Source organism: Phyllobates terribilis, unplaced genomic scaffold, assembly GCF_046119375.1.
Source record: "Phyllobates terribilis strain yellow unplaced genomic scaffold, ASM4611937v1 Scaffold_4__5_contigs__length_816908805, whole genome shotgun sequence".
NCBI lineage: Eukaryota > Metazoa > Chordata > Amphibia > Anura > Dendrobatidae > Phyllobates > Phyllobates terribilis.
In genome coordinates, this window is record NW_027362764.1 from 64606687 (window position 1) to 65120127 (window position 513441).

Consider the following 513441-nt stretch of genomic DNA (forward strand, 5'->3'; position numbering starts at 1 on the left):
AAGTGATCTATCGGAAGTCCTGATCCTGAGACCCCTACCGATCGGTCCAAGGAAGGGGAAGAAGGGCTCAGATGTACGCCCCAACGGAGACACTGACGTTTGGGTAAAATGCAATATGATCATAGCCTTAATTTTAGTACGAGTTTTCAAAGATGGTCATTCACAGAAGAGTTGTTGACCAGTTTACCCACAAATATGGAAACCTAACATCTCTAAACATTGTGCCAAATGTAGGACTTGGCCCTCCTGCATTCAGAAACTCATCTCTGCTACACCTGTATGTGCCTCTATGTTTTCCCTATCTATAGTGCTTAATAGCTCGTGGATCTTGTCTCCTACATTGCCAAGGGTGTTTTTTTTCCGTTTGTGCATCTTATGTAATACTGAATATCAGGTTTGCAAACAAATCACATCCTTTTCTCGATCTGAAGAGTGCCATCTGTTTCCTTATGTTCCCTTGTGATTTCCTCATTGTTTTCTGAATGACGAAACCTCGGTGTATTTATTATGTTGAGTGCCGTATATTGTAACGTAGAAGTTGAAATGTCACATGCCACACACAGGAACGCTGGCATGTTGATCTATCAATCAGTTCATAGTATATAGCATTTGTGCTCATCCTACAGTTCTGCGTGACTTGGGTAACCCTCAGCCACTTTTAGGACTACATGACTATAAAAACTGTATGGCCTAATTGTTCTAGGTTTTTATACCCAATATGCCATAAATCACATCTAGTCATCTCCGATTCCAACACCACTTATGGTCCCAAAGTTGTCTCGCACTGATCCTTGTACTAGACCCAAAGTTGTCTCGCACTGATCCTTGTACTAGACCCAAAGTTGTCTCACTCCGATCCTTGAACTAGACCCAAAGTTGTCTCGCTCCGATCCTTGAACTAGACCCAAAGTTGTCTCACACTGATCCTTGTACTAGACCCAAAGTTGTCTCTCTCTGATCTTTGTACTAGACCCAAAGTTGTCTCGCTCCGATCCTTATACTAGACCCAAAGTTGTCTCGCTCCGATCCTTGTACTAGATTCAAAGTTGTCTCGCTCCGATCCTTGTACTAGATTCAAAGTTGTCTCGCTCCGATCCTTGTACTAGACCCAACATTGTCTCGCTCCGATTCTTGTACTAGACCCAAAGTTGTCTCTCTCCAATCCTTATACTGGACCCAGAGTTGTCTCACTTTAATCCTTCTCCTAGACCCACAGTGGTCGAGCTCCAACCCTTTTGCGGGCACCGAAATTGTTTCATTCCAATACTCCTCCTGGCCCCAAAGTTGTCTCACTCCAACTTTAACCCTTCAACTGACCCCAAAGTTGTCTCCCAGCAAGTAACAGTTGCTTATTACATAGACAGATAAAAAACCCACTAATAATAAATATGGCCTTGATAATAATGCAAATGAAGCAAAAGAGGGACCTCCCTCATCATGAGCCCGCGTTCCCCTTGTTAATGAATCATTGTGCGAGCATTTCCACTACTGCTGTGTTCAAAGTCTATGGGACCAAATTAACTAATTAATGCTGTTCTCCTCTATTTTCTTCAGTCCTACAACCAATGAATAGATCAGCAGCGCTCATATCCGACAATGGCTTTGTTCAAAAAGGGGATTCGAGACCCCCTTCTCATAAATCATCACATAAGATTTTCCTGTAGGACCCAGTGATTTGTCTGCTGCTGGACATTTAACTTAACAGTTAAGAGTAACATAAGGATTGACAAAGGATTCTCTGGTGGGCCAGTTGTATCCTTCTACACCTAAGTAAAAGATTGAAAAAGAGACTCACTGTAAGACACCGTTCCCCTTTTATTAAGAAGAGGGAAAAAAATGGAAAATAAAGCATTGACTGTCAGTGCACGGGGAAATACAGAAAGGAATTTTTTCTAATTTTTATTGAATTTCCCTGCAAGAACCGCAATTAAAATTGTACAATGCTTAGAGAACTCCTACACAGAATGTATGACAAAAGCTTCGCCCACGTAAGGAATTGCTGAAAGCAGATTGAGGTGAATTAACAGCCTCTATGGCATGTGCCAAAGGTGGAAAAAACAATGCGGCCATCCAATGGCTTCTACAGCTTATGCGGTACTATAATTCACCTTGTCCTATAGTTACCCCTAATGATTGAAGTTCTAGACATCTCATGGACCTATACATGCACCTTCAGCTCATTATTATTTGCTGGGGCCACTGCTGACATCATTGCATTTTATGGAAATATAATAAGGAACCCTTAAACTTCTATCTACATTACATTGCAATAGTTTCACCTTGGTGTTTGGGTTCTGGCAACCATTGAAACGCTAAAAACCAAGTATTGCCAAAAATTCCGTTTGCACTTTGGGACTGATGTACTAATCCTGTCTAAAGAGCCTAAACCAAGACTAGAGAGTCCTACAATGCACAAAAATTATTACAGAAGTCCATGATGGATGATAAATTTGGAGGATACAGGTCCTGCTCATCGTTATTGGCACCCATGAGGTTCAAGTACATAATTTGGAATATCTCCTGAAAAAGATGAATCACATGAAACAGTTATTTTGTATAGAGACTCGTGTTAAATACAAAAGAGCAAATGATAAACAATAATTTAAAACCAAAAACAATGGGAGGGAAAAACAGAAAAACCTAAAGCTTGCTGTGACACTGGTATTGGCACCTTTACATTCATTTAGTATGGAGACAAATTTTGACTCGCCTGTGGTAAATCACAAAAGAGATTCTCCTGTGATTAATTGTCAGTGCCCATGTGACATGAATTAGCCAGTGAATGATGACTTCACTGCTTTAAAAAGCCACATGGTAGGCCCTGTTCCTTTGTCACAATGTGAAGCCAAAGTAGCTATCTGAGGACATCAGAACTGCTATTAGCAAACACAAGACTTCCAAGGGGTATAAAGCAATCTCCAAAGACATCGATATCTCAGTTTCAGTAGTGCAAATGGTGGAAAAAAACACCACGTCAAACATTCAAAGACCTGAAGGCCAACCTGGAACGGTCTGGGGTCATGGTTTCAACAAGTACCATACACTGCACACTAAACCAAGCAGAGCTTTATGGGTGAAGGCCAAGAAAGAAACCATTGCTGAAGAAAAAACATAAAAAGGAACGACTGATTTTTGTCAAAGAGTACCTTGACAAACCTCAATTCTTCTGGGAAAATGTTCTGTGGACAGATAAAACAAAAATAGAGCTTTTTGGCAATGCAAAGCAACAGTTTGTTTACATACGGTGCAATGAAGCTTATAAGGAAAAGAACACCTTACCAACAGTTAAGTATGGTGGAGGATCCATAATGCTGTGGGGTTGCTTTGCTGCGTCTGGTACTGGAGTCCTTGACTATATCACAGGAATTATGAAATTTGAGAATTATCAAGAGATTTTAGAGTGAAATGTCCTACCTAGTGTAAGAAAACTTGGTTTGAGTCGAAGATCATGGGTCCTCCTTCAAGGTTGTTGGAAGACCATTTCCGGTGACTACCTCTTGAAGCTCATCAAGAGAATGCCAAGAGTGTGCCAAGCAGTCATCAAAGCAAAAGGTGGCTACTTTGAAGAACCTAGAATATAAGACATATTTTCAGTTGTTTCACACTTTTTTGTTAAGTATATAATTCCACATGTGTTAATTCATAGTTTTGATGCCTTCAGTGTGAATGTACAATTTTCATAGTCATGAAAATACAGAAATATCTTTAAATGAGAAGGTGTGTCCAAACTTTTGGTCTGTACTGTATATACCCCCCGTACAGTCACTGCTAACTGCACGATAACCCCAGAAAGGTTATTAGCTGCCTGCACCAGTCGTGTTTTAATCAGGCTGACTGGAGGACTGGTAGGTAGCGTGAGGCTTAGAGGCACACGGTTTACTGAACAAAAGGAACACAACTATTAGTTTTATATTTAATCCAAAAGGAGGCAGTGTTTTTAAAAAATATATAAAAGATTTTACAAAGGGGACAAAACAATACCGCATATACAGTTAAAGAAAATAAAAGGGATGAAACAAAAGAAACTTGCCTCAGTTACCTGTCTATTGTAAATCTCATTCTTTCTTACAAAAGACATCTTTCAGGTCTCTGGGCTTCAAAAGGACTTCCTGCATTTTAATTAGGAGTTGTCACTTCCATATGTTAACTGTGTGGTCTTATTATCAAAAGAGGTTGGTAGATTGTAAGCTCTTGTCTCCTTACTGGAAATGAGTGTGAAAGGAGGGAGGGGGAGAGGGACCGTGGCTGCAGAGATTTCAATATTTTCTATGACAGTAGTGGTTGGCTTACTTTTGAACCAAATTTTTTGCCAAAATTTTGCTACATGAAGTCCTATTTTAATGCTCACCCCCTTTTCCACAAAATCACTTTTTTTGTTGAGTGAGATGCAAAAGTGTCTAAAATATAAAATAACTGTGGTGTGAGGATTGTAAGCCACTTATTTTTTACTAATTGCACCAGAATTCTGACGCTTATAGCTTAGTAAATCTCCAACAATGAGTTTACACTCCAAATGTAAAAGTTTGCTGTGATTTCTTTGAAAAGCAACACTCATTATTTGAGTATGTTATAATCAGCAGCTATAATGCAAGGTAAAGCAACTTTGCAACCTGCCTTTAGTTAAAAAAAAAATATTCTGCTTGTTGTGTATGCAGCAACAATGCAGACCTATACGTCTCCAGGGTTACAGACTACAAACAAACCCTGTGTGTAGTCTGACTCAGCAGTCATCTGAAGTTTTTTTTATTCGGTGATTTTTTGCGGATTGAGTGATTCGCACCAATATGCAGGGACATGTTCGATATTAATCTGATTCGTAGATCAAAGTCGTTAATGCCAGTCTATGGGTCCGTGAAAAAAACAACTTAGAACGCCACCCGTGTACTATCCACTTGTTGCCCATTTTTTACTGACTGTTTGCTAAGAGAAGCTTGGGAAACTTTCATTTTCCTTTGTTTTTTTTTTGTGCACACAAGAAAAACTGATGAAACTCTACGAAATGCTGATCAAAATCTGATCCAAAACATTTATGAAACCCTGATCCAAAACATTGGTGAACGCGAAAACTCACTGATGACTGAATTTGGCCTTTGACTTGGACCAGATTCGCATGTCGGGTTTCTTTGACATACAACAAAAACAGGCTGAGTTTCATCAGTGATTTTCATGAACGTTTCAGACTTTGGTCCCATTTTTATCAGTTTATCCTTATGTGGAAAACAAAAAAAACACTCAGTTGGTATTAGAGCGCTGTCTGATTATTTATTTTTTTCTGACTGCACTCAGATGGTATTAGAGTGCTGTCCGATTTATTTATTTATTTATTTTTTACAGTCCCATAAACTTGCCCTGCCGATTTTGATCTGATACTCTCTTCAAGATTGCGTATGTCGCCACGATTTTGTGCTGAACAACCGTTCTGCAAAAAATCACGAACATGTGAACAGCCCCATAGACTATCATGTACTAAGGTATCAGGTACTAATGCTATCTGCGAAAAACTTTAGTTTTTCTCATACGAGTGCTAACTAGGGATGAGCGAACCTCTGGAAGTTCGGGTTCATCGGGTTGGACCGAACTGTAGTCCAAAGTTCCAAAACTGTACCAGAACTTGAATCTGAACACTACAGAAATCAATGGGGACCCGAACTTTGGAGCTGGAAAAAACTTCTCTCTCTCGCTCTCTTTCTGTCTGATTTTTGGGATAACACAGTTTCTATTTGGAATTTTGCACAAAAAATCGTTTTTCAGGTGGATTCTGCCAGGAACCCGTCTGAGCTAAATAAAAAAAAACACCAAGAAGAACATGAACATAATGCACAGCAATGTCAAAACTGCTTGCTGTGCACATGTTTTACTCTTTTTAAACTTATTTTACCTGCATCAGGCTTTGAAAAACCCCAAAAAGACGTCCAAGAGGATCTCCGAAAAGACACTTCTGCTTCAAAAATGATGCTGGTACCCCGGAGTCTAGACGTTTATGCCTTTTTTAAGTCGGTGAAGACAATAGGAGAATATGAAGTCTTACATCTTATTTGGGTTTTTAGCTTTTTAGGCCATTTTTGGAACTACCCTGACATCTAACCCTCCGCACAATCCACCAATTTTGAGGGCATTTTTCATCCATAAACTGCTTTTTTCGGTGTGACTGCTGGACTCTAGTCCGTCTCCCAGGGCAGATTACAGTCCACAATGTAACTTCCCCCAAAATAGTTTTTTCTTTCTTCTGTTTAGAACATCAGTCCTTTTTCTGGATTTTACCCCTCATTAGCTTCTCCTATAAAGATGACGTCCCCCCGCCTCACGACCACTCCTGAATCTTCCAAGCGCACGAGCAGAAACATCACAAAAAGTAAATGAAAATGTCACTAGAAAATATTGTGAAGCCTCGGCAATTACATGAAGGTGATTTATCAAATAATTGCAGCGATGACTAAGCAAAGCGCGGAGGCCTGCGGCAGCAGATATCGCCGAACGTGAAATGACATCCATTGTAGATTAATTGCATGGTTCCACAGCCTGTGCACCCTGGGCAGGCTCTGCCACCCCACCGAGATGCTCTGAGGGCTTCATCATGGAGGACATCACCCAGTATGTGACAATATTAATCCCACATAATTAACACATTGATATTCTTGCAGTGTCCTAATGACTATTGTGTCTTTTTTATGACTTTTGTTTGTTGTTTTTTTTCCCCAGTTTTGCTAATACATTATAAAGATCGCAGGGCATTATAGACTGGATACTTATTGTTGTCCTATTAGTGATCTCTAGTGTTATTGGATTACCATTGCCATTTACACAGATATTTGTAAGGATAAAATTACATTTTCCTCAACTTTTTTTGAGTTTTGTAAAAATAAATCCGTCCTATACAGTCTAATAGTTGTCTTTCAGGTGCTATTTACGTGTGCGGTACGTTTTATCCACAGCGATCTTGAGCATGGAGGTCTTAAAGGGAATCTGACAGCAGCATAATAAAGGGCACGAGAGCCTGATTCCAGGAATATGTCACTTACTAGGCTCTATTCTTGTTTCCATACAATCCAGTGTTTTATCAGCAGGAGATTATCACTGTCTGACTAGATCTCAAGTGCCAGGCAGTCCAGCTGCTCTGTATAACCCCGCCCCCACCACTGATTGGTAGCTTGCTTACAGTGTACACAGGAAGCTGCCAATCAGGGGTGTGGGAGGAGCTATACATATCTACAGCAGAGAAAACAGGGATTCTATCAAAACTGCACCAACCAGCCCAGTAAGTGACACATCGCTGGAATCAGGCTTTCTTGCCCAATATTATTCTGCTCTCATATTACATAACAAAAACCTCCTGACACATTCCCTTAAAATTCCGCTATGTGAAAGGAGTAGTAATGCGCATGCATATCCACTGATATGTTCACTTTTACAGGACTGCCCATACCGTTATGTCAGTTCCATAAAAAGTGGCGCAGTGGTCACCAGTATTAAAGGGAAGATATCCGAAAATTACCTATTAAATAGATCAGGTTGTTTTTGTTTTGTTTTTTTGCAATATTTGTGATTACATTTAAAATGCATATAATGCAAAAACTTGATTTAAACAATAGGTCATTTTTTGATAATAGCTTTTTTTTAAGGATACTTTAGGATAGTTCACCATAGCTGGTGCCCTCAGTCATCATAGATTTATCACTTATCCTGTGGGTAGGTGATGAATGTATGTAAACCCTACAATTTTCACACTGGTCATAAGGCAATGTTCTGTCCAGCAAACTTTTCATCAGTCTCATTATCATCACAGACAGGATTAAAGTGAGGGGTAGCAAACAAATAAAAAATAAACCATGTTAGATTTAGGAAAACAGCTGCATTTTGACCAGATAAAAAGTACATATTTATGGCAAATGACAGGTCCACTTTAATTCATAACATTTGACTTTCTTCAGTCACTACTATCGGGAGCTTAAGAAGTTACTGACTGCTATTGTTATACTTGGGTTTTACTAAAAATTTAGCACTATTTGACTTTTTTTTTTTCCAGCTTCTTTGTTTCGCTGCACATTTGACTTTGATGTGGTCTGTGCTCATAAATTATCTGAAAGCTTGAAAAAAAAAAACAAGTTATAAAGTTGCAAATTCTGACATTGGATCATTATAACTCGTTTACTGATAGATTCTCAGTTAACTCATTCTACAGCCAGCAATAGTGAAATAAAGAGGTTATAAAAGACAAACGGTGCAAGATTTTTAATGCAACCCAATTACAAAAATTATTTTTTTTAGGCAAAAATTACTTAGAAAAAGACAGATAAGAGTTACAAACTCAAATTAAATGAGCTCAATGACAGGTTCTCAGTTAATTCAGCCCGCAATAGACAGTGCAACTGTCACGGGTGTGTTGCCACGAAGATCGTCACGAGTACACAGCCTGACTTCTCGCAGCTGACTTGTTGGTGCTTTGTGTTTCTCGGCAGTGAGGGAGTTAATTCTCTCTCTCTCTCTGGGCTAGATGAGGTCCAGCCTCGCCCAGCTGCAATCAATACTTCTGTAGTGAGACTCCTTCATATACCTGCTGGTCTGTTTGGGAGGTGTCGGTGAAAGCTTTTCATTCAGACTGACAGAGCGGATCGTGGTGTTTGGAGTTGCTGAGATAAGTGTATTTGGAAGTGTTTTTTCCCTTTCCTCGCTTTATCATTTATCTCCTTTCCCGTTGGTTTTCCCTCTGTTGTAGTTGAGAAGTTGTTTGTATGCAAGGTGGTTTTGGTTTTTCCCTTGTACTGTCTCGTTCGTCTAAATACTGTGTTTGGGCATATTATTTCTTGTTCCCTTTGGTTGTGATCGGGGTCCTTCTCAGGACTAGATTACTGAGGTGCAGGGATCTTCAGGAGGTAGGGGTTACGCTGGCGGCCTGGACCTCTGTACCTTTAACAGTACCTCCAGGTTGAGGGATTAGTCAGGGCCCCAGCTTAGGGTCAGCTTAGGCCCCCTACCTCCAGTATACAGAGACAGCGTGACATTTTCACCGACCCACTTAGTTATTCTCCAGCTACTATGGATCCAGTAGCCGGTCTAGCTCGGCAATTGCAGAGTTTGTCCATGGAGCTGGCGGACGTTAGGTCCAAGGTTTGGCATCCTCAGGAGCAAGCTGGACCAGAACCTAAAGTAGCTCTCCCTGATAGGTTCACTGGGGGGCGGGACAAGTTTTTTGTTTTCCGGGAGGCATGTAAATTGTACTTTCGGCTGCGGCCTCGGTCATCGGGGAGTGAAGAACAAAGGGTGGGAATTGTCATCTCGCTCCTACAAGGGGACCCACAATCTTGGGCGTTCTCTCTTCCCCCGGGTTCCCCGGCTCTCCAGTCAGTGGATAGGTTTTTCGCTGCCCTGGGACTCGTATATGATGACCCAGATCGGATCTCCCTTGCTGAGTCTAAGTTACGTAGGATCCAGCAGGGAGATCGTCCGGCGGAGGAATTCTGTTCGGAGTTCCGTAGGTGGGCCACGGACACCCAGTGGAATGACCCGGCTCTTAGGAGCCAGTTTTGTCATGGTTTATCCGACAAATTACAGGATGTGTTGGCACAGTATGACTCTCCCGTGTCTCTGGAAGCCGCTATGGCCCTCGCTATTCGCGTGGACAGACGGCTTCGGGAGAGGTGCGGGATAACTCTACCCCCTGTGATGACTCCACCTCCTACAAGGTCCCCTCATATGGTGGTTCCCCTGGTCAGTCCAGAGGAGCCTATGCAATTAGGAGGGACATCATTTCGGGGGAGGGGACCGGTGGTGTGCCATAAGGCAGGAAGGTGTTTCTTCTGCGGGAGAAAGGGACATTTTATTGGGGGGTGTCCATCCCGTCCCTTGCAGAGTGAAGAGTCGTCGGAAAACTGTTGATCCCAGGTTGTGTGGTGGACGGCAATCTGGGAGTAGGTATTTCGTCCCTAGGTTCGTCTCAGTTTCTCGTACCGGCGGAGGTGGTGGTGGGTACGAGAACTGAGAGGATATCTGTTCTTCTGGATAGTGGGGCCGGGGCTAATCTGGTTGATGCTCGGTTTGCCCGGGTTCAAGGTATGCGGTTGAGTGAGTTGGCTAAACCCATCCCCATATTCTCGATCGATGCCAGGCCTCTCGGGCAGGGAAGTTTTTTGCAAGTTGTGCATGACGTAAAACTTCAAGTGGGGGCAATACATAAAGAACTGTTGTCTTGCTACGTGTTGGAGGGTCTTCCCACTCCTATTGTGTTGGGCCTTCCTTGGTTAGCTAAGCATAACCCGGTTATTAATTGGCAAACCAGGGAGATAAGCCAATGGAGTAAATTCTGTAATAAAAACTGCATGAACACGGTCATTGGTGCGGTTACTCCTTGGGTCTTACCTCCATTTCTGGCGGACTTTGAGGATGTATTCTCGGAGAAAGGGTGTCAGGAACTACCTCCTCATCGCGTGTATGACTGTTCTGTAAAACTGCTCCCTGAGGCCAAGTTACCTAAAGCTAGGTTGTATAACCTTTCTGGTCCTGAGAGGCAGGCCATGAAGGATTATATCTCAGAAAGTCTGGCTAAGGGGCATATTAGACCTTCATCTTCACCGGTGGCTGCGGGGTTCTTCTTTGTTAAGAAGAAAGATGGAGGCCTACGCCCTTGCCTGGATTTCCGTGAACTTAATCGGATTACGGTCCGAGATCCGTATCCGCTCCCACTTATTCCCGATCTCTTTAATCAGATCGTGGGCGCCAAATGGTTTTCTAAGTTGGATCTCAGGGGGGCGTACAATCTGATTAGGATGAAGGAGGGGGATGAGTGGAAGACGGCGTTTAACACTCCGGAGGGGCATTATGAGAACCTTGTCATGCCATTCGGTCTGACTAATGCCCCGGCGGTGTTCCAACACTTTGTTAATGACATTTTTCGCCGCTTGGTGGGACAGTTTGTTGTCATATATCTGGATGATATCCTAATTTACTCGCCGGATCTGGTGTCTCATCAGGAGCACGTTAGGCAGGTGTTACAGATCTTGCGGGATAATAAACTGTATGCCAAGTGGGAAAAGTGTGTGTTCGCCGTACAGGAACTCCAGTTTTTAGGCTTCCTGGTTTCAGCGTCCGGTTTTCGTATGGACCCTGGGAAAGTGCGGGCAGTTCTTGAGTGGGATCGGCCAGAGAATCTTAAGGCACTACAACGTTTCCTGGGGTTTGCTAATTATTACCGGAAGTTCATTCGTAATTTCTCGTCCATGGTTAAGCCTCTCACTGACATGACTAAAAAGGGGACGGATTTTTCTAGGTGGTCTGACAAGGCTTGTCAAGCATTCTCCTCTTTGAAAAAATGTTTTGCCTCGGCGCCCATACTCATTCAACCTGATGCGTCTCAGCCATTCATTGTAGAGGTAGACGCTTCCGAGGTAGGGGTGGGAGCAGTATTGTCACAGGGTTCGTCCCCTGGTAAGTGGCATCCGTGCGCCTTTTTCTCTAAAAAATTGTCGTCCGCTGAGAGGAATTACGATGTCGGCAATAGGGAACTCTTGGCCATTAAGTTAGCTTTTGAGGAGTGGCGCCATTTTCTGGAGGGGGCTGTTCATCCGGTCACCGTCATCACCGATCACAAGAACCTGCTATATCTGGAGTCCGCGAAACGTCTGAATCCCAGACAAGCTAGGTGGTCATTGTTTTTTACCAGGTTTAATTTTGTCGTTACATATCGTCCTCGGTCAAAAAATGTAAAGGCGGATGCCTTATCTCGTAGTTTCCCGGGGGCCGGGAATACGGACGACCCGATTCCTATCCTTCAGGAGGGGGTGGTGGTTTCAGCAGTATGCTCTGAGCTGGAGGAGGAGGTATTGGAGGCTCAGGGGGACGCCCCTGTTGGACCTCCAGGGAGATTGTTTGTTCCAGATCAGTTGCGACAAAAGGTGATCGAGGCACACCATAACTCAGTTTTTGCAGGACACCCGGGGAGTAAAGCTACTGTGGATCTCCTCTCGCGTCGGTTTTGGTGGCCTAATTTACATAAGGAGGTGGTAACTTTTGTCGCGTCCTGTGGGGTTTGTGCGCGCTCTAAGACCTCACATACCCGTCCGTCTGGGGCCCTCTTACCTTTGAAGATCCCGGAGCGTCCTTGGACTCATCTGTCTATGGACTTTATTACGGACCTCCCTCCGTCTTCGGGTAAAACGGTCATACTCGTTGTAGTGGACAGGTTCAGCAAGATGGCACATTTTATCGCTCTTCCGGCTCTCCCTAATGCTAAAACTCTTGCGCAGGTGTTCATTGGGGAGATTGTGAGGCTTCACGGGGTACCCTCCGAGGTGGTGTCTGATCGGGGGTCTCAGTTTGTGTCTAAGTTCTGGAAGGCGTTTTGTGCACGGCGGGGGATGCAGTTGTCATTCTCATCGGCTTTTCATCCTCAGACCAATGGTCAGACGGAACGTATGAACCAGAGCTTGGAGACATATCTCCGGTGTTTTGTGTCAGAGAACCAGGAGGACTGGGCTTCTTTCTTACCTCTGGCAGAGTTTGCTCTTAATAATAGGCGGAGCGAGTCCACTGGTAAGTCCCCGTTTTTTGGGGCATATGGTTTTCACCCCCAGTTTTGTACTTTCAGTGGGGGGGGCTCTTCGGGGGTTCCTGAGGAGGAACGATTTTCCTCATCACTCGCTTCAGTATGGAGAGGGGTGCTGAAGAATCTGAATACTATGGGGAACCGATACAAACGTATGGCTGATAGGAGGAGAGTGTCTGGTCCGGACCTAAGTGTGAACGATCGGGTATGGTTGTCTACCAGGAATATAAAACTTAAGGTTCCCTCCTGGAAACTGGGTCCCAGGTTCATCGGGCCGTACAGAATCAGTTCTATTATTAATCCGGTGGCATTCCGTCTTGACCTCCCCCCTACGTTTAAAATTCACAACGTGTTTCACAGATCATTGCTTAAGAGGTATGTGGCGCCGGTGGTACCGTCACTTTTACCTCCCCCTCCAGTGGTTGTCAATGGTAACTTGGAGTTCCAGGTATCGAGGGTCATTGATTCACGCTTTAATCGCCGGTCCCTTCAGTACCTGGTTCATTGGAAGGGGTATGGTCCTGAGGAGAGGATGTGGGTTCCTGCGTCGAATATTAACGCAGACCGATTAGTTCGGGCCTTCCACACGACTCACCCGGATAAACCTGGCCCTGAGGGTCCGGAGGCCCCTCGTAGAAGGGGGGGTACTGTCACGGGTGTGTTGCCACGAAGATCGTCACGAGTACACAGCCTGACTTCTCGCAGCTGACTTGTTGGTGCTTTGTGTTTCTCGGCAGTGAGGGAGTTAATTCTCTCTCTCTCTCTGGGCTAGATGAGGTCCAGCCTCGCCCAGCTGCAATCAATACTTCTGTAGTGAGACTCCTTCATATACCTGCTGGTCTGTTTGGGAGGTGTCGGTGAAAGCATTTCATTCAGACTGACAGAGCGGATCGTGGTGTTTGGAGTTGCTGAGATAAGTGTATTTGGAAGTGTTTTTTCCCTTTCCTCGCTTTATCATTTATCTCCTTTCCCGTTGGTTTTCCCTCTGTTGTAGTTGAGAAGTTGTTTGTATGCAAGGTGGTTTTGGTTTTTCCCTTGTACTGTCTCGTTCGTCTAAATACTGTGTTTGGGCATATTATTTCTTGTTCCCTTTGGTTGTGATCGGGGTCCTTCTCAGGACTAGATTACTGAGGTGCAGGGATCTTCAGGAGGTAGGGGTTACGCTGGCGGCCTGGACCTCTGTACCTTTAACAGTACCTCCAGGTTGAGGGATTAGTCAGGGCCCCAGCTTAGGGTCAGCTTAGGCCCCCTACCTCCAGTATACAGAGACAGCGTGACAGCAACACAGAGGTTATAGAAGGTAAATGGTGCAATTTTTTTTTTAATTGCAAAAATGATTTTTAGCAACAAATACATGCATTTTAGAGAAAAAAAAATTGTCCCCAAAGGATATGAATCCCTGTAGGGTACAGTTTATAAATCTCACCAATGTCAATAGGATGATGAAATGAGCATTTATTAAAACTGACTGTAATCATTATACCGGATCTGGTGTCTCACGTTGCAGAAATCTTATATTTTTTTTTTTTCTTAAAAAATTAGAAAGCGATTTCCAAGGGACCTAAACGGCCAAAAACACACACAGTGATCAAATGAACAATACCATGGAAACAACCAGATCTGGCAGATAATGGGCTGTAATATAGATTTATCATCAGGACATCCTGGTAGGAATCCTATAACTTAGACAGCTCCGTTCAATACATCTTATCAGGGTATTTGAGGTCAACATTGCCCTGTATTAGCAAGCACTTTCTACTCTGGAGTATCGCCAACCATTTTTCACCGGTGGGCAGGTTCCAAGGTTCACTAAGAAAGGGAGTTAAAGTGGTTTGCAGGGACATAAAGGGTTTGTTCATTTTTGGGGACAATATTTTTTTTGGGGGGAATGCAATTTTTTGGGGGTGCTAAACTATCATCTTGGCAATAGGTTTTCATAAAAAAAAATTGCCCCATTTGGCTTTTACTGGCTGTATATTACACTGCACGTTCAACTTTTTTTTTTTTTTTTTTTTTTTTTTTTTTTTTACAAACTGTCTTGACAGACCTCAAGGGAAAGAGCTCACTGATGGATTTTCGGTTAACTCATTCTGCTCCTAGCAATTGACAGTGCAACACACGGGATATAGAGGACAAACTGTAACAATTTTAATAAAATCCAATGGCGATAAGTGATTTTTATCTCCAAATACATTTAAGTAAAAAATGTCTGCAAAGTAGTATATTGTTAAGGGACTCCTCGAGCAAGTAGGAATTGTCCACTGGGAGACCCCCTTTAAATTATTAATTGGTATAAATTACCATTTTAGCAATATGTACAATAGCAAGAAATAAGAACAGGAAAAAAAGCGAGAATAACTCTAGTTCCTGACTACACTGGGTTTGTTTGTAGTCTGTAACCACGGCAACACAGGTTTGCAAAGATGATTTATAATAAAGGCTATTTGGAAAGTTGCTTAATTATTTTTTTTTTACTTTTTTTTTCTTTAAAAGCACTTGAATAATTCATTTAAAAAGTGATGCAAAAAGTGGATATAGCCTTTGAGATGAATTCCCAAAGGTGACTGCCATTAATATCAGCCATTACCAGACCGATAGGGGTTGTGGACTGAATAGCAAATACTGAACGTCTGCATTGTCATGTGTACAAATCTTATTAGGCATGAAGATATATATATGCCTTCTATTGGTGACGTGGTACCGGATTTAGGGGAGTGGAAGGTTCTCCTTTAAAAATACATCCAGGCTGCAAATTTAAGAAATATGACAATATCAACGAGATTGAGGATCTGTCCTTTTTTTGGGGAAATATGCACGGATACAGTTAATGCCGCACTATCCCGGCCATTCTTCATCTTCATCCCTTTGTGAGCCTCCATCGTGCCTCCATTCGTTGTTTGGCCTCTATTGTGATAGAAAATGAAGGAGTTCCCTGTCTGTATCTTCACAGGACTGTACTAAAGAATAATGACTTAAGATCGAGACAGGAGTTAACCACACACCTCACCAATCAGTGGCCTTCCCCAGGAGCTCTGGATGTTAAAGCTGTGGCCCTGGAGACATTGCTCTACCAAAAGCACAATGAACAGTGGGATGAGTAAGTGGAATATGTCATTGTTGTCGAAGCCATTCCAGCAGGAGACCCAAGGAAAATACCCCGGCGCTCCACTCCATGCTGAGCGATCGATGGCCACCTCCTGAGACCCCACATTATCTCCCACACTGTATTTATGGCCCCCACACTGTGCAAAGACCCCACATTATATCCCACACTTCATGATGCGCCAGAACTGGTGAAGACATAGGAACTTCTGAGGACCCTCAAATGCATAAAAGATATATTTGGGGTGAATTAATAATATTTTTGTCAATGGGATCATCTGATACTAATATTAGTTACATTGCTTTACAAAAAGTAGAATTAAAGGAGCCCTCCACGTACACGATACACTGGGGCAGAGTTACTAAAATGATTGTTTAAACTTAAACTAGACAGTCTAAAAATGTGCCAAATTTATTAAAAGGTTCCATGGATGATACATTTGGTGCATCTTGGGGACAGATTCATGCATTACTTTTTTTATGTCACTGTTCATTAATTTTTCACAAAATAAAAAAATGCTCTTTATTTTTGTCTTTTACCTTTTTTTTTGTGCCTTTTTAGAGCAAAAGAAAGGAAAATGTTCCAGTAAAATGTTTCAAGATTTCAAGGAATTACTGTAGATAAAATCGCTCCCAAAGGGAAACTGGAGTAGATTTGCTCAGATATTTTTTGAAAAAGTCGCAATTAATAAATTGGACTCGAACATCTGGAAAGCAAAAACCCCGGCCACAATTGGCAATGGGAATACATATAAAAAAAAAGAACTAAAAATAAGTGAAGATATTAATAAAATTAGACTTAAAAAGGCATAAATTAAAAGAATTTGGCGCAAATAATAAACGGGCTTAAAACACCAAAAAGTAGACCAACCGAATCAGGCTCTTTCAGAGGCGTAGCTAGGGGTTTGGTTCGGGGGAGGGTGAAAATTCTGAGTGGGTCCCTAACCAGGTAACCCTGATTACAACTATGGTGGCGCACCCTAATAGTGGATGTAAGAGAACCACAGCAGATGACAAAGCTGTTACTATAAAAAATCACTATACAAAGACCAACACTGATATTTCAGCCATATGGTGACCATATAGTGGTAGATACCAGTCCTGCAGACTTAAGTGATTACAGTACAGTTATAGATAGTGATTTACAGATGACTTTCATTGTGGTGGAGTCGCTCATTTCTCCTGTCTTTTCCATCTGGCCCAGACCGACATGACAACTTCTGCCATGCACAACTCGTCAGCCGAGATTACAACACAGACACATCTGACTTCTCACATTTCCAGCACCGTCCGCATCTATCCCCAACCTGCACAACCTCCTTATCCTGCTGATACCTTAATGCTGAGCCGCTGCTGCCATATGTGTCCCTATTACTGCACCTACTGTGTGCCCTCTAATTTTCCTCCTACTGGAGCCCTAGATTCCCCTTTCATTGCACTCATAAAATGTGATGTCAACAAAAGTGCCTCACAAACACAGTAAGATCCCCCCACAGTGAATTCCTCCACACAGAGGTAGGGTTTTGGTTCAGGGAGGGCGAAACTTCTGAGTGGGCCCCTAGCCAGGTAACCCTGATTACAACTATGGTGGCGCATCCAGATAGTAGATGTAGGAGAACCTCAGCAGATAACCGCGCTGTTACTAAAAATAATCTCTATACAAAGACCAGCACTGATATTACCGCCATATGATGACATATATTGATAGATGCCAATCCTGCATAACATATAAGAGATCACAGCACATTTACAGATGGTGACTTGCAGCTGACCTTCTTTCCGATTAAATTGTTCACTTTTCCCGTCTTTTCCATCTCGCCCAGACCGACACGACAATTTCTCCATCCAGGACTCAGAGTCTCAGGTCTGGAGAGATCACAACAAGGACACATTTGACACCTTACATTTTAGGCCCCATTTCCATCTATTTCCAACCTGCACAAACCCCTCATCCTGCTGATAATCCAATACTGAGCCGCTGCTGCTGTGTGTCTTTATTACTGCAACTGCTGTGTGCCTTCTATATTGTTAAACAAACCTCTGGAATATACTAATGCTGTGTGCAACTGCCCTAGAAAACAGTGCACACATTGTGCCGCCTAGAAAGTAATAGTGCCCTCTGTGTGCCCCTCTGACAGTCATAATAACCTGAGGTCCCCTATAACGATAAGCCCCCAAACTGATGGCTCCAACACTGTATGATGGCCCCCACACTTTGCAAAGACCCCACATTATCTCCCACACTGTATGATGGCCCCCCACACTGTGCAAAGACCCCACAGTATCTCCCACTCTGTATGATGGCCCCCCACACTGTGCAAAGACCCCACAGTTTCTCCCACACTGTATGATGACCCCCACACTGTGCAAAGACCCCACATTATCTCCCACACTGTAAGATGGCCCCCACACTGTGCAAAGACCCCACATTATCTCCCACACTGTATGATGACCCCCACACTGTGCAAAGACCCCATATTATCTCCCACACTGTATGATGGCCGCCACACTGTGGAAAGACCCCACATTATCTCCCACACTGTATAAATAGCCTACATATAGTATAATGCACCAGATAGTCCTCAATATAGTATAATGCACTCCCCATAGTCCTTCATATAGTAAAATGCACCCCCCATAGGCAGAGTCTGTAGTAAAATGCACCCCCCATAGGCAGAGTCTGTAGTATAATGCTCCCCCCTCATCGGCAGAGTCTGTAGTATAATGCTACCCCCCTTATAGGCAGAGTCTGTAGTATAATTCTCCTCCCTTATAGGCAGAGTCTGTAATATAATGCTCCCCCCCCCCCCCTTATAGGCAGAGTCTGTAATATAATGCTCCCCCCCCCTTATAGGCAGAGTCTGTAGTATAATGCCCCCCTTATAGGCAGAGTCTGTAGTATAATGCTCCCCCATAAGCAGAGTCTGTAGTAAAATGCACCCCCCCATAGGCAGTGTCTGTAGTAAAATGCACCCCCCATAGACAGAGTCTGTAGTATAATGCTCCCTCCATAGGCAGAGTCTGTAGTATAATGCTCCCCCCCATAGGCAGAGTCTGTAGTATAATGCTCCCCCCCCTCCCCATAGGCAGTGTCTTTAGTATAATGCTCCCCCCCCTCCCCATAGGCAGAGTCTTTAGTATAATGCTCCCCCCCTCCCCATAGGCAGAGTCTTTAGTATAATGCTCCCCCCCTCCCCATAGGCAGAGTCTTTAGTATAATGCTCCCCTCACTCCCCATAGGCAGAGTCTGTAATATAACGTCACCTGCCCCCCCCCCCCCCCAGCAAAAAATAAACAAACAGTACTCACCTCTCCTCCTGGTTCCCTCGATGCTCAGGGCGCCCAGCCCGCACACATCTTCAGCACAGCGGGCTGTGCGCCAAGTGATGACGTCAGAGACGTCAGTCACAGAGAGGCGACTGATGGGACATACTCCTCCTGCTCAAGGGCCCCATAGCGGCCGCCGGGCAGTGCAGGGACATACACTCCAGGCAGAGCAGGGAGACTAACTGTATCCGGGTGGGGCCGTCGTCCCCTTTACCCCCCAGTATCTATGCTACGGCCTCCACAGTACCCTCCACACTCAACTCCCCCGGAAAAGTATGGTGACTCCAACACAGTATCATCCCCCAACTCTGACCCCCACACAGCCCTCCATGCAGTTTAATGGGCCTACATACAGTATATAGGTCCCACACTGTATAATGGCCCCCACACAGCCCTCCACACAGTATGATGCACCCCACACAAACCTTCACACTGTATAATTGCTTGCATACAATATAATGCACCTCATAGTCCTCCGTATAGTATAATGCACCGCATAGTCCTCCGTGTAGTATAATGCACCCTATAGTCCTCCATATAGTATAATGCACCCTATAGTCCTCCGTATAGTATAATGCACCCTATAGTCCTCCGTATAGTATAATGCACCCTATAGTCCTCCTTATAGTATAATGCACCCTATAGTCATCCATACAGTATAATGCACCCCCAATAGTCCTCCATACAGTATAATGCACCCAATAGTCCTCCGTAGAGTATAATGCACCCTATAATAATCCATATAGTATAATGCACTCCCCATAGTCCATACAGTATAATGCACCCTATAATCCTCATATAGTATAATGCATCCTATAGCCATCCATACAGTATAATGCACTCCCCATAGTCAATACAGTATAATGCACCCAGTAGTCCATACAGTATAATGCACCCCACAGTCCATACAGTATAATGCACAGCCCATAGTCATCTGTATAGTATAATGCACTCCATAGTCCATACAGTATAATGCACCCCATAGTCCATACAGTATAATGCACTCCATAGTCCATACAGTATAATGCACCACTATAGTCCATACAGTACAATACACTCGCCATACGGTATTCTAGCCACCACAATGTTCTAAAAACAATATATATATAATACTCACCTATTCTCCTCGTTCCCTCGGTGCTCCGGTCTCTGCAGCGAGCGCTCTGAATCTCAGCGTAGCAAGCGCCATGTAATGACTTCATCGCTTCAGCTTTGCTGAGATGTCAGATGCCGAGGAAGAATGAAAGGGGAGGAAGCGTCTGCTGATGCTCCCTCCTTCATCATTGCTTTCAACTGTAGCGGCATCTAGGATGCCGTTACAGTTGAAGTTGTGATGACGAGCGGGGGGCTCGGTGCTGGCACCGTGCCCCCCTCCCCGGCTCACGGGCCCCTTGGTGGCAGTGCAGGGAGGTTGTGTCTTCCTGCTCTGCCAGAGAGTTTAACTGTATCGGCGCATTGGGACAGAATTGTGGCGCATTTATCTTAGTAAATCTTCCCCACTGTTATAAGTCGTGTCGGGCCTGACACGAGAAATCACAAAAAGGGAAAGACAGAATACCTGTGTCATGTTTCGCCCCTTCAAACACAATAGGGCAGATGTATGAATACTGGCTATGTTCCCACTATGAGTATTTGGTGCTTGCAGAATTTCTGCACTTATTAGGTCACTTGTATTTTTTTTTTAACAGTTTTTGTTTTTGCATTTTTAGCGCATTGTTCTTTTTTGTTGTTGTTGTTTCTTTTTGGTATATCATGTTTTAAATAAAGCCGCTTTGTTTTTGATGCTTCCTGGTATTTGGCATTGACTAAACTTTATTCATAAAGTCATATGCGGATTACATGCATTTTTTTACCTTTGGATTTTCCGCATCTAATGCAATTCTATGGAGAAAATCTGCACGTAAAACTTGGCGTACCCCCAAGAGAAATTGTCATGTTGCGGATTTCAAACACACCGCAGGTCAGTTTGTGCAACATAAAAAAAAAGCAGAGTGGGCAAGAGATTTCTATAAATCCCATCCACTTTGCTGGAACTGTAAGACGCTGCGTTTATTTGCCCCAAAAACTCAATGTGAAAGATAAACAGTCTTTGTTGCCTTAGCCAACAATCTGAGGTCAGCTTTTTTTTTTTTTAATAAAACATGGTTTTGCATTTAGAACAGACCTGGGCAAACCATGGGCGTCCTACCCACCTCTGGGTTATATCCATCGGGATTCAGATACCGGTGGATATAATAGTGAAGGAGGGAGACGTCCACTTTGTCTTACACCATTAAACCTGTGCGACTGAGTGTCAGCGCAGGAGGTGCGATGATGTCAATAGATCACGCCTGCTTTGGAGTCTCAGTGTGAAGAGCAAAGACCGCAGCGGTATTCTGGGAACAAGGGCGAGGTGAGTAGTCTGTTTGGTTTTTTTTGTCCTCTCCCCTACCCTTCATCATTGTCCTCTCCCCCACCCTTCATCATTGTCCTCTCCACCTTCATCATTGTCATCTCCCTCACCTCCATCATTGCTCTCCCCCATCTCTATCATTGTCCTCTCCCCCACCTCCATCAATGTCATCTCCACCACCTCCATCATTGCTCTCCCCCATCTCTATCATTGTCCTCTCCCCCATCCCCATCATTGTCATCTCCCCCACCCTTCATCATTGTTCTCCCCCACTTCCGTCATTGTCATCTCCCACACCTCCGTCATTGTCATCTTCCCCACCTCCGTCATTGTCTTCTCCCCCACCTCCGTCATTGTCTTCTCCCCCACCTCCGTCATTGTCTTCTCCCCCACCTCCGTCATTGTCTTCTCCCCCACTTCCGTCATTGTCTTCTCCCCCACTTCCGTCATTGTCTTCTCCCCCACCTCCGTCATTGTCTTCTCCCCCACCTCCGTCATTGTCTTCTCCCCCACCTCCGTCATTGTCTTCTCCCCCACCTCCGTCATTGTCTTCTCCCCACCTCCGTCATTGTCTTCTCCCCCACCTCCGTCATTGTCATCTGTCCCACCTCCATCATTGCTCTCCCCATCCCCATCATTGTCATCTCCCCCACCTCCATCATTGTCATCTCCCCCACCTCCATCAGTGCTCTCCGTCATTGTCCTCCATCATTGTCATCTCCCCCACCTCCATCATTGTCCTCTCCCTCACCTCCATCAATGATCTCCATCATTGTCCCCTCCCGCACTTCCATCATTGTCCACTCCCGCAACTCCATCATTGTTCCCTCCCGCGCCTCCATCATTGTTCCCTCCCGCGCCTCCATTATTGTTCCCTCCCCCATCCCCATCATTGTCCTCTCCCCCACCCACATCATTGTCCTCTCCCCCACCTCCATCATTGTCCTCTCCCCCACCTCCATCATTGTCCTCTCCCCCACCTCCATCTTTGTCCTCTCCGTCAATGTCATCTCCCCCACCTCCATCATTGTCATCTCCCCCATCATCGTCCTCTCCCCCATCTCCATCATCATTGTCCTCTCTCCCATCTCCATCATCATTGTCCTCTACCCCATCTCCATCATCATTGTCCTCTCCTCCATCATCATTGTCCTCTCCCCATCTCCATCATCATTGTCCTCTCCCCATCTCCATCATCATTGTCCTCTCCCCATCTCCATCATCATTGACCTCTCCCCCATCTCCATCATCATTGTCATCTCCCTCATCCCTCATTATTATCTCCCCCCATCCCCATCATTATTCGTTCCCACCACCCCTCATTGTCCTGGACCTCTCCCCAGTTTAGTATTAAAAAAACAACAACACTTACCTCTCTGCCTGTTCCCCCACAGCATCGTGTTTGCAGGCAACTTTCTCCCTGACACAGGAGCGTGCTGAATGCTGATGTCATCAAGCCACATGAGCCTGTGTCAGGGAGAAAGCGCTGGGCAGGAAGCGGAGAATGGATCCTTCAGCTCCGCTGCTATTTTCCTCCTTTCAGCAGAGGAGCTGAAGGGATCGCTCCCTGCCCGCCACGTATGATGAGGGCAATTTGGCTATGGGCCCCCCGGAGCCAAGGGCTCTGAGAAACAGCGCAGATTGCCCTCCGTATTAGCTGCCCTGCAAGGGCCCCCCTCCACCTATGGGCCCCGGTGCATTTGCACCGGCGGTATGTCTGCCCCTGTTATGGGGGTCATTCTGTGTTCAGAGGCTGTGTGGAGTCATACTGTATGGATGGATCATCGGGGCCATCATACTGAGTTGGGCAGTTGTCGGGGCCATGATATTGTATTAAGGTGATCATACTGTGTTGGAGGCTGTGAGTGATCATACACTGGGGGGTCATCATTTTGTGTTTGGGGACTGTGGGGGTCATCATTCTGTGTTTGAGGGCTGTGAAGGATCATATTGTGTTGGGGGTGCTGTGGGGGCCATCATATTGTGTTGGGGGACTGTGGAGGATCATAATGTGGGGGTCATCTTTCTATATATAGGGACTGTAGGGGATCATACTGCATGGGTGTAATGATCCAACACATAAATTATATTTTTTTGGGTGCTGTCGGGGCCTTCATACTGTGTGGGGAACTGTGGAATCCATCATACTGGGCTGAGGTGCGTCTGTAGTTGATTATGCTGTGGTGGTGAGAATTATACTGTGTGAGGGTTCATCATACCATATCTGGTATCATACTTTTGGGGGGTGCTTTGTCAGATCATACTGTGTGCGGGGCTGTGGGGGCTATCAGACACTGTTGGGGTGAAGTAGGGGCCTCATGCTGTGTATGTGGGGCATCGGGTACAGTGTACTGTGTAGAGAGCCGTGGGACCATCATACTGTGTGTGGAGAGCTGTGGGGACATCACACTGTTTTTGTAGGAGCTGATCCAAGTCCAATTTTTGAATAACAGGGGGAAGTATGATTTACAGCTTTTTATAAACCTTATAATCACTAAATTACATTCTTTTGAAATGCTCACTAATCAGCAATAAAATTAATATTAAAGGGGTTGTCCAGTCTAGTATGATAAGTCTGCAGTCACTTTATGTGACTGCAGACTTGTGAATTCTCCCAGCGCACGCATTGTGCGCTGCAAGGATTCGCTGGTATCTGCACTGCACCAGGAACGGCAGTCAAGTTTGTGATATGCATATTCCTGGGCAGAACCCATGTCGTGGACGTTGCCTCACTCAGTACACTTATATTAAGCGAGGCCATGCCCATTAGACAGGTTTTGGCAGGGAGTATGCATATCGCAAACTTAACCGTCGTACCCAGCGGAGACGCCAGCGAATCCTTGCAGCACGCTGGCAGGATTTACAAGTCTGCAGTCACACAGAGTGACTGCAGACTTATTATTCTAGACTGGACAACCCCTTTTAATATAGAAATAAAATGTTAATATTGAACAGAATTCACAGACTCACAGTCTCTCATGTGGCCCTTCCAGAAAATTACTGTACTTAACGACCCCTATTAGACAGTTTCAGAAATTTACCAAATTTATCAGTTTTGCCTAGAGTGTTCCTTTAAGCATTGGGGACAAATTGTTGAGCTATCTTTGTATATGACAACCACTGATCATTCTGCAATGACTTTACCAGCAAACAAGATCTACAGTAAACCCTGGAGTTATCTGAGTTACAGTGCACTCTACAAAAACTACGAGGAGTTAAAAAAACAACAAGTGGTGGAGAGTATATGCTCCAAAAATGGCGCATAAAAACTCAGTGTGAACACAAACACAGCCATAGGCATTTTGAAATCCCTGCAGATCTACATCTCAGTGTGGTTTTTGCCTGCAGCTTGTCTGAAATCTATTATCTCCTCCTAAGCGGTAGTAATAAGGAATCAAGAAGGTAGATATTGTTATGTGTAAATTGCACTACAGATGTGTAGCCTGCTACTGTTCCTCTTATATCTCAGAAATAAGGCTCCATTCACATGTCCGTTTTGTTGTCCCTGTGCTGTCCAGTTTTTGAAAAGTCTGAAAATGGACACATTGTAGTCTCTGGGTCCTTTCACTTTCCCATTTTCTGTGGATCAATGGTTGAAAAAAAACATTTGTTCCAATTTGTGGATCAAAATGCACCTTCTGATGGATGGGTCTTAAAAAAAAAAAAAAAAAAAAAAAATCATTGGCGTGTGAATAAGGGCTTACATTTTTGGCTGAACCCCTTTTTTATGTTGGGATGAGGACATAATAATATCACAATCCATAGTGCATATGTAACGAATATACAGTCATGGCCGAAAATGTTGTCACCCTTGAAATTGTTCCAGAAAATGAAGTATTTCTCCCAGACAATTATTGTGATTACACATGTTTGGTTATACACACGTTTATTTCCTTTGTGTGTATTGGAACAGCACAAACAAACTGAGAAAAAAGGCAAATTGGATATAATTTCATACAAAACCCCCAAAATGTGTATAACAAAACGTGTAATTGCAATAACTGGGAGAATTAGTTCATTTTCTGGAACAATTTCAAGGGTGCCAACACTCTCAACCATGAATGTATGCCCCACGCTCTTTATAAATATTTCGGAAGTTAACAAAACTACTTCAATATACGCTATATGGAAGAAAGTATTTCTGTGGGGGTGGGAAAAAAGTATAGTTAAAATTTAATAGAAAAAGAAAAAGTCTCCCTAAAAAATAAAAAATGGTATATTTTTTTAATGGAATTTATTGTTACAAAATTGTCGATCTACAAATACATACAGTGGGGAAAAAAAAGTATTTAGTCAGCCACCAATTGTGCAAGTTCTCCCCCTTAAAAAGATGAGGTCGGCCTGTAATTGACATCATAGGTCGACCTCAACTATGAGAGACACAGTGAGAAAACAAATCCTGAAAATCACATTGTCTGATTTGGAAAGAAATTTTTTTTCAAATTTTGGTGGAAAATAAGTATTTGGTCAATTACAAACCAGCAAGATTTCTGTCTCTCACAGACGTGTAACTTCTTCTTTAAGAGGCTCCTCTGTCCTCCTCTCATTACCTGTAATACTGGCACCTGTTTGAACTTGTCAGTATAAAAGACACGTGTCTGCAACCTCAAACAGTCACACTCCAAACTCCACTATGGTGAAGACCAAAGAGCTGTCGAAGGACACCAGAAGCAAAATTGTAGCCCTGCACCAGGCTGGGAAGACTGAATCTGCAATAGGCAAGCAGCTTGGTGTGAAGAAATCAAATGTGGGAGCAATAATTAGAAAATGGAAGACATACAAGACCACTGATAATCTCCCTCGATCTGGGACTCTACACAAGATCTCACCCCGTGGGGTCAAAATGATCTCAAGAACGGTGAGCAAAAATCCCAGAACCACACAGGGGGACCTAGTGAATGACCTGCAGAGAGCTGGGACCAACGTTACACAGGCTACCATCAGTAAGGCTATGTGCCCATGATGCAGAAATTCTCTGGATTTTTCCTGAGCGTTTCTGCATCTCCCTGGCAGAAAACATGCATACGGATTTTACATGCGTTCTTCTGCCAGGGACAAGCGTATGTCCTGCGTTTTTCACATGCGGTTTCGCATGCGGGTTGTCAAGCACTTTTCCAAGCGATTTTAGCATCACTTGGAAAAGTGCTTGACAACTTGGTCACACTATATAAATCCATGCAACCAGCATGAATTTATATAGTGTGACCAAGTTAATAGTTAAAAAGAATGGTAAAAAATAAACATTATACTAACTTTCTGATGGCCCCCGGTCTCCTTAGCGATGCATCCTGGCTCCCCGGCAGCTCGCGATGGTCTAAAAGGACCTTCCGTGACGTCATTTAGTCATGTGCGAGCTGCCGGGGAACCAGGACGCATCGCTATGGAGACCGGGGGCCATCAGAAGGTGAGTATAATGTTTATTTTTTATTTTAAAATCATTTTTTTTTTTACAGGTACTATGGTACCCGGATCTGGAGGAGAGTCTCCCCTTCTCAAGACCCGGGTACCATCCGCACATTGAATCGCTTAATATCCGCATGTGCACATGTAATCATGCGGATATTAAGCGATTCAATGCAAGTCAATGGCGGCAAAAACGCCGTGCTTACGCAAAATAATTGGTAGTGCTGCGGATTTTTCGGCAATGATAATCCACATGCGGATCATCATTGGGGAACATGGCAGACCTTCTACCAAGCGGCTTTTAAGCGTTTATGCGGCGGAATTGCTGCTGTGGAAACGCATAAAAAATGCATAGTGGGCACACAGCCTAACACACTACGCCGCCAGGGACTCAGATCCTGCAGTGCCAGACGTGTCCCCCTGCTTAAGCCATTACATGTCCGGGCCCGTCTGAAGTTTACTAGAGAGCATCTGAATGATCCTGAAGAGTATTGGGAGAATGTCATATGGTCAGATGAAACCAAAGTAGAACTGTTTGGAAGAAACACAACTCGTCGTGTTTGGAGGAGAAAGAATGCTGAGTTGCATCCAAAGAACACCATACCTACTGTGAAGCATGGGGGTGGCAACATCATGCTTTGGGGCTGTTTCTCTGCCAAGGTACCAGGACGACTGATCCGTGTACATGAAAGAATGAATGGGGGTCATGTATCGTGAGATTTTGAGTGCAAACCTCCTTCCATCAGCAAGGGCATTGAAGATAAAACGTGGCTGGGTCTTTCATCATGACAATGATCCCAAGCACACAGCCAGGACAACGAAGCGGTGGCTTCGTAAGAAGCATTTCAAGGTCCTGGAGTGGCCTTGCCAGTCTCCAGATCTAAACCCTATAGAAAACATTTGGAGAGAGTTGAAAGTCCGTGTTGCCCAACGACAGCCCCAAAACATCACTGCTCTAGAGGAGATCTGCACGGAGGAATGGGCCAACATACCAGCAACAGTGTGTGCCAACCTTGTGAAGACTTACAGAAAACGTTTGACCTCTGTCATTGCCAACTAAGGATATATAACAAAGTATTGAGATTAACTTTTGTAGTTGACCAAATACTTATTTTCCACCAAAATTTGAAAACCTTTTCTTTCCAGATCGGACAATGTGATTTTCAGGATTTGTTTTCTCATTTTGTCTCTCATAGTTGAGGTCGACCTATGATGTCAATTACAGGCCGACCTCATCTTTTTAAGTGGGAGAACTTGCACAATTGGTGGTTTTTCCCCACTGTATGTATATGTATGTATATATATATATATATATATATATATATATATATATATATATATATATATATATATATATATATATATATATATATATATAATGATAGTCCATACAGTAAAGATAACTGGCTGCAGTGGTCAGGTGACGTCCCCCACTGGAAGAAGTGGAAAAATTGGCAGGGAAAATAGGCAGGGGTGCGGAGGAGCTGGTCTGGTAAGTGTGTACTGTACTGTATGTTCTTTTTTGTTTTAGGACTCCTTCACCTCCAAGGGCCCATTTTAATTTAAAATTTAGGATGTTCTGTCCTGAAATCACGTGGATCGTTGTGCTGAATCAATGGAATTTTTCCAGATTCGTCAGGGAGGCGTTCTATTGCATATTTTCTTGACATAACAGGTGACAGTCTGTGAGCGACAACCCTGTCTCGTCCTGCCATGTTCAATATATTAACCATATAAAGGATACCTGTCATGTTATAAAACTTTTAACATGTCACCATGACTCGTGAAGAAGATTTGATCAGTGGGGGCCGGATACCCAAGGAAAACCAATCAAACTCTATGGCACTGTGGATTTGCACTTTTCCCAGTAAAGTCAAAGCGGCACGGCGCTCAGAATCACAGAGCATCTAAAGTTTCAGAACTTTTAGTTGGAGAACTCCAGATAAAATCAGTTTCTAATATGTCACAAATACGTGTGAGATAACACTGGAGATATCTATGGTCTCAGAGAACCCCTGACCTCCATAAACAAAAGGCTTTATAAGGAGAACATACTTGCCAACTCTCTAGGAGCTTCTGGGAGCGTGCCCCCAAAAAAGGGGAGACCTACGAAAAAGACGTCACATCGCCCGGGCAGCACTGATAACTCCATTAAATAACACTTCTAGAAGGTGATGCACTAGAGGGCATCAAGAGAGATCATTCCTACTTTATGCACTAGAGTACATCAAGTCAGAACGATCCATTCAAAAAAAATCTCCCGGCAACCACATGTTCCTTTAAGGGAAATGAAAGCGGCAAAAGGGTCATGGTTTTTAAAAAAAAATTAAATAAATTTAAGGGTATGTTAGTGTGGAAAAAAAGAACATAAACTAATTGAAATTTCAAAAATCTCATAATCTCATTCACAGGCTGCTCTTTTTTACTGCTTTTTTTTGAGCTGCAGCATATCCATTCTTTCTGCGTGCTTGCAGCATTTTTCACCCATTCAAATAAATGGAAAAAAAGGGATGAAAAAAACGCATGCAACATGTCAAAAACACACATACTGTACCCATCATTTACCTACAGAAAAATCTACAGCAAAAACGCTATGTCTGAACATAACCTAAAAGTTGGAAAGATTGGACGTTTGAATAGAATATTGTGCAAAATGTACGGTAAGAGAAATCTCTAATCAATGTCCTTTTCATGCTGGAAATCATTGGTGGTCTGAGATTGGTGAAGCCCAATCTTTTTACCTATATCAATGACAGATCGGAGGATCGTTTTGACTGGAGTTCCCCTTTAACTGATTTTCCCCATATGATTGCACGTCTGATTGACACAAGTGTTGTATTTGAGAAACCCTTTAAACGGTGTCTAAAAGATTAAACCTATTAACGTCTGGTACAGCACTATTACAGGTCAATGTACGATGGGCGCTGCCGTTTTGTGAAAACCTTAATAGACCATCAGCCTTCGCTGTTAGGATTGAGATGTTTGCGGGGATGAACACGAAAGATGTGATTTTCTAGAACATCATAATGGCTAAAATGACATGTGCTACTCCAGGGAGAGAGGCGGAAAATGCTTAAATTGGTAGTTATTAACCAGCTTTGCTGCCCACACATGCTGACAGCTGGTGCTCCCTCCGCTTGTCAGTACGACTGTGGGATTTTCAACATACAGCACTTTCATCTGTGAATTTAAAGAGTAACCGTTGTTGTTTTAAATTTTTATTTCATAAATCAATAGTACACATGAAAATAAGAAACTCTGTAATATATCTTATCCGAGAAATCTGCTTCTTTCAGATAATGAAATGATCATTCATTATCATAATTCTCAATTCTGAGATAAAATCTGTATTCAGAGAAGACAGACGATCTGAGATTGACTGATACGGTTTATAGGAAAATCGTGTACAGATACAGCGTCATATGTTTTATGCACGATGATCTACTATTCATATGTGGAAATACTCAGACATGTCTCTTTGATCATCTGTAATCTTCCTGCCTGTCCAATGACTGCACCCTCAGATTTCTGGCGTGGATTTGCCGTGGGTGTGCACGAGCATTAGTCCTATTGTCATTTAGTCAGGCTAATACTTTGGCGTTTCTGATGTTTTCTATTTTTTGTGTTGGTGTTTGTGTTATTTTTGTATCAGATTTTGTTTCTAGCGCAAAGCCAGAAATCCACACATTTAAAGGGAATAAGTCAACAGAAACTAACGAGTTGTGTAAGTCCAGGTTTTTATGCAACATATATCTTAAAAAAATTGGTATTTTTTTTTATTTTTCATATCACTTTCTTGAAAATATAAATATATATATATATATATATATATATATATATATATATATATATATATATATATATAATATATATATATATATATATATATATATATCAGTACAGACCAAAAGTTTGGACACACCTTCTCATTTAAAGATTTTTCTGTATTTTCATGACTTTGAAAATTGTACATTCACACTGAAGGCATCAAAACTATGAATTAACACATGTGGAATTATATACTTAACAAAAAAGTGTGAAACAACTGAAAATATGTCTTATATTCTAGGTTCTTCAAGGTAGCCACCTTTTGCTTTGATGACTGCTTTGCACACTCTTGGTATTCTCTTGATGAGCTTCAAGAGGTAGTCACCGGAAATGGTCTTCCAACAATCTTGAAGGAGTTCCCAGAGATGCTTAACACTTGTTGGCCCTTTTGCCTTCACTCTGCGGTCCAGCTCACCCCAAACCATCTCGATTGGGTTCAGGTCTGGTGACTGTGGAGGCCAGGTCATCTGGTGTAGCACCCCATCACTCTCCTTCTTGGTCAAATAGCCCTTACACAGCCTGGAGGTGTGTTTGGGGTCATTGTCCTGTTGAAAAATAAATGATGGTCCAACTAAACGCAAACTGGATGGAATAGCAGGACGCTGCAAGATGCTGTGGTAGCCATGCTGGTTCAGTATGCCTTCAATTTTGAATAAATCCCCAACAGTGTAACCAGCAAAGCACCCCCACACCATCACACCTCCTCCTCCATGCTTCACGGTGGGGACCAGGCATGTAGAGTCCATCCGTTCACCTTTTCTGCGTCGCACAAAGACACGGTGGTTGGAACCAAAGATCTCAAATTTGGACTCCTCAGACCAAAGCACAGATTTCCACTGGTCTAATGTCCATTCCTTGTGTTCTTTAGCCCAAACAAGTCTCTTCTGCTTGTTGCCTGTCCTTAGCAGTGGTTTCCTAGCAGCTATTTTACCATGAAGGCCTGCTACACAAAGTCTCCTCTTAACAGTTGTTGTAGAGATGTGTCTGCTGCTAGAACTCTGTGTGGCATTGACCTGGTCTCTAATCTGAGCTGCTGTTAACCTGCGATTTCTGAGGTTGGTGACTCGGATAAACTTATCCTCAGAAGCAGAGTTGACTCTTGGTCTTCCTTTCCTGGGGCGTTCCTCATGTGAGCCAGTTTCTTTGTAGCGCTTGATGGTTTTTGCAACTGCACTTGGGGAAACTTTCAAAGTTTGCCTAATTTTTCGGACTGACTGACCTTCATTTCTTAAAGTAATGATGGCCACTCGTTTTTCTTTACTTAGCTGCTTTTTTCTTGCCATAATACAAATTGTAACAGTCTATTCAGTAGGACTATCAGCTGTGTATCCACCAGACTTCTGCACAACACAACTAATGGTCCCAACCCCATTTATAAGGCAAGAAATCCCACTTATTAAACCTGACAGGGCACACCTGTGAAGTGAAAACCATTTTCGGTAACTACCTCTTGAAGCTCATCAAGAGAATGCCAAGAGTGTGCAAAGCAGTCATCAAAGCAAAAGGTGGTTTCTTTGAAAAACCTAGAATATAAGACATATTTTCAGTTGTTTTCACACTTTTTTGTTAAGTATATAATTCCACATGTGTTAATTCATAGTTTTGATGCCTTCAGTGTGAATGTACACTTTTCAAAGTTATGAAAATACAGAAAAATCTTTAAATGAAAAGGTGTGTCCAAACTTTTGGTCTGTACTGTATATGTGTGTATATATATATATATATATATATATATATATATATATATATATATATATATATATATATTTATTTACTTTTTTTTTCAAGTGTAATATATTCTAATTTTTACTCTGACACCCTAGACTCTGACCTCCTGTTCTTCACATGGACATTAGCAGCAATAGACTGCCTCAGACCATATTTGATTGTATAGAAGTTTTATCTGATCGTGCTATAATCCGGGCAAGCATTTCTATTCGGAGAGGAGAAGGTGAGCTGTGACATCACCTATTGTGAATGGTGGATCCTGTGTTATCTACTGTATATAGAGGTGTTATCTACTGTATATAGAGGTGTTATCAGTCATTGTACAGGAGGAGGAGGTGAGCTGTGACATCTATTGTGAATGGTGGATCCTGTGATATCTACTGTATATAGAGGAGTTATTATTTATTCTACAGGTGGATCCTGTATTATTTACTCTGTATAGAGGTGTTCTCTATGAGAAGAATGCTGTAAAGTCACCTGTAAAGTGACAAAGTGTGAGTCTAGTATCTCCCCTCTCCAATCTATCCTGAAAGCAGCAGCCGGGGTCATGTTTCTGTCCAACCACTACATTGATGCCTCTGCCCTGTTCCAGTCATTGCACTGGTTGTCCATCTGCTACAGAATACAAGCTAAACTTATTACTCTCACCCACAAATCTCTCCACAGTTCTGCGCCGCCCTATTTCTTATTTTTAACCTATATCTAATACACTACCCATGCTCTCTGTTCCACTCATTCTAAGACTAACATCCTCTGTAATCCAAACCTCACTCTCCCGTCTGCTTTATATTTCAGGCCTTTTTGAAATTCTATTGGAAAGAAATGCAGAGAAATAAACCCATTATTCTACCCAGAGCATGCTCCCACTAAAACACCACCAAGACTCTAGAAAACAACATGTTGTATGTTGCATTGTTCTTATAAAAAAACAAACAAAAAAAAAATGTAAAACCACCAAAAAACTGTTGTTGTTTTTGCAGAAAAAAAGTCCTAAAGTTATTCTCAGGCACAATCTCTAATTCATCCATAATCCTTTTAATTCCTCGTCTATAATTATTATAGTCCCTAATGATTTACAACATAACAACAATCATAATCCCTAATGCGTCGATAATCCTAATATGTCCATCATCCTGCCAATCGCTAGTGCATTCTTAATCCCTAATATGTTCATAATACATTCTTAATTCATGGTGGTAATCCCTATGGATATATGCCACATCTGAGACCATGATGTATGGAATCTAGCAATTGATTGCGCAGTTATTTTACCTACATCTGTTCCCGGAGATTCCCTTTAGATTGGTTCTAATGCGCATATATATATATACATACATACAGCGCACTACCATGTGCCTGCTGGTAATGCAGCCGTCTTTGCTTGCAGGACTACAGCTTCTCTATATATTTGCCAGACTTCAAGGTGTTAATATATTTTAATTTTAAGTTGAATGTCACACAATCTGCACAGAACAAACTGAACATTGCTATTTCCATATGAATAGGCATAAGCAGCGATGAAAGAGCCCAACGTGACGCCTCGGGTCAGACAGTTTTCTTTAGAATAGGATTCCTGCCAGTGGCACATTAAATTACTACCTAGTCTGTTGTGTGCCGTTTCACGCTCACATACAGGATTGTTAAGCAAGAAGAATCTGGGATGTATTATGGCTTCAAGATTAATGGAAGAGGTAGAGACTGGGGCATCGTGCCCGCTGCGATCCAGGCAGATGGATGTTGTTGCTGTTGTGCCAGGCTGTATAATGATCTCTCACATAAAAAAATATATATGGAGTGTAATAAAAAAAAGGCAGATGTAGATTTGTGTTAGATGTAGTGCAGCCAGAAATGTGAGGTGTAACCTGCATAAATTGGGTCTATTATTGAGCAGAATGAAGTATGCTGACATCCCACTATATACTATTTGAACCCAAATACAGCCTCATATATATATATATATATATCTCATATGAGCCCCCACACAGACCCTTATATATCATGAAAGCCCCCACATAGCTTCCCTATATACAGCATGAGCCCCACACAGCCTCTCCATATACAGCACGAGCCCCCCACAGCCTCTCCATATACAGCATGAGCCCCCCACAGCCTCTACATATACTGCATGAGCCCCACACAGCCTCCCCATATACTGCATGAGCCCCACACAGCCTCCCCATATACTGCATGAGCCCCACACAGCCTCCCCATATACTGCATGAGCCCCACACAGCCTCCCCATATACTGCATGAGCCCCACACAGCCTCCCCATATACTGCATGAGCCCCACACAGCCTCCCCATATACTGCATGAGCCCCACACAGCCTCCCCATATACTGCATGAGCCCCACACAGCCTCCCCATATACTGCATGAGCCCCACACAGCCTCCCTATATACTGCATGAGCCCCACACAGCCTCCCCATATACTGCATGAGCCCCACACAGCCTCCCCATATACTGCATGAGCCCCACACAGCCTCTCTATATACTGCATGAGCCCCACACAGCCTCCCCATATACTGCATGAGCCCCACACAGCCTCCCCATATACTGCATGAGCCCCACACAGCCTCCCCATATACTGCATGAGCCCCACACAGCCTCCCCATATACTGCATGAGCCCCACACAGCCTCCCCATATACTGCATGAGCCCCACACAGCCTCTCCATATACTGCATGAGCCCCACACAGCCTCTCCATATACTGCATGAGCCCCACACAGCCTCTCCATATACAGCACGAGCCCCACATAGCTTCCCCATATACTGCATGAGCCCCACACAGCCTCCCCATATACTGCATGAGCCCCACATAGCCTCCCCATATACTGCATGAGCCCCACACAGCCTCCCCATATACTACATGAGCCCCACACAGCCTCCCCATATACTGCATGAGCCTCACACAGCCTCCCCATATACTGCATGAGCCCCGCACAGCCTCCCCATATACTGCATGAGCCCCGCACAGCCTCCCTATATACTGCATGAGCCCCACACAGCCTCCCCATATACTGCATGAGCCCCACACAGCCTCCCTATATACTGCATGAGCCCCACACAGCCTCCCCATATACTGCATGAGCCCCACACAGCCTCCCCATATACTGCATGAGCCCCACAACCTCCAGTGGGTCTGTGTGAAATTTGCTATGCACATAGATTAAAAATACACATGTCTGACCTATATTCGGCTCTGTTCACGTGTCTGTTCAGACATTCTATTTTCGAGACAGACAAGTGGAATAAGTGATCCGTCGCATCAGTTATGCAAATGGATGCAGAGGGGACCCCTAAAATAATGTAAAAGCCATCCCGATTGGGGTACACCTTGTCGTGGTGGGATGGTTTTTATGTTTTTAGACAATCATAACTAAGTACCTACCTATGTTATTTACATATACTTTTACTATGTATTTCCTTGCTACAGGGTATTTGCTCATTTTGTTTTTATCTTCGGCTCTGCTTGTTAATAATTGTTATTCATTACAATTATACCAACGTAAGGTCTGGCTCATTTTTTTGGTTTTGGTTTACTTTTTAAAAAAAAAATGTAACCCAAGCAGACCCCATAATAACCAGTGGGGACTCACTGCTTCCGTTATGCATAACTGATGTAACAGATCTTTTATTCCTGGTGTCTTTTTCTTGAAATGGAACAGATTTAAAGAATGTCCATATAAGCTGATAATCCAAAGTGGACGAAAATGTGACGTTAGTTAGTCTTTTATTTTTTACAGGTGAGAATATTGGGATTTTTTTTTCCACTCTTCAAGAAAAGCAGAGAAAAGGTTAAGTGTGTAAGAGAGAGCAGAACACATACTGTCTTATGGCATTTCAACAGGCTTTAAATATCAGCTAATTCATTAGTGAAAATGTTACAGGATGCATACACATAGCTGGCATGTAGTAATAGCAGCACTTATAATAATGACTTTTGGCTAAACTTGTTTGAGTGTTTCCAGAGTAGCAAACTGGAAAGATTTTAATAGTTTTAAAGGGATTCTTCTAGAAACAGCTCCACTCTTATCTATAGGATGTGTCTGGTATTGCAATTTACAGTAGCTCTATTCTCTAAAATCTGCAGCCCATGAACAGCAGCCATAGTTTTACACATCATACCCTTTATGACTGCAGTAATCAGTTTGATAAACTAGCCAAATGTTTCAGCAGGCAAAAACCTATTGTTTAAAGCTAGTTTTTATGTCAACATATCATTTTTTATGAATTCAAGTGATTTTTCTTTTTTTTTTTTTTAATTTTTGTATTTTTAATTTTCTATGTCCTTACAATAGACTGACACTTCCTGATTGATAGATATTACTTCTCCAAAGTCTTCTCATAATCATCATCACAGGCAGGATCATTATGTATAGTAGTTATATAGAGAACACAGGATCCACCATTCGCAATAGATGATGGTCACAGTCAGAGCCAGACTGTCCATCTGGCAATTCTCACAAATGGCAGATGGGCCAGTGTCCACAATAGGCTGCTCTCCTCTTCCTGCGAGCTGTGAGGATTCTCCGGTGCCAGGGGCAGCGATTTGCATATTTCCGGACACTTTCCGATTAGACGTGTCTCGCCTCGCTCAGTACTCTTGCATTGAACGAGGCAGGTGACGTCTAGTTGGTATGTGACCGCGTGTATACAAATCACATACTTGCGGTCACAGGCCCGCTGCTCCCGTCCTAGTGAGCCCTTACAGCGCTGTGTGCACGCTATGTGCGGATTCACAAGTCTGCAGCCACATAGTGACACTGTCACGGGTGTGTCAAAGGTGACGGTCGCCCTGCAGTTGGTTGCAGGAGATCTCTGTTTGGCATTACAGACACCTTCTTAGAGGCTGGATGTCTCTAGGACCCAGCGGCTACCTCGCTCTAGCTAATTAGCTCCCAGGCCTGAGTGTGTTTGAGAGGGAGATGCCGGTGATATTCATTACTACTTGTGAGGCTTTAGCAAGAGCAGTATTTCGTCCTCTCTGGAGCTTGAGGCCATGTGCGCATTTGTCTGGAGTTGTCTAAAGTTAAGCAATCCCCCCCCCTCCCCCCTGTTTGTCTACCCTTGTTGTCTATAGAGTTTAGTGGAGATCGACTAGTGCTAATCTCCTCCCTTCCCTAGCCTTAGCCATACGCCAGAGAAAGTCAGGGCGAGGCACGCGTGCGGTGATTGGTGAAGAGCCAATATAGGGACGGTAGTTGAGACAGAGTGACACTAGACCAGACTATTAGGTCTCCACTCCCCTTTCCCTAGTGTCTGGGCTCCCTTTTCCTCTTCCCTCTGTTTTGCACGAAGTCTTTCCCACACCCTGCATGACAGACACAGATTGTAGCCTAAGGCCAGAGAACCCCTTTAAGCTTTCCAAATAAGCATAACCTATAATATTAAAGGGGAAATCTAACTTGGAAAACAAATATTTTCCAATGCCCGCCTAGAGCTTTTTAGTGGGAAGTTGCTCATCCATGTCCTCAAAGCTTAGTTGAGAGCATCTACAAAGAGTTCTTCTCTCTCCGGAAGACCTAACCTGTTCATACAAAACATTATTCGGTATTAAATTGAATTGATGCTGAATAATGCATAATCTCTCCTGTGGCGGCGCTGCAGGGAAACTGTACACTTACTGCTGTATTATTCCTACTATTTTCACCCTTCACCCTTGTGTGAAGACCCGAGGTTGTGGGTTGTAATAATCACCTAGGCAGGTTAACGATGCAACTATTTTTTATTCCTTACGCCCACGGTCTTACAGAAATTCCGGGTAGATGGTCACAATGCAGTGTCCCCAGTCCACAAGATCACCTCCCCGGGGCTGGTAGTCCCACTGCCCCCGTACCGGGCGATACTCACGGTCTTTCAACTTGTGGTTGGCCCACAGATTTCGTATTTCTCACCAGTATTGTCTGTATCACAGTCCATGCTCCTCCAGATGACCGATAACACGACTGAAGCCCATGTATCCAGCAGCAATAGTCCTTAAGAAAGTCCCTCAAATCCAGACAACAGATCCGTCAACCGTAGCACGTGTATCCAGTCCAGCCGGCAACCGATTTCCAAACTCCCTTGGCTATCCATACATGGACACCAGGAACTCAGCAATAGATCCTCGCCCCTCAATGCAACTCAGCCAATCCCTCACTAAATGAGTGCCCCCACCCCACAAAGCTAACTGTGCATTGGTGGCAGTATTTTCCTCAGGCCAAACCAATTACCTGGGGCTGCATGTGAGACCCCCTGTGGTGATGGCTCCGCTGGGTCTACTATCCCCATCCACACAATGGGACAAGTTCCTGGGAGAACAATGGCTTGAGGCCCCTGAGACACTAAGGAGATTAATGGAATGATTGCTTTACCTGATTACCAATCTTGGGTCTGGACTTATGTATGCATAAGATCTAGCCTGCATGTCTTCACCTGCTTACTGTCACTAAATGGAAACATTGATTCCTGAGGCTGAACTGACGAGCAAGCAAATCTCTAATAGAACACAACAATAAGATTGACAATATAACCGGTGCTCCGTGCTGGAAAAAGTCTGGAGAGCCGCGGATTCCACTCTACGTGCATTGGTCCAATAGTCTTTAGAACAAGGCCAGCTCCTCACACCTTTCATTAGGGAGGTGTCATGTCCTCTTTATATGTAGAGGACCTGTTGTGATCCTCATTGTTTATCATCTTTAAACTTAGCTACAAATGTATGTTCAAAGGGTCTGAAACTTGCACATGCTTTTTTTTTTCTATGCAATTAAATTACCAAACCCTCAATGCCAAAGAGAAGCAGTAAAAGGCGTCCTATGTCGGCGGCATCGAGTTGTGCAGACTTGGTCATGAGCCATTAGTACCTCCTGAGTATGTGTATATCTTGTCATACTTTACTAGCGCTAATATTTTGACATTACCTGATATCATTAGACAGAATGAGTAAAATAATGTAAGAAAGAATATATTAAATGTGATTTGAAATGGTTTTGAATCTTGAGTCCAGGAAAATTGTACTGTTATGCAAGAACATGAAATTTAAAAGGCAACAATAATATGTCACATTAAACATGATGTCTGACCTGCAGGCGGCAGGGTGTAGATCAGGAGGAGCTGGGCAGTTTGATTGACATTTTGAACTTGTATTTTATTCCTTTAAATATCTGTGTTTTCTATACTTAAGAGTCCAGTAGGCGGTCCTAATTAGTGATAGTTGTCAATCACTGATTAGGACCGCCTGCTGGACTCTTAAGAATAGAAAGTGCAGAGATGTAAATTAATAAAAACTGCAGAAGCAACTGCGTCTATTTGCTAAGTGTATCCAGACTGAGAAGAGCAGTTGCAAAGGTGTCTGCCTCTAACAGTGTCCTTATGTCCATTTACTTACAAGAAATGCTTTGTCTGTCACAATCAGGGTGGTGACCTATACCTACTCTCTCAGATAGTCTGGGTCGATCTTCCCGATTTCCAGCTGAGTAAGCGAATCTCCCATAAAGCCTGCGGAGTAACGCCGCTAGCGGGCACTGCATATAATAGGGGGAAATAATCTTGTAGATAACATTATATAGGCATAGACACGGCCTTGCAGTAAATATCTTGGCACGTTCTTATCTTTCAGTAAAACATATCATCGTTTTGGGCACTTATCCGCTGATGCCAGCCTATCTCAGATTTCATTTGACCCTGGGCATTCTCAGGATGGAAATGGAAAACATGACAGTTCCTGCCTAAGTGGAGGTGAATAATTTTTCAATTTTGTCATATTGTTTTTGTTTTGTTTTTTAAAGTCTTCATAAGAAGGAATACCACTCTTAGTTAAAAGAACTTAAAAAAATCCCTCTAAACCTCTGCATGACCCAGTATTTTACTCAAAGCTATAATGAACTCTCAACCTCTAAAAATTTGCCTTTTAGGAGCATTTTTTTAACTGCTATAATATGTACTTGATTGCAAATGTTCTATTATTCAGTGTGTGCAGCTCCTATGCCGGCCTATGTGTCTCCATAGTAACAGACTACTTTGTGTAGTCTGATCCTGAAGTCATTTTGATATTTTATTAGTCCCCCTCCTTTTTGCAGCCTGCTGAATTTATGTTTGTAAGGAGTAGGGGGACTAATAAATTGCACATAGCATAACATTTTGGAAAATTATGGTTTGAAAATGGGTGAAAGCCAAACCGAAAACCCAAGTGGCCAGGGTTTTATGTGATCCGGGCTTGGTCTAGACTTAAACACCATTATTTTTCTAATTAAGATGTTGGTAGGTATGCATTATGACTGCTGGATTGGACTATATTTATTTATTTTACTCACTTATATAGCGCCATTAATTCCGCAGCACTTTACAGACAGTATCGGCACTGTCCCCATTGGGGTTCACAATCTAGATTCCCTATCAATATGTCTTTGGAGTGTGGGAGGAAACCGGAGAACCAGGAAACCCACACAAACACAGGGAGAACATACAGTGCCAGCAAAAAAAACTTTACAAGTTCAACAAAATCTTAACATTCAAGTGTTTTATTGTAGATATTTCTTTTCAATTAGTATTTCGTCATGTCACCCTTTTATCACCATCTGCAGTCGTTCAGGCATGGATTCAGCGAGGCTGGTGAAGTACGTGGAGTCCATGGTTCCCCTCAGTGTCTTTAGATCATTGATGTTGCCAGGTCGTGTCTCTTGAACCTTGTTTTTCATTAAATTTCAGGCATTTTTTATGGGGTTAAGGTCAGGGGAATTACCTGGCCACTCTAAAATGTTAATGTTACGGTCATTGAGAAACTTTGTCACGGCCTTGGCTTTGTGGGCAGGGGCTCCATCAAGTAATCACCCAAAAATTAAGCAAATGTTCTTCCAAAACATTACGGTAATATAACCGCTTGCTTTCATATATTCTTGGAAAGGAAGTACAGACCTGCCCTGCCCATGCTTCCACTAAATGCCCCCATACCATCACACGGTCAGGATGTTTAACAGTCATAACCGTATATTTCGGGTCATACCGTGATGCGGTACTTGGACGACGCGCAATCTTTGAGCCTCTCCTGACCAACCTGAAAGTACTCTCATCACTAAACATCACTTTCTTCCACTTTTCAGCTGCCCAAGATTGATATTTCTTACAAAAGGCAAGCCTTCTCTTCTTCATTGATTCTTTGCAGCATGGCGACTTGGTAGACCCAGGTCCTTCTGCAGGCGGTGACGAATTGTCCTAGTTGCAATGTTCTGGAGGAGCATAGGGTACTTGTTTTTGAGTTCAATGGCGACTATAGAAGGATTTGACATCACTTCACGCTTCAAAAGCTTATCAGTCCTTGGTGAAGTCTCCTTAGGTTGGCCTGAGCCTGTCTTCCTCTGCGGTACCATCCTAGGAGGCAATGACGCCGCCGACCGCTTCAGCTGATAAATCTCGACACGTCCAGATCTCTAGCTACAGTAACCCCGAATCCATCTTCTCTAGCAGAGTCAAGGCATGGGATTTCTCTTCCATTTTAAGCTTCTTGCGACCCATTGGGGGAGATAATCAAAAACTGTCTAAGTAGTGAAATACATGTAAAGTTTTTTTTTTTTAGCCGCACAAGTGTAAAGATTTTTTTTTGCCGGCACTGTACAAACTCCTTGCAGATGTTGTCCTTGGTAGACCCCAACGCTGCACAGCAACAGTGCTAACCACTGAGCTGCCCTATACAGAATTTGTAGTGTGTTACTATGAAGAAACATAGATCTGGATAGGAGCTGTAGACACACAAACGTAGATTCTCTATGAAGATTGTTTTACAAAGATATATTAGAGAAGTGGAAAAAAAATGTTTGCATTATGTGGACATACCCTTTAAAATTCTTAGATGTGCAATACTACATTTCCAACATGAGCCTTTCTGGTTAGAGCATGTTTAACTTCTATCCGCTTTGTGTTTGGCCAGGTAAAGAAGAAACTCCTTCATTACTTGGTCTCTGTGGATCACTCACCTCTGTTGCAAGCTACAAGTCCCTCACAAGCCTCAAATCCAGCGAATGTCTTGCCAGTCCCACCACAGAGATGACAAGCCCAGGCCTAACCCCATCATGAACCGAGAATGTGTACAGGAAAGGACAAGCTTTTTCTCTTCTTTTTTTTCATATGCAGACTATATTCCATGTCTGGACGACTATAGAAGAAGGCACAACGTCTTATAAACCAATTTTCCGTCCAGAATACATTGCTCCCAAAAAATTTTTTTCACCAAAATTAAGCCAGGGTCTGACTGGCAACTGCACATTGAGATGGTATAACATGGTACAGCTAGTCATGGTGCCGCTGTCTGCTTTTATTAATGCCCAAGTATGTTGCCAGTATTTGCCATTCCATCTAAGTATGCAGCTTAGCACTGGACTGAAACGCGTGTACACTAAAAACCAATGATTGTTTCACATGGTGATGTGGCGCCATCTGCTTGTCCTTGCGTTTTTATTTCCGGTTGTAAGCTTTTCTTCCTTTTTTGTGCCATCTGCGGGTCTACACAGCTGAACACATGGGCCTTTTTTTCTATTTTTGTATGTGCAAGGTTAAAACTTCCATTAAAAAGTACAAAACACAGAAATAAAACATGGGTTGACAGCAAATATTTCAGTTATTTATTCAGACTTTCAACTTTTAAGGTTTGGTCCATATAGGAAATTGTCAAAATACATGTAATGAACTAATCACTTCAAGGAAGCTTCTAAAAACAGACTTGGGCTCCGCAGAGTACAATAGGACTTTTAGGTTTTCATCATTTAACACTATACTGGGAAAGTAGCCTTCAATATAGGGAGCTGGCCTCCGCTGCAGGGCCCCTTTAGCGGCATCCTGTGGAGTAGCTTCTGACCGGTGGAGCGAGCTAAGGGATTAAACAGTGTCCTGTGGCGTAGCTGCTGACCGGTGGAGCGAGCTAAGGGATTAAACAGTGTCCTGTGGAGTAGCTGCTGACCGGTGGAGCAAGCTAAGGGATTAAACTGTGTTCTGTGGAGTAACTGCTGACCTGTGGAGCAAGCTAAGGGATTAAACATAACAACAAGTCGTCAGGTCAGTATCCAAGATGGGGGCAAGGATAAAATCAGATCCAAATACGTAATCTGGTGGAGTTGGGTTAGATCTAAATGGGTCAATCGGAAGCAAAAATGGGGGAAAAAAAAGTCAGGCTGTCCAAAGATCCAACCAAGAATTAATCAGGAGACCAATGAGGAACACAATTGGCTACGAATATAGAAATTCAATTGAAATAAGAACCAGGGTTGTATCGAAAACAGAACAAGAATTGGCTGCCGAACCCCTTTTCTGATTCTTCCACTGACCGGCTATTGTGATTTGCTGCTCAGCCAGAACAACTGATTGACCCAAATTACTGGCAAGAACGGAACCAAAGCAACAATGTCTAACAGATACCTTCAGCAACAGAGCGAGGGAAAGGTGAGTTTATGGCAGCACTAGACTTCAGTAACTTTCAACAGAATCAAAGAAAATACAGGAAAGTAGCCATTAATACAAAACATGTAATTTAAATAAACTTAAATTTGGCTCCAAAAATGGAAAAATAATAAGTAAATGTATAAAAAACCTAAGTAAAAAGAAGATCCCTTCATATAGCTAAACAATCAAAAAGTCTTAGACTCTCCAACTAATGAGCATATGATCCATGATAAGTAGTAGGTATTATTAATGCCTGTCCATTGCGCATTCGTCATTACTAGTGATGAGCGAGCATTCTTGTTACTCGAGATTTACGAGCATGCTCGGGTGTTTTCCGAGTATCTTCAGCATGCTCTGGTGTTATGTTTTAGTCACTCCTGTGCTCATAATTTGCGACTGTTTGACAGCTTTAATACATGTGAGGAATGCCTGTTCTATTCAATCCAGACCCCATATAGAACACCACATCAGAATATTGCAATTTACATTATTTTTATTAAATCTTCGTTCAGACAAAGGGAAGAAATTCACCTTGATCACCTTCATGGCCTGAGTCTCTATATTTCATAATCTACAGATTAATTTACTACCATTGTGCACCAAACAAAAGCCAAGAGTATTTTGTCCTGTAAATTAATTCAGACCCCAGCCCCTCCCTTGCTGGCTGCAGCACTGATCACCTATCCACTAGTGATGAGCGAGCGTGTTCTGTTAACCTTTTCGGAGAGCATGCTTGGGTGCTCGCCGAGTGTTTGCGGCATACTCGAATGTTATGTTTGAGTCACTCCATGTGCATGATTTGCGACTGTTTGACAGTTTTAATACATGTGAGGAATGCCTAACAAACAGGGATTCTTCACGTGTATTAAAGCTGTCAAACAGTCGCAAATCATGCACACAGAGTGACTCAAACATAACATTCGAGCACACTGAAGATGCTCGGAAAACACCCGAGCATGCTCACTCATCACTACTAATTACCTTTATCCATAATAAAGCAACAGAGAACACAAACATTAAGTTAAAATTGTTTTAGCTCAGCAGCTGAGGGGCTGCTTGGAGGATGCACCCCCTTCTTGGAGTCATTATGGAGTGAGCCCTCCTCCGAGCAACTAGCAAAGAATTTAAAAGAGGTTACCTTGCTGCACCCAAAACATTTTGGTACCCAGAATAGGGGAAGAAACCCCAACATAATTGCTTAGTGTAGAATACACAAAATGTGATCCTAGCCTTGTACTGAAAGCTATCAAAAAGGTTGTGTATCCCAAAATGTTACCAATAAAAACCCTAACTTATCCCGCACAAAAACAACTTCCCACTGAGGTCCGTCATCTATCACTGGAAATATAGGGGGTTCCCACGTTACCGGTAGGACAAAGACTCTGGAAAAGCAACAAGGCTCCCACACCCTCAAATAAATTTCAGTGCAATCTGCGCTCTTAAATCAAAATGCCCCTCTCCCTTCTGAGTCCCTCTGTGCCTAAACCGCAGTAAAAGGCCACATGGTTGACATCACTGTAGTGGGCAGAGCCCTCTTAATTTATGAAGTGCGTCTCCAGAAGCACAAGTTGGGCACTATCTATGGGCACTAAGATGGCATTTCTACAATTCTCGGGAAAAAAGAACGGAGTTGATTTTACAAACTGAAAACACCTGTGGGCCCAAAATAGTTACTGCAGTCAGAGATTAATTCATTCACAGGGTCACTTATGGGTGTGGGGGGGGGGTTTCTGTTGTTCTGGTACTTCAGGGGCTCTGCAAATGTTACCCTCAAACTATTCCAGCAAAATCTATACTTCTAGATGAATCCTTTAAAGGGACTCTGTCAGCACAGGATGACTGTGCTGACAAAGTCCCACTTCTCGGTGCTTCATGGTGGAGCCAATCATTTAAATACACCTTCCCACCTGCTTGTTTACCCTCAATTTCCACCCCCCTCTTCTTTGATTGACAGCTCTGGCTTCATAGACCAGAGATACAGGGAAAACAAGCAGGCGGGAAGGTGTATTTAGATGATTGGCGCTGCCATGAAGCGCCGTGCACCTGTACTTGGTTTGAACAGTCATTCTCTGCTGACAGAGTCCCTTTAAGCAGTGAAGTTTCCAATATGGGGTCACTCGGGGGTTTCTGCTGATCTGGCACTTCAGGGGCTCGGCTAATGGCACCTACAAACTAATCAAAATCTGCGTTCTAAAAATCCAAGTAGCGCTCCTTCCCGTCTGATCCCTGTCTTATGCTCAAACAGTAGTGTACAGCCACAAATGGGATTTTAGCACAATGGTAAAAATGTAATAAATTGTCTTGTCTTTTTTCTCCTATTACTCCTCGTGTGAATTAAAACATTGAGGCTAAAGTAACATTTTAGCGGAAAAACCTAAACTTTTATTTTTCACGGCCCAATCTTATAAATTTCTGTGATGTAATTGGTGGGTTAAAAATGCTCACCACACCCCAAAATGAATTCCTTATGGAGTTCAGTTTGCCTATTGGGGTGGCTTATGGGTGTTTCTGCTTTTTTTGGCACCTCAGGGGCCCTGCAAATACATCATGATATCCATATATTTGCTTTCCAAAAATTAAATAGCGCTCTTTGCTTTCTAAGCTTTGCCATGTGCCTAAACATGAGTCTTTGACCACATATGACAAGATCTGTAAAGCGCTGTGGAATATGGTGGTGCTATAGAAGTAATCATAATAAATAAAATTGGGGCATCACTGCATTTGAAATTGCATAAAAAATTATGGAATCCATTTTATCCTATTATACCTTGTGAAAATTACTCGAGCACCCGCGCTACTCTGTGCAAACTCGAGTAACGAGCACTTGTGCTCATCACTAGCTCTTTACTTTCTGAGTTCTGTTTTATGCCCAAACAGTAGTTTTTGACTGCATATAGGTCATCACCGCATTCGGGAGAAATTTAGTAACAAATCATAGGGTCCAATTTATCCTATTACCCCTTGTGAACATTCCGAACAAAATTACAGTCACTAATCACAGGAATGAGTGTGGTGTGTTGTGTTTGAGCACGGTTTGGCACTGACTGACAGCACAGGATGCACTGCATAGCCGGATGTCAGTCACTGCCGGGGTATGGTTACAGCCGCAGCTCTGAGTCCAGTGAGCTGCAACTGTAATTTCTCAGGGCATGCTTGTGTGACAAAGACGGCAGCTCCCTGAATAAATAGTTAATTTTCTCTTGGTTACCACCTTAAAATATGGCGGTTGATTAACAATATGCAGATTAACGCAATAGGTGCAGGTTTGTAGCATTCAGACAAAAAAGGTTCCCTTTAAGTAATTATTTTGAGGCTCCTCCTTACGATGGGGGTGCAGCTCCCATGTGGTGGCAGGGATGACCCTGCCGTCACTTATCATGATAAAGAATATTCTGCATAGCCGCTGTTCCCACAGACAGTCTTCCACGCAGCCCTTTGCTTTGAAGTCAACGGGAGTTACAGGAAGAGCCAAGTAATCTGCTTCCAATGATGAGAGCACACGTCCTAAAGATGTGCCGTAATGCGTGTGTCCTCTTCGCCCTCATCATCAGAGCAGGGGCAACCCCTCAGGCAAAATGTACTTACTGGATAGGTGAGGGCCCTGTGCGGCTGGCAGATGTCCAGCAATATGACTTTGGGATAAATAATGGACCCAGACTCCCAAACAAAATAAATCCACAAAGCATTGTAATTGGGTATCAAATCTTTATTTAAATTTACATGACACCGATAACAGAACGACTCACGAAGAATCACCCTCCAGAACGCAGGAGAGGAAAACACCCTGTGAAGGAAACCTCTAGGGAACCATGGCTGGAGGATTGCCCTTCCTTTGAGCTTAGAGAGTTAGTGCCGATATATAACAGATGTAACTGCAGAGTTTTAGAATTTGTACATTTTACCAGATTTACAGAGATATACATAATATAGACCATAAATGGGATAAACCGGATGTCGGAGAGATCTGGCTGTGATATCTGTTACCACATTGGTTGATCTAATTGCCTAGGTGGATGAACCATTTCTCCCTTACAGATCCAGGTCCGCTTCTCAAAAAGTTGGGACACTCTGTTAAAGGTGGTTGTTCATTATAGATAACCCCTAAAACCTGCTAGAACCTCCAAATTATACAAATGTCGGCACAAAGTGGATGGGATTTATTGAAATCTTATGCCCACTTTCCTTTTTTTCTTACTCATCATAAACTGACCTGCAGTGCGTGTTTCATATCTGTAACACGTCAATTTCTCTTGCGAGTACTTTGAGTTTTCTGTGCAGGAGCCTTATTATTTCCCTAGCCTAAAACATAGAAGTTAGTGATTACATGTAAAGGTTTTTTAGATGTGATATGTAACACTGAAGTCCAAAGACCGTGCTCATACCTAGTGGTGCCAACCGTACAGAAATTCCAGGATACTCCGTTAAAAATAGGGCACTTTTTTTATTTTTTTTACCTGTCCGTAAAAAAAAAATATATATATCATCTATATGCATCTGTTGTTTTCTTTTTAAACTGAAGAAACTTGTACAGATTATATAGCTGTAACATTTTAGCGCAAAAAAATAAACTTTTTGTTTTCAAGCACAATCTCATAAATTTCTGTGATGTAGTTTGTAGGTTAAAAATGCTCACCACATCCCAAAATGAATTTGGCTATAATTCTCATCATATTGCAGTTTACAATTAATGCAGCTGACGTCTTCAAGTCAGAATTATGGGCTGTAGACATGTATTGCTTATCATAATTATTTATGATGGTTTTCCAATCTGTAGGTAAAAAATATTTTGTCCGTGATTTTTTGATAAGCTGTTCAGAAAAAATAAACTGTCAAGTTGGCAAGCCTGTTGTTTATAAGTCTCGCATATAACCAGATTTTCCATTTAGACTTTAATTTAAGCAGAATAGATCTAATTAATCTATGAAGGCAGCAGACCATAATGTGCAACTTTATTAAAAATGCAAATATGTAGTTCAATGATATTGTTTTAGGCTCAACATTATGTTCCAGTAATGGAAGGAAGGGGGTACTGATAGTACTAATTACTCTGCTCAAAAAATAAAGGGAACACTTATACATTGCAGTATAACCACAAGTAAATTAATCTTATGTGATATAAATCTGTCCAGTTAGGAAGTAGAAGAAAGTGTGAATCAATTTGGTGTAAAATTAAATTGACAACCGCAACGGAGAGAGGACACAGCAAAACACCCCTAAAAAAAGAGATGGTGCTACAAAATGACTTTGCCGTTACAGGAGGAAAGCCAGATAGAGATGTAGAAGGGCGAGCACCCAGCAGCATGACCGGAACAGGAGGCGCCCTCGAGTCCAGTAGCTCATCATAATGTACAATTCCACATGTGTTGGTGGTAGAAGTGGCCCCTTTATGGCAGCACAGGTTACACCAATGTTATCTTTAACCCTGCTCCAATGGCTAGTGGTGTGTATGTTTTAGAAAATGGTCAGACTCCATGAGGACCCAATATTCTTTAGTTGGACCATGCCAAGCATGGTGCACCTCAAATAGGATTTGTCCAAAAACTCACCAGAAGCAACAGGTCCTTCGTTGGTGCCCCATTCGCTTCACAAATGACAGCAGGTTCATATGAAGCACATGCGATAGACCTGAAAGAGTCTGGAGACGCTGTGGTGAACATCATGCTGCTTGCAACATCATCCAACATTGGTGTGGGAAAGTATATGCTTGTAGGATTGCAAATGGTGCCCTGACTGCTGTTTGGTTCTGAGGTTTCATCCGGTAGCTTTGTCAGACCTTCATCTGGTGCACGGCCCATGGGTTACTCCTGGTACAGGACCATTCCCGGCCTTATGGGGCCAGAGTGTGCAGACCGATCCTGGATGATGAAGGTGTTGATGCTTCATGACCGTCCCTCACATTCTCCAGACCTTAATGCAACCCCTGGCAAAAATTATGGAATCACCGGGCTCGGAGGATGTTCATTCAGTTGTTTAATGTTGTTGAAAAAAAGCAGATCACAGACATGGCACAAAACTAAAGTCATTTCAAATGGCAACTTTAGGGCTTTAAGAAACACTAAAAGAAATCAAGATTAAAAAGGCGGTACTCAGTAAGGGTAATTTTTTTCAGATCAAGCAGAGGGAAAATATTATGGAATCACTCAATTCTGAGGAAAAAATTATGGAATCATGAAAAACAAACACACAAAAGAACACTCCAATACATCACTAGTATTTTGTTGCACCACCTCTGGTTTTAATAACAGCTTGCAGTCTCTGAGGCATGGACTTAATGAGTGACAAACAGTACTCTTCATCAATCTGGCTCCAACTTTCTCTGATTGCTGTTGCCAGATCAGCTTTGCAGGTTGGAGCCTTGTCATGGACCATTTTCTTCAACTTCCACCAAAGATTTTCAATTGTATTGAGATCCGGACATAATAAAAATATGGGAGGAAGAGAAACCAATCACAAACTAAAATGTTTTTATACAAATGCACAAAGCATGGGCAACAAACAAGGAGAACTGGAACTACTAATGCAGGAAAAGGAATATGATGTCATTGGAATCACTGAAACTTGGTGGGACGATACACATGATTGGAATAAAAGGCTAAAAGGATACAACTTATTTGCAAGAAACAGACTTGATAAACGAGGAGGAGGTGTTGCATTGTATGTTAGAAAGGCGTATATCTGCACAGAGATTGAAGCTTCAGAGACTGGGAGTTCTGTGGAAACTGTTTGGGTAAGAATACAAGGAGAGAACAACGGAAAGGACACCATTGTAGGCATTTACTACAGGCCACCTGGGCAAGCTGAAGATATGGATGAACTCTTTATGTATCAAATGACCAAGTTCTCCAAAAAATATGACGTAGATTTCAACTATCCAGACATTTGTTGGGAATCTCTCTCAAGTAAAACTAACAGGTCAAGCAAATTCTTATCCTCTCTTGCTGACAACTTTATCTTCCAAAAGGTAGGGGAGAAAACAAGGGGATCTGCTACTTTGGATCTAATCCTTATAAACAGGGAGGAAATGGTTGAGGAGGTAAAGGTGGCTGGGACCCTAGGAGGCAGCGATCATGCTATTATAGAATTTTGGATAACTAGAGGAGGAAGACATGTGAAGACTCAGACTTCAAGGTTAGATTTTAGAAAGGTAGATTTTAAGAGACTCAGAAAGAGTATAGGAGGGATCCAATGGCTGGATGTCCTTAAGGACAAAAATGTCCAGGAAGGATGGGAAATTTTTAAAAATGAGATTCTCAAAGCACAATCGTTAACAATCCCGAAAAGTAGGAAGAATGGGAAGCATTTAAGGAAACCAGGATGGATGAACACAGAACTTAAACACATGCTAAAAAGAAAGAAAGAAATGTTTATTAAATGGAAAGAGGGAGGCATATCTAAAGAAGATTATAATGCAGTCTGCAGATCCTGCAGGGCATGTATCAGGTTAGCTAAAGCTGACAATGAATTAAGGCTTGCAAGAGATGTCAAAAGCAATAAAAAAAGGATTTTGGGGGTATGTCAAAAGTAAAAGAAAAGTCAAAGATGCTATAGGATTTTTACAGGATGAAAATGGAGAAATGGTAAGAGAGGATGTTGAGAAGGCCAAACTTTTTAATTCCTATTTTGCATCTGTTTTCTCTCAGAAAGAAAATGTAACATCAACTGATCTTCACTGTCCTTTTAAAGGAATAGAAGAATTCAAGTTATCTGTAAACAGAAAGATTGTGAGGGAATATTTAGCTAACATAAATGAGGTCAAGTCTCCAGGTCCAGATGAATTACACCCCAGAGTACTGAAGGAGATCGTAGAAGAAATTTTAGAACCACTCTCCATAATCTTTGAAAATTCTTGGAGAACAGGAGAAGTCCCAGAAGACTGGAGAAGAGCAAATGTTGTTCCTATCTTCAAAAAGGGGAAGAAGGTGGACCCAGCGAACTATAGGCCGGTGAGTCTGACTTCTATACCAGGAAAGATCTTTGAACAAATTATTAAACAACATGTATGTAAGTACATGGATAAGAATGAAGTGATTAACCAGAGTCAGCATGGGTTTGTAACTAACAAGTCATGTCAGACTAACTTAATTTCCTTCTATGACAGAATCACTGACTGGGTGGATCAGGGAAATGCTGTAGATATAGTATATCTTGACTTCAGCAAAGCATTTGACAAAGTATCTCACACCATCCTTATTGAAAAAATGACCAAGTATGCAATGGACCAGGCAACTGTTAGGTGCATTCATAACTGGCTTAATGATCGGACTCAAAGGGTGGTTGTAAATGGCTTCACATCCAGCTGGATGAATGTCTCAAGTGGGGTACCACAGGGCTCCGTCCTGGGACCTGTATTGTTCAACATCTTTATCAATGATTTAGATGAAGGAATTGAGGGTAAACTGATTAAATTTGCTGATGACACAAAGCTAGGAGGGATAGCTAATACTAGAGAAGAGAGAGAGAGGATTCAAAAAGACCTAAATAAACTGGAGCAGTGGGCAGCAACCAACAGAATGGTTTTTAACAGGGAAAAATGCAAAGTACTACATCTGGGCAATAAAAATGAAAAAAGCATATACAGAATGGGAGGAATAGAGCTAAGCAACAGTACATGTGAAAAAGACTTAGGTATACTAATAGATCATAGACTGAACATGAGTCAACAGTGTGATGCAGCAGCAAAAAAGGCAAATACAATTCTGGGATGTATTAACAGAAGCATACAGTCTAGATCACGTGAAGTCATTATCGGTCTTTACTCCTCTTTGGTCAGACCTCATCTGGAATACTGTGTACAGTTTTGGGCACCACATTTTAAAAAAGACAGACAAACTGGAGCAAGTTCAGAGAAGAGCGACCAGAATGGTGACTGGTCTGCAAACCATGTCCTATGAGGAACGGTTGCAGGATTTGGGAATGTTTAGCTTGCAAAAAAGAAGACTGAGAGGAGACTTAATAGCTGTCTACAAATATGTCAAGGGCTGTCACATTGTAGAAGGATCATCTTTATTCTCATTTGCACAAGGAAAGACTAGAAGCAATGGGATGAAACTAAATGGGAGGAGACACAGATTAGATATTAGAAAAAACTTTTTGACAGTTAGGGTGATTAATGAGTGGAACAGGCTGCCACGAGAGGTGGTGAGTTCCCCTTCAATGGACTTCTTCAAACAGAGGCTGGACAGACATCTGTCTGAGATGATCTAGTGAATCCTGCTTTGAGCAGGGGGTTGGACCAGATGACCCAGGAGGTCCCTTCCAACTCTACCATTCTATGATTTGCAGGCCATGACATTGACCTTATGTGTCTTCTTTCAAGGAATGTTTTCACAGTTTTTGCTCTATGGCAGGATGCATTATTATCTTGAAAAATGATGTCATCATCCCCAAACATCCTTTCAATTGATGGGATAAGAAAACTGTCCAAAATATCAATGTAAACTTGGGCATTTATTGAAGATGTAATGACAGCCATCTCCCCATTGCCTTTACCTGACATGCAGCCCCATATCATCAATGACTGGAAATTTGCATGTTCTCTTCATGCAGTCAACTTTATAAATCTCATTGGAACGGCACCAAACAAAAGTTCCAGCATCATCACCTTGCCCAATGCAGATTCGAGATTCATCACTGAATATGACTTTCATCCAGGCATCCACAGTCCACGATTGCTTTTCCTTAGCCCATTGTAACCTTGTTTTTTTCTGTTTAGGTGTTAATGATGGCTTATGTTTAGCTTTTCTGTATGTAAATCCTATTTCCTTTAGGCGGTTTCTTACAGTTCGGTCACAGACATTGACTCCAGTTTCCTTCCATTCGTTCCTCATTTGTTTTGTTGTGCATTTCCCGTTTTGGAGACATATTGCTTTAAGTTTCCGGTCTTGATGCTTTGTCTTCCTTGGTCTACCAGTATGTTTGCCTTTAACAACCTTCCCATGTTGTTTGTATTTGGTCCAGATTTTAGAGACAGCTGACTGAACAACCAACATCTTTTGCAACATTGCGTGATGATTTACCTTCTTTTAAGAGTTTGATAATCCTCTCCTTTGTTTCAATTGACATCTCTCGTGTTGGAGCCATGATTCATGTCAGTCCACTTGGTGCAACAGCTCTCCAAGGTGTAATCACTCCTTTTTAGATGCAGAATAACGAGCAGATCTAATTGGATGCAGATGTTAGTTTTGGAAATTAAAATTTACAAGGTGATTACATAATTTTTTCTTCAGAATTGAGTGATTCCATAATTTTTTCCCTCTGCTTGGTCTGAAAAAAATTACCCTTACTGAGTACCACATTTTTAATCTTGATTTCTTTTAGTGTTTCTTAAAGCCCTAAAGTTGCCATTTGAAATTACTTTAGTTTTGTGCCATGTCTGTGATCTGCTTTTTATCAACAACATTAAACAACTGAATGAACACCCTCCAAGCCCGGTGATTCCATAATTTTTGCCAGGGGTTGTACAATAAAGAACTTCTTGGACGTAATGCATCAGTGTATCCGACCCAGCCAAGTAGTGCCACTGATGCCCGATCCAGAGCAGTGACAAGATGTCCACAGTCACATCAAGAGATTGCCTAGACATGGTCAGGAATGCACACAGGCACATATCAAACTCCAAAGTCCTATTATGAGTTGCTGTAATGAAATTCACATTGGATTTGCCTGTGATTTTTTTTTTTTTTTTTTTTACTTTGCCTTGTTTTTTTGGGATCCCAATTAGTTGATTATTGACCATTTAGGCAACTATTTGTTTTCAATGACTTACATAATTTATATCAGGGATGATTTCCAGTTAGAATCTTTCCTTCATTAAGATCCGATGTGTAATTTACATGTTCCCTTTGGTCTTTTTTTTAAGAAGTGTAATGAGAAATATTAGTTTGAATGGATTAATGTAATAACCATTGCAGTGTCTTAGTTTCCAGATAGGCTAATTAATGTTTCATAGAAGGTTCTAAAACTTTTATGACAAAATAAAACATATTCCTTCAACACACCTGTGTATTGTGGGGTCTGATCTTACCCCATTAATGATAATTAAAGGGAACCTGTCACGTCCTAGTTGCTATGTACACTGCCCTGATAATGTTGTTAGTGATGCAATGTGCATCACTAACAAGCTGTTTTCATGAAAATCAGTGGTAGTATAATGATGTTATAACGTTTTATATACTTTGTCTTACCTGCTCGCGTTCAGTCACAGGGGTGTGATTCTCGCGTTCAGTCACAGGGGTGTGATTCTCGCGTTCAGTCACAGGGGTGGCGGCGCCGCGTTCAGTCACAGGGGTGGCGGCGCCGCGTTCAGTCACAGGGGTGGCGGCGCCGCGTTCAGTCACAGGGGTGGCGGCGCCGCGTTCAGTCACAGGGGTGGCGGCGCCGCGTTCAGTCACAGGGGTGGCGGCGCCGCGTTCAGTCACAGGGGTGGCGGCGCCGCGTTCAGTCACAGGGGTGGCGGCGCCCATGACATTTGAATACTGCTCCTGGCAAGCGCTAAGCTTGTGGGGCAGAAGCATCACTAACAACGCTATGGGGGCAGTTTACATAGCAACCAGAACGTGACAGGTTCCCTTTAAAGTGCTGATAATTGCAGCAATTAAGTCAGCAGCGCTAACATTGTTCAATACTATGGTCAGTACTGCCATCTAGTGGACACTGGATCCAAGCACAGAGCACAAACAAAACCCTTTCTCTACAGATTAGTGGGCACGTCGTGCGCAAAAGGAGTAGCTCTGAAAATACTCTGTGCTGCTGTGAATAGCCTGTCATGAGATCTGCCCCCTTTATAGCTTCTGCACACTTCCATTGTTTGTTTGTATGCAAAATCTGCCAAAATAAAAATTGCCAAGAAAGACTAAAGAGAATAAGAAAAAAAAAAAATAGCAAGCACTTTATTTTTAGAGCAAATCCAAAACAAATTTGAAGGCTGCTCAAACTCCATTGCTTTCACAATCCAAATGAGACATTTTAGAAGGCACACTGAGGTTTCCAAGCATCAATGGCACATAATGCGTCCCTGTCATCAGCGCACAATGGCGGCAGCTATTTTGGAGAAGCATAATCTTTTCCCAGCCAATTAAAGGTTTTTTTCCCCTGGTATTTCATGACAGATGAGCCTACAAGCCCAAGACACCAACCCATCACTGTCCCATGGTAGTAACACTAAAGGGGTGGGTTTGTGAGGACGACCCCGGTCTATACGCCTCATTAAGGCACATGGACTGCCATTAATGTATTCAATTATTGTTTGTACCAGCTCATTCATTTCAGTATATACTTCAGCGGAGCCAAGCTGCAATACCACACACGACTCCGGGCCTGCAGTCGCACTGTTTTTACAAACAAAAGCAGCCATCATTTTCTCATGCGCGTTGCTATAGGCAATACAGTCACTGGGACAGTTGGCATGTATGTGATTTTCCTTAACTATGGCGAGGGCACATTGAGGTCAGAATTCCTGTCAGACACATACGGGGCAGATTTATGAAAAAGTACAAAAAAAACATTGTGGCACCTACCAACCAATCACAGCATAACTTTCATTTCATATTCTTCTCTTGAAAAATGAAAGCTGCACTGTGATTGGTTGCTATTGGCAACAAAAACATTGTTTTTGATAAATCGGCCTTACAGGCCTCAATTTCCCAAAATGTGTGCAAGGAAATTCCCTTCCTCCATATAGTGACTGCGTGAGAACAGGGCCACTATAATAAAACTCACATCTCTAAAGCTAAAATTTAACAAATGAATATGCACAAAATAGGACATTTATTCTTCATTACCCATCTGAAATAGTTTTTTTTAGTATTTAGTCTAAAATGCAATATTTACAACAAAAATAAAACTAAAGTGTATGTTCATTTTCGTGAACTATTTATTTAAATGGAGTTTTCCACTTTAATTAGACCACCAATGCTTTTATATATACATAACTAAACCGAGCAGGTCACCCTCCCCAGGTCCAGGTCTTCAACACTGCTGTGGTCTCAGTGTTTTTTTTGGCTGGATGTATTACCTCACCGCTGCAACCGATCAGAGGTCATGGGACCTTATTATGTACACTACGCTAACATCAGTGCTTCAGCCATTTTCTGAGCGCTCGATGCAACATCACCGCTGCAGTCAAATATCCCGAGATCGGAGCACAGGTACTGTACCTGTGGAGAGTGGGCGAGCACCTGCTGATTGTTAGGTTAGGTATATAAAAGGCATTTGGGGGCCATTTTTCTTAAAGGGATTTTCCCACTTTTTCATATATTAAAAAAAAACCTACAGAGAAGTCAAACGAAGAAGGCAAAGTGTGACCAGAGGATCAGACACAGCTACCAAGATAACTACAGATAATTAACACCTATGGGTTCCCAAAATAGTAAGAAAATGTACCGCTTGCTGGGGGTCTGACTGCTGGTACTCCCATGGTCCCAAGAACAAGACTCTGCAGAGCCCCATCTTCAAGGAAGTGGAAGTGAGCATGCTCAACCTCCGCTCCATTCATGGTCTTTGGGACTGCTGGAGAAAACAGAACATTTCTCAGCTATATCCAGCAGTCCCATTGACAATAAATGAAGTTGAGCATGCTCACCATCGCTCCACTGAGGATGGGACTCGGCAGAGTCCCGTTCCCAGGTTGCATAGCCCCATTCTTAGGGACCAGCAGTCAGACCTCCAGCGATCAGCAAGGTATTCCCTAGCCTATGGATGGGGAGATAACTTACCATTTTGGGAATATCTCTTTAATAACTTATAAGGAACACTTTAGGCTTGCAATGTTAGACAGAATTAGTAAATCTGACAGTTTTACCTAGACTGTCTGAAAATATGCCACGTTTATCACAGCGGTGCACCCTCGCTGATAAGTGTCCAATATTTCTAGAAAAATGCATCAAACCTATGTATAACTTTTGTACAAACCACTCTTTGTCTTACTTTGCATGAATATATTTATACATTTTAAGCCATGCCTCTTTTACCTTAAGACACAGTAGTTATCGGGTGAGGCGCAAGATGTTCCTAAGACACATAATAAATGTACTGAAAGTTATGCATGCTAGTTGTTTTTTTTACGGTGTTAATCCTCATGTGGAGTCTGAAGGGGTGAGAAGACAATACCTGTGTCATGTCTCTTCACCACAGAAAACTCCGTTCCCACCTACAATCAGAGAATCCATTGAAGATTTTAAACACATTTGATGTGAAAATTCCCATCAAAATCATGTTCACCTTTACAGAATCTGATGGACCCCATTTTAAATTAATTGGGGCACCTGCGTTATCAGTTGTGTGACGGATCTGGCAATGTGTTGTGGTTTCTCTGGAAATGAACAGAGCCTAAGACAGCATAAACATTTTGGCAAAGTGATACCCTTTAAAGGCAGTGTGATTTTATAAAACTTAAAAAAAAAAGTTTTATAATACCAGAGTTACTTTTAAAAAATGTTCTTCATACTGACCTATAATTCCGCACTGATCTACTGAACAATCACAGACCAAGACAGTGTTTCACATCGTCATAAAAAATACTTCCCATCTTGTAGGAATCTTCCAATATTCAGCTGTTACCTTGTAACACTGCCACATAGTGACCACTCTAGACATCCACGTTCCAGTGATGACGACTATAGTCATCCACAATAGAGAGCACATTCCCTGTATGTCTTTTTATCATGTACAGTTTAGTACATAGTCTTGCGTTTTACAACACCCCCGCATACTCAATCACGCCCGGTGCCAATCAGAGGCATCGGTTCACCAGCAGCTACAAAACAGGACATCGCTGAGACAATTCGGTCTTGCGTCAGAAGAAAACCCAATCAAAAGTTTTCAACTCATTACTGCTCACTATTTAACTTGCGGAAAAAGGATTTTCCAAATTCGTAGGTGCTGATCATTATAGCACAGGCGGGTGCAATCTTTATTAAGCGAGGACTCAAACCTGCAAAAGGGAAAGAGAAATTCAATATCAAACATATGCAGCACAGCACAAATCATTCAAGGGATTGTCCAGTCATATCATATTGATGGTCTATCATTAGAATAGATCACTTAGGTTCAGCACCCAACGGCCCCACCGTTCAGCTGCTATTAGTTTCAGCAATGGCCAAATGTAAATGCACTACACAGCTCCGTTTAATGCGTAGCAGATGGTGCAGAGCGCTGCACATCAGCTACAGTGGGGAAAAAAAGTATTTAGTCAGCTACCAATTGTGAAAGTTCTCCCACTTAAAAAGATGAGAGGCCTGTAATTGACATCATAGGTAGACCTCAACTATGAGAGACAAAATGAGAAAACAAATCCTGAAAATCACACAAAATTGTAGCCCTGCACCAGGCTGGGAAGACTGAATCTGCAATAGGCAAGCAGCTTGGTGTGAAGAAATCAACTGTGGGAGCAATAATTAGAAAGTGGAAGACATACAAGACCACTGATAATCTCCCTCGATCTGGGGCTCCACACAAGATCTCACCCCGTGGGATCAAAATGATCTCAAGAACGGTGAGCAAAAATCCCAGAACCACACGGGGGAACCTAGTGAATGACCTGCAGAGAGCTGGGACCAATGTTACACAGGCTACCATCAGTAACACACTACGCCGCCAGGGACTCAGATCCTGCAGTGCCAGACGTGTCCCCCTGTTTAAGCCATTACATGTCCGGGCCCGTCTGAAGTTTGCTAGAGAGCATTTGGATGATCCAGAAGAGTATTGGGAGAATGTCATATGGTCAGATGAAACCAAAGTAGAACTGTTGGGTAGAAACACAACTCGGCGTGTTTGGAGGAGAAAGAATGCCGAGTTTCAGCCAAAGAACTCCATACCTACTGTGAAGCATGGGGGTGGCAACATCATGCTTTGGGGAGGTTTCTCTGCCAAGGGACCAAGACGACTGATCCGTGTTCATGAAAGAATGAATGGGGGCATGTATCGTGAGATTTTGAGTGCAAACCTCCTTCCATCAGCAAGGGCATTGAAGAGGAAACGTGGCTGGGTCTTTCAGCATGACAATGATGCAGCACACCGCCAGGGCAACGAAGGAGTGGCTTCGTAAGAAGAATTTCAAGGTCCTGGAGTGGTGTAGCCAGTCTCCATATTTAAACTCTATAGAAAACATTTGGAGAAAGTTGAAAGTCCATGTTGCCCAGCGACAGCCCCAAAACATCACTACTCTAGAGGAGATCTGCATGGAGGAATGGGCCAACATACCAGCAACCGTGTGTGCCAACCTTGTGAAGACTGACAGAAAACGTTTGACCTCTGTCATTACCAACAAAGGATATATTACAAAGTATTGAGATGAACTTTTGTAATTGACCAAATACTTATTTTCCACCAAAATTTGAAAAAATTCTTTCCAAATCAGACAAATGTGATTTTCAGGATTTGTTTTCTCATTTTGTCTCTCATAGTTGAGGTCGACCTATGATGTCAATTACAGGCCGACCTCATCTTTTTAAGTTGGAGAACTTACACAATTGGTGGCTGACTAAATACTTTTTTGCCCCACTGTATACAGTGGCATGTAAAAGTTTGGGCACCCCTGGTCAAAATTACTGTTATTGTGAACAGTTAAGCAAGTTGAACATGAAATGATCTCTAAAACGCCTAAAGTTAAAGATGACACATTTCCTTTGTAATTTTTAAAAAATACTGCAAAAAGTAAAATGGGACTATGCAGAAGTTTGGGCACCCTTAGAGATTTGTGTGCTCAGAAAACTTTGACCAAGACTTCAGACCTTAATAAGCCTGTTAGGGTTATGGCTTGTTCACCATCATAGTTAGGAAAGGCCAGGGGATGCAAATTTCCCAGCTTTATAAAAACCCAGTCTCCTCTAACTTTGTGCCAAAAACAGCAGCCATGGGTTTTTCTAATCAGCTGCTGAGCACATTAAAAATGAAAATCGTGGAGGCCAACAAAGCAGGAGAAGGCTATAAGAAGATAGCAAAACGTTTTCAAGTTACCCTTTGCAATTTCTTAATTACATTTCAAACTGAGTAGTTACCAGGAACAGTGGAGGTCAAGATAAGGTCTGGAAGACGTAAGCAAAATTTCAGTGAGAGCCGCTCGTAGGATTGCTAAAAAGGCAAATCAGAGCACCCGCTTGACTGCAAAAGACCTTCAGAAAGATTTAACAGACTCAAGTTGTGGCACATTGTTCTACTGTTCAGAGACACCTGCACAAATATGGCCTTCATGGAAGAGTCATCAGAAGAAAATTTCTCCTGCGTCCTCACCATAAAATCCAACGTCAGAAGTATGCAAAAGAACATCTAAACAAGCCTGATGCATTTTGGAAACAAGTCCTGTGGACTGATGAGGTTAAAATAGAAAAGTTTGGCCGCAATGATCAAAAGGTACAGTACAGACCAAAACTTTGGACACACCTTCTCATTTAAAGATTTTTCTGTATTTTCATGACTATGAAAATTGTACATTCACACTGAAGGCATCAAAACTATGAATTAACACATGTGGAATTATATACTTAACAAAAAAGTGTGAAACAACTGAAAATATGTTTGATATTCTAGGTTCTTCAAAGTAGCCACCTTTTGCTTTGATGACTGCTTTGCACACTCTTGGCATTCTCTTGATGAGCTTCACGAGGTAGTCACCGGAAATGGTTTTCACTTCACAGGTGTGCCCTGTCAGGTTTAATAAGTGGGATTTCTTGCCTTATAAATGGGGTTGGGACCATCAGTTGTGTTGTGCAGAAGTCAGGTGGATACACAGCTGATAGTCCTACTGAATAGACTGTTAGAATTTGTATTATGGCAAGAAAAAAGCAGCTAAGTAAAGAAAAACGAGTGGCCATCATTACTAAGAAATGAAGGTCAGTCAGTCCGAAAAATTGGGAAAACTTTGAAAGTGTCCCCAAGTGCAGTTGCAAAAACCATTAAGCGCTACAAGGAAACTGGCTCACATGAGGACCGCCCCAGGAAAAGAAGACCAAGAGTCACCTCTGCTTATGAGGATAAGTTTATCCGAGTCACCAGCCTCAGAAATCGCAGGTTAACAGCAGCTCAGATTAGAGACCAGGTCAATGCAACACAGAGTTCTAGCAGCAGACACATCTCTTCAACAACTGTTAAGAGGAGACTTTGTGCAGCAGGCCTTCATGGTAAAATAGCTGCTAGGAAACCACTGCTAAGGACAGGCAACAAGCAGAAGAGACTAGTTTGGGCTAAAGAACACAACGAATGGACATTAGACCAGTGGACATCTGTGCTTTGGTCTGATGAGTCCAAATTTGAGATCTTTAGTTCCAACCACCGTGTCTTGGTGCGACACAGAAAAGGTGAACGGATGGACTCTACATGCCTGGTTCCCACCGTGAAGCATGGAGGAGGAGGTGTGATGGTGTGGGGGTGCTTTACTGGTGACACTGTTGGGGATTTATTCAAAATTGAAGGCATACTGAACCAGCATGGCTACCACAGCATCTTGCAGCGGCATGCTATTCCATCCGGTTTGCGTTTAGTTGGACCATCATTTATTTTTCAACAGGAAAATGACCCCAAACACACCTCCAGGCTGTGTAAGGGCTATTTGACCAAGAAGGAGAGTGATGGGGTGCTACGCCAGATGACCTGGCCTCCACAGTCACCAGACCTGAACCCAATTGCGATGGTTTGGGGTGAGCTGGACCGCAGAGTGAAGGCAAAAGGGCCAACAAGTGCTAAGCATCTCTGGGAACTCCTTCAAGATTGTTGGAAGACCATTTCCGGTGACTACCTCTTGAAGCTCATCAAGAGAATGCCAAGAGTGTGCAAAGCAGTCATCAAAGCAAAAGGTGGCTACTTTGAAGAACCTAGAATATCAGACATATTTTCAGTTGTTTCACACTTTTTTGTTAAGTATATAATTCCACATGTGTTAATTCATAGCTTTGATGCCTTCAGTGTGAATGTACAATTTTCATAGTCATGAAAATACAGAAAAATCTTTAAATGAGAAGGTGTGTCCAAACTTTTGGTCTGTACTGAGATAGATATATTATATATATATATATATATATATATATATATATATATATATATATATATATATATATATATATATATATATATATATATATATATATATATATATATATATATATATATATATATATATATATATATTCCAGCTAAACTCACCTGCAAAAAGACCCCGAAAGCCGTTCTCAGATATTATCGTATGCATTATCTTCCAAGTCGAGGTAGATCTTTTCTGTGCATCTTTATTAAAAAAAATAAATAAATAAAAAAACCCATAATAAACAGATGTCCCTTCATACCACTGGAACGAAGAGACAAAACTCCAGCACTTACTTTCTAAGACTTCTAGTTCTCCAACTTCGATTTGTCTTCTAGTCTTCACAACATCAAATGGTAAAGTTACGAGAGCGGCAAACTAAGATACAAAGCAGAACCCATCATGCATCAACCACCTTCTGACAGTTCACAGAGACATCGGGGAAGGGGGTGAAATTAGCGAGGACTCCCACCAATTACAAGAATTAAAAGGGATTTTTGATAGTCTGAAAGCAGCCTAATATAGGGAAAGGGAGCCTGATTCCAGCGCTGTGTCACTTACTAGGCTGTGTGCTGTAGTTTCAATATAATCAGTGTTTTATCAGCAGGAGATTATCACTACAGGACTAGGTCTCCTGTGCAAGGCAGTCCAGCTAATCTGTAAAGCCCCGCCCTCACCGATTGGCTGCTTTCTGTAATTACTGCCAATCAGTGGTGCGGGCGGGGTTATACATAGCTCAGTATTTGAGCACTGCTGCATGTACAGCAGAAAAAATGGGATTTGGTGCTCTATATTAGAAATTAGCAATTAAAATGAGTTATTTTTTTTTCTATGGCGCAGGCTTCCTGATCCTTCCAGTGGGTAAGCACAGGTGTAATTTTTATTTTTACATATAAATGAATAAAAAAGGAAAACCTTTTAAAAGTGAATAAATCTATAGACACACGTTTGTTTCCTATACTGTAGAGCCGCAGAAATTCCACAGAGCATGTCCCCAACAGAGTTTACAATTTCGTTTGGACTGTGAAAAGATGATAATAATAATAATATATAACAATAATATAGAACTTACAGATCCAGATAAGGCACCTGATGCAAAACAAATTGTGAACGTTGGTTCCGTTTTGTTATATCTCTGGCAAAGCAATTTTCTTCCAAGCTCGTAGTTATACCAGTACATCGCTGCAAGGGAGAGAGCAGAATTCCCTTCTTACTAGGATAAGTAATGTAATGTGTAGCAGAATAGTGAGTGCAGCTCTGGAGTATAATACAGGATGTAACTCAGGATCAGTACAGGATAGGTAATGTATGTACATAGTGACTACACCAGCAGAATAGTGAGTGCAGCTCTGGAGTATAATACAGGATGTAACTCAGGATCAGTAATGTATGTACACAGTGACTCCACCAGCAGAATAGTGAGTGCAGCTCTGGAGTATAATACAGGATGTAACTCAGGATCAGTAATGTATGTACACAGTGACTCCACCAGCAGAATAGTGAGTGCAGCTCTGGAGTATAATTCAGGATGTAACTCAGGATCAGTACAGGATCAGTAATGTAATGTATGTACACAGTGACTCCACCAGCAGAGTAGTGAGTGCAGCTCTGGAGTATAATACAGGATGTAACTCAGGATCAGTAATGTAATGTATGCACACAGTGACTGCACCAGCAGAATAGTGAGTGCAGCTCTGGAGTATAATACAGGATGTAACTCAGGATCAGTAATGTAATGTATGTACACAGTGACTGCACCAGCAGAGTAGTGAGTGCAGCTCTAGAGTATAATACAGGATGTAACTCAGGATCAGTAATGTAATGTATGTACACAGTGACTGCACCAGCAGAATAGTGAGTGCAGCTCTGGAGTATAATACAGGATGTAACTCAGGATCAGTAATGTATGTACACAGTGACTCCACCAGCAGAATAGTGAGTGCAGCTCTGGAGTATAATACAGGATGTAACTCAGGATCAGTACAGGATCAGTAATGTAATGTATGTACACAGTGACTCCACCAGCAGAGTAGTGAGTGCAGCTCTGGAGTATAATACAGGATGTAACTCAGGATCAGTAATGTAATGTATGTACACAGTGACTGCACCAGCAGAATAGGGAGTGCAGCTCTAGAGTATAATACAGGAGGCAACTCAGGATCAGTAATGTAATGTATGTACACAGTGACTGCACCAGCAGAATAGTGAGTGCAGCTCTAGAGTATAATACAGGAGGCAACTCAGGATCAGTAATGTAATGTATGTACACAGTGACTGCACCAGCAGAATAGTGAGTGCAGCTCTAGAGTATAATACAGGAGGCAACTCAGGATCAGTAATGTAATGTATGTACACAGTGACTGCACCAGCAGAATAGTGAGTGCAGCTCTAGAGTATAATACAGGAGGCAACTCAGGATCAGTAATGTAATGTATGTACACAGTGACTGCACCAGCAGAATAGTGAGTGCAGCTCTAGAGTATAATACAGGATGCAACTCAGGATCAGTAGGTAAGCGTGTCTGGGACTTAACTAATGGTCAGGTGATCAAAAGAACAATACAAGCAATTTACCCACAAAGTAATATGTTCACATATTGTGTAAAAATAAATATATTTGGTTTCTCCATTCTACAAATGAAGCTACCTGAGAAGGGAACGTCTCGCAGGATGGTGGGGCCCCATCCCTTCCACAGGGACAGCCAGCCTTCATTGGCCACAGAACTCCGAATACACGACGTCAGCTCTTTGTAGGACAGCGGTCGAGATTGCATGTTTGTCCTGATCAGCTCTAATGGGCTGATGAGCGTGGCTGAGCCCACTGAAAAACAGGGATAAACCAGAAGTCTTTTTTTAATTTTGTCTTTGCAATGGTTATATATGCACGGTACGGCAGGACTTACATCTGGCTGTGGCCCCGGCGATGAGGGAGGCCGTCTCTATGCTGTTCACACGGTGGATCAGTATGTCTCGTAGCTGGTCATAGCAGGTGAAATAGATGGCAGTAGCTGGTATCGCCATTACTCTGTGGATAACAATTATAATGTTATAAAGTAATATTCATAGGAACAGCAGGACAAAGAGGTGACTGGGAAAATTAGGAGATTTACTGGAGAAAACGTGAAAGGGGTATTCCCATCTCCAAGATCCTATCCCAATATGTATGATGTGTAATAATTATATTAGAAAATAACTTCAATAAGAAATGTAGTATAGTTCCCCTGATTAGCTATGTCGCTTACCTCATGTGCAGGCATTGCAATGGGTTAGGTATCCATGGTTATGACCATTAACAACTGTCACTGTATGAGTGGTCGTAACCATGGATACCTAACCTGTCAGCTATGGAGGCCTGCTTAGTCCATGCCCGGACCATGGTCTAAGAGGCTTCCGTCAGTGTAAGGGTTTGCTTACTCGTATAAATAATCTGTCCCATTCTCATCCAGGGAAGCAGGACGATTTTTTTTCCTCTGTCATCATCCATATACAATCATTTTTTTTTACTCAGCAGCTATTAATCTTTTACAGAACCATTTGCAGTTTCCTATATTACAGAACTGTAATGTACCCATAAAAATCGGATGTTATACTGATGGTCCCTATTGCATGCAATTTTTTTTTTCCCGCTCGCACTGACAGATTTCAGAGTGAAATCGCAGAATGCCGAATACAGCATCTATGCATTATACCAGCAATCAGAGTAATAAAAGTTAAAGTCTCATACAGGGACTAAGTAAAAGAAAAAAAAATTATAAAAAAAGTTTGTAAAAATATGAAGCAAAAAAAAAATTCTGCCAATAAATATGTATATTGATGTAAAAACAGCAAAAAAAAAAAGTACACATCGCCGTGTCTCTGTCACACTAGTTGACCCCTTTAGTGAACGGCGTTTATAATATATATATATATATATATATATATATATATATATATATATATATATATATATATATATATATATATATATATATATATATATATATATATATATATATATATATATATATATATATATATATATATATATATATACATATATATATATACACACACACACACACTACAGGCCAAAAGTTTGGACACACCTTCTCATTTAAAGATTTTTCTGTATTTTCATGACTATGAAAATTGTACATTCACACTGAAGGCATCAAAACTATGAATTAACACATGTGGAATTATATACTTAACAAAAAAGTGTGAAACAACTGAAAATATGTCTTATATTCTAGGTTCTTCAAAGTAGCCACCTTTTGCTTTGATGACTGCTTTGCACACTCTTGGCATTCTCTTGATGAGCTTCAAGAGGTAGTCACCGGAAATGGTCTTCCAACAATCTTGAAGGAGTTCCCAGAGATGCTTAGCACTTGTTGGCCCTTTTGCCTTCACTCTGCAGTCCAGCTCACCCCAAACCATCTCGATTGGGTTCAGGTCTGGTGACTGTGAAGGCCAGGTCTTCTGGCGTAGCCCCCCCATCACTCTCCTTCTTGGTCAAATAGCCCTTACACAGCCTGGAGGTGTGTTTGGGGTCATTGTCCTGTTGAAAAATAAATGATGGTCCAACTAAACGCAAACCGGATGGAATAGCATGCCGCTGCAAGATGCTATGGTAGCCATGCTGGTTCAGTATGCCTTCAATTTTGAATAAATCCCCAACAGTGTCACCAGCAAAGCCCCCCCACACAATCACACCTCCTCCTCCATGCTTCACGGTGGGAACCAGGCATGTAGAGTCCATCCGTTCACCTTTTCTGCGTCGCACAAAGACATGGTGGTTGGAACCAAAGATCTCAAATTTGGACTCATCAGACCAAAGCACAGATTTCCACTGGTCTAATGTCCATTCCTTGTGTTCTTTAGCCCAAACAAGTCTCTTCTGCTTGTTGCCTGTCCTTAGCAGTGGTTTCCTAGCAGTTATTTTACCATGAAGGCCTGCTGCACAAAGTCTCCTCTTAACAGTTGTTGAAGAGATGTGTCTGCTGCTAGAACTCTGTGTGGCATTGACCTGGTCTCTAATCGGAGCTGCTGTTAACCTGCGATTTCTGAGGCTGGTGACTCGGATAAACTTATCCTCAGAAGCAGAGGTGACTCTTGGTCTTCCTTTCCTGGGGCGGTCCTCATGTGAGCCAGTTTCTTTGTATCGCTTTATGATTTTTACAACTGCACTTGGGGACACTTTCAAAGTTTTCCCAGTTTTTCGGACTGACTGACCTTCATTTCTTAAAGTAATGATGGCCACTCGTTTTTCTTTACTTAGAATTTGTATTATGGCAAGAAAAAAAGCAGCTAACAGTCTATTCAGTAGGACTATCAGCTGTGTATCCACCAGACATCTGCACAACACAACTGATGGTCCCAACCCCATTTATAAGGCAAGAAATCCCACTTATTAAACCTGACAGGGCACACCTGTGAAGTGAAGACCATTTCCAGTGACTACCTCTTGAAGCTCATCAAGAGAATGCCAAGAGTGTGCAAAGCACTCATCAAAGCAAAAGGTGGCTACTTTGAAGAACCTAGAATATCACACATATTTTCAGTTGTTTCACACTTTTTTGTTAAGTATATAATTCCACATGTGTTAATTCATAGTTTTGATGCCTTCAGTGTGAATGTACAATTTTCATAGTCTTGAAAATACAGAAAAATCTTTAAATGAGAAGGTGTGTCCAAACTTTTGGTCTGTACTGTATATATACACACACACTCTTTTTTTTCTGTCATCACAGCAACCCGAAGAATAAAGTCGCCTAATCACTCACCACATGAGGAATGGCGTAAAAAAAAAATATATATACAATTCTTGACCTGCTGTTGCTTTTTTCATTCCGCCTCCCAAAGATCCCAGTATGGCTCAGCTCACTTTTATCCTGCGCTCTACACTGAACGCTTACACCGGGGTTTCCCTGTAAATCTCTAAAATATGTGATTCAGACAGAACCCCAGGCGGAAGATTCCCTATAATTAGGCAGAAAGGGGCACAGTTTTGTGCACTTCTGAAAAGAAGGATACCAACGAACAGAGGCCAGATGGAGTCCAGAGTAACTCAGCTGCCTCATTATTGTGAATGGATCCCTCAGGGGTTTCATCGGAATCACGTCACTCAGAGATATAGATGGAAACTCTGATGTAAGTGCTCAGTGTAAAGCGCAGGATAAATGTGAACTGGCACAAAAATGTTCTCTACCCCAAAATGCCACCAATAAAAGCTTCTACTCAAACCACAAAAAACAAGTCCCCACTTGGCTCTGTCATCTGTTAAGAGAAATATAGGGGGATTCTACGTTCCTGGTAGCATAAAGGCTTTGAAAAAGTGACATGGCTTCCACCAAAAGAAATCCAGCGAAATCTGTGCTCCTAAATCCAAATGCCCCCGTCCCTTCTGAGCCCGACAGTGTGCCTAAACCGCAATTAGCATCTACATTTTTGGCATTACTGTAGCGAGGCGAGCCCACTTAATTTACGGGTGTGTGGCTTCAGAAGCACGAGCACTACAATGTATTGGGCACTACAACTGCATATTTGCAATTTTCACTCTGCAACTTCCACTGTGTGTTTGTTTCTGGAAAACGCCTATACAGTCAGAAGATGAATTCCAAGAGGGGTGTAAATTCCAATAAGGGGTCACTTGAAGGGGGTTTCCACTGTTTAGGCACATCAGGAGCTCTGGAAATGGAGTCCACAAACAATTCTAACAAAATTAGGGATGCAAACGTCAAATAGTGCTCCTTCCGTCCCAAGCCCTATCATGTTGCCAAACAGTACTGTACAGTCTTAATGGGCCATTGCCACATTCAGGAGAAATTATATAACAAAGTATGGGGCCCTTTTACCAATTTCCCCGTATGAAAATTAAAAATCTGGAGATAAAACAGTATTTTAGCGAGAAAAATATAATTATTAGTTCTTCACTACTAAATGGTATAAAATTCTGTGACACACCTGTGGTGTCAATATTCTCACTGCATAACTAGATGAATTCATTGAGAGGTGTAGTTAGTAAAATGGAGTCACCTATGGGGGTTCTGCCAATGTGACATAACACCCACAAACCATAACAACAAAAATCTGCATTTCAATAAGGCGCTTCTTCCCTTCTGAGCTTTGCACTGTGCCTGAAAAATAGTTTGACACCACATATGAGGGCACTGGCGTACTCAGGAGAAATTGTGTAACATTTTGTGGTCCATTTTCTCATTTTTTCCCATTTCAAAAATAAGAACTTGGGGCCAAAACAACATTTTACGGCTAAAAACGTAATTAGTTTTTTCTTCAGCGCTCAATAGTATAAAATGTTGTGACACACCTGTGGTGTCAACATGCTCAGTGCATACCCCTAGATGAATTAATTGAAGGGTGAAGTTTGTAAAATGGGGTCACTTATGGGGGAAAGGTGTGTGTGTGTGTGGGGGGGGGGGGGGGTTTGCTGTCCTGGCACCTTAGGGGCTCTGCCAATGTCACATGTCACTCACAAATCATTCCAGCAAAATCTGCACTATAATATGGCGCGCTTTCCTTCTGAGATTTCCACTGTGCCTGAAGAGTAGTTTCTGACCACATATTGGGGATCGGCGTACTCAGAAGAAATTGCACAACCAACAAATTGTTTGGTCCATTTTCTACTATTACCCTTGTGCAAATGAACAATTTGGGGCTAAAGCAACATTTTTGTAATTTTTTCATGACTCAACATCATAAACTTCTGTGAGATACCTGGGGGTTCAAGGTGCTCATCACACATCTAGATCAATTCCTTGAGGGGTGTAGTTTCCAAAATGGTGTTATTTGTGGGGGGTTTCCGCTGTTTAGCCACATCAGGGGCTCTCCAAACATGGCATGGTGTCCACTACATATTCCAGTCAATTTTTCTCTTTAAGTGTCTAATGGCGATGCTTCCCTTCCAAGTGCCCAAACAGTAGTTTTCCTCAGCATATGGGGTAGTTGTGTACTCAGAAGAAATTGCACAACAAATTGTACCATTCAATTTCTCTTGTTACCCTTGAAAAAATGCAAAATTTGGGGCTAAATGAACATTTTTGTGGGAAAAATTAAAATGTTTATTTTTTTTTGTCCACATAGCTTTAATTTCTGTGAAGTGCCTAAAGGGTTAATAAACTTCTTAAATGTTGTTTTGAGCAGCACCTTGAGGGGTGGTTTTTAACCCCTTAACCCCCGAGGGTGGTTTGCACGTTAATAACCAGGCCAATTTTTACAATTCTGACCACTGTCACTTTATGAGGTAATTACTCTGGAACGCTTCAATGGATTCCCCTGATTCTGAGATTGTTTTTTCGTGACATATTGTACTTCATGATTGTGGTAAAATTTCTTCGATATCACTTGCGTTTATTTGTGAAAAAAACGGAAATTTGGCGAAAATTTTGAAAATTTTGCAATTTTCAAAATTTGAATTTTTATGCCCTTAAATCAGAGAGATATGTCACACAAAAGAGTTAATAAATAACATTTCCCACATGTCTACTTTACATCAGCACAATTTTGGAGCCAAAATTTTTTTTGTTAGGGAGCTATAAGGGTTAAAAGTTGACCTGCGATTTCTAATTTTTCCAACAAAATTTACAAAACCATTTTTTAGGGACCACATCACATTTGGAGTCACTTTTAGAGGTCTTTATGACAGAAAATACCCAAAAGTGACACCATTCTAAAAACTGCACCCCTCAAGGTGCTCAAAACCACATTCAAGAAGTTTATTAACCCTTCAGGTGCTTCACAGGAATTTTTGGAATGTGGAAGAAAAAAATGAACATTTAACTTTTTTCACAAAAATGTTACTTTATACCCAATTTTTTTTATTTTCACAGGGGTAACAAGAAAAAATGGACCCCAAAATTTGTTGTGCAATTTCCCCTGGGCACGCAGATACCCCATATGTGGGGAAAAACCACCGTTCGGGCGCACGGCAGGGCTCGGAAGGGAAAGAGCGCCATTTGACTTTTTGATCGTAAAATTTGCTTGAATAATTAGCGGACGCCATGTTGCGTTTGGAGAGTCCCTGTGTGCCCAAACATTGGAGCTCCCCCACAAGTGACCCCATTTTGGAAACTAGACCCCCCAAGGCACCTATCTAGATGCATAGTGAGCACTTGGAACCCCCAGGTGCTTCACAAATTGATTCGTAAAAATGAAAAAGTGAAAAAAAAAAACACTTTTTCATTTTTATGAATCAATTTGTGAAGCCCCTGGGGGTTCCAACTGCTCACTATGCATCTAGATAGGTGCCTTGGGGGGTCTAGTTTCCAAAATGGGGTCACTTGTGGGGGAGCTCCAATGTTTGGGCACACAGGGGCTCTCCAAACGCAACATGGTGTCCGCTAACAATTTGAGCCGACAATTTGTTAGCGGACACCATGTTGCATTTGGAGAGTCCCTGTGTGCCCAAACATTGGAGTTCCCCCACAAGTGACCCCATTTTGGAAACTAGACCCCCCAAGGCACCTATCTAGATGCATAGTGAGCAGTTGGAACCCCCAGGTGCTTCACAAATTGATTCATAAAAATGAAAAAGTGAAAAAAAAAAACACTTTTTCATTTTTATGAATCAATTTGTGAAGCCCCTGGGGGTTCCAACTGCTCACTATGCATCTAGATAGGTGCCTTGGGGGGTCTAGTTTCCAAAATGGGGTCACTTGTGGGGGAGCTCCAATGTTTGGGCACACAGGGGCTCTCCAAACGCAACATGGCGTCCGCTAACAATTTGAGACGATTTTCCATTCAATTTGTTAGCGGACACCATGTCGCGTTTGGAGAGCCCCTGATGTGCCTAAACAGTAGAGCTCCCCCACAAGTGACCCCATTTTGGAAACTATACCCCTCAAGGATTTTATTAAGGTGTATAGTGAACATTTTGAACCCAGAGGTACGACACAGAATTTGATAACATTAGGTCATCATATTGAATAAGTTGTCATTAGTCTTGAGCGCAAGTGCTCGCTACTTGAGTTTGCATCGGGTACTCAGGTATGCACCATGTACTGCGTGTGCTCGAGTGCCATGCTCGAGTCCCCGCCCGGATGTTTCACGGTTATTAGACACCCAAAAAAAAACATGCGGGGATCGCTCGTGCATGGCAGGCAATCCCCGCAAAGTTTTTTGGGCCATGAAGCATATGGGGCGGAGACTCGAGCATGTCACTCGAATACCCACGATACTCAATGCATACCAGAACACCGGATGCAAACTCAAGTAGCGAGCACTTGCGCTCAACACTAGTCGCCATATCGTCATCTTTTTTTCTTACTTTTGAAAAAAATCCCAACCCCATCACAACCCCAACCCCAGCCCTAACCGTAGCACAACCCTAACCCTAGCACAACCCTAACCCTAGCACAACCCTAACCCTAGCACAACCCTAACCCTAGCACAACCCTAACCCTAGCACAACCCTAACCCTAGCACAACCCTAACCCTAGCACAACCCTAACCCTAGCACAACCCTAACCCTAGCACAACCCTAACCCTAGCACAACCCTAACCTGAGAGTTTATTTTTTACGCCGTTCCTCATGCGGTATAAGTGATTAGACGACCTTATTCTTCGGGTCGGTGAGACTACAGCGATACCAGAATCATATGGGGTTTTTATAACTGACAGCTGTCACACACTAAAAGACGCATTTTTTGTAAAATCTAGTTATTGCATCGCCATATTTTGAGAGCTATAATTTTTCCAGATTTTGGCAGACAGTCATTTGACGGCTTGATTTTTGCGGGATGAGTTGACGTGGTTATTGGTGCCATTTTCAGGCACGTGACATTTTTTGATCGCTCTCTATTCCGATTTTTGGGAGGCAGAATAAACAAAAACCAACAATTCAGGAATTTTTTTATTTTTTTTTTATTCTGTTCCGCGTGTGGTAAAATTGATAAGGCAGCTTTATTCTTCGGGTCAGTACGTTTACAGCGGTACCACATTTATATCGTATTTCTATGTTTTGCACTTTTACATAATAAAAGCAATTTTATAAAAAAAAAATATTTTTTAGCATAGCTTTATTCTGAGAGCTATAACTTTTTTATTTTTCGGCTGATGGAGCGTATAGCGGCTTGTTTTTTGCGGGACGAGATGACGTTTTCAGCGGTACCATTTTTATTTATATTTGTCTTTTTGATCGCGTGTTATTCCATTTTTTGTTTGGCGGTATGGTGATAAAGCATTGTTTTTTGCTTTGTTTTTGTTTTTTTTTACCGTGTTCACTGAAGGGGTTAACACTGGGACAGTTTTATAGGTCAGGTTGTTCCGGACGCGGCGATACCAAATATGTGTACTTTTATTGTTTTTTTTTGTTTGTTTTTTTATAATAATATTTATTGATGGGTACATTATATTTTTATTTTTAGTGGATTATTTTTTTTATATTTTTACAATTTTTTTTTTATTTTTTTCACTTTCTGAGTTTTTAAACTTTATTACTTTGTCCCGCTATGGGACTTACACTTTTTTTTCTCTGATCGCCTGCATGGCACAGGAATGCAGCACCATCCCTGTGCTGTGCAGGCTGTCAGCGCTGGACAGGGAGAAGATTGTTTGGAGATGCACTGCGCATGTCCAAAAAAATCTTCCTGCTGTCTGGTGACCCGGATGTTGTCATGACGACATCGGGTCGTCATGGCAACATCCTGGAAGCCACAGCAGTCAGCGCTGGAAGCCGGAAGAGGAGGTGAGTATCTGCGATCACCTCCCCTTGCCTCCGCAATGCTGCGATCGACTTCGAGCGCAGCATCGCGGGGGTTAGTGTGCTGGGAGCGGTGCAGGACCACTCCCTGCACATAGTACCAGGTGTCAGCTGTGACAATCAGCTGACACCCGGCGGCAATCGCGCCCGCACAGCCTGTGTGCGCGCGCGATCGCCATGACGTACTAATACGGGTCTGGCTCTTAAGTCCCAAGGCATAGACGCGTATTAGTACGTCAAATGTTGTTAAGGGGTTAAAATGTTGTCACTTTTGGGTATTTTGTGTCATACAGACCCCTCAAAGTCACTTAAAATATGATGTGGTCCCTAAAAAAAAAAATGGTTTTGTAAACTGTCGGAAAAATGAGAAATCGCTGGTCAACTTTTAACCCTTCTAACTTGCTACCAAAAAATATATATACAAGTTTCAAAAATTATGTAGATGTAAAGTAAACATGTGGGAAATGTTATTTATTAATTATTTTGTACAGCATGACTTTAAGGGTATAAAAATTGAAAGTTTGAAAAGTGCTAAATTTTCAAAAATTTTGCCAAAATTCTGATATTTTCACAAATAAACGCAAAAAATATTGTCCTAAATTTAGCACTAACAAATTACAATGTGTCACGAAAAAAACAATCTCAGAATCACCGGGATTTGTTGAAGCATTCCAGAGTTATTACCTCGTAAAGTGACACTGGTCAGAATTGTAAAATTTGGCCTGGACAAGAAGGTGAAAATAGGCTCAGAGTGAAGGGGTTAATAAGTATTACTTTGGTCATGGATTATTTTTTTTGAGGAGTGGTACTTACAATGTGGGTGGGAGCCCACTCCAAAGAGACCGGATGCCTTCATTTCTGATAATTTGTACAAAAGCATCCTAAAAAAAAAAAGACAAAAAATGAAGAAAACACACATCACATAAGAAATGGTAATATAGGATATTCATCCTATAGCTAAAAAAGGAAAAAAATAAAACCATGTGGAAAATGAGAACATACAGTCACTTGTACACGCTTATTAACCATCACAAAAATCGCTGAATCAAAGAAACTAAAATTTTTTTCCCCACCATGCCCCCTGAAGAAGCAGGGCGAAACGCGTGACAGGGTGGAGGTACATGATGCTTCACGAGTCTGTTGGCCTTTAGCTAACCTTTATTAACAAGTAATACCTCATATCCGCTATTTACCTCACTGCTGACCACAACTCAAATATTGGGATTGCATCTAATATGATTGTCAGCAGTACGATTAGGTTGCTACTGATTGATTCATTTATGCTCTGTTACAAATGGGATTACATTAATAGTGTATGTACACTATTTCTGGACACTGTCACGTCACTTGTCTTCTAAGCACCTTTTCTGAATTTAAATGTATTTATCTTTTACTATTAAAGAATAAAATATTGATTTTAATGTTTATAAGTGTTCACTTTTTTGTCCTGAGCAGTATCTTATCTCAGGCTATGGTTATTTACTGATATTTATGAAGTGTCTCCCTATTGTTTTTTTTTTTTTTTTTTCTTACCATTAGAACTTCCTTTGATTAATTAATAATTAGTACAAAAGTCTTCAGTCAGTCTATGACTGCAGAATTGTGGAATTGTGACAGTTTGCAGTGAGTACACAGTCACGAGACCATGTCACATGCAAACTAGCTGCACCCAGCTTCTGTCAATGCTCTTGTATTGAAAGAAGCAGAATGAGACTAGTTGGCATGTGACCGCTCTTTTGCAAGGGAATCGTGATTGTAACAGAACAGTGAAAACCATCATCTCACCGCAGTTCCTGAGAATCGCCCCGGTACTTTGTACCACGCTTTGCTGTTCCCGTTCAGACATACGCACAGGTGATCCATCAGTCCATTGCAATAGACGAAGCATTTACCTATGGAGGACAAGAGGAAAGAAAAAGGAAGGAAGGAAGGAAGGAAGGAAGGAAGGAAGGAAGGAAGGAAGGAGTGTTATTGGTGGCTATAGCTCAATGGCTCCATCTGAGATAGATAGAGATCATACATACACACACTCTTGGGGAAATAAAACAAAATAATAGTAAATAATTATAATAATAATATATATACACACACACACACAAAAGAGAAGGTCAGAATCTTACAATTGTGGCCTTGCACATATGTTGTTTCCTGAAACAATAGACACTCTACAAAAGCCCCAGGGTGCAGTGTGAAGAGATATATATATATATATATATATATATATATATATATATATATATATATATATATATAATTTTTTTTAAACAGATTGTAATAAGTTTAAAAATAAAAAAATATCGTTGACCAATCATAAGCAGATGACATCATGCAGGGGGCGAAAAAACAGCCCCAGGAACAGGTTTTTCTCCTGTGAGACATGTAATGACAGACAGTTTTCTTGCATCAATAAAAAAAAAAAAACGTCAACTTGAGCTGGGTTCTTTTTATTTTATAATTTTTAGAGTGGCGAGCTGACGTTTTTATTGATAAAATTTTTGATCGCTAAGCCAGCTAGTTGTTTATTTAAAAGAGCAAGAGGATATCAAGTTAGCTAATTGATTAAATGCTCAAACAATGAGACCTGAGCCCTGTATCTTTCCCCCCGACTTATGAATGAGGACCCGAGCCACAGAAAAATATAAAAATTGATTTCTATTGTGCTGCAAAGAGAATCATAAGATCAGAGAGACTCTTAAGGACAGTAGTTTGGTAGCACGGCCCTGGAATTCTCAAAGTCGCAGTTCTATCCCCAGCGGAAGGGTGAGACTATGTAATTTTTCACCATCTTGGGTATTTGCTGGGACTGTTCTATGTGTTTATTGGCCGTTTGGTGGTTGAATGAAGTATTGACACACTGTTTTACCCTCACCCTGAGTATTCTGAGTGGTATTATGTGCACAGAAGACTCTGGGTCTTCACAGGTGGTAATACAAAGAAAAAAAAACAACTAAAGGTTTGTATCTTTACAAAACATACTTTTTAACATCACTTGGGGACTTGAGTCCTCTTTGATCGCTTGTACTATATATTGTAACACTGAGCTATTTCAGTATATAGTAACATTCGGGATTTCCTATGCTGGGATTCATGAGAGTACATAGATGGCAGTGACAGGGGCTTTCAGTTGGCCTCTTGCTGCCATGGTGGCGACCCATCAGCAAACAATGGCGTTGCGGTAGGAACAATTGGCACCACTTACATAGGTCTCGTTCATTAACATTCAATGCAAAATGAGAAGAAGTGTATTGGAGGGTTTTCGGAGGTGACAATCTCTGCAGGGTCCTCGCGTGCAAGGATGTAATAATTACCTTTCGTGAATGGTTTGCTTTGAGCTTGAAGACGAATCTTTACAACATCTAAAGGCGTCACTAGGAAAGGAAATGATAAAATAAGGATATGTACATATTACGTGATGAGCGCTGTCAACCCTTGGTGATATCATTAGACGACTGATTTGCACCATATTTCTTCGACAACGGAGATATATGGAAATGACACAGGACACAGATAAAGAAAAAAAATGCTTGGTCTGAACGCTTACCAAAGAGTGATGTAAGCAAAGCGCCTGCAGAGGAAGCCATTATCTGCTGGAAAGGCGTGATGTTGGTAGACGCCAGCGATGCTTCATCTTCAGCCTTCATTTTTTTCTATGAAAGGATTAAAATATTTAAAAGACCAATCTATATATGTGTTAGGCAGGAGGGACACCAACAAGTAAAAGCTCCCGCTCTGGGGGTCTCAAGCAATCCATTTTCATTTAAAGGGAAGCAATATTCAGAAAATGGTTTACATCAGGTTTTGTGTTTAAAAAAAAAATGACATTCATTCATACCATAATCTTTAATTAAAAAACAGTAACCTTGCAATTTTCACACTTTTTTTTTTTTGACTCATACTTTGTCCTTTCAGGAAGAGTTTTCAGCAGGCCCATTATCATCAGAGGCAGCAATGCAATGACAGGTAACACCGTTATACACAGCTGATAAAGACACAATAGGTGATGTCACAGCTCACCTCCTCCTTCCTTCACAACGACCATTATCCACACTTCAATGTAAAAGATAAAGCCAGAATCTGACATTTGTGGCTATGTACATATGTTGTTTCCTGAAACAATAGGGAGTCTAAAAAAGCCCCAGGGAGCAGTGTGAAGATGTAGATTTTTTTTTATTATTTTTATTTTTAAATACAGAGTGTAATGTTTAAAAATACAAAAAAAAAAAAAAAAAAGTTGACCAATCATAAGCAGAAGGCATCATGCAGGGGAACGAAAGAACAATCCCAGGAAGATCAGAACAGGTTTTCTCCTGTGAGACATGTAATGAGAGACAGTTCTCTTAGATCTCACTGCTGGCATCTCTACTGTGTAGAGTATAGCTGATCTATGTGTCATTACAAACACCACCTGCAGCTCTTCTCCCTCCCCCCACACTGACATTGCTGAGAGCTGCAAGAGGTGTTTGTAATGACACATAGATCTGCTCTACAAAAATAGCTGCTAGCAGTCAGATCATGGAGGAAAGCAGGGCACACAAACCATTCTCATTAATTCTGCCATACGACAATGCCAAGCTTTTGACGTTAGCCAGGTCAGCAGCATCTCAGTACCCGATCGATTCAGAAGTGAGAAAGCCCCTTTAACTCATTTCTCATTTTTCCTTGTCAGAGCTGGGTGACAACCCATAGGGGGCACCATCACACATGCCAAAGTATCTCTGTTAATAGACGACTTGTATAACAGGGACGATTAATAACTGGTTACTGTGTAGAGTTACTCAATAACTTTTTTGGCAAGAAGCAGCCGGGAGGAAAGTTCACGTAAGGAATTTAATCTTTATAGCACGGGTCTGTCAAATACACCAAACCTCTTCATATCAAAGGCACGCACAGCAAGTTGCTTCCTCCGGCACTATTGTTCCTGGTGTTATCCGCCTGTCCAGCCATTTTTTAGATCCTACAATTATCCTGATCAATCTCCCCAAACTTAAGAAACTACCACTCTCAACAGAGCTGGTGCCAGCACCTGACTATCCCAGGCAAGTGCCGGTGACCTGCCTGTATGGAGCAGACTCAAAAGCTGCGTGGTTGTCATCTGTGTTACACAACCGGCATCTGAGTAACTGTTGAGATCGGAGCAAGCCCGATCATGCGATTTAAACCTCTTAAATGCCACTGTCAATCACAACAGCCGCAAAGAGGGGTTGGAAATGGGCGACGTATGGAAAGGTGCATATTACCTTATTATTGCAGCCGGAGTAATTGAAGGTCCCCTGTGTCGGCCATGTTTGTACACCTATGAAGCACAGCCAGTGGCTGGGTTTCTCAGGAGAGTTGAAAATAAACCAATGGACAGCAATATAACAATATTACTGTGCAAGTGATTGCAGGTTCAAGTACCTTGGGGTACCATAATAAAATATATTTCACATAAAAAAAAGTGTACATCAAAACTGAACAAAAAATAAAAATCATATTTAATGTCTGACCTAATAGATATCAAGAGCGGCGAAAGAGCGAAAAAGTGAGCGAACGAGAAAAATAGAGGGTGCATGTGAACGAGAGCAAAAAAGCGAGAGCGCGAAAAAGCGAGAGAGAGCGCGAAAAAGCGAGCGAACGAGAACGAAAGAGCGAATGAGCGCAAAAGAGCTAACGAGAGGGCACAGTGACCTTTCTCAAGCAACATTGCTCAGTACAACTGAATCGTCGCTGTGCCCGAGAGAGAGAACGAGAGGCGCATGAGAGAGCGAACGAGAGGCGCGCATGAGAGCGAAAAGCGAGCGAACGAGAGGGCACACGTGAACGAGAGCAAAAAAGCAAGAGAGCGAAAATGCAAGTGAACAAGAGCAGAGAGAGCGAAAAAGTGAGAGAGAGCGAAAAAGCAAATGAGAGCAGAGAGCGAAAAAGCGAGCGAAAGAGAGGGCGAACCAGAGCAAAAAAGCGAGAGCGAAAGAGTGAATGAGCGCAAAAGAGCTAACGAGAGGGCACAGTGACCTTTCTCAAGCAACGTTTCTCAGTACAACTGAATCGTCGCTGTGCCCTAATGGGTAATAAATCACCAATTTCTATTTTTCTAAATTGTGCGCTGCCTCCATTTTTTTGGGAATATACATATAGTGCTTTTGGAAGACGAGGAAGAAAATTTGAAAGCGAAGATGTCCCCACTAGGACTCTATCACATAGACCCTCCCTCCATAAATTGGGTTTGCCCGGCCCATATTACATAATGATACATATCACCAGATGCAATGGCAGTGTAGCACTACAACTCCCAGCATGCTGCGCCTCTCCTACCACATGTTGCATGCACTGTACCTGTCACCTCTTGCAGTCAGCTGCGGCACCTGTGCTCATTGGCTGCTGGGAATGTGGCTGTCAGCGCTCAGACACCGCTCCTTCTCCCTGTGAATGACCCCTTGCAGCATGTGGGGCAGACAGGACACGCCGCCTGCTGTAATGCACTGCAAGCCGCACGCCCACTTAGGAGCAGACACATGAGCCGCCGCCATGTTTGAAATGGGCTTATCTCCAGCTGTCAGTCACTACAAAGTCCGTAGAACCGCAGAGAACGCACACGTTATCACACTATATCTGCCCCCGATTGATCGAAAAGAAAGAAGTGACTGTTGGCAAGAAAAAGTCTCTGCTCTACTCCAAAGAAAGATCGCTCTGCCCGACACAAACATGGCCGCTGCTGTCATCAAGACCTGTCACATGACGCGAGGATGGTTCCTCATTGGCTGGGTCACTTGACATTTGCTCCGCTGCATGTCAGTCAGCATTCTATAAAGCAGATTCGCTGCGGAAGCTTCTGATAGACTTTCTTCATACCAAAGTGTTATACAAAGTTTTAGACGTTTCTGTTTCATGTTGTTGTTTTTTTTGCTTTCCATGAATTTCATGTATTTTTATTCCTTTCCTTTTATTTTATGCAACTTTTTTTCACGCATTTTTTTTTTATATCAAATTACGAAGCAGCTAAATAAAACCAAGTTGCTGCATTTTGAAAAGGCACAAAAAAAGCCACAATAATAACAACAAACGCAATATTAGTGTGATTTATATTTTGCTCTAAACAAGACATTTTCTACAGGAAACAAACAAAAAAAAACATTAAAAATTACTTTAAAAAAAATTGTGTTAAACCAACTTGAGGCTTCATTTATACAATGAGGTTTTATTGGAGTTTTTTTGGGGGCTGGTATTTTTATTTTTTTATTCTTGCAATTTTTAACGTGTTTTTTTTCTCCAAACATTTCTGAAGCCCTGTAGAAAAACATATGTAAAAAGAATGGCCATACCTAGAGCACGCTGCTTATTTTTTCCTTGCCAATTTGCAACAAATTTAAGGCTGTGTGCACACTATGAGCTTCTGGTGAGTTTTTAATGCTGCTTATTTTCACTGTGGCAAAAACGCAGCTTCTTACAGTTCCAGCAAAGTGGATGTGATATATAGAAATCTCCTGCCCACTTTGTTTTTTTTTCTACGCTGCATAAACTGACCTGCGGTGCGTTTCAAATCCGCAACATTTCAATTTCTCTTTGCGGGTACGCTAAAGTTTTATCTGGAGTTTTCCCCATTAGATGCGGAAATTCCGCACGTAAAAAACGCACTCAAAAACACAATGAAAAATAAAAAATGAAAAATAAACGCAAGTAATTTAATCTCCTTAAAACGTGCAGAAATTCTGCAACATCAAAAACTCACCATGGGAACGTAGGATGAAAAAAAAACCTACTAATATAAAAAAGCATAAGATTTCTATAATTCCCGTTCAATTCTCTGGAACAGTAAAACAGAGAAGCAAAAATACGAAAACTCATCGTGGGTGCATAGCCTTACCTGCAAATATTCCGCATCTAATGCAAGTCTATGGGGAAAATCCACACAAAAAACTCAGCGTATCCGCAAGAGAAATCAACATATTGCGGATTTGAAACACGCACCGCAGGTCAGTTGACACTGCGTAAAGAAAGCACAGAGGCCATGAGATTTCTATAAATCCCATCCGCTTTGCTGGAACAAAAAGACGCTTCATTTTTGATGCAGCGAAAATTCACAGAGACAAAAATTTAGCAAAAATTCATTGTGGGCAGACAGCCTCAAGGAAACCTGACAGCTGATATATGCTGCCCGATCCACGGGCAGCATGTATTGGGCACTGGCTATATGATTTCAACCAGGAATGTTTGGCCACGGCCCCACTATCAGTATTTGGTCAGTATTTTTTCTCAGGAGTGGGAGCCAAAACCAGGAGTGGGTGATAAATGCAGAATTGGTGACTTGTTTCTATTATACCTTTTCTCTGATTGTTTCTCACCTGGTTTTGGCTCCCACTCCTGAGAAAAAATACTGACCAAATACTGATAGTGTGGCCGTGGCCTTAGACTCTGAAACGCTGCGGTGTGTCAGAGAAAAACATACTTTAAAAGCCGCCAGAAACTGGAAACTTGATGGACAAGTGGGTCCCTAGTGACTTCTGTCCACCAACATTGGTGTTGGTGGAGAGCTAATAAGCCATTATACCTGAGTTGTAAGGTATCAGAACTACAAGATAATTATTTAGTTTCTCCTACTGAGAACAATCAGTCTTTTCCAACTGGCTAACATGATGCCAAAACCTTTTCTTCTTTTCACATATTTCCCCGATGACGGCAGACTATTGCTGGATTCTTATGCGGGATTGTCCTGGCAGATCCCACTCTCGGAAGGTCTTACAAACTTTGCAGTCAGTCAACACACAAGAATATGTGCCTTTAGTATGAAATAAGTTAATTTTCATGTAATACATTTTTCTTTACATTTTTTTTAATATGTTTTCTTCACGATAAAAATATATTAATTTAAATACTACATTAAAATATCCTGGTTTTTTTTAGGTTTTTTTTTTTATGGGCGAGTAGAGTGAAGAGTTGTATATGGCACATGTGCTGTATCTCAAAAACTAGTGATAATGGGGCAAATAGGTGCCAATTTTGGAATCATCAGGTTAAATATTAACAGAAACAGGTCTAACATTTGAGGCACCAAAATGTGGGTTGACCAGTGATCAATCTGGATCCCACTACCATGTCGATTTTGCCCTCCCCACTTTGGGTTAGGCCCCTTTCACACTGCGTTCTTCCCCACGTTCAGTGGTCCCAACGGGGCATTGGTGTAACTAGAGTCCAATGGGCCCTGGGGCAAAATTTGGACCTGGTCCCCCCATATGATGGTCAGATGTACGGGCCCTTGTAACGTTTTAAATCCTATAAAGACATACGTGTTTGCCTCCCCCCCCCCACCCTTCATTATGTAGTAGTGACCCCATCTTGAACTAATGTACAACATCCTGGGCCCCTTCCTGGTATATATTCCCCCATCCTGGGCCCCTTCCTGGTATATATGTCCCCCATCCTGGACTTATTCCTGGTATATATGTTCCCAGTCCTGGTCCCCTTCCTGGTATATATGTCCGCCTTCTTGGTCTATATGTCCCCCACCCTGTTATGTATGTCCCCCATCCTGGTATATATGTTCCCCAATCCTGGTCCCCTTCCTGGTATATATGTCCCCTGTTCTACCTCTGCATAAAAACCACCAAAACATTCTACTCACCTTCCTCCGGTTCCTTGACATGCGACGTCCTCTTCTGTAGCCGGCGCAGAGAGCAGCAGATGACATCGGTGTGCCTACTATGGCGACATATGATGTCACTGTCATGCGACGCAAATGCCAGGCGCTCCGATGTGAGCTGCTGGCTTCTGATTGGCCGGTGGCGTGTACTGCAGCGCAGGAAGCCAGAGGGTCTCTGTACTGCAATACACTTCAGCTGGACGTGCGTCTGAGGAAGCACATCTAGCTGAAGTTGGCTCTGGCAGGCCCCCCTCCACCTCCGGGCCAGGTCACAGTTGCACCATCTGCGACTGCAATTGTTACGCTCCTGCATTAGGGCTTATGTCTGAATCCCCTGCAAACCAAGTTTCGGGCACATGCGTCGGCGGGTCCATTGACTATAATGGTGCAGAAGGAGTCACCATGTGCTCTGTCTTGCATTAATTTCTGGAGTATACAACTACTGGAGGCGGACACCCAGATGTAGTAGACTGGGCCTGAGTGTCCCCCTCCAGTAGGCGTATACGCCAGAAGATGATGAACAACAGAGCACACAGTGACTCCATCGGCATCAATATAGTCAATCCCGGTTTGTGGGAGTTCAGACATTAGTCCAAACAGGATGACTGAACATGGCGAAGAACGCAGTGTGAAAACACCCTTAGCCCTGTCTCCATGCTTCTATGACACCCTGCCATGACCCACCGGGTGCTGTATAGGAGAGTGCTGGAAAGGAAGGTGACGCGCCATTGGAGTCTACTACAATTGTGGCAGCGCTTGGCCGTAGGGGTTAATTAAGAAGCCTTTGGCCTTTTCTTTGGCCTAGCCTCCCCAGACTCGTACCCGTACGGACAGTCCGGCCCACGGACCCGCTTTGCAAACTCCTCAAGGGCTAAGAATGGGGCAGGCGAGGGAGGAGCGTCTGTCGGTGACAGTCCTGATGGTGTCCAAATAATGGAAAAGCACCAAAAATGCTCATAGCCCCATAGACTTTAATGGATACAGGTTGTGTGAAAAATGGGCTTCTCGATGGGGACTAATGCAGGTGACCAGGGTGTCATTGTCAGCAGAAAGTCGGAACCAGCTGGACTGGATCACAATATGACGGCGTTGACCTAAATTTTGAGGTACACAGCCATTTTTGACCCCGTGACCTGTGTTGTGTGACCCCAGCCCAAATGCAGTAAATAATTACAACTGTAAATCATATAAACATGTCGGTGCCAGTAAATATCCACACTCTTCTGTGCACTGCATGGCACAATTTTCGAATTATTAGGATTTTTATTATTATTATTATTATTATTATTATTATTATTATTATTTTCTCCTCACATCTACACGTGTGGAATCTGCCGCATGACGTCACGGAGCTACATTTACTTAGCCTGAGGAGGGGGCGGAGCCTCGGGAGAGAGGCGGGAAATCTAATCCCAGAGTCACCGGGAAACATCAGAACTGGCGCAGCCGCGGCCGGAGCCCACCGGGAAACCGGAGAGCCGCCCGGGGGTGGTGCAGAGCGGGCGCCTGGTGAGTGCTGAGGACTGAGAATGGCTGGGGGGTGAGCAGGAGCTTTTAAAGGGGCCTCCTGTAGTTTACACTTCTAAGTGTCTGCTGGGAGTTGTAGTTGCTCCTCAGCCTGTGCGATAACTGCTAGTTTCCTGCGCCTCTCAGTGTCTGCAGCTGCTGGCTGTCAGTGAATGGGAACCTCCTGGTTGTGTGGTGGCAGCTCCTTCCGGGGTCTTGTATCGATCTGTGGGCAGAGACCCTGCAGTCACTAATTTATCTGTAGCCCACAATGTTATATATATGGAGGAAATCATCCAGCCCTTGTGTAAAGCTGTTACAGTGTCGGTCATTAATGGTGGTCGGCATTCCACAGTCTGACTGTAAAGAACCCTTTCCTGTTTAGGTGCAGGAATCACCTTTCTTCCACCCGTAATGAGTGCCCCCTGGTCCTTAGCATGGTCTTTGGAAGGAATAAGTCATGCACCGTCCTTTGTACTGACCACACATATATTTATACATGTAAATGAGATCTCCTATGAGACTTCTTTTTTTCTAAGCTAAACAATCTCAACTTTTCCAACCTCTCATCATAGGAGGGGCCTCCATCCCTTGTAATAATGTAGTGGAACTGACTCAACTTCTGAAGATCCTTTTTAAAACTGGATCCCATATTCTAGATGTGCCCTCATCAGTGATTTATAAAGGGGTAGCAATACGTTGGGATCCCAGGATTTTATTTCTCTTTTTATACCTCCTAAAATCTTATTTGCTTTCGCAGCTGCTGCCTGACATTGAGTACTGCTGCTCAGCTAACTTGTAACCAGAATACCCAAGTCCTTCTCCTGTTCTGTAGTCCCGAGTATACTCCCATTTAATGTGTATGTAGCAATAGGATTACTCCGTCCTATGTGCATTACTCTACATTTATCTACATTAAACCTCATTTGCCAAGTGTTAGCCCATTCAGTCTCTTATCCAGATCGTTCTGCTATATCGTAATGTCAAGACCAGATTTTAATGTCCTACCTAGTTTGTCGTCAGTAAAAACCGACACTTTACTCTCAATCCCATCCCCAAGATCATTAATAAAGAGGTTAAAAAGCATCGCTCCCGTGGCAGATCCCTGCGGCAGGCCCCCCATATCCCATTTAGAGAACGTACCATTTACCACAACTTTGTTTCCTGTCTTTTGCCAATTCCTTACCCATCTGTATGTAGTTTCCCCCGCCCCATCTTCAGTATAAGGCTGCTATATGGTACAGTATCAAATGTCTTTGCAAAGTCCAGATAAATCACATCAGCTGCACATCAGGCGTGCAGCTAAAAAAAAAAGTGGTTGCTCCAAATGGAACGGTGACATTTTTTACAAATTTCTTCCAATTTTATTTAAGAAAATTTAACAACTTTTGGTGCAAAAAGCAGAGCAAAGATGTGTTATCTAGCATTAAAGGGGTTCTCCGGTGCCTCTTACTTCTGATATGGGGACGCTGACTTTGTAGCATCGATCATCTGCAGACAAACAGTCCTCAGCGCCTCTCATCTTTTTATTGGGAGGCGCTGGAGAGCCCCTTTTAAAGCTTGGTCCCCATAAGTTACCTTGTCAGGAGACTTTCCATTGGGACACCAGAAAAAAAAACGGTATTCAGACGTGACCCTGATGTCACTATTAACTGCAATGAGGCAAACAATCCATAATCTGAACCTTTATACTTTGTGACCTCATTTTCGTCTTTTTAACCAGACACAATAGTGGAATTTCACATTTTTGCCTCATTGAGGACAGTGGCGCTAATTCATCACTTGTGTTTTTTTTTTTTTTTTTTTGGTTTGTGGACTTTGGGACGAATTTGCCAAATTGATGAATGTGGCACAAAGACTTTTAATTTTTTTTTTTTTTTATCATTTATGAGCAGAGGTTAGCATTGCTTGGCTTGTACTTTAATATTATGGTATAAAACTAACAAACCCACCTCCACCATTTCTGTTCTTCAGTTGCCACCACCTGCAATACCCAAAGCAAATGCCGTGAACCTGGGATCCAAGATGCAGAGAAGCAGTGAGTATGTGCGGAGTGGTCTCATGCGTGCGGTATCCCATCCGATAGGCACATTTCACACTTTGCAGTGTTAGGGCTCTTGCACACTACTGATTATATCGGACGAGTCATATACTTGGTTTTCATGGTTAGGACTCGTACCCATGATATTCTGTGAGGCTGTGCACAGCTGATTCTTTATTTATTTTCCTTGGACCATGTAAGTCTATGGGTCCGTGAAAAACATCGGACCGCACTTGGATGACATCCGATTTCCACAGACTGACAGAATGGAGAAGGTGGAGAATTTTTTTTTCTTTGAACCTCTAATAAAAATTGATGCCAAAATTAATCTGACTTTTTTCTCGACTGGATAGAAAACGGTCGGGTGAACCTGTCTGTATTATCGGAATAAGATCACCGCTGCAAAAAGCTTTATATCCATCACTAGCATGGAGCCCACAACTTCATCATAGGCTTCAATTAAAAAATATTTGATGGACGTTTTAGAGTTAAACAAAAAGATTCTCAGGACCCTGGTCCAACGACAACGTTAGTAGCCCATGGCTGCTGGATCGGAGCCCTGCAAACCTACCTACCAGCATCCCCGGTGCTTCGTGATCAGTACGGATGGTGTGACAGCTCACTAATCAGAAGAGGAGGCAGAGATGCCGGGAGTAGAATAGCCGTGGACTAGACACTTGGCTGCTGTCCAAGGTCCTGCAAATCTTTTTGTTAAACTTTTTTATTGGAAGGATTTTCAAGGTACCATTTACCTAAAAAGTAGGAGGAGGCAGGGAGGGATAAGAGTGCGGCAAACTTTTCCTGGCAGCTATATATTTTATGGTTTGAAATCCGCACTAAATCTCTATATGAAGTCATGAGAAGCGGTGCTTTCAAGGAATATTTTGTGATTTTTTTTTTTTTTATTTATTTTTTTTTAAAATTTTAGTCAAGAATTGGAAATAGATCGAATACAAAATAACAAACAGACAATACTTTTATGATTGGTGACGACTGGGGTTGTAGTGGTCATGTTGACCCTAAGCAGAGACCCTGGGGTAATTGATGTAGCACTGCTCTTGTGCTGTGTCTGATATTACAACTCAGTACTATTCACTTGAATGGAGCAAAACTGGGCAAGAGTTGTGCTGTTTCTGGTGGGGATGCTCCCCGGGGTGAGACCTTTTTATTTTCCCTTGAATTAAGGATGATTCTTTGATACCCTGCACAGAGGGTGGAACACAAGGGAGAGGAGTGAAGATGAAACCCGGCCAGCTGATGGCAAAAAAACTTCCAGACAAAGGACCGAAACAGAAGCCTTTTACCGGTAGAGTGTTTTACTTGGACATCGCCTCAAGACTGGTAGCCGAAAAACTGGAAAAAGACATCAAGGAGCTTGGAGGGGTAAGTGTGCTCACCGTCATATTATCTGTCTCCACATATGGAAATAATGGTCACGAGACCAAATAACCACATTGTGTGTTTGGTCATTTGGACATCGCAGAGGGGCGAAGGATGTTCCCTCCTCTGATCAGTCAAGTGTAGAGCGACCCAACGCCCAGTGTGCTCATGTGTTAAATGTTCGGTTATGTATATGGTCAGCTTTAGGTTGTGCTGACACCGAAGCTAAATGTGCCTTCTGTTTTTCTCCCATCTGGTTTAGACTGTCGAAGGATTTCTTAGTAAAGAAATAAGTTGTCTCATCACCAGTAAAAAGGAAGCAAAGTGTGCAAAGTCGCTGAAATACCAGTGTTCAATACCAAGTCCTGAACCGGCGTCAGGAAGCAGCTCTGCTAGACCCAGCGGCCATAGAGGGGACTGCCAGGATGGGGGCTCTAGTAAGAAGCCAGGAAAGGTAAGATGCTCTGCAGTTTGTGCCACAGGCTAAAAAAAGTCCGGCACAACTTAGTTCAGCATGGATACAAAGTCTTATCTGGAATAAGGCAATTTAGGGAAAGTGCCCATGGGTCCAGGACAAAGGGGAGCGAGAAATAAACGCTGCTTCTAATGGATGAGACTAAACAAATCTGTGTATATGTGGGCAGCACGGTGGCTCAGTGGTTAGCACTGCAGCTTTGCTGCACTGGGGTCTTGGGTTCAAATCCCACCAAGGACAACATCTGCAAGGAGTTTGTATGTTCTCCCTGTGTTTGTGTGGCTTTCCTCCGGGTTCTCCTGTTTTCTCCCACACTCCAAATACACACTGATAGGGAATCTAGATTGTGAGCCCCAATGGGGAAAGTGCCTATAAGGTCTGTAAACTGTCTGAATTGTAAAGCGCTGTGGAATATGTTGGTGCTATATAAATAAAAAGATTATTATTATATGTGCACATCTCTGACTGATCAGAAAAGCCCCGAGTCGTCATTTGCAATTTTAAATTTTTTAAAAAAAAATTTTTTTTAAATCCCTTTCTTTTTTCTGTCTTGTGGTTTTTGGTGCCAAGTTAATCACCATAATGCACACGATTCATGAATTTAGAGAAAAGTGTTAAAAAAGGGCTTCCTTCCCGTCTTGTACTGTTTTCGCAACTTTTTACTCCAAAAACGGCACACTGTCGGCTCTTGTTTTTCTGGTGAAGTGATTTCTATGGATGTGTTGATGTATGTGCACTGGGAGCTTTCATGGTGTATAAGCCAATCAGATATTGCAGCCTTTAAGGGCTCATTCAGACGTCCATTTTTTTTTATTTTTTTTTCACAAACGAGAAAAGAACAGTCCTAGTTTCATTGATGGGTTTGTTCAGATTTTTTTTCCTAGCTTAGTCCAAGTTTCATTATCTCGGATCAGAAAAAAGAAAGTTTTTTTGTTTTTTTGCTTTCAGTATAGCAGTCTGTGAAAAGCGGATGGCATCGGAGTGCTGTCTGATTACCCCCACCCACGCCCCCATAGACTTGCATTTCCGATTTTGATCAGACACTCTGATTACGATCAGACATGTCCTGATTTTTTGCAGACCTATCGGTCCACAAAAAAAAAAATGCACATATGACTGAGCCATTATACTACTATACTCAGACCATGAGGTAAGCCAGTGTCTGAGTAAGGGAGCACTTTTCTGCACTTTGTGAATTTTATGCAAACACTGCACAGGACTTTCATATGGGTGCAGTATTACGTAAGCACTGTATAGCACTAATATTTCAGTTTTGTTTCATGACCAACTTCTGTTGTAGATTTGGGGGCACCTTGAGATTATATTATTGAGGAAAAGTACGTATTTGGGTACCTGATGGCTAAAGATCGTGCTCTGTTTCGCATGCTTTTGTGCTGTGCAGTACTACAAGGGTATAATATATTCCAATGTGGCAGATTGTTGCAGACATTTCTGCACACAGTCCACTTCATGGGGCCTGCAGAAGGCTATGGGTCCGATTCATCAAAGCTTTTGCCCCAGAATTCTGGCGTCAAATCTTTGAAAAGTTGCAAATACTTGGCGCAGTGTCTAACAGCACAGGTGCAAAAAGCAGATGAAATAATGAACATGGACCATCCACCAGGGGGCGGTAGATTAGTATAACAAATACACATCTTGCAGTCAGACAGCATTACCAGTCTTCATTCTCTGCACCTCCTTCACCAAATGGCATAAAAATCCATCGAGACGCCATATTTACCCCGAAACGGCACGAACCTAAACATCAGCTTGCCATGCAAGAAAAAAAGAAAAAGCCCTCACACGGGTCAGTTTTTTAAAAAGTTATTCTTCTCAGAAAATGGCGACATAAACTCATATTTGTATTTAGTTTTTATTTTTTTTTAGTAAGAGTTCTGAGTTTTGTTTAGCCGTTAAAGTTGAAGATAAAATGTTTTTGTTGTTGCTGAAATCGTACTGACCTGGTCATCTGCACACTGGGTGCCATAAAAACAAATCACAATCGTGTTGGCATTTCTTTGTTTCATGTGTTGTTGACAAATGTACAATTGTGCAGATAATACCGGATTCTCCCGGAGGTGATACATTGCTCATTACTGGTCTTATTTCTAATGGCTTTCTCTTTGCAGGAAGATGTGAGCAGAGGGAAGTCATTACTGAAAAAAGTGATAAAAGAGCAGGTGAGTCAGTAACTACTATTTATTAATCCATGATAAAATGCAAAAGTTTATCACTTATAATTTACTCTCAAGAACGTCCAAACTATATCATTTAGCGCTTCAGAATTATAATATTAATACACCATACTCATTGGGTACTAAACCCCACTGAGTTTAAGAAGTGACACACATGTGTTTCCATAAAATCTACACTTTATTATTGAATTTAAAAACAATAATAAAATAGAAAGGAAACTAAAATATGCACTGGGGCCCAATCATTAATGCACTCTTTGTAATTAACACCCGACACAATGGTTAAATGCTCTAAAAGAGAGGATCCTCTCATTAATGGCCAAGTTCCACAGTGATGGGAAAATTACTATTATTGACATAAATGTACATATGTATATATTAAGTCATAAAGACAGATTTGCTCCTCCGTGCAGCCCCACGGGGAGCAAATCTATACAAGCATCTATATGATGGGTAAATAGCACTCTTGACCTTGGTTTGATGTCTAAAACAATTTGTATTTATATCGGTGCGCAGTTACCTTTATCATAATGTTATGAGGATCCAACAGATTTAACATACACAGAGAGGAATTTCCTCCGGAATAGACGTGGGATACAGATCTTTACTTTATGCACTTTGAAAAATGGTGGTAATAGTAATGTGATTCTTTTTTAAATAGGGAGAATCTTCCTCTTAAATAGATATAGTTTACACTGTATATAATCGGAGAAGTGATGATCGTAGTAATTATTTATCTCCTTGATTATGAATGTGCATAGTGATCTTTCAATGTAGAAGGATAATTTCTACCCTATATAATTTATTGTAAACCCACTTATTTACCTAAATTTTTGCACAGTTTTCGTTGATATGGAGATTTATGTATTTATAATTGTCATCTGGTGATTTGTATACTGTTTTATGACTTAATATATATATAATGTATACTGTTTTATGACTTAATATATACATATGTAAATTTATGTCAATAATCGTGATTTTCCCATCACTGTGGAACTTGGCCATTAATGAGAGGATCCTCTCTTTTAGAGCATTTAACCATTGTGTCGGGTGTTAATTACAAAGAGTGCATTAACGATTGGGCCCCAGTGCATATGTTAGTTTCCTTTCTATTTTATTATTGTTTTTAAATTCAATAATAAAGTGTATATTTTATGGAAACATGTGTGTCACTTCTTAAACTCAGTGGGGTTTAGTACCCAATGAGTGTGGTGTATTAAAAGTTTATCACTGTATTGTATCACTCCAATGGCTGAAGGTTTGTTTTCAAGAATTGCCAATATTCTAATAGGGTTTTATCTTATTAACAGGAAATCCTTTCAAAAAACAGCATATTGGCCAACGCACTGAACTGGGGCGTCCGAATATTACACCTGGATGGTAAGGAAGATGCAGAAACTTTCCTCCTGCTAAGGAGGCCGTACACAGCTCTCGCCCCACTCATACTTGGTCTCGGACGTGTGCTCTTAATGGGATGAGTGGAATAAGCTGCCGCCAGAAGCCTCTTCCCTGAGAGCAAAAAGGATTGGGTGTTTACACTTAAAACGCCAGATCTTTCTCTCCCTCCAACGTGATCTGTGGGGTTGAGAGTAGGAACTTCCCACAGGCATTGGATGATCACCCGGTGCCCACCCAAATTAGGAGGTTCTGCCGACTTTACCCCCAATTTCCATGAGGACCTTTAAGAGTGTGTGTTTTCTGTTTTGTTTTTTTTGGGCAAAATGTTTGGTCAGTTTGTGCTGCCTTTAAGGAAAATTAGGAGGGGCGTCACAAGGAATAGGACATACGGTATATGGAAAAGGAAAAGCACTTCTTCCTGCCAAATTCACTTCTGGCTTTGGCTAAAGGGGGAAAAAGAGCATGCTGTGTAATGGTAATGGAAATAAAAACTATTGGGACACACAAGTGACACCAAAGGTGCGAAAAAATTGCACTATTTTCTGCCTTGATGTACCGCTAGTCAAAAAGCGCAAGCAAAAAATAAGAAACATGGGCATGAAATTCTAGAAATCAAATTAATTTTGCTGTAAAACACTGCAATGTCTAAACACACAAATACATGTTCGGGTCGGGGGGAGAAAACAAACCTCAGATACACTACATGTACACAAGCCATTAGGGCGTCTAACACGGGTTGTTGGGGAAAAATGGTAAATATATTTTTCAGGGGCAGCTAGATATTCAGTTTTCTTTTCAAGGGAACTCATGAAATAGTCTATGGCAGGAAACCTGGTGTAAAAGCTCGTAATTGTGCAAGACTGAATTAACTTTTGGTGGTTTTAACGTCAGCTCCACCTTTATCAGAAACGTCTTGAAGAACATGACAGATTTACTAGAAGTTCAACAATTATTATGGCCAGTTTTCCCTTTTTTTTTTTTTTTTTTCTTCTTCTAACTTGGATATGGACCTTTTTACTCAGTGCTAATTTTTATGGTCTTTAGAGGTGTGGTTCACAGGATAATAAGAGCAGAGCAGCCTAATGACACGCCCCAGAGGATCCTATACACCATGCGCCCTTGTAAAGACTATAGTTAGTCAGGGAATCAGTGGAAATAAAATAAAAGCAAAATTTGGCCACTTTTCACCTGGTGACAGATCCTCCTTAAGGTCACTCCTATATCACTTTTTAAAATAGATTATATGGTCATTCGGACTTGGATTTTCAAAGTAAGTACACCAGCCTCATCAGTTATAAGAGATCTATATAACAATGTGTGCAGTTTGTTTTGTGAAATCTGGTGACAGCTTCAGTTTAATAAGCAACCATTTTAACATTTACACTGGCCAAATCTTCTGACCATAACAATTGGGACTATACTCCTCCAAGCCATACTATTTGTTTTCTGCGCTTTGTTGGCACAAGAGGTTTTCTGACTTGCTGTTTGCACAATGATGAGTATGACATACATGATTGCTCCCCTGAAATGATCACAACAAATTTTATAATTGGATTTTTATTTAATCATTTCTATGTGAATTTTTTTCAGACGCTAAAATCTACATAGATCAAAAGAAGAGATCAATGCAACCGATGCCGCAAACGGAAAAAACAGATACTCCCGTGAAGCCGGTAGTAAGTTCATAGTTTCGTCATTTTATTTTATTTTTTTTTTTTCATTGAAACGTGTCATTAATATGTGGTAAAAGGGTTGTTGTTATTTTTGGTCTTCAGGAGTGCACCACTCGCCTGCCTTCTTTAGGGAATGGTGTGCTCCTGAAGAATGGCTCGGATGAGTGGCATGCTTGTCGTCTGCCCGGACTATGCACCTTCAGTCAGAGGGCAGCTGTGTTCTACCAGGTTTTTCACAGCTTTTTTGTTTGTGTTTTTTTTTAACAAAGGATTTAGCCCTTTGGAAAGACGGTCCTAAAATCCTCACCGCTTCCACATTATAACAGGTGTGCCGCTAATTTGGAAACTTGTGTCCTGAGTGGTGCAGATTTCTTTGGCCTCACATGGATGGAGTTTAAAATAAATAAATAAAAATAAAATAAAATTGTTCATTTGGGTTAAAATTTACATTTCCCAAATTCTTTATTTTTTTTTTAAACAGGAAAAACGTCAACCACGTCGGCAAACAAAAGGTCAGTGATTTCTCTATTTCTTAATATTTTCTTTTGTAGAAGAAAATAACGAAGTCCTTTTGAGTGGATTTATTTTTTTATATTGTAGTACAGAAACTGAAAAGTCCATTTATCAAGGTGGAAGACAGCAGCGGGTGCGTTCTCTCCTTTTGTATTGTGCAGGTTTCTTGCAGTGTTTGCGTCCTTGGAGATCCCTTCTAAACCACTGTATTGTAGAGTTACTATTTTATTCACACTATTGCTCTAGAACAGAGATGTCAAACTCAAACACACAGAGGGCCAAAATGAAAAACTTGGACAAAGTTGTGGGCCAACCAGTATACAGTATAATGGGCCCCACAAGGTCCTCCATGCAGAATAATGGGCCCCACAAGGTCCTCCATGCAGAATAATGGGCCCCACAAGGTCCTCCATGCAGAATAATGGGCCCCACAAGGTCCTCCATGCAGAATAATGGGCCCCACAAGGTCCTCCATGCAGAATAATGGGCCCCACAAGGTCCTCCATGCAGAATAATGGGCCCCACAAGGTCCTCCATGCAGAATAATGGGCCCCACAAGGTCCTCCATGCAGAATAATGGGCCCCACAAGGTCCTCCATGCAGCATAATGGGCCCCACAAGGTCCTCCATGCAGCATAATGGGCCCCACAAGGTCCTCCATGCAGCATAATGGGCCCCACAAGGTCCTCCATGCAGCATAATGGGCCCCACAAGGTCCTCCATGCAGCATAATGGGCCCCACAAGGTCCTCCATGCAGCATAATGGGCCCCACAAGGTCCTCCATGCAGCATAATGGGCCCCACAAGGTCCTCCATGCAGCATAATGGGCCCCACAAGGTCCTCCATGCAGCATAATGGGCCCCACAAGGTCCTCCATGCAGCATAATGGGCCCCACAAGGTCCTCCATGCAGCATAATGGGCCCCACAAGGTCCTCCATGCAGCATAATGGGCCCCACAAGGTCCTCCATGCAGCATAATGGCCCTACATAGGGGTGGTGGTTCTGGTGTCACGGAATAAATAAAACCACCTTGAGGGCCAGATTTGGCCCACGGACCAGAGTTTGAAGTGTGCTGTAGAAAGATCAGACTGACCAAGAACCACAGTGTAATTTGCTGGTGCCTATTGTAAGTCCTTTGTTGGTATCGGTTGTGCAGTGGAAATGTCTATTCACCATGATTTGTGTCTTTATAATGGAAACCAAATCTCGAGTATTACCACAGCCTCAAAGGATATGAACCCATCCAAGGATATATATAATATATAATATATATATATATATATATATATATATATATATATATATATATATATATATATATATATATATATATATATATATATATATATATATATATATAATATATAATTTTTTTTTATTTGATGTGGTCTATGAAATCTGCACAGAGGAGAAAAAGATAACAACTGTTACAAATGGAAACTCGGAAAAAGGATTTGCATCGCCCTGGTCGGTTTTCCACAGGACAAGAGTCCAGCAAACCCAAATTTTGCATACTTGTGTAATCCGTGCTCTCTGTATTTCATTATGCACATTCACCACATGGTTTATGCAAGTTGTTTTATTTCAGAGCTTTAAAACTTTTATAAACTCCAGTCCTAATTATGAAAAACTTATCAATCTCTTGCAGCCAGTACAGACCCATCTTCCTGGTGTTGCCCCTTTTCCGATCATTCCAGTCCACCGCCAAGCACTGCCATCCTGTGGCTAAGAAACCTGTTGCTGTTCCGAAACGGACAGAAAAAAAGCAAAAGTACGTGTTTTGTATCCAGATACACTGTGCTTAATCAAACATTTTCCTGCCATAAATGCATAACAAAAACACATTAATCTTCCAATGCCCTAAAACATGTAAAAATATTAGTTATTTTATATTTCATAACATTTTTGCAAGTTGCAAAAAAGCTTCAGCATTGTCTAAAATTAGTTAATATTTTAGTCTATGCTCTCCTACCAATCCTCCGCCATTCCTCGTATGTGACTGCCTGGTCACCCTGAGCCAAAACTAGAATTGAAGTGAGATCAGACACGGCGAATTTGTAGTCCAGATTCCACAACACCAAATTACAGCAGCAAATTGTAGGTGATTTCTGTGAACCGAGCTTTAAAAACCTCATCGTCCAAGCAGGCTGCGCATTTTCATATCTGCAGGATTCTCGTCCTGATTTTTGAAACGTCGCAGAATTTTATGCAGCGACATAAAAACTGCAAAAGATGGCAATATCTTAATGCGCTCCATTGAATTAATAATGAGGCTGCAGTGCAATACCACAAACAAAACACCCATTTTTGTGTTTTTGTTTTACTGTTTTTTTTTGTTTGTTTTTTTTACTTTTTTTTTTTCTAAGTCTTAGACCACACCTTTTTTAAATCATTTTATGTTGATTTTTTTTTTACTTTCCAGCCTAAATAAGACTTGGCATGGTCAGGATGAAGGAAATAATTCTCCAAAACTGGATGAGCGAAAAAGGCAAGGATACTGTGAATGCTGCCTTCAGAAATATGAGGATCTGAGCTCTGTAAGTACTTTCAACTGATTCATAGCCAATATCAACATAACTTGTTTTTTTCTAAGAGTGATCCTTTTGAATGGACGAAAAAATAAAACATTTGAGTCAACCCCACCACTTTATTTTTAGACTGAAAAAAACAAAACAAACCTATTTTGTATGAGTCTGATTTATCAAAATATATCAAATTCATTTGTACACTTAAATACTGAAAAGAGAAAAAATTGAAACACCAGAACTGCAGTTTTTCTGCACCTATTAGGATACGGATATATATATATATTATGCATGAGGTTTCCTGATTCTGTTGTTCTTTACTGTTTTGTGCTGCGTTACTTCATTGCAGAGATATTGCGCTCCAAAAAAAGTATTGCGAATATGTGAAGTCTCTGCTTTGCAGTCCAATTTCTTGTTTCTTCAGAGTCTTCTCTGGGGGTGTGCACTTTTTCAACTTTTCCTCTCCCACAGATGCCGCTAATCGCAGATTGGCTGCTGATCTAGCAGCTTCACATGCTGCTGAGCTGGGATTGGCAGCGTCTCGGAGGGATGGGTGAAGGCACACGCCACCAGAAAAGACTCTGAAGAAGTGCAGCAGCTGGACTGCAAAGCAGAGATTTCACATATTGCGCTCCATAAGAAACGAATGTGAATATCTATGTAATAGAGCGAGACAGTGCAAAAAGGAAAAGAGCGGCAGAGTCAGGAGCACACCATTTTTACAGCACTTTCAACGCTGTTAAAACAAAACTTGGAAAACGAGGACAAAATTGCATTTTGTGTTTGACCATTTCACCCTATTTGGAATTCTCCCCCGGTTTTCAATACATTATATGATACAATTGTGTGATTCAAAACAACAACTTCTCTTGCAAAAAAAATACAAGTTGTCCATATGACTGTCAGTGGAGAAAATAGATGACGTTTTATGGTTCTTGGAGGAAGAAAAAAAAATGCAGGCAGAAATATTGACCTGGGCAGGAAAGGGTTAACCGGAGTAAAGCCTTCTATCCTAACTATTGTGTTTCTCCATATTGCAGCACCTTGCGAGTCAGCAGCATGTGAACTATGGTCGAGGACCCCACTATCAAGATGTGGACAATATCATTACCTCCTTCGAATTTGACTTTATTGATTGGTCCAATTTTAGACCAGAGTCACAAGGGTATCTTTTTCTTCTCTTGTATTTTGTGTTTTTTTCACACATTACACTATGTAACTCATCAGCACTAGGCATATTGGATTGATGTGAGATATAAAGGAGCCGGAGTTGTCTCGTGGTGATGATGCTCTCCTTGCTCCCTTTTAGGACCCACTAACACCTCTATATACAGTAGATAACTTATCAGTCATTGTACAGGAGGAGAAGGTGAGCTGTGACATCTATTGTGAATGGTGGATCCTATGTTATCAGTCATTCACAATAGGTGATGTCACAGCTCACCTCCTCCTGTACAATGATCTCTGTAAAGAGAAGAGTATTTGCAGCAGATTTTTTCACCGAATCCCCATTCACTTGGGTGAAAAATACTGCAAAATCGCTGAAAGAATTGACATGCTGCAGATTTGAAAAAGCACTTTGATTAAAATTTTTTTTTCCTTTCTAAAGGCCTGGATTATTTATTCCTGCTGGCAATGATTCCCCAAAACTCTTTTCTGTCAAATTCCTGAAGATTGGTGTCCCTGTAAAAGAAACGGAAACTGCAAAACCCCCGGATGCGGCCGGCCCTTCCGTCAATAATCTGGTTTGTCATTCTGAACCGATCTTTACCATTCCCTGCACGCCGCGGTCTGTATGCAGCGTCACCTGTGTGACAGACTCCCTCTCCAAACCACCTAGTTCTCAAGTCATTACACCCACTTATGAGACCGTGTCCCCAACCCAACCGGCTGAACCCACGAACATTTCACTGGATCGCAATGAGTGCACCCAAAACAACTCGCATGCAAAGGAGAATGAAAGGAAACTGTCTGAAACTGCTCCAAGTGACCTGAACTATTTGTCTGATCCTGTAAATTTCTGCCCTGGTAAAAGACTTAAACTGGACGAATTCACGGTGGAGACTGACAATGTGTCTGCGGCGCCACCAATGGCTACAACCGAACCATGCAAGGATTTGGTAAACGCTTTGCCGCAGCCAGACACATTATGCCACCGACCTCACAGCTCGCCTACCAGCAAACTGCACAGAAAAGTAAAACCGTTGGAGCGGAAGGCCAAGCAAGAGGAGCGTCCCTGTAATTCTTCCTGTAAAGTCTCAGTCCCGGTTGATGAATGTGCCGTCGGGGCATCCAAAGACAGACTGGAGTGTTTGTTCCAGAGCAGCGACGGATCATCTGAGTTTTACGGCTTCTCTAGTAACTCTGTGGACAGTCTGCAGTGTGCAGAAGATACGGCGGAGCAGCCGTCCTCTCACGGACACGTTCTCTGGTCATTGTTTTCAAATGCCGGTTCTTCTTCAGCCTCTACATTTTATGGTTTTTAATATGGTTTTTATGATTTTATAGTTTTTATTTTATTTTTATTTTTTTTTGTATATGTATTTTGCCTATGAAATACTTTATATAAGAAAAAAAATATTAAACCTGTGATTATAACTTTGCTAGTCAGAGAAAAATGATTACGTAGTGTATTGTTTTACACCCATTCCTACAAAATGATGCAAATATACATCCAGATTGCAAGCGCTGTTCTGCCATCTGCCGTATATTTACATCGCAGAAATGGCACGGTAGTTTTACCCTCGTCCCCGCCGGCAGAAGACGGCTGTTATACACAGCTAAGCTCCAGATCTGTGTGCGGGGACCAGATCTTGTTTCTATCCCAGCACCAGGCTGAGCGAGCCTTGCAGACCCAAGATGCCTCAAAAGTAGTGTTGAGCGAGTGTGCTCAGTTAACCCTTTCACTGAGCATGCTTGGATGCTGAACAAGTATTTTCGGCGTGCTCGACAACTAGACAGCTGCAACACATGCAGGGATTGCCTGCGGCGGCTTGACCATAGTTGTCGTGCACGACAAAAATACTGAGGCAGCACCCGAGCGTGCTCAGTGCAGGGCTGTGGAGTCGGTAAGCCAAACCTCCAACTCCTCAATTTCCATGACTCCGACTCCCTCATACATGGCTCATGCTTAAGTGATAAATTTACTGTAGCACAGATTCATCTCAGCTAAAAGTTCAGGAATAGGACAGACATTTATAGGACATTTCATAACTTTCCCAAATTCTTATGAAAAAACATTCCCCACAAACTACACTGAGCTAGTGTACCCAATTTAGTATATATTTTAGAAGTCTGAGTCGGTCCATTTTATTCCGACTCGACCAAAATGGGCAACTTCCCTGGCTCGGTGAAAATATTTATCGTGCACGCTCGCTCAATACTACTCAAAAGCAGAACGTAAGGTGGAACCTGCGGACAAAAAAGGCCACTTTTGAAATGGAGTCAATTTTCTTATTGAGTGGGTCACTGAAAAGCCATTGTACCAGGTAAGCAAGTTATCACCCACGCACTGCAGGGTCCCGCTCTCAGTACTGGTGGGGGTCCTAGCAATAAGCTACATTAGCGGAGTATGTCCGATACTGCTGTAAGGCTTTGCATGACAAAGTCTGAAGATCTGCCTATATGCTTTTCACAATCATTATACAGTAATGCATAATGTGTGGAGGTGTTAGCATCAAAACTTTATTGCAAAATAACCTATAAGTATAGCACAGAAAATATTGGGTAAACTTATTTTCTTTGACCAGTAGATGGTGCACTAGAACCGCTCATAGACAGCCAAAGTATCTGACATATTTGAGTATAGAAAGGAAGAGGTGAAAAAAAAGGATTATTTCCAACATATAACGTTGGATAGGTGATTAATTTGCAATATAAGATCACTCCGATCAATTCCATCTGAATTAATGCATTTTGCTACCGTATATTCCATTCGATCTCCAGAAGACAGCTAAAGGCAAACATATACAGGGCTCTGCTATCTATCTGTATATTTGTGTGTGTACAAGTGGCATGTAAAAGTTTGGGCACCCTTGGTCAAAATTACTGTTATTGTGAACAGTTAATTTCACCTTCAACCTGTTTATCTGTAAAAGGCCCAAAGTTAAAGATGACACATTTACTTTGTATTTTAGGCAAACGTATGTGTATAATATATAATTTTTTTACATTTTATAACTTACTATAAGGAAAGTGGGCCGATGCAAAAGTTTTGGCACCCTGCATGGTTAGTACCTAGTAGCACCCACTTTTGAAAGTATCACAACTTGTAAATGCTTTTTGTAGCCAGATGAGTCTTTCAGTTCTTGCTTGAGGGATTTTCATCCATTCTTCCTTGGAGAATTCTTCCAGTTCTGTGAGATTCCTGAGTTGTCTTGCATGCTCTGCTATTTTGAGGTCTAGCCACAGATTTTCAATGTTCAGATCAGGGGACTGTGAGGGCCATTGTAAAACCTTCAGCTTGCTCCTTTTGAGGTCGTCTATTGTGGATTTTGACATATGTTTAGGATAATTATCCATTTGTAGAAGCCATCCTCTTTTCAACTTCGGCTTTTTTACAGATGGTGTTATGTTTGCATCAAGAATTTGTTGAAATTTCATTGAATCCATTCTTCCCTCTACCCATGAAATGTTCCCCGTGCCATTGGCTGCAACACAACCCCAAAGCATGATTGATCCACCCCCATGCTTAATGTTTGGTGAGATGTTCTTTTCCTGAAATTCTGTGCCCTTTTTCTCTATAACTTCATTGGGGGACAGAGGAAACCATGGGTGTATGCTGCTGCCAATAGGAGGCTGACACTAAGCAATAAAAAAGTTAGTTCCGCCGTAGTATACACTCACCAACCGGAGGCAAACCGATCAGTTTAGCTTAGTAACAGTAAGAGGCGGACATGGGTCTTTCAGTAGACCCATCTCTACCTCGGCTTTCAACTTTTTTCACTAATTTTCCCTTTTTTGTTTTCAGAAGGTTTCCTCTTCCACCTCTTGGAGGGAAACAGTGTGAACAGTCTGTTATCCCACATAGAGGCAGGGTACGGCGTGGACTGACACCCCGTATCCTCTTTTGTCTATCTGGCAGGACCCTAGCCCCTAACACACAAGATGTGTTCAGGTGATCCGAAGGACGGTCCCCGCAATCTGGTGAGGTTTGGACGTCCTGTAGTATTTCGGAGACATCTTCAGGGACGAAGAGGTACTTTTTTTTCCACAGGTCCATTCTCTCCGTCCACTGTGCAAGCCAGATTCTACAGGGGCTCTTTATTAAGCTTCAGCCAGACAACATCCGTGTTATAAATGGGAGTCCAGTGGGTTTGTGTGTTTGTCTCTGGGTTCATGGCTCCCTCCCTCCTGGACGCGCCCCCTTTACTCCTTCAGTGGCGCAGGTGTACTGCGTGCCTCTTTGTCACATGAGGCCAGCCGCTTCTTCCCCTTGGCCGCCATTTTCCGGCATTTATACATCGGTATCACAGGAGCCTCTCCAGCTAGCCTTCCTGGGCCCTCCTCACCGCAGACTCTTGGGGTCAGACTGCAGCTCATTGGGGGCATTTTTCTGCTAGCCTTTAAGACCAGCCGCGACCCCCCTTGCCACTCTGGTTCTTCCCGGCGGCCTGGTTTCAAAATTTAGTCCTCAGCTTTGGGCCTCCTTCTGCAGCCGGGGGACACCTTTTTTTTCTGTCGGCGCGGGAACTCGGCACACTCTTTTCTGCCCTCGGTGCTATCTTTCCTCTCCAGATGCCGGCATTACACCGCATTATGAAGAGAGGAGAGCTGCATCCAGGCCTACATTACTGCAGTGTTTGGGCTGACCCCCGGCTGACTAAAAGCTCCGTGCTCACCATCAGTCTCCCTGTGATCTCCAAACACCGGCTATCCTCAGGAGATATGGTAGGACAGGACATGCTTCAGGACAGACTTTGTGGTGCGGTGCACAACATAGCCGGAAGTCAGAGATTGCTATTTTGTTTAATGCTGTCAGGTATCCATACCTTGACCGCAGCACAGGAGTGCTCTTCCCTATGCCCTTTTCTCGCGGGTGCTACCACGGTGAGTAAGTTGAAGGGTATTGAGAGCAGATTGCAGCACTAGTAGTCTGTCCACGTTCTATTGAGTCAGACACACCACATACCAAGTCCCTTATGGTAGATGGCAGCAGCCACCTACATTTTTCTGTCCACTATTCAATGAATCAGATGTGCCTTGTGGTCGACTGCAGCAGCGGTACTAGTGTTCTGTCCACTAATCAGGTGAGTCAGATGTACCTTCTACCACGTACCTCACGTTTGATTGCAGCAGCGGTTCCTGTTCAATATCCAGTAAGTCAGATGCACCATCCACCACATGCCTCATGGTCGAATGCACCAGTGTTTGCATTCTGCCCACCATACAGTGAGTCAGACGCACCATCTACCACGCACCACATGGCCGATCACAACAGCAATGTACTTTAAGTGCCTGGTCCGTTATCCAGTAGGTCAGACACGCATGTATCATGTACCAGATGACCGGTTGCAGTAGCGATTCAAGTGCTCTGTACGCAATCCAGGGTCAGACCCACTTCCTGCCATGCACCTCACCCTGATTGGTTGCGTCCAAGGTGCCTTGCTCACCATCCGGTTGTTTGGACCTACTGCCAACTATCCAGTATATCAGGACCTCCATCTATCATGATCCTAATTAATGTCTATAGTTCTGTCCATGTGCACTATCCAGTGAATTAGACCCATTGTATATGATCCACATGACTAATGACAGCAGCGATTTTATTGTTCTGTCCATTTCCTAGTGAGTCATCCTACATTACCATGATTCTCATGTCTGATCTCAGTGCGATCCAAGAGGCCTTGAGCGATCTCACCACCTGAGCTCCTTGCCTGTTTGTCGGTACTTACCTCTTCTTCTATACAGAGATATGATAAAGTCATAAGTACAAGAGTCTATTCAGCGCTGGATTTGATTCCCCAATGTTGCGTAAACAAGCTCCCTCCACCGACCAGAATTAGATCGAATAACACCTTGCTCTTCGCAAGCAACAACCATAGTACGAGAGCCGCTTCAGTCCTGGATCCGATTTTTGAACATCAAGAAAACGAGTTTCTTCGTCCAGCAACAATTGTATCGTCAGTATTTAGAGTCCTCATTTGATTTCCTCTCCCTGTTATTACGTTTTGATTCCCAGGTTCAGCACTGTCTCGCTCAGACAGCCCATTCCAGCTTGCAGAATTCCTGGCTTAGTCTGACCCTGTGGTGCACTCTTCTGTGTCTTTACAAGGATCACACATTTGGTCCAGGGCTCCTCTTTTTCTACATGCTGTGAGATTCTTTCACTTTTCTCGGCGCACACTTCCGCTCGGGCTCAAACTTCAACAGGTCGTATTTGCCCCTTATTTCAACCCAGTCTCTAGTTTTCAGAACATGCTGTCTCAATCCCCGCATGCACAGCCCTTGTTTCCAGAAGGATTCTCTACTCTCCTTCTCGGAACTCAATCACTCTGACTTTCCTTCCATGTTTTCTCTCTTCAGAGCATACTCTTCGTCTTGGCCTACTGGCGGGTTTCTACCCTCATTCTTCGCAAAAGATCCTTCAGACCGAAGAAAGTTCATGATGACTGGTGTCTCCTTTTTTCTCAGCTAGGAACTTTAGTCCAGTGTCACACAGCTCAGGATTGCCTGTAGGCTAATTAAGCCTCATCTCCTTGATCTGGAACCCGGAGGGTAGGTATTCTCTTTTCCTTCCATGGCAGAACCCAGCATTCTCTTTCCTTCCAAGGTGTAACGCTATCCTGGTCAACCTCGGCGGAGGCATTTGGTCATGGACGGATCAATGTCTGCTGATTTCATCCACGGTAAACTACATTCTACTGACTTCCTAACCTGCGAAAGGCCTTCGACAGGAGAAGGGTTGTCTCATCAGACGGTTCTCCGTCTTGTTTGATCAGACGGTTCTTGTCAATAATTGTTTATGGCGGTGCATACCCTACATCGTCCCGAAGAGATGCAGGGTGACCTACGAGGTTTTTCAGTCCACTTCCAGAGTCCGAGACTCAGCGATTGTTCTCCAACACTCAAATCCTCCCACCTTCTTCTAGTATGGAGGTAGTCTACTTTCTTACAGTCTCCTCTTGGAAACTTCTAAATCTGTTTTCCAAATCAATCATTTTCGATTGGACTATTCCAGTTCCACTGCCTGCTTGTGAAATGCAGCATCCAAGCTCTGGTTCCTGCCTATTGTTGGATCTTGATTCTAGCTTATTCCTCAGCTCCCTAGGGGAAGGTTTCTACCTTATTTCCAGGGAAACCAGTTTTACGTTTCATTGGTTTGATTTTCCCTGTGAGGTGCGCACGCTTACTAAATATCTTGCGGCCTCCTTTGTGCCTGGGAAGTGGGGGCCCGCATCTGGTTTGGAACACTCAACAGCGTTCTTTCTTTCTTTTTTAGTCCTCCTATCGGTCTCTTGGATGTATTGTAACTGGTCAGAGTGCGTTTCAGCGCTCCAGCTGTTGAGAACAGTTTCTTCAGAAGCTCAGATTCCCCGTTTGCGTCTGGAGAGTCGTCATAATGGTCTTTGAGTCAAAATCTGCTTGAAGATTCTGGATGCATATTGACATGGGACAGACCTCCATCACTTTCTTCCTGCTCTCCATGTGGGCCAAGGAGCTTCTGCACCATGCATCATCTGGCCTCTATTAGCAGCTCTCTAAGCTGTTTCTCAGTTAAGTTTTTACCTTCCAGGCTCTAGAGTTCTCACTTTTTTCCACCTCCTTGGCGTTTTCGGGCCTGGGCGGAAATGTTTTTCATATTACAGTGGGTGGTCTCCGACCTGAGATTCTCTCCTCTGCTTGTGCGGTTGACTAGTCTTCTTTGTCTTCCCACCCTTGGGGACTGCTTTGGGACGTCCCATGGTTTTCTGTGTCACCCAATGAAACGACAGAAAAAAGAAGATTTTGGTCTCTTACTGTAAAATCTTTCTCGGAGCCTTCATTAAGGGACACAGCACCCACCCTTTTTTAAATGCTTCTGTTGGGCCAGTCTCGGTTCTATTTCAGGTTGCTTCTCCTACTGCTTACACACTAGCTGGTCGGTTTGGCTCTGGTTGGTGGGTGTATACTACGGAGGAGGAGCTAACTACTATTTTTTTTTATTTATTTATTTTTTTATTTCCTAGTGTCAACCTCCTAGTGGCAGCAACATATACTCGTGGTTTCCGGTGTCCCCCATTGAAGGCCCAGAGAGATTTTATGGTGAAAAGCCAAAATCTTCTATTTCTCCACACATACCTTTTGATCATTGTGGCCAAAGAGTTCTATTTTAACCTCATTGGTCCACAGGATTTGTTTCCAAAATGCATGAGGCTTGATTAGATGCTCTTTTGCATAATTCTGACATTGAATTTTATGGTGAGGATGCAGGAGAGGTTTTCTTCTGATGACTTTTCGATGAAGGCTATACCTATGCAGGTGTCTCTGAACAGTATAACAATGTACCACAACTCCAGCGTCTGTTAAATCTTTCTGAATGTCTTTTGCAATAAAGCCGGCATTCTGATTTGCCTCTCTAGCAATCCTATGAGTAGCTCTCACTGACATTTTGCTTGGTCTTCCAGACCTTATCTTGACCTCCACTGTTCCTGGTAACTGCCATTTCTTAATTTACTTTTTGAACTGAGGAAAGGGCCACTTGAAAATGCTTTGCTATCTTCTTATAGCCTTCTCTTGCTTTGTGGGCCTCCATTTTCATTTTCAGAGTGCTAGGCCGCTGCTTAGAAGAACCCATTGCTGCTGTTTTTTGGCACAAGATTAGAGGAGGCTGGGTTTTTATAAAGCCGGGAAATTTGTATCACCTGGCCTTTCCTAACTATGATAGTGCCATAAAACCAACAGGCTAATTAGGGTCTGAAATCTTGGTCAAAGTTATCTGAGCACACAAATCTCCAAGGGTGTCCAAACTTAAAATACAAATGAAATGTATCTTCTTTAACTTTAGGCCTTTTTAGGGTACCCAAACTTTTACACAAAGTGTGTGTGTGTGTGTGTGTGTGTGTGTGTGTGTGTGTGTGTTATGCAAATATTTTAGGCAGGTGTGGGAAAAAAATTGCAAAGTAAAAAATACTTAAAAAAAATATATAGAATTGCTCATAATTCAATTTTACTTGATACAAGTAAACTAACAACGAAATCTAAATCAAATCAATATTTGATATGATCAAAGCATCAGTTTTTCTATGTAAACTTGACAGTTTTTGAAAGCATTTGACAGGGAGATTGTTCCAAACAGCTTGGAAAACTAACCATAGATCTTATGTGAAATATAGGTTTGCACCAATCCTTCTGTTTCTTCATGTCATCCTATACAGACTCCATGATGTTGAGATCAGGGCTACGTGGGGCCGGATCATCACTTGCCGACCTTTAATTATACATGCGTGTGTTCTTTAAAAATTTGTGCGGTTAGTTAAGTTAATCGACAGCATGGGCTCAGCATAAGTATGCCTCCTGCAACCTGTAGAGAACATTAACGCTCACGAGGTGAGACAGGAAGAGAAGTGTGCAGGACAGTAGAAAGGCCTATACGGAAGCTAGTTATCAAGTGGGAGTGAGTAGTGCTTGCCTTAATGGTGCACTAACCCTGGGCCACAGAAGAGCATGTAGGAATCTCCAGCCTTAGCTGCAGTCAGTATCATTTGTTCCAGGTGTGAGATATCAGCCTACCTGCAACAGCATACCAATATTAGAAGACAACAAGCATTGCCACTGAAGAGTGGGACATACAGGCCTATTCCTGACTGCCAAATAAGCAAGGGATTAGCTGCCCAAGATTGTGCCTGTATATGAGGGACTGTGAAGGGTAGAATGCAAGTGTATGCAAAGTTCCAGACAAGGTACTGCACAAGATTGCTGTTAAAGAGTGGTGATTACGATGGGTTTTGACAGGCCCTGTGAGTACTGCACTGCATAAGGAGCAAATCACTGTCAGAAGTGCTGCTGAAGAGATTGCCAGCAGGCTGTCACATCACAGTGGTCAGTGAAGTGTCAGAATAAAATGAGAAGTAGAGATAAGCAAACCGAATTGTAGAACCCTGATTCTTCAGCCAAGTCAGTATTCCATGACTGCTGGATGCAAATCTGGGAACTGCCTCCTACCTGCCGACTCCTCTTTTTTATTAGCCAGCCTGACAACATCATTCATAGACCACACCTGTCCGGTGGCTGGTGGAAAGGTGACCTGAATGCTTCTTTTATCTGTACAGACCACAGCATGGCCTCCCCTGGATCCAGGTGGGTCTTGGTTGGTGAGAGTGGCTGAGTTTATTTTTTTTTTTTTTTACATATCATGCCCCCTGGGCAAAGTTTTATTTCTGGACAACCACTTTAAGTTCATTACCTCTTGTGAGAGAGTTTCTGAACCACCATCTGCATTCCTCCTTCTATGCCCAAGTAGGGAACCACTCTACCACCAACGGCCACTACATCCTATATTTTATTTAAAGGGGCGCAACACAACCACCCCCAAACTATCTTATATGACACCCCTAGTATCGATTTTGGGGCATGTTTATCAAAGAAAAACATGTAGTAAAGTAGCATAATAGAGATAAGAATATGTGAATCTATTAAATCATGCAGCATCCTATACAGTAGATTTGAAAAAGATGCATTCAGGGAGCTCTCCTTCCAAAGTTTGTTTTATACGGTCCTGCATACGGCTTGTATTAAACAAACATTAAAATAACGCTGATTCGTTAAGTTTTGAGCAAAACTGCAAACTAAGCCAACTCTCCCCAGTGTTCATCACTCAGCACGAGAACCGGCCAAGAACACCTTGCTGAGGATCCAATAAAAATCACCGATAAATTAGCGAGGTGACAAGAGCCCTGATAATATACAGTATGCCCAGCACCGGATCTGCTAATATTTCAAGGCTTTATCAACACATCCGTATTATGAAACTACAACAAGATCCATGATATAAGCAAGACAATCATGAACACAAAAGTGATTCGAACACAGAACCCCGATGCTTGGCTGACCTTTCCAACAGTCAGTCCTCAGCTGGTTACTTACAGTTGCACCATTTTTTTTCCCGTTAAGTCACATTTCTGCATGAATCAGTTTTCCACAAGTTTTTGTGACTTTTTGTCCTTTTACTTCAATCTTGCAACTTTTGAATGTTGCATATTTTCTACTTTCAGTGATTTAAACAATTTCTATAACTTGTCTTGAGGAATAGAATAAGGTTCACATGAACCCTCAAAAAATAAAAAACTATACTTCATTAGATAATTTTAAAATACGGACTAAGGCTGCGTTCACACATTGCTTTTTTTCATGCGTATTTTTACGCGTGCGTATTTCCTGTGTTTTTTTACGCAGGTTAAAAAAGCACCTCCATTCACACACTGCATTTTTTCCTGCTTTTTTTTTACAGAGGTGCAGTGTGAAGTGTGAGGATGGACACCTGTATGTAATATAATGTATGTGTCTGTGTATCCTGTGTGTCCTGTCTGTGTGTGAGTGTCCCCCTAGCAGTGTATGTACAGACAGCTTCTGGCTGCAGTACATACACTGCTTTAAAAGAAAAAAGCTATGGATACTCACCTATCCGATGGATGGGAGAGGCGACCGGTCCCACCGCTGCCAGCATCTTCAGTGAAGCGATGAGAAGCCGGCGTTCGCACCGGTCCCTCCGCTTGCAGCTTCCTGCTGTAAAGACCGGTTTGTGATCGCTTTATGGCAGGAAGCTGCAAGCGGCGGGACCGGAGCCGACGCCGGCTTCTCATCGCTTCACTGAAGATGCTGGCAGCGGTGGGACCGGACGCCTCTCCCATCCATCGGATAGGTGACTATCCATAGTTTCTCCTGCGCCTCCATCAAAAAGCTATGGAATTACGCAGTGTGTGAACACCGCTGCGTAATTCCATTGCTTATAATGGGCACAATAGGAGAATGCGCAGGCCGCAACTGCGCAAAGAATTGACATGTCAATTCTTTACGCAGCTGCGCTTTCCCGCTGCGTAAAATCACGCAGTGTCTGAACGGCAAAGTGAATTTCCCATTCACTTTGCTGGCAGACACAAAGCACATTGCGTATTTTGAAAAAGCGCGCGCGAAAATACGCAATGTGTGAACGCAGCCTAACACACAAATATCCAACCTAAAGGACACAAAAAGCCATATCTGGTCACTCAATTCTTATGCATGCTTATATAGTGAGATCAGAACTCATGGAACAAATGCTGTGTCCAATCAATACAGATAACAATGCCACTACTGGCAATAATGGACGTTGAGTGTCCTCAGAACAAAGTGATATAGTGCAAAAACACATACTCAAAATATGTGCCATCTGATCTTTGATTTGCTTAACAAAGTCCCTCCACAGTATAAGCCTGCAGTTGCTGTATACTCCAACCAAAAAGCGTTCGTAGTTGGCTATGAAAATAGGATTAAGTCAGATTTATGATTTTGTTTTACTCCAAAAAAATAGAACATACTCGCTCAACACTAATCGTTAACACTTCAGTCTCTACCTGATTTTTCACTTTTTCTCCTCTCCCTACTAGAGCGAGTTTGTGACTTTTCACAATTAATCTGGCTAAAAACTTATTTGCACTTTTTAAAACTGTTTAAAAACAGCACAAAATATCATAAAGTTACAAACTATTGTGCCACAAAATTTTTTGCCTGGATCATTTTTATGTTTGGACTCAAGGATTTTTTTTGTTCTTAAAATAGTATTCCTATTCCACAGGTCTGAATTTCTGCACTAGGTGTTGCACATGTGATTGAAATTATGAAACCGTGCGACTTTTGGCATTCTCAAGACATTTTCGCCCAGCTCCGACAAAGTGGGCAGGATGGGGACATGGCGACCGCCGTTCATCAAATTCATGACAAGCTGCAGTGTTTGCTATACCACACGTCTTACTCCAGAAGGGAATGGAGTAGTATTTGTGGCGAAGTGTATTCCTGTACATGAATCGGCACGCGTGATCAAGACTGGCATGAACAAAGCTGGTCTTGATGAATCAGGCTCATTGTGTGCAAATACCCCTAGGCTATGATCAGAAGGATATTTCTGTATCAAGTCTTCTCAAAAATCTTGGGAAAACTCCTATCGATTCTTTTGTATTGTAACTTACCTCTGCTCGTTCCCCTCGCAACATCTTCGTCCCCGGTAACTTTCTCCCTGACACAGGCGCGTGGTGTGCTGACGTCCTCAAGCGGCGCATGCCCGGGTCCCCCCTGGAGCCTCGGGCTCTGAGAAGCAGGCCAGCTTGCCCTCAGTATTAGCCGCCCGCCAAGGGCCCCTACAGTGTGCACTGAGCCGCCGCGGAGCACGCGGTCAATATTTAGTGATGATCTGCGGCGGCACGGATTGGCAAGAAACCCCCAACGTCCTGGTCCGCGGACTGGTGGTTTGGAACCCCTGCTGTAGACAACAACTTTCCATACATGAGGTGTAACTGTAAAAAAAAAAGACCCTACATTTTTTTGTGCTTTGATTTCCAGCAGGAAATTATAACTTGCAAATGCTAGTGAAAAAAATAGTTGTAAAACAACGAGAAAAGATGTCCAACTAAATGAGGTGAAACCTTAAGAAGGAGAAGAAAATGCTGCCGGCTTCCTGCATATTCCAGCCCATTGATTAGATATAATGCAGCTCTGGATCAATGGCCGGGTAAGCTTAGCTGTGCACGTTTACCTCTGGACATCCTCTTACTCAGCAGCTCTCAGGTTATGTATTGGTTTCCGCATTTGTAAGTGGCCGCAGTCTGCGCTCAGCGCTCCCCCGAGGCCCGGTGCTAAAGGCATTGACTTCAAGGTCCCACCACGAGGCAGGAAATGTTTATGCAGATCCTATGTGATACATATTACAAGGCGCATACAAGCTAAACCTTTATTAATGCAAGCGTGCTGTCTAATCCCAGATTCAGGGTCACGCGGTCGCGTAGTGTCCGTCCACTAGAACGTGTGCTAGATTTATCAATCCCCTCCCACTACAGAATAAAAAGAAACGCTATTTTAGCGGTATCAAATCTTTGTCATTAAATACGTCGTTAACATCTTTTTTGACAGTGGTTGAACGGTTTTACATTTTAAGTGATTAATCAAAGTCTGAGCTTTCAGCAGTCTCATTATCATCAGAGGCAGGATTACAATGACAGGTAACACCTCTATACACAGCTGATAACAAAGGATCCAGCAATCACAATAGGTAAAGTTGAAGTTCACCTCCTCCCTTCACAATGACCTTTGCACACGCTCATTAGATGCCTCAGTACAAAAGAGAGGGTCAGAGTCTGTTCATTGCTGCTAATGTACATGTGGATTTCCTGAAACAGGAAGTTAGAGTCTAAAAAAGCCCCAGTGGCCGGTGTGTGAGTTGCATAATTTCTACTTTTTATTTTAAAAAAAATTGCCAAAATTGGAATAAATAAATTTAACACAAACACTTTATTTAATCATTGTAATTTTCTAATGACACATTTCCTTCAAGTCTCTGTTCACACTAGTGTCGATCCACAAAAAAAAAAAAAAAAAAAGTCAAAAGGGAAAAAAAAAATAGTATGGCTCTTGGAAAAAGAGGAAGAAAAATCAAACACGAATCGCCCGGGACGAGAATTTCTCAATAAGGGAATCAGTGAAAATTTATCTCATTTCCAATTTTTTTAATTACACCATTGGATTTGCTGCCTATTAGGACTCATTCAGACGTGCGATTTTTCAGTGCACGAGAAAAGCGGACCAATTATTGTGATCATACTTTGATCAGAGTGTGGTCCCGAGGGTCCTCCGGTTTTCTCATACGTGACAGTCCATGAAAATCGGACTGTGCTTGGATGTCATCTGAGTGCAGTCCGATGTTTTTCTCAGACCTATAGACTTGCATTGCCGATTTTGATCCGACACTCAGATCAAAGTACCACATGTCACTTATCTTTTCCGCAGACCACTCGGTCCAAGAGGTAACGGGCCAGGGTGGAACAGGGAATGTGAGACAAAGAGGGTGCTCTGAGCAGTAGTTCCAAGGTATCAGCAAGCAAAGAAGTTAAGTTGCTAGGGGCAGCATGGGCCGATCGTTCAAGGCAGTGGGAGGCCACATTGAGTTCCCTGATGGACACTCCTGTAACGGCTGAAGCCAAGTATCAAGCAGCGGGCCTGGTCTTCTGATATCTCAAGGTCGGTGGACGTGGAATTACGGGGGGGGCAGTTAGCCGATGCCAGGTGCACAGGAAATTCCTGACGCTGATGGAGTCAGGGGGCTTCAGGATGAATGAGTTGCAGGGCTGAAGAGGTACTGTACTAAGGAAGGAAGAGACATGAAGTGCTGTGCCCTATCCCACATGTCACCATCTGATGATCTTGAACTGACTAGTATACATTTGCCTGCTGTAAAGAACTTGGTGTCCCCTGAACTGTGTGCGGCGGCTCCTGAGGATGTAGGCGGCACCTGAGGATGTAGGCAGCAGCTCTCCGCGCTCTCCAGGTTTCCAAGTGAGTGTGATGCACCCTACGCCTGACAGCGCACTGGGACATGATTTGTTTGTGAAGTGCCAGGGCAAAACCAAACAGCAGTGTCACGCAAGGTGTGGGAAAGACTTAGTGCAACACAAAGGGAAGAGAGAAAGGGGGCAGTGGATACCTCCTGGCTGATAGAATATCACCCTGTCTCCCCTAACGTCCCTATATTGGCTCTTCGCCAATTGCCGCACGCGTTCCTCGCTGTGTCTTTCCCTGGCATATATGTATGGCTAAGGCTAGGGAAGGGAGGAGATGAGCACTAGTCGATCCCCACTGAACACTAAAGACAACAAGGTAGGACAAATGGGGAAATTGCTTAGCTTTAGATGACTCCTGACAAATGTGCACACATCCTCCTAGCACCAGAGAGGACGAAGTACTGCTCTTGCTAAAGCCATCACAGGTAGTGATGAATATCACCGTCACCTCCCTCTGGAACACAGCAGGTATTTATACACCCAGGCCAGCGTGTTAATTAGCCAGAGGAAGGTAGCTGCTGGGTCCTAGAGACAGCCTCTAAGAAGGTATCTGCAATACCAAACTTTGAGATCTCCTGCAACCCACTGCAGGGCGATTGTCTGTCACTTCTGACACACCCGTGACAGGCAGCTTGGTCATGACTACCCGCGCTGCAGCACTTTACATTGGGTTGTGGTGAAGGCAGAGGAACTTGGGGGTAATAACAAATAAGCTTGGAAGATGTAGAGAGACCGTGTGTGAAAATGCTCCATGTTGTAAAGGAAACATTTGTGAAGTTATGCACCCTCTCTCTATTGTACATAATCCTCACCAAGTTGATGTTCAGTAATAGACAGTTTGTTTGGTTGGTGGTCTCCCTCATTTAACTTTACACCATCTGGTCCTGGCCAGCCGAAGTCACAGGCATCATGCAGTCTGCAAGGGCGTAGCGCCACCGTAGACAAAGCCCACACACCCAGCCAGGACCCCCATCTTCATGTAGCATGCTGGGGCATGGAAAACGAGTACTTCGCCCACGGCTACCCCTGCGCCACGTTACCCTACCATGAGGGTTTCAGCAGGTGAACCGTGGTGACTGCATGATCATCCAAGGAGGGCTGCATTTGGAAATGGGGTCCTGCGGGAGCCTCCTGCAGAATACAGTTGGCACATCACAATGACAGAATACATGCTACCTTGAACAGCAGCTGTATTCTGCTGGGGAGCCTGGAATTTAGGTATAACATTAAAAGGGTTGTGCGGCCTTACCGTAAAGTGACTGTAGACTTGTAGCCTATGTGACTGCAGATTTGTGAATCCTCACATCATGCGCGCTGTGATGATTCGCCGGTGTTGGCACCAGGAGCAGCGGATACGTAACTGCAAGTATTTGATTTACATATATGCAGTCATATGCCGACTAGACGTGCATGACCTCGCTCATTGCAAGTGTACTGAGCGAGGCCGGACAAGGCTAGTCGGAATGTGGCCGGGACTATGCATATCACAGGCTCCCAGCATACAGTGCAATTGATGTTAGGATTCACAAATCTGCAGTCACATAGACTGACTGCAGACTTGTAGCCTAAGACCGGATAACTCCTTTAAGCTTCTGGGTTCCAATGCAGGTTTATTACTGATGTCTCTTTAGGTAGCAACACAGCCTTTGGGCTCCCTCAGGCATTAGGTCCCAGATGTGACCTCTACCTCTGCACCCGCTATAGCTAAGTTCCCAGCATGTTGGGCAATGATGATAAAATTTAATTTCCTATCATCCTTACACGCACTGACCCTCTACAGCAGGGGTGGGGAACCTCAGGCCCGCTGGCCATTTACAGTCCTCGATAACCTTTTATCCTGCCCAGGGGCAGATTCCCAGGGACGGCAGTGCTTGGGCCGGCAGCTGTATTTTGCCGGCCGCCGGCCCATTGCCAAAAACGGCCAATTGCCATTTTATGCCTTTCCTACCTCGCCATCTCTTTAAGCTATTCTTGCAGTCCTAGGGTCACCTTTCCCTCTTATGGCTCCTCTGGCCGAACACCCCCCACCTCCCCCACTAATTATCAGATTTCTTCCACTATACTCTTTCAGGATTATATTACAGTTAGATAATAACCAATACGTCATGAGTTCTAGTCTTACAAGAATCCTAAATCCTTGTCTTACAGCCATATGTATCTAGTCATAAATGCAAAGTCAATATTTTGTAAGTTTTCTTTTTGCATAAAAATTCTGCGGCTGAACAATCAATAGGGAAATATTAAATGCTCCGCATACACTGCAATTTGTTCACTGGCTGTTTCTTTGTTTGTTTTTACCTTGCTTCCTTTTTTGTGCTTGTACTTCTTTTCCAAAATGCAGATTTCATTACAAAGTTTTTTTTCTTTATAAGTCGCATACGTATGGTGTCGTTTTTTTTTTTTCAGACTTTTTGTGGCTATTTATTCTCACGGACTTCTTTAACTACTTGTGTTAATGTGTGTATTGTTGGGGCTGGAAGGGGGGTGTTTCGGTCTGTTTTATGTTGCGATTTTGACATTACAAATCATGTGATTCCAAGAGAATCGTGATGAAAACTAACCGATTATTTTGATCAGAGTGTGTGCCGAGTGGCATAAGTTTTTTTCTTGGACGTGGAGAAGAAAAAAGTTTCTCTGCCTTCTTTGTGACAGTCCGTGAAAATCAAACTGCACTCGGATGTCAATCGAGTGCAGTCCGATTTATTTTTTTTTTTTTTTCACTGACACTTAGACTTGCTCACATGAAAATTGGACATATCGTGGACCACTTGGCCAAAGGAAAAAACTGGACATGTCCACAGCCCCATAGAATATCACAGGTAGGAGTGCTATCCGTGCAAACCACAGAGAACACTCGCACAAGAAAATTGGACGTGTGAACGAGCCCTTAGTCCACCTTCTACTACCCTTCCCCTACTGGAGTCATTTCTCCACCTTTCGGCTGTGTGCCCACTATGCGTTTTTCAAGCATTTTTACAGCGGAATTTCCACAGCGACAACGCTTAAAAAACCCCTTGGTAATACGTGCCCCATGGGCCCCAATGATAATCCGCATGTGCTGTGCACATGCTGCGGAAATTTCCGCTGCGGATTATCTTTGCGGAAAAATCCACAGCATGTCCATTAATTTTGCGGACATGCAGCGTAATTGCCGCCATTGACTTGCATTGAATCGCATAATATCTGCATCACTACATCTGTACATGCGGACATTAAGCGATTCAATGTGTGGATGGTACCCGGGTGTAGAGAAGAGGAGACTCTCATCCAGACCCAGGTACCATAGTACCTGTAAAAAAAAAAAAAGAATTAAAATAAAAAATATACATCATACTCCCCTTCTGATTTAGTCATGTGACAGGTCACGCCACCGCTGACGTCGGCGGTCACCTGACCTGTCACATGACTAAATGACGTCATGGAAGGTCCTTTTACACCATTGCGAGCCGTACGAGAGACCGGACGCACTGGAGAGAAGACCGCGGGCCATCAGAAGGTGAGTATAATGTGTTTTGTTTTTTTTTACCACTTTTATTCTTTTTTTAACTATTAACTTGGTCACACTATATAAATCCATGCCAGTTGCATGGATTTATATAGTGTGACCAAGTTGTCAAGCACTTTCCAAGTGATGCTAAAATCGCTTGGAAAAGCGCTTGTCAACCCGCATGCGGAAATGCTGCAAAAACGCTTCTACCTGGCAGGAAAAACGCATGTAAAATCCGCATGCGTATTTCCTGCCAGGGAAATGCAGAAAAAATATACAGCATTTCTGCATCATGGGCACTTGGCCTAAGGCGGTGTGCCCACAATGCGTTTTTTAAGCGTTTCCGCAGCGGCAAAAACGCTGCAGAAACGCTTAAAAAGCGCATGGTAGAAGGCCTGCCATGTTCCCCAATGATAATCCGCATGTGCTGTGCACATGCTGCGGAAATTTCCGCTGCGGATTATCATTGCGGAAAAAAACGCAGCACTACCAATTATTTTACGGAAATGCTGCCTTTTCACCGCCATTGACTTGCATTAGAACGCATGGAATCCGCTTCACTAGATAAGGACATGCGGATAACATGCGTTTCAATGTGCGGATGGTACCCGAGTGTAGAGGACAGGAGACTCTCCTCCGGACCCGGGTACCATAGAAACTGTAAAAAAAAGAATAAAATAAAAAATAAAGATTATATTTACCTTCTGACGGCCCCCGCTCTCCTTGTCTTTGCTTGCCGGCAGCTAGCGATGGACTGAAGGACCTGCGCTGACGTCATAGCCATGTGACGGGTCACGCGACCGCTGACGTCTGCAGGTCCTTCAGTGTACCGCTGCCAGCAGCCTGAACGCAGGGAAGCAAGACACGGCGGGCCATCAGAAGGTAAGTATATATTTATTTTTTATTTTTTACCATTCTTTTACGGTCACACTATATAAATCCATGCCGGTTGCATGGATTTATATATTGTGACCAAGTTGTCAAGCACTTTCCAAGTGATGCTAAAATCGCTTGGAAAGCGCTTTGACAACCCGCATGTGGAAATGCATGTGAAGAACGCTTCACATCCGCATGTCCCTGGCAGGAAAAACAAATGTACAATCTGCATGTACAATCTGCATGTACAATCTGCATGTACAATCCGCATGCGTTTTTTTTCTGCCAGGAAGATGCAGAAACGCTCAGGAAAAAATCCTGAGCATTTCTGCATCGTGGGCACATAGCCTTATAGTGACTTTTTAAAAAGTAGCAATTGATAACTCTGTCTAAAAACATCTGGAAAGCTAAAACACACCCATGTTGTAATTGGAGTAAAATCCATAAGGACTGAACCCTTTTTTGTGTGATTTTGATATGTTTTAGCTTTTTGCGATCTTTTTATCAAAACACAGGTGCTCTCATTATAATATTTAGGTTTTTTTTCAGGCGTATTTCTATAGATTTCTCTATAGATGAAATACATGTCAAAAGTGTGTGATCAATTGCAGATAGATAGGTATGAGGTGATCCGATAGATAATAGATCATAGGCATACATAGGTGGGGCAGCTGGGGAGCAGTTGTGCTGCCTAATGCGGCGGTCTAAGGTTTCTCCCCCGGCGGCAGCATTCTGCCGCCCCCCGGACTGGGATTCAGCTATTCTCTGAGCTGGCTGTCAAGCTGACAGCCAGCTAAGAGAAGCTGCAGCGCACCGGCTCCCAGTGATCAATTGTACTCGCGTCTTTCAGCGTGATCAGGTCATGTGATCACGCTGCTGATGTCACTTGTCGGCGACCAGAAGCGCAAGCGGTTGTAAGTACTCTGCGCTCCAGAGCTGAAGACACCGAAGATATATTGTAATGGAGGCGAGATTTAGTGGAGGGGGATTTAATGTATGGCTGGGGGGAGATTTATTGTATGCGTGGGGGTGATTTATTATATAGCTAGGGGAATATTTAGTGTGAAGGGAGATTTATTTTGTTTGGGGGGAGATTTAGTGTTGGGATTTATTGTATGGCTGGGGAACATTTAGTGTGGGGCAGATATATTGTATGTGTGGTGGGAGATGTATTGTATGGCTGAGGGGAGATTTTGTTTTGGGGGAATGAGGGCGGATACAGCACGGTGAGTGGGGCACATGCACCGGACACAGTATGGGGAGGATGGATGCGTACGCAATATGGGAAGTGATGGAGGGGAATGTATGCAGACACAGTATGGTGAGTAGGGGAATGTGTGCAGACACAGTATGGGGAGCGAGTGTGATGTGTGCATACATACAAAGTACAGGGAATTGTGGGGGATGTGTGAGGGGGTAAATATATTAGGAGACAATCTGGTTAGCAGGGGAGATGTGAGAGAAGACGGTATGAGGAAGGAGTGAGAAATATGTGAGAACTATTGAGGGAAGTAGTGTGAGGAGACAGTATAGGTGAGAAAAGTGTTCATAGAGTGACTGCAGATTTTAATCTCAAACCTGGACATTAATTGGATGTGATATGCTAATGACACTCGGCTCCTGCTCTACTGCAAGCGGGAGCAGAGTGTCAGTGCTCTGTGCTCCGATCCTCTCGCATGAGAGGATCACAGCACAGCTGCGGAGGAAATGGAGAAATTAATTTCTCCATCTCCTCTGTTGCTGGCGTCTGCGGGAATCGCACTGCACTCGGGTGATATCCAAGTGCGGTGCGATGTTTCACACACCCATAGACTTATGGGTGCGTGCAGTCCGAATTCAGCATACAATGGCAGCATGCTGTGATTTTTTTTTTCAGTCCGATTGGAGCTGAAAAACATGCCATTGAGAACACACTCAGATTAACACTGGATTTTTTTATCGGATTGCATTTGTTCAATTTAATCGCGAGAGAGCGAGCACTTACGGTCACGTGACAACGAGCTTCTCTTCCTGCTTATCTCTGTTTTTCACTGAACATTGAGAGAATTAGGGAGAGCAGCTCGTCGGCACGTGACTAAGTGCACAAATTGCATATGTGCTGGAGGGTAGGGGGCGACGCCAAACTTAATACTTGCCCCAAGTGCCAGAAAATACTTAGATACACCTCTGAGATAGATCAATAGATAGATAGATAATTGAAAAACTGGTGCAGCACTAGGAACAGCAGACAGCAGCAGGGGCAAAGCCACCCAGCATCTCAATTGGATTAAGGTCAGGACTTTGACTAGGCCACTCCAAAGTCTTAATTTTGTTTTTCTTAAGCCATTCAGAGGTGGACTTACTGGCGTGTTTTGGATCATTCTCCTGCTGCATAACCCAAGTGCGCTTCAGCTTGATGTCACAAACAGATGGCCGGACATTCTCCTTCAGGAATTTTGGTAGACAGCAGAATTCATGGTTCCATTTACCACAGCAAGTATTCCAGGTCCTGAAGCAGTAAAGCAGCCCCAGACCATCACAATACCACCACCATATTTTACTGTTGGTATGATGTTCCTTTTCTGTAATGCTGTGTTACTTCTACGCCAGATGTAATGGCACATAAACCTTCCAAAAAGTTAAACTTTTGTCTCGGCAGTCCACATAGTATTCTCCCAAAAGTCTTGGCGATCATCAAGATGTTTTCGGGCAAAACTGAGACCATCATTTGTAATTTTTGCTCAGCAGTGGTTTTCGTCTTGGAACTGCCATGCATGCCATTTTTTACCCAGTCTCTTCCTTATGGTGGAGTCATGAACACTGACCTTAACTAAGGCAAGTGAGGCCTGCAGTTGTTTGGACGTTGTTGTGGGGTCTTTTGTGCCCTCTTGAATGAATCGTTGCTGCGCTCTTGGGGTAATTTTGGTCGGCCGGCCACTCCGGGGAAGGTTCACCACTGTTCCATGTTTTTGCCATTTGTGGATAATGGCTCTCAGTGTGATTTGCTGGAGTCCCCCAAAGCTTTAGAAATGGCTTTATAACCTTCTCCAGACTGATAGATCTCAATTACTTTGTTTCTCATTTCTTCCTGAATTTCTTTGGATTGCATGATGATATCTAGCTTTTGAGGATCTTTTGGTCTACTTCATTTTGCTAGGCAGGTCCTATTTCAGTGATTTATTGATTGAGAACAGGTGTGGCAGTAATCAGACCTGTATGTGGCTAGGGAAATTGAACTCAGCTTCCCAAAGATGTAATAAATCACAGGTAATGTATGTTTTAGGGGGGGGGGGGGGGCAATCACTTTTTCACACAGGGCCCTGTAGGTTTGGATTTCTTTTTCCCTTAATATTAAAGACCTTCATTTAAAAACTGCATTTTGTGGTTACTTGTGTTATCTTTGTCTAATATTTAAATTTGTTTTGTGATCCTGAAACATTTAAGTGTGACAAACATAAAAAGAATAAGAAATCAGGAAGGGGGCAAACACTTTTTCACACCACTGTAGATAGATACAATACAGGTGCATCTCACTAAATTGAAATATCATCAAAAAGTAAATTTATTTCAGTTCTTCAATACAAAAAGTGAAACTTATATATTATTTAGAGTCATTACAAACAGTGATCTATTTCAAGTGTATATTTCTGTTAATGTTGATGATTATGGCTTACAGCCAATGAAAACACAAAAGTCATTATCTCAGTAAATTAGAATACTTTATAACAAAAGCTTGAAAAATTATTTTAAAATCCGCAATGTTGACCTCATTGTTTTATGTTTTTGATAAGTTTGAGCTTTTTGCCATTTTTTTTTTTTATCAGTACACAGGCGACTCTCATTATAATATTTTGGGGGTTTTCTGAAGCGTATTTATATCGATTTCTCTATAGAAGAAATACATGTCAAAAGTGTGTGAGTAATTGCAGTTCAATAGGTATGAGACAATCAGACAGATAGAGGGATAGATATGGGATAGATAGCTAGATAGATGTAATAGAGGATAGCTAGATAGATGTAATAGAGGAGAGATAGATGGATAGATAGATGTAATAGAGGATAGCTAGATAGATGTAATGAACGATAGATAGATGGATAGATAGATATCCACACAGCCTGTTTTTCTTTTTCTTCGTGTAGAAATCTGAGTGAGATCTAGGGATAGTCAATACTTTGAATAGATTGTACTGATGATTTTCTTATACTTCTTGGAGCTTACAATATTCCCTCTAATGGATAATGAGCAGGTTTATGAGCCTAAACCTACAGGTGTAATGGTCCCTTTAAACTATACTGGTCTATGCAGGTGCAGCAGGATCATGTGTGACATTTCAGCTGCAATAACCAAGACTACATTTCCCAGTGTGCAGTGAGGTCCTTGGAAGGAGGCAGGCTCTGGCATTGATGAGTCTAAGGATGTGGCTGTGCATGTGGATGAGGAGACCTGGGAGGTGCTTGAGTCCTCTCATCCACATCTAACCACCCAATGCAGTAAAAGCACAAGAACACTAATGGAAACCAGGAGGACACAATGCAGCAGCAGCATCATCATCATCATCAGCAGCAGCAGTGGAGAGTGTGAGAGGCAGGGAGACCCCAGGAGCACAAGCCCCTCACAATGAGGACATCTCTCTGATCGTGGTGACCCTCACATGCTTCTTGGATTGTGCCAGCCATGCAGAGCTTAGAGTGCTGGCTATGCTGCCTGATTGGAGCCCTGTATCTGGTCCATGCCAGCTCCCAGGCAGGTAAGTCCAGGACGGAGGGGGCACAGGCGCCCAGGGCTTGATACAATGTAACACGCGTCTGTCTGTTTATTTATTTATTATTGGAACCTTCCTGTTATTGCTTCATTCATCTCCTGACCAGCATCACATCAGCGACCTACAAAGAGGGGGCACTAAGACTGCTACCCCCATGCATAGGTGCCCATGACTGGACATAGTGGTGGTCCAGGACCCCCTCGTTCCCTTTTCTTTTACTATGCCGCTAATTAAAACCTACTCTCCAGGGATGAGCCTGCCTAGTGTCTCCTCTGATCACCAGGCCTGACACCAGTGTTGGCATCTGGGCACATGAGGAGCCTTCACAAGGAGCCTATTTACTAGGTGCATTAACCTCTTTGATGCTGGGGAGGAAGCAAAAAAAAAACAACACAGCAATAGCTCCACATAGTATTATCAGTGCAGTCACCAGAGGCCATGTCAGTAGTGAGGCTGCATTGTGTATGTGAGTAGTGGGAGGTGGATCAGTCCATTTGCAGGTGCAGTATGTTATCATGAACCCATCCTTAGTGGTGCATTGGCCTAAATTTGACTCTGGCTGTGTATATTGGGGTCCAGCTCCCTGGAGGGATTCTTTTTGCATTCACAGTGTATCATTTTTGGTAAATTACATTTTTGCATTGAGATTGTTACCCAGAGATCGGCCCAAACTCGAATTTCTTTTATTTGGATTTACAAAAGTGACTTATCATTTTGAGATAGAAATCAATACCCACGTGTCTCTTAAAGGGGTATTTCGGTTTCAAAAAAAGAAAAAAGTTGTATAATGAAAAGTTTTGCAATTTTACTGTATACTTTCAGTGTGAATTTTTCATCGTTTTCAAGATCCCTGCTCGCTGTCTTTCTGTAGGAACTTGCATTGTTTACTCCCAGGGTATTGCAATCTGTAGACACAGATTCACGTTTCTTTCGACTGGTCTTTTTGAGGCTGGAGAGAAAACGGTTGTGTAAAACCGTAACGGTCTGAGAAAAACAATCAGATTATGGAAATCAGAGTGGGATCTGATTTTCTCGGAGGAGGAGAGAAAAATAAAAAGTTTCTCCATTGTAAAGGTTGAACTTGACGGACCTAGGTATTTTTTTTCAACCTATGTAACTATGTAATATGTCAGTCCATGAAAATTGGAGCGCACTTTGATATCATCCTATTGCCATCTGATTTTTATTCACAGACCCATAGACCTGAATGGGCGAGTGTGATCCGAATATCGTAAGCAAATCAGGCAAGCTGTGATTTTTTTTTTTTTCCCTTGGATCACTCTGAAGAAAGAAATCAGACTTGCGCACAGCCCCATAGAATAACATGCGTGCGAGTGCTATCGGTGAAAACCACAGATAGCACTCGTGCGACTTAAATGGCTGTGTGCACGAGCCCTAACTAATGGGCTGCAGAATTGCTGGGAATTACACTGAAAAAAACGGAAGCGATTTACAGTAGGTGTATGTGAATGGGGTGGAAAAAATTGCACAAAATTAAGGCTATGCTGTGAATTTTTTACTTTTGTTGTTGATTTCGCACTTATTTGCAATGCATTGGGTGAAATCAGCACCAAAATTAGCTTCAAAATCAGTATGTGCTACTTGGCTTTCACTGCAGATTTGTTTCAACTTGTAATGAAATTTGCAGCGCAAAAGTCCACGATGTGTGGACTCGGCCTCAGGGCTGTTTCAGATGACCACAATGTGGCTGCATTTTAGCGTCTGTATTATAGCGGCAATCCCCGGACTTCACAGCGATATACAGTGTATTTTCCCTTTGAGGCTGTAAAATCTGTCATTGGGTCATTTTATCATCGGACTGGGAATTGCGGCTGTGATACGAAGGCTAAAATACTGCTATATTACAATAGTTTCAGTCAGTCCTGTGAATTTCCAAACATCTGTGTGTCCATTACATGATCAGGACAGATTTATATCTCCTGGGCGTAAACAATGGTGGTTCCTATGAAACGTCATCAAGAGGAGTTCTTGAAAAACTACCGTATATTGGAAAATTGTATAACTTTTAGTTATACAAAGAATAACATTTATTCTCTAAAACTGGAAAACACCTTCAACATCGTCCTGATTGTAAGACACTATAGCATATGTTGGAGCTAAAATATACATACATTTATCTATATATTTTTTAAAACTAGTAGTGGATTGCAAAACTTTTTGTCCTCAGCCTGATATAAAATGATCCTCTAAGAAATAAGCAAATCTCAGGGTGTCATTCTATTGGGAACCTGTAGGTGAACTGGGCAATAAGTGTTCACTTTCCCACCCGTGCCCCTAAGAATATAGAGCATTACACAGTGTATTAATGGCTGTCTACAAACGCACGGAAGTGTCATGTCCAAAAGAAAAGAGACTCAGTATCGTCTTTCTGTTCTGACTTAGTCTCTGTGTACTTGTCTGTTTTTCTGTTCCGTTGCATGCAGTGATCCTTTGCATTAGTTATGCAAATGGCAGCATTGATTATAATGGAGTCCGTCTGAATTCCATATTCTTTTTAGAATGGAATGAAATTGTCTGTATTCAGGACTTTTTATCTGTTCTAACAAACAGACACCAAACAGACCCCATAATTATCAAAGAATCAATGCACCCCTCTGCTTCTGTTTGCATAATTAATGCAACGGATCACTTATCCCTTTTGATCCTTAAACGGAACAGACAAAAGGAATGTTCGTACGGACATGTGAACAGAGCCTAAAAGATCAGGGGACCCCAGTATTGGCTCAGAGTTATATAATAGGGTGGTCTATTAAAATAGTCACCAAGAGACCCAAAGTAAAAATTAATATAAATCCAATATAAATATTAATATAAATCCAAAATGCTTTAATACTGTACCCAATCATTATTTCCCACGACTCCGTGTCTGAAAGCATGCTGAAAACTACAGGAACCAGCATGCCCTACTCTCTACTATTCTCAACTATCCCCACCCACCCCAGTTCTGAAAATGCTTCTTTCTAGAGAGTGCCTGGGGAGGCCGTCCTCCATCACATGCTGTTGTGTAATCAACCAAAAGGTGCAGAAACTACATAGGGTCTTACCATTTTCTATAGCGGCAAATTAAGGCAGTTTTGAAAGAAGGCGTTCTTCAATGTTAGTCTAGTGTTAGGCCCCTGAACTGCACTGAACTCAGTGAGTGACAGGACACCACTCAGTGAGTGACAGGACACCACTCAGTGAGATCAGCACAGTTCAGAGGCCTTCTCGCTGCAGCGAGTCATTCTTCTCTGCTCCTCAGCATGTGCGGTTGCCTCAAGCCACCGCACACGCTGATGACAAAATGTCGGTCAGATGGATTACGGCATGGGACACTGGATTATTTGATCTTCGGACAGGTGAAGGATACTGTTCTTTTTTATTTTTGGTTTGTTTACAGGGGACATGGGCTTTGGGGAGTTAGGTGTAAAGGTGAGTATAATGAGTTTTTTATTTTATTCTTATTTTCACAATAGTTGAAGACAGCGGGGGCAGAATATACTTTCATCATTGTCCCCTGCTCATGCTGATCTCAGCCCCAGCAGGGGACAATGTTGAGAGATTCCTACAGCCTCCGGCACTTGGGAACAGCGCAAACTGTATCGCTGATTCCCAGGCGCCCGTGCGTGTGATTCTGATACGACAAACAGTGGCCACAGGTATGCCACACAGGTACACATGGACACGGATATCTCCGGTATTGGTTTTTGCAGTACCGGAAATATCAGGAAGTGTGAAAGAGACCTAAAACATGGCACAGTTTCTTGATAAAGAAGCATATGTTTGGTCATTTTTTTTAATAATTTGGTGATGAAAATAGTGGCTTTATTGACCAGAGCCGTACAGTCATTATCTGGAAAACAGCATAACGTTGCCTGTAAAAATCTTAGGCCACGTTCAGTATTTGGTCAGTATTTGTAAGCCGAAACCAGGAGTGGGTGATAAATACAGAAGTGGTGACGTGTTTCTATTATGCTTTTCCTCTGATTGTTCCACTCCTGGTTTTGGCTTATAAATACTGATGTGAAATACTGACCGAATACTGAACGTGTGAACGTGGCCTTACCCATATTGTCCTCTAGTGGAGACAAAAAATGATTATGAGGAGGGAGGTTGCCACTAGTGTGTGAGAAGACCTCGCTTGCAACTGGCAGAGAGCTATTGAGTCCATGAAGTATGAGAACAAAAAATTTGAGGCCTTTGTAAAAGAAGCAAGTAGTCAAATCGGGGGGATGTCCCACTTTGCCCACCCAGAAAGAGCCTTGAAGTGGGGCTGCCTTCTTTTGGAATAAATATAGGCAGTGTTAGAAGTGGGCAAAAAGTCTGGTGGAGGAGGGCTGTGATGGCATGAATGAGTGACCCTTGGTGGGATGTGATGTGTGGGTGTCATGGACGCAGACACACCCTGAGGAGAGTTGATGCTAATTTTGACTGCAACATTGAAGATAAAAGCCCCGATTCATCATCTGCGATTTATTGAAGTCACTGTATTTTTTGTCTTGCGGTATTCACCCTACACTTTTTTGCACCAAATTCATCAAAATGGTGAACGCCGTTCATAAATTACCAATTATTATTTCCCTTTAATCGAGAAAGAACTTAAAAAATGGTGCAAATCTAATAGAGAATTAGGTGCATATACTAAAGCCACTAAAGAGGTGCAAATTACTCCAGAACACCGGAGAAACAGCAATGATGAATCCTGTTTGACTTGTACACCTCTCTGTGACTTTAAGGTGGAAAGGTGCAGGCTGGGGTCCACCCAGGGGGAGCTGACGCTTTGCTGAATTCCAGGGCAGCAATGTGCAAGCCAGCGAAGAGACTGTTCAGCTGGGAGAAGGGGTCCTGTGCTGCCAAAAGTTCATCTGCAGCCAAGGAAAGCAGCATCAGCTGCATTTCTGTCTTTTGATTCACTAGCACAGTCGCAGCCCGGCATGGGCGTCCAGATCGCAGCGCTGGACATGCCAGCAAAGGGTTTACCAACTATTTTTTTTTATAACTGGAATTAGGGACATTAATTTATTTAGTCCTTTCTGGTTAATTCATAGGTTCAGTTATAAATCAGTGTGATACATGTCGCAGCCGCAGGGCATTTTTTTGTTCTATTTTGGAAAATTGTGGCTCAAAAGGTAGCGCAGCCCCATGGTGGTGTGGACATGGACCTATGTCTGCATTAAGCTGCATTCACATGTTGTGGCCAATAGCAATTGTGGCACAAACTGCTCAGTTTTACCATCATCACAGCAAAAAAAATGAAGCCTTACAGCAGTCAGATAAGAGGCTGCACTGGTGTAACATGGAGCAGGGTGGTAGCTGTGTGCGAAGGTATTCATTTCTTACACCCCAGCACGTAACATGAAGGAACACAGCCATGTCGCAGTTGTTTTTCGGGGTGAATATGATTAAGACAATGCCAAATTTTCACTTTTTGTTTTTTGTATTACTACTTTTTCACAAGGGATTAAAGGGGTAATTTTTCTCCTTGCGGCGAGTGACATGCCAAGCTTTGCATGCCAATGTGAAGAAGCTTTCAAGCCTTTCAATGCTCCCCTGTGGAATTAGAAATGCAAATTGCCTCTTCAGAGAGGAAGAGGACTAGAACTTTAGTGCTGCCTACTGCCTACTGGAGCTCTAGTCCTCTTCCTCTTTGAAGAAGCAATTTGTATATTTTTGCTCAACAAATGCACTTTTTGTTTTATTTTTTTATCAACATAGCGGCTTGTTTTTTTTGTTGTTGTTCGATAAGGTGTAATTTTCATTAGTATCACTTTGGGGTACCTATGAAATTTTGGTCTCCTTTTTAAATTACATTTTTTGGCAGGTGAGATTAACAAAAACAGCAATTCTGGCAATTCATTGCCAGAATTTTTTTTTGCAGCGTTACCATGTGTTATACCTGTAAATTACATGTCAAATTTATTCTGTCGGTCAGTACAACTACAGCAATGCAAAATTTCTCTAGTTTTTTTCAGATGTACTATGCAATAAATAATGTGATAACTTGATCGTTCAGGTTGTTATAGATGCATCTATACAAGTGATGTAACCTTTTTTGTTTTTCAAAAACTTTTTACATTACACAGGAGTTTATTTTTTTTAAACATTTGATTACATTTACTAAAAATCGCTTGGAGGTACAGTACACTTTATTGCAGTCTACTATGCCTGTTAGTTTATACTGACAGGCATCCTATTATGCCCTGCCAATAAGTACACTAAAATAGTGGACCTGGCCATGGTTAGCGGTTGCATCAGCAGCGCAGCTTACCGCAGTGGCAACTTTTTTGATAAGGGATTATCCAATTTATATAACCTTTTTAATACTCGTCTCCACAATATATGTAGGATGGATATGCCATGAATGAGTGGTGGGGTGGTGACCACTGGCACCTTGTGACTGCCGAAATAAAATTGCCTATGGTCGACCTATACACTGTATATACTATATACACATACTGGGCAAACGAAATGTTTATGAAAACTCTAATGTGACTGACGAGCCAAGGGGATAGTGATATGACATAAATACTGTATACATGGCGGTAAAGTTCTTCTCATAAATGCTAGCACCATCTTTTTGATTGCTAATTCAGACCAAACACTTCCAATAACTTAAAAGTATTAGGATTAAAAAAAAACATTCCTGCTTTCTGTTTAAAGCCAGGAGCTTTATGACCGAGCAGCTGCATGCAGCCGTACATCACCAAGCACAATGCCGAGCGCCGGATGGAGTGGTGTAAAGCCGCCACCACTGGTCTCTGGAGAAAACGTGTTCTGTGCAGTGACGGATCACACTTCTCTATCTGGCATCTGATGGACGAGTCTGGTATTGGTGATTCCAGGAGACCGTTACCCCCTGACTGCATTGTGCTCTCTGTACGGTTTGGTGGAGGAGGGATAAGGCTATGGGGATGTTTTTCAGGGATCGGCCTCTTTGCTCCAGTGAAGGGAAATCTTAATGCTTCAGCAAAAGACATTTTCGACAATTGTAGCTTCTAGCTTTGTGGGGACATTTTGGAGAAGGCCTTTTTTCTGTTCCCCATGCCTATGCCCAGTGCACAACGTCCATACTGACAAGGTTCGGGGAGTTCGGTTGGGAAGAACATGAGCGGCCGCACAGAGCCCAGACCTCAACCCCATCCAACACCTTCCAAATGGATTAGATCGGAAATTGTGATCCCGGCCTCTCCTCCAACATCAGGGTCTGACCTCACAAATGCTCTTCTGTATGAATAGGGACCTATTCCCACAGACACCACCAAATTCTTGAATGAGAGGTCACTCAAGCTTCTGTAGGTGTAATGTGGAGGGGGCACGGTATTTTTGTCCATATAGTGCCTATACCCACACACAGATTTGCGTCAAGTTCTGAAGTGTTCACACATCAGCTACATTTGACCTCCGCCTGATCACGGTAAATCTGTGCTGTAGGGAAGCTTGGAGGTGATCGTATACTAATGTGTTTTAGATTTGATGGGAAGGCTTTTTTCTGTTGTGTTCAAGCACTGTTCTTTTAAATTGCGTAACCTCTAGAGCTCACAGCCTTAACCTTGAATGCCTCTCCTATCTAGATGAGCAACGGTACCGACGTGGATTAAGTCCTATAGCCCGAGTACATGCATGTCCCACATTCAGTCATTTTGGTCTAATGGAATTTCATGCAGGCATTTAGATAATCGGTCCCAACATATAAACCCAAATGCTGTGATGTGATTTCCACTATGGCTCGGATTAGATATCTTGAGCTGTGCAGTCAGTGTCGGTTTTCTTTTACTTATTATAAAAGGTGCATAAATGGCTAATAACGGCAAGTTTTGGAGGGTGAAACTTTGCAAACATGTTCAGTACCATTTACAATGTACAACGCTCTGCCACCTCTGGTGCACTGTGGCACCCTCAGTTAGCTGATACCCCCCAAAAACACAGATCTAATATTGATGATCTGTTTTCTGGATAGGTGTCATGCCGGGTATGGGGAGAACCCAGCATATAATGACAGGAAAAGGGAAGGGTGCCCTACAAGTGGGGAAAGATGGAGTGGAGACCTCTAAACAGCTCAAACGACAAACCCTGACTCCCTTATGGACCCTATCTAGGTTCTGTGCCTATCGCCGAGCAGGAAACCTGGCCCTGGCTTACCCAAAACTATGCCCTAGGTAGAGAGGAGAAGAGGTGAGCACTAGTCAGCCCCACTGCAAACTAAAGTACACACAAGGGAAACAAAGAAGGGAATACACTTAGCTTTAAGATGACACCGGATAGAAAACGGCAACAATCCACAAAGGAACTCCAAGGAAATTCTAGCCGACTACTAGAACTCTAGGCCTGAATAGAAGAAGAACACTCTATCACCAGCAACTCACTGGAGAAACTGAGTGTATTTAAGGATATAGCATGGGTGTGGTAATTAGCAGCAGAAGGTGAAGATCACCGCTGGGTCCTAAAGGTATAATCCCCAAGCAAGGTGAGGATCACCACTGGGTCCTAGAGAGAAAGGGATCATGAAAGGATCAGAAAGATGTTTGCAAGGCCAAACGTAGCGACCTTCTACAGATGGATCCCGTATGACTGTCTGTCAAACCTGACACACCGGTGACAATACTGAAATACTGAAATCCCCTTTAAAGGCTATGGACACCTCTGACATTGAAAGAATAGTTAAACAATTGTTACCTTTAGTTAAATAAGATTGCACTAAGCTTCAGTCTGACATACCCATTCCTTTATTCGTTTTCTCACCCCCTGCTATGCAGTTTGCCACCTGATTTAAGTTTTTTTTCTCTCTTGTGAGAGTGTCTCCCACATTAATATAAGTTGTCTGTTTGTATCCAGGATCCTGCTCTCTTCTTCAGCTCAGAAATCGGCACAGCTTCTATCCTGCACTTATTTCCTGTTCATCTGCTCTCCTGCTTCTCTGTGGTGTGTAGCTGGACACCAGTACAATTTCTATATACTGTTGTACTCCAGTATATAAAACAAGTGATCAAACAATCAAAATATCTTTAAAAAAAATATAAATAACAAAATATATACATTCTTAAATTACCCCTCTCTTCATAGATGAAAAAAATAATATATAAATAATATATATTTTGCCTAGGAAGGGTTTCTCTATAGGGAGAAAAAGGAGACCAGCGGCGCCGATCTAACAGTAGCTGTTAAAGATAACAGAATCAATTCACCAAGTGTTTTGCTCACCTGGTATCCAATATATTGAGGCTTCAATTGAAATCTTATGTCATAGGAAAATTTGGGGGATCCAGTAATACATTTTTATATTTCACGGGTATTCAGCACACGGTGGATAATTAGGAGAGATATGGACGGCTCTCCTAAGGCAACATGAAGGATCACAGGTATCCAACTGAAAAATCAATGTGGCGCTTCCTAAAAAAATCTTTCAGATGTTTTCATCAAATATATGAAAATAATTTTTTATTATTCTAGGCAATCAATAAAGCACAACGCGTTTCGGCTAATTTTTCACAAGAGCCTTCTTCAGGTGATTAAAAAATAAAAGCAAGAGCACAAAAAAACAACACACAACAACAGTTCTTCCATTATAAAGGCAATCAAGTTTAGTGGGAGTGGTTGTTCACAGAAATAGAATTGCTACAACCACACCCATCCAAAAATTTTTCTTTTATTTATTTATTTTTCTTTATTTTATTTTATTTATTTTTTTAGTTTATTTAAAAACTAGCATATAAATAAGATTAAAATATCTAAAATTCACTGCGTTGTTTCACTATATTAATATCAGATAAAATCATAAGTACTAAAAACGTATATTTTCTCCACCACATCATTCAACCCATCTGGGTAAAGGCATTGCAGGCGGTAAATCCAATAGGATTCTTTTCTGTTTAATAGTGCATTGCGATTATTGCATTTTCAGGAATCTGCTCTATAGGGGTCACTTTCACATCAAAGCATTTTTTATGTTTTAGCATCAAATGTCTTGATAGGCTATGTTTCACACACCCATTTTTAGCATTATGCCTGTGGCCATTCATGCGGACCGCACAGTGTGAACAGTGCGGCCCACATATTGAAGACCACAGGTACAGCTGATAACGTATATAACATAATTGCTGTTGCATGACATTCTTTGTTTAATTTGGAATGTTTTACCGGTAGCATTGGATCTGATACTTTTTGCTCCATGATCAATTAATTATATTGCAACTGCAACATTTTTTCGAATTGCATTTATATACGCCTGCATCTGAAAAAGGTCAGGTTTCGAAAAAATACTTGGTATATTCTTATAAAAGATCCAGTACTAAATAAATTCCTCCCGACTGAACCAGGAATAACTTTCAAAAGGGGAAAAACAATAAAGAATTTACGAGCACCAAGCAGGATTAAAGCGATTAAAAATAAAGAAAAAAAATCACTACCTTTAAAACAATAGATGCAGGTGTATATAAATGCAATTCTATACTCCTGTGATCCTTGATATATTTTGCCTACATAGTATTGACTCACGGGGGCTGAATACAAATGCACGTTATAATTTTCAGATTTATATTTTTAAAATATTTAGAAAACCATGTATTATTTCCTTTACACTTCGCAAATATTTGCTACTTAGTTTTGGTATATCACATAAAATCGTGGTGAACACTGCACTGAGCTGCACTGTGCGGCTTCATTTACTGAGTAGCAGGTGCTGCAGGATACAGGAGAATCGCTCCTATTCAATAAAACAGAAGCTGTTCTGCTGTACTCAGTAATGGCTGTTTCAGAAATTTTCCATAGCAAGTCCAATATGTGTGGCCATGTATTGGACAATCCGATGAAAAGCTGATTAGGTAGAACCTGTTCAATTCTCCTGTAGCGTAACCGCAGGAGAAGTAAAGCTTTACATAGTGGCCATCGTAGTTGATAATCCATCCTTGTTATGCATGGATATACCGTGGGTACAGAAAGTATTCAGACCCCTTTAAATTTTTCACTCTTTGTTTCATTGCAGCCATTTGGTAAATTCTAAAAAGTTCATTTTTTTCTCATTAAAGTACACTCTGCGCCCCAACTTGACTGAGAAAAACAGAAATGTAGAATTTTTTGCAAATTTATTAAAAAAGAAAAACTGAAATATCACATGGTCATAAGTATTCAGACCCTTTGCTCAGACACTAATATTTAAGTCACATGCTGTCCATTTCCTTGTGATCCTCCTTGAGATTGTTCTACTCCTTCATTGGAGTCCAGCTGTGTTTAAACTGATAGGACTTGATTTGGAAAGGCACACACCTGTCTATATAAGACCTCACAGCTCACAGTGCATGTCAGACCAAATGAGAAGCATGAGCTCAAAGGAACTGCTCAAGGAGCTCAGAGACAGAATTGTGGCAAGGCACAGATCTGGCCAAGGTTACAAAAGAATTTCGGCATTACTCAAGGTTCCTAAGAGCACAGTGGCCTCCATAATCTTTAAATGGAAGAAGTTTGGGACCACCAGAAGTCTTCCATACCTGGCTGTCCAGCCAAACTGAGCTATCGTGAGAGAAGAGCCTTAGTGAGAGAGGTAAAGAAGAACCCCAAGATCACTGTGGCTGAGCTCCAGAGATGCAGTAGGGAGATGGGAGAAAGTTCCACAAAGTCAAGTATCACTGCAGCCCTCCACCAGTCGTCCCTTTATGGCAGAGTGGCCCGATGGAAGCCTCTCCTCAGTGCAAGACATATGAAAACCTGCATAGAATTTGCTCAAAAACACATGAAGGACTCCCAGACTATGAGAAATAAGATTCTCTGGTCTGATGAGAAAAAGATAGAAATTTTTGATGATAATTCTAAGCAGTATGTGTGGAGAAAACCAGGGACTGCTCATCACCTGCCCAATACAATCCCAACAGTGAAACATGGTGGTGGCAGCATCATGCTTTGGTGCTGTTTTTCAGCTGCAGGGACAGGACGACTGGTTGCAATTGAAGGAAACATGAATGCGGCCAAGTATAGAGATATCCTGGATGAAAGCCTCTTCCAGAATTCTCTGGACTTCAGACTTAGCCGAAGGTTCACCTTCCAACAAGACAATGACCCAAAGCACACAGCTAAAATAACAAAGGAGTGGCTTCAGAACAACTCTGTGATCATTCTTGACTGGCCCAGCCAGAGCCCTGACCTAAACCCAATTGAGCATATCTGAAAATGGCTGTCCACCAACGTTCACCATCCAATCTGACGGAACTAGAGAGGATCTGCAAGGAAGAATGGCAGAAGATCCCCAAATCCTGGTGTGAAAAACTTGTTGCATCATTCCCAAGAAGACTCATGGCTGTACTAGCTGAAAAGTGTGCTTCTACTCAGTACTGAGCAAAGGGTCTGAATACTTATGACCATGTGATATTTCAGTTTTACTTTTTAGAATTTACCAAATGGCTGCAATGAAACAAAGAGTGAAAAATGTAAAGGGGTCTGAATACTTTCTGTACCCACTGTATAAAGTCCAGGGACATGTTGAGTAGGTATGTGCTATTTTCTCTGGACGATTAATGAAGATCTCTAACTTGGGACCTCTTCATTAATTCAAAACACATATATTTTGTAGTTTTTCTGAACCAGACAAACCATTTACGACCAATGAAGGTGGTCAAACCATTTCTTGGGGAATTTTGCTGAAGTTTTCAATGTGTTGTGGTTGACTAAATATTTTGTGTCACTTAATAGACATCGATTAAGCCACTTTCCGTTGGTTCAGTGGAACAAATATGGCACTTAATTTAATATTGTTGGATGGTAGATGGAACTGATTGGGTGTCTAGACTACTGTTGAGCGAATTTGTTCGGTATTTCAAATTTATCTGCGTGACTGCGTGGCAAATCAGGGATGTTTGTGGGCGGAACCGATGTTTTGGCGCGAACAAGCTGGAACCCCGAACACGAACCCGAATTTGAAATGCCGAACAAATTCGCTCAAGACTAGTTTTGATATTGCCAAGTTGTGCAAACTCCTTCTTCAGAAGTAAATTTGTTTTATTTCCCATCTTTTACAGATACCTGGCTGACTGAGATGCATAGGAAAAAAGAAAATGGGTTCCTGGGCAGGGAAGATATTGTTCCCTTGCGTCTGATCTTCAGTAGTGAGCAGGACAACCAGACTGCACATGGATTACTCAACACTCGGATCAGAATGGACAATAGTCAGGACCAGGTAATGATCACAGCTCTGACTTCTGGCCGCTGGTGTGATATATGGAGTTATGATCAATTTAAGGTGGCTGTAATGTAAAAATAGAAACAAGAATGAGGGACAGTATGTAGGTTGCATTAATAAGATGTGTCCTTGTTTCCAAGCATTGGAAGTTTTAGAGTTGCCGAGGCGCTGTGGATTTGGTGACACTTGTCATAAGAAGAGTCGACTTGAGTACAATGATGTATGAAATTAACTACTTGGTGCACTAGGATGTTAAATCCCTAAAACCCAATAGAGGCACTTTTGCGCTCCCTGGACTACTTGAGATTTCAGCACACTTGCCTCCGCCTTCTGGCCAGACCAATATGAGGAATTCAGGTTCATGGTGCACATATTAAAGTAATTCATTTGTATATCAATGGTTGTATACTGTAAAAATTTGGCACATGGATTCCTCAGGACGTGGTGCACGTGGTCCCTCCTGGAGGTCTAAGGGAATGTTTGGCCATCAGATTCCTTATCCCCTGTAACCTTAAGGAGGACCAGATCTCAATTGCGGCTCCTGATGGACACTAGGTTGACACCTCAGGGGCAAGCCAGGAGCAAGACGCACTCTACCTAAGCTTTGGTGAAGGGATACCACCGTGCTGTGGTCTTCTGGCCTGCAAAAGGTTTGTTGGGTTTGTTCTCCTTTCAGAGTTCTTGAGATAGACCACATCACTGTTCACCTTTTTTGTGGATAGTCAATCAAAAACACATTAAAGGGGTTTTCCACTTTCCCAAACATGGATCACCACTGTAGCTAATCAATGAGCTCAGCGGCTCCGGCCATCTACCTTTTAGCTCAATGATGGGCTGCAGCAGTGATGCGCACTATGGACTTGACATCATCACTACAACCAAGACATTGAGAAGTGAGCAGTGGGAGGAAGCCGATGATGGTCCCGGAGAAGATGAGTTACTTGAGAGCATTAGGAGCCAACATTAGCTCTGTTATTTTAGAGCATTAGGGTATGTGCCCACGATGCAGAAAATATGCAGAAATTTTCCTGAGCATTTCTGCATCTCATTGGCAGATTTTACATGCGTTTTTCTGCCAGGGAGAAGCATTTTTTAAGCGTTTTTTTTTATGCATTTCCACATGCGGGTTATCAAGCACTTTTCCAAGCGATTTTGAGCATCACTTGGAAAAGTGCTTGACAAGTTGGTCACACAATATAAATCCATGCAACTGGCATGGATTTATATTGTGTGACCAACTTATGCTGCTTTAAATGCAGCATCAATAGTAAAAAAAAAATAAAACGTAAAAAATAAAAAAAAAACATTATACTTACCTCTCCGGCGGCCCCCCGTCTCCTTCTCCGGTGGCATCCTTTGTCCTCGGCGTCCCGCGATGTTCTGAAAGGACCTGCTCTGACATCATTTAGTCAGCTGACAGGTCACGCGACCGCTGACATCACATGACTAAATTACATCAGCGCAGGTCCTTTCAGAACATCGCGGGGCGCCGAGGACAGAGGACGCCACCGGAGAAGGAGACTGGGGGCCACCGGAGAGGTAAGGATAATGTTTTTTTTTATGTTTTACGTTTTATTCTTTTTTTACTAATGGTACCCGGGTCGGATGAGAGTCACCTCTTCTCCATACCCGGGTACCATCCACGCATTGAACCGCATAACATCTGCATGCATACATGTATGTGTGACGTGCCCCCTGGGCCGTGGGGTACTCGGTGCCGGGCCGGTCGTTGCTAGGGGAGATGTCACAGTGGCGGTGACCCAGTCCGTGACCCAGGGCGGTCAATGAAAAGAGGGTTTTTTATAGGGGATTTATGTACAAAGTTTGTGACGCCACCTGTGGTATGCGGCTAAAGGGAGCCGCCGCTGCGGAGCAGGTCCTCTGGAGCTGATGTTAGTGCAGCAAAGCTGGTGTGACTCTCCACAGGTAGAGCTTAGCTCCAGGGCAGTGTAGATGTTATAGGTGATATAGGGCATTGTAGTGCAGGGGTGATGGGGCAGATAATAATCACAGAGACGGTGGAGTGCAGTCCTCAGGGTCTTTACTCACGGTTATTGCAGTCCAAGTTACAAGTACCAATGTAACTTCTCTCGTCGTGCTGCGCTTACTCAGGGAGGAGTTCAGTCCACCCCCAGATATCTCCGGAGTACTTAGCGGGACCCCCTTCTGTGTGTTCTTTCTCTGGCCGTTTCCCTGCACCTCATACCAAGTGTCCCAATCCAGTACCTGCGGGCGTTGTCGGGCGACGTCTGTTCCGTCCCTGGGTCCTCTATAGTTACCTTCTTGGTGAGACTGATATGGACTGTTGGCTGCAGGACTTGAAATACTGCAGCCTCCGGTTTCTAGTTGAGACATAAAGTGCTCCGCTAGTTGAGGGACCGGTCCCCTTTGTGTGGCCTGACCCTTCCACCTCCTGGTAGATTCGGGCGTACGGGTGGCCTCCAGCACTGCCCGTACCCCTGGGGTCCCTTACTCTTTCCTGGAGCCCTTCCTGCTCCCTCTCCTCTTTCTTCAGTCCTGGGCCTCTCCTCAGGCCCTCCTCCTGAGCAGAGCTCCTACAGAGCTCCTGCTCCCAACTCCTCTCACTGTAGACTGTACTCTGACTGTCCTGTTCTGACTAAACAAGATGGCTTCTCTATTTATACCTTCCTTTCATGTGCTCCCCTAAGCTACTTCCTCCACCCACATCCACTACATAGCACCTCCCCTCAGCTAGGGACCCGGGACTGTGCTCTCCCTTAGGAGCAATCTCGCCCTACCCCCACTGCGGGTATGTGTTGGATGCAGGTGTTAGGGTCCCGAGCTGTACTCCTTCCTTACCTGAGAGTGAGATACCACACCTCTGGGTGAGATGCAGTACCTCTGTGGCGACCGAACCCTCAGGGGCGCCACATATGCATGCGGATATTATGTGGTTCAATGCAAGTCAATGGCGGCGATTTCGCCGCTTTTGCGCACAACAAATGGTTGTACTGCGGATTTTTCTGCAATGATAATCCACAGCGGAAATTTCCGCAGCATGTGTACAGCACATGCAGATTATCATTGGGGACCATGGCATACAACTTAACATGCGTTTTTAATGCGTTTTCGCGGCGGAAATGCAGCCGCGGAAACGCATTAAATCCGCATCGTGGGCACGCAGCCTTAGGAGTCCACTTTCCTAATAATGGAAAACCTCTATAAATTCCTACATCACAGGATTGATGGCTAATGTAACAGACTTTTCTACAGTAAATTAATTGTGAGGCCAATAACATAAATGAGTAGGTGTCTCGCCCAGAGGGATGGGGACGACTCGGTACCCGGGCCTTTGCCTGGCCTTGAGGATGTCGCGGTGGTCGGCTCCCGGGCCCGTACCCTGGGGTCAGCTTTTAAAAGGGGATTGTTTGTTAAATTTATGAAAGTTCGTGACGCCACCTGTGGTTTCTGGTGAGAATCACCAGCGCTGCGGCAGTCCACTGAGGCCGGTGATAAGGCAGCTCGATGGTATAGCTCCCCACAGGTGGAGCTAGGCCTCAGGGCAGCGTACGGAGAGGGGGATGCAGGACAGGCGAGACCCAGCCGGGTCAGAGAAAGAACGGGGACGGACACGGTAGTCACTTCAGTACCTTTTACTGATGGAAATTCAGGCACATCCCGGAGCACTGTAGGGTGAAGGGTGCATATCAGGATCCTCCCCAATGAGCGGGTGTAGGGCCTCCTGTTTCTTGCCTCTGCGTAGTAAGTTTCTGACCTGCCTGAAGCTAGGCCTAACTTTATCTCTGTCCTGCACCAGCTGACGTTGTGGTAGGGCCTTCTCTTGGAGTGCACGCTCCCAGTTTACGGAGCCTATGTGTCTCCTGGCTCTGTTACGTATCAGCTCTCTGGTGAACCTGGGACCTGTAGTTCTCCAGGGATTCCGGTTATGCCTTACTGGGTCGTAGAGATCCCGGTAAGCTCGGACCCGGTGTCCGGTATAAGTGTCGGGGTGAGCTGGGTAAGCTCCTCTGCCCCCACTGCTACTCACTTTCCACTCGCCTTCAGCCATGCTCGGGCCCTCACTAGGCTACTCACACTAACGGCAGCTTGCCGCTCTTCACCGATCTTATGGCGCCGGCACACCTTAAACTCACTATTCTGAGCTACAATTGAGTCTAGACTGGGCTTACCTCTGCAGACAGACCTCTGCAAGAACCGAACTGAGAACTCTGTCCCTCTCTGACTGTGAGCAGGAACTCTGTTCTGGCTAGACTGAACTGCCTAGCTCCACCTTCCTAATTTATATCCCTAACGGGCTCCCTCTGCTGGTCTGATGTGGAAGGTGGAGATGTGTGAATGTTTATGGGGGCCTCTTGTGGAGGATTCCATCAATGCACTCTTCCAGGATCTGTGGTACCAAGCGCAGCTGGGCGCCACATAGGAACTAGGGATGCTCCCTATACAGATATTTTTTTTATCTAAGGATATGTGGACACAACGTTTTTTTGGGGTTCGTACAAGCAAGAATCCGCCTGAAAAGAATGTTTAAGAAATGCTTAAAAGAATGAACATTTGTACTGCAATATAAAAACAATATTGCTGTGCACATGTTCACTTTTTTTAGCTTCTTTTAACTGCTTTAAGCTTTGAAAGCCACAACGTGGGTAAAAGAAGTGTCCAGTCCATTTCTCCCTGCCGATTCCTCTTGGAAGTCACTCGCTATTCTATACATAATGTTATTAAAAAAAAAAGAAAAAAAGTTGGCTGCAAAGCTATCACAAAAAATGGCTCCCTGAAACATCTTCTACATGAAAATCTCAATGGGTATGCTGGCGTCTAAAAGACATTGTGCCCGATTCATCAAATCTTTTACGCCAGTATTTTGTTTCCAAAAAGCTTTGAAAAGTCGCATCATTTTGGTACAACTAGCGGCTGTGCTAAAATTATGTGACTTTTGGCATTCTTTGCCGTTTTTCGCCCAGTTCTGACAAAGTGGACGGCACTGTGCAGGGGCTGGCTGGCAAATTTTAGCCTGGGCGGCAAGCAGACAGCGGTGGCCCATGAACCGGCTCATCCTTATTGTGTTTGCAGTATGAAATTCACCATTTAGCGGGACTACAGAATCTTGTCTACAGAACCCTGAAAACCTCTTTCCTAAAAAAAAAAAAAAATGCATATACCTGGAGTAAAGGTTTTCACACATAATTATGGGGGCCTATATAGTAACTGTACCTGTAAATACCTTTGTGCTGTTTTTTTTTGTTCAAACATACTCAACCAACTCACCAATGTACACGAACTCTACGATGCAGAAAGGTCATAGTATAGGATATATCGTGTATCTAACATGCATAGTACAGCACATACGTTATATAGGATAATATATGACCGGTATATGATATACTGACTACAGACACCTGATATCATATACAGGATAATATATTACTGTTGTATACTACACTATGTAGTCACAGTATATCATATAATGGTCATGTATTCTCCTGTATACTGTATATGCTATACTATGTGCACAGATATATTATATACAGGATAATATGACCGTTATATACCACACTATGAGTACACCAGTCACATAATATCCTGTATATAACATCTGATATCTGTGCACATATTATACCACATTCAGTATACAGGTAATATATCACAGGTGTATTATATATTGTGACTACAGACATCACTTGTTATGCCAGCCCTTATTATCCTGTATATAACATCTACAGGGGCGTAAAGATCAGGCTCGCAGAGGGTGTGACTGTGATCAGGCCGATGGAGTCAGGGGGCCGCCGACGCCGGCCCTGTCTGCAGCTAATGTGCGTCCGCAGATGCACATTCTGCTCAAATATGTTGGGGCAGAAATGCATCAGCTCCCCGCACTGCAATAGCCATAGTGGCCGCCGGCCTCTCATTGACTGGCAGCTGACGTCGGCGTGCCAGGTATGAGTGGCGCATGATGTCACTGCCATGTGACGTTATTGCAGGACGGGGGATGTTATTACAGGACATGGAACATTATTATAGGACGGGGGACGTTATTACAGGACGGGGGACGTTATTACAGGACATGGAACATTATTATAGGACGTGGAACATTATTATAGGACGTGGAACATTATTACAGGACGGGGGACGTTATTACAGGACATGGAACATTATTATAGGACGTGGAACATTATTACAGGACGGGGGACGTTATTGCTGGACGGGGGACGTTATTGCAGGACGGGGGACGTTATTGCAGGACGGGGGACGTTATTGACGCGCCCCCTGGGCCGTGGGATACTCGGTGCCGGGCCGGTCGTTGCTAGGGGATATGTCACAGTGGCGGTGACCCGGTCCGTGACCCAGGGCGGTCAATAAAAGGCGATATTTACAGGTCCTCTGGAGCTGGTGTGAATGCAGCAGAGTTGGTTCAGCTCTCCACAGGTAGAGCTTAGCTCCAGGGCAGTGTAGATGTTGCTGTTATGGAAGTAGCACTCGTGGTGCAGTGTAGTTCAGGGGGTGATGGCGCAGCAATAATTTTGCAGAGACAGTGGGGTGCAGTCTTCAGGCTTTACTCACAGTTGTTAAGTTCCTCAGGTTGCACTTTCCGGATTACGACCTCCCACGTCGCGCTGCGTTCACCAGGCAGGGGTTCAGCAAACTCCCAGTTGTTTCAAGAGTGCCTAACAGGACCCCGTTCTATATGCCCTTCTCAGCCGTCTTCCTGCGCTGGCCCTCACCCTTCTTGCCCTGCGCCTCGCCAAACAATGTCCCAAGCCGGTATCCTCGGATCTTTCTGGGCAACCTGGAGCTCCCTGGATCCTATGTGGTTACCTTTTTGGCGACTTGAGTGCGGATGTGGCAACTGCACCCTGAAAGTACAGAAGCCTCCGGTTTCCAGTTGAACTTTGTAATTCTCACTGATTAGGGGCCGGTCCCCTCTGCGGCTTGATCCCTCCACCGCCTGGCTGATTCGGGCGTACGGGTGGCCTCCAGCACTGCCCGTACCCCTGGGATCCCTTCTTCGTTCCTGAGCCCTTCTCCTGCTCCTCTCCTCCTCAGTCTGTCCTGGGCCTCTCTGGCTAGGTCCTCCTCCTCCTGAGCAGAGCTCCTGCAGAGCTCCTGCTCCCTCTACTTCTCCTCCCAGACTGATCTGACTGAACTCCCTCTAGAATGTTCCACCCTCTTTTTATATCACTTCTTCCAATGCTCCCCTGATTTACTTCCTCCACCCACACCCAGTACATGGTTCCCCCTCTCTTGGTTTCCCCCACTCCAGCCAGGGACAGGGCTCAGCAGGGAAGCGACCCATCTTGCCCCTCCTGCTGGTCTGGAGTAGTGTAGTGTTGGATGCAGGTGTTAGGGTCCCGGGCAGTACTCCATCCTTATCTGAGAGTGGGGTACCACACCTCTGGGTGAGATGCAGTACCTTTGTGGCAATTGAACCCGCAGGGGCACTACATCATTGCTAGACGGGGGACGTTATTGCAGGACGGGGGACGTTATTGCAAGACGGGGGACGTTATTGCAAGACGGGGGACGTTATTGCAGGACGGTGGACGTTATTACAGGGGCCCATAGATCTGACCAACATACTGGTGGGGGTCTCGGTCCAAATTTTGCAGCGGGGCCTGTAGGACTCTAGTTATGCCTCTGACCATCTGATGTCTGTGCACACAGTACAGCACAGCCAGTATACAGATTAGTATATACTATACTGTAGCTACAGACATCAGATGATATATAACAATATTAGGTGTGTTATACTGTGCACAGATATACAATATAATATGCACTGACTGATCCTCGGCCTACAGGACCTCTTATGCTATAATATATGGTCCTGTATATACTATATGATGTCTTGTAGGCCTAGGATCAGTCAGTGCAGGGTCCTGTATACACGACCTGCAGTCTCTATCTGCCTCTCACTGAGTAATTGCTGCAGACTGAACTTCCATACAGATCGGGTGACGCTGCAGCCGATGCCCCCATTGACCTGATCTGTGTGAGGATTCAGGCTGCTGCAATAAATCAGCCTTAGCCACAGGCAGAGCTACTGCAGGTGGTGCCATGAACATCATCCTGAAACCTCCTTATTATTCACCTCCTGCCTTTCCTTGCCCCCATGATGACCTCCGTCTTGTTCCCCAGCTCCTCTCCGTCTCCAGCCAGAAGAAATTGAATCAGCCCGGCACTGGTGAGGTGAGTTCAGCAGACACTGCACACAGTGGGACTTGTACACCTTCTGTATGTACAGTGCCGGCATCCGGCTCCTACAGACGGCCAGTGGCCTGAAACTGCTGCGGGGCCTAGCCCGCCTGTCACGGGTGTGACAGACAGTCGTCCTCCAGTTGGTTGGAGGAGATCTCTACGTTTGGCATTACAGACATCTTCATAGATGAGAGGCTGTCTCTAGAACTAAGCGGCTACCTCCCTCTGGTAATTAGCTCCCTGGCCTGGGTGTAGATATACCTGGTGTGTCTGAGAGAGAGGTGCCGGCGATTCATTTATACTTGTGAAGGCTTTAGCAAGAGCAGTACTTCGTCCTCTCTGGAGCTTGAGGCCGAGTTCGCATTTGTCTGAAGTCGTCTAAAGTTAAGCAATCCCCCCTGTTTGTCTACCCTTGTTGTCTATAGAGTTTAGTGGAGATCAACCAGGGCTCATGCTTCCCTTCCCTAGCCTTAGCCATACTCCAGGGAAAGACAGGGCGAGGCACGCGTGCGGTGATTGCTGAAGAGGCAATATAGGGACGATAGTTGAGACAGGGTGACACTAGACCAGTCTAGGAGGTCTCCACTTCCCCCTTTCCCTAGAGTCTGCGCTACCTTTCCCTCTTCCCTCTGTGTTGCACTAAGTCTTTCCCACACCTGGCGTGACACTGCCCCTGGCGCTGTGGTGGGAAGGGAGCGTGCCAACCACTGCTTATCAGATTTATGAAGAGTGATGATGTTCGCTACACCACAAATCTTACCGCAGCAGGGACTGGAGTAGGATTTGTGGCGAGGCACACACAGAGGTATATGGCGCTTGTCCACTGCTTCTGGTTCATGAAGAGGCGTACGTCTGTCCATGAGTCAGGAGCGTCTGACTCTAGCCTATCTCCTCATCAACACCATTGTGTGCACATAATCTTTTTTGCATTGATTGTCCATATTATTAATTACTGATTAGTGATTCACTGGGATCCCTAAGCTATCCTATGAACAGGCCCGGTCCTGGTGAAGTACATAATTAAAATGTAATGGACCTCACATGACATTGTCCACAATTTCATTCACTTCAGTGGGGGATGTCCTATACCTGATCGACCTGTTTCCAGGATTTTATTGAGATTTCCACTGATTGGGGCTAGCTTCTTTTGTTCAGATCGCAGAACTTTACCACCAATCAATTACAATAGATAGTGAGCGGACTGTAAACTATGTCCTACAAGGAACGGTTAAAGGATCTGGGAATGTTGAGCTTGCAAAAAAGAGGAGACGTAATAGCTGTCTACAAATATCTGAAGGGCTGTCACACTCTAGAGGGATTATCCTTATTCTCATTTGCACATGGAAACACGAGAAGCAATGGGATAAAACTGAAAGGGAGAAGATACAGATTAGATGTGGAACAGGCGGCCACGAGAGGTGGTGAGTTCTCCTTCAATGGAAGTCTTCAAACACAGGCTGGACAGATATCTGTCTGAGATGGTTTAGTGAATCCTGCATTGAGCAGGGGGTTGGACACGAGGACTCTGGAGGTCCCCTCCAACTACAACATTCTATGAATGTCTATACTGGGAGGCCGAGAAGTAGAATTCTCATAGAATTTAATGATATGTCCTATTAACATATGATAGTTTGTTAAACTACATTAAAACTCTCAAAAGTGTATTCTAAAAAAAAAAATTTCTGCGAGTCCCAGTGTTTCCTAATTTTTTACTCTGGAACCTCAAGAACAAAGCTCTGCAACTTTGTCTTCATTGGAGTGGAGGTGTCACATGCTCGGCATTCACTTCCATCCATTCATTGTCAATGCTGGAAATAGTCGAGCATTGTACTCTTTCTCTGGCAGTCCCATAGACAATGAATACAATGGGGGTTGAGCAATTGTATAGGCTGCAGAGCGCCATTACAAGGGTTCCAGAGCCCCGATCTCAGGATCACTGAAAGCTCTTATAATCATCAAGTTATTCAATTGGATTTTTTGGGAATAAATCTATTAAAGGTTTTTTTTTATATCACATGTTCAAATTGGTTTGCAAAAAAAAAAAACCTTTTTTCACCTCACTGATTTCCTGCCATTACTAGTTTAATTCTTACTTGTCCCTATCAGGACACCAATAAACGGGAATACCTCTTTAAATCCAATACTTTTTAGTGTAGTCTGACTTTTTTTCACCTCATTTTCAGGATTTGTGGGGCTTGAAGCCAGACTGATCACACCCTTTTAGATAACCTTCTACTAAGACGCCTGTGATTTTTCTCGTACGCAAAAAAACCATAGTAGTTTTCATCCGTGTTTTGGATCTGAGTTTCATCAGTATTTATTCATTGTTTGGCTGTGTGCCCACTATGCGTTTTTTAAGCGTTTCCGCAGCGGCAATTCCGCTGCAGAAACGCTTAAAACACACATGGTAGAAGGTCTGCCATGTTCCCCAATGATAATCCGCATGTGCTGTGCACATGCTGCGGATATTTCCGCTGCGGATTATCATTGCGGAAAAAAACGCAGCATTACCAATTATTTTGCGGAAGCGCTGCGTTTTCGCCGCCATTGACTTGCATTGGAACGCATGGATTACACATCACTGTATATGTAGATGCGCATTCCATGCGTTTCAATGTGCGGATGGTACCCGGGTGTGGAGGACAGGAGACTCTCCTCAGGACCCGGGTACCATAGAACCTGTAAAAAAAGAATAACGTAAAAAATAAATATTATGCTTACCTTTTGATGGCCCCCGGAGTCCTTGTCTTGGCTTGCCGGCAGATCGCAGTGGACTGAAAGACGTAATTTAGTCATGTGACGGGTCACGCGACCGCTTGTCCCTGGCAGGAAAAACGTATGTACAATCCGCATGCATTTTTTTTCTGCCAGGGAGATGCAGAAACGCTCAGGAAAATATCCCGAGCATTTCTGCATCGTGGGCACATAGCCTTTTTAGTTTTTACCATCAGTATTTCATCACTATTTTCTCATATGATCCAAAAAAATGTCAAAGCTTCTCCTATCCATTACAATGTTAATCCCTGAAAGCGCAAGGACTGCACAACTATGCCATCCAGATGACTTTAACCAAACCGTAGACTTGTATGGGTGATCGAATCAAAACAATCATGTCTCAATTCCTTTTTTTGGGTGGCTCACAAAAAAACACAGCTCTGTACATAGCTACATAGGCCATAATGGGTACTCGTTATATCCATGAGAAATAAGGGTAGAGCACGAACGCAGGCTCGGACTGGTCCACGGTGGAACCGGAGAATCCTCCGGTAGGCCGCCCCTGTGAAGGAATGCTAATGAGTAGTGCTATTGTACTTGATTCACAATTTTCAGAAAAAGGTATCATCTAATCATTCAGTAAATAAGTTAGTCGGATTAATGTTACATAGAAACAACAGTAAATTTGCATACTAGGGTCAGGTTATTTTTGCATCTAACTGAACAGTGGGCCTAAAGAATCAATGTTACTGGTGGGCCTTTGTCAATTCAGTGCGACACTGCATGGACATCTAAATAAGATCCGACGTGTAGTAAAAGTTTTCTGCTAAATATCCTTTGAAAAGCTTATGCTATACAGAAATTTTACTACTTAACGATTTCTAATGCTGCTAATGGGATTAGGATTCTCAGCATGCGGGCAGATTTAGGGTTTAGGATCGCGATTGAAGATAATTCTGTGTTTTGCTTGTTTGATAGAAGGAAAGCTCTAGAGCAGAAGTAGAAGAGAACCCAAATAAATAACACATCTGATATTTAATGGGGGCTTGTGGCTGACTGTAGACCGAAATTTCTTTAAAAAATGATGACATTGTCTTGGAATAAGTTTCTCTACTTTTTTTTATATATCGTATTTGCTAAAAGTTGGTATAACCGACATTATCAGATGGTAGGAAATAAATGTATGTGGCATCTTAAAGGGATTGTCCAGGACTTTGATATTGATGGTTTATCATCTGTTAGCAGTTCCTGTGGGACCCAAGAATGGCCACCACGCAGTGCTGTTCCGGCACTGTGTACTGTGTACATCCTGCCGCCTCTTGACCTGCTGACTGGTAGGGATGACGGGTATCGGACCTCCAACAATCTGACATTGATGAACCCATCTTACGGATAGACTATCAAAGCCATATGATCCTTCAATATCAGTTGGCCCCATTGATGGACCATAGTGCTGATTCTCATGCAGCACAACCGCAGTCTCAGATTTCTGTAGCGGAACGTACAGAAACGGGAACGTGTCACTAGAATACATCCTCTTAAAGGAGTTTTCTGGTATATAAAAGTAAGACCTTAAGAAAATTAAATTCTTTGTTGCCTGTGTGCAACTGCTACCTTCCCTACCTGTCTTGATACCTTGACCATCCCTGTCTGTGACTCCAGAAAAATGTATTTTTCAATTTCCGAAGCTCAGGTGTGATCATTAGTGTAGATATAGCTCCAATGACTAAAAGAGATCTGGAAATAGGGTCAACTTTATAACATATGAGGAAGCCAACCAAGATGTGGGACTGGGTGCGCCTCAGCTCCAGACAGTCGTGTTTTTAAGCAGAATATTTTTGGGGGCGAAAACACTTTTGACATTCTTATTTATTTTTTTGTTTACTTCTTTTCACCATGTACTTTTTATGGGTTAAATAATTTTATATTTTTATTGAATGTTTACGTGATACCAAATCTTACATTTCTTTATTTTTTAATTTGGAAATTAAAAAAAAAAAATACAGTATACAGTATATATACCTGTGTGTGTGTGTGTGTGTGTGTGTGTGTGTGTGTAATATATATATGTACTCGTATATATATATTTCTACTTTTTTTTTATTACTTTTACTTTTTTAATGTCTTTAGGGACCCTGAACTCGCTTGAGTTGCAGTATATTCTTGTATTGTGTGTGTATGTATATATATATATATATATATATATATATATATATATATATATATAGCAACATATAGTAAAATTACTGCTCTCCTATGAGACCCAGCCACAGGTTGGGCTTCATAGGAGCACCGTTATGGGGTTGATGGGGCCTCACAGCTCACCTCCTCCTTCTTCTATGCATAGACCTAAGCATGCCTACGTTATAAGTCAGGGCCTATCTACTGCTGCCTATAAGCCAGTGTGAAAAATGGCAAGATTTCTGATCTAATTTAAAATAAAAGTGAGATGGGAAAAAAACAACAAAATAAAATAGAAATATATATATATTTAATTTCAAAACTTGATTTAAAACAGTAGTTTTCTGATGACACGTTCCCTTTAAGTTAGGATTTTCTACCCTTTTCTTTATATAAAATAAATTTTAAAAAAATTACAAATATTGCAGTTGGCGTTATTAAAAATAAAACCTGCCTAGTGAGCACATTTGCTCGACATACATTTTACTTATCATCAAAAAACTATCAATTTAAGGACATCTAGAGGACGTAGTCATTTACCAAAGGTGCAGAACCCAGCACTATTCACTTATTGGTGAGGCGCATGACGGACGGTATTTTTGTAGCGTCAGCAATGTGCGGTAATTTTTCTTTGACTAGAACATTTCTTATTTTGATGACTGGACACTTTATTGACTGCCAGTAAGTTTATTAGTAGTTACCATTTTATTTATTAAAGCTTTTATTAATATTTTAAGCATCTATTGATTCATTCTATTATGATTACATGCTATCCTCCAAGTAAGGACCTTTTTGACCAAAGGTATTTTACCTATTTCTTGACTGACTGCTGGATATTATGAGGAATCCATATCAATACTTGTCAGGTTACTCTCCACATCATATCATTGCAATTAAAATTGTTCACCCACCATTGCAAATTCGGTTTATTAGCAAAATTTACAAACTTTGTGCTGAACACAACTAATATAACAAGTGGTTTCTCCAAATTCATCACTAAGGCTGGTTTCACGAAAAAGCCAGGTGCCTGCTGGAATTTGGCAGTGAAATGTAGAGTGGGAACCGTGATGGGGGCCTGAGAAATGCAAACATTTTCCCAGTATATTTAGACAAGTCTTGGTAAAGGAAGCGGTTTTGTTGCTTTATGGAGTAAGGCCATGCTGGCAAGGCTATGTAGCCAGGGCTGCACTAGTAAAAACGGTTGTTGGTTGTTTGCAATAACTAAAACTAGAATTGTGAATACAGCTCTGGCTTTTGAAAAAGCCAAGGCGAAATAGTGTCGTCTGGGTGGTGGCCGGGTAGCTGCAGGCGCGCAACAGCAGTAAGTGGAAACTATATCTGATTATTGAGAATTTGGTTAGAATCCTCCTTCATGTTTATAGCACCTTGGTTTGCTGCTATAGAGCTCTGGGATTAATTATTGCATGATTAAATACAGGCACTTGCATTTTAATTTCTGAGCATTTTATTAACATATACCAGTGACGCGCCTCCTGGGCCTTGTGTGGGGGAATACCCGGAGCCGGGTCTCTGTGTAATGCTGGTCTCCGTGGCGGCGACCCGGTCCCATGGCTCAGGGTCGTCAAACCAGTGGCTGATCTGTTTCCTTGGTTTTTAATGTTGAGATGTCCGGCTACGCCACCCGTGGATTGCGGTCACTGAGAACCGCCGCTGCGGGGCAGACCGCTGAGGCTGATGTTGTGTGCGCAGCAGAGGGTAGTATAACTCCCCACGGGAGGAGTATAGCCTCAGGGCAGCGTGTGTAGATGATGAGGGTTGTGGTGCATGGGCGCAGCAGAAATGACTCAGAGTCCGTGCAGTACAGTTCAGGGTCTTTACTGTTGGTAATGAAAAAGGCCCTGCCGGGAGTACTGGCTAACATTAGAGGCCTGGTCAGTCTGTGAGCGAACAAGAGTTCCCCTGGCCAGGTGGAGGTGTAGGCCTTCCCGTCTGACTCCACTCTTCCTGGCTACCTTGCTGTAGTCGTGTAGTAGCCCACGTCCCTGAGTTTACTGTGTGGTGCTCACCCGTATGGCTGGTGACTTGGGGCCTTTGGTACCTTCCGCTCCTCTATGGCGGTTCCAGTCCCTTGCGTGTGACTGAGCCTCCGGGCTTTCTATGGCCAGAGGACCTGAAATCCCCTGCCGTGTGGTTTCTGCTGCTGGATGTATAATCCCCACAGCCTCGGACTCCGGTGTCCGGTTCTCTGCGTCTTCTGCCAGGACGAGCTCTGCTTAGCTCCAGTCCCTGGCCTTCAGCTCCTCGCTCCTACCGAGCTCCTTGCTGCTGCTCTGTCCCTTCCTCTAGACTCTGACTCACTAACCCGCCCCAGACCCAGTTTATAAAGGGCAGGATCCTCCCCTCCCTGGACTGGGGCAGGAGGTGTTGCATGCTAAAGTGTTCCTGACCAGGAAAACCCATGCTCGCTCTCAGACATGGTATTTCTACCACTGTGGCAACCAGACCCCTGGGGTGCCACACCAGCACTCTGAACTTTTAGCGCATTTTCAGTCTGCTGCTCTTATTTATTACAAGTGAGTATGCTATTTTGAATATAGGCACTTGTACTTTGAATCCTTTAGCAATTTTCTCCAGTATATATTAGCATTTTGCACTTTAGACCTTCAAAACTGTATATAACTAGGGAGAAGAGCTATAACCTACCTGCTGCACTACTTGTTTGCTACACATGATACATTATGCTTAAATTTATTATTATTGTTTTATATGAAATGCTATAATGAAATCTATTGTTTTAAATTATGCATTTATGCCTCATTTAATAGAGACATTATGGTTGCTCTATTAGTGTTTTGTTCATGAATAAGATGCTGCCTTTGTCTGTACATAGTTATTCAAGTATATTGTGCCAAGTACTGCTCATATAACAGGGTGGTGGCTCTTGCACAGGGGCCCACCGGAGGATTATCCTGTTCTCCTGTGGGCCAGTCCAAGCTTGCTGACATCAGACTCATCAATGTCACTAAAGCTCCACTTAAACACCATTTAATTCATGTACATAAAATAACCTTTTATATACATGGCATTAGATACTTTGTACTGATGCTAAATTCCTGCCTGCATCCTACTCCAGAGCTGTATTCACAATTTTAGCATTTGTTATTGAAAACAGCCAACAACCTTTTTTACTAGTGCAGCCCTGGCTACATAGCCTTGCCAGCATGGCCTTACTCCATAAAGCAACAAAATCGCTTCCTTTACCAAGACTTGTCTATATACTGGGAAAGTATTTCTCAGGCCCCCATCAGCAGGCACCTGGCTTTAGACTTAAAACCACTCTCAATCCCAGTGGCCACGCCATTGTTGACCTCTAGCATACTGCAGCACCTCCCAGTTAGTGCAGGCCACAGGCGTTATCACCGAACAGGGCAATGGTCGCCCCATTAAGCACAACACATGGACCATCTCCATAAATATAACCAAAATGATGGGATTAAAGTGCATTAATTAGTGCCAACAATATTACTAATATACTAATAATATACTGTATATATATATATATATATATATATTAGCTTTAGGGGGCAATTACTTTTCCACACAGGGCCCTGTAGGTTTGGATTTCTTTTTCCCTCAATAGTAAAGACCTTCATTTAAAAACTGCATTTTGTGATTACTTGTGTTATCTTTGTATAATATTTACATTTGTTTTGTGATCTGAAACATTTAAGTGTGACAATCATGCAAAAAAATAAGAAATCAGGAGGGGGGCAAACACTTTTTCACAGCACTGCAGGGCCGGACTGGGTCAAAAAAGCAGTCCTGCCACACAAACCCCACCAACCCACATACTATAAGGGTATATGCACACGATCGGTATTGGCAGCGCTTTGAACTCAGTATACTTTATGCTGCGTCCAAAGCGCTGCATGCAGGTGAATCCGCATGTGTTCATTGAACCATGTGGATTCACTGCGTCCTATACATTGCACTGATCTAATTTCTCTTGCGGAGACTAGCGACTCCACAAGAGAAATTGACATGCTGCGGTCTGGAAAGACGCTCCACATATCCGTGTCCGCAGGTGCACGGAGACGCATAGTGGACATGGGATTTCTACAAATCCCATCCACTATGCTGTAACATCTGGCTGCTGCTGATTGCACGCAGCGCAAGTGCGCTGCGTGCTATCCGCAGCCATTACTGATCGTGTGCACGTACCCTTACACTCATTACCCCCGATCAGTGAATTTTGCTTTCTTTTGTCGTGCCCCTCACTCTCCTAAAAGGAGTTATTTGAAGAGCCACATGTGAATGGCGCCACAGTGCGTATGATCGGCCACAGCTCCATTTACATGGTGCTCTACAGAGCTGCGATTCTGCGGATCATGTGGGTCCCAACAGTCAGATCTCTAGCGATCGGACAGTTATCCCCTATCCAGAGGAGAGGGGATTACTTGGGTTAATCAATTTAAACAGGTTTTCCAATATTTATTTTTATTTGGCCATAGTAATATTGAAAATACTAAACCAATATTGACGCATCTCCGACAACAGGACTGGAAAAGTGGTACTGTGCAGTGTATATATACAGGACAGGAGGAGTGGTACTGTGCAGTGTATATATACAGGACAGGAGGAGTGGTACTGTGCAGTGTATATATACAGAACAGGAGGAGTGGTACTGTGCAGTGTATTTATAGAGGACAGGAGAAGTGGTACTGTGCCGTGTGTATATACACGACAGGAGGAGTGGTACTGTGCAGTGTGTATATACAGGACAGGAGACTTGGTACTGTGCAGTGTGTGTATATACAGGACAGGAGATGTGGTACTGTGCAGTGTATATATACAGGACAGGAGGAGTGGTACTGTGCAGTGTACAGTACAGACCAAAAGTTTGGACACACCTTCTCATTTAAAGATTTTTCTGTATTTTCATGACTTTGAAAATTGTACATTCACACTGAAGGCATCAAAACTATGAATTACCACATGTGGAATTATATACTTAACAAAAAAGTGTGAAACAACTGAAAATATGTCTTATATTCTAGGTTCTTCAAAGTAGCCACCTTTTGCTTTGATGACTGCTTTGCACACTCTTGGCATTCTCTTGATGAGCTTCAAGAGGTAGTCACCGGAAATGGTTTTCACTTCACAGGTGTGCCCTGTCAGGTTTAATAAGTGGGATTTCTTGCCTTATAAATGGGGTTGGGACCATCAGTTGTGTTGTGCAGATGTCAGGTGGATACACAGCTGATAGTCCTACTGAATAGACTGTTAGAATTTGTATTATGGCAAGAAAAAAGCAGCTAAGTAAAGAAAAATGAGTGGCCATAATTACTTTAAGAAATAAAGGTCAGTCAGTTCGAAAAATTGGGAAAACTTTGAAAGTGTCCCCAAGTGCAGTTGCAAAAACCATCAAGCGCTACAAAGAAACCGGCTCACATGAGGACCGCCCCAGGAAAGGAAGACCAAGAGTCACCTCTGCTTCAGGGGATAAGTTTATCCGAGTCACTATCCTCAGAAATCGCAGGTTAACAGCAGCTGAGATTAGAGACCAGGTCAATGCCTCACAGAGTTCTAGCAGCAGACACATCTCTACAACAACTGTTAAGAGGAGACTTTGTGCAGCAGGCCTTCATGGTAAAATAGCTGCTAGGAATCCACTGCTAAGGACAGGCAACAAGCAGAAGAGACTTGTTTGGGCTAAAGAACACAAGGAATGGACATTAGACCAGTGGAAATATGTGCTTTTGTCTGATGAGTCCAAATTTGAGATCTTTGGTTCCAACCACCGTGTCTTTGTGCGACGCAGAAAAGGTGAACGGATGGACTCTACATGCCTGGTTCCCACCGTGAAGCATAGAGGAGGAGGTGTGATGGTGTGATAGTGCTTTGCTGGTGACACTGTTGGGGATTTATTCAAAATTGAAGGCATACTGAACCAGCATGGCTACCACAGCATCTTGCAGCGGCATGCTATTCCATCCAGTTTGCGTTTAGTTGGACCATCATTTATTTTTCAACAGGACAATGACCCCAAACACACCTCCAGGCTGTGTAAGGGCTATTTGACTAAGAAGGAGAGTGATGGGCTGCTACGCCAGATGACCTGGCCTCCACAGTCACCAGACCTGAACCCAATCGAGATGGTTTGGGGTGAGCTGGACCACAGAGTGAAGGCGAAAGGGCCAACAAGTGCTAAGCATCTCTGGGAACTCCTTCAAGATTGTTGGAAGACCATTTCCGGTGACTACCTCTTGAAGCTCATCAAGAGAATGCCAAGAGTGTGCAAAGCTGTCATCAAAGCAAAAGGTGGCTACTTTGAAGAACCTAGAATATAAGACATATTTTCAGTTGTTTCACACTTTTTTGTTAAGTATATAATTCCACATGGGTTAATTCATAGTTTTGATGCCTTCAGTGTGAATGTACAATTTTCAAAGTCATGAAAATACAGAAAAATCTTTAAATGAGAAGGTGTGTCAAAACTTTTGGTCTGTACTGTATATATGTACAGTAGCGCATACAATCAATCAGGACAAATAATAAAGGTAAAACATTGATGCTCACCCACCAACAACTCGACGCACGTTTCACTGGTGCTTCATCAGGGGTCAACTCTGATATATATGTATTTGCTTTCTTTGGAACTTAGTAATAGTGTTTGCACTAATAAATGCACTTTAATACCATCATTTTGGTTATATTTATACATACCTGATTATATATTAAGGTGTTCCCAATACTCTTGCTTCCTCATTATCTCCAAATATCAGATTTGTCAGGATGATCATTACTACCAATCATTATTTTCTTGTTGGTGCTCATCTTCCAATTCTATGTATCTGTATTTGTTATGTTGGACTTTTACTCTCTTTTTTTATTAACTTCATTAATAAAGATGTCTACCATTTTGTATTGATTTTCATCCCAGCGCAATTTTTTGTTATTTTTTTGGGTTTCTGAATAGTGAAACAGCAGTGATAGGAGCTAGCTCTGCTTGCTGCTATTAGAGGCAAGTGCAGGCCACTACTTAGTCTGCTCCATATACCTGCACCCGACATGGATGTACTATTACATCCTACTTCGGGAAAGGAGTTAATAAACTTGGACCTCCAGTAATCCGCTGTAATCTGCGGAGAAGCCTTACCCTAAGCATTCAGTTTTTTCCGCCCCCACAGGAGAAATTAATCTATGGACTGTCTGTTTAATGCTGGATAGGACAAAACCTCCAAAGTGAGAGATGCTCCTTGTAGGCACTATCCCTTTTGGCCAAGAGATGAGGGTCCTGAACAAAGGACCCCCCTTCCTTCCATTAACTCCAAATTCCCTAAAACGGTATATGAAAATGTGTTTTCTAAACTGCACAATCTCGTTAATATTAAGTTACTCCCAGTCTGTGCCTACAATGAGAGTCTGGTTCTGACACCTCCTCCTCCTCCTCATAGGTGTCAGAATGTTGTCAGATTTTCATGTAAGACAATATTGAATATGTGTTCATAGAAGACAAGGAGAGAGCCGGCTGTGCTGCTGTAAGCTCCTTGGATTCATTTATAGACTTTATTGCATTATTCATATCTACAGGAAGGTGGATCAAGGACAGAGTGTGGAGTAGAAAGTCTTAGGCTGTGTGCCCACGTAGCATTTTTCAAGCGTATATGCTGCGGAATTTCCGCAGCGCAAAAGCTTGAAAAACGCATGTATATCCGCACCCCATGTTCCCCAATGGGATTCCGCAAGTTCTATGCACATGCTGCGGATTTTTCCGCAGTGTTTATGCCGCGTTCAAAAATCCGCAGCATGTCATTTAATTTTGCGTTTCCGCAAGCGGAATTGCCTTTGTCCAATGCATAAAAAACGCAAGGCAATTCCGCATGTGGAAAACGCGTGATAAACGCGCGAAAAATGCGCGATAAACGCGTGCGGAATTCCGCATGCGTTTTTCCGGGAGAGGACTTGCATTTATGCAGCAGAAATTTTCTGCTTCATAAATGCAACGTGGGCACATAGCCTAACACTCCATATAGCTGACAATAATACAATAATTCATAAAGCTGATATGATGGGAGGGCAGGCTGCTATTTACCTACAAGGGGCCATTACTGAGAGGGAGACAATATTATTTAGTAGTGGTGTTCTGATAGTTTGCAAAAAATGGTGATATTATGTTGGGCTTATTTGTATGTAAAATAATATTTGTGTACTACTGTACGGTGGTCTTTTGTGTGCTTTATATAGCCATATTATTTCACCATTATATATTATTATGTTATTAAAAACATGTCTAATTTATATTCACACACCCTGATATTCAGTTTGCAGACTTTTGCAAGTTTCAGGTGTTTCTCTTGTGGGAGTTTCTCTTCCAGTAATTTAGGCTGGATGTGAGGTCTGTGTGTATCCAGGGTGCTGCTGTCTTCATTAGTTTCTTATATCAGCCTAGCTTTTATCCTGGACTTAAAGGGTTTGTCCGGTAGTAAAATAAATAACATAGGGTACTTAGTAAACACAGTTTTTGATCAAAAAAGCGTTTAAGCCATCTCACGTCGACAAGGTGTACCCTATTTGGGACGGTCCTATCCTCTAATATTAAAACCTCACCTTGTGTCAGACGACCTCAAGGTAGATGGGGACAGAGCAGGAACGAGGCCTGCCCATGGGAAGCTATATGAATCAAATGTCTCGCTCAAACAAGGTGCAGCCACACCCCTGTTTGTACAAAGTACAAGAAACTACAGCAAAAACAAATAAATGAACTGGAGCATAAGTTGGTATACATGCATAGTGTAGGAGCATGTTCACACTGGTCATTAAACAGACAAATCCTAAAATAGAAAGAAAATGAGCATATACCCTGCGGTAAGTAAATAGTAATAATATATGTAAATAACATTGGGTACTTAGTTAACACTGTTTTGATCAAAAAGTGTAAAAGCTATCCCACCGTGTCAATGTGTACCCAATCGGGACTGTCCTATCCTGTCTCTAGTATTAAAACCTTACCTTGTTTCAAGCCCCTGTCATCTATAATGAGGTCATCTGGTGGGGTTTTAATATTAGAGCAGGGGTGGGGAGCCTCAAGCCCGCAGGCCATTTTTGGCCCTCGATGACCTATTATCCGGCCCCCAGGCAGATTCCCAGGGTCCACAGTGCTCAGGCCAGCAGCTGTATTTTACCAACCTTTTAGTTTCTTCTTGCTCTGTGAGCATGTGTACGCAGTGTTCACTACTGAACGCTGAGGCGCATGCAATGAATGATTACATCCTAACACTACTGGCAGCGTCAGGATGCACTTTGTCCATCCTGATTGGGTACACCTTGTCGTGGTGGGATGGCTTTTACATATTTTGATCAAAAACAGTGTTTACTAAGTATGCTATGTAATTTATATGTATTATTACTGTTTACTTACTGCAGGGTATATTCTCATTTTTTCTCTGTCTCTGCTCTACCCACTACCCAAGAGATGAGAATCCTGAATTAAAATCCGTAATATGGTATTTTTAAGTGAGTTTTCTACTTGACAATCCTTTTAAGGGTTACTGCACACATTTTCAGATGTGTTTCTTATTAATTCTTCATATCCTGTAATATTATTAGATAAAGCGTTCTAGGAGTCAATTATCCAAAACCTGATTTAATTAGCTGCTGCGGTTTACTCAGTGCCAAGAGTGGGAAAAGTTAAAAAAGCTGAACGGAGGCGTCAGTAAATAGGTCCTCTCTTGTGGGTGCTGCAGAATTTACTTGGTGGCATCTGCTGTATGTTGTTAGAACTAATGTTCTCCTCCTGAAACAGACTGAGATAATTAAAGGGGTTGTCCAGGATAGGTCATTAACATCAGATCGGTGGGGGTCTCACCTGTCACCCCTACCAATCGGTTGTTTGCTGCTCCTGCAGTGGTCGTGGTCGTTCTCAGGCTTTGCAGCTCATCTCCTACTGAATACTCCATACTCTGACTCTATTACTAATGGCCACAGCGGGGGCCACAAAGAGCTAAATGCTAAGTGTCAGACCCCACCGATCGGATACTATATATATCGAAGTCCTGGACAACTGCTGTAACCAGCGGAAAATTTTTATTGCTTGCCGTGACGCTACTACCTGCAGCTGCCACTATGGGGATCTCATTTTTGCAACCCCCATTGACTACAATACTGTATAGATTTAAAGGAGACATTTCAAAAGGTCAAAAATGGGCAGTAATTTTTTTTTTTTGTTTTGTTACAACCTGCGGTTCCAGGGATATGGGCCTTTTTATTTACTGCTAATTTTATGGTGTTTTCAATGGGGCAGTGCTCACAGGACAATTATGCAGAGCAGTCTAAGGACATACCTTGAAACACAGTCTGTGGCCGAGCTTCAAAGTAGACCGTGATTTTCACTATATGCAACAATACTGTGGTATTGCTATATACAGTACAAGCAATCAGACGATTGCAGCCCCTAAGGGGACTAACAAATACAGTGAAAAATACAAAAAAAGTTTAAAAAAAAACAAAACATGAAATTTCAAATCACCCCGCTTTTCCCCTATTATAGATAAAAAAATAGACATGTAATACTGGCACTTTCAGAAAAGTCCATCTGATCTATCAACATAGAAAATCAATTAACCCGATTGGTAAACACTATAAACGGAAAAAATTCAAGAAGCGAATATTACATATTTTTGATTGTTGAAGTACAATAAAAAACTGCTGTAACAAGCAATAAAAATGTCATATCTATCCCAAAATGTTATCAATAAAAATGTCGCACCGCAAAAAAATAAGCCATCACATAGCTCCATTGACCAAAAAAATGAAAACGTTACAAGTCTTGGAAAATGTTGACATAATCCCCCAAATTTTTTTTCTCAAACTTCTGATTTTTTTTCCACTACTAAAGTGATAAAAAAGTGAGATGTTTGGTATCGCTGTAACCGTACTGATGAGCAGAATCATACTGCGAGGTCATTTTTACCACAAACTGTACACAGCATAAACAATTCCCAAAAAATAAATGTTAGAATTGCGTTTTTTCACAATTCACGGCACATGGAATTTTTTTCCCCATTTTCCAGTGTATTATGTGGTAACGTGAATGGTGTCTTTCAAAAGTACAACTCATTCTGCAAGAAACAATCCCTCTCGTACATCCATGTGGACAGAAAAACAAAAAAGTTATAGCTCTGGGAAAAAGGGGAGGAAAAAACGAAAATGCAAAAACAGAAATTGGCCGCGTCGGAAAGGGGTTAAAAAACACTCGAAAAACGGCATACTTGGGATCAGCGGTAATAAAATTCCGGTGCATCTCACTAAATTAGAATATCATCAAAAAGTTAATACAAAAAGTGAAACTCATATATTATATAGAGTCATTACACACAGAGTGATCTATTTCAAGTGTATATTTCTGTTAATGTTGATGATTATGGCTTACAGCCAATGAAAACACAAAAGTCATTATCTCAGTAAATTACAAAAATTAACAAAAACATCTGCAAATGCTTCTTAAGCATTTAAAAAAGTCCCGTAGTCTGTTTCAGTAAGCTGCACAATCATGGGGAAGACCGCTGACTTGTCAGATGTCCAGAAGGCAGTCATTGACACACTCCACAAGGTCCCAGAGTTCCAATTTTTATTTGGAAATCAAGGTCCCAGAGTCTGGAGGAAGAGTGGAGAGGCCACAATCCAAGCTGCTTGAGGTCTAGTGTGAAGTTTCCATAATCTGTGATGGTTTGGGGAGACATGTCATCTGCTGGTGTAGGTCCACTGTGTTTTATCAAGACCAAAGTCAGCGCAGCCATCTACCAGGAAATTTTAGAGCACTTCATGCTTCTGACTTGCCCCCTGGGCCGTGGGGCACCCGGAACCGGGCTTCTATGCGATGCTGGGGGTAGTAGTGGAAACCCGATCCCGTGGCTCAGGGTGGTCAGACCAAATTGTGGCAGTCTATTTATCAGTGTTTTGAATGTCCGACTACGCCACCCGTGGATTGCGGTCAGGGATGACCGCCGCTGCGAGGCAGACCACTGAGGCTGATGTTGGTGTGCAGCACAGCTTGTGTTATAAAGTATTCTAATTTACTGAGATAATGACTTTTGTGTTTTCATTGGCTGTAAGCCATAATCATCAACATTAACAGAAATAAACACATGAAATAGATCACTCTGTGTGTAATGACTCTAGATAATATAGGAGTTTCACTTTTTGTATTGAAGAACTGAAATAAATGAACTTTTTGATGATATTCTAATTTAGTGAGAAGCACCTGTAAGTGCAAAACCTGGACGCTCTAGGTCTGCTGACAGGTGCTCTGTAAATAGTTAGCTCCCCCTAGTAGTGACCATTATATAATTTATCTTGTTGGTAAAAAAACAAAGCCTCTTTATTTAGATAATATTAATGAGACTAGAATTTTGGATCCTAAACATAATTAGTGGACATAGTATATGTGCTAGAGGTCTCGGTAAGGTAGTGAGACCTTCAGCTGCTATAAGGCAAATTCTGCGTCAGCGGTCTGGTGCTGCCGGTCTAAATGTACAGTTGGAAGCGTACCTCTGGAATTTTATATGACAGACTACTGTAGATAATTTAGAGAAAATGGCCAATAAAAATGTCATGGCGACATAAACTGATATACAGGGTCCGATTTTATGAAAACAGTTAAAAAAAAATGCCTATGTTGCCCATAGCAGCCAATCACAGTGAAGCTTTCATTTTGCCAGAGCTGGTATAGAAATGAAAGGTAAGCTGTGATTGGTTGCTATTGGCAACCAAAACAGATTTTCCTTCAGTTTGTATAAACTAGGCCCAATGTGCCATATTCGACAAATAATGTGTGTTGTCACCCCGTCTCTTAGGAATTCCTGTGCAATCCCTCATTCCTACAGTATATGTGACATATTTATCCTCAGGGGACTGGTGTACAGGCCGGGGACAACCTCGAAATGACATTACTGCTGAAAACCAGCTGCCGCTGGGGTCCCGGCAACACTCAGCAGTTTCCCAATAAATAATGAATATATTTATGCTTTCCAAGATTGCAGCGCATGTGTAAGCAAAATGAGTTATACCCCGCACATTGTTTTATAGAGGGAAGAAATTCACTATATTGTGAGCATTCACCCTTCTGCCATAATCCATAGCAGATTAGTGTGATTTAAATATAGGCCCGATTCCTGGTTGTCATAAAACTGCGCAATAATCTGGCATGCCCCAATTGTAATTCTTATGAATACGTTGTTTGAGAAAATGTATGTATTTAATATATATAGCTATGTCTCCTGACTCCACATACACGTGCATGCTCCGTTCGGCTGAGCGTGCATGTGTTCTGAATGAGGAGAGGTAAGTTGCTGTTCTATACTTCTGGTGGTGGCTTGCCTCACTAGGATAAGACAGGTGTACAATAGCTGCTGATCCTGCATGGATCCCGGCAGGTACCTGCAGACATCCCCAGCGGCGCTCCCCACCCAATGTTGAAGTGAGGGGCGCCGGAATAACCCTTTAGACGCAGACAGATGGACATATTTCTATTCCTGTGAGGATCACATCTCAATCCTCGGACTGACTGTCAGCTGTCCTGACCTGAGCGTGACAGCTGTACAGAAATACATCACTCTCAGGTCAGGAGATGTGGCGGGCCAGTCCGTGCACAGCGATGCGATCCTCGCATGAGAACTACACCCGTCTTTCTGAGACTTTTAGGCTACATTCCCACAATGAAGATTTGATGATGCTGATTTTCTGGAGCATTTTTGCACCCATTAAGTAAAATAGGTTACTTTTTTTCAAAAATATGCTGCGTCAAAAACTCATCATGGGAATGTGCAGCGTTTCTGCAAGGTTCTGCACCTCTTAGCAGCAAAAAAAACTGCAGAAATTTCCCAGCAGTTTTCATGCGTTTTCATGCGTTTTTGATGCATTTTTGCCATGCGTTTTTTCTAATGCATTGTATAGGAAAAACGCAGGTAAAAACGCACAAAGAATGGCCATGCTGCTTCTTTTAACGCACATTAAATTCTGTAAGGGTATGTGCACATGGTCCAGATTTGCTGCGGTTTTGAAGCTGCGTTTTTATCCAGATGTTACAGCATAGTGGATGGGATTTCTAGAAATCCCATGCCCACTATGTGTTTTTTGTGTACCTGAGAATCACCCACGAAACTGACATGATGCGCGTCTTTCCAGACTGCAGTATGTCAATTTCTCTTGCGGAAACGCATGCGGATTTTCCGCATAGACTTGCATGAGATGAGGAAAATCCGCATGCGTAAAAACCGCATGTGTGTTTCAATAGCGTTTCCGCAGCGGAAACGCACACAGAAACGCTACATGATGATCAATCAAGTTTGTTTAAAAAAAAACATATTCTCTGAAACTCTGCAAATTTCAATAGCCTTTATTAAGAACTGACATGAAGACATGAAAAACGCATGCCTAAAAAAAACGCATGCGGCAAAACCGCATGTAAAGAAACGCACCAAAAAACGCAATTAGCATAATTTGCATATTAGGTGCAGAAATTCTGCAGCGTTAAAAACGTAGTAAATCCGGACCGTGTGCACATACTCTAAGGAAAAATCCTGATCATATGCACAGATCTTGCAAAATCTCATAGAAAATGCTGGGATAAGGTTTGCAATACGTTTTGGGGCCAATTCCACGTGGATTTACCGCACCAAAAACGCATAAAAAACGCACCGTGTGCACATAGCCTTAGGCTACGTTCTGGCGATGAGCTTTTGGTGAGTTTTTGATGTTGCAAATTCTCTGCACCATTTCTGCACCTAGTAAGTACAATGGGTTGCTTGCATTTTTTTTGAAAATACGCACCACGTTCACGCGTTCAGTATTTGGTCAGTATTTTACATCAGTATTTGTAAGCCAAAACCAGGAGTGGGCGATAAATGCAGAAGTGGTGACGTGTTTCTATTATACTTTTCCTCTGATTGTTCCACTCCTGGTTTTGGCTTATAAATACTGATGTAAAATACTGACCAAATACTGAATGTGTGAACATGGCCTTATACATGACACCATAATACACAGCTCAGATGCTACGGATCTCCAATAATGGAGCGGAATCTCCCTCTTATTCTTCAAAAAGAAGTTTTGCAGCACTTGAGGTGTGTATAATGAGGAATAAAAAAGCGCTCCGAATAAAATATTTTAACGAATATTAGATGTAGTCAGTCTGACATTTCTGATAACTCCCTGGTAATGGAACTCCTTGCTGAATGTTAAAGGGGTTTTCCCAGTATTTATTAAAGGGATTGTCTACAATTAGAAAATTATGGATACTTTTTTTTCCAGAAACCTTGGGTTTATGGTTGTGTCTGTTATTGCAGCACAGCCATATTAGGCTACGTTCACACGTTCAGTATTTGGTCAGTATTTTACATCAGTATTTGTAAGCCAAAATCAGGAGTGGGTGAAAATTGCAGAACTGGTGACATGTTTCTGTTATACTTTTCCTCTGATTGTTCCACTTTTGATTTTGGCTTACCAATACTGATGTAAAATTCTGACCAAATACTGAACGTGTGAATATGGCCTTAAAGTGAATGGAGCTGAGCTGCAACCCATGGTCAGGTGTGGTGCTGTTTCTGAAAGAAAGCAAACATATTTTTCGAATCCTGGACAACCCTTTAAAATTTAGCAGTGGGATGAGATACTTGTAAAAGAAACTAAGAAGGTACTGTACGGTGGCTCAGTGGTTAGCACTGTTGCTTTGCAGCGCTGGGGTCCTGGTATCAAATCCCACCAAGGACAACATCTGCAAGGAGTTTGTATGTTCTCCCGTGTTTGAGTGGGTTTCCTCCGGGTTCTCCGGTTTCCTCTCATACTCCAAAGACATACTGATAGGGAATCTAGATTGTGAGCCCCAATGGGGACAGTGATGATAATGTCTGTAAAGCGCTGTGGAATTAATGGCGCTATATAAGTTAGTAAAATAAATAAATACTTTACTGCAGCTACAGCGCTGTTGCTCTGACCACCTTCGCCAGCCCAGAAGACATGATGTCCTGACCAACAGTTGCCTGATCCTACGGCCAATCAGTGCCCTAAACAGTCAGATGACTTTTGGTCGTGACATCACATGAATTTTCTGGGGTGGTGGAGACAAACTGAGGTATGGGGAGAAAATTCCAAGGGTAAGTACAGTACAGACCAAAAGTTTGGACACACCTTCTCATTTAAAGATTTTTCTGTGTTTTCTTGACTATGAAAATTGTACATCAAAACTATGAATTAACACATGTGGAATTATATACTTAACAAAAAAGTGTGAAACAACTGAAAATATGTCTTATATTCTAGGTTCTTCAAAGTAGCCACCTTTTGCTTTGATGACTGCTTTGCACACTCCTGGTATTCTCTTGATGAGCTTCAAGAGGTAGTCACCGGAAATGGTCTTCCAACAATCTTGAAGGAGTTCCCAGAGATGCTTAGCACTTGTTGGCCCTTTTGCCTTCACTCTGCGGTCCAGCTCACCCCAAACCATCTCGATTGGGTTCAGGTCTGGTGACTGTGGAGGCCAGGTCATCTGGCGTAGCACCCCATCACTCTCCTTCTTGGTCAAATAGCCCTTACACAGCCTGGAGGTGTCTTTGGGGTCATTGTCCTGTTGAAAAATAAATGATGGTCCAACTAAACGCAAACCGGATGGCATAGCATGCCGCTGCAAGATGCTGTGGTAGCCATGCTGGTTCAGTATGCCTTCAATTTTGAATAAATCCCTAACAGTGTCACCAGCAAAGCACCCCCACACCATCACACCTCCTCCTCCATGCTTCACGGTGGAAACCAGGCATGTAGAGTCCATCCGTTCACCTTTTCTGCGTCGCACAAAGACACGGTGGTTGGAACCGAAGATCTCAAATTTGGACTCATCAGACCAAAGCACAGATTTCCACTGGTCTAATGCCCATTCCTTGTGTTCTTTAGCCCAAACAAGTCTCTTCTGCTTGTTGCCTGTCCTTAGCAGTGGTTTCCTAGCAGCTATTTTACCATGAAGGCCTGCTGCACAAAGTCTCCTCTTAACAGTTGTTGGAAGAGATATGTCTGCTGCTAGAACTCTGTGTTGCATTGACCTGGTCTCTAATCTGAGCTGCTGTTAACCTGCGATTTCTGAGGCTGGTGACTCGGATAAACTTATCCTCAGAAGCAGAGGTGACTCTGGGTCTTCCTTTCCTGGGGCGGTCCTCATGTAAGCCAGTTTCTTTGTAGCGCTTGATGGTTTTTGCAACTGCACTTGGGGACACTTTCCAAGTTTTCCCAATTTTTCGGACTGACTGACCTTCATTTCTTAAAATAATGATGGCCACTCATTTTTCTTTACTTAGCTGCTTTTTTCTTGCCATAATACAAATTCTAACAGTCTATTCAGTAGGACTATCAGCTGTGTATCCACCTGACTTCTGCACAACACAACTGATGGTCCCAACCCCATTTATAAGGCAAGAAATCCCACTTATTAAACCTGACAGGGCACACCTGTGAAGTGAAAACCATTTCTGGTGACTACCTCTTGAAGCTCATCAAGAGAATGCCAAGAGGTGCAAAGCAGTCATCAAAGCAAAAGGTGGCTAGTTTGAAGAACCTAGAATATAAGACATATTTTCAGTTGTTTCACACTTTTTTGTTAAGTATATAATTCCACATGTGTTAATTCATAGTTTTGATGCCTTCAGTGTGAATGTACAATTTTCCTAGTCATGAAAATACAGAGAAATCTTTAAATGAGAAGGTGTGTCCAAACTTTTGGTCTGTACTGTATGTCTGTCAGAAGCTATCCAAAATCTGGAATTTTTAGGATGCAAGAAGCATGGAAAATGAACATTGAAGGACAAGGTCTGGTAAATGAATTGATCTAAGCTGTAACAACAATAACAGACACTGGGCATAAGTGGCTCTGTTTCTGTAAGCCCCTTAGTAAAACATGTAGTAAAATGTAAGAAGCTCGGTCAGAGCATTGACCTTTTTTGCTGTTTTATATTTGTACTAGCTGTACTACCCGGCTTCGCCCGGGTTAATAACTGCTGTTAGCAAAATAGAATGTGTTAACAAAAATTTATTCTCCACACAAAAACCACAAAACAAATAGATAGAAAATTCATTGGCTCTTGAGGAAGCATTTCTTGTTCTCTTGTCTGCAAGCCTCGCTTCCCTCTCCTCAGAAAGTTCATTGGCCTTTGAGGAAGCAGCTCTTGTTTTCATGTCTGCAAGCCTCGCTTCCCTGTCCTCAGAAAGTTCATTGGCTCTTGAGGAAGCAGCTCTTGTTTTCATGTTTGCAAGCCTCGCTTCCCTCTCCTTAGAAAGTTCATTGGCCCTTGAGGAAGCAGCTCTTGTTCTCTTGTCTGCAAGCCTCGCTTCCCTCTGCTTAGAAAGTTCATTGGCTCTTGAGGAAGCAGCTATTGATTTCATGTCTGCAAGCCTCGCTTCCCTCTCCTTAGAAAGTTCATTGGCCCTTGAGGAAGCAGCTCTTGTTCTCTTGTCTGCAAGCCTCGCTTCCCTCTGCTTAGAAAGTTCATTGGCTCTTGAGGAAGCAGCTGCTGTTCTTATGTGTGTCAGCCTTGTTTCTCGGTCTTCACATTTTTCATTGGCCCGTAATGCAGCTTTTCTTTTCGCATCAGCTGACATTTGTGCCATTTTCTTATGAGGCATTATTGTGGTAAAAATAGTCTGTAACTGGCAGTTTCTATATCCTCTCACATAGAAGTAATGTGACTGACATCAGCCTTTCCACCAGCACACCCTAACTGACATCTTATTACCTTACACAAGCTTTGTTATGACATCAGCCTTTCCACCAGCACACCCTAACTGACATCTTATTACCTTACACAAGCTTTGTTATACTGAGAATGTCCTTTGTTGCCTATATTAACCAATCACAGCTCAGATGAATTAACTGTAGCAAAATAGAAGCTGAGCTGTGATTGGTTGCTATTGGCAGCCTGATAAATCTTTGTGAGATGAGTTTTGTGTGTGCTGAGGGTGGTATATGTGTTCAAGCACGTGGTGGTGTGTGGCGCATTTTGGGTGTATGTTCATATCCCCGTGTGTGGTGAGTATGAGTATCCCATGTCGGGGTCCCACCTTAGCAACTGTACGGTATATACTCTTTGGCGCCATCGCTCTCATTCTTTAATTCTCCCTTGTTCACATCTGGCAGCTGTCAATTTGCCTCCAACACTTTTTCTTTCACTTGTTCCCCATTATGTAGATAGGGGCAAAATTGTTTGGTGAATTGGAACGCGCGGGGTTAAAATTTCGCCTCACAACGTAGCCTATGACGCTCTCGGGGTCCAGACATGAGACATACACACACACATACATACATACATACATACATCCATCCATACACACACACACACATTCAGCTTTATATATTAGATTGAGAGGTGCATTTTTGGCACCATGAATATACGGGTGTTGGCTGCATCTGACTACTTTGCTACTTGTATATTACTTGTAGTTTATGTTACATTAATTGCACTGTAATTTAAATTGGTTGTATGCCTGATGGAAATTGCAAGTTTTTATTTATTTATTTTTTAATTTTATTTGAAAGATCTGTTGCTCTTTGACAAAAAAAAACAAAACCGCTGCTCTTCAGCTTGAGTATAAAGTCAGTGAGCTGTCAGTCAAACAGAGGAAGGTGGTGCTAAGCGGGGAATAAAGCCTGGGAGGCAGAGGCTTGGGAAGTGCTCTGGCACAATCAAAGCACTTCAGCCTCATTTGCATATGAATTAAACAGCGTTTTCTTTTTCGGTATGGGAGCAACAGATTGCATAAATGTAAGGATAACATTATCTTTTAGAGAGCAATATGACCATATAAACCGTTTGGAGTGATGGATCGGGCTGACACATTCAGCCCTGAGGAAGTGGCAGTGTAGCCACGAAACGCGTAGGCAAGGTAATAAAGAAAGTTTTGGTTTATCATTAATCCTTGTGTGTGTCTGGACCAGCGCGGAGGATCAGCCCGGCTCCTTATCTCCTCTCATTGTTAACATTCCTTTAAAAGTATTATATATAAAAAACCCTTTGATATCACCCAATAGAAATAGGAATGCAACAAAACATAATTAAAGTTAACCATATTCAACTTGAAAAATATATTTAGTTATTTATTTTTATAAATAATGTGTATTAAATAAACATTTTAAACTGCAAAAAAAGATTTACATCAGGAATCAATGTATCAGTGTTGACTCCAGGCTGTTTAGCTCACAGAGCATTGCCTAATCTGGATACAATTGTATCTAGTTCTCAGTTTGGATTCCAGCAGCCATAGGGTATGTGCACACACGTTGTGTTTTTTTCTGCACATTTTCTGCACCAAAATCTGCACAAAATCTGCTGATAACTTTTCTCTGGCAGGAGATTAGCTGCGTCAAAAACACAGGTTTAGCTGCGTTTTTTGTTGCATTTTTGCTGCGTATTTGCAGCGTTTTTTTCACTGTCCTTCTGTCCCTATTTAGTAATGCACATAAAATTCTGTGAAAAAAAAGACTCCCATTCTATTTTTCCATCAAAAACGCTGCAAATACGCAGCAAAATACGCAGGTGCGTTTTTGCTGCGTATACGTAGCGTTTTTTCATCCCCTCATTACTTCCTATGGGTGAAAAAACGCTGAAAGAAGTGACATGTGACTTCTTTCAGTGTTTTTCTAATCACTGAAAATATGCAGCAAACAAAAACAACACGTGGGAACAGTGAATTCTGGTTTCTCATAGGCCTTGCTGGTACTGCCAGACGCAGCTGAAAATTTACATAAAAATCTGCAGAAAATACTCTGCAAAACACAACGTGTGTGCACATACCCATAAAGCGCATACCGGCAGACAATACATGAAATACGTGTGTGCTTCCAATATAATTGACTTGAGGGAAGGTTTAGGAGGGTTGTACATACTGACAGATGACATTGAACTGAGCAGAAATAATATAATGAAATAGACAAATACCAAGAACTGACAGCGATTTTATACTATTAATTCCAGTTATATTCTTCTCTCTTTCAGTCCACCCACGTTGCACAAGTCAGCTTCCAGATAGATGCATTTGGGTCTTCCTTCATCTTGGATGTTGAACTTAACCAGTGAGTATTATTGTAACCAAGATTACTTGTTGAGATTGCAACAAGTGACCATGTAATAATTGCCAGATCATTGACAAATCGTTGAGATCCACTGACAAGGGGCACATGGCGTTACTTAAAGTATTCCTTGTACTCTAGGGAGGTGAAAGTTTTAAATAGTGGCTTTAAAGAAGTTGTCCACTACTTTGATATTATAGATCTATTTTATTATTATGATAGGGGTCATCAATATCAGATCGGTGAGAGTGTTGGGTGTCAGCTTCGGCACCAGCCCGATGTACTGTAAATAGTGTACTGAGCAGAACAGGACAGCTCTGTACACGGTTTATTGGCCATTGCCAAGAAGTTCAACTCAGCTCCTAATCAATTCTCAGCAGCAAATGCAGAGTAAGCAGACGGGGAAGCAATGGTTTATTCCTGGAAGGACACAACTGCTTCCTACACGGAATGTAATACATAAGGGATACACACTCAGAAGCAAAGAGGGCTGGGGAGCACTAAATACTATATGATCCATGGTAGACTAGCACTACACTGCTTTCCCCTCTTACTGTCATAATGTCTACCTGTTGCCACCAGTAGGTGGAGCCCACTTTAAACAGATATACAGAGATACCACTCAGTACACTACTCACTGTATACATCCATAGTCAGTTAGCGCCCCCTAGAGGTGGTCGCAGGCTGCCAGAATTACATAACTTATTAAAATGTTATTCCTATCTCAGGCAATGATGATATGCTATGAAAGAATGACCATGAGAGGTCCGATCTCTGGTACTGATCTTTGAGGCCCCTTCATTCTCAGGATTTATGGGGTCCCAGAAGTCACCAAATCCCCCCCAGCCCCAACGATACTTTTGTTCAGTTCTTAGTAGGGAGCAAAGAAAGCCCATTCTAATTTTTTTTGCTGTAGGATCCAATGATTTGCTTGGAACCTAGATTGAGAGGGATAACAACAGTCATACATTGTGGCCTCTGCAATATTTGCACTGATATGTAGATAGAAGAATATTTCTATGGGATGAGCACTTGCCGACAGTATGGTCAGGGGTGATAGAGACTCTGGGAAAAATGCTCTTTCCAAAATGTCCAGGCTCTACCAACAAAGATATGTGTGTTATCTGTGTTCAGCTTTTCCCATTCTCCAAGCCTTGCCAGTGATCCTTTTTGCTTCAGATTGATGTAAATCTGCAGCTTCATGCTCCACTCAGTACCTTCTCAAATTTATGACTGCTGAACTCTCCATAAGCTCTGCATTAAGAGCTGATAACTTGTATGCTGAGTAAAGGCCATTACTGATAAGTGTTCATTTATTATTAATAGGAAAGAAATGCTGCTACCAGTGGATGCTCTCATGTCCTTGCTCAGGAGAACTAGATCACTGGTGTGTCCTGCAAGAAAAAAAGTAACCCCCTAAAATAAAATTAATAGATAAAAAGATATCAGTTGTCATTTACTTGAAGAGAACCTTTTGATCTCGAGCCATGGTGACTTGATAGATGAACGATCTGTAGGAAGATCGATTTTGTGTAAGCCTAGATAGGTCCACCAGGGTCTTCTCCACCGTTATCTTGATTGTATCAAGCCATCGGGTTACTTGTCTTCCGCTTTGCTTTGTTCCTTCTATTCTTCCGACCATGATGTTCTTCTCCAGTGATTTTACCTGGTCCAAATGCAGCTCTTCTCTTGAATCAGGTATTTTTTTTCTTTTGTTCCTACTCCTCTGTTGTCATGGCTTGTTTTGGGGATTCTATCTGGTGACCTGTTGCTTCGTGGTCGGTTCTTCTGTCTGCTGAACTATTGCTCTTTTCCTTCCCTGAACAAATGCTGATTGTTCCTATTGTCTTTTATTCTCCCTTCTTGGTTTGCTCCTTTTCAGGTGTTTTCCATTTTCCCATTTTGGTTTGCCTTATCACGTTCTGTGTGGGGCTTTATATATTATCCCTTCACTGCACTTCCTTGCTGGCTATACTTCAACTTGGATTTGTGTTACGGAGTTCCAGCATGTTAGCAAAGGGATTTACCCTGCTAGACTTACACAGCTTATATTCTTGCTTTGTGTCTGTTTGTCTACCTTCCCAGCACCTTTTTCTTTTACCCATTTTAGGTTTCTGTGAGGTTATTCTCATTTCATTTATTTTTTGGTTTTCCTTACTATTCCCTATGAATGTGCTTTAAGTTTCTAACCTTGGGTCTTCGTGTCCACCTACACACTTTCCTCTCCCCTTATTGGCAGTGTATTGTGGCCTCCCCTCTGGTTCCTCAGGAGGCAACAGAATCCCCTCGACAGCCCTCTAGGGATTCAGGTCCGAGTTGGTGTTTTTAGTTGTGCGGCTAGGGATTGACTAGTCTGTACAGAGACCAGTGGGGTGTAGGTGCGGCTTCTTTTCATAGTAAGTCTTCCTTATTCTCTTTACCCATGTGTGAGTGTAGTACGTGCATAATATCTGTGTTCCAAAGATATGGCCCCCTCTTCTCTATATGTAAATATAGTCTCGTTACCCAAAACAAAATAATCCTCATGATGATACCTACATAGAATAATTGATGACAAGCATTTCATATAATGAAGCGGGGGCCATATCGCCGAAACAGGGAGCACAGGAGCAAAAACAACACCAGACTCAGGGTAACAGTGGCATTTACACCAGGTAAGAAAAAAATATTTATTGCAACTGATAGGTCAACTTTAAAGGTGTTTTTCAGATGTAGGAAAAATATGACTGCTTTCTTCTAAAAACAGTGCCACACATGTCCATTGGTTGAGTCTTGATTTACATCGTGGCTCCGTCCAAGTGAATGAGACTGAGCTGCAATACCATCTATAACTTGTGGACATTTGTGGCGCTGTTTTTGGAACAAGCTGTCATGTTTTTTCTGTTTTTAGACAACACTCTTGAACTGTATGTTTTTGGTATTAAAATAATTGCTACCTTTACAGGGAGCGTCACTCAGCTGTTTTAGAAACTTAAATGAAAAGGCCAATACTCAAATATAAGAAACAAGAAACTTTGTAAATCTGCTTCTTTCCCCAACTATGAGCCACTTCTTCTTCTCCACCTGGCTCCTGAACTCATCAGTCACTTTAAATGATGAGTTCAAGAGGGACTGCCTGCTCACTGTTTTCTACTAGGTGATTAATTTCAACCCTGAGTTAGACTCAAAGCTACACTGATCAGTACTGCTGTATAATGTCCTTCATGTTATTGCTGCTTTGAACATGTGCTACATAGTTTTCCCCCTTTTATATCTGCTCTTCAGTTGTCTCTGAGCTGGTGGGTGTAGACTAGCTGCCAGGATGTCTCCCATACACAGTACACAGATACATGAAGGAGAGCAGGAATCCTTCATTTCTCTGGGTACTGTGTATGAGAGACATCCTGGCAGCTAGTCTACATCCACCAGCTCAGAGACAACTGAAGAGCAGATATAAAGGGAGGGGGGGGGGGAATGGTGTCAAATGGGGATATACTAGTGCATAACTCAGCAGATTTAACATATAGGGAAAGTCCACATGGAAAATGTTCACCGTAGGTCACAATGGTGCAATTTTACCACGCTAGATTGAAAGGGCTAAAATTAATTGTGTGGATAAAATTTCTAAAATACCATCCACTTGCCAAGTACTGAAATCTACTGTGGCTTTTACCAATGCAAGTCTGCTTTGTGTGATTTCAGTCTTACAGTGTTTCAGTGTGGTAAGCTGCTCCAATTTTGCCTTGCACTCGTATGAACGTCACCCCCTCAGCGTCTCCATTTATTTACTCATCTGATTTCGCTGTCTTACTGCTGGAGGCCATGAGCAAACAGGGGCGAGCTGCCAGCATCTGAGCAGATGGATGATGACATCATCATGTTACTGACATGTGAATTGGGGTTCAGCTGAAAATTTTACATTACACGCAAGGTTGATAAATTCAATCTGCAAATAAATAGCATGTGCCAATAATACTATAGAAAGATGCTGATACTACATTCTCCTATGCTATCAAGCTAGAAGAGGTTTCACGCTACAAAAAGCTTTAAGGGATTTCCCACCCTTTTATTTTTAACTTGACATGTAGCCTCAGTGCATTTTAAAAATAAAATAAAAAAATCATATACTCACCTTCCAATCTATTGTCCACATCCACCATCAGTCTCCTTTCCTTTTCTTCCGGCGTGGTCAGTATGTGACTGCTGCACACAATCAGTGATGCAATATTTAGCTGCAGTGGTCAAACACTGATCCCAATGGAAAAGCTTTGGCTTGACTTCCACTCACTTTTTTCATCGCTCCTCGTTGCAGAGGAGGAATCTTTCTGCTTTGTACACACTTGCATTAAATAAATAAACAATTCTCTTTTTGTGATTCTCCCCGAGAATCAAACCCACAACCTGCATCATTGCAGGCAGTAGCAAAAAGATATGAGCCACAGCCTGCACTGCCAATTCTGGGAGGATTTTGTATACATGAAGCTGCATGGCAGGCTCTGAACCCACAGGCAGATTATATGGACACATAGAAATACATCTGAATATAGCAATGTATTGCTATTTCCCTGTGTTCTGTAGGGAAAATAAAAAATGTATTTCTTCCTATAAAATTGCTAAAAAATAATGAAAAATAATTACACAAATGTCATTTTTACTGCTTTTTTTTTAAAAATAATAAACATGACAAATCAGCAACTAACATGGACATATTTGGTGTCCCTGTAATCGTAACAACCCACACAACACAGTCATCAGATTATATACGTTGATCAATAAATGAAGTAAAAAACAGATTGCAAGCTATCGAGACTACTCAGGCCTCTTAATCAGGCAAAATCTGAAGATTTGTGCCCTGTTATGTATAAATATGTGATTCTTCAGATTTTGGGTTATACTATGCCTGATGAAGAGACCTGAGTAGTCTCGAAAGCTTGCAATTTGTTACCATCTTTTCAGTCAGCCATTAAAAGGTATCAACCACTGAAGACTCTCAAATCTAAATATTTTACGTTTTGATATTCGTGAGACAAGCTGAAGTTACCATTTTGCCCAAAAAATGTATGTAAACCTTACATTTGTGTTAACTTTTTTTTATAGGTTTAATGGAGGAAAAAATAGAATTATACCATTTACCAATTTACAAATAAACAACTAAGTAAAAACAAGTTACTTAACTATTTTCTTCAGTTCTCCTTTAAGACGCGGCAGACATGACGGATGACTGGAGTTTCGCCTTCTTCAGAATTAATCGATCCTTCCATTTTTTCAGAAACATTTTTTGCATTTATCTGTTCGGGAAATCAATATCGCTCTGATAATCTAATTGTCCGCTGACAGCTGTCAGTATAAGGAAAGGAATATTATGCTACAGGCGCCTGTATCGTGCACTTCTGCTATAATGCATTTTCAACCAGGGATGTATTGACTACAGGTCTAATTACTGGAAGAGCTTCTCCAGTCAGTGTATTGTGAAATCAGATTTACTAAAGCTTTATAAAAAAAAAAATAATAATAATAATATGCCCCTCCCCCCCAACATATAATAGGATTTGTACATGATACATGGAAATATTGTCATAGCTTGTCGCACACATTAAATAGGACCTGTCACCTCTACTGATATGTCTGCTTTAGCAAATAATCGTATTTCATATAAAAATAGCAATTCTGAAGCACCTTTTCTATGAATTTCGCATTGTGCTATGTACCTCTGTTATTCCTCCTGGAAATGTAACTGGGGCTTACCCTTGTTTCCTTGTCAATACAATTTGTCCCTACACAACCTGACACTGTCAGCAGTAATTATTGATGTATAGGCATCTGCGGCACATCCCCCCTCATTAACTCCTTCTTGACATCTCATATACAGTATATATAAGAGCATTGCTGTTTTGGGATTCACACAATTTGCCATGTATGTACAGTGTGAGGACGGCACGCACTCATGATATATCGACACCAGCAGTATGCTGCTGCAAAAGCCGGGATTGGTGATAACTCTGATCCTGGCCTTTTAACTCCATAGATGCTGACGTTTCAATAGAGACATGGGGAAAGCACTCTCCCTCTCAACTCAGTATATTAAATAAGAGATCAAGCAATTTGCATCGTCAAGTCACTTAGTGAGCCAAAAAAACCTGTAAAAAAGAAATCTCAAGTCAAATGTTTAAAATTTATATTTAGAATATATATACCGTACATCTACATACGGCGGGCGAAATAAGCTTTTAACACGTCACCATTTTTCTTAACAAATATATTCTAAACGTGCCCTTGACATGAAATTCTCACCAGATGTTGGTAACGACCAATCCACACAGGCAAAGAAATGCCGCCATAGATGTCCATAAATTAAGTTATGTGTAATAATGAGAAATGACACATGGAAAAGTATCGAACGCGTTTACTGAAATTTATTTAATACTTTGTACAAAAGCCTTTGTTGGTGATGAAGCTTCAAGACGCCTACTGTATGGAGAAACTAGTCGCAGACATTGCTCGGGTGTGATTTTGACCCATTCTCCCAAACAAACATCCTGAAGCTTCCATCTGCTGCTTCTATGAACTCTGAGCTTTAGTTCCTTCCATACATTTTCTATTAGATTCAGGTCCGGTGATCGGCTCGGCCATTCTAGCAGCTTTATTTTCTTTCTCTGAAACAACTCGAGAGTTTCCTTGGCTGTGTGTTTGGGATCATTGTCTTGCTGAAATGTCCACCCTCGTTTCATCTTCATCGTCCTGGTAGATTTTTGTCAAGAATGTCTCGGTACATTTGTCCATTCATCCTTCCTTCAATTACATGCAGTTTGCCAATGCCGTATGCTGAAAAACAGCCCCACACCATGATGTTCTCACCTCCAAACTTCACTGTTGGTATGGTGTTTTTGGAGTGATATGCAGTGCCATTTGGTCTCCAAACATGGTGTGTATTATGGCATCTAAAGAGTTCAATTTTGGTCTCATCTGACCAGACTATATTTTCCCAGTATTTCACAGACTTGACTAAATGTTGTTGAGCAAACTTTAAAGGCGCTAGTACATGCTTTTTGTTCAGCAATGGAGTCTTGCGTGGTGAGCGTGCATACAGGCCATGGAGCTTGAGCGCATTAATTATTGCTTTCTTTGAAACAATACCTGCTGATTCCAAGTCTTTTTGTAGCTCTCCACAGGTGGCCCTTGTCTCTTGGACAACTCTTCTGATAATTATTTACACTCCTCTGTCTGAAATATTGCGGGGAGCACCTGACCATGGCCGGTTTATGGTAAAATCAAATTATGTTTTTGCCACTTCTAGATTATGGCCCCCAACAGTGCTCACTGGAACCTTCAGTACTTTGTTCTGTAACCAATTTTTTGTTTCGCAACAACAAGGTTGCGAAGGTACTGAGACAGCTCACTGGTTTTACCCATTATGAGATGTTTCTTTGTGGCACCTTGGTAATGAGACACCTTTTTATAGGCCATCAGTTGAACCAGCTGATATTATTTTTCACTAAGTGGCAGGATTGCTTTCTGATTACTGATAGATTTCAGCTGGTGTCATGGCTTTCCATGGCTTTTTGCACCTCTCTTGCTTCATTTTTTCAATACTTTTTCCCTGTGTCATTTCTCATTATTCACATTACTTAATTTATGGACATCTATGGTTTGATTTCTTTGCCTGTGTGGATTGGATGGGTTGTTTCCGACATCTGGTGAGAATTTCATAGCAATAGCACCTTTAGGACTATATTTACCGTACTTAGAAAATTGGTGACGTGTTCAAAACTTATTTCACCCGCTGTGTAAACAATACATTGGAAAACTTTTTTGTTCCAGTTAAAATGTTTTCTTATCTCATGTATATATAAAAAAAATTGTACACATAATTAATATTTATGCCTCCACAATAATCTGAACTATAAAACTATTTAAACCGCACGGTGAATGCCTTACAAATGGCAGAATTCCTGTTTTTTGGGGTTTCTTTTTGTTCATCAGGCCTTCTTAAAGAAGAAAAAGCAAACAAAAAACTCAGCCCTCTAGGCTATATTCACACGATCAGTATTTGGTCAGTATTTTACATCAGTATTTGTAAGCCAAATCCAGGAGTGGGTGAAATATACAGAAGTGTTGATGTGTTTCTGTTATACTTTTCCTCTGAGTGTTCCGCTTCTGATTTTGACTTACAAATACTGATGTACAATACTGACCAAATACTGAACGTACATAGTGGGCTACATTCCCACTATGAGGTTTTGGTGCGTTTTTTATGCTGCATATTTTTTTAAAAAATGGAAGTAACCTATATTACTTAACCCCTTTACCCCCCAAGGTGGTTTGCACGACTAGGCCAATTTTTACAATTCTGACCACTGTCACTTTATGAGGTAATTACTCTGGAACGATTCAATGGATCCCCCTGATTCTAAGACTGTTTTTTGTGACATATTGTACTTCATGATAGTGATAACATTAAATCGATATCACTTGAGTTTATTTATGAAAAAAACGGAAATTTGACGAAATTTTTGACAATTTTGCAATTTTCAAACTTTTAATTTTCATGCCCTTAAATAAAAGAGATATGTCACACAAAATAGTTAATAAATAACATTTCCCACATATCTACTTTACATCAGCACAATTTTGGAACCAAAATTTTTTTTGTTAGGAAGTTATAAGGGTTAAAAGTTGACCAGCGATTTCTCTTTTTTACAACAAAATTTACAAACCCATTTTTTTAGGGACCACATCACATTTGAAGTGACTTTGAGGGGCCTTTATGACAGAACATACCCAAAAGTGACACCATTCTAAAAACTGCACCCCTCAAGGTACTCAAAACCACATCAAGAACTTTATTAACCCTTCAGGTGCTTCACAGGAATTTTTGGACTGTAGTAGAAAAAAATGAACATTTATTTTTTTTCACAAAAATGTTACTTTAGACCCCAATTTTTTTATTTTCGCAAGGATATCATTAAAAAATGGACGGCAAAATATGTTGTGCAATTCCTCCTGAGCACGCCGATACCTGATATGTGGGGGAAAACCACTGTTTGGGCGCACGGCAGAGTTCGGAAGGGAAGAAGCGCCATTTGACTTTTTGAATGTAAAATTTGCTTAAATAATTAGCGGACGCCATGTCGCCTTTGGAGAGCCCCTGATGTGCCTAAACAGTGGAAACCCCCCACATGTGACACAATTTTGGAAACTAGACCCCTCAGGGAACTTATCTAGATGTGTGGTGAGGACGCTGAACCCCAGGTGCTTCACAGAAGTTTATAACATTGAAATGAAATTTTCACATTTTTCCCACAAAAATGTTTTTCAGCCTCCAATTCTGCACTTTCATAAGGGTAATAGGAGAAATTGCACCATGCAATTTGTTGTGCAATTTCTCCTGAGTAAGCCAATACCCTATATGTGGGGGAAAACCACTGTTTTGGTGCACGGCAGGGTTCGGAAGAGAAGGAGCGCCAGTTGACTTTTTGAATGTAAAATTTGCTTGAAAAATTAGCGGACGCCATGTCGCGTTTGGAGAGCCCCTGACAGCCTAAACAGTGGAAACCCCCCAGAAGTGACTCCATTTTGGAAACTAGACCCCTCAAGGATTTTATCAAGGGGTATAGTGAACATTTTGAACCCAGAGGTACGACACAGAATTTGATAACAATAGGTCATCATATTGAATAAGTTGTCATTAGTCTTGAGCACAAGTGCTCGCTACTTGAGTTTGCATCGGGTGCTCGGGTATGCACCATGTATCGCGGTGCTCAAGTGACATGCTCGAGTCCCCGCCCCGAATGTTTCACGGTTATTAGACACTCAAAAAAAACATGCGGGGATCGCTCGTGCTTTGCACAACCCTAACCCTAACCGTAGCACAACCCTAACCCTAGCACAACCCTAAACCTAGCGTTTATTTTTTACGCCGTTCCTAGTGCGGTATAAGTGATTAGACGACTTTATTCTTCGGGTCGGTGCGATTACAGCGATGCCAGATCCATATTGTTTTTTTATGATTGACAGCTGTCACACACTAAAAGACGCTTTTTTTGCAAAGACTAGTTTTTGCATTGCCATATTTTGAGAGCTATAATTTTTCCATATTTCGGCCGGCAGAGTCATGTGATGGCTTGTTTTTTGCGGGATGAGTTGACGTTTTTATTGGTACCCTTTTCAGCCACGTAACATTTTTTGATCGCTTTCTATTCTGATTTTTGGGAGGCAGAATAAACAAAAACCAACAATTCTGGAATTGTTTTTTTTTTTTTATGCTGTTCCACGTGTGGTAAAATTGATAAGGTAGCTTTATTCTTAGGTCAGTACGTTTACAGCGGTACTGCATTTATATTGTTTTTTATGTTCTGGCGCTTTTACGCAATAAAAATTATTTTATAGAAAAAAATAATTTTTTTGTATCGCTTCATTCTGAGAACTATAACTTTTTTATTTTTCGGCTGATGGAGCTGTATGGTGGCTTGTTTTTTGCGGGACAAGATGACGTTTTCAGCGGTACCATTTTTATTTGCATTTGTCTTTTTGATCGCGTTTTCTTCCATTTTTTGTTTGGCGGTATGATGGTAAAGCATCGTTTTTTGCTTCGTGTTTTTTTTTTTTTTTACTGTGTTCAGTAAAGGGGTTAACTAGTGGGACAGTTTTATAGGTCAGTTCGTTCTGGGCACGGCGATACCAAATATGTGTACTTTTATTGATTTTTTTTTTCCATAATAAATAAATATTATGGGTACAATATATTTTTATTTTTTGGGGATTATTTTGTTTTCATTTTTTTTTAAATATTTTTTTTTTTCACTTTCTGGCACTTTTTTTACTTTTACACTTTGTCCCACTATGGGACTTTCAATTTTTGCGGCCTGATCGGCTGTATAGCATAGAGAGCAGCAGCTCCCTATGCTATGCAGACTGTCAGCGCTGCACACAGGGAGAAGTTACTTTGGTCATGCGCTGTAAATGACCAAAGTAACTTCCTGCTGTCTGGTGACCCGGATGTTGTCATGACGACATCGGGTCACCATGACAACATCTGGGAACCGCCGCAGACAGTGCGGTACACCGGCAGAGGAGGTGAGTACTGGCGCTTACCTCCCCTTGCCCCCCAATGCTGCAATCGACTTAGATCGCAGCATTGCGTGGGTTAATGTGCTGGGAGCGGTGCGGGACTGCTCCAGGCATATAGCACCAGGTGTCAGCTAGCTGTGACAATCATGTGACACCCAGCGGCGATCGCCCCGCACCGCTTGTGTACGGGCGTGATCATATCACGCGTAATAGTACGTAGCTGGTCCGTAAGGCCCAGGGCGCAGCTACATACTATTGCTGACAAGGTCGGAAAGGGTTAATGGGTGTAGAAATGGTGCAAAAAATCTGCAACATCAAAAACTCACCAAAAGCTCATTGTGTGAACTTAGCCTTACAGCTCCATCATGGAAACATAGGTATGTATAGGTCTCAGAATATGGTGACACAAAAAGAAAATTATTTTTGAAAACTATTTTTTTTTCCTTGTGCAAAAGTAGTGTAACGTTATTTTATATGGCAAAGTAACTGTGATATTTACCAAATGGGGAAACCCCATATAATACCCCTCACTAAAGACTATAAAATTTAATATTAAATATTGAATTAGAATGCACACTGGGTAATAAAAAACATCCCTGATCTACCTTAACTTTCTATTATAATCACTCGTATGTTTGTTCTGATGACCTCATAGGAAGGCACCATTCGTGGCAGAATAGGAAGGTAGTTTATACTAGCAGATGTCCCCCCAACATGTTTCATCGCTTCAGCGTCGTCGTCAGGGGTATTATATGGTATTATTATTATATTATATATTGGTAAATATTGCATAAGCATCCCTCTGGGCTATTTATATTCCTCTTGTTGGTATTTGCAAAGTAACTGTGGTTTAATAAAAAAAAATAAGAATATATATATATATATCTATATATATACAGTGCCTTGTGAAAGTATTTGGCCCCCTTGAACTTTTCTACCTTTTGCCACATTTCTGGCTTCAAACATAAAGATATAAAATTCTATTTTTTTGGGGAAGAATCAACAACAAGTGGGACACAATCGTGAAGTGGAACGAAATTTATTGGATATTTTAAACTTTTTAAAAAAATTAAAAACTGAAAAGTGGGGTGTGCAATATTATTCGGCCCCCTTGAGTTAATACTTTGTAGCGCCACCTTTTTGTGCGATTACAGCTGCAAGTCGCTTGGAGTATGTCTCTATCAGTTTTGCACATCGAGAGGCTGAAATTCTTGCCCATTCTTCCTTGCAAAACAGCTCGAGCTCATTGAGGTTGGATGGAGGGCGTTTGTGAACAGCAGTTTTCAGCTCTTTCCACAGATTCTCGATTGGACTCAGGTCTCGACTTTGACTTGGCCATTCTAACACCTGGATACGTTTATTTTTGAACCATTCCATTGTAGGTTTTGCTTTATGTTTGGGATCATTGTCTTGTTGGAAGCTAAATCTCCGTCCCAGTCTCAGGTCTTTTGCAGACTCCAACAGGTTTTCTTCCAGAATGGTCCTGTATTTGGCTCCGTCCATCTTCCCATCAATTTTAACCATCTTCCCTGTCCCTGCTGAAGAAAAGCAGGCCCAAACCATGATGCTGCCACCGTGGGGATGGTGTTTTGAGGGTGATGAGCTGTGTTGCTTTTACACCAAACATATCGTTTTGCATTGTGGCCAAAAAGTTTATATTTTGGTTTCATCTGACCAGAAAACCTTATTCCACATGTTTGGTGTGTCTCCCAGGTGGCTTGAGGCAAACTTCAAACGAGACTTTTTATGGATATCTTTGAGAAATGGCTTTCTTCTTGCCACTCTTCCATAAAGGCCAGATTTGTGCAGTGTACGACTGATTGTTGTCCTATGGACAGAATCTCCCACCTCAGCTGTAGATCTCTGCAGTTCATCCAGAGTGATCATGGCTGCATCTCTGATCAGTCTTCTCCTTGTTCGAGATGAAAGTTTAGCGGGACGGCCTGGTCTTGGAAGATTTGCAGTGGTCTGATACTCTTTCCATTTCAATATGATCGCTTGCACAGATCGCTTGCACAGTGCTCCTTGAGATGTTTAAAACTTGGGAAATCTTTTTGCATCCAAATCCGGCTTTAAACTTAGCCACAACAGTATCTCGGACCTGCCTGGTGTGTTCCTTGGTCTTCATGATGCTCTCTGCACTTGAAACAGAGCCCTGAGACTATCACAGAGCAGGTGCATTTATATGGAGACTTGATTACACACAGGTGGATTCTATTTATCATTACCAGTCATTTAGGAAGACATTGGATCATTCAGAGATCCTCACTGAACTTCTGCACTGAAAGTAAAGGGGCCAAATAATATTGCACGCCCCACTTTTCAGTTTTTAATTTTTTAAACTAGTTTAAAATATCCAATAAATTTCGTTCCACTTCACAATTGTGTCCCATTTGTTGCTGATTCTTCCCAAAAAACGTAGAATTTTATATCTTTATGTTTGAAGCCAGAAATGTGGCAAAAGGTAGAAAAGTTCAAGGGGGCCAAATACTTTCACAAGGCACTGTAATATATATATTGTAAGGCAGCGCTACTTATTATCCTGGGGGATACTCGCTTCGCTGCGTCAATCAACTCACATATGATCAGCTTTCCTTTTTTCAACAATGCTCAGCAGTTTATTACACATCATAAACAGCTTATTTCCGGGTCCAACTCCGTGACCCGCCGACACACTGATAAAGTCCACGAGCCCAAGTTGCAGACCGGCCCACTTGGCTCTAATTACAGCCTTCCGCAAGGTAGTACTAAACAATGTCCATGTAAATGTCCATAACACAAGAGTATTACCTTTTGCCGGCTTCAGCTGTAATAGTCCATTTCATACTCCCCCACTGTGGCTCTACGGCTTCCCACACGTGGGCTCCAGCCGTCACTCCCTTTAAAGGCTTACTGGCGTATTACATATATCATACCCAGGCTTCACCCTCCAGGACGCTTGTGTGGTACTCCGAGGCTTACTGGCATCCCCCACACTTTCACACAGGGATCCAGGCTTCACTTCCACCGGAGTCCACCAGGCCTCTTGTGTGGCACTCCGAGGCTTACTGGCATCCCCCACACTCTCACACAGGGATCCAGGCTTCACCTCCACCGGAGTCCACCAGGCCTCACACGAGCGGTGTTCCCACCACACACAGGGAACAGCCTCGTGCCTCTCACACGGTGCCCACACAGGAGCTCCCAACACACAGGAACTCCTACACACCGGAACACACCTGTCACAAATCACACAGGGTTTATATATACTGCAGCACTCACCCACACCCACAGATAGGACCTTAACTGTGTGCATAAGGACCTGTGTGATGTCACGGTCATGTGACCAGTCAGTTAAAGGGGAAGGTACATGGTCATTCAAACTACACTGAACCATTAAAGGGATGTCTGCTACATCACAATATATAAATATATATATATATATATATGACGCGCCCCCTGGGCCTGTGTTGTGCAGGGATATACCCGGATTCGCTGGGGGTTGTAGTCTCCGTGGCGTGGACCCGGTCCGTGCCCAGGGTGGTCAATTCAGTGGCAGTCTTATTAGTGAGATAATAGTCCGACTACGCCACCCGTGGATTGCGGTCAGTGGGGGCCGCCGCTGCAAGGCAGACCGCTGAGGCCAGTGTTATGTGTGCAGCTAAGAATGGGATGACTCCCCACGGGAGAAGTATAGCCTCAGGGCAGTTAGTGTGGATGATGGGAGTGATGGTGCACGAGCGTCCCAGCACTGGTAGTGCTGGTGCGGCGAAGAAGCACAGAGACGTGTGGTTGCAGTTTCCAATGCTTTACTCACAGTTCTTTACTGGTCCTAGTCACCTCGGTACCGGCGGTGACTGCCCAAGCCGTGCTGCGTCCACCAGGCAAGGGGCTCGACCAACTCCCAGGCAATTCCAGAGCGTGGCACAGGGCTCCCTTCTCTGGCCGTGCCCCACCAGTGACTCTACGTTTGTCCGGCTGCCTCGGGCCTTCTCTTGGTACGCTGATCTCTGCGTCCCTGACCCTATGTGGTGTGCCTTCCTGGTAGGTGTAGTGAGGGGTCGCACCGAGATATAGTCACGACTGCCGGTCTTTGGCTGAGGATTATTCGCCTCCACCAATTTGGGATCTGGTACCCTGTTCTGCCAACCCGTGACCCGCAATCTCCTGGGCCTATGGGGTTCCTTCTTCTCTCGTGTCTCTGGGCCTCTCTTAATGTGCTGTTTCTTGTTTCCTTTCTCTTCTGTTCCTGTTCTCTCTGCTGTTTCTGGCCTCCACTCCAGGCCTGCCTGGTGGAGCTGGGCCCAGACTGAGCCACAGCTCCCTGTCAGCCCTCTCTGGCTGAACTCCTCTCTGAACAGACTCCCCGGACTGAACACTGTTCTAAGATGGTGCCCACCTTATATACCTCCCTCTATGTGTGAGCCCAGGTGACTAGCAACCAATGGGCTCCTACCTTTGCCCAGAGACCCACCCCTATCTGCTCCTACACCACTGGGTTTTCCTCCCCCTCCCCACTTCAGCCAGGGACAGATGCTGTCATGCCTGCACTTCTGTCTAGTGGGAGCACCATTGAGCTGTCCCTCGGAAATGGGGTGTGTGTGGTGCATGCAGCCTACCGAGTCCTGGTCCACAATCCATCCTTACCCGGGAGTGGAATATCACACCTCTGGTTTGAGGTGCAATACCCCTGTAGCAGCCGAGCCCTCGGGGTGCTACATTCCCCCCTGGTAAATCACAGCACGTCCTCGGGCTGGAAAGAATAAAAACAATTTAAACATACAAAAATTTTAGAATGCATTCACATATAAGACATTAACTATTTACTCATCCCTTTATGGGAGGTACTCTTCTCTGTTTAACGTTACTGGTATAAAACATTATAAAACATCTTACTAATGCCACCGGAACTCTTTTATGAAACACTATATAAACTTTGGCATTTCTATTTTAGCAGCATATCAAACTTTTTCAGTAGAAAACATTGTCAAGTAAAACATTCTTCCACAAACACATTCTTGAGTTCTGGCCGCTGTGCAACTTGCGACCAGGTGTTCACTTTCTCTTAAAGGTGCAACAGTCCATTTAATTCGTCCTTAGGTAGACGTTGCAGTCTTTTTTATAAAACCAGTAGGGGGCGCTTTAAGAAGCGCAACTATTTACAAGGGATTGGCCGTTCCCAGTCCCCGGCCGGTTGGAAAGGGGGAATGGCTGCTCACAGTCCTCAGCCTGGTAAAGAAGGGGGTAACTTGGCGTGTAACAGTCCTTTAACAGTTCCACATTAGTCCCAACGGGGACCACACTTCAATCCCGTAACAGTTCCAACATCAGTTCTTATACCCTGATGGGTAACTATATACAGTTCAATTTACCGTTCACTGGTAACAGTGTCCTCCTGACGCTCCTTGCTCTTCCGGGTAATGTTCAGGTCCGTCCGGACCCTCAGGGTACTCAGTGTCTGGGCGGTACTGCAGTTCCTCCTCCGTGAGCCAGTGAACGTGGAGGGCGTACGGTCCCTTGGCACCCTTGTGCCGGGTGAAGGTGACCACATCATCCGGGTAGAGATCGCGTCCGCGGTGTCTCCCCGGCAGGTGGCTCTCGACGTCCCTGCGGGTGACAAAGACGTTGCCGGGGGATCTATGGTCTCTGATAAAGCCCCAGCCATGCTCCAGCTGGAACTTTATTACGGTCCCGTTGACTCGGGGACCACGGGCGGCTCGGGGGTCTTGTCGGGCCCTGCGCTTCTGCTCCGCGCTGCGGGCCTGCAGCTGTTCCTCTCGGATCAAGGTGTTGGTATTGCTGGGCGCTTCCTCCATTTCCGGGTGCGGTCTGTCTAGACTGATCCAGACCGCGCCCTGCCCCACAGTTTTCTTCACTTCCCGCCCCCATTGGGGGTGGTCCTGGGGCAACTTGGTGACAGTCAGTTTCAGGGGCAGCCCTCCCACGCTGATGGACATTTCCACAGCCGCATTCATGGCTGGTGGGGGCGGGCTCCTTCTTTGGCGCCATTCTGGGACCTGGCCCACGATGGGAGGTGGCCTCCTGTTGTCTTTTGGCGCGCACATTATGGCGCCCGTTCTGCCGGGGCGGGCGCCTTTTTCCATACAGTCAATCTTCGATAATACAGTCTTTTTCTCCTCAGGCACGCAATACCTGTTTGTGGCGGGTTGGTAACGATCTTGCCGACTACGCCAAAGTTGACGCGCCCCCTGGGCCTGTGTTGTGCAGGGATATACCCGGAGCCGGATCGCTGGGGGTTGTAGTCTCCGTGGCGTGGACCCGGTCTGTGCCCAGGGTGGTCAATTCAGTGGCAGTCTTATTAGTGAGATAATAGTCCGACTACGCCACCCGTGGATTGCGGTCAGTGGGGGCCGCCGCTGCAAGGCAGACCGCTGAGGCCGGTGTTATGTGTGCAGCTAAGAATGGGATGACTCCCCACGGGAGAAGTATAGCCTCAGGGCAGTTAGTGTGGATGATGGGAGTGATGGTGCACGAGCGTCCCAGCACTGGTAGTGCTGGTGCGGCGAAGAAGCACAGAGACGTGTGGTTGCAGTTTCCAATGCTTTACTCACAGTTCTTTACTGGTCCTAGTCACCTCGGTACCGGCGGTGACTGCCCAAGCCGTGCTGCGTCAACCAGGCAAGGGGCTCGACCAACTCCCAGGCAATTCCAGAGCGTGGCACAGGGCTCCCTTCTCTTCCCTTCTCTGGCCGTGCCCCACCAGTGACTCTACGTTTGTCCGGCTGCCTCGAGCCTTCTCTTGGTACGCTGATCTCTGCGTCCCTGACCCTATGTGGTGTGCCTTCCTGGTAGGTGTAGTGAGGGGTCGCACCGAGATATAGTCACGACTGCCGGTCTTTGGCTGAGGATTAGTCGCCTCCACCAATTTGGGATCTGGTACCCTGTTCTGCCAACCCGTGACCCGCAATCTCCTGGGCCTATGGGGTTCCTTCTTCTCTCGTGTCTCTGGGCCTCTCTTAATGTGCTGTTTCTTGTTTCCTTTCTCTTCTGTTCCTGTTCTCTCTGCTGTTTCTGGCCTCCACTCCAGGCCTGCCTGGTGGAGCTGGGCCCAGACTGAGCCACAGCTCCCTGTCAGCCCTCTCTGGCTGAACTCCTCTCTGAACAGACTCCCCGGACTGAACACTGTTCTAAGATGGTGCCCACCTTATATACCTCCCTCTATGTGTGAACCCAGGTGACTGGCAACCAATGGGCTCCTACCTTTGCCCAGAGACCCACCCCTATCTGCTCCTACACCACTGGGTTTTCCTCCCCCTCCCCACTCCAGCCAGGGACAGATGCTGTCATGCCTGCACTTCTGTCTAGTGGGAGCACCGTTGAGCTGTCCCTCGGAAATGGGGTGTGTGTGGTGCATGCAGCCTACCGAGTCCTGGTCCACAATCCATCCTTACCCGGGAGTGGAATATCACACCTCTGGTTTGAGGTGCAATACCCTTGTAGCAGCCGAGCCCTCGGGGTGCTACATATACACACATACATACATATATATATATATATATATTTATGTGTGTGTGTGTATATATATATATATATATATATATGTATATATATATATATATGTACATATACACAGTACAGACCAAAAGTTCGGACACACCTTCTCATTTAAACATTTTTCTGTATTTTCTTGACTATGAAAATTGTACATTCACACTGAAGGCATCAAAACTATGAATTAACACATGTGGAATTATATACTTAACAAAAAATTGTGAAACAACTGAAAATATGTCTTATATTCTAGGTTCTTCAAAGTAGCCACCTTTTGCTTTGATGACTGCTTTGCACACTCTTGGCATTCTCTTGATTAGCGATGATAATGTATGTAAAGTGCTGCGGAATAATGTTGGCGCTATATAAAAATAAAAGATTATTATTATTATTATTATTATGGTGGAGTCATGAACAGTGACCTTAACTGAGGCAAGTGAGGCCTGCAGTTCTTTTGATGTTGTTGTGGGGTCTTTTGTGACCTCTTGGATGAGTTGACGCTGCGGTCGAGGTGATTTTGATTGGCCGGCCACTCCTGGGAAGTTTCACCACTGTTCCATGTTTTCGCCATTTGTTGATAATCGCTCTCACTGTGGTTCACTGGGGTCCCAAAGCTTTAGAATCATAGAATGTTAGAGTTCGAAGGGACCTCCAGGGTCCTCGTGTCCAACCCCCTGCTCAATGCAGGATTCATTAAACCATCTCAGACAGATGTCTGTCCAGCCTCTGTTTGAAGACTTCCATTGAAGGAGAACTCACCACCTCTCGTGGCCGCCTGTTCCACTTGTTAATCACCCTCACTGTCAAAAAGTTTTTTTCTAATATCTAATCAGTATCTTCTCCCTTTCAGTTTCATCCCATTGCTTCTAGTCTTTCTTTGTGCAAATGAGAATAAAGCTGATCCCGCTACACTGTGACAGTCCTTCAGATATTTGTAGACAGCTATTAAGTCTCCTCTCAGTCTTCTATTTTGCAAGCTAAACATTCCCAAATACTCTAAACGTTCCTCATAGCACATGGTTTGCAGACCGGTCACCATTTTGGTCGCTCTTCTGCGCACTTGCTCCATTTTCTTCATGTCTTTTTTAAGATGTGGTGCCCAGAACTGGACACAGTATTCCAGATGAGGTCAGAACAAAGAGAAGTAGAGAGGGATAATTACTTCATGTGATCTAGACTCTATGCTTCTGTTAATGCAACAGAAGCAAATGTTTGCCTTTTTTGCTGCTCCATCACACTATTGACTCATGTGCAGTCTGTAGAAATGGATTAATAACCTTTCCCAGACTGATAAATCTCAATTACTTACTTTGTTTCTCTTTTGTTCCTGAATTTCTTTGGATTGCAGCATGATGTCTAGCATTTGAGGATCTTTTGGTCTACTTCACTGTCAGGCAGGTCATATTTAAGTGATTTCTTGATTGAGAATAGGTGTGGCAGTAATCCGGCCTGTGTGTGGCTAGGGAAATTGAACTCATCGTCCCAAAGATGTGATAAACCACAGTTAATTTATGTTTTAAGGGGGGAGGGGGAATCACTTTTTCACACAGGGCCCTGTAGGTTTGGATTTCTTTTTTTCCTTAATAATAAAAACCTTAATTTAAAAACTGCATTTTGTGTTTACTTGTGTTATCTTTGTTTAATAATTAAGTTTGTTTTGTGATCTGAAACATTTAAGTGTGACAAACATGCAAAAGAATAAGAAATCAGGAAGGGGGCAAACACTTTTTCACACCACTGTATATACACGGCTCAAAAAAATAAAGGGAACACTCAAATAACACATCCTAGATCTGAATTAATGAGATATTCTCATTGAATACTTTGTTCTGTACAAAGTTGAATGTGCTGACAACAAAATCACACAAAAATCATCAGTGGAAATCAAATTTATTAACCAATGGAGGCCTGGATTTGCAGTCACCCCTAAAGTTAAAGTGGAAAAACACACTACAGGCTGATCCAACTTTGATGTAATGTCCTTAAAACAAGTCAAAATGAGGCTCAGTATTGTGTGTGGCCTCCACGTGCCTGTATGACCTCCCTACAATGCCTGGGCATGCTCCTGATGAGGTTGTGGATGGTCTCCTGTGGGATCTCCTCCCAGACCTGGACTAAAGCATCCGCCAACTCCTGGACAGTCTGTGGTACAATGTGACGTTGGTGGATGGAGCGAGACATGATGTCCCAGATGTGCTCAATCGGATTCAGGTCTGGGGAACGGGCGGGCCAGTTCATAGCTTCAATGCCTTCATCTTGCAGGAACTGCTCACACACTTCTGCCACATGAGGTCTGGCATTGTCCTGCATTAGGAGGAACCCAGGGCCAACCGCATCAGCATATGGTCTCACAAGGGGTCTGAGGATCTCATCTCGGTACCTAATGGCAGTCAGGCTACCTCTGGCGAGCACATGGAGGGCTGCGCGGCCCTCCAAAGAAATGCCACCCCACACCATTACTGACCCACTGCCAAACCGGTCATGTTGGAGGATGTTGCAGGCAGCAGATCGCTCTCCACGGAGTCTCCAGACTCTGTCACGTCTGTCACATGTGCTCAGTATGAACCTGCTTTCATCTGTGAAGAGCACAGGGCGCCTATGGCGACTTTGCCAATCCTGGTGTTCTGTGGCAAATGCCAAGCGTCCTGCACGGTGTTGGGCTGTGAGCACAACCCCCATCTGTGGACGTCGGGCCCTCATACCACCCTCATGAAGTCGGTTTCTAACCGTTTGTGCAGACACATGCACATTAGTGGCCCGCTGGAGGTCATTTTGCAGGGCTCTGGCAGTGCTCCTCCTGTTCCTCCTTGCACAAAGGTGGAGGTAGTGGTCCTGCTGCTGGGTTGTTGCCCTCCTACGGCCCCCTCCATGTCTCCTGGTGTACTGGCCTGTCTCCTGGTAGTGCCTCCAGCCTCTGGACACTACGCTGACAGACACTGCAAACCTTCTTGCCACAGCTCGCATTGATGTGCCATCCTGGATGAGCTGCACTACCTGAGCAACTTCTGTGGGTTGTAAAGCCCGTCTCATGCTACCACGAGTGTGAAAGCACAACCAACATGCAAAAATGACTAAAACATCAGCCTGAAAGCATTTGTACTGAGATGTGGTCTGTGCTCCCCACCTGCAGAACCACTCCTTTATTGAGGGTGTCTTGATAATTGCCAATAATTTCCATCTATTGTTTATTCCATTTGCACAACAGCATGTGAAATTGATTGTCAATCAGTGTTGCTTCCTAAGTGGACAGTTTGATTTCATAGAAGTTTGATGTACTTGGAGTTATATTCCGCTGTTCAAGTGTTCCCTTTATTTTTTTGAGCAGTGTATATATATATATATATATATATATATATATATATATATATAAACAAAATGGCTCTTTCCATTCCCTTAAAAATAAAAAAAATCGAAAAAATGATGTGGTATTGATTATACATTCCACAGAATAGTGACATTAAAAGGCAATAAAACCGAAAATTGCTGAATCCAGAAGGCCAAAATAGGCTGCATCCGTTGTCATTGCTCATTTTTAGTTTACAACTTGCCCAAAATTTGCCATATGCCAGCTGTCAGAAATCCCCGACAATGATAGCTTATTTAGGCAAGAAAGATGCAGAGGGACTAGAGATAAATTCGTAAGACTCTAGTCCAGCGGCCAGGTCAGTGTTCCGTGGCTGCTGGGTGGGAACCTTGCGAACCGCTTTCCTACCTGCCAGCTTCAATGGCTCCTTTTCTGATTAGCCAGCCTGGCTTAACATCATGTGTACGTAACGCCGCAACGATGACGCACCATGACGGCTATCCAAAATTGATTATGGCAAAAAGGAGAAGGTTTGTAGGGCTCCCATCCAGCGGCCACAGAATATTGACCTGGCAACTGGACCAGGGTCCTTCAAATCAATTCACTCATCTCTAGGAGGGACCAATCATACAAATAGGCAGGTCCACCAGGATGAGAATTGCTTCTTTCACCGCCTTCTTCAGGTAATACCGAGTCTTCCTAATTAGTTGACCCCTTTCCACCTCTATGACATACTTATACCCTAATAGACAGTTTTTATTCCTCCTGTAGGGAATTAATCTTTATATTTCTTCCAGGAAGCCTTGTATATAAGACTCCTCAGACCAACGGGATCTCCATAAGTAGACCAAGACCCTCTCAAGATTTGTTTTCTTCGTGCTGTATAGCACAATATGCACCATTGTGGACTACTAGATTATTCTCTCTCTGATCTGTGTACACTAGAGTATTTTTTTGAGTATAAGGAGTCGATGGCATACTATATGACCTGGTTGGGGGGGGGGATGGGGTGCTAATAAGTCGCTCTACCCTAGCCAGGGTATTTAGACACAAGGCTACATTTCTTTGCCCCAGGTAAAGAAAAGCCTATCCACAGCGCAGATTCTTGGTTTCTTTGGGCCGGCTTCACTTTGCGCTGCTCTGAAGCTCACATAATCTGTGTGGGCAGCTGTATTGTCTGACACATTCTTAGGCGATTGTGTATTAAGTTGATCACATTAATTCCGTTCAGGATACAAGTGATTTTCCTGCGCCTGCACTGGCTCGGACAAACTACATGTAGGAATTATTACTGAAAGCTGGTTATGTATGTACTGGGGGATTTAGGGTTTATACAGTAAAGCAGCGATGAACAAAATAATCAGAAATATAAGAATTCAGGGGATTGGTGCATTAGTGATTAAAGGGACACTTAAAGAAAAAAAAACACAAATAGGATTGAATACTCATGCCCCAACCAATAGATATTTCTACAAGGGCATAGCTTGAAGCTCCTGAACACTAATTTAAAAATTATAACAGGATCACAGCTGCCATGCATATTTTAATTCACTGGTGCCTTTGAACTATCCAAAGTAGTAGGATCCAAGCAGGCTTGGACTGGCCAACAGGAGAACAGGAGAATCCTCCGGTGGGCCACCACCCTCTTATATGAGCAGCACTTGACACAATATACATGAATCACTATGTACAGACAAAGGCGGCATCTTATTCATTTAACAATCTACCCAGTTCATTGTTGTATAAATTAGTGATTGAGGATAATGTCACATTTGCATGTAGCTGAAAAGTGAGGTCCTGGAGTTGGCTACTGGTGGGCCCTTAGCACCCCAGTCCGACACTGGATTCAAGTGCAACTGCTACCTCTGCACCCCCCATAGCTCTTTCAGAGTCCTCAAAGAGCCAATAGTTATTAATTTACCTGACATGCTACCTGTGTTTTTGGAGTTCATGCAGACATATATTAATTGTCTACTTCTTTGCCCCCCACCCCCACCCCCCACCCCAGACCTGGCTTATATATTAATAAGGGCAACATTTTTGAGGGAAACAATAACAACCTTGATCTTTGCTAATAAATAAACTGCAATATTTTGAATGCAGCTCTGGCAGCAACTAGAGTAGAAGACCTGATGTAACTCCAGGATAAATAGACAGAAGCACATTGTATATGTGATACTCTGGCTAGGTCATATTTATTGATTCCATTACTGGCAGGTTAGCTCTCTAAAGGTTGTGCCATCTCGGAAATTTCTAATTTATCCACAGGATATGCCATAAAAGGCAGACTGCTGTCTTGAGGTTATTTTTGAATTGGATCTATCCTTTGCTTTTTATATACAATCACATGCATGCTCCTGTCCCCTGCACTTTAAAAGAATCTCCAGAATTTATCTTTTCCAAAATCAGTCTTTTTCTTACCATGGAAGATGTAAAAATTCTTACTGTCTCTCTGATTCATTCTCGTCTGGACTATTACAAATTTCTACTAATTGGTCTTCCGCTCGCTAAACTCTCTCCTCTCCATTCTACCCTAAATGCAGCATCTAGGCTCATGTTTCTGTCTAGCTGCTACACTGATACATCCACCATGTGCCAGTCATTGCACTGGTTGCCCATTTGTTAGAGTACAATCATTGCACTGGTTGCCCATTTGTTAGAGTACAATGAAAACGTATCACTCTCGCCCACATAGCTCTCCATGGTGTTGCATTGCTCTACATATCCTCCCTTATCGCTGTCTACAACCCGGCCAATGCTCTCTCTTCTGCTAATGATCTAAGATTAACATCCTCCATAATCCAAACCTCCCACCCCTGTCTCCAAGACTTTTCTTGTACTGCACAAGTTTTCTGGAATGCACTAACCCAGAGAATTAAGATAATTTTGAGTGCCTACAGTTTTAAGTGTGTCCTATAAACACATTTTAGTCAGGGTATTCACACTTTGTTAATCTAACTTTTCTCAGCTCTCCCTTCCTACATTATTCCTCCTGGTCTTTTCTTTCATCTGTTTCCCACACTCACACTCAGTAACATTTTGCATTTGTACCCACCTAGATAATGGCTGGTGACTGTTTCATGCATCTTTACATTAATAACCTTATTTTTTATTAAAGATGACTGTGTGAACCATACAAAACAAACACTATTTTACCTTCTCTGTCACCCCTATTTTCTTATAGATTTCTAAGCTCTTGCAGCAGGACCCTCACTCCAGTAACCTCAGGGTCCTCAGTCCTCTACCAGTTTATAGTGCACAGCACAGCAGATATAACGGCAGCACTATCCTGAATTCTGCTTACACCCTGGGGAGGTCTGTAGAAGAAATCGATGATAACAAATGTATTGCATCAGCATTTATAGGAAAGAAATATGATTTACATCCTTTTAGTAACAGAGGAAAAGGACAATTATTTGAGATTTAACTGTGTTTTTGGTCTTCAAAAAACATTATTGGGGCATTTTTTCTCTACTTGGAGAAGGTGGGAGGTTGTGATTAAAGGGTTGCATTTTTGTAATTGCTGACTCAAAGTTAAGTTCTTCAAGCATAATAAATGTTTGGCATATTATAGTAAAAGACCAACAAATTGTAAACGGGTCCGTTTTAATAAGAGCAAATCTTAACAAAAATTTTACCATTGGAATAATCTGAGACTGAATCACTTAAAGCTTAACTGCCCTGAACTACCAAGGGCTTTACTATGAATTTCATTACTGCCATAGATGACTAGAAGGCTCAGACTGGCACACTGGAGGAGAGGTGAATTTCCCGGTGGGCCCCGTTAGAGGAGTGGATTTACTAGTAGTTGGCACAATACATTTAATTCACTATATATGAAGGTAGCATCTCATCATTCAACTATCCAATGTATTATTATATAGAAGCACAGTTCAATGTGTGAATGAGGGCAATATAATATTTGCATGTGTAGCACCCTGCTATCAGGTACCACAGGACCAAAAGGGTGCATGGACGGACTTCTCAACAAGAGGCCCTCATTACATAACAAACACCTCCACCCTTCCACCTCATACCACCAGAGGGAGCCCTGTTAGGGATATATATACTGGAGGGTGGAGTTAGGTAGGTAGAGAGTGTGCTGGCACTGAGACCAGTGAAGAAGCAGCACGTGAGCTGCTGTGTTGAGGGCCCCGAGTGTGGCCGAGGCAAGCAGAGAGGAGTTAGGGGGGCAGAGGAGCATCTGAAGCTCACCCCAGGACACAAGCCGGACACCGGGTCCGCGCCTACAGGGTCCTCCACACCCAGTAGGGATAACCGGCATACCAGGAGGATTCCAGACCCCTGGTCAACCTGAAGCTACCATCATTGTACAGAACTAGGAACCACGAAGGCCCCAGCGTCCAGGGATAGTGGTAGCCAGAGAAAAGTTCTATTACCAAGCAGACAGATGAGAGAGTGAAACAGCATAGAAGCTAGGCCTAGTTCCTGGCTGGCCAGAAGCTTTAAAGAGAGAAAGAAATGGACCAGGAGGCCTACTACCCGCTCACTGGGGATAGTCCAGAAGTGCACCCTTCCTACTAGGTACCCTGGACCATACCTGCCGTTACACCAGTAAAGGTACTGAAGCGAATCCCCTGTGTGCGTGTACGTCATTCCCCCTGACCCGACCGGGCCACCTCTCACCTGTATCCCTTCCATCAACTCTGCCCCGTGGGCCCGCTCCGCCTGTGGGGAGCAGAAACATCTCAGCTGCCATCCTATCACCCCTGGAGGTCTGCAGCAGTGCTGGTACCCATTACCAGGAACCACAGGTGGCGTCACGAGAAAAAACTGTTAACCCCTTTTAAAGAGTGACCCCAGGGTACGGGCCCGGGAGCCGACTGCCGTGACATCCCAAGAAGGTAAAGGCCAGGGTACCGAGTTACCCCATATCCCCCTGGGCGAGTCACATGTAGCTGACAAGTGGGCCTTCAGAGTCAATGTTACTGGTGGCCCTTGGCACCTCAGTCCAAGCATGAATGGCACTATTGTGTGGGAAATATATTGCAGTTATTTGGAATTATTATAGTTATTTACTTAGCATTAGTGTTGAGCGATACCTTCCGATATCAGGAAATATCGTATCGGATTGGATCGGACCGATACTCAAAAAGTATCGGATATCGCCGATTCCGATACCGGAAACCAATGCAAGTCAATGGGACACTAATATCGGAATGAAAATAAACCCTTTCTTTCCTTGTAGGTTAATTCTACATGAAGTAAAACAACTAAGAATAATGTAGAATGTATTATGCGAAAAGCCGGCAATTCATCAGCGCATACACCGGTACCCGACAATTTACAACAGAAAGAATAGAGCTTCACACATAGATTAGATAGATAGAAACATGTCAGTCACATATATATGAAGTACAGTGACAGTGTTGCTTACTGTACTTGTCATTTAGTGTAAAGGATTTATTTAAAAAAATAATAGTGTTTTCATGCACCGTCTCTTTAAAAAAGCCGGCCGGCATTTCAGCAGCGGTACCCGACAATTTAGAATAGAAGGAATAGAGAATCACACATAGATTAGATAGATAGAAACATGTCAGTCACACATATAAGAAGCACAGTGACAGTGTTGCTTACTGTACTTGTCATTTAGTGTAAAGGATTTATTTAAAAAAAATAATAGTGTTTTCATGCACCGTCTCTTTAAGAAAGCCGGCCGGCAATTCAGCAGTGGTACCCGACAATTTAGAATAGAAAGAATAGAGGATCACACATAGATTAGATAGATAGAAACATGTCAGTCACATATATAAGAAGTACAGTGACAGTGTTGATTACTGTACTTGTCATTTAGTGTTAAAATAAAGGATTTATTTAAAAAAAAATTGGCGTGGGGTTCCCCTTAATTTTAGTCTCTAGCGGAGGTTAAGCAGACAGCTGGGGCAGATGTTTGAAGCCTGGGAAGGGGGTAATACCCACGGAGCTTCCCAGGCTACTAATATCAGCCCCCAGCTGAATACCTAGCCCTTACTAGCTATTAAAATGGGGGACCCCCCCAAAAAAATGACGTGGGTTCCCCCCTATTTTAATAGCTAGCAAAGGCTAGGCAGACAGCTGGGGGCTGATATTAATAGCCCAGGAAGGGAGCCATGAATATTGGCCCCCTCCCAGGCTAGAAACACCAGCCGTCAGCCGCCCCAGAAATGGCGCATCCATAGGATGCGCCAATTCTGGCACTTAGCCTCGCTCTTCCCACTGCCCTGTAGCGGTGGCAGTGGGGTAATAGGGCTGGGGTTGATGTCAGCTTATAATGCCAGCTGACATCAAGCCCAGGTTAGTAATGGAGAGGCGTCTATAAGACACCCCCATTACTAACCCCATAGTGAAAGTTAAAAAAAAAAACACAAACACCCAGAATAAAGTCCTTTAATTGAAATAAACACACAATTCTTTATTGTTCTAAATTAAACCATACTTACCATCACGCCCATTCCAGCTGAAGCCAACGATCTCCTGCAATAAAAGAAAAATAATAAAGCAACCTCATCCTTACCTTTCCATGGTTCCCACGACGGCTCCAGCTCTGCTACATTGAGATGACAGGCTGGACCGCAGCAGAACGCTGCCATCCAGCCTGTCATCCCGCAGACACTGAGAAGCGCAGGCATGTTTGCGCTCTGCAGTGTCTGGCTGTGACGGCATAAAGATGAGACGAGTTCATGTCCAATGAACTCGGCACACCTCATGCACACACACTACACCCAGAAAAAAATAATTTATTTGAAATAAAACACACCATTTTATTTAATTCTTAGTTTACTAAAAAAAAATAGTTACCTGTCCACGTTCCTGCGCTGATCTCCCATGCACAGCTGTCACATCTGGAGATGGTGACAGCTGTGCATGGCTGCTGTAAGCTCACGCTGCCGGGAACACGTCCGCTCCCGGCAGCGGGAGCCACTGACTGAGGTCACCGGAGTGCATTCAGGCAGCGCAGCTCCGGAGACCTCCTTTACGGCAATGCTGTACCGTGGGAATTTCTCACGATACAGCAGGGCCGTAAAGGAGTTGACCGGAGCAGCGCTGCCTGAACTCCGGTGAACCCGCTTATGCAATGACGGGGCTGCTTTACGGCCTCGTCATTCTAGCGGCGGCAGCGGTTCAGAGCGGTCACATTCTATGTGGCTGCTCTGAACTGGAGATCTTCGTGGGACACTCGTGGACTGCTACGGAGGGGTAAGGATAAGGTTGTGGTTTATTATTTTATATTTTATTACAGGAGATCGATGGCTTCGGGGAATTAGGTGTCTAGGTGAGTATAGGTGTAGTTTTTTATTTTTTACTTTATTTTAGGTGGCGATCGGCGGGGACAGGTAATGTATGAACTAATTTATTGTAGGTAACCACTGGCCACCAATGACATGTATTTAAAATTTATTGGGGACACAGTAGGGCAATTTATATAGCAGGATCAGGCTGATGGGAACTACTGCTCCCATCGAGCTGATCCTGCTGGCACGAGTGGACGGGGGACAGACATAGGCCGATGGGAGTAGTAGTGTCACATCGGCCTATGTCTGCCTGCACGCACACACCCGCACACATCGCACAGACACCGCGCACACAGACACAGCGCACACCCGCACACATCGCACAGACACGGCGCACAGACACCTCGCACACACACCCACAGACACAGCGCACAGACACCTCGCACACACACCCGCAGACATCGCACAGACACCGCATACACCCGCACACATCGCACAGACATCGCGCACACCCGCACACATCGCACAGACACCCACACACACCAATCATGACGGGTCTGGGAGGTGAGGCTGACCTGTGCGACCGTGGGAAAGTTCATGTGAGTTCATGCAGTCAAGCATGAACTCACATGAACCCTCTGAGGGTACCGCTGCTACTTCAAATGAACAGCTGATCAGCATCACCTGATACCTCAGCTGTTCATTTGAAATAACCGGCGGGAAAGCGCAGCACAGAACGGGAAAGCCGGCGGTGAAGTCTTTTCACTGCCGGCTTCCCCGCCCGGGTCCTTCGCTCCCCTCTCCTTGGTGCTGCGCTCCCCGCCCAGTCCTAACTTACGATCGGGATGGGAGGTGGCGAGGGGAGCGGAGGATCGGGGTGGAAGGCTGCGGGGAAGCAGTATGGGGCTGTGTGATTGTTTAAAAGCCGGCGGCTTTTTACCGCCCGCCGACTTTTAAACAATCAGGAGAATTCTCCCACGCCTGGATGGCATTCTGATGACAGGCTGGATCTCAGCTGAGCGCTGCCATCCAGCTTGTCATCCTTCAGAGACCCTGCAGAGCGCAGGCATTATGGGAACTTCCGATTCCGGTATTGTTAGAACCTTGCTGTTAGGTTTTTTTTTCCTTTGCTGGTCACATGACCTTGTTGGCCTATTTAATCCTGCTCCGCCCTTCTGGCTTTGCTGGACTTCATTGTATATCTACTTTCTAGCTAGCCTGTGCTCTGTGTCTTGCTCTGTTAGTTTGCTTGGTTTACTGACCTCTATGTTCTTTATATTTTGTTTGTTCGTCTGTCTGCTACTATTTCTGTTAGGAGGTGTCCCATATTCCTCCCAGTCCTTAGTACTTGTAGGGATTCCTCCCCCACATCTATAGGTCTTCGTACAGACTAGCTTAGGACTTTAGCAGGTCTGATCGCAGGATCAGGTTCCCTGTTACATCGTAGGGATTCAGCTGAGTTCTATCGTAGGGACAGATCTCCTCTCTTTCCTTAGCTCTGGTAGCAGAACATAACAGTAAGTCCAGCCAGCAAATTCTCTAAGGAAAGATTTTTCTGTTCCATCATGGTGTCGGTTCAGGATTTGGCTCATCGCCTGCAGGGACTCTCTCTGGAGGTGGCCGAGCTCCGTCAGCACGTGAGTAACTGTTCTGGAGCACATTTCTTGGAGCCTAAGGTATGTTTGCCGGATTTATTTTTTGGTGAACATCGAGAATTTTTTTTCATTTAAAAATGCTTGCTTATTGTATTTTCGTTTGAGACCCAAGTCCTCTGGGGATGAATCCCAGCGCGTAGGGTTCATAATGTCACTTTTGCGCAAAGAGCCTCAGGAGTGGGCCTTTTCTTTGCAACCTAGTGATACATGCTTCAGATCAGTGGATAGTTTTTTTTTCTGCTTTAGGACTATTATATGATGATCCTGACCGTGTCGCATCAGCTGAGACTGAGTTGAGACGTTTAAAACAAGGATCAGGTAATGTCGAAAAATATTGTACACATTTTCGTCGTTGGTCCACTCAAACAGGGTGGAACGATTCTGCTCTGAAAAGTCTATTTCTTGCTGGGCTCAGTGAAAGGGTTAAAGACCTGCTAATTGCTTATCCTACACCTGAGGATTTGCAACAGGCTATGCAATTAGCTATACGGGTGGATAGAAGACTGCGTGCAAGGGTTAATGAGAGCAAATCCTCTGCTATGTCAGTTTCTGGTTATGATAATGTGTGTACTAACAGTGGTGAACCGATGGAGATTGGATCGGTGGCACCTCGCTCTCAAGAAAAAGACCGTCGTTTTTCGAAAGGCTTGTGTTTCTATTGCGGAAAATCTGGTCATTTGATTAAAGGCTGTGAGCTTCGTATGAAGAAAGAAAAAAAAATGGTCAGTCACGCCCGTATTGCCTGTTTAAATTCCAAGGGTATATTTTTAGCTGCTTCCACGATTGCTCAGGAAAAATTAATGGAATTTCGGGTGTTTGTTGATTGCGGGTCTACACTGAATGTAATTGATGGGGGATTCGTGGAAAAACTCAATTTAAAACCTGAACCTTTATCATCCCCCATTGCTGTGGTTTCTGTGGATGGCTCCCCTTTGAAGAATATTACTCTCAAGGTCTGTGAATTTCCTCTCACTATTAATGGTGTTCACCATGAGAAATTGGATTTGGTAGTGTTGAATAACTTGCCTTCTCCAGTAATATTGGGATTGCCTTGGTTAAAATTTCACAATCCTGTACTGGATTGGTCTACCAGTGAAATTAAATCCTGGAGCCATAAATGTTATGACAAGTGTTGTAACGGGCGTATTGCAGCTTTGGATAGGGGAGAATTGCCTGTTCCTATTCAGGATTTTTGGAGAGTTTTTTTCTGAGAAGGAATCGCAGGTTTTGCCTCCCCATAGAGACTATGATTGTTCTATTGAATTTGTCCCTGGAGCGACTCTTCCTAAAAGTCGTTTATTTAACCTTACTATTCCTGAGAGGAAGGCTTTGGAGGAATACATACAGACAAGTTTGGCCGCCGGTCACATTAGGCCCTCTAAGTCTCCTGTGGCGGTTGGATTTTTTTTTGTAAAAAAAAAGGACGGCGGTTTACGTCCTTGTCTGGATTTTCGTGAGATTAACAAAATTACTGTACGCAATCCTTACCCACTGCCATTGATTCCTGATCTGTTTAACCAGTTAATGGGGGCCAAGTGGTTCTCTAAAATTGACCTTCGGGGGGCATACAATCTGTTGCGCATGAAGGAGGGTGACGAATGGAAGACTGCTTTTAACACTCCTGTGGGTCATTTTGAGAATCTGGTTATGCCTTTTGGTCTTACTAATGCTCCTGCATTTTTTCAGAATCTGATTAATGACATCCTTAGACCTTTGATCTGTAAAAATGTGGTTGTGTATTTGGATGACATTTTGATTTATTCGCCAGATCTGGAGTCTCATTGGCGGAGCGTGCGTGAGGTATTACAGTTATTAATGGACAATTTGCTTTTTGCTAAGCTGGAGAAATGTGAGTTCGCTGTACAGAGAATTAGTTTTTTGGGCTACATTATCTCCAGCAAAGGTTTTGAGATGGATCCGGTTAAGGTTCAGGCTGTGCAGGAATGGCCTAGGCCTATTGGTTTGAAATCGATACAGAGATTTTTGGGTTTCGCCAATTACTATAGAAAATTCATAAAAAAATTTTCTAGTATTGTCAAACCTCTGACTGATCTCACCAGGAAAGGTGCTGATGCGGTTCAGTGGTCTTCTGAGGCCATTGAAGCTTTTGTGTATCTCAAGGAGAGGTTCACCTCTGCTCCCATCCTTATGCAGCCTGATGTTACTAGGCCGTTTTTGCTTGAGGTTGATGCTTCCTCTGTGGGGGTTGGCGCAGTATTGTCTCAGGATAACGGGGATGGATTACATCCCTGTGCCTTTTTTTCAAAAAAATTTTCGGAGACTGAACTGAATTACGATATTGGTAATCGGGAATTATTGGCTATTAAACTCGCATTTGAACACTGGCGCCACTTCTTGGAAGGTGCGGAATTTCCCGTTCAGGTTCTTACGGATCATAAAAATCTGATATATCTTGACGCTGCCAAGCGCCTGAATGCCCGTCAGGCTAGGTGGGCACTGTTTTTCTCGCGGTTTAATTTCTCCGTTACTTACATCCCTGGTACTAAGAATGTTAAGGCGGATGCCTTGTCTCGCAGTTTTTCTCCCATAGTCGGTGCTGAGAAAGAGGAAAACATTTTACAAGAAGGTGTTGTGATAGCTGCTTTAGACTCCGTTTTGGAAGATGAGATTTTTAAAGCTCAGGAGAATGCCCCATCTAACACTCCTCATGGGAGGTTGTTTGTGCCTGGGACCTTTAGGAGAGATTTGTTTGTTGAGTGTCACGAATCTCGGTTGGCAGGTCATCCCGGAATCTCTGAGACCAAGAGACTGGTGGGTCGCAGTTTTTGGTGGCCTGGATGGCAGAAGGAAGTCATTAAGTGGGTACGCCAATGTACTGTATGTGCTAGATCTAAGTCCTCACATACTCCTGCTGCGGGGTTGCTTTGTCCTTTGGAGGTCCCCAGTGCTCCTTGGACACATTTGGCTATGGACTTTATAACTGACCTTCCCCCCTCTGAGGGTTTTACTGTCATCTGGGTGGTCGTGGACCGTTTTAGTAAGATGTGTCACTTGGTTCCCTTCATCAAACTGCCCTGCGCTAAAACTCTCGCTAAGGCCTTTGTCAAGGAAATTGTCAGACTTCATGGCGTTCCTACTGACATTGTTTCTGATAGGGGTCCTCAGTTCGTGGCTCGTTTTTGGCGTGCCTTTTGTGACAGGTTGGGAATTCATTTGTCGTTTTCGTCCGGATATCATCCTGAATCTAATGGCCAGACAGAAAGGAAAAACCAGGATGTTGAGCAGTTCTTGCGTTGTTTTGTGGCAGACAATCAAGAGGGGTGGTCTGAGTTTCTGCCACTTGCCGAATTTGCTCTGAACAATCATACATCTTCTTCTGCTGGTTGTTCGCCTTTTTTTTGTTGTTCTGGGAGACATCCGTCGTTTGGGTCGTTCTCCAAGTTGGGATCTGCCGTGCCTGAGGAGGAGAATTTTTCCGGTGATTTGGAAAGAGTTTGGACGGATGTGCGTGGTAATCTTCAGGAGGCCAACAGAAAATCTAAAGACTACTTTGATAGGAAACGACAGGAGGTTTTGTTCGCTGTTGGTGACATGGTTTGGTTGTCCTCTAGGAATCTGCGGTTGAGGATTCCTTCTAAGAAATTGGGTCCCAAGTTTGTAGGGCCCTTTAAGGTGCTTCAGGTTGTCAACCAATCTGCTGTTAGGTTGGAGGTTCCTACCTCCTGGAGAATTAATCCGGTCTTTCATGTCTCTCTGTTAAAAAAAGCTGTTGTGTCGGATGGTGACGCCTCTGCCTCTGTTCCTCCAGTGGTGGAGGACGGGGAATATGAAATTTCTCGCATCCTTGACTCTAGACGGTATAGAGGTAGTTTGCAGTATCTTGTGGCCTGGAAAGGTTTCGGACCCGAGGATAACTCTTGGGTGAGGTCAGATGATGTTTCCGCGTCCAGACTTATCAGAGCGTTTCACAGGAGATTTCCTGATAAGCCTGGTCCTAGGGGATCCGGAGGATCCTCTTAGAAGGGGGGGTACTGTTAGAACCTTGCTGTTAGGTTTTTTTTTCCTTTGCTGGTCACATGACCTTGTTGGCCTATTTAATCCTGCTCCGCCCTTCTGGCTTTGCTGGACTTCATTGTATATCTACTTTCTAGCTAGCCTGTGCTCTGTGTCTTGCTCTGTTAGTTTGCTTGGTTTACTGACCTCTATGTTCTTTATATTTTGTTTGTTCGTCTGTCTGCTACTATTTCTGTTAGGAGGTGTCCCATATTCCTCCCAGTCCTTAGTACTTGTAGGGATTCCTCCCCCACATCTATAGGTCTTCGTACAGACTAGCTTAGGACTTTAGCAGGTCTGATCGCAGGATCAGGTTCCCTGTTACATCGTAGGGATTCAGCTGAGTTCTATCGTAGGGACAGATCTCCTCTCTTTCCTTAGCTCTGGTAGCGGAACATAACAGGTATTTGATATTGTAAAAGTATCGGAATTAAGTATCGGAATTCCGATACCGCGAATATCGGCCGATACCCAATATTTCAGTATCGGAATGCTCAACACTACTTAGCATACTATATGGTGGTAGAAGCACAGACAATAAAAGGGGCCTGAAATAGAAAGTAAAGCAGTGTGTGGCTGGAATTGCATGGAGTGACTGGGGCGTTTGTCTTGATGAGACCGATGAAAGTAGGCCCAAGAAACCAAATCCAATGCTGCAAATCTGAGATGCAGAAGAGGGATTCTAAAGAAGTAAGTAGTATACAGTGTGCACCAATGAATGACAGATGGGCGATCAACCTGAGGATCAGGCTGGCAAGAGAGGTAGACCTGAAGAGTAACAGTAAGAGCCTATGTAGACAAGATGGCGGAGCCACTGATATAAGGCAATAAAGTGCCTGGAGAAATGACCAGTGTTCACGTTGATTCAATAATTACCGTTCAGTCAAAATATGTACGACACCAAGTAATGTCCCCCAAGAGAGAGAGAGAGTCTTGTTATTATTCTAGTTTCCTACACATGAGTGTGTTCATGGTGTCGTCCTCTTACACTTCGTTTGCTCATATCCGCTCTGCATTACCTGGTCATAAAAAATGCAAGACCTTTATCATGAGCACTGGAGCCATTTGTGATGCACAACAAAGCTTTAACAAATCAGCATTTTCTTTACCGTCTTTAGTGGATGGATAGAACTGCTTACTAGAAGAAAAATGCGCTGCAACCTGCATTTACCAGGCCGGCTCCTACTGATCAGACATACTGGTATTTCCCCTAAAATAAAAAAACACCTCCTGTTTCACTAAATACAATAAATTAATTTTTTTCATAAATATATATATATATATATATATATATATATATATAGTTATAATTTTCTATTAACAACATGAACAAAATTACCACTGAAGTCCTGGGAGCGTGTCTGGTTCTGAGCATTGACTTCCTATGATGTTGATGTATTGGGAATAAATAACTACAGACGAGAGATCATAAGCGTGCATTACTGTTAATGGAGCAGGAGACAACCGACTACATGTTATAAATGATTAATATCCACTATTTTATAGATGGTAAAGTATGAAAAGTTGGGGCATATATTGATTTCTTTTATGTGCACTATTAGTGGGGCTTCAAGGGTTATGAATAACTTATACTTCACCTATGTCATTAACGCTGAAAGGGTATTTTATATGGCAAGTCAATGGTTTGTCAAAAAGAGGAATTCCATGATATGGATAAAGGCTGGACTTGGGATCTATGGTGCTCTGATGCTCCCTTCCTTATGGTCTCCATGTCATACATTGTACATACACCAGTCATCCATACCATTAAAACCACTGATAGGTGAAGTGATAAAAACATTCATTATCTTGTGGCAAAAACACTTTTCTATGGATATGTTAGATGCAGGAAAGTGTGAGAATCTGAGCAACTTTCTCAAAAATAGCAAGACTTGTGGGCAGTTCCCAGTGGGCACCCTGCTTCAGTTTTCTGAATCAGTTTTTCAATAGATCCATGGACGTACAAAAATTAAAGGGTTATTCACAAAATCGTAAGTTATCCTCTATCTCTAGAATAGAGAGTAACCTACTGATCAATAGAGGTTAAACTGCTGGGACCCCCCCAGTGATCCTGAGATGAGGGGTTCTGCAGAGCCCCATCATGAATGGAGGGGAGGTGCGCCTGCACAACCTCAGTTCCATTTTTATTTTCCTAAATGACTGTCAGAGATAGTCGAGTACAGAGCTCTGCCTCCTGTAGACAGTGAAAGGAGCGGATGTTGACCATGCACACCTCCATTATAGTCATGGTGGAGCTCTGCAGAGCCCCAGTCTCAGGATTGCTAGGAGCTCCAGTGGTGAGATGTGTAATGGACATGCTCTGTGTCCTGTGCAGAGGTCACTGCGCACAGAAGGGGAGAAGCAGAGCTGTCTTCATTACTTACTTGCATGATTCTGCCTTCATCTTTATAACAAAGGTATACACCGAGTACATGACGAGACAGCAACTAAAATTTTGGCTTCAATAAGCTTTATTTGAAAAAATGTACACAATCCTTGTATGCATTAAAACAATGATGCTGTCAAACACTTTTTAGATGTTTTAATTTTAAAGTTTTTATGTTAAACAATTTTAAGAGTTTTTGATGTTTTTTTCTTATGTCATTATCTACAGTTATATGAAAAAGTTTGGGCACCCCTATTAATCTTAAGCTTAATGTGTTATAAAAATTGGTGTTTTTGCAACAGCTATTTCAGTTTGATATATGTAATAACTGTTGGACACAGTAATGTTTCTGCCTTGAAATGAGGTTTATTGTACTAACAGAAAATGTGCAATCTGCATTCAAACAAAATTTGACAGGTGCATAAGTATGGGCACCTCACCAGAAAAGTGACATTAATATTTAGTAGATCCTCCTTTTGCAAAAATAACAGCCTCTAGTTGCTTCCTGTAGCTTTTAATGAGTTCCTGGATCCTGGATGAAGGTATTTTTGACCATTCCTCTTTACAAAACAATTCCAGTTCAGTTAAGTTTGATGGTTGCCGAGCATGGACAGCCCTCTTCAAATGATCCCACAGATGTTCAATGATATTCAGGTCTGGGGACTGGGATGGCCATTCCAGAACATTGTAATTGTTCCTCTGCATGAATGCCTGAGTAGATTTGGAGCAGTGTTTTGGATCATTGTCTTGCTGAAAGATCCATCCCCTGCGTAACTTCAACTTTGTCACTGATTCTTGAACATTATTATCAAGAATCTGCTGATACTGAGTGGAATCCATGCGTCCCTCAACTTTAAAAAGATTCCCGGTGCCGGCATTGGCCACACAGCCCCAAAGCATGATGGAACCTCCACCAAATTTTACTGTGGGTAGCAAGTGTTTTTCTTGGAATGCTGTGTTTTTTTGCCGCCATGCATAACGCCTTTTTGTATGACCAAACAACTCAATCTTGGTTTCATCAGTCCACAGGACCTTCTTCCAAAAAGAAATTGGCTTCTCCAAATGTGCTTTTGCATACCTCAGCCGACTCTGTTTGTGGCGTGCTTGCAGAAATGGCTTCTTTCGCATCACTCCCCCATACAGCTTCTCCTTGTGCAAAGTGCGTTGTATAGTTGACCGATGCACAGTGACACCATCTGCAGCAAGTTGATGCTGCAGCTCTCTGGAGGTGGTCTGAGGATTGTCCTTGACTGATCTCACCATTCTTCTTCTCTGCCTTTCTGATGTTTTTCTTGGCCTGCCACTTCTGGCCTTAACAAGAACTGTCCCTGTGTTCTTCCATTTCCTTACTATGTTCTTCACAGTGGAAACTGACAGGTTAAATCTCTGAGACCGCTTTTTGTATCCTTCCCCTGAACAACTATGTTGAATAATCTTTGTTTTTAGATCATTTGACAGTTGTTTTGAGGAGCCCATGATGCCACTCTTCAGAGGAGATTCAAACAGGAGAACAACTTGCAAGTGGCCACTTTAAGTAGCTTTTCTCATGATTGCATACACCTGGCTATGAAGTTCAAAGCTCAATGAGGTTACAAAACCAAAAAAAGTGCTTTAGTAAGTCAGTAAAAAGTAGGTAGGAGTATTTAAAACAAGAAAATGATAAGGGTGCCCATACTTATGCACCTGTCAAATTTTGTTTGAATGCAGATTGCACATTTTCTGTTAGTACAATAAACCTCATTTCAAGGCAGAAACATTACTGTGTCCAACAGTTATTACATATATCAAACTGAAATAGCTGTTGCAAAAACACCAATTTTTATAACACATTAAGCTTAAGATTAATAGGGGTGCCCAAACTTTTTCATATAACTGTATATTAAAAAAAGCTAACATCTTATAGTTTTCACACCAACCACTAAACCTTACAAATAACCTGTTACTTCCTGTTCTGTAGCTATCACTGCTCAGTAGTCATCTTACAGGCAATATTACAATGTATAGTATCTTATATGTAGATTGCACAGTATCCACCATTCACAATAGGTGATGTTACAGCTCACCTCCTCCTCCTCCTATACAATGACTGATAACGCCTCTATATACAGTAGATAACACAGGATCCACCATTCACAATAGGTGATATCACAGCTCACCTCCTCCTCCTGTACAATGACTGATAACACCTCTATATACAGTAGATAACACAGGATCCACCATTCACAAAAAGAGATGTCATAGCTCACCTCCTCTTCCTCCTGTACAATCACTGATAACACCTCTATATACAGTGGCTAACACAGGGTCCACCATTCACAATAGGTGATGTCACAGATCACCTCCTCCTCCTCCTGTACAATGACTGATAACACCTCTATAAACAGTAAATAGCACAGGATCCACCATTCGCAATAGGTGTTGTCACAACTCGCCTTCTCCCCCCTCCCTGCACAGTGACCTCTGCACAGGTCATAGAGTATATCTTATGGTTCATATCTTTGTTGTAAATCATTTCTCTGATTGCTGTTAACAGAGTCTAAGGCAATAATATACAGTATATCCTACAAAGATAGGAGTGCTACACCAGTTCAAAAAATATCAATTCTTTCTTAGTTATACTGTAATACATAAAACAATATAAAAAACTGATAAAAAACAAGAGAACGTCAGAGAGAAACAGGAACCACACACAGATTTTACTATGTCCGCCTAATATGACGTGATAAGCTCCTCAGAAATAAAGTGACAGTGCGAGAAACAATTGCTCCTACATATTCACATAAGAAATGTTATATAATTCAATGATAGTAGCTCAGTGTTGGTCAGATCTGTGCACAAAGCACTTGTTACCAGTATATATTTTCATATATATAAGTATATGCAGAAGGAGTCATGATTAAACATATATCATATATCTATTTAATATAAGGAGCCATGAATCTTATCTTAATCAATATTACCAGTGGACATAGTCCTACTAGATTGCTCAAAATGCGACGATTGAAAGAGAGTTCCAGGCTCCACATATACAAGATACCAATATTACAATTCAAAATTCAGTACTGCATTGAGAGCAAAGGTTTTATGAATTCTCAATATTAGGCTGTGTGCCCACTATGCAATTCCACTGTAGGAACACTTAAAAAACGCTTGGTAAAAGGTCTGCCATGTTCCCCAATGATAATCCGCATGTGCTGTGCACATGCTGTGGAAATTTCCGCTGCAGATTATCATTGCGGAAAAATCCACAGCACTACCATTAATTTTGCGTAAGCGCGACGTTTTTGCCGCCATTGACTTGCATTGGAACGCATGGAATCCGCATCATCATCTGTACATGCAGAATCCATGCGTTTCAATGTGCGGATGGTACCCGGGTCTGGAGAAGAGGAGACTCTCCTCCGGACCCGGGTACCATAGAACCTGTAAAAAAAGAATAAAATAAAAAATAAATATTATACTTACCTTCTGATGGCCCCCGGTATCCTTGTCTTGGCTTGCCAGTAACTCGCGGTAGACTAAAGGACCTGCGCTGACATCATTTAGTCATGTGGCGGGTCACACGACGCTGACGTCGGCAGGTCCGAGTTGCCAGCAAGCAGAGACAAGGAGTCCTGGGGCCATCAGAATGTAAGTATATATTTATTTTTTATTTTTTACCATTCTTCGGTCACACTATATAAATCCATGCCGGTTGCATGGATTTATATAGTGTGACCAAGTTGTCAAGCACTTTCCAAGTGATGCCAGAATCACTTGGAAAGCGCTTGTCAACCCGCATGCGGAAATGCATGTGAAGAACGCTTCACTTCCGCTTGTCCCTGGCAGGAAAAACGCATGTACAATCCGCATGCGTTTTTTCTGCCAGGGAGATGTAGAAACGCTCAGGAAGAATCCAGAGCATTTCTGCATCGTGGGCACATAGCCTAAGAGAATTCATAAAACCTGTGTGGGTCCTGCAGGAAGTACCCCTGACGCACGTTTCGCGTGGGCTTCTTCCTCGGAACTGGTGTAGCACCTATCTTTCTAGGATATATATGTTGGTAGTAGGAGAGCCAATTACTATATGGTCATTAATAAGTGCCCAGAGTCTAAGGCAAGATAGCCTCACCCTTGATCATGTACATGAAATAAAAAATGAAATATCAGAAACATCAAGAAAGTCCCATTTTGTGCGATTTTTTCATAAACAGACAACCCCTGTCAATCACGCACAGTGTGGGAAAGACTAAATGCAGCACAAAGGGATGAGGGGAAGGAAGACCAGACACTAGGGAAAGGGGCAGTGGAAACCCCTAGGTAGATCTAATAACACGCTGCCTACCCAGCTCACTTCTTCCTGTACAATGACTGATATCATCTCTATATACAGTAGATAACACAGGATCCACATGTCACGCAAGGTGTGGGAAAGACTCAGTGAAACAAGAAGGGAAGAGGGGAAAGAAGCCCAAACACAAGAGAAAGGGGAAGTGGAGACCCCTAGGTAGATCTAATAACACACTGCCTACCCTACCATCCCTATATTGATTCCACACCAATCACCGAGCAGGAAACCTAAGCCCTGTATATTCCTAGAGCTAGGCCCTGGATAGGAAGGGGGGATGAGCACTGGTCAGTCGCCACTATAAGCTAAAAACAACAGGGGAGACAAACAAGGGGGGAAAAGCTTAGCTTGAGCAGACACCAGAGAGATAACACCAAATGTCCTCCAAGGACACCAGAGAGGAAGTAAGCCGACAGCTATAGCTCCAAGCCTTCACAAGGGAAAAAATGAATATCACCGGCGACTACCTGAAGCAGACTGAGAGTTTATAAACACCTAGGTCAAGGTGTGTCAATCAGAGCGGAAGGGAGGTTGCCGCTGGGTCGAAAAGTCAGAAGGATTAAAGAGGCGTCTGCAATGCCAAACGCAGAGACCTTCTGCAGCCTGATACAGAGCGACTGTCTCTTGCATCTGACACACCCGTGACACTGTCCATATTGTTTGTTTGGCGCACCGACTGTGAGAACTCTATGATCATGAAATATTGCTTTAACATAAAGCATTTATTAGCTGATTGCCTCCCACCCAGACCACCGCCAATAACTCACCGAGTACAACGTGCCCCGATATGTTACAAACCATGGTGCCCTGTAGGCAGCCATTCGCTCCCACTTGACCAATGAGCGCAGCACTTCTCTAGATTAATAAGCGTTAAATCGGCCCTCGCCAGCTTGTTTTCCTTATGACTTATGTCTTCTATGCGACTATTCATCTTTCCTTTATTCATTGCAGCGACCTGCTGGCTTCAGACTATGTGGAAAGACACATTACAAAAGACGGAAGCACAGTAGAAATCAAAGTAAGTGATGGGTTTCCTTCAATCTTTTGTGTGTAGTACTGCTAATACATTTGGGTAGTGACAGCCACTATAGTGCCCATAGGTGTTGTCATTTATGTTTTACACTGCTCTGTGTGTCAGTCTTCACTGTACATGTGGTATTCAGTTCATGGATTAGAAAGATCGGGTTGAATAGCTTTTGGCGCTTCTTAGCTTGCAGCAGCTGAGGTGTATTATGAGGTTCTGCAGCTACTGAGGTGTATTATGAGGTTCTGCAGCAGCTGATTTGTGAATTCTGATGTTCTGCAGCAGCTGAGGTGTGAATTATGATGTTCTGCAGCAGTTGAAATGTGTGTTATGATGTTCTACAGCAGCTGAGGATTATATTATGAGGTTTTGCAGCAGCCGAGGTGTGTGTTATGTTCTGCGGCAGCTGAGGATTATATTATGATGTTCTGCAGCAGCTGAGGATTATATTATGATGTTCTGCAGCAGCTGAGGATTATATTATGATGTTCTGCAGCAGTGGAGGTGTGTGTTATGATGTTCTGCGGCAGCTGAGGATTATATTATGAGGTTTTGCAGCAGCCGAGGTGTGTGTTATGATGTTTGGCAGAAGCTTTGATGTATTATGACGTTCTGCAGCAGCTGAGATGGATTATGATGTTCTGCAGCAGCTGAGGTCTATTATGCAGGTTCTGCAGCAGCTGAGGTGTGTATTATGAGGTTTTGCAGCAGCTGAGGTGTATTATGATGTTCTGCAGCAGCTGGGGTCTATTATGAGGTTCTGCAGCAGCTGAGGTGTGTATTATGAGGTTCTGCAGCAGCTGAGGTGTGTATTATGAGGTTCTGCAGCAGCTGAGGTGTGTGTTATGATGTTCTGCAGCAGCTGAAGTATATTATGAGGTTCTGCAGCAGCTGAGGATTATATTATGAGGTTCTACAGCAGCTGAGGCGTGTATTATGATGTTCTGCAGCAGCTGAGGTGTATTATGAGGTTCTGCAGCAGCTGAGGTATATTATGAGGTTCTGCAGCAGCTGAGGTGTATTATGAGGTTCTGCAGCAGCTGAGATGTATTATGAGGTTCTGCAGCAGCTGAGGTGTGTTCTGAGGTTCTGCAGCAGCTGAGGTATATTATGAGGTTCTGCAGCAGCTGAGGTGTATTTTGAGGTTCTACAGCAGCTGAGGTGTATTCTGAGGTTCTACAGCAGCTGAGGTATATTATGAGGTTCTGCAGCAGCTGAGGTATTATGAGGTTCTGCAGCAGCTGAGGTATTATGAGGTTCTGCAGCAGCTGAGGTGTATTATGATGTTCTGCAGTAGCTGGGGTGTGTATTAAGATGTTCTGCAGCAGCTATCTAGAATCATAGAATCATAGAATCATAGAATGGTAGAGTTGGCAGGGACCTCCTGGGTCATCTGGTCCAACCCCCTGCTCAAAGCAGGATTCACTAGATCATCTCAGACAGATGTCTGTCCAGCCTCTGTTTGAAGACGCCCATTGAAGGGGATCTTACCACCTCTCGTGGCAGCCTGTTCCACTCATTAATCACCCTAACTGTCAAAAGTTTTTTCTAATATCTAATCTGTGTCTCCTCCCATTTAGTTTCATCCCATTGCTTCTAGTCTTTCCTTGTGCAAATGAGAATAAAGATGATCCTTCTACAATGTGACAGCCCTTGACATATTTGTAGACAGCTATTAAGTCTCCTCTCAGTCTTCTTTTTTGCAAGCTAAACATTCCCAAATCCTGCAACCGTTCCTCATAGGACATGGTTTGCAGACCGGTCACCATTCTGGTCGCTCTTCTCTGAACTTGCTCCAGTTTGTCTATGTCTTTTTTAAAATGTGGTGCCCAAAACTGTACACAGTATTCCAGATGAGGTCTGACCAAAGAGGAGTAAAGACCGATAATGACTTCACGTTATCTAGACTGTATGCTTCTGTTAATACATCCCAGAATTGTATTTGCCTTTTTTGCTGCTGCATCACACTGTTGACTCATGTTCAGTCTATGATCTCTTAGTATACCTAAGTCTTTTTCACATGTACTGTTGCTTAGCTCTATTCCTCCCATTCTGTATATGCTTTTTTCATTTTTATTGCCCAGATGTAGTACTTTGCATTTTTCCCTGTTAAAAACCATTCTGTTGGTTGCTGCCCACTGCTCCAGATTATTTAGGTCTTTTTGAATCCTCTCTCTCTCTTCTCTAGTATTAGCTATCCCTCCTAGCTTTGTGTCATCAGCAAATTTAATCAGTTTACCCTCAATTCCTTCATCTAAATCATTGATAAAGATGTTGAACAATACAGGACCCAGGACGGAGCCCTGTGGTACCCCACTTGAGACATTCATCCAGCTGGATGTGAAGCCACTTACAACCACCCTTTGAGTCCGATCACTAAGCCAGTTATGAATCCACCTAACAGTTGCCTGGTCCATTGCATACTTGGTAATTTTTTCAATAAGGATGGTGTGAGATACTTTGTCAAATGCTTTGCTGAAGTCAAGATATACTATATCTACAGCATTTCCCTGATCCACCCAGTCAGTGATTCTGTCATAGAAGGAAATTAAGTTAGTCTGACATGACTTGTTAGTTACAAACCCATGCTGACTCTGGTTAATCACTTCATTCTTATCCATGTACTTACATACATGTTGTTTAATAATTTGTTCAAAGATCTTTCCTGGTATAGAAGTCAGACTCACCGGCCTATAGTTCCCTGGGTCCACCTTCTTCCCCTTTTTGAAGATAGGAACAACATTTGCTCTTCTCCAGTCTTCTGGGACTTCTCCTGTTCTCCAAGAATTTTCAAAGATTATGGAGAGTGGTTCTAAAATTTCTTCTACGATCTCCTTCAGTACTCTGGGGTGTAATTCATCTGGACCTGGAGACTTGAACTCATTTATGTTAGCTAAATATTCCCTCACAATCTTTCTGTTTACAGATAACTTGGATTCCTCTATTCCTTTAAAAGGACAGTGAAGATCAGTTGATGTTACATTTTCTTTCTGAGAGAAAACAGATGCAAAATAGGAATTAAAAAGTTCGGCCTTCTCAACATCCTCTCTTACCATTTCTCCATTTTCATCCTGTAAAAATCCTATAGCATCTTTGACTTTTCTTTTACTTTTGACATACCCCCAAAATCCTTTTTTATTGCTTTTGACATCTCTTGCAAGCCTTAATTCATTGTCAGCTTTAGCTAACCTGATACGTGCCCTGCAGGATCTGCAGACTGCATTATAATCTTCTTTAGATATGCCTCCCTCTTTCCATTTAATAAACATTTCTTTCTTTCTTTTTAGCATGTGTTTAAGTTCTGTGTTCATCCATCCTGGTTTCCTTAAATGCTTCCCATTCTTCCTACTTTTCGGGATTGTTAATGATTGTGCTTTGAGAATCTCATTTTTAAAAATTTCCCATCCTTCCTGGACATTTTTGTCCTTAAGGACATCCAGCCATTGGATCCCTCCTATTCTCTTTCTGAGTCTCTTAAAATCTGCCTTTCTAAAATCTAACCTTGAAGTTTGAGTCTTCACATGTCTTCCTCCTCTAGTTATCCAAAATTCTATAATAGCATGATCGCTGCCTCCTAGGGTCCCAGCCACTTTTACCTCCTCAACCATTTCCTCCCTGTTTATAAGGATTAGATCCAAAGTAGCAGATCCCCTTGTTTTCTCCCCTACCTTTTGGAAGATAAAGTTGTCAGCAAGAGAGGATAAGAATTTGCTTGACCTGTTAGTTTTACTTGAGAGAGATTCCCAACAAATGTCTGGATAGTTGAAATCTCCCATGACCACTACGTCATATTTTTTGGAGAACTTGGTCATTTGATACATAAAGAGTTCATCCATATCTTCAGCTTGCCCAGGTGGCCTGTAGTAAATGCCTACAATGGTGTCCTTTCCGTTGTTCTCTCCTTGCATTCTTACCCAAACAGTTTCCACAGAACTCCCAGTCTCTGAAGCTTCAATCTCTGTGTAGATATTCGCTTTTCTAACATACAATGCAACACCTCCTCCTCGTTTATCAAGTCTGTTTCTTGCAAATAAGTTGTATCCTTTTAGCCTTTTATTCCAATCATGTGTATCGTCCCACCAAGTTTCAGTGATTCCAATGACATCATATTTCTTTTCCTGCATTAGTAGTTCCAATTCTCCTTGTTTGTTGCCCATGCTTTGTGCATTTGTATAAAAACATTTTAGTTTGTGATTGGTTTCTCTTCCTCCCATATTTTTATTATTTAAATTGTTTTGTCTTTGTTCTTCTTTTCCACTTCCAGTAGCAGAGATCTCAATAGTATTTGTCAGCTGTATGGCTTTTTCTGGCCTTTTGCTTCCCTTCCCACATTGTTCTAGTTTAAAGCTCTCCTGATGAGTGTAGCAAGGCGACTTCCAAATACATGTTTTCCAGTCTTCGTAAGGTGCACCCCATCTCTAGCAAGTAGTCCATCGTATAGGTAATTCATTCCGTGATCCAGAAATCCAAATCCTTGTTGATGGCACCATCGACGTAGCCAGTTGTTCACCTGTAGAATCTTATTCCACCTCATTGTTCCATGGCCATCCACTGGGAGGATGGATGAGAAGACCACCTGCGCTCCCAATTCTTTCACTTTCTTGCCTAAGTCTTCAAAGTCACTGCAGATGGTTTCCAGGTCCTTTCTTGCGGTGTCATTTGTCCCCACATGTATTAGCAGGAATGGGTAGTGATCTGTAGGTCTGAAGAGTCTTGATATCCTGTCAGACACATCTTTAATTTTTGCTCCTGGAAGACAGCACATTTCTCTTGAGGTTATGTCTGGTCTGCAGATAGCGGCCTCTGTTCCTCTTAACAGGGAATCCCCCATGACCACCACTCTCCGTTTTTTCTTCACAACATTCTTCTTTCTCCATCCAGGAGGATTCTGAGGGCTTACAAGGTTATTCATTGCTGGCAAAGTCTTATTTTGCTGTATTTCTTCATGGTTCTCCTGCGTGAGAGCCTGGTACTGGTTCCTGAGCAGTATGGGTGCTGACTGCCTCTCGATCCTCCTGCTTCTCTGGGTCACATGCTTCCATTCCTCTGTTTCGTCAGGTGCAGTTCGAATTTCTTCTCTTTCTGAATCATGAAGAGATAATTCTGCTCTGTCTAAGAACTCTTCACCTTCCTTAATGATTTTCAAGGTAGTTAACCTCTCTTCTAGATTTCGCAACTTTTCCTCCAACAGGGACACAAGCTTGCATTTCTGGCATGTGAAGTTTGGCTTTTCCACTGGCAAGTCTGTGAACATGTAGCAGGATATGCAGCTCACCAAATGGCTCCTGGACTCTTCCATGTTCTTACTGTTAATGTTCTGAAAACAGTGAAAAAAGCTTAAAAAAAAAGCTTCAAAATGCGCGCGCCGGTTTACCAATGTCCTCTTTTCAGCTCCAACAGCCAAAATCCAGTGTTCTTTGAGCTCGCGGAGACTCTTCACTTACCCCAAAATGCAGTGGGAATATGCAAATTATCTCCTCAGGATTCCTCCCCTGGTTTACCGATGTCCTCTTTTCAGCTCCAACAGCCAAAATCCAGTGTTCTTTGAGCTCGCGGAGACTCTTCACTTACCCCAAAATGCAGTGGGAATATGCAAATTATCTCCTCAGGATTCCTCCCCTGGTTTACCGATGTCCTCTTTTCAGCTCCAACAGCCAAAATCCAGTGTTCTTTGAGCTCGCGGAGACTCTTCACTTACCCCAAAATGCAGTGGGAATATGCAAATTATCTCCTCAGGACTCCTCCCCTCTATTATGAGGTTGTGCAGCAGCTGAGGTGTATTATGAGGTTTTGCAGCAGCTGGGGTGTATTATGATGTTCTGCAGCAGCTGAGGTGTGTATTATGAGGTTCTGCAGCAGCTGAGGTGTATTATGAGTAGTGTTGAGCCACCCCCGTAGTGTTCGGGTTCGGTTCGGTTCGTCGAACACCGGGATGTTCGAGGAACTGTTCGTCGAACTGTTCGTCGAACACCTTAGAACACCGTCGAACACCGTTAAACCAATGGCAGGCAAACAAAAACACATAGAAACACATAGAAAACACCTTCAAAGGTGTCCAAAAGCTGACAAACTGCTCAGAAGACGCTTTCTTTAAAAAAGCCGGCCGGCAATTCAGCAGCGGCATACACCGGTACCCGACAATTTAGACAAGAAGGAATAGAGCATCACACATAGATTAGATAGATAGAAACATGTCAGTCACATATATATGAAGTACAGTGACAGTGTTGCTTACTGTACTTGTCATTTAGTGTAAAGGATTTATTAAAAAATATAATAGTGTTTTCATGCACCGTCTCTTTAAAAAAGCCGGCCGGCAATTCAGCATCTGTACCCGACAATTTATAACAGACAGAATAGAGCTTCACACATAGATTAGATAGATAGAAACATGTCAGTCACATATATATGAAGTACAGTGACAATGTTGCTTACTGTACTTGTCATTTAGTGTAAAGGATTTATTTAAAAAAATAATAGTGTTTTCATGCACCGTCTCTTTAAAAAAGCCGGCCGGCAATTCAGCATCTGTACCCGACAATTTATAACAGACAGAATAGAGCTTCACACATAGATTAGATAGATAGAAACATGTCAGTCACATATATATGAAGTACAGTGATAGTGTTGGTTACTGTACTTGTCATTTAGTATTAAAATAAAGGATTTATTATTAAAAAAAATTGGCGTGGGGTTCCCCTTAATTTTAGGCTCTAGCGGAGGTTAAGCAGACAGCTGGGGCAGATGTTTGAAGCCTGGGAAGGGGGTAATACCCACGGAGCTTCCCAGGCTACTAATATGAGCCCCCAGCTGAATACATAGCCTTTACTAGCTATTAAAATGGGGGACCCCCCCAAAAAAATGACGTGGGGTCCCCCCTAATTTAATAGCTAGCAAAGGCTAGGCAGACAGCTGGGGGCTGATATTAATAGCCCAGGAAGGGAGCCATGAATATTGGCCCCCTCCCAGGCTAGAAACACCAGCCGTCAGCCGCCCCAGAAATGGCGCATTCATAGGATGCGCCAATTCTGGCACTTAGCCTCGCTCTTCCACGCTGCCCTGTAGCGGTGGCAGGGGGTAATAGGGCTGGGGTTGATGTCAGCTTATAATGCCAGCTGACATCAAGCCCAGGTTAGTAATGGAGAGGCGTCTATAAGACACCCCCATTACTAACCCCATAGTCAAAGTTAAAAGAAAACACAAACACCCAGAATAAAGTCCTTTAATTGAAATAAAGACACAATCCTTTATTGTTCTAAATTAAACCATACTTACCATCACGCCCATTCCAGCTGAAGCCAACGATCTCCTGCAATAAAAGAAAAATAATAAAGCAACATCATCCTTACCTTTCCATGGTTCCCACGACAGCTTCAGCTCTGCTACATCGAGATGACAGGCTGGACCGCAGCAGAACGCTGCCATCCAGCCTGTCATCCCGCAGACACTGAGAAGCGCAGGCATGCTTGCGCTCTGCAGTGTCTGGCTGTGACGGCATAAAGATGAGACGAGTTCATGTCCAATGAACTCGGCGCACCTCATGCACGTCACTGACAGCGTGGGAAAATTCTCACAGGAGAATTCTCCCACGCTGTCAGTGACGTGCATAAGGTGAGCTCATGTCCAATGAACTCAGCTCACCTCCTGCACGTCACTGACAGCGTGGGAGAATTCTACTGCACTCAGCGCTTCAGCGTGAGAATTCTCCCACGCTGAAGCGCTGAGTGCAGGAGAATTTTCCCACGCTGTCAGTGACGTGCATAAGGTGAGCTCATGTCCAATGAACTCAGCTCACCTCCTGCACGTCACTGACAGCGTGGGAGAATTCTCCTGCACTCAGCGCTTCAGTGTGAGAATTCTCCCACGCTGAAGCGCTGAGTGCAGGAGAATTTTCCCACGCTGTCAGTGACGTGCATGAGGTGAGCCGAGTTCATTGGACATTAACTCGGCTCATCTGGATGCCCTCACAGAGAGACACTGTGGAGCGCAAGCAAGCCTGCGCTTCTCAGTGTCTGCGGGATGACAGGCTGGATGGCAGCGTTCTGCTGCGGTCCAGCCTGTCATCTCGATGTAGCAGAGCTGAAGCTGTCATGGGAACCTTGGAAAGGTAAGGATGATGTTGCTTTATTATTTTTCTTTTATTTCAGGAGATCGTTGGCTTCAGCTGGAATGGGCGTGACGATAAGTATGGTTTAATTTAGAACAATAAAGAATTGTGTGTTTATTTCAATTAAAGGACTTTTTTCTGGGTGTTGTGTTTTTTTTAAATACTTTACTAGAAATTCATGGTGGTCATGTCTAATATTGGCGTGACCCCATGAATTTTGGGCTTAGGGCCAGCTGATAATGCCAAGCTGGCCCTAACCCCTTTATTACCCAGTGAGCCACCGCATCAGGGCCCTGGATGAGTTGGGTACAGCGCCAGAAGATGGCGCTTCTATGAACGCGCCATTTTCCGGGGTGGCTGCGGACTGCAATTTGCAGCGGGTGGGGCCCAGAAAGCTTGGGCCTCCCTGCGCTGCGGATTCCAGCCCCCAGCTGCCTAGTTGTACCTGGCTGGACACAAAAACAGGGCGAAGCCCCACGTAAATTTTCTTTAAATTATTTCATGAAATAAGAAAAAAAGGGCTTCCCTATATTGTTGTGTCCGGCCAGGTACAAATAGGCAGCTGGTGGTTGGGGGCAGCCCGTTCCTGCCTGCTGCACCTGACTGGACACAAATATAGTGCGAAGCCCCACGTCAATTTTTTTTTAATTATTTCATGAATTTCCTGAAATAATTAAAAAAAATTGAAGTGGGGCTTCGCACTATATTTGTGTCCAGCCAGGTACAGCAGGCAGGAACGGGCTGCCCCCAACCACCAGCTGCCTATTTGTACCTGGCCGGACACAACAATATAGGGAAGCCCTTTTTTTCTTAATTATTCCATGAATTTCATGAAATAATTAAAAAAAATTGAAGTGGGGCTTCGCACTATATTTGTGTCCAGCCAGGTACAGCAGGCAGGAACGGGCTGCCCCCAACCACCAGCTGACTATTTGTACCTGGCCGGACACAACAATATAGGGAAGGCCTTTTTTTCTTAATTATTTCATGAATTTCATGAAATAATTAAAAAAAAAATACGTGGGGCTTCGCCCTATTTTTGTGTCCAGCCAGGTACAACTAGGCAGCTGGGGGCTGGAATCTGCAGCGCAGGGAGGCCCAAGCTTTCTGGGCCCCCCCCGCTGCAAATTGCAGTCCGCAGCCACCCCGGAAAATGGCGCGTTCATAGAAGCGCCATCTTCTGGCGCTGTACCCAACTCATCCAGGGCCCTGGTGCGGTGGCTCACTGGGTAATAAAGGGGTTAGGGCCAGCTTGGTATTATCAGCTGGCCCCAAGCCCAAAATTCATGGGGTCACGCCAATATTAGACATGACCGCCATGAATTTCTAGTAAAGTATTTAAAAAAAACACAACACCCAGAATAAAGTCCTTTAATTGAAATAAACACACAATTCTTTATTGTTCTAAATTAAACCATACTTACCATCACGCCCATTCCAGCTGAAGCCAACGATCTCCTGCAATAAAAGAAAAATAATAAACCAACCTCATCCTTACCTTTCCATGGTTCCCACGACAGCTTCAGCTCTGCTACATCGAGATGACAGGCTGGACCGCAGCAGAACGCTGCCATCCAGCCTGTCATGCCGCAGACACTGAGAAGAGCAGGCATGCTTGCGCTCCTCAGTGTCTCGCTGTGACGGCATCCAGATGAGCCGAGGTCATGTCCAATGAACTCGGCTCACCTCATGCACGTCACTGACAGCGTGGGAAAATTCTCACGCTGAAGTGCTGAGTGCAGGAGAATTCTCCCACGCTGTCAGTGACGTGCATGAGGTGAGCTCATGTCCAATGAACTCAGCTCACCTCATGCACCTCACTGACAGCGTGGGAGAATTCTCCCACGCTGTAAGTGACGTGCATTAGGTGAGCCGAGTTCATTGGACATGACCTCGGCTCATCTTTATGCCGTCACTAAGAGACAATGTGGAGCGCAAGCAAGCCTGCTCTTCTCAGTGTCTGCGGGATGACAGGCTGGATGGCAGCGTTCTGCTGCGGTCCAGCCTGTCATCTCGATGTAGCAGAGCTGAAGCTGTCGTGGGAACCATGGAAAGGTAAGGATGAGGTTGCTTTATTATTTTATTTTTATTACAGGAGATCGTTGGCTTCAGCTGGAATGGGCGTGACGGTAAGTATGGTTTAATTTAGAACAATAAAGAATTGTGTCTTTATTTCAATTAAAGGACTTTATTCTGGGTGTTTGTGTTTTTTTTAACTTTGACTATGGGGTTAGTAATGGGGGTGTCTTATAGACGCCTCTCCATTACTAACCTGGGCTTGATGTCAGCTGGCATTATAAGCTGACATCAACCCCAGCCCTATTACCCCCTGCCACCGCACCAGGGCAGCGTGGAAGAGCGAGGCTAAGTGCCAGAATTGGCGCATCCTATGAATGCGCCATTTCTGGGGCGGCTGACGGCTGGTGTTTCTAGCCTGGGAGGGGGCCAATATTCATAGCTCCCTTCCTGGGCTATTAATATCAGCCCCCAGCTGTCTGCCTAGCCTTTGCTAGCTATTAAATTAGGGGGGACCCCACGTGATTTTTTGGGGGGGTCCCCCATTTTAATAGCTAGTAAAGGCTATGTATTCAGCTGGGGGCTGATATTAGTAGCCTGGGAAGCTCCGTGGGTATTACCCCCCTCCCAGGCTTCAAACATCTGCCCCAGCTGTCTGCTTAACCTCCGCTAGAGCCTAAAATTAAGGGGAACCCCACGCCAATTTTTTTAATAATAAATCCTTTATTTTAATACTAAATGACAAGTACAGTAACCAACACTATCACTGTACTTCATATATATGTGACTGACATGTTTCTATCTATCTAATCTATGTGTGAAGCTCTATTCTGTCTGTTATAAATTGTCGGGTACCGCTGCTGAATTGCCGGCCGGCTTTCTTAAAGAGACGGTGCATGAAAACACTATTATTTTTTTTGATAAATCCTTTACGCTAAATTATACGCTTATTATATATGTGACTGACATGTTTATATCTATCTAATCTATGTGTGAAGCTCTATTCTTTCGGTTCTAAATTGTCGGGTACCGGTGTATGCCGCTGCTGAATTGCCGGCTTTTCATGTTTCACTGTTGGCACTGTTCCCATCGATTTGGGCAATCACTGTAATGCCACAACCACCATGGCTGTGGCATTACAGTGAGTGGCAGACAATCCCTGCATGATTGGTGCTCTAAATAGCGCCAGACATGCAGGACACGCTTTTGGTGCACGAACAGTTATCGAACATAACCTCGAACAGCCGAATTTTTTGCAAATCGTTCGGGTTCGTCGAACAACTCGAACACCGCCCAAAACAGCTCGAATTTGAGATTGGCGAACAGTTCTAGTCGAACACCGCTCATCTCTAATTATGAGGTTCTGCAGCAGCTGAGGTGTATTATGATGTTCTGCAGCAGCTCAGGTGTGTTATGAGGTTCTGCAGCAGCTGAGGTGTATTATGAGGTTTTGCAGCAGCTGGGGTGTATTATGATGTTCTGCAGCAGCTGAGGTGTGTATTATGAGGTTCTGCAGCAGCTGAGGTGTATTATGAGGTTCTGCAGCAGCTGAGGTGTATTATGAGGTTCTGCAGCAGCTGAGCACATAAGCACCATCTATGCGGCCTCTCTAACCACTGTATATATTCCGGCTTTGATGGCAGAATGTGACATTTCTACAGATTTTATTCTCGGCCGTGTCAGTAGGATATTGGAATACCGTCTCCGCTGCAGTGCAGTCACCATTTCTTTTTCTCTCCTGGATAAAGTTTGAAGCGATCTGATTTATTTTTTATTTTCCCCACCCAGCTGATTACTAATTTATAGAAGTATTTTTAGAAATCTAGGAATAGAGTCCCAGTCGTCATACGTGTAATATTGCTGCGGTGCCTTCAAACAATGACCCAGTTTCCTTGTTCTCAGTCTGTTTTGCACAATATATCGGTTATTCTGGGCCACTTACCAGTCTTATGTTGTGAGCTAAAATACCCAGGAGAGATGTCACATCGCTGGAACGTGCGGCTGTACATAATTCATCCGAGAAATTAGCACTGAACCTGAATGCCTTCATAAAGCATTTAAAGGGATCTGTCAGCAGTTTTTCCCTTTTATGTACTGTTACTGATGTCAATGAAGGGCAGAGGGGCGGCGATTGTGGACCCCATCGAAGTACTCCGCACAGATTTCCCTTATATAAAGGGATTTTAGGGACTTGCATTACGATACTTATTAAGGAAGAACTGCTGACCGGTTCCCTTTAAGGTCACATGCACAGAGAGTTTTTTTGAGGAGGCTTCTAACTCTGAAAAACTCCTAAAAAAAATTGCTCAAAACTTTCTTGAAAGACTGTTCCTATTCATTTCTATTGTGAAACCACTTTGCTCTTGTGTTTGGTATTTTGAACATTTTTCTTCCACTTCAGATTTGGAATAAATGGTTGGCGGGAGAAAAGAATGCGCATGTCACTTCCGTGAAGAGTCTGCTGATGAAAAACTTGGCACCGTCCGATCAGTAGGCTGTAAAAAAAAAAAAAAAAAAAAAAACTTCCGATGAAAAAAAAAATTCTCCAAAAAACACTTCAAAAAACTCCTCCAAAAGCAGTTTCCACAAAAAAAACTCCTTTCTTTTTGACCCCTTAAAAAAAAAAACTCCTACTGCTCAAAACTTTTACGTTCCCACGATGAGCTTTTGTTGCCTTTTTGATGTTGCAGAATTTCTGCACCTATTATTTTAATTAGGTTTCTTGCGTTTATTCATTGCCTTTTTCTGCGTGTTTTTTTTAACAAGCGTTTTTATCGCGTTTTTTGTCTGTATTTTGGTGTGTCGTTCTTTAAATAAATCTGCCTTGTTTTTTTGAAAAACGCAGCGTCTTTCAGTTCCAGCAAAGTGGACGGGATTTATAGAAATCTCCTGCCTGCTCTACTTTTATTTTACTCGGATGTGTTTCAAATCTGCAACAGGTCAGTGGGTACGCTTAGTTTTCTTTGTAAATTTTCCCAATGGATTTCCATTAGGTGCAGAAAATCCGCACATGCGTTTTTTAGCAGCGGAAACCCATAAAAAATGCATGTAATCTGCATCTAAGTATGTCACTAAAGTTTTGTCAAAGCAAAAAAAAACAGGTAGTATCAACAACAAGCAACTTTATTTAAAGCATGATGCACTAACAAAGAGCACAGAGACAAAAACCACAAAAAGGCGATAAAAATACATGTAAAAAAAACACACAAAAATGCAATGAAAAAAAACACAAGAAACCTAATTTAAATAATAGGTGCAGAAATTCTACAGAGTCAAAAACTCTCCAAAAGCACATTGTGGGAGCGTAGCCTCAGGCTATGTGCACACGAGAGTTTTTCAATGAGTTTTTGGAGCTGAAACTCTCCAAATCTCAAAACTCCTCAAGATCGTTGAGTTTGCTTTAGTTTCTGCTCTGAATACTCAGCAAAAAGTCTCTATATACACTTAGTCTATGGGTGTGTTCACACTTTGGTTTTTGGTACAAAAAAAAAAAAAAAAGCTGCAAGAACACAGAGTTTTTGTTCCAGGAAAAACGCTTCGTACAATATGTGAGTTTTTGTTGTGTCTTTGCTGAATTTTTACTTGTGTTTTTCACCCATTCATTTGAACAGGTGAAAAGCGCTAAAAGAATTGACATGCTGCGTCTTTGAAAAAAAAACGCAGCAGGGCTCAAAATACTTGCCGAAAAAAACCCCAGGATGTGCATGAGATTTCAGAAATGTCATTGATTTTACCGGTACTATAAAACGCTGTGTATTTTCTGCACGAAAAAAAACGCAGCAAAAACGCCACATGTGAACACATCCTAAGGGTATACTCACACTGAGTTTTCAGAGAAGTTCAAAGACCTCAAGTTTTTAAAACTGGAACCACTTCAGGATATTTTCATTTTTTGGGGAGAAGTTTTTCTTTTCCTAAAAATTTCCCTGCAGCAGTTTATCAAGAGTTTTTTTCTTGGTGTTCTTTTTTGCAGTCTTTTGGTTGCACAGTGACTAGTTTACATCGGTTTCGGTCAGGTTCTGCTCCAAAGAAGCGGCATGCACTTTTTTTCCACTAGCCATTTTTCTTCAGAAAAAAAATCTCAAAAAATCCTCATACAGTGGGTGCGGAAAGTATTCAGACCCCTTTAAATTTTTCACTTTTTGTTTCATTGCAGCCATTTGGTAAATTCTAAAAAGTTATTTTTTTCTCATTAAAGTACACTCTGCACCCCATCTTGACTAAAAAAACAAAACAGAAATGTAGAAATTTTTGCAAATTTATTAAAAAAGAAAAACTGAAATATCACATGGTCATAAGTATTCAGACCCTTTGCTCAGTATTGAGTAGAAGCCCCCTTTTGAGCTAGTACACCCATGAGTCTTCTTGGGAATGATGCAACAAGTTTTTCACAGCTGGATTTGGGGATCCTCTGCCATTCTTCCTTGCAGATCCTCTCCAGTTCCGTCAGGTTGGATGGTGGGCGTTGGTGGACAGCCATTTTCAGGTCTCTCCACAGATGCTCAATTGGGTTTAGGTCAGGGCTCTGGCTAGGCCAGTCAAGAATGGTCACAGAGTTGTTCTGAAGCCACTCCTTTGTTATCTTAGCTGTGTGCTTAGGGTCATTGTCTTGTTGGAAGGTGAACCTTCAGCCAAGTCTGAGGTCCAGAGCACTCTGGAAGAGGTTTTCATCAAGGATATCCCTGTACTTGGCCGCATTCATGTTTTCTTCAATTGCAACCAGTCGTCCTGTCCCTGCAGCTGAAAAACACCCCCATAGCAAGATGTTGCCACCACCATGTTTCACTGTTGGGATTGTATTGGGCAGGTGATGAACAATACCTGGTTTTCTCCACACATACTACTTAGAATTATCACCAAAAAGTTCTATCTTTGTCTCATCAGACCAGAGAATCTTATTTTTCATAGTCTGGGAGTCCTTCATGTGTTTTTCAGGACGAACTCTATGCAGGCTTTCATATGTTTTGCACTGAGGAGAGGCTTCCGTCGGGCCACTCTGCCATAAAAGCCTGACTGGTGGAGGGCTGCAGTGACTTTGTGGAACTTTCTCCCATCTCCCTACTGCATCTCTGGAGCTCAGCCACAGTGATCTTGGGGTTCTTCTTTACCTCTCTCGCCAAGGCTTTTCTCCCACAATTACTCAGTTTGGCTGGACAGCCAGGTCTAGGAAGACTTCTGGTGGTCCCAAACTTCTTCTATTTAAGGATTATGGAGGCCACTGTGCTCTTAGGAACCTTGAGTAATGCAGAAATTCTTTTGTAACCTTGGCCAGATCTGTGCCTTGCCACAATTCTGTCTCTGAGCTCCTTGGGTAGTTCCTTTGGGCTCATGATTCTCATTTGGTCTGACATGCACTGTGAGCTATGAGGTCTTATATAGACAGGTGTGTGCCTTTCCAAATCAAGTCCTATCAGTTTAATTAAACACAGCTGGACTCCAATGAAGGAGTAGAACCATCTCAAGGAGGATCACAAGGAAATGGACAGCATGTGACTTAAATATGAGTGTCTGAGCAAAGGGTCTGAATACTTATGACCATGTGATATTTCAGTTTTTCTTTTTTAATAAATTTGCAAAAATGTCTCCATTTCTGTTTTTTTCAGTCAAGATGGGGTGCAGAGTGTACTTTAATGAGAAAAAAAATGAACTTTTTAGAATTTACCAAATGGCTGCAATGAAACAAAGAGTGAAAAATTTAAAGGGGTCTGAATACTTTCCATACCCACTGTACGAACAGCAAAGTAGATTTCTTATAGGAATTAATTCAAAGAGTTTTCCAAAAGTAATTGAAGCATTTTTTAGGAAAGGTTTTGAGTGGACCTACTCCTAAAAGCACACAAAAAAAATCATTGTGAACATGACCTAAAAGAACGTGTCACCTTATTCTTTCCATGAAATACATTTATGAGATTGTATTTTTCCTGCCCTTTTTGGTGTCCCTCTAGTAAGTCTACGGTTTTGGCCATTTGCTTCCTACGCCTTCCTTTCCCTCCCTTCTTTCCTTGGCAATTTGAGTCATGAAAGTGTTTGCCGAGGCATACATTGAAGCACAGTCAGATCTCCCTAATGCTGGATTCACATTTTGCTTCAGCCACCGGTTTGTGCCTCTATTAGGGGTTTCGTATATTATCCTCCCAAAAAGTGTTTTTAGGCTGAACCCCTGATGAAGCCATTCAGATTTTTCAGTGATTTAGACTGCCCCCCCCCCCAATGGAGTCATGAACAAGTGACTGAAACGCGATATGAATTCTGCCTCAGTTTCGACAAGTAGAGGCCACTTGTCCCGGACCCTTAGGGTTTGGTTCCAAATTAGGCAAATTTCAAGTTAAGATTTGATGAAATTGTGAACCTCAAATCTGCTACAGTTTCTGCACAAGTTCTGGCCACTCAAAAGCAAAAGGGATGGGACCATCAATGGCTGTGCATTTTTTCCAAAGCAATTTAGAAAATGAAAGCTGAGGTTTGATTGGTTGTCATGGGCAGTAAAGTCAATTTTGATAAATGACTATCGATAAATCAGCTTTACTCATAATGTTCATGTAACATTTAAAGGGGTTGTCTGGCCTTAGGGTACAAGTCTGCAGTCCTCACAGCGCGCACACTGCGGGCGTGTGACCACAAGTATGTAATTTGCATACATGCAGTGACATGCCAACTAGATGTGCACCTGTATTGAATGAGATCGGACATGTCTAGTCAGAATGTGACCGGAAGTATGCAAATCGCTTCCTTGTAGTCACATGATCGCCCACTCCGGAGGGTCCCACCTGGCAACCCCAAACAACATATCGATGGGGCCAGGTGACTTCATCGTCCCAACCTGGTCTCCCCAAATGTATCCAAGGGTTCTCTGGTGGTCAATGGAGCAGATCGGTATCCTTCCAGTCAGGGCCATGTACCCTTAGACCGGAATCATGCAGAATCCAAATACAGTGGTGGCCAAAAGTATTGGCACCCCTGCAATTCTGTCAGATAATACTCAGTTTCTTCCTGAAAATGATTGCAATCACAAATTCGTTGGTCTTATTATCTTCATTTAATTTGTCTTCAATGAAAAACACAAAAAGAATTGTCCTAAAGCCAAATTGGTACAATTCCACACCAAACCTAAAAAAGGGGGTGGACAAAAGTATTGGCACTGTTTTAAAAATCATATGATGCTTCTCTAATTCGTGTAATTAACAGCACCTGTAACTTACCTGTGGCACCTAACAGGTGTTGGCAATAACTAAATCACACTTGTAGCCAGTTAACATGGATTAAAGTTGACTCAACCTCTGTCCTGTGTCCTTGTGTGTACCACATTGAGCATGGAGAAAAGAAAGAAGACCAAAGAACTGTCTGAGGACTTGAGAAACCAAATTGTGAGGAAGCATGAGCAATCTCAAGGCTACAAGTCCATCTCCAAAGACCTGAATGTTCCTGTGTCTTCCGTGCGCAGTGTCATCAAGAAGTGTAAAGCCCATGGCACTGTGGCTAACCTCCCTAGATGTGGACGGAAAAGAAAAATTGACGAGAGATTTCAACGCAAGATTGTGCGGATGGTGGATAAAGAACCTCGACTAACATCCAAACAAGTACAAGCTGCCCTGCAGTCCGAGGGTACAACAGTGTCAACCCGTACTATCCGTCGGCGTCTGAATGAAAAGGGACTGTATGGTAGGATACCCAGGAAGACCCCACTTCTTACCCCGAGACATAAAAAAGCCAGGCTGGAGTTTGCCAAAACTTACCTGAGAAAGCCTAAAACGTTTTGGAAGAATGTTCTCTGGTCAGATGAGACAAAAGTAGAGCCTTTTGGGAAAAAGCATCAACATAGAGTGTACAGGAAAAAAAAAGAGGCATTCAAAGAAAAGAACATGGTCCCTACAGTCAAACATGGCGGAGGTTCCCTGATGTTTTGGGGTTGCTTTGCTGCCTCTGGCACTGGACTGCTTGACCGTGTGCATGGCATTATGAAGTCTGAAGACTACCAACAAATTTTGCAGCATAATGTAGGGCCCAGTGTGAGAAAGCTGGGTCTCCCTCAGAGGTCATGGGTCTTCCAGCAGGACAATGACCCAAAACACACTTCCAAAAGCACTATGAAATGGTTTGAGAGAAAGCACTGGAGACTTCTAAGGTGGCCAGCAATGAGTCCAGACCTGAATCCCATAGAACACCTGTGGAGAGATCTCAAAATGGCAGTTTGGAGAAGGCACCCTTCAAATATCAGGGACCTGGAGCAGTTTGCCAAAGAAGAATGGTCTACAATTCCAGCAGAGCATTGTAAGAAACTCATTGATGGTTACCGGAAGTGGTTGTTCGCAGTTATTTTGGCTAAAGGTTGTGCAACCAAGTATTAGGCTGAGGGTGCCAATACTTTTGTCTGGCCCATTTTTGGAGTTTTGTGTGAAATGATCAATGATTGATTTTTGCTTCATTCTCTTTTGTGTTTTTTCCTTGCAAGCAAATTAAATGAAGATAATAATACCAAAGAATTTGTGATTGCAATCATTTTCAGGAAGAAACTAAGTATTATCTGACAGAATTGCAGGGGTGCCAATACTTTTGGCCACCACTGTATGTGTCTCTCTGGATGAAGCCATGCTACTAAGCTGATGTCCTGAAGAGTCTGACTAATCTTTGATTCTCTCTTTCAATTCTCCCTGCTACAGAGGCATATGTCCTTTAAATAATTACAGTTGTCCTTTCAAGTACACATCCACAGGTCAAGGATAAGGGAGGGCATTATTCCACAGGGCTCATCTCTCATTGTTTGAGCATTTATTCAATTTACATAGTTGGTATAGCAGGGGGGCTCTTGTAAATGAACATCTAGCTGCCTTTAGTACAATATGCAATTAGCATAGTAACAAACATAATTGTTTAAAAACCAAGAGAAGTCAATATTCAGGTTTATACACATAATAGTATGTCCATCTTGACCAGCCACAGAAATAAACATACATTCTCAAGTCAACACAAACACAATAGTGTATTTCTCTTGGCTTAACAAATCTAGATATCTGGCTGATTAAGATTAGACGCTGTGTCATCACACTGGGTTCTTAAAATGAGCAGATATTTAAATTTATAAATTACAAGTTATATTTAATCTCCTACCACAAAATCATACTTCTATTTACTCAGCTCCTCCTGGTCTGTAACATGCTGCTAGGAGATCGGACTGAATGTTTAATGTGAAAATTTCCCTTTAAAGGGAATGTGTCATCAGAAAATTACCTATTGTTTAAATCGGTTTGTTATGTCAAATGTATCAGTGTTTAAAAATTAGCAATTTTCACACTGGTTACTGTGCCTTTTAGTAGACTCATACTTCCTGTTGTGTAGTGATGACTTTTAAGCAGTCTCCTTATTATCACAGTCAGAATTAGATTGAAAGGTAACACCTACAATACATATAGATTACACAGGATCCGCCATATACAATAGGTAATATCACAGCTCACCCCCTCCTCCTGTACAATGACTGATAACACCTCTATATACAGTAGATAACACAGGATACACCATTCACAATAGGTGATGTCACAGCTCACCTCCTCCTGTACAATGACTGATAACACCTCTATATACAGTAGATAACACAGGATCCACCATTCACAATAGGTGATGTCACAGCTCACCTCCTCCTCCTCCTCCTCCTGTACAATGACTGATAACACCTCTATATACAGTAGATAACACAGGATCCACCATTCACAATAGGTGATATCACAGCTCACCTCCTCCTCCTCCTCCTGTACAATGACTGATAACACCTCTATATACAGTAGATAGCACAGGATCCACCACTCACCTCCTCCTGTACAATGACTGATAACACCTCTATATACAGTAGATAACACAGGATCCACCATCCACAATAGGTGATGTCACAGCTCACCTCCTCCCTCCTGTACAATGACTGATAACACCTCTATATACAGTAAATAACACAGGATCCACCATTCACAATAGGTGATGTCACAGCTCACCTCCTCCTGTACAATGACTGATAACACCTCTATATACAGTAGATAACACAGGATCCACCATTCACAATAGGTGGTGTCACAGCTCACCTCCTCCTCCTGTACAATGACTGATAACACCTCTATATACAGTAGATAACACAGGATCCACCATTCACAATAGGTGATGTCACAGCTCACCTCCTCCCTCCTGTACAATGACTGATAACACCTCTATATACAGTAAATAACACAGGATCCACCATTCACAATAGGTGATGTCACAGCTCACCTCCTCCTGTACAATGACTGATAACACCTCTATATACAGTAGATAACACAGGATCCACCATTCACAAAAGGAGATGTCATAGCTCACCTCCTCTTCCTCCTGTACAATCACTGATAACACCTCTATATAAAGTGGCTAACACAGGGTCCACCATTCACAATAGGTGGTGTCACAGCTCACCTCCCCCTCCCTTCATGATAATGTTTTCTCGGCATGCTCAGATACCACCTCTTTACCTGAGTCAGTCAATTACTGCTATTGTCCTTGTGAAGAATAGGAAGTATATTTATATGGATATATTTAAAAAAAATGTTTGCTCTGTTTTTTCTTATTTTTCATATCACTAATGTAAATAGGTCATTTTCTGATGACACATTCCCTTTAAGGTGCTTTTTCTAGGTATTTTTTTTCCCCCAAGAAAGAAATCAGTTTCAGTGTGGACCACTACAGAGCAGAAGGAAACTGACATTAAAACTATCGCATAAAAATAAATCCAATATACAGTAAGGCTTCTTGTCTCTACAGAAGACGTGTTTTACAAAAATAAATAAAGAATTGTGCGCCAGACATTGGCAAAGATGTGGAGACACAGTGTACGAAGCTGATAAAATATGGATAGAGCTCGTCTTAACAGGGCAGTGATAACTCCAGAGAAAATGTCTCCGTCTAATACGCCTGAATAATATAGCTACTAGACACAGACTCGTCGGCTCTCCTGACATGTCTGTTTTTAGAAAATACTTGCATTCCACATGAAATAATAATTTTGGAGCCTCTGTTCTTACGATTCTGCGTTATGCTGTTCGCCTGACAATGTCATCGCTGGCATGAGCGTAAAACACATACAGATAGGTAGCACTCGCCCCACAATCTGTCCTGTAGAGGGTTGGATTATATCCCTTATTACATTCTGCAGGTCTCCCATCTAGGAGTCACCTGGCCGATGGACCGGGGTCCTGACAATCAATTCTCCCATCTGTCATAAAAAAAATAATTATAAAAAATATATTTCCCGAGCTAGTTTTAATTATTAAAGCAATAAGGTAGATCATTCTCTTAGGCTATGTTCACACATCATGGTTTGTTTAAGCGTTTTTTTTCTGCAAATTTTCAGCTGCTTTTCACACTATCAGCAAAGTCTATGAGATTCCTGGAATCTCATGCACACATCATGATTTTTTTTTTCAGGATTTTGTGCTTTGCATGTTTTTTTTTCCAAAATAGAGCATGTCACTTCTTTTAGTGTATTTTCAGCATTTTTTTTTTACAGTTGGAAGTAATGGGTGGTGAAAAAAGACGCTGAAAAACGCACCAAAAACGCAGGTGTCAGTTTTTTCAGCATTTTTTTTGTGCCAAAACCAGAAAGAGATTTTTTTTTTTTCCACCGAACATTATGTACATGCATATAAGAGACAAAAGGACTGAAAAAAAACACACCAAAAAAACAAGCAAAAAAGCAAGAAAAATCCCGAACAACCTCCTGGCAAGAAATCAGGTATTGCTGCATAAAAAAAAAAACGCTGAAAAAACCATGATGTGTGAACATAGCCTTATACTGATGCTGTCTGATTTAGAAAATTAATTTACATATACCCTATTGTGGGTCTTCTGAGTTAATGGGGTAAGATCAAGTTATGCAAAAAGATTCACAGCACGCTAGTCCTGCTGCTACAGTCAGGTCCAGAAATCTTTGGCCAGTGACCGAATCTTCGTGATTTCAGCTCTGCAGGCCACTATTTTGGATTTAAAATTAAACAACTGAGATGCAATTGAAGTGTAGACTTTCAGGTTTAATTAAAGGGGTTGAACAAAAATATCCCATGAAACGTTTAGTTATTGCTCAAAAATAACTGGACAAATGTAGAGAATCCTTTGCAGGCAATGACGGCCCAAAGTCTGGAAGCCATTGACGTCACCAAACGCTGGGTTTGCTCCGTTGTGAGGTTTTGCCAGGGCTTTACTGCAGTGACTTCAGTTGTTGCTTGTTCGTGGGCCTTTCTGCCTTAAAGGGAATCTGTCCCCCCCTGGGACATATATAACCTATTAATATGGGCATACAGGTGATAGAAATGTTAATCTAGTCCTACCTATAGGCCTCATATTAATGGTCTTGTTGTTGTGAAATCGTATTCTATTTCATTATGCTAATGATTTCTTCCAGGCTCCGGGGTGTACGGTGCCTGTAAGAAATCCTCGCCTTTTCCCTTCATTATAATGCCATCCCCCTCCCCTGCACGTCACACTGCCCTGTGACATGCAGTTGCGGTGCCGTAATCCCGCGCCTGCGCCCTGCACTTCCTACATGATCCGTACCTCTTCCTCCCTTCTATGGGAGGAAGTCGCAGTGACTCGCCTGCGCAGAAGATCACTTCCCTTGAGAGTTCCTTTGACCGCATGGAGCCAAAACCAGGTGAGGAACAATCAGAAAAAAGGTATAATAGAAACAAGTCACCAATTTTGCATTTATCACTCATTCTGGTTTTGGCTCCCACTCCTGAGAAAAAATACTGATTGAATACTGATAGTGGGGCTGTGGCCTTATAATGCACACTGACAGTGCGCTCTCTTGCCATCTCATCACTTCTAATTAGAGCTAAAGAGTGAGTGCACTGTCACTGTGCACTGAAAAGAATATTTCACAGTAAGAAGGGAGCTCGTACTGAGCATACGTCGGAATTGACAACCAAAACATGGTCAGTAAAGCAGGGACTATCCTAGCCCCCAAAACTGATGGCCCTGATGACGATTCATTTCAGGGTGGGGACAAAAGTTGCAGCAGTGACCGCAGTTTCTGCCCCCTAATGACAGATCGTTTGAGTATCCCAGCATGCACTGGGGATTCTCAAACAAAGTATCATGAAAATGGAAATAAAATTAGAGGGAAGGGACTTTTTAATTAAACCATATTAGAAAAACTATTACATTATTAAAATAAATAGAGAGACATTTAGGATGAACATCAATATTAGTTTTGCACCACCCCTTTAAGACACTTTGATCAAGTATAATAATATTATATGATCAGTTTTAACAATGTTTGATAAAACAAGGAAATGTAGAAATGCCATATCACAATGTTTTTAGTCTGTGGCAGCTGTACGATTGTGAGATTTTTGAAAATGCCTTCCTATGTTGCTTCGTACCTTGTGCTTTCCATCCCATCATGCCCGTTTACATTGTATCTTTGAGATCTTAGAGCATTGTTTCTGTTTATCTGGCACACCCGTCCTGTAGATTTCTGCGGAGACCCCATTCTCCTGGCATTACGGTGTATTCAGATTCATGCCGGTCTGATCTGTACAGAATCCCATTCATTTCGGAGAATTCCTCTTGCACTAGGCAGACCGGGACGTGAGCTGACTTGATAAAGTGAACTCTTCAATGAGACTCAAAAGATGCAAGAACAAAAAATACATTGAGAAGGAAGGGGAAAGACTTAAGAAGCGAAAAGGCCGCCAGCCGCTTTGCTACAGGGGTCCAGTGATGTCATTTTGGCACGAAGAACAATCGCCATTCAATCCTGCATAGCATTCACGTCATTGACTTTGCATGTGAGAATATTAATTTTATATATACTCCACTTCTTTATCGTAGTGTTCAGGTCCCACTCTTCCTAAAATACTTTACGTTTTTTAATGTAATCTTATGAAACGTTCTGGCATATTTTATGATTCATTTCTTCACCAATTTGACCTTTTTTGCCTATTGTCTATGAAAACAACTTTATTTTCCAAAATCCTGTATAGACCAAGGTTCATGTCTGTGCCGACATTTCTTTTCTAAAAACAAAGACCCTAGCATAATAGACCAATTTCAAGATGGACACCATGGTCTTGTTACATTTACAGTGGTGTGAAAATATGTTTGCCCCCTTCCTGATTTCTTATTCTTTTGCATGTTTGCCACACTGAAATGTTTCAGATCACAAAAGAAATTTAAATATTAGACAAAGATAACACAAGTAACCACAAAATGCAGTTTTTAAATGAAGGTCTTTATTAAGGGAAAAAGAAATACAAACCTACAGGGCCCTGTGTGAAAAAATGATTGTCCCATAAACCTAATAACTGGTTGGGCCCTTAGCAGCAACCACTGAAATCAAGTGTTTGCGATAACTGGCAATGAGTCTTTTACAATGCTCGCTGGAGGAATTTTGGCCACTCATCTTTGCAAAATTGTTGTAATTCAGCCACATTGGAGGGTCATCTCAATTGTATTAAGGTCAGGACTTTAACTAGGTCACTCCAAAGTCTTCATTTTATTTTTCTTAAGCCATTCAGAGGTGGACTTGCTGGTGTGTTTTGGATCATTGTTCTGCTGCATAACCCAAGTGCACTTCCGCTTTAGGTCACGAACAGATGGCCGGACATTCTCCTTCAGGATTTTTTGGTAGACAGCAGAATTCATGGTTCCATTTACCACAGCAAATCTCCCAGGTCCTAATGCAGCAAAACAGCATCAGACCATCACAATACCGCCACATTTTACTGTTGAAAATAAGCAGATAAGAAGTCAGCTCACCCTTGGAAGTCCCGGAGCATGGAAAGCCAGCTGAGCCGCAGGAAAAGCAATCAATCAAAGGAAGGTATGCATCCAGCCTCATGAGTCCCATAAAATCCAAGTAATCTTTATTGCAGCAAGTTAAAACATCCCAACTTTTGAAGAACAGAAAGAGGGACAAATTATGCGGCGTGCTATGCGCGCCGCTGCAAATTTTGGGCACGCCCATGGCCAGACTCCAATCCACGCCCATTTACCATTATCTTTCTCCCCTGGCAGGAGGAGTTGTCAGAGGAGCGCTGGTAGTGAGGGAAATTCAGCCGACGGCCGAAACTGCAGGGTGTAGACCCAAATCCAGGACTGTCCGCTGTATCCAGGACAGTTGGGACTAGAGATGAGCGGATGGATTCCTGGGTCTCTAGTCCAGCGTCCAGGTCAGTCCTTCCTGGTGGCTGGACGGGAGGCCTCGAGTCTCTTATCTTTCAGGGCAGCGTGACTTCATCTGTGTGTCCTGCTCATCTCTTGTTGGGACCCGTAGATTATTTTTTGTTCCTCATTCACAATCGGAGCCGTCAGAACTTTCTCACCAATATGTAGCTTCACTATACGACATCCGGCTTTTTTGTGTCTGTAAGGCCGTGTTCACACATTGCCGAAATACTGTGTTCTTTGTTTTCTGCGGATGTCCACACTAAACTCCACAATAACAATCCCCCCCCCCCCCCCTTATTTGATGCGTTTCTGGTGCAGATGTGAAGACGCGTTTTTAAGGTGCTTTTTATAGTACAAAAAAGCTTTACACTTAATGAAGTTTCTGCGTGTTTTTTAGGCTCCACTCTGCAGTAGTGATGAGCGAGCGTGTGTTGTTAACCCTTTCGGCAAGCACGCTCGGCATTTATGTTAGTGCCGCCGCAGCTGCATGTGTCACGCCATCCTGCATGTGTCACAGCAGTCTAACAGCCGCGACACATGCAGCCGCGGCGGCTCAAACATAGATTCTGAGCACGCCGAAAATACTCGGCGAACACCTGAGCGTGCGCACCGAAAAGGTTAACAATACACGCTCGCTCATCACTACTCTGCGCTTTTGGTGCATTTTTTCTCTATAGGCTTCTTCTGAAAAAAACGCGTAGAGAAAAAAAACGCTGCTGCATTTTTAAGTGCAGAATCAAAGCTTTTCTGTACTATTAAAAAGAGTTAAAAACTCTGCTTCATATCTGCCCCAAAATCGCATTTACCGATCCCCGTAAATAATCTGATCGCTGTGTTCTGTGGGAATTTACTATTACAGGGACACCAAATATGTCCATGTTATTTGCTGATTTGTGATGTTCATTATTTTTTAGAAAACGCATTAAAAATGACAATATTTTTTTCATTATCAAATGTTTTTCTTTAGTATTTTTTAGCAATTTTATAGGCAGAAAAAAATCTCTTATTCTCCATGTAGAATAAAAATACATAGAAATACACTGCTGTGTACTATGTATTAGTGTATTTCTATCCTAGTCAGAGCCTGGCGTATAGATCAAGTAGACAGAATTCTAACAATGATATCACTACAACTTGTGACTGCAGGTTAAGTGTCTGTCAGTAATGTTTTAAGGTTGTGGGTTGAAGACCAGGGACTCACAGAAAAAATATACTGTATATATTTTTGTAATTGCTCACAAATGTACTACTTTTATTTATAGGATGAAAAAAATAATTTTCTTCTGCTCAGTATACAGGCCCCATAAAAATACAGTGCTATACACAATGTATTTCTATAGAGATGTATACTCTGCTTCTGGAGTCATTGCCTGCATTCTACAGGGTGGGCCATTTATATGGATACACCTAAATAAAATGGGAATGGTTGGTGATATCAACTTCCTGTTTGTGGCACATTAGTATATGGGAGGGGGAAAACTTTTCCAGATGGGTGGTGACCATGTCTCACCCAGGGGGATATAGGGGGTCTCGGTACGCGGGCCTTTTACCTTGTTTAGGATGTCACGGCAGTCGGCTCCCGGGCCCGTACCCTGGGGTCTCTCTTGAAAAAGGGGGTTTTTTTTTGTCGGTAACAGTTTTTGTCTCGTGACGCCACCTGTGGTTTCTGGTAACGGGTACCAGTGCTGCTGCAGACCTCCGGGGCAGGTGTTAGGGCAGCTGGGTTGGTGCGGCTCTCCACAGGCAGAGCACAGCCCCAGGGCAGTGTAGGTGCAGATGGTGATGCTGGGCGTTGTAGTGCAGAAGAGATGGTGCATCAGGAGTAACTGACAGAGACAGGAGATTCACTTCAGTACCTTTACTGGTGCAGATGTCAGGTACGGTCCAGGGTACTCGGTACAAAGGGTGCCCTTCAGGACTCTCCCCAGTGAGCGGGTATAAGGCCTCCTGGTCCGTTTCTCCCTCTCTCTAAGCTCCTGGCCAGCCTGCAACTGGGCCTAGCTTCTGTGTTGTGTTGTTCTCTCACCTTTCGCTTGGTAGTAGGACCTTTCTCTGGCAACCACTATCCCTGGACGCTGGGGCCTTCGTGGTTCCTAGTCCTTTTAAGGGTTTAGCTTCAGGTCGACCAGGGATCTGTAATCCTCCTGGTATGCCGGTAATCCCTACTGGGTGTAAAGGACCCTGTAGGCGCGGACCCGGTGTCCGGTTTGTATTCTGGGGTGAGCCTGTGATGCTCCTCTGCCCCCTTAACTTCTTTCTCCTCTCCACTTTGCCTCCGGCCACACTCGGGGCCCTCAGAACACAGTAGCTCACGTGCTGCTTCTTCACTGGTCTAAGTGCCAGCACACTCTCCGACTGAACTCAACTGCCTGACTCCACCCTCCATATATATATCCCTAACTGGGCTCCCTCTGGTGGTCTGAGGTGGAAGGGTGGAGGTGCCTGTTTGTAGTGAGGGCCTCTTGTGGAAAAGTCCGTCCATGCACCCTTTTGGGTCCTGTGGTACCTGTAGTAGCAGGGTGCCACATTCCCCCCTAGTACAATTCAGTATTCCTGGACTGAAGCATTTTAAACAGGTAACAAAAAGTAACAATAGTAATAGCAATAACAATAACAATGTTACAGTAAGTCCCGTCACCAGGTGTCCATTTCACTGATGAAGGTGTAACAAGAGGAAGCATGAGGGACCTGCCTGAAAACCCTCAACGTAGGGGCGTGGCTACAGGGCATAGGTGATCCAGGTGTTGGACCACGTCTTTGGCCACGCCAAACGGGTTTTTGTTCTGTGGTCTTTTTATGAAATTAAGGAGGCACTTTGATAAGTGCAACTATGTACAAGGGAAAGTTTTTGGCTGCTCACAGTCCTCAGCCTACAAGTCTTTATACCCTTACGGGTAACTAAATGAACACATTATTTTCAGGTTACACACAATAAATAAATAAATAACGTAGGCAATACTCAACTGGGTAACTATTTACAATATAGGCATTTTGTATTTATTCCCTATACCTGGCAGGGATTTGGCCTTGTGTGCTGCGTGTGGACCTTCGCAGCACTGGGGTGATACTGGTGTCTGTGCATGCACTCTCTGTTAACCTATCAGGTGTACGTGCTGGTAGATTATAAAACTGCCTCAATCTCTCTATGGGACTGGCAAGTGCACTGATTACTGGGTCTTCAGGCTCTGCCTCAACGGGTGATCCTCCTCTTACTGGGGATTCTTCCTGTTCCTGAGCAGGTTCTTCTAGGGCGCTCACAGGTTCTTCTTGTGGTGGAGGCTCTTCTGGTGGTTGAGAGAAGTGTATTACTGGTATAATAACTGCTCCATCAAGTTGAGGCCAGTCCGCAGGGAAGTCTCCTAGAACTGTATGAAGTACATCTTCCTTGGGTTTCTCCGGTATTACTAGAGGTGCTTCTTCCTCCTTTGTCTTCAGTAGACCTGGGCACAATTTCAAGTGGTCTCTTGAGACTGTTGCGGTTGTTTTACCTCCATCTTTGCTGATCAGGCAGGTTTTGGTGTTGTCAAATTTAGAATTCAACACTGTGTAGGGCTCTCTTTCCCACTGGTCATCGAGCTTGTGACATCTTCTTTTCCGCTTTAGCACTATCTCTCCGGGTGCCAAGGGTTCTGCTGGTGCATGTTTGTTATACTGCTCTTCTTGTCTTTCCCTCACCTTGTTTAGACTGTCTTCGACACAGGCCTGTACTTTCCTGTACTGCTCTTGCCGACTTGTTTCCCAATCTTCAGTGGACATATCTGCAGTAGGTTCTACCACTCCGAGCTCCAGGTCCATGGGCAATTTTCCTGGTCTTCCTCTCATAAGGTACGCTGGGGTACAATTTGTAGAACTCACGGGTATGTGGTTATACAGGTCCACTAGGTCAGGTAGCTTGTCTGGCCACTGGTTCCTCTCTTCCAAAGGTAGGGTTTTTAGCAGGTCTATAACGATGTTATTCATTTTCTCGCACATACCGTTGGTTTACGGATGATATGGCATAGTCCAGATCTTCTTGCATCCATACAGGTGACAGAATTCCTTGAATAGCTCAGCTTCAAAAGCAGGGCCTTGATCTGTTAGCACCTTGTCCGGATATCCATGGGGTCTGCAGAAGTAGGCTTGAAACGTTCTTGCTGCAGTTTCTGCTGTCAGATCCTTGACTGGGGCTACCACCAGGAACCGGGAATAGTGATCCACCATGGTCAGGGCATAGGAGTAGCCTGATCTGCTGGGTGACAGTTTGACGTGATCCAGAGCGACAATCTCCAGGGGTTGGGTTGTTTTGATGGACTGCAAGGGTGCTTTCTGGCTGCCGTAGTCTTTCCTTCTGAGGCTACAGGGTCCACAATTCCGGCACCACCTTTCTATGGAACTCCGCATTCCAACCCAATAGAATCGGTCCTTCAGCAGGGTTTCCAGCTTCTTCCAGCCAAAGTGACCTGCTTGGTCGTGGTAGGCCTCTAACATCATTTTGATATCCGTCCTAGGTACAACAATCTGCCACATCATTCCATGGGTCTTGGGATTGACATACCTTCTGCACAGCTTCTCTCTGTAGATGAACAGCCGGCTTCTCTCATTCCACAGGTGCTTGGCTTGTGGGGGAGCATCCTTCTCCAGGTGAGAACCTTCTTGGGTTATCAGTCTTTTGATGAGGCTGACAACCGGGTCACTGTCCTGGGTCTCCTTCCAGCTGTGATGAGGTAGAGGATTTAATGTCTTACCTTGACTTCTTCTGGAGGCGTGTTGCTCGTGGACCATTCCGCTTCTGTGGAAAGCAGGTAGTTCAATTTCTTCGAGATCATCCACTTCATCCTCGGTGTCCGACTGGTGGGGCATTCTTGACAAGGCATCACCATTGGTATTCTTGTGACCTGCCCTGTACTTGATTGTGAACTGATAATTTGACAGTCTGGCTACCCAACGTTGTTCCATGGCTCCCAACCTGGCTGTCTCCAGGTGTGTCAAGGGATTATTGTCGGTAAACGCTGTGAAATTAGTTGAGGCTAGGTAATGCTTGAATCTTTTAGTGATAGCCCAGACCATGGCCAGGAACTCCAGCTTGATGGAACTGTAATTCTCCGGGTTCCTCTCAGTAGGGCGAAGCTTTCTACTGGCATAGGCGATTACCTTTTTTCTGCCGTTTTGCTTCTGGGACAACACAGCTCCCAGTCCCTCATTGCTGGCATCTGTGTACAACAAGAAAGGTTGGCTGTATTCGGGGTAAGCCAGGAGTTCCTCACCGGTAAGGACTTCCTTCATTGATGCAAAAGACTCAGTCTGCTCTTTGCCCCACTGGAATGGGGGATTTTTACCTTTTTTGGACTATCCTACTAGGAGATCTTGTAAAGGTGCTGCCTTTTTGGTATAGTCCTTAATGAACCTCCGGTAGTACCCGACCAGTCCCAGAAATTGACATACCTCTTTGATGTTCCTTGGTTCAGGCCACTTCTGGATGGCAGTGACCTTTTCCGGGTCTGGTGCTACCCCCTCTGAGCTGACCACGTGTCCCAGGTACTGAACCTTCTGTTTGAGCAGGTGGCACTTGGAAGGTTTTAGTTTCATCCCATACCGGGACAATGCCTCAAATACCTCCGCCAGGTGCTTCAGATGGTCTTCATATGTCCTCGAGTACACGATAACGTCATCCAGGTATAGTAGCACTGTCTCAAAGTTCAGGTGTCCCAAGCAACACTCCATCAACCTCTGGAACGTTCCGGGTGCATTGCAGAGTCCAAACGGCATGCTGTTGAACTCGAATAATCCCATCGGGGTGGTGAAGGCTGTCTTCTCCTGGTCTTCTTCAGCAACAGAGACTTGCCAGTACCCGCTAGTGAGATCCAATGTAGAGAAATAATTGGCAGATTTTAGTGCAGCCAGGGATTCCTCTAGACGGGGCAAAGGGTATGCATATTTATGTGTTATTCGATTAATTTGTCTGTAATCTACACACATCCCCATGCTACCGTCCTTTTTCCTGACCAGGACCAGGGGGGCTGCAGCTATCCCTTACTACCCCTGCCTTTTTCATGTCATGCAACCTTTCTTTGGCTTTTTGGTAATCTGCTGGTGGCATGGGTCTGTATCGCTCCTTAATGGGTGGATGGTTACCGGTGGGTATGTGGTGTTGTACCCCTTTAACCCTTCCAAAATCAAGTGGGTGTTTACTAAACACCTGTTCGTATTCCTGAACCACTCTGTAAACACCGTGTTTCTGATGGACAGGAGTGGCGTCAGTCCCAACATGGAGCTGTTGACACCATTCCTCCAGCTGAGCTTCGGAGTCATTGTCCTCCACTGTATCCGGTGGGGTCAAGGATTCCACTGTGTGTATGGCATCATTATTCACATTATACAGTCTGGCAACAGTGGCGTATCGTGGCAATTTAACTTCCTCCTCCCCACAATTTAGGAGACGTACAGATACCTTTCCATTGCGTACATCAACTACCCCTCTAGCAGTTAAGAGTGTAGGTCTGTGTTCTGAGCTAGTGGGCACCACTACCGCCTGGTAGTTCTGTCCCTTGAGACCTATTGCTGCCCTACACCAAATCAGCATTTCACTCACTGGGGGAATCACAATGGGTATCGTGTCTGTCACCCGTACATTACCAATCTCACCACCTGTTAGTTTTACCTGCTGCTGGTACAGGAGGGCTCGAATTTTCTTCTGGAGCACCTTCCTCTGCCCCGGTCTGGCAGTGTCAGCCATCTGTTGGAGTAAGAACAACACTTCTCCCAAACAGTTACCAACTACATTTGTACCAAGTCTGTATCACCAGGGTTAGACTGCACTACAATCAGCCCTTGGTCCTTTAGTTCCTCTCTCCCCACCTTCACTGTCACGTCCTTAACCCCTACTAGGTTAAGAGGAAGGCCATTGGATGCATACACAGAGAGATTTGGGGCTGGCGGATGGAGTTCATCTAGGGACCAGTACCTTTTGTAGAGGATGTCAGGCATGATGGTTACCTGTGACCCGGTGTCCAGTAGTGCTGGTGTTGCTATGCCGTCCAGCACGATGGACAGGAAAGGCCTTCCTCCTACAAACCGGTGGTACCAGCTTGATGGGCCTGGTTGGTCTACTCCTGGGTGTCGGCCCTCGGCCCCAGGGTTTGCCCATTTAAAGGACAGGTCCGGGTGGTATGGCCTGCCTTGTTGCAGCGGTAGCAGACGAATTCTCTTGGAGGGCGACGTTGGTCGTTGGTCCTCCCACAGGGTGGCGTTGTCCTCCTTCTTCTCCTCATCCAGGGGACATCCTCAGGACTGTCGGTGAGTAGGATCCTTCCCTCCGGCTCGGGCTCCGCCTGTAGCTGCAAGGCGCTCAGGACAGTGGTCAGGGTTTTACTTGGCTGATGCACTTCAGAGCGCAGGCTGTCCAGCTCGCTAGGGGGCGCTGTTTGCACTTTTGTCTCAGCCGCTAATGAAGGGGCAGTGAGTGTTGTGGCCATTGGGGTGGCCCCACCCAGGTAACGCCCTTCAGGGTGTCAAAGGGGGAATCTGGATGATCTAAGGCCCACCACCGTACAGTTCTGCTCTCCTCCTGGGACCGCAACCCCCGGATGAATTGTTCTGTCAGCATTTTGTTCTCATCATGTATGCTGGCCGGACTAACCTGTTTCAGGGCCCGCAGTGCCTCTTGTAAACGCCAGGCGTAGTCCCGGATACTGTCCTCAGGTTTCTGGTTACAGTGGTAGAACCTCATCCGAAGATCTGTCTCAGTGCGCTTTTCAAAGACAGTTTGCAGTCTCTTAAATATAATGGATACTGATTCCTGGTCTGCGGCTGGCCAGGTTTCAACTTCCCGCTCTGCGGCACCAGTCAATTGTCCCAGCGCAACAGCAGCTCTCTGTTTACCAGCCATTGAGTACATGTCCAATACACCGCATATCTTTCTCTTGAATCCAGACAGGGTGTCTGGTTTGCCATCATACTGGGGAAGCCATTTTGCTCCGGTGATGTACGGCAGGGCCATGGGCATGACTGGAATTGCGACCCCTGCTGGTGGGGCGGCTGCTCCGGCCTGAGCAGCGCCGGGCGCGAGTTGAGCATCAGGAGCGTTAACCGGTGCTCCGGTGTTTTGCTGGTCGTCGGCCATGGTTGCGCCCCCCTAGTGAACCGTAGCCTACCTCCTTTACTTTTGATTGGGTAGGCCGCAGCTCCGCTGGCGACGGTCTCTTTCCAGGACCTTGCGTTTCCCTCGCGGCTGACTTCAGAGCGTGCGCTTGACGATGGTCTCCTTCCTGGACCCGACGCTTCCTGGCGTCGAGGCGCGAAGCGGGGCCTGGGCTTCGCACGCTACCAGCAGTCACGTGTCTCTGGTTCCCGCGGTTACGCCCCTCTTCTTCCCGCGTGGCGACGCGGCAATGGCGGCGATGCCCACCACAGTCTAAACACAGTTCAATTACGGCACACAGTACCCGGTGGCAACAGGCACGAAATCCTGTTCGTAACGCCAGGAAGAGAGTGTCTCGCCCAGGGGGATATAGGGGGACTCGGTACCCGGGCCTTTTACCTTGTTTAGGATGTCACGGCAGTCGGCTCCCGGGCCCGTACCCTGGGGTCTCTCTTGAAAAAGGGTTTTTTTGGGGGTCGGTAACAGTTTTTGTCTCGTGACGCCACCTGTGGTTTCTGGTAACGGGTGCCAGCGCTGCTGCAGACCTCCTGGGCAGGTGTTAGGGCAGCTGGGTTGGTGCGGCTCTCCACAGGCAGAGCACAGCCCCAGGGCAGTGTAGGTGCAGATGGTGATGCTGGGCGTTATAGTGCAGAAGAGATGGCGCAGCAGGAGTAACTGACAGAAACAGGAGATTCACTTCAGTACCTTTACTGGAGCAGATGTCAGGTACGGTCCAGGGTACTCGGTAGGAAGGGTGCACTTCAGGACTCTCCCCAGTGAGCGGGTATAAGGCCTCCTGGTCCGTTTCTCCCTCTCTCTAAGCTCCTGGCCAGCCTGCAACTGGGCCTAGCTTCTGTGTTGTGTTGTTCTCTCACCTGTCGCTTGGTAGTAGGACCTTTCTCTGGCAACCACTATCCCTGGACACTGGGGCCTTCTTGGTTCCTAGTCCTTTTAAGGGTTTAGCTTCAGGTCGACCAGGGATCTGTAATCCTCCTGGTATGCCGGTAATCCCTACTGGGTGTAGAGGACCCTGTAGGCGCGAACCCGGTGTCCGGTTTGTATTCTGGGGTGAGCCTGTGATGCTCCTCTGCCCCCTTAACTTCTTTCTCCTCTCCACTTTGCCTCCGGCCACACTCGGGGCCCTCAGAACCCAGCAGCTCACGTGCTGCTTCTTCACTGGTCTAAGTGCCAGCACACTCTCCGACTGAACTCAACTGCCTGACTCCACCCTCCATATATATATCCCTAACAGGGCTCCCTCTGGTGGTCTGAGGTGGAAGGGTGGAGGTGTCTGTTTGTAGTGAGGGCCTGTTGTGGAGAAGTCCGTCCATGCACCCTTTTGGGTCCTGTGGTACCTGTAGTAGCAGGGTGCCACAACCATGGCGGCCATTTTGGGAAGAGAGTCGTGTGACACATCAGACTTATTGAGAATTTCATAAGAAAAACAATGGTGTGCTTGGTTTTAATGCAACTTTATTCTTTCATGAGTTTTTTACAAGTTTATGACCACAAAATGTGTTCAAAGTGCTGCCCATTGTGTTGGATTGTCAATGCAACCCTCTTCTCCCACTCTTGACACACTGATAGCAACACCGCAGAAGAAATGCTGGCACAGGCTTCCAGTATCCGTTGTTTCAGATGCTGCACATCTCGTATCTTCACAGCATAGACAATTACCTTCAGATGACTCCAAAAATAAAAGTCGAAGGGGCTCAGATCGGGAGACCTTGGTGGCCATTCAACTGGCCCACGACGACCAATCCACTTGCCAGGAAACTGTTCATGTAGGAATGCTCGGACCTGACACCCATAATATGGTGGTGCACCATCTTGTTGGAAAAACTCTGGCAACGTGCCATCTTCAGTGCATAAAGAGGGCAACACATCATCATGCAGCAATTTCAGATATCCAGTAGCATTGAGGTTTCCATTGATGAAGAATGGCCCCACTATCTTTGTACCCCAAATACCACACCATACCATCAAGATACGAGATGTGCAGCATCTGAAACAATGGATACTGGAAGCCTGTGCTAGCATTTCTTCTGCGGTGTTGCTATCAGTGTGTCAAGAGTGGGAGAAGAGGGTTGCATTGACAATCCAACACAATGGGCAGCACTTTGAACACATTTTATAAGTGGTCATAAACTTGTAAAAAAACTCATGAAATAATACAGTTACGTTAAAACCAAGCACACCATTGTTTTTCTTATAAAATTCTCAATAAGTTTGATGTGTCACATGACCCTCTTCCCATTGAAAAAAATAAAGTTGGATCCAAAATGGCCGACTTCAAAATGGCCGCCATGGTCACCACCCATCTGGAAAAGTTTTCCCCCTCTCATATACTAATGTGCCACAAACAGGAAGTTGATATCACCAACCATTCCCATTTAATTTAGGTGTATCCATATAAATGGCCCACCCTGTAGAGTCAAGATAACTAAATCCTCCTATGTTTACCATTGAGAACTGTAGCTCAGTGGTTAGAGCTGCAGCCTCTGGACACTTGAGTTCCCAGTTTGAGTCCTGGGCAGATGTGGTCATGGGAGAAAGAAGAGGTGAGTAATTTAATTTATTTACAGACCAGGAGCTACAGAGATTGGAGTGGTGAGTCTAAATAGAACCCGGGAGAACAGCTGAGCCATGACGGGACGCGAGACTGAGCCCTGAAATTGGGACAGTCCCGCAGAATACAGTAAGGTTGGGAGCTATGGTTAAAATACAAACAAGCAGATACTGGGACAAAAAAAAATGTAGCCCCTACCACACAAACTCACCCAGCCCACATACTATAACATGCCCCTCACTCTCTTAAAGGAGTTAGGCCTCCTTCACATGTCCTGATATTTCCAGTACCTCATCAGGAGCACACGTACTGGCGCCTGGGAATCAGTGTACAGTTAATAATCTTTATATAGCACTAACATATTCCACAGCACTTTACATACATAATCACCGTTGTCCCCATTGGGGCTCACAATCTACATTTCCTATCAGTATGTCTTTGGAGTGTGGGAGGAAAGCGGAGAACCTGGAGGAAACCCACACAAACGTACAAACTCCTTGCAGATGTTGTCCTTGGTTGGATTTGAACCACTGAGCCACCATGCTGCCCATAGTTAGCGGTGTGATCAGCATCAGCAGGGACAATGAAGAGAGTAGTAGTGTCTGCAGTGTCGCTGCAGGAGTCATTCTCCCCGGCTCCTCGGTGTGAGCAGTCGCATGGATTACAGCGGGGGACACTGAGGACAGCTGAGTATATGGATTTTTTTATTTATTTTATTCTTATTTTTACAGTTGGGGTCAGAATACCACCCTCATCATTGTCCCTGCTGGTGTTCTGGCGGGGAACAATGATGAGGGCAGCATTCAGCACCCGGCGCTTGGAAACAGCGGAAACTGTACTGCTGATTCCTAAGTGCTGGTACTTGTCACACTGATGGCATCCATGTGCGGTACCTGTTTACGCGGATTCATTAACTTGAATGGGTCCGTGTGATCTGTGCTGCCAACCAAAACAGACATGTCAGCGTGTGGAGCACATGGACACACGGTCCGTGGAAAAACACTGACGTGTGCAGACCCATTCCTTTGAATGGGTCTGCGTGTGTCAGTGTCTCCGTACGTGTGGAAACTGTCACCACTCAGACCGGACACACTGACATGTGAAGGAGCCCTTATTTGAAGAGCCACATGTGAATGGTGCAGCAGTGCGCATGATCCACCGCAGTTGCATTTACATGGTGCTCTTCAGAGCACTGGTTCTCAGAATCATGGGGGGGTCCAAGAATTCGGACCCCCAACGATTGGAAAGTTCTCGGGATAGGAGATTACTTGAGATAATCAGTTTAAACGGGTTTTCCAATATCTATTTTTATTTGCCCTTAGGAATATTGAAAATAATAAACCAATATTAACCCTCCCAAAGTTTAATGTTGCCTCTCTGGCAACAGGTTTGGAGAAGTGGTACTGTGCATTGTATATATACAGGAGAAGGGGTACTGTGCAGTCTATGTATACATTTGTACCCAACATTCAGTGTGTGTGTGTATATATACATATATATATACATATATATATATACAGTACAGACCAAAAGTTTGGACACACCTCATTTAAAGGTTTTTCTGTATTTTCATGACTTTGAAAATTGTACATTCACACTGAAGGCATCAACACTATGAATTAACACATGTGGAATTATATACTTAACAAAAAAGTGTGAAACAACTGAAAATATGTCTTATATTCTAGGTTCTTCAAAGTAGCCACCTTTTGCTTTGATGACTGCTTTGCACACTCTTAGCATTCTCTTGATGAGCTTCAAGAGGTAGTCACCGGAAATGGTTTTCACTTCACAGGTGTGCCCTGTCAGGTTTAATAAGTGGGATTTCTTGCCTTATAAATGGGGTTGGGACCATCAGTTGTGTTGTGCAGAAGTCTGGTGGATACACAGCTGATAGTCCTACTGAATAGACTGTTAGAATTTGTATTATGGCAAGAAAAAAGCAGCTAAGTAAAGTAAAACAAGTGGCTATCATTACTTTAAGAAATGAAGGTCAGTCAGTCCGAAAAATTGGGCAAACTTTGAAAGTGTCCCCAAGTGCAGTTGCAAAAACCATCAAGCGCTATAAAGAAACTGGCTCACATGAGGACCGCCCCAGGAAAAGAAGACCCAGAGTCACCTCTGCTTCTGAGGATAAGTTTATCCGAGTCACCAGCCTCAGAAATCACAGGTTAACAGCAGCTCAGATTAGAGACCAGGTCAATGTCACACAGAGTTCTAGCAGCAGACACATCTCTACAACAACTGTTAAGAGGAGACTTTGTGCAGCAGGCCTTCATGGTAAAATAGCTGCTAGGAAACCACTGCTAAGGACAGGCAACAAGCAGAAGAGACTTGTTTGGACTAAAGAACACAAGGAATGGACATTAGACCAGTGGAAATCTGCTTTGGTCTGATGAGTCCGAATTTGAGATCTTTGGTTCCAACCACCGTGTCTTTGTGTGACGCAGAAAAGGTGAACGGATGGACTCTACATGCCTGGTTCCCACCGTGAAGCATGGAGGAGGAGGTGTGATGGTGTGGGGGTGCTTTGCTGGTGACACTGTTGGGGATTTATTCAAAATTGAAGGCATACTGAACCAGCATGGCTACCACAGCATCTTGCAGCGGCACGCTATTCCATCCGGTTTGCGTTTAGTTGGACCATCATTTATTTTTCAACAGGGCAATGACCCCAAACACACCTCCAGGCTGTGTAAGGGCTATTTGACCAAGAAGGAGAGTGATGGGGTGCTACGCCAGATGACCTGGCCTCCACAGTCACCAGACCTGAACCCAATCGAGATGGTTTGGGGTGAGCTGGACCGCAGAGTGAAGGCAAAAGGGCCAACAAGTGCTAAGCATCTCTGGGAACTCCTTCAAGATTGTTGGAAGACCATTTCCGGTGACTACCTCTTGAAGCTCATCAAGAGAAGGCCAAGAGTGTGCAAAGCAGTCATCAAAGCAAAAGGTGGCTACTTTGAAGAACCTAGAATATAAGACATATTTTCAGTTGTTTCACACTTTTTTGTTAAGTATATAATTCCACATGTGTTAATTCATAGTTTTGATGCCTTCAGTGTGAATGTACAATTTTCATAGTCATGAAAATACAGAAAAATCTTTAAATGAGAAGGTGTGTCCAAACTTTTGGTCTGTACTGTATATATATATATATATATATATATATATATATATATATATGTATATATGTATATATATATATATATATATGTATATATATATATATATATATATATATACACACACACACACATATATACATACTGAGAATTACACCATGTATACAGGACAGAATAATACTCAGTTCCACAGTATATACTGCAATCAATTACATACCTATAAATACAGTATATACTGTGCAAAAGAATATAGAGTGGAGCTGTGTATATACTATATAATATATAGTGTAGAGATGTGCCCGTGTATATAGTGTGGATTCCACACTATATATTACAGTATATACACAGCACCATACTATATAATCATCTCTATACTGTATATACACAACTCTACATTATAATTAAGACTGCAGTATACTATATACTATACATCACGTAGGAGACACCACAACTGCTGAATATATATCACAAAGAGACTTCTGTATATACATTATATAGGTGATACTGCAGCTATACACATCAGTCACATTGTGTATGTATAACAGTTGAAGTATCACCTATATGATGTATATAGACTGCTGTATATACATTATGTATGTGATATTGTGACTGCTGTGTTATATACTGCAGTGAGACCTGCAATCACTGTAAAGCCTAATCCTGAAGGTATAAGGCACTTTCCTAAGTGACCATTGCCTTGCAAAAGGTGACATCTGCAGTGATATTTTAAGCCTGAATTTACATGTTGCACATTTTTTTTAAATCCGCAGCTATGGCCAAGTACACTGCGGAATTTCTCAAAAGGATGTGAATAAGATTACATTAAATCCCAATCACAATGCTTTTACTGTAATATGCGGTGGACATTAAGTACACAAATTACCCTCATGGCCCATTTTGACAAGCCAGTAACCAGCAAACTTTTGTTAAAAGTTTCTAAAAAAGTTTGATGCAATGATTTTTTAGTGGCAGCACATCTCCACATGTAAACAGGGGATGTGCTGCAGATCACATGATGCTGTAAGGCGACAGTATGATCATTTTGGCGATCATTCTGTACCAATCATTATTTTGTCACCTGTGTAAACATACCAATAAACATCTTCAGATAACTTGTTCAGTAGATAACCAACCAACTGTCAAGATGGGCCATTAGTGCCTTCCTTTTGACCCCCTACTACATCTATTCTTCTTACCCTCAAGTTATCAGCCGTCCAAAAATATTAAAACTCACCACTCCAGGTGCAATCTCTTTCCTAGGTGTCTCCTCTCCCCTTTACAAGTTTTACCTCTGCTTCTGTGTGCGTACTCTTGCTTGCACTCGCAGCCTCAGCCTCTGTGCACGCTCTGACAAGGGCCGGGGCGCCCTTGTCAGAGCGTGCGCGCAGCTGAGGCCGCTGGCCTTGTCAGAGCATGTGCACACAAGGCCTTCACTGAGAAGTTTTGAAGGGCCGGCAGCCCACTTTGTAGGTCAGAGCCGCTGGCCCACTGGGAATCTGCCTGCCTTGGCAGTTTACACACACTGATAGACATTTTTGTGGGAAAAGGTTCAGTAAAAATTGCATTTTATTAACTGAAATCCCTGGTGTTTGTATGCATATGAGCCAAGTGGGTGATTCTATACAGTGATTGACAGTCTTCCTGTTAGGCTCACCTGGTGAGGTGGATCCTCCAAGCCCAAGATTCGGGTAGGCACGCGGGCTACAGGCATTGGTGCAGCAGGCAGAAAAGGCATGTGGGAAATAAGTAGCAGAGGCACTGGAGACCGCAGGCGGACAGGAGACCAGGAACAGGTAGAAGAAATCCTGGAGACCGAAGACATACAGGAAATCAGGAACAGGTAGAAGAGGTCCTGGAGACCGAAGACAGACAGGAGATCAGGAACAGGTAGAAGAGGTCCTGGAGACCGAAGACAGACAGGAAATTAGGAACGGGTAGAAGAGGTCCTGGAGACCGAAGACAGACAGGAGATCAGGAACAGGTAGAAGAGGTCCTGGAGACCAAAGACAGACAGGAGATCAGGAACAAGTAGCAGAGGTCCTGGAGACCGAAGACAGACAGGAGATCAGGAACAAGTAGCTGAGGTCCTGGAGACCGCACGTAGAAAGGAGATCAGGAACAGATAGCAGAGGTCCTGGAGACCGAAGACAGACAGGAGATCAGGAACAGGTAGAAGAGGTCCTGGAGACCGAAGACAGACAGGAGATCAGGAACAAGTAGCAGAAGTCCTGGAGACCGAAGACATACAGGAAATCAGGAACAGGTAGCAGAGGTCCTGAAGACCGAAGACATACAGGAAATCAGGAACAGGTAGAAGAAGTCCTGGAGACCGAAGACATACAGGAAATCAGGAACAGGTAGAAGAGGTCCTGGAGACCGAAGACAGACAGGAGATCAGGAACAGGTTGCAGAGGTCCTGGAGACCGAAGACAGACAGGAGATCAGGAACAAGTAGCAGAGGTCCTGGAGACCGCATGCAGACTGGAGATCAGGAACAGGTAGCAGAGGTCCTGGAGACAGCAGACAGACAGGAGACCAGGAACAGATAGCAGAGGTCCTGGAGACCGAAGACAGACAGGAGATCAGGAACAAGTAGCAGAGCTCCTGGAGACCGTAGGCAGACAGGAGATCAGGAACAGGTAGCAGAGGTCCTGGAGACCACAGGCTGACAGGAGATCAGGAACAGGTAGCTGAGGTCCTGGAGACAGCAGGCAGACAGGAAAACAGGAATAAATAGCAGAGGTACTGAAGACTGCAGGCAGACAGGAGACCAGGAACATGTAGTAAAGGTTCTGGAGACCGCAGGCAGACAGGAGATCAGGAACAGATAGCCGAGGTCCTGGAGACAGCAGGCAGACAGGAAAACAGGAATAAGTAGCAGAGGTACTGAAGACTGCAGGCAGACAGGAGACCGGGAACATGTAGCAAAGGTTCTGGAGACTGCAGGTGGATAGGAAACCTAGGAACAGGTAGCAGAGGTGCTGGAGGCCGCATGGCGGACAAGATACCGAGAAGCTGGTAGCAGAGGTACTGGAGGCCACAGGAGGACGTGATACCTGGAAGCAGATAGCAGAGCTACTAGAGGCCGCAGGCTAACAGGATACCAGGAAGTTGGTAGCAGAGGTACTGGAGCCGGTAGGCAAATAGGACTCAGGAATACTAAAAGTCTTAATACCAAGACACAGGTGTGTATCTTGGTAGGCCTTGTGTAGGCCCAGGCAGACGATCACATGGGATCACTCTGGGCCATCTGCAAAGCTGGACGTGGACCACAACAGAGTTCAGCAAACTGGGGTGAGGGGAGCAAAGTCCGGATCTGGGAAAGGTGTGTAACATTTCCCTGTATGACTGTGCATGCAGAGATACTGTATCTGTTAATCACTTGTAGGGCCGTCCACTGGACTAGTATACACACAAACACCATGGATTTCAGTGAATAAAATACAAGTTATACTGAATCTTTTAAAAAAATATATATATAATCATTCTGCTGAGCTTCTTCTTCTCCATACCCGCTCTGCATACTTAGCTTCTCCTTCACACCAGGTTTCGTTTAATGGTTGCTGCAAAGGCACCAAGAACAGTGCTGAAACTGGGACAATGGGGTGAAATTAAGTCAGATTTCATACAAATTAGAACATTATTTTGTGTTGCTTTACAACCCCTTTAGTATCCAGTGAAAAAAAAAATTGTCAATGCTGGCCAGTTTTTCAGGAAGCTAAATATTGCCAAGCAAATATTCAGGAGCCTCAAACAGAGAGCATGAAAGAATATGACAGACTGTCCCCGCGCCGATGCCACATAATACCGCACACTGGTGCCAGATACAGCTACTGTATGCACTACTGTTAGGTTGATGAAGACGAAGGCCAAATTGTAGTGCGAGCAATGATATTGCCATCAGCTCAGGATTGCTCATACCACTGCACCCGCCGCACAGAATATTGTGCCAGCCACTTGGCAGTTCTGAATAATTACTGCTATAGCAATGCCCGTAGAAATACGCCAGCCACAGTGCGCCCTGTAAGAACACATCTATCTCATGGTCTCGCACCGCTTTCTACACTTTTGACCAGCCGATCAGCAATCCCTCTTTTATTTTATTGCCATTGTCTGCAGTGAAAGAGCAATATGGGAAGAGGTAGCCCAAGGGGGAGACGGTTTCTTCTTATGGAGACTGCTAAGTTGGCATGTACGGGTTTGTAGGACAAGCTATGCTCCCTGGGAAAAAGTATGCAAATTAATTCTCCTCTAAGAAGAAAGCTGTTCCTCTGTGCCACTTATAGGAACTGTTCACCCTACAACTCAATGTTCAAGCCTTTAACAAGCCTTTGCCGTATGACTTACCGTACAATGTTTAACCAAACCAAATGGAAAACACATCCATCGAAAGTCAGCAGTTTCTTGCTCATCATCAGTGTACAGTCATTTACTGCATTGCTGGGAGACAGACCTTTGACGGAAGTTAGTAGACCCCCATATTCACATAGATGAAGGTCGGTCAAACCAGATGATTTCTGTGGGAACAGCTGACCGGCTGATGTGTATAGGGCCCTCCTGACTGTCTCCCGTGAGATGATGTCAGAAGAGAGAAGGATCGGACAGTGAGAAACCTCAACACTCAATTTTCTTTTTGTTTATAGCGGACATAAATCAATATCAGAGGGGTCTGGCAGCATCTTTTTGCTCTCTCCCCATTGAAAACGCAGGAATGCTCCGCCAAGCCAAATGCTCAATGTATGGGAGACATAAGTATCTGCTGTATGTTACACTGCTGTCCCAGGTATCTTGGGCTCCGCTCCCTTCTCCTGGGTCCGCTGCCCTCTGTTGTGCTCCACGTCAGGTTGTGCAGGTTGCCTGGCATGGATCAATAACATCATCTCCCTAGATCTTTTAAGGCCCATTGACACACACACACCTGTGTCTTTGGATTGAGACTCCAGTGTTCCTTGTTTAGTAAGCTCCATTATCTGTACTACTGTGTATCAACTCGCATCCATCCCTACTGGGTTCCACTCCATCTGTCCGTCTGCTCCTGAGTTTCCAGTTAGTCCTAGTCTCCTCAATTCCACGTGTCCTCTGGAAGCTGCATCAATGCCTGAGGTCTGTGTGTCCACCTGAACCATAGGTTTAGTAAATCCACCTCACCACGTGAGCCCTTTCACCATAGAAACACAAGGCCAACAGTTAACTCATGCGTATAGACAACTTTAGGAGTATTATTTCTCTTTGTGGAGCCTCCTAAGCTGTCATATAGACACGTATAGGTCAGACAGTGCACACGAGGAAAAGATATGCAAATCAGCTCTCCTCCAGTGGGAAGAAATCTGGATTTCTAGTGGTCAACCCTATGAATAAATCTCAGGGTGATGGAGAAGGTAAGTCTGGTTGGACTGTAACAAGAATTCAGGACAGCATTACTGAATCCAGGACACTTGTTTGACATTGAGGTTGTGAGTGGAAACACCTCTGTATGCAGCTCTTCAGCCACATTGTGGCCAAACTTGGATTTATGCAATACATGATAACCAGACTAAGGGCTCATACGCATCGTTCAAAAAATCAGTCCGAAGTTGTTCCTAAAAAGTTGGGCAAGTGTCATGCAAGTGTCATGCAAGTACAATGTGATTTTTCTCACCTAGAATCCGAATGCCATCCAAATGACATGCGAATGGAATCCGTATGCAATGCGATTTTCACATCAGCTTTTACATAGAGTAATTCTTTATGTCATTTAAAGATATTTTACAAAGTAAATATTCTTCTAAACATAGATAAATAGATAAAAATAGATTGAAATATGTGAGTGAGAGATATAATCATTGCTTTGCGTGTGTAGCTTACTGTACATGTATTTAATTACAGAAATAAATTAAAGGAAAAAATGCTGTGGGGTCCCCAGAAATTTTACTAACCAGCTGAGGGAAAGTGGACAGGTGGGGGCTGAGGTTTATTGCCTGGGAAGGGAGTAATAAACATGGAGCGGGGGGCGTGGCCTAGCTCTTGATGTGAGAGGTCGGGTGGCAGTGCCTCTCCACCACCATTAGCTTCAATTATCCTGCACAGAGCCCGAACCAGCCAAATCCCTTATCAGGAACTGCTGTCTGAGGGTCCCGGGAGTCAGAGGCGAGCTTCTGCCAGACTCAGAGAGTCCAACATGGGCCGCAAAAGGCAGAAGGATGCCGGGGCCTGCAGCAGTGCCTCAGCCCAAGATGGCACCGAGACAGAGGAAGAGGCGGGAAGGAGGAACACAGCCTATGCACGGAGGCTGGAGGCTTCAGCACGGCTGCACAGGTATGCGAGGGGCACGAAGGCAGATGAAGAAGGAAGTGAAGGCAGTGAGAAGCATGGAGATGAGGAGGAAGATGGTGAGGAGATGCCTGTGCCTGTGCTACATACTGAACAGCAGGAGGAGGGGGATGGTGACACTGTGCTGGCAGCTGAAAGTTCAGATGAGGCAGAGCCGACTCTGCGAGATGTATTCCAGTCTGTCTTATACTGCAAGACTGCTTTAACTGCTCTGACAAAGCAGGTGAATGGTCTGAAAGCCGACATGGGAGGCATTGAGGCTTCTATGCAGAAAGTTACAGCCAGATTGACTGAGGTGGAGGGCAGAGTTGGTGTAACAGAAGATCATTTAACCTCAGTGCAAAAGACGCAGCAACAGCACACTCAGAGGATCACGGTAGTGGCTAACAAAAACGATGACCTGGAAAACCGGTCACGCAGGAACAATTTGCGTATTGTGGGCATCCCTGAAAGAGCTGAGGGTGCTGACCCCACGACCTTTGTTGAAACCTGGCTGCTGGGAAAGTTTGGGTCTAATATCCTGTCGAGGGTGTTTGCTGTGGAGCGTGCCCATCGAGTGCCCATGAGACCCCCAGTGCCTGGAGAGGGCCCTCGTACGATGTTAGCCAGAATCCTGAACTGCAGAGACCGGGACACTATCTTACGTAAGGCCAGAAAATTGACAGATCTTACCCTGGAGGGCAAACGCATTGAAATATACCCGGATTACTCGGCTGAGGTGCAAAAGCTGCGGCTACGGTATGGTGAAGTGAAGAAACAGCTCCGCTCTTTGAATGTGAAATACTCTACAATTTATCCTGCCAAATTAAGAGTGGAAGCCTTTGGAAAGGTCATTTTTTCCCGTCACCGGTAGAGGCCGCCTCGTGGTTGGAGCGGAACCGGAGCAAATTGAGAGAAGCTGAGGACTCGGCACGGTGAATGCACGACCCTGCTATCCTGACCACTGGACAGGGTTGTGGCTCTGCATTGCTCTGCGAAACCGCAGAGGAGGGGGAGAAACCCCCGCTGGGATCTACGTTTTATAGTTTTATAGTTAATTTGTTTGATTAATGGTTCGGGACTATGCATACTATTGATTATGTGGTGGAGAGACTGCCAATGCTGGAGGAGGACACGGCGCATGTTGATATGCGGTATACTACGATGTTGCTCAGGTTCTTTGAGCTCCCACTCTCACGTTGGGAAGAGAGTGACAAGAGAAGGGTGGGGGGAGGGGGGGAGTTGGATGGGTTGGATTTGCGGGAAAATGGGGTTGCTTATGCTGTTTGACCTGGTATGCTTGGGAACAAAATGGAAAGATGTTACTTGATGATGGTGGATTGTTTTTTCTAATGCACAATGAGTAACCGTACGGTTCGGATTTTAAGTTGGAATGTACGTGGTATATCTGACAGGATTAAGAGGGCAGCAGTTCTGAATCACATCAGATCTTGTGATCCTATGATTGCGTGCTTACAGGAGACCCATCTCACTAGAGATACTAGGCACTGGCTATCGAGAGGGTGGATGTTAAAGACATATCATTCCACTTATTCCTCGTACTCCAGGGGGGTGTCAGTCCTAATACACAAAAACGCACATTATGAAGAGCTGGCAGTGCAAGTAGACAGTGAAGGGCAGTATGTATGGATTGCGTGCAGATTGTATGGACACAAAATGATTTTAGTGGCTTTATATATCCCTCCACCTTATTCAAAAAAGGAACTTCAAGCAGTAATGGACTTGACGGCCAGATGGGGGGAGGCTCCGATGTTGATTATGGGAGATGTTAACAACACCATGAATGATTACTGGGATAAAGTACGTCCGGCAGGTATGGAAGCTGGACGGGACGGAATGACTGCATTTGGCACCTACGTGGGGGAGCTGGGGCTGGTGGATCTGTGGAGAGTACGAAATGAGGGTAAGAGGACCTTCTCGTGTCATTCGGCTACACACGGAACACTGTCAAGGATAGACCTGGCTTTTGGGGATACTGCTATGGATGGGATGGTTGGGGAGGTGGAATACCTACAGAGGACTCTATCGGATCATAGTCCTATGGTTGTCACGCTTCTAGTGGGATCTGCTCAGGGTCAGAGGGGAGGTTGGCGTCTTCACCCGACGTGGCTTAAAGTGGTGGATATGGTTGGCATAACCAAAGAACTAGAGCACTTCTTCCAAGTGAATGAAGGGAGTGCTGAGGCCACAGTGGTGTGGGAGGCTATGAAGGCATTTACGAGGGGACTCTTTATAAGTGAGATCTCACGGTGTAAGACCAAAACTAAATTGGCAGATCAACAAATAAAGGATGACTTGACAAGGGCAGAGGCAGACATGATTTTGGCGCCAACGAGTGTAGCTCACAATAGACTAAAATTGGCACAGGAGGCAGTTAATAAACTGCACATGATGCAAGCTGAGAGGAAAAGGGCATTTCAGCAAGCCCAATTCTTTGAGGAAGGAGAGAGAGTGGGTCACTTGTTGGCGGTGATATCTGCGGCACAGAGGGAGTCTTCCAGGGTGTACAGGTTGAGAGACCAAACGGGGACGACTCTGACAGACACAAAGGACATATTGGAGGTCTTCAAGGAATATTACATGGCACTGTACAATTCAAGAGTACGGGACACGGAGGGGGCCGTAGAGGAATTTTTGGAAGGCATCTCACTGTCTAAATTGTCTGAGGAAGATAGGATGAGGTTGGATGAACCTGTGAGTGTGGAGGAGGTGGAATGTGCAATTCTGTCTATGCCCAATAACAAATCACCGGGTGCTGATGGTCTACCTGGGGAGGTGTACAGGGAGCTGGTGGAACTGCTAGCTCCAAAATTGAAATCTGTGTTTGATGAGGCTTTGGTGAAGGGGGCGTTACCGAGATCAATGGAGGAAGCGGGGATAGTGGTTCTGCCAAAGGAGGGGAAAGACCCCATGGATGCCGAGTCGTATAGGCCCATATCGTTGTTGACAACGGATGTCAAAATACTCGCTAAGATCCTGGCCACCCGGCTCACCGGGGTTGCGCATACTGTTATTCACGAGGACCAGTCGGGCTTTATGCCCAACCGCTCCACGGCTGTTAACTTGAGAAGATTATTTCTTAATATGCAGCTGCCTGCTGATAATGGTGGCGGGAGAATAGTGATGTTATTGGACGCTAGAAAAGCATTTGATAGCGTGGAATGGAAATATTTATGGAAAATCATGGAAATAATGGGATTTGGCCCCGCATTCATGGCCTGGGTGAAGTTATTGTACTCATCCCCAAGGGCGGTAGTTAAGGTGAATGGTGAACGGTCCGGGATGTTTGACTTACATAGGGGCACAAGGCAGGGGTGCCCGCTGTCCCCGCTATTGTTTGCGGTGGCAGTGGAGCCCCTGGCGGCCAAAATAAGAGCTGAGAGAGGAGTGGTCGGATTTAAATTTGGGAGGCTGGAAGAAAAAATATCACTGTATGCCGATGACATCCTGTTATTTCTGGAAAATGCAGGAGAGGCATTGGGGTGCACGATGGATGTAATTAAACACTTTGGGAGCATTTCGGGACTGGAGATAAACTGGCACAAGTCTTATGTCATGGCTGTAGATAGACCAATAAAAGCGGAGGAGATAGATGAGAGGGGGAAGCAGCTCCAGCTGGTTTCACAATTTAAATACCTTGGGATATGGGTGGCGCTTCCATTGACACGATTCACGGATCTGAATTTAGTTCCTCTGCTAGAGAAATTTAAAAAGAAAATAGGCGCATGGTGCCAATTGGCTTTGACGGTGACGGGTAGAACTAACCTGATTAAGATGGTCCTTATGCCACAACTAATGTACGTTTTGCACAACTCACCGATATGGCTACCAAAAAAACGGTTTCAGGGTATTGATTCTATCTTCAGATCCTTGATATGGGGCAAGAGGCAGGCAAGGATTAAATTGGGAACGCTGCAAAATGGGAAGGAGGAGGGAGGATTGGCCGCACCCAATCCCTGGGTCTATTTCTTGGCAGTACAGGGCCAGCATGTCAGGGGATGGAGAGAACCCGATTGTGGAGGGGCAGCTTGCCGGGTGCTGGTACATGTGTCGGGGAGACGCCCACTGGTCCAGGCGTTAGAGGATGGTACCTTTAAGAAATTGGGAGCAATATATCCTACCTTAGGCTTGACTCAGAAGGTATGGGACACTATTAAAAAGATCAGGGGGGTGGACGGGCTGACTAAGTACTCACCGGTGTTGGGCAATGAACATCTGCCGGAACTTAATAAGCTGTGTCAAATGGGCAATTGGAAGGCGCAAGGAGTGAGATATGTGTGCCAGCTGCAGAGTGGAACGGACCTGAAGACCTTTGAGAAATTGAGAAAAGAATTTGATTTGCCTTTGGTATGGGGATTTCAATACTATAGGCTTCGACATGCTTGGAGGGCACAGTGTGGATTGGGAGCCATGACGGTTCAGGGTGACATTGTACTAGACTCTGTATGTATGAAGGGAGGGACGAGGGGAGTCATATCGAGCTTATATCATGACCTACTGCACTCCTATCTGGGGGGAAATCACTTCATTGCAAAGAGTAAATGGGAAAGGGAGGTGGGTACCCTCACAACAGAACAATGGGAGGCAATTCTAGAATATGTCCCGAAGATCTCTCTAAGCGAGCAGGCACGGATCTCCCAATTATACATAATACATAGGACATACAAAACACCGCTGCGCCTGTACAAGGCGGGCTTGAGGGGAGATTCCAGTTGCCCTAGATGTGGCACGGACCAGGCCGGACTGCTACACATGCTATGGTCATGCCCACGGCTAGTGGCTTATTGGTTGGTCGTTGTTAACAAAATTGAGAGGGCTTATACATGTACAATTGACAGAAACCCGGTGCTGTGTGTTTTGGGGGAGGTGGATGGAATACCTGTCTCAGAACATTACAAAGTGGCGATAGCGCGATTGCTATATGTGGCACGCAAACTAATAGCACGAAAATGGACAGATTCGGAACCCCCCACTAGGAGGGAATTTATTGCTCAGACACGTACGGTAATGCATTTAGAGGAAAGCATTTACAGGCGGAGGCATGGAGAGAGAACTTTTGGGAAAATATGGTCCGCATGGATGGCGGTAATATGATTGTCAATGTTCCCAGGTATGTCCGGCATAAGGAGTAGAGGGGGGAGGGGGGAGAGGGTTTTGACTGTATTACTACACGTTATGTGAATTGTTATATGTATATTGATAACTGTTTGCTGTAAATTTTTGAAACCTAAATAAAAATAATTGGTTTAAAAAAAATAAATAAACATGGAGCGTCCCTGGCTATTAGTGTCAGCTCACAGCTATATACTTAGCCTTTACTGGTTATTAAAATGAGGGACCCCCCAAAAAAATGACGCGATCCCCCCTATAATTGATAACCAGCAAAGGCTAGGCAGACAGCTGCTGGCTGATATTAATAGGCTAGGAAGGGGCCTTGGATATTGGCCCCCACCCAGACTAAAAACATCAGCTCTCAGCCACCCCAGAAATGGCGTATCCATAAGATTGCACTTGTCCGTTTTTCTCGCAGATGAGTATGAGCCCTAAAACACATATATGATGGATCTGATGACACTTCCCAAAACTTGAGATAAAGCAATGACAAAAGCCCAACAGTTCATTTAAGTCCCATGGAAATGAATAACATCTGCAGATGAACTTATAAAAAAAGGTACACAAAAATATTAGTTTAAATGCAGCTTCAACTACAGGTATGATGTAAAATAAATGAGGAAACAATGCACACTTGATGTAATATGAAAAATGCTGGCATCCCCAAGTAATTATCAAAAAATTGTTATTTAAAAATAAAAAAGATTCATGCACATTTTGATTATATTGAGTTGATTTCCAACCTTCTTTATTTTGCATGACAAAATCTCAATTGGTGTCTGTTAAAATGAAGGAAAAACTATCAATGCTAAAAGCTTGTTTGTTTCTGAGTCGTTATCTGTTTTAACAGTCAGTGTAATAAAACCTTTTAATGTGGAAAAATTCCTCCTCAGAACACAGAGAATTCTTTCATCTGTGAAATAATGGTGTTTCTTCTGTGGTATAGTTGAGTCCTGATTTATTATTTGTATTTTTTATTTTATATTAAGTAACTTTTCTTTTTTTTTTTTGTGGTATGTGTTGCAGATTTTTCCACCAAATTCTTCAAAATGGTGCATGCGGTTAGACGAATTTTCCACACAATCAATCATGCTTTTTTTCTTTTGTGTTATACAATTTTTTTTTACTTTTTAGAACAAAAAGTTGCATGATCCGTTAAAACGTCGCAAGTCGATCTACAACTGCACAATAATAAATTTGCGGGTCCAGTATAGTATTACATGATGCCCCCATTCAAATATTTTTTTTTAGAGGCAACTCCTCATTCTCTGTCCCCTAGTTGTGATATTGGTCGCTGGGGCTCAATCTGATAACGGAGGATCCTGATTTCACGCAAAATAAACTTTTGAGAAGTACTGGATTCTGGAGGTATAGGAAGTCTTTGGAAGCATCCAGGAGATTTGCCAACTCTTCCAGGAGACTGGGAGGTGTTCTTTTTTTTTTCAACGCGCCGTCAAGATGTTCAGGGAGAATGGCAAGTATAGCAAAATAGCTGAGTGATCTGACAACCCTTTTGGGACCAGTAATAGCAGCTATATTTGTTGTCACCCAACTTTCCAAAAACATTGTAATTCTAATGATGCGTCTCTCACCTGTAGTTATCATAGGCGGATTATAATGAAGGCAATCTGGGCTACCGCCTGGGGCCCAGAGCTCCGGGTGGCCCATGGCCAGACTGCCCTCATTATAATATTTTGTCCGCAGCCTGCATGACAGTATAGCAGAGGCTATATAACACAGTGCACTCTGCGTGGCCACGTCTGCTGTACTCACCCGCAGAGCCCCTGATATTCACGGCTGTCAGCTCTTTGCACTGCAGCTCAGGACCTGTGCGGTGCTCAGTGCTGGCTCTGCCCACTGATCGTCTTGTGCTGCCTTTCAATGCTTCTCTCTTGCCAGCAGCTCCTGGTGCCTGATGGTGATGGTAAGGCTATGTGCCCACGAAGCAGAAATGCTCCGGATTTTTCCTGAGCGTTTCTGCATCTCCCTGGCAGAAAAAACGCATGGGGATTGTACATGCGGATTGTACATGCGTTTTTTCTGCCAGGTAGAAGCGTTTGTGAAGCGTTTTTAACATGCGATTTTGCATGCGGGTTGTCAAGTGCTTTTCCAAGCGATTTTTGCATCACTTGGAAAGTGCTTAACAGCTTAGTCACACTATATAAATCCATGCAACCGGCATGGATTTATGTTGTGTGACCAAGTTATTATGCTGCAAATGCAGCATCAATAGTAAAAAAAAAGAATAAAAATGTTAAAAAATAAAAAAAAAACATTATACTCACCTTCCAATGGCCCCCGGTCTCCTCAGCGGTCGCGTGACCGTCACATGACTAAATGACGTCACGGAAGGTCCTTGCAGACCACCGGCGGAAGCCAAGGAAACAGCAGCGCCGCTGAGAGGAGACCGGGGGGCACCGGAAAGATGAGTATAAGGTTTTTTTTAATTTTAATTCTTTTTTAACTACAGGTTCTATGGCACCCGGGTCTGGAGGAGTGTCTTCTCTTCTCCAAACCTGGGTACCATCCGCGCATTGAATCGCATAATATCTGCATGTATACATGTAGTCATGCGGATATTATGCGATTCAATGCAAGTCAATGGCGGCAATTTCACCGCGATTCCGCAAAATTAATGGTAGTGCTGTGGATTTTTCCGCAAATGATAATCCGCTGCGGAAACTTCCGCTATATGTGCACAGCACATGCGGATTATCATTGGGGAACATTACAGTGGGCCCCACATAGTCCTCCATACAGAATAATGGGCCCAACATAGTCCTCCATACAGAATAATGGGCCCCACATAGTCCTCCATACAGAATAATGGGCCCCACATAGTCCTCCATAAAGAATAATGGGCACCACATAGTCCTTCATACAGTATAATGGGCCCCACATAGTCCTCCATACAGAATAATGGGCCCCACATAGTCCTCCAAACAGTATAATGGGCCCCATATAGTCCTCCATACAGAATAATGGGCCCCACATAGTCCTTCATACAGAATAATAGGCCCCTCATAGTCCTCTATACAGAATAATGGCCCCACATAGTCCTCCATACAGAATAACAGGCCCCACATAGTCCTCCATAGAGAATAATAGGCCCCACATAGTCCTCCATAGAGAATAATAGGCCCCACATAGTCCTCCATAGAGAATAATGGGCCCCACATAGTCCTCCATACAGAATAATGGCCCTAGATAGTCCTCCATACAGTATAATAGTCCCACATAGTCCTCCATACAGTATAATGGTCCCACATAGTCGTTCATGCAGTATAATGGGTCCCACATAGTCCTCCATACAGTATAATGGCCCCACATAGTCCTCCATACAGTATAATGGCCCCACATAGTCCTACATACAGTATAATGGACCCCACATAATCCTACATACAGAATACAGTAATGAGCCCCACATTGTCCTCCATACAGTATAGTGGCCCCACATAGTCCTCCATACAGAATAATGAGCCCCATGTAGTCCTCCATATAGTATAATGGCCCCACATAATCCTCCATACAGAATAATGGGCCCCACATAGTCCTCCATACAGAATAATGGGCCCCACATAATCCTCCATACAGTATAATGGCCCCACATAATCCTCCATACAGTATAATGGGCCCCACATAGTCCTCCATACAGTATAATGGACCCACATTGTCCTCCATACAGAATAATGGCCCCGTATAGTCCTCCCTCCATACAGAATATTGGGCCCCGCATAGTGCTTCGTACTGTATATATGGCCCCACATAGTGCTCGGTACTGTATATATGGCCCCGCATAGTGCTTTGTACTGTATACACAGCCCCCCGCATAGTGCTCCGTACTGTATATATGGCCCCGCATAGTGCTCCGTACTGTATATATGGCCCCGTATAGTGCTTTGTGCTGTATACACGGCCCCGCATAATGCTCCGTACTGTATATATAGCCCCGCATAGTTCTCCGTACTGTATATATGGCCCCGCGTAGTGCTCCCTACTGTATATATGGCCCCGCATAGTGCTCTGTACTGTATACATGGCCCCGCATAGTCCTCCGTACTGTATATATGGCCCCGCATAGTACTCCGTACTGTATACACAGCCCCGCATTGTGCTCTGTACTGTATACACGGCCTTCGCATAGTGCTCCGTACTGTATATATGGCCCTGCATAGTGCTCCCTACTGTATATATGGCCCCCGCATAGTGCTCTGTACTGTATATATGGCCCCCGCATAGTGCTGCATACTGTATATATGGCCCTGCATAGTGCTCCCTACTGTATATATGGCCCCCGCATAGTGCTCTGTACTGTATATATGGCCCCCGCATAGTGCTCAGTACTGTATATATGGCCCCGCATAGTGCTCTGTACTGTATACACGGCCCCCGCATAGTGCTCCGTACTGTATATATGGCCCCGCATAGTGCTCCGTACTGTATTTATGGCCCTGCATAGTGCTCCGTACTGTATTTATGGCCCTGCATAGTGCACCATACTGTATATATGGCCCCGCATAGTGCTCTGTACTGTATACACGGCCCCCGCATAGTGCTCTGTACTGTATATATGGCCCCGCATAGTACTCTGTACTGTATATATGGCCTCATCTCTGCCATTCCAACGCTGATTCCTACTTTCCTGTGGGCCCACGGGCCATCCCCCTTTCAATAGCGCCGCGGCCACTCTTCTCTGCGCGTGCCCTCCCAGCAGGCCGCGCGCTCTCCCAGCAGGCCGCGCGCTCTCCCAGCAGGCCTCGCGCCCTGATGGGAGGGCGCGGGCGCGTGCGTGTGCAGAGGAGAGTGGCCGCGGCAGTACTGCTGCCAGGCGGCACAGTTTGGGCGTATCGCAAATGCTTGATTGCTGTTGTTGCTGCTAAGGGTGGCCCAACCAGTTATTAGGTTTAGGGGGCAATCCCTTTTTCACACAGGGCCCTGTAGGTTTGGATTTCTTTTTCCCTTAATAATAAAGACCTTCATTTAAAAACTGCATTTTGTGGTTACTTGTGTTATCTTTGTCTAATATATAAATTTGTTTTGTTATCTGAACTATTTAAGTGTAAGAAACATACAAAAGAATAAGAAATCAGGAAGGGGGCAAACACTTTTTCACACCACTGTATATAATCTTCCGTCCAAAGCATGTCTTGTATAACACTAATACTAATAAAATAGATTGAATATCCTGGGGCTTATGTGAAAGTTTCAGAGATACCATCGATCTTCTACTCCAAAGTTTGCAAAAGTCAAATTTGGCCAAGTTCCCAGCTTCTAGCATGAGGCAGCACTTACCCAGCTCCATAAGAACACTCCTCTCTATCGATCATTTATGTGAAGATATATTAGTCTACTTTTATTTATGTGTCGCATACCATAAGACCTACGCAGGACGTTGCTTTCAGCAATTATTGCAAATACTGAATGTGCTCCTATAGGGTCTCCCGAATCAGTCAACTATAACTACCAGGGGTGGATTAAGAGTAGCTAGGGCCCAGGGCAGTTTATAAGGTCTTGGCCCCCTCCACCCTCGTCATGCAAATTTTTCCCTTATGTACAGAACTATACGTAACGTAGCGCTATACATAATAGAACAGGAGTGGGAGATTAATTTTCCCAAGGGGCCACATGAGAGACCGCGACTGTTGTGGAGGCCGAACCAATAGGCTGAAATTAATTCTGCTTAATATTAATATATTAATTATTTTTGAATATTAATTGTATGACTTCGTATTAAGCAGAATTAAAGGGAACATGTCAGGTTCCATATGCCCTCCAATCCAGCAGCATTCAGCTATATGCGATTATACGCCCTCCTGTAACATTATTCAGTTTAATAAATGCTTTAAAAAATGATTTATAACCTCCTCTTTCCCTATCCTAATGAGGGTTTTGACTAGTAAATGGGATGTTAGTTGCTCAGACTAGTCAGCCCTCTTCCATGTTATCACGCCTCTGCAGGTGTGATAACATAATTTGCACGAGCGGCATCATCGGCTAATGCAAATGTGCGCAGGCGCGCCGCTCGTTCTGGCAGGGTCACTGCGCCTCTGCAGCCAAGTGTACGCTTCCCAGCTTCAGAGGCGAGCACTGCGCATGAACGGAAGTTCAGACGATGGCTTCTGGTTATGCGCAGTATACAACATGAGCCCCCACATAGCCCCCTCAATCAATAACCAAAGAGATCAACCTATGGGGCCCTTATACATGTAAACCAGTCCATAACAAAAAGAAACCCTAAAAAAATTCTCTTTATTTAATTCATTTAAAAACCCAATACATAAATGCACCCACATTTACACAGAAACACAGTGATTTAAAAAGAAAGAGAAGAAATAATCAGAGGCAGGGACTAGTTCTGCCCTTCACAATTCCCTCCTGGACAGCAGAGGTCAGCCCCTAAGATGAAGCTGTCTGGCGCCCCCACTCCTCGTCAACTGCCCCTATGTAACCCTACCACTAGCCCAGCCCCCCCAGGATAACATCATGGCCTGCAGCCCCTCCAGCATAACATCATGGCCTGCAGCCCCTCCAGAGTAACATCATGCGCTGCAGCTCCTCCAGGAGCTCCTCCAGAATTATTTATAGAGGATTAAAGTTTTTATATATAAAGTTCATGACGCCACCTGTGGTATGCGGCAAAAGGGAGCCGCCGCTGCGGAGCAGGTCCTCTGGAGCTGATGTTGGTGCAGCAGGGTTGGTTCAGCTCTCCACAGGTAGAGCTTAGCTCCAGGGTAGTGTAGATGTTGTAGATGTGATAGGTGATGCTGGGCGTTGTAGTGCAGGGGTGATGGCGCAGATAATAATCACAGAGACAGTGGGGTGCAGTCCTCAGGGTCTTTACTCACGGTTGTTGCAGTCCAAGTAACAGGTACCAGTGTAACTTCCCTTGTCGTGCTGCGCTTACTCAGGGAGGGGTTCAGTCCACCCTCAGATATCTCCGGAGTACTTAGCGGGACCCCCTTCTGTGTGTTCTCTCTCTGGCCGTTTCTCTGCACCTCATACCAAGTGTCCCAATCCAGTACCCGCGAGCCTTGTCGGGCGACGTCTGTTCCGTCCCCTGGGTCCTCTATAGCTACCTTCTTGGAGAGACTGGTATGGACTGTTGGCTGCAGGACTTGAAATACTGCAGCCTCCGGTTTCTAGTTGAGACATAAAGTCCTCCGCTAGTTGAGGGACCGGTCCCCTTTGTGTGGCCTGACCCCTTCACCTCCCGGTAGATTCGGGCGTACGGGTGGCCTCCAGCACTGCCCATACCCCTGGGGTCCCTTCCTCGTTCCTGGAGCCCTTCTTGCTCCTCTCTCCTTCAGTCCTGGGCCTCTCCTCAGGCCCTCCTCCTGAGCAGAGCTCCTACAGAGCTCCTGCTCCCAACTCCTCTCACTGTAGACTGACTGACTGTTCTCTCTAAACAAGATGGCTTCTCTATTTATACCTCCCTTCATGTGCTCCCCTAAGCTATTTCCTCCACCCACACCCACTACATAGCACCTCCCCTCAGCTAGGGACCAGGGACTGTGCTCTCCCTTAGGAGCAATCTCGCCCTGCCCCCACTGCGGGTATGTGTTGGATGCAGGTGTTAGGGTCCCGAGCTGTACTCCTTCCTTACCCGAGAGTGAGTTACCACACCTCTGAGATGCAGTACCTCTGTGGCGACTGAACCCACAGGGGCGCCACATACCCCCCTGGTAAAACACAGCACGTCCGTGGGCTGGAACAGAGTAAAACACAGGGTACTGTACAGACATGCAATTTTTAGATGCATCACATATAAGATCATAAACATAACATTTCTTCCCTTTATGGGAGGCACATTTCCTTGAACGGTTCAGGTTACTATATAAAACTTTTTTTTTTTTTTGTAAAGAACATTCTTCTTTACACTCATAAAACACTTTTCATATAAAACATTTTTCAACAGGTTACAGCACCATCTGCAACCGGGTGTCCATTCTTTTTTTTTTTCAACAAGGTGTTATTCAGTGAACATGAGGGACCCGCCCGAAAACCCACAACGTAGGCCCTGGGCGTGGCTGCAGGGCATGGATGATCCAGGTGTTGGACCACGTCTTCAGCCACGCCAAACGGGTTTTTGCTCTGAGGTCAGCTTTGTATATATAAAACCAATAAGGGGCACTTTAATAAGTACAACTATTTACAACGGCAAGTTCTTTGGTTATTCACCGTCCATAACCTGATAGTCTTTTTAAACGGGTAACTATAAAACTTTAAATCCACACATTTTAACTTTTTAAACTGGCAGGGTTGTACCCTTCCAGGTAACTATAGACAGTTTCTTTAGATTTAAACAGTTTTTAACAGGGGTGCTCCCTCCGGGGGAACTCCTGGTTCCTGCAGGCTGACCCAGCCGGGTCTTCAGCCTCGCACTGCAGGGGCTTGTCTCTCCTTTTCGCCAATCGGTACACCTGGAGGGCATACCAGCCACGATCGCCCTTGTGGCGGGTAAATGTGACATAGTCGCCGGGGTAAAGGTCTCGGCCGGGATGCCCCTGTTGGAGGTGGGGTTCTACATCCCGCCGGTTAACGAATACGTCTCGGTCGGTGTGTGGCTCCCTCACAAAGCCCCACCCACCGTCTAGATCGAATTTGACTACTATCCCCTCCAGACGGGGACTTGGGATGGCAGCTCTCGCCTTGCGGGCCCGGGTTTTGGCCGCCATGTTCCGGGCCTCCATCTTTTCCCACCGCACCTGCCGGTCGTGACGCTCCCGCTCCAACTGCAGAAGCTCCCTCCTGCAGTGCTCTTCCCTCCAGAGGGCCTGGGCCTGCGTCTCCCTTGGGAACCCCATGAGGTCCCCTTCCCAGTTGTCCCACCGGAACTCCTCTCCTCCTGGGCAGGTAACCGGGGGTGCAGGTGTTAGTGGGTGTCCCTGCTGGTCCTCATATCTGGCGGACCAGTCGTAGGAGGGGGTTCCGTATACCCACTCGGGTGCGGGGCCAGGTGGCTCCGGTAGGGGGCCCAAGAGCAGGTCGGCGGAGCAAGTGCCCGGGATCGGGGTTTCCGCCAGGGGGTCTGGGAGCCTGTCAGTGAAGCAGAGGCTCGGGACGGGAGATTCCGCCTGGGGGACGGGAGATTCCGCCTGGAGACCGGGGAGCAGATCAGCAGAGCAGGCGCCCAGAATTGGAGGTTCCGCCAGGGAGCCCAGGGGTAGGACAGTGGAGCAGGCGCCTGGGATCGGAGGTTCCGCCAGGGAGTCCAGGAGCAGGCTAGCACTCTCAGCGCCCGGGACAGGGAGTCTCTCCTTACCTGCTCCCGCGGCCGCGCTTGTGCCGTCCTCTGCCTCCTGGCTCCGTTCATGTTCCTCCGGGGCTGGGGCGCTGTTGGTGGAGTGCAGCGCTGGCTGCTGCCGGATCATCAGCTTCTCCAGCAGCTCCTTTTTCCAGCCGGCAATGGCGTCCTGCTGGGCCCTCTCCATTCTCCGGCCCAGCTCCTGGATTTCCGCCTGGAGGAATTCAGTATCCTCCAGGGATAGCTCTGCCATGGCCTCCTCCAAGGTGAGAGGCCTTGCTGCTTGTTGCAGACCACGGATGGGAGCTGGCTCCTGACTCTCCATCTTGCCCTCTGGGTGCGGTCTGTCTGGACTTCTGGAGACTCCGCCCTGTCTCCCAGATTTCTTCTCTCCTCTCCCCTTTCGGGTGCGGTTCCATGGCAACTTGCTGTCGGCCACACCTTGAGGCGGCCCCCCCAGCTTGATGGACACATCCTAATACATGGTCACTGTTGCTCGGGGCGGGCCTCGCTTTTGGCGCCATTCTGGAACCCGGCCCACGATGGGAGGTGGTTTCTTGTTGTCTTTTGGCTCGCTCATAATGGCGCCCGTTCTTCTAGGGCGGGCGCCACATTCAGTATAGAACACAGTCTCTAGGCGCACAATGCCCGGTCATAACGGGTGGATTCATATCCTGTTCGTGATGCCGAAGCTGACGCGCCCCCTGGGCTGTGGGGCACTCGGTGCTGGGCCGGTCGTTGCTAGGGGGGATGTCACAGTGACGGTGACCTGGTCCGTGACCCAGGGCGGTCAATCAAAAGGGGATATATTTACAGGGGATATAAGTTCTTTTATATACATAGTTCGTGACGCCACCTGTGGTATGTGGCCATGTGGAGCCGCCGCTGCTGTGCAGAACCTCTGGAGCTGATGTTAGTGCACCAGGGTTGGTTCAGCTCTCCACAGGCAGAGCTTAACTCCAGGGCAGTGTAAAGATGTTGTAGATGTTATAGGTGATGCTGGGCGTTGTAGTGCAGGGTGATGGCGCAGATAATAATCACAGAGACAGTGGGGTGCAGTCTTCATGGTCTTTACTCACGGTTGTTGCAGTCCAAGTTACAGGTACCAGTGTAACTTCCCTCGTCGTGCTGCGCTTACTCAGGGAGGGGTTCAGTCCACCCTCAGATATCTCCGGAGTACTTAGCGGGACCCCCTTCTGTGTGTTCTCTCTCTGGCCGTTTCCCTGCACCAAGTGTCCCAATCCAGTACCCGCGGGCCTTGTCGGGCGACGTCTGTTCCGTCCCCTGGGTCCTCTATAGCTACCTTCTTGGAGAGACTGGTATGGACTGTTGGCTGCAGGACTTGAAATACTGCAGCCTCCGGTTTCTAGTTGAGACATAAAGTCCTCCGCTAGTTGAGGGACCGGTCCCCTTTGTGTGGCCTGACCCCTCCACCTCCTGGTAGATTCGGGCATACGGGTGGCCTGCAGCACTGCCCGTACCCCTGGGGTCCCTTCCTCGTTCCTGGAGCCCTTCTTGCTCCTTTCTCCTTCTCCTTCAGTCCTGGGCCTCTCCTCAGGCCCTCCTCCTGAGCAGAGCTCCTACAGAGCTCCTGCTCCCAACTCCTCTCACTGGAGATTGACTCTGACTGTTCTCTCTAAACAAGATGGCTTCTCTATTTATACCTTCCTTCATGTGCTCCCCTAAGCTACTTCCTCCACCCACACCCACTACATAGCAACTCCCCTCAGCTAGGGACCAGGGACTGTGCTCTCCCTTAGGAGCAATCTCGCCCTGCCCCCACTGCGGATATGTGTTGGATGCAGGTGTTAGGGTCCCGAGCTGTACTCCTTCCTTACCTGAGAGTGAGATACCACACCTCTGGGTGAGATGCAGTACCTCTGTGGCGACCGAACCCTCAGGGGCGCCACATTATTATTACACCTACTACATATTGGGATAGGATCTTGGAGATGGGAATATCCCTTTAAAAATAACTCTATCTTTGGCGTTGATGGCTTAAAAATAACAAACTAAGGCATAGTGACCTGATTTCAGCTGGTGGATCCAACTCAGGCCAGTCAGGTGATACGCGTTGGCACCACATGCCATTCCCCATTCTGCTGTTACAGTACCACTGAGGCATGTAATTGGCTGCTGCAATCAGGTGACTAGAATGGATGTCTTTTTGATAATTCACCACTCTATTCATTTGACCGCTGCAGCCAATCATAGGCCATAGCGGCTCTGGAAAAATAGAACAATGATATCATAGCTTCTGGTGCTAGTACAGACTACCTGGGCAGACTGCGCTGGATGCATGGGCATGTGACTATGCCGCAGTTTATTTTAAAGCCATCATTGATGTTGGTATGGTTTTTTTGAACACCTGATAACCCCTTTAAAATTTGCAGGACCCTGGTCCACCAACCACATAAATACTCAATGGTCTCCAGGGGGGAACCCTGTGAAACTCCTCTTACTTACGGACATCCCCGATGCCTTTTCTGATTAGTAAGCCAGGCACAAAGTCATCGATGCAGCACGATGTCATTCAAGCGTTGACAACTTGATTTTTTACTTTTTCTGAACAGTTTATCAAAACATCACAGTCAATATTTTTTACGGACACATTGGAAAACCATAAAAAAAATCATTTTACTGATAAGTGATACATGACTACAGCCCATAATTCTGATATGAAGACATCAGCTGCATTCACTGTCAATTGTAAAATCATGATAATCTGTAGAAGTTTCTACAGCTTCAAAAAAATCACGAATTTTTTTAAGGACAGAAATAAAAAAGTGCCAAATTCTTACGGACTGTCAAAGAATTCCTGGAAAGTTGGTAACCCTGCGTCATACTAATTAGAAGAATTGCTGGGGATGCCGGAAGGGAGGAGGAGGTTTGAAGGGATCTGATCCGGCGACTATGGCTGGTGGCTAATGTTATGTTCTGCTACCAGAGCTAAGGAAAGAGAGGAGATCTGTCCCTACGATAGAACTCAGCTTTATCCCTACGATGTAACAGGGGACCTGATCCTGCGATCAGACCTGCTAAAGTCCTAAGCTAGTCTGTACGGAGACCTATAGATGTGGGGAAGGAATCCCTACAAGTACTAAGGACTGGGAGGAAAATGGGACACCTCCTAACAGAAATAGTAGCAGACAGACAAACAAACAAAATATATAGAACACTGAGGTCCGTAGACCAAGCAAACTAACAGAGTTAGATACAGAGCACAGGCTAGCTAGAAAGTAGTTATACAATGAAGTCCAGCAAAGCCAGAAGGGCGGAGCAGGATTAAATAGGCCAACAAGGTCATGTGACCAGCAAAGGAAAAAACCTAAGAGCAAGGTTCTAACAGTACCCCCCTTCTAAGAGGATCCTCCGGATCCCCTAGGACCAGGCTTATCAGGAAATCTCCTGTGAAACGCTCTGATAAGTCTGGACGCGGAAACATCATCTGACCTCACCCAAGAGTTATCCTCGGGTCCGAAACCTTTCCAGACCACAAGATACTGCAAACTACCTCTATACCGTCTAGAGTTAAGGATGCGAGAAATTTCATATTCCCCGTCCTCCACCACCGGAGGAACAGAGGCAGAGGCGTCACCATCCGACACAACAGCTTTTTTTAACAGAGAGACATGAAATACCGGATTAATTCTCCAGGAGGTAGGAACCTCCAACCTAACAGCAGATTGGTTGACAACCTGAAGCACCTTAAAGGGCCCTACAAACTTGGGACCCAATTTCTTAGAAGGAATCCTCAACCGCAGATTCCTAGAGGACAACCAAACCATGTCACCAACAGCGAACAAAACCTCCTGTCGTTTCCTATCAAAGTAGTCTTTAGATTTTCTGTTGGCCTCCTGAAGATTACCACGCACATCCGTCCAAACTCTCTCCAAATCACCGGAAAAATTCTCCTCCTCAGGCACGGCAGATCCCAACTTGGAGAACGACCCAAACGACGGATGTCTCCCAGAACAACAAAAAAAAGGTGAACAACCAGCAGAAGAAGATGTATGATTGTTCAGAGCAAATTCAGCAAGTGGCAGAAACTCAGACCACCCCTCTTGATTGTCTGCCACAAAACAACGCAAGAACTGCTCAACATCCTGGTTTTTCCTTTCTGTCTGGCCATTAGATTCAGGATGATATTCGGACGAGAACGATAAATGAACTCCCAACCTGTCACAAAAGGCACGCCAAAAACGAGCCACGAACTGAGGACCCCTATCAGAAACAATGTCAGTAGGAACGCCATGAAGTCTGACAATTTCCTTGACAAAGGCCTTAGCGAGAGTTTTAGCGCAGGGCAGTTTGACGAAGGGAACCAAGTGACACATCTTGCTAAAACGGTCCACGACCACCCAGATGACAGTAAAACCCTCAGAGGGGGGAAGGTCAGTTATAAAGTCCATAGCCAAATGTGTCCAAGGAGCACTGGGAACCTCCAAAGGACAAAGCAACCCCGCAGCAGGAGTATGTGAGGACTTAGATCTAGCACATATAGTACATTGACGCACCCACTTAATGACTTCCTTCTGCCATCCAGGCCACCAAAAACTGCGACCCACCAGTCTCTTGGTCTCAGAGATTCCGGGATGACCTGCCAACCGAGATTCGTGACACTCAACAAACAAATCTCTCCTAAAGGTCCCAGGCACAAACAACCTCCCATGAGGAGTGTTAGATGGGGCATTCTCCTGTGCTTTAAGAATCTCATCTTCCAAAACGGAGTCCAAAGCAGCTATCACAACACCTTCTTGTAAAATGTTCTCCTCTTTCTCAGCACCGACTATGGGAGAAAAACTGCGAGACAAGGCATCCGCCTTAACATTCTTAGTACCAGGGATGTAAGTAACGGAGAAATTAAACCGCGAGAAAAACAGTGCCCACCTAGCCTGACGGGCATTCAGGCGCTTGGCAGCATCAAGATATATCAGATTTTTATGATCCGTAAGAACCTGAACGGGAAATTCCGCACCTTCCAAGAAGTGGCGCCAGTGTTCAAATGCGAGTTTAATAGCCAATAATTCCCGATTACCAATATCGTAATTCAGTTCAGTCTCCGAAAATTTTTTTGAAAAAAGGGCACAGGGATGTAATCCATCCCCGTTATCCTGAGACAATACTGCGCCAACCCCCACAGAGGAAGCATCAACCTCAACCAAAAACGGCTTAGTCACATCAGGCTGCATAAGGATGGGAGCAGAGGTGAACCTCTCCTTGAGATACACAAAAGCTTCAATAGCCTCAGAAGACCACTGAACCGCATCAGCACCTTTCCTGGTGAGATCGGTCAGAGGTTTGACAATACTAGAAAAATTTTTTATGAATTTTCTGTAATAATTGGCGAAACCTAAAAACCTCTGTATCGATTTCAAACCAATAGGCCTAGGCCATTCCTGTACAGCTTGAACTTTAACCGGGTCCATCTCAAAACCTTTGCTGGAGATAATGTAGCCCAAAAAACTAATTCTCTGTACAGCGAACTCACATTTCTCCAGCTTAGCAAAAAGCGAATTGTCCATTAACAACTGTAATACCTCACGTACGCTCCGCCAATGAGACTCCAGATCCGGCGAATAAATCAAAATGTCATCCAAATACACAACCACATTTTTGCCGATCAAAGGTCTAAGGATGTCATTAATAAGATTCTGAAAAAATGCAGGAGCATTAGTAAGACCAAAAGGCATAACCAGATTCTCAAAATGACCCACAGGAGTGTTAAAAGCAGTCTTCCATTCGTCACCCTCCTTCATGCGCAACAGATTGTATGCCCCCTTAAGGTCAATTTTAGAGAACCACTTGGCCCCCATTAACTGGTTAAACAGATCAGGAATCAATGGCAGTGGGTAAGGATTGCGTACAGTAATTTTGTTAATCTCACGAAAATCCAGACAAGGACGTAAACCGCCGTCCTTTTTTTTTTACAAAAAAAAATCCAACCGCCACAGGAGACTTAGAAGGCCTAATGTGACCGGCGGCCAAACTTGTCTGTATGTATTCCTCCAAAGCCTTCCTCTCAGGAATAGTAAGGTTAAATAAACGACTTTTAGGAAGAGTCGCTCCAGGGACAAATTCAATAGAACAATCATAGTCTCTATGGGGAGGCAAAACCTGCGATTCCTTCTCAGAAAAAACTCTCCAAAAATCCTGAATAGGAACAGGCAATTCTCCCCTATCCAAAGCTGCAATACGCCCGTTACAACACTTGTCATAACATTTATGGCTCCAGGATTTAATTTCACTGGTAGACCAATCCAGTACAGGATTGTGAAATTTTAACCAGGGCAATCCCAATATTACTGGAGAAGGCAAGTTATTCAAAACTACCAAATCCAATTTCTCATGGTGAACACCATTAATAGTGAGAGGAAATTCACAGACCTTGAGAGTAATATTCTTCAAAGGGGAACCATCCACAGAAACCACAGCAATGGGGGATGATAAAGGTTCGGGTTTTAAATTGAGTCTTTCCAAGAATCCCCCATCAATTACATTCAGAGTAGACCCACAATCGACAAACACCCGAAATTCCATTAATTTTTCCTGAGCAATCGTGGAAGCAGCTAAAAATACACCCTTGGAATTTAAACAGGCAATACGGGCATGACTGACCTTTTTTTTTTCTTTCTTCATACGAAGCTCACAGCCTTTAATCAAATGACCAGATTTTCCGCAATAGAAACACAAGCCTTCAAAAAATCTACGGTCTTTTTCTTGAGAGCGAGGTGCCACCGATCCAATCTCCATCGGTTCACCACTGTTAGTACACACATTCTCATAACCAGAAACTGACATAGCAGAGGATTTGCTCTCATTAACCCTTGCACGCAGTCTCCTATCCACCCGTATAGCTAATTGCATAGCCTGTTGCAAATCTTCAGGTGTAGGATAAGCAATTAGCAGGTCTTTAACCCTTTCATTGAGCCCAGCAAGAAATAGACTTTTCAGAGCAGAATCGTTCCACCCTGTTTGAGTAGACCATCGACGGAAATGAGTACAATATTTTTCCACATTACCTGATCCCTGTCTCAAACGTCTTAACTCAGTCTCAGCTGATGCGACACAGTCAGGATCATCATATAATAGCCCCAAAGCAGAAAAAAAACTATCCACTGATCTGAAGCATGTATCACTAGGTTGCAAAGAAAAGGCCCACTCCTGAGGCTCTTTGCGCAAAAGTGACATTATGAACCCTATGCGCTGGGATTCATCCCCAGAGGACTTGGGTCTCAAACGAAAATACAATAAGCAAGCATTTTTAAATGAAAAAAATTCTCGGTGTTCACCAAAAAATAAATCCGGCAAACATACCTTAGGCTCCAAGAAATGTGCTCCAGGACAGTTACTCACGTGCTGACGGAGCTCGGCCACCTCCAGAGAGAGTCCCTGCAGGCGTTTAGCCAAATCCAGAACCGACACCATGATGGAACAGAAAAATCTTTCCTTAGAGAATTTGCAGGCTGGACTTACTGTTATGTTCTGCTACCAGAGCTAAGGAAAGAGAGGAGATCTGTCCCTACGATAGAACTCAGCTTTATCCCTACGATGTAACAGGGGACCTGATCCTGCGATCAGACCTGCTAAAGTCCTAAGCTAGTCTGTACGGAGACCTATAGATGTGGGGAAGGAATCCCTACAAGTACTAAGGACTGGGAGGAAAATGGGACACCTCCTAACAGAAATAGTAGCAGACAGACAAACAAACAAAATATATAGAACACAGAGGTCCGTAGACCAAGCAAACTAACAGAGTTAGATACAGAGCACAGGCTAGCTAGAAAGTAGTTATACAATGAAGTCCAGCAAAGCCAGAAGGGCGGAGCAGGATTAAATAGGCCAACAAGGTCATGTGACCAGCAAAGGAAACAACCTAAGAGCAAGGTTCTAACAGCTAATCGTACTGTGAATCTTTTTCGCTCAATTCTAAAAAAAAAAAAATAATTCTGGTGTAAATGTCGCTGTTTTCCTGAATCTGGTGTTATTTTTCTTTTGTTCCTGCGCCTCTCCATTCCTGAGATATGGCCCTCATTTTTCCATATATAAATCTACCATAATTTTTTTCTAAGCCAAGTGGGTGTGGTCAAAACTCTTCGATGTGGGATTGAGTTGAGTTTCAACATTCTCAATCCTTCTTCCTTATGGGAGAGCGGTCTGGAAATTTCACTGTTGCTCTGAGTTTGGATATATACTACGTCCAGAAATTGGAAGCTATAGCCATCGGCTGGCCAAGCTTTCCTCGCATAGTTTTCTGGTATATGGGCAACTTAAAGAAAAACTCCTTCTCCCATCAAAGTTTTTATCTTCTTAATACATTGCAATCATCATATTATATAGCACTGTGTACTTACAATTGCTCATTTTGCCCTTCTACACAGTTAATTCTTCTCTTTTCCAATAGGTCTATGACATCATATGAATAAATACTGACTGGATGAATCCTTCTAAGCTCTATGTAGAAAGAGGAGGTCAATTTTTCCTGCATGACTCATGAGTCACTGCAAAAGTTCTTGGCAGGGGGAGGAGGGAGCAGCTGGGTCACACGTTGTAGAGGGGGATGATAAATGCTTCCAAAAGAGACTTTCTGTTTCTACATAGAGCTGAGAAAAGAGAAGAATTATCTGGGTAGAAAGGCAAAATGAGCGATTGTAAGTACACAGTGCTATATGATATGATGACTGCAATATATTAAGAGGATAAAAACTTTGATGGGAGGAGGAGGAGGGCTTCTTTAATCATCAGATCCCCTCCAGTGTACTTGCCACAGAGATGACCCCATTTTTGTGCTAGACATTCCCTCATATAATACCAGATGTATCTCAATACAGTACTGGTCACCGGTGGCATAAAGAGAGCCACTTGGATGGTTGCCCTGGGCACAAAATTCTCAAAACAAAAAAAAGTATTAGTGCTGTCACTTGTACCGAAGATCCGGGACAGTGCACAAGCTCTGGACTTCTAGTTGGGTGCCTCAGATCCTCGGGCAGGCACCACTTTAAACTGTTTTGGCATAATCATGATGCCGATACTGTTGGATCCTGTGGTAGAGCAGGAAGCCATAGGTTGCTGGCCCCATCACTTTCTGTCCTATGAGCCTACAGCCTACAAGATATCAGGGTGCCGGTGAAGTCAGTGCAATGCTGGCCGCTCCGTATGGATGGAAAAAGTGGACTTGGATGGTTGGATTAGGGGAGTATAAACTTTATTTTTTTTGAGGGGTGGCACAAAGTACTTTTGGATGGCATCAATACTTTTTAAGGGGGGGGGGGATTTGTTTTAAGTGGGACTCAGGGGGTATTATTACTGGGTTAGGGTGCACAATACTTGCCTTGCTCTGAGCATTTGCAGCCCATGCTAAGCACATATGCCGGACTTGACGTTAGTTACGGTGTTTGATTTCGGACCATGAACGTGCTGCATTATCTAGGGGTCTTGTAGGTGGGGGATCGTGTCATTGTAATGTCACCTGCAATTCTATGTGTTATTACATCAAGTCATATACAATTGGTGCCTATGGCTCAATCTCTTAAAGGAAAACACTGTCTTTGGTGGTCATTCATGCACATTGTGTTATTCTAATTCTTCTTTTTTTCCGGAGTGCTCCTTTAATCACCGGAGCACGTCCTATACGTCTTGTTTTTAATGCTGCTAATTTCAAGTCAGCAATTTTGCAGATAATAAAAAGTAGCAGCTATTATGAAGATTCTGCCTATGTTGTATTTCCTGGCCAGATGGCACCGCAAGCTGCCATTTACGTTCTGCCATTTTAATCATCATACATCAATCTCCGCACTATGCAGATCCTCTATACAAATCCACCTCTGCACTCTTGGCCAGATTGTACCCGTTCTCCTAGTAAATAACTTGTTACGGTGGACCCCGCACTGACACAGCGTGGAGGGGGACAGTTTGTGATCCCAACGTGGGAGACCACTAGGATCTGTCATCTGTGCCATATTTTGTACACCGTAACAGTAAGGACTCCGCTGATACGGAATTTCCCATATTTTACATTGCATTCAGCATATAGACCTGACACGTTCCAAACAGGGGAGTAAGAGTATGCGCCAAATTTATGAAAAGGTCTTCAATATCAGATTGGTGGGGACCTCAACCGACCATCTGAGTCCTGGTGCCTCAGTGTCTGGGGCCGGACCACCACACCTCCATATAATGTTTAGTGGCCGTTCTTGGTTACAATAGCTTAAACCACATTCACTTTAATGGGAGCTGAGCTGCAGTACCCACAATGGCCACGATACAGTGTGTGGCACTGTGGTGTTTTAGCTCCCTATTGGCGCAAGACCACCAGCAGATCGGCGGGGCATGACAGGTGTCTGACCCCAACCAATCATCAATATCAACGTTCTAGACGAGTCCTTTAAGGTGAACACCTCTTTCATTTGGCTCAGATTGGGCAGTTTTTTTCTACAGGAACTGAAGTCAATACTTGCTAAATAAGTGATAAAACAATCTACTTTAAAAAAAAAAAAAGGGGGAAAAAGATGTATATTTTTTGTTAATAAGCATTGTCTGCTTAGCCTTTTACTGGTTATTAAAAAAAAGGGGGACCCTAAAAAAAATGACGTGAGTTTTAATAACCAGCAAAGTCTAAGCAGACAGCCGGGGGCTGATATTGATAGGCTGGGAAGGGCCATGGATATTGTTATTTTTGTGTTACAAATGTTATGTTACAAATAAATACTGTGCACAGAGTACTGCTATACTGTACACATGACTAGAGCACAATACTGTACACAGATAGTACTGCTACCCTATACACACAAATAGTACTGCTATCTGTGTACAGTATTGTGCACTAGTCATGTGAACAGTATAGCAGTACTACAGTACTCTGTGTATAGTAACTATTTATTTGCACAGTATACCTGTACTATGTATACTGCATAGCAGTACTATTTGTGTGTACAGTATAGCAGTGCTATGTATACAGTATAGCAGTACTATTTGCATGTACAGTATAGCAGTGCTATGTATACAGTATAGCAGTACTATTTTTGTGTACAGTATAGCAGTACTATGTATACAGTATAGCAGTACTATTTACGTGTACAGTATAGCAGTACTATTTGTGTGTACAGTATAGCAGTACTATTTGCGTGTACAGTATAGCAGTACTATGTATACAGTATAGCAGTACTATTTACGTGTACAGTATAGCAGTACTATTTGTGTGTACAGTATAGCAGTACTATTTGCGTGTACAGTATAGCAGTACTATTTGTGTGTACAGTATAGCAGTACTATGTATACAGTATAGCAGTACTATTTACGTGTACAGTATAGCAGTACTATTTGTGTGTACAGTATAGCAGTGCTATGTATACAGTATAGCAGTACTATTTGTGTGTAAAGTGTAGCAAATTGTTTATGTGCAATATAGTATCACTATGTGAAAAAAGTGCCATTGTTTTCCTGCCTCTATAAATGAGAAAACATTGTAATATAATATTTTACTTTTTATAACATTGAGCATAACTTTTTTTTATTATATGAATTTTTAAAACAGTTAAAAGGGTGGAATAACTAAGCTACACAAATTTTACATTTTGGAAATATCCTATGTAATATATACCAGGTCTGAAGTGGTGGATGATATACGGGAGTAGAATGTTCTGCATGTGATTGTTATTTGTCTATTACTTGTGTTATAATAATGTTTTTCTTGTCTTTTTAGGGAGGAGAACACTGTTACTATCAGGGCCAAATCCGAGGAGCGCCCAAGTCTTTTGTGGCTCTGTCCACCTGTCATGGACTTCAGTAAGTGAACTTAAGTACCGCAACATGTAGATGAGATTTTTAAAAACCTCATTAACTTAGCGCCACTTACTGGATGTAGCGATCCTAAAAGTCAATGTTGACCCTTTAAAAGGTCTTGCCATATGACTTAGGATAAGAAGGCTCGTTAAAGGGTCGATATTGACTGTTAGGATCACTACTTCCAATAGGTGGCGCTAGGGTTCCCATCCTCTTCCTCTCTGAAGAAGCAATTTGCATATTTGATTTCCCAGAATAGCATTGCATGGCCTTTAAGTCTCCTTGCGCTCACATTGCACCTCTATCCACAAGGAGAAATATTCTCCATTAAACCAACTATTTATAGAGCCAGATTCACCCCAAAAAAATCTGCACGTAACTCGTGCAGATTTTGATGCAGAAACGCAGTGGAAATCCTTCATCAAATCCACATTGTGTGCATGTACCCTGAGAATAAGTTCCAACAATGAGCTTTTAATATTGCCGATTTTCTGCACCAATCAGCTAAATGAGGTTATACTTATATATTTTAATACTTTTTTTTACATGTCTTTTATTTTATTTTTTTTCCCTCTTTTGATTTATCATGTTTTAAATAAAACCTGCAGGTCAGTATACACAGTGTAAAAAAAAGCATCTATAAATGTCATACACATTGGAACTGTTAAAAAGAAAAATCTGCTGCAAATACGGATGAGCTGACAGGAAAAACACTGTGTAAAATACACACATTTTGACACTTTTTTTGCAGCGTTTTTGATGTGTTTTTCCCATGTGGTTGAAAAACACAGCAAAAACGCTGAAAGAAGGAAAAAAATAAACGTGTCCATGAGACTCCAGGAATCTCCTTCACTTTACTAGGAAACTGCGCGGAAAAACGCAGCAAATACTTAAAATGTGCACATACCCTTAGATGCTGCGCTTTTTGCTCAACAAAAATATGCAGCGGAAAAAAAACGCACCAAATACTCAACGTGGGAACTTAGCTTTAGGGCTCATTCAGATGTCGATGAATCTCGTACATGTTCTATCCTCGGTTTTCACAGATGTATCCATTTTAGTCCATGATGCGTATTCCCTGCCTGTGTTTTTTTGGTGGACCGTGCTTCACGGGGACATGTCAGTTTTTGATCTACGTCATGGATGAACATCACGCACACAAGTCTATGGGTCGGTGAAAATTTGTCAGAGCCTGTGTGCAATGCATGAAAATCGCTGATGGTGAAAAATAACACACTGACTACAGATTCTGCTGAAACCCAGATCCAAAACCCCGATGAACAAAGCTTACTGTTTTTACATTGAGAAAAATCAAAGCTATCTGAATGAGATCTTAGGGTATTTTTGGTTAGCAAAGCTGCAGCTCCTGGTCTTGTATTGACCTTATAGACAATCTAATGGCAAAAGTTCTGTCTGATATCTGATGGATGCAATTTGCAGAATTGAATCCAACACATCAAAAATGGAGCTCTGCTGCCCTCTGCTGGTTATATATAATCATAGCATGAACAACAATTTAAATGACCGTTCCATTTAAATCCGCTTCTTAGGCCATGTTCCCACAATGAATTTTTAAGCTGCGTATTTTCTAAAAAAATGCAAATAACCTATATTACTTAATCTGCAACATTAAAAACTCACCCAAAGCTCATCATGGGAATGTCACCTTACTTATAAAATTAGGCTGAATTCAGACAACCCTTTTTCACAAACTTGTTCTATCCATGTTTTTTTTTTCACAGATAAATTACGTACCTATTATAGTCTATGGTGCTGTTCACATATCCGAGTCACAGATCAAAATCACTTGTTCAGGTATATTAATCCATGAAAATCATGGACAACACAGGGGTACTATCCGTGGCCAATCCGGGTGCTGTCCACTTTTAACATTGGAATTTTTTATTTTTTTGGTATAAGAGAAAATCACAGATAATATGTGTTTATAGAAACACTGATAAAAATCAATGTGTGAAAAAAAAAAACAGAAGTGTGAATGAAGCCTTAAAGGTAGATTCATACACAGCGCTCTTTCATAAAACGTCACTGCCATTTTCAGTTATATATACTTTTTTTTTTTTTTGTGCCAAAGTCATAAGGAAGCAGAAATATAAAAAAAACTGGAAAGTAAAGTGCAGTGATGCGTTTCCAAAGGAAAAAGGAATGCCTTTTACTTATCTCCTATGATCCAAATATGTCCCCATATAGCGCAAATGCTGACCTTTTTCCCCTGTGTTTTTTTTTGGGGAAGGTGTCCGCACCAAAATACGCAATAAAAATCAGCTCTGATTATTGCATTGTTGCATTTTGTCATCTTTTATGTATATGTTTTTGGTGCAGATTTGAAGCAGTGTTGTCTTTTGTTTCTTTTGCTTCCTTTTTTATGCAAATTAAAAGCTGCTTTTTACAGCACCGGTGAAAGCTATGAGATTTCAGAAATGTCATGCACACAACCTTTTTTTTTTTTTTCCTGACCGAATTGGAAACTGCTGTCTTTTTTTTCAATCTGTAGAGTGCCAATCCTTTCAGCTTTTTTTTTTTCCCCGTAAAAAAAAAAAATAATGAAGAAGTTTAAAAACTCTGCAAAAAAACAGAACTATGCGTTTTTGGTGAATAAAACTAATTTCATTAAACATGTACTGCAGACAAATGGCACATATAATCTGCACCAAAAATGCACAAGAAAAGCATTAACGTTGCAGCAAATTCTACTTTTTGTAAACAGTTTCTTTACTACCAAGAGAGAAGGTTTGACTGCAGATAAAACTCTGAAAAATAAGTTTTTTCCCCGCAAAAAGAATTTATTACTTATCGACAGGATAGAAGATACATTTCTGATCAGAAAAATCAGCGTCCGGATGCCCTGTTCTTCTGTGGATAGGGAATAATTGCCTTTAGCCTTTTATAGTGTTTTTTACCTACCGGTTTCCTTTTACCAGAAGGAAAAAAATATTTTCTGAATCCCATCAGGGCAATGATACAGAAAAAAAATCATTGGTTTAAAAAAAAAAAATCCAAGCATGGATGAGGAATGATGAAAAAAAAAAAAAAATGAAGATCAGAATTGAGTAACGGACTATGTCTTTCTCCATGGCAAAAACTAGATGTCATCTGCCGTCAGAAAAATTCCCTTGAAGTCCGTGTTCAGATGTGTGAGGTTAGGATATGTGCACACTGAGTTTTTTGGAGCAGGTTCCACCCAAAAGCCGCTTGAAAATTCGTGCAAAAAAAAAAAAACTTTTTCTGTTCATTTCTATTTTTTTTAAACCATTTTGCTGTTCACATCACATGTTCAGTCTTTTGAACACTTTTTTTTTTTCTTCTCGCTTCAGGTTTTGAAAAACACCTGGTCAAAATAAAAAAAAAAGAGCGCACATCTATTTATTGAAGCAGCTCTTGATGGAAAATGCTCCAAACAGAAGACTGTAAAATACACTTGAAGAAGAAAACTCTTCCAAAACCACTGTAGAAAAACTAGAAAATTTGTAATTTTTGAACTCCTGAAAATAAGCATACCCCTTTTTGAAGCGGTCTCTTTGCTAAGGGCAAAGAGACTTTTTGAGGTGTTCAGAAAAAAAAGTTTGTGTTTTTTATATCTGAAAACCACTTCAGGAAACTTTCCTTTTTGGGGGGATTTTTCTTGTCCTGAAGTGTTTACTGAAGATGTTTTCAAGAGTGTTTGAATCTTTCTTCTTTTGCAGCTTTTTGATTGGATGTTGCAGAGCGGATTCCATCCGGAGCTGATTCTAAGATATGACTCGCACTTTCTTTTTTTTTTTTTACCGCTTGTTTTTCAAAAAGTGGGAAACAAAAGATAACAAAATTCTTCACGTGAACAGCGAAGAAAATAACCATTGAAATCAATAGGCTTTTAAGCATTTTTAGGTGACTTTTGTGGCATTTTTGAAGCGGATCTGCTCCAAAAAACTAGTCAAAAAAACTTAGTTTGCACATAGCCTCAAAAGGAATAGGTCTTGCATTTATTTTAGCTGCAGTAAAGGGTTTGTCCCTCTCCGCTCACTTCCACATCTGTTTACATATTTTGTACTATACTTTATTTACAGATTTTGGGCACAGATTTTGCAACAAAAATCTGCAGTGTGTGCACAGGGCCTTACAAGTAACTTTTTTTTATTACTGATTTTTCCTAGTGGGATGTTCTGTGATGGGAATCAGACATATCTCATTGAACCAGGAGAGAAATATAAACCAACCGTAAGTCATTTATACTTCACTATAAAATCAAGAGTTTTGTATATTGTGACGATTGTAATGCTGCTTAGTACAAACTCCGAGCCATAATTGTGCACCCATAAGTGTTTGTGGGACCAAAATACATAAGCTTACTATTTAAAGGGTACCTGATGTTTCAGAATAACCTGTCATTTGTGTGTACATAAGGAATGACACTATACCTGACCATTATATCACTTGTATCTTGCATTTTTTCAACAGTTTTGCCATTTCTAATTTTCAGTTGTCTCTGAGCAGGGCCGGCTCCACGTTTTTGTGGGCCCTGGGCGAAAGAGTCAGAGTTGTGGGCCCCTTTAATACTTACCACGATTCATGATGCACAGATACCGCAGAGAAATATAGATATAGTACAATGCAAAGATTTGACTTGCAATGCATTGTGAAAGTATTTGCCCCCTTGAACTTTTCTACCTTTTGCCACATTTCTGGCTTCAAACATAAAGATATAAAATTCAAATTTTTGGGGGAAGAATCAACAACAAGTGGGACACAATCGTGAAGTGGAACGAAATTTATTGCATATTTTAAACTTTTTTAACAAATTAAAAACTGAACAGTGGGGCGTGCAATATTATTCGGCCCCTTTACTTTCAGTGCAGAAGTTCAGTGAGGATCTCTGAATGATCCAATGTTGTCCTAAATGACTGGTAATGATAAACAGAATCCACCTGTGTGTAATCAGGTCTCGGTATAAATGCACCTGCTCTGTGATAGTCTCAGGGGTCTGTTTCAAGTGCAGAGAGCATCATGAAGACCAAGGAACACACAAGGCAGGTCCGAGATACCCTCCCTGCTGCCACACCTAGGCCTATGTAGCACATGTTCAGGAGTGGCAACAGTACTGAGCAGTGTAGCTGTGAATTCAGCACTGGAGAGAGGTAAAACACTAAGTAGAAAACAGCAGCAAGGTCTCCGCCTCTCTCTCAATTTCTCTCCTATCTATAGACTTCAATAGACTGTAACCTGATCCCTCATAGAACCGGAACAAGACAGATTTTAGAAGCATTTCTTTTTAAGGAGGCAGGAGCAGGAGGGGCTCATAAGTGGGGAAAGAAGTAGGTTTCTCTGATACAAAACATTACAAAGTTTCTTATATTTGCTTGTACTATTGATTTATGCTACATGCATGTACCTCTGCCGTGTACATGAGGTCTTATGTGTCACAGTCAGAATACCTTATAATATATGGCAATATTTTGTATGTCAAAATGTATTTAAAGGGGCTGTCTGCTTTACATAAGCACTTGAGTTAAAATATCCCCCCTGTATTTCCCCAATCAGAACTCAGATAATGTAAGCAGAATGCTGCTGCGCGCTCGGCTGTATTGACTTTAAGGTACGCTGTGCAACGCTCCATTTTCACTGCAGTGTTACTGTACAATGAACGTTTCGTCTAGGTCAGTACTTAAACTTTATTTCTATTTCTTCGATTTGCCTGCAAATCGTATAGGACTTAGGACTTGCAATACCCATTAAACTGTATAAAAAATACAGACATGTCACAAACGGGTCACACGTGACTGATACTGACGTCTCTGCAGGTAAAGTCGCATGTTATGTTGCAGGTCTGGCACGTGTGGTAACACCACCGCATTCTGGCGATGTTGCTATTTAATATTGCAATCTCCATGTGACATGATCAGAGTAACCATGATGTTGTCCAAGGCTTTCACCGTTAAAAGGATAGGTGATAATTTGTGAATCGATGGGATCACCACTAGTGATGAGCGAGCATGCTCGCCACTGCTCGGTACTCGCCCGAGCATCTCAGTACTCGAGATGCTCGGAGCTCGCCGAGTACTTGCGCGATGCTCAGGCAGATGCTCAGGTCCCCGTCCTGCATGTTTGCCGCTATTTAGAGCTCCAATCAACATGCAGGGATTGTCTGCCACTCACTGTAATGCCGCAGCCATGTTGGTTGTGGCATTACAGTGATTGCCCAAATCAATGGGAACAGTGCTCAGTGAAACATGAAAAGTCGTCAATTCAGCAGCCGCACACAGTTATAACATCGGTACCCGACAATTTAGAACAGAAAGAATAGAGCATCACACATAGATTAGATAGATAGAAACATGTCAGTCACATATATAATGAGTACAGTGACAGTGTTGGTTACTGTTCTTGTCATTTAGTGTTAAAATAAAGGATTTATTTAAAAAAAAATTGGCGTGGGGTCCTCCGTAATTTTAGTCTCTAGCGGAGGTTAAGCAGACAGCTGGGGCAGATGTTTGAAGCCTGGGAAGGGGGTAATACCCACGGAGCTTCCCAGGCTACTAATATCAGCCCCCAGCTGAATACCTAGCCTTTACTAGCTATTAAAATGGGGGACCCAAAAAAAAATGACGTGGGGTCCCCCTATTTTAATAGCTAGCAAAGGCTAGGCAGACAGCTGGGGGCTGATATTAATAGCCCAGGAAGGGTGCCATGCATATTGGCCCCCTCCCAGGCTAGAAACACCAGCCGTCAGCCACCCCAGAAATGGCGGAGCCTTGCGCTCCTCAGTGTCTCGCTGTGACATCCAGATGAACTCGGCTCACCTCATGCATGTCACTGACAGCGTGGGAGAATTCTCCTTCGCATGCGGTGCCGGCAAATGACGTCACCGCGTGAGCAGGAGAATTCTCCCATGCTGTCAGTAACGTGCATGAGGTGAGCCAAGTTCATTTGACATGAACTCAGCTCATCTGGATGCCGTCGCAGCGAGACACTGAGGAGCGCAAGCATGCCTGCGCTCAGCAGTGTCTCTGAAGGATGACAAGCTGGATGGCAGAGTTCTGCTACGATCCAGCCTGCCATCTCAATGCCATCCCAGCGTGGGAGAATTCTCCTGCTCACGCAGTGACGTCATTTGCCGGCACCGCATGCGCAGGAGAATTCTCCCACGCTGTCAGTGACGTGCATGAGGTGAGCCGAGTTCATCTGGATGCCGGTCACAGCAAGACACTGAGGAGCGCAAGGCTTCTCAGTGTCTCTGTGGCATGGCAAGCTGGATGGCAGCGTTCTGCTACTATCCAGCCTGCCATCTCAATGTAGCAGAGCTGGAGCCGTCGTGGGAACCATGGAAAGGTAAGGATGAGGTTGGTTAATTATTTTACTTTTATTGCAGGAGACATTGGCTTCAGCTGGAAGGGGCGTAATGGTAAGTAGAGTTTAATTTAGAATATTAAAGTATTGTGTTTATTTCAATTAAAATTTTTTATTCTGGGTGTTGGTGTTTTTTTTCACTTTCACTATGGGGTTAGTAATGGGGGCGTCTTATAGATGCCTCCCCATTACTAACCTGGGCTTGATGTCAGCTGGCATTATATGCTGACATCAACCCCAGCCCTATTACCCCACTGCCACCGCTACAGGGCAGTGGGCAGGGCGAGGCTAAGTGCCAGAATTGGCACATCCTATGGTTGCACCATTTCTGGGGCGGCTGAGGGCTGGTGTTTCTAGCCTGGGAGGGGGCCAATATTCAAGGCACCCTTCCTGGGCTATTAATATCAGCCCCCAGCTGTCTGCCTAGCCTTTTCTAGCTATTAAAATAGGGGGACCCCACATCATTTTTTTGGGGGTCCCCCATTTTAATAGCTAGTAAAGGCTAGGTATTCAGCTGGGGACTGATATTAGTAGCCTGGGAAGCTCCGTGGGTATTACCCCCTTCCCAGGCTTCAAACATCTGCCCCAGCCGTCTGCTTAACCTCAGCTAGAGACTAAATTAACGGGGGACCCCACGACAATTTTCTTTTCAATAAATCCTTTATTTTAACACTAAATGACAAGTACAGTAATCAACACTGTCACTGTACTTCATATATATGTGACTGACATGTTTCTATGTATCTAATCTATATGTGATGCTCTATTCTTTCTGTTCTAAATTGTCGGGTACCGATGTTATAACTGTATGCGGCTGCTGGATTGACGGCTTTTTTAAAGAGACGGGTGTATGAAAATCGGAGGGCACCAGTGTGTTCCGAGTGCCCTGCTATGTTTTTCATGCACCCTCCTACAGTGGTGGCCAAAAGTATTGGCACCCCTGCAATTCTGTCAGATAATACTCAGTTTCTTCCTGAAAATGATTGCAATCACAAATTCTTTGGTATTATTCTCCATTTAATTTGTCTTCAATGAAAAAACACAAAAAGAATTGTCCTAAAGCCAAATTGGATATAATTCCACACCAAACCTAAAAAAGGGGGTGGACAAAAGTATTGGCACCGTTTGAAAAATCATGTGATGCTTCTCTAATTTGTGTAACTAACAGCACCTGTAACTTACCTGTGGCACCTAACAGGTGTTGGCAATAACTAAATCACACTTGCAGCCAGTTAACATGGATTAAAGTTGACTCAACCTCTGTCATGTGTCCTTGTGTGTACCACATTGAGCATGGAGAAAAGAAAGAAGACCAAAGAACTGTCTGAGGACTTGAGAAACCAAATTGTGAGGAAGCATGAGCAATCTCAAGGCTACAAGTCCATCTCCAAAGACCTGAATGTTCCTGTGTCTTCCGTGCGCAGTGTCATCAAGAAGTTTAAAGCCCATGGCACTGTGGCTAACCTCCCTAGATGTGGACGGAAAAGAAAAATTGACGAGAGATTTCAACGCAAGATTGTGCGGATGGTGGATAAAGAACCTCGACTAACATCCAAACAAGTTCAAGCTGCCCTGCAGTCCGAGGGTACAACAGTGTCAACCCGTACTATCCATCGGCGTCTGAATGAAAAGGGACTGTATGGTAGGATACCCAGGAAGACCCCACTTCTTACCCCGAGACATAAAAAAGCCAGGATGGAGTTTACCAAAACTTACCTGAGAAAGCCTAAAACGTTTTGGAAGAATGTTCTCTGGTCAGATGAGACAAAAGTAGAGCTTTTTGGGAAAAAGCATCAACATAGAGTGTACAGGAAAAAAAAAGAGGCATTCAAAGAAAAGAACACGGTCCCTACAGTCAAACATGGCGGAGGTTTCCTGATGTTTTGGGGTTGCTTTGCTGCCTCTGGCACTGGACTGCTTGACCGTGTGCATGGCATTATGAAGTCTGAAGACTACCAACAAATTTTGCAGCATAATGTAGGGCCCAGTGTGAGAAAGCTGGGTCTCCCTCAGAGGTCATGGGTCTTCCAGCAGGACAATGATCCAAAACACACTTCCAAAAGCACTATAAAATGGTTTGTGAGAAAGCACTGGAGACTTCTAAGGTGGCCAGCAGTGAGTCCAGACCTGAATCCCATAGAACACCTGTGGAGAGATCTCAAAATGGCAGTTTGGAGAAGGCACCCTTCAAATATCAGGGACCTGGAGCAGTTTGCCAAAGAAGAATGGTCTACAATTCCAGCAGAGCATTGTAAGAAACTCATTGATGGTTACCGGAAGCGGTTGTTCGCAGTTATTTTGGCTAAAGGTTGTGCAACCAAGTATTAGGCTGAGGGTGCCAATACTTTTGTCTGGCCCATTTTTGGAGTTTTGTGTGAAATGATCAATGATTTGATTTTTGCTTCATTCTCTTTTGTGTTTTTTCCTTGCAAGCAAATTAAATGAAGATAATAATACCAAAGAATTGGTGATTGCAATCATTTTCAGGAAGAAACTGAGTATTATCTGACAGAATTGCAGGGGTGCCAATATTTTTGGCCACCACTGTATATACCCTGCCTGCCTGTCTGCCTATATATTCTGCCTGCCTGACATGTTTAATTGTGCACTGTTCCCATCGATTTGGGCAATTTTTGACCTTCTGCAGACCGCCGGGGGGGACCGCCAGAAAAATGTTCGAGTTTCCCATAGACTTACATTGGGCTCGTTGCTCGGGTCGAGCACCCGAGTATCACAATGTGCTCGGCCCGAGCTTCGAGCATTTTAGTGCTCGCCCATCACTAATCACCACTGATCCAGAGAAATTTGATCCGAATGGAGTAGTGAATTCTCAATGAGACTGTTAGGGATAGGGGAGTATGGCACTCTGCTTATTTTAGGGGTCCCATATACATCACTCACCTTATTCTGGGGGTTCCATGTACAGCACTCGGCTTATTCTGGGGGTTCCATATACAGCACTCGGCTTATTCTGGGGGTTCCATATACAGCACTCGGCTTATTCTGGGGGTCCCATATACGACACTCGGCTTATTCTGGGGGTTCCACTTACAGCACTCTATAATAAGCAGAGGTTCCATGTACAGCACTCGGCTTATTATAGGGGTTCCATGTATAGCACTCGGCTTATTCTGGGGGTCCCATGTACAGCACGTGGCTTATTCTGGGGGTTCCATGTACGGTACTCTGCTTATTCTGGGGGTTCCATGTACAGCACTTGGCTTATTCTGGGGGTCCCATGTACGGCACTCGGCTTATTCTGGTGGTTCCTTGTACGGCATTCGGCGTATTCTGGGGGTTCCATGTACGGTACTCGGCTTATTTTGGGGGTCCCATATACGGCACTCTGCTTTTTCTGGGGGTTCCATGTACGGCACTCGGCTTATTCTGGGGGTTCCATATACGGCAGGCGGCTTTTTCTGGGGGTTCCATGTACAGCACTCGGCTTATTCTGGGGGTCCCATGTACGGCACTCGGCTTATTCTGGGGGTCCCATGTACGGCACTCGGCTTATTGTGGGGGTCCCATGTACGGCACTCGGCTTATTGTGGGGGTCCCATGTACGGCACTCGGCTTATTGTGGGGGTCCCATGTACGGCACTCGGCTTATTCTGGGGGTCCCATGTACGGCACTCGGCTTATTCTGGGGGTCCCATGTACGGCACTCGGCTTTTACTGGGAGTTCCATGTACAGCACGCAGCTTATTCTGGGGTTTCCATGTACGGCACTCGGCTTATTCTGGGGGTTCCATGTACAGCACTCGGCTTATTCTGGGGGTCCCATATACAGCACTTGGCTTTTACTGGGAGTTCCATGTACAGCACGCGGCTTATTCTGGGGTTTCCATGTACAGCACTCGGCTTATTCTGGGGGTTCCATGTACGACACTCGGCTTATTCTGGGCGTCCCATATACGGCACTCGGCTTTTACTGGGAGTTCCATGTACAGCACGCGGCTTATTCTGGGGTTTCCATGCACGGTACTCTGCTTATTCTGGGGGTCCCATATACAGCACTCGGCTTATTTTGGGGGTTCCATGCACGGTACTCGGCTTATTCTGGGGGTCCCATATACGGCACTCGGCTTTTTCTGGGGGTTCCATGTACAGCACGCGGCTTTTTCTGGGGGTTCCATGTATGGTACGCGGCTTTTTCTGGGGGTTCCATGTATGGCACTCAGCTTATTCTGGGGGTCCCATATACGGCACTCGGCTTTTTCTGGGGGTTCCATGTACAGCAAGCGGCTTTTTCTGGGGGTTCCATGTACAGCACGTGGCTTTTTCTGGGGGCTCCATGTACGGTACTCGGATTTTTCTGGGGGTTCCATGTACCCCATGTGGCTTTTTCTGGGAGTTCCATGGGGAATGAATGAAGTTGGCATGCATACGCTGCCTCTGCTACATTATGTTGGGAATAACCCTTTAAATTATGGGAGCCCTGATGTACTTATAGGTGGCATCCCTACAAATCTGAACTATATGGAAAATTCTGTGAATAATAGAGAAACGATCAAAACTGCTGGAGAGAGGAGCATGGACAGAGCTGTGTAGCAGCCACTTATCTCCTACCCTCTAGGCATGATCACTTAACTCTTAAGTGCATACTATTGGATGCCTTGGAAGGACCGCTCTGCTCAGGTTTACTTTTGTATTTTATAAAGTGGTTTCCGGTACTATGCAATTATTGACCATTGTTTAGGGCAGAGGTGTATCTAGGTTTTCTGGTACCCAGGACAAGAGTTGTTTGGCACCCCCTTCCCCCAGCACATTTGCGACTTGTGCACTTAGTCACGTGCCGACGAGCTGCTCTCCCTAATTCTCTCAATGTTCAGTGAAAAACAGAGAAGCAGAAGAGAAGCTCGTTGTCACATGACCCTAAGTATGAAAATCGCCATATGGGTGAAGGGGCCATGTGATGACTGCTGGAGCCTGCAAGCAGAGCTGAATCCTGACAGTGAGGATATTACACGCTGTTGGGGTTGGTTACAGGGCATCATTTTATAATTAAAGGTTTTGTCCAGATTTGAGATTAAAGTCTGCAGTCACTCTGCAGGCTTCTGAATTCTCACAGCGAATGCCTTGCACACTTTTAGGATTCTGCCTTGTACAAGTATGTAATTTGTATACTTCTGGCCACATTCTGACTAGACTTGTCCGGCCTCGCTCAATTCATTTTCATTGAGTGAGGCCACGCATGTCTAGCCGGCTTGTGACCGCATGTATGCAAATCGCTGGCACGAGAGAATCCTGACAGCGTACAGTGCGCACTGTGAGAATTCAGAAGCCTGCAGTCACATAGAATGACTGCAGACTCCTCACACTTGGACAACCCCTTTAATTATGAGAATTAGTATCACAAAAAAACATTTACATCCAGGTACCTTTTTAGATGACCGACTTCAGAGACGTCTCTTTCTTTTCATCTTCCTCTTGTCCAGACTCCATGATGACTTTTCTCATCCGCAGCTCGTCTCTGCAGACTTCCATCTTCTCCGGTCTTCTGCAGCACATCCCCACACGATGCCCTGAAAGATAGCAGTGTCATTTTAATTCTACTGAATAATAATATCTGCCCTACACTGAGCCCCTGAAAAAAAATTGGCCCTCACTATATTCCCTGCACAAAATATGACCCCCACACTGTCCCTCTTATGGTACATGCTCTCCACACTGCTCTCTCCTTTCCATACTGGGCCCCCTCTTCACACTGTGTCCCCCCTATAGGGTCCAGTCTCTATACTGTGCCCCCTCAACACACTCCCCCTCCTTGGCATACTGTCCCCTCCTGGCTGTGCCCTTACACTGCCCCCCTATGCTAACCCCCACACACACTACTCAGCCTTTATTCAGTGCCCACTCACACTATTCCCCTCAATAGTCTCCTCACACATTTGCCCCTTCCACCTCATACTGTCTCCTCACAAATCCCCCTGGCTCCCCATACTGCGTCTGCACCCATCTTTCCCAATAACCATACTATGAATACACCCATCCCCCAATGCTGTTTCCTCATACATGCCCCCCATCTCCCCACAAACTGTGTCTTCAAATCGCTCCCACTCTCCATATTGTCTCTGCACCTGTCCCTCCCTTGCTCCCCAAACTTGTGCCCTCAAATTCCCCCCCCCACAGAATAAATCTCTCCCCACAGCAAAAATCTCCTCCCACAGAATAACGCCCCCTCCCCCCCGTTACATTTAATCTTCGGTGTCTTCAGCTCCACAACCACGGGAGCACTTTCCACCAATGTTCTTGGCGCACCTCTCAGCTCGGAGAACGGTCGAATCTCAGTGTGGGGGGTGGCAAAATTCAGCCGCCGGGGGATGTGGGGGGGGGGAGACACCTCGAACCACCGGATTAGGTGGCCCGATGGCGACACCCTGCCACAGATGCCCCGGCTGCCCACCCCCCCCAGATACACCTCTGGTTTAGGATAGGCCATCTGTAGGGAACTGGCGTCTCCACTGACCAGCTGTAGGGACTTTGGTAAAAAGTAACAGGACTTGTAACATGAAACATAGCCCCTCGCTTCTGCTTTTGTGCTTTAGTGATCGGCGAGTGTCTCAGCACCCGGACCCCCCACCAATAAAAACTTCTCTCTCTATGCTATGGCATCTCAAATATGTTAAAGGGAATCTGTCATGTCAGTTGTATTAAACTGTCCCCAGGTCACAATTAGTGATGCATTGTTCATCGCTAACATGCTTACTCCATGAAAATCAGTGCTATAGTCATTTGCCTAAAGCACTTTATGTAGTTATAACTTACTTGCTCGTTCAGGCAGAGGGGTGTTCTTTCCTGCATTTATTCATGCTGGTCGCCGCCCACTATATTCAAATTCTAATTCCGCGCTTGCGCAAAGTTTTTTTTGCACCCTTACATTAGCGCTTAACTTTTTTTTTTTTTTTTTTTTAAAGCAATTCCATAATTGTCTATCGTATAACACCTGGTAGAGATAACATTGCTCATCAGGGTGTCACGATTATAGCAATAGCCAAATATGTATGTTTTTATGTTTTATAGGTTTAAATGATCATTTTTCTCCTTTTGGTTGTCAAGTACTACTGATTGTATTGGCTTTTTACTTTATTTTTTTTTTATGAAAGTAAGATTGAGTCACTCCTCAACAATTAAATTCCAACACCAAAAAAAAGCTAAATCGTGGAATTCTGGAAATCACAGCATGGATAGACATGTTACTGATATATACAGTGGGTACGGAAAGACCGCTTTACATTTTTCCCTCTTTGTTTCATTGCAGCCATTTGGTAAATTCTAAAAAGTTCATTTTTTTTCTCAATAAAGTACACTCTGCACCCCATCTTGACTGAAAAAAAATGTAGACATTTTTGCAAATTTATTAAATAAGAAAAACTGAAATATCACATGGTCATAAGTATTCAGACCCTTTGCTCAGACACTCATATTTAAGTCACATGCTGTCCATTTCCTTATGATCCTCCTTGAGATGGGTCTACTCCTTCATTGGAGTCCAGCTGTGTTTAATTAAACTGATAGGTGTGTGCCTTTCCAAATCAAGTCCTGTCTATATAAGACCTTACAGCTCACAGTGCATGTCAGACCAAATGAGAATCATGAGCTCAAAGGAGCCATACCACTAATTCCACCACCAACTCAATGTAACGCCGAGCTTTACCGGGATTGAAGACTAGAGGGGTCTGACCACCATACATTATGCCACCCCACACCATAATCCTAGGAGGAGGACTAGCGTGAAATTCCTTTGTGAATGCCTATTCATGGTGTTGGCTACGTGGTCTCCAGACCAATCTTCTCCGGCTATCATTGCATCTAAAACTCATCGTGGAATAGGTTTCCATTGCAGTCTTGCCCTGCACCATGATAGCCATCGAGAGTGGTGGTGTGAAGCCAGTAAAGCACCTGTATATGAACATCTGCCTTCTGATGGTTTGTGTAGACAATGTTTGATGCCTTTGGCTTGGTATGTGAACTCCAATTTCATTTGCAGTACAGAATGGATCACTCTCTGCCATTCTTCAAATCTGATGAGACGATGTGGGTAAAGCCATGAAGGGGAAGAGAATATCACTCCAGTCCTACTCCTGAAATGATGGTGTGGGGTGGCATGATGTACAGTAGCCAGACCCCTGCAGTCTTCATTCCAGGTGCATGAACAGCTCAAAGTCTCACAGATTTGTTTTTTTTTTTCTCATAATTTACATAGCCGTATCATGTCTCCATGCTGTGATTTCCATAAATTGCACGACTTTTCCTTCTTGGCGTTGCCATTTCAATGCTGAGGAGTGTATATCATTCGAAAGAACAATTAGCTCTGAACTTCAATGCATGAGTAGTAATTCATTCATTCACGAGCGCAGGCTGTCATGGAAACTTTGCTGGGTTAAACACCCGTGAGCAGAATTATTGCAGACTCCAACAATACTGTATAAGGAAGACTTAGTTACAGTGGAGTTCTGTGGGTGATAACAGGAGCACAGCTTCAGAACCTGTGCCATCACAGAGTTGTACAAGAATGACACTGTGCCATAGATACAGAACCAGACACAGCAACACAGATTCTGCTGATCGTGGGGCACTGTAGTTTGGACTTCTTCCGATCACATATTGGAGGATAGACCATCAACTTTTTATGTAGAAAAAAAACAAATTTTCAAAACTTGTGCATTTCCTTTCCATAGGATGTAGTGGTATATCTAATTTCAGATGCTTGGAACAGGCAAAAATCACAGCTATTAAACATTTACATGCCGCTGCAAAGATCTGACAGCAACATTTATATGGTTCTGGTCCTCATGCCTGACCATTACACATCGGGATTGTGAGGTGGTGATGGATTACCATGTCATGTTTTTCCTATATACCACAATACTAAAGAAATGGAGTATAGACTACAAGCAATCAAATGATAATCCATATACAGCCTGGTGCTGCATGTGTTATACCAAACTCGTAAAAGGTTTTTATTTTTTGTTTTTCATTTACGTCACCATTTTTCTTCCATTTGTAACTTTTTTTCTTTTTCCATCGATGGAGCTGTGCAAAGACTTGTTTTTGTGTTGTGAGCGGACATTTTTATTGGTACCATTTTGGGACACATACGAAGTTTTGATCGCTTTTTATTGCATTTTGTGGGTGACGTGCAGCAACTGAAAATGGCAATTCTGGTAATTCGATTTTTTTTTTTTTCCTTTGCTTTATGGTGTTCACCGTGTGGGTTAAATAGTTTTATATATTGGATAGCATTTCTACAGACATGGCAAGAGCCAATATGTTTAATTATTTTTTTTTTTATTATTTCTTTGTGTGTAAACTGGGAAAAAAAAAAGATTATTCAAACTTTTTTATACTCTTTATTTAAACTTTTTTTTTTTTTTTAGGGGACATTCACCTACAATCCAAGAAATGTGGGCCTTCAGCAGGCCCCTAACTGCCATGGCAATCCATCAGCAACTCACAATCATGTCACATGGTAGATAGGCTCTCGAAACGGCGTGCCACCCCGATCGTAAGCCATAAATGCTGCGGTCTGCCGGAGGACTTTAAAACAAGTTAAAGGAGTATTCCCATCTCCAAGATCCTACCCCAATCTGTAGTAGGTGTAATAATATTAGCAAATAACTCCAATTAAAAATGTAGTATAGTTCTTCTCATTTGCTATGTTGCCTACCCCATGTGCAGGACATTGCAGTAGCTTAGGTATCCATGGTTACCAATCACTGATCTAGTGACAGTTAGTTGTTAGTGGTTGTAACTAGTAATGAGCGAGTATGCTCTGTTAACCCTTTCGGCAAGCATGTTCAGGTGCTCGCCGAGTATCTTCAGCGTGCTCGGATGTTATGTTTTAGTCACTCCGTGCCTCACATGTATTAAAGTTGTCAAACAGTCGCAAATCATGCGCACAGCGTGACTCAAACAAAACACCCGAGCACGCTCGCAAGTCTCGAGTAACTTAGCACGCTCGCAAGTCTCGAGTAACTTAGCACGCTCGCAAGTCTCGAGTAACTTAGCACGCTCGCAAGTCTCGAGTAACTTAGCACGCTCGCAAGTCTCGAGTAACTTAGCACGCTCGCAAGTCTCGAGTAACGAGCACGCTCGCAAGTCTCGAGTAACGAGCACGCTCGCAAGTCTCGAGTAACTTAGCACGCTCGCAAGTCTCGAGTAACTTAGCACGCTCGCAAGTCTCGAGTAACGAGCACGCTCGCAAGTCTCGAGTAACGAGCACGCTCGCAAGTCTCGAGTAACGAGCACGCTCGCTCATCGCTAGTTGTAACCATGGATATCTAAGCTACTGCAGTGCCCTGCACAAAGGGTAAGCAACATAGCAAATCAGAAGAACTATACTACATTTCTAATTGGACATATTTGCTAATATTATTACACTTACTACATATTGTGATAGGATCTTGGAGATAGGAAAACCCCTCTAAACATAAGCGATGGGAGCTGCTGTTAAGACATATACTGCTGGAGCCCACTCCATGCCCGCAGCGTGCAATATAAATGTACATCAGATGCCAGGATAAAGTTAAAAGAGTATCATATATAAAAAATAAATCCAAAACATCAGAAAACATTCAGACCAGTCATTCAAAATTTTATTTCACCATTTGATAAAAATACAACAATACTCGACATGACCGGCATGTAAACATCGAGAGAACGTAACAAAATCAAAGCACTTAACACCAGCAGCTAAAATACCAAAACCTATAGACTGCATAGAGATTACAGTAAGAATCATTCAGACGTCCATTAACAAGGAAACATGTTATCGCTGCATTGTATGGTTGTTACAATTATTATTTTTTTTACGTTCCGGTGGAAAATTTTTACTTTCTTGTAGTTCGTTGCAAAACTATTCACACCGTGCTATAGGGGAGGACAGAACAAGAAACAGGGCGATGTCTGTGTTACACCAAGAGCAGGGGTCTGCACGTTAGCTCTGCCTATATGGCTAGCCCCAACTGTTGGGACTTGGGAGGTAGCTATCCTGCCAGTCAATAGCTGACCCTTACATCATGACTTCTGCTAAGTCTGAAGGTGCGTATTTGGTATGTTTTTGATGCTGTGGAATATATGCACCGTGGGGAACTTGGTCAAACCAGAGTCTCCTCCAAAAGTAAAAGACCCCATTTCACCTTCTCTTTCTTGTAAACACATCTGAATACAACTGACTCCAGTTGCCACCAAATATTCACGGCACGGGACAAGAAGGGGTTAGGACATTAGGACTGAGCTCTGATTGGGTACAAAACAAAAAATATATATCCTTAACCCTATACCACATGTACAGTATGTGGTTGGCCAATATACCATTCAGTTTCCCCTAATACTTCAATAGAGACAAGTATTTGATACCGTGGGAGAAAAGGTAGAATAAGAGGATCACAAGGGAAAGAAAAAAAAATATTTGTTACCTTCCTCTTCATTTAAAAAAAAATCTACAATGTTTTCTCAATATATTCAAAATATTCTGTAAAAATATAGACGTATTTAATCATTTACCACGTATTTATATCCTTCTGTAGCTGCATAAGTAGATTTTGAATGGCAGATCTGAGTAATCTTTGGGGGCTTTTTTTTTTTTTGCTTCTTATTTACTTTTTGAACTTTTAAGGCGATGTTCACACGTTGCGTTTTATTTTTCCTGCAGGCAAAACCTGCTCTCTTGCCAGTAAAGAAGCTGCTTACAAAAGGCAAGTTTTGCTGAGTTTTTCAGGATCCCAAAGTTCAGCTTTGCTTTCACCACAAAAGCATGAACACAAGTCACCAATGCAAGACATATGTGAAACCATAAAACCATTGTTTTGAGGGGAAAAAGGGCAATTTGATCAAATTATTTAGTGGAAAAAGATTTTGTGTCTGAATAAATAGTGACTATTCTGAATAAAAAAAAAAGGTCATGAATTCATGAAAAAATACACAATTTCAAATGTAACAGTGGGGGGAGGCAAATTGGTCTGGAATAGTTTACCTAACACAGTGGCAGTGCATTGAGTTTGTAGGACACTGTTTACTTTTACACTTTGGTCAACCACAGGCATTGTTCAATTTCACACCTTGGTCAGCCAATGTTTATTACTAATTTAATTAAACTGTATTAATCCTATACTGCCATGAACAACAATATATTATGGTTTAAACTTGGGGGGGCGTTTTTGCACTTAATCATTGCTTTCTATGGGTGAAAAAACGCTGAAAGAAGGGACATGCTGCAGTTTGCAAAAACGCAGTAGCTTTCCCAGTCAGTCAGGGGAAAAAAAACAAAATGTGTGTGCATGAGATTTCTGAAATTTCAGACTTTTCTGGTATGCAGCTTAAAATTTGCATAAAAAACGCAGCAGAAACGTGTGAATATAACCTAAAAACAAAATGCAGCATTATACAGTAGCAGCAGCAAAATAAATGAGATTTCTAAAATCTCATTCACACGGTGTTTATTTTTCTAGTATTTTTATATTTAATTTATTTTTTTAAGATGTAATGCGTTTCTTCCTAGTGTTTTTTTTCTTTAGATGTGATGCGTTTTTTTTTTTTGTTTTTTTAACTGCAGCATTTTGATTTTTTCAGCTGTTTTGCTGCATTTTTTTACCTATTCAATTGAATGCACACAAAAAAACAAACATTTAATGTATGCATTTTTCCTGTGGAAAAACCCGCTGCAAAAATGCACTGTGTGAACATAGTTTAAAAGGCATTATGTGTGCAAACATGGAGTGTTCCCATTTGAACAATCCCGTACAGATAAGCAAGGCGGCTTCTCTCTATATACCAGACAGCTGCTGAAAAGACCCTGGATTACATAATCACCTATCTTGATCATTGTGCAATACTTGAAAAAGGCCGTACAAAGCAGAAAAGTAGTAGAGAGTAGTTAATCATATTTTTTAATTTTTAGGCTCCTGCATTATGCCATTGTTAGCAGTTATCTACCAAAGATGAAAATTAGACTTTCATCTGGCCGGTACAACACATAACCTAAGGAGACTAAAAGGCTTGCAGTAGATGCCAATAAATGGAGAAGCACCCCCTTATTTAAAAAAATAAATCCAAAAACATTCCTCGGTGTTTTTGTGTAGGCACTCGTTTGGTCCATGTACCGTGATGCTGGAGAATGGGTAGATGTGAGTGGACCGCTGTCGGTCCTATTTTGCGTTAAATCTTCCATGGCTTAATGTAAATCTGCAGAGACCTATTCACCGACACTACTCAGCTTTCAAAAATATTAAATATCACAACTATATAAAACTATACGTAGTATGTTCCCCATTATGCAAAAAAAAACAACCTAAAACATCACTTTATATTAATAGTAGTTTAAACGCAGAGGCGAAATTAAAATGTAGTGGCTTAAAACATTAATACAACTGTAAAGAAAGAGCAATTTCCATAAAAAAAAATTTTTTTTTTACAAAAATTAAAAAATAATATATAACAAAACAATTGAAAAAGAATCGACAATATTGATCAGCAGAATAAAACCACCAATATGCAACAAGGAATTATGAGAAATCTAAGTTCACATGATGGGATGGATCTACGCAGTGTGCGAGACCACAGGGATGTCTATTTCAATGGCTGACATCCGGGAGCGGGATGCATATGAAGGGGGGACGTAGCTGTGCATGCTGGGTGCGTGGGAATAGAGCGGCTGCCAAAATGGCGATGGAAGAGACTTGCAGGCACAGTACCAGATAAACAGTAACAGGGCCGTGAAATACATCCCCCCGGATCCGCCTATGGCAACAAAGACGGCAATGTCGTAGGTAAAATATGGCCCGTATTTCCTGTTCAATACCTCGTTATAAAATATCGACCATATGGACGGCGTAAGACTAATACAACCCGCCAGGATATACAGCAAGCCGGCCACGAGATGGCAGCCTGAACTGTTGATGACGCACCTGGCGATTTTTAGGTTTGGCACATTGGGGCTAAAAGTGGTGTTACATATTCCGGTTAGGCACAGGATTAGGGCAGAGCCGGCTGTCAGAATGCTGAATGGAAGGGCAAACTGGAGGACGCGGATGTCCAGCTGGTCGACGCTGGCGTACCACTCGCCGTCGTACATCAAGCACTCCCGGGACCACTCCTGACGGGTGCACTTCACCCACATGCCGATGCTGACCGTCAAGTTTTTTTCATGTCTGTTATAGGTGTAGAGTTTCATCTGCCTCCATTGGGGCAGCAGGGTGGCGGTAAAAAGACCTGCAATGGAGGCCGTGCCACAGACAAAGGCCAGTAGGGTGACCGCGTGCACTTCCTGACAGCCCATTCTTCAGCTCGCCTCTTGCGGAACCTTAAAAATAAAATACTAAATTAATACCCTAATAAAACCCATAAAATTTCATAAGTATTTCTATTTGCTCTCATCTTTACATAGACCTCTTAACCACTAGTCTTTTTTTCCTGCAGTTCTTGTTTTCCTGAAACAAGTCTGTACAGAATTAGGATGCAGTCTACTGTACAGCAGTAGAAACTAAATGGAAGTGACCAGCTGATTCAGCTCTCTCACCATCCAACATATACTTTCAAATTCAATAAACAGATACAGACGTTGCCTATTGAAGGGTACATGGCCGCTGGACCAGGGTTCTGCAACTATTCGTTCATCTGTAGTAAACAGCGTACGGGGCTGGAACAGCACGGCTCTGTACACTGTGTAATGGCTGGAACAGCACAGCTCTGTACACAGTGTAATGGCCACTCAGGTGCGGCAGCGCAGCTGTTACTGTTATTGAAGTGGATAGGAGCTGGGCAGCAGTACCACTGATTGAATACTGATGACCTAAGGATTGGCCATTATTATATAAGCAGTGGACAACTCTTTTACAATAGAGCAGTCAGGATTTAGAGGTTTCTATTATCTGATTTTGTTTTGTGTAAAATGTTGATAGGGTTATAGAGAAAGCCAGCGAGTCCCGCTTGCCCCACCTGATCATAGAAGAAAGCCTGCCAGTCCCGCTTGCCCCACCCGGTCATAGAAGAAAGCCTGAGAGTCCCTCTTGCCCCACCCGGTCATAGAAGAAAGCCTGCGAGTCCCGCTTGCTCCACCTGGTCATAGAAGAAAGCCTGCCAGTCCCGCTTGCCCCACCCAGTCATAGAAGAAAGCCTGCCAGTCCCGCTTGCCCCACCCGGTCATAGAAGAAAGCCTGCGAGTCCCTCTTGCCCCACCCGGTCATAGAAGAAAGCCTGCGAGTCCCTCTTGCATCACCCGGTCATAGAAGAAAGCCTGCGAGTCCCGCTTGCCGCACCCACTCATAGTGAAAGCCTGTGAGTCCCGCTTCCCACATCCACAGTGATTAACCTCTATCCCTGCATACAGAAAAAAGATGTTGATTACTATGTGTGTGGGTGAAGGTAGCGGGATAGCAGACTTTCTTTGAGTCCTGACAGTTTTTACAATTTTTTGTAATTGAAAATCCCAAAATCAAATGATCGCAAACTCAATATATCAGGTTCAGCATCTGCCCCATCCTAAACTGCTGTAAAGTCAACTTTTTACCCCAACAGTTCCATTCTACAGGGAACCAGGTTTTCACAGATACAGTTAGTGTTACGGTTGCATAAGTGCTTGTAACCCAATAAAAAATACGCCTTTTTATGTAGAGATTGGATGTCCCAGTCATGAGAAATGTAGTGTAGAAACATATGCACATTGTGCTGAGAGTGCACATCGCCATGATTTGTGTCAATGCACTTGGACGGCTTCTTCCAAGTGCAGTGACACTCCCCCGAAGCACTTCCCACCTGATTTGCATATGTCTGATATACTATATTTCTCATGACTGGCACCTCCAATCTCTACAGAAAAAAAAAAAAAGGTATTTTTATTTGGGGACAAGCGCCATCAAAGCCATACCAGTACTGCCACATGTAATAATGTGCTGACAGGTTCTCTTTGAAATAATTATATCCAGAAACCACATTATTAAAGAAACAGTTCCTGAAATTACCTCTATAGGAAACCACATTGTAATACCCCTTCTCCTAAAACTAATGAGAGAGACATGCAGAAGAATCCAGAGAATGGTCTTTCTTGTTCTGCATCGGAAAAATGAAAAAAATAATAATTGCAAATGGCTACAAAGCCACGTCCTCACCAAGACGGTTTTGCTACACGAGGCGCAGCGCACCCCCGTGCCTCTGTGCCGCAGCGCACCCCCGTGCCTCTGTGCCGCAGCGCACCCCCGTGCCTCTGTGCCGCAGCGCACCCCCGTGCCTCTGTGCCGCAGCGCGCCTCTGTGCCGCAGCGCACCCCCGTGCCTCTGTGCCGCAGCGCACCCCCGTGCCTCTGTGCCGCAGCGCACCCCCGTGCCTCTGTGCCGCAGCGCACCCCCGTGCCTCTGTGCCGCAGCGCACCCCCGTGCCTCAGCGTTCTTTATGAAAAGTAGACACTATATCGGTTTTTGCAAACTTTCGCACAAATATAAAAAGGGTCAATGCAGACGATTTAACCTTCAGCAAAAGCAAAATGTGGAGGCGTTCCTCGTGTGTCAAGGACTGAGAGGAGCACAATTGCTGCACTTCCCACCCACACACACTGAAACGCCTGGTAATTTGTGAATGCTTTCTACCTCGCAGCGTGTCAGGCCTCCCGGCTGAGCTGCAGACTATGTTCTACTGTCATTTTCCCACGCATATTTTTATTTTTTTTTGCAGATTGTGATAGAAAGGACCAGGTAGAAAAACTTACAATATGAGGCTGTGTCGGATTATATTTTTACAATTTGACAATATAGATTTTAGTGTCAAGAAGTGACAGTATATGGAGCCATTGCTTCTGGATGGACCAAGTCCCTTTTTTTGCTGCATGGGTACCATATGTGCCATTGCAGGCTATAGGCTCCATACTACATATCTGTAATCCATCCATTTTTCGCGTCTCCTTTGCGTTCAGAGCCATCAGGCGGTCGGTCAGTGGACTGGATGGATATGTGGAAATGAGCAATTCTGAGTCATAGATGCAGTCATTAGATCAACTTTCGTGTCACAGGCTGGGACTTGTCACCCACCCCTGATCTGTATCCTGAAGACATCACTCACTTTCTCATTCTGACTACATTTTATTCATGGTCACTATTGCTATTTATTTACTGCAAGGTATTTGCTCATTTTTGTTTGTCTTGGGTTTTGTCTGTTTGGTGGCCAGTGTGAACATGCGCCTACACGTTGCATGCACACCAACTTATATTCCAGTTAATTTCTTTAGGTTTTTGCACTCTATGCAAATAATCGCATGGCCTCCCTTTTCTTTGAGCTGGACATTATGTTTATATCGCTCACCCATGGCTGGGTGTCCATTAGTTGGGGCCTCGGTCATGCTTGGCCCTTATTCACATTGACGTGATTTGATGGTTTAAATAGAAGAGGTTGGGACCGTCCCATATAGGGTCACCTCGACGTGGTGGGATGGCTTTTACTTTTTTTTCTATCAAAACAATGTTAACTAATTACCACATTTAATTTTCATGCACTCTTGTTATTTATTTACTACATGGTATTTGCTCATTTTGTTTTTGTCTTAGGTTTTGTACGTTTTATTCTGAGCCTGAGTAAGGCTTCTATCGAGATTACTTTTTGGATTGGACACAAAGTAAAATGAAGCATCTTTAGCATCTAGAAAAACAATTAAGAGCTTTCACTATAAGCGGGTGCTGATCAGAGTGTGATCTGATTCTCTCAGATAAGATGGTAAAAAAAGTCTCTATTATGTCAGTCCGTAGAAATTGGACTGCACTCAGATGCCATCTGTGTGCAGTCCAATGTTTTCCACAGACTCACTTGCATGGAAGAGTTAGATCTGAATATAGAATCAAACCCAGGCATGTAGCGGACCGGAGAAGTCCAAGGGAAAAAAATCTGACGTGTACGGTCCCATTGCTCTGAGTGTGATCCGATGTTTTGTCGGACTGAAAATACGCTTGTCTGCACTAGCCCTAATAAAGTAAAAACGATTGCCTGAATGAATCAGGGAGGGTCTCAGCAGCCAAGAGATATACTCATCATTTACAGCAGGGGGTCACTCCAGCTGTGGTTGTACTACAACTCCCAAAATGTCCTATTAACAGTGCTGTGAACTGTAGTTTTGCATTGGTTGGAGAATGCCAATCTATTGTATATGTTTTGATGGCAAATAGATAGTAAAAGCCTCCCAATGCCTAAACCTGCAGCTATCAGGTCATGGTGGGAGATGTAATTTTACAAGAGGCAGTGGTCCCCTTTACATATGGTAAAAAAAAAATAAAAATAAAATCAATATCCTGTATGTCTATGGCTTTAATGGGTACCCCATCAGGGAGGGACCTTATCTGTTATATAAAATTGGACCTGTCACTTGCCATAAATATGTAATTTACCTGGTGCGAATGCCGCTGTTCTCCTGAACCTGGTGATATTTTTAGTTTGTTCCTGCGCCTCTCTCCGTTCCTAAGATGTAGCTTATGCTTGTTAGCCAAGCAGGCGTGATCCTCAGCTCTCCGATGGGCGTCTTATTGAGGCCTACGCTCCCCCCCAGGACTAGTTTTACATACCGGGAATAGAGATCAGTAACAAATGAGAAATAACGCCAGATTCATGAGAACAGCGGCATTTACACCGGGTTAAAAAAAAAAAAAAAAAAAAGTCATATTAATGAAAGGTGGCATGTCCCTTAAAACTCGCCACAATACCGTTACAATATAAAATAGGTTGCCTGTTGTAAAGCACAAGAAGCCTACTTGGATGGCTAGCGGTCAAACTTCACAAAAGTCCATTAATCCAGTAGGAATATAATCACTGTGAGCCGGCTCTGGATATTCTTCTATGTAGCGCTGCTCGTGCCAGGACTCCACAAGCCAAAGATTGAAGAACTGGCAGCGAGCTCTAACGCGCCTGAAAAGCTGTCAGGAGGGGAAGCTGCAAACCATCCCAAAACGTACAGTCTTGGCAGCAGCAAATGACAGTTCTTCATCTGCTTGTCAAACTGTGAGGAACCCGCTGACAACCCCACTCAATGGCATATTTACTGCCACAAAGAGAGTAATATGCGGCCTAAAACTCCCAGGAGCATAAAGAATTTCAGGGCCCAATTCAGGGGTCAACATATAATGGTGCAGGGCAAAGAAAATCCATCCCCTCAGGCCCTGCATCAGGGAGACCACAGCATAAGTAAGTACTACTTTCTGATGAATGAGGGTCTGATAACTGGGACCCCACATACCCCCTCGTCCCCATCTTGGAAAAGGAGGAGTGCAGAAATGGATTGCTGCCATACCCACTTTGCTATCTGGATGGTGCAGTAAAGGGTTGCGGGTCTTCCTTGTATAGGGGGCTACCTCTCTGGACTTGCTGTTTAGTTGTGTGAGCAAATCATCAATTAATGACAGCTATATTGTCAGCCACTCAGCTGTCCTAGAATCCTGATTGGTGATCGTGCCACCGTTTCATATTTTGACTCACAATGATTTCTTTTTTGTAGACATCAAATGTGCCAGTTATAAGCAATCCAGTGTACAAGCCATATGTAAATCAGGCTGGAAGTGCACTGTGGGCGTGTCATGCATTTGGACAAAGCAGCCTAAGCACAATGACACGCCCCCAGTGCACTTGCAGTCTGATTTACACGTTTCTTTTGCACTCGATTTCTCATGACTGACATCAGATTACTACAAAAAAAAGTATTGTTTTTATACACGGACAATCTGCTTTACAGCCGTCCCTCTACTTCTCTATGTAACAAAGGGCTGACAGGTTCCATCTTTGCAAAGTTTGTGGAATCACTTAGAATTGTATTTTGCAGTATCCTAAGATATCAGTATAACACTAACCTTACACCTAAACCCAGTAATTAGTGGTTATTGTATAAGATGTAACAAGCATCTTACCATAATTATAAGGCACCACAATAACAAAGTCTAACCTGGCAGAAAATATACAGACTTTTTTTTGGTAGGGGTGGGGGTCAGCACAAAGGTGGTTGATAAAACTTTGCCCTTCTGTTAAAATCCCAGAGAGAATGCTTGATTCACACACGACCCATCAAGAGTTTGGGAAGGGAGGGGGGGGGGGGTTATTTGCTTTACTGTACAGGGCTCTCCAACCTGTCATTCTCCAGCCCTGACAGGTACAGATTGAGAGTTGTAGTGTTACAACAGCTAGGGAGCCAGAGGTTGTGGAACATTGAGCCCCATTAGAAGAAAGGTTGTGTGTGTGTGTGGGGGGGGGGCGCGCAACAGAAGAAAGGTTGTGTGTGGGGGGGGGGGGCGCGCAACAGAAGAAAGGTTGTGTGTGGGGGGGGGGGGCGCGCAACAGAAGAAAGGTTGTGTGTGTGTGGGGGGGGCGCGCAACAGAAGAAAGGTTGTGTGTGTGTGGGGGGGGCGCGCAACAGAAGAAAGGTTGTGTGTGTGTGGGGGGGGCGCGCAACAGAAGAAAGGTTGTGTGTGTGTGGGGGGGGCGCGCAACAGAAGAAAGGTTGTGTGTGTGTGGGGGGGGCGCGCAACAGAAGAAAGGTTGTGTGTGTGTGGGGGGGGCGCGCAACAGAAGAAAGGTTGTGTGTGTGGGGGGGGCGCGCAACAGAAGAAAGGTTGTGTGTGTGGGGGGGCGCGCAACAGAAGAAAGGTTGTGTGTGTGTGGGGGGGGCGCGCAACAGAAGAAAGGTTGTGTGTGTGTGGGGGGGGCGCGCAACAGAAGAAAGGTTGTGTGTGTGTGGGGGGGGCGCGCAACAGAAGAAAGGTTGTGTGTGTGTGGGGGGGGCGCGCAACAGAAGAAAGGTTGTGTGTGTGGGGGGGGCGCGCAACAGAAGAAAGGTTGTGTGTGTGGGGGGGCGCGCAACAGAAGAAAGGTTGTGTGTGTGTGGGGGGGCGCGCAACAGAAGAAAGGTTGTGTGTGTGGGGGGGCGCGCAACAGAAGAAAGGTTGTGTGTGTGGGGGGGCGCGCAACAGAAGAAAGGTTGTGTGTGTGGGGGGGCGCGCAACAGAAGAAAGGTTGTGTGTGTGGGGGGGCGCGCAACAGAAGAAAGGTTGTGTGTGGGGGGGGGCGCGCAACAGAAGAAAGGTTGTGTGTGGGGGGGGGCGCGCAACAGAAGAAAGGTTGTGTGTGGGGGGGGGCGCGCAACAGAAGAAAGGTTGTGTGTGGGGGGGGGCGCGCAACAGAAGAAAGGTTGTGTGTGTGGGGGGGGGGCGCACAACAGAAGAAAGGTTGTGTGTGGGGGGGGCGCACAACAGAAGAAAGGTTGTGTGTGGGGGGGGGCGCGCAACAGAAGAAAGGTTGTGTGTGGGGGGGGGCGCGCAACAGAAGAAAGGTTGTGTGTGGGGGGGGGGGCGCGCAACAGAAGAAAGGTTGTGTGTGTGGGGGGGCGCGCAACAGAAGAAAGGTTGTGTGTGGGGGGGGGGCGCGCAACAGAAGAAAGGTTGTGTGTGGGGGGGGGGGCGCGCAACAGAAGAAAGGTTGTGTGGGGGGGGGGGGGCACGCAACATAAGAAACAGATCGGAGGCAGATAACTGCACATAGCTCTATACCATCAGATGTAGCAGAGCTGAGGCGGTCATGTTGCATGGTATGACCTTTGCATTAGACATGCAGCCCCCGGGTCCTGCCAGAACATCGCAGAGGAACATGATGTGACATTAGTACTAGACATGATTTGAGCAGAATCGCTTGATGCCAAATAAATGTACAACCCCTTTAAGAAATCAGAATACGATCCCCCCAGATAACACACGACACCCTCAGCTCTGCCCCTCCAGGATGCCGCGGTCACCGGTCTCCTAGTAACACTTTTGCACAATTCTTGACACCTGGAGACGGATTGTGCGATCATTGTATGTTGTTACATTCAGTGACAGAACATCGGGGTCTTCCCATTATATGAAGACCGCACCGAGCAGATCTGCACCGTCCCCTAGGCTGAGGCTCTGTAAGGTGCGCTGGGACTTGTAGTTCCACTAAGGCTGCACGCCACAAGCTGGTGACCCCCGCCCCAGAGACAGTGCTGCCCCCCGCTATGGCCTCTGCTCCAGCACTGGGGGGCGGTCATACCTGTAGCTTCTAAAACTCCCAGCACCGAGCCTGCCCCCCACCTCCCCGTGCAATAAGTAATACAAGTTCTGCAGAACACACACACACACACACACACACACACACACACACACACACACACACACACACACACACACACACACACACACACACACACACACACACCGGCTGCAGCGGGCTGAGGAGCGGCCACACGGCACTGACCTGGCGGAGGACACTCGGCGGAGCAGGGAGCCTGGCCGCGTCCGCACCGGAGCAGCTCCTGCTAGGTATTGACGATGACGTACGAACCACGTGACACGGGCAGGTCACATGACTCGTCCCTGCAACATTTCCGCTCTGGGGTCTGCAGTGTAAAAATGAAGGTGTCTAGCACAAGTGGACGGGGTGACGGAAATAGCCGAACGGCCTTTACTACTACGCCATTTCCGTAACTGTAGTAGAAGTGAATAACAGTTACAAAAAAACAGCGTTACCATGGAGAACTACGCTGTTTCCCTAACCCCTTAGTTACGGAAACTACGCAGCTCGTCGTTCTTACGTTGTTTCCGTAACTACCATTTAGTTCTATAGGAGCTACGAAAACAGCGTAGTAGTACAGCCCGCTCGGCTATTTCCGTCATCTGTCATCGGTTTATAGATTGGTATTCCTTTCTCAGACATGAATGGTCGAGCTGTGACTACCTGAAGTGAAAAAATAATAAATAATTTATAATAAAGACCTATGAATTTTGTGTTTAGATTGTGGTAGAAATGCATAGTTCCTCAACAGAAAATGTTTTTTTTGTTTTTTTTTACACATAGTTGGTCGCAGCAAATCTGCCGCAAATTCTTCACATATACGTCAAAAACGTATGCGATCATGCGCCATACGGTGAACTGCGTATTCATCCATCTGCATCTATATACGTGTTTTTTTTCCCCTCAATCAGCTTATAATAGAACAGACAGGAAAAAGTTTAGACTTATTGAAACTTACCACGACGCGTTTCAGCGCGTCTCCCATTAAGAACAATGGAGAGAAAGACATATACGTCTTTCATACAGTTTTTGGAGGACAATAAAAACCTGATCAACTACATTTTTTGTACATCAAAAAAAGAAAATGGCATTATGACATTAACCTGGCAAAGTGTAGTCAAAAGAACAGCTTTTTTGCTATGTCTTGCCCATGGATGCGCTGCCATATGTTTCTGAATACTTTGTGGCATCTGTTTTCTCATATGCCCAAAAAAATAAATAAATAAATAAATATAGTACCAGGCCGGCTTATTAAAAGAGAAGCTGGAGATGCCGGCAGGTAGGAGATGGGGCCCCGGTCTCCTGTCCTTTGACCACGTAATTCTGACCCGGCCACTGGACCAGGCTCCTGCAATCGATTCTCTCATCTCTAGTTTTGTATGTAGGTTTGCCACATATTTGCTGCAGATCTCACTAAGACCCCTTTCACATTGCGATCTTCCCCACGCTCAGTGGTCCTGTCAGGGCTTATGTCCGAACCCCTGGTAAAACAGGATTCTGGTGTATACGCCGATGGGCCCATTGACTATAATGAATCTGATAGAGTCAACGTGTGCATCATTTTCGGGGCGTATAAGCCTACTGGAGTAGGACACTCAGAAGCCATCTACATCTAGGTGTTTGCCTCCAGTAGGCGTATACTCCCAAAAATGATGCATGAAAAAGCACGCATTGACTCTGTCGGCATCATTATAGTCAATGGCCCCATTGGTGCATACGCCCTGTTTTGGGGAGGGGGGGTTTGAATGGAAGCCCTGATGGAACCACTGAACGTGGGACAAAGCACAGTGTGAAAGCACCTTAAGTGCAAAGGGTGGACATCACTATACGGCCACGGCCCCACTATCAGTATTTGGTCAGTATTCGGTCAGTAAAACCAGGAGTGGGTGATAAATGCAGAATTGGTGACTTGTTTCAATTATACCTTTTCTCTGATTGTTCCTCACCTGGTTTTGGCTTCCACTCCTGAGAAAAAATACTGACCGAATACTGATAGTGTGGCTGTGGCCTAACAGATTCAATATTGCTATGGTCAAATCCTAAAAATTTGCCATGTGGGAATCTGATCAATGGTAACAGCTAGGAATCGCTGTGGATTTTCAGAGCAAATCTGCAGCAATTCATTGTACAAGGTATGTGGAGAGGGTTTTTTTTTTTTAAAAAGTGTAATTTTTAATAGCATTTTTTTGTGCATTCAATTATTACATTATATTACAAGTCTACAGTGCAAAATAAAGCAGTACAGTGTAATTTCATAGCACATAACACCTGTTATGCATGAAAATGTGCAACGTTTCCAACTTTATGGCGCACTCTTACCTGAGTTGGGCTTGGTAGAAGAGGCGGGGACTAACCAGAGCTAATTAAATTTACTATAATTTACTCCAAAAATTGGCATAAATTATAGCTTATAGCTGATATAGGTGTCAGTTTTTGGTTTAAACACCGCTCAAGATGTACCAAATTAGGAGGCATGCCCCTCTTAATAAATTTAACGCATTTTACTCTAGCTGGCTTTTGTTTAATGGCTCCCATTCACATCAGATTGTTAGAGGTGTGCCGGTTAAGCATTTTAATCTTCATATCTCAGTATATCTTTCAGTATGGACCTGCTGGCAGAGCGGTTTTCTCTGATGCTGCAGTATTTTTGGTAAAATTTTCACTATTAGGTTTTTAGTGGGTTCTTGATGCTGCGTATTTTCACTGCGCAAAAAACACAGCGTCCTTACAGTTCCTGCAAAGTGGATGGTATTTATGGATATTTCATGCTCAATGTGCTTTTTTTTTACACTGTGTAAACTGTCCTATGCTACGTGTTTGAAACCTGCAACATGTTAATTTCTCCTGTGGGTACATTGAGTTTTTATGTGTAGATTTTCCCCATAGAATTGCATTAGATGCTGAAAAATTTCATATGCACTATAAAAAAGCATGTATAAAATGCAATGAAACAAACGCAGAAAATCTGTAACATCAAAAACTCACCAAATATTCATCATGGGAACGTAGCCAAAGGCCACGGCCCCACTATCAGTATTTGGTCAGTGTTCGGTCAGTATTTTTTCTCAGGAGTAGGAGTCAAAACCAGGTGAGGAACAATCAGAGAAAAGGTATAATAGAAACAAGTCACCAATTCTGCATTTATCACCCACTCCTGGTTGTGGCTAACACTCCTGAGAAAAAATACTGACCGAATACTGACCAAATACCGGTAGTGGGGCTGTGGCCTTAGAGTAAAAATCTACATAGAATCCTAGAATGTTAGTTGGAAGGGACCTCCGGGGTCCTCGTGTCCAGCCCCCTGCTCAATGCAGGATTCACTAAACCATCTCAGACAGATGTCTGTCCAGCCTCTGAAGACTTCCATTGAAGGAGAACTCACCACCTCTCATGGCCGCCTGTTCCACTTGTTAATCACACTCACTGTCAAAAAGTTTTTTTCTAATATCTAATCTGTATCTTCTCGCTTTCAGTTTCATCCCATTGCTTCTCGTGTTTACATGTGCAAATGAGAGTAAGGATAATCCCTCTACACTGTGACAGCCCTTTAGATATGTGTAGACAGCTATTAAGTCTCCTCTTAGCCTTCTTTTTTGCAAGCTAAACATTCCCAGATCCTTTAATTGTTTCTCGTGTCACATAGTTTGCAGTCCGTTCACCATCCTGGTCGCTCTTCTCTGAACTTGCTCCAGTTTTTCAATGTCTTTTTTAAAACGTGGTGCTCAGAACTGGACACAGTATTCCAGATGAGGTCTGATCTACATGGCTGCAGTAACGCAGGCAGTGCCTGATTAATGCTGACCGTGGTTCAGGCAGCTTGAATCAGTGGTTCCCTACTCTCTCTAGTAAGAGGGTTAACACTTTCAACCCCCTTACAAGCCGAACCTGCCGACTTCTCTTATTAAAGCATCAGTGACGTTTGACTGGTGGGACTCGCACCGATCAGTGGAAAGGGGCACTTTTATCCCTCTTTGTCTGGGAACGGCAGTGTATAGGCCTGACTGATGCTTCATTCATTTTATAACATTGCCGCTTTCTCCCATAGAGAATCAATGTATTTTATTTTCTGTTTTATGTATATAAATCTGATTCATTGTATAAGGAAAAACTATGCAGCCTCCTATAATAAGTTTGTCATTTTTGATTAATCACCCACAAGATCTAATCTATATACTACTGTACTTCAGCTGTGCTGCAGTTTGCTACCCAGCGGGCTGTCAGGAGTGCCGCTGTGGAGCTGAGATGCTGAAGGCGCCCTACGTTCTCAGGATTAATTTTTGTCCCTGACATTATAAGATAAGAGTGCTCCTTCACAGACTGGAAAAGAAGCTCTTGCGTCATCTGCTTGTCTGGTTTTCATAAATGTTATTATTATTACTATTTCTTATTAAGTATTATTTTCTGATCTTATCTTTTGTGTTTTTATTTGACAGGAGGATTATCTATTACATTCTGTTTACAAATCAAAAGTCCTTGAATTTCCTCTCGACGAACTGCCATCCGGTAAGTTTTTCAAGACTGGTTTGGTTTTCTTGTCATTATTTTTTCTACTAACAGAATAGAAAATGTATAAAGTATACAGGAGTATCAGGAAACCTTAATGAATTGTGAGTATCATAGTTACATCTACATTCCACTTCCTTTGCTTCTAGAATTTTGGTCACTGAACGAGACATCTGTAAAGTTGAGTCAGACGTCAGGACCTCGGAGGAAAAAGAGAAATGTGAGTAAAATCATCACAGGGGCAATTTAATGTATTGAGAACCAGAAATATTCTATAAATTTGCAATCAATGTTAGAGTTAATAAAGTAAGAATAAAAAAATAAGGGTTTTCCCAAAAGGTTCAGCATTTACTTTGAGCCACTTGAGAGGCGTGTGTCTTGCGAGTTGAGTGTCTACTGTAGCTGATTATCAGAATATCGGCGCAATAAATGGTCTTCTCCTCCCCATTAGTTACAGTTGAAACCAGAAGTTTACATATACTATATAAAAAGACATATATGCATGTTTTTCTCAATATCTGACATGAAATCAGAATAAACCTTTCCTGTTTTAGGTCAGTTAGGGTTACCATAATTTTTAATATTTGCCAAATGCCAGAATAATAAGTGCGAGAGAGAATGTTTTAAGGCATTTTTATTACTTACCGCAAAGTCAAAAGTTTACATACATTTCATTAGTATTTGGTACCGTTGCCCTTAAATTGAATGAGTTGGGTCACACCTTTGGGATATCCTTCCACAAGCTTCTCACAATAGTTTATCGGAATTTGGGCCCATTCCTCCTGACAAAACTGGTGTAACTGATCCAGGTTTGTAGGTCGCCTTGCTCGCAGCCTTTTCAGCTTTGCCCATAAGTTTTCAATAGGATTGAGATCAGGGCTTTGTGATGGCCACTCCAAAACATGGACTTTGTTATCCTTAAACCACTTTGTTACCATTTTGGCAGTATGCTTCGGGTCATTGTCCATTTGGAAGACCCATTTCCGCCCAAACTTTATCTTCCTGGTTGATGTCTTGAGATGTTGCTTCAGTATTGCCACATAATCTTCTTTTCTCATGATGCCATCTATTTTGTGAAGTGCACCAGTCCCTCCTGCTGCAAAACAAATCCCACAACATGATGCTGCCACCCCCGTGTTTCACAGTTGGGATGGTGTTCTTAGGCTTCCAAGCTTCTCCCTTTTTCCTCCAAACGTAACGATGGTCATTATGCCCAAAAGGTTAAATTTTAGTTTCATCAGATCACAGGACATGTCTTCAAAAATTAAGGTCTTTGTTCCTGTGTGCATTTGCAAACATTAATCTGGCTTTTTTATGTTTCTTTTGGAGTAATGGCTTCTTCCTGGCAGAGTGGCCTTTCAGCTCATGTTGATGCAGTACTCATTTCACTGTGGATATTGACACAATCTTACCAGCTTCTGCCATCATCTTCTCAAGGTCTTTTGCTTTTGTCCTTGGGTTGATATGCACATGTCGGACCAAAGCACGTTCATCTCTGGGACACAGAACCCGTCTCCTTCCTGAGCGGTATGAGGGCTGGACATTCCCATCTTGTTTGTACTTGCATATAATTGTTTGTACAGATGAAAAAGACACCTTCTGGTATCTTGAAATTGTACCCAATGATGAGCCAGACTTGTGCAAGTCCATAATTCTCTTCCTGATATCTTGGCTGATTTCTTTAGACTTTCCCATGATGCTATACAAAGAAGCAGTGTGTTTCAGGTGTACATTAAAATACATCCACAGGTGTGTCTTTAATTAACTCAGATGTTGCCAAAAAAACTATCAGAAGCTTCCGAACACATGACATCATCATATGGGCAGTCCAGAATTGTTTAAAGGCATAGTAATCTTAGTGTATGTAAACTTTTGACTTTGCAGTAAGTAATAAAAATGTGTTAAAACATTCTCTCTCTCTCTCATTATTCTGGCATTTGGCAAATATTAAAAATTATGGTAATCCTAATTGACCTAAAGGAAAGGTTTATTCTGATTTCATGTGAGATATTGAGAAAAACATGCAGATGTGTCTTTTTATATAGTGTATGTAAACTTCTGTTTTCAACTGTATATACTGTTGAAGGCAATGTACTCCTTTAAACTATTTTAGAAATGAAACAGATTTGCAATTGGTTTCCATAAAAAATGGTATTGTTTGGCATGTAGAGTCTGCCCATAACACATTAAAATGCATAATCCCTTAGTTGCCTTGATGATTCCTGACTGCAGCATCTAAGAGATTAGAGAGGGAGAGGGTTCTGTCTCGGCAGCCTCATCATGCAATAACCTCTAAATTGGACATGTATAAAAACCTATTAGAATCTGCCTCTTTTTCACATTGACAGGAATAAAACACTGTCATATGAAATATGCATTGTATTGTCTGAGTGATCAGAAGGTTGGATGTTTAAGTCATCCAGTACAACCAAATGCGTCCAAAAAAAATGGTCAAAAAAGTATTCGTTTTGGCTTGTAATTTTTTTTTTTTTAAGAAAAAACAAATGAAGAAAATTTAGGTAATATTTTATTTCCACTAAAAAGACTTTCTAAAAAGTTAAACACATACATGATTGGAATCACATCATCTGTAATGGCATGTACAATAAAATTATAACATTACTTATCACACATGCGTTTAAAAAAATCCAAATCTGCTGATTTTGTTCATTCCATCTCCAAAGAAAGCAATAAAAAGTGGGGAAAAAACTGTGTGTACAGCAAAATAGCACTAATAAAAAGTAAAAGCCCTGCCACAAAAAAATCATGGCCTCACACAGCTCTGCCGATGGAAACAAACAAATGTTGCTGGTCTTTGCAAGAAACAAATACAAAAACAAATTATTTTCAAAAATATTGTGTTTCTATTGTGCAAAAGTATATATGTGTGTACATATGTATGTGTATATGTATATATATGTATGTGTATATATATATATATATATATATATATATATATATATATATATATATATATATATACATATACATATATATATATATATATATATATATATGATGTGAAATCGGGAAAGCATGCTCCAGCACACATAGTGCTGAGAGAGTTAATAGGGTGTTTCAGGGCCGTTTTTTTCGAGCAGTCATAAGAGATGGGGGGATTGGCTACTCACATATCCCCACCCCAGGGCATGTGTATAAAATGGAGACCAAGAGTCTCATTCAGTGTCTGTGGCTGGAGGTGTGGAGACCTCCAGAGTGTTTGTTACACTGTGCCGGATAAGGTTTCCCTTTGTTTACATCTGGAAGTGCGGTTTATGCGGCATAATAAACCTGCCTTGGACATTTTTAAAGATATATATATATATATATATATATATATATATATATACAGTACAGACCAAAAGTTTGGAAACACCTTGTTTCACACTTTTTTGTTAAGTATATAATTCCACATGTGATAATTCATAGTTTTGATGTCTTCAGTGTGAATGTACAATTTTCAAAGTCATGAAAATACAGAAAAATCTTTAAATGAGAAGGTGTGTCCAAACTTTTGGTCTGTATTGTGTGTGTGTATATATATATAATATATATATATATATATATATATACACACACACACACACATATATCTGCTATATCTGCACACACACGTGGCCAAAAGTATTGGCACCCTTGAAATTGTTCCAGAAAATGAAGTATTTCTCCCAGAAAATGATTACAATTACACATGTTTTGTTGTACACGTGTTTATTTCCTTTGTGTGTATTGGAACAACACAAAAAAAAAGAAAAAAAGGCAAATTGGACATAATTTCCCACAAAACCCCCAAAATGGGCCTAACATAATTGTTGGCACCCTCAACTTAATATTTAGTTGCACACCCTTTGTAAGAAGTAGCTGCAATCAATCACTTCCTATGACCATCAACAAACTTCTTACACCTCTCAGCTGGAATTTCAGACCACTCTTCTTCTGTAAACTACTCGAGGTCTCTCATATTTAAAGGGTGCCTTCCCCTAAGAGCAATTTTAAGGACTCTCACAGGAAAATTAAGGTTGTGGCTTATGAAATGCGGAGATGAAAAAGACATATCTATTCATCAGGTACCAAACTAGGTTTCAGAGCAAAAAATAAAAAGAACATTCAGGTTTTCAAAATCCCATAAAGATGAAAGAAAGTATAATTGAAGCTGCTAAAATGAAAATTAATAAGGTTGTACAAAATAAGTATTGCAAACTTTTATCATTTCCTCATTTTATTTCCAGGTTCAGTGGATATTAAATAATGTCCAGGATGAGTCGAAATATGTGGAACTAATGATCGTTAATGATCACCTAATGGTATGATAATCACAGCATTTATCTATCTATCTATCTATCTATCTATCTATCTATCTATCTATCTATCTATCTATCTATCTATCTATCTATCTATCTATCTAGGCTGCCACCACAAATTTCAGGGTTTCTTACTGGCAAAATTTTCGGGCCCTCTTGAGACTCTGCCCAGGCTCCACCTCCACCTTCACCCCAGCTCTGCCTCAACACCTCGAACCTTCCACAGTGCCACTGGCCCTTCTTGGAAAAACTCCACTTCTGCACCACGTCCTCACCAATCACACATTAACAGTTCCCATCGAACACCATATCACATATATAGCCATTAGATTTGTTTTGGCCAAAAGATTTTTTAAGCCGCCACCACAACAAGATAGACTCTTTTGGTCGGGCCCTACTCTGCTCTAACCTATTTAACATTTCTTAAAATATTCAATACCTCTTTACCTGGCCGCGGTCCAGTGGTGTCCTCTTCCATCTTCATATGCGGTGCGGACAGACTGGCGCATAGCAGTGACGTCATACGCCGGTGACGTGCGCGCTGTTGTCAACTGCCGGCCTCTGATTGGCTGGCGGCTATTAACTATTGCCGTGCAGGAAGCCACCGGCACAGCACTATATTTCAACTGAGCGTGTGTCCGAGGATGCATGTTCAATTGAATATTGAACCGGTGCAACCCACCCCTGCCTCTGGGGCCTGGTGAGCAGAAGCAAAAGGATGGGGGGTGGACTGGGTGAGACACGCTGCCAGCTTGCTCACCGGGCCCCATACAGCAGTAAAGGTGGTGTGAAGACCCGGGATCTTCCATGGCAATACTTTATTGAACCACAAAATAGGACAATAAACACATAGAACAGTCGCAGCAAATACCCAAGATGGTACAACATTACACAGTCTCACCCTTCCACTCCGCCTGCCTGGGATAGAACAACTGCGACTTTGGGACTTCCAGGGCCAACTACCTCAACCAGTGGCCCCCCACTTCTGGCGGGCCCCCACAGAGAGAAGGTATCGGCAAGCTTAGGAAGCTAGCAGTCCATCGAGGTACAAGGCCAGGAGACCCAAGGGTCCCACCCTGGCCTCTCCGAGAGTTTCCATGAGACCAGATGACCAGCTGGTCCCAATCTGGCTTCTCCAAATGTCTCCATGGGTTCCAGGCTACCGGTCTCCCCAAATGTATCCATGGTCTCTCTGATGGTCAATGGAGCAGATCTGTATCTTTCCAGTCAGGGCCGTACCCTTAGACCGGAATCATGTAGAATCCAAATCTGTGTCTCTTTGGATAGAGCCACCATGCAATCCATCTACTGTCCTGAAGGATGTCTCTCATTCTCCTTGTAAAGTCTTTCTGATTCTCTGTTTCAGGTCTCCTGCTACAGAAGCACATGTCCCTTTTTAAGTATACATCCACAGGTTGGGGGGAAAGGGCAGCCTCATGTCTCATTGCTTGAGGATTTAATGAATTTGCTTAGTTTATCCACCTGTCTTGTGAGTCAATAAGCCACAGGGTCCACAAAGGTTAATCAACATATTTAGCAAACATTCATTGTTCACAGACCCAAAAGGAGACAACAATCGGGGTTATACAAATAGTATGACCTTCTTGATCAGCCACAGAAAAACACATACATTTACAAGTCAACATGAACCCAATAGTGTATTTCTCTTGGCTTAACTAATATAATTGTCTGGCTTATTAAGAGTATAAGTTGTATCGCCACAGTTAGTAATGCCCTGTCTATCTAACATTTTCTAGTATCTGTCTGTCTAACTTATCTGTCTGTCTGTCTTACAGTTAGTATCTGTCTGTCTATCTAACATTTACTATTTAATTTCCTTTTCTTACAGTATAAGAAGCATCGTTTATCTGTCGGACAAACAAACAGCTACGCTAAATCTGTGGTGAACATGGCTGATTTAGTGAGTATAATTAGATCTAACCATACTGAGCGTCATATAATAAGTCAGGCAGGATGGGGACTAATGCAGTAAAGAGCTCAGAAGCGAAAAGGGGCAGAATGCAGATGACATGCTGCCGTGCTCGCAAAAGTGTTATTTTTTGTCATTATTTTATTATCACGCTAAAATTTACTTTCACTCACAATGGTCTCAGAATATAAAGTATCTACAGTATGGGACATATTATTTAGTAATGAGATAAATATGCTGCTGTAAAAATACAATATGTAATACACACATATATGCAGCTCTGGCAAAAATTAAGAGACCACTGCAAAATTTTCATTTTCTCTGATTTTTCTCTTTATAGATATATTTTTGAGTAAAATGTACATTGTTGTTTTATTCTATAAACTACTGACAACATGTCTCAGAAATTCAAAGCTAAAAATTTTATATTTATTTGCAAAATAATAAAAAAGAAACCGTGCTTTCAGACCTCAAATAATGCAAAGAAAATAAGTTCTTATTCATTTAGAAACAACAATACTCATGTTTTAAGTCAGGAAGAGTTCAGGAATCAATATTTGGTGGAATAACCATGATTATTAATCCCAGCTTTCATGCGTCTTGGCTGCTTTCCACCAGTCTTTTACACTGCTTTTGGGTGACCTTATGCCACTCCTGGCACAACAATTTAAGCAGTTCTTCTTTGATGGCTTGTGACTATCCATCTTCCTCTTGATTACATTCCAGAGGTTTTCAATGGGGTTCAGGTCTGGAGATTGGGCTGGCCATGGCAGGGTCTTGATGTGGTGCTCCTTCATCCACACATTGATTGACCTAGCTGTGTGGCATGGGGCATTGTCCTGCTGGAAAAAACAGTCCTCAGAGTTGGGGAACATTGCCTGAGCAGAAGGAAACAAGTGTTTTTCAAGGATAACCTTGTATGTGGCTTGATTCATACGTCCTTCGCAAAGATTAACCTGCCCAATTCCAGCCCTTCTGAAGCATCCCCAGATCATCATCGATCCTCCACCAAATTTCATAGTGGGTGCAAGACACTGTGGCTTGTATGCCTCTCCAGGTCTCCATATAACCATTAGACGACCAGGTGTTGGGCAAAGCTGAAAATTAGACTCATGAGAGAAGATTACCTTACGCCAGTCCTCTATGGTCCAATCCTTATGGTCTTTGGCAAACTTCAGCCTGGCTCTCCTTTGCTTCTCATTGATGAAAGAGTTTTTTCTAGTTTTACATGACTTGAGGCCTCTAGGAGCCTGTTACCAACTGCTCTCACCTGCACTTCACCCCAGCTGCCATTTGCCATTCCTTTTGTAGGTCACTTGATGTCATCCTGCAGTTGCCGAGTGACATTCTGTAACGGGTCTGGGAGGCGGAACCTCTGAGCTACTATACAAGGGGGCGGTCCTTGTAAGGGAGCGGGTGGCGACCAGGCAGGCAGTCACAGCAGGTGACCGGGACAGTCTCTAGAAGAACGGGCAGGAGGTCACGGCAAGTGACCGGGGCAGTCTCTGGATGAACGGGCAGATGGTCACGGCAAGTGACCGGGGCAGTCTCTGGGTGAACGGGCAGATGGTCACGGCAAGTGACCGGGGCAGTCTCTGGGTAAAGGGTTGGTACGACCTGTGGCGGCTGATGGTAGACGTGAGCTCCCAGGTGAGCAGGCGAGAGTCTCTGGATAAACGGGTGGTCACAGCATGTGACGGCGGAGCCTCCAGGAAGACCAACAGACAGGCGGCAGATGAGCGCTCCCAGGTGAGCGGGCAGAAGTCTCTGGACAGGCGGGTGGTCACAGCACGTGACGGCAGGGCCTCCAGGTAGGCTAGCAGACAGGCAGCAGATGAGCGCTCCCAGGTGAGCGGGCAGGAGTCACTGGACAGGCAGGTGGTCACAGCACGTGACGGCAGAGCCTCCAGGTAGGCTAGCAGGCAGGTAGCAGATGTGCGCTCCCAGGTGAGCGGGCAAGCTGGTCCTTAGACAGACTGACAGGAGTAGTAAGGCAGACCGTCGGACCTCAGGCTAGCAGGCAGGTAGCAGAATATCAGGCAGGAATAAGACAGCAAGCTGGCAGGAATCTGGCAGGTATCTGGCAGGTAACTGGCAACGGGACCTGAGGGCTGAAGCAGAGTAGTGAACAGTGCAACAACATTGCTCGGGCACCTCCATTTTGGAGGAGGTGCCTTATATATGGTGAAGTCCTCCGGCCATTGGCCGGGGACTCCTTAGGACGGCGCGCGCGGCCCCTTTAAGAGGGAGGGAGAGCGCGCGCCCTAAGCACAGTGGCCGGGAAGGAGCGCGCGCTGCCAGCAGAGCGGGAGGAGGACGCCGGGCACGGAGCAGAGAGGTGAGGGGAACAGCGTCCCTGCCTAGCAGAGGGCAGGGACGCCGGCGCTACAGTACCCCCCCCTTTAGGCCCCCCCTTTTTTAGGCCAGACAGAAATTTAGCAAGGATGAGCGGGGCATGGATGTTCTCCCGGGGCTCCCACGTTCTCTCCTCAGGACCAAACCCCTTCCAATCTACTAGAAAAAAGGTCTTTCCTCTTACCCTTTTGGTGGCAAGAATGTTCTCTACCTCAAACTCATCCTCAGCAGAAACCGGAGCAGGAGGCGTACCTGTAGACTTGGAAAAAGAGTTAAGTACCACAGGTTTGAGGAGAGATACATGGAAGGAGTTAGGGATCCGTAAGTTGGCCGGGAGTTTCAATTTATAGGCCACCGGGTTGATCTGACTGATGACCTCCAGAGGACCGATGAACCGAGGCCCTAACTTGTAAGAAGGTATCTTGAGTCGGACATATTTAGATGAGAGCCAGACTTTATCTCCAGGACGAAATTGTGGAGGATCCAGGCGTTTTTTGTCAGCGTGTCTTTTCATCCGTTCGGACGACTGAAGGAGTGCGGATCGGGTACTCTCCCAAATGGAGGAAAATTTGCTAACGAGAGATTCCGCAGCCGGGTTGTCCACAGAGGTGGAGACAGGAAAAGGAATCCGAGGATGCTGACCGAAGACTACAAAAAACGGGGATTTGGAGGAGGATTCGCTCTCGTGATTGTTATAAGAGAACTCGGCCCATGGTAGGAGATCCACCCAGTCTGAATGATGGGCATTAACGAAGTGCCGGAGGTAACTGGTCAGGTTCTGATTGATCCGCTCCACTTGACCATTGGACTGTGGGTGGTAAGCGGAAGAGAAGTCCAGGGTGACGTCTAGCAGTTTACAAGTGGCTCTCCAGAAGCGTGAGGTGAACTGTACCCCACGATCCGACACGATGTGGAGGGGCAGGCCATGAAGACGAAAGATGTGACGAATAAAGTCTTTAGCTAGCTCGGGTGCAGACGGGAGGCCTGGCAGGGGAACGAAATGAGCCATCTTGGAGAAGCGGTCAGCGACCACCCAAATGACCGTACAACCGGCAGAGACTGGGAGGTCAGTTATAAAGTCCATTGCTATATGCTGCCAGGGGGCAGCAGGTACAGAAAGCGGAAGGAGGCGACCGGCTGGCAGATGTCTCGGAACCTTGTTGCGGGCGCAGGACACACAGGCAGAAACAAAGTCTATTACGTCCTTGTGCAGGGTAGGCCACCAGTAGTGCCGGGTAATAAGCTGGAGGGTCTTTTTCTGACCGGCGTGGCCAGCCAGTTTAGACGAGTGACCCCAGTGAAGGATCTTCTCCCGATCAGGTACTGATACGAACGTCTTTCCGGGAGGGAGACGATTTAGACTCACGGGAGCCACCTGCATTACTCTGGCGGGATCGATGATGTGTTTCGGATCTTCCTCGAGATCAGACACCAGAAAGGATCGAGACAAGGCGTCCGCCTTGACGTTTTTGTCAGCCGGGCGAAAATGAAGAACAAAATCAAAGCGAGCAAAAAACAAGGACCACCGGGCTTGGCGCGGGTTAAGTCTCTGGGCATGCTGGAGGTAAGCCAAGTTCTTGTGGTCAGTGTAAATTATTACCGGGTGAAGAGCCCCCTCGAGCAGGTAACGCCACTCCTCCAATGCCAGTTTGATGGACAATAACTCTCGGTCTCCTATGGAATAATTGCGCTCTGAGGAGGAGAAGAGTTTAGAGAAGAAGCCGCAAGTTACCATCCTCCCGGAAGATGATTTTTGAGTAAGTACCGCTCCGGCTCCAGAGGAGGAGGCGTCAACTTCCAGGAAGAACTGCTTGTTGCCGTCCGGGCGATGCAGCACCGGGGCGGAAGAGAAGGCCTGTTTTAAGGAAAGAAAGGCCTCCTCTGCTTCGGGCGGCCACTCTTTGGGATTAGTACCCTTACGGGTGAGCGCGGAAATTGGGGCAGTCCGGGAAGAGAAGTGCGGTATGAAGAGGCGGTAGTAGCTGGCGAAGCCCAGGAACCGCTGAATGGCCTTCAACCCCTCCGGTCGAGGCCATTTCTCGATGGCAGACAGTTTCTCTGGATCCATTCGTAGGCCGGTCTGAGAAATAATGTAGCCCAAAAATGGAAGCGAGGTCTGCTCAAAGAGGCACTTCTCGTATTTAGCGAAGAGGTGATTCTGCCTGAGCCTGAGCAGAACCTGACGAACGTCCCTCCGGTGAGTCTGGAGATCCGGAGAGAAGACCAAGATGTCGTCCAGGTACACCACTACGCAGGAGTAGAGAAGGTCCCGGAAGATGTCATTGACCAACTCTTGAAAGACGGCAGGAGCGTTACAGAGACCAAAGGGCATTACCAGATATTCATAGTGGCCGTCCCGGGTGTTGAATGCCGTCTTCCATTCATCCCCCTGACGGATACGAACCAGGTTGTACGCCCCACGGAGGTCCAGTTTGGTGAAGATTCTAGCCCCCCTCAGACGATCAAATAACTCCGGAATGAGCGGAAGGGGGTACTTATTCTTCACCGTGATCTGGTTAAGGCCTCTATAGTCTATACAGGGACGGAGAGAGCCGTCCTTCTTTTTGACGAAAAAGAAGCCTGCTCCCGCCGGGGAGGTAGATTTCCGGATGAATCCCCTGGCCAGATTCTCCTCAATATATTCGGACATCGACCGGGTCTCAGCAGCGGATAATGGATAAATACGCCCACGGGGAGGAGTAGTACCAGGTAACAGGTCGATAGGGCAGTCGTATGGTCTATGAGGGGGTAGTGTCTCTGCCTCCTTTTTATTAAAGACATCAGCATAAGACCAATAAGGAATCGGAAGTCCAGGTAGATTAGCTGGGGTAGGAGAAGGACGGACGGGATGGACGGGAACCAGACAGGTCTTATGGCAGTCCTGTCCCCAGCGAAGGACTTCTCCGGTCTGCCAGTCAAGCACGGGTGCATGTCTCTGGAGCCAAGGTAGACCTAGCAAGAGGGCGTGAGAGAGTCCAGGCAGAACATGAAAGGAGATACTCTCAGAATGCAGCATTCCCACCTGCAGAGTAATGGATTCGGTGATGAGTTGGATGGGGCATGGTAAGAGACCCCCATCCACGGCAGCAACAGACAAGGGTACAGCCAGAGGTTTGGTGGGGATGCGGTATTTCTCTACCAGGGACTGTGAAATAAGATTCCCGGCTGCTCCAGAGTCAAGTTGGGCTAGTTCGAAATAACGGTTCTCCCCGCAGACGATTGAGACTGACAGCAGCAGAGATGGAGAGGATTTATTCTTGTCTAGGTCGACCTCTCTGAGCGAACCTAGACACAGGCGTTTCCCGACCTCTCCGGGCAGGCACGGATCCGGTGCTCCTTACTGCCACAGTAGAAGCAGCTCCCCTCGGCACGGCGTAAGTCCTGACGGGTTTTGACCATCTTGGTCTGGTCAACCTGCATAGGCTCAGGAGAGTGTACCTGGGGAGAGACGGATTTCTGAAAAGTAGGAGCTAGACGTGGAAACCTCCTCTCACGGGTGACCTCTTTGGCACGCTCCTGGAACCGTAGGTCAATCCGGGTGGCAAGAGTTATTAGGTCATCGAGAGTGGTAGGAATGTCCCGACCGGCAAGTTCATCTTTAATACGGCCGGACAGACCCTCCCAGAAGACGGATACCAGAGCGTCGTTATCCCAGGCCAGCTCCGAGGCAAGGGTACGGAACCGTATGGCATATTGGCCCACGGTGAGACTTCCCTGACGGAGGCGTAGCAGTGATGATGCGGATGAGGTCTTCCGTCCGGGTTCGTCGAAGACTTTCCGGAAAGCCATGAGAAAGGCAGGCAAGTCGGACACCAGGGGGTCTCCTCTCTCCCATAGAGGATTTAGCCAGGCCAGGGCCTCCCCGGTGAGATGGGACATGATGAAAGCAATTTTGGCCCGGTCTGAGTTAAACTGGTGGGACAGGAGTTCAAAGTGCAGGGTGCACTGATTTATGAAGCCCCGAGCCTGGGCGGAGTCGCCTCCGAAGCGAGGAGGTGCAGAAAGCCGGGGTCCGGGGTAGGATACCATGGTATTAGTGGACAGCGGAGCTGCCGGATTGCGAGTCATGGCACTGGCGGAGGTTGCTGGCGGAGCAGTCAGAGTGTCCAGGCGAGAATTGACATTCCGCAGGTGACCCAGGATGGACTCCTGTTGGGACCTCTGACGGGACAGTTCATGACACAGGTCCGAGAGCGAGGGAGCTTGGGTGCCACCGGGTTCCATGGCCCGAGCAAACTGTAACGGGTCTGGGAGGCGGAACCTCTGAGCTACTATACAAGGGGGCGGTCCTTGTAAGGGAGCGGGTGGCGACCAGGCAGGCAGTCACAGCAGGTGACCGGGACAGTCTCTAGAAGAACGGGCAGGAGGTCATGGCAAGTGACCGGGGCAGTCTCTGGATGAACGGGCAGATGGTCACGGCAAGTGACCGGGGCAGTCTCTGGGTGAACGGGCAGATGGTCACGGCAAGTGACCAGGGCAGTCTCTGGGTGAACGGGCAGATGGTCACGGCAAGTGACCGGGGCAGTCTCTGGGTAAAGGGTTGGTACGACCTGCGGCGGCTGATGGTAGACGTGAGCTCCCAGGTGAGCAGGCGAGAGTCTCTGGATAAACGGGTGGTCACAGCATGTGACGGCGGAGCCTCCAGGAAGACCAACAGACAGGCGGCAGATGAGCGCTCCCAGGTGAGCGGGCAGAAGTCTCTGGACAGGCGGGTGGTCACAGCACGTGACGGCAGGGCCTCCAGGTAGGCTAGCAGACAGGCAGCAGATGAGCGCTCCCAGGTGAGCGGGCAGGAGTCACTGGACAGGCAGGTGGTCACAGCACGTGACGGCAGAGCCTCCAGGAAGGCTAGCAGGCAGGTAGCAGATGTGCGCTCCCAGGTGAGCGGGCAAGCTGGTCCTTAGACAGACTGACAGGAGTAGTAAGGCAGACCGTCGGACCTCAGGCTAGCAGGCAGGTAGCAGAATATCAGGCAGGAATAAGACAGCAAGCTGGCAGGAATCTGGCAGGTATCTGGCAGGTAACTGGCAACAGGACCTGAGGGCTGAAGCAGAGTAGTGAACAGTGCAACAACATTGCTCGGGCACCTCCATTTTGGAGGAGGTGCCTTATATATGGTGAAGTCCTCCGGCCATTGGCCGGGGACTCCTTAGGACGGCGCGCGCGGCCCCTTTAAGAGGGAGGGAGAGGGCGCGCGCGCCCTAAGCACAGTGGCCGGGAAGGAGCGCGCGCTGCCAGCAGAGCGGGAGGAGGACGCCGGGCACGGAGCAGAGAGGTGAGGGGAACAGCGTCCCTGCCTAGCAGAGGGCAGGGACGCCGGCGCTACACATTCGAATAAGATGACGATCATCCCGGTCAGTGGAGAGTTACTTTCCCCCTCTGCCGGTCTGTAGCTTTGCTGTCCCCAATGTCTGCTGCTTGACCTTGTTGTAATGGACTGCCATCTTTGAAATTGTAAGGATGGAGGCAACATGACGCTCACTGTATCCCTCTGCTAGTGAAGCCAGAATTGAGCCCTTCTTTTCCTCACTCAAGACTTTACTTTTCAACTCCTTTGGCATGGTTAAAAGTTATTTTTTCATTCAAATTACTTTTGGGCTATTCCTAGCACTTGTTTTGCCATCCAGCTTGTCCTATTGCAAGAGGATTGTAAAGACCACAGCAGTGTTTTTTATCCTTTCCCTCGTTACATAAGATTTGGTTCAGGCGATCACCTAATCAGAAGCACATTAAGTAGAATGAGGTGGACTGAGGTTGGAATTCAACTGACACTGGAATGGAATGGCTGTCAGACATGTACAGATGGTGAATTTTAGAAAACTGTTCAGTGGTCTCTTAATTTTTGCCAGAGCTGTGTATAAAGATATATATATACAGTACAGACCAAAAGTTTGGACACACCTTCTCATTTAAAGATTTTTCTGTATTTTCATGACTATGAAAATTGTACATTCACACTGAAGGCATCAAAACTATGAATTAACACATGTGGAATTATATACTTAACAAAAAAGTGTGAAACAACTGAAAATATGTCTTATATTCTAGGTTCTTCAAAGTAGCCACCTTTTGCTTTGATGACTGCTTTGCACACTCTTGGCATTCTCTTGATGAGCTTCAAGAGGTAGTCACCGGAAATGGTCTTCCAACAATCTTGAAGGAGTTCCCAGAGATGCTTAGCACTTGTTGGCCCTTTTGCCTTCACTCTGCGGTCCAGCTCACCCCAAACCATCTCGATTGGGTTCAGGTCTGGTGACTGTGGAGGCCAAGTCATCTGGCATAGCACCCCATCACTCTCCTTCTTGGTCAAATAGCCCTTACACAGCCTGGAGGTTTGTTTGGGGTCATTGTCCTGTTGAAAAATAAATGATGGTCCAACTAAATGCAAACCGGATGGAATAGCATGCCGCTGCAAGATGCTGTGGTAGCCATGCTGGTTCAGTATGCCTTCAATTTTGAATAAATCCCCAACAGTGTCACCAGCAAAGCACCCCCACACCATCACACCTCCTCCTCCATGCTTCACGGTGGGAACCAGGCATGTAGAGTCCAACCGTTCACCTTTTCTGCGTCACACAAAGACACTGTGGTTGGAACCAAAGATCTCAAATTTGGACTCATCAGACCAAAGCACAGATTTCCACTGGTCTAATGTCCATTCCTTGTGTTCTTTAGCCCAAACAAGTCTCTTCTGCTTGTTGCCTGTCCTTAGCAGTGGTTTCCTAGCAGCTATTTTACCCTGAACGCCTGCTGCACAAAGTCTCCTCTTAACAGTTGTTGAAGAGATGTGTCTGCTGCTAGAACTCTGTGTGGCTTTGACCTGGTCTCTAATCTGAGCTGCTGTTAACCTGCGATTTCTGAGGCTGGTGACTCAGATAAACTTATCCTCAGAAGCAGAGGTGACTCTTGGTCTTCCTTTCCTTGGGCGGTCCTCATTTGACCCAGTTTCTTTGTAGCACTTGATGGTTTTTGCAACTGCACTTGGGGACACTTTCAAAGTTTTCCCAATTTTTCGTACTGACTGAGCTTCATTTCTTAAAGTAATGATGGCCACTCATTTTTCTTTACTTAGCTGCTTTTTTCTTGCCATAATACAAATTCTAACAGTCTATTCAGTAGGACTATCCGCTGTGTATCCACCAGACTTCTGCACAACACAACTGATGGTCCCAACCCCATTTATAAGGCAAGAAATCACACTTATTAAATCTGACAGGGCACACCTGTGAAGTGAAGACCATTTCCGGTGACTACCTCTTGAAGCTCATCAAGAGAATGCCAAGAGTGTGCCAAGCAGTCATCAAAGCAAAAGGTGGCTACTTTGAAGAACCTAGAATATAAGACATATTTTCAGTTGTTTCATACTTTTTTGTTAAGTATATAATTCCACATGTGTTAATTCATAGTTTTGATGCCTTCAGTGTGAATGTACAATTCACACTGTACATTCGGAGCTAGCTTCTACAGGCCAGCCTTCATACAGGGGCAAGAACTTTACTATATGCCATAGTACTAAAGTTTTGCAGTACATCGTAAAAAAAAGATCAAACGATCCCAGGTTCAAGGCTAAAAAATAAAGTAAAAATATTTTTTTTATAACTTTTTAAATAAATAAAAGATTGAATCAACACCCCTGTTCTTTTTCTCAATTCAAAAATAAATAATAAAAAAATGCTATAAAAGGTAAAAAAAGAAAAAACGAAACTCCAGAATTGGTGTTTTTAGGTCGCTGCACCTATAATGCAATAACATGCAATCAAAAATCCATAGTACATAGAATTCATTTAGCAAAGGCACAAAAATAGACCGGATGGGGGTTACTCAGAAATGTGTCAAGTTATGTACTGCATTATTATGGAACTAAACAGTATAAAGATATATTCTTCTCTTTTTGCACTGGTGTGTTTTGCAACAAATTCATCAAAGTGAGCGCACTCTGTTTCTAAGATGCACATATACACTTCTCAAAAAAATAAAGGGAACACTTAAACAACAGAATATAACTCCAAGTAAATCAAACTTCTGTGAAATCAAACTGTCCACTTAGGAAGCAACACTGATTGACAATCAATTTCACATGCTGTTGTGCAAATGGAATAGACAATAGATGGAAATTATTGGCAATTATCAAGACACACTCAATAAAGGAGTGGTTCTGCAGGTGGGGACCACAGACCACATCTCAGTACCAATGCTTTCTGGCTGATGTTTTGGTCACTTTTGAATGTTGGTTGTGCTTTCACACTCGTGGTAGCATGAGACGGACTCTACAACCCTCAGAAGTTGCTCAGGTAGTGCAGCTCATCCAAGATGGCACATCAATGCGAGCTGTGACAAGAAGGTTTGCTGTGTCTGTCAGCGTAGTGTCCAGAGGCTGGAGACGCTACCAGGACACAGGCCAGTACACCAGGAGACGTGGAGGGGGCTGTAGGAGGGCAACAACCCAGCAGCAGGACCACTACCTCCGCCTTTGTGCAAGGTGGAACAGGAGGAGCACTGCCAGAGCCCTGCAAAATGACCTCCAGCAGGCCACAAATGTGCATGTGTCTGCACAAACTGTTAGAAACCCACTCCATGAGGGTGGTATGAGGGCCCGACGTCCACAGATGGGGGTTGTGCTCACGCTTGGCTTTTGCCACAGAACACCAGGATTGGCAAAGTCGCCACTGGCGCCCTGTGATCTTCACAGATGAAAGCAGGTTCACACTGAGCACATGTGACAGACGTGACAGAGTCTGGAGACTCCGTGGAGAGCGATCTGCTGCCTGCAACATCCTTCAGCATGACCGGTTTGGCCGTGGGTCAGTAATGGTGTGGGGTGGCATTTCTTTGGAGGGCCGCACAGCCCTCCATGTGCTCGCCAGAGGCAGCCGGACGGCCATTAGGTACCGAGATGAGATCCTCAGACCCCTTGTGAGACCATATGCTGGTGCGGTTGGCCCTGGGTTCCTCCTAATGCAGGACAATGCCAGACCTCATGTGGCTGGAGTGTGTCAGCAGTTCCTGCAAGATGAAGGCATTGAAGCTATGGACTGGTCCGCCCATTCCCCAGACCTGAATCCGATTGAGCACATCTGGGACATCATGTCTCGCTCCATCCACCAACAGACTGTCCAGGAGTTGGCGGTTGCTTTAGTCCAGGTCTGGGAGGAGATCCCACAGGAGACCATCCGCAACCTCATCAGGAGCATGCCCAGGCGTTGTAGGGAGGTCATACAGGCACGTGGAGACACACAATACTGAGCCTCATTTTGACTTGTTTTAAGGACATTACATCAAAGTTGGATCAGCCTGTAGTGTGTTTTTCCACTTTAATTTTGGGGGTGACTATAAATCCAGGCCTCCATTGGTTAATACATTTGATTTCCATTGATGATTTTTGTGTGATTTTGTTGCCAGCACATTCACCTTTGTACAGAACAAAGTATTCAATGAGAATATTTCATTCCTTCGGATCTAGGATGTGTTATTTGAGTGTTCCCTTTATTTTTTTGAGCAGTGTAATTAATAAATATATATATATATATATATATATAATATACACCAACATACATAAAAAAGTTTGCCAGATTTTAGACTTCAATAGGGGACTGGAGTAATTATAAAATAATTACAAAATTCAGTATTAGGACCAATTTTAGGGTATGTGCACACGTTGAGTATTTTGTGTGCAGAAATTTCTGCACCATCTCTGCATCTCTTGGCACGAAAGCGCGTTTTGCCTCCTTTTTTTTTCAGTGCATTCAATGGGTGAAAAACGCAGGCAAAAACACACCGAGAATTGACATGCTGCATATTATTTTCTGCACCAAATCTGCAAGTCAAAAATGCTCAACGTGTGCATGACACTTCAGGTTTCTCATTCACTTTGCTGGCATCAGGTTTTGCTAGCAAATCTGCATGGCAAAAACACACCAAAAACACACCAAATCTGCAAAGTGTGCACACAGCCTTACTCCAGAAAAAAGGTGCAAAAGCGATGATGTATCTGCCCCTTTTGTCTTGTGTTTTGTTGTATTTATTTTTACAGAGAACTGATTTTTTCATCGGTAAAAGATGGGGCTGCTCCGGGTTATGGCTTTCACATGTGCGCTCATTGAAATATTGATGTTAAATTTCCCCCGGCCGATGCTCTACACACCTGCGGATGGAAATGAAACCGATTTTTTTATACTGTCATGTGACCCTAACCTGAGACAAAATTGCACAGTAATTGTCCTTCGCGGTGGGGGGCGCTTCGGCCGCGGGACCCTCTGACCCCACCCTGATTGTTTTTTCCCTTTACGGACCCTGTCGTTCCAGTTTTCATTTCCGGCACATTGATATATCGGTGTCTTCTTTGCCGCAGTGTGAGCCAGCCCTGACAAGCTACTTTCTTTCTTTCTTTCTTTCTTTCCCTCTCTTCCATTCATGCATTAGATATATAAGGAGCAGCTAAACACGAGAATAGTGTTAGTTGCTATGGAAACTTGGGCAAACGACAATAAATTCAGCATTTATGAAAATCCTCTGAAGACTCTGAAGGAATTTATGAAATACAGGAGGGATTTTATTAAAGACAAGAGTGACGTTGTCCACCTCTTCTCGTACGTAATTTTTGTAATCCGTGGAAATCGTCTGCACGCCGCCTGTATTTTACATTGTGTTCTATCCATCCTTGAAGGCTTATTATTATTCCCTTCCTTAGGTTATGTCATCGCTTAATATCCAAGCTCCCCTTTCATCCTTTTTTCCTGCACAGTCGCACTCCAGGCCACAACTTGCATCTGGCCCCATTGGCTTGTATAGTCGCCCTGCAGCTGGCAACCGGGAAGGCCGCGGTGCAGAGGAAAAACCATGCTGGGGCGGCCCAGCTCTGAATTCACTTTTTGGCCCCTATATTTTCAGGATTGGTGTAGGTCCCAGAGTCTGGACAACCAGTGATCATTTAGTGATGGCCAATCCTAGCAACATGCCATTACATATTTCTTAAAAAAGGAACCTTTCTTCGGAACATTACCTTTGGTTTAAATGAGGTTTTTCAATGATGGATGCATTTTTTAAGTAATTTATTTTCAATATCAATATTTATATTACAAAAACAAATCTTGCAATTTTTACACTAAATGCTATGTATGTTTCTGTGCAGAAAACGTTTCAGTACTCTTGATAAAAAGGCAGGATTACAATGACCTATAACACCTCTATATAGAGTAATTAACACATGATCCATCATTCACAATAGGGGATGTCACAGCTCACCTCCTCCTCCTCCTGTGCAATGACTGATAACACCTCTATATACAGTAGATAACACAGGATCCACCATTCACAAGAGGTGATGTCACAGCTCACCTCCTCCTCTTACTGTACAATGACTGATAACACCTCTATATACAGGTGATAACACAGGATCCACCATTCACAATAGGTGATGTCACAGCTCACCTCCTCCTCCTGTACAATGACTGATAAAACCTCTATATACAGTAGATAACACAGGATCCACCATTCACAATAGGTGATGTCACAGCTCACCTCCTCCTCCTGTACAATGTCTGATAACACCTCTATATACAGTAGATAACAGGATCCACCATTCACAATAGGTGATGTCACAGCTCACCGCCTCCTCCTGTGCAATGACTGATAACACCTCTATATACAATAGATATCACAGGATGCACCATTCACAATAGGTGATGTCACAGCGCACCTCCTCCTCCTCCTGTACAATGACTGATAACACCTCTATATACAGTAGATAACACAGGATCCACCATTCACAATAGGTGATGTCACAGCTCACCTCCTCCTCCTGTACACGGTGACTGATAACACCTCTATATACAGTAGATTACATAAGATCCACCATTCACAATAGATGATGTCACAGCTCACCTCCTCCTATACAGTGACTGATAACACCTCTACATACAGTAGATATCACAGGATCCACCATTCACAATAGATGATGTTACAGCTCACCTTATCCTCCTCCTGTACAGTGACTGATATAATCTCTATATAAAGTAGATAACACAGGATCCACCATTCCCAATAGGTGAGGTCACAGCTCACCTCATCCTCCTCCTGTACAATGACTGATAACACCTCTATATACAGTAGATAACATAGGATCCACCATTCACAATAGGTGATGTCACAGCTCACCTCCTCCTCCTCTACAATGACTGATATCACCTCTATATTCAATGGATAACACAGAATCCACCATTCACAATAGGTGATGTCACAGCTCACCTCCTCTTCCTGTACAATCACTGATAACACCTCTATATACAGTAGATAAAACAGGATCCACCATTCACAATAGGTGTTGTCACAGCTCACCTCCTCCTATTCGCTGCACAATACCTGCACAGATTAGAGCATGCCTAGAAAACTCTGTCTGTCTGTAGACGTCAGTCAGTTACATACAGTCTGTTGCTGCCTATGTTCACCTGGCTGTGGAGAAGTCATCTGTACTGGATGCATAAGTCTAACATTAGTGTTAGTGATCAGGAAGTTTGAGTCTAATATTAGGTCTAGTGACTAGTTTGAGAATATAGAGAGTTTAAAAAAAAATTTGGGAAAAAAACATGGATTAAAAAAAATTAACAAAATTACCATTTTATAGCATAGAACACTGTAAATGGTCCTGTAAATGATTGCAGAATAATAGCTGCTGAAAAAAAACAACGCACTGCATACGGATGTCATACGGATACTATGTGAGATAAAAATCGCATTGTACTCACTTGACACTCGTCCTACTTTTCAGGAACAACATCGGACTGTCTTTATTCTCGCAAATCAGTTTGAGACCTAACAGTCCATTACAATTGCGTCTGACTCTATTGCCTTCATAATTACTGTGATCGCTCTTTCATTTTTCTTACTTTCATACTTTCTTTCATTTTCCCTTTTCTTTCATTTTCCTTCCTTTCTTTTTTTCTTTCATTTTCCTGTCATTTTCCTTTCTTTCATTCTTTCTTTCATTTTCCTTTCTTTCTTTCATTTTCTTTCCTTCCTTTCTTTCTTTTTCCTTCCTTTCTTTCATGTTCCTTTTTTCTTTCATTTTCCTTCCTTTCTTTCATTTTCCTTTCCTTCTTTAATTTTCTTTCCTTCCTTTCTTTCTTTCATTTTCCTTTCTTTCTTTCTTTCTTTCTTTAATTTCCCTTCCTTTCTTTCATTTTCCTTTCTTTCTTTCTTTCATTTTCCTTCCTTCTTTCTTTCATTTTCTTTCCTTTCTTTCATTTTCCTTCCTTTCTTTCATTGTCCTTCCTTTAATTTTCCTCTTTCTTTCTCTCTTTCTTTCTTTTCCTTTCTTTTTCTTTCTTTCATTCTTTCATTTCCTTTCTTTCATTTCCTTTCTTTCTTTCATTTTCCTTCCTTTCTTTCTTACTCTCTTTCTTTCTTTCATTTTCCCTTCTTTCTTTCATTTTCCTTTTTTTCATTTTCCTTCCTTTCTTTCATTTTCCTTTCTTTCATTTTCCTTCCTTTCATTTTCCTTTCATTCTTTCTTTCATTTTCCTTTCTTTCTTTCATTTTCTTTCCTTCCTTTCTTTCTTTTTCCTTCCTTTCTTTCATGTTCCTTTTTTCTTTCATTTTCCTTCCTTTCTTTCATTTTCCTTTCCTTCTTTAATTTTCTTTCCTTCCTTTCTTTCTTTCATTTTCCTTTCTTTCTTTCTTTCTTTAATTTTCTTTCCTTTCTTTCATTTTCCTTCCTTTCTTTCATTTTCCTTTCTTTCTTTCATTTTCCTTTCTTTCTTTCTTTCTTTCTTTCATTTTCTTTCCTTTCTTTCATTTTCCTTCCTTTCTTTCATTTTCCTTCCTTTCTTTCATTGTCCTTCCTTTAATTTTCCTCTTTCTTTCTCTCTTTCTTTCTTTTCCTTTCTTTCATTCTTTCATTTCCTTTCTTTCTTTCTTTCATTTCCTTTCTTTCTTTCATTTTCCTTCCTTTCTTTCTTACTCTCTTTCTTTCTTTCATTTTCCCTTCTTTCTTTCATTTTCCTTTCTTTCATTTTCCTTCCTTTCTTTCATTTTCCTTTCTTTCATTTTCCTTCCTTTCATTTTCCTTCCTTCCTTTAATTTTCCTTCCTTTCTTTCATTTTCCTTCCTTTCTTTCATTTTCCTTCCTTTCTTTCTTGCTTCCTTTCTTTCTTTCTTTCTTTCTTTCATTTTCCTTCCTTCCTTTCATTTTCCTTCCTTTCTTTCATTTTCCTTTCTTTCATTTTCCTTCCTTTCTTTCATTTTCCTTCCTTTCTTTCTTGCTTCCTTTCTTTCTTTCATTTTCCTTCCTTCCTTTCATTTTCCTTCCTTTCTTTCGTTTTCCTTCCTTTCTTTCATTTTCCTTCCTTTCTTTTCCTTCCTTTCTTTTTCATTTTCCTTCCTTTCTTTCTTTCATTTTCCTTTCTTTCTTTTATTTCCTTCCTTTCTTTCATTTTCCTTCCTTCCTTTCATTTTCCTTCCTTTCTTTCATTTTCCTTCCTTTCTTTCTGACAATTACAAACTTTTAATTTAATTACTGCCATGTAAATTATTCTTCAAGGGGGAGTCAGTTTGAAAGCAGCCGAAGTGGAGCCGCTTATATCGGTGGAGTATGCTCTTTGCAGAAAGGAGGCGGAGTAAATGAGGTAGGTATAGAAGAAAAAAATTCCCCTCCATTAACCCATATCAATATGTAAAATCCTTCGGTTTTGTCTTCCTGGTATTCCACTCCCTGTGTTTTCCGCTGCAGCCAAGTGAACTGCTCAAATGCTGAATGAAGCAGCTCTTTCTTTCTCTCTCACAGCATGAAATCTCAGCGCTGTCTGAAGCACCAAATAGACCCTGCCAATTAATCACCAGTATACACAGGGTTGTCTATGTAAATGCAGTTACGAATCTTTGTAGCTTCCAAGATAACTTTTGTTGCAGCAGCCATTTTTCAAAATGTCACTATTACTAAATTACCAAACTTTTTGTATCGCGAAACTATGGATAATTTTACATTTTGAGTGGAAAAGTAGAATGTAGGATTCAGATGCTGGGAGGTACAGTATGTGTCATATAGGCAAAAGGAAGGGGGAACTGAGGGGCATAGATTTATTCACTGCATAAGAGACATAAGGAGTGAGCACGTCAGACAATGGCCTAAATACAAGTAAATGACAAATATAGAACAGCCTCCAGACACTTCTCTCTTCTCTTCTTAGTTCGGGAGGACGGATATCATGGCTATTACACTGGCGCAATCCCTGGCTCATAATTTAGGCATTTTCTCAGATAAGAAGAAACTGCGGAGAGGTATGTAATCTAAATGTACCATCTGTATTATGTACTGGTCCATAAATCCACAAATAGGTGCATGTAAATGTATTACTGATCCTGTACTGATCCTGAGTTACATCCTGTAGATCTTTTATTATAAAAATGAAAAACATAACAATAATAATAACAGAAACATAACAAAATTAATAACCACAAAATAAACAATGTAATGAACTGGTCCAGCCGCTCCCTCTCTCCTCACACACATATTATACATATATACAGAATAATAACTACTTACACTGTGACATCTGGTCCGGTTACCAAACAAATAAATAATAACAATATAATAAACAATAACCGACAAAATATATACAATTTTTTTTTTAAAATTAATATAAAATAAATACTATCTATACAAATATATACAATACTAAACAAAACACCCCACACTCAAGCCCACCAGTCGCAACCCCGGCACTGACCTGAGAGCTGGTCCTGCGTCTCATGCCTCAGTCCAACGTCCATAGGCCAGATCAGGCAGTGCCAGTTTTTCACCCAAATACCCAGTGTCCCAAAGCCCCACAAGATGAACCCACTTCCCCCCCTTTTCCCACCACCCAACCTAACACCTACACCCAAATCCATATCCTTATATACAATATATACAGAAACAAGCAATACAATAACAAACAATACAATAACCACAACTGACAAAGCCCAAGTTCGGCGCCTGCAGCCCTACATCACTGTCTACTGATCAAAACAAAACAAAAATCTATGGTGTCAGCAGCAGCCCACCTCCAGGAGAGGAGATGACCAGACTAGGGCACACTAAAAGAAAAGCCCCTCAAGAGGAGAGCGGCTCTTCGTGTACCCAGTCTCTCATACTCCAGAGAACGCACCTTCACCAGGTCACCGAGTATGGTCCTAAACACATCGTCCACTGGGAGGATTTTCCGTTGCGTCGATACTAAGCAGCGTGCGTTCCACATGTGATACCTAACCACTGCGCTAACTAGAAATAAGGTGCAGCGGTCACGACCACCCAGGTCCCCGAATGCTCCATAGGCCCATTCCGCATAAGAGAGACCGGCCAGCCGGGGCCAGCCAATGGAGGCGCCCACCCTGTTGTACACCTCTGTGTTAAAGGGACAACGAAGCAGGAAGTGGTCCATGCTTTCCAGCATGGTACCACAATGCTCCCGAGGACAGTTCCTGTCCTCAGAGCTCCTACACTTCAGATTGTCCCTCACACACAGTTTCCCATGGAAGCAGCGCCAAGCCAAGTCCCAAACCTTCGAGGGGATCCTGATAGAATTCAAAAGATGCAGACCCACCCCAAGATCCCGGACTTGGGCAATCCCTGAGCGCCAGAGGCCTCTGAAAATGGGTCAACAGAACCCTTTTGTCAAGGAGCTTCCTTGGCAGAGTCCTGACCTCCCACATTCCCAGACCCCACCGGCGAATTACCTTCAGAACCACGGTAGCGTAAGCCGGGAGATGTCCATGCGGTGTGCGTAGATCCTTCACTTGCCCTCCTGTCTCCCATTCTTGGAAGAAAGGCTGAAACCATCCCCTACAGGAGAATACCCACGGAGGAGTTCTCTCTTTCCAGAGGTTTGCAATATTGATCTTAATGAAGGTATTCATAAGGAATACTACAGGGTTGACCATACCCAACCCTCCTAGTCTCCTCGTACAGTAAGTAACCTCCCTCTTGACCAGGTTCAGTCTATTCCCCCATAACAGTTGGAAGAACAAACTGTAGACCCGAGTCCAGAGAGGCTCCGGCAAGATGCACACACTGCCCAGATAAATCAGCAAAGGGAGCCGGTAAGTCTTGATCAGGTTTACCCTTTCCCTTAGGGTCAAAGACCAACCCTTCCATTGGTTCACCTTTTGAGTGGCGATCTCTAGCCTGCTGTCCCAATTTTGTTTGGGGTAATACCCCTGGCCAAATTCGATGCCAAGAACTTTTGCAGAGACGTTGGGTCCTGGAAGGGTGTCCGGGAGATCAAAAACAGGATCTCCTCCTCCCAGCCAAAGACTCTCACACTTATCCCGGTTGATCTTAGACCCGGATGCCTCCGAGTAGCGATTTACCTCTGACATCAGCCATTCTGCCTCTCCATCAGAGGAAACAAAAACGGTGACATCACCGGCATATGCCACCACTCTCAGAGTGGCTTCTGGTGCTGCCATCCAGATCCCAGCCACCGGTCCACGCTCCACCCTCCTAAGAAGTGGGTCAATCGCAAACACGTACAGCAGCGGACTCAAGGGACAACCCTGGCGAACACCACATCCAATCCAACCGTTCACAAGCGGGAAACTCTCTGCCCAAGCATACAAGGCCTTAAGCCAATCAACAAACCTCCCCAGCAGTCCATACCTCAGAAGGACAGACCAGAGATACTCATGATTAACCCGATCGAACTCTTTTGCCTGGTCCAATGACAGCATGTACCCCTTCCAGTGGCCAGCCCTACCCTGCTCCACCGCCTCTCAGACACAGAGTACAGAGCAATGCTGGGCTCCCGAAAGGAGTCGGGGCACAAATTTCACCAGCCGATTAAACAGCACCTTTGCCAAAACCTTCCTGTCTGCATTGAGAAGCGCTATGGGACGCCAATTCTCAATGCAAGATGGGTCCTTACCCTTTGACAAGATGATCAGGGCAGACCTCCTCATTGACTTTGGCAGAGTGCCAGAGGAAAGACACTCAATGAATACCTCAGTCAAGAGGGGAACCAAGGCATCCTTAAAGGTCTTATAGAATTCAGATGTTAAGCCACTTGGACCGGGAGATTTCTTTAGGGCAAGCCCTTCAATCGCCAACTTAACCTTATCCTCTTCCCTGATCATCTCTGTCAAAACGCCAAGAGAGGCGTCTACCCCTTGTTCGGGGATGGCTTCAGCCAGAAAAGTCGACATTTCATCCCAATCCAGATCCCTCTTCCCCAATAGGTGCGAGTTGAAGGATCTGACGACCTCCAGGATCCCTGATCTGGATCTTTTCAGGGACCCCACAGTGTCAACCAGTCCTGTAACAACTTTACTATTCACTGACATCTTGCAGTTTCTGTAAGGGTCGGGCGAGCGGTACTTCCCATAATCCCTCTCAAAAACCAAAGATGCGTGTATATCATACTGACACCTCATTAGCAAAGATTTCACTCTGGAGATCTCCTCGCGGCTACCTCCAGTTGAGACAAGATTCTTGAGTTTCCTCCTCAGGCCCTGATACATGCGATACCTGTCCAGGCTCCTGAGGCTCGAGAGCTGGCGGAAGAATCTCGCCACCCTTTTCTTGAACATCTCCCACCACTCTGACTTACTACTACAAAGATCCAGTAAGGGTACCTGGCTCTGAAGAAAATCCTCAAAGGACTGTCTTATCTCCACTTCTTCCAAGAGAGACGAATTGAGCCTCCAAAAGCCTCTTCCCATCCGAGGGGTCTCTGTAACATTCAGGGAAAACAAAATCAAACAGTGATTGGAGAACTCCACCTCAACAACAGATACTTCTGAAGAGACGGCTTCCTCCTTTAAATAAAACCTGTCTATCCTGGACCTACAGTTACCTCTATGATAGGTGAACCCCTCGTGTCCTGCGGTGTGCCAGATGTGGACATCCACCAGGCGAGCCTCACTAGCTATACTTTTAAGGGCGACGCTATCATAAGTCAGCTTTTCACTGGAACCTCCTCTATCCCGGGGCCTCATGACAGTGTTAAAGTCCCCTCCAGAAACGACCTGCCGACTCATAAAAAGGTAGGGCTTGATCCTCATAAAGAGACACTTCCGGTCCCACTTAGATTGGGGACTATAGATGTTAATGAGCCGGAGCTCTTGTCCCTTCATGAGGACATCTAATATCAGGCACCTCCCAATTTCTAACTCAATAACCCGTCGGCATTCTACCTGTGCGGTAAAAAGGACCGCCACTCCGCTATACGGCTCGGCCGCTAGAGACCAATAGGAGGGCCCGAGTCTCCACTCCCTATTAGCTATAAACACCTCTGCCATATTTGGCAGCCTGGTCTCTTGCAAAAAGAAAATGTCAGCTTCAACCTGGCTGAGAAAATCAAAGGCCGCAAATCTAGCCATATTTGACTTAATGCTGGCGACATTAATGGACGCCAGTGTCAACGGAGTGGGTACCGCCATCATTGGTGATTGAGTTAGATGGCTTTCTTCTTCCCACTCCCCTTATCCTCTGCCTCAGATGAGGAATCCTTCCCCCTCTTTAACGATACAGAGGTGTCCATTCCCACATTTTTCCTTCTTTTTTCGTCCTCGTCTCCGGACTCTGGGCCAGTCCCTCCCCCCAAGGACCTTGCATCCCCAGGAGAAGGAGACTCGGCGCCCCCTGTAAGCTCCGCCAAAGCCAGAACCTCACCCTCAGCCTCCTCCTCAGAGCAAGAGATGTTATCAAGGGCTTGGAACCGGTTAGAAAGACCAACTAGAGGGGAGTCAGTTTTACCTTCCTTAGGTACCTTGGTCAGAGCGGGAGAAGATGTTTTATCTCCCTTCTTTCTCTTCTTTTTGGTGCCGAGCTTACGCTTGTCCTCTAGCCACCGCTTATTATCCTCATCCATACTTTCATAATGGGAGGATTCTGAGGCTGAGGCAGTTTCCTCTCTGTGGATCCTCCTGACCTCCTCATCCAACTCATCATCCCTCGGGGCCTCAGCAGCAAGACTGGCATCCAGGACAGGGGCTGCCCCAGTAGCCCGGGGCTCGCCCCGCTCCCTCTCCTGTCTGCGCTTGTCTAGACGCCTCAGCTGGGCAGGCGTCTTTTTATTGCTTTTCTTCCCTGGCCCCTCAGCTCCCCCACCCCTGCTAGTCCCCTCCCCAGCGGAATCGGCCTCACGGCTTTCTCCCACCGGGGTCTCGACTGCATTAGCGAAGAAGCGAGGACAACGGCTGAATGGGTGACCTAACTCACCACACAGGTGGCACCTAATCTCCACACAAGAGGCAGCAAGATGGCCGACACCCCCACACAACGCACATTTCTACACAGTGCAGTTTGCACTGACGTGTGTGGGGTCGCCGCACCTGTGACAGAGCTTCGGTTACCCCTGGTAGAAGACCAGGATATGATCCCTACCCAGGAAGGCAGATGATGGAATGTGGGCAACCTTACCACCTGAACGCTTAAGTTTTACCATAAACGTCCAGGCCCCTGACCAGATACCAAGCTTGTTGCGTTTTTTTTTTGGCATCTCCACCACCTCTCCATACCGACCAAGCCACGTCATGATGTCATAACAAGAAAGCGACTCGTTACGAGTCATCACGGTCACTTTCTTGATTTGGTTTTGGCGAGACACTGCCTGAACGGCAAAGTCTCGCCAGCTGGGCTAACTTTTTGCCAACTCATAATTCTTCCAGAAGAGCTCAAGCCACTCCGGCCGAACAAAGCTGACATCAAACTCAGGCATGGAATAGGGATGTATCAAGGCGTAGATGTCAATCGCCTTGAAGCCCATCCTCAGCAGGAGCTCCACAACTTTAGACCTTGGAGGACATGCATCACTGCCCCTCCACCAAAGATGGACCACATTCCTACGCACACTGCCTGGCCCATCTGTTGGGAGGGACCACACTGTATCCCCCCCTTTTTGCTCTCGGAAGGCCCCGAGGCCATGCTTCTCTATCCAGAAGGATAGATCAACCTCTCGACCCTCTACCATTAGTGATCTCTCCCCCTTCTTTAGAGCCTCCAGAAGGCGCCGTTGCAACATGCCGTCCCCAAAGCCCGGAGATGAGGAGGATGCCCTATTTTCCCCGGAGGTGACACTGGCATAACTCTGGACAGGCGTTGCCACCACCGGGGGGGCAGCCGGACCAGTGACTACATCAGCCCCAACAGCATCACCATTACCCACCTCCATCTCACCCTCCACCAAACCAGCAACCACACCACTAGACAATGAATTGGCCTCATTCACACCCACCACCACATTCATTCCTGCTGGACCAGTAACAATGGTGGATGACATTTTGATCTCAGCATCATCAGGCACGAGGGGCTCAGTCACCTCCATAGAACTGGAGGCGACCTCACCCCTGGTCTTATGTGTGCCCTCCACATCATCAGTCGGTAATTTCTGTTTGGCATTCGGTATAATGCGCCGCTGATCTTTAGCAGCTGTGAGGCGCCGCTGATCTTTAGCATCAGGATCCTCCGGACCAGCGACGCCAACACAAAATAACACTTTCGTGGGAGGACTGTAACGCTCGGCCCCGACAGCCCCCTCACACTGCCGCCGCTTCTCAACTAAGTGATCCAGCGGCAACAGCATTCAGAGGCGCCGAGGCTACTGGTGCTGCCCCCAACACCTGGCTGCTCCCCCCTCCCACTGAGGAGCGCACCACAGCATCGTGGCCTGATGGAACGCCCGCCGCCGGGCCACCCTCACTGTCCAGCCTCTCGGCTGATGCACCTTCCGCTGCATCCCCGCTACTACAAGCAGAGACGGAGCTCTGCGCCTCACTACCACGCTGTGCAATCTCCCCGTGCCTTTGCACCGGATCCACAGCAGAACCCGGGCTGGGCTGGGCAACGTGGCTTATACAGCGAGCTGAGCCTGCCACCGACTCAGGGGGTACAGGGAGGAGGGCATATACATAGCTTACCGCTTCCTGCAGCTTTGGCTTGATCTTCTTAGCCTTTTTGTGGCCCCCAGGTGCCTCTTCTGGTAGATCGTCACAAAGATGGAAGTTTTGGAGGCACACTGGGGACTCCAAGAGCTTTATCTCGACCATTAGCGCCCCTCCCTTGTCGCTGCTGTCACTGTCCTCCCCAGAGCCGGCATAACTGCGACCGGATGTCATTGTTGTCTGTCCTGCAGGGAGCTCGCTGCACGTGGCCTGTGGGTGACTTTGCAGGCTGCCAGGTGGGGCTTTCTGCTGGTCATCATCACTCTCATCATCCACCTGGCTCTCAGGCTGCAGCCCCATCTGCCTTTGCTCTCTGTTATCAGCCATTTCTCTGAAGCGGTCTTCATTTATCAGTTTTTCCTTAAACGGACCACTCTGCTCTCTGATGGTAGCTTTCCTAAGTTTAAGCACATTAATCTCACTGTTGAGCCTCTTTACCTCCTGGGGTTTAGTCTTCCTCGATTTGGAGGCCCCTGCAGCTTTGGCGCTTGTGCAGCGCAGCTCCTCCCGAAGCCTCCTGATGAGCTTACTCGCATCTTCATACTCACGGAGGTGGATCATGACCCGGGAGGCATAGGTGGATACAGACTCCCGGGGACTTTGCAGCCCCCAACCTTCCTCAGTGAGGTCGGCCTCACCTCCGTGAGCACTCAGCTTTCTTCCGGAAGGAGCACCATCATGCACGCTGTCAGGCTTTGCCTCCATGCTGGAAGTCTTGCGGCTTCTAGGAGTCTCCACAGTCCCGGGGGGAGTAGGAGCCACATTGCTGCGACTCCTGGTGGAGCATCTCACCCCCGAGTCCTCCGATGTCCAGGCCGGTTGCTGGGTTCTCCTGCCCCCCGCCGGCCTGGTTCGGGAAGCAGAAGCCTGGGACTTAGCTCCATCACTCATCCCAGGAATCCCACTCCCTCCCTGGGTAGGAGAGAGAGAGTAGATCCCCAAGTGGAGAGGTGTTGGTTCTCACAGACCTCAGGAGCATACAGCAGGGTCTGCAGCCACCACACTCGCAATCACCACAGTGAGCAACAGCTGATCAGAGCTGCACTCACTATTCTGCTGGTGCAGTCACTGTGTACATACATTACATTACTGATCCTGTACTGATCCTGAGCTACATCCTGTATTATACTCCAGAGCTGCACTCACTATTCTGCTGGTGCAGTCACTGTGTACATACATTACATTACTTATTCTGTACTGATCCTGAGTTACATTCTGTATTATACTCCAGAGCTGCATTCACTATTCTGCTGGTGCAGTCACTGTGTACATACATTACATTACTGATCCTGTACTGATCCTGAGTTACATCCTGTATTATACTCCAGAGCTGCACTCACTAGTCTGCTGGTGCAGTCACTGTGTACATACATTACATTACTGATCCTGTACTGATTCTGAGTTGCATCCTGTATTATACTCCAGAGCTGCACTCACTATTCTGCTGGTGCAGTCACTGTGCACATACATTACATTACTGATCCTGTACTGATCCTGAGTTACATCCTGTATTATACTCCAGAGCTGCACTCACTATTCTGCTGGTGCAATCACTGTGTACATACATTACATTACTGATCCTGTACTGATCCTGAGTTACATCCTGTATTATACTCCAGAGCTGCACTCACTATTCTGCTGGTGCAATCACTGTGTACATATATTACATTACTGATCCTGTACTGATCCTGAGTTACATCCTGTATTATACTCCAGAGCTGCACTCACTATTCTGCTGGTGCAGTCACTGTGTACATACATTACATTACTGATCCTGAGTTACATCCTGTATTATACTCCAGAGCTGCACTCACTATTCTGCTGGTGCAGTCACTGTGTACATACATTACATTACTGATCCTCAGTTACATCCTGTATTATACTCCAGAGCTGCACTCACTATTCTGCTGGTGCAATCACTGTGTACATATATTACATTACTGATCCTGTACTGATCCTGAGTTACATCCTGTATTATACTCCAGAGCTGCACTCACTATTCTGCTGGTGCAGTCACTGTGTACATACATTACATTACTGATCCTGAGTTACATCCTGTATTATACTCCAGAGCTGCACTCACTATTCTGCTGGTGCAGTCACTGTGTACATACATTACATTACTGATCCTGAGTTACATCCTGTATTGTACTCCAGAGCTGCACTCACTATTCTGCTGGTGCAGTCACTGTGTACATACATTACATTACTGATCCTCAGTTACATCCTGTATTATACTCCAGAGCTGCACTCACTATTCTGCTGGTGCAATCACTGTGTACATATATTACATTACTGATCCTGTACTGATCCTGAGTTACATCCTGTATTATACTCCAGAGCTGCACTCACTATTCTGCTGGTGCAGTCACTGTGTACATACATTACATTACTGATCCTGAGTTACATCCTGTATTATACTCCAGAGCTGCACTCACTATTCTGCTGGTGCAGTCACTGTGTACATACATTACATTACTGATCCTGAGTTACCTCCTGTATTATACTCCAGAGCTGCACTCACTATTCTGCTGGTGCCGTCACTGTGTACATACATATAAAATGTAATAATGTTATATTGAAGTTGGTTTTGTTGTTTTCCAGGCGAGTGTATATGTGAAGATAAATGGTTTGGGTGCATCATGGAAGACATTGGGTAAGTAGCAGTATAAGAATCTGACCATTCAATCAGCTCATGGTAGAACTGTTCACTAGGGGTTCTATGAACTGGATCAGCTGCAGGGGAAATATAGCGTCACTGCTACTAAAATGAATGACAGAACATATAATACATGGCTGCGCCATCAACTCTGGGTCATTGTGTGGGGGTCCCAAGGAGGGAACTTTCCCTTCATAATGCTGTAATACATACTAAAAATGAGTTTTCTACATAAAGCAGATCTTTTACTTTAATCAATAAATAACTTATTCACGTGAGAGTAGAATTTGGAAGAAATACATTGAACTTTGAACTGAAGCAAGTAAAATAAGTACAGATTTGTTTTTTTGTTTTTCTTTGGTGCCATGATTGACTTTGTCCTCTAGGTGGCGACAGATCATTGTAAGATTTTGGCTGTGGGTTAATAAATCCAACCAAGTGCACAAGTTTCACGCTCTGTTTCAATTTGGTATCAGAACAATACATTTCTCTCCCTGGATCGAAGAGTCATGTATTCACATGTTAAAAACGTAACTAGCTTTGTCTTCCTCCACCAAATTTAGTGTAACATACAAATCATTATTCTGCACAAATACTTAGTACCCCTATTCCACTCTCACATATGCTATAGTATATATGCAGTATACAGTAAGTATCATTGTATCACACACCTACAGTTAGGTCCATATATATTTGGACAGAGACCACATTTTTCTAATTTTGGTTCTAGAGGTAAAGTAATTGGACAGATTAAATAATTGTAAATAAAATGTTCATTTCTAGTACTTGGTTGAAAACCCTTTGTTGGCAATGACTGCCTGAAGTGTTGAACTCATGGACATCACCAGACGTTGTGTTTCCTCCTTTTTGATGCTCTGCCAGGCCTTCACTGCGGTGGTTTTCAGTTGCTGATTGTTTGTGGACCTTTCTGTCTGAAGTTTAGTCTTTAACAAGTGAAATGCATGCTCAATTGGGTTGAGATCAGGTGACTGACTTGGCCATTCAAGAATATTCCACTTCTTTGCTTTAATAAACTCCTGGGTTGCTTTGGCTTTATGATTTGGGTCATTGTCCATCTGTAGTATGAAATGACGACCAATCAGTTTGGCTGCATTTGGCTGGATCTGAGCACACAGTATGGCTCTGAAGACATCAGAATTCATTCGGCTGCTTCTGTCCTGTGTCACATCATCAATAAACACTAGTGACCCAGTGCCACTGGCAGCCATGCATGCCCAAGCCATCACACTGCCTCCGCTGTGTTTTCCAGATGATGTGGTATGCTTTGGATCATGAGCTGTACCACGCCTTCGCCATACTTTTCTCTTTCCATCATTCTGGTAGAGGTTGATCTCGGTTTCATCTGTCCAAAGAATGTTCTTCCAGAACTGTGCTGGCTTTTTTAGATGTTTTTAGCAAAGTCCAGTCTAGCCTTTTTATTCTTGATGCTTATGAGTGTCTGGCACCGTGCAGTGAACCCTCTGTATTTACTTTCATGCAGTCTTCTCTTTATGGTAGATTTGGATATTGATACGCCTACCTCCTGGAGAGTGGTGGTCACTTGGTTGGCTGTTGTAAAGGGGTTTCTCTTCACCATGGAGATTATTCTGCGATCATTCACCACTGTTGTCTTCCGTGGGCCCTCAGGTCTTTTTGCATTGATGAGTTCACCAGTGCTTTCTTTGTTTCTCAGGATGTACCAAACTGTAGATTTTGCCACTCCTAATATTGTAGCAATTTCTCGGATGGGTTTTTTCTGTTTTTGCAGCTTAAGGATGGCTTGTTTCACCTGCATGGAGGGCTCCTTTGACCGCATGTTTACTTCACAGCAAAACCTTCCAAATCCAACCACCACACCTCAAATCAACTCCAGGCCTTTTATCTGCTTAATTGAGAATGACATAACGAAGGGATTGCCCACACCTGTCCATGAAATAGCCTTGGAGTCAATTGTCCAATTACTTTTGGTCCTTTTAAAAACAGGGTGGCACATGTTAAGGAGCTGAAACTCCTAAACCCTTCATCCAATTTTAATGTGGATGCCCTCAAATGAAAGCTGAAAGTCTGAACTTCAACTGCATCTGAATTGTTTTGTTTAAAATTCATTGTGGTAATGTCTAGAACCAAAACTAGAAAAATGTTGTCTCTGTCCAAATATATATGGACCTAACTGTATATCTTACACACATATACAGATTTTACATATATATATATATATATATATATATATATATATATGTATATATATATATGTATACACATTATACACCCATACATATTACACACATATACAGATTCCATCCATATATCGACATTACACATATACATGCATACATATTGCACATATATATTCAGATTCTTCACATGTATCTCCATTAAAGACATACATATGACAACATATATACAGATTCTACACATATATACACATTACAGACATATACATATTACACACATATACAGATTCCATGCATATATCCACATTACATACATACATACATATATATTCCGCACATATATTCAGATTCTTCACATATATCCGCATTAAGCACACACACATTACACACATATATACAGATTCTACACATATATACATATTAAACACACATGCATATTACACACACATATATACAGATTCTATACATTACACACATACATATAGATTTCAAACATATAGCCACATTACTCACACACATTTCCATACACATTACACACATATATACAGATTCTACATATACATATTTACTACACGTATATATACATTACACGCATGCATACATATTCCACACGAACATATTGTACACATATTTACACATAATACACACGTACACACATATTACACAGATTCTACACTTATATACACATAGTAAACATGTATATACATATTACACATATATACAGATTCTATGCACATATAAGACATTACTGTACAGATTCTACCCATATATGCACATAATACACATTTACATACAGTACATGCATATTAAACACATATATACATATTCTACACATATATTACACATTACACACATTTACATATTACATACATATAGATTTCAAACATATATGCCCATTACACAAACACATATTACCCACACAAATACAGATTCTACACATACATACATATTACACACATATACAGACTCTGGGGATATATACATATTACACACACACACATACATATTACACATATAGATTTCAAACTCATATACAGTACATACATATTACATACATATACAGATTCTACACACATACATACATGCCTCATAAATAGACAGAAACAAGAGTTGCATATTTTTCAGTAAGACCATCAGAACAAGCTCACTGACGGAATCTCAGTTAACTCATACTGCAGCCTGCAATTAACAGTGCGACTCAGAAGCTATAGAAGTCAAACGGTGCTACATTTTTAATAAAAGCCAATTGCAAAAATTATTTTTAGCCGCAAATGCATGCATTTAAGTAAAAACAAATTGTCCCAACAGTGGACAACCTCTTTAAAGGAACACAGACAAAAGAAGGAGGGAGAATTTAGCATCTCCAAATATTCTAATCCTAATCTGTGCACCCCACATTCCAGCCAATTCTGAGCAGAGAACTCGCGGGTCAAAATATTTTCCCAAATGATCGAGTTCCCAGACTCATATAGTAACTTCTAAGAGTGTACCTCGGAAATGCAAAATTGGAAGAACCAGCCTGAGCCGTAAGGTTGGGTAGTTGGTGACTCACCCTGGGACACATGCCCCCTGTCCCTGCCTGCAGCTGATTGTTGTAGGGATCCTATATTATGTTTCCATACAATTTCCTCTAGATTTGGATGCAGGAACCTATAGTCCCCAATATGAATAGTTCACAAGGGAAATGTGCGTGTTGTTCCTTGCTGTTCCTGCTAAGCCTTAAATTGATTGTTAGTCTTCGTCATTAAAGTCCAATTATCTAAGCGGCAGACTTTCATAAACTACAGTAATACAGTCTCCTATGAAAAGCCCCACTCATTACACCAGACAGATCGTGTTCATTGAAGTCTAATGGGGTCCTCCGCTTCTAATTGTTTTTTTTTCAAAGCAGCGTTTATCTTCCAGTCTACGACCAAGCCACGACTCATCCTAAAAAAGGCCTGGGGAAAGATGAAAGGCTGGAGAATATGGGATAAAATGATCAGCGAGAACAAATATTAGTATATTGTAGTGAAGTGACCTTCAGATGTGTATGGTGTCACTTAAGAACAAGGCTTAGATGTTGCGAGCAGTAATTGTATCGCATGCCTTTGAGTCTTTCTCTGGTCCTAATAGGAGACAATTGACTAATATGATCGTAATGTGAATATCAAAATACATTAATGAGGCCATAGAGGAAAAGAGAACAAAGCAGATTTGGATATTGTGGCCAGAGACATTCAAAACACTTGTGCAACTGGGTGCTATCCCCTCTGACCCCCATCTTCTCCCATCATCCCCTATGGCTACAGGAAGACAAAGGGGTCAGAAGCTGCTGGACTCTTCAGACGTTACTTGTGATGTGGATAAAAATATATAGATGACCAGAAATTGCAATTATTCATGGGGTGTTACAGAGCCCTAAAACTAGGTTCCTATAGGTTCACAGTATAAAAAATCAGGGTCTTCATCCCTAATTATCTTTTGCTTAATGCCATCATAAATTACAGATTGTTGGCTGCCAATTTTGGCACAAAACATCGCCAACAGAGATGAACAGTGATGGCTGACACAGGATTAGTCATGCCAGAAACTAATCTATGGTCAACTGTTCCAGGGGATTTGCCTCTCATCAGTGCACAGCAGGGTCTGGCTGATGGAATGAAATGCTATTGATGCAGTTTTGAGAGGTGAAATTGACTCTCCTTAAAGGGAACCTGTCAACAGCATTTTATTAAGTAAAGTACAGACAGGGCTTTATTGACACTGTCATGCTGATTAAAATGATACCTCAGGTGAAGAAATCTGTTTTGTAGATTTTCTTTACTCTTTGTTTGAAGTTTCCATGTATTCATATCTTCTTGCATTGGGGCAGGACTGTGGGTAGGGTCTTCAGCTTTCTTCTGTCCCCTCCGCTCTATCTCGGTGTCTCTCCTTCTTTGTTTAAAATTTTGTGTTCTTTCGCCCGACCTTGCTCAGGTGAGGCTCTTGGAAGTCTTCAAGAAAATAGCGCCAGCAACTGAGCATGCGTAGATTGCTCGGTGCAACCGGCGCCATTTTTCTGAAGCCCACCACTAGATAAACCGGCTAGGACTAATGGTGGTCTTCAGAGAAATGGCGCCAGTTGCACTGAGCAATCTACACATGCGCAGCCTCTGGCACCATTTTCCTGAAGACTTCCAAGAGCTCAATCTGCGCAAGCTTAGGCCGGCGCCATTTTTCAAAAGACTTCCAAGAGCTCAATATGAACAGTACCGGCGCAAAATTTAAAATAAAGAAGAAGAGGAGACACAGAGACACAGCAGAGGGGACCGAATAAAGCTGAAGACCCTACTCACATTCCCGCCCGATGCACGAAGATATGAATACAAGGAAACAAGCAAACAAAGATTGATAAGAATCTGCAAAATGGAAAATCTTGACCTAAGGTATCATTTTAATCAGGATGACAGTGCCAATATGGCCCTGTCTGTACTGTACTTAGAAAAATGCTACTCACAGGCTTTCTTTAAAGGATGTCTGGCCTTCCAATAAAAGACTTACGAATCCTTACAGTGTGCAGTGCTCACACTGTCAGGATTTTCCAGGGCCATCGAGAGCAGCCAGTTATGCAAATTGCATAGTGCCGGCCACATTCCAACTAAACGTGCTCATCGTCTCTCAGTACAAGTGAATTGAGAGAGGAAGAGCACGTTTAGTTGGCATGTGACCTCCCGCTCTCATTGGCAATACTGGAAAATCCTGACAGCATGCACACCAGATGATGTCAGGGTTCAGAAGTCTGCAGTCATTCTATATGTTTTTCATCAGAAGTCTCGACAAAAGGAGTTGAAGGAAACCAATTGAGTTCGGAGTCTTTTTGGCAATGCTTCATGGGGAAAAAATATATGCAAATTAGCTCTCTACCAGAAGCAAAGATAACTATCTCACTGCCCTGTAATGGTGCATTTACACCAGTAGATAATCAGCGTTATAGGAACACTCATTCTCGATTATCCGCCTTTGTAAATATGCCAGTGATCACCTGACGGACGAGCAAAACTCTGATCAGATCATTGTTATTGGCAGCACATCGGACCGTGTAAACAGGACAAGTGCTGCCGACAGTGTCAGACTAGAGTAGCTTGGGACCACTAGAGAAAATCATTCTTGGGGCCCACCATGCATAAGTGGTAATAACAACAAAGTCTGCCCTTATCGTTATCTCCCATCTTGTCAAGCTGATAATTGGAGAATGAGCATTCATAGGAATGGTTGTTGCCAGCTATCGACCAGTTCAAAAAATCCAGTAATCACCTGACAAATCAACAAAGCGTTCGTTTGTGGGGTGCAATGATTTTTAAGCTTGCTTTCAAATCAACATTCTCGGCAGCACATCATTTTGTGTAAACAGTAAGTGAACTGCTGCAATTCAGTGACTGCCAGGGCCCACCGGAGGATCCTCCGGTCCTCTGGTGGGCCAGTCCAATGCTGGCTGCTAATAACGTGATACTATTTGAGGACATGAGGAATGTATTAACCATTCATCTGTCTGGTAAATGAGTGCAGAATGGCTTGTGTATAGTTGATCAGTGTTTGTTAATGGTGCATGGAGGTGCTGAAATTGACAGGTCAGAGTTCAACCTTTTAATGAGCCTCCACATGAGAGCTAATTTTTATACTTTTTCTCAATAGACTATTGCCAAAAAAGAAAAAAAAAACAGGATTGCCCCCTAGCTATGCATATTAAATATTATAAACTAAGCATTACTCACCTTCCCCCTGCTCCGGTGATGCCTCTCCGCTGCTGCTCCAGGTATTTGTTGACATGCTGCAGCAGTGACATCATAAATACAGTGCATGTGACCACTGCAGCCAATCACTGGGCTCAGTGGCTTGAGCTGTCTTCCCCAACAGATAAAGTAGGTATTTAAAAATTATAGATGGAAGATCTCTTTAAGGAATGTCGCACCATGGAGTATGGTGGTGCTATATAAATGCCTAATATGAATCCATAGGACTTACCTATCCTCTTGTCACATGTATATAATTAGTGCTTTCTGTGTTACAGCTATTATCTCCCCAACAAGTTCTCGTCCTGTGATGTCCAGGAATACCACGATTTTCTGAACAGCGGTGGCGGAGCCTGTCTGTTTAATAAACCCTTAAAGGTGCGTGTCATTATTCTTGTTTGATGTAAGGACCATACATATAGATTCGGGATATAAGAAGGAACCCTTGATAAGTTGATCACAGATTGTCCCATTACTGGGACCCTTGTGATCTGCTGTAATCTGTTGGAGAACCTGTTGGTCAGTGATCAATACCCCAACAACAGCGCCCCTGCAGGGGATATGAAGCATTACACAATGCCTCATTATAATCAATGAGATGTCAATGTAATGCATAGACATGCGGAGTCCTCCGCTCCAGCTGATAGAGTCCAAAATGAGGGATACCCTGTGCCAGGTGGGATTCCTAACATTGGTAAACCATCTACAGGTACTCCGTAGGTATCCGTATGGCACGTGCATAAACAGCTAGAGATGCAGCTATCGACAGCTTGCTGTAGTCTAGTTTCAATGGTAGGTTCCCATGTATTTTTCGTGCTTTGTTTTGGCATTTTGTATTTTTTAGCCTGTTATGTCATTAACCTCTTTTTCCTCTTGCAGTGAGCAGACATTTACATTTTAGAGCAATTACGGCGCTATTTTATTTTTTTTCATAGAAATTAAATTACTGCTCTCCTTTTCATCTCACTTTACATTTTTCCATAGATTATTCTATTTTGGCTCTAAAATAAATGCAGAAGGCTAAAAAAAAAAATAACCATATTGTGAGTTAGGTAACCTTTAGTATTCTGAGGATCTTTCATGGCCATTGCAACAGATCGGCTGTACCATGCGTCCTATTATAAATTGTATGACCATAGTCCCTGTAGTCCAGGTAGATCTTACGTGTCTTTTATTTTGCTCTGCAGCTCTTGGATCCCCCCGAATGCGGCAATGGCTTTGTTGAAGCTGGAGAAGAATGTGACTGTGGCACTGTGGCGGTAAGGAAACAACAAATTATATATATATATATATATATATATATATATATATATATATATTTATATACAGTGTATATTATGTTGTATGAATATATATCCTGGATGAGCACAGTAAAGTACCGATGGTGGATAGTACTGACCCTGTCCTTGCTTTGTAGTGGGGATGATTCTGGCTGCTACCTCTTTGAAGCAGTGCCAAAAGGTGTGGTTCAGGGTGGCTCAGTGGTTAGCACTGCACGGTTGCTCAGTGGTTAGCACTGTACGGTGGCTCAGTAGCTAGTACTGCAGCCTTGCAGTGCTGGGGTCCTGGGTTCAAATTCCACAAAGGACAACATCTGCAAGGAGTTTGTATGTTCTCCTCGTGTTTGTGTGGGTTTCCTCCGGGTTCTCCGGTTTCCTCCCACACTCCAAAGACATACTGATAGGGAATGTATATTGTGAGCCCTGATGGGGACAGTGATGATGTCTGTAAAGTGCTGTGGAATTAATGGCGCTATAAAGGTGAATAAAATAAATATATGTTAAAGGCATAGTGGGAAATGAAGCCATTCTATACCTTCATTTCACCCAATGTCTGTAACATATACACTATATGGCTCCTAATTATTAAGTTCAGCTACATCCATTGCAAGCAGATGCATAAAATCAGTCACACCACCCGGTCATTTCCATAGACAAACACAGGTGGTACTGTGGGGTGTACTGAAGAGCTCAGTGGTTTTATACATGGCACTGTGATACGATGCCACCTGTGCCACAAGGCTGCTAGTGATATTATTGTGAAGTAAAGGAGTCTTGAAGTAACAGCTCAGATTTTACCATCTAGGACACAAGGGCTTGGTGTTACTTTCCCCATTCTTGCCTTTTACTTGGTTTGATTTCCTCCTCTTTGTTTGCCAGTCATGATATTCCTCTGGGGAGGAGAATCCTTCACATTTCTTCCCCACCCTGGAGGATCCCAGGACTAACCAGCACTGGCTTTCCTCATTTTAGGGGTCCCAGAGCAGCAATGTAATCTTCCTCCATGACATGTACTTACATACACTCTTGCCACACAGAATCCAATAATTACATTGTGTTCTTGCTCCATAGGAGTGTGCGGCGGAGGGAGGGGAGTGCTGCCGGAAATGTATGCTGACCGAGGGATCCCAGTGCAGTGACGGACTGTGCTGCTCCACATGTCAGGTAAAAGAAGCATAGCCAAAAACAACCCCATATTAGCTTGCCTAAAAGCAGGAGCCTTTCACATGTCCAGGGGGCGCTGGGTGGTTATAATGTATATGTGTGTTGCTTGCACTTTTTGCCTTTAGGGGACAGGGCATACACAGATGGATATGGTTCTTGGTGAACCTATTGATGGCAGCTGGATTTCTGTGTGAGTGGGGTAGGTAGGTGCACTCACAGTTGTACAGAAAAAGGTGAAATCCATTAAAAAAATGTGTCCTTGAGTTTGGTTTTAAGAAACTGGTGGTCAAACTAGCACTTTTGGAAAAAATTTAATTTGACTCTTTAAGTTGAAATCCACTTGCCTTCATTTGGGATCTGCAGGGTCTAACCTCTAGGGCTCTGATCCTGAGAATTGAAGGATTGCAGCGCTGTGCAGGGGAACCGCAGCACAGCCCATTACTGGTGCCAGATGCAGCTCCCTGCACAGCAGGTGGCCAGGAGCGCTGCCAAAAGAATGAGGTGGGTGCAGCACTAAATCATAGCTTCTTTCATCCACGTGATTTGTTAGGAGCCCCAGAGGTCGTGATCCCCACCGATCTAGCATATCCAATCGATATGCCATCACTTTGTAAAATGTGCACAGCCCTTTAGGTGTCTGATATGGATCAGTGTAAATGTTGAAACATCTCCATGTGCCATACTGAGCACTCCTCGATATCCAGCCACTCGCAGCCTGATTCTTCACCAATTAAGCCAAAATATCCATCAAATAATCAGGTTTCCCATCCTACAGTAATTCTAATATTCTAATATTCATACTTACCAACGTTTCAAAAACAAAATCAGGCCATTTAAAGGGGTAAAATTGCAAAGAGCTTGTAAAAACGAACAACTTTGTAAATGACCTCTTATAAACTATAAACTTTAACATCCAATCCGTTCTTGAGAATGGAGAGAATTGTTAATTTTATAGTTTATCAGCGCATCTTTAGGGTATCACCAGTTGCCTGTTTCCTAGGCAAGGAGCACAGGGCTTACAAGCTCTTTGCTATAAAGCTTGCAAGCGCTTCTCTGATGCTTGCCTGATCGCTGGATCCAGCCCCAGATCTCTTCAGATGATGCCTCTGCTGGCAGCATAGGAGAGCACACAGTTCTGACAGGCGGCTCAGCCATACTGTTGGTCCAACTGTCAATCATCAGGAGTGCACTGCTCCCCCGTCAAGCAGGAAGACAGGAGGCAGGGGAGAGGTGTGCTCCTGAAGATAGAAGACGAGAATAACCCCTTAAGCCCCACCTTAAGACCACTTGCTTTGGTTAGTGCTTGCATAAAACCATTCCCTTTAAACTCGAGTGATTGTGCCTTCAAAATAAGGACTGTTGAGAAATATTGATGCATATTATACAGTTATTATATGTGCTCCTTTAATTTATGTATTTCTTGAAGTTTATTCAAAAAGGACTGTATTGTCGGGATGCTGTGAACGACTGTGATATAGCAGAAATGTGTACAGGAAACTCAAGCCAGGTAACACAGAATTCTTCATATTCAGCAATTATTCTTTCTGTATTCCTTTTTTACTGTTTTAATTTTCAAAACAAAAGTGTCACTCTCAGGAAAGTTCTGATTAATTTTTCTAATTTTTCAATTTTACACTATGGCTGTGATAACTTTTTTTTTGTTTTAACATATTAGTTTTAGTCTTTGTCTTTTGAGTAATAAGTTGTACCCGATAGCTGCCATTACATTAGTTTTGAATTTATATTAATTTTTATTTCCGTAAAAAAAAGCAATTCTGCTGCTGTTTCTCTAATGCTTTTACGATATACGCTGATAAATTCTATATTTGTTATTTTTCATACGTTATTATCTTTCTTGGAAGAAAAATGCATGTTTGGAGGTTTAATGATTTTCTTTTTACATTCCTTTGAAATTAATTTTGTGTCTGAATCCCATAAGGAAATTTTTTAATTTAGATTTTTAGCTATTAAGTACTGGCATATAATAATACACAGACGATTATTAGGGCATAAATAACACAACGAAATATGGCCAAAAAACCCTGGGATCTGTCAATGCGCCCTGAGCTGTCTGCCATTACTAGGCATGGGTCTCATTCATGTCTCATGAATTCTCTGTGACCTGATTATAAAGGGATTCTATATTCTGTTTGCTTTGTATTTTATTTTTCAGTGTCCTTCAAATATACACAAATTGGATGGATATCCTTGTGAAAACCGAGAGGTAATTCAATTAGTCACTTTCTTGTCATATGCAAAACCCATACACTCCATACACGCTATGGAGAAAAGTATTGGGACACACGTCTTAATCACTGAATTCAGGTTTCTCATTCAGCCTCATTGCCCCCAATATACAGGGTGGTCCAAAAGTAGGTGGACAGAAAGTGTAATAAGGTTATGAAGGGGGAGATTTATCAAACATGGTGTAAAGTGATTATGTGGAGTGATGAAGCTTCTTTCAAATTATCCGGCCATATTAACAGACATAATTGTATTTACTGGTATAATGAGAACATGCATTTAACATTAGAGCAACAACTAAATGAGCCTGGTGTCAATGTTTGGGGTGGTATTTCAAGTTTTGGTGTTTTAGAACCAATATTTTTTGATGGAACAGTCACAGGAGATAAGTATCTCAAAATTCTAATAAATCAAGTTGTTCCCCAGTTACAGCAACAGCTTAATTCACATGACCTTTATTTCCAACAAGATGGGGCCCCTCCACATTATTCAAGAGTAGTCCGCGAGTATCTTGATGAAACATTTCCTAATAAATGGATTGACCGAAGAGGCCCACTTGATTGGCCGGCACGTTCACCAGAATTGACCCCAATGGATTTTTTTCTTTTGGGGAGTACTCAAGGACAAAGTTGATAGTCGAAAACCAAAAAGTGTCAGGGATTTGAAAAATTACATAAGAGATGCATTTCAAGAAATTAATACCCAAAGAGACTTGTGCAAAAAAGTTTGTCGAAGCGTAAGAGGCGACTTCAAAGCTGTGCAAATTGTAATGGAAAACAGATTGAGCACCTGCGTTGATAACATTTAAGGGCTTTTGTATTATTGTTCAGAATAAAATTTGATTGTCAATGTTATGCTTGTGTTAGTAAATATAATTTTATATATAAATCAAAATAAATTTTATTATTTTCTGTCCACCTACTTTTAGACCACCCTGTATAACATCCAGCCCCTCGCCCCTGGTGTATAACATCCGGCCCCTCACACTCTGTGTATAACATCCAGTCCCTCACCCTCGTTGTATAACATCCAGCCCCTCGCCCCCGGTATATAACATCCAGACCCTCACCCTCGGTGTATAACATCCAGTCCCTCACCCTCGTTGTATAACATCCAGCCCCTCGCCCCCGGTATATAACATCCAGTCCCTCACCCTCGGTGTATAACATCCAGTCCCTCACCCCCGATGTATAACATCCAGTCCCTCACCCTCGTTGTATAACATCCAGCCCCTCGCCCCCGGTATATAACATCCAGACCCTCACCCTCGGTGTATAACATCCAGTCGCTTGTCCCCGGTATATAACATCCAGTCCCTCACCCTCGGTGTATAACATCCAGTCCCTCACCCTCGTTGTATAACATCCAGCCCCTCGCCCCCGGTATATAACATCCAGTCCCTCACCCTCGGTGTATAACATCCAGTCCCTCACCCCCGATGTATAACATCCAGTCCCTCACCCTCGTTGTATAACATCCAGCCCCTCGCCCCCGGTATATAACATCCAGACCCTCACCCTCGGTGTATAACATCCAGTCGCTTGTCCCCGGTATATAACATCCAGTCCCTCACCCTCGTTGTATAACATCCAGCCCCTCGCCCCCGGTATATAACATCCAGTCCCTCACCCTCGGTGTATAACATCCAGCCCCTCGCTCCCGGTGTATAACATCCAGTCCCTTGCCATCCAGCTTCTTGCCCCCGGCGTATAACATCCGGCCCCTCCGGCCCCTCGCCCCCGGTGTATAACATCCGGCACCCCGCCCCCGGTGTATAACATCCGGCCCCTCACCCTTGGTGTATAACATCTGGTCCCTCACCCCCGGTGTATAACATCCGGCCCCCCTCACATGCTGCCTTTACTAACTAACTAACATATGACAGACCGGCCGGTGGTGCAGAGCTCACTGATACCAGCGCGGTCCTGTAATTGGAGCCACCGGGGTAACAAGTCCGTTCATGACATTTCTTCCTCCTGAATCTTCCCCCATCACCTGTGAGTGATATTACTGAGAAGTGGAAGGAACCGCAGCAACTCAGCCACGAAGTGGAGACCCCATAACGTTACAGAGCGGGGGGCCGAATGCTGAGGAGCAGATGGCTGAAAAGTCACCAACTCCATAACTGCAGAGTCTAGACCTCCTCTGGTATTATCATCAGCACAGACACTGATCCCCGCCGGGAGCTTCATGGCCGAGCAGCTGCAAGCAGCCGTACATCACCAAGCACAATGCTGAGTGTCGGATGGAGTGGTGTTAAGCCGTCACCACTGGACTCTAGAGGAGACGTGTTCTGTATAGTGATGGATCACACTTCTCTATCTGCGTCTGATGGAGGAGTCTGGGTTTGGTGAATGTCAGGAGAATGTTACCCCCCTGCCTGCGTTGTGCCCGCTGTGCAGTTTGGTGGAGGAGGATAATGCTATGGGCTTATTTTTCAGGGGTTGCCATAAACCCCTTAGTTCCAATGAGGGGAAATCTTAATACTTCAGTAGAGAAAACATTTTGGTCAATTATAACTTCCAACTTTGTGGGAACGGTTTGGTGAAAGCTCTTTACTGTTCCCCATGACTATGTCCAGCGCACAAGGTCTATACGGACATAGTTTGGGGAGTTTGGTGGAAGAACATGACAGAGTCCCGACCTCAACCCCATCCAACACTTTTGGGATGAACTAGAACGGAGATTGTGAGCCCGACCTCTCCTCCAAAATCAGTGTCCAATTGTGAACAACTCCTTTGATGCCTATGAATTTAGAATGGGATTTTATAAAAGCTCCCGTAAGTGTCCCAATATACACAGTGCATCAGGGCTTGGTGGTGATTTTTGTTATCCTGTATTATATGCACACATACTCTATGTATTCTTATACTGTATTGTTTTAGCTCACTTTATCTTGAACTTTTTTTCTTTCTCTTCCTGAAATGTTCTCATCATGGCAGGGTCTTTGTACTGGTGGAATATGTAAAACCAGAGACAGGCAGTGCAAATACATCTGGGGTGACCGTAAGTATTTATGGACTATCTTATTCTGACAGTGTTGGATTGTGAATAAAATGGTTCAAGTACCAATGTCAGTGTAAAGAAAAACCGCCTGTGAGCCCAATGACTTTTTTTTTACTGTAGATCCAACTCTCTGGTTTGATTCTGTGATAATTTCCTAATATATCTGAAGAAGAGTCATACAACATAGACATAAATTAAAAATTTCCACCTGCCCGCAGCCACCACTAGAGGGAGCTTACTATGTATACATCGTACTAAATAATAAATCGGGATGCCGTACACCCCTAAACTCCCCCTGAGTGGTGCCAGCCTTGATGAAGATGACACGTCAACTTCATTAAGAGCTGATGAATTTGGTGCATATTTCAGCTGATGTGCACCATTGTCATAAAGTACGTGGAGTACATTTCTGTTTTAATTTATAACACTTTTTTCAAGCTGCGTTCAGCCATGATCGTCCAGCTAAGCGTCAAAATTTGGAAGATGTTCGTGCATCTAAATTTTTGTCACAAATAGTTTGATGAATCCAGCCCATAATCTATATTATCCACCCTTAATCTATCGCAGAGACCCAAAGACTTAAGGGTGAGGAGGGTAAAAATTAATTAAAGGGTTACTTTCATCTAATAAAAAGTTTATATCAGTCGAGATCTTGAGTTTTACGGCATCTAATGGTCAGATTTTTATGATACTTTGAGGGATTCCAGTGATATATAACGTGATGCCCGCGTATACAGGAGATTACTGATTTATTTTTGCTGTGTTTCAGAAGCGGCAGCTGCGGACAGATACTGCTATGATAAGCTGAATATAGAAGGCACCGAAAAGGGCAACTGTGGCCGCAATAAAGACACGTGGATACAATGCAGCAAACAGTAAGGAGCAATTCTACAGTATGCGTGTTGAGCCTTTATACAGCGATGAGCGTGCTTAACAATAAATTTGTCACATTTTACTCCAACGTAGTACTGCCATTATTTCCTGCCATCCCATAATCTTTAAAGAGCACCTGTCACCAAGTTTTCCCAATATAAACTATGGCCTCCACCTTTAATGCCTCTTCTGCAACAGTCTAGCAAGCTGCAACCTGAATATACAGTGGGGAAAATAAGTATTTGATACACTGCCGATTTTGTACGTTTTCCCACCTACAAAGAATGGAGAGGTCTGTAATTTTTATCGTAGGTACACTTCACCTGTGAGAGATCTAAAAATCTAAAAATAAAAAGCAGAAAATCACATTGTATGATTTTTACATAATTAATTAGCATTTTATTGCATGATCCATGCCAGATCTCGCCTCGTGGGGTAAGGATGATTCTGAGAAAGGTCATGAATCAGCCTAGAACTTCACGGGATGACCTGGTCAATGACCTGCAGAGAGCTAGGACCACAGTCACAAACATTACCATTAGTAACATACTACGCCGTCATGGATTAAAACCCTACAGGGCACGCACGGTTCCCCTTCTCATGCCAGCACATGTCCAGACTCATTTTAAGTTTGCCAATGACCATCTGGATGATCCAGAGGAGGCATGGGAGAAGGTGATGTGGTCAAATGAGACCAAAATATAACTTTTTGGTATCAACGCCACTCGTGTTTGGAGGAAGAAGAAGAAGAAGGATGTGTACAGACCCAAGAACACTGTCCCAACCGTGAAGCATGGTGGGGGAAACAACATACTTTGGGGGTGGTTTTCTGCTAAGGAGACAGGACAACTGCACCGTATTTAAGAGAGGATAGATGGGGTCATGTATCACGAGATTTTGGCCAACAACCTCCTTCCCTTAGTAAAAGCATTGAAGATAAGTCATGGCTGGGTCTTCCAGCCTGACAGTGACCCGAAACACACAGTCAGGGCAACTAAGGAGTGGCTCCGTAAGAAACATTTCAAGGTCCTGGAGTGGCCTAGCCAGTCTCCAGGCCTGAACCCAATAGAAAAGCTTTGGAGGGAGCTGAAACTCAATGTTGCCCAGCGGCAGCCTCGAAACCTGAAAGATCTGGAGAAGATCTGTATGGAGGAGTGGGCCAAAATCCCTGCTGCAGTGTGTCAAGAACTACAGGAAACGTCGGACCTCTGTAATTACAAACAAAGGTTTCTGTACCAAATATTAAGTTCTGTTTTTTTATTGTATCAAATCCTTATTTCATGTAATAAAATACAAATTAATTATGTAAAAATCATACAATGTCATTTTCTGGATTTTATTTTTAGATTCTGTCTCTCACAGGTGAAGTGTACCTACGATAAAAATTACAGATCTCTTCATTCTTTGTGGTTGGGAAAACTTGCAAAATCGGCAGTGTATCAAATACTTATTTTCCCCATTGTAAGTCCCCAACCCCCTCTGCAGATCCCAAAAAATACGTTTTATAATCCCACCATATGGCGCGTCACTGGTCTTGCCTCGTCGCCTCCTCTTTTCCCGCAGTCACCATCCTCCTTCCCTGCTTCTTGTGGATGATGCATCCTTTGTCATCCACACAGTGTCCCCAATCTCGCTCCTGCACAGGACCTGCGAAGCAAGACCAACAACGCCCATTGGACCGGACTGAGCCAGATTATAAAATATATTTTTGGGATCTGAAGAGGGGGTTGTGGACTTACTCAATTTACATCTTGCTAGACTATTGAAAAAGAGGCATTAAAGGTGGTGGCCATAGTTTACATTTGGAAAACCTGGTGACAGGTTCCCCTTGAAGTGGTACTGCACTGCACGTTCAAACAGGAGAACCCCATTCTCCTGATCAATTGAGGTCCAAGTGATAAGACCCCTCCCCCATGTATCCTGTAGATCGGTGATAAGTGTCAATCTTTGGACAACCCCTTGAAGTGGGCTGAAAAGTTATCCTATATTTACAAATTGGGCAAACATGCATGTTAATCCCATGATGTGTTGGAGAAGGATAAAGTTGTCAGGCGTCTCTGATGTTGAATATCGTGAAGGAGAAGAACAGAATTGCTAACCGTGACTTCTTTCCCACCAAATTTTCAAAAGTGGCATGAAAAAAAAAAACAACAAATTTGTTGAGCAAAAAGTTTTGCGTCAAAATGTCCGACATTTTGCCATTTTATGCCACTGGCGTAAATTTTAATATGTGGGTGTGAAAATAAGCATGGCAAATAGGTATAGGGCTGGATAAAGTACATGCTCAGGCAGCAGTTCCACTGCTGAGGCTGTTGGGTCAGATCAGTAGACCTACAGTCGGGCTACGGTTTGAGCATGGCATGTATGAGATTAGGTCTAAGCCGCTGTAAGTCGCAATTTCCTCTCAATTTCCTCGCAATTTGTGTCCCTCGCTGTCTTTCAGAGATGTCCTTTGTGGTTATCTTTTGTGTACCAACATTTCTGGGGTGCCAAGACTTGGAGATCTGCTTGACTCAATTACAACGTCATCTGTCCAAAATCAAGGAAAATTCTTAAACTGCAGGTAAACAATATGGTAGTCACAGTCCCATGAATAGATGATATCACAGCTCACCTCCTTTCTCCTGTACAATGACTGATAACACCTCTAAATACAGTAGATAACACAAGATCCACCATTTACAATATCTGATGTCACAGCTCATCTCCTCCCCCTCCTCTACAATGACTAATAACACCTCTATATACAGTAGATAATAAAGGATCCACAATTCACAATAGGTGATGTCACAGCTCACCTCCTCCTCCTGTACAATGACTGATAATACTTCTATATACAGTAAATAACACAGAATCCACCATTCACAATAGGTGATGTCACAGCTCACCTCCTCCTCCTCCTGTACAATGACTGATAACACCTCTATATACAGCAGATAATACAGGATCCACCTTTCACAATAGATGATGTCACAGTTCACCTCCTCCTGTACAATGACTGATAACACCTCTATTATTATTATTATTATATACAGTAGATAACACAGGATCGACATGTCACGCAAGGTGTGGGAAAGACTCAGTGCAACACAAAGGGAAGAGGGGAAGGAAGCCCAAACACTAGGGGAATGGGAAATGGAGACCCCTAGGCAGAACTAATAACACCCTGCCTACCCTACCGTCCCTATATTGGTTCCACACCAATCGCCGAGCAGGAAACCTAAGCCCTGTATATTCCTAGAGCTAGGCCCTAGATAGGGAGGGGGAGGGGTGAGCACTGGTCAGGCCCCACTACAAACTAAAGACGTCAAGGAAGACAAACGAAGGGGATAACTTAGTTTGAGCAGACACCAGAGGGGAAACACCAGCTTCCTCCAAGGGCACCAGAGTAGAAGCCAGCTGACTGCCAGCGCTCCAAGCCAGAGCAGAGGAACTTAGAAATATCACCGGCGATTCCCAGGAGAAAACTGAGGGTTTTTAACTCCCCTACAAGGGTGTGTCAATTGACAGCAAGAGGGAGGTTGCCCCTGGGTCTTAAAGTGAGAAGGATTTAGAAGGCGTCTGCAATGCCAAACGCAGTGACCTTCTACAGCCAAAACCAGAGTGACTGTCTATAACACCTGACACACCCATGACAGTACTTCCCCTTCTACGAGTGGCCTCCGGACACTCAGGACCAGGTTTCTCAGGATAAGAGGTGTGGAATGCATGAACCAACCTTGGGGCATTCATCTTTAATACCGAAACCCAAATCCTTTCCTCTGGTCCATAATCCTTCCAGTGCACCAAGTTCTGAAGGGAAGGACACTGGAGATGAGAATCTACAATCCTCAAAATCTGAAACTCCAAATTACCATCAACTATGATTGGGGGAGGCGGTAGGGGAGAGGACTCAAGAGGTTCTACATATTTCTTGAGCAGAGACCTGTGAAAGACATTGTGGATCTTAAGGGCCTGAGGTAGCTCAAGATGAAACACTGCTGGGTTAATGACGGCAGTTATTTTATAGGGATCAATAAATCTAGGTCCCAGCTTCCAGGAAGGAACCTTCAACTTGATATTCCTGGTAGACAAGCACACAAAGTCTGTAGCGTCGGCGTCCCTGCCTCCTGCTAGGCAGGGACGCCGTTCCCCTCACCTCTCCGCTCCGTGCCCAGCGGCTTCCTCCCGCTCTGCTGGCAGCGCGCGCTGCTTCCCGGCCTCTGTGCTTAGGGCACGCGCGCGCTTCCCCTCTCTTAAAGGGGCCGCGCGCGCCGTCCTAAGGAGTCCCCGGCCAATGGCCGGAGGACCTCACCATATATAAGGCACCTCCTCCAAAATGGAGGTGCCCGAGCAATGTTGTTGCAAAGCCTTTCAACTCTGCTTCAGCCCTCAGGTCCCGTTACCAGTTACCTGCCAGTCACCTGCCAGTCACCTGCCAGATTCCTGCCTGTTACTTATCTATCTGCGGTCCGCCAGTCTGCCTACCAGCCCTGCCAGTCTGTCTATGGATCAGTCTGCCCGCTCGCCTGGGAGCGCTCACCTACTACCTGTCTGCTAGCCTACCTGGAGGCTCTGCCGTCACGTGCCGTGACCACTTGCCTGTCCAGAGACTCTTGCCCGCTCACCTGGGAGCGCTCCTCTGCTACCTGCCTGCTAGCCTACCTGGAGCCGTCACTTGCTGTGACCACCGGCCTGTCCAGAGACTCTTGCCCGCTCACCTGGGAGCGTCCACCTGCTACCTGCCTGCTAGCCTACCTGGAGGCTCTGCCGTCACTTGCCGTGACCACCCGCCTGTCAAGAGACTGTCCCCGTCACTTGCCGTGACCTCCTGCCCTTCTACCCAGAGACTGTCCCCGTCACTTGCCGTGACCTCCTGCCCTTCTACCCAGAGACTGTCCCCGTCACCTGCCGTGTCCTCCTGCCCATCTACCCAGAGACTGTCCCCGTCACTAGCCGTGACTACCTGCCCGCCTTCCCTGGGAGCCACCCGCTTCCTTACAAGGACTGCCCCCTTGTATAGTTGCTCAGAGGTTCCACCTCCCAGACCCGTTACAAAGTCATTCACACTTAGGTACGGACCTGGCGAGCGTTTCCTGTCAGCCATATGTTTGTACCTGTCTCCCATAATCTTCAAATTATTCAGAGCCCCCCGCCACACCGAGTAGAGTGATGAAGCAAAACGTTCCTCCTCAGGAAGTCCCGAAGCCCCTCCCCCACTAAAAGTACCAAACTGTGGATGGTAACCGTATGCACCAAAGAACGGTGACCTGCCGGTAGATTCTTGACAGTGATTATTAATAGCAAATTCTGCCAGCAGTAAGTAGGATACCCAATCCTCCTGGTTTTCGGAGACAAAACACCTGAGGTAAGTCTCCAGATTTTGGTTAATGCGCTCGGTCTGCCCATTTGACTGAGGGTGGAAGGCAGAGGAGAAGGACAGCTGCACCCCCAGTCGAGAACAGAATGCCTTCCAGAACTTGGAAACAAAATGGTTCACCTGATCTGACACCACATAGGAGGGAACCCCGCGAAGCTTCGCAATCTCATTTATAAACACCTAAGCAAGAGTCTTGGCATTTGGAAGTGCCGGAAATGCAAGAAACCATTTTACTGAACCTATCTACAACCACAAAACCACAGTCTTACCTGCAGATACCGGTAGGTCAGTAATAAAATTCATGGACAAGAGTGTCCATGGCCTACTAAGGATATGTAGCGGAAGAAGAGTACCCGACAGACGGGTATGCAAAACCTTAGAACACGCACAAATACTACAAGCAGATACGTGTTCAATCACATCCCGATGCTACACTGGCCACCAAAAACAATGAGAGAGGAGGTCCGCGGTTGCCTTACCACCTGGATGACTACCAAAGGGGATAACTTAGCTTAAGCAGACACCAGAGGGGAAACGCCAACTTTCCTCCAAGGGCACCAGAGAAGAAGCCAGCCGACTGCCAGCACTCCAAGTTAGAGCCAAGGAACATAGAAATATTACTGGCGGTTTCCTGCACCAAACTGAGGATTTTTAACTCCCTGGCAAGGGTGTGTCAATTGAAAGCAGGAGGGAGGTCGTCTCTGGGTCTTAAAGTGAGAAGGATTTAGAAGGCGTCTGCAATGCCAAAGGCAATGACATTCTACAGCCAGAACCAGAGTGACTGTCTATAACACCTGACACACCCGTGATACCACCATTCTTAATATCTCATGTCACAGCTCACCCCCCCCCCTCCTCTACAATGACTGATAACACCTCTATATACAGTAGATAATACAGGATCCACCATTTACAATAGGTGTTGTCACAGCTAACCTCCTCCTGTACAATGACTGATAATACCTCTATATACAGTAGATAACACAGGATCCACCATTCACAATAGATGATATCACAGCTCACCTGCTCCTCCTCCTGCACAATGACTGATAATACCTCTATATACAGTAGATAACACAGGATCCACCATTCACAATAGATGATATCACAGCTCACCTCCTCCTCCTCCTGTACAATGACTGATAACACCTCTATATACATTAGATAACACAGGATCCACCATTTACAATAGGTGATGTCACAGCTCACCTCCTCCTCCTGTACAATGACCTCTGCACAGAGCATGCTCACAACCTTATTCCATAGAAGTCAATGAACTTCTCCACACACCAGGTTATTATGGTCCACGTGGGTGCTGTAAAGCTAATATCTGACTGCTGTTAACAGCAGCTCATACAAGATGGCTGCCCCTATAATCATATACAAAAAATAACATAAAAAAGATCTTAAATTAAAAAATAAAATTAGATCCGAAAAAGCATTGTTAAATTTCACTGTTATTTTATATTAAATGATGTATACTGAAATAGAAAGAAAGATCTAGAGAGGTGATTTATCATGGATCTATAATGCACCATTTTCGGTCAGGTCCAGTAGTAACCGGTACTGGATAAAAATTGTGTAGGCACAAAATCCTCCCCTGTAAAATTTTAATCAATCGGGGTAAATGAGGAGTGATGGACACGGTCATCCATACCTTATCTTATACTAAAGAAGGTGCAGTCCAAAAGTAAAGGACTACATCACACACAGTGTAGATATCCATGGGGTAAAGCCCACCCTCCTTTATTACAAAGCCGCCATAGGCGAGGACCTCCTAAACCTAAAGGAAAACTTAGATTTACTGATGTAACTTCAAATAATGTAGCTGCTTATAACTTCATCTTCTCAGCGGTGGACATGTAAAGCTGGACGAGGAAACTGATCTTGGATACGTAGAAGATGGCACACCGTGTGGAGAGCAAATGATGTGTCTGGATCATCGATGTCTTCCTGTGGATCACTTTAATTTCAGCTCATGTTTTGGCACCTCAAAAAAGATCTGTTCTGGCCATGGTGTAAGTAGACATATGCCTAATTATTTCACATCCCTGTACTGGTGACGCAGCAAAGGCAGGTTTCAAAATGTAACATTTAATAAACGAGAGAATTAGATGAACAGCTATCCCTTAATATATAGTTATATGAAAAAGTTTGGGCACCCCTATTAATCTTAAGCTTAATGTTTTATAAAAATTGGTGTTTTTGCAACAGCTATTTCAGTTTGATATATGTAATAACTGTTGGACACAGTAATGTTTCAGCCTTGAAATGAGGTTTATTGTACTAACAGAAAATGTGCAATCTGCATTCAAACAAAATTTGACAGGTGCATAAGTATGGGCACCCTTATCATTTTCTTGTTTTAAATACTCCTACCTACTTTTTACTGACTTACTAAAGCACTTTTTTTGGTTTTGTAACCTCATTGAGCTTTGAACTTCATAGCCAGGTGTATGCAATCATGAGAAAAGCTACTTAAAGTGGCCACTTGCAAGTTGTTCTCCTGTTTGAATCTCCTCTGAAGAGTGGCATCATGGGCTCCTCAAAACAACTGTGAAATGATTTGAAAACAAAGATTATTCAACATAGTTGTTCAGGGGAAGGAAACAAAAAGCTGTCTCAGTGATTTAACCTGTCAGTTTCCACTGTGAGGAACATAGTAAGGAAATGGAAGAACACAGGGAAAGTTCTTGTTAAGGCCAGAAGTGGCAAGCCAAGAAAAACATCAGAAAGGCAGAGAAGAAGAATGGTGAGATCAGTCAAGGACAATCCTCAGACCACCTCCAGAGAGCTGCAGCATCAACTTGCTGCAGATGGTGTCACTGTGCATCGGTCAACTATACAACGCACTTTGCACAAAGAGAAGCTGTATGGGAGAGTGATGCGAAAGAAGCTGTTTCTGCAAGCACGCCACAAACAGAGTCGGCTGAGGTATGCAAAAGCACATTTGGAGAAGCCAATTTCTTTTTAGAAGAAGGTCCTGTGGACTGATGAAACCAAGATTGAGTTGTTTGGTCATACAAAAAGGCGTTATGCATGGCGGCAAAAAAACACAGCATTCCAAGAAAAACACTTGCTACCCACAGTAAAATTTGATGGAGGTTCCATCATGCTTTGGGGTTGTGTGGCCAATGCCGGCACCGGGAATCATGTTAAAGTTGAGGGACGCATGGATTCCACTCAGTATCAGCAGATTCTTGACAATAATGTTCAAGAATCAGTGATAAAGTTGAAGTTACGCAGGGGATGGATCTTTCAGCAAGACAATGATCCAAAACACCGCTCCAAATCTACCCAGGCATTCATACAGAGGAACAATTACAATGTTCTGGAATGGCCATCCCTGTCCCCAGACCTGAATATCATTGAACATCTGTGGGATCATTTGAAGAGGGCTGTCCATGCTCGGCGACCATCAAACTTAACTGAACTGGAATTGTTTTGTAAAGAGGAATGGTCAAAAATACCTTCATCCAGAATCCAGGAACTCATTAAAAGCTACAGGAAGCGACTAGAGGCTGTTATTTTTGCAAAAGGAGGATCTACTAAATATTAATGTCACTTTTCTGGTGAGGTGCCCATACTTATGCACCTGTCAAATTTTATTTGAATGCAGATTGCACATTTTCTGTTAGTACAAAAAACCTCATTTCAAGGCAGAAACATTACTGTGTCCAACAGTTATTACATATATCAAACTGAAATAGCTATTGCAAAAACACCAATTTTTATAAAACAATAAGCTTAAGATTAATAGGGGTGCCCAAACTTTTTCATATAACTGTACATACAGCTGCCAGGGAGAGAAGGAGACTGACTGGGGAACTTACTGGGGACTATAATTACAGCTGCCAGGGAGAGAAGGAGACTGACTGGGGAACTTACTGGGGACTATAATTACAGCTGCTAGAGGAGGAGGATGGAGACTGACTAGGGAACATACTGGGGACTATAATTACAGCTGCTAGAGGAGGATGGAGACTGACTAGGGAACTTACTGGGACTATAATTACAGCTGCTAGAGGAGGAGGATGGAGACTGACTATGGAACTTACTGGGGACTATAATTACAGCTGCTAGAGGAGGATGGAGACTGACTAGGGAACTTACTGGGGACTATAATTACAGCTGCTGGAGGAGGATGGAGACTGACTAGGGAACTTACTGGGAACTATAATTACATGTGCTAGAGGAGGATGGAGACTGACTAGGGAACTTACTGGGGACTATAATTACAGCTGCTAGAGGAGGATGGAGACTGACTAGGGAACTTACTGGGACTATAATTACAGCTGCTGGAGTAGGATGGAGACTGACTAGGGAACTTACTGGGGACTATAATTACAGCAGCTAGAGGAGGATGGAGACTGACTAGGGAACATACTGGGGACTATAATTACAGCTGCTGGAGGAGGATGGAGACTGACTAGGGAACTTACTGGGGACTATAATTACAGCTGCTAGAGGAGGATGGAGACTGACTAGGAAACATACTGGGGACTATAATTACAGCTGCTAGAGGAGGATGGAGACTGACTAGGGAACTTTCTGGGGACTATAATTACAGCTGCTAGAGGAGGATGAAGACTGACTAGGGAACTTTCTGGGGACTATAATTACAGCTGCTAGAGGAGGATGGAGACTGACTAGGGAACTTACTGGGGACTATAATTACAGCTGCTAGAGGAGGATGGAGACTGACTAGGGAACTTTCTGGGGACTATAATTACAGCTGCTAGAGGAGGATGGAGACTGACTAGGGAACTTTCTGGGGACTATAATTACAGCTGCTAGAGGAGGATGGAGACTGACTAGGGAACTTACTGGGGACTATAATTACAGCTGCTAGAGGAGGAGGATGGAGACTGACTAGGGAACTTACTGGGAACTATAATTACAGCTGCTGGAGGAGGATGGAAACTGACTAGGGAACTTACTGGGGACTATAATTACAGCTGCTGGAGGAGGATGGAGACTGACTAGGGAACTTACTGGGGACTATAATTACAGCTGCTAGAGGAGGATGGAGACTGACTAGGGAACATACTGGGGACTATAATTACAGCTGCTAGAGGAGGATGGAGACTGACTAGGGAACTTACTGGGAACTATAATTACAGCTGCTAGAGGAGGATGGAGACTGACTAGGGAACTTACTGGGAACTATAATTACAGCTGCTAGAGGAGGATGGAGACTGACTAGGGAACTTACTGGGAACTATAATTACAGCTGCTAGAGGAGGATGGAGACTGACTAGGGAACTTACTGGGGACTATAATTACAGCTGCTAGAGGAGGAGGATGGAGACTGACTAGGGAACTTACTGGGACTATAATTACAGCTGCTAGAGGAGGAGGATGGAGACTGACTAGGGAACTTACTGGGGACTATAATTACAGCTGCTAAAGGAGGAGGATGGAGACTGAATAGGGAACTTACTGGGGACTATAATTACAGCTGCTAGAGGAGGATGGAGACTGACTAGGGAACTTACTGGGGACTATAATTACAGCTGCTAAAGGAGGAGGATGGAGACTGAATAGGGAACTTACTGGGAACTATAATTACAGCTGCTGGAGGAGGATGGAGACTGACTAGGGAATTTACTGGGGACTATAATTACAGCTGCTGGAGGAGGATGGAGACTGACTAGGGAACTTACTGGGGACTATAATTACAGCTGCTAGAGGAGGAGGATGGAGACTGACTAGGGAACTTACTGGGAACTATAATTACAGCTGCTAGAGGAGGATGGAGACTGACTAGGGAACTTACTGGGAACTATAATTACAGCTGCTAGAGGAGGATGGAGACTGACTAGGGAACTTACTGGGAACTATAATTACAGCTGCTGGAGGAGGATGGAGACTGACTAGGGAATTTACTGGGGACTATAATTACAGCTGCTAGAGGAGGATGGAGACTGACTAGGGAACTTACTGGGGACTATAATTACAGCTGCTAAAGGAGTAGGATGGAGACTGACTAGGGAACTTACTGGGGACTATAATTACAGCTGCTGGAGGAGGATGGAGACTGACTAGGGAACTTACTGGGGACTATAATTACAGCTGCTAGAGGAGGATGGAGACTGACTAGGGAACTTACTGGGGACTATAATTACAGCTGCTAGAGGAGGATGGAGACTGACTAGGGAACTTACTGGGGACTATAATTACAGCTGCTAGAGGAGGATGGAGACTGACTAGGGAACTTAAAGGGGACTATAATTACAGCTGCTAAAGGAGGAGGATGGAGACTGAATAGGGAACTTACTGGGGACTATAATTACAGCTGCTAGAGGAGGAGGATGGAGACTGACTAGGGAACTTACTGGGGACTATAATTACAGCTGCTAGAGGAGGATGGAGACTGACTAGGGAACTTACTGGGGACTATAATTACAGCTGCTAGAGGAGGATGGAGACTGACTAGGGAACTTACTGGGGACTATAATTACAGCTGCTAGAGGAGGATGGAGACTGACTAGGGAACTTACTGGGGACTATAATTACAGCTGCTGGAGGAGGATGGAGACTGACTAGGGAACTTACTGGGGACTATAATTACAGCTGCTGGAGGAGGATGGAGACTGACTATGGAACTTACTGGGGACTATAATTACAGCTGCTAGAGGAGGATGGAGACTGACTAGGGAACTTACTGGGAACTATAATTACAGCTGCTAGAGGAGGATGCAGACTGACTAGGGAACTTACTGGGAACTATAATTACAGCTGCTGGAGGAGGATGGAGACTGACTAGGGAATTTACTGGGGACTATAATTACAGCTGCTGGAGTAGGATGGAGACTGACTAGGGAACTTACTGGGGACTATAATTACAGCTGCTGGAGTAGGATGGAGACTGACTAGGGAACTTACTGGGGACTATAATTACAGCTGCTAGATGAGGATGGAGACTGACTAGGGAACTTACTGGGGACTATAATTACAGCTGCTAGAGGAGGATGGAGACTGACTAGGGAATATACTGGGGACTATAATTACAGCTGCTGGAGGAGGATGGAGACTGACTAGGGAACTTACTGGGGACTATAATTACAGCTGCTAGAGGAGGATGGAGACTGACTAGGGAACATACTGGGGACTATAATTACAGCTGCTAGAGGAGGATGGAGACTGACTAGGGAACTTTCTGGGGACTATAATTACAGCTGCTAGAGGAGGATGAAGACTGACTAGGGAACTTTCTGGGGACTATAATTACAGCTGCTAGAGGAGGATGGAGACTGACTAGGGAACTTACTGGGGACTATAATTACAGCTGCTAGAGGAGGAGGATGGAGACTGACTAGGGAACTTACTGGGAACTATAATTACAGCTGCTGGAGGAGGATGGAAACTGACTAGGGAACTTACTGGGGACTATAATTACAGCTGCTGGAGGAGGATGGAGACTGACTAGGGAACTTACTGGGGACTATAATTACAGCTGCTAGAGGAGGATGGAGACTGACTAGGGAACATACTGGGGACTATAATTACAGCTGCTAGAGGAGGATGGAGACTGACTAGGGAACTTACTGGGAACTATAATTACAGCTGCTAGAGGAGGATGGAGACTGACTAGGGAACTTACTGGGACTATAATTACAGCTGCTAGAGGAGGATGGAGACTGACTAGGGAACTTACTGGGGACTATAATTACAGCTGCTGGAGTAGGATGGAGACTGACTAGGGAACTTACTGGGGACTATAATTACAGCTGCTAGAGGAGGATGGAGACTGACTAGGGAACTTTCTGGGGACTATAATTACAGCTGCTAGAGGAGGATGGAGACTGACTAGGGAACTTGCTGGGGACTATAATTACAGCTGCTAGAGGAGGATGGAGACTGACTAGGGAACTTACTGGGAACTATAATTACAGCTGCTGGAGGAGGATGGAGACTGACTAGGGAACATACTGGGGACTATAATTACAGCTGCTAGAGGAGGATGGAGACTGACTAGGGAACATACTGGGGACTATAATTACAGCTGCTGGAGGAGGATGGAGACTGACTAGGGAACTTACTGGGGACTATAATTACAGCTGCTAGAGGAGGATGGAGACTGACTAGGGAACATACTGGGGACTATAATTACAGCTGCTAGAGGAGGATGGAGACTGACTAGGGAACTTACTGGGACTATAATTACAGCTGCTGGAGTAGGATGGAGACTGACTAGGGAACTTACTGGGGACTATAATTACAGCAGCTAGAGGAGGATGGAGACTGACTAGGGAACATACTGGGGACTATAATTACAGCTGCTGGAGGAGGATGGAGACTGACTAGGGAACTTACTGGGGACTATAATTACAGCTGCTAGAGGAGGATGGAGACTGACTAGGAAACATACTGGGGACTATAATTACAGCTGCTAGAGGAGGATGGAGACTGACTAGGGAACTTTCTGGGGACTATAATTACAGCTGCTAGAGGAGGATGAAGACTGACTAGGGAACTTTCTGGGGACTATAATTACAGCTGCTAGAGGAGGATGGAGACTGACTAGGGAACTTACTGGGGACTATAATTACAGCTGCTAGAGGAGGATGGAGACTGACTAGGGAACTTTCTGGGGACTATAATTACAGCTGCTAGAGGAGGATGGAGACTGACTAGGGAACTTTCTGGGGACTATAATTACAGCTGCTAGAGGAGGATGGAGACTGACTAGGGAACTTACTGGGGACTATAATTACAGCTGCTAGAGGAGGAGGATGGAGACTGACTAGGGAACTTACTGGGAACTATAATTACAGCTGCTGGAGGAGGATGGAAACTGACTAGGGAACTTACTGGGGACTATAATTACAGCTGCTGGAGGAGGATGGAGACTGACTAGGGAACTTACTGGGGACTATAATTACAGCTGCTAGAGGAGGATGGAGACTGACTAGGGAACATACTGGGGACTATAATTACAGCTGCTAGAGGAGGATGGAGACTGACTAGGGAACTTACTGGGAACTATAATTACAGCTGCTAGAGGAGGATGGAGACTGACTAGGGAACTTACTGGGAACTATAATTACAGCTGCTAGAGGAGGATGGAGACTGACTAGGGAACTTACTGGGAACTATAATTACAGCTGCTAGAGGAGGATGGAGACTGACTAGGGAACTTACTGGGGACTATAATTACAGCTGCTAAAGGAGGAGGATGGAGACTGAATAGGGAACCTACTGGGAACTATAATTACAGCTGCTAGAGGAGGAGGATGGAGACTGACTAGGGAACTTACTGGGGACTATAATTACAGCTGCTAGAGGAGGAGGATGGAGACTGACTAGGGAACTTACTGGGACTATAATTACAGCTGCTAGAGGAGGAGGATGGAGACTGACTAGGGAACTTACTGGGGACTATAATTACAGCTGCTAAAGGAGGAGGATGGAGACTGAATAGGGAACTTACTGGGGACTATAATTACAGCTGCTAGAGGAGGATGGAGACTGACTAGGGAACTTACTGGGGACTATAATTACAGCTGCTAAAGGAGGAGGATGGAGACTGAATAGGGAACTTACTGGGAACTATAATTACAGCTGCTGGAGGAGGATGGAGACTGACTAGGGAATTTACTGGGGACTATAATTACAGCTGCTGGAGGAGGATGGAGACTGACTAGGGAACTTACTGGGGACTATAATTACAGCTGCTAGAGGAGGAGGATGGAGACTGACTAGGGAACTTACTGGGAACTATAATTACAGCTGCTAGAGGAGGATGGAGACTGACTAGGGAACTTACTGGGAACTATAATTACAGCTGCTAGAGGAGGATGGAGACTGACTAGGGAACTTACTGGGAACTATAATTACAGCTGCTGGAGGAGGATGGAGACTGACTAGGGAATTTACTGGGGACTATAATTACAGCTGCTAGAGGAGGATGGAGACTGACTAGGGAACTTACTGGGGACTATAATTACAGCTGCTAAAGGAGTAGGATGGAGACTGACTAGGGAACTTACTGGGGACTATAATTACAGCTGCTGGAGGAGGATGGAGACTGACTAGGGAACTTACTGGGGACTATAATTACAGCTGCTAGAGGAGGATGGAGACTGACTAGGGAACTTACTGGGGACTATAATTACAGCTGCTAGAGGAGGATGGAGACTGACTAGGGAACTTACTGGGGACTATAATTACAGCTGCTAGAGGAGGATGGAGACTGACTAGGGAACTTAAAGGGGACTATAATTACAGCTGCTAAAGGAGGAGGATGGAGACTGAATAGGGAACTTACTGGGGACTATAATTACAGCTGCTAGAGGAGGAGGATGGAGACTGACTAGGGAACTTACTGGGGACTATAATTACAGCTGCTAGAGGAGGATGGAGACTGACTAGGGAACTTACTGGGGACTATAATTACAGCTGCTAGAAGAGGATGGAGACTGACTAGGGAACTTACTGGGGACTATAATTACAGCTGCTAGAGGAGGATGGAGACTGACTAGGGAACTTACTGGGGACTATAATTACAGCTGCTGGAGGAGGATGGAGACTGACTAGGGAACTTACTGGGGACTATAATTACAGCTGCTGGAGGAGGATGGAGACTGACTATGGAACTTACTGGGGACTATAATTACAGCTGCTAGAGGAGGATGGAGACTGACTAGGGAACTTACTGGGAACTATAATTACAGCTGCTAGAGGAGGATGCAGACTGACTAGGGAACTTACTGGGAACTATAATTACAGCTGCTGGAGGAGGATGGAGACTGACTAGGGAATTTACTGGGGACTATAATTACAGCTGCTGAGTAGGATGGAGACTGACTAGGGAACTTACTGGGGACTATAATTACAGCTGCTGGAGTAGGATGGAGACTGACTAGGGAACTTACTGGGGACTATAATTACAGCTGCTAGATGAGGATGGAGACTGACTAGGGAACTTACTGGGGACTATAATTACAGCTGCTAGAGGAGGATGGAGACTGACTAGGGAATATACTGGGGACTATAATTACAGCTGCTGGAGGAGGATGGAGACTGACTAGGGAACTTACTGGGGACTATAATTACAGCTGCTAGAGGAGGATGGAGACTGACTAGGGAACATACTGGGGACTATAATTACAGCTGCTAGAGGAGGATGGAGACTGACTAGGGAACTTTCTGGGGACTATAATTACAGCTGCTAGAGGAGGATGAAGACTGACTAGGGAACTTTCTGGGGACTATAATTACAGCTGCTAGAGGAGGATGGAGACTGACTAGGGAACTTACTGGGGACTATAATTACAGCTGCTAGAGGAGGAGGATGGAGACTGACTAGGGAACTTACTGGGAACTATAATTACAGCTGCTGGAGGAGGATGGAAACTGACTAGGGAACTTACTGGGGACTATAATTACAGCTGCTGGAGGAGGATGGAGACTGACTAGGGAACTTACTGGGGACTATAATTACAGCTGCTAGAGGAGGATGGAGACTGACTAGGGAACATACTGGGGACTATAATTACAGCTGCTAGAGGAGGATGGAGACTGACTAGGGAACTTACTGGGAACTATAATTACAGCTGCTAGAGGAGGATGGAGACTGACTAGGGAACTTACTGGGGACTATAATTACATCTGCTAAAGGAGGAGGATGGAGACTGAATAGGGAACCTACTGGGAACTATAATTACAGCTGCTAGAGGAGGAGGATGGAGACTGACTAGGGAACTTACTGGGGACTATAATTACAGCTGCTGGAGGAGGATGGAGACTGACTAGGGAACTTACTGGGGACTATAATTACAGCTGCTAGAGGAGGAGGATGGAGACTGACTAGGGAACTTACTGGGACTATAATTACAGCTGCTAGAGGAGGAGGATGGAGACTGACTAGGGAACTTACTGGGGACTATAATTACAGCTGCTAAAGGAGGAGGATGGAGACTGAATAGGGAACTTACTGGGGACTATAATTACAGCTGCTAAAGGAGGAGGATGGAGACTGACTAGGGAACTTACTGGGGACTATAATTACAGCTGCTAGAGGAGGATGGAGACTGACTAGGGAACTTACTGGGGACTATAATTACAGCTGCTAAAGGAGGAGGATGGAGACTGAATAGGGAACTTACTGGGAACTATAATTACAGCTGCTGGAGGAGGATGGAGACTGACTAGGGAATTTACTGGGGACTATAATTACAGCTGCTGGAGTAGGATGGAGACTGACTAGGGAACTTACTGGGGACTATAATTACAGCTGCTAGAGGAGGAGGATGGAGACTGACTAGGGAACTTACTGGGAACTATAATTACAGCTGCTAGAGGAGGATGGAGACTGACTAGGGAACTTACTGGGAACTATAATTACAGCTGCTAGAGGAGGATGGAGACTGACTAGGGAACTTACTGGGAACTATAATTACAGCTGCTGGAGGAGGATGGAGACTGACTAGGGAATTTACTGGGGACTATAATTACAGCTGCTAGAGGAGGATGGAGACTGACTAGGGAACTTACTGGGACTATAATTACAGCTGCTAAAGGAGTAGGATGGAGACTGACTAGGGAACTTACTGGGGACTATAATTACAGCTGCTGGAGGAGGATGGAGACTGACTAGGGAACTTACTGGGGACTATAATTACAGCTGCTAGAGGAGGATGGAGACTGACTAGGGAACTTACTGGGGACTATAATTACAGCTGCTAGAGGAGGATGGAGACTGACTAGGGAACTTACTGGGGACTATAATTACAGCTGCTAGAGGAGGATGGAGACTGACTAGGGAACTTAAAGGGGACTATAATTACAGCTGCTAAAGGAGGAGGATGGAGACTGAATAGGGAACTTACTGGGGACTATAATTACAGCTGCTAGAGGAGGATGGAGACTGACTAGGGAACTTACTGGGGACTATAATTACAGCTGCTAGAGGAGGATGGAGACTGACTAGGGAACTTACTGGGGACTATAATTACAGCTGCTAGAGGAGGATGGAGACTGACTAGGGAACTTACTGGGGACTATAATTACAGCTGCTGGAGGAGGATGGAGACTGACTAGGGAACTTACTGGGGACTATAATTACAGCTGCTGGAGGAGGATGGAGACTGACTATGGAACTTACTGGGGACTATAATTACAGCTGCTAGAGGAGGATGGAGACTGACTAGGGAACTTACTGGGAACTATAATTACAGCTGCTAGAGGAGGATGCAGACTGACTAGGGAACTTACTGGGAACTATAATTACAGCTGCTGGAGGAGGATGGAGACTGACTAGGGAATTTACTGGGGACTATAATTACAGCTGCTGGAGTAGGATGGAGACTGACTAGGGAACTTACTGGGGACTATAATTACAGCTGCTGGAGTAGGATGGAGACTGACTAGGGAACTTACTGGGGACTATAATTACAGCTGCTAGATGAGGATGGAGACTGACTAGGGAACTTACTGGGGACTATAATTACAGCTGCTAGAGGAGGATGGAGACTGACTAGGGAACTTAAAGGGGACTATAATTACAGCTGCTAAAGGAGGAGGATGGAGACTGAATAGGGAACTTACTGGGGACTATAATTACAGCTGCTAGAGGAGGATGGAGACTGACTAGGGAACTTACTGGGAACTATAATTACAGCTGCTAGAGGAGGATGGAGACTGACTAGGGAACTTACTGGGGACTATAATTACAGCTGCTAGTGGAGGATGGAGACTGACTAGGGAACTTAAAGGGGACTATAATTACAGCTGCTGGAGGAGGATGGAGACTGAATAGGGAACTTACTGGGGACTATAATTACAGCTGCTAGAGGAGGAGGATGGAGACTGACTAGGGAACTTACTGGGGACTATAATTACAGCTGCTAGAGGAGGATGGAGACTGACTAGGGAACTTACTGGGGACTATAATTACAGCTGCTGGAGGAGGATGGAGACTGACTAGAGAACTTACTGGGAACTATAATTGCAGCTGCTGGAGGAGGATGGAGACTGACTAGGGAACTTACTGGGGACTATAATTACAGCTGCTAGAGGAGGATGGAGACTGACTAGGGAACTTACTGGGGACTATAATTACAGCTGCTGGAGGAGGATGGAGACTGACTAGAGAACTTACTGGGAACTATAATTGCAGCTGCTGGGGGAGGATGGAGACTGACTAGGGAACTTACTGGGGACTATAATTACAGCTGCTGGAGGAGGATGGAGACTGACTAGAGAACTTACTGGGAACTATAATTGCAGCTGCTGGGGGAGGATGGAGACTGACTAGCGAACTTACTGGGGACTATAATTACAGCTGCTGGAGGAGGATGGAGACTGACTAGCGAACTTACTGGGGATGGATACTGACTAGGGAACTCATTGAGGACAATATATATAGCTGCCAGAGGTGAGAGGAAATTGACTTTGGAACTTACTAAGGGCAATATATGCAGTCAATAGAGAAGGAAGGAGATTGACTGGGAACTATACTTACAACTGCCAGAGTGGGAAGTAGACTGGCTGTGGAACTTACTGGGAATTATGTTTACGGCTGTGCTAGTGGAGGAAGGAGCCTGACTATAGAAGTTACTGAGAACAATATATACAGATGCTATAGAAAGAAGTAGATTGTGAAATCACTGGGGACTATATTTACAGCTGCCAGAGAGAAAAGGAGATTGACTATAGTATTTACTGGGGATATTATGTACAGCTGCCAGAGGCAGAAGTAAACTGACTGGTGGTGATGTGGAACAAACGGCATCTAAAGATAAACATAGAGCAGTCAATTGGTTTTGGGATTCTAGGAAGAAAACAGAGAATTTGGGTCATGTCAGGCTGCCCAGCAATCCACTGAAGGGGAGAGGAAGGACAAATAATGAATTGTAAATATTTGTGTACAAAATAGTTTAAAAAGCAGTTTATTAGTGGGATAACCATTGTAAGTTTCCAATTCATTGACTGCAAGCATAGAGCTAGAAAACTTTAAGGAATTGATACACAAATGATATAAGTATATGAGCTTACTCATTCCATTACTTTATGAACTCCACATACCAGTATCTTCTTTCTTTCATGATTCCAACATAAGGCTTATATGTCCTTGATTTGCAGATCTGCAGCAATGAATTGAAATGCGTCTGCGATGAGGAATACACCGGGGATGATTGCAGCACATATTTTCCTTACAAACAGAAAAAGGAAATAAAGGCTAACGATGGTCAGTATGCATAGTGCCTGTTATTATGTAACGTGTACTTTATGCTGTGCTATTACACCATACTCCAAAGGCATACTGATAGGGAATCTAGATTGTGAGCCCCGATGGGGACAGCGACGATAATGTATGTAAAGCGCTGCGGAATATGTTAGCGCTATATAAAAAATAAAGATTATTATTATTACCGATACAATCCATGTTCTGTCTCCGCTTCGCAGTGACTGATGCTTTATATGCTTCTCTTTCAGGGGTTGTTAGTACAAACATTATCATAGGAGCTATTGCTGGTACCATGCTAGTGTTGGTCTTGGTGTTAGGAATAACAGCTTGGGGTTACAAGTAAGTGCCAGTGCTGCATGTACTGTTTATTTCCAATATTATATGTAATTGTAAAGCTGGATCTAAGCACAACAAAATGAAGAATTGCTTCCTTACTTCAAGGCGAGGTTCAACTTCCTACTACATGACCATACTAAAGAAAGTGAATATGTGCTTTTGAACAACTATTTTTAATCTAAGTAGCCCCAAAATTCTGCGTTGTTCAGTTTCATAATATTGTGGTATTCAGGGCTACATTTTTTGATACAAAGGTCCAAATCTCCTGCAAGAACAAATCTGACTTTCTGCAGCCACCACTAGAGGGAGCTTACTGCAGCTGCATATACATTGAAATCTATAGGAGGATTCCTCTAGTGGTGATGTAGCATTTAACTTGTTGAATCATGTATTACTATCTATGTATTAAGATTGTCTGTAGAACTTGCAAAAACTCATGGGATCAACAGGTCTCTTATGTCTTTGCCTATCTTAATGTTAATCAGACATTTGCCTATCTGGGAAACTTGCCTGCAAAAAAATTATTGTGAAACCAAACTCATCTGTATAGCCATGCATCTTCCTATTATGCGAAGTTATGCTCTTATTTAGATTGTTATTAAAATGTAATTAAACTTTCTTTTTTTGTATCATTTTGTCCAGCATGGAAAGTTATGTAACTTTGCAAATCACTTTATTAGTGAATTTGTCTTCACTATTGTAAAAAATATTCATATAAGCGGCTTCAATAACTCAACTTTCCCCCAGTCTATTTCCCTGCCTTCAGCTGCATTGATCAGAGCCTACTCATTGGGAGTACAGATGATGGCAGTGATGGGTCAGCACCTGTCTCCTCCTCTGAGTGTTGGGTTCAACAGAAGAATCTCCAGCAGCTGCTTATCCCCAGAGTTAGTGTGACACATCACTGCCATCATCTGTACTCCAAATGAGTACATGCTGATATCTATGCAGCTGAGGCAGGAAAACAGACTGGGGAAAAGCAGAGTTTGGAAGCCACTTACATTATTTATTTTTTTTTTTTACGGGAATCAAGACAAATCCCCTAATAAAGTGATTTGCAAAGTTTGATAACTTTCCATGGTGGACAAAATCATTAAAAAATAAAATAAAAGTTTAATTACACTTTAAAGGAAATTTGTCAGCAGGATTTCACCTCCTAAGTTATCTATATCCGCATGTAGGTATGTTAACGACAAGTCCAGAAATACCTTTACATGGCCAGTCCGTTCCTCCTTTACTGATAAATCAGTGATTGAATTAATATGTAAATTAGACTGAAGAGCTATAGTAGATCTGAAGCCTCTGTCACTCCAGCTCTATTCCCTATTCTCTATTAGACTGATAGATCCTTTATCTGAAGTCACGCAGCATAGAGGCTGTCAGTCAAGCAGGAGGCGGTGCTGGTTGAGGAATAGAGCTGGAGTGACAGAGGCTTCAGATCTACTATAGTCCTTTAACTTATTTACATATCAATTCAAACACTGATTTCTCAGTAACACTTTCATGGGAATCTGTTAGAAGGATTTCACCCCCTAAGCTATCTATATCAGCATGTAGGTCTTTTAACGACAAGTCCAGAAATACCTTTACATGGCCAGTCTGTTCCTCCATTACTGATAAATCAGTGATTGAATTAATATGCAAATTAGACTGAAAAGCTACAGTAGATCTGAAGCATCTGTCACTCCAGCTCTATTCCCTATTTTCTATTAGACTGATGGATCCTTTACCTGAAGTCACGCAGCATAGAGGCTGTCAGTGAAGCTGGAGGAGGCAGCGCTGGGCAGGAATAGAGCTGGAGTGACAGAGGTTTCAGACCTACTATAGTCCTTTAGCCTCATTTAATATCAATTCACACTCTGATTTCTCAGTAACAGGAATGGTCATGTGAAGATATGTCTGGGCTTGTCCTTGAAGGTGCTACATGCAGAAATAAATAGGTTGGGTGATGAAATCCTGCTGAAAAATTCTCTTTAATGGAACATTAAATACAAGAAATGCACAAAAAAATGTAAAATGATCCCAGCGATTCCACAGTGATTATCTTTGATTCTGTTTTCTCTGATATTATAATTAAAACTACTAAATATTTAATGAGATCTTCTGTGTATCACAGGAGCTCAGACATGTCCTGGATCCTCCCCCCTCTGGCAAAAATAAAAATCACTGAACCAAAGGTTGGGGGGGGGGGGTAGAGTCTTAGCCAATCAGCGGCCTAGAATGGAACTAATTAGCAGAAGTTTAACCCTTTTGTTTTCTGCAGTTCTTTTTTACAAGACTGTTGGCTGAAAATTCAGCAGAGTAACAGAAAGTGAGAGCAGTTATACTTCTTCTTTCATTTACCGATTAGGTTTAGACTTTGTTCACACATCGTGTTTTTTTCAGCTTTTTTTTGGTGCGTTTTTTAATGCAAATTTTTAGCTGTGTTTTGCAGCACCAGCAAAGTCTATGAGATTCCAGAAATCTCATGCACACATCATGGTTCTTCTTTGTTCAGCATTTTGTGCTTTGCATGTTTTTTTCACCCCATTGGAAGTAATGGGTGGTGGAAAAAAAAACACTGAAAAAATGCACCAAAAATAGAGTCAAGTTTTCAGCATTTTTTCAGTGTTTTTTTATGCATAAACCAGAATGAGATTTTTTTTTTTCACTGAACTTTATGTACATACATATCAGAGACAAAAGGACAGTGAAAAAAACGCTGGAAAAATCGCACCAAAAACGCACCAAAGAAAAGCATGAAAACAGCAACAAAAATCCTGAACAACCTCCTGGCAAGAGATCAGGTATTGCTGCAGAAAATTGACACTGAAAAAACCATGATGTGTGAACATAGCCTTAGTGTTCTCTTATTAGCATCTGGTTAAGAGAAAGGCCATGTGTATAAATCTTTCTGTACCAAATGACTCTACTTGTAGCCACTCTGTGGGTCCTGAATGGCGAGACACCCTCTATTAAATGGAATCTATCATCAGGTTTTTGCTACCTAATCTGAGAGCAGCATACTGGGCTGCTTGCTGTTGTTTTTATAAAATCATTGTTTTATCAGCAGGAGATTATCACTAGCGAACTACTTGGCCTGCTGTCAGGTAGTTCAACCACGCCTCCAACTCTGATTGCCGCCACTGATTGGAAGAAAGCTGCCAATCAGTGAGGTGGGCGGGGTTATACAGAGCTCAGCATTCAGAGAACTGCTAGATCCACACCAGAGAAAACTATTTTTAATCAAAACTGCAACATCCAGTAAAGTAAGTGACACATCACAGGAATCAGTGACTCTGCCCCTTCATCGTGCTGCTCTCAGATGAGGTAGGAAAATCCAAATTACAGATTCTCTTTCCCTACTGTACTCCGGCTGCAGTTTGTTTTAAAAAAAAAACTGTGCTTGACTCATCCTCCCCGGGTTCAGCGTTGAGTCTTCGCTGTTGCTCCCGGTGTCTGTTATTGTCTGCAGCGCTGTCATCGCATCAACAGCATTGCAGCCAATCACTGAGCTCAGCAGCTCATACATCTACTTGCGTAGAGCCAATGCCTGCAGTGCTGTTAGCGTGATGTCAGAGCTGCAGACAACAGAGACCAGGAGCAGCGGCGGAGACTCACTGCTGGACCTGAGGAGGGTAAGTAAAGGACAGTTGTTTTTTTTTTCTGAAACCGAAAAATCCCTGTAATATAATTTTTTGAAAATTGTACTCATTTTTTTAGTTTCTTTCACCAATTATTCACTATGCTTAAGTAATGATTTGTTTTTTCTTTGACATGAAAAAGAAACTATCGGAGAGAAAGGTAAGTGTTTGCCCGTGCATTATGCCACATTTCATCACTTTCACTAGTTTACTGTCTTCTTTTTTCATAAATACCATTTATATGTCCCATATTCTTTTTCATGGCCGATGGGCACCTAATGTCTGCTCGGTAAAGGAATGACTGGTGATCCCGTAAGAAGTCTTCAAGCATTGGTTTAATGTTAGACAGATTTTGCTTCTCAGATCGTAGTAGCTTTTATCATAAAATCAGACGACACGCTGCGGCGCTGTAGCCGTGCCGCGGTCCCGCTTCACTACATGCCGATGTAGCAGAGCTGAGATTGTCAGATATCACACAGCTGCATGCAAACTGTCTGCACTAACTCACACACCCTACATGTCAAACCCGGCTTTGCTTCATGCTTAGACCGGATCAGTTTATAGTCACAGATCTCATTTTTCCGTTTCCATGTTTGTCTGTAAGAAGAAGCCGCAGCCGCTGGATAGCAGCGTTCTTGGTTAGACATTGTCTCAGTGTGCTTTGTGTATTACTATGAGATGCTATCAGGAGATGTGTCCCGAGCTGAAGGTACATTTCTCCACTTATTGAAGCAAACTCACTGCCCCGGTCCAGAGGCTAAACATCCGGTGCCCACTCTGCCATTCATCAACCTATCCTATCTTCCCTAAATACCCAAAAATTTGGTTTAGACCCGAGTTATTATTTTCCTAGTAAACTCAAGGAGGTCAAGGAAGCTGAAATACACTACATGGACATAAGTATGTGCCCCCTCCACATTACAAGCTATTAGAGCTGTTATTCTACATCCATAGACGTTAATATGGAGTCTGCCCCATTGCAGATATAACAGCTCCTGCTTTTTGGGGAAGGATTTTGGAGGAGTCTGTGGGAATATTTGACCCTTCATCCAGAAGAGCATTTGTGAGGTCAGACCCTGATGTTGGAGAGAGGTCGGGCTCACAATCTCTTTCTAGTTCATCCCAAAGGTGTTGGATGGGGTTCAGGTCGGGGCTCTGTCATGTTCTTCCACCAAACTTTCCCACTAATGTCTGTATGGACTTTGTGCACTGAGCAGAGTCATGGGGAACAGAAAAGAGACTTCCCCAAACTGTTCCCATAAAGCTGGAAGCAACAATTGTCCACAATGTCTTGTGCTGAAGAATTAAAGAAGTTGTCCACTACTTTTACAGTGATGCCCTATCCGTAGGATAGGGCATCAATGTATGATCGGCCAGGGTCCCGCATGCGGCATCCCCGCCGATCAGCTGTCATCGGTGCCGGCGGCGGCGGCTGCCGGCCGGAAGTGCTCACTTACAGGGCTCCGCCGTCAAGTGGTAGTGGCCGCTGCGGTGTACTGCACATCCGCCTCCCATTCAATTGAATAGGAGGCGGATGTGCAGTACACCGTGGTGGCCACTACCACTTGACAGAGGAGCCCCGCAGGTGAGCACTTCCGGCCGGCGGCCGCCCCCGGCACTGATAGCAGCTGATCGGCGGGGGTGCCGCATGCGGGACCCTGGCCGATCATACATTGATGCCCTATCCTACGGATAGGGCATCACTGTAAAAGTAGTGGATAACCCCTTTAAGATTTTCGTTCACTGGAACTAAGGGGCCGATCCCTGAAAAACACCCCCATAGCATTATCCTTCCTCAACCAAACTGTACAGCACAATGCAGTCAGGGGGTAACGTTCTCCTGGAAACATCAAACCCAGACTCCTCCAGATAGAGAAGTGCAATCCGTCACTGCACAGAATACGTTTCCTCCAGATTTCAGTGCTGGCGGCTTTACACTACTTCATCCGAAGCTCAGCATTGCGCTTGGTGATGTAAGGTTGCATGCAGATGCCTGGATGTTATACACCAGAGGGGCTGGATTTTCCACATCTGTAGCAAAGTGACTGAATGAAAAATATAAATTCAATGATAAATAAAGAGGTGCGTGCCAATACTTTAGTCCATATAGTGTACGATGGATATATGTCCCACTCTTGGAGGAATGGGATTTGGTGGATCTCCATGGTCATCTCTGGAGCGCATATCTCTCTGGCCAAGAATAGGGACTTTTTGTTTTTGGTAACAATGGAAGTTCAATCGATTAGGGAAACACTTTCTCATTTTGGATGCCTGACAGGTGAACATTCTTCCCTCTTTTTATAGAATAGATAAGGTCTGTTTTATTTACAGAGAATTTAAGAATATGTAGGAAAGTGCACTTGAATAGCATGAACACATTAAAGGGAACCTGTCTGCAGATTTTTACATACGGATGCAGTGGTAGGGCTGTGTAAGTGCTTTTCACCTGAAAAAAAATAATACTTTACTGTTGTAGAGATCTGATGTGCCAGTCATGAGATATATAGCATAGAAGCCATTGAAAATCAATATTTAGGTGCACTGGGGTGTGTCAATGCACTTGGAAGCAGCCATCCAAGTGCATTGACACCCCTAGTGCACTTACAGACTGATTTGCGTATGTTTGCATATTGCTGCATATATTTGTGACCTCTTGCTGACAGGTTCCCTTTAAGGCTAACACATGAAGGAAATATTACATGCATCAAGTTTTTCTACAAAATCCGCATGTGTTGCATGCCGATGTCTTAGCAGACTTTGGTGTTGATAGAGCCACTGATTTCACTTGTTGCATTGCAATGAATGGAGGCGGCATTTTTGCAACAGATAATGCATGCATTTTTTTTATGTGGGAAGCGGAAGGGGTTTGTTGCAGAATCTCTTTGGGGATTCTGCAACTACAATTTCCAAACAATTATGTAATGTGAGAATCAGGCCTGAAGAGCACTTTGGATGAGCTCATTATGTCATATTCAGCATTCAGTGGACAAATTAAACGTTTTCATAAATATGTAGAAATATATATCAGAGCTGCTTTGTTTAAAAATACAGCATTGCTTTCAGCATTATTTCAATTAAAGGGGTATTCCTATCTCCAGGATCCTATCCCAGTATGTAGTAGGTGTAATAATAATAATAATATTACCAAATACCTTCAATTAGAAATGTAGTATAGTTCTTCTGATAAGCTATGTCGCTTACCCCATGTGCAGGGCATTGCAGTAGCTTAGGTATCTATGGCTATTACCACTCATATAGTGACAGTTAGTTAGTTGTTAGTGGTCGTAACCATGGATACCTAAGCTACTGCAATGCCCTGCACATGAGGTAAGCGACATAGCTTATCAGAAGAACTATACTACATTTCTAATTGAAGGTATTTGGTAATATTATTATTATTATTACTACACCTACTACATATTGGGATGGGATCTTGGAGATGGAAATACCCCTTTAAGTATGTAGAAAAAATTCATTAACATTTTTTTGCCTAAAAACATAAAAAAAAATGGGGATTAAATGAAGATATTTGATTTGACTAAATTAGATTAAATTCAGTTGGGCTAAAAAATATAAATCTGTACTACAGGCTGAAAATTTCTATGTAAACATTTGAAGTATAATGTATCGATGTGAAAATGGTTGAAAAATATTCATTGTATAAATACAATGGGAAACATTTATTAAAAGGGGGTGTGAAAAAACAAAAAAACAATCACATTGCGGATGTCATTTATCAAAGGTACTTTGGAAATGAAAGTTGAAACCTGATTTCAATATCAATTTTCCCCAAGGCATCAATTATGAAAAATCTCCCCCCATGGTATTAAGGTCATTGACAAAGCACAGAAAAAGTATTGAATGACAGTAGTTGTATCATAGCCGTGTCTGAGTTGCATGCAACCCAAGAAGGAGGCCCTCGATAATCAACTATGTATATAGCTAAAGCAAGTGATCGCCGACGTATGGCTCTCCAGTTGTTGAAGTACTACAACTCCCAGTATACCTGTCAGAGCATGTTGCGACTTGTAGTTTCCCAACAACTGGAAGCCACAAGTTGGAGCTCACTGATCCTGAGGAAGAAAGGAGCAAGAAACTCCCAAGGAGGCAAGATGGCAAAATAAGCCCCTCCACCTCAAACACGTGGACTACACGTCGAGCAGCATAGGCGCGTGCTTTTGTACCAACACAGGTGGTTTTCCAAGTTGTTTCCAGAGCTATATCTAAGTAAGGTATTTCTATGCCGCCAAGCAAAAATTGTGTTACCCCATCCCCAATGTATGCACTTACCTAGAGCTTAAATGTGTTGTCCTGTGAAAAGAATAACTTGTTGATCAGAGGGGGTCCGACTGCTGTAGTGCGCTTGTTCGACCGCCGCTCCACTCATTTCGCGCTCAGCTTTTTTACGGCAGCCCCACGGAGAATGAATGGAGTGGTGTTCTGGCATTCGACCTGACCGATCTATTATGAGGATAAAAATTCCCCATGACGTTGATCGGTTAGGGTCACAGCGGTAGGACGCTCAACCGATCAATAGATTATTGAAAAGAGAAGGTCAGCAATCGGAAAATAAGGAGGTGCACGTAAGAAAAATCCTAAAATAGTCCAAAAAATGGCACTCTCAAACTAATTTTTTTTTTATTAAAGATTCAATTGGTTTTAAAAAAAAAAAACAAACAAGAAATTTGCAAATATTATGGAATAAAATGACTTTTTTTTGGGGAAAAAAAAGTCACTTTATTCCAATATATTTAGAAATTTCTTGCGATTTTTTTTTTCCGAAACCAATTCAATCTTTAATAAAAAAAAATTCTGCTTTATTTCAGAGTGCCATTTTTTGGACTATTTTTCGATAATCACCTATCATGCAGATAGGTGATAACTTGTTTCCACTGGACAACCCCTTTAAATAAATGTGTCCATTCCACCCATAAAATATAACATGCATACTGCTATATACCACCCACATTACACTGTACGTTTAAAAAGCACTGTATTTCTTACATACACACAATACATACACATTACATACATAGAGTTACACATATTCACACACTCCCACACTCCAGCGGTGTAGGGGGAACAGTGGTGAGCAGAGGACAAAGCCTCTTAGCAAACTCTCTTATCAGGTTACAACAGCTGGAAAGAAACCCAAATTTGAAAAATTGGAGAGACGATCCAGTGCAAGACTTGGGTTGGAGTTTTTCATATACAGGTGTAATATTGGTTTGTCATCCTGAGCTTTGTCAATGTCCGTAGGTGACCCAAGAATCCGTCAGCTAGCGAGCGCCCATATCCGCTGTCTATCCCTGGAGAGCCACGTGTCGATGTCCTGTAGTGAAACATCCATGTCCCATTTATCCTCTCTGTCCTTCCCCTCTGAACTAATGCTTTCATGTCTGTGTCGTTTCTATGTGCGTTTGTCTTGTTTTCTGACTTTACAATATCTATTATGCTTTAGACAAATACCCCAGGGAGATTATGTAAAAAAGGCTGGAGATGTCGACTCCTTTTATAGCGACTTGCCTCCCGGAGTCAGCTCAAACTCAGGATCTAGTTCTAAGAAGAGGTCTGCTATTCTGTCGCATTTTCAGATTTCTGCCTGTTCCATCCCACATTATTCCATTAGTCAGAACATTTCATTATTTTGCAGAAGGTTTGATTCCTTTTAATTTTCTTGTTTGTGGAATAGTAATAAAGGAAAAACCATAATAATTTGACTTCAAAGTAGCTGTAGCTCAATTCTTAGATTTGATGACGTCCAAATTATGATCTGTCCCTTTAAATTGTCCATTGGTGATTTTACACATCGGATAGCAAGACTTACTAATGGATGGTGTCTGGAAATACAGCATTGAGAGCTCTAAATGGGGAGGCCGAAATAATCATTTTTGCTCCCCATTGCACAGACTTGGATGTAATCTTAGGGTTACCCTCAATCATCTCGCTGCTTTGAAGTCAAAATAAACAATTTGTTGTTAATCTTAAATTTACCTTTCTTGACTAGTTGCATGATACAATGACTACTCTACTTTCAATGCTTTACTGTGATTGACAGACAAAACTGAGTTGAGACTAGCATCCTATAAATGTAGCAAGAAACGGACAGATCACCCAACGGTGCCAGTATACAGGAGATAACTTTCGGCTATCTCTCCACACCCCCCCTTACACATGAACTGTCGACTTAGACCAGCAGTTCTGTGTTTTTAAAATGGAAAGGGGCAAAAGCTGCTGCCAGAAAGCTTTGGCCATGACTCATCTAAATTACTCTATCCTTCTGTTGCAAGTCCCCATACACAAGTTCCCATAACTAAGTCTCCATGCACACGTCCCCATACACAAGTCCCATACACAGGTCCACATACACAGGTCCCCATACACAAGTCCCCATACACCAGACCCCATTCACCAGACCCCATACACAAGTCCCCATACACAAGTCCCCATACACAGATCCCCATACACAAGTCCCCATACACAAGTCCCCATACACAGATCCCCATACACAGATCCCCATACACAAGTCCCCATACACAAATCCTATACACAGGTCCCCATACACAAGTTCCCAAAACTAAGTCCCCATGCACACGTCCCCATGCACAAGTCCCATACACAGGTCCCCATACACAGGTCCCCATACACAGGTCCCCATACACAAGTCCCCATACACAAGTCCCCATATACCAGACCCCATACACAAGTCTCCATACACAAGTCCACATACACAAGTCCACATACACAGGTCTCCATGCACAAGTCACCATACACAAGTCCCCATACACAAATCATATACACAGGTCCCCATACACAAGTCTCCATACACAAGTCCCCATACACAAATCCCCATACACAAGTCCCCATACACAAATCCTATACACAGGTCCCCATACACAAGTCCCCATACACAAGTTCCCAAAACTAAGTCCCCATGCACACGTCCCCATGCACACGTCCCATACACAGGTCCCCATACACAGGTCCCCATACACAAGTCCCCATACACAAGTCCCCATATACCAGACCCCATACACAAGTCTCCATACACAAGTCCACATACACAGGTCTCCATGCACAAGTCCCCATACACAAGTCCCCATACACAAGTCCCCATACACAAGTCCCCATACACAAGTCCCCATACACAAGTCCCCATACACCGATCCCCATACACAAGTCCCCATACACAAATCCTATACACAGGTCCCCATACACAAGTCCCCATACACAAGTCCCCATAAATAAGTCCCCATACACAAGTCCCCATAAATAGGTCCCCATACACAAATCCCCATACATATGAGATGGCCAGGCGGTACTGAGAAGATTTTTGAGATCTGATGACTTTAACCTAATGTGTATGGGGGTCTGTGTTCGCACTGCAAAAATCTGCAGTAAGACCCAACAATCACACATTATTTATAGTACTGGCCTTTTGAGGGACCTTTTGGTCTGATCAACCTTAAGCGTCTAGGTGCAAGTGCAATTTCAACACTTCCTATAGTCATGGCTTTTTTTTTCAATCCATTAATAACGTTTTTCATATATATACTTGGTTTTCATATTTTTATACCTAAAATTAATTATATTCTCGAGGCACAGAAAGTTTTCTTTTTTCATATATATCCATGTTAAAAAAAAATGTGACTTGCTCCCACATACAGTACAGGCCGTCCCCTGGTTATGCTCATCCCTGTAGGTTTATACATAACCTGAATTTGTATGTAAGCTGGAAAAAATACAAGCGAAAAAAAACCCTGATACCTCACCACTCGCCTCTCTACTCGCTGCCTGCCGTCTAGTCTTCTTTGTTCCACACATCTTGACTTCGCAACCTTGCAGCATGCTGTGACCTCCGAGGCCTGGACGCGGCTGGAAGTCCTGGCTTATAGTGAAAAGGTTGGAGAAGCGGCATAAGATGGCGGAAACAAAAGGACCGGACGGCGGGCAGCGAGCAAGGTTATGAGATATTACGTTTTTTTTTTTAACATCTTGACAGTTGTAACTATAAGTGATACATAAGTTGGATGTTCGTGACTCGAAGATTGCCTATATAGGTTTTTAAAGAAGTATTCACCCCTAGAAGGTACCATATAGGAACACAATATGGAGCCTGGGTGTGCAGCCATAGTGGGTCCGCAGAGAGAATGATTCTTTATCACAGCAGTAGGGTTCCTAAGTGAGTCCTAGCTCCTTATTAGAATAAGGCTACCTTGCATCGGACCCTCATTTTTTATTAAACACACCTTTTCCACAGGTGAATACATGCCTGATGGAACAAAGTAAGGTTTAGCATATATATCATAAATGTATGTATGCCATTTGCTAAATGTCCAAGAAGAAATTTCAAGAAAATGGACAAAGTTTAGGCAGCTTTACTTCTCAACTATAGCAGAAACTTTCTGCCGCTTCTTTATCACTTTACACTCTGGCCCTTTAATTAAGCCCCCGTGAAGATGAAGAGGATTCGTAAAAGATAGCTCCTTGTTTTTCTGTGCCACGTTTTTGTTACCCTCTCAGGTTGCAGAGAGTCTAACAAATAGGTAAGTTTTTTCTATTTTTTTTCTAGTTCTAGTGCCCCTTTAACTTTAATCAACCTTTTCCACATTCACATGAAATTTTATACTATAAAGCTGTAGGAGAATAAGTGTCAGGCTCTTTTTTATTTTTCAGAAAAATTGCTAATCTTATGTCTGGTAATGAACTCGGCTCCTTTCAATTAGATATAAAGGAGCAGCAATACCAAGCGCTACCCATGGACAAAGGTGGGGCTGATTCTTGAAAAAAAACAGACCCATGATGTGCCTTTTCCGATATATTATATATATATATATATATATATATATATATATATATATATAATATAAGTTCTGATATATATAATAAGTCTCCATCAGGCCCGGACTGGTAATCTGCCAAGACGGGCATATGCCCGGTGGGCCGGCGGCTCTGAACTGTAAAGTGAACCGTCGGACCCCCATACATGTTTATAGCACCAATATAGAACTAATGCCACTGCTCTATAGAAGTCCCCATGCTTGTGATCCACAGATGCCCATAAGTAAATAGTTGTTTTTCTACCCATTATGTCTAGAACATCAGGGGTATTTAATATTTTTTTTCTTATCGTCAATCTGACACTTTCTTCCATGGTGTTTGTCCAGCACTACAGCCACATCTTCACTTTACACCAGATGAAGGATTCATTTGCATCTATTCTCTTCCTAGGTCTAATGGTCTATCTCATTCGTGGAGCGAAAGGATCCCAGACACTAAACACGTCTCCGACGTTTGTGAAAATGGACGACCAAGGAGTAACTCCTGGCAAGGTAAATTTTGGATTTTTCCAACACTCCTGATCTCAATTAGTCTTACATTACTTAGGTCCCTCATACACATTAGATTTTGGCATGGTTGGTGGGATCTGCTGACCATCTGATGTGTATGGGGGCCACCCAACTCTCCCCCTACAGATGATCGGGAACGGATCGTTGTAATTTCCATTTGCCAATCCCTTTGTTTTCAGGGAAGATTAGCTGCCACTACAGGTTTCTCGTCTCTCCCCATTGAAAACACGCGAACACACAGCCGAGCCAAGAATTCATGTATATGGGGAAGTCGAGAAAGTTTCACAGTGCAATCAGTGTGCTTATCCTTTCCCGCCACCAGGAGTCTGAATTAATTTTTGGGCCTTTGTTATTCAAGGACATTTTGAGGGTGTGATGTGGGGGGGAAGTGGTTTTATATTAAGGGTCAGGTTAAAAGTCCATAAAATCTGGAAATGTCTGTGAGTTTTATTCTAATTGTGTAAAAATAAAATTGAAAAGTAGGTTGACAACCCTTTGTGTGACTTGAATTGCATGATGAAACATCCTTGAGTCTGTCTTGGATTATATGAAGAGACAGAAGGATTTTCTAAGTCTTCATCCACAGAAGATCTGTGGTTAGTTCTCAAAGATGTTTGGAATAACCTCCCTGCCAAGTACCAAGAAGAATTGATGTTGCCAAGCGCGGTCACACCAAATATTGATTTGATTTCGATTTCTCTTTACTTTATTCACTTTAGATTTTGTTAACACAAAATAATAAGTTAGAGGAACGGTTAGAGGATTTGGGAATGTTTAGCTTGCAAAAGAGAAGACTGAGAGGAGACTTAATGTTACGCACACTCCCGGACTGACTGGCGTGAGCATGATTAGTGATCCCACTGGACCATGAACCGAGGAGTGCCTGGAGGGGCGTGACTAAGTATCAACTCGGTCCGACCAAGGCCGCACGGCGGCTCAGTCGACTCTGTGAACCAGGGAGGAACCGAGCAGAGGGACCAGGTGCTACTCCAGGTCAGACCCCGGTCACAGCTGTTGACCCACACTGGGGAATGCAGGAACAGGCAGGTTAGGCTGGCATACGGACAGGTGGGTACTGGCAGGCACGGCTAGTATGCAGACAGGTGGGTATTGGCAGGCACGGCTGGTATGTAGACAGGTGGGTACTGGCAGGCACGGCTGGCAAGCAGACAGGTGGCTACTGGCAGATAGGAACGCAGGCTGGATAGGGACCAGTACAGACTGGGATACAGGAACAGAGCTGCAGGTGCGGTAGACAAGCAGAGGAGAGCAAAACCCGCAGGTGCGGTAGACAAGCAGAGCAGAGCAAAACCCGCAGGTGCGTTAGACAAGCAGAGCAGAGTAAAACCAGCAGGTGCGGTAGACAAGCTGAGCAGAGCAAAACCCGCAGGTGCTGTAGACAAGCAGAGCAGAGCAAAACTCGCAGGTGCGGTAGACAAGCAGAGCAGAGCAAAACCCGCAGGTGCGGTAGACAAGCAGAGCAGAGCAAAACCCGCAGGTGCGGTAGACAAGCAGAGCAAAAGCCGCAGGTGCGGTAGACAAGCAGAGCAGAGCAAAAGCCGCAGGTGCGGTAGACAAGCAGAGCAGGGCAAAACCCGCAGGTGCGGTAGACAAGCAGAGCAGAGCAAAAGCCGCAGGTGCGGTAGACAAGCAGAGAAAAGCAAAACCCGCAGGTGCGGTAGACAAGCAGAGCAAAAGCCACAGATGTGGTAGACAAGCAGAGCAGAGCAAAACCCGCAGGTGCGGTAGACAAGCAAAGCAGAGCAAAACCCGCAGGTGCGGTAGACAAGCAGAGCAAAACCCGCAGGTGCAGAAGACAAACAGAGCAGAGCAAAACCCGCAGGTGCGGTAGACAAGCAGAGCAAAACCCGCAGGTGCGGTAGACAAGCAGAGCAGAGCAAAACCCACAGGTATGGTAGACAAGCAGAGCAGAACAAAACCCGCAGGTGCGGTAGACAAGCAGAGCAGAGCAAAACCCGCAGGTGCGGTAGACTAACAGAGCAGAGCAAAGCGGTAGACAAGCAGAGCAAAAGCCGCAGGTGCGGTAGACAAGCAGAGCAGAGCAAAACCCGCAGGTGCGGTAGACAAGCAGAGCAGAGCAAAATCAGCAGGTGCGGTAGACAAGCAGAGCAGAGCAAAAGCCGCAGGTGCAGTAGACAAGCAGAGCAGGGCAAAAGCCGCAGGTACGGTAGACAAGCAGAGCAAAAGCCGCAGGTACGGTAGACAAGCAGAGCAAAAGCCGCTGGTGCGGTAGACAAGCAGAGCAGAGCAAAAGCCGCAGGTGCGGTAGACAAGCAGAGCAGAGCAAAACCCGCAGATGCGGTAGACAAGCAGAGCAGAGCAAAACCCGCAGGTGCGTTAGAAATGCAAAGCAGAGTAAAACGCGCAGGTGCGGTAAACAAGCAGAGCAGAGCAAAACCCATAGGTGCGGTAAACAAGCAGAGCAGAGCAAAACCCTCAGGTGCGGAAGACTAGCAGAGCAAAACCCACAGGTGCGGTAGACAAGCAGAGCAGAGCAAAACCCACAGGTGCAGTAGACAAGCAGAGCAGAGCAAAAGCCGCAGGTGCGGTAGACAAGCAGAGCAGAGCAAAACCCGCAGGTGCGATAGACAAGCAGAGCAGAGCAAAAGCCGCAGGTGCGGTAGACAAGCAGAGCATAGCAAAAGCCGCAGGTGCGGTAGACAAGTAGAGCAGAGCAAAAGCTGCAGGTGTGGTAGACAAGCAGAGCAGAGCAAAAGCCGCAGGTGCGGTAGACAAGCAGAGCAAAACCTGCAGGTGCGGTAGACAAGCAGAGCAGAGCAAAACCCGCAGGTGCAGTAGACAAGCAAAGCAGAGTAAAACCCGCAGGTGCCTTAAACAAGCAGACCAGAGCAAAACCCGCAGGTGCCGTAGACAAGCAGAGCAGAGCAAAACCTGCAGGTGCTATACACAAGCAGAGCAGAGCAAAACCCGCAGATGCGGAAAACAAGCAGAGCAGAGCAAATACACACAAGGTACTTACAATGAAGTAGTGAGTGGACACTAAACTCACAAACAGAAGTACAGAGACGAGTTGGAGTTAGGTGCAGGTTCAGACACTGCAGGAAAAGGGAGATGCGGACATAGAGACAAACAAGTAACGGGCTAGGACACTGTTCAGACAGGAACTGAACCAGGAACAAGATACAGGAACGAGCCTGGGAACTCAGCCCCCAGGGTGGCGGAACAGACTAGAAGTCACAGATACAGGTAACAGGCCTGGGTATACAGCCCCCAGGGTGGCAGAAACAGACAAGATACAGGACAGGACCTGGCAACTCAGTTGCACAGCACACACTGAATGAAAGTGTTTCTCAGGCCCCTCCTACTGGGTGGAGGGGGTTTAGTATCCAGTGACTCACAGCAATAGGCTGGGGACGCATTAGGGCTGTGCACACAGTAACTATAAGAAACAGGCAGCAACCGCGCCGCTGCCCTAAGCAATCAGACAAGAGACATGCACACAGCAGGTACTGGAGCAAAGTGTGCAGACTGGACTGATAGGTAAGATAGCGGTCTTGCATGGTGGGAGGTGGTAAGCCATGCCAGCACGCCGCCAGAGATGTTACACTTAATAGCTGTCTACAAATATCTGAAGGGCTGTCACAGTGTAGAGGGATCAGCTTTATTCTCATTTGCAGAAAGAAAGACTAGAAGCAATGGGATGAAACTGAATAGGAGAAGATACAGATTAGATATTAGAAAACACTTTTTGACAGTGAGGGTGATCAATGAGTGGAACAGGCGGCCACGAGAGGAGGCGAGTTCTCCTTCAATGGAAGTCTTCAAGCAGAGGCTGGACAGAAATCTTTCTGAGATGGTTTAGTGAATCCTGCATTGAGCAGGGGGCTGGACACGATGACCCTGGAGGTCCCTTCCAACTCTAACATTCTAGGATTCTATGATAGTTTTGAAACCACTCTTATTTTTCTGCATTTTTCTACACTTGCCTAAAACTGTTGCATAGTACTGTATATATACCTCAAATATATGCACTATAAGGACAAAAGTCATCTTAATGAATTCAGGTTTCTCATTCAGTTCCATTTCCTTAAGTGTATAACATCCGGCCCCATCCCCCAGTGTATAACATCCGGCCCCATCCCCCAGTGTATAACATCCGGCCCCATTCCCTTGGTGTATAACATCCGGCCCCATCCCCCAGTGTATAACATCCGGCCCCATCCCCCAGTGAATAACATCCGGCCCCATTCCCTTGGTGTATAACACCCGACCCCATTCCCCTGGTGTAAAACATCCGGCCCCATCCCCCAGCGTATAACATCCGGCCCCATCCTCCCCGGTGTATAACATCTGGCCCCATCACTCCAGTGTATAACATCCGGCCCCATCCCCCCAGTGTATAACATCCGGACCCATCGCCCAGTGTATAACATCTGGCCCCATTCCTTCAGTTCATAAAATCTGGCCCCTTGTTTCCTGGTATATAACATCCAGCCCCATCTCCCCTATGTATAAAATCTGGCCCCTTGTTCCCCAGTGTATAACATCCATCCCCATTCCCCCCAGTGTATAACATCCAGCCCCTCGTCCCCAATGTATAACATCCGGCCCCATCCCCCCAGTGTATAGCATCCGGCTCCATCCCCCTGGTGTAGAACATCCATCCCCATCCCCCCACCAGTGTATAACATCCAGCTCCATCCCCCCCTGTGTATAACATCCATTCCCATCCTCCCCCGGTGTATAACATCTGGCCCCATACCCCCCGGTGTAAAACATCTGGCCTGATACCCACGGTGTATAACATCTGGCCCCATTCCCCTGGTGTATAACATCCGGCCTGATCCCCCCCCCGTATAAAACATCTGGCCCGATATCCACGGTGTATAACATCTGGCCCCATCCCGCCAGTGTATAACATCTGGCCCCATCCTCCCAGTGTATAACATCTCGCCCCATACCCCCGGTGTATAACATCTGGCCCCATACCCCCGGTGTATAAGGCTATGTGCCCACGTTGCATTTATGAAGCAGAAAATTTCTGCTGCATAAATGCAAGTCCTCTCCCGGAATTCCGCACGCGTTTATCGCGCATTTTTCGCGCGTTTATCACGCGTTTTCCACATGCGGAATTGCCTTGCGTTTTTATGCATTGGACAAAGGCAATTCCGCTTGCGGAAACGCAAAATTAAATGACATGCTGCGGATTTTTGAACGCGGCATAAACGCTGCGGAAAAATCCGCAGCATGTGCATAGAACTTGCGGAATCCCATTGGGGAACATGGGGTGCGGATATACATGCGTTTTTCAAGCGTTTACGCTGCGGAAATTCCGCAGCATATACGCTTGAAAAATGCTACGTGGGCACACAGCCTTACATCTGGCCCCATACCCCCGGTGTATAACATCCGGCCTTATCCCCCTGGTGTATAATATCTGGCCCCTCGCTTTATCTGAGAATGTCAATTTGCTTATATTTTTAAAGGGGTTATCCAGGCCTTTGATATTAATGGCTGATATTAATCAAACTCACTTCAATGGAAACTACCCTAAAACGGCGACTACCCAGTGTACAGAGCTGGGACGTTGCAGCTCTGTACAGTTTATTCCCACCTCTGAGGGACCTGCTGATGGTTACAGGTGTTGGACATCCACCGGTCTGGTACTGATTACCTATTATAAGTATGGGCCACTATTATCAAAGTCCTGGACAACCCCTTTAATAATTATATATTATGATTCATACAAAAAGATACTGTGTTTTAATATCTTACAGGTAACATAAGCAGCAGCAGGAAAAAACTACGAGGAAAGAGATTCAGACCACGATCAAATTCCACTGAGTGAGTATAGCCTGTATTCTTCAGCCCTTGGAGACTATATACGGCTTTAGGGGAATGTCCATCATTGAACACTATTTTGTTTTTATATATTATTTTTATCTAATCTAATTTTCATAGCGGTTGGAGTCCTGTTTTTCTGATACAGAGCTCCAAGTCCCCTATATAGATATAGAGATAAATGATAAAATCCTTCTTGCCTATATCCACCACTAGGGGGAGCTTACTGTATACAATGTAGGCTTTAAACTCAATAATAAAAGTGTACAATAAGCTCCCCCTAGTGGTGGCTGAATGCAACCAGAAAGCTTCCATCTAACACTACGTTCATCCATACAGCAATAAATGTAATTAAAATTAATAATGTTGAAAATGAAAAACAACATTGTGTTAAAAGATGGACATTTTCATTAAGGATTGGTAGGAAAACCTGTGGCTCTTCAGCCATTTCAGACCTACAAATCACATAGTATCCTGCAAGTCCTAAATTCATCATTCCTGGGAAATATTCAAAAAGCTAGTGGACCAAAGGAAAATAATTTGTTTTATTTCTCTCCATGCATGCAGTTCATTTACTAATGGTCCATGTAATAATGAGAAAATATTAGAAAATAAAAGTTTATATGTTATTATCAGTAGTAATTTACTCGTTAGTCTGCTCTGTAGATGTTCACTACCATGGGTGTAATGTTAAGGCTTTAGAGCAAATATCCTCCTCTGAACACTGTTTTTTTTAATCTAAATATGATTAAAATTATAATTTCCTTTTATATTTTTATACGTGTCACAACTTTATTTTCTAATACAGAGCTGCAAATCTCCTGCATAGACATAGAGTTAAAAGATAAAATTCTTGATACCTGCAACCACCACTAGAGGGAGCGTAGGAGCTTACTGTATACTGTTATATATACATAGTTGGAAGTAAACTCCCCCTAGTGGTGGCTGCAGGCATCAAGTGGATTTGGAGCGTTATATAACAAAACCAGGAGCGATGTAAAGATATATTAAGAAATAATTAGCAGAGATGGTGTTACATTGTATTTAAAGATTGATATTAGCTTCATCAATAAAGGCAATGCAATAGTGCAGCAGGGTCAAGCCATCAAAACTCATATTGCAAGCAACTTGTTGTAGTCTATCTGCAAGCAGAAGATAAGTTGCTGTAAATGGCTGCCCTCAGTTTGCTGGCAGTTTTCGAGCTCAACGGTCACAGAATCTTATTTCCATGTTCTTGTCTCTCATATGGGATCCTTCCTGCTTATTCTTCCCTGCGAAAATACTGAATGCTAAATATCTGGTATTCTTTTAATTGTTCGGGACATTCCAGGCTGCTAAAATAGTAAATTCTAATATAACATCATTCAGAAAGCTACACAGTCTCTGTATGTAGTGTGACCTGGAGTATTGTCTTATCATATAAGAAGTCACTAGTATAAGAATATTGGGTAGCAGTGAATATAATTGATGTTCAAGCTTTTAAAGGGGACTTTTCACCAGTTTGAGCATGTTAAACTGACCACATCTAGGAATAGTGGCTGTAGAGCTGAGTAAAATGTAGTTTTTTTTATTTTTTAATTCCTCCTCTCCGTTGTGGAGATATTAGCTTGTAAAGCTAGGTCATGAATCAAGAGCTTCGGACGACTGTCATACACCTCTGTGTGAGCCTCAACAAAAATCCTTCTCTAGCCCCTGCTAGAGTTAAGATTTGTAGAGTAGCGAACTCCACTGGTCCTCATGAATTTTGCCACCCCCCGTGTAAGCCTAGCTATACCCATTTTGCTGAAGCTAGGAGAAAAGTTGCTAAATTACTAGCTAAATTATGGCAGTATAAATTATTTTGCGGGTTAGTATGACCAATATAGTGGCATACCACCAATGTCGCCAGACCACGCAGCCTCTATGGAGCTCGTGAGGCCTGGTGCCAGTGCCGACACCCCGCCTCTCCCCCCACCGCCCCAGCACAGGGATTTCCCCCCTTTCTGCCCTGCATCACACTTTCAACTGTATCGGCTTACAGATGAAAGCAATGATGGAAGAGGGAGCCGTCAACTGATGCTCCCTCAATCATCATTCTCCCTATGTGTCTGAGCTCTGACATCTCAGCACAGAAAGCGCAATGACGTCACTATATCGCACCCACTGGCTGAGATGTGCGACACTGTGCAGAGACCGGAGCAGCGGGGAAGCGGTCAGAGGTGAGTATTTATTTTTTTAAATCATTGAATACATTGAGGGGCCATTATACTGTTTGGAGGGCCTGGGGGGGAGTCATGGTGCATTATACTATATGGAAGGCAATGTGGGGTGCATTATACTATGTGTAAGGCAATGTGGGGTGCATTATACTATGTGTAAGGCAATGTGAGGTGCATTATTCTACGTGGAAGGCAATGTGGGGTGCATTATACTATATGGAAGGTTATGTGGGGTGCATTATACTACATGGAAGGCAATATGGGGCCCCTTATTCTATATATTATTCTATATGGAAGGTAATGTGGGGTACGTTGTACTATATGGAAGGCAATGTGGGGCACATGAAACTATATGGAAAGCAATGTGGGGAGCATTATACTACAGTATGTGGAAGGCTATGTGGGTACATTATACTACATGGAAGCCAATGTGGGGCCCATTATTCTATATGGAAGGCAATGTGGGCGCATTACACTACGTGGAAGGCAATGTGGAGCACGTTATACTATATGGAATGTAGTGTGGGGTGCATTATACTACATAGAAAGCAAAGTGGGGCCCATTATACTATATGGAAGGCTATGTGGGGGCCATTATACTATTTGGAGGGCTATGTGGGAGCCATTATACTATTTGGAGGGCTATGTGGGGGCCATTATTCTATCTGGAGGGCTGTGTGGGGGGTATTATAGTATTTGGAGGGTTATGTGGGAGCCATTATGCTATTTGGAGGGTTATGTGGGGGCCATTATACTATTTGGAGGGCTATGTGGGGGGCTTGGTAATATTTAGAAGGTTATGTGGGGGCCATTATACTATTGATGTGTACTGTGCTGTGTCTAGGAGAGATTGCAGCAGCAAGTATCCTCCCCCCAACTCCCAGTGGATTGCAAATTAAGAGATAGAGTCTGTATAGAGGAAAACTGGTGAAAATACAAAATACGAGTCATATACTGGGCAGATATAATGTTATTCCTCATGTACACACACAGGACAGCTTCTTCTGAAAACTTACTTGAAAGTACAGATACCATTTAACTCGCCCAATCAAGAGAAGTAAACCATTATCAGAGATTTATAAGTGTATTATCAATTCATATATATATATATATATATATATATATATATATATATAATAGAAGAGTATTACTCAAGAGTCCGTGGATATTTGAATAGGAGGGGATTGAGTAGTTTACACTGGGAGGATATCTATAACAATATAGGTTAGCTCCCACTCAATGCTAACCATAGATTTATTTAATTTAATATTGTACAAAGATTGTAATATAACCCTGAACTGTTAAATAAATTGAATAGAAATGCAACGTTGTAATCTGCCCAATGCTGGATTTTTGCATATGATAATGGGAATGTAAACTTCAGAGCTGTTTTGGTCTGGTATATTTGGTGTAGTATATGAGAATTGCTTCGGAGTGGAATGTTGCTCTCATCTTATAAATGCACAGAGTTAAAAAAGAACATAAAGAATGAGAAACTCAAAACTGTTGTTTCTGATGAGACGATTGATAACTAGAGTATGGGGTTCAGAGGAAAAGCCTTATACAGCCAAGTGCGAAAATATCATCTAAAGAATATGAAAAAACATGGTATGCAAGGGTCGATTTTGAGAAGTGGAGATGAATATAGAGTAGGGTGGGGAGAGAATTGAGAAGTTTGGTATACCGTAATTAATGGATAAGTCCAAGTCATTCCTTCTCATTTTTTTTCTTTCACACAGCAAAAGTAATGTGGATGGTTGGGGGGACAGGTGATAGGGGGGAGTAAGGAAGGAGGGTGAAGGTAAATGGGGTATTTGTATATGCATTCTTTAATGACTGGACTTTTTAACTGAATTTGTATTTCTGAAGTACAGTAAAATGTAATAAAGTTAAAAAAGTTTTGCAAAGCTATGAATTTTTTGTCGTATACCTCATTACCTTATTTTGCATACTTCTCCGCCAAAAAAAAATAAATTGCTGCATCGATGTTTCAGTATCTAGTTCATGTGATCCTTTAGAAACTGCTTTTAATTGCTGCTCAGCAAGAATCTGTACTCTAGTTACAAACAATCTGTGTTAGGGACTTTACTTGTCTGAATACTGGAGTGTGGATCAGAGAGGTTCAGACAGCAAATGTCAGATACTCTGATTGTGGATAGAGTATGGATTCTTGCTGACCAGCAGTTGAAAGCAGATTTTTGGGGAGCTTAAACTACAGTGTATAGGTAATAAAGCAATGCAACATGGAGATTAGGTATGAAGAAAGCAAAATAACGTAATGTAGTTGTTGTAGTTGGTAATATAGACCCGGGGTCTTCCGTGGGCGTAACGCTACTCAGACAACACAGGGTGAGGATAAAGCAGCATAGTAATACTTTATTGAACCACAAAGTGGACAATAAACACACAGAACAGTCCCAGCAAATACCCAAGATGGTGCAACATTACACAGTCTCACCCTTTCTTCTCCGCCCGCCTGGGATAGAACAACCGCGACTTTGGAGACTTCCAGGGTTGACTACTACACTTTTACTATTAGACAGCAGAGGCTCACACTTTTACTATTAGACAGTTGAGGCTCACACTTTTACTATAAGACAGTTGAGGCCCACACTTTTACTATTAGACAGCAGAGGCCCACACTTTTACTATTAGACAGCAGAGGCCCACACTTTTACTATTAGACAGTTGAGGCTCACACTTTTACTATTAGACAGTTGAGGCTCACACTTTTACTATTAGACAGTTGAGGCTCACACTTTTACTATTAGACAGTTGAGGCTCACACTTTTACTAGTAGACAGTTGAGGCTCACACTTTTACTAGTAGACAGTTGAGGCTCACACTTTTACTATTAGACAGCAGAGGCCCACACTTTTACTATTAGACAGTTGAGGCTCACACTTTTACTAGTAGACAGTTGAGGCTCACACTTTTACTATTAGACAGCAGAGGCCCACACTTTTACTATTAGACAGTTGAGGCTCACACTTTTACTAGTAGACAGTTGAGGCTCACACTTTTACTAGTAGACAGTTGAGGCTCACACTTTTACTATAAGACAGTTGAGGCTCACACTTTTACTATTAGACAGCAGAGGCCCACACTTTTACTATTAGACAGTAGAGGCTCACACTTTTACTAGTAGACAGTTGAGGCTCACACTTTTACTATTAGACAGTTGAGGCTCACACTTTTACTATAAGACAGTTGAGGCTCACACTTTTACTATTAGACAGCAGAGGCCCACACTTTTACTATTAGACAGTTGAGGCTCACACTTTTACTATTAGACAGTTGAGGCTCACACTTTTACTAGTAGACAGTTGAGGCTCACACTTTTACTAGTAGACAGTTGAGGCTCACACTTTTACTATAAGACAGTTGAGGCTCACACTTTTACTATTAGACAGCAGAGGCCCACACTTTTACTATTAGACAGTAGAGGCTCACACTTTTACTATTAGACAGTTGAGGCCAACACTTTTACTATTAGACAGTTGAGGCTCACACTTTTACTTGTAGACAGTTGAGGCTCACACTTTTACTATAAGACAGTTGAGGCTCACACTTTTACTATTAGACAGCAGAGGCCCACACTTTTACTATTAGACAGTAGAGGCTCACACTTTTACTAGTAGACAGTTGAGGCTCACACTTTTACTATTAGACAGCAGAGGCCCACACTTTTACTATTAGACAGTTGAGGCTCACACTTTTACTAGTAGACAGTTGAGGCCCACACTTTTACTATTAGACAGTTGAGGCTCACACTTTTACTAGTAGACAGTTGAGGCTCACACTTTTACTATAAGACAGTTGAGGCTCACACTTTTACTATTAGACAGCAGAGGCTCACACTTTTACTATTAGACAGTTGAGGCTCACACTTTTACTATTAGACAGTTGAGGCTCACACTTTTACTAGTAGACAGTTGAGGCTCACACTTTTACTAGTAGACAGTTGAGGCTCACACTTTTACTATTAGACAGTTGAGGCTCACACTTTTACTATTAGACAGCAGAGGCCCACACTTTTACTATTAGACAGTTGAGGCTCACACTTTTACTAGTAGACAGTTGAGGCTCACACTTTTACTATTAGACAGCAGAGGCCCACACTTTTACTATTAGACAGTTGAGGCTCACACTTTTACTAGTAGACAGTTGAGGATCACACTTTTACTATTAGACAGTTGAGGCTCACACTTTTACTAGTAGACAGTTGAGGCTCACACTTTTACTAGTAGACAGTTGAGGCTCACACTTTTACTAGTAGACAGTTGAGGCTCACACTTTTACTAGTAGACAGTTGAGGCTCACACTTTTACTATTAGACAGCAGAGGCTCACACTTTTACTATTAGACAGTTGAGGCTCACACTTTTACTAGTAGACAGTTGAGGCTCACACTTTTACTAGTAGACAGTTGAGGCTCACACTTTTACTATTAGACAGTTGAGGCTCACACTTTTACTATTAGACAGCAGAGGCCCACACTTTTACTATTAGACAGTTGAGGCTCACACTTTTGCTAGTAGACAGTTGAGGCTCACACTTTTACTATTAGACAGTTGAGGCCCACACATTTACTGTTAGACAGTTGAGGCTCACACTTTTACTATTAGACAGCAGAGGCTTACACTTTTACTATAAGACAGTTGAGGCCCACACTTTTACTATTAGACAGTTGAGACTCACACTTTTACTAGTAGACAGTTGAGGCTCACACTTTTACTATTAGACAGTTGAGGCTCACACTTTTACTAGTAGACAGTTGAGGCCAACACTTTTACTATTAGACAGTTGAGGCTCACACTTTTACTATTAGACAGCTGAGGCTCACACTTTTACTATTAGACAGTTGAGGCCCACACTTTTACTATTAGACAGTTGAGGCTCACACTTTTGCTAGTAGACAGTTGAGGCTCACACTTTTACTATTAGACAGTTGAGGCCCACACATTTACTGTTAGACAGTTGAGGCTCACACTTTTACTATTAGACAGCAGAGGCTTACACTTTTACTATAAGACAGTTGAGGCCCACACTTTTACTATTAGACAGTTGAGACTCACACTTTTACTAGTAGACAGTTGAGGCTCACACTTTTACTATTAGACAGTTGAGGCTCACACTTTTACTAGTAGACAGTTGAGGCCAACACTTTTACTATTAGACAGTTGAGGCTCACACTTTTACTATTAGACAGCTGAGGCTCACACTTTTACTATTAGACAGTTGAGGCTCACACTTTTACTAGTAGACAGTTGAGGCTCACACTTTTACTATTAGACAGCAGAGGCCCACACTTTTACTATTAGACAGTTGAGGCTCACACTTTTACTAGTAGACAGTTGAGGCTCAAACTTTTACTACTAGACAGTTGAGGCTCACACTTTTACTATTAGACAGTTGAGGCTCACACTTTTACTAGTAGACAGTTGAGGCTCACACTTTTACTAGTAGACAGTTGAGGCTCACACTTTTACTAGTAGACAGTTGAGGCTCACACTTTTACTATTAGACAGCAGAGGCTCACACTTTTACTATTAGACAGTTGAGGCTCACACTTTTACTAGTAGACAGTTGAGGCTCACACTTTTACTAGTAGACAGTTGAGGCTCACACTTTTACTATTAGACAGTTGAGGCTCACACTTTTACTATTAGACAGCAGAGGCCCACACTTTTACTATTAGACAGTTGAGGCTCACACTTTTGCTAGTAGACAGTTGAGGCTCACACTTTTACTATTAGACAGTTGAGGCCCACACATTTACTGTTAGACAGTTGAGGCTCACACTTTTACTATTAGACAGCAGAGGCTTACACTTTTACTATAAGACAGTTGAGGCCCACACTTTTACTATTAGACAGTTGAGACTCACACTTTTACTAGTAGACAGTTGAGGCTCACACTTTTACTATTAGACAGTTGAGGCTCACACTTTTACTAGTAGACAGTTGAGGCCAACACTTTTACTATTAGACAGTTGAGGCTCACACTTTTACTAGTAGACAGCAGAGGCCCACACTTTTACTACTAGACAGTTGAGGCCAACACTTTGACTATTACACAGTTAAGGCTCACACTTTTACTATTAGATAGTTGAGGCTCACACTTTTACTATTAGACAGTTGAGGCTCACACTTTTAGTATTAGACAGTTGAGGCTCACACTTTTACTAGTAGACAGTTGAGGCTCACACTTTTACTAGTAGACAGTTGAGGCTCACACATTTACTATTAGACTGTAGAGGCCCACACTTTTACTATTAGACAGTTGAGGCTCACACTTTTACTATTAGACAGCAGAGGCCCACACTTTTACTATTAGACAGTTGAGGCTCACACTTTTACTAGTAGACAGTTGAGGCTCACACTTTTACTATTAGACAGCAGAGGCCCACACTTTTACTATTAGACAGTTGAGGCTCACACTTTTACTATTAGACTGTAGAGGCCCACACTTTTACTATTAGACAGTTGAGGCTCACACTTTTACTATTAGACTGTAGAGGCCCACACTTTTACTATTAGACAGCTGAGGCTCACACTTTTACTATTAGACAGCAGAGGCCCACACTTTTACTATTAGACAGTTGAGGCTCACACTTTTACTAGTAGACAGTTGAGGCTCACACTTTTACTATTAGACAGTTGAGGCCCACACTTTTACTATTAAACAGTTGAGGCTCACACTTTTACTATTAGACAGCAGAGGCCCACACTTTTACTATTAGACAGTTGAGGCTCACACTTTTACTATTAGACTGTAGAGGCCCACACTTTTACTATTAGACAGCTGAGGCTCACACTTTTACTATTAGACAGCTGAGGCTCACACTTTTACTATTAGACAGCAGAGGCCCACACTTTTACTATTAGACAGTTGAGGCTCACACTTTTACTAGTAGACAGTTGAGGCTCATACTTTTACTATAAGACAGTTGAGGCCCACACTTTTACTAGTAGACAGTTGAGGCTCACACTTTTACTATTAGACAGTTGAGGCCCACACTTTTACTATTAGATAGTTGAGGCTCACACTTTTACTATTATACAGTTGAGGCTCATACTTTTACTAGTAGACAGTTGAGGCCCACACTTTTACTACTAGACAGTTGAGGCCCACACTTTTACTATTAGACAGACGAGGCCCACACTTTTACTATTAGACAGCTGAGGCTCACACTTTTACTAGTAGACAGTTGAGGCTCACACTTTTACTAGTAGACAGTTGAGGCTCACACTTTTACTATTAGACAGCAGAGGCCCACACTTTTACTATTAGACAGTTGAGGCTCACACTTTTACTAGTAGACAGTTGAGGCTCACACTTTTACTAGTAGACAGTTGAGGCCCACACTTTTACTATTAGACAGTTGAGGCCCACACTTTTACTATTAGACAGTTGAGGCCCACACTTTTACTATTAGACAGCTGAGGCTCACACTTTTACTATTAGACAGCTGAGGCTCACACTTTTACTAGTAGACAGCTGAGGCTCACACTTTTACTAGTAGACAGTTGAGGCCCACACTTTTACTATTAGACAGTTGAGGCCCACACTTTTACTATTAGACAGTTGAGGCCCACACTTTTACTATTAGACAGTTGAGGCCCACACTTTACTATTAGACAGTTGAGGCCCACACTTTTACTATTAGACAGTTGAGGCTCACACTTTTACTAGTAGACAGTTGAGGCTCACAGTTTTACTAGTAGACAGTTGAGGCTCACACTTTTACTATTAGACAGTTGAGGCCCACACTTTTACTATTAGACAGTTGAGGCCCACACTTTTACTATTAGACAGTTGAGGCCCACACTTTTACTATTAGACAGTTGAGGCCCACACTTTTACTATAAGACAGTTGAGGCTCTTACTTTTACTATTAGACAGTTGAGGCTCACACTTTTACTATTAGACAGTTGAGGCCCACACTTTTACTATTAGACAGTTGAGGCTCACACTTTTACTATTAGACAGTAAAGGCTCACACTTTTACCAGTAGACAGTTGAGGCTCACACTTTTACTATTAGACAGTTGAGGCTCATACTTTTACTAGTAGACAGTTGAGGCCCACACTTTTACTACTAGACAGCTGCGGCCCACACTTTTACTATTAGACAGCAGAGGCCCACACTTTTACTATTAGACAGCTGAGGCTCACACTTTTTACTAGTAGACAGTTGAGGCCCACACTTTTACTATTAGACAGTTGAGGCCCACACTTTTACTATTAGACAGTTGAGGCCCACACTTTTACTATTAGACAGCAGAGGCCCACACTTTTACTATTAGACAGTTGAGGCTCACACTTTTACTATTAGACAGCCGAGGCCCACACTTTAACTATTAGACAGCTGAGGCTCACACTTTTACTAGTAGACAGTTGAGGCCCACACTTTTACTATTAGACAGTTGAGGCTCACACTTTTACTATTAGACAGCCGAGGCCCACACTTTAACTATTAGACAGCTGAGGCTCACACTTTTACTAGTAGACAGTTGAGGCTCACAATTTTGCTAGTAGACAGTTGAGGCCCACACTTTTACTATTAGACAGCAGAGGCCCTCACTTTTACTATTAGACAGTTGAGGCTCACACTTTTACTATTAGACAGCAGAGGCTCACACTTTTACTACTAGACAGTTGAGGCCCACACTTTTACTACTAGACAGTTGAGGCCCACACTTTTACTATTAGACAGCAGAGGCCCACACTTTTACTATTAGACAGCTGAGGCTCATACTTTTACTACTAGACAGTTGAGGCCCACACTTTTACTACTAGACAGTTGAGGCTCACACTTTTACTAGTAGACAGTTGAGGCTCACACTTTTACTATTAGACAGTTGAGGCTCACACTTTTACTAGTAGACAGTTGAGGCTCACACTTTTACTATTAGACAGTTGAGGCTCACACTTTTACCAGTAGACAGTTGAGGCTCACACTTTTACTATTAGACAGTTGCGGCCCAAACTTTTACTATTAGACAGCAGAGGCCCACACTTTTACTCTTAGACAGTTGAGGCTCATACTTTTACTAGTAGACAGTTGCGGCCCACACTTTTACTATTAGACAGCTGAGGCTCACACTTTTACTATTAGAGAGCTGAGGCTCACACTTTTAGTAGTAGACGGTTGAGGCTCACACTTTTACTATTAGACAATTGAGGCCCACACTTTTACTATTAGACAGTTGAGGCCCACACTTTTACTATTAGACAGCAGAGGCCCACACTTTTACTATTAGACAGCAGAGGCCCATACTTTTACTATTAGACAGTTGAGGCTCACACTTTTACTATTAGACAGCAGAGGCTCACACTTTTACTGTTAGACAGCCAAGGCCCACACTTTTACTATTAGACACTTGAGGCTCACACTTTTACTATTAGACAGTTGAGGATCACACTTTTACTATTAGACAGCAGAGGTCCACACTTTTACTATTAGACAGTTGAGGCCCACACTTTTACTATTAGACAGCATAGGCCCACACTTTTACTATTAGACAGTTGAGGCCCACACTTTTACTATTAGACAGTTGAGGCCCACACTTTTACCATTAGACAGCAGAGGCCCACACTTCTTTTTACCATTAGACAGTTTAGTCCCACTGTGTTCAATAAAACCAAAATGACAAAGACAAAGATTTATGAAAACTGTGTAGCAAAATGGTCTTTGTTGTTCACAGCAACCAATCACAGAGCAGCTTACATTTTTCAAGAGCACTATAAGAAATAAAAGCTGCGCTCTGACTTGGTTGTTATGAGCAGTGCTTAAATGGTTTCATAAATCTCCCCCAACAATGCACAAGGTAGACCAAGTGTGGTCGCAGATACAGCAGTATATATCGGTGTATATATCTAGATCTTACACCGTAAGTAGGGCACTTGCACATAAGCAGCAAAAATAAAGACATCTTGAAACGTAGAGTTCTGTGAGGAAGTGAGGCTCCTAGTAGAGGGACATACGTGTCAACTGTCCTAAATTTGCAGGAACTGTCCCTGGTCCCTGGTATTTGTGGTGTCCCTGGTCGAGGTTTACACAAACCTCAACCAAAAATGGGTGTTTTCGTGCAGGGATGGGATATACCTTGATAGAAATGTGAAAAGGGCTAAGGTTTCCCTAAATTGCCAACGCCTATGTTAATAACTATGGAGAGGGAAGAACCATCATGTTAAGTTGTGGTATGATAAGGTAAATTGATCTATAATCCCTAATTCGGTCTTTATTTTATTCATAATTATTTTTGAACAACTGCTTAATTGGCACCAATTATTTCCACAATTCCTTACAAATATGAAACATAACACTTCATCTCCAAATAATGTCGATTTCTGTATGACTACATACTTATCAATGTTTAAGTCCTGCCCCCTTGGCTGCCCCAAAAACAACCCAAACAGGACAGGAACGCCCATCTCAGGGGAGAACTTGTGGACATGCCTAAATTTAAAAAAATTTGGCGCAGTGCCAGGAAATTTATCATTGATGTAAAAAAAAAAAAAAAGTACAGCACTCCAAAAGATTTTCTCTTACTTTTCACTGAGTGCAAAAAACTCTATTCTATTTTGTGATATCTGGGTTACTTTTAATGTTTGAAGAAAATAGGTAAATCCCCAAAATAATTGTCCTCGCCATCAAGTGAGGAATAGCCTCTACCTTTTCCTTAAAGAGTAATTCAACTTTTTTTCAATTTAGTAATTGATTGGTCTTTACAAAGTTATGAATTTTTGTAATACACTACTGTGACGATACAGAGTAAAATCTTAATAAGCCAGACGATTACATTTGGTAAGTCAAGAGAAATACACTATTGTGTTTAAATTTACTTGTATATGTTTGTGTATTTCTAAAGGTCATAGTATTTGTATAACCCTGAATGTTATCTGCTCTTTGATTCTGAATCAATGATGTGTATTTACAACAGCCCACTGTATACCAACTATGTAAATTGATTAGTTAGAACAATGAATGTTTGCTAGATATGTTAAATACCATTGTAGGGTGTTTGCCAGTCAATCTTGGGGGATGAGCTGTGGATACTCAAGCCCTGTGGAATAATAACATCCCTAATTCTTAACCTGTGGATGGGTATTTAAGTAGGGACATGTGTTTTTTTGTAAGGGTCAGACTTGAGCCCAGAGAAGCAGAAAGGAGATGTGTTTCTGAGACAGAGGGAGTCTTGGGACAGAGATTGAGACAGACTTTGGAAGGAGAATGAGAGACATCCTCCAGGACCGCAGATGGATTGCATGGCATTACCAAAGAGACACAGATTTGAATTCTATATTATTCTAGCCTAAGGGTACCGACCATGACTGGAAAGATTCGGATCTGCTCCATTAACCATCAGAGAGACATGAATACATTTTGGGGAGTCCAGGAGAGGATGAAGAAGTCACCTGGCCCCATGGATATGTTGTTTTGGGGTTGCTAGGAGGGACCCACCTGTCACCTAGTTGAGGCTCACACTTTTACTAGTAGACAGTTGAGGCCCTCAACTGTCTACCAGTAAAAGTGTGAGCCTCAACTGTCTAATAGTAAAAGTGTGAGCCTCAACTGTCTAATAGTAAAAGTGTGGGCCTCAACTGTCTAATAGTAAAAGTATGAGCCTCAACTGTCTAATAGTAAAAGTATGAGCCTCAACTGTCTAATAGTAAAAGTGTGAGCCTCAACTGTCTAATAGTAAAAGTATGAGCCTCAACTGTCTAATAGTAAAAGTGTGGGCCTCAACTGTCTACTAGTAAAAGTGTGAGCCTCAACTGTCTAATAGTAAAAGTGTGAGCCTCAACTGTCTAATAGTAAAAGTGTGAGCCTCAACTGTCTAATAGTAAAAGTGTGAGCCTCAACTGTCTAATAGTAAAAGTGTTGGCCTCAACTGTTTACTAGTAAAAGTGTGGGCCTGGGCTGTCTAATAATAAAGTGTGGGCCTGGGCTGTCTAATAGTAAAGTGTAGGCCTCTGCTGTAGTTGTAGCCCATAGCAACCAATCAGAGAACAGCTTTCATTTCTTAATCTGCTCTGAAAAAAATGAAAGCTGTTTTCTGATTGGTTACTTTAGGCTACAACTACAGCAGAGGCCTACACTTCTACTATTAGACAGTCGTGGCCCACACTTTTACTATTAGACAGTAAAGATTCACACTTTTACTATTAGACAGTTGAATAACACACTTTTTCTATTAGACAGTAAAGATTCACACTTTTACTATTAAACAGTTGAGGCTCACACTTTTACTATTAAAGTGTGGGCCTCAACTGTCTAATAGTAAAGTGTAGGCCTCTGCTGTAGTTGTAGCCCATAGCAACCAATCAGAGAACAGCTTTCATTTCTTCAGATCAGATTAAGAAATTAAATCTTAGCTCCAATTGGTTGCTATGGACAACAAAGCCCATCTTGATAAATGAGGTCTACCGTTTCATGCCTCATTTATTGAATCTGCCTTTGTTGCCCATAGCAACCAGTCATAGCTCAGCTTGTATTTCTTAAACTGACCTGCTAATATTAAAGTTGCGTTGTGATTGGTTGCCACTGGCAACAAAGAGTTTTTCTTTTAGTTTTAATAAATGAGGCCTATTGTGTTTTCTTTTTCCTTCAAGTTTATATGAGGTTGATTATTTTTTTTCCAGCAAACAGCGCCTATCTTGTCCATGGCTGGTACTGCAGATTTTGACTTGTATAGGAATAAGCTGCAACACCAAACACAGCCATTATACAGGAGTGGCGCTGTTGTTTTTTTTTTTTAGAGAAAAATAAACAAAAAATATATGAACTCTACTCTGTATAGTGAAGGCCATACATTAAATGTGGCAGTACTTCTTTATTATATATGATTTCTCCTCGCACGCTAATCTACCTATATTCATTGCCTGCTTACCTCTCTCCTCCTTTTTGTTCCCATTCTCACTTTTCGTTCTGTGATCGTGTTGTATTTTTTTCAGACTGTATATTCTGCTTTCTCTGTTCTCCTGTTCCTCCTATCACTTTTCTGCAGGTATTTTAACCCTTGGTACAAAAGACAACATTATGTAGCTATATGGGTAGAAGATGTGAATAAAAACACAGAAGGACCGTATATTAGGTATTACGGAACGGAACGCTTTATTACATTCAGAGCGATGTTGCGGTATATCGCTATGGTGGAGCTTGGCATATATACATACCTACATACAGTATACATATACGGTTGTACTGTACATGTATGCACTTGTTTTTTTATGTATATATCTGGTAGTGTGAGTGTATATACCTTATTGTCTTAAAGGAGAAAACAATCCCCTTAAATGAAAAATGTATATCGTACAAAGAGCTGTGGGCATTTATTAAAGGATGTGTCCGTCCAAACACCCATATTATGTAACAATAACCGGGTGGTATGAGATCATAAAAAAAATGGCTGCCTTGTTCTAGATCAGCGCCATTCTTGCAACTCAGCCGTTTTCAAATGAGAGGGACTGAGGTGCAATACCGACCGCAGCCTATGGACAAGTGTGGCGCTATTTCTATAATAAAGCAGCCATGTTTTTTTACAATCTTTAATTCCAAGGATAAGAAAAGGAGGAATCTAAAAGTAGAGATATTGTTGATGGTCCAATATTGCACCACCATGATATTTTTTCCCTGAAGCGGTATAGAGTATCAGATGTGAACGTCCTTGTCAAAGGGGTTGTTAAGTTGGGAAAATTAACTTTTAAATTCTGTATAGGTGAATTGTGGGGAGTAACATAATCAGGACCCTTATCTAAAAGACAAAAGAGAGAAGCTACACAGAGCGCCTCTTGCTTTGGAGGACCCAACGTGCCCGCGATTAGACAAGATGCTTAATCTTGTGATGGTGCTGCAGAGTAATCAAACTCTTGTTACCGTTTTCTCCCACAGACTACATCTGATACTGGGGTCCCACCAGTGGGACTTGTTTAAGCCAGCTTATTCCTGAAGACCCTTCTTCAAAAAGGGATTGTCCAAAATTGAGAACTTATTTTTAAATTTTTTTTTTTTTTTAAATTTACGTTATACCCTAACTAAAGGATAGGGGATAACTTACTGATGACAGGAAGTTCGACCACTGGGACCATCAATGATCCAAAGAGTGGGACTTTGGAATGCAGGAACCGAACTTTGCAGAACCCAGTCTTGAAGGGATCAAAGGTGTGCATGCTCAATCTCAGCTATGCAACCCCGAGAAATAGCTGAGCGCTGTACTCGGATTTCTCTGGCAGTCCCATAAGCAGTGAACAGAGCATGCATACTTCCTCTCATTTAAGATGGGGCTCTTCAGAGCCCAGTTCCTGGGTTCTAGAATTCCATCCTCGGTATCACTGGGGGTCCCAGTGGTTAAACCCCCTGCAATCAGCATGTTATCCCCTTTCCAATGGATAGGTTATAACTTATAATATAGTGATGGCACCCAATACCAGAGAAAAAAATGTTTCTTTGATTAATCCAAAAAAACAAACCAATTGATAGAACTAATTCCCATCAATGTTTTTTGTCACCTTAGATAAATTAATAAATTACTCAAATGCTCATTATTGATAAAATTATCTATGTGGATATATGTTCCTTCAAAATAAATTATCCCACAAAAAAAATGTATCTCCTATCTGTAGGATTGGTGATAAATGTATGACTGCTGGGGTCTCCAGTACTGGGAAATCCACTGATCACTAGAATGGAGATCCAAAACTCTTAGTTCTGGAGGAATTTGAAAGGAGTGGTGGTCACGCAGTTGTTTTTCAATTTCATCAAGAATTGAATTCAATTCAATTTCATCAAGAAATGTGAACATAGCCTTAGAGCTAGTTTTTGGATGGACATCATCTTTAATGTATTTTGCTAGCTACTTGGTGGGCAACCATACCTTTCCCTGGTGCCAGCCTACTTTGGGATTACCAAAACTACTAGTCAGTGCTAGTTAGGTGGTCACTGGTACATCAGACGAGGTAGAAAAAAAAATCACCACCACCAAGTATAGCTAGTAACCAAAAACAAGCCTAACTTAAACTATTCCTATCCACATAGGATCCTTGTGGAAACCACATCTCAAATAGATTTTTTCGTTTGGGGATGTATTTTTCTTTCAGTAGTTGACAATTCATTTGGAAAAGAAACCTTGGGGGAAGTGTATCAAAATGGTGAAACAAAAATGGAGAAATGGCCCCTAGCAATTAATCATAGTTCAGCTTTGATTCTCCTTATGCCTTTGGAAGTACAAAGCCGCATCCTGATAAATTGCTGTAGGCCACTTTTCCGCTTCTCCTTGGCACTCGTTTTGATAAATATCCCTCATACATGTTCTTGCTTCTTGTGGGTTTGGCTTTGTATTATAGATATAGTGCTCTTATCTATGTTGTGTCACTGAAGCTATTGATAAAGGGTGTAGTGCATGCCACCCCTTCACCATTAATAGCTCTTAGAAGTCGAATATTATCCGTGAGGCCGCAGACATCTCACATTAACAGCATGTTCTTCCTGGAGAAACCATCATCCAACTCACTGCAATGTTTACGTCACTGGTTCAGAAGCATGGCATGAGAAATCTAGTAGGAGGTCCAGAAATCCTAGATGTAAGTTGATATAACTTGTTTTCGGCATCGTTGATCTTCAACCTGTGGACCTCCCACTGCTGTGAAACTGTCAGGTCATGGTGGAGAGTGTCAGGTTGGAGACCATCACTCTACTTGGTTGTAGAAGTAGTAAGTCTTCTTCATTTCCAAATGTCCTGTGTAGGATCTGATGTTCCTCAAATTATAATTGTGTCATGAGCATTAGATGATTATCTACAGCAACAAAATGCTCTTCATGATCATGACATTGACGTTGAAGACTTTTTGGTGTTAGTTTCCGTTGAACTAGTACCATAGATTAGCCTGAAAATGCTCTAGGGAGAGGGGGGGGGGGGTTTGGATAAACGACCAGTTGTTTAAAAACTGCTTGTTTGTGATTCGGCAAGACTTTTCTCCAAACTTTATATCCATCTTCAGGACCCTATACACGTTAGAGAAAAGTCAGCCAATCCTGTGGATTTCCGCAGACCTGGCAAATCATCTAATGTGTATGGGGAACTCTTTCCTAACAGATGATATCAGGGGGAGAAGGGCTGGTTTGGAATTTTCTTCTGAGAGACCCCTCTAGTGGTGTCTCGAAGCTGCCTACTCAACGCTCACTATTTAAAACACATGATTGCCCATATGAGCCGAGCATTCATCTTTACAGAGGAGTGGTAGACAGCTGTCAGAAGGACGGGCGATCAGACAACAGCTGTCTAAGGTGCATCGCACCCTAAACCCTGTCCAGAATAATATTTACTTATTTGATAAATCATAAAAAGACGAAGGTGTTAACGATGAGATGTCCATGCCACCCATATTTAGTACATCTGTAAAGTGGACCAGTCTTACCTACATGCTGCATAAAATAACATTTTTGGAGGGTTTTTTTTGCACTGTGTTGTGCCGTTGCTGTTATTCCCCCTGGAACAATAAGATTAAACTGACAACCGGCTGACAAGGGGATGGTGATGCCCAGTTTTCAAAATATTCATACATGTTCACGAGGAATAACAGAGTAATGGCCCAATGCACAGGTTAAAAGAAAAAAAAAAGATTAGTATTATATAGGGAATCCAAAATTTTTCCACAACAGTCCTGTTTAAAGTCAGTGTATACGTCAGGAGTTTTTTTTTTCCCACAATGTACACATCAATAGACAAACCTTGATGTAGTGTGAACACAGCCCAGGAGAAATTAATGGCCATGCTTTAAACCTAGGTGACCTGTGCGTGCTGAAACATGAGCTGTCTGTCTACCCCCCTGTTATATACAGCGAGTCCCTGTCCTCCGGTCCCTCTCACATCACTAAGCTACTTGGTGCAACGCTGGATCAGGAAATTCATTGCCGTTTAATTTAAGTTTCTCAACTGCATCAATAATCAGATTTTTTCTGAAACATACATTGAGATGATAACCTGATTATCTCTACATACTGTTGCAAAAAATAAAAATTAAAAAAAATATAATAATAGAATTCTGATTTCCCGATGTTGTGTCTAGCCTGCATATTTTGGGTAATTTTCCTTCTATCTGCTGGTGTCTGTAAAGTTTCTTTGCTTGCTGAATTGATAGACTCTTACATATATAGTTACATAGGTTGAAAAAAGACCTAGGTCCAGCAAGTTCAACCTTCCCGATCTGATGTCAGATTTTTGCTGTGTGACTTAGGTCAATCCCTCCCTCCATGTGCAATGTATAATGTATACTGTATGTATATTATTGTACAATCCACCAACACTATACAGTCCTCATTGGGCTATGTTTGCACTTGCACTAGGGTTTTCTGTCTGTCCTCCATGCAGGGCTATTCTTGCACTCCACACAATAGGGTAGGAGGATAAGGTTGGACAATTCCTTTAAGAATCCTTTAAGAATCACCTACTTTGGATTGCAGAGATGTTACACAGCATGTGGGCTTGTACCATGCTGCTCATAACTGGCTGCATAGAGTCTTCCAACTGAGACCGCTTTCAACGCACATTGTTTTTGTACACCAAATTAATTTTTTGTCATGGTGACCCAAATTTCCTGAAAAATAAGAAGCTTAAAAAAAGATGTATTTTTGCCTAATTTTTGTGGGTTGCCCAATGTCTCACCTACGAGTTATGTCTACAGACCAGTTGGGTCTCTAGTTGGTTTGGGATTCCCAGCTTATGAACCTCCACTAAAGGAGGATGGTAAAGATGGTAAATATGGGATATGCAAGTGAATTGCCACATATCCACCACGGCGTATTTTTCAAATTGACTATTGATGTCCGTGTGGTTTGCCAGGTAGAAAGCAATATTATCCCCAATACCACATGATCATTAATATACCATTTTGAACTGTAAGGGTGGTTTTGGGCTGAATCACCCCACAGTGATCGACCAAATAGAAACTCACTCCCAGAAAGATAGTTCTAGACAAGGAGAGATCTTCTCAAAGAAGAGCGAAATGTCACTACATGAGCAAGTGATTATTAGTCTGTTTAGCAAAACCATATTTCTAACAAGTGATCAGTAACATTGTTAGAATGTTCACCAGAACATCTAATTTTTGACCGTTACCATGATGTACAGTGCAGACCAAAAGTTTGGACACACCTCATTTAAAGATTTTTCTGTATTTTCATGACTATGAAAATTGTACATTCCCACTGAAGGCATCAAAACTATGAATTAACACATGTGGAATTATATACTTAACAAAAAAGTGTGAAACAACTGAAAATATGTCTTATATTCTAGGCTCTTCAAAGTAGCCACCTTTTGCTTTGATGACTGCTTTGCACACTCTTGGCATTCTCTTGATGAGCTTCAAGAGGTAGTCACCGGAAATGGTCTTCCAACAATCTTGAAGGAGTTCCCAGAGATGCTTAGCACTTGTTGGCCCTTTTGCCTTCACTCTGCCGTCCAGCTCACCCCAAACCATCTCGATTGGGTTCAGGTCTGGTGACTGTGGAGGCCAGGTCATCTGGCGTAGCACCCCATCACTCTCCTTCTTGGTCAAATAGCCCTTACACAGCCTGGAGGTGTGTTTGGGGTCATTGTCCTGTTGAAAAATAAATGATGGTCCAACTAAACGCAAACCGGATGGAATAGCATGCCGCTGCAAGATGCTGTGGTAGCCATGCTGGTTCAGTATGCCTTCAATTTTGAATAAATCCCCAACAGTGTCACCAGCAAAGCACCCCCACACCATCACACCTCCTCCTCCATGCTTCACGGTGGGAACCAGACATGTAGAGTCCATCCGTTCACCTTTTCTGCGTCGCACAAAGACACGGTGGTTGGAACCAAAGATCTCAAATTTGGACTCATCAGACCAAAGCACAGATTTCCATTGGTCTAATGTCCATTCCTTGTGATCTTTAGCCCAAACAAGTCTCTTCTGCTTGTTGCCTGTCCTTAGCAGTGGTTTCCTAGCAGCTATTTTACCACGAAGGCCTGCTGCGCAAAGTCTCCTCTTAACAGTTGTTGAAGAGATGTGTCTGCTACTAGAACTCTGTGTGGCATTGACCTGGTCTCTAATCTGAGCTGCTGTTAACCTGCGATTTCTGAAGCTGGAGACTCAGATCAACTTATCCTCAGAAGCAGAGGTGACTCTTGGTCTTCCTTTCCTGGGGCGGTCCTCATGTGAGCCAGTTTCTTTGTAGCTCTTGATGGTTTTTGCAACTGCACTTGGGAACACTTTCAAAGTTTTACTTAGCTGCTTTTTTCTTGCCATAATACAGATTCTAACAGTCTATTCAGTAGGACTATCAGCTGTGTATCCACCAGACTTCTGCACAACACAACTGATGGTCCCAACCCCATTTATAAGGCAAGAAATCCCACTTATTAAACCTGACAGGGCACACCTGTGAAGTGAAAACCATTTCCGGTGACTACCTCTTGAAGCTCATCAAGAGAATGCCAAGAGTGTGCAAAGCAGTCATCAAAGCAAAAGGTGGCTACTTTGAAGCACCTAGAATATAAGACATATTTTCAGTTGTTTCACACTTTTTTGTTAAGTATATAATTCCACATGTGTTAATTCATAGTTTTGATGCCTTCAGTGTGAATGTACAATTTTCATAGTCATGAAAATACAGAAAAATCTTTAAATGAGAAGGTGTGTCCAAACTTTTGGTCTGTACTGTATACCCGGTAAACCGATCGGCATTGTTTATAGTCGTTGTGGACGGTGGTTCTTCTGTGTGGCTGTTATGCATTTGACTTTTTTTCTTTAACAGCTGCATAAAGTTCGTTTCATTAGTTTGTGTAACGTTCTTGAAGACAAAAACAGGTAGATCAATGATAATGGCCAAGTGCAGAGTTTGGTAGGTGATGTATCTGGAGACCAGGGATGGGCAGGTGTGGCCCATGGAGAACACTTTTTTAAATGCTGCATCTTCAGATGCCTCGGTGCTCCCTCAATAGTGGTAGTGACCACGGTTAGTTGCTCCACATCCATGGCTTCTCCATTTATGAAGATGCTTCTCTTCTTTTGTCTTTCTCTGTACTAGAATGTATATTAGTTTGTGAAACTCTCATAGAAAAAAAAATCTTACATTTCTACAACTTAGAGAAGTGTTTTCCAACAAGGGTTCTTTGGGGTTTCCAGCAGCAAGACTACAGTAAAAATAGATTAATGTCCTGCTACTGATTGGCAAAGTAGCCTAATTATAAATTACTTTACACACCCAACCCTAAACCAAATTTATTTAAGATAGCAATGGATGTAAAGGGGTGCACCATCATGGACAGAAGTTTGCAGGCGGTCTTCAGAAAGCAATAAGATTGGGAATCACTGGTCTAGAGTGAAGCTGAACGACAGGTAAAAGCCAAGATAGGCAGCATTCACAATGACAATAAACAGAAGGTTGTAGTCAATTGCCGAGCTATATGGATCATCTCCGCTGAAAATCTTCTTTCATTCTGCTGTAATTCATACCCTTACATGCTGTGCAACAAGGTCCGGTCTACCTAGTAGATGTCAGTAAATTTCGGATCTATTTTTCTCCATCTTATCTAAGATTTTAGACTGCATTGCATTAGGTCCTTGCATTAATTCTCTACATGTTGCTGCTGCAGCCATTATGTCACAGTTCACCAGAAAGCATTATACGCAAGGATAATGGTGCACAGGAATAAGGTGTTATAACCATTATCAGCCAACCCGACGCTTGCTTGGATAGATTCTCCATAAGAAAACATAATTTCCTGTTCATTTCTGGGAGATTATGGGGATATCCACATTCTAATGACTCCATTATACTACAGGGTCTATGCCTTGACTATTGTACCTACTTCGGTAAGGAGACCAGAACCCTCCTCTCACACCCTCCCAAAAAAAATATGGGATCACATAATGAAAACAAAGTCATTCGAATGGCGGACTCCCTATAAATGTCACCCACTATTGTTATCCTGTAATATCACTGCTTATCCTGTGCTTCTTCTTACAGAACACTGTCACCCGCCAAGTCTCCATCCTCATCTACAGGATCAATCGCTTCCAGCAGAAAGTACCCCTATCCAATGCCCCCACTTCCCGACGAGGAGAAGAAACCAAGCAAACAGAGTGCACGGGTAGGAAGCTAAAGTGGGGAAGGCAGCCATTGATTAAGGGGTCCTATGGCTTTGCGTGTATTATAATGTAGAGTATAAATATCATAATACTGCACATAAGGCATAAAAAAAAGAAGTTTTATGGACAATCTTGTTTACCACATCAAGTTCCGAGACACCATCAGGAGTTTTAGGTTAAGTTCCCACAATGAGTTTTTCGATGCTGCATATTTTCGCTCCGTCAAAAACACAGCGTCTTACCGTTCCAGCAAAATGGATGGGATTTACAGAAATCTCTTACCCATTGTGTTTTTTTTTTTAACACTGCATAAACTGACCTACTGTGTCAATAAAGTTTTGTCGAAGCCAAAAACCAGGAAGTATCAAAAACAAAGCAGCTTTATTTAATTAAAGAATGAAATACCAAAAGGAGACAAAAAACGCAATTCTGTTGAAATACCGCTGAAAATCTGCAACTTCAAAAACTCACCAATTCTCATCGTGGGAACCCAGCCTTAGTTAGATATCTACCTGCCTTTTCTGATCGGGGCAACACCAGTCACCACCCAAACCAATCAGATATTGGTGTCCTACCTTAATGGCTCCCATCCACTTTAAAGAAAAGGACCTTCTGATTTCAGTAGGACAGGCTTACTATTTTGTATTTTTGGGGCCTACTGTGTCTTTACCTACTGATGACTTTGAGGAAAGAAGGATCAGGCATCTTAGATTTCACCAAACCTAAAATGTGTCAATAATAGCCCAAAAGAAGACAAAACAAATACAAAAGATTTTTGAGGAATTTTCTTTGTAACTGGATTTTATGTTAGATTTCAACACCTGATCTGACCACCAGACAAACCTTGAAGGCCTCCTCACACACAGAGTTTTTCATTGCATCTCCTTAAGGACTGATCTATTTCTCTTGAGAGAAATTCTTCACTAGCTTTCACATACAAATCTTCTGCTCAAGTCTCGTTTGGCGTTCTCCTCGGAGGAGGTCTACATGACTACGTCAAGCTCCAGGTTCTCCAGAGGCAGGTGTTCCCTGGAGATCTTCTTCTTTGTCAAAGTTTCTCTTCTTGATAGGAGATCTATTTCGAAGTCTCAGTCTTGAAGACTTCCTGGTTTGAAGACCTGCAGGTCTTTAGTGTTTATAGTGCAAATTGTACATCTCATTACTGATGACAACAGATATACACTTGATCTTAGCCAGAAGGTCGAGAACTGAGATGGAATCTTCCCCAATAGATAATGTGAAGAAATAAGGATCGGGCATGTTCGATTTCAACACCTGATCCCTTTGTTCTCTTGGAGATAAGCTGCGGAAATAAAGGCCCCGTCACAAATAGCGACGCTACAGCGATCCCGACAATGATACGACCTGTCAGGTATCGTTGCTGCGTCGCTATGTGATCGCTGGTGAGCTGTCAAACAGGCAGGCTCACCAACGATCAGGGGAGCAGCGACATCGTGGAAAGAATCTTTCCACGATGTCCTGCTCCTGATCGGGTTACTAGGGGCACACGCGCACCTAGTAACCCGTTGTTTATCATGGTTACGAGCCTGCTAAAGTGAGCGGTAACCTCCCGCTCACCGTAGCAGAGTGGTAACCATGATAAACAACGGGTTACTAGGTGCGCGTGTGCCCATAGTAACCCGATGTTTATCATGGTTACCAGCCTGATCGCTGCTCCCGCTGGTCACACACAGCGATGTGTGCTGACCAGCGGGAGGGCAACGACCAAAAAATGGTCCAGGACACTTTGCAGCGATCAGCGACCTCACAGCAGGGGCCTGATCGCTGCAAAGTGTCACACATAGCGACATCGCTGGTGAGGTCACTGTTGCGTCACCAAAACCGTGACACAGCAGCGATCTCGCTATGTGAGACGGGGGCTTTAGAATCTAGAAGCGGCTTACTCCCTTTTTCTTATTGAAAAGACATGCACGCACAACCGAACTAAGAGGGCATGTGTATTGGGGGAATAACTCATCCAGTAAGGGGTACATATCTAAGCTATAAACCCTCCTACGTCACACCTATACCTGTCTGTAACTTTTGTCATTTTTTTTTACAGCTTTGGGAAACATCCATCTAGAAGATGAAGAAAGTTTATCTGCAGTGGATTCTAAAGAATGAAACTTTACCTGCACTCATTCATCAACCAATACTGACTTACCATTGTTGTTTACAGAGACCTTTGCCTTTACAAAGAGGCTCTCGCTACCAGTTATATTTTGCCATTCCTGAGGATTGACGAAAGACTAAATGTTAATTCAAAGGGGGTGGAAGAAAAGCTCAATGTCAATGGTCTTGGTAGGGGGTGGAGGCCTTTTATGCATGATAGATATAATTTTCGATGCCGGGTATAAATTCTCGTATCTGCAGAGACGGAGGTCTAAATTTATTAGAGCATTAACCATCCATTGTTTACCACCAGAGTCCACGAAACCATTATCAGTTTCCATGCACGGCGCCCCTAGTGGTCACTTCTGTTCGATGCATGCACATATGAAATTTTTCCACTTGCTATAGATACATTGTTCTGTAAGTAAGCATGGAACCATAGAGGATAACAATGCTTTTTTTTTTTTTTTTTAAACAAAAAAAAAAGCCAAACTTTTGCCTAATCTAGAACATTTATAATCACACCTTTGTACATATGTACATTTTAAATTGTAAAAAAAAAAAAAAAAAAAATATTAGGTATAGTATATTATTTTGTGAAACGCTTCATGAGACGTGAGCACACTGTTAGTTTTACACCAAGATGGTCTTGAAAAAAAGACACAATACAAATAATAGAGCACTGATACTGTAGAAATGAGAGAGGCAACCAATGCAACTCCAACTGCGGTGGAACCTGACGTCTTTACGACTGAGGGTGGAGAGCCACAGTCTGCCTGCCTATAGACAGCTGAGACAGAGAATGACCATGTAGATTTGGAGATGTAGATAAAATAGAGATTTCATATGTAAGCAAGAAAAATGGCATTGAAAACCCGAAAGTTTGTGCCATATATATATATATTTTGGGCTGAAATTCTAAATTCATAGAATATATGTACAATTGTGCAGAGTGTGCTGGGAATGTATGACTTTCCATGATGGCTCTGGGATCTTGTAGGGACTTCTTTGGCATGAAGGGATATGTAGATACCTCCAGTAACTGATGATATCTTACACGACTCTCAAGTTTTATGAAACGGAAACACATTGTGGACTCTCGGATTAATTTTCTGTAAAAGTCATCACATATATATAAATCCAGTACCCAGTTCTGGCCCCCCCAGATAATAAGATCGTCTGGAGGGCCACCACGCGGACATCCCTACTATAACCAGTGCTGTGCCTTTCTGATGCATCGAGGGAAACTTGCAGAAGCCCATCATGGACACAACCGGCTTATTTAATAATATGGTGCTTGAGAAATAAAAATCCAGAGCTCACGACATGGACAAATATTAAAGGGGTCTTACAGTATGTTAATAATAATAATAAAGTTATTGAGGGAAGTGGAAAACTTTTCCATAGAACACTTGCCCTAGTTCTACCTCCTCGCTATCATTTGTAAACCAAATTTAAAAATTTAAAGGGGTATTCCAGCTCTGCTTAGTTCCACATCAGAAGGTAAGAGTTGAGCCAGTGATGTCACTTCTATTGATACCGATGCTGGGTTGTTTGCACAATGGGCAGAGATCAGTAGATAAGACATCATCGGCCCACCCTCACCTCCTGATCCAGAACTGGAATACGCCTTCAAGTTCTGGTTAGAGAATTTTACCCTTGAATACAAGCCCTTATCTTCATAACCAACTCGTGAACAGTCAGTTCCTAAAAGGCTTCAGCACTCTTAGCAGATCCATAATAGATCATTCAGCAGGGGGTGCCACTGAGCTGAGAAGGAAGTGCTTCCTAAGCTGAATACGAAGTGTCTGTCTACAGCTCAGCCTCATTGAAATGAATGGGGGATGATCTGCAATATACAGAAGCATGGCCCATGGACAAGCGTGACACGGCTTCTAGAAGAAAGTGGACATCTAGATCAACTTGGCCCCTTTAGTGGGGTTTTCAGGACTCTAAAATTGATGACTTCACATTAGAACAGGTTATTGACATCGGTATGTGGGGAATCCGACTCGTGACAACTCCACTGATCAGTTGATTGAAGAGGGATGGCTCCATACACCGTATAGTGGTCATGAATGGTACTACATGCTCTAATTCACATGAATAGGAAAGAGCAGCTGTGCCAGGCACGGGCATTATATAATGTACAGAGCTATGCCATTTCAGTTTGAGCCATGGCCCAATTAGCTGATCGGGGAGGGTGGTGGGAGTTGGATGTTCGTTGATCTGATATAAATGGGGAGTCTGTCGGTACCTAATGGCTAGCATCAAGCGCCTTTGCTTGGTTTGAACACTTGGCGCAATATGCACCTTCCCAGATACTTGTTTTGCATATGAATCCGCCTCCTTTTCCTTGATTGACAGCTCTGGCTTTACAGGAGCCAGGGAGAGACAAAAAGCAAGTAGGTGCACTGAACCTAGGGTGCACCGAGCATCTGTGCTTCGTTTGAACAGTCATTCTGTGCTGATAGACTCAATTTAATTAAGGGCGAAGTCAGACGGTCATATAAATCGGAGTGCAGTGCACGGACCGGCCGGCGGCTATCCCCACCCGAGCCTGACAGCTTTATATATTTCTATGCAGCTGTCAAGCTCAAGTGAGGAGAGCTGCCGGCGAGTCCGTGCACTGGGATCCGATCTCGCTCCCATTTATGCAGCCAGAAAACCCTCTTATACTACAAGAACTATCACTGGGGTGGTTACATCGCACCAGATTATTAAATAAGCGAGACTGGGCTTCACATTTTGTACGTTTGGAAACGGTTTCTGCAAAGAAGTTCAACATTAACTCTTTCTAAGGCAGACAAAGTGGAATGTAACTTTTTTTTGTTTTTTTTTGTACTGCTTTACCTAGTTTCAACCGTGTTGTAGCTTTTTAGCGTGCAATTGTTTGTGTATGCCTTACAGTGTTCAATTTCAGAAACTTGCAAATATTCTGTAACCGGTGAAGTAATAGATTTTGCCAAAATAAATATTGACTTTTCTGCATATTGTCACCTGTAGAGTTTACCGACCCGTGAAAAGCGGCCACTACTCTGGGACGCGGAACTATGTGATCTTTTTTACATTTTCTATAGAAAAAATACGAAATTTACCTTCAGGATTTCCAAGACTATTAAATATACAGCAGAGCTGTGACATTTGTGGAGTATCTTGTATTAATAATAAATGCCACCTACAGAACGTCAGACATCAAACAACCTCCTCTTGTTTCTTCTTCCCCTCATACGGAAACACTTTCTCCAAATTATTTGTGGAAAAATATAAATAAAAAAGGATAGGATCGGCTATTTTGTCTCTCTCCGAAATGGCGCCACATCTGTCTGCGTTTGCATTTAATTGCATCTCAGTCCCATTCACTTGAATGGGGATGAGTTGCAATTAAAGACACAGCCAATGGACATGAATGGCGTCATTTGTAAGAAAAAGGAAACATGGACAATCCTTTTAAAGGTGACCTCTCACCACATTTTTCATGTTGAACTGGACACAATTCTAGCTGTGAAGCAAAATAAAGCATTTTTTTATATTTCACCTCTACATTATAGATTTTAGTGATAAAAGAATTTGGCAAGTAAGGAGTTAATTTTTTTTTTTTTTTAAAGTCCAAGTTAGATTTCACTGGGGGCGTGTACTTCCTATTTCTGACACTGACCAATCATAAACAGGCAACAACACACTAGGGAAAGAAGAACATGCCCCCACAATAGCTTAGAGCAGGCTCAGTGTGAGACATGTATTGACACACAGTCTGCTCTCCTCACTGCAGAGTGATGACATGTGCTGGAGCACAGCAGACCTGAGTGTGAGTAACAGCTTTCACCTCTCATCTCCAGCAGTCAGTGGGCGGTGGTGGGGGAAGCAGTGCTCCAGATTGGAGCCTCATTACAAACACTTCCAGTAGCTCTCCTCTCATTGTGCTGCCAGCTTTGCCAATCATAAGCAGGCATCCACAAGGGGGAATTAAACACGACCCTACTAGAGCTTAAAACAGGCTCTGCTGCGACATAATGACAGTCTGCTCTCTTTATTGCAGAGTAATTACATGTGTTGGTGCACAGCAGACCTGAGTGTGACTAACAGCTTTCATATCCAGCAGTCAGTGTCAGCGGCAGTACAGCAGAGGTGGCAGCACTAGACTTGCTTTTGCAATGCTAATACTCATTTGAAATGACAGCTACTAGAAGTGTTTATACTCAGACTCAACTCTGCAGCACTGGCCCTCCCCCTACTCTGGCAGTCATAGATGAGAGCTGAAAGCTATTCATTTTTTGTCTCTCTCTCTCCTCGGACACCCGAACTGTAAAATGGACTTCCAGGAGAAGTCTGTGTTCAGAGTTCAGCACCTCTGGTAAAACCCCCCAGAACTTTTCAGTTCGGGTTCGCTCATCTCTACTGTTAATCACACTCAGGTCTGCTGCACTCCAGCACATGACATCACTCTGCAATGAGAGCAGACTGTTTGTCAATACATATCTCACTCTTTGCCTGATCTAAGCTATTGTTGGGGAGTGTTCTTTCCCCTTGTATGTGGATGCCGGCTTGTGATTGGGAGAACTCACAGCAGTATGAGAAGAGAGATACCAGAAGTGTTTGTAATGAGACTAACCGAGATGAGAACTGAAAGCTGTCAATTAATCACACTCAGGTCTGCTGTGCTCCAGCACATCATCACTCTGCAGTAAGGAGAACAGACTGTCAGGCTATGTGCCCACAATGCAGAAATACTCTGGATTTTTCCGGAGCGTTTCTGCTTCTCCCTGGCAGAAAAAACGCAAGCGGATTGTACATGTGGATTTTACATGTGGATTTTACATGCGTTTTTCCTGCCAGGGACATGCGGAAGTGAAGTTTTTCACATGCGATTTCACATGCAGGTTGTCAAGCGCTTTCCAAGCGATTTTAGCATCACTTGGAAAGTGCTTGACAACTTGGTCATACTATATAAATCCATGCAACCAGCAACCGGCATGGATTTTATATAGTGTGACCAAGTTAGTTAAAAAAAAAGATAAAAATGGTAAAAAAACAAATAAAAAAACATTATAGTCACCTTCCGATGGCCCCCAGTCTCCTTATCCGATGTGTCCGTTCTCCACGTTGTCTCGCGGTTGTGTAAAATGACCTTCCATTACATCATTTAGTCATGTGACATGTCACGCGACCGCAAAGTATAATGTATTTTTTTATTTTAAATTCTTTTTATTTTTACAGGTACTATGGTACCCGGGTCTGGATGAGAGTCTCCTCTTCTCCAGACCCGGGTACCATCCGCACATTGAATCGCTTAATATCCGCATGTGCACATGTAGTCTTGCGGATATTAAACCACTCAATGCAAGTCAATGGCGGTGAAAACGCCGCGATTACACAAAATAATTGGTAGTGCTGCGTTTTTTTCCGCAATGATAATCCGCAGTGGAAATTTCCGCAGCATGTGCACAGCACATGCGGATTATCATTGGGGAACATGGCAGGCCTTCTACCAAGCATAGTGGGCACACGGCCTCAGGCTACGTTGCCACCATGAGCTTTTGGGAAGTTTTTGATGTTATAGATTTTCTGCGTCATTTCTGCACCTATTAAGTAAATTAGGTTACTTTTTTTTTCACATGCACTTTTATCGCGTTTTTGACTTTTTCTAGTAAGCTAGGTTTTAAAAGAATATCGGCTTTGTTTTTGTTACTTTCTGGTATTTGGCTTTGACAAAACTTTATTGATGCAGTCATGTGTGGAATACATACAGTTTTGATGCTTTTCCACCATGGATCTGCACTAAAAACATGCATTTTTTTTACCTGTGGATTTCTTGTATCCAACACAAGTCTATGGGAAAAATCTGCACAAAAAACTCAGCGTACCCGCAAGAAAGATGGACATGTTGCAGATTTGAAACACGAACCGCAGGTTAGTTAAAAAAAAAAAGGCACAATGGGCATGAAATTTCTATAGATCATATCCATTTTGCTGCAGTGAAAATATGCAGGGTCAAAAACTCATCATGGGCACACAACCTCAATTCTACTGTGGGGGGCGGGGGGTGTTCCTCTGTTCCCAGTGTGTTGTTGCCTGCTTACGATTGGTTAGCCTCATACACAAGAAATAAGTACATGTGAAGGACGCTGCTAACAGCCCTCCCTGGGAAATTGGGGGACACTCGGAGCCGGGTCGGTGTAAGGGTAGCGGGGTATGCAGTCGTGGCCTGGACCCGTTCCGTGCCCAGGGCGGTCACATAAAAGGGGTGTTTTAATGGGCTTTCAAGTAAGAGTGGTATTTTTCGACTACGCCACCTACGGTTTCCGGTGATGAGCACCAGATAGATCAGGAGCACCTGGGATCCACTAAGCCTCCGGGCTTTTCTGACAGAGACGTGAAGTAACAAAGTCAGATATCGGGGGCCGGTCACCCCTCTTGCAGCAGGAGTCCCTCTGACTAGGCCAGAGTAAGAAATACAGGTGGCGTATGCCGCTCCGTCCGTATCCCCCTGGGATCCTTTTGCCTGTGGAGCTTGTTTCCTCTGCTCCCCTCCAGGCCTTCTTAGGTCAGGACCTTGACCGGGTAGAGGCAGTGGTTAACTCAGACCCGCTCCTCGTCTCAAGGCCAGAGAACGAGGATCGTGTATCTTCAGTCGGATGAGGCCTGTAGATAAACTCTGGTGGGTGACCACAATCAGAGACGGAGACCACAATCGCTGATGAAGATCACAATCAAAGACCTTGAACTTAAGATGGACGTTGTTTAAATATGAATTAGTAAGTGTACCCTTAAAGCGTGTCCTCCACCCTCACCCACTACATGGTTCCCCCTATCTTTGGTTTCCCCCATCTCCTCTATCCCGGGCCGGGGCAGCACCCTGGTGCATTTAGGCCCCCTACAGGACAGGAGTGGTGTAGTGTTGAGTGATGAAGTAGGGTCCCGAGAAGTGCTCCATCCTTACCTGGAAGAGGAGATACCACACCTCTAGCTGAGGTGCAGTACCCCTGTGGCGACTGAACCCTCAGGGGCGCCACATTCCCCCCTGGTGAAACACAGCACGTCCGCGGGCTGCAAAAGAGTAAAAAGTGGTACAGACATTCAAATTTTTGTATAACATTAACAATCTTCCCTTTATGGGAGGTAAGGACACATTAACGTTGCATAACATATACAGTGGTGGCCAAAAGTATTGGCACCCCTGCAATTCTGTCAGATAATACTCAGTTTCTTCCTGAAAATGATTACAATCACAAATTCTTTGGTATTATTATCTTCATTTAATTTGTCTTCAATGAAAAAAACACAAAAAGAATTGTCCTAAAGCCAAATTGGATACAATTCCACACAAAACCTAAAAAGGGGGGTGGACAAAAGTATTGGCACTGTTTGAAAAATCATGTGATGCTTCTCTAATTCGTGTAATTAACAGCACCTGTAATTTACCTGTGGCACCTAACAGGTGTTGGCAATAACTAAATCACACTTGCAGCCAGTTAACATGGATTAAAGTTGACTCAACCTCTGTCATGTGTCCTTGTGTGTACCACATTGAGCATGGAGAAAAGAAAGAAGACCAAAGAACTGTCTGAGGACTTGAGAAACCAAATTGTGAGGAAGCATGAGCAATCTCAAGGCTACAAGTCCATCTCCAAAGACCTGAATGTTCCTGTGTCTCCGTGCGCAGTGTCATCAAAAAGTTTAACCCCTTACTTACCGGGGACGTATTAGTACGCATATTTGCGTACTGCCCGTTCAGTGAGGGCTGCTGCGCTGAGCCCTCACTGAACGGAGCACATGTCAGCTGATTCTTACAGCTGACATGTGCCCGCAACAGCCGCGGGTGGAATCGCGATCCACCCACGGCTGTTAACATGTTAAATGCCGCTGTCAATCTCCGACAGCAGCATTTAACGCGCGCTTCCGGGTAGCGCGTCATAAGCCCCGCCCACCGGCGACCCCGTCACGTGATCGCGGGTCGCCGATGGGCGTGCATGACAACCCAGGGTCTGCAGCAGACGCCTGTGGTTGTCATGATCTTGTCGCTATGAGCGCCACCTAGTGGTCGGCGCTCATAGCACAGGACCATTTCTGCTGCATGCAGGGGACCTGCTCGTCCCCTGTATGTAGCAGAGGCGATCGGATAGTTGCTGCTTCTAGTCTCCTATGGAGACTACAGAAGCATGCAAAAAGTAAAAAAAAAAAGTTTTTAAAAATATAAAAAATATAAAAGTTTAAATCACCCCCCTTTCGCCCCATTCAAAATAAAATATATATATATATATATATATATATATATATATATAAAAAAAAAAAACACATACACATATTTGGTATCGCCGCGTTCAGAATCGCCCGATCTATCAATATAAAAAAGAATTAATCCAATCGGTAAACGGCGTAATGAGAAAAAAATTCTAAACGCCAGAATTACGTTTTTTGGTCGCCGCAAAATTGCAATAAAATGCAATAACAGGCGATCAAAACATCGGATCTACCCCAAATGTTATCAATAAAAACGTCAGCCCGGCACGCAAAAAATAAGCCCTCACCTGGCCCCAGATCCCGAAAAATGGAGACGCTACGGGTCTTAGAAAATGGCGCTATTTTTTTTTTTTTTTTTTTTACCAAATTTTGGAATTTTTTTTCACCACTTAAATATAAAAGAACCTATACATGTTTGGTGTCTATGAACTCGTAATGACCTGTAGAATAAGAAGGGCAGGTCAGTTTTAGCATTCAGTGAACGTGGTAAAAAAAATAAATAAAAAACAACTGTGGTATTGCACTTTTTTTGCAATTTTACCGTACTTGGAATTTTTTTCCCGTTTTCCCGTACAGGATATGGTAAAACTAGTAATGGCGTTGAAAAGTACAACTCGTCCCGCAAAAAATAAGCCCTCACATGGCCATATTGACCAAAAAATAAAAACGCTATGGCTCTGGGAACAAGGGGAGCAAAAACGAAAATGCAAAAAACGGAAAATGCTCCGGGGCTTAAGGGGTTAAAGCCCATGGCACTGTGGCTAACCTCCCTAGATGTGGACGGAAAAGAAAAATTGACGAGAGATTTCAACGCAAGATTGTGCGGATGGTGGATAAAGAACCTCGACTAACATCCAAACAAGTTCAAGCTGCCCTGCAGTCCGAGGGTACAGTGTCAACCCGTACTATCCATCGGCGTCTGAATGAAAAGGGACTGTATGGTAGGATACCCAGGAAGACCCCACTTCTTACCCTGAGACATAAAAAAGCCAGGCTGGAGTTTGCCAAAACTTACCTGAGAAAGCCTAAAACGTTTTGGAAGAATGTTCTCTGGTCAGATGAGACAAAAGTAGAGCTTTTTGGGAAAAAGCATCAACATAGAGTGTACACGAAAAAAAAGAGGCATTCAAAGAAAAGAACACGGTCCCTACAGTCAAACATGGCGGAGGTTCCCTGATGTTTTGGGGTTGCTTTGCTGCCTCTGGCACTGGACTGCTTGACCGTGTGCATGGCATTATGAAGTCTGAAGACTACCAACAAATTTTGCAGCATAATGTAGGGTCCAGTGTGAGAAAGCTTGGTCTCCCTCAGAGGTCATGGGTCTTCCAGCAGGACAATGACCCAAAACACACTTCCAAAAGCACTATAAAATGGTTTGAGAGAAAGCACTGGAGACTTCTAAGGTGGCCAGCAATGAGTCCAGACCTGAATCCCATAGAACATCTGTGGAGAGATCTCAAAATGGCAGTTTGGAGAAGGCACCCTTCAAATATCAGGGACCTGGAGCAGTTTGCCAAAGAAGAATGGTCTACAATTCCAGCAGAGCATTGTAAGAAACTCATTGATGGTTACCGGAAGCGGTTGTTCGCAGTTATTTTGGCTAAAGGTTGTGCAACCAAGTATTAGGCTGAGGGTGCCAATACTTTTGTCTGGCCCATTTTTGGAGTTTTGTGTGAAATGATCAATGATTTGATTTTTGCTGCATTCTCTTTTGTGTTTTTTCCTTGCAAGCAAATTAAATGAAGATAATAAGACCAAAGAATTTGTGATTGCAATAATTTTCAGGAAGAAACTGAGTATTATCTGACAGAATTGCAGGGGTGCCAATACTTTTGGCCACCACTGTATATAGTATAAATATAGAAAAACAGTAAAGAGACATTATGCAAGTAGACAGATCAGTAGAAAAGTGTCAGTTCAGCAGCATGAGGGACCTGTCCCAAACCCTCAACGTAGGCCCTGGGGTGGCTGCAGGGCATGGAGATCCTGAGTTGGAACTCCAGAAGAGCCACTCCAGACAGGTTTTGCTTCTGAGGTCTGAGGTAGAAGTAGAAGTGGGTTTTGCATAAAACCAATAGGGAGCACCTAAATAGGTGCAAAACCATATATAATACGGAGTCTGTCTGCTGCCAGTGTCCGCAGGGACAAAACGTCTCTGTAAACTCAAATCCGGGTGTAGAAAAGAAAACCAAAACAAAACAGTTCACTCTAACGTTCACTCAACAGGGAGATACATCTCCCGAGGCTGCTTAGAAGCGGTTTTCCTCACCAGGGAAAAGGCTCGTTTTTGCCTACTGAGCCTGACCGGTCCTTGGCGGGCAGGTGAGTGGGGCATCCCCTTTGAACACCCTGTGGACGTCCAGGGCGTACCACCCACGCTCCCCATGGTGGCGGGTGTAGGACACCAAGTCGCCCGGGTAAAGGTTCCGGTCAGGGTGGCCTTGCTCCAGCCGCGGCTCGACGTCCCGCCGATTTACAAAGACGTCTCGATGGAACTGTGGGCTGCGAATGAAGCCCCATCTGGCCTCCTGGTGAAAGCGTACAATCAAGCCTTCCTCCCGGGGTCTTGGACGGTGGCCTCTGCCTGGTGGGCCCGCGACTTTGCAGCCTTGTTTCGCACCTCCAGGCACTCGCAGCAGACTTCCTTCTGGCGACGCTCCTTGTCAAATTGGAGGAGTTGCTCACGGCACGTCTCCTCCCTCCTCCGCGCTTCAGCCCTGGTCTCCTGGGGGAAGCCCATCAGGTCGCCCCCCTGGTTGTCCCAGGCATACTCGTCTGCCGCCGGGCAGGCGACCGGAGGCACAGGGAGCGGCAGAAGTCGAAGCTGCCACAGATCCCCTACTAATGCGGACCAGTCCAGGTTGGGGCAGGTGGAGTCCCCATGAAACTCAGGACCTTCTGGGCCAGAAGCCGGGAGGCATAGCAGGTCTCCGGTGACGGCGGTGGCTTGGGCCTCGGCCTCCGGAGCCGATAGCTGCTCCCATATGATGGCGCCCGGGGAGAGGGGTGCTGTATAAAGATCAAGGAGGCTTTCCGTGCGTCCCACGCCCGGGCTAGGGGTTTCCGCCTTACCCGCTCCTGGGTTACGCACGGCCTCCTGGGTTTCCTCCGCCTGGGCTGCGGCCTCCATGGACCGACACAAGCTCTGGCGGCGGGCCTGGATCCTCAGTAGCACCGCCTCACTCCACTCCACAGTGACCGATCGCTGGGCATCTTCGACCCTCCGGGTCAGGTCCTGGGTTTCTCCTCGGAGGAACTCTGCCACCTCCGGGGTCAGGTGCATTCCCTTCATGCCGAGGAAGGTGGCAGCTTGTGGAACAGCGTCGGAGGCCTCAGAGGACTTCTCTTCTGCTGCGTCCATCTTGGCTGCAAGGTGTATTCTCTCACTCCTCCTCTTTTCGGGGCGGCTCCAGGGCGGCTGGCTGACGGGCACTCCTTGGGACGTCCCATCCGTCTTGACGGACACCACTATGCGGACTGTCTCTGCTGGAGGGGGCGGTCTGCCCTTTTGGTGCCATTGGGGAGCCAGGCCCACGATGGGAGGACTTTGGTTGCTGTTGTTTTTGCACATAATGGCGTCCGTTATTCTTGGGCGTGAAGTGTAAAACGACAGTCTTTTAGTGAAAAGGCGCACAGTACCCGACGGCAATGGGATTTTCTTATTCCGCTGCTTCGGGCACGCAATCCTGCCGACTACGCCAAGTTGTGAAGGACGCTGCTAAGAGCCCTCCCTGGGAAATTGGGGGACACTCGGAGCCGGGTCGGTGTAAGGGTAGCGGGGTATGCAGTCATGGCCTGGACCCTTTCTGTGCCCAGGGCGGTCACATAAAAGGGGTGTTTTAATGGGCTTTCAAGTAAGAGTGGTATTTTTCGACTACGCCACCTATGGTTTCCGGTGATGAGCACCAGCGCTGCTTCAGTCCACTGAGGCCGGCGTGCAAAGGCAGCTTTGATGGAATGGCTCCCCGCAGGCGGAGCAGGCCTCAGGGCAGTGTGATGAGGAATGGTGGGTGCAGTGCCGCGCAGGAAGTAACAGGCTGAAGCAGGGTGTGAAGTCATACAGGGTTTTTTTTAGCCGCAAAGCTTCCCTCTGCTCCTCGCGGCGTACTGCGGCCACCAGGAAGGGGGTTCAGCACTTTCCAGATAGATCAGGAGCACCTGTCGAGACCCCTCTGGTGTGTGTTCCTCTCCTAGGTATGTTCTCCCACTGAGTTTTCACTCGACTGTTTGTGTGGTTAGAACTCGGTGTACGGTTCCCACTGGATAAACGCAGGTAGAGAGATACAGGTGGCGTATGCCGCTCCGTCCGTGTCCCTCCTGGGATCCACTAAGCCTCCGAGCTTTTCTGACAGAGACGTGAAGTAACAAAGTCAGATATCGAGGGCCGGTCACCCCTCTTGCAGCAGGAGTCCCTCTGACTAGGCCAGAGTAAGAAATACAGGTGGCGTATGCCGCTCTGTCCGTATCCCCCTGGGATCCTATTGCCTGTGGAGCTTGTCTCCTCTGCTCCCCTCCAGGCCTTCTTAGGTCAGGACCTTGACCGGGTAGAGACAGTGGTTTATTCAGACCCGCTCCTCGTCTCAAGGCCAGAGAACGAGGATCGTTTATCTTCAGTCGGATGAGGCCTGTAGATAAACTCTGGTGGGTGACCACAATCAGAGACGGAGACCACAATCGCTGATGAAGATCACAATCAAAGACCTTGAACTTAAGATGGCCGTAGATTAAATATGAATGAATAAATGTTACCTAAAAGTGTGCTCTCCACCCTCACCCACTACATGGTTCCCCCTATCTTTGGTTCCCCCCATCTCCTCTATCCCGGGCCGGGGAAGCACCCTGGTGCATTTAGGCCCCCTACAGGACAGGAGTGGTGTAGTGTTGAGTGATGAAGTAGGGTCCCGAGAAGTGCTCCATCCTTACCTGGAAGAGGAGATACCACACCTCAAGCTGAGGTGCAGTACCCCTATGGCGACTGAACCCTCAGGGGCGCCACATACACACCCCCAGTGAAATCTCTCTGATAAAAAAAATTAAAGCTAAGTGGGTGTTAACTGTTTAGGTGCCAAATATTTTGATCGCTAATATCTCTGCAACGGAGAGGAAAAAATAAAAAACCTAAAACATTTTATTCTGCTTTGCAGTCACTATTACATCATTTGCTCAGTTCAACATGAAACATTTGGTAGAAGGTCCTCTTTAAACAGGACTTGTCAATTTGCATAAATATATATTTTTTTATCTGGTGTAAATGCCGCTGCTCTCCTGAATCTGGTGTTTTTCTTTAGTTCATGCGCCTATTCTTTCCAAAGATAGGACCTCCTCTTCCCTGTGGGTGTGGTCCACAACTCTTCTCTGTGGGAGTCCTTGTGAGGACACCCCTTTGGTTAACAAGAATGGATTTATACACTGGGAAAAGGAGGCCATATCTCAGGATTGGAGAGGAGCAGAACCAAAAGAAAAACATCTCCGGATTCAGGAGAACAGCGGCATTTAGACAGTCTAAAAAAATAACATCTTTATGGTAAGTGACACACCCTCTTTAACCCCTTAAGGACCAAGCCACTTTGTAGGTTAATGACCAGGCCATTTTTTTAAATTCTGACCATTATCACTTTATGAGGTAATTACACCGGAACACTTCAACGGATCCTACTGATTCTGAGACTGTTTTTTCGTGACATATTGTACTTCATTATAGTGGTAAAATTTCTTCGATATCACTTGATTTTATTAGTAAAAAAACCTGAAATTTGGCGAAAATTTAGCAATTTTCAAACTTTGAATTGTTGTTATGCCCTTAAATCAGAGAGATATGTCACAGAAAATAGTTAATAAATAACATTTCCCACGTCTACTTTATATCAGCGCAATTTAGTAAAAAAAAAAAAAAACTTTGTTAGGAAGTTCATAGGGTTAAAAGTTGACCAGCGATTTCTCATTTTTCCAACAAAATTTACAAAACCATTTTTTTTAGGGACCACATCACATTTGAAGTGACTTTGAGGGGTCTATATGACAGAAAATACCCAAAAGTAACACCATTCCAAAAACTGCACCCCTTAAGGCGCCAAAAAAACACATTCAAGATGTTTATTAACCTTTCAGGTGCTTCACAGGAACTGACGCAATGAGGAAGAAAAAATATTAACATTTACCTTTTTTTCACAATTTAGATCCATTTTTTTTTATTTTCACAAGGGTAACAGATAAAAATGGACCCCAAAATGTATTGTGCAATTTCTCCTGAGCACGCAGATACCCCATATGTGGCAGAAAACCACTGTTTGGGCGCACGGCAGTGTTCGGGAGGGAAGGAGCGCCATTTGACTTTTTGAATTCAAAATTTGCTGGAATAATTAGCGGATCCCATGTCGCATTTGGCTAGCCCCTGATGTGCCTAAACAGTGGAAACCCCCCACAAGTGACACCATTTTGGAAACTAGACCCCTTAATGAACTTATCTAGATGTGTGGTGATCACTTTGAACCCCCAGGTGCTTCACAGAAGTTTATAATGTAGAGCCATTAAAATAAAAAAATCACAAAGTTTCTTTTAGCCCCAAATTATTTATTTTCACAAGGGTAACAGGAGAAAATCTACCTCTAATTTTGTTGTGCAATTTCTCCTGAGCATGCCAATAGCCTACATGTAATTGGGAACTACTTTTGAGGCACAGTGCAAAGGTCAGAAGGGAAGGAGCACCATATGATAGTAAAATCTGCACTATTATGATTTGAGGGTGCCATGACCCACTGGGAGAGCCCCTGAGGTTTCAGAACAGCAGATTCCTCCATAAATGACCCCATTTTACAAACTACATCTCTCAATGAATTCTTCTAGGGGTGCAGTGATCATACGGACACCAAGGGTGTGTCACAGAATTTTATACCATTGGGCAGTGAGGAAAAAATAATTAAATTTTTACCGCAAAAAGAGGGATTTTTGGTACTCAACGTAAAATCTCTTTCTTGGAGCCTTCATTGGGGGACACAGGACCATGGGTATATGCTGCTGTCGCTAGGAGGTTGACACTAGGCAAAAAAAGGAAAATAGCTCCTCCTCCGCAGTATACAGCCACCTACAGGCACCAAGCTCACCAGTTAGTGGCTAAAGCAGTATGAGAAGCATAAAACAACCAACTATGCAATGCCCAACGGGGCACAACCGTGAAAAACTAAATGAGATGCCCAACAGGACCAACTGGACATATGCCCAAAATCAGGGAGGGTGCTGTGTCCCCCAATGAAGGCTCCAAGAAAGAGATTTTACGGTGAGTACCAAAAATCCCTCTTTCTCTATCGCTTCATTGGGGGACACAGGACCATGGGACGTCCCAAAGCAGTCCCCTGGGTGGGAGAATAGAAGATAGTCACAGAGTAGGTCAGACTGCGGCAACTGCCGCCTGCAGGACCTTCCGTCCAAGACTAGCATCAGCCGAAGAATAAGTGTGGACCTTGTAAAACCTTGAAAAGGTGTGGAGTGAAGACCACGTTGCGGCCTTACAGATTTGAGAGGCCGAAGCCTGATGGTGGACCGCCCAAGAGGCCCCCACCGCCCTGATGGAGTGAGCCCTTACTGCGGGAGGGGGAGTTTTGCCCGAGATGAGATGTGCCTCCAAGATGGTCGAACGTATCCAACGGGCGATGGTTGACTTGGAAGCAGGGAGACCCTTGCGATGCCCCTCAGGGATGACAAAAAGGGCATCCGAGCGCCGAAGGGAGGCCGCTCTGGAAAGGTACACACGTAGAGCTCTGACCAGGTCCAGTTTGTGCAGGGACTTCTCCCGTGGATGCACTGGAGCAGGGCAAAAGGAAGGCAAAACGATGTCCTCATTAATGTGAAAAGCGGAAACCACTTTTGGCAAAAAGGAAGGCACCGGCCTGAGCACTACTTTGTCTTGATAGAATACCAGAAAAGGCGACCGACAAGAGAGGGCTGCGAGTTCTGCAACCCTTCTAATAGAGGTAACAGCCACCAGAAAAGACACCTTCCAGGAAAGAAGAGAGGCTGGAATGTCCTGAATGGGTTCAAACGGAGACTGTTGTAGGACGCTTAGGACCATATTAAGGTCCCATGGTTCCACTGTAGGGCGATAGGGAGGCGCCAGGTGGGCCACCCCTTGTAGAAACCCGAGGACGGCTAGCTAAGTTACGTTGGAATAGAATGGACAAGGCCGAAACTTGGCCTTTTAGAGTGCTGAGAGAGAGTCCCGCCTCTAGGCCAGACTGAAGAAAAGCCAAAATGACTGGCAATGAAAAAGACATAGGAGCCAGCTGATCCTGTTCGCAGTGACGAAAAAAGGCTCTCCAAGTTCTGTGGTATATGCGCGAGGTAGCGGGTTTTCTGGCGTTAATTAGAGTCTGAATGACATTGTTAGTAAAGCCCGCCCTCTTCAACACCGCGGCCTCAACGGCCATAATATTAAATTCAGAGAACGAGAACTCTGATGAAGAATAGGACCCTGAGAGAGGAGCTCCGGACGGTCTGGTAGTCTCCAGGGGGAGTCGACGAGCAGATTTACCAGATCTGCGTACCAGACGCGTCTGGGCCAATCTGGGGCTACTAGGAGAACTGGTACTCCCTCTGTCTTGATCTTTTTGATGACTCGAGGTATCAAAGGTAGAGGTGGAAAGAGATAGGGCAGTTGGAACTGTGACCATGATATGACTAGCGCATCCTGGGCGATTGCTAGCGGATCGCGGGACCGAGCTACAAAGGACGGAACCTTGTGGTTTAACAGGGACGCCATTAGGTCGACGTCCGGCGCGCCCCACCATAAGCAGATTTGGTGAAACACCTCGGGATGGAGAGACCATTCTCCTGAGGCGAGGCCCTGCCGACTGAGGAAGTCGGCCGCCCAATTGTCGACCCCTGGAATGTGGACTGCTGAGATTGCTGGAACCATCTTCTCGGCCCAAAGCAGCACTCTTGCCACCTCTTTTAAAACGGGCTTGCTGCGCGTTCCTCCCTGATGGTTTATGTATGCCACGACCGTGGCATTGTCCGATTGTACACGGACTGGGAACCCTGCCAGGATCTTCTGCCAGTGACGCAACGCCAGGTAAATCACCCTTATCTCCAGAATGTTGATGGGTAGGAAGACTTCGTGGGGACTCCACCGGCCCTGGACTGTGTGTTTGCGAAAAACTGCCCCCCAACCGATGAGACTGGCATCGGTCGTGACCACCTGCCAGCGAAGCGTAAGGAATGACCTCCCGGGTCTGAAGGAAGAAGGGCGGGACCACCAGGTTAGCGACCGTCTTACTTGACGAGGTAACCTGATGCGTCGATCTAGAGATGACGGATTCTTGTCCCAAGCTGAGAGAAGGGCTAGTTGAAGGGACCGGGTATGGAACTGGGCAAACGGAACTGCCTCCATGGCTGCTACCATTTTTCCCAGGACACTCATGCATAGGCGAAGGGAGTGTGGACGTGGGTCGGAGAGGATGTGGATCCTCTGCCATAGAGAGTTTATCTTTTCCCTCGGAAGGAGGACCCGGGCACAAGTGGTGTCGAACTGCATCCCTAGGAAGGTTAAGCGTTGGGATGGGACCAGGGAGGATTTGTCTGTGTTGATCAGCCAGCCTAGCCGAGAGAGTGTGTTCAAGGTGATCTGGAGACTGTGGAGACAGTCCCTGAACGTTCGGCCTTTGGTTAACAGGTCGTCGAGGTAGGGGATGATTACAATTCCCCTTGTTCGAAGAATGGCCATAACTGTTGCCATGACCTTCGTGAAAACTGTCGGGGCTATGGCGAGGCCAAAGGGGAGGGTAGTGAACTGGTAATGCGCGTTCCTGAAGTAAAAGCGAAGGAACTTCTGATGTGATGCGCAGATTGGGATGTGAAGGTATGCATCCTGAATGTCCACTGAACATAGATATTCCTCGGTTTCCATCGAGGCTATTACCGATCTGAGGGACTTCATCCTGAACTGTCGGATGCGTACATATCGGTTTAGCTGTTTGAGGTCCAGAATCGGACGTAGTGAGCCGTCCTTTTTTGGGACGACGAAGAGGTTTGAGTAAAAAACGGAAAACCTTTCCTGAAAGGGAAACGGGACTATGACTCCTGAGCACAGAAGGAAGGCGATGGCTTGAAGGAAACCAGGAAGCAGAGATGGTTGAGGGGGGCGGGACCTGAGAAAACGCGATTGTGGGCTGGAGTTGAACTCGATCTTGTAGCCGGAAGTAACAATCTCCTTGACCCAGGCATCCTCTATTGCCAAGAGCCAATAATCTCGGAACAGAAGGAGACGGCCGCCCACCCTGTTGGATCGTGATCGTGATCCAGAGGACTTGGAGGAGCGACCCTTTGGGCGCCAGTTAGGTGTGGGCCTAAAGGAGGGCTTACGACTGTCCCGCCGTGCTGGAGTACGGTCCTGTTGAGAGGAGGGGTTCGGTTGAGCGAACTGACGAAAGGACCGGAACTGAAGGGGGCGTCTCCTAGGAAAAGGGCGTTTGGATCTGGGCTGGGGAAGAGAGGTGCTCTTACCCCCAGTAGCATCAGAGATGATCTGGTCCAGCTTGGATCCAAACAGCCTGGAGCCTTGAAAAGGAAGATTAGTTAGAGATCTTTTGGAAGCCGGGTCAGCATTCCAGGCCTTCAGCCAAAGAATTCTACGTAAGGCAACGAGATTGCTGGAAACCCGGGCTGAGCATGCAGCGGAGTCGAGGGACGCCGTAAGCAGATATTTCCCTGCGTGGCCGATTTGATCTGCTAAGTCGGCCAGATCGTCCGGGGAGGCACCTGCTAGGATTCCCTGTCTGAGCTGTTTGGCCCATGCGGACACCGCTTTTGATACCCAAGTTGAGGCAAAGGAAGGGCAAAGGGAGGTGCCCGCAGCCTCAAAGGCTGACTTAGTGAGGGCCTCAACCTGTCTATCCGTGGTATCCTTAAGGGAGGAACCGTCCGGAAGAGACAGTACCGTCTTGGCCGAAAGGCGAGAGACGGGAGGATCCACAGATGGGGACTCCGTCCATTTGCTGACAAGGTCACGGTTAAACTGGTATAGGATGTTTAACTGTTTCTTTCCTGTAAAGCGCTTTTCTGGATGCTCCCACTGCTTCTGAAAGACACTGTCAAATTCTGCATGGTTAGAAAAAGTGCGTGCGGGGCGCTTAATTTTTTTGAACGGAACGGAGTAGTCCTGAGAAGGGGTCTCATCTTCTCTAACATGCAGAGTCTGATTGACGGCCGTAATAAGGCTGCCAATCATGTCCTGGATCCTTGAATACTGGTCTGAGTCGGAACCAGAGTCTGAATCCGATGCCGAGTTAGATCCCAGGGCGACCTCCTGGGAAGAGGTGTGAGACGCAGGGAGCATCTTGGAGTCTGGAGAGCTGGAGGATGAGCTTGTGTGAGTAAGTTTCTGAGAACGTGCCGTCAGTCTGGCTCTGTGAGGAGGGGGCAGGGGTGCCTGCGAATCGTCTGTGGGGATGTTCAGAGCACTGGTGGAAGTGGATAACATAGGCAAGCGTTCTGGCAAGCGTTCTAAGACCTGCACCAGAGATTGAGAAACTTTGGTGCGGTCAGAGACAGACTGGGACATTGCAACAGCCCACTCGGGAGGGGAGAGAGTTACTTGGTCCTGAGCGGCGGGGGGATCGTGGGGTGCCAGCATGGCGGGAGGTTTGCAAGTCGAGCAGAAGGCTGTAGTGAGACCCGCGGGCCACTTAGTACCACAAAGAGTACAGGCGTACTATGTGACAATGTGAGAGGGACGGACTGAGAGCTCCCTGGGTTTGGGCATATGTGCCAGGCCAGGGATAATACAGAGGAGGACGCCTATGGTCAGGAAAGGGTGTGGGTCGTGTCAGGACAGAGCCTACCCGATCCTGCAGAGAAGCGGTCCCATGTCCCCCTGAAAGGCTCCGAAGGTGAGGCTGGAGCGGGTCACAGTCAGGTGCCGACGGAGTAGGGAGCTGCGTGCGGCAGAGTGATGGCGTCGTGTAGACGAAGGAGCAGAGGACGCTGCCCTGATGACGGGGCACGTCGAGGCTCCGATAGGCGGATGGAAAGGGGGGCGGGCTTGAAAGACCCGCCGTTGATAGGTCTGTGGAAGGCTCGAGGGCGTGAAGCGTCACTATGCTCCTCGGCCCTGAATAGCAGGGGGCGTATAGCCGTCGGAGGGGGACCGCCCACCGGACACGCCCCCCATACGGAGAAAAGAACGGCACATCTGCCGCGCATAATGGAAGAAGAAGGGGTAAGTGGCCCAGGGAAGCGCCATGTTTGGTGAGAGGGGGAGGGGGGAGGAGGGCAGGTAACGCCGGGGGACTGGGACCTACAGCTGAGAGACAGGGGGAAGTACCTCTCTTAGCTGGTCCGGCTGTCGTCTCTTCTTCTCCCCTTCTGAGGATGGTCTCAGGATGCCCTTCTGGATAGGGGGGGATCCTGGCTTTTCCTCCTTCCCGCACTGTCCGGTCTTGGACAGTGCAGGAGACGGTGTCAACCCCAGAAAACTGGGGGAAGGTCACCCGCAGGGACCACCGTCTCCCTCCCAGGCCACTCCGAGGAGGGGGCTGGGGTGGGGAACAGGCTAGGACTGGCCACCGAAATCACCCTGAGACACCCTAAGGTGACAGGGGATAAGTCCTGACCAGCGGGTCCGAGAGTGGGCGATGTGGGGGTAACCACACTGCTCTCTCGGTTGCTTGTGGGTTAACAGGGGACGCAGTGTTCCCTGTTAGCCTGAAGAGCTGTATCTGAAAGAGAAAAAACAAAGATTCATAAACACAACAAGGTTGGATCTGTGAAGATCCAGGTCTACCTCCTACAGACACTAAGCTTAAACTGGTGAGCTTGGTGCCTGTAGGTGGCTGTATACTGCGGAGGAGGAGCTATTTTCCTTTTTTTGCCTAGTGTCAACCTCCTCCCGACAGCAGCATACACCCATGGTCCTGTGTCCCCCAATGAAGCGAAAGAGAAATTTTGTTTTAGCCCCAGATTTTACATTTTCACACTGGGTAATGGATAAAAATGGCACCAAAATTTGTCCCATAATTTCTGTTGAATGTGGCAATACCTCATATGTGGCTGTACAGTACTGCTTGGCTATTCGGCGACACTCGGGAGGGACGGCGCGCTATTTGCCTCCTGGAGGGCAGATTTTCCTAGAATAGTTTGCGGACTCCATATACAGAGCCCCTAAATGCTAGAAGAGCAGAATCCCCCCTCAAGTGACTCAATTTTGGAAATTATACCCCTGCCAAACGTGGACACTAAATGTGGTTTAGACACACTGCGGTGCTCAGAAGGGAGGGGGATTTGGATTTGGGAGCGCAGAATTTGCTGAATTTCTTTTGGGGGGGCGAGGAGCCATTTAGCTTTTCCAGAGCCTTTGTACTACCAGTAACGAGGAAGCCCCCTATATTTCCATTAACACATGACAGACCTGAGTGGGGGCTTTTATGTGAAGCTTTTATTGGGAACATTTTACATAACATTTTAGATCACGTTTATCCGGCGCTCTACGCTGACGACTTACTTTGGGGTTTCCATCTAAGTCTCCGAATGACCTGATTCAGATGAAACCCCGGAGGGATCCATTCACTGTAATGAGATGAGGCAGCAGTTACTCTGGACTCCGTCTGGCCTCTGTTCAGCATTGTCCTTCTTTTCAGAGGTGCACAAAACTGTGCCTGACCGCGCTTTTATTTACGCCTAAAAAGATGGACACCGCCAAATCATAGCTCAGACCACAGTGCCTCCATCTGCCTCATTACGGGGAATCTTCCGCCGGGGGTCCCGTCTGAATCACGTATTTCAGAGATTTACACAGAAACCCCAGTGTAAGCGCTCAGCGTAGAGTGCAGGATAAATGTGAGCCGAGCCTTACTGCGATCTTTGGTAGGCAGAATAAACAAACCAGCAGTTGGTGAAGAATTGGTTTTATTTATTTTTTACACCGTTCCTCATGCGGTATAAGTGATTAGGCGACTTTATTCTTCGGGTCGGTGCGATTACAGCGATACCAGATTCATATCGGGTTTTTATGATTGACAGCTGTCACACACTAAATGACGCTTTTTTTTTTGCAAAAACTAATGTTTTCATCGCCATATTTAGAGAGCTATAATTTTTCCATATTTCGGCTGACAGTCATGTGATGGCTTGTTTTTTGCGGCACGAGTTGACATTTTTATTGGTACCATTTTCGGGGAAATTACAATTTTTGATTGCTTTCTATTCTGATTTTTGGGAGGCAGAATGAACAAAAACCAACAATTCAGGATTTTTTTTTGTTGTTACTTGTGTGGTAAAATTGATAAGGCAGCTTTATTCTTCGGGTGAGAGCGATTACAGCGTTTTATTCAACTTTTTTCCAGCGATATGATGAAAAGGCATAGTTTCCAATATGTTCTTCTTTACACTGTTCACTGAAGGGGTTACCTAGTGTGACACATTTATAGAGCGGGTCGCTCCGGAGGCGGCGAAACAAAACATGTGTACTTTCTTGGTTTATTTTTATACATTAAAATGTGTATTTATTAGTGTAATATATTTTATTATTTTTTAACATTTTTTTTTAGATTTTTACAATTTTTCTTTTTTTTACTGGTTTTAAACTTTTTTTTCTTAGTCCGTCTATGGGACTTTCACTTTTTTCACTTTATCCACAGGTATAATGTATTGCAATGCACTAGCATTGCAGTACATTATACCTGTAGAGAAAGCTCCTGAGAACATGCTGTGCATTGGTCTCAGGAGCTTTCCGTAGCTTGGTGACCTGGAGGTCAGTCAGATTGACTGACCGATCACAGCGATCTGGGTGCAGGGACCGACGGCACGGGTCTCTGCACCTCTGCCCCTCCTGATCACCTGTCTGTGACAGCTGTCGGCACTGAACCGTCATGCAAGTTTACACACCGTGACAGTTCAAAGTCATGATGGGAATAACACATCATGGTGCGCGAACTGACATCCAGCCATGACGGGTTATCCCCGTCCCTGATCGTGAAGGGGTTAAATGCGTGTGTGATCCACAACATGTATTACGCTGCATTTTCTTCTTCCCACAAGCCGCACATGTGGCTCTTGCTACAATAAGAAAAGATCGTTTATTGAAATGACAAATTCCTGTAGATATTTTACCCCCGGAGGATCATCGCTCAGTCCATTGTCTGTTGTGAGGGCAGCAGCTGTTTGTGTCTGACACTTTGAGAAGACATTGTGTGAAGACTCCGCAGCTTTTCTTTGGCGGTTTCCTGGATTTTGAGTTCTGCGTGTTCATCTAATGATCGGCGGATGCATCTGATGAGGTCGGAGATCCCCTGGTTTGCAGCCACAGAGATTGGGACGATTTCCTTGAAGTCAATCTGACAATCCGGGACCAATTCCTTTGGTAATGTATGTAAATAATCTAATGACAAAAAAAAAAATAGGTTGGCATACACATTGGTATAATCCAGCAGAGACCAAAAGACTTATTATGAAGATATCAACTAGATATAGCAAATAAGTACATAAAATATAACTTTTATTAATGAAAAATCTAAAAAGAAATTTATAACATGATGCCCATATGGTGTATCATAAGTAAAAAGATATAAATATCTACGATATGGCTGGACAGAATCTCAGGCCCTATTAGGTCCAGCATAGGTAAGAATAATGAAGGTATTCAAACTATGAAGTCCAAAAAGAGAACCCCACAGATACGCAAAAAAACAAGGTATATCTCACCAAACGCCCATATAGCAATATAGACGGTGATTATACCTATATCTGTGTATACCCATAGACAAAACCAGCCATTATTAAATGGTAAATAAGTATACAATCAAATAGAGCTATGAGGGGCCTTCTATTATCATCCAGGCACTCAATCCTCATAAAACATGGAAACATCTCACCCGGGGTCTTTTTATATATATCTGCTCCCCCTTTACATTCCAGGTGATGAGTTAATCCATGGAACATCCCAAGCCGAGGTATACCTCACCAAATACCCATATAGCAATATATACGGTGATCATACCTATATCTGCATATACCCATAGACATAACAAGCCATTATTAAATGGTAGGTATGTATACAGAAATAGAACTATGAGGAGCCTTCTATTACCATCCAGGCATTTAAATCCTCATAGAACATGGAAACATCTCACCCGGGGTCTTTTTATGTCTGCTCCCCCTTTACATTATAGGTGATCAGTTTGTCCACGGAACATCCCGACGCGTTTCAATTCTTCATCAGGGGTATATAGTTCCTCTTCATTAAGGGTATATCATTCCTCATTCCTGCATTGGTTCCTTAATCATATCCTAATGCCTCAAGTGGGTACACATTATGCCCTGCTTTATATGCGTGCGTTAAGCCGCGCTCCTTCATAATTACCGCGCTGACCGTGACGTGTTTCCGGTCCCAGAATACCACACTGCCGGAAGTAAACATCACGCGTTACCATGGGCATGGAACGCACTTCCGGTCCCAGAATACCCCGTTACCGGAAGTAAACGTCACGCGTTCCCATGGATATGGAACGCAAGCGTGCTGCTAGGAAACACGCATCACCTTACCAATACGTGGTGCCGCCTCACGCCATGCTGGAACCCACAGGTTCCTCCCCCATGCGATCCAGCAATCATATTAAGTGGGATAAAGGATTTTCAACAGGGGAAAAGGCCACCCTTCGTTGTCCACATCTCTATCAAAACAAATACCCCAAATAATAATAATGTGTAAGAAGGCTCTATCTGTTAGTCACCAGAAAAACTGCCTAATTGTCTAAGTAAACACGTACAGTTCTCTCCATAAATTTATACAAATAGATCATGGATTAAAAAGGTTTTTATCGAGATAGAAAAGACCATATAAGTGCAATGCTTCGGTATGTTACATGGGGGTTCCCGTGGGACAAATAGTTTCAAAGAATAATATATTAATCAATCACCAAAGCCACAGCGGACCTCTCAAGAGAAACAGAAGAAAAAAGGGGGGGGAGGCCCTAATGAAACAACTATAGTGATAACTAATCTGCTTACCCTACCTACGTGGAGGTTGGCACCCTACAAATCCTGCGCAAATGGCGCCCCCACTCTACGGTGGCTTTCCCTATCTACTTAACCCTATTCTGTCCCTATTCTGGAAGGAATGGGGCAAAGGAAAGAATCTCATTCATACCAAGTGGGGTAGTGGTGCCCAGGGTAAAGATCCAACGAGTTTCCTTTTGTAAAATGCGTAAATCCCAGTTTCCTCCTCTTATCGAAGGTGTCACCTTTTCAATGCCCATAAATTTAATGACATTGGCATCCCCCTGGTGCATAGTGTTTACATGATTAGCTATTGGGGTATCTTTCTTGTTTTTTATATCACGTAAGTGTTCTAATATCCTTTTCTTAAACTCCCTTCGTGTCTTCCCAATATATTCCAATTTGCATATACAAGTCGCTTTGTATATCACTCCCTTCGATCGACAATTAATGAGTTCCCTAATCTTGAACTCCCTCCCCTTGACAAAGCTCCTGAAAGTATTACCCTGGGTCATGGCAGAACATGCCTTGCAGTTATTACACCGATAGCAGCCAGAAACTCCTCGATCCAACCATGTGGGACTACGCTCAGACATAAAATGACTATGGACGAGACGATCCCTAAGGGACCTCCCTCTACGATAGGTAATTTGTGGTTGTGAGGCCAATTTATCTCCAACGTCCTCATCCATACGAAGGATACCCCAATGTTTCTTAAAAATCTGTTTGACCTGTTGAGATTTATTACAGAATCGTGTTATGAATCTAATTGTAGACTCTTCTTGATGTTTGGCTTTTGGAACCAATAGCTCACTTCTCTCTCTCACCAAAGACTCTCTATAGGCCTGATTCAGAACCTTTTTAGGGTATCCTCTATCTAGAAATCTATTTCTCAAGTCCCAAGCTTGTCTTTCATAGTCATTAACATCAGAGCAATTCCTCCTGAGCCTTAAAAATTGACCCTTTGGGATACCTCTCTTGAGTGGGACTGGATGATTACTTTCCCATCTCAGGAGGGTATTAGTTGCTGTTGGTTTTCTATAGGTTTCTGTCCTTAATTCGCCATTAGCCTATCTGTGAACCAATACATCTAAAAAGGCCAATTTTGTTCTATTCACTTCCGATGTAAATAGTAGACCAATCGGGTTGTCATTAAGTCTTGCGACGAATTCACGGAAACTATCCGGTGTTCCGTTCCATATCACAAAAACATCGTCAATAAATCGCAGCCACATGACAACCCCGTTGGCTAGGTCACACTCATTAAAAACCATGGTTTCTTCCCACCAGCCCAGGAGCAAATTAGCATAAGAGGGAGCACATGGGCTCCCCATTGCTGTGCCCCTGAGCTGGTGGAAATATTCCCCATCGAACGTGAAGACGTTGTTATTGAGACAAAATTCAAGGAGTTTCAAGGTGAACTCATTATGTATAGTGAATTGTCTACCCCTTGATCTTAGGTAGTAGTCAACGGCTCTTAAACCAAATTCATGGGGGATCGAGGAGTATAAGGCTTCAACATCCACACTCCCCAAAATCATGTCTTGCTCCAATACAACACCCTCGAGTTTCCTCAAGAGGTCCGCTGTGTCACGCACATACGAATTTAAAGCTATCACAAATGGTCTCAGAATTTTATCAATATATGTGCCTGCCTTATGTGTGAGGCTGTTAATTCCAGACACAATGGGTCTTGCTTTTAGTGGTTCCAGACCTTTATGGACTTTAGGAAGACCATAAAAAGTCGCTGTGATCGGGTAGGCTGGGACCAGATAGTCCTTTTCATTTTTATCAATCACTTTGTTAATGAAACCTTCCTGTACCAACTCCCTGAGTTTGTTATGTAAATCCTTAGTTGGGTTATGTGATAGTCTCCGATAACCCTCCTTCTGTTCGAGTAACCCCAAACACATTGCACGATAGTGGTCAGTATCCATGATGACATAACCCAACTTTTATGGTCTTCCTAAAGTCCATAAAGGTCTGGAACCACTAAAAGCAAGACCCATTGTGTCTGGAATTAACAGCCTCACACATAAGGCAGGCACATATATTGATAAAATTCTGAGACCATTTGTGATAGCTTTAAATTCGTATGTGCGTGACACAGCGGACCTCTTGAGGAAACTCGAGGGTGTTGTATTGGAGCAAGACATGATTTTGGGGAGTGTGGATGTTGAAGCCTTATACTCCTCGATCCCCCATGAATTTGGTTTAAGAGCCGTTGACTACTACCTAAGATCAAGGGGTAGACAATTCACTATACATAATGAGTTCACCTTGAAACTCCTTGAATTTTGTCTCAATAACAACGTCTTCACGTTCGATGGGGAATATTTCCACCAGCTCAGGGGCACAGCAATGGGGAGCCCATGTGCTCCCTCTTATGCTAATTTGCTCCTGGGCTGGTGGGAAGAAACCATGGATTTTAATGAGTGTGACCTAGCCAACGGGGTTGTCATGTGGCTGCGATTTATTGACGATGTTTTTGTGATATGGAACGGAACACCGGATAGTTTCCGTGAATTCGTCGCAAGACTTAATGACAACCCGATTGGTCTACTATTTACATCGGAAGTGAATAGAACAAAATTGGCCTTTTTAGATGTATTGGTTCACAGAGAGGCTAATGGCGAATTAAGGACAGAAACCTATAGAAAACCAACAGCAACTAATACCCTCCTGAGATGGGAAAGTAATCATCCAGTCCCACTCAAGAGAGGTATCCCAAAGGGTCAATTTTTAAGGCTCAGGAGGAATTGCTCTGATGTTAATGACTATGAAAGACAAGCTTGGGACTTGAGAAATAGATTTCTAGATAGAGGATACCCTAAAAAGGTTCTGAATCAGGCCTATAGAGAGTCTTTGGTGAGAGAGAGAAGTGAGCTATTGGTTCCAAAAGCCAAACATCAAGAAGAGTCTACAATTAGATTCATAACACGATTCTGTAATAAATCTCAACAGGTCAAACAGATTTTTAAGAAACATTGGGGTATCCTTCGTATGGATGAGGACGTTGGAGATAAATTAGCCTCACAACCACAAATTACCTATCGTAGAGGGAGGTCCCTTAGGGATCGTCTCGTCCATAGTCATTTTATGTCTGAGCGTAGTCCCACATGGTTGGATCGAGGAGTTTCTGGCTGCTATCGGTGTAATAACTGCAAGGCATGTTCTGCCATGACCCAGGGTAATACTTTCAGGAGCTTTGTCAAGGGGAGGGAGTTCAAGATTAGGGAACTCATAAATTGTCGATCGAAGGGAGTGATATACAAAGCGACTTGTATATGCAAATTGGAATATATTGGGAAGACACGAAGGGAGTTTAAGAAAAGGATATTAGAACACTTACGTGATATAAAAAACAAGAAAGATACCCCAATAGCTAATCATGTAAACACTATGCACCAGGGGGATGCCAATGTCATTAAATTTATGGGCATTGAAAAGGTGACACCTTCGATAAGAGGAGGAAACTGGGATTTACGCATTTTACAAAAGGAAACTCGTTGGATCTTTACCCTGGGCACCACTACCCCACTTGGTATGAATGAGATTCTTTCCTTTGCCCCATTCCTTCCAGAATAGGGACAGAATAGGGTTAAGTAGATAGGGAAAGCCACCGTAGAGTGGGGGCGCCATTTGCGCAGGATTTGTAGGGTGCCAACCTCCACGTAGGTAGGGTAAGCAGATTAGTTATCACTATAGTTGTTTCATTAGGGCCTCCCCCCCTTTTTCTTCTGTTTCTCTTGAGAGGTCCGCTGTGGCTTTGGTGATTGATTAATATATTATTCTTTGAAACTATTTGTCCCACGGGAACCCCCATGTAACATACCGAAGCATTGCACTTATATGGTCTTTTCTATCTCGATAAAAACCTTTTTAATCCATGATCTATTTGTATAAATTTATGGAGAGAACTGTACGTGTTTACTTAGACAATTAGGCAGTTTTTCTGGTGACTAACAGATAGAGCCTTCTTATACATTATTATTATTTGGGGTATTTGTTTTGATAGAGATGTGGACAACGGAGGGTGGCCTTTTCCCGCTGTTGAAAATCCTTTATCCCACTTAATATGATTGCTGGATCGCATGGGGGAGGAACCTGTGGGTTCCAGCATGGCGTGAGGCGGCACCACGTATTGGTAAGGTGATGCGTGTTTCCTAGCAGCACGCTTGCGTTCCATATCCATGGGAACGCGTGACGTTTACTTCCGGTAACAGGGTATTCTGGGACCGGAAGTGCGTTCCATGCCCATGGTAACGCGTGATGTTTACTTCCGGCAGTGTGGTATTCTGGGACCGGAAACACGTCACGGTCAGCGCGGTAATTATGAAGGAGCGCGGCTTAACGCACGCATATAAAGCAGGGCATAATGTGTACCCACTTGAGGCATTAGGATATGATTAAGGAACCAATGCAGGAATGAGGAATGATATACCCTTAATGAAGAGGAACTATATACCCCTGATGAAGAATTGAAACGCGTCGGGATGTTCCGTGGACAAACTGATCACCTATAATGTAAAGGGGGAGCAGACATAAAAAGACCCCGGGTGAGATGTTTCCATGTTCTATGAGGATTTAAATGCCTGGATGGTAATAGAAGGCTCCTCATAGTTCTATTTCTGTATACATACCTACCATTTAATAATGGCTTGTTATGTCTATGGGTATATGCAGATATAGGTATGATCACCGTATATATTGCTATATGGGTATTTGGTGAGGTATACCTCGGCTTGGGATGTTCCATGGATTAACTCATCACCTGGAATGTAAAGGGGGAGCAGATATATATAAAAAGACCCCGGGTGAGATGTTTCCATGTTTTATGAGGATTGAGTGCCTGGATGATAATAGAAGGCCCCTCATAGCTCTATTTGATTGTATACTTATTTACCATTTAATAATGGCTGGTTTTGTCTATGGGTATACACAGATATAGGTATAATCACCGTCTATATTGCTATATGGGCGTTTGGTGAGATATACCTTGTTTTTTTGCGTATCTGTGGGGTTCTCTTTTTGGACTTCATAGTTTGAATACCTTCATTATTCTTACTTATGCTGGACCTAATAGGGCCTGAGATTCTGTCCAGCCATATCGTAGATATTTATATCTCTTTACTTATGATACACCATATGGGCATCATGTTATAAATTTCTTTTTAGACTTTTCATTAATAAAAGTTATATTTTATGTACTTATTTGCTATATCTGGCATACACATTGGACATTTTCGTGGAGGCGCAAGAACACTATACAATTGTCCAAGTGCCCCTTTCTTTCTGCAACCGCGGCTGGTCAGTGACACATATGTGTTTGTTGCCGCCTTAGGCGATTGACACACCCGGGCACCGGGCGGAAAGGCCTTACAGAACTCCCCACCTCCTCTGGGCGTGACACTGCCAATCCGCCACATGCCCACAATGTCAGATTTCTTACCCTTTGGATTTTCCAGTTGCTTCATCAACTCCTGGAACATGTCATCAGCTTCAGGCAGATCCATCTTATTGACCGCTAGTAAGGCCGGCTTATCCAGCAGCTCTTCTTTGTACAATTCCAGCTCCTAAAATATTATTATTTCTTTTAATATGGTTTAATTAACTTGAAAGCGACTAAAATGTATTACCAAACATGATTAATAGACAAGAGGGGCGCTGTTTCTAGAGAAAAAAAATACTTAAAAGCTAGAAAAGGACTCCTGTAAATACACATGGACCATTAACTTTGCATCTAACAAAAGGTCTTAAAGGGGTTATCAAGCGTCTGACACTTTAACCTTTCCCGACTTTTTTATTTTTCTATTCACATAGATGTATTAGGGCTTTTTTTTTTTTTTTTTTTACATGACAAGTTGTAGTTTTGAATGACACCATTCACTAAACCATTTAATGTACTGAGAAACGGGGGGAAAAAATGCGGTGAAATTGAGCAAGGCACGCAATACATTTTTACATTTATTTTTACAGCAATCATTGCGCGGTAAAAATGATCTGGCAACATGATTCTCCAGGATTGTGCGATTACAGTGATAACATATAGGTTTTTTAAGTTTAGCCAGTGTAAAAAAAAAATTAAATAAAAATAAATAAATAAGAAATTTGTAAAAAAAAAAAAAAAAAAAACATTTTTGCTTGTGCCATTTTCTAACACTTGTAAAGTTTCCATATTTTGGTCAAAGGAGCTGTGTGGGGGCTTGTTTTTCACGCCGTGAGCCAAAGTTAATATTGATACCCCTTTGTAGTACATTCAATGTTTTGAGGGCTCGTTATTGCATTCATTCTGCAGTGTTGTGGCAGCTGAAAAAAAAAACGTAATTCTGGAGCTTCAATTTTTTTTTCTCTCTTTACAGTTTTTACCGATCGGGTTAATTTTATATTTTAACCCCTTAACCCCCGAGGGTGGTTTGCACGTTAATGACCAGGCCAATTTTTACAATTCTGACCACTGTCACTTTATGAGGTAATTACTCTGGAACGCTTCAACGGATCCCCCTGATTCTGAGAATGTTTTTTCGTGACATATTGTACTTCATGACTGTGGTAAAATTTATTCGATATCACTTGCGCTTATTTGTGAAAAAAATGGAAATTTGGCGAAAATTTTGAAAATTTTGCAATTTTCAAAATTTGAATTTTTATGCCCTTAAATCAGAGAGATATGTCACACAAAAGAGTTAATAAATAACATTTCCCACATGTCTACTTTACATCAGCACAATTTTGGAACCAAAATTTTTTTTGTTAGGGAGCTATAAGGGTTAAAAGTTGACCAGCGATTTCTCATTTTTCCAACAAAATTTACAAAACCATTTTTTTAGGGACCACATCACATTTGAAGTCACTTTGAGAGGTCTTTATGACAGAAAAAAAACAAAAGTGACACCATTCTAAAGACTGCACCCCTTCAAGGTACTCAAAACCACATTCAAGAACTTTATTAACCCTTCAGGTGCTTCACAGGAATTTTTGGAATGTGGAAGAAAAAAATTAACATTTAACTTTTTTCACAAAAATGTTACTTTAGACCCAATTTTTTTTTTTCACAGGGGTAACAAGAAAAAATGGACCCCAAAATTTGTTGTGCAATTTCCCCTGGGCATGCAGATACCCCATATGTGGGGAAAAAACACTGTTTGGGCGCATGGCAGGGCTCGGAAGAGAAGGAGCGCCATTTGACTTTTTGATTGTAAAATTTGCTTGAATAATTAGCGGACGCCATGTTGCGTTTGGAGAGCCCCTGTGTGCCCAAACATTGGAGCTCCCCCACAAGTGACACCATTTTGGAAACTAGACCCCCCAAGGCACCTATCTAGATGCATAGTGAGCACTTGGAACCCCCAGGTGCTTCATAAATTGATTCGTAAAAATGAAAAAGTGTTTTGTTTTTTTCACTTTTTCATTTTTATGAATCAATTTGTGAAGCACCTAGGGGTTCCAAGTGCTCACTATGCATCTAGATAGGTGCCTTGGGTGGTCTAGTTTCCAAAATGGGGTCACTTGTGGGGGAGCTCCAATGTTTGGGCACACAGGGACTCTCCAAATGCAACATGGTATCCGCTAACAAATTGTCGGCTCAAATTGTTAGCGGACACCATGTTGCGTTTGGAGAGCCCCTGTGTGCCCAAACATTGGAGCTCCCCCACAAGTGACCCCATTTTGGAAACTAGACCCCCCAAGGCACCTATATAGATGCATAGTGAGCACTTGGAACCCCCAGGTGCTTCACAAATTGATTCATAAAAATAAAAAAGTGTTTTTTTTTTCACTTTTTCATTTTTAAGAATCAATTTGTGAAGCACCTGGGGGTTGCAAGTGCTCACTATGCATCTAGATAGGTGCCTTGGGGGGTCTAGTTTCCAAAATTGGGTCACTTGTGGGGGAGCTCCAATGTTTGGACACACAGGGACTCTCCAAGTGCAACATGGTATCTGCTAACAAATTGTCGGCTCAAATTGTTAGCGGACACCATGTTGCGTTTGGAGAGCCCCTGTGTGCCCAAACATTGGAGCTCCCCCACAAGTGACCCCATTTTGGAAACTAGACCCCCCAAGGCACCTATCTAGATGCATAGTGAGCACTTGGAACCCCCAGGTGCTTCACAAATTGATTCATAAAGATGAAAAAGTGTTTTTTTTCACTTTTCCATTTTTACGAATCAATTTGTGAAGCACCTGGGGGTTCCAAGTGCTCACTATGCATCTAGATAGGTGCCTTGGGGGGTCTAGTTTCCAAAATGGGGTCACTTGTGGGGGAGCTCCAATGTTTAGGCATGCAGGGTCTCTCCAAACGCAACATGGCGTCCGCTAACAATTTGAGCCGATTTTCCATTCAATTTGTTAGCGGACACCATGTCGCGTTTGGAGAGCCCCTGATGTGCCTAAACAGTGGAGCTCCCCCACAAGTGACCCCATTTTGGAAACTATACCCCTCAAGGATTTTATTAAGGTGTATAGTGAACATCTTGAACCCAGAGGTACGACACAGAATTTGATAACATTAGGTCATCATATTGAATAAGTTGTCATTAGTCTTGAGCGCAAGTGCTCGCTACTTGAGTTTGCATTGGGTACTCAGGTATGCACCATGTACAGCGTGTGCTCGAGTGACATGCTCGAGTCCCTGCTCCGCATGTTTCACGGTTATTAGACACCCAAAAAAAAACATGCGGGGATCGCTCGTGCATGGCAGGCAATCCCCGCAAAGTTTTTTTGGCCGCGAAGCATATGGGGCGGAGACTCGAGCATGTCACTCAAATACCCACGATACTCAGTGCATACCAGAGCACCCGATGCAAACTCAAGTAGCGAGCACTTTTTTTCTTACTTTTGAAAAAAATCCTAACCCCATCACAACCCTAACCCCAAACCCAGCCCTAACCCTAGCCCAACCCTAACCCGAGAGTTTATTTTTTACGCCGTTCCTCGTGCGGTATAAGTGATTAGACGACTTTATTCTTCGGGTCGGTGTGATTACAGCAATACCAGAATCATATGGGGTTTTTATGATTGACAGCTGTCACACACTAAAAGACACATTTTTTGTAAAATCTAGTTTTTGCATCGCCATATTTTGAGAGCTATAATTTTTCCAGATTTTGGCAGACAGTCATGTGACGGCTCGTTTTTTGCGGGATGAGTTGACGTTGTTATTGGTGCCATTTTCAGGCACTTAACCATTTTTGATCGCTTTCTATTCCGATTTTTGGGATGCAGAATAAACAAAAAGCAACAATTCAGGAATTGTGTTTTTTGTTTTTTTTTATTCTGTTCCGCGTGTGGTAAAATTGATAAGGCAGCTTTATTCTTCGGGTCAGTACGTTTACAGCAGTACCACATTTATATCGTTTTTCTATGTTTTGCACTTTTACATAATAAAAGCAATTTTATAGAAAAAAATATTTTTTAGCATAGCTTTATTCTGAGAGCTATAACTTTTTTATTTTTCGGCTGATGGAGCTGTATGGCGGCTCGTTTTTTGCGGGATGAGATGACGATTTCAGCGGTACCATTTTCATTTATATTTGTCTTTTTGATCGCGTGTTATTCCATTTTTTGTTTGGCGGTATGGTGATAAAGCATTGTTTTTTGCTTCGTTTTTTATTTTTATTTTTTACCGTGTTCACTGAAGGGGTTAACTAGTGGGACAGTTTTATAGGTCAGGTTGTTCCGGACGCGGCGATACCAAATATGTGCACTTTTATTGGTTTCTTTATAATAATATTTATTGATGGGTACATTATATTTTTATTTTTGGTGGATTATTTTTTTTTAAATATTTTTGCAATTTTTTTTTTAGTTTTTTTTTCACTTTCTGATAGTTTTTATACTTTATTACTTTGTCCCACTATGGGACTTTCACTTTTTTTTCTCTGATCGCCTGCATGGCACAGGAATGCAGCACCATCCCTGTGCCATGCAGGCTGTCAGCGCTGGACAGGGAGAAGATTGTTTGGAGATGCACTGCGCATGTCCAAAAAATCTTCCTGCTGTCTGGTGACCCGGATGTTGTCATGACGACATCGGGTCGTCATGGCAACATCCTGGAAGCCACGGCAGACAGCGCTGGAAGCCGGAAGAGGAGGTGATTATCTGTGATCACCTCCCCTTGCCACTGCAATGCTGCGATCGACTTCGATCGCAGCATCGCGGGGGTTAATGTGCTGGGAGCGGTGCGTGACCGCTCCCTGCACATAGTATCGGGTGTCAGCTGTGACAATCAGCTGACAGCCGGCGGAGATCGCGCCCGCACAGCCTGTGTGCGCGCGCAATCGCCATGACGTACTAATACGGGTCTGGCTCTTAAGTCCCAGGGCACAGACGCGTATTAGTACGTCAAATGTTGTTAAGGGGTTAATAGATATTTAGCAGATTTGCAGCTGCCGTTGCAACCCATTGGCATCCGCACGCTCGTGTTGTGGGCCGGGAATGGCCGCTTACAACAGGGCGACCCAAGGGCCACGCTCTGGGAAATGCTGCTGTAAGAGATTGACAGCAGGATTTAACAGGTTAACAGCAGCGGGAAGAGCTCAGCTCCACCCACAGCTGTTAGAGACAGATGATGGCTGAATAACACAACCATCATCTGCTGGAGAAAAAAAAAAGTTTCTGAACCCACGTCAAGGAAGGACATAAAAAAGTAGGTTATAGGTCAGGAAGGGTATAAAAAGGAAATCAGCAGAGAATGGAGAACTAAAAGCACGGATGTGTAAGATAAGGTCTGGGGCTTAGTGTCTTGATGTCATATTTAAGCCTGGAAACTGGGCTTTCTAATAATCCCAGGATCAAAGTTTCACTTCCTAGTTCTATGAAAGTAGGCGAAGCTGTAAGAGGTCACAGCCTGTTAGGCTATGTGCACACATTGAATATTTGCTGCAGATTTTTCTGCATCAAAAAAAAGAGTGTTGGCAGGAGAAACGTTGCAGAAAATAAAAAAAATTTTACGCATTTTTTCCATTTTTTCCTATTTATTTGAATAGGTGAAAAATGCTGAAAGAATTGATGCGCTGCAGATTTGGAAAAATGCTTTGATGGTTGAAATCCGCAAGGAAAAAAAAAAATAAAGCAGTGTGTGCATGAGACTTCAGAAAGCTTATTCCTTATGCTGCTTCTGTAAAGCGCTACATTTTTTACCCTTCAAAAAATATTAGACAAAAACGCAGGGTGTGAATAAGCCTTTACTGTCACGTCTTCCCCCAGTAACGCCTCCGGTAATACAGGAACATTTCCATTCAAAGTGTATATGATCACTGCCACATCTAAGGGAGGAAGGGATTCATTTTTTCTACTAAAGGGACTGTTTCTCTTCTAATCCCTACCCCCTGCAATATTCTCTGGAAGCACATCTGCACAGCAGGGTACTCACCAGCGTCAGCAGCTGCAGCGTCTCAAAGGCCGTTCTGAATGGAGACTTGACGGAAAGCTGAAATCCAGAAACATCGACCTAGAAGAGGATACAAAAATCGACAGCAGACAAACAGGAATTGGGTTTCATGTCGAGATAAATCAGAAATGTCCAAATCGAGGTTATGCATGACTGCTGTCCATGATGCATGGGTGTAATCGTGCCAACAGTGACCCATCAACCACACGGCTCTTCCCATCTCTGCCACCGGATGGCATCTCACTCACATAAGAGAGCACCATGCAGCATCTTCTCAAGGGGGTCTATCTGGGGGGTAAGGTTAGGGGTGCCCCCTTCTGTTACTTTTCAGCATCAGCATATTCATGCATTTGATATTCCCAGAAAGTATCAGAAAACTTACTACAAAGAGCAGCTGCTTCGTCCGCTCCACGTGCTTGAGAAATTTGTGGCCCATTCCTCTGTTGAGGTGCGCACCTTCTATTAAACCAGGGAGATCGGCAACAGAAATCTACAGAAAAAGTCACAATCCAGGAAAAGATCAAAGAAGCAACCGAATAAAGATAGAATGAAACATTTAAGGTGTATTGGTCTCCTCCGGAAAATAGTGGGGTCACAGGAGCTGTGCCCGCTCCACTCAGGGCAGGTGCCGGCTGTGTTACACACAAAACAGCAGCATGTAAGTGGTTAAATGCAGCTGCCTTTTAACAGCAGCTTCCATTGCTGCACTTAACCACTTACATGCTGCTGTCAATCACCGTTCACCACTTCGAATAGCCCTGTTTTTCTCCAGTTAACAAGAATTAAAAAAATAAATAAATTTGCCACATCTGTAAAAATCTAAAAAAAAATTAAAAAAAATAAAATTTAGCCCATAGAGTAAACGGCATAAAACAAAAAAATCTATGAACGCCAAAAATGAAATAAAAAGTGACGAAAAAAGTTGTATGTTTCCTAAAATGGTACCAGTAAAAATTGGCATCAACAAAAAAAAACCCTCACATGGCTGCAAGAACTAAAAAATAATATTAATAAAAAAAATAAAAAAGTTATGGGTCTTTAGTTTTACACAGCTCTGATTTTTAAGCCACAAAAAAAAAAAAAAAAAAAAAAAAAAAAACTAGAACAACATCTAATGCACAAGCACATTTTACATCTATGGCGGGAGGAAAACGAATATGGCGTCAGTTATCTCGGAGGAATGGAAGGATTGGATGGCTAAAAAATATGTCAGATGAGAGTCCAGTTCTCCCAATGATGTCAGCGGCACAGTGTTATTACCTGCTTGTAGTCGGGGTACATGATTTTTCCCACTTCGGGTTGCACTGTTGTAACTGTAAGACAAAAGTGATGAAGGCTTTAACTGTGAGTCAAATGTCAACTCATGAATGAGCTGTGATGGACATTTCTGTTGCAGGTCATGTGCAGGGTGTATAGAGCAGACACTATACCGGGCAGATTGCAGCCAGCACATGCCTCCAACAACAGCGGCAAGAACCAGCTCTGATCCCTGCTGTTTAATCATTTACATGCTGCTTTCAATCACCGGCTAATACAAACCCCCCCTCATTGATCCTCTAAAAAGCACCCCCATGGCTACCATCTTAGTCCTCTCAAAATCACCCTCACCTTTTCCCTCTCAAAAAGACATATTTTGTATTGTTGCACCATAAATGCCAATCTTTGAAAGCATAAAATTACAGGTACTTAGAGTGAATCTGTCACCCCCTGGCACTTATCAGACCTCTAATATGGGCATACAGGTGATAGAAATGTGAATCTATACTTACCTGTATGCCCATATTAGTGATCTAATTGCTTTGAAAATGCTTTTTATAAAATCTTTTTACCTATGCTTGGCGTCTGGGGGAAGCCAAGAAATCCACGCCTACTTAATTAATTTCAAAATTCCCCCCCCCCCCGTGCATCACAGGGCCTTGTGATGTGCAGTTCCCGTGCCGGATCCCGCGCCTGCGCAATCTACCTTGTGCGCAAGGAGCGGTAATTCCGGCAATCTGTGTATCCTTGTGGAGCAGGGATCTTCTGCGCAGGCGCCGGGAAGGCAGAGTGACTCTCAGCAAATTAAAATAATTAACTAAAAACACCTGCAAAGGCTTCCTACGCGTTTAAAAAGGTCCCTTAGTCTGTTTCAGTAGGATCCACAATCATGGGGAAGACTGCTGACTTGACAGATGTCCAGAAGGCCGTCTACCAGGACATTTTAGAGCACTTCATGCTTCCCTCTGCCAACAAGCTTTATGGAGATGGAGATGTCATTCTCCAGCAGGACTTGGCCCCTGTCCACACGGCCAAAAGTACCAATACCTGGTTTACAAACAACAGTATCACTGTGCTTGATTGGCAGCAAACTCGCCTGACCTTAACCCCATAGAGAATCTATTATAGAGAATCTATGGGGTATTGTCAAGAGGAAGATGAGAGACACCAGACCCAACAATGCAGACGAGCTGAAGGCTGCTATCAAAGCCACCTGAGCTTCCATAACACCTCAGCAGTGCCACAGGCTGATCGCCTCCATGCCACAGGCTGATCGCCTCCATGCCACATTGCCGCATTGATGCAGTAATTGATGCAAAAGGAGCCCGACCAAGTATTGAGGGCATTTACTGAACATACATTTCAGTAGGACATTTCGGATTTTAAAATCATTTTTCAAGCTTGTGTTATAAAGTATTCTAATTTACTGAGATAATGACTTTTGTGTTTTCATTGGCTGTAAGCCATAATCATCAACATTAACAGAAATAAACACCTGGAATAGATCACTCTGTGTGTAATGACTCTATATAATATAGGAGCTTCACTTTTTGTATTGAAGAACTGAAATAAATTAACTTTTTGATGATATTCTAATTTAGTGAGATGCACCTGTATATATTTTTAAAATGAATACGTTTGGCATCGCTGTTATCATACCGACCTGGAGAATTTCTAGATAATTTTTACTGAACAATAAACGTAAAAACAAAACCCAATTGCACAAAATAGCAGAATTGCTTTTTTTTTTTCACAATTTCAACCCATCTGAATTTTTTTTTCAGTAACTTACGTAGTAAAATAAGTGATGCCTTTCAAAATCACAACTTGTCCCGGAATAAACAAGCCTTCATACGGCCATGTCAACAGGAAAATTAAAAAGTTATGGCTCTTGAAAAAAAAAACAGGAAAAACACACAAAAGCGCAAAAATAAAAAAATTGCCAAGTCTTGAAAGGGTTTAAAGGGTTTATTCCGGTACTATTAACTTTTGCTTTGGGAAGTGAACGGTGCAGATAGCGCCATTTCTACAAATACCTGCGGGGAAGCAAACATGATCGGTGGGCATCGTGCACGAGACCTTTCTGCGAGAACGCACACCGCACATGTTTTGGCCATTACGGAGCTTTCACTTGTCCTATTTTCATGCGTTATTTAAAGCCAAAGCAAGAAGTTTGACGTTTATTTTTATTCTATTTTCTGCTACAAAATGAGGTTTTGATTGCATTGCGTTTCCTGAAGGACAGACGCCGGACAGATAACAGAAATTCTGATGCTTCCATTTTTTTGGGGGGTGTTTACTGTACTAGTTAGTTAATTGTATATTCTTGTATATTGGACTTTTACAGATGCAGCAATACCAAAGGTTTATTTCTCAACTTTTTTTTTTTATAGATTTTTAAAAACTTTTTTTTTTTTACTTTTAAGATTCCTTAATGGACTTGAACCAGCAGTACAAAGTGTACATATTGCTGGGCTTCACAGGAGTCCCAAGACGGGGGCCTTGAGTAGGCCCTTAGTTGCAATGGTAACCCATAGGCACCCACAATCACGCTGTGGGGTGATGGTGTACATTCACACCGGCAACTTAGCTGTTTAAATAATAAATCTAAACGGTTAAACAGCAGTGAGCAGAGCTAACGCCAGTCGGCAGGTGCCGGCGGTATAACACAGCTGGCATCAGAATTGTGTGGAGCGGGCTCAGCTCCTGAGCCTGCTCCATACCTGTGGAGCCAGGGATGGAATTACAAGTACGTCCTTATGCACCAAGAGATTTACTCCTAGTTTCAGGCATCCAAACCATCAGGAAAGTGTGAAAGCAGACTGATTGGAGGAACACTTCAGAGTCGGCGCAGACTGGACTGAGCAGCCATTTATGCTTCGTGGCTCGGCTGTAGGTCGTACAGCTATATATGTGTCATTATCTATATGCAACCACTGATTACTTACATGGATAGTCTGCAATCTGCGGTTTGGCATGTGAGAGGCTGCTGAGTAATGAGGACTTGCCAGCATTAGGAAACCTGAAAAATAAATATGATTATTAATTGCAAGTTATTACTGAGTGGTGCCTCGGCTTGTGCACACTGAATGAGACATCCATGCTGCTGCACGCACGGGGCGCAGCATGTGACCCCTCACATGCATGAGGACGCTTAAACAGAGAGCTCTGAAAAAATGACGCTTCGGTTTTTGATGCAGTTTTTTGAGCCAAAATATTCTTCATATGAAAATAAGGGACCGGCAGCCTCATGGTAATAGACATTAATAAGTCTGACATTGTCCAGCTCATAGACATATAGATTACTGTGGGTGAATGAATGTGGTAGTAGACTGTGTCCCCGACAATTGGCCCCTTAATGACCGACGGACTAATAAGGGGCCTTAAAGGGGTTGTCCAGTACTTTATATTACCCGCCCAATGTACCCCCCCGGGGCCCCTAAGGATTTTTGTAATTACCTTACGTTGCAGATAATGCCTGTGAGTGGCGCTATCACTGGCCGCTCACAGGCATCACGTGACCCCCGGCTGCAGGCGGCTCTGACTAAAAAACAAGTGCTGGCAGCAGCCGGGGGTCTGTCTTCCGCGTTCCAGGTGGATGCCAGGCTGTGGGTGGGGTTACCCCCCCGTGTCACACTCGGCATCCACCGCGCGCTCTGCCTCTCCCCATTCATTGGGAAAGCGCGCGGTGGATGCTGGGTGTGATGTGGGGGGGTGGGTGTGATGCGGGGGGGAACCCCACCCACAGCCTGGCATCCACCACGGGGACCCCAGCGTTGAGTCACTCCTCACGTGACGTCAGTGCAGGGTCACGTGATGCCTGTGAGCCGCCAGTGATTGCACCACTCACAGGCATTATCTGCAACATTAGGTAATCACAAAAAGTCTTAGGGGCCCTGGGGTATACATTGGGGGGGTAATATAAAGTACTGGACAACTGCTTTAATTTAGAGTGCTGTTTTTATGCCATCCAACCTACAGATGCTCAGAGATCGCGGTGAACCCTACACTGCTTCTGCCTTCCTCACTGCCCTGTACAAGTGCTGTGCATGCAATGATCACACCCTAAAAGTTTAAAAAAAGAAGAGGATAATATATATATATATATATATATATATATATATATATATATATATATATATATATATATATATATATATATATGGCTCACATCCTGTAACGGCACAAAAAAAAATGCAGTATAAATTTTTGGGTATTTCTTTGACCCTATTAGAAAAAAAAAAGTTTTACAAAAGGAGAATAAGAAAAAAAAGATCTATCTATCTATATATATAAACATTTAAAATATATATTATATATATATATAAATATTTTGAATAGTTTTTTCCACACAATGAAAAGTTAATAAATAAATACAAGCTAAAAAATGCAAAAAAAAAAAAAAGTGCAAAAATTGTTTGGGTCATTAAGGTCTAAAACACTGTGGATATTACGGGGTTAAGATTACAGAGATTTACATGACAACTCTTCAGTCTGCCAGTTCCCTTTCATCAGATATCCATACACGGCGTTCAATGAACCGACAATGGCCTCGTGTTTGATAAATCCTTAATAAGGGTCACTGCACTGTGATGTCTTCATCAAAGGAAATATAACGAAATGGCTGAAATACGATAAAAAACACAATGGAGGGAAGGGACGGTGCGCAGCGACGGAGCGGTGAAGTGCGCCCATGTCAGCTTGTGGATGGACGTCCTGAAAGCAGCACTTCACCTCCGCTAATTAAAGGCACAGAGCAAACAATGGAGACTCAGCGCCACTTCATGCGTAACCTTCACATTCATTACACATCTACGGTTAAAGGTAGAGACTTACGGATGATTGTAGGTAAATAAATATCCCGAGTTAAAAGCTGGAAACAGATAAAAGACGGCCGAGCGGCTGCTTCTCATCCCTATATTACAGTGCTGCTCACCATTATTGGCACCCCTGCATTTTTTTCATAGACTGTACTATATCTTCAGAAATAAATGGAAATGTACCAAAGTTATATCCTCAGGATTGTTTAATTAATAGACCAAAGTAATACTACAATAAAACATTGTTCATCAACTTCCATGTTGCAATTTCAAAGAAGAAACAGAATAAACAGCTTGTGCAGCAATAAAGGCACCCCTAAGTAATGCTTGGTTGCAAATCCTTTGGCATTGCTGACAGCCTCCAGACGTTTCTTGTAGTCATCTATAAGCTTCTTGCACTTCTCAGCTGGAATTTTCTCCCACTCTTCCTTTGCAGTTTGTTCGAGCTCTTGAATGTTTGCAGGGTTCTTTTTCCCAATGGCAGATTTCAGCTCACCCCAAAGATTTTCCATAGGATTGAGGTCAGGGCTCATTGCTGGCCATTTCAAAACCGTTGATTTTTTTCTTTTTCAACCATTCCTGTGTACTTTTGGATGTGTGCTTTGGGTCATTGTCTTGCTGGAGGACCCATAATCTTCGAATCAAACCAAGTTTTCTTACACTAGTTAAGATATTTCCCTCTAAAATCTCTTGATAATTCTTTGATTTCTTGATTCCTGTGATACGGGCAAGGCCTCCAGTACCAAACGCAGCAAAGCAACCCCACAGCATTATGGATCCTCCACCATGCTTAACTGTTGGTAAGGTGTTCTTTTCCTTATAAGCTTCATTGTGCCGTCTGTAAACAAACTGTTGCTTTGCATTGCTAAAAATCTCTATTTTTGTTTCATCTGTTCGCAGAACCTTTTTCCAGAAGGATTGTGGTTTGTCAATGTACTCTTTGGCAAAGATCAGTCGTTCCTTTTTATGGTTTCTTCCTTGCCCTTCGCCCAAAAAGCTCTGCTAGGATTAGTACGCGGCATATGGTACTTGTCAAAATCATGACACCAGACTGTTCCAGGTTGGCCTTCAGGTCTTTGGATGTTTGATGTGGTGTTTTTTCCACCATTCACGCCAACCTTCGAAGGCATCTCTTGCCAATTTTCCTCTTTCCCCCATGTCCAGGGAGGTTCTTGATGGTTCCATGCTTGGCAAACTTCTTAACACTAGAACTACTGATGGAGTCATTTTGACTCCTTTCGTTTTTTATTTCTCTTCTGTGACTACATTTTTCAGAATTCCGGCTTGAAACTCGGTGACTTTTCCTCAAATATGATGTGAAAAAAGATTTTGTGAGAATAAATAATTTTGGTGAAAAATTTGCGCGTTTTTTTCAAAATTTACCAAGAACTACTGAAGGGAGTCATTTTGACTCCCTACTATATTTTGAGGTCCTTTTGTCACTAAATGTTGCTATAAAGTTTTGTGCATAATTTTTTCACTCTGTCTTATTTACCCTGATGTTCATATAGATGTAGTTCAATTTACATGTCAACTTTTCACATTTTCCTTGTGTTTTACCTGCTTGTATTACTGTGTAATGCTGAACAAACTCTATCTGATGAGGAGCTAGATGCATTCATTGCGATATTCTATGCTCGTGGAATATCTGGCACGAACCGTCACTCGATTAGCAGTATTTGGTGTAATGACTGGGGAATACCGTTTTGCAAAGCGACAATGTCTAGGGACCGCTTTGTTGAAATTATGAGGTTTCTCAGATTTGATGAGAAATCTACTCGATCGGAGAGACTGCAAACGGACAAGTTTGCTCTATTTTCTACTGTGTGGGACAGGTTTATTGAAAATTGTATTGCGTGTTACAAACCTGGCCCATACATAATGGTGGATGAGCAACTTTTCCCAAGCACTAGGTGTCCATTCACGCAGTACATGCCTTCCAAACCAGATAAATATGGCCACAAATATTGGCTAGCTGTTGATAAGAGGAGCAAATATCTGGCAAATGGCTTCCCTTATCTAGGCAAAGATGACACACGCCGTGCTGAGGACCGTTTAGCTGACCATGTGGTAATGAAGTTATTGGACCCGTTTTTGAAAAAAGGTCGCAATGTTACAACCGATAATTATTTTACTTCAGTAAAATTAGCTAAACAGCTAAAAAGCAAAGGAACAACCATCGTGGGAACACTGAACAAGATAAGGCGAGAAGTGCCTAAAGAAATAAAATCCATGAAAGAGGAATTGTACAACACTAAAGTGTTTAGAAATGAAGACAATTTTACACTTACAGTATATCAAGGAAAGCCCAACAAAAATGTTGTCATTTTGAGTTCCGTCCATCCAGATGTTGTTGTTGCGTCTGATTCCGCTAAAAAAACTCCAGAAACGGTAAAGTTTTACAATGAAACAAAATATGGAGTAGATGTAGTGGATCAGATGGCACGAAAATATACCACACGAACATGCACAAGGAGATGGCCTGTTCATGCATTTGAAAATGCCTTAGACTTTGCGGGTATAAATGCATGGATAATATTCAAGGAGATTACCCACCAAAAAATGTCACGCAAGGCATTTTTGCAAACGCTTGTGAGAGAGTTGAGTGGTCCTTATGTCACAGATAGGGAAAAGGGTTCCACGTCCCAAGTTTCTACATGCTCAGAAGTGATGGTTCAAACAAAATTTTGCCAGATCAAAGAAAAGTGCAAGAAAAATAGATCTGTCAGAAATTGTAAGACTTGTGGTAAGTCTTTGTGTGGGCAATGTACTGCCATAAATCAAAGGCAATGCCTAAAATGCGAAACACCAAATGTTTAGAAGGTGAATTCTGCGCCATATTTTCATTTTTATGCTCCTCCACCTACATTTTCTCTGCTTTTTGTTCTTCAGTTGTTGTTTATATGTGTGCACTTGAATAAAAAAAAATGTTTGAAAAACGTCTATTATAATTTGTTATTTTCTGTAGAAAAATAAGAAAAGCAGAAAAAAACAATCAAAAGCATTACTGTTGGATCTCACAATAATAATACATTACAAAAAATATAATTATTAATAAATAACCACAAATGAAACTCTAAAAATAAACGAAAACAAGCAAGGAGTCAAAATGACTCCTTTCAGTAGTTCTAGGCGGGGTCACGAGTCCAGTAGTCCTAGTGTTAATAACATTGCGCACTGTTAAAATTGGGATACCAAGGTCTTTGGAGATGGCCTTATACCTCCTGGAAGTCTTGTGTTTGCTAATATTAGCAGTTCTGATGTCCTCAGACAGCTCCTTTGTCTTCACCATTGTGACAAAGGAAGAGGGCCTACCATGTAGCTTTTTAAAACACTGACATCATCATTCATTGGCTAATTCATGTCACATGGGCACCAACAATTAATCACAGGTGAATCTCTTTTGTGATTTACCACAGGAGAGTTAAAATGTGTTTCCGTAATAAATGAATGTAAAGGTGCCAATACCAGTGTCACAGCACGCTTTAGGTTTTTCTGTTTTTCCCTCCCATTGTTTTTTGTTTTAAATTATTGTTTATCATTTGCTCTTTTGTATTTAACACAAGAGCTCTGTACAAAACACTTTCATTCATTTTTTTCAGGAGATATTCCACATTATGTACTTAAACTTCATGGGTGACAATAACGATGAGCAGGGCTGTAAATATATTGGTTTTATTTTCTAATTCTATATATTTTTTTTACATTTTACTTTGGTAAATGATTATGGGGACGGCTATCTTGCTCTCCTCTGACCGACCGCTGGGTCTCCTAACCCGAGCTTATCGCCGGAGTTGGACACACCACAGATCCCCTCAACTCCGGGGTATGTTGCACCCTTTATCATGCTTTTGATTGGCCATCTTTTTTCCATGCTTATATGGGCTTAATTCCACTTGGAATATACGTATGCTAATTATTATTGATTATATATATTTATAGCCCATATATTTGTTCATGGTTACTAAAAGCACTTTGGTGATTTATTCATATTAACATCATGTAATTTGATTTATTCTATATACAGAGACCTATTTATGGTTTCTAAAGCACATTGCACTTTTTTTCTATCATGATTGTATAATTTATGCATTATAAGATTAGTATTATTTAATACATTTTCATTATTGTATTATCTTTTTGTATTTTCCACCTGTATATGCATTCCTATGTGCTGTTTTTTGCATGTTGGCCTGTATTATTGACAATTATGGATACACCCAGATCTCCTCCATTTTTATATTTTGTGTTTTTAGCATCATGGTTTTATATTGTGTCGTCCAGTCTTCTACTAATAAATTGATTTTTCATTCATAATAATTTGGTCTCAGAATACGTTTGTTGGTTTTCTTTGGCTTTTGTATTCTTTGATATATATTGGTTATTTTGGTATTTCCTTTTTGTATAGGTTTTTCACCAACGTGGATGTGTCTGCACAAACGGTTAGAAACCGACTCCATGAGGGTGCTATGAGGGCCCGACGTCCACAGATGGGGGTTGTGCTCACAGCCCAACACCGTGCAGGACGCTTGGCATTTGCCACAGAACACCAGGATTGGCAAAGTCGCCACTGGCGCCCTGTGCTCTTCACAGATGAAAGCAGGTTCACACTGAGGACATGTGACCGACGTGACAGAGTCTGGAGACGCCGTGGAGAGCGATCTGCTGCCTGCAACATCCTTCAGCATGACCGGTTTGGCAGTGGGTCAGTAATGGTGTGGGGGGTCATTTCTTTGGAGGGCTGCACAGCCCTCCATGTGCTCGCCAGAGGTAGCCTGACTGCCATTAGGTACCGAGATGAGATCCTCAGACCCCTTGTGAGACCATATGCTGGTGCGGTTGGGCCTGGGTTCCTCCTAATGCAGGACAATGCCAGACCTCATGTGGCTGGAGTGTGTCAGCAGTTCCTGCAAGATGAAGGCATTGAAGCTATGGACTGGCCCACCCGTTCCCCAGACCTGAATCCGATTGAGCACATCTGGAACATCATGTCTCACTCCACACACCAACGTCACGTTGCGCCACAGACTGTCCAGGAGTTGGCAGAGATCCCACAGGAGACCATCCACAACCTCATCAGGAGCATGCCCAGGCGTTGTAGGGAGGTCATACAGGCTCGTGGAGGCCACACACAATACTGAGACTCATTTTGACTTGTTTTAAGGACATTACATCAAAGTTGGATCAGCCTGTAGTGTGTTTTCCCACTTTAATTTTGGGGGTGACTCCAAATCCAGGCCTCCATTGGTTAATAAATTTGATTTCCATTGATGATTTTTCTGTGATTTTGTTGCCAGCACATTCAACTTTGTACAGAACAAAGTATTCAGTGAGAATATTTTATTCATTGAGATCTAGGATGTGTTATTTGAGTGTTCCCTTTATTTTTTGAGCAGTGTATGAAACCAACTATGCTTTCTCAGAACTAGATGTAAAGAAGAAATGAATGAAACAGCCTCGCGGGGAGCAGACGGTACGCGCCGGGGGCCTCGCGGGGAGCAGACGGTACGCGCCGGGGGCCTCGCGGGGAGCAGACGGTACGCGCCGGGGGCCTCGCGGGGAGCAGACGGTACGCGCCGGGGGCCTCGCGGGGAGCAGACGGTACGCGCCGGGGGCCTCGCGGGGAGCAGACGGTACAGATCTTGTTGAGGACTTCCTGACATGAACATAAGCTGGAATCTGTGGGGCGGCTTTTTTTTCTCCTGGTGGTTTTGCATTATAGGAAGGATATTGCTACTCACCCGACTAACCCCACATCAGCAATCAGCTTCATATCCAGACGGATTATTCTTTTCTGGCCTTTGGCAGGAAGAAAATCTGTTCTGAATCCTCCGCCCAGACCTCCTCTGGCCACTCGCAGCTTGTCGCCTTCTCTATCCAGATCTCCTATTTTATTGCCGTTGTCAGTAGTGATGGCGATGCCAACGGGAACGTCCACCTGACAATCAGCCCCAGATGTGCCTCTGAGAGCTCGAACACTGAGAAATTCCAGAAAAATGCCACAGAATTACACACAGCGATAAGTACACTATACAGACAAAACTATGTGCCCCCTCCACATTACTCCTATGGGAGCTTTTCGGTCTACAGATTTTTGCTATGCAACTAAACAGCAGCAAGATGTGGGGGCAGCTTTGACAAAATCCCTGTTTTCTCTGCTGTGGATGTAGCAGTGCTCAGAATGCTGAGCTGTATGTAACCCCGCCCACACCACTGATTTGCAGCTTGCTGTGCACATTGTCAGCAAGCAGCCAATCAGTGGTGGGGGGCGGAGTTACACAGATTAGCTGGACTGCCTGGCACAAGACACTTAGTCCTGTTGTGATAATCTACTGCGGATAAAACACTGATTGTAATGAAACTACAGCACACAGACTAGTAAGTGACAATGAAGGGATCAGGCTCTTTGCCCTATATTATGTTGCTCTCAGATTAAATAACAACCACCTGCTGAAATACTCCCTTTAATACGGAGTTGGTCCCTTGGCATACATAACAGCTCCCGCTCTTCTGGGTAGGTTTTCTATAAGATTTTGGTGGTGTCTGTGGGAATTTTTGCCCCTTCATCCAGAAGAGCATTTGTGAGATCTGTATGTCTGTATGGACCTTGTGCATTAGGCACAATCATGGGGTACAGAAAAGAGACTTCTCCAAACTGTTCCCATAAAGCGTAAAGCCACAATTATCCAAAATGTCTAGTTATGCTGAGTATTAAGATTTCCCTTTACTTGAACTTGAACTAGATGTCAGGGAACAACCCTGAAAAACAGTCCCATAGTATTATCCTCCTCCACCATATACAGCAGCACAATGCAGTCAAGGGGGTAACGTTCTCCTGGAATCACCAATCCCAGACTCATTCATCAGACGCCAAATAGAGAAGTGCGATCAGTCACTGAACAGAACACGTCTCCTCCAGAGTCCAGTGGTGGAGGCTTTACACCACTCCATCCGATGCTCCGCACTGTGCTTGGTGATGTAAGGCTACATGCAGCTGCTCGGCCATGGAAACCCAAGAGATCCATGTTGTACACTCATGGGTCTGAGTGAGAATCTGAACCAATTGATTAAGATGTGTGTCCCAATACTTCTTTTCAGTGTTAGTAGTCAGATTCCTAATGTGGCCATAATGCAGATCTTCCTTTTCCACCGGAATATCGGTCTTTTTGTAATGGAAATTATTTTGCTGCACACATCAGGCACCCTGAGATCTAACATCATCTCAGCGGCCTCCTCTAACTTGTACCATGATGAGTTATATAGCAAACTCATACAGTGTGAAGTCTTATAGGGATTACTCCATGAAAAGCATTGACTACTCACAGCATTGGTACTAATTGGCACCAATTACGAGAACGGGGATCCCATGTCGCATGACATAATAAGATAACCAGGACTCACCTACTATTAAGCCCCACACCGCCAACAAAGCGTTTCTGAGGAAACTTGCTCTTTATATGTTTCATTGTGACTCCATTTTTTGCCACCACCCAAACGTCACCTCCTCTGCCGCCTTCTCCTCCTAACCGAGGAAGACCCATGCCGCCGGGACCGCCCTTCACCAGGATCCTCAGGTTGTCGATGAAGTTTCCATACTAAGTGAAATAGAAACCAGAGAGGGAATATGAGAATAAAAGCTGCCGAGCTCAGGCCCATCACACGTTATCATAGCACCTTACAATCTAAGTTATACCCTTTTGTGCACCTTGGTGTCATTAAAGAGCTGAGGCAGGGGGCGCGTGTATAAAGAGGGACCAGGAGCTGAGCCCGCTCCAAACCGGGCAAGTGTTGGCTGTGTTATACAGCCAGCACCTGCAGCAAACTACAGTGAGCTCCAATCACTGCTCTTAAACCATTTAGCTCATATTGTCAATCACCGACAATGAAACCTAAAGGGGTGGACAGGGGGTCCAAGTGTGTACCAGCAATAGCGGGTTCTCGATGGGTCACCATGGCTGCCATCTTAGTCTTCCCACGAATCCCAGCTTGTGGCTGAGCTTCATAGGAGAATCTCAAATTTCAGTATATACAAAACGTCTGCCGATTTGCCGTATACAGAACAAGCGTTCAAATGATAGCAAGTGGAAGGTTCCATGGCGACTAAAAGTAAGAAAATAAAAAATATATATATATCTAAATTTTTAAATTACCCTAGTTTTCCCAATAAAAAATAAATAAACCCACCATGTCCATAAAAGTTCACACTATGAAAAAATAAAATTCATTAACCAAACTGGCAAATGCCAGAATTGTTCTTTTCATGCCACAGTCCCACAAAAAATGGAAAAAGAAAGCAATCAAGACATCATAGATAACCTACAAATTGTATCAATAAAAACATCTGATCGCCACGTAAAAAAAGAAAAAAACAGTGCCATCCATAGGAAAATAAATACGATACAGGTCTCAGAAACGGGCAAACTTTTTTTTTTTTTCAAAATTCAGATTTATTTTTTTTTTATCTACAAAAATAATAAAAAAGTTTGGATTTGCCAGAACTGTAATGACCTAGAGAATCATGAATTTTTCCTTAACAATAGGATAGTAGAAAAAAATTGTAAACCAGCACAGCAAATTAAAAAACAACAAAAAAAACTAAATCTTTATTAGATAAACATCTCCATAAAGTTCGAGACAAGTATGTGACAGTCTGGCGCATTTCAAACTGTTAAGAGCCATAGAAACGTCGTCAAATTTCTATGACTAAGGACTCTTAACAGTCCAGAACGCGTCGGACCGTCACATATGCTTTATCTAATTTTATGGAGATGCTGGTCTAATAAAGATCTAGTTTTATTTTTTACGGTGCTGGACAATAATGTTTTCCTACAGTCACTGGAGGACACCGGCCTGGAGGCTCAATGTCACCATTTATTCTCCGCATTTCTCACATTGATGGGGAGAGAATATTTTTCACTTTTCCGTTCACCGGACAATAACCGTGTAAAAAAAATAAGAAAAGATAAAATATATAATATTTTTAACCATTTCACTGCACTTGGATTTTCCCCACCGTTTGCCATCACACTATACGGTACGATGAACTACAACTTGTCCCGCAACAGGGAGCCGTCGAGATAGAGATAAGGGAGAGAAGGGGCAAAATAAAACATGGCTGAAGTGGGAAAGGGTTAAAGTAACTGCCTCCCCACAGTGCCCAGGGGGACACTATTACACAGCGCACCATTTATGGCACCACCAGGACGCTGATAATGACTATTCCCTATCAGGTGTCTGGGAAAGTTGGATGAAACCAATATGGCGACAGGACCAGAGTATCCCACATTCCTGGATCCCAGGCTGACAGCACCCAGCTTTCCCAGGAACAGATAGGAAAAGGGAAAGGCTAGACTGGCAGAGGGGGAGCACGAAACCAAGCACACCGGAGAGCACAGGCCGGGACCTGTGACCGGAGCTCATCACTACAAGCAGCTGTGAGGATGTTAAATAGTGCGGAGGATAGGAGTAGTAGTACAAGACGGGCGGACAGCACCTTCCGGAGCAGCGCTCTGCCGGCGCACACCATGCTGCAGAGGACGGGAGCAGCAGAATGTCACAGAGCGGCGCAGTGCGCACCGGAACAACGTCCCCACAGCAACAGGGCAGCAGAAGAACAGTTCCGGCCCCGTAGAGAGAGCACGTGACTGCAGGCAGCGAAGAGGGAGAAAAGGAGAGAGACATACTGAATATAATAGATAAATACATCTATAGCTATGAAAGATAGATAATAGATATGATAGCTAGATAGTAGATATGATAGATAATAGATATGATATATATATATAATAGATAGATAATAGATAGATAATAGATATGATAGATAGATAGATACAATAGATAGCAAAGTTGCCAACTTGACTTTTTTTATGTACCGTTTCCCCCCAAAAATCACGGGTGGACAATATTTGTTACGGACACATTGGAAATCTATAATAAATAATTATGATTATAAGGGATCCATGTCTACAGCGCATAGTTCTGATATGAAGACGTCAGCTGCATTCACTGTAAACTGTAATATGATAATTACAGTCAAAAAAATCTGTACAAGTTTCTTCAACCTCAAAAATATTAAAATTTGAGAGTCCTCGGTGGTTGATAAATTATAATGGCTAACGGAAAAAAAAATTCAATTTCTTTAACTTCAAAAAAATCATAGACGACTTAATTTTTTTTGTGGGGACGGTGAAAATGTGTTCTGTTTTTATGAAGTGTCCTGGATTCTCTGGATGGTTGACATATGTTACAGTGCATAGATACTTGTACATAGATTCAGTGTCAGAATAGGGTGTCCAGGGCCCAAAGATAGGATTGACCCTCGGGACCCACCCTACAGCTATATGCAGATATCTTTTAGCTGTTATCCTTGTTATAGTGGAGCGTCGACTGTAAATCGCAGGCGACTCCTGCACATGTACTGTGCGCCACCATAACTGGGATGTACAATTACGGTGGTTTACATTAAAGGGGTTCTTCAGTGAAAACAATTATCACCAATCCACAGGGCAGATGATAACTTATTGATCAGACCAATTGGAAGAGGAGGGAGCTCTTATTCCTAATGGGACACTTTTATCCCCGTTTCAAAATGGATTAGTAGGCCAGATGTCTGACCGCCGCTCCATTCATCCTCTATGCAGCTGCAAGAAAGAAACAAGGGCATTGCACGGCAAGCCCATAGAGAATGAAGAGAGCAGTGCTCAAACATGACGCTCCATTGTGAGGTTAGGGTCAGCTAAGAAATTTGGGCCAATTATGCTAATCAGGCTCTGATCAGAGTATGATCCGATTTTCTCGGAGGTGGAGAGAAAAAAAAAAGTTTCTCCAGTCTTCTCCACTTTGTCAGTCCATGAAAAGCGCACCACACTCGGGTATCATCCAAGTGCGGACCGATATTTTCCATGGACCCATAGAAATGAATGACAGAGTGACATCCAAATATCAGAGGCAACTCATGCATTCTGCGATCGGACATCTGCACAGCCTCACTGAATAACATGGAGACGAGTGCTATTCGTCAACCACTCATATGATTATTATGGTTGTGTGCATGAGCGCTAACAGAGATAAAAGTTCCCCATTCTGACGGTCAGTGAGGGTCCCAGCAGCCGGACTCCCATCAATTAATAAGCTATCACTTGTCCTGTGGATCAGAAAAAAAGGTAATGTAAGCGTACACTTCCATGAAGATATCATACATCTATCAATCTCAATAACAGGGAACGCAAAGTCATTCAACAATTATCTACCAATAAAAGTATAGTCATACGCCCAGCTGATAAAGGGGGAGGCATTGTAATCTTGGACCAGTGTCAATACCATGCCGAATCCATGAGACTACTAAAGGACCAACAGACATACGAATTACTAACCTGTGATCCTACTAAAGACTATCTTAGGGAAAAGAAGCTTCTCATTGACAAGGGTCTTAATGCAGGTTTTCTCAATAAACAGGAATATGAATATATATAGACCCCTCAGCCCAGAACCGCAATTTTCTACCACCTACCAAAAATACATAAAACCCTAGACAACCCTCCAGGTAGACCAATTATCTCAGGGATCCAGAGCCTTACTTCAAATCTTTCTAGATATGTGGACCGTCACATACAACACTTAGTACCTCAATTACCTGCCCATATAAAGGACACAAAACATGCCCTCCAACTACTTAGCCAGGTCCAGTGGCAAAAACACTACATCCTAGGCACACTAGATATTACATCACTATACACAGTGATCCAGCATCACAAAGGATGCCAAGCAGCCACCTTTTTTCTAAAGCAGTTTAGTAACATGCCAGACACACAGATTGATTTTATTAACGAATGTATGCCCTTTATTTTAAATCACAACTCATTTAAATATGGACAGAATCACTACACTCAGAGCTGGGGCACCGCCATGGGGACCAGGTTCGCGCCAAGTTATGCTAACCTGTACGTGGGTATGTGGGAGCACTCTACCATATACCCCGGAGGCAGGCTGCGGGCGAACCTGGTCCTATAGCGTCATTTCATCCACGATATTTTATTCATCTGGTCCGGAGACCACCCGGCTTTGGAAGAATTTTTAATCAAGATCAACCAAAATGACTTTTATCTCAATTTTACTTCCTCTATTAACCAAGAAAAAGTGAATTTTTTAGATCTGAATATTTTCATCAATCAGGAACAACTCTGCACAAGCACTTTCTTCAAGACAACTGATACAAATGGGTACATCCATATGGACAGCTACCATTTACCTAGATGGCTTCTAAACATACCAACAAGTCAGTATCTGAGACTCTATAGGAATTGTTCCCAGGCGTCGGATTTTAATACTGAAGCCAACCTCCTTACAACAAAATTCCTCAGCAAAGGTTATCAACATGATTTCCTTCACACTACAAAAAATCAAGTTAGTGTAATACCACGTTCACAGCTACTAACAGATAAAAATCCTATAAACTCTGAGAATCTTGAACCTGGTAAGCCTGCACTGGAAATCCCGATTATTACCACTTATAATTCCAACACTCACATCCTTAAAACCATCATCAAAAGACACTGGAATATCCTTAAAGATGACAAAACTATAGGAGATTTAATACCTCCATTCCCTAAATTCATCTTCAGAAAAGCCAGAAATATTAGTAATAAGGTAGCCCCCACTATAAAAAATCCAAGCGCTACCCGCTCTTCCGGCAACATGGGCTTCTTTCCATGTAAAATATGCAAAGTATGCAAAACTCTCCATACAAAAAAACATAGCCATATCTCACATGGGAACATTGAATTCCTCATAAGGGGCAATATTACCTGTACTAGCAAAGGGGTAATATATGGGTTAAAATGCCCATGCAATAAACTGTATGTAGGTCGGACCATACGACCCCTTAACAAAAGGTTAAGCGAGCATATTAGAAATATTAAAAATAAATTCAAAGGACACCCCTTATCCAAACACTTTAAGGACAAACATAATGGCTCAACAAAGGGGATTGAGATTACAGGCATACAGATTATACAAAAGCATTGGAGACATGGCGATTTCATCAAACAAATGTCTACAGCTGAAACAAACTGGATTTTTAAGCTGGATTCCTTGAGACAAAAGGGCCTGAACAGTCGAATAGAGCTTTTTGACTTTAACTAAGTAACTAGCAATTATAACCCACTAATCAGGATGTATATATAAGGAGTACAGAGGAACCAGGGACCATCACTGACGAAGGACACCGCAGTATCCGAAACGCGTAGGAATTTATAGGTCCTCCCTGCTCTCCGTCCTCAATCCAAGTCACGTGACCGACCAGGATCTGACGGTACGCAGGTCCTATTATGCAAGACGCCTTCCTATCAACGCGCCTCCGGACGCCGTGCGCTGGTGTCGGAGTCTCCGGTTGGGGCTCCGACACATACCACTCCCTGCGCTGTCAGCATCACAGTCTCAAAACCGGACCTGGACGCCAGCTGCGACTCCACTTCTAACACTGAGTCGCTACGGAACAGCGCCTCACCTAAGGTACCGCACCGTATCACCAATGCTGGTTCCGGCAGTCTTCCTTAAAGGAACCACTAACGTACTGCCTTTTCTGTGACACACAGAACCGAGCTTTTAGGCTCCCTGGACATACACCAAAGGACTCTTTACCTATCCGGTCCAAGCTTAACTAATCAGCTAACCAGCTTATCTACCTAGAAGCCAACAGCAGGAAGCTGTACTTATGAGACAGCCAGATAAAGGTGACGCGCCCCCTGGGCCGTGGGGGATACCCGGAGCCGGGCCTTCTAAATGCTGGGGGTTGTAGTCACCGTGGCGGCGACCCTGTCCGTGACCCAGGGCGGTCAAACCAGGGGTAGTCTATGTGTATCTGTTTTAAATAGTCCAACTACGCCACCTGTGGAATGCGGTTATTGGGAACCGCCGCTGCGGAGCAGTCCGCTGAAGCTGGTGGTATGTGCAGCAAGGTGATGCAACTCCCCACAGGAAGAGTGTAGCTTCAGGGCAGCGTGTATGGATGATGGTGGTGATGGTGCAATGTGTCGCGGTGCAAGAATGATCACAGAGTCCACATGATGCAGTCCCAGATCCTTTACTCACGGTTTAAGCAGTTCCACTTACAGGGCCAGTGTAAGAGCCCACGGGGTCCCGTGCGCACGCAGTAAGGGGCTCGGTCGACCCTCATGTATCTCTGGAGCATTTAGCAGGACCCCCCTTTTGTGTGTCCTCTCTGGCCTCTCTCCTCGTACCTCACACCTAGCGGGACCTCTGTCCAGTGTCCTCGGGCCTTAGCGGGTGACGTGTGTTCCGTCCCCTGACCCTATGTGGATACTTTCCTAGTGGCTGGTGTGGACGGCCTGCTGTACTTGAAGTGCTGCAGCCTCCCGTTCCCAGTTGAGCCCTGTAGTCTCTGCTGGTTGAGGGATCTGGTTCCCTTCTTCTGGCCTGACCCCCCTACCTCCTGGCAGCGGCAGGCGTACGGGTGGCGGTTGCACGGTCCGTACCCCTGGGGTCCCTTCGGTTCCTGTCCTGGAGCCTTCCTGCTCCCTCTTTCCCCTCATCTCTCCTTTCAGGCTCAGGCCTCTTGACTAGGCCTGCTGTGGAGCAGAGCTCGTACAGAGCCCCTGCTCCTGACACTGACTCCTCTGACTGACCACACTAAACTAAGATGGTTCCCATACTTATACTTCTACTCCAGTGCTCCCAGGATCTACGTCCTCCACCCATCCACTACCTAGTTCCCCCTCTCTAGGTAGTTCCCCCCACTCCAGCCAGGGATCAGGGACTGTGCTCTCCCGTAGGAGCAATCTCGCCCTGTACCCCGGAAATGTGGTGTAGTGGATGTAGTGTTAGGGTCTTGAGCCATACTCCTTCCTTACCTGAGAGTGAGATACCACACCTCTGGATGAGATGCAATAACTCTGTGGCGACCGAACCCTCAGGGGCGCCACAAAGGCACCGCTATTTAAGCAAATAAGCCCTATGGCAAAACCCACCTCCATTACAATCTCACCTAACCAGTGGTAATTTGATACAATTTGTTGTACACTCATATGCAGTGTTCTTTATTAACCAGTGGGCAATACTAATAACAATATTTTTACTTTAAGTCCCCATAGGACAATACTTTATTATCACCTACAACCTCTGGTCTATTGGTGAAAATTATCAACATAACTGCCCGTGTCTACTGCGGGCTAAGCCACACGGCAGAGCTATATAACTAAATCGACACACCAGCTCCTTCACCAGTATTCCCATTGGTAATATTTTATATTTCTATCTGTTTTATGCCTTCAATCTATTGAGCCTACCCAGAATAAAATCTCCTGTTATCTGACTCCTAGCATTTATTACCTTAGTCCCCACAGGGAACTATTTCTCCAGTTGTATAAACACACCTGACTCCCCAGTACCCTTGGATCAAAAATCCAACCTCCAGCCTACTAATCAGGTAATTACCCAGGATAATTCTATTCTTAAAAAAATATGGAGTTAACAATGTCCCTTAATCCAGGATGCTCTTTTTTTCAGTTGGCTACCTTTACTGCTATCTGGCTTGAGATGCCTAATAACCTCCAAGTAGAGCACACATACTACTTACCTTTACCTCAGGTACAGACGGTCCACTCTCAGTATAGGTAACCTGTATTTCGTCCAAAGTAGTTAACTTATAAGCTCTATACACCTTTTATAGGTACCTACACGCTCTGGATCCTTCAGAAGTCTCTTAACCTCCCCTCTACGCACCAATGAAGTGAATCTGTGCCTCCAACAATACTCTACCCCATATCCTTGGCATTTTAAGACTTCTTTATACAGTACAGACCAAAAGTTTGGACACACCTTCTCATTTAGAGATTTTTCTGTATTTTCATGACTTTGAAAATTGTACATTCACACTGAAGGCATCAAAACTATGAATTAACACATGTGGAATTATATACTTAACAAAAAAGTGTGAAACAACTGAAAATATGTCTTATATTCTAGGTTCTTCAAAGTAGCCACCTTTTGCTTTGATGACTGCTTTGCACACTCTTGGCATTCTCTTGATGAGCTTCAAGAGGTAGTCACCGGAAATGGTTTTCACTTCACAGGTGTGCCCTGTCAGGTTTAATAAGTGGGATTTCTTGCCTTATAAATGGGGTTGGGACCATCAGTTGTGTTGTGCAGAAGTCAGGTGGATACACAGCTGATAGTCCTACTGAATAGACTGTTAGAATTTGTATTATGGCAAGAAAAAAGCAGCTAAGTAAAGAAAAATGAGTGGCCATCATTACTTTAAGAAATGAAGGTCAGTCAGTCCAAAAAATTGGGCAAACTTTGAATGTGTCCCCAAGTTCAGTTGCAAAAATCATCAAGTACTACAAAGAAACTGGCTCACATGAGGACCGCCCCAGAAAAGGAAGAGCAAGAGTCACCTCTGCCTCTGAGGATAAGTTTATCCAAGTCACCAGCCTCAGAAATCACAGGTTAACAGCAGCTCAGATTAGAGACCAGGTCAATGCCACACAGAGTTCTAGCAGCAGACACATCTCTTCAACAACTGTTAAGAGGAGACTTTGTGCAGCAGGCCTTCATGGTAAAATAGCTGCTAGGAAACCACTGCTAAGGGCAGGCAACAAGCAGAAGAGACTTGTTTGGGCTAAAGAACACAAGGAATGGACATTAGACCAGTGGAAATCTGTGCTTTGGTCTCATAAGCCCAAATTTGAGATCTTTGGTTCCAACCACCGTGTCTTTGTGCGACGCAGAAAAGGTGAACGGATGGACTCTACATGCCTGGTTCCCACCGTGAAGCATGGAGGAGGAGGTGTGATGGTGTGGGGGTGCTTTGCTGGTGACACTGTTGGGGATTTATTCAAAATTGAAAGCATACTGAACCAGCATGTCTGCCACAGCATCTTGCAGCGGCATGCTATTCCATCCGGTTTGCGTTTAGTTGGACCATCATTTATTTTTCAACAGGACAATGACCCCAAACACACCTCCAGGCTGTGTAAGGGCTATTTGACCAAGAAGGAGAGTGATGGGGTGCTATGCCAGATGACCTGGCCTCTATTCACCAGACCTGAACCCAATTGAGATGGTTTGGGGTGAGCTGGACCGCAGAGTGAAGGCAAAAGGGCCAACAAGTGCTAAGCATCTATGGGAACTCCTTCAAGATTGTTGGAAGACCATTTCCGGTGACTACCTCTTGAAGCTCATCAAGAGAATGCCAAGAGTGTGCAAAGCAGTCATCAAAGCAAAAGGTGGCTACTTTGAAGAACCTATAATATAAGACATATTTTCAGTAGTTTGACACTTTTTTGTTAAGTATACAATTCCACATGTGTTAATTCATAGTTTTGATGCCTTCAGTGTGAATGTACAATTTTCATAGTCATGAAAATACAGAAAAATCTTTAAATGAGAAGGTCTGTCCAAACTTTTGGTCTGTACTGTATATATTATTTATTTTATATTTGACTATGAATTTTAACCTTTAACATAATAAACAGTTCTTTTATTAACTACTCAATCATTTAATTTCTCCTGGCGCAGAAGTTGCTTTATTAATTCTTAACATCTATGAATCCCACCAAGTCTGACATGTTCTGAAGTGCTGGAGATACATCGATAACATTTTTTTGGTTTGGCCAGGGAAATTGTATGAATTAAATTAATGTTTTTTTTAGAAAGTGATTGAGCTAGACATTACATTTCCAATGGCACATACTAGATCTAGTCTCCAATTCCTAGATGTGAATGTCATATATACACAGGACAAAATCACAACCAAATCCTACGTAAAACCCATGGATAAAAATAATTTTTTACATTTTAATTGCAGTCGTAACCGTAGGACGATGGATGCTTTACCGCAAAGTCAATTCTTATGGGCCAGATGTATTGAGAGTGAAGAACATAACATCACTTAGACTTTTGACAACATTACCAGTAAGTTCAGGGCACGTGGGTATTCACAGGAAGAAGGTTGAGGATTTGGAAAGGGACATTTTATTGAGGCCGGGAATAACATGTTGGGTAGATGCCGTACTCCTGTCCCATAATTGCTAAAACCTTCCCTTCTTTCATATAGACATGACACACAATCCTATTACTCCACCCAAAATGGGCTGTTCCCCATGTCTTTGCTGTATCAATTGTACATTGATAAGGCAGCTATTTCCTACATCCAAATATGGGGGAGGAATTTAAAAGGGTTGTCTACTACTCTGACAACCCCTATCAATCTTTATATCCCACCAAGAAGTCAATAGGAGAATAGCTTTGGGCAACTCAACAATGAAGTCCCTGGACAGGGCCTTCAAATCCAGGAACATTTCACTGGCCATAAAGACACAGCTCGTATATATTCTGGTCTTTTCTGTAGTAACATACGGCTGCGAAACCTGGACGATAAAGAAACAGGACAGGAGAAGAATCAACGCTTTCGAAATGTGGCGCTGGAGAAGGATGTTATCAATACCATGGATGGCAAGAAGAACAAAAAAATCAGTTTTGGAACAAATCAAGCCAGATATGTCACTCAAAGCAAGAATCACCAAGCTACAACTTGCCTACTTTGGACACATCATATGAAGAGAGCAATCACTGGAGAAGGACATCATGGTCGGGAGAATAGAAGGAACAAGGCGTAGAGGAAGACCAGCAACCTGATGGCTTGATGTGACATGCAGAAGTACTGCTGTTGCAGAGTGTGACATGCAGAAGTAGTGCTGTTGCTTTAAAAGCATTCAGCAACTATTAGAAGTAACACAAGCACAGGAGATAGGAAGTGTTGTGCTCCAGAAGCATCCAGCAACTAGAGGGGTTAACACAGTCACAGGAGAAGGGGAGTATTTTAGCTGAGCCCCAGGGGAATTGGGGAAATTGTTTACTGTCTGGCCAGAACCGAATAGAACGGTGGTGTGTTATCTGTATCTCACAGAAGTTAAGGGAACAGAATTCAGGTCAGGAGGGAAGCTAAACAAAGGTCAGTTAGACTCCCTGAGCTAACAGAGTGGAGTATTATCAGCCAGGAAGATAAGGACTGGAAGGAAGCCTGTCATAGAGATCATCTCCCTCATCACACCCTTCCTCCCCTCCATCTCCATGCAGGATAAAGAGTGCTGTGTACTATTGAGTCCTTGTGAAGGAAAAGTCTGTGGTTCTTTATGCATGCATAGAAGTGTGCTGTATGGACTACCGGATAATAGACTGTGTATTGCTGTGCTGCAAAGGAGACTGTACTGTTATTACTGGAGCCTGTTGCTCAAAGACACATTTGCATTGCACTGGCCGTGCCTCATTAAATGTTACTGTTCTACTGTTTATGAAGACTCTTGTCAGATGTGTCTGGTCAGCAACTGAATCTATTATGTGCCTGAGAGAAGCTGCAGCCAATGGTCGCCCTGAGTAACGGTTCCCCCACGATTCCAACAAATTCATGTTACCGGTCTCGCCCCTATCTGAACTTAGGCAGCATGCTTGTAACATTGGTGGCCCATACGGGGAATCCTGAGCGGGAATTAGTGTGTAGAGGAAGAAGAGCATTTTGGACAAAGTCCAAATTGTAAAAATGAATGAGACCGCTAGTTTGGAGTCAGAGAGCGAACAGAAGTTAAAGAAAGGCTCTGCTCCTAAAATCACCAAAATGAGTCAGCTAAAGTTGAAGACCCCCGGTGGCCAGTCTGAAGATCATCATAGAGACCCTCCAGTGCCACCTCCGAGAGGGAACCTTAAATCACCAACAAAAGAGAGGAGCGCCAGTGCTGACTAGGAGGAAGTAATAGGAGCACTACGAGCCGAGTTGATTGAGGTGAAAAAGTTGATTCGTTCCAGGCCAGAACCAGTATCCCTCAGACCCAGGAGTGGGTTTCAAAACAGAAGATACCCGGCTTTTGAAGCGTGCCATTCATCAAATCTGAGTACGGTGTGTGTCCACTCTCTACGATGTGGTGAGGAAGGACATTATGCCAAGGAATGCCATGGTCATGGTCGTTTGGGTTAAAAGACAGGAGGTTACCAGTGTGGAGCGACTGGTAACCGTGACATGGAGGAGGCCCCAGAAGCAAATCCAAATCTCACCAAACCCCAGAACGGCGCATGAGGTAAAACAGCTGTGTCATTACTATTCCTAAGTGTGTTCCCATCTACAACAGCTGCAAGGGAGACAGGGGCATCAGTTACTTAATGTCCAGTGCGGAGGTCAAACAATGTTCTCCTGGGAGGAGGATTCCTCGGTCAGTAAAGACAGCCTCATCAGCCTAATCGGTGAAAGGTGTTTTATACAGTGCCAGCTAGATGGACTCCTAGTAAAAGCATTGTGGGACACAGAGCCCAAGCGAGCCTTTTAAAGGAAGAATGGAGAACGCGCTACCTTTCACACACTTGCCTTCGGTCACTAAAAGAACTCTTGGGACCAGTGGAACTCCACGGCAAAGCCGTCAACCAGACCAAAATCCCTTTCATAGGCTGGGTTGAAGTGACTTTCCAACTCAGGGCCATGAAGAACAGCAACACCATCGAGCTTTTGGTACCTTTTCTCGTGATCAGTGATCAGAACATGGCAGAGGATCCTATCTTGGGTTATAATGTAATCAATGAGGTCATCACGAAACACAAGGAAGGGGCACTTGTGGTGGATGCAATCGCCACATTGCTCACCATACCCAATGCCGTGGCAGAAAACGTGTTTCATAGAGTAAAGAAAGCACAGAATACAATGGACCTAAAAGAAGTAAAAGGTAGGCTTGCGCTCAATCATCATCCCTGCAAACCAAATGGTGGGGGTGAGGTGTGGAGTCTGGGTAGAACCGGGAAAAGTCCAGAAAAGACTGTTCGTGCCAAAAGACTCCTCAGAACTTCCGGAAGGCCTAGTTCAAGGTGAGACTGTGCTTACGATACCTACTGGCGGGTTTGCTCGAGTGACAGTACTGGTGATGAATACTACGAAACATGAAATTAGACTGGATCCAAAGACTGTGTTAGGTCACATCGAAACTGTTAAAACGGTATATCCAGCCAGTGTGAGACCAGGGAACAGGAGTTGCCCAGGGGAGGAAATTACGCAACCCACCCCGGGGTCCTGGGATCCTCCAGTATCCCTAGAACACTTGTGTGCTGAAGATGTAGTGGTAGCAAAATAGATGCTGAGAGAAGAGTGTCATCATTCTCCAAAGATGACTCTGATATAGGCGGTATCCCGTCGTTGCATTTGAAAATAAAATTGAAAGACACGACCCCAGTAACCAGAAGTTACAAGTCTGCGCCAAAACCATTACATCGTGAAGGGTTGGGTCAAAAAGCCAAAGTCATCTGATTCCTCTCCTATTGTCTGTGTTAGGAAGAAGGATGGTACGTTGAGACTCTGTTCTGATTACCGGGAACTAAACCGAAAGTCAGTATCTGATCGACACTCGATACCAAAGATCCAAGATATGCTGGATAGCCTATCAGGAAGCGCCATGTTCTCTCTCCTTGATCAGGGCAAGGGATACCACCAAGGGTTTGTTGAAGAGTCCAGTAGACCCTTGACAGCATTCATCACACCGTGGGGATTATATGAGTGGATCCGCATACCGTTTGGGCTCAGTTCAGCTCCAGCAGAATTCCAGAGGAGCATGGAGACATGTTTAGAAGGATTGAGGGACGATATCTGCCAGCTCTACTTGGATGATAATGTGGTACACAGCAAAACCTTCCAGGAGCATGTTGAACACGTGAGGACCGTATTACAATGGTATCAACAACACGGAGTTAAGTTGACCCCAAAGAAGTGTGAACTGTTCAAAAGACAAGTCCAATTTCTAGGGAAAATTGTGTCCGGAGAAGGATATACCATGGAACCAGCAGAAATTTCTCCACTATTGGCTTTGAAAGACAAGCAGCCCTCTACCGTCGGGGAGTTGAGGCAGATATTAGGATCCCTCTCCTACTATCGTACTTACGTTCGGAACTTCTCCAGGATTGCCACCCCACCATACCTCCTCTTGGGGGGAACGACAGAGACAACAACACCCACGGAGAAAAAGAAGAACGCGGGTAGGACCAGACTTAAAAGAAACAGCCCATTCTCGGCACAGCAGACCACCAGGAGGTATTGGAAGAACTAATAGACTACCTGGTAAAACCACCCATCTTGGAATATCCTGATTTCAATTTACCATTGTTCTTCATTGTGACGCTTCTCAAGTTGGACTGGGAGCTGCCCTGTATCAGCATCAAGATGGAAAAATGAGAGTCATCGGTTACGGTTCTAAAACGTTGACAGACGCCGAGAAGAATTACCATCTACATTCTGTAAAATTGGAGTTCCTGGCATTGCAATGGGCTATCTGTGAACAATTTAGAGATTATCTCTACTACAGCAAAGAGTTTGAGGTATACACTGACAACAACCCTTTGACCTATGTCCTTACTACAGCCAAACTGAATGCAACGGGTCAGAGATGGGTCGCTGAACTAGCTGACTTCAATTTCAGCATCAAGTACAGGCAAGGAAAATGCAATGCCGATGCTGACGGATTGTCAAGAATGCCACTAGAGCCTGAGGAGTTCATGCAAGAATGCTCAGAGGAAGTCAATCTGAAAGCAACTGAGAGCACTACCCAAGCAGTACAAGCTTATCAGGAGGAAGACACACCATTGTGGTGTCCATTGATGGTGGAAACCACCATAAAACCAAGAGAACAAGATCACCCCCAGTCTATTCAACAACTACCAAAATGGAAAATCTGTAGAGCACAACGGGAAGGTAAGATAATTGGTAGAATATTACTTTATGTGGACCAAAATCAGTTTCCAAGTAAACAGAAGAGAGACAATGAGTCACCAGCTGTATCTGTTTTAGTTAAAGAATGGATGAAGCTCTACCTAAGTGAAGACGGTATAATGTATCGTAAAGGAGGACAAAACCGGCAGTTGGTACTACCCAGAGTATTTCGTAGGTTGGTCTTCAAAGAGCTCCATGAAAACATGGGACACCTGGGAGTGGAAAGGACAACAAATTTGATCCGTGAACGGTTCTTCTGGCCGTACATGGAGAGAGATATTGAGAGGTATGTGACCAGGAAGTGTGGGTGTATGAAAGATAAATGTCCCAACACATCAACCTGGGCATCTATGGGCAACATCCAAACTACGTATCTGTTTGAGATGGTCTCAATAGACTTTCTACATCTTGAGACGTGCAAGGGTGGTTACGAATACATCTTGGTGGTGATGGACCATTTCACTTGATTTGCTCAATCATATGCCACCACCAATAAATCGGGTCGAACAACGGCAGAGAAGATCTTCAATGATTTTGCTTTGAGGTTTGGGTTCCTTACGAGGTTACACCACGACCAAGGAAGAGAAGTTGAGAACGCGCTCTTTGCCAAGCTAGAAAAGTACTGTAAAATTCAGAGATCCCACACAACGCCCTATCACCCAGAGGGTAATGGACGAATGGAACGTTTTAACCGAACATTATTGTCGATGTTGCGCACTTTAACAGCTGATGAGACGAAAGACTGGAAGAGTTCTCTGTCAAAAATGGCACATGCCTATGACTGTACCAAGAGTGATGCAACGGGTTACTCACCCTTTTTCCTATTGTATGGACGATCGCCAAGACTGTCAATCGACATCATGTTCAGTACTCCGGTGTCAGAGACTTACAGAACGTATCCAGAGTACATTCGGAAATTGAAGAAACGGATGGCAGAGGCATACAACATAGCGTCCAAAGTGGTTAAACAAGGACAAAGCAAGAGTAAGGTGTACTATGATCGAAAATGTTATGGAGCAGAATTGGCACTGGGAAGCCGGGTGCTAGTCAAGAACGTACAGTACAGACCAAAAGTTTGGACACACCTTCTCATTTAAAGATTTTTCTGTATTTTCATGACTTTGAAAATTGTACATTCACACTGAAGGCATCAAAACTATGAATTAACACATGTGGAATTATATACTTAACAAAATAGTGTGAAACAACTGAAAATATGTCTTATATTCTAGGTTCTTCAAAGTAGCCACCTTTTGCTTTGATGACTGCTTTGCACACTCTTGGCATTCTCTTGATGAGCTTCAAGAGGTAGTCACCGGAAATGGTTTTCACTTCACAGGTGTGCCCTGTCAGGTTTAATAAGTGGGATTTCTTGCCTTATAAATGGGGTTGGGACCATCAGTTGTGTTGTGCAGAAGTCAGGTGGATACGCAGCTGATAGTCCTAATGAATAGACTATTAGAATTTGTATTATGGCAAGAAAAAAGCAGCTAAGTAAAGAAAAATGAAAAATTGGGCAAACTTTGAATGTGTCCCCAAGTGCAGTTGCAAAAACCATCAAGCACTACAAAGAAACTGGCTCACATGAGGACTGCCCCAGGAAAGGAAGACCAAGAGCCTTCAGTGTGAATGTACAATTTTCAAAGTCATGAAAATACAGAAAAATCTTTAAATGAGGTGTGTCCAAACTTTTGGTCTGTACTGTAAGTGAGAAAGGCGGTCCAGGAAAACTTTGTTCGTACTGGGAAGACAAGGTGTATGTGGTTGTAAGGAGGAAAGCTGATGACAGCCCAATGTATGACATCCGATTGGAAACAGGACACAAGAAAACCAGAATAGTCCATCGGAATTTATTACTAACCTGTGATTATCTCCCACCACAACAAGACTTCCCAGAAGTAGACCAACATCGTCCGAGATCGACTAAGGGACCACCACAGACTGAAGCTCCGGAAGTGGATAGTGACCTTGAAAGTTCAGATGGAGAAGAACACACCTTTGTATTTCTCAGACCGGCAAGGAGAGGGATGTACCATTCTCAGGAGAGTGAACTAAGTCCTGAGGCTCCAGAGTTCGTACCAAGGAGTACAGATGAAGACCAATTCAGATATGATGATCGAACACTGGCCCCTGAAGAGACCGAATGACACTCAGGAGGAGCGGAATTACCAGACCACGCGGAAACAAGCGACTCAGGAGAAGTATAGGAACTTACAGAGGCAACTCAAAGAGCATCTGAGGAAGCACGGGAAATGAGTGCGGCAGAAGAAACTTCTGTGACCAAAGAACCCGTGGTCTCAAAGGAACAACCCACCAGGAGGATGTCGACTCGAGAAGTGAGGATGTCTGTGATGCTGACGTATGAGACACTTGGTGAACCGAGTCAAGTGCCAAGGACTGTCGACTGGAAACAGCTATCTCTGCCTGCGGACCGGGTAAGCCCACTTGAGTGGTATTCACCACCGAGAGGCAGTATGGAAGATGTTGCCTGGTGGAAAGACTTGTTTTCATGCTTTGATTTTCCTTAAAAGACTTTGTAGAAACAAAGAACTGTTAAAGCATAGAGAGAGAGCTGGTTGAAGACGTACGAAAATCTCCAGCTGAAGAGATGCTGATTGTTTTGTGTTAATTGTTTGTTTCTTACAGGCATCCTACAAGAAAAAGGTTGTAAGATTAGGTTGTTATCAATGTTTATGAACGTTATACCAATTTCACAATTCCAATTTGTATATAAAGTTATCCAACTTTCATCACTGTCTCAGAATTGGTCAGATTGACCAATTCACCAGTGTCTCAGAATTGGTCAGATTGACCAATTAAGACAAATGTCGAGGACGACATTCAAAAAGGAGGGAAGAGCGTGACATGCAGAAGTAGTGCTGTTGCAGAGTGTGACATGCAGAAGTAGTGCTGTTGCTTTAAAAGCATTCAGTAACTATTAGAAGTAACACAAGCACAGGAGACAGAAAGTGTTGTGCTCCAGAAACATCCAGCAACTAGAGGGGTTAACACAGTCACAGGAGAAGGGGAATGTTTTAGCAGAGCCTCAGGGAGATTGTGGGGAAGTTGTTTACTGTCTGGCTGGAGCCGAAGAAAAAGGTGGCTTATGATCTGTATCTCACAGAAGGCAAGGGAACAGAATTCAGGTCAGGAGGGAAGCTAAACAAAGGTCAGTTAGACTCCCTGAGCTAACTTTGTGAAGTATTATCGGCCAGGAAGATAAGAACTGGAAGGAAGCCTGTCATGGAGATCATCTCCCTCATCACCCCCCCCATCTCCATGCAGGATAAAGAATGCTGTGTACTATTGAATCCTTGTGAAGGAAAAGCCTGTGGTTGTGTGTGCTGTACTGTGCTACCGGATGATAGACTGTGTACTGCTGTACTGCAAAGGAGACTGTACTGTTATTACTGGAGCCTGTTGCTCAAAGAGACATTTGCATTGCACTGGCCGCGCCTCATTAAATGTTACTGTTCTACCGTTTATGAAGACTCTTGTCAGATGTGTCTGGTCAGCAACTGAATCGATCGTGTGCCTGAGAGAAACTGCAGCCTATGGTCGCCCGGGATAACGGTTCCCCCAGGATTCCAACAAATTCATATAACCGGTCTCGCCCCTATCTGAACTTAGGCGGCGTGCGTGTAACATTGATACAATCAAGATAACAGTGGAGAAGACCCTGGTGGACCTATCTAGTCTTGGACAAGATCAATCTTGCTACAGAGCGTTTATCCATCAAGTCGCCATGGCTCGAGATCTAGCTGAAGGTCGTTAATAATAATAATAATAATAAAATAATAACAGCCTGGACTCACCTCCGGGGCCAGTGCCGGGTCTTCTGGGGCTCGCGTGACGTTGTTATGTCACATCAGTCCCTGCAGCCAATAAGTGGCCGTTAATGGGCCATTTCACTCTCTCTTCCTTCAGATAAACACTCTAAAAACATTGAGACCGGATGGCCGAAATACCTGATTTAGTGTGATGTGACATACCTTGGAGGTAACATGGGGATTTGGGTCTTTTCTTGGAACTGTAATAGGTGTTTTCCTTCCTAAAAATTTTTTTTTTGTATTTATTTTATTTTTTTTTAGATTCTACAGGGGAGTTTTTGAAGATATATGGATCCAGTCACGATGAATATGATATGTCCTCTCATCCCTATTCAATTTTAGTACACTGTTTGATTATGAAGCGTCAGATGTTGATTTCCCTTCAGGCTTTGGATTGCGCTCTCTTCTTACGTTTTATTTTTTTAGTTATTATTATGATAGCCTCATTAAATAAAATTATATATAATATGATATTAAAAAAATATATATCCTATTTGTTTCGGTTCTCTTTTTATACCTTTACATATTCCACCCGGTACCATTGTTTAACATAAGTGAATACTGTGATTAGAGATGAGCGTTGTTCTACTCGAACTGTTCGCCAATCTCAAATTCGAGCTGTTTTGGGCGGTGTTCGAGCCGTTCGGCGAACACGAACAATTTGAGAAAAATTCGGCTGTTCGAGGTTATGTTCGATAACTGTTCGTGCACCAAAATCATAACTGGATTTTTTCTCAGTAATGATGAAAATTAATGTTAATACGCAGTTTGAGTGTACAGCGGGGTGGGGGGAGGGGCAGGGGATGGATCTCTGCAGGAACAATGAAGATCTCCATTTTTTTTTTCTCTTTCCCGCATTTGCAGTGGGGAGGTGCAATCTGTCAGCCTATCAGCAGCGCACACACGGAGCGAAGTGCTTTTTTTCACACAAGCAAGGGCATGTGTCATTGGCAGTGTATGTCACATGTCCTTGCCCTATAAGACCAAGCCATTTTCCCCGTCGCCACCATTTTCTCACTGCTGCAGCTGCGTGTTAGACGGCACCGCTGTTGCTGTGTGCGCTATACCTTGTTAATTTCAAGCCAATTTTCGCACAAATCTACAGATAGCTTGGGAGTAGGGAATAGTTGTGATTGCAGTCCTTTTAAGGACTAGGTTACAGCATTTCCTACGACTTTTATCAGGCAGGTCTGTGCTCTTAAATAGATAGATTGTGGGAGTAAAGACTAATTGTAATTGCAGTCCTTTTCAGGACTAGGTTACATCAGTTCCTATCAGTTTTTGCCAGGCAGGTCTGTGCCAGTGCTGTGCAAGTTTTTTTCACAGCATTTGGCTGAATCTAGCAAAGCTAATCCTTTTTGGCCTATTGCAGAGTGTGTTAGTCAGTGGAGTAGCCTATCTGTGTTGCAAGATATAACACCTGTGTATAGAATACCAATTTTTTTACTGCACCTAGTGAAGTAAAATCTTTTGGTCATAGCATCATTCTATTAGTCCATCTATACTGACCTCCATCAGGTTGCAAATTGAATATAATTTTTTTCTGCATCTAGCTCTGAAAAAATATTGGGCTTCTAGCTGTGTGTGGGACTTGTTGTATTAGTCCATCTATACTGACCTCCATCAGGTTGCAAACTGAATATATTTTTTTCTGCATCTACCTCTGAAAAAATATTGGGCTTCTAGCTGTGTGTGGGACTTGTTCTATTAATCCATCTATACAGACCTCCATCAGGTTGCAAACTGAATATATTTTTTTCTGCATCTACCTCTGAAAAAATATTGGGCTTCTAGCTGTGTGTGGGACTTGTTGTATTAGTCCATCTATACTGACCTCCATCAGGTTGCAAACTGAATATATTTTTTTCTGCATCTACCTCTGAAAAAATATTGGGCTTCTAGCTGTGTGTGGGACTTGTTGTATTAGTCCATCTATACTGACCTCCATCAGGTTGCAAACTGAATATATTTTTTTCTGCATCTACCTCTGAAAAAATATTGGGCTTCTAGCTGTGTGTGGGACTTGTTCTATTAATCCATCTATACTGACCTCCATCAGGTTGCAAACTGAATATATTTTTTTCTGCATCTACCTCTGAAAAAATATTGGGCTTCTAGCTGTGTGTGGGACTTGTTCTATTAATCCATCTATACAGACCTCCATCAGGTTGCAAACTGAATATATTTTTTTCTGCATCTACCTCTGAAAAAATATTGGGCTTCTAGCTGTGTGTGGGACTTGTTCTATTAATCCATCTATACAGACCTCCATCAGGTTGCAAACTGAATATATTTTTTTCTGCATCTACCTCTGAAAAAATATGTGGCCTTCTAGCAGTGTGTGGGACTTTCTCTATTAGTCCATCTATACTGACCTCCATCAGGTTGCAAATTAAAAATAATTTTTATCTGCATCTACAGTACCTCTGAAAAAATATTTGGGCTTCTAGCTGTGTGTGGGACTTGTTCTATTAGTCCATCTATACTGACCTCCATCAGGTTGCAAATTGAATATAATTTTTATCTGCATCTAGCTCTGAAAAAATATTTGGCCTTCTAGCAGTGTGTGGGACTTTCTCTATTAGTCCATCTATACTGACCTCCATCAGGTTGCAAATTGAATATAATTTTTATCTGCATCTAGCTCTGAAAAAATATTTGGGCTTCTAGCTGTGTGTGGGACTTTCTCTATTAGTCCATCTATACTGACCTCCATCAGGTTGCAAATTAAAAATAATTTTTCTCTGCATCTACAGTACCTCTGAAAAAATATTTGGGCTTCTAGCTGTGTGTGGGACTTGTTCTATTAGTCCATCTATACTGACCTCCATCAGGTTGCAAATTAAAAATAATTTTTATCTGCATCTAGCTCTGAAAAAATATTTGGCCTTCTAGCAGTGTGTGGGACTTTCTCTATTAGTCCATCTATACTGACCTCCATCAGGTTGCAAATTAAAAATAATTTTTATCTGCATCTACCTCTGAAAAAATATTTGGGCTTCTAGCTGTGTGTGGGACTTGTTCTATTAATCCATCTATACTGACCTCCATCAGGTTGCAAACTGAATATAATTTTTTTCTGCATCTAGCTCTGAAAAAATATTTGGCCTTCTAGCAGTGTGTGGGACTTTCTCTATTAGTCCATCTATACTGACCTCCATCAGGTTGCAAACTGAATATATTTTTTTTCTGCATCTACCTCTGAAAAAATATTGGGCTTGTAGCTGTGTGTGGGACTTGTTCTATTAATCCATCTATACAGACCTCCATCAGGTTGCAAATTGAATATAATTTTTTTCTGCATCTAACCCAGCCAATAGTTTTGGCCTAATACCACAGTTTGGCCACTCAGCTCTGCTCGGTTCCCATCCATTGTTTTTTTGTGCAAACAACTCCAGAGTTGTGAATTAGTTAACCACCAAAATGAGTGGAAAAAGGCCTGCTGCTGGTGGAAAGGGGAATAGGCGTGTTGGGAAGGGGAAAAAAGGTTGTGTCCGTGGGGTAGGTGTTAAAGCAACAGTAACATCTGCAGAAGAAAGACCATCTTCCAGCCAAACTAAAATGTCTACTTCTTTTAGCGGACAATGTGATAAGATCCCTTTCTTACGGCCACGCCAATCGCTACAAATTCCAGATGAGGCACAAAAACAGCAGGTGCTTCAACGGATATCAAGTGCTCCTTTAAGTGGGCTCTCCTCCACATCAACTTCAACATCACAAATACTCCAGTCCTCAAAGGTGTCACCCCAATCGCACTTGCTTCCTCACAGCTCCCAAATCTCCAGCTGCCCGTCTGAGTATGAGGTAGAACAGATGGTTGAGTCTGCAGAGCTGTTTACTCATACTATAGCCTGGGAATCAGAGGTCGACTCCAGCGCTTCTGTGAATCCAGACGAGGAAATGATCTGCACTGATGCCCAGAATCTTTATGAGTCGGATCCAGGACCAGACGCAGAAGGTTCTGACCATAATATAGACCCTCATTCCCAAACTGTAACTCCTGTTGGTGGAGACAATGAGGAAGACGATGATAAGACTCAAATACCTGATTGGAGCGACAACTTTAGTTTTTTGTCAGGGCAGGAACAGGTTGGCTCTGAGGACGACGGGTGTGATAACGCACAGGGTGATGATGATGAGGTTGGAGATCCCACTTACTGTCAACCCACAGTCAGCCAAGAGATGAGGTCAGCAGAGGAGGTGGAGAAAGATGCTAGTGACGACGAGGTCAGGTTGCGCCTTCCTGGACAGAGACGTAGTACTGGAAGCACATCAACAACTGCATCCTCAAACACAACTCTGCCTCTCACCACAAGTCGTGGTGGCTCTTCAGGTCGCATGGGTGCTAAGCCTTGCATAGCCTGGGCATTTTTTCAGATCGATAAAGATGACCCAACTCGTGTTATCTGTAACATTTGTCAGCAAAAGCTAAGTAGAGGCCAAAAAATACATAGTTTGAGTACTTCATGCATGAACCGGCACATGGACATGAAGCATAAGTTGTAGTGGGAAGCTCAGTGTGCTACAATGCGGCCTAGCCGGCCGGGCCAACCACCGTCTGCCATATCTTGTGCATCCGCGGCCTCTTCATCCTCTGTGACTGGGGGGACAGCAGTCACACCTGTTTTGGGGCGCAGACCTGCCACCTCTTTACCCGCAACAGCCAGCGTGATTGGCAGGTCATCATTTTCTTTGGAGGTGGTAACACCAGCTGGTGTTGAGCGCTGTCCGACATCGATAGCACCACCTTTGGATCAAGGCAACCTAACATGTCCGCCTGCATCTTCCTCACAGACCGGCAGTTTGCCGGGGACACCCTTATCAACCCCGTCTAAGCACAATAGCCAGCCCTCGGTCCCTCAGATGTGGACAAGTAAAAGACCATTTCCTCCTAGCCATGAGAAAGCTAAGAGGTTGAATTTCACCATCTGCAAGCTCTTGGCTACAGAAATGCTGCCTTTCCGCCTGGTGGACACAGAGGATTTTCGAGACCTTATGTCCGTCGCAGTGCCCCAGTACCAGATGCCCAGTCGGCACTACTTCTCAAAGAAAGGTGTGCCTGCGCTCCACCAGCATGTCGCACACAACATCACCGCTTCTTTGAGAAACTCTGTGTGTGACAGGGTGCATTTCACCACAGACACTTGGACGAGTAGGCATGGACAGGGGCGTTACATGTCGCTGACTGGGCACTGGGTAACTATGGTGACAGCAGGACAAGGGGCTGCTGTCCAAGTCTTGCCGTCCCCACGAGTTGTGCGTCAATCCTCTTTATGTCAAAGTTCCTCCACTGCTTCTGCCTCCTCAACCTCCTCTCGGTCTTCCACCTGCACCCAAAGCCTGTCTGGTCATGCCACAAGCTTTCTAACTGCGCAGAAGGGATCCTGCACACCTCCTTACTATGCTGGCAGTAGGGCTCAACGTCATCAGGCGGTTTTTACATTGAAATGTCTGGGAAATGTGAGTCACACAGCTGAGGAGTTGTGGTCAGCTCTGGAGAACCAATTTCATGAATGGTTGTCTCCACTGGACCTGAAACCAGGGAAGGCCGTGTGCGACAATGCTGCAAACCTGGGTGCGGCCCTTCGCCGGGGCAATGTCACACACGTGCCTTGTATGGCTCACGTGTTGAACCTGGTTGTCCAGCAATTTTTAGCCCACTATCCCAGACTAGATGGCCTTCTGCAGAGGGCACGGTCGCTGTGTGCTCACTTCCGCCGTTCGCATCCCGCAGCTCAGCGACTTACATCTCTACAGAAGTCGTTGGGCCTGCCACTTCACCGGCTAAAATGCGATGTGCCTACCCGGTGGAATTCAATTCTGCACATGTTGCAGCGACTGTGGCAGCACCGACAAGCCCTGGTGCAATACGTTCTGACGTATAGCCTGGGCCAACGAGATCCAGAGGTGGGGCAAATCACGCTGGAGGAGTGGTCTCAGATCAGGGACCTATGCACCCTTCTGCACAGTTTTGAAATGGCGACGAAGATGTTTAGTGCTGATGATGCCATTATCAGCATGACTATTCCGGTGATTTACATGCTGGAGCACATGTTAAACAGAATTCGGAGTCAGGTGGTGGCACAAGAGGAGGTGGAGGAAGTAGAGGAGGAGGAGTTGTATGCGGAAGGGCTAACATCTGCAAGGTCCAGATGGTCGGCAGCACCAAGGCGGCAGGCATGTGAGGGTGGGGGAGATGGTTTTACCAGGGCGCATGGTAGCAGCCAAACTAGTGAGGAAGGTGCAGGAGCCCAGGAAGAAGTGGAGGACGAACTGATGGAAGACTCATCAGATGAGGGAGACCTTGATCACATTTCTGTTGTGCGAGGTTGGGGGGAGAGGACAGAGGAAGGAAGCATGATTGTTACCTCGCCACCAACACAACAGGAACTTGGTGCGCCTGGATGCGCAACACACATGAGTGCCTTCTTGCTGCACTACCTGCAACATGACCCTCGAATTGTGAGAATTAGAAATAATCCTGACTACTGGGTTGCCACACTGTTAGATCCCCGGTACAAAAGTAAATTTGCAGAAATTATTCCTGCCATAGAAAGGGATGCACGCATGCAGGAGTATCAGCAGAGACTGTTGCAGAATCTTACATGTGCTTTTCCACAAAATACCAGTGGTGCACGTAGTGAATCTCACAGTTCCAACTTGCCAACCGTGGGACCGTCAAGTGTTCAGCACTCAAACCGTAACAGAACCACAGTATCTGCTGGTAACATCAATTTTGCGGAATCATTTCACCACTTTTTTAGCCCATCCTTTGCAAGGCCACAGGAGACAAGAAGTCTGACACATAGTCAACGCCTAGAGACGATGGTACAGGAGTATCTCCAAGTAAACATTGAAGCCATGACTGTGTCACTGGACCCTTGCTCTTTTTGGGCTTCCAATCTGGATAAATGGCCGGAGCTAGCCACTTACGCCTTGGAGATCTTGTCATGCCCCGCAGCCAGCGTTCTGTCTGAACGTGTGTTCAGCGCTGCTGGTGGTGTGCTGACAGATAAGCGCACGCGGCTCTCCACTGATAATGTAGACAGACTCACGTTCATAAAGATGAACAAATCATGGATCCGAAACGACTTTTCTACCCCTGTGTCATCCTGGGGAGAGTAAAAGCTTGATGATTGGTTAAAATCACCCTACCAACCGTTTTAAGCTTTCAAATTACTAATCATGTTTATCTGTATCTTGGCTGGAAAATAATTTGGGCTTTGTAGCAGTGTGCAGCACTGATCCTATTAGGCCATCTATAATAAGCTCCACCAGATTTAAAATTAAAAATAATTTTTAGCTGCATCTAGCCCGGAAAATAATTTTGGGGCTCCGAGATGCGCAAGACACATAAGTGCCTTCTTGCTGCACTACCTGCAGCATGACCCTCATATTGTCAGAATTCGAAGTAATCATGACTACTGGGTTGCCACACTCTTAGATCCCCCAAACTTTTCGATCAACCTTTTCATTTTAATAAAGACCAAAAAAATGGTCATTTTTGAAATTATAAGCATTAGCAGGTTGTTAGAAACTGAAATCAAACAGTTTTCAACTCAAAACTTTATTCTAGGTGATGTTACATTTTCACATAGGACCCCTTGTTCGAAAGGAGCTTCTGAACTCTCTCGTCCATTGAATTTGTCAGGTTTTGGATGGTTTCTGCTTCAATTGTTTTGCATGAGGACAGAATACCCTCCCAGAGCTGTTGCTTAGATGTGAACTGCCTCCCGCCATCATAGACACTCCTTTTAATGATGCTCCAAAGGTTCTGAATGGGGTAGAGGTCAGGGGAGCATGGGGGTCACACCATAAGTTTGTCCCCTTTTATGCCCATATCAGCCAGAGATGCAGATGTTTTATGTGCAGCATGAGATGGTGCATTATCATGCAAAAAAATGATCTTGCTGTGAAATACACGGTTCTTCTTCTTGAACCATGGCAGGAAGTGCTGTTTGAGAAAATCCACATACATTATGGAGTTCATCTTTAGCGCCTTCAGGGATCCTAAAGGGGCCGACAATCTCTCTCCCCATGATTCCAGCCCAAAACATTACTCCACATCCTCCTTGTTGGCGCTGTAGCCGTGTTTGCGTGGGGTGTCCATCAACCAGCCATCCTCCACTCCATCCATCTGGACCATCGAGCGCTGCACGGCACTCATCCGTGAACAAAACAGTTTTGAAATCAGTCTTCATGTAATGTTTGGCCCACTGGAGCCGTTTCTGCTTGTGTGAAGTGGATAGAGGAGGTCGACAGGATGGCGTATGCACAGCTGCAAACCTCTGAAGGACCCTGCATCTTGTTGTTCGGGGGACGTTGGAGGCACCAGCAGCTTCAAAAACTTGTTTGCTGCTATGACAAGGCTTTTTTGCCGCTGCTCTTTCAACCTGACGTAATTGCCTGTAGGAAAGAGTCCTCAATTTGCCCTTATCAGCACGCACACGTGTGTACTGTGAATCAGCTACATACTTCTTGATTGCCAAGACACTTCATCCTGATCATCGCACAATGTTGATTGTAGTCATGCCTTGACCTAAACACTCCACAATTTGTTGCTTCTCAGCAGCCGACACATCCTTTTTCTTTCCCATTTTGGCAGAAAATGTAGGCTGCTTAATAATGTGAGAGAGCCTTCTTAAGTAGTCTTGCCTTTCATTGGACACACCTGCCAAACTAATTAGCACAGGTGTCTGCAATTGCTTACAGTGATATAAAGAGCCCTGACACACATCACCATCAATGAGTTTAACTGACAAACAAACAAATTCTTCCCTTATCACTCCTAAACACTTTTTGCATAATAATTTGGAACACAGTGTACATGTGCTTTTCCACAAAACACCAGTGGTTCACGTAGTGAATCTTACAGTTCTAACTTGCCAACCGTGGTCTGTATGGAGTTGTTCAATAAAGGGCCCAAAATTAAGATAACATAGATGGGAGAGGTCTCTATGAATAGGAATTCCTAAGTATTTGATACCCTGTGAGGGCCAGGCAAAGGGAAAGTTGGACTGGATGGAATCCTATATGGATTTGGGGAGGGAGACATCGAGGGCTTCAGACTTCGCTGCATTGATTTTAAAATTTGACCATGTAACAAAGTGATCTATTTCAGCCATAACAGCATGGATGGATATATGTGATTGAGTGATATATACTAGGACATCATCAGCAAATAGAGAGCACTTGTACTCGGTGCCTCCCACCTCAATCCACCTAATATTGGGGTTATGGCGAATTGATGAGAGCAGGTGCTCCGTCACTAGGATGTATAAGAGAGGGGACAGAGAACATCCCTGCCTTGTCCCATTGGTGATTGTGAAAGGTGATGAAAATGTTCTGACGCGCCCCCTGGGCCTTGGGACACCCGGAGCCGGACCCTTTTTGGTGGATGCTGGTGGTTGTAGTCTCCGTGGCGGCGACCCGGTTCCATGGCTCAGGGCGGTCAAACCAGTGGCGGAACTATTTATGTGGTTTTGATGTTTAAATGTCCGACTACGCCACCCGTGGATTGCGGTCAGAGTGAACCGCCGCTACAGGGCAGACCACTGAGGCTGGTGTTGTGGGTGCAGCAGAGCGTAGCATAACTCCCCACGGGAGGAGTATAGCCTCAGGGCAGTGTATGCGGAGGATGGGGGTGATGGTGCAGGGCAGCAGCAGTAACGACACGGAGTCAGTGATGCAGTCCAGGGCCTTTACTCACAGTTCTTATTATCCAGACCACGTCTGCAGGTAACGGCTGCCCACGTCGTACTGTGCTCACCAGGTGAGGGGCTCAGACAACTCCCAGATAACTTTGGAGCGCTTCACAGGACCCCCTTTGTGTGTCCTTTGTCTGGCCTTTCTTACCAACCCTTCTGTCCGGCTGCCTCGGGCCTCCTCTTGGTAAACTTGGCGCCAGTTTCCCTGACCCTATGTGGTGCCTTCCTAGCGGGTGTAGCGAGGAGCTGCGCCACATAAAATGTCAGAGCCTCCGGTTTCTAGCTGAGGGTCGTTTCCTGCCTCCACTAGTTTCGGGGACCGGTCTCCCCCTTTGGCCTGACCCCTCCACGCAGGTGGATTCGGGCGTGCAGTGGCGACTCGCCCGTCCGCACCCCTGGGATCCCTTCGTTCCTCGTTCCTGGAGCCTTCTCCGCTCCTCTTCCTTCCTTCTCCCTCTTCCAGGCCTGGGCCTCTGTTACTAGGCCCGCCTCCGGAGCAGAGCTCATGCAGAGCCCCTGCTCCCTGCCACTTCTGCTCAGACTTCTCTGCACTGAACTAAGATGGTGCCCACCTTTTATACTCCCTTTTCAATGCACCCAGGAACTGCTTCCTCCCTGCTCCTGCACTACAGGGTTCCCCTTCCTCAGTGTTCCCTCCCCCCACTCCAGCCAGGGACAGGGACTGTCGTGCCCATCTCAGGGGCATATTGGTCGCCCTGCCCCACGGCAATGTGGTGTAATGCATGCAGGTGTCGGGTCCTGATCCACACTACATCCTTACCTGAGAGTGAGATATCACACCTCTGGGTGAGGTGCAATACCTCTGTAGCAACCGAGCCCTCAGGGTGCTACAGTTCCATTTATCTGCAGCCTAGGTGACGTATTGCGATACAGGGCCGTGATTTTGGCTATAAAAGGGTCCCCTAGACCCCTACCCCAAGCTTTTTAAGAGAATCATATATGGCGTGCCAGGAGACTCTATGGAATGCTTTCTCAGCATCCAACGAGAGTATCTAATTACAAATTTTTAACTGCATCTAGCCCAGGAAATACTTTGTGCCTAGTAGCAGTGTCTGCTAGTCAGCGGATTATCCCGGCTGTTAAGCAAGCTACACCACCTGTAGTTTGGACACTTAATTTTTTCAAAGGAAATGCTTCGGGACCACGGGATACTCAGTGAAGAGCATCAGGAGGCACCCCAAGGCATAGGGGCTGGGACTGGCAGTAGGATGCCTTGCGGTGGACAGCCGAGCTCGATCCTTATAAAAGCTTTTTAACTGCAGCAGCTTTAGTGGACGCTACTGGAGCTGGAATTACGCGGCTGCTGGCATGAGACTTGCCCTCCAATAGATCCTTGTAAATGGATTTAAAGTGTATTCATTCAAATTAGAGAGACAATTTAAATTAAAAAGCTTAGAGCTGCCTCCACCACAGGGGGGCTCGCTCGACCCACCAGCGGACAGGCACCAGTATTGGGAGAGGGGGGCTGGCCGTCAGGGTTCACCGCGGCTCTGGCACAAACCCGGCGACGCGGAGGTGGCACGGGCAGGAGCGGACTGAACGTGTCGGCTTCTCACTTTTTGGATTTTAGAAGGGCATGACATGCCTATATCTGTGTCTCCCCCTCCTTTTACTCCTCCACCTCTTTTCTTTTCGCATGACTATATGTACTTGTCACTTTTCCATGTGTTAGTTATGTCTTCTGAGCAGTTTGTCAGCTTTTGGACACCTTTGAAGGTGTTTTCTATGTGTTTCTATGTGTTTTTGTTTGCCTGCCATTGGTTTTAACGGTGTTCGAAGGTGTTCGACGAACAGTTCGACGAACACACGGGTGTTCGACGAACCGAACCGAACTCGAACACTACGGGGGTGGCTCAACACTAACTGTGATATGCTTATTTTATTTTTAGGTAACCTTACATCTCTTACTTTTGAATAGGGCTATATTCAGTTTTTTTTTTAGAAGAATGATATAGTATACCTTTTTCAAAATGGTGCCTCTGGTTGTAGACTTTAGAGCGCCTGAGACAATTTCTTCACTAGCACATCACTATCTTGCACTTAAGCAACCTGTTGGCATTGTCCCCATTAATGTCCCCATCTCTGGCCCCTATACTGTA

The 513441-nt window shown here is 43.6% G+C and overlaps 6 protein-coding genes across 12 annotated transcripts in view; 3 read left to right on the plus strand and 3 right to left on the minus strand.

The window, feature by feature from the left end:
• The window catches only part of RUNDC3B (RUN domain containing 3B), a 181577-nt gene extending 137086 nt beyond the window's left edge, over positions 1 to 44491 (plus strand). The window contains exons 9-11 of one of the 2 annotated variants that reach the window (XM_073677440.1): positions 15486 to 15632; positions 39916 to 40034; positions 42220 to 44491. In XM_073677440.1, the coding sequence (XP_073533541.1) occupies positions 15486 to 15632; positions 39916 to 40034; positions 42220 to 42365 (412 nt within the window). In that variant the 3' untranslated portion in view covers positions 42366 to 44491. The remainder of the gene's footprint in view (positions 1 to 15485; positions 15633 to 39915; positions 40035 to 42219) is intronic. The other variant, XM_073677439.1, reaches the window with a different exon arrangement.
• Positions 44492 to 56472: 11981 nt separating this feature from the next.
• On the minus strand, positions 56473 to 81110 carry SLC25A40 (solute carrier family 25 member 40). Of its 2 annotated transcripts, none has more exons than XM_073677442.1 (11): positions 80747 to 81110; positions 77969 to 78074; positions 77736 to 77795; positions 76213 to 76319; positions 75241 to 75308; positions 65636 to 65757; positions 65380 to 65553; positions 63806 to 63915; positions 63030 to 63111; positions 62856 to 62936; positions 56473 to 58653 (listed from the first exon to the last, which is right to left on the minus strand). In XM_073677442.1, the coding sequence occupies exons 2-11, from the start codon at positions 78066 to 78068 to the stop codon at positions 58550 to 58552; spliced, it is 1008 nt and encodes a 335-aa protein (XP_073533543.1). In that variant the 5' UTR covers positions 78069 to 78074; positions 80747 to 81110; the 3' UTR covers positions 56473 to 58549. The 2 variants fall into 2 exon arrangements, with proteins under 2 accessions (XP_073533543.1, XP_073533542.1); XM_073677441.1 differs by having other exon boundaries at positions 80740 to 81109.
• Positions 81111 to 85372: 4262 nt separating this feature from the next.
• On the plus strand, positions 85373 to 100349 carry DBF4 (DBF4-CDC7 kinase regulatory subunit). Of its 2 annotated transcripts, none has more exons than XM_073676488.1 (13): positions 85373 to 85549; positions 87521 to 87584; positions 88773 to 88970; positions 89230 to 89421; positions 91572 to 91622; positions 92951 to 93020; positions 94629 to 94714; positions 95193 to 95223; positions 95312 to 95357; positions 96875 to 96997; positions 97649 to 97763; positions 98792 to 98916; positions 99361 to 100349. In XM_073676488.1, exons 3-13 carry the CDS (start codon positions 88827 to 88829, stop codon positions 100235 to 100237), a joined length of 1860 nt encoding a protein of 619 aa, XP_073532589.1. In that variant the 5' UTR covers positions 85373 to 85549; positions 87521 to 87584; positions 88773 to 88826; the 3' UTR covers positions 100238 to 100349. The 2 variants fall into 2 exon arrangements, with proteins under 2 accessions (XP_073532589.1, XP_073532588.1); XM_073676487.1 differs by having other exon boundaries at positions 85377 to 85549; positions 88798 to 88970.
• A 22619-nt stretch (positions 100350 to 122968) lies between these two features.
• ADAM22 (ADAM metallopeptidase domain 22) lies at positions 122969 to 435336 on the plus strand. 4 transcript variants are annotated; one of them, XM_073677446.1, is made up of 32 exons: positions 122969 to 123343; positions 136360 to 136517; positions 170582 to 170658; positions 213062 to 213128; positions 284611 to 284693; positions 288842 to 288905; positions 318506 to 318575; positions 318725 to 318795; positions 322805 to 322879; positions 324726 to 324797; positions 337581 to 337747; positions 341695 to 341779; positions 342341 to 342431; positions 351675 to 351726; positions 358933 to 359032; positions 359842 to 359913; positions 361006 to 361098; positions 362525 to 362605; positions 363272 to 363322; positions 366285 to 366348; positions 367118 to 367223; positions 369665 to 369784; positions 374433 to 374598; positions 387671 to 387776; positions 388025 to 388115; positions 391878 to 391895; positions 397197 to 397391; positions 400967 to 401067; positions 406845 to 406911; positions 422124 to 422210; positions 430112 to 430235; positions 432296 to 435336. In XM_073677446.1, exons 1-32 carry the CDS (start codon positions 123271 to 123273, stop codon positions 432314 to 432316), a joined length of 2868 nt encoding a protein of 955 aa, XP_073533547.1. In that variant the 5' UTR covers positions 122969 to 123270; the 3' UTR covers positions 432317 to 435336. The 4 variants fall into 4 exon arrangements, with proteins under 4 accessions (XP_073533547.1, XP_073533544.1, XP_073533545.1 ...); XM_073677443.1 differs by lacking the exon at positions 422124 to 422210 and having other exon boundaries at positions 122971 to 123343; XM_073677444.1 differs by lacking the exon at positions 422124 to 422210 and having other exon boundaries at positions 122972 to 123343; positions 397197 to 397304.
• On the minus strand, positions 302616 to 314443 carry CLDN12 (claudin 12). The gene is made up of 2 exons (XM_073677447.1): positions 314256 to 314443; positions 302616 to 306333 (listed from the first exon to the last, which is right to left on the minus strand). Exon 2 carries the CDS (start codon positions 306307 to 306309, stop codon positions 305572 to 305574), a length of 738 nt encoding a protein of 245 aa, XP_073533548.1. The 5' UTR covers positions 306310 to 306333; positions 314256 to 314443; the 3' UTR covers positions 302616 to 305571.
• Positions 435337 to 454462: 19126 nt separating the features above from the next.
• On the minus strand, positions 454463 to 484674 carry GTPBP10 (GTP binding protein 10). The gene is made up of 9 exons (XM_073677449.1): positions 484528 to 484674; positions 482436 to 482629; positions 480776 to 481012; positions 473163 to 473236; positions 470218 to 470270; positions 469340 to 469447; positions 468940 to 469017; positions 463019 to 463142; positions 454463 to 455950 (listed from the first exon to the last, which is right to left on the minus strand). Exons 1-9 carry the CDS (start codon positions 484558 to 484560, stop codon positions 455700 to 455702), a joined length of 1152 nt encoding a protein of 383 aa, XP_073533550.1. The 5' UTR covers positions 484561 to 484674; the 3' UTR covers positions 454463 to 455699.
• Positions 484675 to 513441: the final 28767 nt, after the last annotated feature.

What these genes read in the sequence shown, in the direction of transcription:
- SLC25A40 (XM_073677442.1), bottom strand. Translation starts at nt 78,068, where the DNA reads ATGAAGGCTGAAGATGAAGCATCGCTGGCGTCTACCAACATCACGCCT. An exon ending in AGTGGGCTCCCACCCACATT is followed by an intron (nt 65,758 to 75,240) that starts GTAAGTACCACT and finishes TGTTATCCACAG; the next exon opens with AGTAATGGCGATACCAGCTA. An exon ending in CGCCGGGGCCACAGCCAGAT is followed by an intron (nt 65,554 to 65,635) that starts GTAAGTCCTGCC and finishes CCTGTTTTTCAG; the next exon opens with TGGGCTCAGCCACGCTCATC.
- DBF4 (XM_073676487.1), top strand. An exon ending in ACCACGTCGGCAAACAAAAG is followed by an intron (nt 95,224 to 95,311) that starts GTCAGTGATTTC and finishes TTTATATTGTAG; the next exon opens with TACAGAAACTGAAAAGTCCA. An exon ending in AATATGAGGATCTGAGCTCT is followed by an intron (nt 97,764 to 98,791) that starts GTAAGTACTTTC and finishes TCCATATTGCAG; the next exon opens with CACCTTGCGAGTCAGCAGCA.
- ADAM22 (XM_073677446.1), top strand. Translation starts at nt 123,271, where the DNA reads ATGCAGAGCTTAGAGTGCTGGCTATGCTGCCTGATTGGAGCCCTGTAT. An exon ending in TGGACAATAGTCAGGACCAG is followed by an intron (nt 136,518 to 170,581) that starts GTAATGATCACA and finishes TCTCTCTTTCAG; the next exon opens with TCCACCCACGTTGCACAAGT. An exon ending in TGTTTAATAAACCCTTAAAG is followed by an intron (nt 359,033 to 359,841) that starts GTGCGTGTCATT and finishes TTTGCTCTGCAG; the next exon opens with CTCTTGGATCCCCCCGAATG.
- CLDN12 (XM_073677447.1), bottom strand. Translation starts at nt 306,309, where the DNA reads ATGGGCTGTCAGGAAGTGCACGCGGTCACCCTACTGGCCTTTGTCTGT.
- GTPBP10 (XM_073677449.1), bottom strand. Translation starts at nt 484,560, where the DNA reads ATGGTGTGCGCCGGCAGAGCGCTGCTCCGGAAG. An exon ending in GGTGTGGGGCTTAATAGTAG is followed by an intron (nt 481,013 to 482,435) that starts GTGAGTCCTGGT and finishes GGAATTTCTCAG; the next exon opens with TGTTCGAGCTCTCAGAGGCA. An exon ending in GCAACTGGAAAATCCAAAGG is followed by an intron (nt 455,951 to 463,018) that starts GTAAGAAATCTG and finishes TTTTGTCATTAG; the next exon opens with ATTATTTACATACATTACCA.